The 576,716-nt window shown below is 46.4% G+C and overlaps 3 protein-coding genes across 14 annotated transcripts in view; 2 read left to right on the top strand and 1 right to left on the bottom strand.

Annotated features, from left to right (window-relative positions):
* Positions 1–79,623, top strand: part of unc13bb (unc-13 homolog Bb (C. elegans)) — an 807,248-nt gene extending 727,625 nt beyond the window's left edge. For 6 of the 12 annotated variants that reach the window (XM_085972906.1, XM_085972839.1, XM_085972897.1 and 3 more), the window contains 7 exons: positions 31,899–31,955; positions 34,918–34,998; positions 48,063–48,210; positions 55,648–55,704; positions 60,633–60,725; positions 63,210–63,369; positions 77,867–79,623. In XM_085972906.1, coding sequence (XP_085829032.1) covers positions 31,899–31,955; positions 34,918–34,998; positions 48,063–48,210; positions 55,648–55,704; positions 60,633–60,725; positions 63,210–63,369; positions 77,867–78,152 — 882 coding nt within the window. In that variant the 3' untranslated portion in view covers positions 78,153–79,623. Of the gene's footprint in view, positions 1–13,512; positions 16,151–31,898; positions 31,956–34,917; positions 34,999–48,062; positions 48,211–55,647; positions 55,705–60,632; positions 60,726–63,209; positions 63,370–77,866 lie in introns of those variants that run through there. The other 6 variants (XM_085972914.1, XM_085972932.1, XM_085972848.1 and 3 more) reach the window with 4 other exon arrangements.
* Positions 79,624–158,286: 78,663 nt separating this feature from the next.
* LOC147123430 (uncharacterized) lies at positions 158,287–179,550 on the bottom strand. Its single transcript, XM_086004402.1, has 3 exons — positions 179,170–179,550; positions 177,973–178,901; positions 158,287–158,312 (listed from the first exon to the last, which is right to left on the bottom strand). Exons 2-3 carry the CDS (start codon positions 178,718–178,720, stop codon positions 158,287–158,289), a joined length of 774 nt encoding a protein of 257 aa, XP_085860528.1. The 5' UTR covers positions 178,721–178,901; positions 179,170–179,550.
* Positions 179,551–207,186: 27,636 nt separating this feature from the next.
* Positions 207,187–549,646, top strand: LOC147123429 (phospholipid-transporting ATPase ID-like). The gene is made up of 27 exons (XM_085966014.1): positions 207,187–207,202; positions 207,858–207,916; positions 242,406–242,519; positions 247,353–247,451; positions 289,906–289,967; positions 300,691–300,763; positions 313,228–313,298; positions 321,170–321,252; positions 348,087–348,245; positions 364,351–364,439; positions 366,635–366,831; positions 391,310–391,518; positions 393,196–393,239; positions 401,092–401,257; positions 426,369–426,557; positions 426,667–426,782; positions 427,320–427,484; positions 433,012–433,123; positions 449,716–449,821; positions 489,692–489,833; positions 499,296–499,479; positions 505,484–505,707; positions 507,509–507,592; positions 511,644–511,889; positions 514,543–514,681; positions 540,613–540,743; positions 543,166–549,646. Exons 1-27 carry the CDS (start codon positions 207,187–207,189, stop codon positions 543,424–543,426), a joined length of 3,540 nt encoding a protein of 1,179 aa, XP_085822140.1. The 3' UTR covers positions 543,427–549,646.
* The last annotated feature ends 27,070 nt before the right edge of the window (positions 549,647–576,716 follow it).

Raw genomic sequence — 576,716 nt, 5'->3', positions numbered from 1 at the left:
GACAGAAGCGGGAAACCGCCATCTTAGAAAAACAATAATAAGTAAAGAAATACTTGTGTTGTTCTCGAGAAGAGAAGAAGATGCCTAAGCGAGGAAATATTAATGATTTTGATGTTGAGATAGAGGACTGGGCCACGTATGTGGAACGCATAGAAATATATTGCAAAGCCAACGAAATTGAGGATGACGACAAGGCAATAACTTTGTTAAATTCGATGGGAGCAAAAACATACGGGCTCTTGAAACATCTAATAGCACCAGTTAAACCAGTGGACCAGACCTTCGAAGAGATCGTAGCAGTGCTGAAGGATCACTTGAACCCCACACCGTTGATGCTGGCTGAACGATTTAAATTTTACGCAAGAACCCAGAGGAAAGATGAAAGCAATGCGGAATACTTAGTCGAACTGCGTAAGCTAGCGAAATACTGCCAGTTTGGAGGGAATTTGACAGAGGCGCTGCGGGACAAGTTCGTATGCGGCTTGGCCAAAGAAGGAACGCAGAAACGACTTCTGGAAGAAAACGACCTCACACTGGACAGGGCTGTCCTCATAGCTTCATCGCACGAAGCTGCAGCGAAAGGAACGGCGGAAATGCAGCTAAAGGCGGCGGCACTCGGGGTGGACCAAATTACTGCAAGCACTTCCAAATGCTACCGTTGTGGAAAGACAATGCACGACCAGAATCAGTGCTGGTTTAAGAACCAAGAGTGCAGGAAATGTGGCAAACTGGGTCACATCGCGAAGGTATGCAGGTCCGGAAAGAAGACCAACAAGCAAAGGAAGCCACCACCACAAGAAAAGTACAACAAGGTGCATCAGGTGGCTGAAAAGAGTTCAGATGAACAAAATTCAGACTCAGACCCAAACAGCCAGGAGCTGGATAGTCTGAGAACCCACAATGTGGGTAAAGTAACTGATCTACAGACGATCTGGGTCACACTAAAAATAACTGGAGTCCAAGTACGAATGGAGCTGGACACGGGATCAGCTGTATCAGTCATCAACCAAAAGGACTACCACCGGCTATTCTCTCACATACCCTTAAGAAATACTAAATTCGTATTACAGACATACACGGGGCATAATGTATACCCCATGGGAAAAATACGAGTCAAAGTGAGAGATAGGGGCAAAGAACACCCATGAATGAATCTGTACGTATTACCTGAGGGAGGACCACCACTCCTAGGGCGGGAGTGGATGCAGAAAATAAACATAGAATGGCACTACCTAAAAGCCATAGGGAAGGAGGACTCGGTGCAAGCTATCAGCTCAGATTCTGAAATGGATGACGTGACGACCAATGTAAACATGGAAGACAAGGCAAAAAGGGAATTGCTGATGAGGGGAAAGGAAACGAAGACAGGCAGGCAGGCCCATGTTACCAAGCAAAATCAAGCTGTAGAGCAGAACCCCAGGTTGACAGAGAATTCTGAGCCTGCTCAAGCTAAGGATTCATCCACGACGGAAGAACACCGAGCTCGGTCCCAAACTTATGTCAAAGTACAACGACAATTAGAACAGTTGAGTGCCCGTCTCGTACAAGAGATGGAAAAGATGAAAAAGTTCTGGGACACCGAATGGGAGACCCTGGAAAGACAACAGAGACAGCTAGCTCAAGCAGAGAGCGACCATAGAGCCATCGTGGCCAAGTACCAATCACATCTCCCTGAGGCTGTTCAGGAACTAGAATATGCACAGAACGATCCAAAGGAAGAGGAATCTTCAGGAAGTCAGGATGGTATTCCAGTTCATCTCTACGACTTGTTGCAAGCAGAGTGTAACGAGTTGAAAGAACAGTATGAACAGGCTCAGACTACAATCCTGGAAGGGGTTAACTTGGCAACCTCCGAAAAGCTAGTTTTACTGGAAGCATATGAACAACAAAAGTCTGAACAGGAGCAAGAATTACAAAGACTGCAGGAGATGTTTGATGAGCTCCAGGCCAAGGCTGACTCATCGTTAGGGATTCAATCCATAGAGGAAAAATGAGTGGTGGAAGACATAACAGAACAGGGAATACAGGATGTCCAAGAACTCGTTAAATTATTAAAGGAAACACAAAATAAATATGAAGCGGCAATGGCCGAGGTCCAACGACTTGAAGAACAGATTCAACTGGGAATCTTTTCAGTGGAAGAAAAGGGAACTGTAAGAAACACAGAGATCGTAAGAATGGGCCCTGAACATGAGCTTAAATCGTCAAAGGAGAGGGGTTTGGAGCAGAAAAAGCTGGAGGAAGCTGAACACATGAAGAAGTCTCTTCAGGAGAGATGTCTGGATGTGGAAACAGCTGCTGCGATAGAAGGATTAAATCACCTGATAACTCAATCCTCGATGGAAGGGGAGGTATTGAGGTCAGTAGTGAAGGAATGGCAGACAACCCTGGAGGAGTGGAATGAATATGAACGCATGAGGAAGTCTTTTAAAGAAAGAGAGATAGAGAAGGAACAGCAGTCGGCTAGCGTCCAGTTGGGTAAGGAAGAAGTAGAAGGGCCTCTCGATGGACTAACTCAGGATGACCCCGAATGTGACCATGACCTGTTGAGTGACACTGAATATTACGAGGAGGTGGTCTGCCCAAAGTGTGATGAAAACTCCCAAAGTGCTGAAATGCGGATGAAGCACTTAAGGTCTAAGGAACATAGAGAGTTGGTGGCGCTACAGCTGGCTGCCGAGAAAGGCGCTTCGAGAGCTTCAAAAAGGCAGAAAAGAAAAAGAAGAAGCCGGAGATAATAACTGTTTAAAATATTATTACTTCTACTACCTCAGTCCGAACACTACGAAAGGTGCTAAATTTGTAAAAAAAATCCGGGGACATTATCAAGACAGCCAGTGGGTTGTATAAGTCCGCACTGCTGGTTCAACAGGACGAAAGTACAAGCTGTTAAAAAGGCTATGGAGGAGTCATGTTTACCATGTGAACCGGCTACACCAAAAAGATGCTGTCTGGGACGAATTAATACCAGAGACTGAATTTATGAACTGTTCCCACAGAGACTGAACCTGTAAACTGTTTCCACTGAGAGTATGTTTGTAAACTGTTATATGACGTTGACTCCATCGAGAGTATATCTGTAAATTGTTATATGACGTTGACTCCATCGAGAGTATATCTGCAAACTGTTTATATAAAGTTGAAGATTGTATGTTTAACGGGATTCTGTAAGTAAAAAGCTAAAAAGGGAGGATTGTAGTGTATGTACCCGTTTACCTTTAAGGGAACTATAGAATGTAACCGTTCGCCTTTAAGAGCACTACTTTAGGTGTGGCACTATTTGTTGGCTCATGTATACTGTAATACCGATAGTGACCACACCAGTATATAAGGGTTGTGATACGTTAACTAGGGCAGAATCGCCTGAACCTCTGAATAGTAAAGACCTGTTTTGTTTGTTAATCTTGGAGTCTGTGTATTATTTACAATACAAACCACAGACTTTACATCTTGAGTTGAATTTCTATTTATTTTTTAAAAAGCTGTCTTGATTAGTGTCAATGAGATTTTCATTTCATTTGCTGAGCAATACAATATTAATTTTATTCAGCTCATCTTCCCTCGGAGAACAATATTGTCTGTTTTTAAATTGTCATCCATTTAAATTGTAACCACTTCTTTAGTGTTGTACCAATGTAGTGAAAGTGTATACAGAGAATACCTTTATCAGTCAAGAAACATAGGGGGAGAAATTGTTCCCTGGCACGACCGATCGCTGAGTGAAAGATTGGAGTTGGGGAGCCAATTTCTGGGCGTGGTCTTCCAAATTGGCAGCTGGCACTTACATAAGAACATAAGAAGTAGGAGCAGGAGTAGGCCATATGACCCCTCGGGCCTGCTCCGCCATTCAATAGGATCATAGCTGATCCGAACTTAGACTCACGTCCACTTCCCTGCCCTCTCCCCGTAACCCCTTATTCCCTTATCAGCTAAGAAACTGTCTATCTCCGTTTTAAATTTATTTAATGTCGCAGCTTCCACAGCTCTCTGAGGTAGCAAATTCCATAGATTTACCACCCTCTGAGTGAAGAAGTTTCTCCTCATCTCAGTTTTGAAAGGGCAGCCCCTTATTCTAAGATTATGCCCCCTAGTTCTAGTCTCACCCATCAGTGGAAACATCCTCACCGCATCCACCCGATCAAGCCCCCTCACAATCTTATATGTTTCGATAAGATCGCCTCTCATTCTTCTGAATTCCAATGAGTAGAGGCCCAACCTACTCAACCTTTCCTCATAAGTCAACCCCCTCATCTCCGGAATCAACCGAGTGAACCTTCTCTGAACTGCCTCGAGAGCAAGTATATCTTTTCTTAAATATGGAAACCAAAACTGCACGCAGTATTCCAGGTGTGGCCTCACCAGTACCCTGTATAACTGCAGCAAGACTTCCCTTCTTTTATACTCCATCCACCTTGCAATAAAAGCCAAGATTCCATTGGCCTTCCTGATCACCTGCTGTACCTGCATACTAACCTTCTGTGTTTCATGCAGCAGGACCCCCAGATCCCTTTGAACTGTAGCACTTTGCAGTTTCTCTCCATTTATATAATAACTTGCTCTTTGATTTTTTCTGCCAAAGTGCATAACCTCGCACTTTCCAACATTATATTCCATCTGCCAAATTTTTGCCCACTCACTTAGCCTGTCTATGTCCTTTTGCAGGTTTTTTATGTCCTCCTCACTCACTGCTTTCCCTCCCATCTTTGTATCATCGGCAAACTTGGATACGTTGCACTCGGTCCCTTTCTCCAAATCGTTAATATAGATTGTAAAGAGTTGGGGTCCCAGCACTGACCCCTGCGGAACACCACTAGTTACTGATTACCAACCCGAGAATGAACCATTTATCCCAACTCTCTGTTTTCTGTTAGATAGCCAATCTTCCACCCATGCCAGTATATTGCCCCCAATCCCGTGATTTTTTATCTTGTGCAGTAATCTTTTGTGTGGCACCTTGTCAAATGCCTTTTGGAAGTCCAAATACACCACATCCACTGGTTCCCCTTTATCCACCCTGTTTGTTACGTCCTCAAAGAATTCGAGCAAATTTGTCAAACATGACTTCCCCTTCGTAAAACCATGCTGACTCTGTCCGATTAAATTATGCTTATCCAAATGTCCTGTTACTGCTTCCTTAATAATGGACTCCAACATTTTACCAACCACAGATGTTAGGCTAACTGGTCTATAGTTTCCAGCCTTTTGTCTGCCTTCCTTTTTAAATAAGGGCGTTACATTAGCAGTTTTCCAATCTGCTGGGACCTTTCCTGAATCCAGAGAGTTTTGGAAAATTACCACCAATGCATCCACAATCCCTACCGCTACTTCTCTCAAGACCTTAGGATGTAAGCCATCAGGTCCAGGGGATTTATCTGCCTTTAGTCCCATTATCTTACCGAGTACCACCTCCTTAGTGATTTTAATCGTGTTTAGCTCCTCCCCCCCATAGCCCCCTGTTTGTCTAGTGTTGGGATATTTTTAGTGTCCTCTACTGTAAAGACTGATGGCGTTTTTGCCATCTCCATGTTCCCCACCACTAATTTCCCGGTCTCGTCCTCTAAGGGACCAACATTCACTTTAGCCACCCTTTTTCTTTTTATATAACTGTAGAAACTCTTGCTATCTGTTTTTATATTTTTTGCTAGTTTACTTTCATAATCTATCTTCCCTTTCTTAATTAATCTTTTAGTTATTCTTTGCTGGCTTTTAAATGCTTCCCAATCTTCTATCCTCCCAGTAGATTTGGCTACTTTATATGCCCTTGTTTTCAGTTGGATACTATTCTTTATTACTTTACTTCGCCACGGATGGCTGTCTTTTCTTTTACGCCCCTTTTTCCTCACTGGAATATATTTTTCTTGGAAGTTGTGAAATATCTCCTTGAATGTACACCACTGCTCATGTACCGTCTTACACTTTAATCTATTTTCCCAGTCCACTTTAGTCAACTCTGCTCTCACACCTTCATAGTCTCCTTTATTTAAGCTTAGTACGCTGGTTTGAGATCCAACTCTCTCACCCTCCAACTGAATTTGGAATTCAACCATGTTATGGTCACTCATTCCAAGGGGATCCTTTACTAGGACATTTTTTATTAATCCTGTCTCATTACACAGTGCCCGGGAAGCCTGCCTAAAACAGGCGTTTGGCCCCTTTGGTGAAAAAGGTCTAACATCTGTTTCAGGACCCTGATGCTAAATTTGGCAAAAACTGGGCGGAAAACGTGCATCATTAGGAGTGCAATCAGGAAGCAATTTTTCACGCAAAGTGCAGTGGAAATATGGAACCCTCTCTCCCAGAAGTCTCTGGCTGATGGGTCAATTGAAATTTTCAAGATTGAGATCAATAGATTTTTGTTTGGTACGGGTATCAAGGGATTTGAAGAAAAGGCAAGTAAATGGAGTTGTGGTACAAATCAGCAAGGATATAATCGAATGATGGAACAGGCTCGAGGGGCTGAATGAGACCCTGGATCAGTTTGTACTTTGTTATCTGACTCTCTCTTGCCTTTGTGGTGAGATAGTGGCTATGCAATTTTGACCCGCACTCGGGCGAGGGAAGGCAGTTCACACCCAGGAGTAATTTTGACTTTGGGTGATAGTGTAAAACCAGCGATATCGATTCAGCCGCCCGGTATACATCTCCTCTGATAGTCATTTCTATTGAAGTCGATGGAAATAAAAATCTGGGGAGATCTATAATGCTTGGCTGAATTGATATCACCCATTTCACACCATCACCCAAAGTCAAAATTACCCTCTCTGTCTTTTAGCCTGCTTGTCTCTGCTGTCTCTCCCAGGAGATTGCTTACAGCAGTCCGTTCCAGCTGCCAATTTCATCAGTAGTACAATGGCAACTGTTGCATCCCAGGACCAGGCAGTATCAACAGCCCCCCAGGTTAGACCCTCAGCTGCCCCTTCCCAATCATCACTTGCAGTATATGAGATTAATGGTGACCACCATCTGGCGCTCTGCTCCAATGGACAATGCTACCTACAGCTTGATCATAGGTGGCAGGCATAGTCAAGGCAGGAGATGCGATCGGTTGACAGAAATGTGAGATAACTTAGCAATTTTATATCTTAACACAATGGGAAATGGATCCAGTGAAAGGAATGTGGGATAAAAACAAAAAATGCTGGAAATACCTATATTCAAGAAGGGGGATAGCACATGTCCAGGGAATTATAGACCAGCCAGCTTAACATCGGTGGTAGGAAAAATAATGGAATCCCTACTAAAAGAGAAAATAGAAGAACATCTAGAAACCAAAAATATAATAAGGAATAGTCAGCATGGATTTCAAAAGGGAAAGTCTTGCTTGACCAACCTCATTGAATTTTTTGAAGAGGTAACAGAGAGAGTAGACAATGGTAATGTAGTAGATGTAATTTATCTAGATTTTCAAAAGGCATTCGATAAGGTAGCCCATAATAGACTGATGAACAAGGTCAGAAAATGCGGAGTCAGGGGACAGGTAGCAGAATGGATAGCTAGCTAGCTTCAAGACAGAAATCAGAGAGTTGGGGTAAAGGGTAGCTATTCACAGTGGCAGAAGGTGGGTAGTAGTGTTCCACAAAGATCAGTGCTGGGACCACTGTTGTTCCCAATTTACATTAACGATTTAGACCTTGTAATCAAAAACACAAGTTCTAAATTTGCAGATGACACCAAATTGGGGGGGATGGTCAATACTGAGGAGGACTGCAACAAATTACAGAAGGACATTAATAAGCTTGCAGAATGGGCATATAATTGGCAAATGAAGTTCAACAAATGTGAGGTATTACATTTTGGTAGGAAGAATAGGGAGGTCACATTACTTGGAGGGTGCGATTCTAGGTGGGGTAGAGGAACAAAGGGATCTCAAAGTACAAATACACAAATCACTAAAAGTTGCGACACAGGTTAGCAAGGCCATTAAAAATGCAAACCAAGCACTAGGGTTTATCTCTAGAGGGATAGAATTTAAAAGTAGGGAAGTTATGCTAAACCTGTATTGAACCTTGGTTAGACCACACTTAGAGTACTGCGTACAGTTCTGGTCGCCATATAAAAAGGATACAGAGGCACTGGATAGGTTGCAGAGAAGATTTACAAGGATGATACCAGAAATGGGAGGGTATACATATCAGGAAAGGATGAACAGGCTGGGTCTCTTTTCTCTTGAAAAAGAAGGCTGAGGGGTGACCTAATAGAGATCTTTAAAATTATGAAAGGTTTTGATAGAGTGGATACAGAGAGAATGTTTCCACTTGTGGAGAAGAGCATAACTGGAGGCCATCAATATAAGATATTCACCAAGAAATCCAATAGGGAATTCAGAAGAAACTTCTTTACCCAAAGAGTGGTGAGAATGTGGAACTCGCTACCACAGGGACTGGTTGCAGCATCTATATATATAAATCGGTACTTCTGTCATTCTGTCTTTCTATCTGTCTATCTGTCTATCTGTCTGTCATCGCGTGTGCGTTGCGGGTATGCACTCGAAAGTTACAGGGCGTACCTATGCGCGCGTTACCTCCAAAGAAAGCTTACGCTTCCGAGACGGTTTTAAGCGTATTTACGTTTCGGCCGGGCTAAAATTGCGCCCGCGGTATCCCAAAAACCTTCAACATTCCGCTCATTAGCATCTCATTATCCGCTCATTAGCGACAGAGTGACCTCGAGCTCGACCAATCGTACGCCGGGTTGCTGGCGTGTGCCGCCGGGCCAATCGGTGCGCGTGTGGCCGGGCTTTATCGTTCTGAACCGAGGTGAGTCGCCGCCATCTTGATTCCAAACTTTTCCTTTCTTTTTCCCGCTTTCTGCGTCTTAAAAAAAAAACGTTGCTTTTAAAACACATATTGTTTTTAAAAAAAATGATTTAGAAAGTAATTAACTTATCTAATCTCATTAATTTTCCTACCTTTCCCCGTTTTTCCAGGTAGGCCTAGAAGCCTCGGCGTCTCCTCCGCACCCACGCCCGAGCTAGGCACCTCGAAGGCTGGAGGGCCGAGCCTCAGCCCAGCGCCGCTAGGGTGCGCGCGCAGCAGGAGCTGAGACGTCTCTCTCTGCCGGGGCTTGCTGAGCGTCCAGCGTTACCCTGGCAACGGGCGCAATCGGCGGTCTTCACCCCGGGGGGAGGGGGGGGGCGGCCGCGAGCCTCGGGGGGGGGGGGGCCGCGACCCTCGGGGGCGGGGGGGGGGGCCGCGCGCGCAGCAGGAGCAGCTGAGACGCGGCGTCTCTCTCTCTGGCTTGGTCAGCGTCACGGTTGCCCTGGCAACCGGGCCCGCCGGCCGAGAGAGACGCCGCGTCTCAGCTCCTGCTGCGCGCGCAATCGGCGGTCTTCACCTCCGGGGGGGGGGGGGGCGCGACCCTCGGGGGGGGGTCGCGACCCTCAGGGGGGGCGCCCGCCGCCCTCCCTCCCCTCCGCCCTCCGCCCTCCCTCCCCCTCCCCCCCGCCCTCCCTTCCCCTCCCTCCCCTCCCCCCCGCCCTCCCTTCCCCTCCCCTGCCCTCCCTTCCTCCCTCCCTCCCTTCCCCTCCCCTGCCCTCCCTTCCCCCCCTCCCTCCCTTCCCCCCCTCCCTCCCTTCCTTCCCCCCTCCCCTCCCCCCGCCCTCCCTTCCCCGCCCTCCCCCCTTCCCCGCCCTCCCCCTCCCCCCTCCCCCGCCCTCCCTTCCCCTCCCCCTCCCCTCCCTCCCCCCTCCCCTCCCTCCCCTCCCCTCCCTCTCTTCCCCCCAGTCGCCCTCTCTCTTCCCCCCAGTCGCTCTCTCTCTCTCTTCCAACAACAACATGCCCTCGAAAAAGCCTCGGCACCGCCGGGCACTTCAGCTAGTATAGCATAGATGCATTTAAGGGGAGGCTAGACAAGCATATAAGGGAGAAGGGAATAGAGGGTTATGCTGATAGATTTAGATGAGGAAAGACTGAGTCTTTCCTCATCTAAATCTATCAGCATAACCGCTGGCATGGACTGGTTGGGCCGAATAGCCTGTTTCTGTCCCATATATCCTATGTAATGTAATCCTATGTAAACAGGTCAGGCAGCATCTGTGGAGAGAGAAACAGTGTTAACGCTTTAGATCAATGACTTTTTATCAGAACCTGATAAGGTTAGAGATGTCTCAGGTTTTAAGCAAGTACAGAGGCAGTGAAAGGAGGGAGGGGAGGTCTGTGATAGGGTGGAAAGCAGGAGAGATTAAATGACAAATGGAATGATAATGCAAGGCAAAAGGAGATGATAATGGGACAAGTAAAGAAACAAAAGATGGGTCTAAAAGAGGTGTAAATGGGAATAGCAGAATCATCAACAGCTGCCGTCTGGAAAAAAATGGGGGCAGAGGTTATGACCTGAAATTGTTGCACTCAATGTTGAGTCCAGATGCTGTAAAGTGCCTAATAGAAAGATGAAGTGCTGTTCATCAAGCTTATGTTGAGCTTCATTGGAACAGTGTAGCAGGCCGAGGTCAGAGTGGGAATGGAGCGGAGAATTAAAGTGATAGGTGACCGGAAGCTCGGGGTCATGCTTGCAGACCGAACTGAGGTGTTCCGCAAAGTGGTCACCCAGTCTGCATTTGGTCTCCCCAATGTAGAGGAGACCGCATCGTGAGCAGCGAATACAGTATATTAAATTGCAAGAAGTACAAGTTAATCGTTGTTTCACCTGGAAGGAGTGGACCAGGGTGTCACGGAGGGAACAGTCCCTTTGGAATGCTGAAAGGGGAGGGGAGGGGAAGATGTGTTTGTTCGTGGGTTATTTCAGATTTCCAGCGTCTGCAGTATTTTGCTTTTATATTAGAGGAATGTGGGAGTCTGTCAGACTGGAGATTATTTAGAACACAGGAAACTTTATTCTATTAAAATAACTTTAGCTCACCTCTGACCTATTTCCCCCATAAGGTGATACGCAGGTGGGATATTGTGAAGACAACCTTGCACTCTACCGGTCTGTGGAGAAGGCTATTATAATATCAGCTTGCTTCATCACCATGTCACCTATTTGTACATTGTTTTATGTCTTACATTAGACTGTTTGAACTGCTGTTCTGTTCAGTTTCACTGATCTAGTATACTCCAGTGAGTACATACAGAGAAGGCATCATTTAGAAAGAATGGCGATTACTCTTTTATGCATTCTTCCTTTCTCTGCTCTTCTATCAATCAAGAAATGGTCTCTCTTTAGCTATAACATCTTCGTGATGGATGGAATTGCTAATGAGGTTTATTGAAATATTGCCCCCAGGATGACAATTCAAGTGAACTGGTGGACAGGAATTCAATGTTTATAATCCACATTAACTAATAACGTTTTAAAATCTCGACCCAAGGGTACATTTGTAACAAATTGGTAATAATTTTAAGGTGTGAGTGCTATCATTTCACAATTATTTAATGTTAAAGATTTAGATACAGGAGGGTAGAAATACTATGCATCGTGTCAGTTTTTGAGGCATAAAACAGGCACAAAGCATATCAATTTAACACTGGGATGGTCTGCAGCCAATCTGCACAGGCATTGGACCCACTGCTAAATTCGTGTGCCCATATTTTAGGCATCCCAGATGGCCACCTTAAACTAGTGTTGGGCCCTTGCATATGTTAATTAGGGGCCGAATGTCTGTTGAAGGATCTGATGAGTGGGGCAGACATCGTGACTGCACTGCTCAGGATTCTTCAGTGGGCCCTTCTGCTGCCAATGAGAGGTAAGGTTTTATTTTCAGGTTTAAAAACCTTTCTCTGGAGCCAGGAGGAGCAGGAATGCTCCACAGTCATGGCAATCGCTCAAACCCCTCCCCCATCCCCTGTTGCCGGCTCCAACCCCATCTCTGAACTTATCTGAGAGCTGCTGATGGTGAGGCAGTCGGTCCGAAATTGTTTTTTTCACATGGGGCAAGTTGTCTGCGGAGACGTAACTGCGCCGACAGCTCATCCTGAGTGTGTAGGTGAGGACTGAGGATCCACAAGCCTCTTGGTTTGGGTGCCGTTGCCTCCAACTGAGTTCAGGCCCGAAAACGGGCCCAGGCAAAAATGTACCCCAGTACCCCAATAAGTTTGATTTCAAGGTCTTAAATTCAGAGCAGGCTACATGTGATTTTTAATAATTTTTAAAAGATTTTATTTTTATGAAATTTAGTAATCAAAGGTGAGGTTAAGACTTTTATAGGACTGCAAATAAATTATTCTGCAGCATTTAGTTTAAGAGAAATCTGAAGTCCCTTTAAAAGTTATACTATATTGGGTGGATTACCTCATGGAGCTCCAACACTCTGTGCCAGAGTGGGCAGGATGTGGCTTTGCAGCCAAGGTTCCTCACTAGATGAGTTTTGTATTTCAGTTGTACAAGTGTGGAGGGAGGTGGGGCACCTACAGTCAGGGAGGAATATTTTGAGAGAGATAAACCCTGTGTTAACAACATGCAACTCCTCCTGGTAATTAGTAAACAGCACTGCAGGAGGCTTGGACCAGCTATTGGGCAGGTCTGAGACAGACTTAGAGCGAAGAATCAGAAAGAAAGTTAATACATACCATGAAAAAAGGAAAACATAATATTAAATTCCACCCTAGGTTTGCTCAGCTTAACACAAGAACTTAAAAAATAGGAGCAGGAGTAGGCCATACGGCCCCTCGAGCCTGCTCTGCCATTCAATAAGATCATGGCTGATCTTCTACCTCAACTCCACTTTCCCGTCCGATCTCCCTATCCCTTGATTCCCCGAGAGTCCAAAAATCTATTATCTCAGTCTTGAATATACTCAAAGACTCAGCATCCACAACCCTCTGGGGCAGAGAATTCCAAAGATTCACAACCCTCTGAGTAAAGAAATTCCTCCTCATCTCGGTCTTAAATGGCTGACCCCTTATCCTGAGACTATGCCTCCACAGTTTTGCCAAAGAAAATTTGGTTCTACAGTGTATGGAAATTAAGAGTAATTGCACAGTAATTGATACTCCAGGAAATGTCCGACATTTAATAGTGTTTGATTAGCTACAGCAAATGATCTCTTTAAACCTGTGCATAGCATCTTGATTTATATGGTTCTGCGACCCATTTTTTTTTAGCTGATGCTAAATGTGACCTTAGATGGGTGATAGCACCAACATCATGTTTACTGAAGCTCAGATGCTGCTGCAGTGTATTGTTGGTGCATTACCGGTGCAGTGCTACCGATGGGCTTGTTTTCTTACACTTGCAACAACTGTGAGCCAGGGTCTTCTCCGTACTAGGCTGCTCTGATTGCTGGATAATGATCAGGAGCAGGAACCCTGTCTAATTTATTTTCCTTTCCTGTTTGGGGCTGAGACCAGTTATATCTTCCCTACTGCTGCCACTAATTCAGTATAGAGCAGTGATTGAACTTGGGTCTTTCTGTGGGGGAGCAAAATAAAATATTTAAGGATTAAAAAAATTTTTTTTTTAATGTAATTGCTGTCAACCTTGTCTATTATGGTATACAATCAGAAAATACTAGAATGTGGTCTTACATTGACTGATGACTGTTTCTTTAATTGCTGTGCATGCCGGTTTTTACAGATGATTGTAAGTATGATATTGCTTATGTGTCCGTGTCTAGGTGTGTCTGTTAGCACTCTCTACTTGTTAATGTAATAGTGCATATTGTCATGTTTGAAGTGCAGCTAGCTTCATTACTTGGTGTTTATCTAGAGTTGTAGTGTTTGTGCTGTCAGCTAGTAATATTAAATGTTCTGCCTTGTGATTTGTGTTTATTCACATAAAGTTCTGCAGCCTGCTACTCCAGTAGCGCTAGATGGCCCACAACTTGCAGGCGAATGAGTTGTTTTCCTTGTTTTTAAATGCTGAGGGAATTCATTGGTTTACGGACTGTATGTAAAGTTGTAGACTCTCTATTTTCACTTGAGCTTCTTCTATGCTTAACTGGATCCTGAGAAGAAATTGCTGCTTAGATATTTAGCATGTTACTTCAGCTGCTCTTCTCAATTATCACTGTAGTATTGCGTCACAACACTTACATACTTAAATTAAATATACCTGTAGGACAAACAACAAAGACTTGTTACATCATATTAACCCAGAAAGGTAAGCAGGTTGTGTAGACTGTCACCATAATTGGTTTAAATCTGCACTTGAATGTGTTCTACACATGTGTGGTGATGTTCAACTACAAGTAAATTTAGTTTCCGATTAAAATATTCCTATTTTGAGTAAACCTAAGTTAGTAGAAATAGAGTTAGACATATAGTAAGAAAATTAAATGTTGAATGGAGGTCTGACAGCATTGTGCTTAATATTAGCCTTCACTTGAGTGTTGATGCATGTCTGATTAAAAGAAGTAGTGAAATGCAAACGTGAAGATTTGAGAATGAAAAGCAAAGAAATATGTTGTAGCCAGGAGAATATAAACTTTTATTTCCATCAGAATACGTAACATTTCCATCCTTGTACAGACTTTATTAAAAGAAAGAAAAAGTTAAGGTAATTGATGTATTTTTCCCAGTGTTTGAAGGCATGTTTTTAGTGGTACCTGCATTTAAACTACTATTATTCGTCTGCCATGCCCACAAAAAAAATTGCTTGGCAGGTCTTTATGCTCAAGCACTTTTTTTTAAGAGGGAAATTAAGGTGAATGAACATGTGAATATCTGAAAATAGTCCCAGGAATAACTTGTTCTGTAAACCAAACACTGAAAATAAACCACTAACCACTATTAGCAGGTGTGGTATAAACTATCAGTATTTCATGTTAACATTGTTAAAAAGAGCTCCCAAGATTCAACGACACACAACACTAGCATTTGTGAGCATTTCTAAATGTCTTGACTAGGAAAAGGAAGTGTGAGAAACAATTTGTTTTTTTAATATATTACCCAACCTCAATGAATAAAGCTGTTGTCATAAGCTTCCTACAGCCTAATGTATTGATATCTGTGTTGGAGTGTGTAGTTTTGATTCAACAAATTATTCGATCGCAGCATTATTTAGCCTTTGTGTCTTTACTGTGTGATCAATGTAAAAGCAAGAGATTTGCCAACAAGATAGTTAAGTATCAACTGTTTTATAATATTCTTCATGTTCAACTTTGACTTCTTCACCAATGATTCTTCCTTTTATGAAAGTCTGACTCCAGATTTTGTTTTTTGTTTCCTCTATTTCTTAACCACAGAATTACAAAGCAGTTATTCAAGGCCGCTTCATAATATTTGTGAATGTCATATCATTGATTTTGATGCCATTTCTTTGATTTATTTTTATTTTCTGATTTCTTTGTTTAAACAGTATATTGAAGATTTTTTTTAGTGTGAGTTCCCATGTTCTGACCTTTGCAGTAATTATGCAATTTTCTGCAGTTTGTCAATGGTTCTGCTGAGCTCTTCCCTTTGTGTCCATGAAAGTAAAACCAAGAAAAGTATGGAAACAATGCAAACTAGGGATGAGCAATAAATGTTGGCCTGGCCACAGCAACACCCACAACCCGAGAATAAAAATAATGATAAATTAATTCTCCGGGACAAAGACATTGATTACTGTTTAGGCATCAGAGAAGGAGAGGTAGTGGCAAAAATTGACAATGTTTCAAAGGTGAACGAAAGCAGTCTTGGTAATGGGTCACATATGAGGAGGAAGCTGAGCTTAAGGTTGAGCAGAAAGCCAAGGTTACACACCTCTTGGCTTAGCCTTTGCTGGAGCTAAGGAGATTGTTGATGTCAAGAACGGACCCAAGTGAGTGTTTGCAGGAGCCGAAGAGGATGACTTCAGTTTTGTAATTACTTAACCTTATTTTCCCCATCTCTGTCATTTTCGTAATTAATAAACAAAATTGTTTAAAGAAAATGAAAATAACACTATTTTTAATGCCCCTATTATTTGTCTCCTGGGTTGTTCAGGGCAGTGTCCTGGAGATTAATCTTTAATTCCTGGAGACTCCAAGGCAATCGCGGAGGGTTGGCGAACCTACCTATCCCACCACTGTTTGAGATCAGCCAAGTCAACACAGGGTACCTGCCTGGTCTATATGGCTAGGGACTGCACCATTTGTGCATTTACTAATCAAGTTATCTGGGGAGTTCTAAGCATTTTCCAATTTTGTTTAGTTTTATTTGCCTCCATAAAGTAGAAGAAATATTATTTCATGGAGCAAGATTTCATATAACTAGTTTGTGTTATCAGATTAAGGGCTAGAAATTCAGTAGGCTTTGCGCCCAGTTTTCGCCCAAAGAGGGCTTTTGCGCCACTTGCTGAGCTTTCGCCGATATTCAGCGCTGCGGTAATGGCGGCGTTAGCCAGTAACGCTGCGCCGCCACCGATGACGCCATCGGTGTGTGCAGTGCCCCGCTACCGCCCCGCTACCGGCCCGACCGCCATATTTAGTTGCGGCCGCCTCTTCCGCAGCGGCCGCAAACAGCGATCAGAAAACGGGGCCGTCCTGTAGCCTTAGTGGGGCGCTTTAAGGTGGAGGTGCGGCCGGCCGCTTTTTCGGCGGCTGCCTGCCCACACCTCCTTCCCCGGCCTCCTCCACCCCCCCCCCCGCCCCGCGGCATTGCCGGCTGCTTTCCGCGAACCCGGCACTTCTCCGTGGTGCCGGGCTCATTTGCCGGCACTATCCAGCGGCGATCTCCCCGTTGCAGGCACCTCCCCCTTAAGAGAAGGAGGAGGCCTGCAGTACCGCAGCCTGCCGCTCCGCAGCGGGTGGCGCAGCGGCGCCAAGAGCGCTGAAATTCAGTTTCAGCGCCCCAAGCGGGGGCGGGCACACCCTGGAATAGTGCCCGGTTCCGACTTGGGGCGCAAAAACTGAATATCTGACGGGCGCAACTGGCTCCGCGCTCAGCGCTAACTTTTGGGCGCACGCCAGCTGGCGGGCCCAAAGTGAATTTCTAGGCCTAACTGTCTTTAAGTAAGAGTTCTAGGGCTAGAAATTAGGTATAGCCCCGCCAGCTCGCTTGCGCCCAGAATTTACCGCTGGGCGCGGAGCCACTCGCGCCCATCGGATATTCAGTTTCAGCGCCCCAAGCCGAGGACGGCCGCTGTTCAAGGGTGTGGCCGCCCCCGCTTGGGGCGCTGAAACTGAATATCGGCGCGCTAGTTGCCGCAGCGCCACCCGCAGCGGAGCGGCAGGCTGCGGTACTGCAGGCCTTCCTCCCTCTCTTAAGGGGGAGGTGCCTGCAGCAGCCGGAGCCCCGATCGCGAGTGCCGGCAAAAGAGCCCGGCACAACGGAGAAGTGCCGGGCTCCCGGAAACCAGCCGGCAATGCCGCGGGGGGGGGTGGGTGGAGGAGACCGGGGAAGGAGGTGCGGGCAGGCGGCCGCCGAAAAAGCGGCCGGCCGCACCTCCACCTTAAAGCGCCCCACTAAGGCTGCAGTACGGACCCGGTCTCTGAATGTTATTAGCGGCCGCCACGGAAGAGGCGGCCGCTACTGAAGATGGGGGTCGGGCCGGTGTCGGGGCGGAACCGGGGCACTGCGCACACCGATGACGTCATCGGTGGCAGCGCAGCGCTACCGGCTACCGCCGCAATTAGCGCGTCACTGAATTTAGCCCGAAGTTTCCAGACTGGCGCAGAAGCCCTCTTTGGGCGGTAACTGGGCGCAAAGCCCACTGAATTTCTAGGCCCTAAACTATACTGATGTACTGTTAAGACAGGATACTTGTAAATGTATTGCCTATAAATCTATCTGCTCTAATAGTATAGCCAGTGGTTTTGTTAACGGTTATGGAAATCACAATACTGTGCTTATTAAGACTCAATTTTATTGTTCATTCACCTTCATATGTTTAAATCTATGAAAGATTTTCCAATATATACCATAAATAAATGCGTATAAAAAAAGATGACAATGATCACATATGCTTTCACAATTTCACATTATCATCATGATCTCCTGAATCTTCAACAGTTTATGACCAGATTGTGAGACTTGTTCATGCTGAAAGATTAATTTCCGTGCATGGCACTATGACCAGCTGTTTATTACTATAGCTGTCAAGCAGCCATACAATTTAGGCAGGAAAAATGAGACAGCCTTCAATAAAACAGATTGTTCCACTGTGATAATTAGCACAAGATCATTCTTGTGTTACTTCCTTTTAACCCTTGCACCACTGAAGCTGAAATCTTGTGCCAGTGAAGACTTTTTAAATGAAAATACCTTTGCAGTAAAATGACAACAGAGAAGGTCATAGACTTAGGTAGCAGTGGGGAAATTAAAAACCAGAGTGTGTCAGGAAGGGGCAGAAGGTATGGAGTAAAAGGTAAAGTAATAAAAAGGGCAAAAGCAGGAACTAAGTGTCACAAAACATATTTGAAAGTTCTCCATCTGAATGCACGTAGCATTCGTAACAAAATAGATGAGTTAATGGCACAAATAACTACATATGGGTATGATCTTGTGGCCATTACAGAAACATGGCTGCAAGGTGACAATGCCTGGGAATTAAACATACCAGGTTATTTAACGATCAGGAAGGACAGGCAGGAAGGAAGGGGAGGTGGGGTGGCTATGTTAATAAAGGAAGGAATCACTGTAATACAGAGAAATGATATTGGGTCAAAAGATCAGGATAATGAAACAGTTTGGGTGGAGGTAAGGAATAATAAGGGGAAAAAAACACGAGTGGGCGTAGTCTATAGGCCTCCAAACAGTTGCAACTCGGTTGGACGGAGTATCAATCAGGAAATAGTTGAGGCTTGTAATAAGGGAACATCTATAATTATGGGGGATTTTAACTATCATATTAATTGGACAAATCAAATTGGGCAGGGCTGCCTTGAGGATGAGTTCATTGAGTGTATTAGGGATGGGTTTCTTGAGCAGTATGTAACTGAACCGACCAGGGGGCAAGCAACCTTAGATCTGGTCCTGTGTAACGAGACAGGATTAATTAAAAATGTCCAAGTAAAGGATCCCCTTGGAGTGAGTGACCATAACATGGTTGAATTCCATATTCAATTAGAGGGTGAGAAGGTTGGATCTCAAACAAGCGTGCTAAGCTTGAATAAAGGAGACTATGAAGGTATGAGAGCGGAATTGAGTAGAGTGGATTGGGAAAATAGATTAAAGGGTAAGACGATACATGATCAGTGGTGTACATTTAAGGAGTTATTTTACAACTTCCAAAAAATATATATTCCACTGAAAAGAAAAGGGTGTAAAAGAAAAGACAGCCATCCGTGGCTAAGTAAAGAAATTAAGGATAGTATTCGACTAAAAACAAGGGCATATAAGGTAGCCAAATCTAGTGGGAGGATAGAGGATTGGGAAAACTTTAAAAGACAGCAAAAAATGACAAAAAGATTGATTAAGAAAGGGAAGATAGATTATGAAAGTAAATTAGCAAAAACTATAAAAACAGATAGTAAGAGTTTTTATAGTTATATAAAAAGAAAAAGGGTGGCTAAAGTAAATGTTGGTCCCTTAGAGGATGAGACCGGGATATTAATGGTGGGAAATATGGAGATGGCAAAAACACTGAATGAGTATTTTGTATCAGTCTTTACAGTAGAGGACACTAAGAATATCCCAACACTGGACAAACAGTGGGCTATAGGGGGGGAGGAGCTAAACACGATCAAAATCACTAAGGAAGTGGTACTCGGTAAAATAATGGGACTCAAGGCGGATAAATCACCTGGACCTGATGGCTTACATCCTCGGGTCTTGAGGCAAGTGGCGGTAGGGATTGTGGATGCATTGGTAATAATTTTCCAAAACTCCCTGGACTCAGCAAAGGTCCTGGCAGACTGGAAAACTGCTAATGTAACACCCTTATTTAAAAAGGGCAGTAGACAGAAGGCTGGAAACTATAGACCGGTTAGCCTAACATCTGTGGTAGGTAAAATGTTGGAGTCCATTATTAAGGAGACAGTAACAGGACATTTGGATAATCATAATTTAATAGGACAAAGTCAGCATGGTTTTATGAAGGGGAAGTCATGTTTGACAAATTTGCTGGAGTTCTTTGAGGAAGTAACATATAGGGTGGATAAAGGGGAACCAATGGACGTAGTGTATTTAGACTTCCAAAAGGCATTTGACAAGGTGCCACACAAAAGATTATTGCTTAAGATAAAAAATCATGGGATTGGGGGTAATATTCTGGCATGGATAGAGGATTGGCTATCTAACAGAAGGCAGAGAGTTGGGATAAATGGTTCATTCTCAGACTGGCAATCAGTAACTAGTGGTGTTCCGCAGGGGTCAGTGCTGGGTCCCCAACTCTTTACAATCTATATTAACGATTTGGAGGAGGGGACCGAGTGTAACATATCAAAGTTTGCAGATGATACTAAGATGGGAAGGAAAGTAGTGAGTGAGGAGGACATAAAAAACCTGCAAGGGGACATAGACAGGCTAAGTAAATGGGCAGAGATTTGGCAGATGGAATACAATACTGGAAAGTGTGAGGTTATGCACTTTGGCAGGAAAAATCGTAGAGCAAGTTATTATCTTAATGGCAAGAAACTGGAAAGTACTGAAGTACAAAGGGACCTGGGGGTCCTGGTGCACGAAACTCAAAAGGTTAGTATGCAGGTGCAGCAAGTGATTAAGAAGGCCAATGGAATGTTGGCTTTCATTGCTAGGGGGATAGAATATAAAAATAGGGAGGTATTGCTTCAGTTATACAAGGTATTGGTGAGACCGCACCTGGAATACTGCATACAGTTTTGGTGTCCATACTTAAGAAAAGACATACTTGCTCTCGAGTTAGTACAAAGAAGGTTCACTCGGTTAATCCCGGGGATGAGAGGATGGACATATGAGGAGAGGTTGAGTAGATTGGGACTCTACTCATTGGAGTTCAGAAGAATGAGAGGCGATCTTATTGAAACACATAAGATTGTGAAGGGGTTGGATCGGGTGGATGCGGGGAGGATGTTCCCGATGATGGGTGAAACTAGAACTAGGGGGCATAGTCTTAGAATAAGGGGCTGCTCTTTCAAGACTGAGATGAGGAGGAACTACTTCACTCAGAGGGTGGTAGGTCCATGGAATATGCTGCCCCAAAAAGCTGTAGAAGCTACATCATTACATAAATTTAAAATAGAAATAGACAGTTTCCTAGAAGTAAAGGGAATTAAGGGTTACGGGGAGCGGGCAGGAATTTGGACATGAGTCTAGGTTCGGATCGGTCATGGCCCTGTGGGTAGCGGAGCGGGCCCAGGGGCCGTGTAGCCTGATCCTGCTCCTATTTCATGTGTCTAATTCTGTTAGATTCAGGAGATAGTTCTGTGATAGTAGATTGGCGGTTAGGATCAGATCAGCCATGATCTTATTGAATGGCGGAGCAGGCTCGAGGGGCCGATTGGCCTACTCCTGCTCCTATTTCTTATGTTCTGATGTACTGTCTTCCTTTGACACATTTATCATGCATGCTTAATGTGATGCTGTAACATAACATGTACAATGCAGGCCAATGCTATCCATAGTGTTGATGAGCAGTGGTGTTTATGCTGGGATGGTGCTGCCACTCTGAAGTATTGATTTACCGGGACAAAATGTTGCACACTTGATGCAGCAGGTGAAAAAATCATTACTGTTGCAAAAGAAATTTTATTGGAATAATTTCCAGTCTACGATTTAATAGCTGCTTTTTAATTAGACTGCTGATCTGCTTATAAATACTTGGGGTGGCATTTCCTTACCTCTCTAAAGGTTATTCCAGTTTATAAATTGTAAAGAATAGCTCTCTAAGAGAGACCATAGTGCCCATGCATGTAGGGAGTACAATGTGATGTATCACAGTGTGGTATGATGTGAGTTCAGGGCTATCCTAGTGAGTTACTGATGCCAGCCAAGACATCATGATGAGGGGAAATCCAAGATCATTTGATGTACCTCCTAGCAGCTAATTATAAATTAGCAGTGGCAGAAGCTTAGGTTGCCTGCCCATCCTTGGCTGCAGCTGGTGCAGGACCATGGGAGATTAGAGACAGAAAGAAGGAGCTGGAAGGAAGATACAAATATCTTTTAAAATTTTTCCTAAAAGTTAAAACTTGCACTTTGATGCAATTCCATATATTGATCTTATGAATGTTCATGTTCAATATATAAATGATTGAATATATATATTAAAATAATTATAGCCGTGGCCTTTCAGAGTAGTTGTGGCTGTTCTACTTCAGAAGACATACTTAATGAAGAGACGTGCTTTTCCACTTAATTAGACAGTGTTCAGTTCCCATGGTACCTCTCCTTTCATTCTAGACCAATTTATAAAAATGTTACAGCAGCACTGGGTAGCCCTTAGCTCTGCACTGAGGGAGCCGCCTCCTCATCTTCCTTCCAAATACTCAACTAACATATTGCAATTCTAAAGCATGGCGAGGGAGTTTCAAAGAAACACTCTTAATGTAAAAATAAATGTTAAAGTGCTTTCATAAAATTATAAAAGCTAGGCTTAATTTTAACATCTCAATTAGTAAATTTGTGTTGGTTCTAAATATAAAGGGAAGTAATTGCTATTAAAATAGGCATGAAGGGCAAAAATAAATGTTATCACTCAAACTAATTAAGGCTTCGTTATTGAGTCACAGAATTTTGTAGTGAGCCCCATGTTTCTCTGTGATGACTGTGTTCCTTTATTAGAGCAGTATGTGTGCACATTTTTGAGCCATTCTGTCTGTAGTAACATGAACATTTATTTAGTGTTGTAATGTCCAACAGTATTTAGAATACTTCTTAGTGATTTAAAAAAAAAATATTCAATGAAAACTACATTTGCACCCAACAAAATCGTCACAGTTTATGAGCAAGGTTTACATCGGTGCACCTTCACAGATAGATTAAACCTTGTGAATGTGTTTGAGTTCACATTAAAACACCATGTCACTAATCACCTCTTCCACTTGAACAGTAATGATTGTGTGTATCCCCGATTTTAATCGCTCTACCATTGGCGGCCGTGCCTTCAGCTGCCGAGGACATAAGTTCTGGAATTACCTCCCTAAACCTCTCCGCCTCTCTACCTCTCTCTCCTCCTTAAAACCTACCTCTTTGACCAAACTCTTGGTCATCTGCCCTAATTTCTCCTTATGTGACTCGGTGTCAGACTTTGTTTTATAACACTCCTGTGAAGCGCCTTAGGACATTTTACTACGTTAAAGACGCTATATAAATGCAAGTTGTTCTTGTAGTATTAGGCTTTTATGATATTTAAAAGTGCAGTAGGCCAGCATGCTTCAACTTATCTTGAGGATTATCCTATGCAATAATAACCTATTAACATGGACTCAGAAGGGGAAAATCCTGCCTGATCAACCTCCTTGACTTTGTTGAGGAAATGCCAACCCAAGTGGACTGTGGAAAATCCTACATTGTGGTGATCCTAGACTTTCAAAAGACTTTTTGACAAAGTTCCACATGAAAGGCTGTGAGTTAAACTCAAAGCTGTGGAGATTCAGGGTAAATATTAGGAATAGATAAAAAAATTGACTGAAGGGTGGAAAACAATGCGTACTTGCCAAAGGAATTAAGTGGAGTTGCTGGGGAAGTAATTAGTGGGGTGCCCCAGGACTCGGTATTGGAGCCAATAGCATTTTTAATTTATATGAGTGACTTGGATTTTGAAACGCAGTGTAAGTGTGCAGATTTTGCCAAGCTAGGAAGGCAGTGGAATCAGATGAGGCACCTTACAAAATTCAGAATGAGTTGAGCAACGTATGTGGCTGGAACAAAGGTGGATGAAATTTAATGCAGACAAATACAAAGTACTACAGATGGAAAGGAAAAATGGGTATCATATATACACCATGAATGGTGTTGAAATAGCTAATGACGAAGTCAAAGGAGATCTAGGAATCTTAGTAAACTCAACGGGCTGGATTTTGTGAATGGAGGCGAGTTGGAGGCGGGACTGCTGCTTGTCGTGTCCATGTCCCGCCTCCATCCTCGCCTGACCAATCAGAGGGATTTTCCCCCGATTGAGCTTGTTAAGCCCGCCCTGCGGGCTCAGCAGGCCAATTAGGGAGGAAGTCACTGACAGATCACGTCAACATCAGACGTGCTATCTGTCAAGACTTCTGTGAAGCTGTCAAACACTGACATTCTCTTTAGTTTGATGAGACTTTGTGGTGAGGACTCATCAAACCTTTCAACTTTGTAAATTTCACATGTCTATAAGATCGGAGGATCCAACAGCCATTATGTGAAATTGACAAGGAGAATATCGGCTCTCCCCATCCAGCGCAGCTAAAGATTGTAGAAAGAAAACAAGGTCAGTGCACACTTTTTTAAACATCACTCACCTTACATACTTACCACTCCACACTTGCACCCATCACTCACCTCTGCACCTTACTTCCAGGTGCCTCCGACCAGCGCAGACCTCCTCCACGTCTCCTCCAACCCGGCGGGGTTCTCCGAGGTCGTGAAGCCTTCACCTGTGAAGGTAAAATGGCACTAATCCTTTTTTTCTGCCTGTTAACTACCTGTTAACAGGCAGTTAAAAGGATTAAATGCCTTTCCCGTCTCCAGGAGACGGGACCCGAAGCTACACATCTTCCCGCCTCCTGCCAAAGGGGCACGGAGGCGGGATGGGGGCGGGTTTGCCAGCCACCCCCATTTTCTCCGATTTTACCGGCTGTCCTGCCTCCTCGGGGCTTGGAAAATCCAGCCCAACGTGTCCAACCAATGTAGAGCAGCAATCAATAAAAGTCAATAGAATGTTGAACTACAGGAAGTTATGATCAAACTGTATAATGCTCAGACAACACCTTGAGTACTGTGTCCAGTTTTGGTTATTGAGAAAAGATGCAGACATTCAGGTGCTAGAAGAGGTGCAGAGAAGACCAGTGGATGTGGCGTATTTGGACTTTCAAAAGGCTTTCGATAAGGTCCCGCATAAGAGATTAGCGTGTAAAGTTAAGGCACATGGGATTGGGGGCAAGGTACTGACTTGGATAGAGAACTGGTTGGCAGACAGAAAGCAGAGTTGGAATAAACGGTTCTTTTTCCGAGTGGCAGGCAGTGACTAGTGGGGTACCGCAGGGATCGGTCCTTGGACCCCAGCTATTCACAATATATATTAATGATCTAGACAAGGGAACTAGATGTAATATCTCCAAGTTTGCAGACAACACAAAGCTGGGTAGGCGTGTGTGCTGTGAGGAGGATGCCGAGAAACTCCAGGATGATTTGGACAGGTTGGGTGATTGGGCAGAAGCATGGCAGATGCAATATAATGTGGATAAATGCGAGGTTATCCACTTTGGTGTCAAAAACAGGAAGGCAGATTATTATCTGAATGGCAATAGATTGAGAGTAGGGGAAGTGCAACGAGACCTGGGTGTCCTTGTGCACCAGTCGCTGAAGGTAAGCATGCAGGTGCAGCAGGCGGTTAAGAAGGCAAATGGCATGTTGGCCTTCGTAGCGAGAGGGTTTGAGTACAGGAACAAGGATGTCTTGCTGCAGTTGTACAGGGCCTTGGTGAGACCACATCTTGAGTATTGTGTGCAGTTTTGGTCGCCTTATCTGAGGAAGGATGTTGTTGCCATGGAAGGAGTTCAGCGAAGATTCACCAGGTTGATACCTGGGATGGCAGGAATGCCGTATGAGGAGAGATTGGGTCGATTGGGCTTATACTCGCTGGAGTTTAGAAGAATGAGAGGGGATCTCATTGAAACTTATAAAATTCTGACAGGACTGGACAGACTAGATGCAGGAAGGATGTTCCCGATGGTTGGGGAGACCAGAACCAGGGGTCACAGTCTAAGGATAAGGGGTAAGCCATTTAGGACAGAAATGAGGAGGAATTTCTTCACCCAGAGAGTGGTGAACCTGTGGAATTCTCTACCACAGAAGGCAGTAGAGGCCAATTCATTAAATATATTCAGGAAGGAATTGGATATATTTCTTAAAGCTAAAGGGATCAAGGGATATGGGGAGAAAGCAGGGACAGGGTACTGAATTTGGATGATCAGCCATGATCGCATTGAATAGCGGAGCAGGCTCGAGTGGCCGAATGGCCTACTCCTGCTCCTATCTTCTATGTTTTAAGAGCTACGAGTTGATCCCTAATTTTAAGGGTCTGAGTTATGAGGAAGGACTGGTGAACTGTGGGCTTTTCAGCCTGGAAGCAAGGAATCTGAGCGGTGACTTTCTGGGTTACGTAAGATAGTCCAGGGAATGGAATAGGTAAATGTGGAATATCACTTTTAAGTTAAATTATGGGGTTGGACAAGGTGATGCAGCTACAAATTAGTAGAAGTAATTTTAGGACTGATATCAGAAAGTTCTTCCCACAAAGAGTGATCAACACTTGGAATGGACTTTCAGATACAGTCGTGGAGGCAAAAACCCTAGAATCATTTAAGAAACAATAGATGTTTTAATTGGAGGGGGGCAGGAACAGGTTTTTCTGGATGGATGAACTAAGATGGGCCGAATGGTCTTCCTCATTCATTCTTTTTCATTTTCTTTTTTTTTAAACAAGATTTTTGCATTTAATTTTAAATCCCAGTGAAGATGCTGAGGACCACACAGTATCAGGATTGTCAGTAGTTCCATTATAATGTAAAGCGATTTAGGAAACTCATCAGAAAAGATGGTTTGTTCAGTTTGGAACTGTTCTGTTTGTCTCTTGTATCCCATTTGCTTTATTAGAGTGGACTTGCAACTGCCAGCAGCCCCTTAGTTAATTAATTACAGTAATTTATTGAATGATCTATAATAATTACCTCCATGGATCAGGAGAAAATGATAGATGACCAGGTGCTGTGTTAGCTGCTGCAAAACTGTTAATACATTGAGGATGTGCTTGAATCTAAAATGTGGTATGTTTTCTACAAATGCAGATTAGAAGAAAATCAAGATAAATTGTTAACAAAATATAGCTAGGTGCTTTTTCTGATAATTCTGGCCCACGTATATGCAATTCTACTTTGTTAAACGACAATTCAGAAAGAATAACAAAATATCTTTCAAAAAACTAACTGATTTGCAGCTTCTTCAAAAAAGCTGTGTTTTTAAGGAGTCTCTGTTGGGATGTGATTTCTGGCAAGAGTAATCCGATTCCTGGATTCCCTCTAAAGTGTGCATGTTCAAGTGTGCCTCCTTCCTATGTCCACTCCATACAAACTGGCTGAATTAGAAATACACAAGATTCTGAGAAAGATCACAGTAAGGTAAAATTTCCTCCAAAATGCAGGTAAAGGCCCTGCTTTCTTTTTTAAACATACTGCTTTGGGGGATCCAGTGGGTTCTTCCTTCTGGAGTTACCTATTTTCTTTAATGGTTTAAACATTCACTTGTGTTCATTGTTTAAATTTATATAGGTGCTCCAACACACTGCCACAGAGTAGTAGGACACAGTTTCACACTTAGTTAGCTGTGCAGTCAGTTTCTGATCTCAAATTGGCAGATGCTAAGTGCAGACAGGTGTCCCTCCACAGGGTAGGGAAGGTAATTTGGAGGGAAAGTCGCCCAAAGCCACACTCAAATAGAATAAAATTGGTGGAGACATGAGTAGATCTCCAACTTATCCTCTTATCTTGAGGAGATGTGTGGCATCAAGGTGGAAAAAAGGAAAGTAATAAAATATTTTTAGAAGAACCTTACTGATTTGCAAACAAATTTAGATGCACAAAAATTTCAAAGACCAATGGGTATTTTATTAAGCTTAGTAAAATAATCAGTGTGTTTGTAACACTTCTTGATTCTTACCTACACTGTATTTTTTTGCTACTATTAGTGAACAAAGGAAAATATAGCCCCATATTCTTAAAAGTGGTAGGCTCGGAAAACTGTTTACGGAATCTCTCCTGTCACCTTTTGAGACAACAGTATATTTCATGGAATGCACTGTCATTTTTCTTGCTTCTACTCCAGAGGTTGCACAATTATGGCCCAGATTTTGCAGTCAGCGTCGAAGTGACACGCTTGCCGCTGGCCTCAAAGAAAGCGGCCCATGTTTTAACAGGCTCTGTGGCGTTGATTTCCCTTTTTCCAGTGTGACTTTCCATCTGGCGCCATCTATAGGGGATCTGTGGCGTCCAGCAACAGTGACACCATCAAGCAGGCTGAGCAGCCAATCACATTGAAGAATTCTCACAGACAGCAAACCAGGATGTAAAATGCAGGTTTTATCATTCACTTTTTAATCATTTTACAGAAAGCAAAATAAAGATTAGGACATACACATGGGATTAAGATAGAAGCTGAAATATAATGAACAAACTTTACAAAAAAAAAAAAATTTTTTTTATTATTTTAAAAATGTATGGTATTTTTATCATGGAATGGAGGGAATGACACTCCACACAGTATAAAATTAGTTTTTCAGGGCCAGAGAGGTTGTCCAGCACTAATTATGACTTAGTACACCGTTAAAAACTCAGTTACACCTCATTCAACAAGGCTTAACTTTTTCAGTGGTTTTTGCAGCGAGAATAGTGCGTAAAAAGTTGAAGTTCATGTCAAATCAGTGATTTCTAATAGATTCCATCTGCAAAGACTGCAACAGCGGAGGAGTAGGGTATCACCGACAGCAACTTCCGGATTTCCATGTTTAACTGCGCATGTGCGGACGCCAGAAGTTGCTGTCAATTTTACAGAGTAATGTTGGCGAATGCTGACTGTTTCGCCGTCATTACAACTGCAAATTCTGAGCCTATATCTTTCGCAGAGAAATGTTGTAGTAAAGGCAACAGTTAATATTGACAGTATTTTTATTCAAATTGTGTGTGAATATAATATAGGGAATTATACTCTCCCTGCCCCCCACCCCATGATGGGCGGGGGTGGGGGGTTGGGAGTTAAATTGTTAAAAATGTGAAACCCAATCCCAACCTGCTGTGAACGCGTCTATTTCCAGTTTAACTGCGTCATGTACAAGGGCATCTGAGTAACCCCTCTGGAGAGGCATGTCCATCATTATAATATTTAAATAAGAGTCCGTTCCTCAGATTTTGGGAGCCATTTAAATTTAACGGCTGCGGGCCGGGTTTCCCAGGGCTCGGGAAACCCGGCAGCTGAAGGGAGGCAGGAGCTGCCAGATCCAGCAGGTAAGTGCTTTTCCAGCACTGCTTGTGTGCCGGGAGGAGCAGAAGTGCTTTCCCCGGCCCTTCAAGCAAACCTTCTGCTGCAAGTTCTTTCCCCCACGATTGGCCGATTTCCCTGTGATCTCTCTCCCGTGATCCCTACCCCCAAGATCCCACCCCCATCAATCTGGCCAGCTGCCAGGTGGGAAATGGAGTAAAAAATGTGCTAATGAGGTCTTGCCGTTAAGTTTGGCAGGACCTCCACATTCCTGGTATTTCCGGGTTTCCTGGCTGCAGACACCCACTCCCTCCCTGTCACCCCGTAAATATTGGGGCCAATGTGTCTGAAATACCAAAGTTAGATTTTGTGTTGCCCAGCTGCTATTTTTGATTTTCAGTTACTAATGTAGGAAATTATGAGTTTACTCATACGAGTTGTTAGAAGGGGAAAAATGTAATGGGAAAAGATAAAACAATGAATTGCAGTTGTGGTGTGCATCTCCCTCTAGTGATTCGACATAAAATTGTTGCAATTTACTGAAGCAAATATATTACAGCCCTGAAAATTTACTCACCATTTTTGGTGAGTTTGTGGCTTAAAATGAATAAATTTGCACTTTTAGAAGTGGATTCTGGGACAGGACTCGTATATGTCAGGTGCTGTCCTGTAATGACTGAGCTGTAGTTTCCATCGTGATTTGGCTCCTTTTGTATGTACACTCAACGATGCTGCTGGAAGTTCAGTAACATTTATTAAAATGAGGAAATATGGAATTGGAGTCCTCAGATCCTTATTGCACTATGGGTAACAGAACAAATGAGACAAACCTGTTGCTAACATCAGCTGATACTGCTGAAGTTGTTTACTTTGTAGCTTGCAGCTGGGTGCTACCTTGTACCTCTGACATCCTGAAGGCCACTGCGACCACCTGAAAATTTATGGCCCCACCACAGTAAGAGTTCATGAGTTCATGTCATGTAAACCTAATAGAGGAGAAGCAGTACAGGATTGGGGATTGGGGAAAGGAGAGTGAGGCAGCATTTGAGCAGAATGCACCGTACAAGATAGAACCACCCAAAGAATTTATAGATCACGCAGGACTTATGAAAGTTTCTGTGAAGAGCTCTGCGTGATGACTGCAATCAACTTTTATGCCACAGGCTCATTCAAGCAACTATGCGTGATTTGTGTAATTTTTTAGAAATTTGTTCTCAAGATGTGGGTGTCGCTGGCATTTATTGCTGATCCTGAATTGCCTTGGTACACCCAAAGGGCTTGTTAGGCCATTTCAGAGAGCAGTTAAGAGTCAACTGGAATCACTGGCCATACCGGATAAAGGCGGCAGGTTTTCTTCCTTAAAGTGAACCAGCTGGGTTTTAAGTATGGCCATGTATTCATCAGGTAACACGATTTTTAGGAGTTGGGGAATTGATCCAGTTTGGCACGACAGTAAGGCATGACAGGGCCATACAGTTTCATCATGTTGCTGGGTTCACCAAACTGCAGGGCACAATAGATGGCACACACTTAGCATTCTGGAGTCCTCCCCTTAACCTCCTCAACTTTCTTAATAGAAAGGGATGCCACCCCTTTCATAGAATTGTAGAAATTTATGACACGGAAGGAGGCCATTCGGCCCATCGTGTCTGTGACAGCCGAAAAGGAGCTATCCAGCCTAATCCCACTTTCCAGCTCTTGGTCCGTAGTCCTGTCGGTTATTGCACTTCAGGTGCATATCCAAGTAATTTTTAAATGTGATGAGGGTTTCTGCCTCTGCCACCCTTTCAGCCAGTGAGTTCCAGACCACCACCATCCTCTGGCTGAAAAAAGTTCTCCTCAACTCCCCTCTAATCCTCCTACCAATTACTTTAAATCTATGCCCCCTTGTTATTGACCTCTCTGCTAAGGGAAATAGGTCCTTCCTATCCACTCTATCTAGGCCCCTCATGATTTTATACACATCAGTTAAGTCTCCCCTCAGCCTCCTCTGTTCCAAAGAAAACAACCCCCGTCTGTCCAATCTTTCCTCATAGTTAAAATTCTCCAGTCCTGGCAACATCCTTGTAAATTTCCTCTGTACCCTCTCTAGTGCAATCACATCCTTCCTGTAATGTGGTGACCAGAACTGTACACAGTACTCTAGATGTGGCCTAACTAATGTTTCCTGTAATTCTGGGTGTGAGAGATTGCATTCAGTGCTACAACCACCTTCGTTGACGTGATACACATTTTTCTGAGGTTTCCTCCCATGGGTAGCCAGCAGTCCTTGAGAGTAATTTTAATTTTGTGTGATCGTGTAAAATGGGTGATAGCAAATCGACAGCCCGTTTTCAATTATCGCAAAATGACCCCCTTTTCTTTTGCTGTATTTTGTGGTGGTTGCTGGTTATTGATTGGTACTTTTCCAACCTACCTGCTAAATGATTTCCATTCAGTCAATGGGATATATGAGCTTATCAGCATGATTAAGTTAACAGGTAGGGGTTATTTGAACCAATCATGATTTTTTAGCTCTATGGAGACGTGATGCCTTTGAGGGGTGTGAAGCTATGTATACACATGAGATGCAAGACATTTAATTATCTATATGGATATGAACCATAAAAATCTTTGATTCAGCCATGGCAGTTTCTTTAAACCCCGGGAACATACTGGGCCAATGACGGAATGCATTACTACCTCAGGTGTCATGTAGCAGATTAATTCATAAATAAGATAATCTAAGAGGCACTGGAGATTGCTTCATTTGAAAGATAATGACCTCATTCATACTACAATTTAATTGGTATAATTAGGTGCTTTCTGATTTAAGGTTCTGTATACCTTAATTATGTGTATGTGTGATATATTTAAAATGTGTGTGTGTATATGTGTAGAACTTGCAGTCCACTTATTTTGTTAAATTGCTTTTCGAGATTTTGTAAAAAGTTCACCTTTTAATTGTTTTTCTTTTAATACATGCAATCACAGGGTACGCAGCTGATTTTTACTGCTGCTAAAGAACTGGGGCAGTTATCAAAGCTGAAGGTATCGGTGTATTTTGTTGCACGAGCAGTAATCTTGTGTGCCATTTAGAAAAATGCATGCCTTATTGTGTTCAAAAGAAAGAAAACTTGGTGTGTTTTAAAATAGAGCTTTTAAATTTCTTTCTTTTCTGTATGCAATTAAAAAGCAATACATTATTTTTGGTTCTCTCATGAAACACAAGAATGCTATTTGCAGTTTGTTTCCACCAAAAAAGTGCTTTTCCAGTGTGCAATATTGCCTCAAAGGTATTTGTAGCAACAGAACAGATGAGAAACCAAAACATTAAAATTCTTGTTTTCGTCACTAATGCCAATGGTTACAAGTAAACTTGAGCTCAGATAGAATGGCCCAGTGAAGCAAAAATGTACACTCGGGTGCATTTTTCTGCCTTCTGTACTTAGCATTGTAAATTTGAAAAGCATAATAAAAACACTCTCCCTCTTTCTGGAATGGAACTAGAAGGAAAAAAAATCTGTTTCACAGGACTGTGAGAAGGAAATGAACTAACATGGGGAGAATATCCATAAGCAAAGTTTCAATTGCATTTAAACTGTTACAATTATTAACATTTCCATCAACAATGATTGTTCTAAAACAAAAAGAACAGCCAAGGAAGTTCCCTAACACATCTCTATAATAGATTTCATCAGTTGTAAATTTTTTCTTTCTTGATGCAAGAAATTCTTAAAAGGTACACTTGCTGGATAAGTGATTGGGTTATGTAGTCATAGTCATAGAGTTATACAGCACAGAAAGAGGCCCTTCGGCCCATCGTGTCCGCGCCGGCCATCAAGCCCTGTCTATTCTAATCCCATTTTCCAGCATTTGGTCCGTAGCCTTGTATGCTATGGCGTTTCAAGTGCTTATCCAAATGTTTCTTGAATGTTGCAAGGGTTCCTGCCTCTATCACCCTTTTGGGCAGTGAGTTCCAGATTCCAACCACCCTCTGGGTGAAAAAGTTTTTCCTCAAATCCCCCCTAAACCTCCTGCCCCTTACCTTGAAACTATGCCCCCTGGTTATTGACCCCTTTACTAAGGGGAAAAGTTCCTTTTTATCTACCCTATCTATGCCCCTCATAATTTTGTACACCTCAATCAGGACCCCCCCTCAGCCTTCTCTGCTCTAAGGAAAACAACCCCAGCCTGTCCAGTCTCTCTTCATAGCTGAAGCGCTCCAGCCCAGGTAACATCCTGGTGAATCTCCTCTGCACCCTCTCCAATGCATTCACATCCTTCTTATAGTGTGGCGACCAGAACTGCACACAGTATTCCAGCTGTGGCCTAACTAGCGTTTTGTACAGCTCCATCATAACCTCCCTGCTCTTATATTCTATGCCTTGGCTAATGAAGAAAAGTATCCCATATGCCTTTTTAACCACCTTATCTACCTGTCCTGCTGCCTTCAGGGATCTATGTACATGCACACCAAGGTCCCTCTGATCCTCTGTCCTTCCTAGGGTCCTACCATTCATTGAGCATTCCGTTGCCTTGTTAGTCCTCCCAAAATGCATCACCTCACACTTTTCAGGGTTAAATTCCATTTGCCACTGTTCTGCCCATCTAACCAACCTGTCTATATCATCCTGTAGCCTGAGGCTTCTCTCCTCGCTATTTACCACTCCACCAATTTTCGTGTCATCTGCGAACTTACTGATCATACCTCCTACATTCATATTTAAATCATTAATGTACACTACAAACAGCAAAGGACCCAGCACCGATCCCTGTGGTACACCACTGGACACAGGCTTCCAGTCACAAAAACAACCTTCGACCATCACTCTCTGCCTCCTGCCACTAAGCCAATTTTGGATCCAATGTGCCAAATTGTCCTGGATCCCATGGGCTCTTGCCTTCTTGACCAGTCTCCCATGTGGGACTTTGTCAAAAGCCTTACTGAAGTCCATGTAGACTACATCAACTGCACTACCCTCATCCACACACCTAGTCACCCCCTTGAAAAATTCAATCAAATTGGTTAGACATGATCTCTCCCTGACAAAGCCATGCTGACTATCCTTGATTAATCCTTGCCTCTCCAAGTGGAGACTAATTCTGTCCCTCAGAATTTTTTCCAATAATTTCCCTACCACTGATGTTAGGCTCACTGGCCTGTAATTCTCTGGTTTATCCCTACTACCCTTCTTGAATAATGGTACTATGTTAGCTGCTCTCCAGTTCTCTGGCACTTCCCCTGTGGCCAGAGCGGTTCTGAAAATTTGTGTCAGAGCCCCTGCAATCTCCTCCCTTGCCTCACACAGCAGCCTGGGATACATCTCGTCTGGGCCTGGGGATTTATCTACTTTTAAGCCCACTAAAACTGCTAGTACCTCCTCCCTCTCAATACTAATTTGTTCAAGTATATCACAATCCCCCTGCCTGATTTCTATGTCTACATCGTCCTTCTCCATTGTGAACACAGATGCAAAATATTCATTTAAAATCTTCTGGCTCTACACACAGATTGCCACTTTGGTCCCTAATGTTTCCCTGGTTATCCTCTTGCCCTTAATATACTTAGAAAGCACCTTGGGATTTTCCTTTATTTTGCCCGCCAGTGATTTTTCATGCCCCCTCTTCGCTCGCCTAATTTCTTTTTTAAGTACCCCCCTGCACTTTCTATACTCCTCTAGGGCTTCCACTGTTTTTAGTCCTTTGTATCTGCCAAAAGCCTCCCTTTTTTTCCCAATCCATTCCTGTATATCCCTTGACATCCAGGGTTTCCTGGGCTTATTGGTCCCAAGCTTAGATATTCTGCCGTTACAAGGTTCTCCAGAAAAAAATCTGAGAAAGTCATTAGACTTCTAGCAAATTATTTACCGTAGACAAAAAAAAAGTTTGTTTTGATGTTTCGGTCCCTTTGTCGTAACGAGCAGAAAAATTCCTTCCTTCATGCTATTTGTACAAATAAGCATTATTCTCATCTTTGAAGTGTTTGACTGTGCAATGTTTGATTTTCCAGGATCACATGGTTCGGGAAGAAGCCAGAAGCCTTACACCAAAGCAGTGTGCTATTATGGATTTGGCACTGGACACAATTAAGGTAAGTGACAGAAATGCAGCTTAATTTATAAGGTAATCTATTTAACTGAGATAAGAAAAATTCTGAATCATTCCAATCTTTTGTAAGCAACCAAACTGTAAGATGAACATTTATTGGGACTACCGGTAATTCGGATATGTATGATTATACTTTTGTCACAAAGCTAATTTTTTTGCCGATATGTTGATATTCTTCTGACTGTAATTCACTTGTACATAAGTATCGACCACTAGATTTTTTAAGCTGTTTGCATTTCAACGCATGCTAGCTTGTTGCCATTTCACAAGAAAATCATCTTGTGCTGACATCGGTAGTGGGGAAAATGCTAGAGTCCATTATAAAAGATGTAATAGCAGAGCACTTGGAAAACAGTGACAGGATCGGACAAAGTCAACATGGATTTACAAAAGGTAAATCGTGCTTGACTAATCTACTGGAATTTTTTGAGGATGTTACTGGTAAAATATATAAAGGAGAACCAGTGGATGTGGTGTATTTGGACTTTCAGAAGGCTTTTGATAAGGTCCCACAAAAGAGACTAGCGTGCAAAGTTAAAGCACATGGGATTGGGGGTAAGGTACTGACTTGGATAGAAAACTGGTTGGCAGACAGGAAGCAAAGAGTTGGAATAAACGTGTCTTTTTCCGAGTGGTAGGCAGTGACTAGTGGGGTACCGCAGGAATAGGTGCTAGGACCCCAGTTATTCACAATATATATTAATGATCTAGACAAGGGAACTAGATGTAATATCTCCAAGTTTGCAGATGACACAAAGCTGGGTGGGCGTGTGTGCTCTGAGGAGGATGCAGAGAAACTCCAGTACGATTTGGACAGGTTGGGCGATTGGGCAGATGCATGGCAGATGCAGTATAATGTGGATAAATGCGAAGTTATCCACTTTGGTGGCAAAAACAGGAAGGCAGATTATTACCTGAATGGCAGTAGATTGGGAGAAGGGGAAGTGCAACGAGACCTGGGTGTCCTTGTGCACCAGTCACTGAAGGTAAGCATGCAGGTGCAGCAGGTGGTTAAGAAGGCAAATGGTATGTTGGTCTTTATAGTGAGAGGATTCGAGTACAGGAGCAAGGATGTCTTGCTGCAGTTGTACAGGGCCTTGGTGAGGCCACACCTTGAGTATTGTGTGCAGTTTTGGTCGCCTTATCTGAGGAAGGATGTTCTTGCCATGGAGGGAGTGCAGTGAAGATTCACCAGGTTGATACCTGGGATGGCAGGAATGACGTATGAGGAGAGATTGGGTCGATTAGGCTTATATTCGCTAGAGTTTGGAAGAATGAGAGGGGATCTTATTGAAACTTATAAAATTCTAACAGGACTAGACAGACTAGATGCAGGAAGGCTGTTCCTGATGGCGGGGGAGTCCAGAACCAGGGGTCACAGTTTAAGGATAAGGGGTAAGCCATTTAGGACAGAGATGAGGAGGAATTTCTTCACCCAGAGAGTGGTGAACCTGTGGAATTCTCTACCACAGAAGACGGTTGAGGCCAATTCATTAAATATATTCAAGAAGGTGTTAGATATATTTCTTACGGCTAAGGGGATCAGGGGATATGGGGAGAAAGCAGGGACAGGGTACTGAATTTGGATGATCAGCCATGATCGCATTGAATGGCGGAGCAGGCTTGAGGGGCCGAATAGCCTACTCCTGCTCCTATCTTCTATGTTTCTATGTTTCACTGGGATTGAAAATATTAACCAATCAGATCAATTGAAAGGGACAGTTAGAATTTTTCAGAAGCCGGGATGTGCTCATCCGCGACCTAAGGCATTGAACCATAGAAATCATAGACATTTACAGCACTGAAGGAGGCCATTTGGCCCATCTTGTCCATGCCTGCCGAAAAAAAGCTATCCAGCCTAATCCCACTTTCCAGCACTTGTTCCATATCCTTGTAGGTTACGGCACTTCAAGTGCATATCCAAGAACTTTTTTAATGTAATGAGGGTTTCTACCTCTACCACCCTTTGAGGCAGTGAGTTCCAGACCCCCCACTACCCTCCGGGTGAATAACTTTCTCCTCAAATCCCCTCTAATCCTCCTACCAATTACTTTAAATCTATGCCCCCTGGTTATCAACCCCTCTGCTAAGGGAAATAGGTCCTTCCTATCCACTCTATCTAGGCCCCTCATAATTTTATACACCTCAATTAGGTCTCCCCTCAGCCTCTTCTGTTCCAAAGAGAACAACCCCAGCCTATCCAATCTTTCCTCATAGCTAAAATTCCCCAGCCCAGGCGCAACATCCTCGTAAATCTCCTCTGTACCCTCTCTAGTGCAATCACATCCTTCCTGTAATGTGACCAGAACTGCACGCAGTATTCTAGCTGCGCCCTAACTAGTGTTTTATACAGTTCAAGCATAACCTCCCTGCTGTTATATTCTATGCCTCAGCTAATAAAAGCAAGTATCCCTTATGCCTTCTTAACCCACCTTATCTACCTGTCCTGCTACCTTCAGGGATCTGTGGACATGCACTCCAAGGTCCCTCTGATCTTCTGCACTTCTCAGTGTCCTACCATTTATAGTGTATTCGCTTGCCTTGTCAGTCCTCCCCAAATGCATTACCTCACACTGCTCCGATTGAATTCCATTTGCCACTGTTCTGCCCACCTGACCAGTCCATCGCTATCTTCCTGTAGTCTACAACTTTCTTCTTCGTTATCAAGCACACGGCCAATTTTTGTATCCTCTGCAAACTTCTTAATCATATTTCCTACATTCAAGTCCAAATCATTGATATATACCACAAAAAGCAAAGGACCCAGTACTGAGCCCTGCGGAACCCCACTGGAAACAGCCTTCCAGTCACAAAAACACCCTTCGACCATTACCCTTTGTTTCCTGCCTCTGAGCCAATTTCAGATCCAACTTGCTACTTTGCCTTGGATCCCATGGGCTTTTACTTTCGTGAAGGGTCAGACTAAAACCTGTCAGAATTGATCAGGTTGGTTGGAAGTTGGGAGTGGAGCTTGTACGAGGCCCCTTGGGTCGGAGCGATCATAATATGATCGAATTCTTCATTAAGATAGAGAATGAAGTAGTCGACTCAGAGACTAGGGTCCTAAATTTAAATAAAGGAAACTACGATGGTCTGAGGCGCGAGTTGGGTAGGATTGATTGGGGAATGTCACTCAAAGGGTTGACGGTGGATAGGCAATGGCAAACATTCAAAGACCGCATGGATGAACTACAGAATTTGTTCATCCCAGTTTGGCATAAAAATAAAACAAAAATGGTGACTCAACCGTTGCTAACGAGGGAAATTAGGGATAGCATAAGATCCAAGGAGAGGACATATAAATTGGCCAGAAAAAGCAGTAAACCTGAAGATTGGGAGCAGTTTAGGATTCAACAAAGGAGGACAAAGGGATTAATTAAGAAAGGGAAAATAGAATATGAGGGTAAGCTTGCAGGGAACATAAAAACTGACTGTAAAAGCTTTTATAGATATGTGTGAAGAGAAAAAGATTGGTGAAGTCAAGCGTAGGTCCCTTGCAGTCAGAATCAGGGGAATTTATAATGGGGAACAAAGAAATGGCAGACCAATTAAATACATATTTTGGTTCTGTCTTCACAAAGGAGGACACAAATAACCTCCCAGAGATGTCGGGGAACATAGGGTCTGATGAAAGGGAGGAACTGAAAGAAATCAGTATTTGTAGAGAAATGGTGTTAGGGAAATTGATGGGATTGAAGGCTGATAAATCCCCAGGGCCTGATAAGCTACATCCTAGGGTACTTAAGGAAGTGGCCCTAGAAATAGTTGATGCTTTGCTGATCATTTTCCAGCATTCCATGGAATCTGGAACAGTACCCATGGATTGGAGGGTAGCTAATGTTACCCCACTATTCAAAAAAAGTGGTAGAGAGAAAACGGGGAATTACAGACCGGTAAACCTGACATCGGTAGTGGGGAAAATGCTAGAGTTCATTATAAAAGATGTAATAGCAGAGCACTTGGAAAACAGTGACAGGATCGGACAAAGTCAAAATGGATTTACAAAAGGTAAATTGTGCTTGACTAATCTACTGGAATTTTTTGAGGATGTAACTGGTAAAATAGATAAGGGAGAACCAGTGGATGTGGTGTATTTGGACTTTCAGAAGGCTTTCGATAAGGTCCCACATAAGAGATTAGCGTGTAAAGTTAAGGCACATGGGATTGGGGGCAAGGTATTGATTTGGATAGAGAACTGGTTGGCAGACAGAAAGCAAAGGGTTGGAATAAACGGGTCTTTTTCCGAGTGGCAAGCAGTGACTAGTGGTGTACCGCAGGGATCAGTCCTTGGGCCCCAGCTATTCACAATATATATTGATGATCTAGACAAGGGAACTAGATGTAATATCTCCAAATTTGCAGACGACACAAAGCTGGGTGCGCGTGTGTGCTGTGAGGAGGATGCCAAGAAACTCCAGGATGATTTGGACAGGTTGGGTGATTGGGCAAAAGCATGGCAGATGCAATATAACGTGGATAAATGCGAGGTTATCCACTTTGGTGTCAAAAACAGGAAGGCAGATTATTATCTGAATGGCAATAGGTTGGGAGAAGGGGAAGTGCAACGAGACCTGGGTGTCCTTGTGCACCAGTCGCTGAAGGTAAGCATGCAGGTGCAGCAGGCAGTTAAGAAGGCAAATGGCATGTTGGCCTTCGTAGCGAGAGGGTTTGAGTACAGGAACAAGGATGTCTTGCTGCAGTTGTACAGGGCCTTGGTGAGACCACATCTTGAGTATTGTGTGCAGTTTTGGTCGCCTTATCTGAGGAAGGATGTTGTTGCCATGGAAGGAGTTCAGCGAAGATTCACCAGGCTGATACCTGGAATGGCAGGAATGATGTATGAGGAGAGAGTGGGTCGATTGGGCTTGTACTCGCTGGAGTTTAGAAGAATGAGAGGGGATCTCATTGAAATTTATAAAATTCTGACGGGACTGGACAGACTAGATGCAGGAAGGATGTTCCCGATGGTCGGGGAGTCCAGAACCAGGGGTCACAGTCTAAGGATAAGGGGTAGGCCATTTAGGACAGAAATGAGGAGGAATTTCTTCACCCAGAGAGTGGTGAACCTGTGGAATTCTCTACCACAGAAAGCAGTAGAGGCCAATGCATTAAATATATTCAAGAAGGAGTTGGATATATTTCTTAAGGCTAAAGGGACCAAGGGATATGGGGAGAAAGCAGGGACCGGGTACTGAATTTGGATGATCAGCCATGATCGCATTGATTGGCAGAGCAGGCTCGAGGGGCCGAATGGCCTACTCCTGCCCCTATCTTCTATGTTTCGTCAAACATAATCAGTCAGATGTTACTTTCAATATTGGTTACATATAAATTTGAGATAGTAAAGTTGTAAAATGAGTTGATGGTCTCTGAGCCTTGCAGTTACAGGTATGTTTGTCAAGTGTTTTTCCCAATTAAACAAATAAGCTGCTAAAATGCAGCTTTATGGGGCATGACCAGGTTATGTAAAAGTTTATTCTCTTCAAGACTGGCTGAGGCTGCTTTTTTGAGATAGGGTGGCTATTCTCTAGTCTGAGTGTATTTACTGCCTTTATTTGAACATATCAGTTGTTACGCTGCAGAATTGACAGTATTTGAATTTTACTGCTGTGTTGTGTGATACAGGTTTTATGCCTTTCTGTGGGTGAGTTGTTCTATAATTTTGAATGCTATTTTCAATTTGTTTACATGGTAGATGTTACTTTGTTGCCAGTAGATTACAAATCCCAGGCCGGAGACAGTGGTTAGGTCTACCCAAGAGCAAAAATATTGCTACAAATCACATTTTTATACACTTTACTTTTTTAAGGATTGCAGCGCATGAGGATTTTTATTTCTAGTTCAAGAAAATAAAAAAATTTTGACAGGGGAAAGATGAAGCAATATAGGTTGGAAATTACTGTTGACAATAATAGTGAAGAGCCATTTAACTCATTTGTATGACAGTCCTCTGACAGCTCTTTTAGCAGAGGTGTTTATTCTCTTTCTTTTATATGTATTAATAATTCTGGTAAAATAACAGGTTTGTCATATGAAAGCACTTGTCCGCTATTATCACCACTGTAGTTCCTAGCCTCAGGTATTTTAAGATTTTAATACAAAAAGTGTTTAAAATACACATCAATTCAATCAGTATCTAAAAGAAAAAAAGATAGGCTAATATTTGGGTGTGACCCTCATCAGAACTTGGTTCTAAGATTTTGTTTTAATGATATACTCATCTGCTCTGGGCTGGAAAGGAGCTTGCAGTGGGAGGGGGAGGAGCCAGTGGTCGTGGTCCATGTAGGTACCAACGACATAGGTAGAACTAGGAAAGAGGTTCAGCTGAGAGAGTATGAGCAGCTAGGGGCTAAATTAAAAAGCAGAACCTCAAGGGTAATGATGTCTGCATTATTACCTGAGCCACGAGCAAATTGGCATAGGGTAAATAAAATTAGAGAGATGAATGCGTGGCTCAAAGACTGGTGTGGGAGAAATGGGTTTCAATTCCTGGGGCACTGGCACCAGTACTAGGGAAAGTGGGATCTGTATCGTTGGGACGGTCTTCACCTGAACCGTGCTGGGACCAGTGTTCTGGCGAGTCATATAACTAGGGCGGTAGAGAGGGCATGGGATCAAATTTGGGAAGATGTGGTAATTCAAAGATTAGAGACAAGGCAATAGAGAAAGGTATTAATATGGGAAATGATAAACAGACCATGACAGGAAGGGATAGAGAGTACAAATCTAAGAGTAAATCAACAGATAAGGCTAGAGGTTACAAAAATAATAAAAGGACAAAATTAAAGGCTCTGCATCTGAATGCACGTAGCATTCGAAACAAAACAGATGAACTGATAGCGCATAGAAATAAATAAATATGATCTGATAGCCATTACAGAAACATGGCTGCAGGATGACATAGATTGGGACCTGAATATTGAAGGGTATGTGACATTTAGGAAGGACAGGAAGGTGGGAAAAGGTGGAGGGGTGGCTCTGTTAATTAATGATGGTATTAGCACAATAGAGAGGGATGACCTAAGTTCAGGAAACCAGGATGTAGAAGCAGTTTGGGTGGAGATGAGAAATAATAAAGGCAAGAAGTCACTTGTGGGAGTGGTGTACAGGTCCTCTAACAGTAACCACATGGTAGGATGGAGTATAAAGGAAGAAATAATGGGAGCTTGTCAGAAGGGTACGGCAATAATCATGGGGGATTTTAATTTGCATATAGACTGGAAAAATCAAATGAGCAAAGGCAGCGTAGATGAGGAGTTCATGGAATGTTTTTGGGATAGTTTCTTACAACAGCACATTCTGGAGCCAACCAGAGAGCAGGCTATACTAGACCTGGTATTGTGCAATGAGATAGGATTAATTAATGACCTCATAGTGAAGGCGCCCCTAGGTAGCAGCGATCATAATATGATTTAATTTTACATTTAGTTTGAGAGAGAGAAGAGTGGGTCCAAGACTAGTATTTTAAACTTAAATAAGGGCAATTATGAGGGCATGAAAGCAGAGCTAGCTAAAGTGAACTGGCAAATTAGGTTAAGGGATAGGTCAATAGAGTTGCAGTGGCAGACATTTAAGGGGATATTTCAAAATACACAGAATATATACATTCCAACAAGAAAGAAAAATTCCAAGGGGAGGACCCACCATCCGTGGTTAACTAAAAAAGTTAAAGATAGTATTAAACTTAAAGAAAAAGCATATAATTGCGCAAAGATGGGTGGCAGGTCAGAAGATTGGACAGAATATAAAAAACAGCAAAGAATGACTAAAAGATTAATAAGGAGAGAAAAATTAGAGTACGAGAGAAAGCTAGCTAGAAATATAAAAACAGATAGTAAGGGGGAAAAATTGGGTATCGCCCATTTTGGGGCGCAAAGTTTAGCGCCTGGCGCTAATTATCGCCTCCGACAGCAAACTTGGCTTTTATCGCCCCTGGAGGTGATTGGAGCGCTAAATCAGGCGCTTCACATCTGTCTTAAGGCGCAAAGGCCAAGGAGTGAGGCGCTAACTCACAGCGCTGGCGAAGCTCATGTGATGTCAGTCAGCAGTGGAACACAGACACACTGGCACTGGCCAATTCTTAAAGGGGAGTTCTGATGAATGGTCATCGATCTGAAACGTTAACTCTGTTTCTCTCTTCACAGATGCTGCTTGACTTGCTGAGTTTTTCCAGCATTTTCTGTTTTTATCTTAAAGGGGAGGGTTGATCTTGGTCTCCATCGACATCCTGTTCATTGCAGCCTTGAATCTCGGCCTGGAGAGACCTGTACATCAAATCTGCTGGAAAGAACAATGGAGAGACCCAGGGAAAGAGCTCAGAGTGCAGCCCCCACAGTCTCTTCTAAATAGATACAAGGAAGGGCAAATCAAAATGAACCTGCAAAGTGCTGCTCAGTATGCAAAACTCCTTCACACAGTGTAGAATTTCTCCAGAAGTCTCTCTCTCTCTCTCTCTCAGAATGCGTGGTGCAAAAATGTCACCAACAAAAAAAGGCAGGAAGCGGTCGCCTTTAAATAGCGCTCCCCCAGTCCCTTCCTGACTGCAAAACGCTCCCATCAACCTGTCGTTGCTAGCGGCAGGCGGTAAGGCAGGGGGCGCCACTCAATATCCAATCCCGGGCGCTACCGGGGCGTTGCGCACTCGACTGATGTCATGATCTGCCGGTGCAGGAGATCGTGGCGGTAGTGTTTAGCACTGCCACAAAATGTCTAGTTAATTTCGCGAGCGGCGCAAACATCACCGCGCCCGGGTGCTAGTTGGTTTGCCCCCACTTAGCGCCCTCTTAAGGCGCTAACGGGTGGTGCTACCAACTGAATTTTTCCCCCTAAGAGTTTCTATAGATATTTTAAAAAGAAAAAAAGTTAACAAAGTGAGCATTGGTCCTATAAAAAGTGAGTCTGGAGAATTAATAATGGAAAATAAGGAGATGGCAGTTGAATTAAACAGGTATTTTGCATTGGTCCTCATGATAGAGGATACAAGTAACATCCCAGAAATAGCTGTAAATCAGGAAATGGGAGGGAGAAACTCAAGAAAATTATAATCACCAGGGAAGTGGTACTGAGCAAATTGTTGGAGCTGCAGGCTGACAAGTCCCTGGGTCCTGATGGACTTCATCCTAGGGTCTTAAAAGAAGTGGCTAGTGAGATAGTTGATGCATTGGTTTTAATTTTCCAAAATTCCCTAGATTTGGGGAAGGTGCCATTAGATTGGAAAAATAGCGAATGTAATTCCTTTATTCAAAAAGGGAGTGAGACAGAAAGCAGGAAACTGCAGGCCAGTTAGCTTAACATCTGTCATAGGGAAGATGTTAGAAGCTATTATTAAAAATGTTATAGCAGGGCACTTAGAAAAGTTCAAAGTAATCAGGCAGAGTCAACATGGTTTTGTGCAAGGGAAATCATGTTTAACCAATTTATTGGAGTTCTTTGAGGAAGTAACGTGCTGTGGATAAACATAGAAGATAGGAGCAGGAGTAGGCCATTCGGCCCCTCGAGCCTGCTCCATTTAATGAGATCATGGCTGATCATCCAAATTCAGTACCCTGTCCCTGCTTGCTCCCCATATCCCTTGATCCCTTTAGCCTTAAGAAATATTTCTAACTCCTTCTTGAATATATTTAATGAATTGGCCTCAACTGCCTTGTGTGGTAGAGAATTCCACAGGTTCACCACTCTCTGGGTGAAGAAATTCCTCCTCATCTCAGTCCTAAATGGCTTACCCCTTATCCTTAGACTGTGACCCCTGGCTCTGGACTCCCCTGCCATCAGGAACATCCTTCCTGCATCTAGTCTGTCTAGTCCTGTCAGAATTTTAAAAGTTTCGATGAGATCCCCTCTCATTCTTCTAAACTCCAGCGAGTATAAGCCCAATCGACCCAATCTCTCCTCATACATCATTCCTGCCATCCCAGGTATCAGTCTGGTGAATCTTCGCTGCACTCCCTCCATGGCAAGAACATCCTTCCTCAGATAAGGCGACCAAAACTGCACACAATACTCAAGGTGTGGTCTCACCAAGGCCCTGTACAACTGCAGCAAGACATCCTTGTTCCTGTACTCGAATCCTCTCGCTATGAAGGCCAACATACCATTTGCCTTCTTAACCGCCTGCTGCACCTGTATGCTTACCTTAAAGGGGAACCGGTGGATGTACTGTACTTAGATTTCCAGAAGGCATTTGATAAGGTGTCACATCAAAGGTTTTTGCAGAAAATAAAAGCTCATGGTGTAGGGGGTAACATATTTATATTGATAGAAGATTGGCTAGCTAACAGGAAACAGAGAATAGGCATAAATGGGTCATTTTCTGATTGGCGAGATGTAACGAGTGGTGTGCCACAAGGATCAGTGCTGGGGCCTCAACTTTTTACAATTTATATAAATGACTTGGATGAAGGGTCCGAAGGTATGGTTGCTAAATTTGCTGATGTCACAAAGATAGGTAGGAAAATAAATTGTGAAGAGGACATAAGGAGGCTACAAAGGGATATAGATAGATAGGTTAAGTGAATGGGCAAAGATCTGGCAAATGGAGTATAATGTGGGAAAATGTGAAGTTGTCCATTTCGGGGTTGTAGTCCCGCCTCCATCGAGTTGTAGCCAACCCACGCGATTTTGACTTGAATGACCTTGTTGAGCCCGCCCAGCGGGCTCAGCAGGCCAATTAAGGGCCACCCGGCAACAGGTGATGTCACAGATTGATATTTCATCTGTCAAGACCTTTTGACAGATGAAATATCAGCGTTTGACAGCTGTTTGAAGCTGTCAAATACTGACGATCTGTACTCCAAGTTAATTCCTTCCTCGCAGGATAATTTAGAGATCTCTCTGGAACAGAAAGCTGAATGCTGCAATTTTTGACAGATCGCGGCCATTCTGCTTTCTGTGCCGGTGAGATGAGGGACTCCTGAGACCTGAAGGAAGGAAGGCTGTAAAGGTAAGTAAAACTTCTTTAAACACACCAAACACACTTACTCTGCACTCATGCACCCATCACTCACCTGAACACCGGACATCTCGACCCCTCCAAGCCCTTCAGCCCAACGGCCCACCTCGCTAACTTGGCATGGTTTGGAGCCATCGGGAATCCCACACTTCAAGAATGAAAATAGGGATTAGGCTAAAAACTGCCTGTAAACTACCTGTTAACAAGCAGTTAATTGGCACTAATCCCCTTCCCGTCCCGCACTGGGACCCGCCTCCTTTGAAACTGGCATGGGGGCGGGATGGGTTCGTGCCCCCCGATTTTGGGATTTTAACCCCCCACATGCCTCCAATCCCGCCTCCATGGCCCAATGAAAATCCTGCCCATATTATCTAAATGGTGAGATTGCAGAGCTCTGAGATGCAGAGGGATCTGGGTGTGCTAGTGCATGAATCGCAAAAGGTTACTATGCAGGTACAGCAAGTAATTAGGAAAGCTAATAGAATATTATTGTTTATTGCGAGGGGAATTGAATACAAAAGTAGGGAGGTTATGCTTCAGTTATACAGGGCATTGGTGAGACCACATCTGGAGTACTGTGTACAGTATTGGTCTCCTTATTTAAGGAAAGATGTAAATGCGTTGGAAGCAGTTCAGAGAAGGTTTACTAGACTAATACCTGGAATGGGCGGGTTGTCTTCTGAGGAAAGGTTGGACAGGTTAGGCTTGTATTTGCTGGAGTTTAGAAGAGTAAGAGGTGACTTGATTGAAACATATAAAATCCTGAGGGGTCTGGACAGGGCGGATGTGGAGAGGATGTTTCCTCTTGTGGGAGAATCTAGAACTAGGGGTCACTGTTTAAAAATAAGGGGTCGCCCATTTAAGCCAGAGATGAGGAGAAGTTTTTTCTCACAGAGGGGCGTGAGTCTTTGGAACTCTTCCTCAGAGGGCGGTGGAAGCAGAGTCTTTGAATATTTTTAAGGCAGAGGTAGATAGATTCTTGGTAAGCAAGGGGGTGAAAAGTTATCGGGGGTAGGCGGGAATGTGGAGTAATCGGATCAGCCATGATCTTATTGAATGGCGGAGCAGGCTCGAAGGGTCGAGTGGCCTACTCCTGCTCCTAATTTGTATGTTTGTATGTATGTACGTATCCTTATCTCTATTGAAGTTACTTAAGATAAAAAATGGTTTAATTCAGATCGTGAAATCTGTGTAATTTTAATCCAGAATAATTCCCTTTAGGCTGCCATGGCATTTGGACCAGGGACTGATGCGATAGATAGTGAATCAGTTTTGTCTTGTAATTGTAAAATACAATACCAGTTGGGATTATTGAAGGTTCATGTTGTAACTGGTTTCAATTTACAAATAAACAGAATGTATCTGGGAACATGTCTATCGTAAGTAACTGAGTGCTGTAAGCTTGTATTGAACCTCTGCAATCCTCAATGGATAAGTTATTTTTGGCTTGAAAGGCAGAAGATCATTAGACTCCAAAATGCTAGAAAATAAAATAGAGTAATATTCTTCAACAATTTGGAAAGTTCAGAGGTTGGTCTAAAACCTAAACAAAGCAAAAACTGTCATCACTGTAGTTGTGATAATCCAGTCAAGAAACTGTGAGCCTATACAGCCATTAATGCTAGGGTGAGGGTTCCAACCTGGTTAGCACTGATCAGTTGTTCTTGTACAAACAGAAAATGCTGGAGAAACCCAGCAGGTCAGGCAGCATCTGTGAAGAGAGAAACAGAGTTAGCGTTTCAGGTCGATGACCTTTTGTCAGAAGTTGTTCTTGTAGCTTGTTTAGTGCATGCAATACAATTGAGTTATGTTATGAATTAGTCACCACACATTAAGTTGGTAACACTGTAGCTGCAATAACCATTATAAGGCAATTATTTTAATTGCGAATGTTTCAACCAACGGTCATTTTAAACTGGTTAAAATGTAATTGTACATTTCCTGCCTACTCACGAGAATCAAACGAGCACACTTGCTGCTTTTATTAATTTCTCATTTACAACCTTTGAAATGTCTTTTCCTGTACTGGCAAAATCATGGGTACATATGTGTTAGTGATTCATGTGCTGAGAGTTTATGTTCAAACTTTGACATTACAGCAATACTTCCATGCTGGTGGAAATGGTCTGAAAAAGACTTTCCTGGAGAAGAGTCCAGACCTTCAGTCCTTGCGATATGCACTCTCGCTCTACACTCAGACCACAGATACCCTCATCAAAACATTTGTCCAGTCTCAAACCGCTCAGGGTAAGTTTTTCAAAGAACACTTCTTCAGCACCTAGCTATAATATAGTTACTCTGATCTATGTACTCCTGTTAGGAGTAGTGAGAAAACCAGACACTCTATCCTATTCAAGGTTCCTCATCTGTTAAGAAGCTCTCAGATGCACATGTTTTTGTATACATAGCAGTTAGTCCTCTTCAGCTAGAAAATGATATTGACTTTCTGGTATGCTCCACTATCATGTTATGGAACTACTAAACATTGAGAACAATCAGTATTTTAAATTTTATTTTTGTTTTATTTTTCTGTCAAATGTGGGCTCCAAGAAGAAATTTATACTGGTCCATTCAAGGGATTATGATCAGCAGTTTGAGGGGTCAGTTTTGTTGTAATTGAATTAATTAAGAGGTGGATTTGGAAAATAGTTGTGTGACCAAATAGCTTAGGCAGTCCCTCGGAACCGAGGATGACTTGCTTCCACATTAAAAATGAGCTCTCAGGTGACTGATGAGTCCAATGCGGGACCTACAGTCTCTGTCACAGGTGGGGTGCTTGGGTTGACGTGCGCTCCTTGCACGGCCTGCGCTTGGCTTCCGCTTGCTCCCGGCGAAGAGACTCGAGGTGTTCGGCGCCTTCCCGGATGCTTCTCCTCCACTTTGTGCGGTCTTGGGCCAGGGATTCCCAGGTGTCGGTGGGGATGTTACACTTTTTCAAGGAGGCTTTGAGGGTGTCCTTGAAGCGTTTCCTCTGCCCACCTGGAGCTCTCTTGCCATGCCGGAGCTCCGAGTAGAGCGCTTGTTTTGGGAGTCTCGTATCGGGCGTGTGGATAATGTGACCCATCCATCGGAGCTGATTGAGCGTGGTCAAAGCTTCGATGCTGGGATGTTGGCCTGAGCAAGAACACTGACATTGGTGCGCCTATCCTGCCAATGGATTTGCAGGATCTTGCAGAGGCAGCGTTGTTGGTACCTCTCTAGTGCTTTGAGGTGCCTGCTGTACATGGTCCATGTCTCTGAGGCATACAGCAGGGTGGGTATCACTGCTGCTCTGCAGACCATGAGCTTAGTGCCGGGTTTGAGGTCCTGGTCTTCAAACACTCTCTTCCTCAGGCGACCGAAGGCTGCACTGGCACACTGAAGGCAGTGTTGGACTTCATCGTCAACGTCTGCCCTTGTTGACAGTAGGCTCGCGAGGTATGGAAAGTTGTCCAACTGAATCTGTTGGGAGGGAATTTGTTAGTTCTTAGCTAGGCCACTAGGTGGAGGGCCACACTAAAAGGAAGATGATGACTGCGACCCAGCTGCACTGACCACAGTAGGGTTTCTGTCAACTGAGCTATGGGTGGAACTGGCTCATGAAATGCAAGCCAAGTGCATGCCTTTCCAGAAGAAAGGATAAGTGGCTTGAATATGCGAAGTATAAACAATTGAAAACAACATTTAATTAACAAAAGGTTTGAAAGAGGCATTTTTATATTGTACATTCAGGTGTTTTAATTGAAAATGTAAAGATTTCTTGACTGAAGTTCAAAACTTGTATGTTGCTTAGTAATTGGTCCATTAATGAACATTTAACTGCCTAAAATAGCCAGATATAGATAGCTTCAACAATATACATTTAAAAATATGTACTTACTGTTAGATTCGAATTTGGAGAAACTCTAGATGGAGACGGAATTGAGGACAAGTTCAGAATTTATTAAAACAACCAAGAGAACTTGTGCACAAGGGAGAGCCACCCAGCTTCCTCAAGCTCGGGGCGCACTCTTGAGGGACAAGCAGCGGTTCATTCAAGTTATACAATTCTATAAGCAACGCCCACCTACTACAGAATGGGGGCGTACACGTACAAACAGTGTCACAACAGTTACTCTTTATTGTTAGTCACTCAACTGTCGGGCCCACCCCTTGAACTTGGGTACCCTCTGACCATGCCAGTCACAGATGTTGGTTGTCACATCCTACTCCCCACATTCCTGCTGTTGTCTCTTCCCCGTTATCGGCATAGTTTATAGTTTGAGAAAACATGTTTTATCCTTAACTGTCGAACAAGCAGGATAGTTACAAGGCTGCAGTGATTCATGTATCCTGTGACTGGTACAATGTTGGTTGTTAATTGTACCCTTATCACAGAATCACTCCTGGGAGGACAGGCTGTGTTTAGACAATGGCTCTACTGAGGCTGTGAACATGCACATTCCGAAGTTTGATAAGTGAAGTGGCGTCTTGCAGTCTGCAAATGTGCTTCAGTCAGCTAAACCTACACTATGGGTAAATAGGGGGTTAACATAGTCAAGTATCCCAGAATTCATTGGGAACAAGTTGGACCTTTCATTGCTGAGAAACATTCAGCCAAAGAGACATGTTGCCTTTATAATTGATTTGTTTCCAGTGTTTGCAATATTTAAAACACTGAACCGTTTTTTCCTTCTATTATTTAACTTGTTCATTGTTTAATTAACCCTTCTCAGGAATCATGCATGCTGAATATATAAGGACCAGTGTTTCACTTAGTGAGTTGCAAAGGATATCATGTTACCAAAATCTACTCATCAGTATAGTGACCTATACATAGAACCATGATCAGTAAATAAAACAGAAAGAAGATTATCCTGTGAGAATGAGCTATACCATAAGTACCTGACCTACAAATGTTACACCTTTTCTTACAAAAGTAATGAATTATAAATAAGGTCTATTATGTCTCCTATATTTAGAGCACATAAAAACATACTTCAAGATATATCTTGTATAATAAGGGGTTGTAAATCCACTGCCCCAGCATTCCACTGTACGTACCGGGATGTGCTCATCCATGACCTAAAGCATTGACAGCCCCCACCCCCCCCAAAAAAAAAGTTTGCCAGGGTCAGGGGGTGGTTATCTAATTTAAATATCCTGGCTGGGTTCCCACACTACTAGGGGAGGTGTCTGCCTACTCGGGCATCTACCTGTCCATGAGGACACAAAATGTGACATGAGGTGGTGAATCATGGGGGAGAGGGAGTAAGGCACCAGTCTCATCTCCCCAAAAAGAAAACAGAAGTGCCCCCTTGACCCATTTTCTAAGGGGGGGGGCCTAAAAAAACAAATTGTGGAGAACTTCAAGGACCCAGGCCTGTGCCCCACTTCTACTATTGGACAGGCCAGTGAGCTTGGTCCCACTCAGTGTCCCGGCCCACTTCTTTTCAGTAGTCGGAAACTGCCCCTCAGCCGCACCCCCTTCAACCCTGCTGGCCTTGTTTGGGGCAGACAGATATTCTGCCCCATAAAAATTGGATGTCTACTCCCAAGGAAGGCTGAGACCTGGGGCCCCAGTTTTAACTCCAGGTGGATTCCCCGCTCATGCCTGAGTTAAAATTACAGTCGGGTCTCAATGATGCCATCAGGCCGCAACACGCATATGTAAAGAAGGACTATATTGTCTCCGGGAACGTGTCCTTGCTGCCTGCTCAGGAGAGCAGGTTAAAATTGCAGATGTTGCAATCATGCGACTTTCGGACAGGTAAGAACCAGGGCAATTTTAACTGCCAACCCGCCAGGTTTCTGCTGAGCGAGTAGGATCAAAATCGCCCACCCCACTTCCCCCCCTCTCCGGTGTGTCCAGATCCTGGGCTTATTTAGGGCCTTTCCGCCACCTTCCCATCCGAGTTACCATGAGAGTGAACTGGAAAGATCACAGATTTTTGGCTTCCAGATTTTACAGTAATTTGTGGAAGAGTTTAATTACATTTTAAAACTGATGCTCTTTTCAGGAGTATTTTAATTACTTCTGGCAACAACAACAAAAAAACACATGCTTGACTGAGCCAGAAACTACACCAGCAGATTAATTGTAAACAACAAGTTGTGTTGCGATGTTTATTTGTGGCTTGTTTTAATCCATTGCTTAATGCCAAAAGAATCTTTCATTGCTCTTTGTGTTCAGAGTGTAAAATCGATTATTTGCTTTGAATGGGCATTGGATATGTAAATCATGTTATTTCAAGGGTCTCTTTATAAAGACAGCATGTTCTGTATACTTTAATTTTGAAACTACAAATGAACTGATGTTCTCGGGGTAATTTTTGATAAAGCAGTTCGGGAGCATTTAAACTAGTATGGCAGGGGGCTAGAAACCTATGTAGTGAAATAGAGGAAAGTGAAAGGCAGACAGAAATAAATGGTAAAAGGGTGAGGAACAAAAAACAAAGGGCCAAACTAATTCATAAAAAATGTGAGCATAAAAAAAGCCTGAGGGTTTTATACCTTAATGCGAGAAGCATCAGGAACAAGGTAGATGAATTAGCTGTGGAAATAGAGGTTAATAATTATGATCTAATTGGGATTACGGAAACATGGTTGCAGGGTGAGCAGGGCTGGGAGCTTAACATACAGGGGTATTCAGTATTTAGGAAGGATCGACAAAAAAGAAAGGGAGGAGGGGTAGCATTGCTAGTAAAAGAGGGGATAAATGCAATTGAAAGGAAGGATATTAACTCAGTTAATACAGAATCTATATGGGTGGAGCTAAGAAATAGCGAGGGGCGAAAAACATTAATAGGAGTGGTATATAGGCCTCCAAATAGTAAAATAGAGGTTAGGGAGGGCATCACGAGGGAAATTAGAGAAGCGTGCAATAAGAGCACAGCTGTCATCATAGGTGACTTTAACTTACATATAGATTGGACTAGCCTAATCAGTAAAAATAATGAGGAGGAGGAATTCCTTGAGTGTTTAAGGGATGGTTATCTGGATCAATATGTCGAGGAACCAACTCGGGAACAGGCTATATTGGACTGGGTACTGTGCAATGAGAAGGGACTAATCAGTAATCTTGTTGTACGGGGACCCTTGGGTCAGAGCGATCATAACATGATCGATTTCTCACTCGAAATGGAGAGCGAAGAAATTGACTCAGAGACTAAGGTCCTGAATTTAAACAAGGGGAATTATGATGCCATGAGACGGGAACTGAGTAGGTCTGATTGGACAACGTTCCTGAGAGGACTGGAGGTAGATAAACAATGGCAAACATTTAAAGATAGAATGACAAAATTGCAAAAATTGTTTATACCAATCTGGCATAAAAGGAAATCTAAAAAGGTGACTCAACCGTGGATAACAGGGGAAATTAGAGACAGCATAAAATCCAAAGATAGGGCGTATAAAATAGCCAAAAAAAGCGCCAGAGCGGAAGATTGGGAACAGTTTAAGATAGAGCAAAGGAGGGCAAAGGGCATGATCAAGAGGGGCAAAATAGCTTACGAAAACAAGCTGGCGGAAAATATAAAAACTAACTCCAAAAGCTTTTATAAATATATCAAAAGGAAAAGACTGGTGAAAACCAAAGTTGGTCCATTGCAGTCAGATACGGGGGAATATATAATGGGAAATAAGGAAATGGCAGATCAACTAAATGCATACTTTGGGTCAGTCTTTACGAAGGAAGACACAAAAAACCTCCCTGGGATATCGGGAAAAATAGGGACATTGGCAAAGGAGGAACTGACGCAAATCAATATCTCTAAGGATATGGTGTTAAGGAAGCTAAAGGGATTGAAGGTGGACAAATCCCCAGGGCCTGATAACATGCATCCTAGGGTACTGAAGGAGGTGGCCCTAGAGATAGCGGATGCACTAAGGATGATTTTTCAGAATTCATTAGACTCGGGAACAGTGCCGATGGATTGGAGGGTAGCTAACGTTACCCCACTATTCAAAAAGGGGGGTAGGGAAAAAGCAGGTAATTACAGACCTGTAAGCCTTACATCAGTTGTGGGCAAAATGCTGGAGTCCATCATTAAGGATGAAATAGCGGAGCACTTAGCAAATGGGGACAGGATAGGACAGAGTCAACATGGATTTACAAAGGGTAAATCGTGCTTGACTAATCTATTGGAATTTTTTGAGGGAGTAACTGGTAGAATAGATGGGGGAGAGCCAGTAGATGTGGTGTACCTGGACTTCCAAAAGGCCTTCGATAAGGTCCCACATAAAAGATTAGCATGGAAAATTGAGGCTCATGGGATAAAGGGGAAAGTTTTGGCGTGGATAGGGAACTGGCTGTCAGATAGAAAACAGAGAGTTGGAATAAACGGCTCATTTTCTGAATGGCAGGCAGTAACAAGTGGGGTACCACAGGGATCTGTCCTGGGCCCCCAGCTGTTCACAATTTACATTAATGACCTGGATCAGGGAGTCGGATGCAGCATTTCCAAATTTGCAGACGACACTAAACTAGGAGGTGGGGTGGGCTCAGAGGAAGAGACCAGGAAGCTCCAGAGCGATTTGGACAGACTGGGCGATTGGGCGGATAAATGGCAGATGCACTATAATGTGGACAAGTGCGAAGTTATCCACCTTGGGTGCAGGAACGGGAGGGCAAATTATTATTTAAATGGCAATAGATTGGGAGAGGGGGAAGTACAGAGAGACCTGGGTGTTCTTGTACACCAGTCACTGAAGGCGAGCATGCAGGTGCAACAGGCGGTCAAGAAGGCAAACGGTATGCTGGCCTTCATAGCAAAAGGGTTAGAATACAGGAACAGGGATACCTTGCTGCAGCTGTACAGGGCACTGGTAAGACCACACCTCGAGTACTGTGTACAGTTTTGGTCGCCTCATCTGAGGAAGGATGTTCTTGCCATGGAGGGGGTGCAGCGGCGATTCACCAGGCTGATACCAGGAATGGCGGGAATGACCTATGAGGAGAGACTATGTAGTTTAGGGATGTACACACTGGAGTTTAGAAGATTGAGAGGGGACCTCATAGAAGTGTATAAAATTCTGACAGGTCTAGACAGACTGGATGCAGAAGGAATGTTTCCCTTGGCGGGTGAGAACAGAACTAGAGGACATAATTTAAGGATAAGGGCTAAACCATTTAGGACAGAGATGAGGGGGAATTTCTTCACTCAGAGAGTGGTGAACCTGTGGAACTCATTGCCACAGAGGGCAGTGTACGCCAGCTCATTAAATATATTTAAGAGGGAATTAGATATATTTCTACGGGCAAAAGGGGTTAAGGGTTACGGAGAGAAGGCGGGGACGGGATACTGAATTAAAGGATCAGCCATGACCTCATTAAATGGCGGAGCAGGCACGAAGGGCCGAATGGCCTACTCCTGCTCCTATCTTCTATGTATCTATGTATCTATGTACCTGAGGTGAGATTTCTCGTTATGGCCTATTGCTGTACATTTGTTGTAAACATTATTATAGGAAGCCTATTACTGTTGCATTTTTTACTGGTCTCTTGTACTTAGTATTGAGTGTGCTCTTCTACAAACCTTCAAGCTGTTTCCTCTGGGCAATAATGTGCATGTGGGAGGGGACAGGGAAGTCTGGGTTTTGCCTCATTTCTATAGTTTTCTCATCTTCCACTGAGTTGTGCTACAGGACTTGATGGTGTAACCTATAATCTCACTCCATTTTTTTCTCCCTTTTGTCCTGCTTGTTGGCTTTGATAACATGAATCAGTACATGGTGGAAAGGGTATTAGGGTTACCGCTAATGAGGACGCTCTTCCTGACAAGGGTATGTCTGAGCCTAATGTTGCCCAGCCGTGACAACATTAACCGAATACAGGCTTGATAAGTCAAAACCTTCCCATTATCACTGGAATGCTTCAGAAAGCTGTGCTTCCTTGCTGTAATATCAGTCCTTGCTAATGATTCTGATGATTGTAACATAGAAAACTAGCATAATAATAAAGTGAGCATTTTTTTACAGTGCACAAAAGTTTTATAGATTCAGAAGGTAAATCTAAAGCAATTGCTTGTACTGAATATGCAGAATGACACAAAGAATGTTTACTTAAGATATTGAGTAGGTGGAAGTAGTTAAAGAAATGGGTGTGAGGTAGAAAGTAAAGGTTATGTTAGTGCAAAGTTGATTTGGCTTTGTTTTACTGTTTTTAACAAACAGTGAGGTAGTTTCGGACATTTTGCATGAATGCATCTGCCCTTTTGTTAAAACAAACTAAAATTGCAATGTCATAAACCAATTAACTATGCTTATGTACAAAGGGCACTGTATGCATGAGGTTCAGTTTCTCAGGAGAAAATATATATTGATAAAACTCAGTGAACTTTGTTGTCAAAAATTACTTTCTGCTCCAAATTATCTGTCCATGTTACCAGAACGATGCCAAGCTGTTATACAGCACAGTACTAAATATACATTTTATACCATTTCTCACAGCCCACAAGGTACATTTTTCAAAGAACTATTTAAATGTTAACGTAACAGAACACACTTGACTTCAAACTTCTGAAGCTGTAGCAGAACAATGCTATAGGAGCATTAAGATGAAAATATTTTTGAGCTTTCATAAAACCTATATAAGCACAAAACATTAAAATTAATTTATAATAAGCATATTTTAAAATACTTGAGGATCTGAACGTGAGATTTTTTTCAGCACTGGGTTCATGTCCTGCTCTCAGCCTAGCCTGTATTGCATGCCTGAAGGTTTTTCTGGCAACAGAGCTTGCATAATTAATGGCAAGTCATTTTTAGGTTCATGGAAAAGCAATAATTAAATAATCATTTTCTATGATTTTCTATTCTGGTTTAGTCATAACATCATGTCTTCTGTGATGACCTGAGGTGTGTGCCACATCACTTTCATTCAGAGTAATTCGGTCTCATTTTTATTTAATTTCTCTCATCTTTCCTTCCCAATATAACTTTAATTTGTTTATACTGTGTGCTATAAATAGAAAACCCACTGAGTCCAATTGGGTATAATATTTTTCAGTTACTGTATATTGTACCCAGCAGGTCTATGATCTGTTGACATACAAGTCACACGATTTATTGTCCCAAAGGTGGAGTCTCTTTTTAAAAAAAACAACTAATGATGTGGTAGCACAGCTGTACTTGTACTGTATTCCTCCTGTGTTTTCCCAAAAGACGTTTTGTCTCTTTTCATTGGTTCTCTTGGCCATGAGCCTCATTAATATTCACATTAGGTTATAGTGTCATGCATCCTTCAGATGAGACATTAAGCCAAGGTCTGTCTGCATGTTTTTGTGGCGCAGGTGGATGTTAAAAGTTTCATACACATTAAAGAGTGTTCCACTTCCAATGCTTACTGTGCTAAGTGAACTGGAACTCCATTCAGTGAACAGATAACTGGACAGGTTCTTTAAAAATGTAGCTCAATTTGAATGGTTTATCTGCTTAATTTCTCTACAATTCAGTGTAATTATTGTAACTCTATATAACAAATTAAGAACAAATCACTAGAAAATAACTTGAAGTTGGCCATTAGTTCATTCTATTAGGCAACCCTCAGATCTTCTGTAGTTTTGCTTTGTGCTGTTAATAGCTTCATAAATAAGTCTTTTAAAGGAGAAAGGTGAAAACCTAGTCAAACAGTAACTGGTCAGGATAAACCTAAAACCCTCTTGTCTCCTGACCAACTGAGCCTACTGAGTTTCAGATAATGTCCTGGTCAGAGACCAGATTTAAATGCCTGCATTTTTGATTGAAGATTACCTATTTCCACACTTTCTACAATACCATAAATATAATTCTCATTTGATATGCTGCTTGCATGGCGCTTCTGAATTAGTGCATGTAGCCCATCAGCATGTTAAGATCACTCCAACTTAAAACCTAGGTTTATAGGCACATTTTGGCTAAATCAAACTATACAAAATTGGAGTGCATTAGCAACAGAAAGAACTGACTGAATTACATTGTTGGTAAATGCTGTTCTGAGAAAGGGCTTTATAAAATAGACTTCATTAAACAAATGATCTAACTAGCCTCATTTGTTGTTTCTCAATACAACATTATGTCAGCAAACATCTCTGAGCATTGAGATTTGCAACTCATGCACACTTGTGTAATGACAACAGGAGATTGATAACTTCAGTTTTTTGATTTGCTGTTGGAATCAACAACAGCCTACGTTTTTATCCTATTGTCTTTCAAATTCCTGAATTATACTATAAACCTATAAAGGACTATTTTTAAATGCACCTCAAAGTATGATAACAAGCTACGCAGTCCAGGAAGCTTCAAGGTTCAATCCCTTGTCTGCTAAGCTAGCCAATCCAAGCTGAGTGAATCTGCGAGGTGGGAGACAGGGATGTACAGTTGGTCTCAGTATCCCTGGGCTGGGCAAGGAAAAATCAGGCAGGTTTCCTGATCCTAATAGCTACCCATTCATCCTTGGAGGAAATAAATATGTTTGGTTTCAAGGGAAGGACGAGACTGTGATGTCCTCCCCATCAAACAGCAAACTAACATATGGAAAATGGAGATGTGAGCAATGTCACTGTGCAACTATTCCTAGCACAGGCTGCTGCCGTGAAAGAGGAGAAAAAGGAATCTAATATGAATATTTAGTATTTTTGGATATTAATAGTACATCCCTGAACTTTCACAGCCTTAAGCCTTGCCAACAGTTTCTGAAGCCTTTACTATGAACTAATCTGACTTTACATAGGCAAGTCTTGTTTCACCTCGCCTGGTCCAGTGCTACTATAATCCACTATTTTGTGTTTATATCTACTAACATAAGTTGAGAAATTATTTTGGAAGGCAAGACATTGTGTCACAAAAGTAAAATTTTAAAAATAATTAATCGGGTTGGCGCCACATGAAAGGGGAAGAGATGGACAAGCTGAGCGTTCTATTTACTGCAATCATACAAGTTTCAACACATTGCAAGTTTCAATCTAAGCTCTGCCACTGAGTGTCTGAGCTGGAACTATGTGTTCCTGCAAGGAGGGAGGGAAAATTTGATTAATGAGTCACTACAAGGGAGTGAACTCTCACAGAAATTCACTCTCCAAGACACTTCTGTACACTCCCAGTGATAGGTTAAAGATTAGCCTAGATTCAGTCATTTACTCACCCTCAGTAGGGAATGGTGTAGAGAGGAGGAATAAATAAACAATGGGGAGAGGGGAAAGAAAAATAAATAGTGTCATTATTGCCACTCAGCATAACTCCATATATGGCAATTTGAGTAATTGCATTTGCTAATCCACTACATTTGTTATTTCGATGTAAATTTGCAGTCTAAATGTACTTTCCTTACAATTTGCAACACTGCTAATTCATAAAGCAGTAACGGCAACTGCACAAATTACAGTTGACATTCTCATTGTATCCTTTAATGTTTAGCATTTATATGGAACAAAAAATAATTGCTTGATTTGGTTGGATTTAGTTATTTTCACAAAATTATTGAATCCAATGCAATCAAATTATGCATTCCAATCTTTAGTTTTTAGACTGGTATAGGTTGTTCTTGAGTTCATTTCATGAGTTGGCTTGTAAAGAGCTGGAACTTTTGACTGAACTAGTTTACAGGACTCTAATGGAATAGCTATTGACTGGCAAAAAAAACTCAATGTCATTTCCAGCAGTAACAGGAGGATTAAACCTGTACAGAGCCAACTGTAGCCAGGATACCATAAATATGAGATTTGCATATTTTGCAAATATGCATAAAAAATGCCCATCAACTTTAATAATGTAACCTGAAACTCCAAGGTAATTGGTTTTGGATCTGTTTCCACTGAAGAACAAATATAGTATTTGCTAAATGGAAAAGGCAGATATTTCTATATTACTACAGTAATAAAACCTATGTCAGTGTGCCACTGCCTGGAGACTTCACCTGTACATGCAGAATGGTCTGTATTTATAATTTAGATCTCTAGTTAGTAGAGAATCTTAGTATTTGACCCTTTTTAGTTATCGCCAGTCTTCACATTTAACGATTTTTTTCATGCCTTAAAGCGCAACTCCGTGCAAAAGTCTTTGAAGTAGTAGATGGAATCTACTGAAACTAATAGTTTAGAGAGTTTTTTTAATTCATTCATGGGATGTGGGCGTCATTTATTGCCCATCCCTAATTGCCCTTGAGAAGGTGGTGCTGAGTTGCCACCGGGACAACCGAGTGGCTTGCTGGGCCATTTCAGAGGGCAGTTAAGAGTCAACCACATTGCTGTCGGTCTGGAGTCACATACAGGCCAGACCGGGTAAGGACGGCAGATTTCCTTCCCTAAAGGACATTAGTGAACCAGATGGGTCATTACGATAGGCCTCTGAATTACTAGTCCAGTAACCTAACCACTATGCTACCGTACCTGTGAGTGAATACATAAATCATTAGATGTTAACTACACATTGTTGAAAGTCACATTAACCCAACTGAAGCAATAGTTTCCGCTGCCAGTGACTTCTTTCCTCCTGTCCTTGAGGTAGTCTTTAATTCTTAGTTCTGATCAGTATGTATGCATGAATGATATGTGGCAATGTTGTGCATGGATGACGTCACATCAGAATGTTGTCAAGCATGAAAGCCATGTATTTTAATAAGTATGTTACACAGTAGTCTAATGAATGTGGCAATGATGTGCCTGCACTTGCGTGTTATAGTTATAGGATGATCCTGTAATTTTTATAGCTTACTCTGTGTTTTAATTGTTAATTAGGCTCTGGTGTGGATGACCCAGTGGGTGAAGTCTCCATACAAATAGATCTTTTCACCCATCCAGGAACAGGAGAGCACAAAGTAACAGTGAAAGGTAAGAGTAGTATCATCAATAGATAGTCAAATAGAAAGGGCATTGGGTCACCAAAATAACTAACGAGAATCCAAGCTCCAACACAGCAAACTGGAAAACCTCACTGATCCATGTGGTTTAGGTCACAGTTTTTCTAATGTTAAACTTCGAAATAAGCTGTCTCCCATTCCCTCCATTCACATTCAAAGATGTCACATTATTAAATACATCTTAAAATGTTTGCTTCTTTTGTTGTCATTCCTTGATCTTAATTTTACTGTTTAAATTCATTCCTTAGCTATAATGTTCCTCATTTTTCATTCTTTTCTTTCTAATATGTCTTATTTTTGTTTACTTGATTCCATTTATTTTCTTAATATCAATTGTTTTTAACTTTTCAATTTGTGAGATTAAAAAAGCTAGCAGATCTCCCGTGATGATGCTCACGATAAATTGGAGAATGTTTTTTAAGGGCATGACTATTACATCATGTACTGCCCAATGTATTATTCTGCTGCTAAACGTGTTTGACAGGCGTGCCCTTTTAATACCAAAAGGTCTAATTTAGGTAGTAGTAGGTGAATGTATCCGAGTGGTCATAATCATGTCCCTGCTACTCGGGAGCATATGTAATTTGTCATAACTGCTCCTTGACTTTTCAAGGACAAAGGCAGTAAAGAGGCTGATGTTGTACAAGGCATGTTGTGTGATATCAGAGGTTAATGCATCATCCAGCTACTGTTCAGTGGTGTGAACCCAGAATCCTAAAAGGACAATTTAGAATGAAGTGTTTTGCATTAGAATTTTATTATAAATGCTCAATTCATTGACTGAAGCATAGTTCTGAAACAAGATAATGATTCAAAGTATACATAAATCTATTTAAGCATTTACTGCAAGAGTGTAACATCTTAAATAGTCAAACCAATCACGAGGACTAAACCAGCAGAAGGTGTTTGGTACAGTAGTAACATTTTTTTAAAAGGACAAATTTAGGTGTGTTCTTTCTCTAGGGTTTCCGCGGATCTTACACCAAAATTACCGTGAATAATTGGGAGAACCCCCACAAAAATTCAACCCCAATATTTTTTTCAAATAAACAATACTTGAGTTCCTCGTGAAAGATAATGGCCCAGAAATTCGGGTCAGAGGCTTCCCGCGGGTGCAAGCCTCCGACCTGCACTTACCTAGCGCGCCGGCCGTTGTGCTGTGGGCCCGCGTGGGATTCCGATCCTGGGCCTGCTCTAACTGCCAGCGCGCAGTACTTGCGTATCCCAGGGGCGCAGTTAGTTCGAAGCGTCCCCTGGGATCACGTGGGCCATGGAGAGCCAATGGTAGCAGGGAATCTGTATTCATAGGTTTGACAGGAAGACCCGTCAAATTTATGAATACAGTTCAGCCCCAAAACATCACAAAAACTTCAAATAATTTTTTTTTTAAATCACATTTTTAAAATAACTATAAATTACACAAAATAACTATTTTAAACAATAATTTAAATTTATGAAAAAATTAATTACACTTTCTAACGGGGCTAAAAATAAACTTACCTTTCTTTAAAGTATTTAAAAATAACCTGTGGAAAAAATGTTTTAATTTTACTTAATTCACCACTTACCATGTTAAAAGCAGGCCTTGTGACTGCTTTTTATAAGCGTAGCTCCTGGAGACTTACCCTCCCGGAGAAACCTGCAAAAAAAACGGAAGTTCCAGGCGAACGCGCTGCCTCTCCGGCACACGCGTTCGACCTGTGAACCCCTTCCTTTAAGGGAACGGAAGTTCCGGTTTCCTGCGCATGTGCAGTGCATGCACGAAACCGGCACTTTCGTTGGGCCTACGCGTGAGTACCCAGCACGTACTCACCCGTGGGGAACCGAAGTTCTGGGCTAGTGTATTCTATAAAGACACAACTGCAGGAAGATTTTGTCATCAAGTAATAACTTGTAATGGAAATTCTTCTCACAGTTACTTTGGTTTATGGAAGTGTATTAACCAATAAAAATGTGTGTATTTAGCTTTTATCTTGTTGATTAAGTGACATTCTTATCTTTATTTTTTCAGTTTTATATTATTTCACCTTGAATCTACGGTTAAACAAATCCAACATCTCTTTAGAAAAGAGTTATTTTCTCAGGCCATTTTACTTAAAATCAAAAGCTCCGAGTATTTTGATGCCATTTCTCACAGGCTATAAAGTATTGTCAGCAGAATAAAAAGCTCTTTGGTGATTTTGCATGTTACAGTAAATATATGAATATTTCATTGCTGGTAATTAATTACATGTCAATTTTTGTGGCGAGAATGGTTTATTTTGTGTTTTTTTTGTTCCTGTTGGGTGGTCAGATTAAGACTTCAGGAAGTAGGTGTATGCTTTGGTTTTAAAAATGATTAAGTCTGCAAGTGATAAATGGTGTGATTTTATAAAGGGTTCAACATTTTTTCTGGGATTTGGCTTGAGGTTTGTTGAAACAGCTAATTCAGTTTGACATGATTTATGTTTTACAGTGGTAGCTGCTAATGATCTAAAATGGCAGACAAATGGCATGTTTCGGCCATTTGTTGAGGTCACTATGATTGGACCACACCTTAGTGACAAGAAAAGAAAATTTACCACAAAATCAAAGAGCAACAACTGGGCTCCAAAATACAACGAGACATTTCACTTGTGAGTAAATGTTTGTTTTAGGTGCAATACTTTTTATTGTTAAATAAGCATTACCGAAATTTGTACAGAATCGGATATAAACAGGGAGAAATATAATCCATGTGGAAATAACAAGTGTTTTTTAAAATCCGTGCTTAAGGAGTAAAAGCGTAGTCAAAGAAGCGTTGGAATCATTTTAAAGACAAAAGGGGCCATCCTATACTTGAGAGTGTGGGAATGACAGAAAATACTTTGGCTCAGTTTTTACAGAGGAAGGTGAAAGGAACCCACTACTGAAAATATAGGGTCCAAATTTCTTCTGCCCAAGATCACTCCAATGGCAGAACTTAGGCACAGGAAAACTAATGGATGTGGGATTTCTGAAAGGGCCCAGGAATGCCAGGTCTCCACTTGGAATCCCACCAGGTCGCAATTTGCACAGGAGCTTAGGATGACAGAACTGCCATCTGCTCCAAACATGACCCCTAACATCAGAGGGATGGGGCGAAGGGGGGAATTCCCACACTGGGAACTACCCCATCCCCAGCCGCCCTGCCACCAAGCAACTTGGGGGCTGGGAGATGAGCATGACGTACAAAATGATTGAGCAGCAGAACTGAGACCCACCTGGAGATCCTGGCCTGGATCCCCAGTAGAAAGCTGGCAGCTCGAGTTATATCAGCCCTCTACTGACCCTAATCAGATGAAGTGACCTTGCCCTGATCCTGAATATTCCGACAGGGTCAGGACCAGAGGTCACCTGTGCCCAGTCCACTACATTTCACAGGCTGATTGGGGCTGAGAAATTTTGGCTCAAATGGAGTTGAAGTACAGATCAGCCATGATCTAATTGAATGGCTGAATTAGCTTGAGGGGCTGAATGGCCTATTTCTCTTCCTATGTTCCTCCAAATATTCAACAGAAAACTCTGTATTAAAAAAATTAATGAGGGAAAAAATTATAAAGTTCACCGGGCCCAGATGATCGAGGAAGAGGTAGCAGGAGTACTGTCCATAATTTTCAAATATACTTTAGAAACTGGAATTGTGAAAGGGTGACACATGCTCCATCCCTGTTCAAGCAAGAGGAAAAGGATAAGCCATAAAATTATAGGCAAGTTAGACTAATCTCAGTGGTAGATATTCCAAAATCCATAATATGGGATGAAATTAATGCAATTTAGAGAGGCATAGTTAATCGGAGAGAGCGGAGTCAATATTAAAATTCCAAATACAGTATATACAGGAAAGATCATGGCCGAAATTTTCACAGGAAAGAATGGGTGGGTTGGAGTCATGGGGGGGGAGAGAAAGTTGTAAAAAAATTAAATCTAACACCCAACCCGCCCACTTTCACCTTTTGCTCAGGCAGGACGGTGGGGTGGGCTGCCAACTCGGTGCCAGGAGGCGGGTTGGCAATTTAAGTATTATAACGAGGCCCTGAAGCCTCTACTTTAACCTGCTTTGCATGTTTTACTGCAGGCGGCCGGGGATCCTAGGGCTCGGGATTCCCGTTAGATGCAACGAGGCAGCCTCAGCCTCAGGGAGCAATTGCTGTGGGCCGGGAGGAGCAAGAGTGCTTCCTCCCGGTCCCCCAAGCTCCACCACCAGCAGCCCGCAACCTCCCAGGGTCGGGATTGGAATCCCTGGACTTGAAACACCCGCTGCCCCCCAGGACCGCGACTCAGCCCCGGGGTTGGGGATTGGACCCCCCCCCCCCACATTGGGGATGGGAGCAACCCGGGCTTGGAACCCCCCTAACCATCCTGGGTCCAGCACCTACCTGGTCCTGTAGCCTCCTGGTCCGTGTTCCCTGCGTTACTGGAAACCAGCCTGTCTATCAGGCTGACCTCTGGGCGGGGAACACGCCTTTTACATCACACGCATGCTGTGGAGTTACCAGGAAACCTGAACTTCTGGGTTTTCTGCCATCTCCTGGGTTCCCCCGCGCCATACAGTTGGGAAACGGGAAAATCCAGCCCCACTTGTTTCCTCTTCATCATCCAAGCATTTGATGCTGCTCAGACTTGAAGCGCACTCTCCAAACAGCCAGACTGCTGACTTCAAACTGACATTGTTTGCCACAGAGCGCACCTGTGTGATACATTCTCACAAAGCTGCACATTTCTTGCCCTAATGGTAATTTCAAACATTGCATGGATTTATATGGCAAGAGAATGGAGTTTTTCAAATCCACCTACAGGATAATTTTGACAGTTAGTTCAAAATATATAAATACGAAGATAAACTAAATCAAATTAAGTATTTATTGGAAAATAAATTAATCTCTTTCAATTCCTGTTTCTGACAGAATATTAGTGGCAGTAACGAAGCTTGTGCCTACTAGGATTTCTCCAACATTAATTCATGTGTGTATATATAAATAAATGTATATACAGATGATCTAAGAATCACACCAGGAACATGGGTCTTCTGGTGAAGCCAACCCGTTCACCGTATTCTTACTGAACAAGTCTGCCTAGGGTGGTACCGTATACAAAAAATGAGAGGAAGTATCAAGGCTCACTTGATTGAGAGATTCACTATTTTGGTTTAAAAGTGTAGCTTATTTTGACGTATTTGATTCTAAAAATAAAGGGCTGCGTTTTCCTCTGCTATCCCATCCATGGCAGAAGTGGTGAGAAAATGGAGTGTTGAGACTTACCGCTGCCTCCATGCTCCAATCTCAATTTTTCTCTCCTCCCACCAGACGGGACTGTTAGATCCGTGATTCTGAGAGTATGATGTTTTTCAATAACCACACGGATGCTGTAACTTAACAATCAACAGGTATTTACTGGAGTAGGGTAGTCTCAAGACTGGGGTACAGAGGCATGCTCAAGGCTTATATACAGGTGTGGTCACTGTGGTACTACAGTATACAGGAGCTGTAAAAGTAGTTCTCTCTTAAAGGTACATACACTACAATTCCTCCCCTTTTAGATTAGTAGTACCCATAATATTCAAATAACAAATAACACTTTAACATGTACATTAAACAACAATAGTCCATTTATAGATTCAGTCTTTGGGGCGGCTTCCTGATCCTTTCGGGATAGCGCCTTTCCTGAGGTTCTTGTTCTTGGTGCGGAGGCGATTCTGGCCCCTTTTCATCGGTTAGTTCATCGGGTTCCACTGCTACTGGTTCGGAGGTAGATGCTACCGGTATGTCGGGTTCATCCCCAGGTACGCAAGACATGGGGTTGACTCGTTCCTGTGACGCTAAGATCTGATCAACGTGGCGTCTCACAATGTTCTCCCCGACATCCACTGTGTACATTAATGGCCCCTGCCGTGTGCATATCGTTCCGGGTTGCCATTTCTCTGTTCGGTAGTCACGGGCCAAGACTGGTTGTCCTACATTGAAGCTCCTTGTCGGCTTCTCATTGATGTGCTGGAATTGTTTATCCTCAACATTTCTTCGCACATTTGGTCTAAGCAAGTCCAGACGTGATCGCAACCTTTGGTTAAAGAACATCATGGCCGGGGTCTGGTTGGTAACTGCATGTGTCGCGTTTCGGTAGGCTAATAAGAAATTGTCCACTTTATGCTGTAGCGGAATTTCATCGTCGCACGTGGCCTTTATCGCCTTCTTAAAGGTTTGTACGAACCTCTCAGCCAATCCATTTGTGGCTGGATGATATAGGGCGGATGTGTAATTCCTTACCCGATTCCTTCTCATAAATTTTCAAAACTCTTCGGACACAAACTGTGGTCCATTGTCAGAGCAAATCTGCTCTGGCAAGCCGTTTCTGGCAAATATGGTCCGTAGGACTGCAATCGTTTTCTCTGTAGTGGTTGAGGACATTTTTATCACCTCAGGCCACTTCGAATGAGCATCCACTGCTATTAAGAACATTGAGTCCATGAATGGACCAGTAAAATCAATATGCACCCGTTGCCATGGAGAGGAGGGCCACTCCCATGGGTGTAGAGGGGCATGTGGTGGTGCATTTTGGACCTTCTGGCATCCTGAGCAGCTCTTGGTTAGGTCTTCGATTTGTTGATCAATTCCCGGCCACCACACATAAGCCCTAGCAAGGCTTTTCATTTTCACTCCCCCCAGATGACCTTCATGTAGCTCATTTAGCACTCTCTCCCTTAACTTGGGTGGAATCACCACTCTGGATCCACACATCACTGTCCCCTGGCATACTGACAGCTGTTCTCTTCTGGATGAGAATGCTGGCAACAGTGAGTCGCCATGTGTTAGCCATCCCCTCACCGTCAAATCATATACCCGAGACAGCGTCGGATCATTGCGGGTCTCCTTCTCTATATCCACGTTCGTTACTGGCAATCGTTCAATTATTGACGAATAAAATATCTCGATAGGGTCCACTGCTGGTGCTTCCTCCACAGTAGGCAGTGGCAGGCGCGATAGCCCATCAGCCTTTCCATGCTGTTTCGTGCCTTTATATTCTATTTCATATTGATTCGCCCCTAGAAACAGGGACCATCTTTGTAACCGTTGTGCCGTCATCACTGGAACGCCCTTCTTAGGACTAAAGATGGAGACAAGTGGTTGGTGGTCAGTCAGCAAGGTGAACTTCTGCCCATGCAGATAGTGGTTGAATTTTTTTACTCCCCACAGTAGGCTGAGGGCCTCCCTGTCAATCTGGGCGTAGTTGCGCTCGGCTGAAGTTAATGACCGAGACGCAAAGGCTACTGGCCTCTCCAACCCGTCTGGGAATTTGTGCGACAGCACCGCTCCAATACCATAGGGTGATGCATCACATGCCAAACGTATTGGTAGTGCTGGGTTGAAATGGGCCAACACCTCTTTTGATGTGATCAATTCTTTACACTTCTGGAAAGCTCGTCTACGTTAGTCATTCCACTTCCATGGTACCCCTGTTTGCAGTAGGGTGTTCAGTGGGTGTAATACCGTGGACAAATTTGGTAAGAACTTATGGTAGTAGTTTACCAGCCCGAGGAACGACCTCAGTTGTGACACATTTTCCGGTGCTGGAGCCTTGACTACTGCCTCAATCTTTTCAGGGGACTTATGTAACCCCTCTTCATCGATAACGTGGCCACAATACGAGATCTGCTTCTGGAAAAACTCGCACTTGTGGCGATTAGCTCGTAGCCCATATTCCTTTAATCTGGTGAGCACCTTCTCCAAATTGGCGAGGTGATCACTGTCATTTTCGCCCGTGACCAGGATGTCGTCCAAATAACACTGGGTCCCTGGAATCCCTTGCAGGACTTGATCCATCGCCCTTTGCCAAATAGCCGGAGCCGATGCTACCCCGAACACCAGCTGGTTGTATTGATAAAGACCTTTATGAGTGTTAATTGTAAGGTATTGTTTCGAGGCTTCTTCTTCCTCCATTTGCAAGTACGCCTGGGCTAGATCAATTTTGGTGAAGCGTTTACCTCCAGATAGCGAGGCGAAAATATCCTCAATTCGTGGAAGCGGATATTGTACCGTGTGAAGGACTGGGTTCACTGTCACCTTAAAATCCTCACAGATGCGGACCTTCTTTGGTTCCCCAGGCGTATTACTCAACGACCTCTTCATTACAGGAACGATGGGTGTAGCCCACTCGCTCCAGTCTACTTTGGACAGTACTCCTGAACGTTCCAACCCTTCCAGTTCTGCTTCGACAGCTGGTCTGATTGCATAAGGCACTGGTCTGGCCTTAAGAAACTTTGGGCTTGCATTTTCCTCTATTTTAATCGTTGCTGTTATGCCTTTTAGTGTTCCGAGTCCCTCCTGGAACACTTCATTTGCGTCAGTTAGCATTTTTGACAGTTGTCCAGGTGTGACGTCGTCATCCTTTTTGGCCTCAACCTTCAGTGCCTGTATGGAATGCCAATCTAATTGTATCTTCCGGATCCATTCACGTCCTAGCAGTGGTGGTCCTCCATCTGGCAATACATATATATCCATTTTAGGTATTTCCTGGCCTTTATATATCACTTTCACCCTTATTTTTCCTTTGGGGTAGACTTTTTGCCCCGTGTACGTCTTCAAGACAATCTCTGTAGCTTTCAAGGGTATATGTGAAAATAGCCGCTTGTAGTCTCTTTGGTTTATGACTGTTAGGGCTGATCCTGTGTCCAATTCCATTTTCACTTGGACTCCATCTATCTTGAGTGTAACCCAGATAGTCTGGTGATCCTCCATTTTGGTTACCTTATGTAGTTTCAGACAACCCAGCTCCTTGCTTCCGGAGTCTCTGTCACTTTTCTGTTCGTCTGAACTACTGTCCATCACCTGGTGTACCTTTTTGTACTTCTCCTGTGGAGATTTCTTACTGTTGGTTTTCTTCCCAGACCTGCAGACTCTTGCTATGTGTCCTGCTTTTCCACACTGTCTGCACACTTGGTCCTTGAACCAACAATCCTTCTGGTCATGTGTTGTTCTGCCACAGCGATAGCACTTCCTTGTTCCATAGGACATTTCATTGGTTCCATATTCTTGCGGTCTCCATTGTATCTCTGCAGCGCCCCTTGCGGCTGCTTCGTGTGATACTGCCATACTGAAAGTCTTGTCCAGCGGAAGATCCTTTTCTGATAGAAGCCGTTTCTGGGTTCCTTCACTTTGCAGCCCACACACAAACTTGTCCCTTAACGTATCTGCTAGTCCCGCTCCAAACTGGCAGTGTTTCGATAGCTTGCGCAGTTCCGTTAGGTACTCAGCATTGCTTTTGTCTTTGTGTTGGTTCTTTTTATGGAACTTAAATCGTTCTGCTATCAGCAGCGGTGTGGGGTTTAAGTGGTCCTGTAGGATTTCTACTATGCTTTCGAAATTCTTGTTCACCGGCTTCCTTGGGGTTATTAGGTTTCGCAGTAACCCATAAGTTTTTGCACCCATGGAATTTAACAAAACCAGTGCTTTCCTAGCATCTGGCACTTCATTCGCCCTGCAGTACACCTCAATACGTTCCACATATGTCGCCCAATCTTCGACTTCATTGTCGAACATAGAGATACTGCCACTCTTCGGCATCCCTGGGTGTGATTTAACTGTCAAAAATGGCGTCTCCCGCGCTTCCCCTTCTTCTCCGCTGGCACAAAATGGCGTCTCCCGCGCTTTCCTTCCTTCCCGCGCTCGCCCTTCTTCTCCGCTGTGGCTTCTAAAAATGGCATCTCCCGCGCTCTTCCTTGTTCTCCGCAGCTCAATGGCGTCTCCCGCGCTCTCCCTTCTTCTCCCCGCGGACACTGTTCAGCCCTTGAGCCCTGGCTGTGCTCGGTGCGTTTTTTTTTGTGCGCATTTCCCGTTTCCGCCGCTCGGTCCTGAACCCGGCTGTTGCTTTACCCTCTCTCCGTTTTGTTTTTCCTCGACGCCACTCGGTTTTCAACCCCCGGCTGCGCCCTGTGCGCTTCACCCTCTGTCTTACCCCGTCGACGCTGCTCGGCTTTCCCTCCGCCGTCAGTCGGCTCCAGCCGCCGCTGTCCGGGAAGGGTCTGCGCTGTACCTGTCGTCAGTCTATTGCTGATCGTCATGGCTGGGGAACCAAGCCCGGCTCTCCAGACCCTCCCCTGCGATGTTCACTCTCTGCCGGACGACTGGGTGGTTGCTCATGGTCGATGCCCGTGTTTCTGGCCTCGACTTTCTTCCACCGCCCTCCCGGAGCGAATCCTCGAAGGGAAATGCAGAGTTGCAGGTAGATTCGAATCGACACTCGTCGCCACTGTTAGATCCGTGATTCTGAGAGTATGATGTTTTTCAATAACCACACGGATGCTGTAACTTAACAATCAACAGGTATTTACTGGAGTAGGGTAGTCTCAAGACTGGGGTACAGAGGCATGCTCAAGGCTTATATACAGGTGTGGTCACTGCCGGTACTACATTATACAGGAGCTGTAAAAGTAGTTCTCTCTTAATAAATGTACATACACTACAGGGACCACCACTAATTTCCCCTTTCCTTGACAACCACATGTAAATGCTGGCAGCAGTGGAGCACGACCATCCGACTCTCCCATCCGCTCCTGGACTACCTGGTGGAACCTGGCAGTAGGCCTAGGGTTGTGATGGAGATGCCCCAAATTGCAGTAGTGAAGAGTGACGGCCTAGTAGAGGCCTCTTCTTCCAAGTTGGCCCCTAATCACTTACCTGTTGCTGCCAAGGCCTACAAGGCTACAGGTCCCGCTGTCTTCAAGGCTCTTCTGTCCCTTCAAAGTACCCTGCTGCCTCTTGTGCCGCCACTGTGCATGGGGGTAATAATGCTAACCCAGGAAAACGGGTTAGGGTCATGGCAGTGTCAGAGGAAAATCCAGCCCAAACACTTCCGTTTAACTAGGCTTGCAATCTCTCCTACTCTTTGATCACAACTACTGTAAGATTTTCCTGGTGTTGACAGGTGAGAGAATGAGACATGATTGGTAGTGGGACAAAGGTCAGTTCATATAGTCTGTGTGCCAACCTGTATATGTCTAGGCCTTGTATCCCAAATAGTTGCTGTCACCATACCATGTAAGCCATTCCTTACTTGGTTTATTCAATCTTTTGTTTTTGCCCAAGCATGCACTGTGGGGTTACGTGAGGCTCAGTACTGAACTTTACAATGAAATGGTTCCCTATGAAGTCCATCTTTAAATAGTCAAATAAAGCTTTAATCAATGACTGGGAATTGATTGAAGCAAACACCTGTAATCAAAAATGGGTAATAAGGGAAACAAATAATTAGGAAACGACACAGCTCATTAGAAGATTCTGATACTGCAAAAGAATAAGGTATAGAAGCTTTGTGCAAATTCTACTCTATTATGGTTTCATTTGGCTTCACCCTTTTCAGATGCCTTAGCATTATAGAAACATAGAAGCTCGGAGCAGGAGTAGGCCATTCGGCCCCTCGAGCCTGCTCCGCCATTCAATGAGATCATGGCTGATCATCCAAACTCAGTACCCTGTCCCTGCCTTTTCCCCATATCCCTTGATCCCTTTAGCCTTAAGAAATATATCTAACTCCTTCTTGAATATATTTAATGAATTGGCCTCAACTGCCTTCTGTGGAAGAGAATTCCACAGGTTCACCACTCTCTGGGTGAAGAAATTCCTCCTCATCTCAGTCCTAAATGGCTTACCCCTTATCCTTAGACTATGACCCCTAGTTCTGGACACCCCGGCCATCGGGAACATCCTTCCTGCATCTAGTCTGTCCAGGCCTGACAGAATTTTATAGGTTTCGATGAGATCCCCTCTCAATCTTCTAAACTCCAGTGAGTATAAGCCCAATTGACCCAATCTCTCCTCATACGTCATTCCTGCCATCCCAGGTATCAGTCTGGTGAATGTTCGCTGCACTCCCTCCATGGCAAGAACATCCTTCCTCAGATAAGGCGACCAAAACTGCACACAATACTCAAGGTGTGGTCTCATCAAGGCCCTGTACAACTGCAGCAAGGCATCCTTGTACCTGTACTCGAATCCTCTCATTACGAAGGCCAACATACCATTTGCCTTCTTAACCGCCTGCTGCACCTGCATGCTTACCTTCAGCGACTGGTGCACAAGGACACCCAGGTCTCGTTGCACTTCCCCTTCTCCCAATCTATTGTCATTCAGATAATAATCTGCCTTCCTGTTTTTCCCACCAAAGTGGATAACTTCGCATTTATCCACATTATACTGCATCTGCCATACATCTGCCCAATCACCCAACCTGTCCAAATCATACTGGAGTTTCTCGGCATCCTCCTCACAGCACACACGTCCACCCAGCTTTGTGTTGTCTGCAAACTTGGAGATATTACATCTAGTTCCCTCATCTAGATCATTAATATATATTGTGAATAGCTGGGGTCCTAGCACCGATCCCTGTGGTACCCCACTACTCACTGCCTGCCACTTGGAAAAAGACCCGTTTATTCCAACTCTTTGCTTCCTGTCTGCCAGCCAGTTCTCTATCCAAGTCAGTACCTTGCCCCCAATCCCATGTGCCTTAACTTTACACGCTAATCTCTTATGCGGGACCTTATCGAAAGCCTTCTGAAAGTCCAGATACACCACATCCACTGGTTCTCCCTCATCTATTCTACCAGTTACAGCCTCAAAAAATTCCAGTAGATTAGTCAAGCACGATTTACCTTTTGTAAATCCATGTTGACTTTGTCCGATCCTGTCGCTGTTTTCCAAGTGCTCTGTTATTACATCTTTTATAATGGACTCTAGCATTTTCCCCACTACCGATGTCAGGCTTACCGGTCTATAATTCCCCGTTTTCTCTCCAGCACTTTTTTTGAATAGTGGGGTAACATTAGCTACCCTCCAATCCATGGGAACTGTTCCAGAATCTATAGAATTTTGGAAGATGACCAGCAATGCATCTACTATTTCTAGGGACACTTCCTTAAGTACCCTAGGATGTAGATTATCAGGCCCTGGGGATTTATAGGCCTTCAATCCTGTCAATTTCCCTAACACCATTTCCCTACAAATACTGATTTCATTCAGTTCCTCCCTCTCATTAGACCCTATGTTCCCCGACATCTCTGGGAGGTTATTTGTATTCTCCTTTGTGAAGACAGAATCAAAGTATGTATTTAAGTGGTCTGCCATTTCTTTGTTCCCCATTATAAATTCCCCTGATTCTGACTGCAAGGGACCTACGCTTGACTTCACCAATCTTTTTCTCTTCACATATCTATAGAAGTTTTTACAGTCAGTTTTTATGTTCCCTGCAAGCTTACTCTCATACTCTATTTTCCCCCTCTTAATTAATCCCTTTGTCATCCTTTGCTAAATCCTAAACTGCTCCCAATCCTCAGGTTTACTGCTTTTTCTGGCCAATTTATATGTCCTCTCCTTGGATCTTATGCTATCCCTAATTTTCCTTGTTAGCCACGGTTGAGTCACCTTTTTTGTTTTATTTTTCTGCCAAACAGGGATGAACAAATTCTGTAGTTCATCCATGCGATCTTTAAATGTTTGCCATTGCCTATCCACCATCAACCCTTTGAGTAACATTCCCCAATCATTCCTACCCAACTCGCGCCTCATACCATCATAGTTTCCTTTATTTAAATTCAGGACCCTAGTCTCTGAGTCAACTACTTCACTCTCCATCTTAATGAAGAATTCTATCATATTATGATCGCTCCGCCCCAAGGGGCCTCGCACAACAAGATTGCTAATTATTCCTTTCTCATTACATAATACCCAGTCTAAGATGGCCTGATCTCTAGTTGGTTCCTCAACATATTGGTCCAGGAAACCATCCCGTATACACTCCAGGAATTCCTCCTCCACAGTATTGTTACTAATTTGGTTAGCCCAATCTATATGTAGATTAAAGTCACCCATGATAACTGCTGTGCCCTTATTGCATGCGTCTCTAATTTCCCGTTTAATGCTATCCCCAACCTCCGCATTACTGTTTGGGGGTCTGTATACAACTCCCACTAATGTTTTCTGCCCCTTGGTATTTCTCAGCTCTACCCATACAGATTCCACATCATCAGAGCTAATATCCTTCCTTACAATTGTGTTAATCTCCTCTTTAACCAGCAATGGCTACCCCACCTCCTTTTCCTTTTTGCCTGTCTTTCCTGAATATTGAATACCCCTGGATGTTGAATTCCCAGCCTTGGTCACCCTGGAGCCATGTTTCCGTAATCCCAATCATATCCGTTACATCTATTTGCGCAGCTAATTCATCCACCTTATTACGAATGCTCCTCGCATTAAGACACAAAGCCTTCAGGCTTGTTTTTTTAACACTCTTAGACCTTTTAGAATTATTATTTACTGTGGCCATGTTTGATTTAAATCCTTGATTTCTCTGACTGCCACTTTTGCTTTTCTCCTTCCTGTCTTTTGCTTCTATCCTTGTTTCCCTTTCCTCTGTCTCCCTGCACAGGTTCCCAACCTCCTGCCATTTTAGTTTAAACCCTCCCCCACAGCACTAGCAAACACCCCCCCAGGACATCGGTCCCGGTCCTGCCCAGGTGCAAACCGTCCAGTTTGTACTGGCCCCACCTCCCCCAGAACCAGTTCCAATGTCCCAGGAATTTGAATCCCTCCCCCTTGTACCATTCCTCTAGCCACATATTCATCTGTAATGCGGAGGTTGGGGATGGCATTAAACAGGAAATTAGAGACGCATGCAGTAAGGGCACAGCAGTTATCATGAGTGACTTTAATCTACATATAGATTGGGCTAACCAAATTAGTAACAATACTGTGGAGGAGGAATTCCTGGATATTCTGAAATATCCTTCTATTTCTACTCTGACTAGCACCTGGCACTGGTAGCAATCCTGAGATTACTACCTTTGAGGTCCTATTTTTTAATTTACCTCCTAACTCCCTATATTCAGCTTTTAGGACCTCATCCTGGTTTTTACCTATATCGTTGGTACCTATATGCACCACGACAACTGGCTGTTCATCCTCCCCTTCCAAAATGCTCTGCAGCCGCTCCGAGACATCCTTGACCCTTGCACCAGGGAGGCAACATGCCATCCTGGAGTCTCGTTTGCGGCCGCAGAAACGCCTATCTATTCCCCTTGCAATAGAATCCCCTATTACTATAGCTCTCCCACTCTTTTTCCTCCCGTCCTGTGCAGCAGAGCCACCCACGGTGCCAGGAAGTTGGCTGCTGCTGACTTCCCCCGATAAGCCATCTCCCCCAACAATATCCAAAGCATAATGCCCATCACCACAAGGCAGCAAGTAAAATTTAAATTAAACATTGACCTAACATGAAATTTTCTTGATTGCAATGGTTTTGAGTAAATATTTTTGATATTCCTGCTGTAATTGTCTTTTACATTCCTCAAAAATATTGTTTAATTAGTAAGTAACCACTCACTAATTTTGACAGTCTGATATTAGTCTTTAGCAGCCAACTCTCTGTTCGAATCAGTGCTGAAATTGTGAGAAATCTTTGGTGTTACTGATTTTTTAAAGAACTGTTAGAAAAATGCTTATATACATCTTATTTTTCAGTTCTGATTCTTGCTCTTTGCTTCATCTATTCCTTTGTAGCACTGTTTGCAATTTCTCATGTTGCTCCCCATTTCACATTTTTCTATAGCAGTAGCGCTGTAATCTTAACTGCGACAATCATACTGCCACCTGATAGCTTGCAGACCTGCCTTAAGGAAGTTGATTTTACCTGTGTTGCTGGAGGTAAAGCCACTGGCAGGATGAGCCACTTTTTCTTAGTCTCAAGACAGCGGTACAGTTTTTGCATCCTTTGCCGCCAGTACTCTGAATCCCACCTTCTATGTATATAGGGTGAATTTGGATGACTCAGCCCTACTTTCAAAGTCCCTGTATAACCTTCACTTTTTAATTCCACGTTTTTTTAAATTCTGGGTTATCAATTATGTTGCCAAGATCAAGGAGCCTGATTTAGTACTTTAAATTCAAGGTGACATGGGTGCTGATCATCCAGAATGTGAACTAAACAAGCAGCTGTGTAAAAGTGGCTAGTGCAGCTTCACTCAATTCGTAGCTCTCTTTGGCCTGAGTCAAAAGATTGTTTGTTCAAGCCTTCTTCTAAGACTTGAGCATGTAATCCAGGCTGACACTTCAGTTAAATACTGAAGGTGTTCTGAATTGTTAGAGGTGCTGTCTTTTGGTTAAACTTTGGTTTGAATAATGCCACGTCTGCCTGTCAGGTGGCATTATTCAAACAAGAATAGGAAGTTTCCCCGGTGTTCTGGCCAACTTCCCACCCTCAAGCAACATGATTAACTGGTCATCCATCTCATTTGTTATTTGTGAGACTTTGTTGTGCACAAATTGGATGCCATGTTTGCCTCATTACAAGTGACTGCACTTCAAAAATAATTAATTGGCTGTGAAACACTTCAGAAGACATCATCAGGACATAACATTTACAGCACAGAAACAGACCATTCGGCCCAACTGGTCTATGTTGGTATTTATGCGCCACACGAACCTCCTCCCACCCTACTTTATCGAACCTTATCTGCATATCCTTCTATTCCTTTCTGCCTCAAGTACTTATCTAGCTTCCTCTTAAATGCATCAATGCTATTAGCCTCAACTGCTCCATGTCGTCAATATTATTTTTGGTTAAATATCTGAATTTTTAGGAGTTGCAGGCTGCTTCTCTGTTCCGGACCTCCCTGGTTGGGCCTACTTCCACTCAGTATGCTTTATCTCATTCAGCGCAGCAGCCTCCAGTAATATCCTGGGCCTGGGAAGCGGAAATACCCAGCGTATGGAATTCTTAACACCGAGACTGCCCCCTTGACCATATTTCCCCTGTAAAGAGCAGGCAGAGTTTCTGTCCCTTACAAGGTTGCCCAGAAAATACTAGAAATGGCAGAGACTCAGCACAACTGGGTACCTGTCATTTTTTGGTATGTTCCACCGGAGTTATAGTGGGATTGTGGTGGAACCCCAAGAAATTTCAGGGCCTATACTATGTATAGTTTAAGTATGAGGACATAAATCTGATATGCCGTTGATTTTCTTCAAATACTTCTGATGCTTTAAAATGATGTCTAGTTAATAACCTTGCATCAAATTAGAAAACTGTTCTCAATGAGAAATAAAGCTTTTTTTCTTTCCCCCTTTACAGTATATTGGGTAATGAGGATGGTCCAGATTCATATGAACTTCAGGTCTGTGTGAAGGATTACTGCTTTGCCAGAGAAGATCGTATTATTGGGATTGCTTTAATGCAACTACGAGATATTGCAGATAAAGGCAGCTGTGCTTGCTGGTGTCCACTAGGCCGCAGAATTCACATGGATGAGACGGGACTAACTGTCCTTCGTATACTATCACAAAGAACCAATGATGAAGTAGCAAAAGAATTTGTCAAACTGAAATCTGAATTACGGTCTGCTGAAGAAGGCAGTTGAATCTTGGATTATTCGAGCGTTGCTCCTTTATTTCAGTGGCGTGGTCACTGCAATTTTTTTTGGTTTCTAATTTATACCTCGTGCCAATATGTGCAAGTGTTCAACAAATTCTCTTTTGTAAATGGGACCATGTGCACTACTTTGTCTTTGTTAATAAGCATGTGTTGTATACCAATCAAAGTATAGATCTTTGTGAATTTTATTTATTTAATCAGAAATTTAAATCATGTTTAGAATAAAAAGGTTATTGCTTAAAAAAAAATAGGATGCTTACATTTATGTAAATAATTTTATGAACTGGACTTGAAGCCGTGAGTCCCAGAATATTTTTTCACTTTAATTGAGCACTGTGATACCATCCTTCAGAGTGAGATGTACAACTGAGAAATGGTAAAAAATATCCTACGCTCATGCCTAGTGCCTCAGTTTTTCGTCTCCCTCCCATAGGATTGCCAAAGGATGTCTTTACACTGTTGTAGATAAAATCATACATTCCATTTATAAGACTATAGATACTAAAACACTTAAGATATTTCCATGAAAATGCAGTGCTATGTGCAGCTAGGTTCCTGTACAGGAATAATTTGTGCTTACAGTCTTTTAGTCACACTTATGTCAAGCTTGAAACTTCCAATAGTTCCATTGCTGCTTTGTGAAACAAATCAGTGTAGCTTAAGTATGAAAGTTACATTTTTGATTTTTTTTTAAGTGTCACTTTGTTACAATATGCAATAGTTTTTGGGAAGAAGAAACAATTTAATCCTGCAATAAGTGAATAATGATATGGAAGAAAGGCTGACCAAATGTTTATTCCACTATTTCTGTCTGATTAGGTTTCTGTGAAAGTTATCCTGAATTTGTATTACTGTTATTTCTGTAAGTTATTAGCTATCTGAAGATATGGTCCTTAGATACTGAACATTTTGAAAATCATTACGAATGACTGTGCACTGGTGATATTTGTTGCGCTTCATTCAGGGGTGCGTGAAAAGCTGTGCTTGCATTTCTAATGACTTTTTAAACAACATCTGTACAAAATAATCTCTTCTGTAATTCACATTCTTGTATTTAGTGTTGTTTCATATGGAAAAATCTATATATATCTAGAGGTTGAATTTCTGAGGGGGTTCACCCAATCATCCACTGTAACTTTGGCAAAGGATCCATGGAAGCCCTGGGTTTTGCGAGGATCTTCTGCCAAAGTTACAGCAGGCAATCGAGAGAACCCCCACAGAAATTCCACACTCTAATGTCTTGGGCCTACAATCTGTGTATTACCCACTTTGGAAACCATTTATGCCATTTTTACCTAGCCATGTAACGTGCCATTTCTACAAAACAAGATATCGTAATTAATACAATAAAGTCCCCTGGCAAAGCACAGAAATGTTTGTTACTGTAGATTATGTAGCAGTGCTTTAAGACAAAAATATATAATTCAGTGAGTAAATTTTATGATGTCATTGTAAAATATGGAATTCTTTTATTTTGTTTTAACCCTTATTTTGGATGAGAAATTTCAGTTACGGAGGGGAAAAAAAATTGCTAAATATTTTCAGAAGACATTTTGAGCAAGTTGTTGGAACCCAGTGGCCAAATTGTACAATCAGCGTGATTATTTTACATCGGCAGAACCCATTATAAATGTTGACGTTGGAATTTATAATGAGAAAAAGTTGACGCAAAAATTGTGATAAAAATGTGACAACAAGAAGTCAAGTGTGCAGCCAGGAAATGTGCACAAATGTAAGATTTTTAATAACTTGCGTATAGTGCAGTTAATGTAGTATAACATCCCAAGGTGCTTCACAGGAACATTATTAAACAAAAATGGACATAATAAGATATAGGTGATGTAATAAAACTCACTACGCACTTGGTTTGAGCATAAAGCAAGGCTTTAATCAACTTGTTTCAGAACATGGAGATCTAGTTGTACTTCACTAGTTCCTTGTCTTATAAAATGTCCCTGGCAAGCTGGGGCCGACGCCCGAGTATTTATACTCCTTGGACGGTGCCACCAGCTGGCCATCCAGCGTTATTTCACGAGTAGTTTCTTGATGAATGATGAGATTTATAACAATAGGTATACAGATTTTAATTATATATCTGCCACAGTGATTTGACTGTGGTGGGGCGGGGGGGCGTAGATCTATGTGTTGGCAAAATCCATTCTTGTGCTTTTAAGCTGTAAATGAAACCTGAGTATAAGTGCTAAATATGTAACACGCTCGAGTAATTGAACTGACACTAGGCAGACTTTGGTATAAACTGGGTAAGATTGCATCAGGTCAGCCTGATCCAAACTCAGTATGATCTTTGTGGAGGTGAAAATATAAACAAGGCTTTAATTGAGCTACTTTGGGAGATTGAGCTCTGACCTCTGGTTCAGATGACCATAAACAGACCCTTTGGCCCTGAACATCTTCGCTTTCTTTAGCTTTTAAGCCATTACTGCACTAAACACGAGTTTCCTCAATCCTTTTGGTATCTCCGACGATTCTGCCCAAGCCTTATGGGGCTCACTTGCATAGGAGTGCTGTTCCCAGAAATTTCCTGGCTTTATGTCACTACTGCACTCTGGGAAAGTTAGACCCATATAAAATAGTCACAGCTGCTCCCCCAGTCACTGAGACATGCAGAAATTAGTAGTTTGAGAGCTTTGAAGAATCTCCAAACTTTGCTGATTTCTGGCTTTGTAGATGTTTTTTCAACCTTTTTTCCCTCAGTTTTACCTGAGACTTGCATTTGACCACTCCCCCCACAGTTCTAGTCTCACCCCCTACATTTTTGACCACAACAGACCACTTCCCCACCCCGTGCGCTCTGGAGAAGGTAGAACAGCTGTCTGGGGCGGCGAGGAGAATATGGCAGAAGACACCGTCCACAGCATGTCTTCTAGGCAACACAGGTCCTTCGAGCACCTCTTGGAGGAGCTCTGTGTTCAAAGGGTGTGATTGTCCAGGCCTGCCATTGCACATCTGTGCAACCTTTGCGAAGAACAGCTGTCTATCACTATGAAAGTGACCACTGCCCTGAATTTTTTTGACATTGGATCCTTTCAAGGTGCCTCAGTCCCTCTTGTATTTTACACTTTCCACGAGGGCGTGCAGGTTTTGCTGTGAAAAAGTCAGGGCACCATTGGCTTGATGGTGCCCTGAGGGCGCAATTGGCCTTTGAATGCTCATGGTTCTGATAAGAACCACTTCAGATGAGGGTGGAGCTGCCCTGAGTGGATAAAATACAAAGGGGTCGAGAGAAGAATCTCTACAGCCTCCCCTTGATCCTTGATCTCTTCATAATAAAGTCTTTACAGGGGCTGTGCCACTTCTGCAGTGACATTTCCCAGGCCCTAAGCTGCTCATTGTACTTTTTAGGATGGAATTGTGCTAGAGTTTACACCACTTCATATGCATATTAACTTTGCCAGTAAACATGTGCAACTCCCTTTGCTGGTAAATGGTGTAACTTTCCAACATAGCAACGGCACAGCAGACATTGAGGAAATTCAGGGCTGTTAAATTTTAAATTATGCATCTTATTTTCCCTATATGTACAGGTTTGCTCATATGGAACCGGGAGCCAATGTAGGTCAGCAAGGACCAAATTGATAGGTGAGCGGGACCTGGTACAGGATAAGATCATTGTAGCAGTTTTATAGAGGGAGAACACAAGCTGAATTTTGGAGAATGCTAGAGACTGTAACCAAAGACATCATTGAATTAAATTAAGGTTTTGAAGGTGGAGAAACACGTGGCAAGGTTGAGAGGTATCTGAAGAAAATTCCAGAGTACAGGGTAGAAGGCTCTTTCATTGGGGCGGTGGGTGAATACATTGTAATCCATTATTTGATCTTGGGATGTGGGTGGCACTGGCAAGGCAGTATTTATTACTCATCCCTAGTTGCCCTGAGGATGGGACTGGAGTCACATGTAGGCCAGACCAGATAGGGGTGACAGGTTCCCTTCACTAAAGGACATTAGTGAACCACATGGGTCTGTTTACAATGGATTTATGCGGCGCCTCCACTGAAGTTACAACAGGCGAGCGGGAGAACCTCCATGGAAATTCACCAACTTGTTATATAAACTACCCCTTTACTCAAATGATGGTATAGTTCTTCCAGCATTTCTCCCCTTTTAACCCTTTCTCTGCTGTTCTTGTTTTTGTGTGGTCTGGGTACAAAAAAGTAAGCAATGCAAAATTTCAAATGCAAAGTGTAGTGTCCGCGTATCATAACACACGGACTGCAGGAGAACGATAATAACAGGTGTTTACTGAACAGAGGGTATGCTGGAACTGAAAGTACAGAAGCCTGCTACGGCTTTATATACAGGTGTGGTCACTGCCGGTACTACAGTATAAAAGCAGTTCTTCTCTTAAAGGTACATACACAACAATTCCTCCCCTTTTAGATAAACAGTACATAACATTCATTTAACAATTAAATAATAACTAATTACAATTACAATTTTCTCTGTACTATATACATCAACTGAAGTAATCATTTATAAATTCAGTCTTTGAGGAGGCTTCCTGATCCTGGCTGGATAGCGCCTTTCTCGAGTATCCTGTTCTTGCAGCGGAGTCAATTCTGGCTCATTGTCATTGGTTGGTTCGTCAGCTTCCAATACCACTGATTCTGAGGTAGACGCAATCTGTACTTCGGGTTCATCACCAGGTGCGCATGCTCGTGGTATGGGTTTGACTTGTTCCTTTGACTCTAGAATCTGGTCAGCATGGCGTCTCACGATGCTCTCTCCAACGTCCACTGTGTACATTAGTGGTCCCTGCTGTGCATATCGTTCCTGGCTGCCATTTTTCTGTTCGGTAGTCGCGGGCCAAGACTGGTTGCCTTATCTTGAAGCTCCTGGTTGGCTTCTCATTGATGTGCTGGAATTGCTTATTCTCAACATCTCGTCTTATGTTTGGTTTGAGCAAATCCAGGCGACATCTTAACCTTTGGTTAAAGAACATTATGGCTGGAGCTTGGTTGGTGACTGCATGTGTCGCATTCCGGTAAGCAAACAAGAAATTATCCACCTTGTGTTGTAGTGGTATGTCGTCGTTATACATCGCCTTTATTGCTTTTTTAAAGGTCTGAACAAACCTCTCAGCCAATCCATTTGTGGCTGGATGATATGGGGCAGATGTGTAATGTTTTACCCCATTATTCCTCAAAAACCTCCAGAAATCCTCGGACACAAACTGTGGTCCATTGTCGGAGCAAATCTGTTCTGGCAAGCCATTCCTGGCGAAGATGGTCCGTAGGACTGCAATAGTTTTCTCCGTGGTGGTGGAGGACATTTTGATGACCTCTGGCCATTTCGAATGTGCATCCACGGCGATTAAAAACATTGAGTCCATAAATGGACCAGCAAAATCAATGTGTACCCATTGCCATGGAGATGAGGGCCACTCCCATGGGTGTAGCGGGGCCTGTGGTGGAGCGTTTTGAACTTTCTGGCATCCGGTGCATCACTTGGTCATATCCTCGATTTCTTTATCGATTCCCGGCCACCACACAAACGCCCTGGCTAGGCTCTTCATTTTTACCCCTCCCAGATGACCCTCATGAAGCTCATTGAGCACTCTATCTCTCAACTTGGGTGGAATTACCACTCGGGATCCACACATCAAGGTCCCCCGGCACACTGACAGCTGTTCTCTCCTTAGCGAGAATGCTGGCAACAGTGAGTCGCCATGTGCTGGCCATCCCTTCACCGTCAAATCATAGACCCGAGAGAGTGTCGGGTCATTTCGGGTTTCCTTCTCTATACTTGAGTTTGTAACAGGTAGACATTCGAATATGGTCGAATGGAATATCTCAACAGGGTCCACTGCAGGTGCTTCCTCCACCCTAGGCAACGGTAGGTGCGACAGCCCATCAGCATTTCCATGCTGTTTCGTACCCTTGTACTCTATGTCATATTGATGTGCCCCTAGAAAAAGCGACCATCTTTGCAGCCGTTGCGCCGTCATCACCGGAACGCCCTTCTTTGGGTTAAAAATGGAGACCAGAGGCTGATGATCAGTCAGTAGGGTGAATTACTGCCCGTGCAGATAGTGATTGAACTTCTTCACCCCCCACACCAGGCTGAGGGCCTCCCTGTCAATCTGGGCGTAGTCACGCTCGGCTGAGGTTAACGAGCGCGACACAAAGGCTATTGGCCTCTCTGAACCGTCAAGGAATTTGTGTGACAGCACCGCTCCAATGCCGTAGGGAGACGCATCACATGCCAACCGAATCGGTAGTGTTGGATTGTAGTGGGCCAATACTTCTTTTGAAGTGATTAGGCATTTACATTTCTGAAAGGCATGCTTACACTCATCACTCCATTTCCATGCTACTCCAGTTTGCAGCAGGGTGTTCAGTGGGTGCAGAATTGTAGATAAATTCGGCAAGAACTTATGGTAGTAGTTCACCAACCCGAGGAACGACCTCAGTTGTGACACATTTTCCGGTGCTGGAGCCTTGACTACTGCCTCAATCTTGTCTGGGGACTTATGTAACCCCTCCTCATCAATCATGTGGCCACAATACGAGATTTGTCTCCTGAAAAACTCGCATTTGGGGCGGTTGGCTCGTAGCCCATATTCTTGTAATCTAGTGAGCACCTGCTCCAGGTTGGCAAGGTGTTCACTGTCATTTTCGCCCGTAACCAGGATGTCGTCCAAATAACACTGGGTCCCCGGGATCCCTTGCAGGACTTGTTCCATCGCCCTCTGCCAAATAGCCGGGGCTGATGCTACCCCGAATACCAGTTGGTTGTACTGGTAAAGACCTTTGTGAGTGTTTATCGTGAGGTATTTTCTAGATGTTTCTTCCACCTCCATTTGTAGATACGCTTGGGCCAGATCAATCTTTGTAAAGCATTTCCCTCCAGATAGTGAGGCGAAAATATCTACTATCCGTGGAAGTGGATATTGCACTGTGTGCAGGACTGGGTTCACAGTTACCTTAAAGTCCCCACGGATGCGAACCTTCTTCGGCTCCCCAGGCGTGCTGCTCAATGATTTCTTCATTACAGGAATGATGGGTGTGGCCCACTCGCTCCAGTCCACCTTGGACAGCACACCTGAATGCTCCAGACTCTCCAGCTCTGCTTCAACGGCTGGGCGGATCGCGTACGGTACCGGTCTGGCCTTAAAAAAATTTGGGTTTGCGTTATCTTCAATTTTTATCGTTGCCGTTACTCCTTTTAGAGTCCCAAGTCCTTGTTGGAACACCTCTTTCGCGTCAGTTAGAATTTTTGACAGTCGTCCAGGTGTGACGTCGTCACCCTTTTTGTCAGCCACAGTTAGCGCCTGAATGGAATGCCAATCCAATTGTATTTTTCGGATCCATTCACGTCCCAATAATGGTGGTCCTCCATCTTGTAGTATATATAGATACAGTTTCTGTGTTTCCTTGCCGTTGTATTTAACGGGCACCCTTATTTTTCCTCTGGAGTAGACTTTTTGCCCCGTATATGTCTTCAATACAATGGACGTGTCCTTCAAGGGTATGTGTGAGAATAGCCGCTCATAGTCTCGTCGATTCATGACAGTTAGGGCTGATCCTGTGTCCAATTCCATCTTTACTTGGGACCCTGCTATCATGAGGGTGACCCAAATGGTTCGGTGATCCTCCTTTGCGATCGCGTTGTGTAACTTTAGACAACTTAGTCTCCTGCTCCCGGAGTCATTATCACTCTCCTGATCTTCTGAACTACTGTCTGTCATTTTTTTTACTTTCTTGTACTTTTCCTTAGTAGTTCTTTTAGTGTTGGTTTTCTTTCCCGACCTGCAGACTCTTGCTATGTGTCCCACTTTTCCACATTGCCTGCATACTTTGTCCTTAAACCAGCAGTCCTTCTGATCATGGGTTGTTCTGCCGCAGCGATAGCACTTTTCTGCTCCATATGCCATTTCGTTAGTGCTATATTCTTGTGGTTTCTGTTGTATTTCCGTAGCTCCCCGTGCTGCTGCTTTGTAGGATACTGCCACGCTGAAAGCCTTTTCTAGCGTCAGGTCCTTTTCCGAAAGTAGTCGTTTCTGGGTTCCTTCACTCTGGAGCCCGCAGACAAACTTATCCCTTAAGGTATCTGCCAGTCCTGCTCCGAACTGGTAGTGCTTCGATAACTTGCGTAGTTCCGTAAGATAGTCAGCATTGCTCTCATCTTTGTGCTGGTTTCTTTTATGGAACTTGAATCTTTCTGCTATCAGCAGCGGTGTAGGGTTTAGATGTTCCTGTAAGATATTGACAATCTCTTCAAAGCTTTTCTCGATTGGTTTAGCTGGGGTAATTAAATTCCGCAATAGGCCGTATGTTCTTGCGCCCATCAAATTTAATAATACCGACGCCTTCTTTCCATCGGCCACCTCATTTGCCTTGCAGTACACTTCAATTCTTTCCACATACGTGGTCCAGTCTTCTATTTCGTTGTCGAAAGCAGTGATACTGCCACTCTTCGGCATCTTGGGTGGTTTAAAATGGCGCCTCCCGCGCTTTTCCTTCTTCCCCAATGGATTAAAATGGCGCCTCCCGCGCTTTTCCTTCTTCCCCTTGCTGCCAACGCTGCTCCTAGCGTTCTAAAGAATAATGGCGGCGGCTTCGGCGCGTCTCTCTTTTCCTTCCCCTCGTTTTATTTTCTCTAACGCTGCCCGGCTCTTGAACACCGACCGTGCCCTGTGCGCTCCACCCTCTCTCTCTCTTTTCCTTCCCGACGACGCTGCACAGCCCCTTTGCAGAACCACTCGATCGAGCTCAAGCCCGCCGCAGTCCAGAAGGGTCAGCGCACTACCTGCTACCAGCACGATTTGCTGGAACACCTTGACTGGGGAGCCAAGCCCAGCTCTCCACAGCCTCCCCTGCGATTCTCTGAACTCCGATGGATCACTGGGCGGTTGCCCGCGGTCGACGCCCGTTGCTCTGACTTCGACCTCCAAGAAGCTTCTTTGCAGGGATGGATCCCCCGTGAGGTGATACAGTACTACACGTGAGTTCGAACCTGCTCGTCGCCAGTGTAGTGTCCGCGTATCAATAACACACGGACTGCAGGAGAACGATAATAACAGGTGTTTACTGAACAGAGGGTATGCTGGAACTGAAAGTACAGAAGCCTGCTACGGCTTTATATACAGGTGTGGTCACTGCCGGTACTACAGTATAAAAGCAGTTCTCTCTTAAAGGTACATACACAACACAAAGTTTCACTTCCCACATCTGCATGGTCATACTGCAGCATGTCACACTTTATCACCAGCAGCTTTTGTCACATCACCACTTGGAAAGCTGATCCTACAAGCAAGTTTACCACACATCTAACCTGTATAATTTCTGGTCATTTGCTTTCACACAACCTGGAATGCAGGGTGCCCACTTTGTTCTTACATATGTACTCATCAAACATCCACCATCTTAGCACTACTTCTTTGTTTACAGAACAAAGTCACACATAAGACCCATAACAGAGGAGGTACCCCTCATTTTAGACACCTTACTCCATATGAATGGCCAGGCTGAAGCTGGAGGTTCTTTCCAAAGAGCAGGGCTAATTCCATCCTTTTACTGTTCTTGCTTCACATGCATACATTACAGAAAAGCAGCAGAACATACACTTTTAGCTATGTAAGATCTGGTTTTAGGGAACCACCATGCTACCATGTTGTTCTGTTTTAATAGGTGTACATGAAGAAAAATCTACAAGCCTGAGTGGTAACCCCAAAGCCGGCACTCGCAACCATCAACGACATTCACTCGATCCTCTAGGAAGCACCAGCACATGTACATATACCCCGGGGATGCAGGTAGACAGTTTGAACTCCATTCACTGGATGAAGCCCTAAGCACAGATGAGCAGGAGCAAGTCTGTCCATAGGGCATCCTTTCTCAGCAGCAGAGCCTTGGGATCTGGACCTCACAAGGCCTGTTTTTAAAAGAATGTTATTGACCACCAACTCTATAGTCAATAGAGAGAGGTAAACACCATCCAAGGTCTGATCATTGGTATGGAGGAATCCACAATGGAGCATGTGGCAACTCCAATGCTATCTGCAGTGGAATCTCGAGAGCCAGAGCTACAGTTAGAGAAACAAAAAAGACTTGCATTTATATAGCGCCTTTCACGACCACCAGACATCCCAAAGCGCTTTACAGCCAATGAAGTACATTTTTGAAATGTAGCCACTGTCGTAATGTAAGAAACGCGGCAGCCAATTTGCGTACAGCAAGCTCCCACAAACAGCAATTTAATAATGACCAGATAATGGCCTAGAAATTCACTAGCCTTAGCGCCGCTTTTGAGGCGCTAGAGGGACTAGCGCCAGAGTTATGGCCAGTTGAAAAATTCCCTGGGGCCCTAAAGCGGCGTTGCACCGGTAGCGCTGCGCCGGCACCGATGACGTCATCGGTGTGCGCAGCGTCCCGGTTGCCATGCCGACGGGCCCCAGCGCCGAAATTCAGTTGCGGCCGCCTCGCCCGTGGCAGCCGCAACTAAGACTCTGGCAACAGAGTCCAACATGTGTTTGCGCCGGCGCATTAAAGGCCCCGCGGCGGCCGGCCGCTTTCCCGCCGGCCGCCTGCCCGCAGCTCCCTCCCCGGACTTCTCCCCACCCCCCCCCCGGAACAGATGCAAGCCCGGCACTTGTCCGAGGTGCCGGGCTCATTTTTAAACAGATTTGCGCGGGCCGCGGCCGGGTGCAGCCAGCTCCTCCTTAACGGAAGGAGGAGGCCTGCACTTCCCCAGCCTGCCGCACCGCATCGGGTGCCGCAGCGCCGGAATTGCGGCGCTAAACGGCAGTTAGCGCCCTTTTCCAGGCGCTAAAACCCTTCAGTAGCACCGGCAGCCGTTTGGGCGCGGCGCTACTGAATTTTTGGCGCGCGCAGGGGGACTTAGCGCCGGCACTAACTTCCGGCGCTAAAGCCCTGGCTAAGCCAAAACCCAATTTCTAGGCCAATCTGTTTTAGTGATGTTGATTGAGGGATAAATATTGGCCAGGAAATCAGGGATAAACCCCCCTATTCCTCTTCAAAATAGTGCCATGGGATCTTTTACATCCACCTGAGAGAGCAGACGGGGCCTTGGTTTAACATCTCATCTGAAAGACTGCTGCAATTCTTGTGCTGCAACAGGTTTTCTTGTCTTGCTCCAGTATGTTTGGCAACCACCTCACTTACGCCTGCCACTGGGGTAATATTGAGAAGTGCTAAGTTAGGTTCTAGTCTAGAACACATACCACATACAATGTCATCAAAAGCACATGGGTAAAAAAATGCACTAGTCACACTCACACGTCTGGTATTAAAGCTCCATTGTTTGGAAAGTAGCAAATGTGATCCCATCTTTAAAAAAAGGGGCAAGAGATGAACCTATAAGCAAATTATAGACTTGTGAGCTTTACTTTGATTTTTAGGAAAGTATTTGAGACTTTGATGAATAACATAAAGGATTATCTAGAAGGACAGCGTCTGATTAGAGAACCAGTGTGAATGCAGACGGAGCAGATCATATCTGACCAATAGCCAAGTTCTTTGAGGAAGTTAGCGATCTGATGAGTATGGTTGAGGCAGTGGATGTTTAATTGGATTTCAAGAAGCTATTTGACAGGGTTCCACATAACAGACTGACTCACATGGTGCATGTGATTGATAGCAAAGTATTAGAGTGGATTTATGTGTGGCTGAGGTGTAGATAGTAAATGGTGGTGGTGCATTCAGAGGTGTCAAAGTCATGACCAGTTGTCAGTGGAGACCCACAAAAACGGAGTCACTGTTTTATACATGACTTAAAGGCTGAAATATTGTTTTAAGGGCTTAGAAATGAGATGCTTTAACGCCGACCGTTACGGCCCGTTTTGTAGAAAACAATTGCTGCCGCCTCGCTTCTGGCACGGAATGCAGCGGCCGCCGTATTAGGCAGGTCGGCAGCGCTGCGGTTGCCTGCGTTTGCCACAAATATTTTAATTACCAGGAACATGATGTCAATCGGCGTACAACACCAAATTGACGCACGCTCATCGATTTTGGAGCTCGCCGCTCCTCTTACTGCCCTCTCCAAAGCACGCCCGTGCATGCAGCCGTTGACTGTGGATAAAGCCGGGAGAAAGCGGCGGTGAGCTATAAACTGTACAGCAAACAGCTATTGAGATAACTGGTAACTTTGGAGAGTTCAGACTATGTAATTAGAGTGAATACTGCTTCCAATGAGATGCATCAAATCTTCCCTCGGTCAGTCAAACATTACAGGAGGTAAATACTTTTTAAATAAACTATACTGTGCTACTGTTGTAATAATCTCAGGAAAAAATAAAAGCTGGATTTCCTTAAATTTTATATATTGGGTTTTCTAGTTTAGGAACTGATAAAATAATATGCAAAGTTCTGAAGTCTGTTTTTAAAACGCTTAACACCATATTCTCACCAAGAGTTCTTCAAAAGTCTGCTGTTGTTAAAAATTTAATTGAACTCTCTTCTGCACGATTTACATCAGTAAACTCCTGACCAAGAGGATCATGTTTCCCTTTTTAAAATATTTATTTCAATTGATTTTTCATGCAACGGTTTAACGACATCCATGTCACAGTCTTTATGTGGTGATTCCAGGAGTCGCTCCAGATCTGAGCCTGTGCTTTAAGAGGCACTCACCAGGGAGTGAATCCCCATGTGATATGCAGACTAGTGCACTGTCACTGCTAGCTGCAAGACGGTGCATTCACATCCCCCTCCCCCTCCAGCACCATGGTGGAGCACAAACCTCCACACAGCAACCATCTGGGTGAAAGATCTGTGGATCTATGGCAGCCAGCGAAGGTGGGAGTACCAGGCAGTCTGGTACCCACTTGTGGACCACACACAAGACCCAGACAAATGCCCAAGAAAATAAGAAGGGAGCTGTGGACAAATAGATGACTCCGAAAGTGCCGCAACAGACAATGCCTGAATATTGTCTACATATTAAATGGCAATAGGATTGCTGTATTAGTGCATGAAAGAAATCTTGCAGGCCAGGGGTTGTAAATAAAGCATTAATACATCTTCAGTATTGTGTGCAGTTTTGGTCGCCTTATCTGAGGAAGGATGTTCTTGCCATGGAGGGAGTGCAGTGAAGATTCACCAGGCTGATACCTGGGATGGCAAGAATGATGTATGAGGAGAGATTGGGTCGATTGAGCTTATACTCGCTGGAGTTTAGAAGAATGAGAGGGGATCTCATTGAAACTTATAAAATTCTAACAGGACTAGACAGACTAGATGCAGGAAGGATGTTCCCAATGGCCGGGGAGTCCAGAACCAGGGGTCACAGTCTAAGGATAAGGGGTAAGCCATTTAGGACAGAGATGAGGAGGAATTTCTTCACCCAGAGAGTGGTACACCTGTGGAATTCTCTACCACAGAAGGCAGTAGAGGCCAATTCAATAAATATATTCAAGAAGGAGTTAGATATATTTCTTAAGGCTAAAGGGATCAAGGGATATGGGGAGAAAGCAGGGACAGGGTACTGAATTTGGATGATCAGCCATGATCTCGTTGAATGGCGGAGCAGGCTCGAGGGGCCGAATGGCCTACTCCTGCTCCTATCTTCTATGTTTCTATGCTCCAACCCTACAAGGGCTATCAGCGGACTTGATACCTCCTGACCCAACAAAACCCAGGAGCCATCACCAAATTATACCAAACAGCCCATTGCCCTAGAATGCCGCACCGATCCTTTAGACGTGACCTTCGGCCTTCTGCTGATGTGACTGCCAGAAAGAGCGTATTGCATAAGAGATTCTGCGCTCTGCTCGTTTAGATCAGCAGGCAGCACCAGCGGGCAGCCATTAACCTTTGCCCACAGTAACACCGCCCATTTCTGGACCTACTCAAATTTCTAGGCCAAAGTGTCTTAAGGTTGTGGATAACACCAAACTAAGCACAGTGGTCAATGGTGGTAACGAATGTGTGATAATTCAAAGGACTGGGACAAGCTAGGTCAATGAACAGAGAAATAGAAGATGGAGTTCAACATGGATAAGTGTAAAGTTATAAGGCTAATTAGAAGAAGCCTGAATATTGTCTACATATTAAATGGCAATAGGATTGAGGTATTAGTGCATGAATGCGATCTTGCAGGCCAGGGGTTGTAAATAAGCCATTAATCAGTCGGTTCAATGTTCACAGGTGTTGAAGAAAGCAAATAAAATGTCAGGATCTAAGGGTGTGTCTTACAAATCAAAGGAAATTATGTCGAAAGATGTTGAAGTTATATCTGCCTTGGGGAAGCAGCATCTGGAGTATTTAGTGTTCAATTTTTATATCACAGGAAAGACATAGAATTATTGGAAGGGACCAAAGGAGAACCCACAAAGCTAATTCCTGAATTTGAAGGGCTGAGTTATGAGGAAAGACTGTTTACCCTAAGATTTCAATCTTCGGAGAAGATGAGGACAATCAGGAACTCTGCATGATTTCCAAACTCTGCCCCCCAGCAGCCACCACCATCACTGATGGGGTATAAAATTAGTATTTCGAATTTGGAGTTATCCGGAGGTAGGCCTGTTAACAATGTTTGCCAGCAAAAGAAACAGTGATTTGTGCTCAAGGATGCTGGAGTTCAAGGTAATAATACAAGATTGTCATGGTGATGAAAAATCCACCCTTTCACTCTTACCTAAAACTCTGCAAATATTCATGTGACAACTGGGGAGAATTTTGTTTCGGTAACATTCTGATAAGTAGACCACCAGTTCTAACACTGAAGATCAAATGGGCCTTTGTAAAAAAAAAATTTAAAAAAAATGCCATAAACAGTTCGCTCTCTAATGAAACAGGAATAAATTCCTATTTTACGGGCTTGCTAGTTTAGAGTATGGATGGGAGCATGAAATTAAAAAATGCTTTAAGCTAGCTGAATTTGATTTAGCCACATACCTAATGGGAACATAATGATAATGATTCTGGCAAGTACTATAATCTCAACACAAGTGTTTCTAACATTATCAAACTTCCACAACCTAACTTTTCAGTTCCTATTGGGTTTAATAGGAAACACAATGCCTAATCTGATTAAATGGTATGAAAATAGAAGCAGTTTATTAAGGTCACTGTGAAAATAGGCAATCATGTTACTCATGAGCACAAAACAGCTCAAAAAATGGCTCAGAATATACAACTTCATTTTTATTCCTGACTTCAACAGAAGTCTCAGAGCCCACTCAATTGGCATCATATTACCCTTCAACTGGCTTTTGCATACATCATTATGCCCGCTCTCTACCCCGATAGTTCAAAACACTATAGCTTATATCTTTATATGTAATAAATCAAGTCAAACATAGAAGGAGGTAGGATATTTGCCAGAGGACTTATATACAACCAGTGTCTGGTGGGAGAGTTAGTACCAGCACAGGCATGATGCGCCATGGTACCAAAATTTTGCTGATTCTTTATATGTGCTGGAATCTCCTGTGTGCAGTATGTTATGTTAAGTAGCATAGTATATTTTCACAGGCGATGGTGTCACAATTGGGATAATGACTGTAGATCTGTATTTTCCATATTGAATTATACTCAGTTGCAATTAACCAGACCATGATGGCAAAAGCCAATTACTGGGGATCCATTTTCAGGGTCAGGGAGCCGATTCCACCAAAGTAAGCTAAATGCAATTTTCCACATTTTGTGCAAGCTGTTTGCAATATTGGGAAAAGTTTACGTGGCGAGATGAGGCTTCTAGTGCAGGGTCTCATTCAACAAAAGTGAAATTGGAGAATTTTATGTAGAGATCAGAATAACTGATTAACAGTGCTTTGATTTTCTGGTGATTAATTAACCATATATATAACACCAACCTTGATTCTCTACCTTCCTTCATACAACAGAAGTTACATTTGGTATATTTGCTGTGAGAGAGACAATAATACCATACACATTGAATTTCACAGGTCACCTCAAAACCGTGGTCATGTGTCATACTTCACTAAGCCATAGGCCTTCAAAGACCAGGCAAATTAGCCCTATTCGCGCTAATATTTCTTATTCACTGGTTTGCCCTTTTTGATTTTTGTGATCCTAGAGGTTTGGAAGGGTATGTTCTAAGCACTCTTGCTTTATTGATTGTTAATTCCTAAATCAGAACACAAAGATCTATTAGTAGCAGCAACTTAATGCATATGGAACCATGGATATTTGGTTAATGAGGCTCCATTGTACCCACCTACATGGCCCTCAAACAAAAAAAGCTTGGACCCCTCTCGACTACCAATGGGATATGTTGTTGGGTGTTTCCAAATGCATGGTTCAAAGGTATTGATTGGAAAACCGGGCCATCTGTCCTAATTGTTTATTCATGTCAGTAGTTTGGGGACCTGATGGATTTCAACTTCAGCCTAGATACAGCCTTTAAGGCCTTCTTCAATGATGACAAATTCCCATTATGAGATAAGCAGTGCAAATTTTATATTATAGAAGAAAGACTGGCAAGATCTCCTAGGCAGGCAACTGATGGGCTTCCTCCAGTCCATATGCAAGTTCCAGGACCAAGATGTGAGGTGGATTTGTGACAAAAGGATGAAATGGTCGTAGGGATGAATAGTTCTGGTGTGTGTCACTGTGTATCCTGTAAGTATGCCTCCTTGTCAAAGCCTCACAAAGGAGGACCTGGATTTAGCAGTCGGTGATGAACAAGCCTGGTATGCAGCATTAGAGTTGGACATCTTGAGCATTCAGATGGCTGGCATGTTGATAGCTGTCCTGTGTAGGGCATTCCATCACACTGAAGGCATCATAAAGCAAATGTGGAAACTCTGGGACTTCAATGGTGTTACTGAAGGCCGGGTGTGAGAAGACATTGGCTGGGAATTTCCCCAGAGCTGCTCTCACTCCGCCACTGTAACTCTGCCAGAAGTGTGTTGGAAACCCTGGTGAAGTTAAGGCAGCAGAGTGGGAGCAACTCCAAGGAAATTCCTGGCCATTCTCACACATCCAGGGTTCAGTGCCTACCATAATTGGGTTGCAGAGAGACAATCAGATGCACCTCCAATAGTTGAAGCTATTGGTCTGTGTTCAGGATGATACCAACACATACACATACTTTTTTTAATGAAGTGTGTTACTCATCATGCCCTTGTGAGGAACTTTTGGTACCTCATGTTCACCTAATGAGTGCTCATTCTGCTCTTGTCATTGTCAATCAATTAGTGAGTGGGTAGGAGACTTTTGGGGCCAAGTTGGCTCCAGGGTGACACACCTGATGATGAAAGTTCAGAACTAAGTCAACTCTCCATGCCAGATTCAGTAATCCAATGCCTGAGCCAGACAGGTCTGCAGTACTCCAGAACTCTGTTAATGATTGACCAGCCAGCCTGGCTCACTAATGGAACACGGGTAGGTAAATTTGTCACTAGGGCTGGGATTCTTCCCACTCTGCTCCAGATATTTCTGCAATTCAATGGCCTAATGAGTAAAGTGGTCCTGGTTGGACAAGCAATGGGAAAGTTATCAATGCTTTTTGCTGCTAGCCTACAGGAATTTAGCTGATGAAGATACAGCAGTACTCTCGTTCATTCATCACCCCCGTGTTCACTGACCTAATCTACATTGACTCCCAGTCCACCAACACCTCGATTTTAAGTTTCTCATCCTCATGCTCAAATCCCCATGGCCTCGACCCTCCCTATCTCTGTAACGTCTTCCAGACCTACAACCCTCCAAGAACTCTGTGTTGCTCCAATTCTAGCCTCGTGCATCCCCCATTCCCTTCACCCCACCATTGACAGCCATGCTTTCAGCCTTCTAGGCACTAAACTCTGGAATTCTCTTCCAGAACATGCCCACCTCTGTTCATTCCTTTAAAACACTCTTAAAACCTACCCCTTTGACCAAGCTTTTAGTTACCCATCCTAATATTTCCCTCTTTGGCTCGGTGTTAATTTCTGTCTGATTATATTCCTTGGGACATTTTACTCATGTTCTCTGGATTATTAGTCCAGACCCTGGATTACCAGTCCAGTAACATAACCACTACACTAGTGCCATGCCAAACAGATTGAACTGCATTTTCACGTATAACATTTGGGAATTTCAAACTTTACGTTGCGGACACATAGGACTCGAATTTCATCGGGCCATTGAGGCGGGATTGGAGGCGTGTGGGGGGTTAAAATCGCGAAATCGGGGGACACGAACCCATCCCGCCCCCAACCCGTCTCCATGCCCATTTCACAGGAGGCGGGTACCCGACCTGTGCTGGGAGCCGCCTCCCCGAGGCGGGAAGGGGATTGTGCCAATTAACTGCCTATTAACAGGTAGTTAACAGGTTGTTAACAGGCAGTTTTTAGCCTAATCCCTATTTTTATCCCTGAAGAGTGGGCTTCCCGACCGCTCCAAACCACGCCAAGTTAGTGAGGCGGACCGTCGGGCTGAAGGGCTTGGAGGGTTCGAGATGAGTGATGGGTGCATGAGTGCAGAGGTAAGTGTGTTTGGTGTGTTTAAAGTGTTTAAATAAGTTTTACTTACCTTTACAGCCTTCCTTCAGGTCTCGGGAGTCTCTCATCTCACCGGCACAGAAAGCAGAATGGCCGCGAGCTGTCAAAATCTGCAGCATTCAGCTTTCTGTTCTGGAGAGATCTCTAAATCAGCCTGAGAGGAAGGAATTAACTTAGAGTACAGATTATCAGTGTTTGACAGCTTCAAAGAGCTGTCAAGCGCTGATATTTCATCTGTCAAAAGCTCTTGACAGATGAAATGTCAATCTGTGACGTCACCTGTTGCCGGGTGGCCCTTAATTGGCCTGCTGAGCCCGCTGGGCGGGCTCAACAAGGTCAATCAAGTGAAAATTGAGTGGGTTGGCCATAACTCGATGGAGGCGGGACTACACGCCTCCATTGATAAAATCCAGCCCATAGCATATGCCGTATTTCCATCTTTATTTCTGTATTTATCTCAAATTCATTTTTTTTTAGCAACACAATCTTGAACATTTTGCAATACCTATCCGTAATTTAATCAGGCAGTTCCTTATGACTTGCGTCAGCAAGTGTACTATGACCAAGTGTACTATGGCAGGTTCTAAACTTTTCTTGACACATTTGTGTGCCTGTAATTTATTTTTTAAGAAAGTTCACCTGTCACTTGATGTGTGGCAGAAGATTACAGGCATTCAGGTCATGAATACCAAAATAATTCACTATCCAAATGCAAGTCTTTCTTTCTTTCTTTCTCGCTGCAAGAAGTCACAGGTGAGTGACTGCCTCCTTGTCGAAACTTACTCTCTGCTTACTCCACCTTACTCTCTGCTGCTGTGTCAGATTCAAGTATGATGGTCTGTTCCTGAATACCTGAATGCTGTAATGCCTCCTGCGACCTTGCCTCCTTCTTCCTTTACTTGCTGCCTGTGCAGGTCTTTGCTGCCTTCCTTGCTGCTGCTGCTCCTCCTGATTTGAGAGCCTTAATAGTAAGCCCAACAGCATACCCATGTTCAATAATTCAAAACAAGCAAATTCTGTGAAACAGTTATTGCCCTCCACGAATTCACTCTGCAAAAGTATTAAACAGAGAAACACTAGCTGGGCAGGTTAAGGAAGTGACGCTTTAAACATGCACAGGCACCAATTTAACAAAAGGGCCCTGATTCAGGCACAGCACCCTTATCATCATATTTAAATGATGCCTGCGCGTGTTGCAGGCGATAGCTCTGGACACTTATCGAGCTCCCGCACCAAAATGGTGTGAAGCACACTTCTGGCTGTATTTGACTTTGCTGCCTCATTTTGGACCCTGCATCACAATTTCTCCCTCAATGTGTTATAACAGTAGACATTATGAAAACTACGTGTGACAGGAAGTGCGTGCTGTGTACAAGAAATTCAATATATTACTACTGCATCTTCCATGGTGTTGCACAGGGTAATTCAGTACCTCTGTTGTCTTCATGATGCTGTTTCTCACTCTTCTCTCCTCTTCTGCGCCTGCCTCCTTCTTTCTCTTCTCTTCTGCTTCTCTATCTTTGACACTTCATTTTCTACTCTCTGTTCTTGTGATTCTTGCTCTATCTTTTTCTTCTTTTCTGCTTTTCTTTTGGGTAGGAGCTGCTGGGTGGTTTAGCAGGGAGAGAAACCACTGACAACTGCAGGCTGCATTTTTCAGTGGATTTGCAGGGAAAATGTGGCCTGCAGCCCTCCATAACTTTTTTCCCATTACCTCCCACCATCATTTATGACTCCCGACATCCCTGATTCATATTGCACCCTTCCCCTTTGCCTTCTCACTAGCCTTTCCCTTTCTAGCACCATCTCACACTCATTACCACTCTTAATAGGGATTCATTTTCATGGGGCACCGGCATCAGCACTGGTACAGGAAGGAGCTGTACCAATGGGACGGGCTCCTGCTGCCCTTGTCCTTCTAGGTGGTAGAGGTCGCAGATTTGGGAGGTGCCTTGGCAAGTTTCTGCGTGCATCTTGTAGATGGTATACACTGCAGCCATGGTGCACCGGTGATGGAGGAGTGAATGTTTAAGGTGGTGGATGGGGTGCCAATCAAGTGGGCTACTTTGTCCTGGATGGTGTCGAGCTTCTTGAGTGTTGTTGGAGCTGCACTCATGCAGGCAAGTGGAGAGCATACCATCACACTCCTTACTTGTGCCTTGTAGATGGTGGAAAGCCTCTGGGGAGTGAGGAGGCGAGCCACTTGCCAAATAACCACATTTAAAATAGAAAGAGGAGAAATATTAAATAAACTACTCAAACTCAAAGAGGATAAATCCCCTAGTCCAGACGGATTGCATCTGCGCATTTTAAAAGAATCTAGGGAAGGGATAGCAGAGGCACTATTACACATATATAATATGTTAGAAAAAGGTGTAGTGCCAGAAAACTGATCGACAGTTAACATTATATAGCTATATTTAAGAAGGGAGCTAGAACATGTCCAGAGAATTATAGACTAGTCAGCTTAACATTGGTGGTAGGAAAAATAATGGAATGCCTACTAAAGAAGAAAATATAAAAATGAATAGTCAGCATGGATTTAAAAAGGGAAAGTCTTGCTTGACCAACCTCATTGCATTTTTTGAAGAGGTAACAGAGAGAGTAGACACAGGTAATGTAGTAGGTGTAATATATCTAGATTTCCAAAAGGCCTTTGATAAGGTACCACATAATAGACTAATGAATAAGGTCAGTGCAGGTAGAGTCAGGGGACAAATAGCAGAATGGATAGCTAGCTGGCTGCAAGACAAAAAGCACACAGCAGTGGTAAAGGGTAGCTATTCGGAGTGGCAGAAGGTGGAAAGTTGGGTCCCATGCTGGAACCACTGTTGCTCACAATTTACATTAACAATTTAGACTTTGGAATCAAAAACACTATTTGTAAATTTGCGAACAATACCAAATTGGGAGGAATAGTCAACACTGAGGCAGACCTCAACAAATTACAAGAAGATATTAATAAACTTGCAGAATGGCCATATAATTGGCAAATGAATTTCAACAAAGATAAATGTGAGGTATTACATTTTGGTAAGAAAAATAAGGAGGTCACATATTACTTGGAAAATAAGAATCTAAATGGGGTGGAGGAGCAAAGGGATCTGGGAGTACAAATACTCAAATCACTAAAAGTCAATAAGACCATAACAAAAGCAAACAATGCACTAGGGTTTATTTCTAGAGGGATAGAATTAAAATGTAGAGAAGTTGTGCTAAACTTGTATTGAACCTTGGTTAGACCACACTTGGACGCTGTACTGTACATAAGAACATAAGAAATAGGAGCAGGAGTAGGCCATTCGGCCCTTCGAGCCTGCTCCGCCATTCAATGAGATCATGGCTGATCTTCTGCCTCAACTCCATTCACCGGCCCTATCGCCATATCCTTTGATGCCCTTACTAGTCAGAAATATATCGACTTCTGTTTTGAATGTACCCAATGACTGAGCCTCCACAGCCCTCTGAGGTAGATAATTCCAAAGATTCACCGCCCTCTGTGTGAAGAAATTTCTTCTCATCTCAGTCCTGAATGGCCTATCCTTTATCCTGAGGCTGTGGCCCCTGGTTCTAGACTCCCCAGCCAAGGGAAACATTCTCCCAGCATCCACCTTATCAAGCGCTGTAATAATTTTGTATGCTTCAATGAGATCCCCTCTCATTCTTCTGAATTCAAGAGAATACAGGCCTAGTTTACTCAATCTCTTCTCATACGACAGTCCCGCCATCACAGGAATCAATCTCGTGAACCTTCGTTGCACTCCCTCTATGGCAAGTATATCCTGTACTGTGTATAGTTCTGGTCACCTTATAAAAAGGATATAGAGGCATTGGAGAGGATGCAAAAAAAGATTTACAAGGAGGGAAACTTTTCTCTTGAAAAGATAAGGCTGAGGAGTGACCTAATAGAGCTCATTAAAATTATGAAAGGTTTTGATAGAATGTTTCCACTTGTGGGGAAGAGCAAAACCAGAGGCCTTCAATATAAGATAGTCACCAAGAAATCATGGTGTGGAGATGCCGGAGTTGGACTGGGGTGGACAAATGTAAGAAGTCACACAACACCAGGTTATAGTCCAACAGCTTTATTTGAAATCACAAGCTTTCGGAGTGCTGCTCCTTCTTCAGGTGAAGTGGAGAAATGCATAAAGACACAGCTTATATAGTCAGAGAATCATGTCAGATGTTTACAGGTAACCTTTCCAACTGCCATTTATCGCACCTCGGCAGAGAGATAATCACAGCAGTCAAAGGTGTGAATGGTGTCCAAACAGGTCAGTCAGGGAAACATTACATCAAAGAACAATGAGGTGGGGTCACAAGGGGTCAAATATTGCAGATGCTGGGGTATGTATGAAAAACAAAAAAACAGACAAAAAACATTTTTTTTGGCTGGAAATCACAGCAGGTCCGGCCGCATCTGTGTAGAGAGAACAAGCCAATGTCGACTCAAGTCTGGATGACCCTGCATCAGGTGGGGTTACATGTAGCGTGACATGAACCCAAGATCTCGGTTGAGGCCGTCCTCATGAGTGCGGAACTTGGCTATCAGTTTCTGCTCGACGATTTTGCGTTGTCGTGTGTCTCGAAGGCCACCTTGGAGAATGCTTACCCGAAGATCGGAGGCTGAATGTCCTTGACTGCTGAAGTGTTCCCCGACTGGGAGGGAACACTGCTGCCTGGTGATTGTTGCGTGGTGTCCGTTCATCCGTTGTCGCAGTGTCTGCATGGTCTCGCTGATGTACCATGCTCCGGGGCATCCTTTCCTGCAACGTATGAGGTAGACAACGTTGGCCGAGTCACATGAGTATGTACCATGTACCTGGTGGGTGGTGTCCTCACGTGTGATGATGGTATCTGTGTTGATGATCTGGCATGTCTTGCAGAGGTTGCTGTGGCAGGGTTGTGTGGTGTCGTGGTCGCTGTTCTCCTGAAAGCTGGGTAATTTGCTGCGAACGATGGTCTGTTTGAGGTTAGGCGGCTGTTTGAAAGCGAGTAGTGGAGGCGTGGGGATGGCCTTAGCGAGGTGTTCGTCGTCATCGATGACATGTTGAAGGCTGCGAAGAACATGGCGTAGTTTCTCCGCTCCGGGGAAGTACTGGACGACGAAGGGTACTCTGTTGGTTGTGTCCCGTGTTTGTCTTCTGAGGAGGTCTATGCGATTTTTCGCTGTGGCCCGTCGGAACTGTCGATCGACGAGTCGAGCGTCATATCCCGTTCTTACAAGGGCGTCTTTCAGTGTCTGTAGGTGTCCATCGCGTTCCTCCTCGTCTGAGCAGATCCTGTGTATTCGCAGGGCTTGTCCATAGGGGATGGCTTCTTTAATGTGGTTAGGGTGGAAGCTGGAGAAGTGAAGCACCATTCACACCTTTGACTGCTGTGATTATCTCTCTGCCGAGGTGCGATAAATGGCAGTTGGAAAGGTTACCTGTAAACATCTGACATGATTCTCTGACTATATAAGCTGTGTCTTTATGCATTTCTCCACTTCACCTGAAGAAGGAGCAGCACTCCGAAAGCTTGTGATTTCAAATAAAGCTGTTGGACTATAACCTGGTGTTGTGTGACTTCTTACCAAGAAATCAAATAGGGAATTCAGAAGAAACTGCTTTTCCCAGAGTAGTGAGAAAGTGGAACTCGCTACCACAGGGAGTAGTTGAGGCAAATAGTCTAGATGCATTTAAGGGGACACTAAATAAGCATATGAGGGAGAAGGGAATATGTGGTTATGCTGATGGAGTTGGATGGGAAAGGCTCAGTTGGAGTATAAATGCCAGCATGGACTAGTTGGGCTGAATGGCCTGTTTCTGTGCTGTGTATTCTCTGTAATTGTATACTCAGTCTAATAGCTTCTCATACCTCTTATCTTTGAAATACTCACCCAAACCTTGTATCCTCTGCTCCTCCTTGCTCCACTGTTACTTACCACAGCGTTAGCCCCTGCCCATCCACTCCTCCCTTACATCTACTTGTTCCCTGCAAAATTGGGTGGCAAGAAGCCAGAGATACCCTTAAACTGTTTCCCTTATATCTGATTCCCTCAAAGCTGGTTTGTTCACTTTCAAAATTCAACTTGTTATTTATATAAAGAACTCAATTTAGGCACTCAGTCTGCCTCTTTATCTGTAGTCTCTATCTCTGTCATACAGATGTCAGTAATTACATTTTCTGTCAAATTGCAACTTTTTTGAAAAATGAACTCCAATTAGGATGAGGAAAGACTAGAATCTGGCTCCGTAGCGCCCGATTTTGTGACGAAATGGTGTCTGCACCATGTGCGCACTCTTCTGGTGCGTTCTGCGCTGGATGCCATCATGGTGAGGGCAGTAGGGCGGGCGTTAGGAGCGTGCGCCAGAAGTATGTAGAGTAGGCAGATTGTGATGCCAATCAGCGTTTCTTTTCTCCTCCTCCAACTCGCTTCCCCAGCCAGTTCAATGAGCTGCTGCAGGCAGAATGCACCTCCCATTTAAGAGATGCAGACTGCCTTTAAGCAGTGCAGGCTAGCTTTAAGTGGTGCTAGCCTCGCACAAACTTGGGCTCTATGCTGAGCATTCTTCCACTCAGCAGCACATTCAGCACTGAGCTGAATGCCGCAATCATGCTAATCAGCAGGCAGCACAATGTTTGCGTGCTGCCTGCATTCCTTTTAATGGGCACGGGGTGATTGCGCATCACGATTCCTGCGCCCATTTTTGGTGGCTAACGAATTTCTTGGCTAAATGTCTATGTCTGCCTCAGCTTGATAGAGTTGTTGAAGTTTAGAAATCTCAAAACAGAATCAACAATGAGTGTGTAGTTGATACAGTTTATTTCCTCCCCCCCTCTCATATACAAAGCCTCTCTGTTTAAAAAAAACTCAACATAAAATTTCCATGAATTTAGGTTTTGAAATTTGTTCTCTAACTTTTCTTCAGATAATTTTGAAAAACAATAGAGGAGAAACTGCTAGAAGCTTAAGGAAAATATCCACCGGTTCAGCTGACTAAATTGGGTATGCTGCACATGTTCAGACTGCACAATATGCATTTGGCTAACAGCATAACAGCCCTGGTCAAAAAATGGAAAGTATAAGAAACAATTACATTCTATTATGCTGCCCGATTGCACTGGTTCATGGAAGATTTTATGTTTGAGATTATGCAAATGATTTTTAGTGGAAACTTGAACTGTAACCTAGCCAGCACAATTTCACCACACAGACTGCAGTGGTTCAAAAAGGCGGCTCACCACCGCCTTCTCAAGGGCAATAAATGCTGGCCTTGCCAGTGACGCCCACATCCTAGGAATCAATAAAAAAATGTGCATTTTGGGCGCAATTTCCCAATTGCGCCCAAAGCAGAAACTCTATGCCATCAAGTCTAAGCCCAGGATTTTGGGAGAGCCCGAAGACTCCATGTAAGAACTTTAATGAAGGCATTAAAAAACAAGTCCACGAATAAACATAATCATGTTATTTTGATATATGTAACTATTTGTATTTAAGCCCTTATTATGGACATTCAGGCCACGATTTCGCAAGCCGTGTCAGTGTTCTACAGCATTGAGGTGCTGCAAACACTGACAATCACTGCACAGAGATGCACGGCTGCACCCAGGCTCTCCCATGGAGGGAGTCACAGCACACAGGGAGGTCCTCTTCCCTTACAATGGGCGGGAGACCTCCCCAGGAGATCAACGCAGCCTGGTTGCACATTGCACAGGAGGACATAAGCAGGGATGTCGTCAGGAGGACCAGGCTGCAGTGGCGCAAACCTTTCAATGATCACACTAGATCACGAAACGTTACTGCAAAGCCACACTCAACATCATCCTCCTGAGCCACTCATCACATCCCCATCACTCTGCCTTCCCTACCCTACTCCTGCACATCCTTACTCACACCAACTTACCTTGCACCTCCACCCATCCCTCTCTATCTACATTATCACTTCCCCATCTCACTAGCCACCCCTCACACTCACCCTCATCCTAGTCCAATCATAACAGCTAACAACACACAAGGGTAGGCACTTGGATGTTTTAGCCAATGTTCATGCAAACTTTCTGTTAATGTGTTGTCAAGCATTGAAATCCTTATTGTCACCACTTTGCCTTCTTTGACAGATTTGTGTGCACCTTTGGAAGTGGCTTAGTGAGTTGCAGTGAATGGTGAGACAGAATGTCCCCCCTTCCCCCCCCCCCCCCCCCCCAATGGTGATGAGTCTGAAAGGAATGGCTTGGACAATGTCAGGATGCTTTATGGTGCTGGTGTGGGGTGGTGCCAACCTAGTGCATCATGTGGCAGCCAGGGTGTACAGTGTTAAATGAAGCTAATCTAGACATGGTGAGGCCATCGCTGGCGTCCCGGGCAGCAATGTGCACGGGTGATGATGCCTTGTGACCAGTGCAGCATTAATTGATTGTGGAGAAGGTTGGTGTGGATGTTGGTGCTGCTGGTGTGCCCGGTGATGCTGGTGTTGGGGCTGATCGTGTTGGGATTCTGAGGACCAAGGTGAGATTTTTTCAAGGGCACCAATGCTGATGGAATAGATGGCAGAGATGACAGAAGTAATCTGTCAATGTTGAGATCGGTTGTTCCAAGGAGGTGACAGTAGATAGGGCGATTACAGTAGATAGGGAGATTACTCCAAATACTTCAAAAGTGGGTTCTAAATACTGAAGACTGAAGCTTCTGAGTTTGGAAACTGACCATCTGTAAAATGGCAGGTTTTTAAACCACTTTTGCAGCTGCCACCTATTGAAAGAAATGGAGAAATAACAGCAGAAATTGCTGGAAAAACTCAGCAGGTCAGACAACATCCGTGGAGAGAAATTTGAGTTGATGTGTCGGGTCGAAACCCTTCTTCAAAACTGGAAAGAAAAGAAAATAGATCGAAGGCAGGGCTGCAATCGAACAAAAGAAGTAAAAGAGACAATAAAAGGTATTCGAAACCAGACGAGATGGTAATAGGCCAGAGGAGACAAAAGACAGCTGAGATTAGGTGTGAAGTGTACTGGCAGGATAGGAGACAGCTGCCAGGTGGAAGAGAGAAACAAAAGGAAAGGGGGGGGATGGAAAATGAAGACCCAAAACAAAGGGGTGGAAAAAATTATAAGTAAAAAAGTAATAGGGGCCGAGGTTATGATCTGAAATTGTTGAACTCGATATTGATTTTGACAGCGGACCTGCCTCCAAACCCGCCCTCTGAGCTCCGGCAAAATTCAGCCCTCAGTTAGAGAAAAAAACTGTCGGACATTATTTTTTCAGAAAGCATTTTGGCCAATTTGTGGGTAAAAATTAATACAGCACCATTTAGTCAATTGTTACAAGATAGGTGTTGTCACTTAACATTTAAAATTTTAATGAGCGCCATTTAGTGACATGATAGGTAATAGTTACATCTAAGTGTTGACATTTTAACATTGCAGTCCCATAGAATTTTAAAAAATATATTTAGAAATGAATGGTATGAAAAAAATATTTGTCTTTATTCTTCTAAGTAAATTGTACTTATATAGTTACTGTAGGATTATCACTTTTCTTGAAACCACAATTTGCCCTAGGAGTTTCAAGAGGCACTGATAGTGTGAAAATAAAGCAAGTGTTATACTGTATTTTGTGTATAATCAACTGTGAAAAATTGTACCGTATTTTTTCACAATCATAATTTCCCATGACAAACAGCTTCAAGAGATACTAATAATTTTGTAGCGTTTTTGTGAACTGAAACAAAAATTAAATTGTTATTTTGGTCCGTTTGTCCCCTCACTTTACCCTGCTGATAATAATTATTATATTTCCTAACATGCACTGTTTTGTTTATTTCTTTAACACAGCTCTTAGAGGAAATGTAGGCTTCAGACGTTGCAAATATCTCGTAGCCAATTGTTCCTGACAGTTCCTTGCCCACTGAAAACTATTGAATGTAGCTTGCCTCCTGAACATTGCCTGTAAGATCACAAAAGCTTCGGAATGTTTGTGCTAAATATTTCACCTGAATTGATTTTCAGTAAGGTGTTTAGAATATCTAGTCACAAACGATCAGAAAAGGTTCAAATGTATGTCAATGCGCGATTTACTGCCAGTGCGAGCTTGCTGCAAAGATTAGCTCCTCTTATTGATCAGGTTCCGAGTGAGAACACATATGTCATTCCCATTAGTGTCACTTTGAATTCCTATGTTTAAAGCGAGGTATGACTGTTGGATTAAGGATTGATTTCCTGAACAAAAATTGTGTATCTTGAACAATACCCTCTTAACAACACCAGTTCAACTTCAAGTTGCAAACCCCTGCCCGCCAGGAATTATGGACTTGCGTACACCCGACACTTTAATTTGGGTCATAAAAACAGAAAATGCTGGAAATACTCATCGGGTCAGGCAGCATCTGTGGAGAGAGAAACAGAGTTAACGTTTCAGGCCGATGACCCGTCTTCGGCTGGTTCTGTTTTCATTTCAGATTGCCAGCATCCGCAGTCTTTTGCTTTTGGAGCAGAGTTTAATTTCGGGTGTTTGCAGTTTCACAAAATGTTTGTAAAACGAATGCGCAAGCTGTAATACTTTTGGGCCAGTCTTCGCGCGAGGCTGGGCGCCAGCGGGGCCGCGCGCCCAGTGAGCAGGGTGGCACGTGGCCCACCGCGAGCGGGCGGGCGGGCTCTCCGTGGAATGGGGGGGCCGCGAGCTCGGGGCATTTTTTTGAAATGTTGGGGCCCGGGAGTCGGTTTGCTCAGGGACCGCAGGGCGTGGAGTTCCAGTAGAGGCTGAGGACCGCGCCTTACCCTGGGCTTACAGTGCGGGGGAGTGCAATTTCCTGCCACCTGGTGAGACTTGCTATTTAGAATCACAACAATGGAAGGGCAGGGCCGCTTCTTTCAGCGAATTCCTTTCACGGATGAGAGTGAGTGATTGGAAATTTGGCTTTTTTTTTTGCTCAGCATCAACCCAGGACAGCATGGGTACAACATTCAGCAAATCCCTGGCTGTGAGATTTTCAGCCGCAAGCTGTACAACCGAAGCCTCGACTGACACATGCCAAAAGCATAAACACACTTAAAAGTGCAAAACTGAGTCTGTTTTCACGGGGTGCATGATACACAGCAATTGAAGCAAGGCATGACAACTCAATCACTCTTTTAAGTCTCTTGGCAAATATGGGAGTTGATAAGGTGTTGTGGCTCAAAGACTGGTGTGGGAGAAATGGGTTTTGCTTCTTGGGACACTGGCACCAGTACTGGGACAGGAGGGAGCTGTTCCGTTGGGACGGACTCCACTTGGCCAGTGCTGCGACTAGAGTCCTGGCGAATCATATAACTAGGGCTGTAAAGAAGGCTTTAAACTAATTAGTGGGGGGGAGGTTTCTAGAGAGCAAATAACAGAAATGACAATGGAGAAGGTCATAGACTTAGGTAGCAGTGGGGAAATTAAAAAACGTGTCAGGAAGGGACAGAAGGTATGGAGTAAAAGGTAAAGTAGTAAAAGGGGGAAAAACAGGAACTAAGTGTCACAAACATATTTGAAAGTTCTTTATCTGAATGCACGTAGCACTCGTAACAAAATGAATGAGTTAACGGCACAAATAACTACATATGGGTATGATCTTGTAGCCATTACAGAAACATGGCCGCAGGGTGACCATGACTGGGAATTAAACATACCAGGTTATTTAACAATTAGGAAGGACAGGCAGGAAGGGAGGGGAGGTGGGGTGGCTATGTTAATAAAGGAAGGAATCACTATAATACAGAGAAATGATATTGGGTCAAAGGAGCAGGATAGTGAAACAGTTTGGGTGGAGATAAGGAATAATAAGGGGAAAACAAACACTAGTGGGCATAGTCTATAGGCCTCTGAACAGTTGCAACTCTGTTGGACGGAGTATTAATCAGGAAATAGTTGAGGCTTGTAATAAGGGAACAGCTATAATTATGGGGGATTTTAACTATCATATTAACTGGACAAATCAAATTGGGCAGAGCAGCCTTGAGGATGAGTTCATTAAGTGTATTAGGGATGGGTTTCTTGAGCAGTATGTAACTGAACCGACCAGGGGGCAAGCAACCTTAGATTTGGTCCTGTGTAATGAGACAGGATTAATAAAAAATGTTCTAGTAAAGGATCCCCTTGGAATGAGTGACCATAACATGGTTGAATTCCACACTCAAGTAGAGGGTGAGAAGGTTGGATCTCAAACAAGCGTGCTGAGCTTGAATAAAGGAGACTATGAAGGTATAAGAGCGGAATTGATTAGAGTGGACTGGGAAAATAGATTCAAGGGTAAGATGGTACATGATCAGTGGTGTACATTTAAGGAGTTATTTTACAACTTCCAAAAAATATATATTCCACTGAGGAAAAAAGGGTGCAAAAGAAAAGATAGCCATCCGTGGCTAAGTAAAGTAATTAAGGATAGTATCCGACTAAAAACAAGGGCATATAAGGTAGCCAAATCTAGTGGGAGGATAGGAGATTGGGAAGTCTTTAAAAGACAGCAAAAAATAACTAAAAGATTGATTAAGAAAGGGAAGATAGATTATGAAAGTAAATTAGCAAAAAATATAAAAACAGATAGCAAAAGTTTCTATAGTTATATAAAAAGAAAAAGGGTGGCTAAAGTAAATGTTGGTCCCTTAGAGGATGAGACCGGGAAATTAATGGTGGGAAACATGGAGATGGCAAAAACGCTGAACAAATATTTTGTATCAGTCTTTACGGTAGAGGACACTAAGAATATCCTACCACTGGACAAACAGGGGGCTCTAGGGGGAGAGGAGCTAAATACGATTAAAATCACTAAGGAAGTGGTACTTGATAAAATAATGGGACTCAAGCCGGATAAATCCCGTGGACCTGATGGCTTACATCCTAGGGTCTTGAGGGAAGTGGCGGTAGGGATTGTGGATGCATTGGTAATAATTTTCCAAAACTCCCTGGACTCAGCAAAGGTCCCGGCAGATTGGAAAACTGCTAATGTAACACCCTTATTTAAAAAGGGTAGTAGGCAGAAGGCTGGAAACTATAGACCTGTTAGCCTAACATCTGTGGTTGGTAAAATGTTAGAGTCCATTATTAAGGAGACAGTAACGGGACATTTGGATAAACATAATTTAATAGGACAAACTCAGCATGGTTTCATGAAGGGGAAGTCATGTTTGACAAATTTGCTTGAGTTCTTTGAGGAAGTAACATACAGGGTGGATAAAGGAGAACCAGTGGACGTAGTGTATTTAGACTTCCAAAAGGCATTTGACAAGGTGCCACACAAAAGATTATTGCTCAAGATAAAAAATCACGGGATTGGGGGTAATATTCTGGCGTGGGTGGAGGATTGGCTATCTAACAGAAAGCAGAGAGTTGGGATAAATGGTTCATTCTCAGACTGGCAATCAGTAACTAGTGGTGTTCCGCAGGGGTCAGTGCTGGGTCCCCAACTCTTTACAATCTATATTAACGATTTGGAGGAGGGGACCGAGTGTAACATATCAAAGTTTGCAGATGATACTAAGATGGGAAGGAAAGTAGTGAGTGAGGAGGACATAAAAAACCTGCAAGGGGACATAGACAGGCTAAGTAAATGGGCAGAGATTTGGCAGATGGAATACAATACTGGAAAGTGTGAGGTTATGCACTTTGGCAGGAAAAATCATAGAGCAAGTTATTATCTTAATGGCAAGAAACTGGAAAGTACTGTAGTACAAAGTGATCTGGGGGTCCTGGTGCACGAAACTCAAAAAGTTAGTATGCAGGTGCAGCAAGTGATTAAGAAGGCCAATGGAATGTTGGCTTTTATTGCTAGGGGGATAGAATATAAAAACAGGGAGGTATTGCTGCAGTTATAGAAGGCATTGGTGAGACCGCACCTGGAATACTGCATACAGTTTTGGTATCCATACTTAAGCAAAGACATACTTGCTCTCGAGTCAGTACAAAGAAGGTTCACTCGGTTAATCCCGGGGATGAGGGGGTGGTCATATGAGGAGAGGTTGAGTAGATTGGGACTCTACTCATTGGAGTTCAGAAGAATGAGAGGCGATCTTATTGAAACATATAAGATTGTGAAGGGGCTTGATCGGGTGGATGTGGTGAGGATGTTCCCAATGATGGGTGAAACTAGAACTAGGGGGCGTAATCTTAGAATAAGGGGCTGCTCTTTCAAAACTGAGATGAGGAGAAACTTCTTCACTCGGAGGGTGGTAGGTTTGTGGAATTTGCTGCCCCAGAAAGCTGTGGAAGCTACATCATTAAATAAATTTAAAACAGAAATAGATAGTTTCCTAGAAGTAAAGGGTTACGGGGAGCAGGCAGGAAATTGGACATGAGTCTAGGTTCGGAGTGGTCATGGCCCTGTGGGTAGTGGAGCGGGCCCAGGGGCCGTGTAGCCTGGTTCTGCTCCTACTGTGTTCTAATTCTGTGTTAGATTTTAGGAGATGGTTTTATCCCTGTTCCTGGCTGGGGTGGAGATCGCCTTTACAGAAGGTAAGTACTGTAGAAAATATAGGGACAGAGTGATCTCCTGGACGAGTTTCGATCGCCTAGATGGGTCGGAGAGGAATTTCCCAGATTTTTTCTCCCAAATTGGCCATTGGGTTTTTTATCTGTTTTTTCGCCTCTCCCGGGAGATCACATGGGTTCGGGTGGGATGGAGAGTGATAGAAGATTTGAGGTTAGGATCATATCAGCCATGATCTGATTGAATGGTGGAGCAGGCTCGAGGGGCCGATTGGCCTACTCCTGCTCCTATTTCTTATGTTCTTATGAGTACAAACCTGCATCCTGCCATTCTCTTACACAGTGCGCTGATGCAGAAATAACACTAGTTAAATTTGAACTTCAAAAATAACTTGTCAGTCAACAAAGTGGAAAAAGGTTCCACTTTAATATGGAATATAAGTTTGGTCTTAAGAAAGATTTGCATTTATATAGCGCCTTTCACAACCACCAGGCATCCCAAAGCACTTTTCAGTCAATGAAGTACTTTTGAAGTGTAGTCACTGTTGTAAAGTAGGAAACGCAGCAATTTGCCCACAACAACAATGTGATAATGACCAGATCATCTGTATTCGCGATGTTGATTGAGGGATAATTGTCAGCTAGGCCGCCAGGGATAACTCCCCTGCTCTTCTTTGAAGTAGTGCCATGGGATCTTTTACGTCCACCAGAGAGAGCAGACGGGGCATGTGTCATCCAAAACATGGCACCTGTGACAGTGCAGCCACTTCCTCAGTACAGCACTAGAGTGTTGGCCTAGATATTTGTACTCAATTCTCTGGAGTGGGACTTGAACCCACAACCTTCTGAGTCAGAGGCGAGGGTGCTACCTACTGAGTCTCGGTTGACACACAATTTTCTGCCAAATATTTAAAAAAAGAACTAGAAAAATCTCTGCTTGTTGAACTATAATTGCATGTTCTGTGAAATGCAGTGATTCCTGATCTGCTCAGACAGGAAGTGTCATGCAAACACTCAGGGTGGAATAGTGGAAAATGTGAGGTTAGATGTATGATCTTGATTCTTTTTGCCTGATCTACAACCAGGGAGACACTTAAGAACATAAGAAATAGGAACAGGAGTAATCCCTTCGATTCTGCTCTGCCATTCAATAAGATCATGGCTGATCTTCTAGCTCAACACTTGCAGAACTATTCCTCAGGGGTGGGGCAATTTTAGATGGCTGATGGAAGGAGCAGGTTTGTTACACTGTTCATTTCTTTTCCATGCTTTTTTATATCATTTTCCATTTTCTCAGTTTATTGTGAGCCCTTAAGTGGGCATGAGGCTCCACTTCTGCAATTCTAACTCCCTGCAATAACTTGAAAAAAGGTACTGAAGGATTTTGTGAATTAGGAAGTCAAAAGTCTATGGCCTAGAAATTCAGTTGGGCGCGCCATCCGTTAGCGCCTTAGGAGGAGTAGATCTCGAGCGCTAGGCGCTTAGCACCCGGGCGCAGCGCGATCTGCGCCTCGCCCCAACTTCAGTACACATTTAGCGCCGGCGCAAAGTCTTAGCGCGCGCCCTGCTGCGCGCGCAGATCATGACGTCATTTACTAGTGCAACACCCTTTGTGCGCCCCGAACCGGAACTTCACTCGCGCCGGGCCATTGTGCGCCGGGCGGCCCTAACGACTGTGAAGTGGAACGGTACACAGCCGAGGCGGGCCGCAGGGAGCGCTAATTAAAGGGCACTTACCCTGCACTATAAAGGCCAGCCATTTTGCAGCATTCACTCTTGTGCAACGGTTTTTTGGAGAGAGACCAAGGAGGAGAGCTTACTGGTTTGGACCAACACTAGGACAGGTATTTTTGGCTCAGGCCAGAGCTTAGCAATTATCTTTGCCTTCATTGAGAGCTCAGTGTTTGCCAGCATATAATGGGGGCTGCATTGGGTGCCAACGCTGACTTTCAGCCTTGTGCCAGAAGGGCTTACAGACGCCATGAGAGAGTGGCAGCCCTGGCTAGACGCAGAGGGGGCAACAGGCGTCGCCAACTGAGGCCTTACCCACCCAGGGTATACCGCCAGCAGTCCTCCTATCTGACCATGTCTGCCGCGATGTGTGTAAGGAGGCTGCGATTCAGAAGGGAGGTGGTTGCAGACATCTGCCAGCTGCTTCAGAGAGATCTGCAGCCACAGCTGATGCGCAGGACGTCTCTGTCGGTGGCAGCGAAGGTGACGGTGGCTCTCAACTTCTATGCCACCGGCTCCTTCCAATCCGCTGCTGGGGACATCGTTAACATCTCCCAGTTCGCCGTGCATTGCTGCATCCGCCAGGTGACCGAAGCCCTTTTCAGAAGGAGACATCAATTCATCTCCTTCCCCATGACGCTGGACAAGCAGCAGCAGCGTGCAGTGGGATTTGCAAGAATAGCGGGCTTCCCCATGGTGCAGGGCGCCATTGACTGCACGCATGTGGCTTTGCGGGCACCCCTGGAGCATGCCAAGGATTACCGCAACCGGAAGGGCTACCATTCCCTCAACGTACAGCTGGTGTGTGACCACAGGCAGCGCATCCTAGCTGTCAATGCCCGCTTTCCAGGCAGCAGCCACGATGCCTTTATCCTGCGACAGACAACTGTGGCTGACATGTTCCAGGCACAGCCTCCCCCAAGAGGATGGCTTATCGGGGACAAAGGCTATCCTTTGTGTACCTGGCTCATGACCCCGCTCCGCGCGCCCACGACGCCTGCTAAAGAGGCATACAACGAGAGCCATCAAGCGACTAGGAACATCATAGAACAAACAATCGGCGTCCTCAAGCAACGGTTCCGCTGTCTCGATCGCTCCGGGGGAGCCCTCCAGTATTCGCAGGAGCGAGTCTCCCAATTCGTCGTCGTTTGCTGCATGCTGCACAACCTGGCTATCTGCAGGACTCAGGCACTGCCACCTCACGTTGGACCCCCACCTCAGGAGGAGGAGCATGAGGAGGAGGAGGACGAGGAGTACCAGCCCAGGAGGGAGGCAGAAGGTCCAAGGGCCGCCCGTCAGCGGCTTATTGAACGTCACTTCTAGGCCCCCTGTCAGGGAATGGCTTGTGCCAATGAAAGAACATGATTGCAGCCGCTCCGCAAGCCCTCAGCCGGTTAAGGCAACAAACACTTCAAAGATCAAACATGGACAATGTTAATAAATAAAATGCTTTATTGTACAAACTCAGGGCCCTTCCCACATGAAAACCAAAAACAGACGAAACCCCCAAAAAACACTCAAGCACATTACTCGCTCCCACAACCTGGAGAGGATTAACAAAACAGTGCAACTAAAATGGCCGTCATCCTCGGCCTTCGTAAAGAACAAACATCACATCCTCGGCCTTCAAAAAACAAACATCCAATTCTCGGCCTCAAAAAACAAACATCCAATTCTCGGCCTCAAAAAACAAACATCCAATTCTCGGCCTCAAAAAACAAACACAACTGGCCACACATTCGACTTTTTGGCCCGCTAGGGCGATGCCTTGGCCATCTTTGTGTGGCCCCTGCCCGCCCTGCTGCTCCTCCTCAAAGTAAGACCATTGGCTGCTGCAAGGCTGGGGGCAGGCTCCTGAGGGGCACATGGCGTGACGGCAGATGCCCTTGGGGGTCGGCCTAGTCGAGGTCTGGCCGTCGAGCGGGCGGCTGTTGAATGCTGCAGCTGTGGCTGGCCAGCATCAGTCGCTGCAGCAGCTCCTGGCAGCTCCACTGGGGGAGTGGCAGTGGCGGCTGGAGGAATGGGGGCAAGCTGGCGGATGGCAGGCGCTCGCTGGTCGCCTGAGACACTGGCACTCGCCCGGGCCAGCACTGCAGCATGCGCACCAATCTGCCGAGGGACAGACCGCTGTGCTGCTGCAGTGCGCCGGGTGCCCTGGCGATGCCTGGCTGACACAGCGAGTGTGGCAGCAGTGAGTGCCCGTGTTGACCTGTTCAGTGACCTCATCAGAGCACCCAGTGACTGCACGGCACCACTGATCAGCTGCCCACTCGCTGCCTGAGCTGCCCCAAATGCCGCCCGACTCGCTGCCTGATCTGCCCCAAATGCCGCCCGACTCGCTGCCTGCTCTGCCCCGAATTCCGCCAAACTGATGGCCTGTGAGGCCCCGACGTCGGTCACACTCCGAGAGAGGGACTCGCTGGCCTCAGGCAACCGTGCCACTACCCCCATGAGCTCCGTGTGCCGGCGCTCCGAGTCCGCGGACAAGTCCTCGAGGCGTTCCATCTCCTCGGCAAAGACCATCTCCGGACTGGAGGCCGGACTCTCCCTCTGGGAGAAGGCCGCCGAGCTGGCCGACCCTTCCTGCGTTGCTGGACGCCGCTGGGCCCAGCAATTGGACTCCCCTCCGACCCTTCCCCCCTCTGGGGAGAAGGCCGCCGAGCTGGCACCCCCCTCCCGCGTTTCTGCAGGCCGCAGGTCCCATGAGCTCCCCTCCCCTCCGACACTTCCGCCACGCTTCCCTCCAGGGAAGACGTGTCCCCTACATTCGCATGGGTTGCCACGGCTGAGGGTTCCCCTGATGGGCCGCCTTCCTCTTGCTCCTCCTCCTCCTCCTCTTCTGAGGGGCTGTCACTGGCAACTTCAGGGACCTCCTCCTCACCATCTGAAAGCAGGAAGGCACAAGAGTAGCTTTAGAGTGAGGAGAGGGCGTCAGCGAGGGATGCATGAGTGGTGGCATTCAGCGCATTGGTCGGACAGTGGCAAAGGATGTAGATCTGATGCGCAAGTGGGACGAGAGAGGTACAAACGTTGATGTCCTTACCATTGGTGCCCAGATCAGGGTCGGCATCTCCACATGCAACGGGGCCAATCACCCGGCCACCCATGATGCGCTCCACGCGACGTTGCAGCTCGGTGAGCGGCTGGATCTGGGGTCGGCCTCCCCCGGTTGCAGTCCGGCTCTTCCTATTATTGGCCAGCTTGGCCTGCAAGAGAAAGGACGGCCTTTAAGTACAGTGTGTAGCCCTGATCTTGTGTGCACTGCCTCCCATGGTGGAATAGCCTGGCCAGTGTGTAGCCCTGATCTTGTGTGCACTGCCTCCCATGGTGGAATAGCCTGGCCGGTGTGTCGCCCTGATCTTGTGTGCACTGCCTTCCATGGTGGAATAGCCTGGCCAGTGTGTCGCCCTGATCTTGTGTGCACTGCCTCCCATGGTGGAATAGCTTGGCCAGTGTGTTAAGTGCAGAATGTGCAATTGATGTTCATGCCTGTCCCATAGCTGCTGGATGAGGGCTGGCCATTAGGGCTTTCAGGTCCCTTTGCCCATAATGTGAGGTGCACATGCAAGGATGAGGAGGTCACTGGAAAGGGTACTCACCCTGACAATCCGAGTGAGGTCATTAAACTTTTTGCGGCATTGGACACCGGTCCTGGGGACCTCGCTGTTGGCTGACACCTTGCTGGCGACATGCCTCCAGGCTCTCCGGTAGGCGCGGACCGGCGCCTTCCTGCCATTGTCTGGGGTACAAAATATGGCGCCTCTTCTCCACACCACCAACCAGCACACTCAGATCACGCTCTGAGAAGCGCTGCGCTCGTTCACGGGCCTTCTGCATGGCTTCAGGCGCTATTTGGGTCCAGCAGCAGTGTTCAGGCCTAGCTGGAGGGCTCCACTATCCAGGGCGTGGCAGCAGACCAAGTCGACTCTTCCCCCTTAAGAGCTGGCCGGCGCCAGGGTGTCTGCTGCCAATCACGAGATGGCCGCACCTGCGCTGCGCCCGGCCTCGGCGCTCTCGCTCAGCACCTCCGGCTTAGCGCCTAAAGAGAGGCGTCCAGCGCCAGTTTTAGTGCTCGAGCAAACTCTTAGGGCGAAGCTAATGAATATCGGAGAAGTGGCCTCGATTTGGCGGCGGGCGCAAACTTTAGCGGCCGCCCGACTTTACCGCCCCAAAAGTGGCTACAATGAATTTCTAGGCCTATGAAAGTTAAAAAAAATGAAAACAAATGATTATTCCTTGCAATTGCCTTTCGTAATTTTCAGTCTGAGTGACTGGTTTTCTGGATGGAGCCTGTAATTTTATTTAAAGTAATAAAGTTGTAATGAGAGGAAAGGATTTTGACAGTGAAAAGGGTGATTGGATTATGCAAGGTTATTTCCTCCTTTCCCTCATGCAATGACACGGAATTCCTACTTGTATGTGGAAGTTGAACCACTTTCACATAACAAGGACGGCTTTACCGTCGGTAAATAATCTACTATTATATAAACTATAATTTTTAAATAATGACATGAACATAGCCATGATAATTGAATAATTGCTGTACAGTGTTTTTCAGTAATGTTTCTTTAAATTTGTACTTCACCTTGGTAAAGGAGCACAAGAGTTGAACAGTGCAAACTGGATTTTTTGGCCCGTAATTTCCGATAAGAGGCTTCCTCGTGTGGATGCCTCTTATTGTAAAAAAATCTACGCCCTTACCTGAGGGCTCCCGAGGTTCAGACACTTCCGATGCTGGGCCTCCCCACAGTCAAAATGCGCAGAGCCCACATATCCCAGGGGCACAGGCAGTTCGCAAGCGTCCCTGGGATCACGTGGCCAGGCCAGCCAATAGAAGTGAATCTCCCTTCATACTTTTGGCAGATAGACCCGTCAAAAGTATGAATGGAGATCACCCCAAAAACACATCAAAACATTAAATAAATTTAAAACAAAAGCCATCACGTTTTTAAAATGAGTTAAAATTACATTAAATTAAATATTTTAAACAAAAAATTAATTTTTTGAAAAAAAAATTAAAGTTTTATACGGGGCTAAAAATAAACTTACCTTTTTTAAAAGTATTTAAAAATTATAAATGAGTGAAACATTTTTTTTTAACTTTTTTCAACTCTTATGCTGGTAAAAGCAAGCTTTACGCCTGCTTTTACCAGGCGTAAGATTTTGAAGGGTTTTCAGCGGGCGGAGGTTCTGCAGAAAGCGGAACTCTCCCCCTGCAGAGGCCCTTCTCCGATCTGTCAAGAGCATTCTTGACAGATTGGAAATGCCGGTTTTCAGCGCATGCGCTTCGCATGCCTGCAACCGGCAATTCCGATGTCCCTATGGGTGTGTACACAGCGCGTACACACCCGTAGGCACCGGAAAACACGGAGCCATTCTCACAACTATTCATAAAATTGGGGGCTTGCTTAGGACAAAAGAGGATGAGTGGAACTGATGAGAAAGCATTGGATGTATTGCTGGACAGATGATTAATTGTGAAACCTTGTTGTACAAGATATATATTATCAAAAGTATCCATTCAGCACACTTTAGTAAGGACGTGAAGGCCCTTGAGAGGGTGCAGAGGAGATTTACCGGAATAGTTCCGGGGATGGGGGATCTTAGCTACAAGGACAGGTTGGAGAAGCTGGATTTGTTTTCATTAAAGCAAAGGAGGTTGAGGGGTGATTTGATAGAGGTGTACAAGATTATGACGGGTTTGGATAGGCTAGACGGGGAAAGGCTTTTCCCACTAGTTGATGGTACAAGGAGTAGGGGACACAAATTTAAGTTTTGGGCAAGAGATACAGGGGGGATGTGAGGAAAAACTTTTTTACAAAGCGAGTGGTGATGACCTGGAATTCGCTGCCGACGGAAGTGGTGGAAGGGGAGACACTCAATGTTTTCAAGGGCAGTCTGGATAGGCACTTGAGGGAAATAAACTTGCTGGGCTATCGGGATAGAGCGGGAGAATGGGACTGACTGGATTGCTCTACACAGAGCTGGCACGGACTCGATGGGCCGAATGGCCGCCTTCTGTGCCGTTATGACTCTATGTGAAACCACGTTCAATGAGTTATTGTTCTATTTGCAAAGTGGAATTTTGCATATTTTTTTTCCCTAAGGCACAATATAGCCTTTGAACTGTTTCATGATCCCATGGGGTACCAACAGATTTGATAGGCTCAGGTTAGAGGTGCACCAGAATGTTAAGACAAACAAATTAAAAATATGTTTTAAATATACTCCAGAGGGATGAGGATACAATATAACCTCATTAAAAATTAAAAATTAAAGCATCCTGTTCGCTTAAATTCCATTAATAAGGTTTCCACATATTTGTTAGTCTCTTATTCCAAAGAAATTGTGTTTTATTGTGAGGAATGTCATATAAGGAGAGAAATGTTTTCTTGTTTATGCAAATCATAATTATAAAACATAGAGGAGGAAAAATTCAGTTGTTTGTGCCCTCCCGTTAGCGCCTTAAGAGGGCGCTAATGGGGCGCAAAGCAACTAGCGTCCGGGTGCGGCGATGTTTGCGCCGCTCGCGAAATTAACTAGACACGATCCCCTGCGCCGGCAGATTGTGACGTCAGTCGAGTGCGCAATGCCCCGTTAGCGCCCCGGACCGGATATTGAGTGGTGCCCCCTGCCTTTCCGCCTGCCGCTTGCAACGACAGGTTGAGGGGAGCGTTATGCTGTCAGAAAGGGACTAGGGGAGTGCTATTTAAAGGCGACCGCTTCCTGCCTTTTTTTGTCGGTGACATTTTTGCACCATGCATTCTGAGAGAGAGAGAGAAACTTCTGGAAAGATTCAACGCTGTGTGAAGGAGTTTTGAGTACTGAGCAGCACTTTGCAGGTTTATTTTGATTTGCCCTTCCTTGCTTCGCCAGCGCTCTGAGGTAGCGCCTCGCTCCTTGGCCTTTGCGCCTTAAGACAGGTGTGACGCGCCTGATTTAGTGCTCCAATCACCTCCAGGGGCGATAAAAGCCAAGTTTGCTGTCGGAGGCGATAATTAGCGCCAGGCACTAAACTTTGCGCACGGCCGATAATGGCGCCCCAAACGAGGCGATAGTGAATTTTTCCCCCAAAATATTTCTTGCAAAGGCATCACAGTAGAGCACCACAAATCTGAACTGGTCAGGACCAAGCATATTTTGGACTAGCCATTTATTTGGGTTGGCAATTTATCACCCAGAATTTGATTTATGGGGTACTGATGGTTCTGAGAACAGAGGAGTGGCACAAGCATTTGTGATTGAGGATATATGGGGTTGAAAGCTCAGCTCACAGTCGAATCTGATGCTGAGATTGTGAACAGTCTGGTTCAACTGCAGACAATGGCTGGGAGCGGGGTCGAATCTATGGTGAGGCTATGGAGATTGTGGTGGGGGCCAAAGACAATGGGCTGAATTTTGCCGGCACTCAGAGTGTGGGTTTGGAGGCGGGTCCACTGTCAAAATCACAAAGATTGACAGCGGGTCGGTATCCCACTGTAAACCCGTCTCCTTGTCAGTTTCCGAAGGGTCGGGTCTGTCATCCCTGAACAGACCTGACACCAAGTGGCGGGTCAGCCAATTTAGATAGTTAAAAGCTTATTAAAAGGTAGTTAAGAACCATTTTCCCATGTACTTACCATTTTACCAGGCTTTGAACGAGGTTCCCGGAGAGCGGCTATCACGTCAGGTAAGTATGTCGGGTTCTCAATGATTGTGGATTGCTGTGAATAGGTGAAAGCTGCAAAAGTGGTATAAAACCTGCCATTTCACAGCTATTCACTTCCCAATCTTAGAAGCTGGAGTATTAATGATTTGGAAGCCACTTTTGAGCTTTATGCACTTTTGAAATGTTTGGAGTAATCTCTCTATTCACTGTCACCTCCTTGGAACAACCTACCTCAACATTGACAGATTATTTCTGTCATCTCAACCTCACCTGCCATCTATTCCATCAGCATCGGTGCCCTTGAAAAAATCTCACCTTGGTCCTCAGAATCCCAACACGATCAACCCCAACACCAGCATCACCGAGTACACCAGCAGCACCAACATCCACACCAACCTTCTCCGCAATCAACTGATGATGCACTGGCCACAAGGCATCAGTACCCGTGCACATTGCTGCCCGGGATGCCAGCAATGGCCTCACCATGTCCAGATTTGCTTCACTTAACACTGTACACCATGGTTGCCACATGATGCACCAGGTTGGCACCACCCTACACCAGCACCATAAAGCATCCCTAAAATGTCCAAGCCATTCCTTTCACACTCTCACCATTGGCGGGGGGGGGGGAACGTTATGTCTCACCATTCACTGGAACTCACTAAGACACTTTTAAGAGTGCACACAAATCTGTCAAAGAAGGCAAAGTGGTGACAATAAGGATTTCAAAGCTTGACAGCACATTAACAAAAAGTTTACACGAACATTGGCTAAAACGCCCAAGTGCCTACCTGTGTGTGTTGTTAGTTGGTATGATTGGACGAGGATGAGGGTGAGTGTGAGGGGTGGCTAGTGAGATGGGGAAGTGATAATATAGACAGAGAGGGATGGGTAGAAGTGCAGGGTAAGTTGGTGTGTGTAAGGATGTGCAGGAGTAGGGTAAGGAAGGCAGAGTGGTGGGGATGTGATGAGTTGCACAGGAGGATGAGGTTGAGTGTGGCTTTGCAGTAACGTTTCGTAATCTACTGAGATAATTGAAAGGTTTGTGCCACTGCAGCAAGGTTCTCCTGTCAACATCCCTGCTTGTGTCCTCCTATGCAAAATGCAACCAGGCTGCGTTGGTGTCCTGGGGTGGTCTCTACCGCCCATTGGAAGGGAAGAGAACTTCCTTGCATGCTGTGACTCCCTCCATAAGGATATGGAGGGAGTCATGGGAGAGCCTGGGTGCAGCCGTGCACCTTTGTGCAGTGTTTGTCAGTGTTTGCAGCACCTCAATGCTGCAGAACACTGACAACACAACTGTCAATATGAATGTGGGCATGGCCCCTTTAAGGAAACGGCTGATGATGCATCATCAGATGACATCATCAGACCCGCTTCCTTTTAATTGGGCGGGAACCTCGTAGGGCGGGCTTGACGAGCCCAATCGGCAAAATCACTTGGAGGAGGCGGGATGAAGACGGGTGTGAAGTTTGAGGCCGCTGTCTATTCTGGCCACAACGGACTCGCCACGGCTGGCAAAATTGTGGGCAATGCCTTTGGTTTTCTCAGTGTTTAACTTGTAATATATGTGGGTAGAACAAATGAAGGACAGAGACACAATGGGCAGGATTTTGATTGGGTGGAGTCGGGTAGTTAACAAGCAGTTTTTAGCCCAATCCCTATTTTTAAGGTTGAACTGCGGGATTCCCGACAGCTCCAAACCACGCCAAGTTAGAGGAGGTGGGCCGTCGGGTTGGAGGGCTTGAGATTTCGGTGTTCAGGTGAGTGATGTGAGCATGAGTGCAAAGGTAAGTGTGTTTGGTGTGTCTAAAGTGATTAAAGTAGTTTAAATGACCTTTTCTTACCTTTTCAGCCTTCCTTCCTTTAGGTCCCGGGAGTCCCTCATCTCATCGGCACAGAAAGCAGAATGGCTGCGAACTGTCAAAAGTGACAGCCTTCAGCTTTCTGTGCAGGAGAGATTTCTAACTGAGTCTGTGGAGAAGGACTCGGGTTAGAAGTAAGACTGTCAGTGTTTGACAGCTTCAAACAGCTTTCAAACACTGATATTTCATCTGTCAACATAGAAGATAGGAGCAGGAGTAGGCCATTTGGCCCCGCGAGCCTGCTCCGCCATTCAATGAGATCATGGCTGATCATCCAAATTCAGTACCCTGTCCCTGCCTTCTCTCCATATCCCTTGATCCCTTTAGCCTTAAGAAATATATCTAACTCCTTCTTGAATATATTTAATGAATTGGCCTCTACTGCCTTCTGTGGTAGAGAATTCCACAGGTTCACCACTCTCTGGGTGAAGAAATTCCTCCTCATCTCTGTCCTAAATGGCTTACCCCTTATCCTTAGACTGTGACCCCTAGTTCTGGACTTCCCGGCCATCGGGAACATCCTTCCTGCATCTATTCTGTCTAGTCCTGTTAGAATTTTATAAGTTTCAATGAGATCCCCTCTCATTCTTCTAAACTCCATCGAGTATAAGCCCAATCGACCCAATCTCTCCTCATACGTCATTCCTGCCATCCCAGGTATCAGCCTGGTGAATCTTCGCTGCACTCGGCGACCAAAACTGCACACAATACTCAAGGTGTGGTCTCACCATGGTCCTGTATAACTGCAGCAAGACATCCTTGTTCCTGTACTCGAACCCTCTCGCTACGAAGGCCAACATACCATTTGCCTTCTTAACCGCTTGCTGCACCTGCATGCTTACCTTCAGCGACTGGTGCACAAGGACACTCAGGTCTCGTTGCACTTCCCCTTCTCCCAATCTATTGCCATTCAGATAATAATCTACCTTCCTGTTTTTGACACCAAAGTGGATAACCTTGCATTTATCCACGTTATATTGCATCTGCCATGCTTCTGCCCAATCACCCAACCTGTCCAAATCATACTGGAGTTTCTCGGCATCCTCCTCACAGCACACACGCCCACCCAGCTTTGTGTTGTCTGCAAACTTGGAGATATTACATCTAGTTCCCTCATCTAGATCATTAATATATATTGTGAATAGCTGGGGCCCTAGGACCGATCCCTGCGGTACCCCACTAGTCACTGCCTGCCACTCGGAAAAAGACCCGTTTATTCCAACTCTTTGCTTTCTGTCTGCCAACCAGTTCTCTATCCAAGTCAATACCTTGCCCCCAATCCCATGTGCCTTAACCTTACACGCTAATCTCTTATGCGGGACCTTATCGAAAGCCTTCTGAAAGTCCAAATACACCACATCCACTGGTTCTCCCTTATTTATTTTACGAGTTACATCCTCAAAAAATTCCAGTAGATTAGTCAAGCATGATTTACCTTTTGTAAATCCATGTTGACTTTGTCCGATCCCGTCACTGTTTTCCAAGTGCTCTGCTATTACATCTTTTATAATGGACTCTAGCATTTTCCCCACTACCGATGTCAGGCTTACCGGTCTATAATTCCCCGTTTTCTCTCTACCACCTTTTTTAAATAGTGGGGTTACATTAGCTACCCTCCAATCCATGGGTACTGTTCCAGAGTCTGTAGAATTTTGGAAGATGACCGGCAATGCATCTACTATTTCTAAGGCCACTTCCTTAAGTACCCTAGGATGTAGATTATCAGGCCCTGGGGATTTATCGGCCTTCAATTCTGTCAATTTCCCTAACACCATTTCCCTACAAATACTGATTTCTTTCAATTCCTCCCTCTCATTAGACCCTATGTTCCCCGACATCTCTGGGAGGTTATTTGTGTCCTCCTTTGTGAAGACAGAACCAAAGTATGTATTTAATTGGTCTGCCATTTCTTTGTTTCCCATTATAAATTCCCCTCATTCTAACTGCAAGGGACCTATGCTTGACTTCACCAATCTTTTTCTCTTCACAATATCTATAAAAGCTTTTACAGTCAGTTTTTATGTTCCCTGCAAGCTTACTCTCATACTCTATTTTCCCCTTCTTAATTAATCCCTTTGTCCTCCTTTGTTGAATCCTAAACAGCTCCCAATCCTCAGATTTACTGCTTTTTCTGGCCAATTTATATGTCCTCTCCTTGGTTCTTATGCTATCCCTAATTTCCCTTGTTAGCCACGGTTGAGTCACCTTTTTTGTTTTATTTTTATGCCAAACCCTCTTGACAGATGAAATTTCAGTCTCTGACGTCACTGTTGCCAGGTGGCCCTTAATTGGCCTGCTGAGCCCGCTGGGCGGGCTCAACAAGGTCAATCAAGTTAAAATAGCGTGGATTGGCCGTATCTTGATGGAGGCGGGACTACAACCCCGAATGTTGTAGTCCCGCCTCCAACCCGTCTCCTGAATGAAAATCCTGCCCAATGAGTTGCTGGTCAAGGTTCTTCTTTACTAGGCTAGAGCGAACTGAGCATACTCATACTAAACCATGTGATAATATATTACACTGCTTTCCCCTTTAAAAATGTACATATTCCCCTCTCAAATACAAGAAAATTATGGTCCCACCTTTCCCAGCATTACATGTACCACATAACAGAAACTCCTGGCTTTTTTTCTTTGAAATCAACTACAAATGCACTACAAATCCAGTTTAATAGCAGCTTCTGGATCTCCTTAAAAGAAGGGTTTGGTGTTGAACCAATTATCGGGCTGTTTTGCCTTGGTTCCGAACTCAAAGAAGTAGGCACCACCCCTTGATACAACCTTGCTCACAAGACAATTCAGTATGACAGTTATGGAATGGTTTCAACTCTGTGTCCAGACACTGTTCAGTCCATCCATTCAAAGTGTTTCCAGACACTCTTTTCAGTACTGAGTCCTTTTGAGTCATCTCAGTTGCATTCACGGGAAAGTCTTTGTCAACTGCACCTAGTGTGAAAATCTCACCTTCACTCCCAACACGAGTCTTCATGTGGCAACCTGGACAAGGCACCCGCGATTGCGTTTTGCTCTGAAGTGCAATATCCAATCATGTTGTCATATTGTGACAACAACACTGCCCAACATTGCATTCTTGATGCAGCCATTGAGGGATGGCAGATTTGGGCCCCAATATTGCTAGGAGCGGCTTGTGATCGGTTATCAGGGTAAACTTACTGCTGATCAGGAACTGTTGGAATTTCTTGATTCCAAACACTATGGCGAGTGTTTCCTTTTCAAATTGCACATACTTTCTTTTGCTCTTTGTGAGGGTTCACGATGCGAACGTGATTGGTTTCTCTTGGCCATCATCCATTACGTGGCTTATGACAGCTCCCACTCCGTAACTAGAAACATCACATGCTAACTTAAGCTCACGCTCTGTGTGGTAGTGCACAAGTAGAGCATCGCTATAGAGACTTCTCTTACAAGTGTCGTAAGCTTCCTGTTGTGCTTTTGTCCACTTCCACTGGACATCCTTCTTGAGGAGCTCGTGCAATGGAGACGTGTGTAGTACTGGACCATTCCAAGGAAAGATCTTAACTCAGACACGTTCTGTGGCTTTGGAGCACTGATGACAGCATCAACCTTTTGCTTCATTGGTTGCAAACCATTTGCATGAACTTTCAGACCAAAGTACACAACCTCGAGCTGCACAAAAGCACATTTGCTCCTTTTCAATTTGACATTGTGGGAATTCAACCTTTGAAGCACTAAATCTAACACTTCTAAATTTTCTTCCTTGCTGCTTGTTGCGATCAGCGCATCGTCTTGATTACATAAGCAATTTGGAATTCCTTGCAAAATCTTTTCCATCATAGCCTGGAAGATTTTAAGGGAGGACTTTACACCATATGGCAGCTTGGTGTATGAGTACAGTCCCTTGTGTGTGTTGATAGTGAAACACTGTTGACTCTTTTTGTCAGCATTCAGCTGAGCATAAGCGTGCGACAGATTAAGCTTAGAGAAAACCTTTGACCCAGAGAGTGCTACATACAAATCTTGCGATGTAGGTAATGGGTACTGCTAATCGTCAACTGCTTGGTTGATAGTAACTTTGTAGTCACCGCACCGCCCATTCACTTTTGTCAATTTTTATTAGCACTCCGTTCTCTCTCAGTTTCTCAAGCTCTTCCTCCACCTGACTTTTCAACGCTTAGGGGACCAGCCTTGCCTTAAAATAGACAGGCTTTGCTTTGGACTTGATACGGATATGCGCATCATACCCAGTGATGCCCTCATAACTGTCTGAGAACATGGTTTTAGAAACATAGAAGATAGGAGCAGGAGTAGGCCATTCGGCCCCTTGAGCCTGCTCCGCCATTCAGTGAGATCATGGCTGATCATCCAAATTCAGTACCCCGTTCCTGCCTTCACTCCATATCCCTTGATCCCTTTAGCCTTAAGAAATATATCCAACTCCTTCTTGAATATATTTAATGAATTGGCCTCTACTGCCTTCTGTGGTAGAGAATTCCACAGGTTCACCACTCTCTGGGTGAAGAAATTCCTCCTCATCTCTGTCCTAAATGGCTTACCCCTTATCCTTAGACTGTGACCCCTGGTTCTGGACTCCCCGACCATCGGGAACATCCTTCCTGCATCTAGTCTGTCTAGTCCTGTTAGAATTTTATAAGTTTCAATGAGATCCCCTCTCATTCTTCTAAACTCTAGCGAGTATAAGAGTATCGACCCAATCTCTCCTCATACGTCATTCCTGCCATCCCAGGTATCAGCCTGGTGAATCTTCGCTGCACTCCCTCCATGGCAAGAACATCCTTCCTCAGATAAGGTGACCAAAACTGCACACAATACTCAAGATGTGGTCTCACCAAGGCCCTATACAACTGCAGCAAGACATCTTTGTTCTTGTACTCAAACCCTCTCGCTACGAAGGCCAACATACCATTTGCCTTCTTAACCGCCTGCTGCACCTGCATGCTTACCTTCAGCGACTGGTGCACAAGGACACCCAGGTCTCGTTGCACTTCCCCTTCTCCCAATCTATTGCCATTCAGATAATAATCTGCCTTCCTGTTTTTGACACCAAAGTGGATAACCTTTATACTTGTTCAACATTGTATCGAGTTGCTTCTTTAAAGCATCTACACTGAAGATGTTTTTCCAGTCTAGTTTTAATTTTCTTAACCATCTTTGCCCATGAGGGTTGGCCTGTTGTTGTAGCTCGCTACAATAATAGGCAGCTTTACTGACTGGCCAGTGTGCTGAACTCTACATTCCATTTGTCCACATGTCTCTAGGATTTCTCCGGAGTAGGTTTTTAACTCTATGGTACTCATTGTAAGTGGGATTTGATTAAACTTACTCATGATAGAACAGTCCACCGCTGTGTCGATACACATATCAATATATTGGTCATTGATCAAAAGTTTTGTACGGAAGTCTTTCTCACAACTGTTAGCGTGCTGCTAGTTGCATAGATACTGTGGATGGCTAGTTCTTCAACATCAGGTGTGTTCACTTCAATATTGTGAATTCCTCCCTTTGTTGTCGCTGCTTTGCATTACCACTAGAATGGTTCTTACTTCCTGCTTTTGATCTAGCTCTGCAAGCTGTTGAAATACAGCCTTGCTTCTGGCAGTGAAAACACTTCGCATTGCTGTATTGGCAGGACTGTGGTGAGTGATTTCCATTGCAGCGATAACAATTCACTGAACTGCTCTCACCGACATGCTTTTGACTTGGTCTCCCAACTTTAGATTTGGCGGTGACTTTGTGACTGTAGAACTCCGCTGCATTAGTCACTTGAGTTGAACGGAGCTCCCTAGCATTCTTAGATGCCATCTCCATAGATAGGGCAATTTTGCATGCTATGTCAAATGTTAGGGTTGGAGTGTTTAGTAATTTGGACTGTGTGCGCTCATCCACCAGTCCACTCACAAACTTATCTCGCAACGCACGATCCAAAAATGTGCTGAAGTTACAATGCAAAGACAGGTTTTTAAGAGCTGCAATGTACTCACTGATGGTTTCACTTTGTTTTTGGTTTCTGGTACCAAACTTATAGCTCTCTGCTATTTCTAATGGCTTTGGGTCAAAATGGTCCTCGAGTTTCTTGACTATGTCTTCAAATGACACATCATAGAAACATAGAAACATAGAGATAGGAACAGGAGTAGGCCATTCGGCCCTTCGAGCCTGCTCCGCCATTCAATGAGATCATGGCTGATCTTCGTCTGAGATCATAGCTGATCTTACCAGTTCAGTACCCCGTCCCCGCCTTTTCTCCGTAACCCTTAATCCCCTTAGCCTTCAGAAATATATCCAATTCTCTCTTGAAAATATTTATTGAATTAGCCTTCGCAGCCCTCTGTGGCAGGGAATTCCACAGGCTCACCACTCTTTGAGTGAAGAAATTCTTCCTCATCTCTGTTTTAAATGATTTGCCCGCTATTTTTAGACTGTGGCCCCTGGTTCTGTGCTCCCCGGCCATTGGAAACATTCTCTCTGAATTCAGCCTGTCCAGGCCTGCCATAATTTTATATGTTTCGATGAGATCCCCTCTCAATCTTCTAAACTCCAGTGAGTACAAGCCCAAACTATTTAATCTCTCTTCGTAGGTCATTCCCGCCATTCCAGGTATCAGCCTGGTGAATCGCCGTTGCACTCTTTCCATGGCAAGAACATCCTTCCGCAGATGGGGCGACCAAAACTGTACACAATACTCCAGATGCGGTCTCACCAGCACCTTGTACAGCTGTAGTAAGGTATCCCTATTCCTATACTCGAACCCCCTTGATATGAAGGCCAACATACCATTTGCCTTCTTAATCGCCTGTTGCACCTGCATGCTCTCCTTCAGTGACTGGTGCACAAGAACACCCAGGTCCCTCTGCACTTCCCCATCTCCCAATCTATTGCCATTTAGATAATAATCTACCCTCCTGTTTTTACCCCCAAAGTGGATAACCTCGCATTTATCCACATTATAGTGCATCTGCCACGTATCCGCCCATTCCCCCAACCTGTCCAAATCGCACTGTAGCCTCCTGACATCCTCATCAGAGCCCACCCCTCCTCCTAGTTTAGTGTCGTCAGCGAATTTGGAAATATTGCATCCAATTCCCTGATCCAGATCATTTATATATATTGTGAACAGCTGGGGTCCCAGGACAGATCCTTGCGGCACCCCGCTGGTCACTGCCTGCCACTCCGAAAACGAGCCGTTTATTCCAACTCTCTGTTTTCTATCCGCCAGCCAGTTCTCTATCCACGTTAATACTTTGCCCCCAATCCCATGAGCCTTAATTTTGCATGATAATCTTTTGTGTGGAACCTTATCGAAGGCTTTCTGGAAGTCAAGGTACACCACATCCACTGGCTCTCCCCCATCTATTTTACCAGTTACTTCCTCAAAAAATTCCAGCAGATTAGTCAAACACGATTTACCCTTTGTAAATCCATGTTGACTCTGTCCGATCCTTTCCCCATTTGTCAAGTGCTCCGCTATTTTATCCTTAATAATGGACTCTAGCATTTTGCCCACAACCGATGTAAGGCTTACTGGTCTATAATTCCCTGCTTTCTCTCTACCCCCCTTTTTAAATATTGGGGTAACATTAGCTACCCTCCAATCCACGGGTACTGTTCCCGAGTCAATGGAGTTCCGGAAGATGATCCTTAGAGCATCTGCTATCTCCAGGGCCACCTCCTTAAGTACCCTAGGATGTAGTTTATCAGGCCCCGGGGATTTGTCGGCCTTCAGTCCCCTCAACTTACCCAGCACCATATCCCTAGAGATACTAATTTCTGTCAGCTCCTCCCTCTCATTAGTCCCTATGTTTGCCGATATTCCTGGGAGGTTATTTGTGTCCTCCTTTGTGAATACAGAACCAAAGTATGAGTTTAATTGGTCTGCCATTTCCTTATTCTCCATTATATATTCTCCCGAATCGGACTGCAAGGGACCGACTTGGGATTTTACCAGTCTTTTCCTCCTGATATACCGATAAAAGCTTTTGCAGTCTGTCTTTATGTTTGCTGCAAGTTTACTTTCGTATTCTATTTTCCCCTTCCTGATTAATCCCTTTGTCCTCTTTTGCTGTATCTTGTACTGCCCCCAATCTTCCGGTCTGGTGCTTTTTTTTGCCAGTTGATATGCCCTTTTTTTTGATTTTATGCTGTCCCTAATTTCCCTCGTTATCCACGGTTGAGTCACCTTTTTAGGTTTATTTTTGTGCCAAACCGGTATAAACATGTTCTGGAATTCTTCCATTCTATCTTTGAATGCTTGCCATTGTCTATCCACTGTCAATCCCCCCAGAAACACCACCCAATCAATCTTACCCAATTCCCGTCTCATACCCTCGTAATTCCCTTTATTTAAGTTCTGGACCTTAGTCTCTGATTCAATTTCCTCACTCTCCATCTCGACTGAGAGCTCGATCATATTATGATCGCTCTGACCCAAGGGGCCTCGTACAAGAAGATTGCTGATAAGTCCCTTCTCATTGCACAATACCCAGTCTAAAATGGCCTGATCTCGAGTCGGCTCCTCGACATATTGGTCCAGATAACCGTCCCGAAAACATTCCAGGAATTCCTCCTCCTCAGAATTTTTACTAATTTGGGTAGTCCAATCAATATGTAAATTAAAATCACCCATGATGACAGCTGTGCTCTTATCGCACGCTTCTCTAATTTCCCTTTTTATGCCTTCCCTCACCTCCATATTACTATTTGGAGGCCTATATATCACACCCACTAACGTTTTCCTCCCCTTGCTATTTCTCATTTCTACCCATACAGATTCCGTTTCATCCGAGTTAATATCCTTCCTTTCCATTGCATTAATCCCCTCCTTTACCAGCAATGCTACCCCACCTCCCCTACCTTTTTGCCGATCCTTCCTAAATATTGTATATCCCTGGATGTTAAGTTCCCAGCCTTGCCCACCCTGCAGCCATGTTTCTGTAATCCCAATCAAATCATACTTGTTTACCTCTATTTCCACAACTAATTCATCCACCTTGTTCCTAATGCTTCTAGCATTAAGATACAAAGCCTTCAGGCTTGCTTTTTTCACACTCTCATTATGAATTAGTTTGGCCCTTTGTGTTTCTCTCCTTTGCTTATTGCTTCTCACCTTTCTACCATCTATTGCTGACTTCATATGACTTCCCTCTTTTCCACTACCTAGGTTCCCATCCCCCTGCCAAATTAGTTTAAATCCTCCCGAACCGCCCTAGAAAATATTACCCCGAGGACATCGGCTCCCTCACAGTTCAGGTGTAGACCGTCCCCTTGGTACAGGTCACTCCTCCCCAAGAACTGGTTCCAATGCCTCAAGAATTTAAATCCCTCTCCCTTGCACCACTGCTCAAGCCACGTATTTAGCTTATCTATCTTACTCTCTCTAAACTTATTAGCTCGTGGCACTGGTAGCAATCCAGAGATTACTACCTTTGAGGTCCTACTTTTCAATTTAGCTCCTAACTCCCTAAATTCAGCTTGTAGGACCTCCTCCCTCTTTTTACCTACATCGTTGGTACCTACATGTACCACGACAACTGGCTGATCCCCCTCCCCCTTCAGAATGCTCTGCACCCGCTCCGAGACATCCTTGACCCTTGCACCAGGGAGGCAACATACCATCTTGGAGTCTCGGTCTCGGCCACAGAAACTCCTGTCTATCCCCCTTACAATTGAATCCCCTATCACTATAGCCCTATCCCTCTTTTTCCCGCCCTTCTGTGCAGCTGAGCCAGTCATGGTGCCCTGAACCTGGCTGCTGGTGCCTTCCCCTGATAAGTCATCTCCCCCAACAGTACCCAAAACGGTAAACCTGTTTTGGAGGGAGATGACCTTCGCTTTCCCTGGCTCGAATAGCTTTGTCAACGTTCTGTAGACATCTGGCCCGATCTCTGTTAGAAAAATTGCTTTTTTACATTCACAAATTACTTTATTTTGAGATTGAACATTCTCATTTGCACCTTCGGTCTCAGTAATGTTATTGGCCTTAAAAAACATCTCCATCCACTCAATGTAAGAATTGAATGGTTCGCGAGCTCGGTCATACATGCCGAGGCTTCCGATGAATCCCATAGGCGTGGCCATGATTGTCCCAATCCCGTTGAACAGTGACTCAGCACACTACCTGTGTACCTGTGAGAATCAACGCCGCTGTTGCTGTGTATACATACATGGGAAGGCAAAGCACAGACAATTCTGCATGAGCATTAACAGTTAAACATCACAAAAAATTCAGTTTAGGTGTCACAAATTCACCTTAAACTTTTCCACTCTAAGATTGAATACTGTGTCCTTCCATGATCCCTAAAAATGGTTTTGGTATGGAGGGGGGTGGGAAGAGAAGCCGTTGCTGGAGATGCTCTGGCTAATATCAGATAGCTAAGATTGGAACTAACTGAGGGCAATTCCACTGAGCTGGACAACAGAGGAAAGGTGTCTGAGGAGGATGGTATGGTCAATATTGGACCAGTTTTATTCTTGATATCATTTGTCTGTAGATACAGTACAGTTGTATCCCTAGCTAAGTTGTAAAAATATTTTGTACGTACTTCCTTTACCCTTTTTGCTTAGGATGTTTTTGCTTTAAAGGTGCTGGATAAATGCAAGTTGTGATAGACAAAGGTTACTATTCAAGGCTTAAATGTATTTTACATAGTCTTTTGTAAACTTGACGAGTTTATTTGTAACCTATGTCAATAGGAAGTCCCCTTGTCAAAGCTAGCACTACATTCACAGTATTGATCTGTGCGACCAGCACTATTTGATTACTGGTATTGTGCTATATGTGAACCGAGTGGAAGGACCCATTTGCAGTCTGTTATTTGCATTCTGGATAACACGTTCTCACAAAAGAAAAAATGTGGCAATAGGTCTTATGAGCTAAATGGAAGGATCTATTTGCATTCCTTATGTTATTAGATTTCCCCATATACTGGTCTTACTCAACCAGTTTACCTAAGCAAATATTTTTCTGAACATCCCACTGTGCACCTTCCATATATTACAAGTGCTTTTATCAATTACAAATTTAGTTTTGATGTTTTAGATATCTGTAAAAAAAACTTCTACTGCAACTGTATTGTATCAGTACTGTTGCCTGTTTTTTGTACTAACTGCCAATTTGTATGCATCTGATCTAAACTAATTTTCAGCATTGCTTGCTATAATTTTTCTAAAATTGACAAAAGGTAATGCCAGATTTTGACTCAATGTGTGATCTTTGGAGTTTTATAATTCATCAGAGATTTGTACTGTAATTTTCAGAAGTGGTATTGTGTTCTATCCCACACGAAGGACTACTGGAGTGCCTTATAGCAGTTATTTGAGTCAGTGCTTTTTCAGGTGGTGTGTACACATGATGTAATAGACATACAGGTCTAACGATCAGTTACCTTTGTTTGCTCAGTGCTACACCGTACCATGTCGATCCACCCACCTCGTTACTAAAATTGCCCTGTGTACCTATCAGTCAAGGGTTCAAGCCAACTCTTTACAACAGCCCAGTATTTTTTAGCTGAATATCCAAAGTTATTACAGCTTTTGTGTGACCTTCAAGGCTCATTTAAATTTTCTGTTTCAGTTTTGAAAACATAACTAAACCGATGTTTGATGGATTTAATTACTGGGTGGTTCTGCACTGTCGTTGATATTTGTTGACGGTAACAGAAGAAACAGCTTATGGTGCTATGGTCTGAAGTTACTAAGTACAATTTCTCTTGTGTGAGAAAGCACTGAAGAAAAGCAGAAGTTAAAGAACCATACAGGAATTGTTAAGGTGAGGATTATTTTCACCTATTTTTCAATTGATAAAGTACTCGCAATTCAGAAGAACTGTTTATTAATGTTGAAGCTGATATATAGTTATTCGAAAATGTAATACAATTTTATCATAACCACCATAAAAGCCTTAGATGATTTTGCAAGAAAGCACATTGCATGTCATAATGGTTAATTGGTATTGAAACTTTAATGAAACCTTTCTAATTAAAGCAAGTTTAGGAGCTGTACTTTCACTTTGTAATCCGTGCATACGTGTCACACTGTTTTATTGTATTTTACCCATGCCATGTATGATGTTTACAAAATAGACTAAACTCACCTAATTATTATATAAGAAGGGTGTTCACTGATTTGTAACTAAGTCTAATGGTGTAAGCACAGTGGATCAAATGGCTTCTTCCATGTTGAAGTTTCTCGGATTTTACGATTCTATCTGTCATCAGTGGAAGTCGTTGTCTAGGATTAAATAGTGGAGATGGATGAATGGATAATATGGAGTTTTGCTTGCTTACCTGTGGGAATCGAAGTATATATGCAGAGATTTGCCTTAGGAGACGATCGTGTAGTGTGGAAGGAACTGGCTTCATCCTCCTTATATTCTTAATACATTTCCTTTTAAAGTAATGTACATATATATATAGCACACTGAGGAATTGAGGATAGGTTCCTGGATTGAGCCTAATGTTATTTTCAGGTACCTCTTTAAAAAGCGAGCTCTATGATTGGGACCACTAACCAAGGGAAACAAGCTATTTTAAAACAAAAGAATTACTGGTCTTTTCCAGCCATGGTTTTTAAGTTTTGTCTCCTTCCAGGTTACTTGAAAGGTTTATATTTTTTTCAAAAATTGTGTTATCCACATTTTGTAGAATATTTTAATGTTGGCCAAGTCTTGTATAGACATCAAAATATTTACAAATAAACCTTGGTGTCATATTTGACCCTGAGATGAGCTTGCGACCACATATCTGTGCCATCACTAAGACTGCCTATTTCCACCTCTGGAACATTGCCTGACTCCGTCCCAGCCTCAGCTCATTTGCTGCTGAAACCCTCATGCATGCCTTTGTTACCTCTAAACTTGACTTTTCCAATGCACTCCTGGCTGGCCTCCCACGTTCTATCCTCCGTAAACTTGAGGTCATCCAAAACTCGGCTTCCTGTGTCCTAACTCGCACCAAGTTCCGTTCACCCATTACCCCTGTGCTCGCTGACCTACATTGGCTCCCGGTTAAGCAACGTCTCGACTTTAAAAGTCTCATCCTTGTTTTTAAATCCTTTCATGGCCTCACCCCTCCCTATCTCTGTAATCTCCTCCAGCCCCACAACCGACCGAGATATCGGCCATCCTCTAACTCTGGCCTCTTGAGCATCCCCAATTTCAGTCGCTCCAACATTGGTGGCCATGCCTTTAGCTGCCAAGGCCCTAAGCTCTGGAATTCCCTCCCTAAACCTCTCCACCTCGCTACCTCTCTTTCCTCCTTTAAGACGCTCCTTAAAACCTACCTCTGCTCAGATCTCTCCTTATGTGGCTCAGTGTCAAATTTTGTTTTATAATTCTGATGTGAAGCGTTAAAGGCACTATATAAATGCAAATTGTTGTTGTTGTATGTGATTTCTGAGATAGACCAAATGACTTTTGATTGTGGGAGAAAAACTGGAGGTGTAAGTGTGCATCTAAGTACTTTTCCTATTTGTCACAAGGATATCTTCAAATGGTTTTCAATGGACATTTCTCCATGCGAGCATCAGATTTAAATCTAATCATGTCTTCACCTGATGTCCACACATTTTCACTTTCAGTAGGGTTCACTAGTTAGCAGTCAGGAGGGAGTCGGAACTCGAGCTGTTTTTATCCCACTCCCCAGTGCAGGTAAGCTGAGATTAGGTGTGGTACTGTACTTTCATTGTTGTTCTAGCTCAGATCGGTTAAATCACCATGGACTAGAGATTGAATCTGAAACCCTCCTGATTATTTATGATTCAATGCAATATCTTGTGATGCATTTACCCAATGAGCCATTCAAGGTGCTAAAAATATTTTTGATTGACCCTTCTGTTCACTTTTGCATTGCAGTGGAAGACTCTCCTTCGAGCACCTCACCTTTTTCTAGCCCTGTCATCTCTTCCACCCTTTCAAGCTCTATCCCAAGTTTCTCACTGAGATATCCTCCCTCCTTTCCTTGCTCGGCCTCAGCACTGGGCAACTCCTCATTCTTGGCAATTTCAATCTCCATCTCAACTCACCTTGCCCTCGCTCCACTGATTTCATGCCCTTCTGTCCTCTCTGAACCTCTCCCTCCATATAAACTCTCCTACCCATATTCACGGCCATCTCTTTGACCATGTCATCTCACATGGCCTTTCTACTCCCATGGTCTCGATCACTGACAGGACAATCTCTGACCATTTCCTTGTATCTCTCACCATCGCATCCGGCTAACCCTTTCATACCCCACTTCCTTCTGTATCTGCCCTAGGAGTAAACTCTCCTCCAAGTCACTTACAGTTGTACTTTCAAACCTACAACTGTTTTGCCTTTGGCTCTTCATTTGCCACAATAATTCTGCAGCTGTCGATCTGCTCAATCACTCCCTCACCTTCACCTTTGATGCCCTTGTCCTGAGTAAAACACTTACTCGCTCCTGCCCTGGTTTTTCCCCCGATGTGGCACACATCGTCGTTCCCGCAACTCCAAGGATGCTGACTTGAATATAACTGGCGCACAACTTGTTTAGCCATCCATTGCCAGATTTGCTGGACCATGCCAAGCACGGTCAGGCCTTGCTGCCCTCTGCCAAAACTGCTCACTACTCCAGGAAAGCAAAAGTAACTCCCGGCTTCTTTTCTTCACTACCAACCATCTCCTTAAACTTTTCGCTACACTGTCCCCTCTAGAATCACCTACAATAACAAGTGCGAGGAGCTCATGGATTTCTTTGTCACTAAGATTGAGACCAAGCGTTTGCAACCATCTTCAGCCAGAAATGCCATGGGGATGATCAATCTCGGCCTACTCCTGAGGTCCCCACCATCAAAGAAGCCAGTCTTCAGCCAATTCGATTCACTCCATGTGATATCAAGAAACAGCTGAGCGCACTGGATACGGGCCATACAGGCTATGGGCCCCGACAACATCCCGGCTGTAGTGATGAAGACTTGTGCTCCAGAACTAGCTGCGCCTCTAACCAAGCTGTTCCAGTACAGCTACAACACTGGCATCTACCTGAAAAGTGGAAAATTGCCCAATTATGTCCTATCCACAAAAAGCAGGACATATCCAATCTGGCCAATTACCATCAGCCTACTCTCAATCATAATCAAAGTGATGGAAGAGGTTATTGACAATGCTCTCAAGTGGCACTTACTCACCAATAACTTGCCAGGTTCTGCCAAACCACTCGGCTCCAGACTTCATTATAGCCTTGGTCCAAACATGGACAAAAGAGCTGAATTGCAGAAGTGAGGTGAGAGTGACTGCCCTTGACATCAAGGCAGAATTTAACTAAGTATGGCAACAAGGAGCCCTAGTAAAATTGAAGTCAGTGGGAATCGGGCGGGGGGCGTTGGGGAACTCTCCACTGGCTGGAGTCATACCTAGCACAAAGGAAGATGGTTGTGGTTGTTGGAAGCCAATCATCTCAGCCCCAGGACATTGCCGCAGGAGTTCCTCCGGACAGTGTCTGAGGCCCAACTATCTTCAGCTGCTTCATCAATAGCCTTCCCTCCATCATAAGCGGTGATGTTTGCTGCTGATTGCACAATGTTCAGTTCTATACCCAACTGCTCAGATAATGAAGCATGCCGTGCCTGCATGCAGCAAGACCTGGATAACATCCAGGCTTGGGCTGATAAGTGGCAAGTAACACAAGTGCCAGGCAACGACTATCTCCAACAAATAGAGTCTAACCATTGCCCCTTGACATTCAATGGCATTACCCTTGTCAAATCTCCCACCATCAACAACCTGGGTGTCATAGTTGCCATAGAGGGAGTGCAGCAAAGGTTCACCAGACTGATTCCTGGGATGGCAGGACTGTTGTATGAGAAGAGATTGGGTCGACTAGGCCTGTATTCACTAGAGTATAGAAGAATGAGAGGGGATCTCATTGAAACCTATAAAATTCTGACAGGGCTAGACAGACTGGATGCAGGGAGGATGTTTCCCCTGGCTGGGGGGGTCTAGAACGAGGGGTCACAGTCTCAGGATACGTGGTAGGACATTTAGGACTGAGATGAGGAGAAATTTCTTCACTCAAAGGGTGGTGAACCTGTGGAATTCTCTACCACAGAAGGCTGTGGAGGCCAAGTCACTGAATATATTTAAGAAGGGGATAGATAGATTTCTAGACACAAAAGGCATCAAGGGGTATGGGGAGAGAGCGGGAATATGGTATTGAGATGGAGGATCAGCCATAATCATATTGAATGGCGGAGAAGGCTCGAAGGGCCGAATGGCCTACTCCTGCTCCTATTATTCTATGTTTCTATGTCACAATTGACCAGAAACTTAACTGGACCAGCCATATAAATTCTGTGGCTACAAGAGCAGGTCAGAAGCTGGGTATTCTGCCGCGAATCACTCACCTCCTGACTCCCCAAAGCCTTTCCACCATCTACAAAGCACAAGTCAGGAGTGTGATGGAACACTCTCCACTTACCTGGATGAGTGCAACTCCAACAACACTCAAGAAGCTTGACACCATCCAGGACAAAGCAGCCCGCTTGCTTGGCATCCCATCCACCACCTTAAACATTTACTCCCTGCACCATTGGTGTACCGTGGCTAAAGTGTGTACCATCTACAAGATGCACTGCAGGAACTCACCAAGGCTTCTTCGACAGCACCTCCCAAACCCGTAACCTCTTCCACCTCGAAGGACAAGGGCAGCAGGCGCATGGGAACACCACCACCTGCAAGTTCCCTTCCAGGTCACACACCATCCTGACTTGGAAATATATCGCCGTTCCTTCATCGTCGCTGGGTCAAAATCCTGAAACTCCATCCCTAACAGTACTGTGGGAGAACCTTCACCACACAGACTGCAATGGTTGAAGGAGGTGGCTCACCCCCTTCTCAAGGGCAATTAGGGATGGGCAATAAATGTTGGCCTTGCCAGCAACGCCCACACCCCATGAATTAATAATAAAAAAAGTATTTTTATGGACATCATGTGAGAACACGATAAGGATCGGCTGTGATGTCTCCTGCGATGAACGTGCCTGCTGACACTCACTGTCAAGGCTCATGCAGGAATAAATGTCGTGGGTGAGGTACTGGAGGGTGACTGGCACTTGTATTTATATTTTATCTTCATTGTTTCCGCTTATTGTTACTCTTAACTCTTTGCTTAATGAGGAATTAGGAAATGTATTTTTTAGGCATGTGTATGGTCACCTTTTGGCTGCTATAAATGCCAGCATACACTTGGTTCTGCCACCTACTCGACGGTTCTTCCCCTGCTGCAGTAAGGATTTAATTAAATTAGTATTTTTACAGTAAGAACCGACCTTACCTCTCACCCTTTCCATTCCCAATTTTAAAATCACTCCCAGTGCTTCTGGCTCTCTAGATGCACTGTCATCCGGTCCCTCTCACTCCTAGTCATTACATAAATTTAAAACAGAAATAGACAGTTTCCTAGAAGTAAAGGGAATTAAGGGTTATGGGGAGCGGGCAGGAATTTGGACATGAGTCTAGGTTCGGATCGGTCATGGCCCTGTGGGTAGCGGAGCGGGCCCAGGGGCTGTGTAGCCTGATCCTGCTCCTATTTCGTGTGTCTAATTCTGTTAGATTCAGGAGATGGTTCTGTGATAGTGGATTGGTGGTTAGGATCAGATCAGCCATGACCTTATTGAATGGCGGAGCAGGCTCGAGGGGCCGATTGGCCTACTCCTGCTCCTATTTCTTATGTTCTTATGTTCTTAGTCTGCTCATTCTTTCTCAGTCCTGGTCTGCTGGCTCTCAGCTTGGCAGCTAAACTCAGTGTCACCTCTGAGTCAGATGACCGTAGGTTCAAACTCCATCCCAGGATTTGAACTTAATCTATGCTAACACTTCAGTTCCCAAAGTGTTGCATTGTCAAAGGCGTGATCTTTTAGATGAGCTGTTAAACTGAAGCCCCGTCTGCATGTTCAATTGAATGTCAAGGGTCCTATGACACTATTTTAAGAAGAGCAGGGAATTTGCCTAGTGTCTTGGCCAACATTTATCTCTCAACCAACACCAGCAAATCAGATTAACTGGCTATCTATTTCATTATTGTTTGTAGGACCTTGCTGCGCACAAGGTGCCTGCTGCAATTGGCTACAGAACAACAGTGACTACTTCAAAAGTAATTGGTTGGCTGTGAAGCACTTTGGACTGTGAGGATATTAAAGATGCAGGAGTAGTGTTTCTGGGTTGGGCACAATCAGCGATCCCGGCACAAATTGCGGCCAAAATTGTGACCGTTTTGAAGTGATTTTTCCCCCATGTTTTCACTCAAAATCATTTGCATATCGCCAAATGCAAAATCTGTCGTGAACCAGTGCAGCCGGGCAGCATTTAAAATGTAATTTTTTTTAAACAAATATATCAAGGAATATTTTTTTAAGAGTGGTAACTTGGTAAAGTTTGATTAATACAGCTGAAAATGGATTTATCACAAAAAAATAAGCATTTTAAATCACAGTGGCAATCCACCACCTGTGAGTTACCCGATTTTAAATTACCGGAAATGACTTTTAAAAAATATGCAAAACTATTTTCTAGTTAGATTGGGGTACAGTAGTCAGTTCCTTAGTAAATTAAAAAAATTCAAAATCTTTTAAAATATACCTATTAGTGTCCTTGCGCCCAAAAGATCCAGCTTAATTTGAGAAGGCCCGCAAACAAGCACAATTCACGGAAACGCCCAATGGTCATTAATTCACTTGGGACGTGGCTAGTTTTGTGGGTGGTGCCTGTTTCTAGTGCAATGTTTTAAAAACTAGTGCAAACGATCGTGGAAACTCAATTTACGCTGAACACAATTTGCGCTGAAAATTCCGTGATTGTTTGCGCCAGCTATGCCAATATCGGGGGAATTGCACCAAAAAAAACAGCGCAATCAAGCAGAAACTACAGGCCCCAAACAAATGCAAGCTTTTTCTTCTTTCTTCCCTGGTCTGCTGACTCCTATGTTCCTGCCCCCAGCTGTAGCTTTTACTCCATTACTGATTTTTCTGCTGTCGATTCCTCTCGTTCTTCTGCTGCTTCTCCTACTCTTGATTTTGACATTGTCTCTTCCATTTCTGCCGGCTCTCTTGTTTCTCTCCTGCAAGCTCTCCTGAAGAATTCCACTGCCCCTGAGCCAGAACCCCCCTCTCAATTATACCTGGCTAGTTTCTAGGTGTTGATTGCTGATAGTTGGGTGGCTAGTTACTGGTAATGGTAAGCTGCTGGTGGTGGCTAGCTGGCTTGTGGTGAGTTGTGGCTGGCTGCCTTCTAGGAGTTGGCTGTCGATGACTGACTGTCTGAGTGGCTACTGGTGGTGTCTGGCTGGCTTATGCTAACTTGTTTTGCTGTATCATATACCCACTACTAAAATTACCACTAATGCATTTGTCAGATCTTCTAGTGGGTGTCATGTTGGGTCAGATCTTCCAGCAAGACCGTTCAGATCTGTTAGTGGGAGTCAGGTGGGGTCTAGCAGCAGAAGTTAATAAGAGGAATGCTCCTTAAATCTGATACTAATTAGCTGACTTTCCAACCCAAAAAGATCACCATGCGTTTTGATAATGATGGAGCCAATGTACACCACTCTCTTTAGCTCCTAAACCTCCTGTTGGGGCTCATTATAATAAAGCAGGTGCACACCAGGTGCTCTCTTAGATGCAGCAAAACAACTCAGAGTAAATTTAAGTACTGCCTGGCCCTTAAAGGCAGCAGCAACTTTAAAGGGGCAGAGATAACAGCAGCTGCAGGAATACACTTTCAAACTGGCAACTTATGGGAGCAGGATTTTTATCTTGAAAGCTTGAGGAAGAGTGGTACTTTTTAAATCCATTTATCTCTAATGGAAGCTGTAATTTTCCTGTTGATGGATTTTATCTTTATTTAAATGAGCAGTTCCCTGTAAATGAGTTGGTTACACTGCTGTGCCACAGCTTGGGTGGCGGCAGCACCATACGCAGGAATCCAGACACCCCTACAGTCTGTCTTGGAGGGAGTTGGTGAGAGGGATGAGGAAAACTAGTATGGGTATGAAGAATGATGGTGTGAGAATAGCAGGAGGGTACTGGTTTGACTCTTGTGGCTTCCCTTTGTATTCAAAGTGGGATGGAGCAGTTGTATGGTATGGGAGAGGGCTGATTCTTGCTCTGTGGTATGGAAACAGGTGTTTGTGGCTTAGAAGAGAACAGGGTAATTTCCTCAATAGCTGTCAAGGGAGCTCATGGTTGTTCCCCTTCATCTGTCTCCAAATAAGCCATACTGCAAAAAATGCGGGGTGTGTGGGGCCGGGGGGTGGGGTGGTGTTGCCGCTGGCAGCCCAGTATTAACTCGGCTTCTGTCGCTGTCTAAAAGACTAGCAACATTTTGCAGCAAGTACTGGAGCAGGAAAAATGTTTTAACTCAAAATATCAAAAATAAAGATCTTTCTTGACAATACCAGCCTGTCCCTTACGGCAAATAGGGGTAGATCTTGACTTTCTGCAATAGTGTAAAATAGGTGATAGCGAGTCGGCAGCATGTTTAACATCTCTCCCCATTTTTATTTTCTTTGACTTCAGTGGTCAAGATTTACTCACAATGCTTCAACAGCATTTCAGGAATAAGAAGCTCCAGGTTTTTAATGGGAGTTTACCCTGATCTGCACCCAGTTCTATTAGAGGAAATCTTTGTGTAAAGCTCTCTGACATTCATTTGCCTGTAATTTATATTGATGTGCCCTTTTCAGGTGCAGTCAGATGCAGATACTCAAAAAGCCATATAGGAAGTGATGGTGCAGTGCTATTTGGTGGCAGAAAAGGGGAGAAAGGGATTAACATCCAATTTTTTCTCTGCAGTGCACCTGTTTATTTTGGGTGCTACTTGGGAGCAGAGCAAAAGAAACTTAGCCTTGATATCTAACAGGATTTCTATGCCCAGGTTGTAAAACAATCTGTTTGAAATCTTTGCTGGGCAATTTTGACTGAACCTTCTATTGTTCACAGCTGCATCAGTAAAATATTCACCATTTATGCTTGCAATGTGCCAGTTTGGGTGCTTCAGAAGTGTGAAATGGGCATTATTAAGGACATAAGAATTAGGAGCAGGAGTAGGCCATATGGCCCTTTGAGCCTGCTCTGCCATTCAGTAAGATCATGGCTGATCTTCAACCTCAACTCCACTTTCCCGCCCAATCCCTTGATTCCCCTAGAGTCCAAAAATCTAACTATCTCAGCCTTGAACATACTCAATGACTCAGCATCCACAGCCCTTTGGGGTAAAGAATTCCAAAGATTCACAACCCTCTGAGTGAAGAAATTCCTCCTCATCTCAGTCTTAAATGACCGACTCCTTATCCTGAGACTGTGCCCTCTAGTTCTAGACTCTCCAGCCAGGGGAAACAACCTCTCAGCATCTACCCTGTCAATCCCCCCTCTTATATGTTTCAATGAGATCACCTCTCATTCTCTAAACTCCAGAGAGTATAGGCCCAATCTACTCAATCTCTTCTCATAGGCAACCTTCTCATCCCAGGGATCAATCTACCAGAGCCCCAAGGGCTGTGCGATTCTGCAGCAAAGGAAATCACCATGGAAATTTTCTTCTACCATTTTTGATTTCCTCATTGTCACGGTAGCCTAAATTTTCCACGGACAGACCCGTTGATAAGAACCTCACCCCCATCTGTGCACATTGGAAAACCCCATCACTGCAGCAGACTCAGAAAATTACCCCTCCTCCCCCCTGTATTGGAATCAATGCCTGATGCTCTGAGTTTAAATTACCCTCCAGCTGAAGTGTGGAAGGTGTAAAATGCATGGGGATAATGTAACCTTGTTGATCTCAGTTCTTAATCAGCTGTAGAAACAAGTTCAGTTTAGTAGACAAATGTGCAAGGTGTGGAATGTAGGGGGATTATCTAATACCATTCCAATTCAGAATATCAGGCATTGGTTTGCAAGTACAAAAACAAAATACTGCGGATGCTGGAAATTTGAAATAAAAACAGAAAATGCTGGAAATATTCAGCAGGTCAGGCAGCAGCTGTGGAGAGAGAAACAAAGTTAACGTTTCAGGTCGATGGCCCTTCGTCAGAACTGGAAAAAGTTAGAGATGTAACAGATTTTTAAGTAAGTGCAGGGGCAGGGAAAGGGGGGAGGGGAGGAAAGAACAAAAGGGAAGGTCTGTGATGGGATGGAAGGCAGGAGAGATTAAAAGACAAAAGGGATGATGGTGTAAGGCAAAAGGAGATGGTAATGGGACAAGTTAAAAAACAAAAGATGAGTCTGGATGAGGTGTAAATGGGGATGGCAGAATCAACAGCTGCCATGTGAAAAAAAAATAGGGTCAGAGGTTATGGCCTGAAATTGTTGAACTCGATGTTGAGTCCAGAAGGCTGTAAAGCGCCTAATCGGGAAAAAAAGTTTTTTGTTAAAGCGCCGGATTAGGCGAAGGATGAAATGGAACTGCGGACCAGGACAACTTTGAGATAGAGTGAGTCGGTGCTGCTGAAGAGAGAGGTCAAGAGCGTGCATGTGGCAGCGCATAGCGTTGAGTTTACTAGTTATTGGTTACTGTTAGATCTGTGTGTTAATGGAGACACGGAATGCAGGAGTTGATTTAACAAGTGTTTACTGAACAAAGTCTGGAGGTGAACTAACAACACAAGACGCTACACAGGCTTATATACCCGAGTGGTCACTACTGGTACTACAGTATACAGGGGCTTCAAAAACATAGTTGCTCTTAAAGGTACATACACTACAATTCCTCCCCTTTTAGATAAATAGTACATAACATTTTAAGTAATCATTAAATAACATTTTTACAAGAACAATAATATACACATTTGCTGAAGTTAATCAATTACAAATTCAGTCTCTCTGGAGGCTTCCTGACTCGGTCCGGATAATGCCTCGGTGGTGTAGTAGGTTCTTTTGGCAAGGTCGATTCGGCTTCAATGCTAGTGTCGGGTTCATCTGGTTCCAGTATCACCGGATCGGAGGTAGATACTATGGGTATCTCTGCTTCATCACTAGGCGTATAGAGTTGTGGTGTAGGTTGTCCTTTTTTGGATGACTCTATGATCTGGTCAGCATGGCACCTTATTATGCTTTCTCCAATGTCCACGGTATACATCAGCGGTCCTAGTCGTGTGCAAATAGTTCCAGGCTGCCATTTCTCGGTACGGTAGTCCCAGGCCAAAACTGGTTGACCTATCTGGAAGGTTCTAGTTGGCCTTTCATTCATGCTTTGAAATTGCCGGTTCTCTACGTCCCTTCTGACGTTTGGCTTGACCAAATCCAGCCGGCATCTTAGTCTTCTATTGAAAAACATCATGGCGGGGGTTTGGTTTGTAACCACATGTGTTGCATTCCTGTACGCAAACAAGAAGTTATCTACCTTATGTTGTAGATTTATGTCTTCATTACCCATGGCCTTTATGGCCTTCTTGAAGGTCTGGACAAACCTTTCAGCCAATCCATTGGTGGCGGGATGGTATGGGGCGGATGTGTAGTGCTTAACCCCATTGTTTTTTAAAAACGTCCTGAATTCTTCGGATACAAATTGCGGTCCATTATCAGAACAGATCTGTTCAGGCAGCCCATTCCTGGCGAATATGGTCCTTAATACTGTGGTGGTTTTTTCCGTGGTGGTGGAGGACATCTTTATTACCTCCGGCCACTTGGAGTGTGCATCCACCGCGATTAAGAACATTGAGTCCATAAATGGACCAGCAAAGTCGATATGTACCCTTTGCCATGGAGATGAGGGCCACTCCCATGGATGTAGAGGGGCTTGTGGTGAGGCGTTTTGGACCTTCTGTCATCCTAGACAGCTCTTGGTCATTTCTTCGATGTCTCCATCGATACCTGGCCACCACACAAACGCTCTGGCGAAGTTCTTCATTTTCACTCCACCCAGATGCCCCTCGTGAAGCTCCTTTAGCACTTTATCCTGGAGTTTGGATGGAATCACCACTCTGGATCCACACATCAAGGTTCCTCGGCACACTGACAGCTGTTCTCTTCTTTGCGAGAATGCTGGCAACAGTGGTTCGCCATGTGCTGGCCATCCCTTCACCGTTAAATCGTAGACTCGTGAGAGAGTCGGGACATTTCGCGTTTCCTTTTCAATGGTAGAATTTGTCACCGGTAGACATTCCACTATGGTCGAGTGGAATATCTCCACTGGGTCCACTGTAGGCGCCTCTTCCACCGTTGGCAACGGTAGGCACGACAACCCGTCAGCATTCCCATGCTGTTTTGTTCCTTTGTACTCTATGTCATATTGGTGTGCTCCTAGGAAAAGGGACCACCTCTGTAGCCTTTGCACTGTCATAATGGGAACGCCCTTTTTAGGGTTGAATATGGAGACGAGGGGTTGATGGTCAGTCAACAAGGTAAACTTTTGTCCGTGTAGGTAATGGTTGAATTTCTTCACCCCCCCACACCAGGCTGAGTGCCTCCCTGTCGATCTGGGCATAGTTACGCTCAGCTGAGTTCAATGAGCGTGACGCAAAAGCTATCGGCCGCTCCGAGCCATCAGGGAATCTATGCGATAATACCGCTCCCACGCCGTAAGGGGATGCATCGCACGCCAGTCTGATTGGCAGTGATGGGTTGTAATGAGCCAACACTTCCCTGGACGTGATCAAGCCTTTGCATTTATGGAAGGCACGTTTACAGTCTTTGCTCCATTTCCAAACTACTCCCGTTTGTAGCAGTGCGTTAAGCGGGTGCAGAACTGTCGACAAGTTTGGTAAAAATTTATGACAGTAATTTACTAATCCCAGGAATGACCTTAATTGTGAGACATTTTCAGGCGCTGGGGCCTTTACGACCGCTTCAATTTTTTCAGGTGACTTATGCAACCCTTCTTCGTTAATGACATGGCCACAATATAATATTTGTTTCTGGAAAAATTTGCATTTGGGGCGATTTGCTCGTAGGCCCCGTTCTCTCAGCCTCGTGAGCACCTGCTCCAAGTTGGCAAGGTGCTCGTTGTCGTTTTCTCCTGTTACAAGGATGTCGTCTAGGTAGCATTGAGTCCCCGGAATCCCTTGCAGGACTTGCTCCATAGCTCTTTGCCAGATAGCTGGAGCTGATGCCACTCCGAAAACCAGTCGATTGTACTGGTACAGGCCTTTGTGTGTGTTTATCGTGAGATACTTTTTAGAGGCCTCCTCAACCTTCATCTGTAGATATGCCTGTGCTAAGTCAATTTTGGTGAAACGTTTCCCTCCGGATAGTGAGGCAAAAATATCTTCTATCCTCGGAAGAGGATACTGTACTGTGTGAAGAACCGGGTTTACAGTTACATTGAAGTCCCCACAGATGCAAACTTTTCTCTGTTCTTCAGATTTATCATTATTCAACGTTTTCTTCATGACCGGGACGATGGGTGTTGCCCACTCGCTCCAACCTACTTTGGATAACACGCCTGCTTTTTCCAAATTCTCCAGCTCTGCCTCGACGGCTGGATGAATTGCGTATGGCACCGGCCTTGCCTTAAAAAACTTGGGAATTGCCGCATCTTCCACTTTTATTGAGGCGGTGGCGCCTTTCAGGGTTCCTAGTTCCTGTTGAAACACTTCTTTGGCGTTAGCCAAGATTTCTTTTAATCGTCCAGGTATGACGTCATCATCGTTTTTTTTCTTACTGGTCACCGTCAGTGCCTGAATGGAGTGCCAGTCTAAACGTATCTTTCTGATCCATTCACGTCCCAACAACGGTGGACCACCATCTTGCAGAACGTATAAATATAACTTCTGTATTTCCTTGCCATTGTATACAACAGGCACCCTTATTTTCCCTCTGGGGTATACTTTCTGCCCCGTATATGTCTTCAAGACAATGGATGTGTCTTTCAAAGGTATATGCGGAAATAGCCGCTCGTAACCCCGTCGACTCATGACGGTCAGAGCTGATCCTGTATCTAGCTCCATTTTGACTGGGGACTCCGCTATCGTGAGGGTAACCCAAATGGTCTGGTAATCTTCTTTGGCAATTACATTATGTAATTTGAGACAGCTTAGTCTCTTGTTTCCGGAGTCGCTATCGCTCTTCTGGTCTTCGGAGCTACTGTCCATCATCATTTGTACCTTTCTGTACTTTTCCTTATTGACCTTTTTACTGTCAGCGGATTTCTTTCCAGATCTGCATACACGTGCAATGTGTCCCATCTTTCCGAATTGCCTGCATGCTTTGTCCTTGAACCAGCAGTCCTTCTGGTCATGGGTGGATCTGCCGCAGCGATAACATCTCTCGAAACCCCGTGTCATTTCATGGGTGCCGAAGTCCTGTGGCTTTTGCTGTATCTCTGCAGCTCCTCTTGCTGCTGCTTCGTATGATACAGCCACACTGAAAGCCTTGTCCAGTGTCAAATCTTTTTCAGAAAGTAGTCTTTTCTGTGTTCCTTCGCTTAGGAGACCGCAGATGAATTTGTCTCGTAGAGAATCTGCCAGTCCTGCCCCGAATTGGCAGTGCTTTGACAGCTTTCGTAATTCGGTGAGGTAATCAGCGTTACTTTCATTCTTGTGCTGATTCCTCCTGAAGAATTTGAATCGTTCCGCTATCAGCAGCGGTGTTGGGTTTAAGTGCTCCTGTAAGGTATCAACAATCTCCTTAAAATTCTTGTCCATCGGTTTGGCTGGAGTGATCAAGTTTCGTAACAGCCCGTATGTCCTTGCGCCCATCAGATTTAGAAGTACCGATGCCTTTTTATCATCCGCTACTTCATTCGCCTTGCAATATACCTCCACTCTTTCCACATATGTGGTCCAATCTTCTATATCACTATCGAAAGCAGTAATATTGCCAGTCTTCGGCATCTTGAAAATCTAAAATGGCGCTTCCCGCGCTTTTCTTTCTTCCCCGCCGAGTTAAGATGGCGCCTCCCGCGCTTTCCCGTTGCGACCTGCAGCTTTTCGCGGTATTTCTATTTTTTTTTATATATCGCTTCAATAGTTTCTCCGTTACTTGGAGAACCGTTCCCGTCGTGGAGCGGACCCTCTGGGACTTTCCCCTCCCTCTGCTCGGTCCGAACGCCGACCTGCTTTGCAGCACTGGCCGCGCCCTGAGTGCTCCACCCTCTCTCTCCCTTTGCTTCTGCTTCCCGACTCGCTGCCCGGCCCCGTTGCAGAGCCACCCGATCGAGCTCTAGCCCGCCGCAGCCTAGGAAGGATCAGTGCACTACCTGCCACCAGCCCGTTTAGCTGAGGAAACCACAGACTGGAGACCAAGCCTGGCCCTCGTTTTCGAGTTTCTTCGAGTTATTTTTTTTTTCTTGCTTCTGGCTTCGACCTTCGTCTGAGGAATCGATCCCCTTGAGGTGCTGCCGAATTGCAGGTAAGTTCATTTCTAACTCGTCGCCACTGTTAGATCCGTGTGTTAATGGAGACACGGAATGCAGGAGTTGATTTAACAAGTGTTTACTGAACAAAGTCTGGAGGTGAACTAACAACACAAGACGCTACACAGGCTTATATACCCGAGTGGTCACTACTGGTACTACAGTATACAGGGGCTTCAAAAACATAGTTGCTCTTAAAGGTACATACACTACAGTTACCTACGCCTTAACGTGAGTTGCCATTTAATGTGTAGCTGGCAAGGTAAAAAGTCAGATCAGATAATTTGATGTTAAGTGACAGCTATTACTGTAAACTGCTAAGGAGCACATGGGATCTTGAAGAGTAAGCAGTATAACCTGCTTTTAAAGAGCTAAAAATGCAGAATTTTTCTAAACAAAAGCCACCAGTTTAGTACTGTTCTCATGCAGTATATTAAAATTACTAATTAAATTGAGATGGAGATGTGCTTAAATCCTGGATAGAATTGACATGGGGAGAAATTCAACTTACGTTCACCCATTTTTCGGCCCTAAAATTGGCATAAATCTCAGTATTTTCGGTTGTGATCTCCCGTGCCCAAACTATGCTGGAATTGCGTCAGTTGCCATATTGGATCAGGCAAATTTTAGTCATCTAGGGCAGACAGTGGGGGCCTCAGGTCCTATGTCTGTTTAAGGGCCCTTTTGCCATATTGAACAGTGAGAGTGCTAGATATATTAATTCCTAATCTCGCCCAATAATATTGGTACCAACAGTCGGGAAGGAGATTGCATCAACGTTATTTAAAGGGATCCTCAGCTGCATACAAGTGTCTCTGGTTAGTCTTTCTAGACTGCTAGGGGACTTTTAGGCCTTTTTATGGCTGTGTTGGCATTGCAACTGCGTTTAAAATTTTGGACAGTGACTTTTGGGGCTGCAGGACAATCCCTTTGCAGGGGATTCTTCAAAAACGTATACTTTGCCAATATGTCTATGCTATTCGGCCTGCCACTGGGGCAGGAAAATGAGGAGGACGAGAAAGGGCAGCAAATCACAACCCACTGGTTGAGGGGCTAGTGGGGCAGCAGGCATGCTGTCATTCTGAGAGAGGACAGCATGTGCCTCTCCTATGGCACCACTGCCAGTCTCATGGGGCTGCATCTCACCACTCCCACTGCTCTGCTCCAGACAGAGTGCAGAAGTGATGTGACATTTTGAAAACCCTTATCCATGCTCTCCATCATGCTTTGAAAGCCGGAGGAGGTTGGAATCCAGAGCCTAAATAGCAGCAGTCTGAGCTTCCATAGAAATTGTCAGAGGTGTCACCAGAGGCTTTATAAGTCAACATCTGTGCCCTTTGCAACAGGGCCAGGTTAAGAGCTCGCACTCTGACTACCTCTGAACTACCTGGGGTGCCAATTTCTGAGCTAGTGCTTGTAAGAGTAAGGTTGATTGACAGTATTTGCTTAGGAGGGCTGCCCTATTCCATTGCTGCATCTGGGCCCTCTACTTCTGATGTGTTTGGAAAGAGAAGAGGGAGAAGGATTAGTTGTTAGTTGCAAGGGTTAGCAGAGACAGATGAGTGGCAGCTCAAAGCTTTGATCTGGTTCTGGGGAATGAGGCAGGTCAAGTGGAGCTAGTGTCAGTAGATAAATATTTAGGGAACAGTGATCATAGTATCATAAGGTTTAGATTAGCTTTGGAAAAGGACGGGGAGCAATCTAGAGTAAAAATGTTTAACTGGGGGAAGGCCAGTTTCAGTGGGATGATCTGGCCCGGGTAAACTGGAATCTAAGATTGGCAGGCAAAACTGTAATGGAACAATGGGCTGCCTTCAAAGAGGAAATAGTTGAGGTACAGTTGAGGTACATTCCCACTAGGGGGAAAGGCAGGCAACTAAAGTCAGGCAACTAAAGTCAGATGACGAAAGGGATAGAGAATATGATGAAGCAGAAAAAGAGCGCGTATGACAGATGTCAGGTTGCAAATACATCTGAGAATCAGGCTATATAGAGAAAAGTCAGAGGAGAAGTGAAAACGAAAATAAGAGGGGCAAAGAGAAGGTATGAGAATAGAATGGCAGGCAACATAAAAGGTAATCCAAAAGTATTCTATAGGCATATAAATAGTAAAAGGGTAGTAAGAGGAGGGGTGGGGCCGATTAGGGACCAAAAAGGAGACCTATGCATGGAGGCAGAGTGTATGGCTGAGGTACTAAATGAGTACTTTGCATCTGTCTTCACCAAGGAAGAGGATGCTGCCATAGATGTAGTGAAGGAGGAGGTAGTGGAGACACTTGATAGGATAAAAATTAATAAAAAAGAGATATTAGAAAGGCTGGCCGTATTTAAAGTAGATAAATCACTAGGAGCGGATGGGATGCATCCTAGGATGCTGAGGGAATTGAGGGCGGAAATCGTGGAGGTACTGGCCATAGTATTCCAATCCTCCATAGATACGGGGGTGGTGCCAGAGGACTGGCGAATTACAAATGTTACTCCATTGTTCAAAAAAGTGTGTAAAGATAAACCCGGAAAGTACAAGCCAGTCAGTTTAACCTCTGTAGTGGGGAAGCTTTTAGAAACAGTAATCAGGGACAAAATTGACAGTCACTTGGATAGGTGTGGATTAATTAAGGAAAGCCAGCACAGATTTGTTAAAGACAAATCATATTTAATCAACTTGATCGAGTTTTTTTGATGAGGTAACAGAGAGGGTTGATGAGGGTAATGCGGTTGACGCAGTGTACATGGACTTCCAAAAGGTGTTTGACAAAGTGCCACATAATAGGCTTGCCAGCAAAGTTGAAGCCCATGGAATAAAAGGGACAGCGGGCTCAGCAGGCCAATTAAGGGCCACCCGGCAACAGGTGACGTCACAGATTGATATTTCATCTGTCAAGACCTTTTGACAGATAAAATATCAGCGTTTGACAGCTGTTTGAAGCTGTCAAACACTGACAATCTGTACTCTAAGTTAATTCCTTCCTCTCAGGATGATTTAGAGATCTCCGGAACAGAAAGCTGAATGCTGCAATTTTTGACAGATCGCGGCCATTCTGCTTTCTGTGCCGGTGAGATGAGGGACTCCCGAGACCTGTAGGAAGGAAGGCTGTAAAGGTAAGTAAAACTTCTTTAAACACACCAAACACACTTACCTCTGCACTCGTGCACCCATCACTCACCTGAACACCGGACATCTCGACCCTTCCAAGCCCTTCAGCCTAATGGCCCGCCTCGCTAACTTGGCGTGGTTTGGAGCTGTCGGGAATCCCACACTTCAAGAATGAAAATAGGGATTAGGCTAAAAACTGCCTGTTAACTACCTTTTCACAGACAGTTAATTGGCACTAATTCCCTTCCCGCCTCGGGGAGGCGGGTCCCAGTGCGGGTCGGGTATCCGCCTCCTTTGAAACTGGCATGGAGGCAGGTTGGGGGCGGGATGGGTTCGTGCTCCCCGATTTTGGGATTTTAACCCCCCACACACCTCCAATCCCGCCTCCATGGCCCAATGAAAATCCTGCCCATAGAGTAATAATGCTGAACCTGTATAAAACACTGGTTCGGCCTCAACTGGAGTACTGGGCCCAATTCTGGGCACCACACTTTAGGAATGATGTGAAGGCCTTAGAGTAGGTGCAGAAAAGATTTACGAGAGTGATTCCAGGAATGAGGGACTTCAGTTACGTTGATAGACTGGAGAAGCTGGGGTTGTTCTCCTTGGAGCAGAGAAGGTTGAGAGGAGAATTTAGAGAGGTGTTCAAAATCATGAGGGGTCTGGACAGAGTAGATAGAGAGAAACTGCTCCCATTGGCAGAAGGGTCGAGAACCAGAGAACACAGATTTAAGATGATTGGCAAAAGAAGCAAAGGTGACGGAAGAAAAAACTTTTTTACGCAGCGAGTGGTTAAGATCTGGAATTCACTTCCTGAAAGGGTGGTGGAGGCAGACTCAGTCTCATCTTTCAAAAGAGTGTTGGATAAGTATCTGAAGGAAAAACATTTGCACGGCTACAGGGAAAGGGCAGGGGAGTGGGACTAGCTGAGAGGCTCGGGGCTCGACGGGCCGAATGGCCTTCTGTGCTGTAACCATTCTATGATTCAGAGTATGTTTAGGAAAAGATCTCAGTGACAACAGAAAAAGAGGTTTACATGGTCAAATAAACAGCATTTCCTCCAGCCTTGCCAGTCACAATAATCCTGACGTGCCCCTTGCCCACAATTTCCATGGTCGCCTCTTCTAATCGCGACAACACGTGGAGACATGATGGCCCTCCTGCTGTCCGCGTCTGCTCCCTCGTATTGTGTGTCAGCTTCACCTGCAAAATGAAAGACTTGCATTTGAAGAAAGTGTCTGTGATAGTGTTCCAGTCCTACTCGGGTCCCCTCCCTCACCTCTTTTTCCGGTACATTGATGACTGTATCGGTGCCGTTTCCTGCTCTCGCCCTGAACTAGACAATTTCATTCACTTTGCCTCCAATTTCCACCCTTCCCTCACCTTCACATGGTCCATCTCCGACTCTTCCCTTCCCTTCCTCGACTTCTCCGTCTCCATCTCTGGGGATAGGTTATTGACCAACATTCACTACAAGCCCACTGACTCCCACAACTACCTGGACTACACTTCCTCCCACCCCGCCTCCTGTAAGGACTCTATTCCATACTCCAAATTTCTCCGGCTCCGCTGCATCTGCTCTGACAATGCCACCTTCCACACCAGTGCTTCCAACATGTCTTCCTTTTTCCTCAACCGAGGGTTCCCCTCTATCGTGGTTGACACGGCCCTTGACCATGTCCATTTTATCTCCCGCACTTCTGCCCTCACCCCTGCTCCTCCCTCCCAGAACCACGATAGGGTTCCCCTTGTCCTCACCTTTCACCCCACCAGCCTCCACATTCAACGGATCATCCTCTGCCATTTCCGCCACCTCCAACACGATCCCACCACCAAACGCATCATCCCCTCACCTCCACTTTCATGATTCCGTAGGGACCACTCCCTCTGAGACACCCTAGTCCACTCCTCTTTCACCTCCAGCACCCCTTCCCCTTTGCCCGTCACCTTCCCATGCAAGCGTAGGAGATGCAACACCTGCCCTTATACCTCCCCCCTTCCCACTGTCCAGGGCCCCAAACACCCCTTCCAGGTGAAACAGCGATTTACTTGTACTTCTTGCAATCTAGTATACTGTATTCGCTGCTCACGATGTGGTCTCCTCTACATTGGGGAGACCAAACGCAGATTGGGTGACCACTTTGCGGAACACCTCTGTTCAGTCCGTAAGGGTGACCCCGAGCTTCCGGTCGCCTGTCATTTCAATTCACCACTCCATTCCCACTCGGACCTCACCGTCCTTGGCCTCTTGCATTGTTCCACGGAAGCTCAGTGTAAGCTCGAGGAACAGCACCTCATCTTCCGATTAGGCACTTTACAGCCTTCCGGACTCAATATCGAGTTCAACAATTTCAGATCATAACCTCGGCCCCTATCATATTTTTATATATTTTTTATCCACACTTTTGGTTTGTGCCTTTCCTTTTTTTTTCTCTCCCACATGGCAGCTGTCTCTCATTCTGCCAGCGCATTTCACACTTCATCTAGAGCCATCCTTTGTTTCTTTACCTGTCTTATTACCATCTCATCTCGCCTTGAATATCTCTTAATGTCTCTTCACCTCTCTCAGACCTTCCCTTTTGTTCTTTCATCCCTTCCCCCATTTCCCAGCCCCCAAACTTGCTTTTTAATCTGTTTCATTTCCTGCTTTTTTCTCAGTTCTGACGAACGGCCTTCGACCTGAAATGTTGACTCTGTTTCTCTCTCCATGGATGTTGCCTGGCCTGCTGAGTTTTTCCAGCGTTTTCTGTTGTTATATCTGCGATAGTGTGTGGCTTGGCGAAAGATTCTGAGAATGTGTGTATCAAGGTTTTGATGATACGCGAAAGATGGGCACAGGTGTGAAGTAATTATGAGGATAGCAGTAGGTACAGAATGTGTCAGTAGCAGGTTCAGTGAAGTGTGCTGCTGTGAATGGAGGAGAGTGAAAGGAAGCAGGGAAAAGAAGGCTTTTGGGTGCTGGGGCTAAATAGAGAGTAAGACCTAGAAATTCGATAAGGCCCAAAAACGGGCAGTGGCACCACGGGACGAGATTTGCTCGTGCCAGTTTAGAAAATGCAAGCAGTACGCTATTTTGGTGCTGCCTGCTAATTTGAATGATTTTAGCGCTGCTTCAGGCTGTGTGCATTGCTGGAGCGAGGTTGCATTCTCTTAAAGCAAGGCTGTCATTTTTGAAAGCAGCCTTGAGACCTTAAAGGTGAACGGCCTTCTGAAAAATAAATGAAAAATCTCAAAAATAGGCAGTCTTCAGCTCTTAAAGCTGAACTGCCTTCTGTACGTAAAAAATGGTAAAAGTGCTTCAGCATTAACACTCATGGCTCAACAGGCCAGGGAAAGGGCACCCAGGGTCTCACATGCAGCACTCCACATTTATGCAGGGGGTCAGCACTGGACGAGAGGTCCTTTTCCCACAGGGGCCAGGAGGCCCTCCAGAAAAAAGGATGTGGGACCGGATCGCTGAGGCAGTCACAGCCAGCAGTGTCGCCCCCTGGACCTGGCTCCAGTGCCCAAAGTAGTTTCATGACCTCAGACGAGTGGTCAAGGTCAGTGAATGCATCTTCAAAAGCCGTCTCCTACTAACTGCACCACTAGCCTCACTCACTGCTTAATGCACGACCTCACTCCCCTTCACTCACACTCACCTACCAGTAATCTCTACCAAACACGAGGCACACCTGACATTCCTAGCTTCACCTCACCCCCTTGGAGGAGACGGTGCTGGCCATTCTTGGCAGGGGCATGGCAGAACCCTTGGCCAGCGGCGGGACTGAAAGAATACAAGATGTTGGTATCCTCATGCGTTATCTTCCTTCTCTCAGCACACTTCCCCTCATCCCACAATCTGTTCTGATTTACAAGCTGCACATGGTGTAAGCATGCAGTTCTTGCTTTGCTGCCCTCCCCTCACCACAACCCTACCCTGGTGCCTTCCTCATTTCAGACACCCAAGAAATGCAGCCTGCCCAGCCAGTGGTTGACCAAGAAGAGGGAGAGGAGAGTGAAGAAGAAGAAGAAGAAACACTGTCGCTCGATTTCACACTCCCAGCCACCAGCTCCTCCGGGTCATCCTGCAAGGCCATCTGCAGTCTTCCCCACTAAAAGTCAGCAGCCTTCCACCAACCATGCTGTAGCCACTTGGGTAGCACTGCGTGACATCATTAGGATGGGCAAAGGCAGACACAAGACTGTCACTAAGGGAATGCACAAGGGTGATGAGTTGATTTTTTGATGTAGTATTGGATGCATATATGGATAAAGTTGGATTGGAAAGTTTGCTTTGTAGTGGCTTTTATTTCAGCATTGCGGCCAAGAGAACGCTGTGATGGTCAGTCACAGAGGGAAGATAAGGTATGGGACAAATGTTGAAAGGGGAATTGGGGTTGTGTTCACTGGTACCGCAGGCGGATGATTCGATTCCTGATATCCTGGCCAGAAAGGGGCTGTCTGGGTTGCCTTCTTCCTTCCGCTTCCTCCTCTTCCGCTTCCCCCTCTTCTGTCTGTGAGCAGCTTGTCCCCTTTGCTGCCTCTGCTTCATCTCCATGTAATGTTGCAGCCCAAGGGGGACTGTAACTAGAGCCCCCAGGACTGTGAGCAAGTGGTGTTCTCAGAGGCCTTCCTTTAACATCCAAAGCCTTGCAAGTGTCCAGCAGCACTTCTTGCACTCCCTGAAATCTAACAATTTTTTTAATGTATTGCACCAAGCCACTATTCCAATAAAATATAAAACACTCCAAAAGCTGAAATCAAAACTTAACTGAAAGATGTGTGTGTCCCTTTAAGAAATGCTGACAGCGTCTCTGTACAACTGCTGCACGCACTTTCTTCCTTGCGTGATTAGGAGAGTGTGGTATAGAGTGCGGCGATGTCCAGAATCGCAGTCGTGCGTCAATTCAGGCGTTGCACGCTGATTGACGTCACGATCTACACATTTGCATTGGAGAGGTGAGCACAGTGCTGCTGACCTTTCCAAAATGGTGGCGGCCGCGTTCTGCACCGCAAGCGGGCAGAAGTGAGTCAGCCGGCACTTTTTCAAGAAAACAGACCTTAACAGCCAGCATTATTACATGGAATTTTGCGGCCTAAGAGAGATGTGAGCTTGGAGTCTTACCTTTGCAGCCCTGCTCAGCTAGATCCTGGATGCAGTGCTTCTCGCATTGACCTATTCAACCACCTCTGCGCACTCGTCCCAGGCAACTTGTCTGGACACCCTTCTGCTGCACGTTGGGAACATTATCTCTTTCCTTCTGGTCACCTCCTGAACAAGATCCTCCAGAGCAGCGTCTGAGAATCAGGGGACCCTTGCTCCACTTGTTCCATCTGCTGTTTACACTATACATCAGTGATTCAGTTAAGTAAAGGTAAAGTGCCCTTCCGCTTTATGAGGTGCAGGCTGCCTTTAAATGATGTCACTGATGCCCGATTTCCTGCCAGGCGTTCTGCCACTTTCAAACAGGCTAGTCTTATTAGCACTGCACCCATTTAACACCTGTTTTCACCCTTTGGCCAAAATAACCCCCCATTCTTTTAAATTGTGGGTTCTCAATAATAGATATATCTTTGTCATATCTGTCCTTATAGACAAATATTTTCATGAGGCTGAGAAATTGTAAAGCAAATATATAAAAAAGTTATGTTAGATAAAATATGGCTTGATGAAACCTATAAAAAGAAAGGCACACAAAAAGAACTACATTTATAACTACTGTAAAAGGTATATTGATGAAATGTGTTGTTTCAGACATCATTACCTATTTAATTGTTTGAAATCTTGAACAATGAATGACTTGTTTTGCATTTCATGAGAAAGAATGACGGATAACTGTGGAAAAATTAATGGGATGATTAAATGTCCTGTAACTGTATTGCGTGTAATCATTTTGATTGGGTACTTGATTTGTATTAGTATTTTTGAATTTTAAAACAAGATAATATAATCAACTTCATATTTTTTAAAATGGCCCCCACCCGACCACCACATTCCCACCTCCTCCCGAATGTGCCCTCCCAAATGATCGTACTCCCCCATCCCCAGGACCTACCTGAGAGTCGCTGCCAAGGAAGCAACCAGCTCAACTCTATCCTCGTACAACCACCAAACTGACTCTGGATGCCCGGACTAGTGTCCGCAGCTCACCGGCAATATGCTGGCCTTTTAACTGTTGTTCTCAGCTCTCTTCTGGCATTCAGCTCTTTGTTCATGGTTGGATCAATTCTGTGACATGGTCTGGAGCTGAATGGTTCTGGTGTAACCCAAACTGAGCATCAATGAGCAGGTTATTGGTAAGCAGGTGTCATTTGATGGTGCTATTGAAGACTCCTTCCATCACTTTGCTGATGATTGGGAGGAGTCTGATAGGATAGCAATTGTCTGGGTTAAATTTGACCTGCACTTTCTGGATAGGAAGTACTTGGGCAATTTTCCACATTTTCAAGTGGATGCCAGTATCATAAGCTGCACTGAAATAATATGGCTGGGTGGAGGGAGCATGGTTAGTTTTGTTGTGCATGTCTTCAATAGTGCAGCTGGGATATCGTCAGGTTCCATAGCCTTTGCTGTATCAAGTACCCAGCATTATGTGCACTGCCCTGTGAGATTACACAATAATGGTGTAAAGAAGCTGGGTAATTTGTGATGGTGGCCTTTCATGAGGAATGGACTTTTGAACAGGCAGGTCAGCAGCATATTAGACATGAGTTGCTTCCTTTCCCTGTAGAGTGTAGCTGAAAGGATTAAATAATTATGAAATGGAAAGGTGGAGTGCCTAAATTCAAATCCAGCGAGATATTAGTTGCTAGCAATTTTAGGCCACATAGGTAGCAATTTTAGGCACCATTGTTCGAAGACCTATGATTCCTTTTCTAACACATCTTAAGGAAATGGGGAAATTTGCTTAAACAGAAAGTTACAAAGCAAACACCTGATGTGAAACACACAGCTTTACATTGCATCGCCAACAGTGTGCGAATGTGCAACTTAATTTAGTTAATAATTAATATTTTGTAAATAACATCTAATTGATATTTTCCATACTTAAATAACTGCTAGTCTCTTTCATGTTGACTCATCAGTGAGACTTTGTTGACTTTTGGTGTTAGAACGGTTCTATGTGGATCATTTCCTGTTTAATATACTGTGGACAAATTTAATCGAAGTTTTCAAGAATTTGCTGGAAAAATAATGGTAAGCTTGAATTTGCTCAATAATTAGTATGTATAAAAAAAACAGCAATTTCTGGCAAGGAAGAGATATGCCGTGAGTTGTAAGTTGTGAATCACCACAAATTGCTGGGCAATTTTCACCGCTCTGCTGTTAGCCTCGCAAAAACGAGAGCTCACCATTAACCTCCCCATGAGTGTCAAGAAATTGCTGGATTTGTGCCGTAAATATTAATTAATCGTGAGGCAGAAAGTTAGGGCTGCTATTTCATGGCATAAGGGCCCTGTTAAGGGGATGATTTATAGGAACAGGAGTAGGTCATTTAACCCCTCGAGCCTGTTCTGCCATTCAACAAGATCATGGCTGACCTGTGACCTAATTCCATATACCCGCCTTTGCCCCATATCCCTTAATACCTTTGGTTAACAATCTCAGAGTTAAAATTAACTATTGACCCAGCATTAACTATCCTTTGCGGAAGAGAGTTCCAAACTTCTACCACCCTTTACTTGTAGAAGTGTTTCCTAACTTCACTCCTGAAAGGCCTGGCTCTAATATTTAGGCTATGTCCCCTGGGCCTCGACTCCCTAACCAGTGGAAATAGTTTATCTCTACCCTATCATTTCCCCTTAATATCTTGAAAACTTCGATTAAATCACCACTTAACCTTCTAAATTCCAAGGAACACAACCCTAATTTGTGTAATCTCTCCTTGTAATTTAACTCTTGGAGTCGAGGTATAATTCCAGTAAATCTACGCTGCACTCCTTCCAAGGCCAATATATCCTTCCTAAGGTGTGGTGCCCAGAATTGAACACAGTACTCCAGGTGTGGTCTAATTAGGGTTTTGCATAGCTGTAGCATAACTTCCACCCCCTTGTATTATAAGACTTTCTCCTACTATTGTTCAGACCTCGAGAATCACAATAAGCGTGACAATGACAGATAAGTTTGTTATAAATAAAATGATCTTTATTCACACTACAGTTTAAAAATTCAAGCTTACTTAGAAGCACCCTCAGCAATGTATATGCCCACAGTTTATTAATTCGACAGTACATAAAAATACCCCTGGCAATGTATATGCCCACAGTTTTAACATGCCATTCAACCCTGGAGGCCCAGAAAGAGAACAGTTGAATCTGTAGTGCCTCACTGATGCAGGTAGTAAATTGTTCCTCGAGGTATTTTAACATTTAAAAAAAAATTCTTCCTATTCCTTTTTGTCTCTTTTCTCTCACTCTTAATCCAATCTTTATTTTATCAATCAGGAATGGATGAACAGGCTGGGTCTCTTTTCTCTTGAAAAGAGAAAGCTGAGGGGTGACCTAATTTTAAAGCCTTTAAAATTATGAAAGGTTTTGATAGAGTAGACACAGTGAGACAGACCTCTACTAATGTTAATGTAAAACATAATTTCATGCATCATTCCAATTTTTTTTCTTGAGGCTATGTATCCCCCTATGACAGCATTCATTTGATGTGGGATTTCCCTCCCCCCCCCCCCCCATTACTACCCCTTTCCAGTCTAAGAATGTGAGACTCCTGGCTAGCTCCCAAACCAACTGCTAGGAGATGAATTGATGCGGTCTTGTAGAGACTTCACATTCAATTTCTCTCTGCCCTTGAATACACATCGGCCCAGAAATTCGGGTCGGGGGCTTCCCGCGGGTGTAAGCCCCCGACCTGCACTTACCTACCGCGCCGGCCGTTGAGCTGTTGGCCCGCGTGGGATTCCGATCCTGGGCCTCCTCCAACTGCTGGCGCGCAGTGCTTGCGTATCCCAGGTGCGCAGTTAGTTCGATGTGTCCCCTGGGATCACGTGGGCCATGGAGAGCCAATGGTAGCAGGGAATGCTTCATTCATAAGTTTGACAGGAAGAGCTGTCAAACCTATAAATACTATAAGCCCCAAAACATCACAAAATCTTCAAATAAATTTTTAAAAAATCACATTTTTAAAATAACTATAAATTACATGAAATAACTATTTTAAACAATAATTTAAATTTTTGAAAAAATGAATTACATTTTCTAACGGGGCTAAAAATAAACTTACATTTCTTTAAAGTATTTAAAAATAATAAACCTGTGGAAAAAATGTTTTAATTATAATTAATTCACCACTTACCTTGTTAAAAGCAGGCCTTGTGCCTGCTTTTTAAAAATGTAACTCCTGGAGACTTACCCTCCCGGAAAAACCTGGAAAAAAACGTAAGTTCGATGCGCACGCGCTGCCTCTCCGGCACACGCGTTCCACCTCTCAACCCCTTCTTTCAGGGGAACGGAAGTGCCAGTTTCCCGCGCATGCACGAAACCGGCACTTCCATCGGGCTTACGGGTGAGTACCCTATGCGTACTCACCCATGCAGACCCGAATTTCTGGGCCATTGATTCTAGACACCTGCCTCAGCAGCAGGACCGAGATCAGGAAATCAGTAGACTGGGGATCAAACCAGAATCTGTGGCACCACATGTTGGTGCTCCAAGGTACTGTGCCATCAATCTACCTACAAAAAAAGGATTGATTCTAAGTACTTGGTTATACAGCAAATTAATGTACATCACTGCGTTTTCAATAATAAGTATAAAATTAAAACTCTGGAATTACAACTGAGTATTGTAGTAGAACTTACTTTTGATACCACCAGAAATTTAAAAGGCCATTGTTAAAGTATCATCGATTTGAAGATAAAACAAATCCCCAAAAAACTGTACTGAGTTGATTGGAACCCATTGTCCTGTTATAGCTAAAGGTGAACAAACCCACAAAAAAGTTACTTTAGTAGTTTCTTGTATTCCTGTCCTTTTGGAAATAATCCTAGTTTTCACAATACTTCTGTAACATGCTAATGTATTTCCCTGTCAGGGAGCTTTGCCACCCAGAAGTTTATACTGGAAACTTGTAAACGTATTCCCTGATTTTCTGTTCATTAATGGTTTAAAGTGGAAATAGTTCTGTGCTGAACATTAGTAGCACATATTTGTCTGCCCACTTCTTGTGTACCACTATAAAGTTCCTGCTAATGTGACAAGCCATGGAGCTTGGCACTGTCAGAGTTACGAATTCTCTATTAATGCCTGGAACCAGATGACAAAGCTTTTACTTTTGGTATGCAAAAGTACCATCCTCTCAGGAGGAAACTAAGATTATTTATTTATGGACATTTCATAGAGTAATGAAAATTAAGGCTTTTCAAGCAATAATGGAGCCCCAAAGTGTCAAATTTCTTTATTTGCAACGGGGAGTCCTGCCACATCCAGTTGTATACAGTCGGGAGGGAGTGGCTCTGGGACTCCTCAACATTGACTCCGGACCCCATGAAGTCTCATGGCTTCAGGTCAAGCATGAGCAAGGAAACCTGCTGATTACCACCTACTGCCCTCCCTCAGCTGATAAATCAGTACTCCTTCATGTTGAACACCACTTGGAAGAAGCACTGAGAGTAACAAGGCCACAGAATGTACTCTGGGTGGGGGGACTTCAATGTCCATCACCAAGAGTGGCTCAGTAGCACCACTACTGACCGAGCTGGCCGAGTCCTGAAGGACATAGCTGTCAGTCTGGGCCTGCGACAGGTGGTGAGAGAATCAACACAAGGGAAAAACCGACTTGACCTCGTCCTCACCAATCTACCTGTCGCAGATGCATCTGTCCATGACAGTATTGGTAGCAATGACCACTGCACAGTCATTGTGGAGACGAAGTCCCATCTTCACACGAAGGACACCCTCCATCGTGTTAAATGGGATAGATTCAGAACAGATCTAGCAGCTCAAAGCTGGGCATCCATGAGACGTTGTGGGCCATCAGTAGCAACAGAATTGTATTCCATCTAAAAAGCGGAAGCAGCATGCTATAGACAGGGTTAAGCGATCCCACAATCAACGGATCAGATCAAAGCTCTGCAGTCCTGCCACGTCCAGTCGTGAATGGTGGTGGATCATTAAACAACTAACGGGAGGAGGAGGCTCTATGAATGTCCCCATCCTCAATGATGGTGAAGCCCAGCACGTGAGCGCAAGAGACAAGGCTGAAGCGTTTGCAACCATCTTCAGCCAGAAGTGCCGAGTGGATGATCCATATCGGCCTCCTCCTGAGGTCCCCACCATCACAGAAGCCAGTCTTCAGCCAATTCGATTCACTCCACGTGATATCAAGAAACGGCTGAGCGCACTGGATACAGCAAAGGCTATAGGCCCCGACAACTTCCTGGCTGTCGTGCTGAAGACTTGTGCTGCAGAACTAGCCGTGCCTCTAGCCAAGCTGTTCCAGTACAGCTACAACACTGGCATCTATCCGACAATGTGGAAAACTGCCCAGGTATGTCCTGTCCACAAAAAGCAGGACAAATCCAATCCGGCCAATTACCGCCCTATCAGTCTACTCTCAGTCATCAGCAAAGTGATGGAAGGTGTCATCGACAGTGCTATGAAGCGGCACTTACCAATAACCTGCTCACTGATGCCCAGTTTGGGTTCTGCCAAGACCACTCGGCTGCCGACCTCATTACAGCCTTGGTCTAAACATGGACAAAGGAGCTGAATTCCCGAGGTGAGGTGAGAGTGACATCAAGGCAGCATTTGACCGAGTGTGGCATCGAGGAGCCCAAGTAAAACTGAAGTCAATGGGAATCGGGGATAAAACACTCCACTGGCTGGAGTCATACCTAGCACAAAGGAAGATGGTTGTGGTGGTTGGAGGTCAATCATCACAGCCGCAAGACATCGCTGCAGGAGTTCCTCAGCCCTAGGTCCAACCATCTTCAGCTGCTTCATCAATGACCTTCCCTCCAACATAAGGCCAGAAATGGGGCTGTTTGCTGATGACTGCACAGTGTTCAGTGCCATTTACAACTCCTTAGATAATGAAGCAATCCATGGCCGCATGCAACAAGACCTGGATGAAGTTCAGGCTTGGGCTGATAAGTGGCAGGTAACATTCGCGCCTCACAAGTGCCAGGCAATGACTATCTCCAACAAGCGAGAGTCGAACCACCACCCCTTGACATTCAATGGCATTACCATCGTCAAATCCCCCACCATCAACATCCTGGGGGTCACCATTGACCAGAAACTTAATTGGACCAGCCACATAAATACTGTGGCAACAAGAGCAGGTCAGAGGCTAGGTATTCTGCAGTGAGTGCCTCACCTCCTGACTCCCCAAAGCCTTTCCACCATCTACAAGGTACAAGTAAGGAGTGTGATGGAATATTCTCCACTTGCCTGGATGAGTGCAACTCCAACAACACTCAAGAAGCTCAACACCATCTAGGACAAAGCAGCCCGCTTGATTGGCACCCCATCCACCACCTTAAACATTCACTCCCTCCACCACCGGCGTACCGTGGCTGCAGTGTGTATCATCTACAAGATGCACTGCAGCAACTCGCCAAGGCTTCTTCGGGAGCACCACCCAACCCTGCGACCTCTTCCACCTAGCAGGACAAGGGCAGCAGGTGCATGGGAACACCACCACCTCCAAGTTCCCCTCCAAGTCACACATCATCCTCACTTGGAACTATATCGCCGTTCCTTCATCGTCGCTGGGTCAAAATCCTGAAACTCCCTCCCTAATAGCACTGTGGGTGTACCTTCACCACACAGACTGCAGCGGTTCAAGAAGGCGACTCACCACCATCTTCTCAAGGGCAACTACGGATGAGCAATAAATGCTGGCCTTGCCAGCGACGCCCACATCCCATGAATGAATATTAAACAAAAGTTACTATCTGGCTTGGGAATGCACCAAATTGATACTATTGCCTCATTTTCCCTCTTGTTTCATTTTACATTACTGCCATCTACAGTCAAGTCTAAATGCAGATTAAACTTAATTCACCATCTTTACCTGTAAATATGTCTACTGCTCTCCAGTGTTCTCCCTCATGGTGGACAAGAAGAGTAGTCAAAAAGACCACTAAACAGTGATTTGCTGTCTTAAAGTAGCCCAGTGTACCAGATTCTGAATACAAGAATATTTTTCAAGTTCAACAAAACACCAGTGCAATTGGTTTGATCTTGGCATAGGTATAAACATCAACCTTTTATTTTCTCCTGATCAACAACAACAACTTGTATTTATATAGCACGTTTAACGTCGTAAAACGTCCCAAGGATCTTCACAGGAGTGTTGTAAAACAAAATTTGACACCGAATCACATAAGGAGAAATTAGGGCAGATGACCAAAAGTTTGGTCAAAGAGGTAGGTTTTAAGGAGCGCCTTAAAGGAGGAAAGAGAGGTAGATGGTGGAGAGGTTTAGGGAGGGAATTCCAGAGCTTAGGGCCTTGGCCGCTGAAGGCACGGCCACCAATGGTTGAGTGATTAAAATCAGGGATGCTCAAGAGGCCAGAATTAGAGGAACGCAGATATCTTTGGGCGGGGTGGGGGGGTTGTGGGGCTGGAGGAGATTACATAGATAGGGAGAGGCGAGGCCATGGAGCAATTTGAAAACAAGGATGAGAATTTTAAAATCGAAGCACTGCTTAACTGGGAGCCAATGTAGGTCAGCGAGCACAGTGGTGATGCGCAATGTTCACCGTAATTTCATTTTGGCTGTGTAGCCCTTTTATGGGGTTCCGTGGACCATTTGCAGTTTTGTGCATGCGTGAACTTCAACGTTGCAAAAGCTGGTCCCGAGCTGCAACTTATAGGGAACGTTGGTGATGGGTGAACGGGCCTTGGTGCGAGGTAGGACACAGGCAGCTGAGGCAGGGGCAGAGTCGGGCAATGTTATGGAACTGTAAATAGGCGGTCTTATGCAGCAGATATGTGGTCGGAAGCTAATTTCAGGCTCAAATATGACACCAAGGTTGCAAACAGTCTGGTTCAGCCTTAGACTGATGCTAGGGAGAGGGATGGAGTGGATGGCTAGAGAACGGAGTTTGTAGCGGGGACCGAAGACAATGGCTTCAGTCTTGCAATATTTGGAGGATATTTCTGCTCGTCCAGTATTGGATGTCAGACAAGCCGTTTGACAATTTAGTGACAGTGGAGGGGTCGAGAGAAGTGGTGGTGAGGTAGAGCTGGGTGTCATCAGTGTACATGTGGAAACTGATGTGTTTTCGGATGATGTCGCCGAGGGGCAGCATGTGGATGAGAGATAGGCAGGAGCCAAGGATTGATCCTTGGGGGACACCAGATATAACGATGCGGGAGTGGGAAGAGAAACCATTGCAGGTGATTCTCTGGCTACAATTACATAGCTAAGAATGGAACCATGCGCGTGCAGTCCCACCCAGCTGGACGACAGTGGAGAGGCGTTGAAGGAGCATGGCGTGGAGGGAGTGCAGCGAAGATTCACCAGGTTGATACCTGGGATGGCAGGAATGACATGAGGAGAGATTGTGTCGATTGGGCTTATACTCACTGGAGTTTAGAAGATTGAGAGGGGATCTCATCGAAACCTATAAAGTTCTGTCAGGCCTGGACAGACTAGATGCAAGAAGGATGTTTCTGATGGCCGGGGAGTCCAGAACCAGGGGTCATAGTCTAAGGATAAGGGGTAAGCCATTTAGGACTTAAATGAGGAGGAATTTCTTCACCCAGAGAGTGGTGAACCTGTGGAATTCTCTGCCACAGAGGGCGGTGGAGGCCAGTTCATTAAATATGTTCAAGAAAGAGTTGGATATATTTCTTAAGGCTAAAGGGATCAAGGGATATGGGGAGAAGGCAGGGACAGGGTACTGAATTTGGATGATCAGCCATGATCTCATTGAATGGCGGAGCAGGCTCGAAGGGCCGAATAGCCTACTCCTGCTCCTATCTTCTATGTTGCTACGTAAATGTGTCAAAGGCTACAGACAGGTTGAGAAGGTCACATAGGATGTCATTTGTGACTTTGTGATCCAGCCAGATCAGTGGTGAATGGCTAAACCATTTGTCTGCCATATCCGTTCAAGTCTGCGTCCTTTGTACTTAAGGGACCAGAGATGAGGGCCGTACCAGGAAGAATGTCCAGGGTGAGAGAGAGTAATGGTTTAATAGGGACGAGGGCATCAAAGCATATGGTGAGGTTGTGGTTGAGCAGAAATGTCGTGGTGAATGGAGGGCCAAAGGCTAGACAGTTGGGATTTTATAAGTGCAGTTGTAAGTGAGCTGGTCCATCAGGTAGATGGGAAGAGAGATCAAATTGATGTTGGCTGATTTACCAGAATTAGAAGCTTAGGCTGCGATTTTCCCTACCTAGGCGGGCGACCTCGGTGGTGGGTCCCGACCCCGCTGCTGACACCATCCGGCCTCTGAAATTACTTTCTGATGATTGGGCTTGTTAAGCACGCCCAGCACGTTTCCCAGCCAATTAGAGGAAGTGGGTCTGGTGACGTCATTTGATGACGCGTCATCAGCCGGTTTCCTTAAAGAGACCATGCGCGAATTTACTTTGACATTTGTTCTACAGCATTGAGGTGCTGCAAACACTGACAATCACTGCTCAGAGGTGCACGGCTGCACCCAGGCTCTCCCATGCTTATGGAGGGAGTCACAGCACGCAGGGAGGTTCTCTTCCCTTCCCATGGGCAGAAGATACCTCCTCAGGAGACCAACGCAGCCTGGTTGCCCATTCCACAGGCGGGCACAAGCAGGGATGTCCTCAGGAGGACCAGGCTGCAGGGACGCAAACCTTTCAAATCTCAGTCGATCACGAAACTTTACTGCAAAGCCACACTCAACCTCATCCTGCTGTGTCACTCATCACATCCCCATTACTCTGACTTCACCGAAGCGTACGAGAGCATGGGCCTTACACTAAACATCTGTAAGGCAAAGGTCCTCTGCCAACCTGCCCCCACCACACAGTACTGCCCCCCGATTATCAAAATCCACGGCAAGGCCTTGGACAACGTGGACCACTTTCCATACCTCGAGAGCCTACTGTCAACAAGGGCAGACATCGACGACGAAATCCAACACCGCCTTCAATGTGCCAGTGCAACCTTCGGTCGCCTGAGGAAGAGAGTGTTTGAAGACCAGGACCTCAAACCCAGCACTAAGCTCATGGTCTACAGAGCAGCAGTGATACCCGCCCTGCGGAGGCAGCATTGGTGGTACCTCTCCAGTGCTTTGAGGTGCCTGCTGTATATGGTCCATGTCTCTGAAGCATACAGCAGGGCGGGTATCACTACTGCTCTGTAGACCATGAGCTTGGTGCTGGGCTTGAGGTCCTGGTCTTCAAACACTCTCTTCCTCAGGCGACCGAAGGCTGCACTGGCACACTGAAGGTGGTGTTGGACTTCGTCATCGACATCTGCCCTTGTTGACAGTAGGCTCCCGAGGTATGGAAAGTGGTCCACGTTGTCCAAGGCCTCGTCATGGATATTGATAATCGGCAAGCGGTACTGTGTGGTGGGGGCAGGTTGGTAGAGGACCTTTGTCTTACGGATGTTTAGTGTAAGGCCCATGCTCTCGTACGCTTCGGTGAAGGTATTGACGATGGTTTGGAGTTCGACCTCCAAGTGTGCGCAGACGCAAGCATCGTCTGCATACTGTAATTCGATGTCAGAGGATGGGACGACCTTGGATCTGGACTGGAGGCGACGGAGGTTGAACAGTTTCCCGTTTGTTGTGTAGATTAGCTCCACTCCAGCGGGGAGCTTACCGAGGGTGAGATGGAGCATTGCAACCAGGAAGATCGAGAAGAGCGTTGGTGCGATGACACAGCCTTGCTTGACCCCGGTCCGTACGTGAATTGGGTCTGTGGTGGATCCGTTGGTCAGAATCATGGCTTGCGTGTCGCGTGAAGCAGGCGGAGGATGGTGACAAACCTTTGAGGGCAGCCAAATTTGAGGAGGACACTCCATAATCCGTCACGGTTGACAATGTCGAAGGCCTTTGTGAGGTAAAAGAAGGCCATGTACAGCGGTTGGTGCTGTTCCCTGCATTTCTCCTGTAGTTGATGCGCGGTGAAGATCATGTCCATTGTGCCCCTTAGTGGGCGGAATCCGCATTGTGACTCTGGGAGGCTTTTCAGCCACTGGGAGAAGGCGATTGAGGAGGATTCTTGCGATGACTTTCTCTGTGGCAGACAGCAGGGAGACTCCTCTGTAATTACCGCAATCGAACTTGTCACCTTTCTTGAAGATGGTCACGATTACGGCATCTCTGAGATCCCCTGGCGTGCTCTCCTCCTTCCAAATAAGAGAAATGAGTTCATGTGTTTGAGCCAATAGTGCTTCTCCGCCATGTTTTAGCGCCTCGGCGGGGATTCCATCTGGTCCTGAGGCCGTGTTGTTCTTCAGTTGTCAGATGGCCTTTTCAACCTCATACCGGGCTGGGGTTGTGCTGAGGTGGTGGCGGGTAGCATGCTGCGGGATGGAGTTGAGGATACGCGCGTCAAAGACAGAGTCTTGGTTAAGGAGATCTTCGAAGTGCTCCTTCCAGCAGGCACTGACTGCCTCTCTGTCCTTGATGAGTACCTCTCCATTCTTGGCCCGCAGTCGGGTAGGAACTTGGGTGCTTGGGCCGTAGGTGGTCTTGACTGCGCTAAAGAATCCTCGCATATTGCGGTTGTCGGCTAGCTGCTAGATCTCCTGTGCTTTCTCCAACCACCATCTGTTCTTTAGGTCACGAGTTTTTTTGTTGGACATAGAAACATAGAAACATAGAAGATAGGAGCAGGAGTAGGCCATTCGGCCCTTCGAGCCTGCTCCGCCATTCAATGAGATCATGGCTGATCATCCAATTTCAGTACCCTGTCCCTGCCTTCTCCCCATATCCCTTGATCCCTTTAGCCTCAAGAAATATATCCAACTCTTTCTTGAATATATTTAATGAACTGGTCTCCACCGCTCTCTGTGGCAGAGAATTCCACAGGTTCACCACTCTCTGGGTGAAGAAATTCCTCCTCATTTCAGTCCTAAATGGCTTACCCCTTATCCTTAGACTATGACCCCTGGTTCTGGACTCCCCGGCCATCAGAAACATCCTTCCTGCATCTAGTCTGTCCAGACCTGACAAAATTTTATAAGTTTCGATGAGATCCCCTCTCAATCTTCTAAACTCCAGTGAGTATAAGCCCAATCGACACAATCTCTCCTTGTACGTCATTCCTGCCATCCCAGGTATCAACCTGGTGAATCTTCGCTGCACTCCCTCCATGGCAAGAACGTCCTTCCTCAGGTAAGGTGACCAAAACTGCACACAATACTCAAGGTGCGGTCTCACCAAGGCCCTGTACAACTGTAGCAAGACATCCTTGTTCCTGTACTCGAACCCATTTGCTACGAAGGCCAACATACCATTTGCCTTCTTAACCGCCTGCTGCACCTGCATGCTTACCTTCAGCGACTGGTGCACAATAACGCCCAGGCCTCTTTGCACTTCCCCTTCTCTCAAACTATTGCCATTCAAATAATAATCTGCCTTCCTGTTTTTGCCACCAAAGTGGATAACCTCACATTTATCCACATTATAGTGCATTTGCCATGTTTCTGCCCAATCACCCAACCTGTCCAAATCGTACTGGAGTTTCACGACATCCTCCTCACAGCTTACCCTCCCACCCAGCTTTGTGTCGTCTGCAAATTTGGAGATATTACATCCAATTCCCTCGTCCAGATCATTGATATATATTATGAACAGCTGGGGTCCTAGGACCGATCCTTGCGGTACCCCACTAGTCACTGCCTGCCACTTGGAAAACGACCCGTTTATTCCAACTCTTTGCTTTCTGTCCACCAACCAGTTCTCTATCCAAGTCAATACCTTGCCCCCAATCCCATGTGCCTTAATTTTGCACGCTAATCTCTTATGTGGGACCTTATCGAAAGCCTTCTGAAAGTCCAAATACACCACATCCACTGGTTCTCCCTTATCTATTTTACCAGTTACATCCTCAAAAAATTCCAGTAGATTAGTCAAGCATGATTTACCTTTTGTAAATCCATGTTGACTTTGTCCGATCCTGTCACTGCTTTCCAAGTGCTCTGCTATTACATCTTTTATAATAGACTCTAACATTTTCCCCACTACCGATGTCAGGCTTACCGGTCTATAATTACCCGCTTTTTCTCTACCACCTTTTTTGAATAGTGGGGTAACATTAGCTACCCTCCAATCCATGGGTACTGTTCCAGAGTCTATCGAGTTCTGGAAGATGACCAGCAATGCATCTACTATCTCTAGGGCCACTTCCTTAAGTACCCTGGGATGTAGACCATCAGGCCCTGCAGATTTATCGGCCTTCAGCCCCATCAATTTTCCTAACACCATTTCCCTACAAATACTGATTTCTTTCAGTTCCTCCCTTTCCTCCCTCCGCCTTCAGGCGTTTGTAGGGCTGCTTTCTTGCTCTCGAGTTCTGTTGCTGTTTCCAGATCAGGAATACCTTGCGCTTGTGGCTTATTAGCTCCTGGATCTCCTGGTCGTTCTCGTCGAACCAGTCTTAGGCCTAGAAATTCAGTGGGCCTTGCGCCCACTTAGCGCCTAAAGAGGTCTTTTGCGCCGGCGGGGTGGTAGCGCGGAAATTGAGTGCAGCGGTATTGGCGGCGGTAGCCGTTAGCGCTGCGCCGGGACCGATGACGTCATCGGTGTGCGCGGTGGCCCGTAACGCCCCGAAACCGTGCCGATCCCTATATTTATTTGCGCCCGCCTCCTCCGAAGCGGGCGCAAACAGCGAACAGAAAACGGGGCCGTCCTGCTGCCATAGTGGGGCGCTTTAAAGCAGAAGGTGCGGCCGGCCGCTTTTTCGGCGGCCACCTGCCCGCACCTCCTTCCCCGGCCTCCTCCACCCCCCCCCCGCGGCATTGCCGGCTGGTTTCCGTGGAGCCCGGCACTTCGCCGTTGTGCCGGGCTCTTTTGCCGGCACTCGCGATCGGGGCTCCGGCCGTTGCAGGCACCTCCCCCTTAAGAGAAGGAGGAGGCCTGCAGTACCGCAGCCTGCCGCACCGCATCGGGTGGCGCTGCGGCAACTAGCGCGCCGATATTCAGTTGCAGCGCCCCAAACGGAGGCGGGCACACCCTGGTATAGCACCCGCTTCCGAATTGGGGCGCAGAAGACGAATATACGGCGTGCACTAATGCCTCCCCGCCCAGCGCTAACTTTTGGGCGCGAGCGAGCTGCCCGCGCCCAAGTGAATTTCTAGGCCTTAGTGTTTTCTGGTTGAGTGACCAAGTGTCTCTTCACAGGTGCTTATTACGGAGGCCTTGAGTGCAGACCAGGCGCTGTGCACACTCTGTGTCTGTGAATCACTGGGAGTCGTCAGGTTGGTTGTGAGGTGCAGGCTGAATAGGGCTTTCTTAGCAGGGTCTTTGAGTGCTCCAGCGTTGATTTTCCTGTGGCATTGCTTCTGTTGCCGCCGCTGTTTTGGGGATACGTTGATGGCGATGACAGAGCAGATTAGGTGGCAGTCTGTCCAGCAGTCGTCAGCTCCTATCATGGCGCGAGTGATGCGGATGTCCTTGCGGTCCCTCGCTTGGACGATGCCGTAGTCCAGCAGATGCCAGTGCTTGGAGCGAGTGTTGCCATGAAGCCTTGTACTTGTCTCTCTGACAGAACAAGGTGTTGGTTATGACAAGGCCATGTTCTAAGCATTTCGTCTGGATGAGAGTACCATTGGAGTTTGCTTTCCCTACCCCCTCTCTGCCGATCACACCTCCCCAGAGGTCTGTGTCCTTTCTAACTCTGGCATTAAAGTCACTAAGGAAGATCAGATTGTTGCCCGTTGGACTCGAGACAGGGATTGTTCAAGGCTGGAGTAGAATTTCTCTTTGCTCTCACCTGTAGCTTCCAGTGTTGGGGCATACGCACTGATGACCGTAGCGCACTGGTTCCGGGCTAGGGTGAGCCGTAGAGTCATACCAACTAGCAACACACAAGGGTAGGCACTTAAGTGTTTTAGCCAATGTTCATGTGAAGTTTCTGTTAATGCGCTGTCAAACATTGAAATCTTTATTTTTAACACTTTGCTTTCTTGGACAGATTTGTATGCACCTTTGGAAGTGGCTTCGTGAGTTGCAGTGAATGGTGAGACATAACGGTACCCCCCGCAATGCTGATGAGTGTGAAAGGAATGGCTTGGGCATTGTAGGGATGCTTTATGGTGTTGGTGTAGGATGGTGCCAACCTGGCGCGTCATGTGGCAGCCAGTGTGTACAGCATCAAGTGAAGTAAATGTGGCCTTGGTGAGGCCATCCCTGGCATCCCGGGCAGCAATGTGGGCGGGTGCTGATGTCCTGTGCAGCATCAGGGGATTGCAGAGAAGGTTGGTGTGGTTGTCGGTGCTGCTGGTATGCCTGGTGATGCTGGTGTTGGGGCTGATCGTGGTCAGATTGTGAGGACCAAGGTGAGAGAGTATAAAGTGCATCCATGCTGATGGAATAGATGGCAGGTGAAGTAGAGATTACAGAAGCGATCTGTCAATGGTGGGAGAGATAATGAGGTCAGACTGCATGGAGACTTGTGTAAAGACTTGCAGCATCCTGAATCTGTAGTGGAAATGCAGTTTAGAGATGCTAGTGCTCAAGGGAAGATATCTGAATCAGCTTGGAGCTTACAATTGACATTTGAAGCTGTCAACTCATCAGCTGATTCAATGGCCACTGACCTCCCACCTCAGCTTCACTGATGAGGTCTAGGCACAGCGGGAAACCCGTGGAAGACTTGTGAAAGTTAAAAAGCTGGGATAAAAAGCATTGTTAAGTGGCTGTAAACAAGCCACTAATGATTTGAATTGGGTCCCCTGCTGCTGCCTGTCGGCTCTGCTCAGCGCTGGTGTTCTGCCCTCGCAACGCGATTCTATGCAGAGCTAGACAGATAGCGAACAACTCGATATCTTCCAATAAAATCACAAGGCTTGACTTTTCTTGTAACGCTTTACTGAACGATTCTAATTGTAAAACTGAAATACAACACAGAAATGGAAGGACACATTAGTATACAGACGCATAATTGATATGTATACACAAATTTAGGTACGCCTGGGCAACACGGTACATCTGGCAACGAATTACATTTAGCAAGCTGGAAGGCATTCTCTTTAAATTAGCCCTGTACATAGTGTATCAAATACGGCTGCTAGTTAACCAGCTAGACAGAGAAAGTTACAACTAAACATTTTCTACAACATGCAGTGTACGCTAATCGTCTATAGCATTCTAAGTACTCACAGACAAACAATTTCCAAGACTGAAGCATGGGGACAATACAACCGAGGAGCACCGTGGCGCAGGTCTTGTTCCGGCGGCAGCTCCACGAGGAATGAACTCGCAGTGCCGTGGGGAGCGTGGTGACCTCATCACGCTCGGGGTCGTGACGTCGTCGCGTTTGCCGGTAGTTGCGTCGCTGGCCGTTGGGGCCTAGGTCGGGAGCAGGAGCTGGAGGCCAGGCTGGGCCGGTGCTTGCCGCGGGAGCGGAGGATAGCGGCGCTCCCGGCGGCTGATCGATGCGGCCGAAGACGCTGGGCCGGGCTGTGCCGGCAGCCTTTCTGGAGAGCCGAGTCGGGCCGGCAGCCGCCTCACGCACGTACGTCACGTCGTACGTGACGTGACGTCAGCACGCTAAGGCGTGTCTTAAAGCGGCAATGGCCCTAAACGGTGAGTTAAAGGGGCAACGGCCCTAACAGGTAAGTTATACATATTTAAGTAGGTTATGTACATACAGTAAGGTTAAGTTAGAGGGAGAGACAGCACACTCCCCGCTTGGTACAATTCCATTTGTACCACTACAGATACAAAATAACCTGGAGAAAACGTCCTTTGGCTGCCACACGCTCAGAGTCCGTTCTCTAGATTTCTTCGGAAAGGAGGACTACGATCTCTGAGACTGGCCTCGGAAACACCTTGACAGTCTCTTCCTTGACGGTCTTCACCTCCACCTTGCGGACCCTCTTGTCCCTGCTCGGCAGAGTTTTGATGGCCAGTCCCACTGACCGTTCGTTTGTGTGCTTGGCTGTCTTTCAGCAAGACGACATCTCTCACTTTGACATTCGGCTTGTCTTCTGTCCATTTCCTACGGCTCTGTAGGGTGGGCAAATACTCTCCTCCCCATCTCTTCCAAGAAGTGTCTGCACGACACTGTACTTGCTTCCACTGCTTCCCGTGCAGCTCGGCCATGTCGAAGTTTCCAGAGGGAGCTGAAATAGCACTCATCTTTTGAGTCAGGAGCATCGCTGGGGTGGGGACTGCAGGCGTGTCTGGGTCGGTGGACCCCGGCACCAGGGTTCTCCTGAGCGAGCAGAGGCGCCCCGCAGCCTGCTCCCCGCTACTCGGAAGACGGCGTCCAGGAGGGCGAAACGGCAGGGGTGCCGCCCAGCTGTGTCTATCGTCCTTGGACCTTTCAAGCACTGAGCATCCTAGGCCATCTGTGCTCACAGTGGGGCCTGCCTCTTCCTCACAGGCAGAGGAGGTTGACCTATGATGCTGCGTCATGTCGTCGTAGTCCTCCTTTACCTGGATCCTGTTTGGGCATGGGCTGAGACAGGATGTGCGACCGTTGCACGACACGTTTGCTTTATAGACGCTGACATCCGCTGGTTTGTGGACTGTTCCCAGGCAAACTCCACCCACGAGGACCCATCCCAAGTCAAGCCGCTGCGCATAGGGAGCATCGTGGGGCCCGTTGATGTGCTCACGTACCTTGTGCACCCTTAAGATGTCTCTTCCCAAGAGTAGGAGGATTGGAGCGTCCGGGTCCACAGCTGGAATCTTATTGGCAATTGGCTGTAGGTGGGGCTGATGGCGTGCGACCTCTGGGGAGGGGATTTCCGTCCTGTCCTCTGGCATCATGTCGCACTCAATCAAGGTGGGGAGGGGAAGCTGTAGTTTCCCATCCATGGACTCGATCATGAAGTTCCCGACTCTCCTACCCGTAGTATCTGTTGTCCCTGCACAGGTTTTTAGCGTGTACGGAGCGGTGCTGGCCTTGACGTCGAAGAGATTGAAGAATTCCGTCTTCGCTAGGGACTTGTTGCTTTGCTCATCGAGCACTGCATACATTTTGATTGCCTTCTCCTTTCTCCCTGCAGGATATGCTTTAACCAAGCAGATTTTGGAGCATGAGCGTGGGCTGCTTGCATTTCCGCAAACCTCTGTACACTTGGAGGTGACTGAAGATGTGCTTTCGCTTTGCTCCCCGCTATCCTCTTTGTCAACCGCGGCGCTCTCGGTGGTTGACGGAGGAGGACCTGGATGCAGGGCTGCTATGTGTTTTTCGCTGTTGCACTCAAGGCACTTGATTGTCGCCTTGCAGTCTTTTGCCATGTGCGTAGTCGACCCACAACACCTGAAGCAGATGCGGTTCTCTTTCAGGTATGACGTGCGCTCATCAATGGGCTTGTCTCTAAAGCTTCGACACTTTTTGAGTGGGTGGGGCTTCTTGTGTATAGGACACTGACGATCTGGGTCATCCACTTCATTCCCAGCAGAACTGGATTGGTTGACTGAGGGTTCGGCTGGAACCTCTGTTTTGTGCACAGAGGCTTTGTTGCTGTCCTTTGTGGGTTTCTCTGTTCTCGAAGGAGCGTAACTGCTGGAGGTGGAGAAAGCGAAACTTGGATCATTCCTCACCCTTGCCTGTTGTTGGACAAACCTGGAGAAGAGAGAGAAGGGGGGAAATGCCACTCCATTTTCCTCCTTGTACTTGGATCCCTTAGCTATCCATTTCTCTTGAAGATTGTGGGGGAGCTTTTCCACTATTGGGTTTACCCCGCGAGCCGTATCCAAATACGAGAGGCCGGTCAGGTAACCTTCTCCCTTGGCACACTCCAGTTCGAGGAGAATGTCGCCCAGTTCTCTGAGCTCGACATTATCCTTGTTGGTTAGCTTCGGGAAGTCCTCAAGCTTCTTGAGCAGTGCGTGTTCGATGACTTCTGGTGTCCCATAACAGTCGTTGAGATGTTGCCAAACCAGGTGGAGGCCTGCTGTGGGATTGAGGACGTGCGCTGAGCGAATTCTCTTCGCCTGCCTTGACGACTCGGCTCCGAGCCACTTTGTCATCAAGCCTAGTTCTTCTCTGGCTGACAGATTCAAGTCCTTGGTGGTACTCAGGAAGGATGCTCTCCATGACCAATAATTTTCAGGACGGTCATCGAATTCTAGGAGGCCTGAACTTAACAATTCTCGGCGAGTAAAGTACCTGGCGAAGTCTTGTGCGCCTTGCGGCTCGGGTGAGGACTGCTTAGCTGGATTGGCCGAGTGTTGTGGAGGTCCCTGCAGGTGAGTTTTACTCGTTTCTTCTCTTTTGAGCTCAGTGTCTCCGAAAACGGGCCGTTTGTTGCTGGGGTGAGTAGCTAGTTCTACGTCGAGATACCTGAATGTTTCCTTTGAGAACACTTTGGAGTGTTGTTGGACATACTCATTTGTACGTTGCACTGGACTGAGGGGCTGTTCCAGGTCATATGTTTCCTGGCTGGGCTCCCCGCGTTCGCTCTCCTCATCTTCTTCATAAGCTGCGGCTTCGGCTTTAGCGGCAGCGGCAGCTCTCTGGCTTTGGAGAATGTGGAGAATGGCAGCGAGATCAGCTCTCTGCTTTACAAGGTCGGCTTTCTGCTTCATCATACTAGCTTCGAGGTCAGCTCTCTGCTTCATCGCACTAGCTTCGAGGTCAGCTCTCTGCTTCATCACACTAGCGTCGAGGTCGGCTCTCTGCTTCATGAGGTCAGCTTCTTTTTCAGCGAAGGACAATTGCGCTTGGGTGGCCTTTGCCTTGGCACGTGCTTTGGCGGCTGTAGAAGCTGTCGATGACGACGGTCTGCTGGACCGCCGAGATGACCTAGAGGATACTTTAGAGAACTGTGACTTGGCGTCGTTTGCTGGGAGAGCTGTCGGTGACGACGGTCTGCTGGACTGCCGAGATGTTCTAGAGGCTGCTTTAGAGGACTGTGACTTGGCCTCGTTTGCTGGGAGAGGCTCATTCTTCTCGATTGGCTGGTCGACTTCCTCTAGAGTATATTGTTTTCCTGAGCGTAGACTCATGGTAGCTGAGTGGTATCTTCCTGTGCTTGAGCCCGCTGTGCTGCTGTCTTTTTACTGTTCTGCCCTCGCAACGCGATTCTATGCAGAGCTAGACAGATAGCGAACAACTCGATATCTTCCAATAAAATCACAAGGCTTGACTTTTCTTGTAACGCTTTACTGAACGATTCTAATTGTAAAACTGAAATACAACACAGAAATGGAAGGACACATTAGTATACAGACGCATAATTGATATGTATACACAAATTTAGGTACGCCTGGGCAACACGGTACATCTGGCAACGAATTACATTTAGCAAGCTGGAAGGCATTCTCTTTAAATTAGCCCTGTACATAGTGTATCAAATACGGCTGCTAGTTAACCAGCTAGACAGAGAAAGTTACAACTAAACATTTTCTACAACATGCAGTGTACGCTAATCGTCTATAGCATTCTAAGTACTCACAGACAAACAATTTCCAAGACTGAAGCATGGGGACAATACAACCGAGGAGCACCGTGGCGCAGGTCTTGTTCCGGCGGCAGCTCCACGAGGAATGAACTCGCAGTGCCGTGGGGAGCGTGGTGACCTCATCACGCTCGGGGTCGTGACGTCGTCGCGTTTGCCGGTAGTTGCGTCGCTGGCCGTTGGGGCCTAGGTCGGGAGCAGGAGCTGGAGGCCAGGCTGGGCCGGTGCTTGCCGCGGGAGCGGAGGATAGCGGCGCTCCCGGCGGCTGATCGATGCGGCCGAAGACGCTGGGCCGGGCTGTGCCGGCAGCCTTTCTGGAGAGCCGAGTCGGGCCGGCAGCCGCCTCACGCACGTACGTCACATCGTACGTGACGTGACGTCAGCACGCTAAGGCGTGTCTTAAAGGGGCAATGGCCCTAAACGGTGAGTTAAAGGGGCAACGGCCCTAACAGGTAAGTTATACATATTTAAGTAGGTTATGTACATACAGTAAGGTTAAGTTAGAGGGAGAGACAGCACAGCTGGCAGACCCGACATCGGGAAATGCAGGTGTGCGCGTTTTGACAGCGGGTTCCCGACCCACTGTCAATCACTTTAAATTTCACAGCTGACTCGCCACCAATTCCGTCTGCTGAATGCCGGCAAAATCGTGGCCTTATTTTCTGTTCCATCCAAACCAGGAATGTATTGTTGGACAAGTTACAGTGGGCTTTAATGCCCTTACCAAAGCTATCAAAAAATTAGAGGAGTAATTGACCGTAGCAGACATCTCTCAGATTATATTGTTACTCCCAGTGGAACTAATCGTCAATATTCAATCCAGTGGTGGTAGTTTATAGCTCTATGCCATCCTTTACAGAACTTTACTTGTATACTCAGAAATCTTAATAGAAAATTAACCAATCTACTCATTAAACACTAATGAACAAATGCTGCTTATATTGAAGAGAAGTACTAATCTGATGAGCAACGACCTAATGCATGTTCTATGCATGCTTGTCTAACTTTGTAAGTAACTTAGTGCAGTCATGCTTTGAGTGGAATTGATGCCACAACAATAACGCTCTCTCTAGGGTGGTAGCTTAAATATTGTTTCCCACGCTACATGTAAAAAAGAAAAGTGTGACAAGTCAGCTGTTTATCAAAAATGGGGATTGGGATGTTTTTCAAAGGTTTAGTTTTCATGCTTAAGCATCTTGTGAGCATTCATTCATCATATGGACTGCAGCAGTTCAAGAAGAAGGCTTAGCACCTTCTCAAGGGCAACTAGGGATGGACAATAAATGCTGGCCTTGCTAGTGATGCCCCTATCCACAGAATTAATTTAAAAAAACAACATAACAAAAGGCTTTAACAAACTCATTGCTTCCCAATGGGCTGCTATCCCACAGATCTCTGGATATGCTGAGGGAATGGCCAGCAGCAGGGGAATGACGGGAGCTGGCACGAATAATGAAGATGTTTCTCAGGGTGATGCCACATCTGTACCAGTCAATCATCTGGCTCAAATGACTGCAGATATGCTAGATCAAGTGCAGGCCAAGAGAACCACCACAGCAATACCCAAGGCTCAAAGTGAGGGATTGGACCACCTCCATACTCAGACTAACACCTAACAGTCGTCCACCTGATTTTCTCCTCCACAGAGGAACAACTGTGAAGGCCCACATGGTGAGGAAATAGAAGAAACACCTTTATAAAGGTGAAGTAGAATCATGGAATCTTACAGGAGGAGGCCATTGGGCCCATCATGCCTGTGCTGGCTCTTTGGAAGAGTTATTCAATTAGTCCCACTGTGGCGGAGCCACTAAGGGACTCCGATCAATTGTATATAATTCCCTTTAATAATATGTTAGCTACAGCCTGAGTCTGTATCTTTGTTTTCACTGTTTACATGTACAGAGCGCGATCACTTTAATAGCGCAGGTAAACGCGATGACGTCACGCCGTTCATCACGTGATCCCCCACCGGCGGGAAAAACGTGATGACGTCATGACGTCAGCCACGGGACCGCCCAAGTAGTCCTCGTGGCGCCTCCGAACTGACTAGACCTATATTCGATGTTCTCCTGTAGTTATCCGTTAAACTCTGTTAGTTTTCATTAAACCTCGTTTATTTGATCGCCTGAGTGGACCTCAGTCTTTTGGATAGGAACTAGACATTCCTACACCACGCCCTTTCCACCATATATGTAACTTGGCTAATTCGGCTTCTACAATTTTTTTTTCAAGTGTATATCCAATTCCCTTTTGAAAGATACTATTGAATCTGCTTTCTCCACCATTTCAGGCAGTGCATTCCAGATCATAACATGGGATAAAACACACATGTGGCACACACTCAAGATTTTTTTTAAAAATGGTTAACTGCTATTAAAATGTGTTGTAATAGTTAACTTGGGATGAGGCAGAATAAGGTTGGGGAAAAATGCATTGGCATACACAGGTCTTGATTTAAGACTGAGGATAATGCAGTGGTGTTTCTTTGCAAGGTTTTGGGCACGTACCAATGATTATTGTGTATTCTATGGTGCAAGCACTTACATAAATGTGTCGTGTAGTAAAGCTTGCCTTAAAACTCGTCCTGACTGGCTGGTTCATCTCTCAATCCTGGTCAGAGACTCCTCTGCCACTTGTTGAAGCTAGCACTCCTATACCTGCTGCATGGCAATGTCCCTTTACAGGGGGAAGTTGTATTCTCTGACTTCCACAGGGAAAATTGTGATGCAGCTATGCACTACTGTTTGGGAGATTTTTCTGTGCTGTTATGAAGTAAGACTTGCATTTATTTAGTGCCTTTTATGTCCTCTAGGTGTCCCAAAGTGCTTCATAGCTAATGAATTTGTTTTTGAAATGCAGTGACTGTTGTTTTTGTCGGCAAGTGCAGCAACCAATACGTGCATAACAAGGTCCCACAAACAGCGATGAGATGAATGACCAGTTAAGCTGTTTTGGCAGTGTTGGTTGAGAGGGAGAGCCCCCTGTTCTTCAAAAAAAAGTGCCATCTTTTACATCCACCTGAACGGGCAGACCTCAGTTTAACGTCTCATCCAAAAGGTGGCACATCTCACAATGTAGCACTCTCCTGACATGTTAGCCTGGATTATGTGGTCAAGTCCTGGTATGAGACTTGCTGACTGAAGAGGTGAGAGTGCTGCTTTGACCAAGTGTTGTTTCTCTCAATCTCTGATCTCTCTCTGACGATCTTACTCGCTATATCAGGTCGATGGGTGCGACTGCCTGTTCGTTGGGTTCGACGAGTTTTTTGGAAGGAACCTACTGGCTGCGCAAGAGAGCCAAGCTGACACTTTTGCTTCAAAAGACTTGGTGGCAGAAAACTTAAGGCAGCAGTCACCTTAACAGCCACTGACAGAGCTGCCTTATCCTCAAGTTCTAGCTCCAGAAATCTATTATATTTAGGGTTTCTATCCAGATATTTTTTGTGAATTCAGCATCTCAAACAATCCCTTAAGCAAGCCCTTGCTCCCTTTGACCCAGAATGTATATTCTTGTGTCCAATATCCAGATAAGTTGTTATTAGCTCAGGGATCAAACAAAAACCCTCATTACTGTATATTAGCTTACTTGTCACATCACATGCTCCAAAAGGGACTATAAATGGGTCTGCAGAGTAGGCTTACAGGTGGAAACACAGGAGAACAGTTATGCCTGAAGGTCTGAAAGAGATGAAGGACAGTTTGGGCCCCATTGTCCTGGGTCCCTCTCCCCCATCAAGGTTACCAAATTCACCATTGCTAGACTCTAACTTCCTACTATTGGCGTGAATACATAAACTCATTTCTCTTATTTGAAAGAAGGAGAGCATGCCAGGGGATCTCAGAGATGCCGTAATCGTGACCATCTTCAAGAAAGGTGACAAGTCCGATTGCGGTTATTACAGAGGAGTTTCCCTGCTGTCTGCCACAGGGAAAGTCATCGCAAGAATCCTCCTCAATCACCTTCTCCCAGTGGCTGAAGAGCTCCTCCCAGAGTTGCAATGTGGATTCTGCCCACTAAGGGGCACAATGGACATGATCTTCTCCGCGCGTCAAATACAAGAGAAATGCAGGGAACAGCACCAACCGCTGTACATGGCCTTCTTTGACCTCACAGAGGCCTCCAACATTGTCAACCGTGACGGATTATGGAGTGTCCTCCTCAAATTCGGCTGCCCCAAAAGTTTGTCACCATCCTCCGCCTGCTTCACAGCGTCATGCAAGCCATGATCCTGACCAACGGATCCACCACAGACCCAAGTCACATACGGACCGGGGTCAAGCAAGGCTGTGTCATCGCACCAACACTCTTCTCGATCTTTCTTGCTGCAGTGCTCCATCTCACCCTCGGTAAGCTCCTTGCTGGAGTGGAGCTAATCTACAGAACAAACGGGAAACTGTTCAACCTCCGTCGTCTCCAGTCCAGATCCAAGGTCGTCCCATCCTCTGTCATCGAATTACAGTATGCAGACGACGCTTGCGTCTGCGCACACTCGGAGGTCGAACTGCGAACCATCGTCAACACCTTCACCAAAGCGTACGAGAGCATGGGCCTTACACGAAACATCCGTAAGACAAAGGTCCTCTACCAACCTGCCCCCGCCACACAGTACTGCCCCCCCGATTATCAAAATCCACGATGAGGCCTTGGACAACGTGGACCACTTTCCATACCTCGGGAGCCTACTGTCAACAAGGGCAGACGTCGATGAAGTCCAACACCGCCTTCAGTGTGCCAGTGTAGCCTTCGGTCGCCTCAGGAAGAGACTGTTTGAAGACCAGGACCTCAAACCCGGCACCAAGCTCATGGTCTACAGAGCAGTAGTGATTCCCGCCCTCCTGTATGCTTCAGAGACATGGACCATGTACAGCAGGCACCTCAAGGCACTGAAGAGGTACCACCAACGCTGCCTCCGCAAGATCCTGCAAATCCATTGGCAGGATAGGCGCACCAACGTCAATGTTCTCGCTCAGGCCAACATCCCCAGCATCGAAGCTTTGACCACGCTCGAACAGCTCCGATGGACGGGCCACATCGTCTGCATGCCCGATACGAGACTCCCAAAACAAGCGCTCTACTCGGAGCTCCGACATGGCAGGAAAGCCCCAGGTGGGCAGAGGAAACGCTTCAAGAACACCCTCAAAGCCTCCTTGAAAAAGTGCAACATCCCCTCCGACACTAGTGGAGGAGAAGCATCCAGGAAGGCGCTGAACACCTCGAGCCTCTTCACCGGGAGCAAGCGGAAGCCAAGCGCAAGGAGCGCACGTCAACCCAAGCACCCCACCCACCTGCCCCTTCAACCACCATCTGCCCCACCTGTAACAGAGACTGTAGGTCCCGCATTGGATTCATCAGTCACCTGAGAACTCATTTTTAGCGTGGAAGCAAGTCATCCTCGGTTCCGAGGGACTACCTAAGACAAATAAGACTTCCCATTACCTAATCCTAATGGACCCCAGGACTGCCCTCCCCAGTCATAACCCCTTTCTGCAGTATTCCTAGACCCCAGGGGCTCCTCTCAGTGCTCCTAGACCTGGTGTCCCCCTCAAAGTATACTAGACCATGAGACCCATTCTATTCCTGCCAAACTCCATGGCCTAGAAATTGGCCTGAGGCGCCCAAGCAGCGCAAAGTTCGCCTGGGCGCTGGAATTTGCGCCGCGATCGCCGCATTAGTGATCGCCGCAAATTCAGTTGAAGTGCCCCTAGAGGGAGACGGGGCGCGGCTCGAGGCACTCTGCATCCCTCTTAGGGCGCTGAAAGTGAATTTAGCAGCGCTATGTGCCGCAGCGCCACACGCTGCGGCACGGCACGCTGCGGTACTGCAGGCCTTCCTCCCACTGTTAAGGGGAGGGGCCTGCAACAGCGCGAGCCCCGATCGCGAGTGCCGGCAAAAGAGCCCGGCACCAAGGAGAAGTGCCGGGCACTCGGGAAACAGCCGGCAATGCCGCGGGGGGGGGGACCAGGAGGCCGGGGACGGAGGTGCTGGCAGGCGGCCGCCGAAAAAGCAGCCGCCCCGCACCTCCACCTTAACTTGCGCCTCTGCCGGCGCAGCAAGGCCCCGTGAACCGGGCGCGGGTAGCGAACGGCGCTACAGCGGCATTCGCTACCAAATATCGCGAATGGGGCGCTGTGCACACCGATGACGTCATCGGTGGCGCCGCAGCGCAAAAGGCTAACGCCACCATTAGCGCCCCTGCTGAATATCGCGGGAGGCGCAGCCAGTGGCGCTACAGCCACTGACTGCCTCTTTAGGCACTAACAGGTGGCGCTACTCACCCAATTTTTCCCCCCATGTCTTATTCCCAGTGCTTCCAAACCCCAAGGCTGCCCCCAATGCTGATAAACTAATATTTCTGATAATACTACTTGCTATAAGAGCTGTACTTATAAAATCCCTGACTCACCATGTACAAGGATATAGGACACCAGTTAGTATTTAGATATTTCTGTTATTTTATTGTTCAGAATGCCATTGACAAAAATCCATATTTAATTAAAGGTTTTGTTTAACAACATGGTGGTATAGCATGATGGAGGGGCAATGTGCAAAAATTTGGAATGGTCAGATGCCGGTTTCATTAAGTTGCAAAATTTGGCTAAATAGAAGTTAGCCTCTTCCCTACACGGAGAGGAAAAGTTGTATCACAAATCATAGAAACATAAAAACATAGAAGATAGGAGCAGGAGTAGGCCATTCGGCCCCTCGAGCCTGCTCCGTCATTCAATGCGATCATGGCTGATCATCCAAATTCAGTACCCTGTCCCTGCTTTCTCCCCATATCCCTTGATCCCTTTAGCCTTAAGAAATATATCTAACTCCTTCTTGAATATATTTAATGAATTGGCCTCAACTGTCTTCTACGGTAGAGAATTCCACAGGTTCACCACTGCCTGGGTGAAGAAATCCCTCCTCATCTCAGTCCTAAATGGCTTACCCCTTATCCTTAGACTGTGACCCCTGGTTCTGGACTTCCCCGTCATCGGGAACAGCCTTCCTGCATCTAGTCTGTCTAGTCCTCGTGCATATTCCAGAAAATGACTCATGTACAATATCGGTAGAAGCTTAACCTTCGATCACTTGTCTGTTCTGTTGGCCTTAACAGGTACTGTATTGCGGTCTGAACAAACTAGATAGAAAATAAAAATTATGGGGAAGGGATTAGATAGTGACACACTTAAATTAGTGATACAGGCTTGCAGTTATATTATTTTTTTTTCTTTAACAGGAATTTCATGGATGTATAGAGCATTTAAATAGAAACATTTGGGATGCCACCATTTCGTATAGATTTCACCCGGTCCAAACTTCCAGGTAAGCTACAGGATACCTGCAATAGCTTTCGTATCTATTTTAAATTAAGGCCTCACTACAAGGTCATCCTTATCTCTCTCTGTCTGTGTATTACTGTGTGTGCAATAGTGTTCAATAGTTTGTTATTAAAGAATTGTAAATATAAGTCAGTACATCAGAAAGCATAGAATGAGACAAAGCTTTAAGCCCATTAAAGCTGCTACGTTCACAGATTCCACAGACCATTTATGTTCACTTTGGCATTGAATCTAACTGAATAATTTCATCTCTTGAGGAAAAGTCTCAAAAGTTTCTCCCTGCCCGCTCCACAAAGATATATAATGCATAACTCTTTTATAAAAAATTAAAAAAAAATGTATCAGATCTTAGAGCTGTGTAGGAATATAGGAATGGTACAGGACTGGAAAAGACAATTTTAGTGCTCCTGGCTTACCTTAGAGTTGAAAAACAGAGGCCTAGAAATTGGATATGGCCCGAAAACAGGCAGGGGCACCACCCAGTGACATTTGCCTGCGCCCGTTCTAAGTGGTGCAGGCAGCACACAAATTTCGTGCTGCCTGCTCATGTACATGATTGCAGCAACGCGCTGCAGATTGGCTTAGCGCTCAATGGGGCGGGGGAGGGGGTGGTTTAATATCAGGTGCAGTCTACTGGCCAATAATGTTTGGTCTAGGCTCTCTCCATTACTTAAAGGGGAGATGCTTTGTTGCAGGAGCACCTCATTGTCAGGTGAAAGCAAAGCATGGCGCAACATCCAAGAGAAAGGGCAAAACGTTTTTCAGATGCAGCACTGGAGGCCTTAGTCCTGGGAGTCCAACGACAAGGGGTCGTCCTATACCCACATGGGGGCAAGAGGCCTTCAATGTTGAACAGCAGAAGGATCTGGGAGGAGATCGCTCTATCTGTCACTGCGACGATTGTTTCCCAGGACCTGTATCCAATGCCACAAAAAGTTTAATGACCTCACACGGCTGGTCAAGGTGAGTGAATGCTTCAGCAAATCCTATATCCCACTATCTGCACCACAAGCCTCACACACTACTCAATGCACCACACCCCCATCACTCACCTACCAACAATCTCTAGCTATCACCACTCATACCTCACATAGCTGGCCTAAAAATGGATAAATCCCCAGGCCCGGATGAAATGTATCCCAGGCTGCTGTGTGAGGCAAAGGAGGAGATTGCGGGGGCTCTAACACATATATTCAGGACCTCTCTGGCCACAGGGGATGTGCCAGAGGACTGGAGAACCGCTAATGTAGTACCATTATTCAAGAAGGGTAGTAGGGAAAAACCGGGGAACTACAGGCCAGTGAGCCTAACATCAGTGGTAGGAAAATTATTGGAAAAAATCCTGAGGGACAAAATTTGTCTCCACTTGGAGAGGCAAGGATTAATCAGGGATAGTCAACATGGCTTTGTCAAGGGAAGATCATGTCTGACTAATTTGATTGAATTTTTTGAGGGGGTGACTAGGTGTGTGGATGAGGGTAACGCAGTGGATGTGGTATACATGGATTTCAGTAAGGCCTTCGATAAAGTCCCGCACAGGAGACTGGTCAAGAAGGTAAGAGCCCATGGAATCCAGGGTGCCTTGGCACATTGGATACAAAACTGGCTTAGTGGCAGAAGGCAGAGGGTGATGGTCGAAGGTTGTTTTTGTGACTGGAAGCCTGTGGCCAGTGGGGTACCACAGGGATCGGTGCTGGGTCCCTTGCTGTTTGTGGTCTACATTAATGACTTGGATATGAATGTAAAGGGTATGATCAGTAAGTTCGCGGATGATACAAAAATTGGTAGGGTGGTGAATAGCGAGGAGGGTAGCCTCAGTCTGCAGGACGATATAGATGGGTTGGTCAGATGGGCGGAACAGTGGCAAATGGAATTTAACCCGGAAAAGTGCGAGGTGATGCACTTTGGGGGGACTAACAAGGCAAAGGAATACACAATGAATGGAAAGACCCTAGGCAAGACGGAGGGTCAGAGGGATCTGGGTGTGCAAGTACACAGATCCCTGAAGGCGGCGGAACAGGTGGATAAGGTGGTAAAAAAGGCATATGGGATACTTGCCTTCATTAGCCGAGGCATTGAATATAAGAGCAAGGAGGTTATGATGGAGCTGTATAAAACACTGGTTAGGCCACAGCTGGAATATTGTGTGCAGTTCTGGTCGCCACACTACAGGAAGGATGTGATCGCGTTAGAGAGGGTGCAGAGGAGGTTCACCAGGATGTTACCAGGGCTGGAGCGCTTCAGCTATGAAGAGAGACTGGGCAGGTTGGGTTTGTTTTCCTTGGAGCTGAGGAGGCTGAGGGGGGACATGATTGAGGTGTACAAAATTATGAGGGGCATAGATAGGATGGATGCTGAGGAGCTTTTTCCCTTAGTAGAGGGGTCAATAACTAGGGGGCATAGATTCAAGGTAAAGGGCGGGAGGTTTAGAGGGGATTTGAGAAAGAACTTTTTCACCCAGAGGGTGGTTGGAGTCTGGAACTCACTGCCTGAAAGGGTTGTGGAGGCAGAAACCCTCACAACATTTAAGAAGCATTTGGATGTGCACTTGAAATGCCATAGCATACAAGGCTACGGGCCAAATGCTGGAATATGGGATTAGATTAGACAGGGCTTGATGGCCGGCGCGGACACGATGGGCCGAATGGCCTCTATCCGTGCTGTATTACTCTATGACTCTATGACTCTATGACAATCATGGCTTCACTTCACCCGCACATACTTACCACTGCTGCAACACTCACACCCACATCTCACACCTTGCACACACTGCCAACTATTCAACCATGCCTGGCACATCACCCAAACACATTGCACTACACTCACTGACACACTTCTCTTTCTCTTGGAGGCAAAGCTGGCTCATAACCGCAGAGAGCAACAGCAGACCAAGCGAGGGTTGAGAACTGAACTGACCTGGTGGAATCAGTGTTGCAAATAATTGGAGGGGCTGTGACAGAGTCCGTGGCGAGCAGAGAAATGGAAAGCATCGCTGATGATGACGACATGCTCATACCTAATTCTTCTTCTCACATTCCACTTCCCCCTCAACCCACAATTTCTTCTCACTTACAAGCTGCTGATGGTGTATTCATGGATATCTTGCTTTACCCCACCATCCCTCACCACAACCCGACCCTTGTAGCTTTCAACTTTCAGATCTGCAACAATTGCAACCTGGTCAGCCTGTCCCTGAACTTGAGGAAGAAACTGATGGAGGGGAAGAAAAAGAAGACACATCGGCACTGCATCTGACACTCGCAGACACCAGCTCAGAAAATGGCACTGCGCTGCACTACCTTAGAGGGTAGTATAGAGGTGGGATCTGCATGTGGTGAGTCACTGGGCATGAGTGGGCTGCAGCCAGGCCAGAGGGAAAGGGTAGCTTGGGTGCCAGCTCCCCGCAGGGTGAGCTTGTACACGAGATCTGCTGTACAGGACTCAGATGATGACCTTGATATGTTGGCCTTTGGAAGAAGGGTGATGGGCATGCACACAGAAATGCTAGGTGCAATGGCAAGCCTGCCAGAGAGCCTCTTGTCAGTGTTAAGGAGCATGGAGGAGTCTGGCTCCAACATTGCACAGGTTTTACGCAGATCTTGGAGCCCATGATTTCCAGGTTGGAAATGATGGGCAACTCCATGAGAGACCTTGTGGACCCAAAGATGATGCTGAGTGTGATGGCAGAAGTGACCCAACGTCTCAGTGTTGCAATGCAAGCACAGACTGCTCTCATGCAGTCTCAGCTTGCTGCCACGCAAGCTCAGACTGTTACAATTGTTGCTGGATTTACAAGTGTCAAAAGGGGCTTGTAGGGTGTTGCAGCAGTCGCAGCAGATGCTGAGACGCTGCCCCAGGGGAGTGGTAGTGGCTCTGTGGAGCAAGAACTTGCTGTAATCTCTCAAGATAACAGCATTCCTACTCCAACAACTTGCCGCTGCCTATCAGCTAGCCAGCCCAGACTACTACCGCCCATGCCGAGGTGATGCAGTCTACAGCCGGGCCTTCTAGGTCCAGAGCTGCTCGAGGCTGTCCTGCAAGGCCATCTGTAGTCTCCTACGCTGAAAGTCAGGCGTCTTCCACCAGCCATGCTGCAGCCACTGTGGGAGCACTTCGTAGGAGCACTAGAGTAGGAAAAGGAACATGAAAAACAGACACTAAGGGAATGCACAAGGGTGATTAGTTGACTTTGTTCTTTTGATTTGAATTTGATAAATTTATGAATTATGTTTGGAATTTCAGCTTTGTGCCCAGGAGGACGCTGTGATATTCCGTGACAGAGGGATGGTATGGTGGGAAAGTGGTGAGCAACGGGGATCTAGGGTTTCATTCACTGGAATTGGAATCTAATGAGGTGCTCATAGAAACATACAAACATAAAAGATAGGAGCAGGAGTAGGCCATTCGGCCCGTCGAGCCCGCTCCGTCATTTAATGCGATCATGGCTGATCAACCAAATTCAGTACCCTGTCCCTGCTTTCTCCCCATATCCCTTGATCCTTTTAGCCTCAAAAAATATATCCAAATCCTTCTTGAATATATTTAATGAATTGGCCTCAACTGCCCTGTGTGGTAGAGAATTCCACAGGTTTACCACTCTCTGGGTGAAAAAAATTCCTCCTCATCTCAGTCCTAAATGGCTTACCCCTTATCCTTAGACTGTGACCCCTGGTTCTGGACTTCCCCTGCCATCGGGAACATCCTTCCTGCATCTAGTCTGTCTAGTCCTGTTAGAATTTTATAAGTTTCAATAAGATCCCCTCTCATTCTTCTAAACTCTAGTGAATATAATCCGAATCGACCCAATCTCTCCTCATACGTAATTCCTGCCGTCCCAGGTATCAGTCTGGTGAATCTTCGCTGTACTCTCTACATGACAAGAACATCCTTCCTCAGATAAGGCGACCAAAACTGCACACAATACTCAAGATGTGGTCTCACCAAGGCCCTGTGCAACTGCAGCAAGACTTCCTTGCTCATGTACTCAAATCCTCTCGCTATGAAGGGCAACATACCATTTGCCTTCTTAACCGCCTGCTGCACCTGCATGCTTACCTTCAGTGACTGGTGCACAAGGACACCCAGGTTTCGTTGCACTTCCCCTTTTCTCAATCTATTGCCGTTCAGATAATCATCTGCCTTCCTGTTTTTGCCACCGAAGTGGATAACCTCGCATTTATCCACATTGGGCAAATGCATGGCAAATGCAGTACAATCACCCAACCTGTCCAAATCGTACTGGAGTTTCTCAGCATCCTCCTCACAGCACACACGCCCACCCAGCTTTGTGTCGTCTGCAAACTTGGAGATATTACATCTAGTTCCCTCGTCTAGATCATCATTTCTATATATTGTGAATAGCTGGGGTCCTGTCACTGATCCCTGCGGTACCCCACTAGTCACTGCCTGCCACTCGGAAAAATCACGTTTATTCCAACTCTTTGCTTCCTGTCTGCCAACCAGTTCTCTATCCAAGACAGTACCTTACCCCCAATCCCATGTGCTTTAACTTTACACACTCATCTCTTATGCGGGAACTTATCGAAAGCCTTCTGAAAGTCCTAATACACCACATCCACTGGTTCTCCCTTATCTATTTTACCAGTTACATCCTCAAAAAATTCCAGTAGATTAGTCAAGCATGATTTACCTTTTGTAAATCCATGTTGACTTTTTCCGATCCTGTCACTGTTTACAAGTGCGTTGCTATTACATCTTTTATAATGGACTCAAGCATTTTCCCCACTACTGATGTCAGGCTTACCGGTCTATAATTCCCCGTTTTCTCTCTAACACCCTTCTTAAATAGTGGGGTTACATTAGCTATCCTCCAATCCATGGGAACTGTTCTAGAGTCTATAGAATTTTGGAAGATGACCAGCAATGCATCTACTATTTCTAGGGCCACTTCCTTAAGTACCCTAGGATGTAGATTATCAGGCCCATGGGATTTATTGGCCTTCAATCCCATCAATTTCCCTAACACCATTTTCCTACAAATACTGATTTCATTCAATTCCTCCCTCTCATTAGATCCTATGTTCCCCGGCATCTCTGGGAGGTTATTTGTGTCCTCCTTTGTGAAGACAGAACCAAAGTATGTATTTAATTGGTCAGCCATTTCTTTGTTCCCCATTATAAATTCCCCTGATTCTGACTGCAAGGGGCCTACGCTTGACTTCACCAATCTTTTTCTCTTCACATATCTGTAGAAGCTTTTACAGTCAGTTTTTATGTTCCTGGAAAGCTTACTCTCATAATCTATTTCCCCCCCTCTTAATTAATCCTTTTGTCCTCCTTTGCTGAATCCTAAACTGCTCCCAATCCTCAGGTTTGCTGCTTTTTCTGGCCAAATTATATGTCCTCTCCTTGGATCTTATGCTATCCCTAATTTCTCTTGTTAGCCACGGTTGAGTCACCTTTTTTATGCCAAACAGGGATGAACAAATTCTGTAGTTCATCCATGCGATCTTTAAATGTTTGCCATTGCCTATCCACCATCAACCCTTTAAGTAACATTCCCCAATCCATCCTAGCCAACTCATGCCTCATACCATTGTAGTTTCCTTTATTTAAATTCAGGACCCTAGTCTCTGAGTCAACTACTTCACTCTCCATCTTAATGAAGAATTCTATCATATTATTATCGCTCCTCCCCAAGGGGCCTCGCACAACAAGATTGCTAATGAATCCTTTCTCATTACATAATACCCAGTCTAAGATGGCCTGATCTCTAGTTGGTTCCTCGACATATTGGTCCAGGAAACCATCCCGTATGCACTCTAGGAATTCCTCCTCCACAGTATTGTTACTAATTTGGTTGGCCCAATCTATAAGTAGATTAAAGTCAGCCATGATAACTGCTGTGCCCTTATTGCACGCGTCTCTAATTTCCCGTTTATTGCCATCCCCAACCTCAGCATTACTGTTTGGGGGTCTGTATACAACTCCCACTAACATTTTCTGCCCCTTGGTATTTCTCAGCTCTGCCCATACAGTTTTCACATCATCAGAGCTAATATCCTTCCTTACTATTGTGTTAATCTCCTCTTTAACCAGCAATGCTACCCCACCTCCTTTTCCTTTTTTCCTGTCCTTCCTGAATATTGAATACTCCTAGATGTTGAATTCCCAGTCTTGGCCACCCTGGAGCTATGTCTCCGTAATCCCAATTATATCATATCCGTTTATATCTATTTGCGCAGCTAATTCATCCACCTTATTACGAATGCTCCTCGCTTTAAGACACAAAGCCTTCAGGCTTGATTCTTTGACACTTTTAGTCCTTTTAGAATTCTTATTTACTGTGGCCCTGTTTGATTTACACCCTTGATTTCTCTGCCTTCCACTTTTGCTTTTCTCCTTCCTGTCTTTTGTTTCTATCCTTGCTTCCCTTTCCTCTGTCTCCCTGCACAGGGTCCCAACCCCCTGCCATTTTAGTTTAAACCCTCCCCAACAGCACTAGCAAACACTCTCCCTAGGACATCAGTTCTGGTCCCGACCAGGTGCAAACCTTTCAGTTTGTACTGGTCCCACCTCCCCCAGAACCGGTTCCAATGTCCCAGGAATTTGAATCCCTCCCCCTTGCACCATTCCTCTAGCCACGTATTCATCTGAAATATCCTTCTATTTCTACTCTGACTAGCACGTGGCACTGGTAGTAATCCTGAGATTACTACCTTTGAGGTCCTATTTTTTAATTTACCTCCTAATTCCCTATATTCAGCTTTTAGGACCTCATCCAGTTTTTTACCTATATTGTTGGTACCTATATGCACCACGACAACTGGCTGTTCACCCTCCCCCTCCAGAATGCCCTGCAGCCGCTCCAAGACATCCTTGACTCTTGCACCAGAGAGGCAACATATCATCCTGGAGTCTCGTTTGCGGCCGCAGAAACGCCTATCTATTCCCCTTACAATAGAATCCCCTATCATTATAGCTCTCCCACTCTTTTTCCTCCCGTCCTGTGCAGCAGGAGCACCCATGGTGCCAGGAAGTTGGCTGCTGCTGCCTTCCCCTAATAAGCCATCTCCCTCAACAATATCCAAAGTGGTATATCTGTTTGAAAGGGGAATGGCCACAGGGGACCCCTGCACTACCTGCCTGCGCCTACTACTCTGCCTGAGGGTCACCCTTTCCCTTCCTGCCTGTGCAGCCTTTACCTGCGGTGTGACCAACTCCCTAAACGTGCTATCCACGACGTCCTCAGCATCGCGAATGCTCCAGTATGTATCCATTCGCAGCTCCAGCGCCGCAATGCGGTCTGTCAGTAGCTGCAGCTGGTTACACTTCCCACACACATGGTCGTCAGGGACACAGGAAGTGTCCCTGATTTCCCACATTGTGCAGGAGGAGCATGCCACGTGGCCGAGCAGTCCTGCCATTACTTACCCTTTAATTAATTTAAATCAAATCAATACCACTAATTACTCTACAATTAAATGATGTTCTCAGGGGCCCTTGGTTACTAGCACTCCCCAATACACAACAGAGAACTTAGAAACTATAACCACAAAAATTAAGACCTTCTAAATTTTATAAACTGTTAATCTTAACTGTCAAACTATAGAGTAGTATAGATGCTCACCTGGCCGTACTCACCCATTCAGCTGCTTGCTCTTGCCCATGTCACTTTTTGAATCGTGACGTGGCTCCGGAACACCGCCGCCGGTCTGTGAGATTGGTAAGCCTGTGTAAAAAAAAAAAGCCCGCAAAAGTGAGTTTAAGTACTCACTGTACCGCCGCTCTCTGCTCACGGGCAGCCCATCCGGAACGGGATGTCCTGCTCCTCCTCCTCCTCCTCCTCCATCTCCGTGTCCTCCTCTCATCTCTGTCTCATCTCTTTGTCTCATCTCCTCCTCCTCCTCTCATCTCATCCTCCTTCCTTCTTCTTCTTTCTCCTGACGTGGTCCCTGAACCCATGGTGGCAAGGGCTGCGTGTTCATGATGGCCAAGTTGTGGAGCATTCAGCAGACCTGCACGAAATGGGACACCCCCTCTGGCGAGTACTGGAGGGTTCCTCCCAAGCAGTCAAGGCAGCGGAACTGTTGCTTGAGCACCCCGATGGTCTGCTCAATGATATTCCTCATGGCAGTACGGCTGTCATTATATGATTGGTGGGGTTGCGGAGGGGAGTCATCAACCAGGTGGAGACCGGATAGCCCTGTCTCCGAGCAGCCACCCTCGGGTTTGACGTGGTGGCTCGGAGATTGCTGGCACAGCGGATTGGCGCAGGATGAAGGCATCATGACAGCTGCCAGGATAGCAGGCATTCACCATCATGATGCGCTGGGCATGGTCGCACAACAACTGCACATTAAGTGAGTGGTAGCCTTTGCAGTTACGGTACATCTCAGAATTGTTAAACTGTGTCCGCAAAGCCACGTGTGTGCAGTCGATGGTGCCTCAACCATGGGTAAGCCACTACCCTGGCAGAGCCACATGCATGCTCGTGCCTCTTCTGTCTGTTCAGAGAGAAGACAGTCCTCTCCTGGAGTGGAGAGCCTCCTTGACCTCCCAGATGCAGCGATGGATGGCGATCTCTGAGATATTAGCTATGTTGCCTGCTGCAAACTGGAAGGATCCAGTGGTGAAAAAATTGAGGGCAGCGGTGATCTTGAAGGCCACTGGGAGAGCCGCCGTCACCTTGCTCTGAGGCTGCAGGTCTGGTTCCAAGAGGTGGCAGATTCTGTGACCACCTCCTTGGTGAAGTGGCGCCTCCTAATACACTGCTCCTAGCTTGCATGCAGGTAAGAGAAGTGCTCTCGGAAGATCCTTGGTGGGTAAGGCCTCCTGCTGAGAGCCCTCCTGCCCTCATCCTCCTCCTCTGAGAGCATCTTGTCCTCTTCTTCGTTGCCTCCGCTCCATCTCCCTACCATACTCGAGCGCGAGGGGGACTGCAAGTAGAGCCCCCTTGACTGGGTGTGAGCAGAACCCTTTAAATGAGAAGCAAGGTCTTCTCCACTTGCAGCAGCACTCCCTGTGACCTCAAGAACTTTAAATAACTGTAGGTAGTTCCAAACAGTTACACAAATTTAAACAGAGCCAGTAGAAAATAAAAAAGTAAGTAAGTTGCAAGTTGTTGATGATCCTTTTAAATAGTGCTGCTGGGGGGTCCTTCCTGCAGCTGAACGCATAGTCAGCTGGTTGTGATTAGGAGAGGGTGTTAAAAGGAGCAGCGATGTCCAAAATGGCAGACCGTGTGTCAAATCAGCTTTGCACACTCATTGACGTCACAATCTGCCTCATCTAAATATGTGGAGTGAGCGCTGGCAACGACATCGCTATCGATCTCACCAAAATGCCAGCCGCCGCAGGACACGCCGGAAGCGGGTGGAAGTGAGTCGGCCACCATTTTTTCATCAAAACCATCCTTAACGGCCGGTGCTAAACCCCAAAATTTCACGGCCAGAATAATAAAATGAAAAACTGCAAATGTTGTCAATCTGAAATAAAAACAGAAAATGCTGGTAATAGACAGCAAGGCAGCTAGCATCTGTAAAGAGAGAACAAAACAACAACTTGCATTTATATAGCACCCTTGTCCCAATGCATTTTGCAGTTGCTTAATCAGACATAAATTGATACCAATCCAAAGGAGATATTAGGATGGGTAACCAATAGCTTGGTCAAAGAGGTAGGTTTTAAGGAGCGGCTTAAATGAGAAGAGAGGCGGAGAGGTTTAAGGAGGGAATTCCAGAACTTAGGGCATAGCTGGTTGAAGGCACAGCTGTCTATGGTTGGGACGAAGAGGGTGGTGGCTGAGAGGCCAAAAGACAGGTTATGACTTTTTGGGTGTGTACCCTTCATCAAAACCGATGCAAGGTCTTGCCTGCATGATCTCAGGCTATCTAGCAGTGCATGGGGTGGAGATGAGGAGATGGACTCAGCTGAGTGATGCAAACTAGACAGCATGCCACTCTCACCGATGAAGGCCCTTCTCTCTGGTTGCAGCCTCAATGTTCACCATGTGAGCTGATCAGTGGACGAATTGACCAAATAACGTTGGTGACACTCACAAAGCCTGTGATTATGTCTTTCTTCATTTGTCTGAGATTTTCCGTCAGGTGGTCCAGAGAGGAAGACACACTGCATCTCGATGCCTGGAATTGGAGCAATTTGGGCATTCATGAGATGTCCAAATCAGTCTTGTGGCTTCAGTTGTTGGGGTTTGTGCCACAATATCCCCATCCTCAATGATGGTGGAGCCCAGCATGTGAGTACAAAAGGCAAGGCTGAAGCATTTGCAACCATCTTCAGCCAGATGAGCCGAGTGGATGATCCATATCGGCCTCCTCCTGAGGGCCTCACCATCACAGAAGCCAGTCTTCAGCCAATTTGATTTACTCCACGTGATGTCAAGAAATGGCTGAGCGCACTGGATACAGCAAAGGTTATGAGCACCAACAAGATCCCGGCTGTCGTGCTGAAGACTTGTGCTCCAGAACTTGCTGCGCTTCTAGCCAAGCTGTTCCAGTACAGCTACAACACTGGCATCTATCCGACAATGTGGAAAACTGCCCAGCTATGTCCTGTCCACAAAAAGCAGGACAAATCCAATCCGGCCAATTACTGCCCCATCAGTCTACTCTCAATCATCAGCAAAGTGATGGAAGGTGTCATAGACAGTGCTATCAAGCGGCACTTACTCACCAATAACCTGCTCACTGATGCCCAGTTTGGGTTCCGCCAAGACCACTTGGCTGCCGACCTCATTACAGCCTTGGTCCAAACATGGACAAAGGAGCTGAATTCCAGAGGAGAAGTGAAAGTGGCTGCCCTTAACATCAAGGCAGCATTTGACCGAGTGTGGCATGAAGGAGCCCTAGTAAAACTGAAGTCAATGTGAATCTGGGGAAAAATTCTCCACTGGCTGGAGTCATACATAGCACAAAGGAAGATGCTTGTGGTGATTGAAGGTCAATCATCACAACCCTAGGACATCACTGCAGGAGTTCCTTAGGGCAGTGTCCTAGGCCCAACCATTTTCAGCTGCTTCATCAATGACCTTCCCTCCAACATAAGGTCAGAAATGGGGATGTTCGCTGATGACTGCACAGTGTTCAGTGCCATTCACAACTCCTCAGATAATGAAGCAGTCCATGCCCGCATGCAACAAGACCTGGACAACGTTCAGGCTTGGGCTGATAAGTGGCTGGTAACATTCGCACCACACAAGTGCCAGGCAATGACTATCTCCAACAAGCGAGAGTCTAACCACCGCCACTTGACATTCAATGACATTACCATCGCCGAATCCCCCACTATCAACATCCTGGGGGTCACCGTTAACCAGAAACTTAACTGGACCAGCCACATAAATACTGTGGCAACAAGAACAGGTCAGAGGCTAGGGGCAGGGTTTTCATTGAGCCTTGGAGGCGTGCGGGGGGTTAAAATCGCAAAATCTGGCAGGCTGGACCTCCCACGCCTGGTTCCCGACTCTGAGCAATTTTAACTCAGGCGTGTCTGATGGTCTCGACTCCGTCCCGCATCCAACAGGCAGGACTGGTCTTTAAGGCCCTTTATAACTACCAAATGGCCTCTATAATCCTATTTTAAAAGGCCCTTGCAAATTTAACCCTTTTCCCACGTAAAACACGCATGGTGGGAAACACGAATGTGAAACCTGGCGGGAGCACTATTGGATTGCTGACTATCAACTGCAGGTCAACCATTAAAAAGGAGATTTGATCAGCCATCATTTGCAGGTGGCAGGACTTCATGGTCTCAGGTCTGGGGCAACTTTTAGAAGGCTTAACCACACCTGTGGAAGGTTGGAGCCTCACACCCATCTCCAGTGTGATCTCCTGGGAAACCCCTCTCGCCACCTTCACTCAGCGCTTCCTCAGCGAAGGCATATACCAGAAGCATGGGAGCCATTTATTTCCTTCCCATCTGGGCATTAGAGGAGATTGAGTACCAGCCACGGCACCAGCAGAACCAGGAACAACAGCAGCACCAGCAACAGCAGCAGCAGCAGGAGCGCCAGGCTGCTGCTCACCCACCTGAGGCTGCACAGGCCAGAAGGGGCCAGCGCCTGGAAGCCCGTCGGCACAGGAGATACCCCCCAAACAGGGTCTACAGATGCAGGGTCAGCTATCTCAACATGTCTGAGCAGCCAAAGGCGGCTCCGACTTTCGCGAGAGGTAGTGACTGACATCTGCGCAATGCTACAGCAAGACCTGCTGCCCAGAGGACCAGGTGGACAAGCATTACCAGTGGCCGGCAAAGTCACCACCGCACTCAACTTTTTTGCCTCAGGCTCATTCCAGTGATCAGCAGCAGACATCAGCAGCATCTCCCAGGCGGCCGCACACACTTGCATCATGCAGTTAACCAATGCCCTCTTTGCCCTCGCGCACAATCACATCCATTTCACCAAGGATTGAGCAAGTGTCACGGCGCGAGCGGTTGGATTAGCTCACCTGGCAGGCTTTCCAAGGGTGCAGGGCGTCGTTGACTGCACACATGTGGCCCTTAAGGCACCCCATCGCAATCCAGGTATTTTTGTCAACTGCAAGGGCTTCCACTCCCTTAACGTTCAGCTGGTGTGTGACCACAAGAAGGAAATTTTGCATGTTTGTGCCATGTACCCTGGCAGTTGCCATGACTCCTTCATACCGCACCAGTCTAGTGTGCCTCCGCTATTCAGTCCGCCAGACCAAATTAACGGATGGCTACTTGGAGACAAGGGCTATCCCCTGAGGACATGGCTGATGACGCCGTTGAGGAGACCATCCACCGAAGCTGAGGAGAGCTACAACTCCAGCCACATGTCCACCAGAGCCATGATCGAGCAAACCATCGGTTTGCTGAAGATGCGCTTCAGATGCCTGGATAGATCAGGTGGAGCCCTGCAGTACTCAGCAGCCAGGGTCTCCAGAATCGTCGTGGTTTGCTGTGCACTTCACAACATGGCACAGCGTCGTGGCTTGCAGATTCCTGAGGACCAAGTGGCTCGTCACATATCCTCCTCAGATGAGGAGGAGGAGGAGGGCGAAAACAAACATCCTGCAGAGGCCCATCAACCAGCGGCAGCATTACGCGAGAACATTGCTGCCCAGGATGCAAGGAACGCACTCATCCTGGCCAGATTTGATTAGCCTAGTCAATCAAACACTTTTGCCTCGCAGCTTCTTACCAGAGCATTGACATGGCCAAGAACCAGAGGATTCCTTGCACTCTGACCACTATACTGACAATTGCAAGTATTCCTAAGGCCTCAATGTGGAAGTCCCAATAGTGAAATGACAGACGTCACAACTGCAACATTTGCCATCAGAATTTTTATGTACAATGACGACGTGATGGCATTTTTACACTAAACACAAAATTCCACCCCAGTGACTACCCTTGTGACTACTTGTGCTTTACGTAGTGCTCCTACGTAGTGGTTCCCCTGTGGCTTCAGCAGATGTGGAGACCCCTTGCTCACTTTGCTGCTGCTCCTGTCTCGACACCTTTGGCGGGCATCCTCTGGGGTTGCGAGCCTGTGAGGGCTCGTCAACAGCCTGCTGCTCCTGCGGCTGTGTAGTGGTTGAGACGTCTAACTCACTTGGGTGTGGACTCCGGTGGGGCTCTGACCGAGGGCTCTGCGGTCGCATGGAAGTGTGAGCGCTTGGAGAGGAGCCCCCACTTCCTTGAAGTCTGCCACCAACCTCCCTCTCATGGGCCAGGTCCCCCTCAGCGCCTGCAAGTGGCTGGAGAGCACCTTGCTGCACATCAGGGGGGCCATGGGGACCCGTATCTACAATGGCAGTCCTACTCAGAAGGACTTCCATGAAGGTCTGGTTTCTCTGTTCATTAGGTGCCCATCGCTCCTCAAGAGATGTCATTCTATTCTGAAGAATTACCATGTTTTACATACCCTGGCAACTAAGCTCCTCCATGGCTGTAGCCCTCCTCTCCTCTACCGTAGCCATCCTCTCCTCTACGGTAGCCAGCCTTACCACGGAGGTAGCAATCGTTTCCCTGGAGGTAGCCGTCCTTTCCGTGGTGATGCGTTCATGCGCCAATGACTCCACAAAGGCTCTGCTCATGTTCGCTATGGACTCCTCCATTCGCTCCACACTCGCAGCGACCCTAGAGACAAAACCTGCCAGAGACTCCTGCATCTGCGCCTGGAGTTCCATCACCTCTGATCTTATGGATGGACCCAGAGGCAGAGGGTCGACATGCTGCTGAGCCGAGCTGGCAGAGTCCTGTGCCCTCCGACGAGGACTCTCCACTGCTGTCCTTGTCTCCACAATCTGCTGATGCTCACTTGTGAGCTGTGATACACCAGGTGACAACACTACTCTATGTCCCGAAAGTCCCACCGAGTTGTGAGTGTCTGCGCTGGTGCTGGGTGTGCTGAATTCTGCTGACGCTGCGCCCTCAGAGGTTGCAGCTTCCTCTGAGGAGTCTGGCTGCTCAGCCTCTTCTTCCTGGCTAGGGGGGATGGATGCTTGTGATGATCCTGTGGGGGAGTAAAGGAAAGAGTCAGAGATGTGATGCAAAGGCTACATGAACATAGCTTTTTGCAGATGCTCATAAGTGCATCTGTTAGAGCTTCACAATCATTATCAGCGACTCATGCAATGTCAAAGAGAGAGATGGGAATCTTTTCTGTCACCAGCTTGCTGTGTTGCACCCGTCTGTCCGTCCCCCACACGCGAATCATCCTCAATGCTCATAATTTCCATGACGGCCTCCTCCCAGGGGGTCAGGTGGGCTATTGAGGATGGTCCTCCTCCTGTCCTGGCTCGCTCTCTTTTCCTGCAATGAGGGAGACAAGTGGAGGTTGAGTGAGAATGAAGGAGTGAGTGTAGAGATTGCATAGCATAGATACTTAGAAGGAGACAAAGATGGAGTGAGGTTGCAAGACCAAGGGCCCTCCCTATGTGTTGTCAGTTGTGTTCAAAGCATCAGAGTGATAGGGAGTGTGAGGGCTGCATGGTGGAATAGTTATGTGAATGTGAGCATAGAGAGAGAGGGAATGGGTAAGGGTGCATGGATGTGAGTGTCAAGTGGGATGTGGAGGAAGAGATTGCTAAAGCTGAGTGCTGGTGAGGAAAGGCAATGGGGATCAGATTGAGGGTAATAGGAAATTCATACTCACTTTTCCAGTGCGCTGAAGGTCATGAAATCTTTTTCTGCACTTTATCCAGGTTCTGCGGGTGACTCCCAAGGAGTTGACCTCCTCAGCTACCTGCATCCACACAGCCTTGGTCTGAGTGGGAGGCCTCTTCCTCCCTGATGAAGGGAAGAGCACCTCCCTGTTGGCCCTGGCCCCATCCACTAATGCCTGCAGTGCCACCTCGTCAAAGCGAGGAGCTGATCTTGCCCTTTCGCTTGTCATTTTTGCTGCAGCCCCCTCACACTACACAGCCAAGAAGCTTGGCAGTCTGCAGAAGAAGCAAGGTTTGCTGTGGACCTTAAATGCAGCAGCAATGATGACGTCATCGGAGGGGACTTTCAGTCATGAAAAACCCATTTGCAAAGGCTTCCCACACGTTGGAAATCAATTGGCCAATTAAGTTAAAATTGCATCAATCTCCCACATCCATTTAGATTTGTGTGGGAAACACTAAATTCGGATAACACGACACCAGCCCGTACCTGAGTTAAAATCCAGCCCTAGGTATTCTGCGGCAAGTGTTTCACCTCCTGACTCTCCAAAGCCTTTCTGCCATCTTCAAGGCACAAATTAGGAGTATGATGGAATACTCTCCACTTGCCTGGATGAGTGCAGCTCCAACAATACTCAAGAAGCTCGACACCATCCAGGACAAAGCAGCCCGCTTGATTGGCACCCCATCTACCACGTTAAACATTCACTCCCTCCACCAGCGACGTACTGTGACTGCAGTGTTTACCATTTACAAGATGCACTGCAGCAACTCGCCAAGGCTTCTTCGGCTGCACCTCCCAAACCCGCTACCTCTTCCACCTAGAAGGACAAGGGCAGCAGACGCATGGGAAAACCACCACTTTCAAGTTCCCCTCCAAATCACACACTATCCTGACTTAGAAGTATATCGCCGATCCTTCATCATCGCTGGGTCAAAATCCTGGAACTCCCTCCCTAACGGCACTGTGGGAGTACCTTCATCACACTGACTGCAGCGGTTCAAGAAGGCGTCTCACCATCACCTTCTCAAGGGCAATTAGGGATGCACAATAAATGTTGGCCTTGCCAGCGACGGCCACATCCCATAAACTAATTTAAAAAAAATCTACCCGACAAAGTGGAAAATTGCCCAGGTATGCCCTCTCCAGAAAAAGCAGGACAAGTCCATTCCATTCCATTATCGCCCCATCAGTCTACTCTCAATCATCAGCAAAGTGATGGAAGGTGTCGTTGACAGTGCTATCAAGTAGCACTTACTCGCTAATAACCTGCTCACCGATGCTCAGTTTGGGTTCCGCCAGGACCACCCGGCTCCAGACCTCATTATCGTCTTGGTCCAAACATGGACAAAAGAGCTGAATTTCTCGGTAGACCTGGCAGGTTTATAGTTTGTCTGCATTCGCAGAGACAGTGTAGAGGGTAGCTACAGATGGGAAACCATGAGGAATGGACCAAGGTTGAGGGAAGGACAGTGAAAAGGCTTAGGACATAGAATCACAGAATCATAACGACACAGGAGGCCATTCGGCCCATTGTGTCCATGCCGGTCGGAAAAGAGCTACCCAGCCTAATCTCACCTTCTAGCACTAGGTCCGTAGCCCTGTAGGTTACGGCTCTTCAAGTGCACGTCCAAGTACTTTTTAAATGTGATGAGAGTTTCTGCCTCTACACCCTTTCGGGCAGTAAGTTCCAAACCCCCAGCACCCTCTGGGTGAAATTTTACTTCTAATCATTCTACCAATTACTATCTAGGCCCCTCATAATTTTATACATCTCAATTAAATCTCCCCCTCAGCCTCCTCTGTTCCAAGGAAAACAACCCCAGCCTATCCAATCTTTCCTCATAGCTCAAGTTTTCCAGTCCTGGCAACTTCTTCGTAAATCTCCTCTGCACCCTCTCCAGTGCAATCACACCCTTCCTGTAATGTGGTGACCAGAACTGCATGCAGTACTCAAGCTGTGGCCTAACTAGTGTTGTATACAGTTCTAGCATAACTGCCCTGCTCTTATATTCTATGCCTCGGCTAAAAAGGAAAGCATTCCGTATGCCTTTTTAACTACTTTATCGACCTGTCCTGCTACCTTTAAGGATCTGTGGACATACACTCCAAGGTCCCTTTGTTCCTCCACACCTCTCAGTATCCTCCCATTAATTGTGTATTCCCTTGCCTTGTTGCTCCTCCCCAAATGCATCACCTCACACTTTTCCGGATTGAATTCCATTTGCCACTTTTCTGCCCAACTGACCAGTTCATCGATATCTTCCTGCAGTCTAAAGCTTTCAACCACATGACCAATTTTTGTATCATCTGCAAATTTCTTTATCATGCCCCCTACATTTAAGTCTAAATCATTAATATATACTACAGAAAGTAAGGGGCCAAGTACTGAACCCTGTGGAACCCCACTGGAAACAGCCCTCCAGTCGCAAAAACTCCTCCCAACCATTACCCTTTGCTTCCTGCCACTGAGCCAATTTTGGATCCAGTTTGCCACTCTCCCTTGGATACCATGGGCTTTTACTTTTTTGATCAGCCTGCCATGTGAGACCTTGTCAAAAGCCTTACTAAAATCCATGTAGACTACATTAAACGCACTGCTCTCATCGACCCTCCTTGTTACCTCCTCAAAGAATTCAATCAAGTTAGTCAGACACGACTTTCCCTTAACAAAACCATGCTGACTGTCCTTGATTAATCTGTGTCTTTGTAAATGAAGGTTGATACTGTCCCTCAGAATTGATTCCAGTAATTTGCCCACCACCAAGGTTAAAATAACTGGCCTGTAATTGCTCGGTTTATCCCTTCCTCCCTTTTTAAACAATGGTACAATGTTAGCAGCTCTCCAATCCTCTGGCACCACTCCTGTAGCCAGGGAGGATTGGAAAATGATGGTCAGAGCCTCCGCAATTTCCTCCCTTGCTTCTTTTAATAGCCTAGGATATATTTCATCTGGCCCTGGCGATTTATCTACTTTCAAGGATGCTAAACCACTTAATACTTCCTCTCTTACTATGTTTATCCCGTTCAATATTTCACTATCTTCCTCCTTACCTTCAACGCTGGCATCACCCCTCTCTTTTGTGAATACAACTGCAAAGTATTCATTAAGTACCTTACTCACACCCTCCGCCTCCACACATAGATCACCATTTTGGTCCCTGATTGGCCCTACTCTTTTCTTAGTTATCCTCTTGCTCTTTATGTAATTATAAAAGATCTTTGGGTTTTCTTTGATTCTACTTGCCAGTATTTTTTTATGCCTTCTTTTTGCTTTCCTAATTTCCTTCTAATTTCACCCCTACACTTTCTATACTCTTCTAGGCTTTCTGCAGTATTGAGCTCACAACATCTGATATAGGCTTCCCTTTTTTGCCTTGATGGCGGGGGAAGGATGAGGACACTTGACTATAGATGGGGTAAGCAGTGAGAAGAACAGGCCAACAATGTAATGCTAATGGGATCAGAACAACAGGAAGAATGGAAAGGGACATTGGGGTACAAAAGAATTGGGGGAGCAACTGAAAATGAAGGAGAAGGGGGCTTCACTGACCTTCTCCTGTAGAGACAGAAAAGGGTCAGTGTCGACATCAAATAACAGAGAAAGTTGACATAGCGGAAGACCAGGAAAGAGGAAGCAGAAGGCTACAGGAAGAATGGAACTAAAACAGGAGCAGGACATGACACCAACTCAGCAAAGACAAAAGACTTGCAAGCAAAATAAGTTGCACTGATGATAAGTTGTGCTTCAGTGGACAAGAGACACAATTGCCTAACAAGTACACTGGGCAGGACACAGCAAAGATGTAGACAAAATCCAGAAGAAGATAATGCAGAAAGAAAACAAAATAACACTCATAGAAGCAGAAAAGAAGACAGACACACAGAGCAAAGAACAAAATTACAAAAGAAATACAGACAACACTGAAGAGACAGTTCTGCCAACATGAAGTTGGTGCAAACAGCTTACATAGTGTATCCTTCAATGTACCATGAGCAATCTTATGTAATATATGTACAATTTTCTGTTTTGCAATTATTCTGTGCAAAACAGAAGAGTTTCAATATGGGGCATTGTTCATGTATGTGTTTTAAGTGTTGCATGGACGTATAAATGTCACATTTAGTTTCTCTGACACTTTCTCCACCATATTTTGTTGATAACATCCGTATTACTATTAAAACGCGTATCCTCCGACCCACTATGAGGAATGTCACATGAAATCTACTAATTATATATAATTTTTGAAATGCAGAAATGACAAAGTTTAGACAGTGAGATGCAGAACATTACTGATAGTTGCCACTTTAAAAAAATCTGGTATTTGAACTTCGTAATGCTGAAGTTGTTGAGAGGGATATCTTTGATGTACCATGTAAAATATGCTTCATATTGAAATCAGAAATCTAAATATGCTATGTACATATTTGTGCTGTGAAATCTACAGCTGACGTGTATGAAAGGAATTGTTGAAGTGGAAACTGAGTTGCTCCTTAAGTGAAACTCGGAGTAAAGAATTAGGAGGTATGATTGCATTTAGGAAACACAAAGAAGGAATAAAGACAGTAAATGCTGGAAACACACAGTAAGTCAGTCACCATCTATAGAGAAAAGATTGGCTGTTATTTTGGGTATAGACCTTTCACCAGAATTGTACCCAAAATGTTCATGTATCTTTCCTCTTTATAGATGGTGACAAACCTACACTTTTCCTGTCACTTTTTGTGTTTTTTTTTAATTTCCAGCATTTGCAGTGTTTTTTTTATTCCTTTAAGAAGGAAACATGAGGACCTGGTAAGGAGGGGTGCAAAGATACAGAGTTGTCTTCAAGGCAGGATGAAAATGGAATAGTGTATCTGGTACATAGATCCAGAAAATAGACTTCAATTCAGTGAGTTGAATGGGCAAAATAGTTTTTTCCCATTCCTATTATTTTGATGTTCTTGTTATTTTTAAACTACATTGGCCTTGTATTAAAATTTTAAGCTGTACTCGTAGAATCAAGATGAGCAATTAAGAAAATTGTGAAGCGCATTAACTCTGAGCACTTATTTGTCATTAATATATGTAGAATTTTACAGCACAGAAGGAGGTCATGCGGTCTGACATGCCTGTGCTGGCTCTTTGAAAGAGCTGTCCAATTTAGACCCACACCCCAGCTTTATCCCCATAACCTTGCAAGCTAATCCTCTTCAAGTACATATGTTTGTGTAACTTAGTTTTTCACTTTTGTTTCACAGAGGAAGAGCGACATTTAAGGGCAAATGACAGAGGTTTCAATATGAAATTCCATTATGTGGTAAGTAGACTTAAAATATTAAATGTTGACAATGCATCCTTGATGGCTTAGTGGGTAAATGCACTGTATAGTATGGCACAGAATTGGGGAGATCCCAGGTTTAATGCCTGGTATGCACTGGCTGTAAAACAATATATAAAAATATAATTTGTTACGTCAAATATCTGACTTGTTGTGGTATTGTTAATATCTTACCCTTATAGTGGAGGATAATTCTGCTGGAGCCAAGGTTAGTGTGGTCAGTAACTGCATTATATATGGTTATTCTTGGTATGGGATTCTGGCTATGCTGTCACATGTGGTCTAATTTCATACTGTTTTCATCTGCAGTGAACTGCATTCATTATTAAGCACAGTGGCAAAAAATACAGTTTTGTAAGACCACCCAAACATAGAATTCTGTACTGAAACACTGCCCAGTGCAAGAAAACTGGGTTTGGTTACATTGAGTGGGATGATTAGAACAGATTTCAGGCAAACTGATGCTGGTGGTGTTTCAGAAAATATTTCTGAACACATTTCTGTTGGCAGTTTCAGTAGAACATAGACCTTGAACATCCATGTAATATAATTTACATTTCCACAAGTGAAGCTGATCAGATAATTTATGAATGATAAAGATCAGTTCATTGTCTTGTCCAAGAAAGTTCGTGAATGATGGCCTTCACGGAGATATCGTTCCACTGGTAACTGCAAGGAAGAGAAAGCTTCTGTGATGTTACCACAAAGGAAAATAGTAGGCTCAAGAGTCATACCTGTCAATTGCCGCACATCCTCGGAGATTGACCACCAAGGCTTCTTCGACAGCACCTCCCAAACCTACGACCTAAACCACCTCGAAGGTCAGCAGGCACATGAGAACACCACCACCTGCAAGTTCCCCTCCCAAGTCACACACCATCCTCACTTGGAAATATATCACTGTTCCTTCATCGTCGCTGGGTCAAAATCCTGGAACTCTCTCTCTAAAAGTACTGTGAGAGCACCTTCACCTCACAGACTGCAGCGGTTTAAGGCTCACCACCACCTTCTCGAAGGCAATTAGGGATGGGCAATAAATGCTGACCTTGCCAGCAATGTCCACTTCCCATGAATGAATTTTTTAAAAATTCTCGGGATGTGGGCTTCGCTGGCAAGGCTGAAATTTATTGCCTGTCACTTGCCTTAGAGAAGGTGGTGGTGGGCCTTCTTCTCGAACCACTGTAGTCTGTGTGGTGAAAACGCTCCCACAATGCTGTAAGGTGTTCAAATCAGGATGGTGTGTGACTTGGAGGGGAACTTGGAGGTGATGGTGTTCCCATGCACCTGCAGATCTCATCCTTCTAGGTGGTAGAGGTCGAGGGTTTGTTTGGGAGTTGCTGCCAAAGAAGCCTTGGCTTGTTGTTGCAGTGCATCCTATGGATAGTACACATTGCAGCTACGGTACACCAGTGGTGGATGTTGGAAGAACACTGGATGTTGGTATCCCTACAAATATGTGACAAGGAACCAGATGAATCCATAACTCCTTTTCCTTTCTCCACTAAGGAACTGTGGGGGAATTTTAACTCCCAAGAACGGGTGGTTTGGTGGCGGGTGGGTAGTTAAAATAATTGTTCTTTGGATCACGACCGCAACCCGGCTTGAATGCGCCCAATTCCAGGTTTAACAGAGGCGCGTTTGGATGCCTGCGAGTAACCGACTTGCTGAAGTCAGGGCATTAATTAGTGCAGGCAGGCAGGTACTTATTGGTGCAATTAACATCCTCAGGAGAGGTTAATGAGGTGTTTTTTATTTGAATTTTACTTAGGTTTAAATTTAACGGGTGTGAAATATGGGATCGGTAGTGCCTGTTGTTTAGTCGCTACGGGTGCCATTTGAGTGCCAAAATGGCATCTGATGCGCGTGTGCACACTTCTGCTGCGAATCGCACTGGACGTCATCTTTATAAAAGACAAACAAGAGGTGTCTTTTACCCACATCAGAAGCAGGCATCAGTCTATTTGCATATGCAAATAAGGGGCCTAACGCCTGCTTCTGGTCCCTGCTGCAACTTTGGTTTGCCCTGAGGTAGCTAGCGCAAGTGAAACAAGGTAAGTACTCACTATAATCACCGCCACTCCCGGCCCCAACCTCCTAGCCACCCCTGACAGCACTCCCGACCCTCCGCCCCAACTGTGCTGCAGAGGTCTGCGATCTTCCTACCCAATCCCCGACAACACTCCCAATAGCCCGGAGCTTGGGAAACTGACTAGTGAAACGGAGGCAAGATTGAGCTGCAGTTCTTTTGAGTATTTAAACTTCTGATTAAATCTCACTTATTACATCTGGTGTCTCAGTTCCCTCTGGCAATTGTTTGGCAGAGAGTTCTTGTGTGGATACAGCTTTTTCTAACCTGACAAGAGCAGGATGGGAGGGCGCATTGGATGTGTTTGACAGCACATCAGAAGAGGAAGACGATCGCCATCCATGGCAGCGACGACATACTGTGGTGGGATCAACACGTGCATAGCAGGGAGGTGCACAGCAGGTGGGTGCATGGGGTGCCTGCACAGGAGGGGTTGCACAGGAGGGGGGTGCAGAGGAGAGTGCCGAGGTTGCAGGAGGCACTACCCACGTCACAAATTTACAGACAGAGGCTTAGCTTCCTCGACCTCTCAGAAGAGCAGTGCTTCTGCAGGCTGAGGCTGTCACACAGGTAGTGGCAGACATCTGCAGCCTCCTAGAAGAAGACTTGCTACCTGCTGGACCTGGTGGCCATGCATTACCAGTGGCTGTGATAGTCAGCACCGCATTCAATTTTTTTGCCTCCGGTTCCTTCCAAGGCACTCACAGTCTGCTGCACATAAATGCATAAGGCAGGTGATAGATGGATTGTTTGTCAGGGCTGGGAGTTATGTAAACTTAACTTGTGATAACAATAGCTAGAATGAGCGGGCACTCAGATTCACCTCTCTGACTGGATTCCCAAATGTATAGGGTGCCATCGATTGCACACGTGGCAATCTGAGCACTACCACAGCAACCAGGAGTTTTTATAAACCGCAAAGGATATTCGTCCATCAATGCGCAGCTGGTGTGCAACTACAAGAAGAGGTTCATGCAGGTCTGCGCCAGATTTCCTGGGAGCTGTCATGATGCATTCATACTGTGGCAGTCCAACATTCCAGACCTTTTCATTCCAGGAAGCAAACTTAAGGGCTGGCTCTCAGGAGACAAGGGATACCCACTTCAAACTTGGCTCATGATACCTCTGAGGAACAGGAGCACTACAACGAGAGCCAAATGACCACCAGGTGTGTCATAGAGCAAGCCATCGGAATGTTGAAGATGTGCTTCAGGTGCCTAGATAGGTCTGGAGGTGCCCTTCAGTACTCGCCAGTGACGGTGTCCAGAACAATAGTGGTGTGCTGCCTCATGCACAGCAGAGAGGACTGCAAGTGGAGGAGGACGAAGGGGCTCATCACTCAACTTCAGTGAGGAGAACATAGAGGTGGCAGAGGAGGATGACGATGGGGTACCCATTGCCAGACTGGACGCTTATATTGCTGCCAGGGATGTCCTAATATCACGAAGGTCCATCTAGTGTAAAACATAAGAAATGAAATCTTGTGGTCCACTCCCACCACCAGGACCACCCCCTCCCTTTTCACTAAACAGTCCTTCAACCACTCATTCACCCATTGTACATCCGCCCAATGGGTCCCATCACTATCATCCCTCTCCTGGCTCTGTGCCATATCACTCCTACCACTCTGCTGCAGACCAGTTTGGTGGAGATCAGTGATGCATTGTAAGGCCAAGGATACAGTATCTGTCATCTTCTTTAAGGCATGTCTTGCATGGACTCATTTGAGAGCCATGCTTGAAGCCCCTTGGAGGTGGCCACTCTCTCCATGGCAGACATTCTCGCAATTCCCTACACCACCAATCTAGTAGCGATCGAGTTGGACTCCTCCATCCTCTCTGCTATTGTGGAGAGTGTGCGTGGCACATCTGTCAGTACCTGGCTAAGTTGCTGATGCACTTCTAGCATTCTCCTTCTCAATGATAGCCCCCAAGGGTTCAGCATCTGTGTCCAGCTGAGCAGAGCTTGGAGAGGATTGCACCTCCCCGACTCTCCACGGACCCTCCAGTGTGTCAGAGATATTCATAATTCTTTCATCAGCTATCTGTGAGTTCCCTGTCTCGCCGCCTCCGACTGAGAGGGACGCAGATGTGCCACGTATCTCTAGGATCTCCTCCTCGGTATCTGTTAGCTAGACTATTTACGGCAGCCCACCGCCAGTCCGCTCCCTTGCGTTTTGCGCTCTCTTCAGCAAGGGGCGAAAAAACAGACCTGTGAATGAGTGAATGTCAGGTATTCACCTGATGGATGCAGTGCATTCGATGAGGATGACTATGAGACAGATGCATCATATTGCATAAGGATTGGGGTGAGTGGCAACTATGGATGGAGAAATAGGGAGGTGATGAAGTGCATAGAAAGTGAAGGCTGGGTGCTGCTGAAAGTTGAGTGGGTGTGAGGAGTGATGTGATGGAGTACGCTTGGCAAGACAGAGTGAAAGGGGGCAGGACCTTAAATCACAGGATGTAGTTGAACAGCAAATGTACTCACTTTTCCTGACCTGGTTAGGTCATTAAACCACTTGTTACATTGCATCCAAGACCTGGGCACAATGCTCCTGCTGCTCACCTCCTCAGCTGCCTCCAGCTGTGCCATGGCTCAGTTGGTAGTACTCTCACGTCTGAGTCAGAAAGTTGTGGGTTCAAGTCCTGTTCCAGAGACTTGAGCACAAAATCCAGGCTGACACTCCCAACGCAGTACTGAGTGAGTGTTGCACTGTAGGAGGTGGCATATTTCTGATGACACGTTAAACCGAGGCTCTGTCTGCCCTCTCAGGTGGGCTGGTAAAATCCCACGCCACTATTTCGAAGAAGAGCAGGAGAGTTGTCCCCGGAGTCCTGGCCACATTTATCTCCCAAACAACAGCGAATTAAAAAAAAAACATTATCTTGTGGCAGGGCCACTGAGAGACTCTGAACAAGTGTACATAATTCCTTTTAACGATGTGTTAGCTACAGACTAAATCTGTACCATTGTATATGCTGTTTGCATGTACAGGGCGCGGGCAAACGCGATGACGTCATGCCGCCGATCACGTGATCACCCTAAACGCGGGAAGAACGTGATGACGTCATGACGCCATCCACGGGACCGCCCAGGCAGTCCTCATGGAGCCTCCAGCCAGTTAAGACCTGTATTCATAGTTCTCTTGCATCAATCTGTTTAAACTCGTTAGTTTGACATTAAAAACCTTTTTGATTGATTGCCTGCGTCGAACTCAATCTCTGGATAGGAATTTGACCATTCCTACATTGGTGATCCTGACTTTTGTGAACGGTATTCGCAAAAGGAACACAGCATGGAGAACAACGCTGTCTCTTTGAAGCTGCCGCAATTCTGGGAGCAACAGGCGACCTCCTGGTTTATCCAAGCTGAAGCCCAGTTCGCCCCGAGAGGCATCGTTGAGGATCAGACCCGATACTTCTACGTGGTCTCTGCTCTCGATAGCTCCACCGCCTCGCGGATCGTCAGTCTTCTGGAAAACCCCCCGACGGACCGCAAGTATGAGACCCTCAAAGCACGGTTGCTGCAGGTCTTCAGGCTCACGAAATCAGAGCGCGCCCGCCGACTGCTCGCTATGCCCGGGATCGGGGACTCCAAACCTTCCGAGCTGATGAGCCACATGCTCACTCTCCTTGGCTCCGAACCGCAATGCTTTCTCTTCAGAGAGTTATTCCTCAGCCAATTGCCGGAGCAGGTGCAAGCGGCCTTGGCCAGGTCTGAGGTCGAAGACTGCGCAGCGCTCGCTGCCGAGGCAGATAAAATATTCGCAGTTACGCAGCAGTACTGTGCTGCCACGAGGCGCCCATCCCCCACAGATGCCGCCCCAGCTACTCAGCCTGCGGGGCTGTGCTTCTACCACTCCCGGTTTGGCGCGAAGGCGAGATGTTGCTGCCCTCCCTGCAGCTTCTCTCAAAAAAGAACGACAACTCCGTCCAATGAAGAGCGGGTCTAACGGGTGCCCCGCGGCCGCGATGGCAGTCAGCAACGTAGGCAAGTTGCTCTTTATCACGGATACCCTCTCCGGTCGTCAGTTCCTCTGCAACACCGGAGCGCAGTGCAGCATCCTACCCGCGTCAGCTCTTGATGTACAGGCTGGGAGGCACGGCCTTCCCCTCGAAGCGGCTAATGGCAGCGCTATTCGGACCTTCGGCAGACGGCGGGTCCAGATGTGCTTCGGCGGCCAGCGATTTGTTTGGGAATTTGTTACGGCCAGAGTTTCACAAGCCATTCTCGGTGCGGATTTCCTGTGCGCCAACGGCCTCCTGGTTGATGTGCGGAACCGGCGGCCGATCAACGCGGCCACGTTTCACTCTATTCCTTGCCACCGTAGTAACACCATGTCGCGCGCCGTCTCCTGCGCTTTCCCAACTCCGGATGAGTTTGCGCGCCTGCTAGGTGAATTTCCAGACCTGACCAGATCTACGTTCTCCTCTATGGCCACGAAACATGGTGTGGAACACTACATCACCACCACCGGCCCCCTGGTCCACGCGCGGGCCCGGCGCCTCGAACCCGGCAAGCTGGTGGTCGCGAAGGCGGAGTTTGCAACGATGGAACGCCTGGGGATTATTCGCCGGTCGAATAGTCCCTGGTCTTCGCCTCTCCACATAGTACCAAAACCTGGCGGTGGATGGCGGCCATGCGGCGACTATCGGCGACTAAACGATGCCACCACTCCTGATCGATACCCGATCCCCCACATTCAGGATTTCTCTGCCCATTTGGCAGGAAACACCGTGTTTTACAAGGTTGACCTTGTCCGAGGCTACCACCAGGTCCCGGTACACCCGCAGGATGTGCAGAAGACCGCAGTCATCACCCCATTCAGCCTTTTCGAATTTTTGAGGATGCCTTTTGGGTTGAAGAACGCTGCCCAGGCCTTCCAGCGCCTCATGGACTTCGTGCTGCGGGACCTCAAGTTCCTTTTCGTCTACTTAGATGATATCCTCGTTGCCAGTCGTAATAAGGAGGAACACATCGCGCACCTACGCACCCTCTTTCGACGCCTCAGCCAACACGGCCTGATTCTCAACCCGGCCAAGTGTCAGTTTGGTCTGCCCCACATTGATTTCCTGGGACATCGCATTACCTCAGAGGGAGCGGTGCCTTTGCAAGCGAAGGTAGAGGCGGTGACATCCATTCCGCGCCCGCAGAACATCAAGGCCCTGCAGGAGTTCCTCGGGATGGCCACCGTTTCGTGCCTAAGGCAGCTCTGCTCATGCAGCCCCTGTACGAAGCCCTCAAGGGCAAGTCTGGCAAGGATCTGGTAAGCTGGACAGTTGACATGGATCGGGCATTCACCGACACTAAGAGCGCCTTGGCCAATGCGACCATGCTGGCGCACCCGCTTCCAGGAGCCACCATTGCTCTCACCACCGACGCGTCAGATTACGCAATCGGCGCTGTACAGGAGCAGTGGGTGAACGGGACGTGGCAGCCGTTGGCATTCTTCAGCCGTCTGCATTCTTCAGCCGTCAATTACGGCGCAACGAGCGGGCATACAGTACTTTCGACAGGGAGTTACTAGCCCTTTTTCTGGCCATCCGCCATTTCCGATTCTTGTTGGAAGGACGCCCTTTCACTGCCTTCGTCGACCATAAGCCACTGACTTTCGCCATGGCCAAGACCGCCGAACCGTGGTCATCCTGGCAACAACGCCAGCTGACATATATCTCCGAATTTACTACGGATATTCAGCACGTGGCCGGTAAAGACAACCTGGTGGCAGACTTCCTCTCCCGCGCGACTGTGCAGGCGGTCCAGCTGGGCATCGACTACGCCCTCATGGCAGCGGACCAAGTCTCAGACCCCGAAGTGCAGGCTTACTGCACCAACACCACTAGCCTCCAAGTGGCCGACGTCCGGTTTCATTCGGCTGGTACCACGCTGCTTTGTGACGTCTCCGTTCAGGACCCTCGTCCTATCGTGCCGGTCGCCTGGCGCCGCAAGGTGTTTGACGCTGTACATGGGTTGTCACACCCAGGTATGAAGGCTTCTCAGAAGCTAATGTCATCTAAGTTCGTTTGGCGGGGCATGCATAAAGATGTCCGCGACTGGGCCAACACCTGCGTGGTCTGCCAAAGGTCAAAGGTACAGCGCCACGTCAGGGCTCCATTGACCACCTTTGCAGTTCCGGAGCGACGGTTTGACCACGTCAACGTGGACCTGGTAGGACCACTTCCACCGTCCCACGGTTTTACGCATCTCCTGACCATAATAGATCGCACCACCAGATGGCCAGAGGCGGTTCCCCTGTCATCTACTACTTCGGCGGACGTGGCCAGGGCATTCATCTCTTCCTGGGTCGCCTGTTTTGGGGTGCCTGATGACATCTCTTCGGACCGGGGTCCGCAAATTTCCTCCGAGCTCTGGAATGCGGTAGCTCAGGGACTCGGGGTTAAGTTGCACCGCACCACAGCCTACCACCCACAAGCGAGCGGTCTGTGCGAACGGTTTCACAGGTCGCTTAAAGCCGCACTGAGGGCCAGCCTCCAAGACGCCGGATGGGCAGGCAAGCTGCCGTGGGTCCTGTTGGGCCTTCGCACGGCCCCCAAGGAAGATCTTCGCTCTTCCGTGGCAGAGCTCATTTAAGGTCAGCCTCTGCGAGTGCTGGGGGATTTCCTGCCAACACCAACGGAGCCATGGTCCGCCTCAAGCTAGCTCATCAGCCACCAGGAAGCAGCCAGACGTTTCGCGCCGGTTCCCACATCGCATCACGGGTTTCAAGGCTCTCACGTTCCAGCAGAGCTGAAAGACGCCGGCTACGTGTTAATCCGCCACGATGCTCACCGGGATCCGCTCAAGGCCCCATACACTGGTCCTTTCCGCATGATACAGGCAGGAGACAAGACCTTCACCGTGGATGTCGGTGGCAAACCGGACCACATTTCGGTTGACCGTTTGAAACCAGCACACCTGGACCTTGACCGACCGGTCGAGACCGCACAGCCGCCAAGGCGAGGTTGACCGCCCACCGTCGTCACGCTGGAACAAGTGCAACCGCCCGCCAGACTGCCCGCCATCTAACAGCTTCCGCTTCGGGAATACAAGACTCGTTCTGACAGGCTCGTCAGACCCCCTCACCGTTTGACTTTTTCGTTAAAGACAATTCTGGGGGGCGCATGTGGCAGAGCCACTGAGAGATTCTGAACAAGTGTACATAATTCCTTTTAACGATGTGTTAGCCATTCAATATCTGTCCCATTGTATATACTGTTTGCATGTACAGGGCGCAGGTCCTTTAAGAGCGCGGGCAAACGCGATGACGTCTTGCCGCCGATCACGTGATCACCCTAAACGCGGGAAGAACGTCATGACGCCATCCACGGGACCGCCCAGGCAGTCCTCGTGGAGCCTCCAGCCAGTTAAGACCTGTATTCATAGTTCTCTTGCATCAATCTGTTTAAACTCGTTAGTTTGACATTAAAAACCTTTTTGATTGATTGCCTGCGTCGAACTCAATCTCTGGATAGGAATTTGACCATTCCTACAATCTGGTCATTACCACATTGCTGTTTGTGGGAGCTTGCTTTGCGCAACTTGGCTGCCACATTTCCTACATTACCTGGGAGGGTCTGGTACGTAATACTCCTACATTGCAACAGTGACTACACTTCAAAAAATACTTAATTAGCTGTAAAGCGCTTTGGGACATCCTGAGGACATAGAAACACAGAAGATAGGAGCAGGAGTAGGCCATTCAGCCCCTCGAGCCTGCTCCGCCATTCAATGCGATCATGGCTGATCATCCAAGTTCAGTACCCGGTGACGTAATAAAGACTCACTACGCACTTGATTGTACATAAAGCAAGGCTTTAATCGACTTGTACCAAAACATGGAGGTCTAGTTAGTAGCCACTAGCTTCCTGTTTCCAGACTGTCTCTGGCCAAGCTGGGCCCACACCCTAGTATTTATACTCCTCGGGCGGCGCCCTCAGCTGGCCGTTCAGTAGTACTTCCTTGTAGAAGTTTCGATTTATGACACCCGGTACCTGCTTTTTTCCCCATACCCCTTGATCCCTTTAGCCTTAAGAAATATATCTAACTCCTTTTGAATATATTCAATGAATTGGCCTCAACTGCCTTCTGTGGTAGAGAATTCCACAGGTTCACCACTCTCTGGGTGAAGAAATTCCTCCTCATCTCAGTCCTAAATGGCTTACCCCTTATCCTTAGACTGTGACCCCTGGTTCTGGACTCCCCCGCCATCGGGAACATCCTTCCTGCATCTAATCTGTCTAGTCCTGTTAGAATTTTATAAGTTTCAATGAGATCCCCTTTCATTCTTATAAACTCCAGCGAGTACAAGCCTAATCGACCCAATCTCTCTTCATACGTCATTCCTGTCATCCCAGGTATCAGTCTGGTGAATCTTCGCTGCACTCCCTCCATGGCAAGAACATCCTTCCTCAGATAAGGCGACCAAAACTGCACACAATACTCAAGGTGTGGTCTCACCAAGGCCCTGTACAACTGCAGCAAGACATCCTTGTTCCTGTACTCGAATCCTCTCGCTATGAAGGCCAACATACCATTTGCCTTCTTAACCGCCTGCTGCACCTGCATGCTTACCTTCAGCGACTGGTGCACAAGGACACCCAGGTCTCGTTGCACTTCCCCTTCTCCCAATCTATTGCCATTTAGATAATAATCTGCCTTCCTGTTTTTGCCACCAAAGTGGATAACCTCGCATTTATCCACATTATATTGCATCTACCATCTTTGTGCCCAATCACCCAACATGTCCAAATCATACTGGAGTTCCTCAACATCCTCCTCACAGCACACACGCCCACCCAGCTTTGTGTTGTCTGCAAATTTGGAGATATTACATCTAGTTCCCTTGTCTAGATCATGAATATATATTGTGAATAGCTGGGGTCCAAGGACCGATCCCTGCGGTACCCCACTAGTCACTGCCTGCCACTCGGAAAAAGACCCGTTTATTCCAACTCTTTGCTTTCTGTCTGCCAACCAGTTCTCTATCCAAGTCAATACCTTGCCCCCAATCCCATGTGCCTTAACTTTACAGGCTAATCTCTTATGCGGGACCTTATCGAAGGCCTTCTGAAAGTCCAGATACACCACATCCACTGGTTCTCCCTTATCTATTTTACCAGTTACATCCTCAAAAAATTCCAGTAGATTAGTCAAGCACGATTTATCTTTTGTGAATCCATGTTGACTTTGTCCAATCCTGTCACTGTTTTCCAAGTGCTTTGCTATTACATCTTTTATAATGGACTCTAGCATTTTCCCCACTACTGATGTAATTCCCCGTTTTCTCTCTACCACCTTTTTTGAATAGTGGGGTAACATTAGCTACCCTCCAGTCCATGGGTACTGTTCCAGATTCCATCGAATGTTGGAAGATGATCAGCAATGCATCTACTATTTCTAGGGCCACTTCCTTAAGTACCCTAGGATGTAGATTATCAGGCCCTGGGGATTTATCGGCCTTCAATCCCATCAATTTCCCTAACACCATTTCCCTACAAATACTGATTTCTTTCAGTTCCTCCCTTTCATCAGACCCTATGTTCCCCGGCATCTCTGGGAGGTTATTTGTGTCCTCCTTTGTGAAGACAGAACCAAAGTATGTTTTTAATTGGTCAGCTATTTCTTTGTTCCCCATTATAAATTCCCCTGATTCTGACTGCAAGGGGCCTACGCTTGACTTCACCAATCTTTTTCTCTTCACATATCTGTAAAAGCTTTTACAGTCAGTTTTTATGTTCCCTGAAAGCTTACTCTCATATTCTATTTTCCCCTTCTTAATTAATCCCTTTGACCTCCTTTGTTGAATCCTAAATTGCTCCCAATCCTCAGGATTATTGCTTTTTCTGGCCAATTTATATGTCCTCTCCTTGGATCTTATGCTATCGCTAATTTCCCTTGTTAGCCACGGTTGAGTCACCTTTTTTGTTTTATTTTTATGCCAAACTGGGATGAACAAATTCTGTAGTTCATCCATGCGGTCTTTGAATGTTTGCCATTGCCTATCCACCGTCAACCCTTTGAGTGACATTCCCCAATCAATCCTACCCAACTCGCGCCTCAGACCATCGTAGTTTCCTTTATTTAAATTTAGGACCCTAGTCTCTGAGTCAACGACTTCATTCTCCATCTTAATGAAGAATTCGATCATATTTTGATCGCTCTGACCCAAGGGGCCTCGTACAACAAGAGTGCTAATTAATCCTTTCTCGTTACATAATACCCAGTCTAAGATGGCCTGATCTCTGGTTGATTCCTCGACATATTGGTCCAGGAAACCATCCCGTAAACACTCTAGGAATTCCTCCTCCACAGTATTGTTACTAATTTGGTTAGCCCAATCTATATGTTGATTAAAGTCACCCATGATGACTGCTGTGCCCTTATTGCACGCGTCTTTAATTTCCCTTTTAATGCCAATGCCATCCCCAACCTCCGCCTTACTGTTTGGAGGTCTATATACTACTCCCAGTAATGTTTTCTGCCCCTTGGTATTTCTCAATTCTACCCATACAGATTCCACATCATCAGAGCTAATACCCTTCCTTACAATTGTGTTAATCCCTTCTTTAACCAGTAACGCTACCCCACCTCCCTTTCCTTTTTGCCTATCTTTCCTGAATATCGAAAACCCCTGGATGTTGAGTTCGCAGCCTAGGCCATTCTTGAGCCACGTTTCCGTAATCCCAACCAAATCATATTCGTTTACCTCTATTTGCGCAGCCAATTCATCCACCTTATTACGAATGCTCCTCGCATTAAGACACAAAGCCTTCAGACTTATTTTTTTAACGCTCTTAGATCTATTAGAATTATTATTTACTGTGGCCATGTTTGATTTAAACCGTTGATTTCTCTGACTGCCACTTTTGTTTTTCTCCTTCCTTTCTTTTGCTTTTATCCTTGTTTCCCTTTTCTCTGTCCCCCTGCTCATGTTCCCAACCCCCTGCCATCTTAGTTTAAACCCTCCCCCAGAGCACTAGCAAACACTCCCCCTAGGACATCGGTTCCAGCCCTGCCCAGGTGCAAACTGTCCGGTTTGAACTGGTCCCACCTCCCCCAGAACCGGTTCCAATGTCCCGGGAACTTGAATACCTCCCCCTGGCATCATTCCTCTAGCCACGTATTCATCTGAAATATCCTTCTATTTCTACACTGACTAGCACGTGGCACTGGTTGCAATCCTGAGATTACTACCTTTGAGGTCCTATTTTTTAATTTACCTCCTAACTCCCTATATTCAGCTTTTAGGACCTCATCCCGTTTTTTACCTATATCGTTGGTACCTATATGCACCACGACAACTGGCTGTTCACCCTCCCCTTCCAAAATGTTCTGCAGCCGCTCTGAGACATCCTTGACCCTTGCACCAGGGAGGCAACACACCATCCAGGAGTCTCGTTTGTGGCCGCAGGAACACCTATCTATTCCCCTTACAATAGAATCCCGTATTACTATAGCTCTACCCCTCTTTTTCCTCCCATCCTGTGCAGCAGAGCCATCCCTGGTGCCAGGAAGTTGGCTGCTGCTGTCTTCCTCTGAAAAGCCATCCCCCTCAACAGTACTCAAAGTGGTGTATCTGTTTGAGAGGGGGATGTCCACAGATACTACAGTCCACTGCACTACCTGCTTGCGCATAGTACTCTGCCTGTTGGTCACCCGTTCCCTTTCTGCCTGTTCAACCTCTACCTGCGGTGTGTCCAACTCCCTAAACGTGCTATTCACGATGTCCTCGGCATCGCGAATGCTCCAGTATGCATCCAATCGCAGCTCCAGCACCGCAATGCGGTCTGTCAGTAGCTGCAGCTGGATACACTTCCTGCACACGTAGTTGTCAGGGACACAGGAAGTGTCCCTGAGTTCCCACATAGCGCTGGAGGAGCATACCAAATGGCCGGGCATTCCTGCCATGACTTACCCTTTAATTAATTGAAATTAAATTAAATCAAATCAATCCCACCAATTACACTACAGTTAAATGGTTTACCAACAGTCCCCGCTACACCAGAGAGACCTTAGTAACTACAAACCACAGAGTTAAAGTTTAAAAAGAGAGAAATGCTCACCAACCAATCACTTACCTGCTTTCTGGTGATGTCACACTTCAATTACTTTGAAAGGTGCTATATAAGTGCTAAGTCTTTATTTTTTATTTTTCTTGGTGAGAGGTTTCTTCCTCCCATTGCTGGGGGAAAGTATGTCCTGACTGCACCCAGCTGTAATTCCAGTGATGCGTCATTGAATCTGGGTGCTGGCCTTGTTCTACGTGCAACATCCATCCTGAACACCTCCAGTTTCCATCTGCATATTGTCCCTTTAAATACAGCTGAGATCACGTCATGCTGGTGCGCATCACGCCCGCTGCGCTGCTTAGAGATGCGAAACCCGGAAGTCACTCTCCAACTCAATGTGAAATTCTATTATATTATGTTCAATCTTCCCCAGAGGACCCTTTACTATGAGATTACTAATTAATCCTGCCTCATTACACAGTACAAGATCTAAAATAGCCTGTTCCCTAGTGGTTCCATGATGTATTGTTCTAGGAAACTGTCTCGAATGCATTCCAGGAACTCATCCTCCAGACTACCTTTGCCAATTTGGTTTGCCTAGTCTATATGAAGATTAAAGTCCCCCACAATTATTGCATTTCCACGCCTTTGTGTCAACAGTTTTACGACTGCAGTAATGCCAACCCTACCGTCTCATAAATTATGAGACAAACTCTTAAACATCATGAGATTTGATAAGAAATCATGAGTTGCTATTTTTTGGTTTATATACCTCATTAATCCCTTTATTTAATCTCCAACAGATCACAGCTCTTTACAAAAACTATATTACTGCATCTGAAAATGCTTACAAAAAACTTTTTAAAAATCCTATCCGTTATCACCACCCTTCACCCGTTGCCCAACACAACCACGACGCAATGCAGCCTCTGCAGCTGCCAAACATAGGTAAATTTTGGGGAAAAAAATCAAAAACTCGTTCCCATGGAGACAGGAGTCACAGTCACCCCCAGTGAACGTTGATGTGATTGGTGATGTGAAAACTTTTATCTTCCCTTCAGCTGAAAGATAACCCTACAGGTTCAACAACATGCCTGTTAAACACTTCACTGCATGACAATGCCCTGCTCTTCCTGGAGTGGGATTAGGCTCAGTGGCTCCTGCTGGGAACACTGGCACCATTTTAGGTGTAACCCTCCACTGACCGCCTACTCACTGCACAGCTGCTGAGTGTTTCAGGGTTTTCTTCCTTCCCCTCTGTTTACCGGCCTGTCTGCACGGACCCCTGTTTGAGAACCACTTGATTATTCTTCCATTATCCAAATACAAGGGAGGGCAGCTGTAGTATCCAGTTAGCAAATTGCTATAACAAGAGTATTCTGATTAACCTTGGGCAATGTTACATTACCAGATATTGGCATATACAGTAAAGTCACTTCAGTTAACTGGGCATGTGGGCTTATCTACAGGAATGAATTTTGTCACTGGACTCAAGAAAACCTTCTGGTGCAACCTAAAAACTTGAACACCCTCCTCATCGCCCTTCTCTTTCCTGTCCCCCCCATCCATCTCTCAGTCTCCTCCCTTCTCTTCTCTCCCCTCCCCCCACCTTTGTTTCTCTCCATTTTCTTTCTCCCTCTTGCCTCTGGTCTCGCTCCCCAACCCCTCTGGTTTCTCTTTTCTGCCCCCTCCTTCCATTCTCGCTCCCTCACATCTCTCTGTCAATTGCTTTCCCCTGTCTCTCTGTCTGTTTCCCAGTACCTCTCAGTTTCTTTCTCTCACCTCTGTCTCCCTCTTTCTCTTTTCCCTGTATCTCATTATCTCCTGCCCTCAGTGTCTACTCCTCTCTCTACCTGTCAAGTCGCTCTCTTTTCCTCTCCCGCACTCCCCACCCACTTCAATCTCTTTCTTTTGTGCCTCCATCCCTCTCTCTCCACCCTCCACTGGTCTCGATCTCTTTTCCCCTCCCTGAGTCTTGTCCTCTCTCTCTCTCTCTCTCTCTCTGTACCCCCATCTATCCCTATCTCTCGCATTCCTCTCTCTGTACCCCATCTCTCTCTCCCATTCCTCTCTGTACCCCTTTCTCTCTCTGCATCAATATTTCCCCACCTCTTTCTCTGTACCTCCATCTCTCCCTTTCCTCTCTGTACCTCCATTTCTCTCTCTCCCATTTGTCTCTTTGTACCCCCATATCTCTCTCTGTCAATCTCCCCCTTTGCTCTCTCTCCACCTCTATCTCTCTGTGCCTCCATCTATTTCTCTGTCACTCTTCCCCTATCTCTCCCTCTACCTCCATCTTTCTCCCATTCCTCTCTGTACCCCTTCTCTGTCACTCTGCACCATCTCTCCTCCCCCACCCAAGTCTCACCCTCACCAGCTCACACTCGCTGACTCTGCTGATTTGTGCGCATGCACAGGTGAATGGTGCAAAGCAGTGCATTGCAGCAAATGCAGTTCTCGCCGAGCTGGACTTGTGTGACTCTGGACGGTGTTATAACGAGACTGGAACTACATCTCCCAGCATGCCCAGCGAGTCGACCCCTCCGTAGAGTGTGGCAGAGCGCGCTCTTCCGGTTTGCTCAGCGAGTCAACAATATTACAGATGATGTTTAAAATCGTGGGTTTCCTGAGGTGAATCAGGAGATTGCGAGTTGGGCTGAATTTTCATTAAAAATCTCATGTCTCGCGATTAAATTGTCATTCATCTTGTTGTTTGTGAGACCTTTCTGTGCGTAAAGAAAAACATTCTGATGTTTAACCTAGTTCTGTGCTTTGTAACTTATTCCCATGGCCCCCGGTTCTCCCTAACCTATCTAACTCAAACAGTCTATTCACATGGACAGAGTCTAGTTCTTTCTATTTGAAAGACCTCAATTAAATCTCTTCGAAGTCTATGCTTTTCTGGAATAAAAAGACCCAGTTCTCTTAGACTATTGTGGTAACTAAGGGCTTTTAATTTGGTATCAATCTAGTCGTCCAATCAGAACCTTTTCCAGGACCTCTATATCATTAACCATGTGATGGCAATCATGTGACTATAAAGGCCCTTTCTGAATGCTCAATCACTTTTATGAACCAGAGAAGGGATACCGATCCTTTAATATCCAGATAGCGAGGGATGCTAGCTACTTCATTATGAATATCAATGCATGCTACTTGCGATAGTGCTGATGACCTGTGCTCCAGAACTAGCCGTGCCACGAGCCGAGCTATTCCAGGACAGCTACAACACTGGCATCTACCCGACAATGTGATAAATTGCCCAGTTATGTCCTGTCCACAAAAAGCAGGACAAATCCAAACCGGCCAATTACCATCCTACCAGCATACTCTCAATTGTCAGCAAAGTGATGGAAGGAGTTGACAACAGTGTTGTCAAGTGGCACTTGCTCACCAACAACCTGCTCACCAATGCTCATTTTGGGTTCCGCCAGAATCATTTGGCCCCAGAACTGATTACAGCTTTGGTCCAAACATTGACAAACGAGTTGAATTCCAGAGGTGAGGCGAGAGTGACTACCTTTGACATCAAGGCAGCATGGCACCAAGGAGCCCTAGTAAAACTGAAGTCAGTCATGATCAGGGGGAAAACTCACCAGTGGCTGGAGTCATATCTAACAGAAAGGAAAATTGTGGTTGTTGGAGGCCAATCACCTCAGCCCCAGAACATCACTGCAGGAGTTGCTCAGGGCAGCGTCCAAGTCCCAACTATCTTCAGCTGCTTCATTAATGACCTTCCCTACATTGTAAGATCTGAAGTGGGGCTGTTCGCTGATGTTTGCACAGTGTTCAGCTCCATTCACAATTCTACAGATAATAAAGCAGCCCATGCCCGTAGCAGCAAGACTTGGACAACATCCAGGCTTGGGTTGATAAATGGCAAGTAACATTCATGCCTGGCAATGAACATCTCCAACAAAAGCGATGCTAACCACCTCCCCATGACATTTAATGGCCTTACCATTGCCAAATCCACTGCTGAAAACCTCATCCATGCCTTTGTTACCTCTAGACTTGACTATTCCAACGCACTCCTGGCTGGCCTCCCACATTCTACCCTACATAAACTTGAGGTGATCCAAAACTTGGCTGCCCGTGTCCTAACTCGCACCAAGTCCCGTTCACCCATCCCACTGTTCTCGCTGACCGACATTGGCTCCCAGTTAAACAACACCTTGATTTCAGAATTCTCATCCTTGTTTTCAAATCCCTCCATGGCCTCGCCCCTCCCTATCTCTGTAATCTCCTTCAGCCCCACAACCCCCCGAGATATCTGCACACCTCTAATTCTGCCCTCTTGAGCATCCCTGATTATAATCGCTCAACCATTGGTGGCCGTGCCTTCTGTTGCCAAGGCCCTAAGCTCTGGAATTCCCTGCCTAAACCTCTCCGCCTCTCTACTTCTCTTTCCTCTTTAAGATGCTCCTTAAAACCTACCTCTTTGACCAAGCTTTTGGTCACCCGCCCTAATTTCTCCTTATGTGGCTCGGTGTCAAATTTTTTTGCCTTATAATACTCCTGTGAAGCGCCTTGGGACGTTTTACTACGTTAAAGGCGTTATGTAAATGCAAGTTGTTGTTGTTTTGTAGAAAGGGGTACGACACACTGAATGTCCAGATTACGTGTGACAAGATGCAAAGAATTATCCACGTCAATGACATATTTGCTGGAAGTTGCCATGATGTCTTTGCCCTCAGGAATTGAACACCCTGGGGTCTTCAAGAAAGACTGTTAAGTGAGTGGATGGGTTCTCAGTGACAAAGCATACCTCTTGCTACTATGATTACATAGGATTACATCGGATACATGGCACAGAAACAGAACATTCGGCCCAACCATGCCATGCCGGCATTTATGCTCCATTCGAGCCTCCTCCCATCTTTCCTTATCTAACTCTATCAGCATAACCCTCTATTCCCTTCTCCCTCATATGCTTATCTAGCCTCCCCTTAAATGCATCAACACTATTTGCCTCAACTACTTCCTATGGTAACGAGTTCCACATTCTCACCACCCTCTGGGTAAAGAAGTTTCTTCTGAATTTCCTATTTGATTTGTTGGTGACTATCTTATATTGATGGCCTCTAGTTATGCTCTTCCCCACAAATGGAAACACTCTTACTGTATCTACTCTAGCAAAACCTTTCATAATTTTAAAGACCTCTATTAGGTCACCCCTCAGCCTTTTTTCAAGTGAAAGGAGACCCAGCCTGTTCATCCTTTCCTGATAAGTATATCCTTGCATTTTTGGTGTCATCCTTGTAAATCTCCTCTGCACCCTCTCCAGTGCCTCTATATCCTTTCTATAATATGGCAACCAGAATTGTACGCAGTACTCCAAGTGTGGTCTAATCAAGGTTCGATACAAGTTTAGCATAACTTCACCACCTTTCAATTCTATCCCTCTAGAAATAAACCCTAGTGCTTGGTTTGCTTTTTTATGGCCTTGTTAACCTATATCGCTACTTTTAGCGATTTGTGTATTTGTACTCTGAGATCCCTTTGCTCCTCTACCCCACCCAGACTCACACCCTCAGAGTAATAAGTGACCTCCATATTCTTCCTACCAAAATGTAATACCTCACATTTATCTGTGTTGAAATTCATTTGCCAATTATATGCCCATTCTGCAAGTTTATTAATGTCCTCCTGTAATTTGTTGCATTCCTCCTCAGTATTGGATATCCCACCCAATTTGATGTCGCCGCAAATTTAGAAATTGTGTTTTTGATTCCAAAGTCTAAATCGTTAATATAAATTGTGAACAGCATTGATCCTAGTGGAACACCACGACCCACTTTCTGCCACTCTGAATAGCTACCCTTTACCCCTACTCCCTGCTTTTTGTCTTGAAGCCAGCTAGCTATCCAATCTGCTACTTGTCCCCTGTCTCCACATTCTCTGACCTTATTCATCAGTCTATTATGTGGTATTTTATCGAAGGCCTTTTGAAAATCTAGATAAATTCTATCTACTGCATTACCCTTGTCCGCTCTCTCTGTTACCTCTTCAAAAAATTTAATAAGGTTGGTCCAGCAGCACTTTCCCTTTTGAAATCCATGCTGACTATTCATTATTATATTTTTGGCTTCCAGATGTTCTTCTATTTTCTCCTTTAGTAGGGATTCCATTATTTTTCCTACCACCGATGTTAAGCTGACTGGTCTATAGTTCCCTGGACATGTTCTATCTCCCTTTTTAAATATAGGTATTACATTAGCTATCCACCAGTCCTCTGGCACTACACCTTTTTTAATGAATTATTAAATATGTGTAGTAATGCCTCTGCTATCTCTTCCCTAGATTCTTTTAAAATGCGCAGATGTAATTCGCCCGGACCAGGATTTTTTTCCTCTTTGAGTTTGATTAGTTTATTTAATATAATGCCTTTTTAAAATTTTAAATGCTTTTATTTCATTACTAATCTCATGATAAAATGTCATGTCCATCTGTTCTATATCCCTGGTAAATACTGATAATGGCAGCCGACATAAGAAATAGGAGCAGGAGTAGGCCAATCGGCCCCTCGAGCCTGCTCCGCCATTCACTAAGATCATGGCTGATCTGATCCTAACCGCCAATCCACTATCACAGAACCATCTCCTGAATCTAACAGAATTAGACACACGAAATAGGAGCAGGATCAGGCTACACGGCCCCTGGGCCCGCTCTGCTACCCACAGGGCCATGACCGATCCGAACCTAGACTCATGTCCAAATTCCTGCCCGCTCCCCGTAACCCTTAATTCCCTTTACTTCTAGGAAACTGTCTATTTCTGTTTTAAATTTATGTAATGATGTAGCTTCTACAGCTTTTTGGGGCAGCATATTCCATGGACCTACCACCCTCTGAGTGAAGTAGTTCCTCCTCATCTCAGTTTTGAAAGAGCAGCCCCTTATTCTAAGACTATGCCCCCTAGTTCTAGTTTCACCCATCATCGGGAACAACTTCCCCGCATCCACCCGATCCAACCCCTTCGCAATCTTATATGTTTCAATAAGATCGCCTCTCATTCTTCTGAACTCCAATGAGTAGAGTCCCAATCTACTCAACCTCTCCTCATATGTCCATCCCCTCATCCCCGGGATTAACCGAGTGAACCTTCTTTGTACTGACTCGAGAGCAAGTATGTCCTTTCTTAAGTATGGACACCAAAACTGTACGCAGTATTCCAGGTGCGGTCTCACCAATACCTTGTACAACTGAAGCAATACCTCCCTATTTTTATATTCTATCCCCCTAGCAATGAAAGCCAACATTCCATTGGCCTTCTTAATCACTTGCTGCACCTGCATACTAACCTTTTGAGTTTCGTGCACCAGGACCCCCAGATCCCTTTGTACTTCAGTACTTTCCAGTTTCTTGCCATTAAGATAATAACTTGCTCTACGATTTTTCCTGCCAAAGTGCATAACCTCACACTTTCCAGTATTGTATTCCATCTGCCAAATCTCTGCCCACTTACTTAGCCTGTCGATGTCCCCTTGCAGGTTTTTTATGTCCTCCTCACTCACTACTTTCCCTCCTATCTTAGTATCATAGCCGAGGAGTATTAAAATGAGCATGCTTCGACTGGAGTTAATAGAGTGAACAATAGAGCCTTAAAGGGAAACTTTATCTATCTTGATAGATCAGGAGGAACTGTACAATATATTCCTATGCATATATCCTACATTGTTGTAGCTTGCTGTACCCCGCGCAACATTGCCATCCTTAAAGGCCTGGACATGGAGATTCCTGGGGAGGTAGCCCTGGCTGCTTTGGAAGCAGAGGAGCATGGAGTGGGTCACTAGGCAGACCTGCACTCGGAAGATTCCTCAGTGACAGCTGCAAAGGGCATCTGAAGTCAAATTATCCATGAAGTATTCTCATCTGTTTAATGGTCTTTCTTTGCGTCACCACTGCCAATTATTACCTCCGCCTTCAGAAAACTTACAATCTTTCAATGCAGTACACATCGTAGGACTTCACTGCACCTCAGACTTCTTTGTCCCTACCTGACCCTGCAAGTCCTTATATTCTTCACAAATTTATGAGCACCAATAAGTGCCTCCTTGTACTACTACATCTACATGAATGCATCAGCATGGGATAAGTGCACCTTCTCTTTTGTTGCAACCACTTCTAGAGTAACCATTAGCTGCCCTATTCCTTCATGCCATGCTTCCTTTGACTGTCTAAAAGTGTCTTTCCTGCACAACCCACAGGCCAATATTGTGAGAGGTGGTTGGTTGGTCCTGTGGTACAAAAGCTTCATGGGACTAAGGTGACCTTCCTCTCATAATCTTGGGAGGGAGCTGCTTCTCACTGTACCTTTTAACCTAGGCAGCCTGTTGTTGCCTCCAGCATGCCATTTGTATGGTGGTCTGAGGGGATAGGCTGGATTCCTGGCATATGCTGATGTCCTGAGAAAGGACAGCTTCATACAGGTTGACTCCATCTGTTACCATTCTACTGGACCCTGGACTTGTTTGCCCACTGATCAGCAGAATGGCTGGTCTAATGGTAGCTATCAGATCCTGAAAATCCAGAGAGACCATGGACTATTTCCTATCTCAAAGTAAAAGCCAATATGCAGGGCTGTGGTCAAATCTGTTCGTGACTGCCAGCAGGGCAGCAGTTTGTGTTTCCATGGAGGAGGAAGCACCCACTGGTCCCAGGCCACTTCTGAGGTAGGGGACTTCCGCAGACTCTAGTGATTTTGCAACCTTTTCCATAGATGCCGGCAATGAGGGATAAGCTTCCCTGATACCGCAAATTTTTAAATTTTATTCGTTCATGGTATGTGGGCATCACTGGCAAGGACAGCATTTATTGCCCATCCCTAGTTGCCCTTGAGAAGGAGGTGGTGAGCCGCTTTCTTGAACCACTGCAGTCCGTGTGGTGAAGGTACTCCCACAGTGCTGTTAGGGAGGGAGTTCCAGGATTTTGACCCAGCGACGATGAAGGATCGGCGATATACTTCTAAGTCAGGATGGTGTGTGACTTGGAGGGGAACTTGGAGGTGGTGGTGTTCCCATGCGCTTGCTGCCCTTGTCCTTCTAGGTGGAAGAGGTCGCAGGTTTGGGAGGTGCTGCCGAAGAAGCCTTGGCGATTTGCTGCAGTGCATCTTGTAGATGGTACACACTGCAGCCACGGTGTGTCGGTGGTGAAGGGAGTGAATGTTTAAGGTGGTGGATGGAGTGCCAATCAAGCAGGCTGCCTTGTCCTGGATGGTGTTGAGCTTCTTGAGTGTTGTTGGAGCTGCACTGATCCAGGCAAATGGAGAGTATTCCATCACACTCCTGACTTGTGCCTTGTAGATGGTGGAAAGGCTTTGGGGAGTCAGGAGGTGAGACACTCGCTGCAGAATACCCAGCCTCTGATCTGCACTTGCTGCCACGGTATTTATGTGGCTGGTCCAGCTAAGTTTCTGGTCAATGGTGACCCCCAGGATATTGATAGTGGGGGATTTGGCGATGGTAATGCCATTGAATGTCAAGGGGTGGTGGTTAGACGCTCGCTTGTTGGAGATAGTCATTGCCTGTCACTTGTGTGGCGTGAATGTTACCTGTCACTTATCAGCCCAAGCCTGAATGTCATCCAGGTCTTGCTGCACGTGGGCATGGACTGCTTCATTATTTGAGGAGTTGCGAATGGCACTGAACACTGTTCAGTCATCAGCGAACATCTCCACTTCTGGCCTTAGGATGGAGGGAAAGGTCATTGATGAAGCAGCTGAGAATGGTTGGGCCTAGGGCACTGCCCTGAGGAACTCCTGCAGCGATGTCCTGGGTCTGTGATGATTGACTTCCAACCACCACAGCCATCTTCCTTTGTGCTAGGTATGACTCCAGCCAATAGAGAGCTCCCCCCCACCCCCCCCCGCCAATTCCCATTGACTTCAGTTTTACTAGGGCTCCTTGATGCCACACTCGGTCAAATGCTGCCTTGATGTCAAGGGCAGTCACTTTCACCTCACCTCTGGGATTCAGCTCTTTTATCCATGTCTGGAGCCAAGTGGTCCTGGCGGAACCCAAACTGGGCATCAGTGAGCAGGTTATTGGTGAGTAAGTGCAGCTTGATAGCACTGTCGACGACGCCTTCCATCACTTTGGTGATGATTGAGAGTAGACTGATGGGGCGGTAATTGGCCGGTTTGGATTTGTCCTGCTTTTTATTGACAGGACATACCTGGTGTTTTCCACATTGTCAGATAGATACCAGTGTTATAGCTGTACTGAAACAACTTGGCTAGAGGTGTGGCTAGTTCTGGAGCACAAGTCTTCAGCATGACAGCCGGGATGTTGTCGGGGCCCACAGCCTTTGCTGTATCCAGTGTGCTCATCATTTCTTGATATCGTGTGGAGTGAATCGAATTGGCTGAAGACTGGCTTTTGTGGTGGTGGGGACCTCGGGAAGAGGCCGATATGGATCATCCACTCGGCACTTCTGGCTGAAGATGGTTGCAGTCACGTGCTAGGCTCCACCATCATTGAGGATGGGGATATTCATGGAGCCTCCTTCTCCCGTTAGTTGTTTAATGGTCCACCACCATTCACGACTGGATGTGGCAGGACTGCAGAGCTTAGATCTGATCCGTTGATTGTGGGATCGCTTAGCTGTCGATAGCATGCTGCTATGAAGGCTGTAGACTCCAGTGTTACAGCTGTCATTTGCTGCACATCCTTGGAGACTGACTTCAGAGCCTCTGCATACCGATAGTCCTCAAATATGCATATTTTCAAGCAAGTACACACAACTCCAAAACCAAGGGCAGCCTTCTTTACAACCTCTGCATGGAATGTGGCACATCCTCACCCACTGCCCACTGTGGATCCCTTCTGTCTAGGCTTTCTGCTGGGGCAGCACTGGAGATGCAGAAGATTTGAGCTACTCTGCGATGTAACATAAGGGAGAATTTTGTACAACATGTCTGCTCTGAGACTGCCTTTAACAATTAATACATTTATCTTCAGCACTTGTTAATATGTTAGCTCGTACATAGAAACTAGTACCCAATTTTAAGGGAGGAAACAGGCTTGTAAATGCAAAAAGGGGTTAAGAAATGCTGTAAATATTGCACAAAGCATTACTCCATATCTTGTCACAAACAGAATCTTCTCTTTGTGCACAGGTATACTAGCCTGAAGTGTTGAACAACCATCTATGAATAAATAAAGAAAGAAGAAAGATCATGCATTTATACAGTGCTTTTACAACCTCAGAACATCCCAAAATGTTTCCAAACCAATTAAGTACTTTTGAATTGTAGTCATATTGTAATGTAGGGAAATGCAGCAGTCAGTTTGCACATAGCTAATGTCCCACAAACTACAATGAGATAAATGACCAGATAATTTATTTTTATTGATATTGTTTAAGGGATAATGTTGGCCAGGACATTGGGAGAATGCCCTTGACCTTCTTTGAATACTGCCATGGAATCTTTATGTTATCTGAAAGATGACAGTCCTCTGACAGTGCAGCACTTCCTCAGTACTGCACTTATGTGTCAGCCCATATTATGTGCTGAAGTCTCTGGAATGGGGCTTGAACCTACAACCTGTGACTCAAAGGCAAACGTGCTATTACTGAGCCAGACTGACACCTACAAAAAAGTAACAGATTCCTGTACCCATCAGGTCAACACTCTAGCAAGTGAGTGTTACATTCTTCAGACAGCATCTATATTTCCTAGAGGGCATGTAATAAGAAAAGGCCATTTGACCCACTAAGTGTGTTTCCCACCATTTGCACACTAGCAGCTCTAGGAGCATGGGTTGCTGTTGTATCCCTGACATCCAATGTTGCTAAGGGTCTGAGCACACTTAGGGCTAGAAATTCATTATAGCCCAGGAATGGGTGGTAAAATTAGAAAAGTTGGAGAATTAGCAGCAGGCGTTAATGCTTTAAACTGCACGCAGAATTCATGCTTAATGCGCAAAGAAATAATTCAAGTCTTAAAGCCCAAGTTCATTGGTGTTACACTCAAAGGATGGACCAATACTGCTTGCAGTCTAATCTCAAGTCAACATTGCCACAGGCTTTTTCCAGTTCATAAAGGGGAGGTTCATTGATGCTGCATTCTCTGCATTGCTGGCTGTGCAGCTGCCTCAGCAAGCAGCAGCAGGTCAAAGAGAAGGAGCCGGACGACTGAAGCAGCTGTACTCATGGCAGATCCACGCCCCAGGGAAAAAACCCGCAGATTCAGCAATCAAGCATTGGAGGCGTTGGTGTTCGTTGTGGAGAGACGGAGGGCGGTGCTCTACCCGGCAAGTGGCAGGAGGCCCTCGCCGCAAGTTTTCCGCACCATGTGGAGGGAAGTAGTGCAGCACGTCTTGGGCAGCACTGTGGTCCACAGGACCCACACACAGTGTAGGAAGAAATTTAACAACCTAATTTGGGCGGTCAGGGTGAGTCAATGCTTCAACAAATGCTACATACCACCATCTGAACCAGTCTTCACACACTGCCCAAAGCACCAGACCCCCAGCACTCACCCGCCAACAATCTCTACCTACCAATACTCACACCCACATCTCACACCTTGCACACAATGACAGCTATTCAACTATGGCAGGCACATCACCGAAATACATTTCTCCACACTCACTCACACACTTTCCATTCGCCTGCAGGCCAAGGTAGCTCACAACAGGAGAGAGCAGGTGCGCAGAGGCGGGGGACAAGCCGACACCCAACCACTGTCTGAGCTGGAGTATAGAGTGCTGCAGATTATTGGATGCCAGGTGGTGGACGCTGTGGTAACCGGCGACGCTGACCCCTTTGGAGACAACAACGGTAAGTTTGTCCCTATTCCTTCTCACATCCCACTTTGCCCTCACCCCACAAGCGTTTCGCACTTTCCAGCTAATCATGCTGTATGCATGCATTTCTCCCTTCCTGCCCCCCTCCCCTCACCTTAACCTGACTCTTGTGCTTTTACACTTTCAGATAATGAGCAAGCACCTGAGCAGCCTGTCCCAGAGAGCGAGGCGGGAGAAGGGGAGGAGGAAGAAGACACCGCATCACTGCATGTCTTACCCACAGGCACCAGCTCAGATACTGGCACTATGCGTTCTTTAGAGGCTAGTATAGTAGCGGGATCTGCACAGGGTGAGGCACCGGGGACGAGTGAGCTGCGGCAAGGCCAGAGGGAAAAGGTAGCTCGGGCCAGCTCCCCGGAGGGCGAGTTCGCACGTGTGTTTTGCTGCTCAGGACTCAGATGAGGAACTCGATGGAGGGGCATTTAGAAGAAGGGTAATGGGCATGCACATGGAGATGATAGGTGCAATGGCAAGGGTGCCTGAGAGCCTCTCGGCAATGGTAAGAAGTATGGAGGAGTCCGCCTCCAACAGTGCATAAGGCTCTGCGCACACCATGGAGCCCATTATTTCCAGATTGCAAAGGATGGTAGACTCCCAGCGTGACCGTGGTTCCCAGACCTTATGCCGTATGTGATGGGCGATCTGGCAGCTTCCATTGCAGCACAGGCAGAAGTGACGCAACGTCTGAGTGCTGTACTGCAGTCTATGCTTGGTGGCATCCAATCTCAGACTGCTATCATGCAGTCTCAGCTTGATGCCACGCAAGCTCTGTCTGCTGCTATCATGGTTGGGTCTACCACCGTCGACCTGGGCTTTCACGGTGTTGAAGCAGGCCAGCAATCTGTGCTCCAACAGATTGCTAGGGATGCTGAGGTGCTCCCCCGGGGGAGTGGCAGTGGAGCAAGAACCTGCTGTCCTCTCTCAGGATGACAGCATTCCTGCTCCCACCACTGGCACTCCGCCATTGTCCTTGTCACTGCCTGTCGTCCAGCCAGCCCAGACTGGTGCCGCCCATGCTGAGGTGGTGCAGTCTACACCCAGGCCTTCCAGGCCCAGAGCTGGTCAAGGGCATCCTGCAAGGCCATCTGAAGTCTCCCGCATGGACACTCAGCAGCCTTCCGCCAGCCCTGCTACAGCCACTGGGCCAACACTTCGTAGGAGCACTAGAGTAGGCAAAGGCACAGTAACGAGAGGCACTAAGGGATTGCACAAGTTTGAATAGTTCATATTGTTGTTGTAAATATGTGTTTACTGATTATTGATAATTTTATTAATTCAGTTTGGATTCTTTTGTGGTGTGTCTCATTTCAGCTTTGCACTGTGATATGGCCTGCGACAGGGATGGAATGATGGGGATGTGGTGAGCAACGGGGATCTGGAGTTTAAATTATTTGAACCGCAGTCTGATGAGGCGATCACGGACCGCCATATCAGAAGGCCGATTGAGTGGCTGTCTCCTTCCTCGCTCCTGTTCCTCATCCTCCTCCTCGTCCTCCTTGTCTTCCTCTTCCCCTTCATCCTCCTCCTCCTCTCCTTCTTCCTCCTCCTGAGGTGGTCCCACAATACCTGGTGACAAGGGCTGGGCCCTCATGATGGGCAAGTTGTGGAGCATGCAGCAGACCACCACGAAATGGGACACCCGCTCAGCCGAGTACTGGAGGGCTCCTCCCGAGTGGTCAAGGCAGCGGAACCGTTGCTTCAGCAGGCCGATTGTCTGCTCGATGATGTTCCTGGCAGCAGCAGGATGAAGGCATTGTGGCTGCTGCCAGGATAGCGGGTATTCACATTGAGGATTTGCTGTCTGTGGTCGCACACCAACTGCGCATTAAGTGAATGGTAGCCTTTGCGGTTACGGAAGATGTCAGGATTGTTATGCGGTGCCCGCAAAGCCACGTGGGTGCAGTCAATGGTGCCCTGCACCATGGGGAATCCCACTATCCTGGCAAAGCCACATGCACGCTTATCCTGCTTCTCCTTGGTGATGAGGAAGGAAATGTAGTCCCTTCTCCTACAGTAGAGAGCCTCTGTGACCTCCCGGAGACAGCAATGGACGGCGAACTGTGAAATGTTAGCTATGTCTCCTGTTGAATACTGAAATGATCCGCTGGTGATGAAATTGGGGGTGATGGTGACCCTGACTGCCACTGAGAGAGCCGTGGTCGCCCTGATCTGAGCCTGGTGGTCTGGTTGCAGGAGGTGGCAGAGCTCTGTGACCACTTCCTTAGTGAAGCAGAGCCTTCTAATACACTGCTCCTTGCTTAATTGGAGGTAGTAGAAGTGCTCTCGGCATACCCTCGGAGGGTAAGGCCTCCTGTTTAGAGCTAATGGCCCTCCTCCTTCCTCTGGCTACATGTTCCACTCTTTCTCGCTGCCTCCGCTCCCTCCGCCGTAGATCCTGGAGGGCCAGGTTGACTGCCAGTACAGCCCCCATTATTGTAAGCCAAGTGTAGTGGTTTGATTTTTTAAAGAATAAATGTAGCTACTTTTTAGTTCCCACAACACTCCTGATGCAAAATAACCTTGAAATTACTGAATTAAACTGTTGCACAATGTGAAACAGACAAGAAAGCACTGAAACTCCACTAACATACAGCTGCAACTCATTACTCATGGTCCCTTTAAATAACGTCCCTGGAGCCGGCTTTCGGCTGCTTCACGCCAGCTCTCCGTGTCGCTGTTTGGTCGAGGCGCTGAGGTAGGTGACGACAATCAATTTCACAGATCGGGTGGCTAGTGAACGTTGCATGCTCATTGACATCATGATGTGCCTGGCGTTGAAGCCCCCAGCGGTACCTCGTAGCGGCGGCGCAAAGGGGGGGGGGCGGATTTGCCGAGTGGGGCTGAATTCGCCTCGCCCCGGCGCTACTGCATCAGCACCCCGTTACCGCCATCTGCTGGTGCTAACAGGAGGTGCTAAGGTACAGTATTTTTCTCCCTTAAGATTTAAAACACTGGCTTCTTGAAAACATTTATGTGGTCTGTTGTTTTCAGGAAAGCAGCTTATAGCAAAACTGGCAGGACTATTTATTCTTTGCATCATGAGCTGGCAGCTCACTTAACACCGCAGCTCTGCTGCTAAACCACATTTAGAGTACTGTGTACCACACTTAAAGTACTGTGCATAGTTCTGGTGTTCATATTACAAAAAAGATATAGATGCACTGGAGAAGGTACAAAAAGGACTTACAAGGGTGATGCCAAAACTGAGAGCTTATAACTATCAAGAAAGACTGAACAGGTTGGATCTCTTTTCTCTGAGGCTGAAGGGTGACTTAATAGAGGTCTTTAACATTATGAGAGGGTTTGATAGGGTAGACGTAGAGTAGATGTTTCCACTTGTGGGGGAATATCAATATAAGATGGTCACTAATAAATCCAGTAAAGTATTCAGGAGAAACTTCTTTACCCAGCAAGTGGTTAGAATGTGGAACTTGCTACTACATGGATACCACATTGTTGAGGCAAATAGCATAGATACATTTAAGAGGAAGCTAGGTAAGTACACGAGGGAGAAAGGAATAGAAGGATATGCTGATAGGGTTAGATGAAGTATGGTGGGAGGAGGTATGTGTGGAGCACAAACACTGGCATAGACCAGTTTGGGCGAATGGCCTGTTTCTGTGCTGTGAATTATAGTTAATTCAATGTAACTCCGACCTCCCTCACGAAGCAAGCACCATGAATGGCATTGGCACCAGACAAGCCTATGTAAATATCCCTGATCCCAAATAACCTGCCTGGAATTTTCAACCCCCCCATGTATTGCAATTGGATGTAAAGAGACAGCTATCAAGCCAAACCTAGAAAAACACACTAAATTTGTATCACACCCTCCACAGATGATAGTACCTCCCTCTCTGCCTTTCAGATGGCCTGAGGGATATTTACCCAACTCAAACTGTTACTCTCCATAGAACCCTCAATCCCATTAATAATCAGGTGTGTATTCATCACTTTTTTGTAGTTGATGCTTGACACCGATTTGAATGCTTTTGCTGGGAGTATCTGCTCCTGAATTATTTACTGTTATAATTAACCTTCTGATCACCATTTTAACTTGTTTCTGTGTGATCCTCTCTTCCTCCCAGCAAGCCCCTTTTTCTTTCTTCCTGCAGCATTTGTAGAGGTAATTTTTTCCTCCTTATTTCACTTTTAATTTGTTTGTTAATCCATATACGGACAGAGTTGCTTCGTCTGAGCTTGTTGATCTTGGATATGTACTTACCCTCTTCCAAACCATTTTTGTATTAATTTTTCTATCATTACATAGAATTACCTAGAATTTACAGCAGAGAAACAGCCATTCGACCCAACAGGTCTGTGCTAGTGTTTATGCTCCACAGGAGCCTCCTCCCACCTTACTTCATTTCACCCTATTCATTTCTTTGAATTTAGCCCTTTTAAAGTTATAAATCTGGTTCCTGGTGTTTGGCAGAGTTAGGTCTCAGATAATGTTAAACTTGATCATTCTGTGGTCACTGTCTGCCATGGCAGCTACGACTTTGATTCCCTGTAATTGTCTGGGTCATTTATGGAACACTGTCTCTCATGACTTCATTTATGCACTGAATCATGAAGCAGTCATGCATTACATTTACTCACTCTAACTCTAGACTACTTGGATATTCCCAATTTATATTAAGTTGAGTTGATAAGATCTTTTTCACCCAGAGGGTGGTGGGGGTCTGGAACTCACTGCCTGAAAGGGTGGTAGAGACAGAAACCCTTGTTGCATTTAAGAAGTACTTGGATATGCATTTGAAGTGCCGTAACCCACAGGGCTACGGACCAAGAGCCGAAAAATGGGATTAGGCTGGATAGCTCCATTTGGGCCGGCACAGACACGATGGGACTAATGCCCTCCTTCTGTGCAGTAAATTTCAATGATTCTATGATTGAAGTCTCCCTTTAAGATAACTTTCCTGTTCTTACACACTCTGCTTATCTCTTCATACAGCAAACTATCTCTTCATACAGCAAACTATCTTACTGCTTGTATTGGCCCGAAACAAAACATTGCAGCTATTGTGGCAGAAATTCAGAAACTGGGGACTATAGAAAGAGTACGTGCACTGTAAATGGAAAAAAAAATATTGGGGTGAAATTTGATAATGACAGAAAAAAGGCACGGGCACTGCGATGCGAGATATGCCACGCCTGTTCAGAAAGCGCAGGCAGCACGTAAATTTGGTGCTGCCTGCTAATTAACATGATAGAAGCGCTCAGCCTGTGTGCTCTGCAGGGGGCTGAAGTTTGTCGCTGGAGCGAGTAAAGCTAGCCTGCACCTTTTCAAGGCAGTCTCCAACTCTTAAAGCTGAGCTGCTTTCTGCACATAAAATTTTTTTAAATCCTTCAGAACTAGGCAGTCTACAGCTCTTAAAACTGAATTGCCTTCTGCATATAAAAAATGCTAAAATGCTTCAGCACTAACACAACAGGCTCAACAGGCCAGGGAAAGGTCACCCAGGGTCTCACATACAGCACTCCAGCTTTGTGCAGGGGGTCAACACTGCAAGAGAAGTCCTCTACCCACAGGGGGCCAGAAGGCCCTCCAGAAAGAAAGATGTGGGACCAGATCGCCAAGGTGGTCACTGCTAGCAGTGTCACCCCCAGAACCTGGCTCCAGTGCCCAAAGAAGTTTTATGACCTCAAACGAGTGGTCAGTGTTAGTGAATGCATCTTCAAAAGCTGTCTCCTACCAACTGCACCACCAGCCTCATACACTGCTCAATGCACCACACCACACCCCCCAATCCTCACTTACCAACAATCTCTACCAAACACGAGGCACACCTCACAATCTTAGCTTCACCTCACCCCCCTTGGAGGAGACGGTGATGCCCATTCTTGGCAGGGGCATGGCTGAGCCCTTGGCCAGTGGTGGGGCTGAAAGAATATAGGATGCCAGTATCCTCATACATTATCCTCCTTCTCACTTCCCACTTTCCCCTCATCCCACAGATTTACAAGCTGCACATGGTGTAAGCATGCATCTCTTGCTTCCCCCCACCCCCCTCACCACAACTATACCCTTGTGCCTTCCTCATTTCAGACACCCAAGAAATCCAGCCTGCCCAACCAGTGGTTGACCAAGAAAAGGGAGATTTCACACTCCCAGCCGCCAGCTCATCCTGCAGGGCCATCTGCAGTGTCCCCCATTGAAAGTCAGCAGCCTTCCACCAGCCATGCTGTAGCCACTGGAGCAGCACTGCATAACAGCACTGCATAACATCACTAGGATAGGCAAAGGCACACACAGGACAGTCACTAAAGGAACGCACAAGGGCGATGAGTTGATTTTTTTTGATCTAATAATGGATGCATATATGGATAAAGTTAGATTGGAAAGTTTGTTTGTGGCTTTTATTTCAGCATAGTGGCCAATAGGATATTGATGGTCAGTAACAGAGGGAAGGTAAGGTGTGGGACAAATGTTGAAAGGGGAATTGGAGTTGTGTTCACTGGTACCACAGGTGGATGATTCGATCCTGGATATCCCGGCCAGAAAGGGGCTGTCTGGGTTGCTTCCTTCCTTCTGCTTTTTCCTCTTCTGCTTTTTCCTCTTTTGCTTTTTCCTCTCCAGCTTCCTCCTCTTCTGCTTCCTCCTCCCTCTGCCTGCAGCTTATCCCCTTTGCTGTCTCTGCTCCGTCTCCATTTGATGTTGCAGCCTAAGGGAACTGCAACTAGAGCCCCCAGGACTGGAGCAAGTGGTGTTCTCAGAGGCCTTCCTTTGACAGCCAAAGCCTTGAAAACGTCCCTGCACACTTTAACAACTTTTTTAATGTATTGCACCAACCTGCAACTCCAATAAAATATTTTTTAAAAGTACAAAAGCAAAAATCTAATCTTACCTGAAAGATGTGTATGTCCCTTTAAGAAGTGCTGGCAGCATCTCATTTGTACTGTGTATGGTTTAGAGAGGGCGGTTTCAAGAGCCGATTGACGTCACGATCTGCATCATTTAAATATGGGCGGCGAGCACAGGCAACAGCAGCTCTGCCGACCTGCCCAAAATGGCGGCCACCGTGTTCCACGCTGGAAGCAGGCAGAAGCGAGGCAGCCGCCATTTTTTCAGCAAAACCAGCCTTAATGGCCGGCGCTAAAGCTCCCAATTTGGTGGCCATAGTCTCTGATTTTTTTTTACACAAAGAACACAAAGCCAAATCTTTTTATTATTTATGTGAGATAGGCAAAATAGACTGTTATTGATCGACTCTATAGTAAAGGAACAAGCAAAAATTTTTATGAGATTTCTATTAATTTGGTTAATAACAAAAGAGGGGGTTCCCATGTATTTGTCTTAAAGTGCTCCCTTCTACTTGATTTATTACGATGCATAAAAATCTTTAAAATAAAATGCTCTTTTCACATTTCTATAGTTATTAAATTAAGCATATTTTATTTTAAAATTGTTTAAGTTCCATAATTCATCCCTTCCAAATTACATCTCATGCAATGATCACTGGTTCATTGAATTTGATGGGAAGATACTGTAATTACAAATGTTTTTATCTATGTTACTTCATTTCACATACTTATCAAATTTTGTCTTGCATTTCAGAACAATAGAATTAAAACCTCCAAATACAACATTTTCACGTTCTTGCCAGTCAACTTGTTTGAACAGTTCCAGCGAATTGCCAATGCTTATTTTATATTTTTACTAATTTTGCAGGTAAGTGTTTATTTTTATCAGTGTTTATATTGCTTTAAAACCCACCTCTTTGACCAAGCTTTTTATCACCCTAATAGCTCCTTCTTTGGCTTGGCATTGATTTTTGCCAATTCAAGATTCTGTGAAACACCTTTGGGCATTTTTCTACATTAAATGCGCTATATAAATGCAAGTTGTTGTTAATTGATTTTATAAACTGTATGTATATATAATGAAAGTGCTCATTGGAATATTCTCATTTTTTAAATAATCATTTGGCAACAATGGCCCAGAACTTGGTGTCGGGGGCTTGCCGCGCGTGCAAGCCCCCGATCTGCACTCACCCTGCGCGCTGACAACTGAAGCCAGGGCCTGCTTGCATTTCCTGTCACAGGCCCGGTTCAGCTGTCAGCGCACAGTGCTTACCTGATCCAGCGGCGTAGTTAGTGCGATGTGCCGGCTGGGATCAGGTGAGCACTGTACAACCAATCAGGGGAGGGGAAGGTTCATTCATGAGTTTGAGAGTAAGAACTGTCAAACTCATGAAAACTATGGGGGCCCAAAACACTATTTAAACTTTAAATAAAAATTTTAAAAACATCCCAATCATTAAATTAAGTATAAATAAGTTTAAAAAAATAATTTAAACAATAATTTTTTTTTTGAAAAAAATAAATTTTTAATAAAAAGGGTCTAAAACTAAACTTACCTTATTGTAGATTCTTTAAAATAATAAACCTGTGGGAAAAAAAATTCTAAATTACACTAAAACACCACTTACCTGTAAAATTAATTACTTACGTGTGCTTTTTACAAGCGTAAAGACCGGAGGCCTTTACACATGTGCAAATCCCCCAAAACAGAGGAAATCCAAGACGCACGTGCTGCCCCCTACAGCGCACGCGCTAGCCTCTTCACCTCTTGGGTTAGAGGAGAGGAAATGCCGGTTTTCAGCGCATGCGCTGTGCATGCTGAAAACTGGCATTTCCTCCGGCCAGACGCGTGAGTACCCCTTCCGTACTCACGCGTTTGGGGAGGAATTACTGCCCCATTATGTGTGTTTTATAGTCATAATGGGGGAAGATTTCCCCTGCGCTATGTGTAACATCCAAATTCATTCATAAAGAATTTTGCTACATGTGGTACACTGAGGAAACTATTGTCAGTGAAAATGCTTTGGTTATTCAACCTTGAATGGAAATTACTGAGAGGACCTCACTGAGCAACATAAAATAATAAACTGTATAGAAAAGGAAAATCCTATTGCAGTAGTGCACAGGTTCAAACTATAACAGTTTAGTTTGAAATTGTGCTCTAGATTTTCCTTTTCTATACTTTTACTATTTTATATTGTTCAATGAGTTCCTCTCAGTAATTTCCTTTCAAGGGTAAATAACAAAAACCTTTTCAGTCTTTCCTCAAAACCCATGCCCTGTGAGGCTAGGGATCAGCTGCGTACCTCTTCAGTGCACCAGATAGTTAGTCCACACCTTGAGTACACTGTCCAATTTAAGACTGATGTCAGGAAGTTCTTGTTCACAGAGTTGTTATGTTCATTAATAAATAGACATTCTTATTATGAACACAGCTAGCTTTTGCTAGATACTTTTATTGAGCACATGTGGACTAGGTACAGTATCTGTAGAGGCTTCCATCTTGACTGCTGCCTTGTGGGTAGCCTAGTGCCTCATGGGTAATGTAGTCTTAATATATATACAGCTGGGTAGTGTAGTCTTATACATACAGCTATATACAGCTCTACACAGCTCTACGGCTCCACCTAGTGTCCACTATAGAATGACATGTTATTGATCATTACAAGAGTGATCAATATATGAAATGGACTTCTGGTTAGGACAGTAAAGGCCAGAATTTTCCCCTAAAAGAACATGTGGGTTTGGAGCAGGGGGCAGTTAAATTGTTAAAAATGGGATTCCCGACCTGATCCCACCTCCAACCCACCCACTTCCAGTTTTAACGGAGGCAGGACGGGTTGCGGGCGACCAGCCTGCTCTCAGTGGGCGGTATGTCAATTTAAATATTGTAATGAGGCTGGAAGCCTCTATTTTCACCTCCATTTTGTTTTTAACTGCATGTGGACGGGTTTCACACAATTCGTGAAACTCGGCAGCTAATCCGAGGCAGGGACTGGTGGATCCAGGTGGTAAGTGGCTTTATACCTACCTCCTGGATCCAGGGTCCCTACCTAACCCACCCCCTGTAATCAAAGACCCCAACACGAAGCCTCTGATCACCTTCCCAGACCTCCGATCCCCACCATGGGGCACCCCCCTGCCGCTCCCCCACCCCGCCGATGATGTTGAGGCCGGCCACAATCCTCCGGTGGCTGACCCCGATCCTCTAATCCCCCCACCTTCCAATCCCCGATCCCCGGCCGACCCCCACCGCTGCCGCTGATCCCCCCCCCGCGCTGATCCTCGGCCGACCCCCCCATTCCCCGACTAACCCTGCTGATCCCCGACCACCCCATCCCCAATCCTCCCCTCCCGATCCCCGAACTTCCCCTGCCGTTCCCTAACCGCCCGCCCCGCGATACCAAACCGAGGCAGCCATTCCTCGACCCCCCACCCCCCGCGATCCCAAATCGAGCCAGCCGTTCCCCAGCCCTCCCCACCCCCCGCGACTCCCCCCCCCCCCCCGACCCCTAGACCAACAGCTTGCTCACTCAACGCATCTGCAGGCCTACCAGCCAGCCTCTCAATCTGGCTGGCTGCGGGCAGTAATTCAAGGCCTCACATGCAAATCAGGCTCTGCCATCAAAGTCGGCAGGACCTACAGGAAACCCAGCCTCCCGGGTTTCCCGCCCGCCTCGGAAGCCCCCCGCCTCCAACCTGTCTACCCAGACAAAATTCCAGCCACAATCTCTGTAAATTATTTGGATGCTGTGTTGAGGCTGTAATGGGGGAGACTCTATATGGGAATTTCCTCCGAGCTACTCCTGCTCCGCTGCTCTAATTTCCCCAGAACTGCAGCAGAAACCTTGTTTACGTACAAAGTTATTGTGGTGGAGCTATAGCAGCACAAGGAAATTCCTAGTTTCTATCGTCTTTCTGGATGGATGAACTAAATAGGCTTTCTGATCCATATGTTACCTTGTGGGTGAGATTACTTAAAATGTAATTAATTCCAACAAATATGTACATATGCAGTTTTACAATTGTAGGGGTTGTTTTGGTATGAAGTAAAACCAAGTACTAAAATTGTTAATGGCCCAGAAATTCGGGCCTCCACGGGTGAGTACGCACGGGGTACTCACCCGTAGGCCCAATGGAAGTGCCGGTTTCCTGCATGCACTGCACATGCGCGGGAAACCGGCACTTCCGTTCCCCTGAAAGCAGGGGTTCAGAGGTCGAACGTGTGCGCGGGGGAGGCTGCGCGTGCGCATCGAACTTCGTTTTTTTTTTACAGGTTTTCCCGGGAAGGTAAGCCTGCAGAATTTAGAAATGTAAAAAGCATAAGTGGTGAAATAATTAAAATTAAAACATTTTTTCCACAGGTTTATTATTTTAAAATACTTTAAAGCAAGGTAAGTTTATTTTTAGCCCCGTTAGAAAATAAAATTATTTTTTTCAAAAATTTAAATTGGCCCAGAAATTCAGGTCTCCACGGGTGAGTACGCACGGGGTACTCACCCGTAGGCCCGATGGAAGTGCCGGTTTCCTGCATGCACTGCGCATGCGCGGGAAACTGGCACTTCCGTTCCTCTGAACGAAAGGGTTCAGAGGTCGAACGCGTGCGCAGGGGAGGCTGCGCGTGCGCATCGAACTTCGTTTTTTTTTACAGGTTTTCCCGGGAATGTAAGCCTGCAGAATTTAGAAATATAAAAAGCAGGCGTAAGGCCTGCTTTTTACAAGGTAAGTGGTGAATTAATTAAAATTAAAACATTTTTTCCACAGGTTTATTATTTTTAAATACTTTAAAGCAAGGTAAGTTTAATTTTAGCCCCGTTAGAAAATAAAATTATTTTTTTCAAAAATTTAAATTATTGTTTAAAATAGTTATTTCATGTAATTTATAGTTTATTTAAAAAATGTGATTTAAAAAAAAAATTATTTGAAGATTTAGTGCTATTTTGGGGCCGTAGTATTTATAAGTCTTGACAGCACTTCCTGCCAGACTTATGAATGGAGCATTCCCTGCTCCGATTGGCTGCCAATGGCCCACGTGATCCCAGGGGACGCATCAAACTAACTGCGCCCCTGGGATACGCAAGCACTGTGCACCAGCAGCTAGACCAGGCCCCGGATCGGAATTCCACGGGAGCCCAGAGCTCAACGGCTGGCGCGCTAGGTAAGTGCAGGTCGGGGGCTTGCACCCGCGGGAAGCCCCTGATCTGAATTTCTGGGCCATTATTTTGGTAAAAACTCATATGCACATGGCTAGAAATGTATTGTTGGCATAAGATGATGATCTTCAATATAGAAAGATATGGAAAGAAAATAAGCACTTGCAAATAAAACATTCTCACAGTTGGAGTTGTTAAAATGTGAATCAAATGTTTGAATAAAATGTCATGAGGGCATATCAGGTTTTAGAATAATGCTAAAACCAGTCGTCGTGTGCTATTTTACCAGTGAGCAAATTAAATACAATATTCAAATTTTATATTTAAAAAATCATGACATTAAAATACATATATAATTTCTGGCTATAATGAATATTGAAAAATGTTTATTCAAATCTTTTTTATTCATTTGTGAAATATTACAATGTAATTACATATCTTGGTGCTTTCACTGCAATAAAAATAATGCCACTTTTAATAGTTATTTACACAATATTTTTGTCATTTATTTCAGAAGTATTAAATGTATTATCACTTACTTCTTTCAGCTTATTCCACAAGTCTCATCTCTGTCCTGGTATACCACTATTGTACCCTTAATGCTGGTATTGACAATAACAGCAGTGAAAGATGCCATTGATGATTATGTAAGTTCTTTTTACAATTCTATGTCTTTATCTGTTTTAAGAAAAATAGGCCCTGAAATTTAGCGTCATTGTGGAGGTAAATTTCTGCGGGGCTTTTAATGATCATCTGCTGTAAATTCAGCTGAGTAAATGCTGTTTTTCCGAGATTTCCGTGCTTCTTCGGCCAAACTTACTTTGAATTACAGAGTTTGCAGCACAGAAACAGGCCACTTGGCCCAACAGGTCAGTGCTGGTATTTACACTCCCATCCGACTTCATCTCACCCTATCAGCATAGCCTTCTATTCATTTCTCCCTCATGTATTTATCTAGCTTCCTCTTAAATGTACCTATGCTATTTGCCTCAACTATGTTGTATCCATGTGTTAGCAAGTTTCACATTCTATCCACTCTCTGGATAAAGAAGTTTCTCCAGAATTCCTTATTGGATTTATTAGTGACTATCTTATATTGATACATCTTCTCTACTTCTACCCTATCAAACTCTCATAATTGTAAAGATCTCTATTGGCCCAGAAATTCCGTTCGCAGCCCTCCCGCAGGCGGAGGGCTGCGATTTGGAAAATCTGCGCCTGGACTGGAGGGTTCCCAGGAGGCGCAGAATTCCGTTGCTGTGCCTCTTCAAACTGCCGGTGTGCAGGGCACACGTATCCCAGGGGCGCAGCTAGTTCGCAGCATCCCTGGGATCATGTGGGCCATGGGGAGCCAATCAGAGCAGGGAATCTCCATTCATAGATTTGACAGAAAGACCTGTCAAATCTATGAATAGAGATCACCCTCAAAACGTAAGTTAAACTTAAAATAAATTTTTAAAAAATCACATTTTTAAAATGACTATAAATTACATAAATTAACTCTTTTAAACAAAAATTTAAATATTTGAAAAAAATAATTACAGTTTTTAACGGGGCTAAAAATAAACTTACCTTTCTTTAAAGTATTATAAAATGATAAATCAGTGGAAATTTTTTTTTTTTCTTTCTTCAACTCAGCCTGGTAAAAGCAGGCCTTGCTTTCGCAAGAATTGTAAGTGTTTTCTGCGGGCGGAGGGTCTCCAAAAATTGGAACTCTCCACCCGCAGAGGCCCTGCTCCAGGGCAAGCGTCCGATCTGTCAAGAGCTTTCTTGACAGATCAGAAATGCCGGTTTCAGTGCATGCCTAAAACCGGCATTTCCGATGTCCCTACAGGTGAGTACACAGCGCATACTCACCCGTAGGGATCGGAATTTCTGCCTCATTAGGTCTCAGCCTTCTCTTTTCTAGAAAAAAAGAGCCCGAGCCTGTTCAGTCTTTCCTGATAGGTATAACCTCAGTTCTGCTATCATCCTGGTCCCGGTGGAGAGAAATCTAGAATGCTAAAGAGAAAAGACAAGGAAGCAGTGCAGGAAAGTGATTGGGGTAAGGACAACCAGATTGTGTGAGGAAGAGACAGAGCGTACAAACAAAAGAGTGCACTAACAAATAGGGTCCGGGTAAGAAAAAATGGTAATAAGACAAATAGAGCAATAGTACAAAAAAATGTTAAGATGTCTAAAAATGTTAAAAAGACAAATCTAAAGGCACTGTATCTGAATGCACGAAGCATTCATAATAAGGTAGATGAATTAACAGCGCAAATAGATGTAAATGGATACAATATAATTGCGATTACGGAGACATGGCTGCAGGGTGACCAAGGCTGGGAGCTGAATATCCAAGGATATTCGATATTTAGGAAGGACAGGCAAAAAGGAAAAGGAGGTGGGGTGGCGTTCTTAGTAAAGGATGAAATCAGAGCAATAGTGAGAAAGGATATTGGCTCAGAAAATCAAGATGTAGAATCAGTCTGGGTGGAGCGAAGAAGCACCAAGGGGCAGAAAACATTGGTAGGAGTTGTCTATAGGCCTCCAAACAGTAGTGGTAATGTAGGGGATGGCATCAAACAGGAAATTAGAGATGCGTGTAACAAGGGTACTACAGTAATCATGGGTGACTTTAATCTACACATAGACTGGCCAAACCAAATTAGCAATAATACTGTGGAGGATAAATTCCTGGCGTGTGTACGAGATGGTTTTTTAGACCAGTATGTTGAGGAGCCAACTAGGGAACAGGCTATCCTAGATTGGGTATTGTGCAATGAGAAGGGGTTAATTAATAATCTTTTTCTGCGGGGTCCTTTAGGGAAGAGTGACCATAACATGATAGAGTTCTTCATTAAGATGGAAAGTAAAGAAGTCCAATCTGAAACTAGGGTCTAAACAAAAGAAACTACGAAGGTATGAGGAGTGAGTTGGCTATGATAGATTGGGGAGCTTCATTAAACGGCATGACGGTGGATAGGCAATAGCTGACATTTAAGGAACAAATGCATGAATTACAGCAGCTATACATTCTTTTCTGGCGCAAAAACACAAAAGGAAAAGCGGCCCAACCATGGCTAACAAAAGAAATTAAGGATAGTATTAGATCCAAAGAGGACTCATATAAAGTGGCCAGAAAAAGTAGCAAGCCTGAGGATTGGGAGCAGTTTAAGAGTTCAGCAAAAAAGGACCAAGAGATTGATTAAGAGGGGAAAAACAGAGTATGAGAGTAAACTTGCAAGGAATATAAAAGCGGACTGTAAAAGCTTCTTAAGTATGTAAATAGAAAAAGATTAGTGAAGACTGTAGGTCCCTTACAGTCAGAAACGGGAGAATTTATAATGGTGAAAAAGGAAATGGAAGAGCAATTAAACAAATACTTTGATTCTGTCTTCATGGAAGAGGACACCAATAACTTCCCAGAAATGCTAGGGAACCAAGGGCTAGATTTTCAGTTGCTTGCGCCAGCAGTTAGCGCCTTAAGAGAAGTGATTTTCGGGTGCTATGCGTGTAGCGCCCGGGCGCAGCGCAGTTTGCGCCCCGCCCCAAATTAAGTTGCCCGTTAGCGCCGGCGCAAAGTTTAGCGGCCGCCCGGATGCGCGCGCAGAAAATGACGTCACATCCTCGTGCAACGCCCTTTGGCCGCCCCGAATCCAAACTTCAGTCGGACCGCCCCATTGTGCAGCTGGCGTCCAGAGCGTTTGTAAAATGGAACGCAACACACCCTGGGGAGCGCAAATTAAAGGGCACTCCTCCTGCACTATAAAAGGCAGTCTGCATCTGTTGTGTGGAAGGATCCAGTGTGTTGTTGTGAACGGTGTATTTATGTTTCCGGCCACCACCACCACCACCACCTCCTGTTTTCCCCCCCAGACTCTGCCTTTGAAAAACACACATGCACCCTTCCCCTTTAAGAGCTCACTGGCACCAGAGTGTCTGCCGTGCACTGCGCCCGAGCTCGGGTGTTGCGCTCTGCACCGCCGGCTTAGCGCCTAAAGATAGTAGTGGAACGCCTCTTTTAGCGCTCCACCAACCTCTTAGGGCGAAGCCACTGAATTTCCGGCAACGGGGCGCTACTTTGGGGTGGGCGCTAACTTCGGGCGGGCGCTAAGGTTAGCGCCCCAAAACTGTCTATACTGAAAATCTAGCCCCAAGGGTCTAATGAGCAGGAGGAATTAAAGGAAATTAGTACTAGTAAAAAAATAGTGCTGGAGAAATTAATGGGACTGAAAGCCGATAAATCCCCAGGGCCTGATAATCTGCATCCCAGAGTACTAAAAGAGGTAGCCATGGAAATAGTGGATGCATTGGTTGTCATCTTCCAAAATTCTATAGATTATGGAACAGTTCCTGCAGATTGGAGGGTGGCAAATGTAACCCCACTATTTAAAAAGGAGGGCATGTAGGGGGTGGCGTGTGTGCAGCCAGCTTACCTCTGACTGGGTTCCTGAGCGGTTCGAATCGCTCCCACACCCCTGGGTTCTAGACACCGGACTTAGGTACAGGCGGCGATACAGAATTGGAGTAGACAACTGGTTTGGTACAAGAAAACTGTATTTTTATTAAAAGGCACAATAAAATTACAACACTGAAAAATTACTGGAATAGTTACAGGCTTACAAGAGTACACTCAATTAGGAATGGGGAACACATGGCACATCGAGGGAAAAATCACCGTATTAATCCCCTTACCCTTCTCCCACCCCCAATATCTAACTAATTGTGCTGTGAGGGGCCAGAGATTATGCTCACCAATAAGGGTTTCTGGACAGGTCGAATCCTGTCAATTAAGCCGGTTGCTTTTTTGGGGTTCGCGCTTTGTGTCCTTTGGGGCCTGCCGTCGTCACGTGGTCCCAAGGCGCGGTGGTGGAGTCGTCTGAGTAAAGTACTCCCTTTTGTCCGTTAGATATAGGGAGTAAAGTCTTTGTTGGGTACTTTACCTTGTGGAGTGGAACACTTCGGGTTTTGTTCTTCTGGTGGTGGTCTGGTCGTCGAAGTTTTTGTCGCGGTTGGCGGTCTTCGGTGTTGGCTCGGTCGCGGTGGCCTAGATCACTACCTGTGCAGTGGTAATGATCCGAAGGTATGGTTTACCGCGGTGCTCGTGGCCGTTCCTCGTGTAAGGCTGCAGTTGCGACCTAGTCGTCTTCAGTCGAGCCTGCCCCACCGTGCCGATCTGCTTCTTTGAGGTCCGAGTGTCTCTGGGCCTGAGCGTGTGCCACCCAGCGCCTCTGCGTTTCGAGTGTACCTGGGCCTGAGCATGTGCCTGCTCGTCCCCCAATGCTTCTCCACACTGCCCTTCTCTGCTTTTCGTTGGCCCGCGTTCCTCTGCTCCAGCCCGCTTGCTGCACCTGTCTGCCTGCTTGGTTACTGCACGCCTTAGTCTTCATCTGCCTTAGTCTGCCCTTGGTTACCGGTGGGCCTACAGTTATACTATTTCGGAGGTTCGTTATCTGCGCGTTGTTGTGTATGTACCTTTAAGAGAATAACTGGTCTCAGACTGCAGTACCGGCAGTGACCACCCCTGTATAAAAGGCGCTAGTGAGCCTCTGTTGTTTTTAGTTTCACTATTGACTTCCACCAGTAAAGACGTGTTTTGTTTAACTCTGCTGTCCGTGTCTCAATCATTCACGGACATAATACTGGCGACGAGCAGATACGAACCTACCTACAGTCTGCACCACCTCCTGGGATCCATTCCTACAGCGAAGTGAGCAGAGGTCGAGGCCCGAAAGAAAAGAAAGTAAGAGGCAGTAGAAACGGGCGTCGACCGTGGGCATCCGCCCTGTGTTGCAGAGTTGAAGATTGCTGGAGAAGCTGTCGGATGCGGGGCCTGGTTCCTGTCGACGGTGCTTCAGCTAATCGGGCTGGTGGCAGGTAGTGCACTGATCCTTCCTGGGCTGCGGCGGTCGCGAACTCGAGTGGGTGGTTTGCAACGGGGCCGAGCAGCGTTGTCGGGAAGAAGAGAGAGAGAGGGTGGAGCACACAGGGTGCGGTCGGTGCTACGAAGCCGGGCTGCGTATAGACCCGCGAAGAGGGAGGCAAGAGTCCCACAGGGTTGTTCCACGATGGGAAAATAATTTTTAAAAAAAATAGTAAACGCGCAAGAAACCGTGGAAAGCAGCGCTAACAACAGCGGGGAAGAAGGCAAAGCGCGGGAGGCACCATCGTAATCAGCGGGGAAGAAGGCAAAGCGCGGGAGGTGCCATTTTGTTAAATCGGGGAAGAAGGCAAAGCGCGGGAGGCGCCATTTTAGATTTGCAAGATGCCGAAGACTGGCTGTATCACTGCTTTTGATAATACAATAGAGGACTGGACCACGTATGTGGAAAGAGTCGAGGTATATTTCGAGGCAAACGAAATAGTGGAGGAGAAAAAGGCATCGATATTGTTAAACGTAATGGGCGCTAGAACGTACGGCCTATTGCGGGACCTGATTACCCCAGCCAAACCGAAGGCGAAGAGTTTTAACGAAATTGTTGCTGTCCTACAGGAACACCTAAACCCTGCACCGCTGTTGATAGCAGAAAGATTTAAATTCCACAGGAGAACTCAGCACAAAGATGAGAGCAATGCTGAGTATCTTACGGAACTACGCAAGCTATCAAAGCACTGCCAGTTCGGAGCAGGACTGGCAGATACCCTACGGGACAAATTTGTCTGTGGACTCCTGAGTGAAGGAACACAGAAGAAGTTACTCTCAGAGAAAGAGCTGACGCTAGATAAGGCTTTCAGCGTGGCAGTATCGTATGAAGCAGCAGCCAGGGGAGCTGCAGAAATTCAACAAAAACCACAGGAATACGGCACCCACGAAATGACACGGGGATTTGCAAAATGTTATCGCTGCGGCAGAACTAACCATGACCAGAAGGACTGCTGGTCCAAAGACAAAATATGCAGGCAATGCAGGAAGATGGGACACATTGCATGAGTTTGCAGGTCTGGGAAGAAGACCAGCGACAACAAAAAGGCTACTAAGGAACCGTACAAGAAAGTACAAAAGATGACGGACAGTAGTTCCGAAGACCAGATGAGCGAGAGTGAATCCGGGAACAGGAGACTAAGCTGTCTCAAACTTCACAATGTAATCGCAAAAGAGGATCACCGAACCATTTGGGTCACCCTCACGATAGCAGGGTCCCAAGTTAAAATGGAATTGGATACAGGATCAGCGCTAACCGTCATGAATCGACGAGACTACGAGCGGCTATTTTCACACATACCCTTGAGAGAGACATCCATCGTCTTGACGACGTATACGAAGCAAAAAGTATACCCCAGAGGAAAAATAAGGGTGCCTGTCGAATACAACGGCAAGAAAATACGGAAATTGTATCTCTACATACTGCCAAATGGTGGACCACCGTTATTGGGACGGGAATGGATCAGGAAGATAAACTTAGATTGGCACTCCATTCATGCAATGACGGTGGACGGTAAAAAAGATGAAGACGACACTCCTGGACGATTGTCAACAATCTTAACTAACGCCAAAGAGGTATTTCAACAAGAACTGGGCACGCTTAAAGGCGTAACCGCCTCGATAAAAATAGAAGAGAATGCAGTTCCCAAGTTTTTCAAAGCAAGACTGGTACCATATGCAATTCGCCCAGCCGTCGAGGCAGAGCTGGAGAATCTGGAGAAGGCGGGCGTATTGTCTAAGGTCGACTGGAGCGAGTGGGCGACACCCATTGTTCCTGTCATGAAGAAAACGTTAAGCAATAAGTCCGGGGAGCCAAGGAAGATTCGCATCTGTGGGGATTTCAAGGTGACGGTGAACCCAGTCCTTCACACAGTACAATATCCTCTTCCAAGGATAGAAGACATCTTCGCCTCACTGTCTGGAGGGAAGCGTTTTACAAAAATTGACCTAGCACAAGCATATTTGCAGATGGAGGTTGAAGAGTCCTCTAGGAAGTATCTCACGATAAACACTCACAAAGGTCTTTACCAGTATCATCGATTGGTATTCGGAGTAGCATCGGCTCCGGCGATATGGCAATGAGCGATGGAACAAGTCCTGCAAGGGATTCCGGGGACTCAGTGTTACTTGGACGACATCCTGGTGACGGGTGAAGATGACAGTGAATACCTTAACAACCTAGAACAGGTGCTCACTAGACTACGGGAACATGGGCTGCGAGCCAACCGTCCCAAGTGCGAATTTTTTAAGAAACAGATATCGTATTGTGGCCACGTGATTGATGAAGAGGGGTTACATAAGTCCCCTGACAAAATTGAAGCGGTTGTTAAGGCCCCAGTGCCTGAAAATGTGTCGCAACTGAGGTCATTCCTCGGATTGGTGAATTACTATCATAAGTTTTTGCCGAATTTGTCGACAATTCTGCACCCACTGAACACCCTGCTACGAACGGGGGTAGCATGGAAATGGAGCGATGATTGTAAGCGTGCTTTTCAGAAGAATAAGGACTTAATCACTTCAAGGGAAGTATTGGCTCACTACAACCCAGGACTGCCGATCAGACTGGCGTGTGATGCGTCTCCCTACGGCATTGGGGCGGTACTGTCACACAAATTCCTTGATGGTTTAGAGAGGCCGATAGCTTTTGCGTCACGCTCGTTAACTTCTGCCGAGCGTAACTACGCCCAGATTGACAGAGAGGCCCTCAGCCTAGTGTGGGGGGTGAAGAAGTTCAATCACTACCTGCACGGTCCAAAATTTACTCTACTAACCGATCATCAACCTCTTGTCTCCATTTTCAACCCTCAGAAGGGCGTACCGATAATGACAGCACAACGGCTGCAGAGATGGTCCCTTTTCCTAGGGCCACACCAATATGACATCGAGTACAAAGGAACTAAACAGCATGGAAATGCTGATGGATTGTCACGCCTACCATTGCCAACGGTGGAAGAAGAAGACCTTGCAGTGGATCCAATGGAGTTATTCCACTCGACCATAGTCGAATGTCTCCCTGTGACGAATGCAAACATAGAAAAGGAAACACGGAATGAGCCGACACTATCACGGGTCTATGATTTAACGGTGAAGGGATGGCCAGCACATGGCGAACCACTGCTGCCAGCATTCTCACAAAGAAGAGAACAGCTGTCAGTGTGCAGAGGAACCTTGATGTGTGGATCCAGAGTAGTAATTCCACCTAAGTTGACGGATAGAGTGCTCAATGAGCTTCATGAGGGTCATCTGGGTGGGGTAAAAATGAAGAACTTAGCCAGAGCGTTTGTGTGGTGGCCGGGAATCGATAGAGAAATCGAAGAGATGACCAAGAGCTGTGCAGGATGCCAGAAGGTCCAAAACGCCCCACCACAAGCTCCTCTGCATCCATGGGAGTGGCCCTCATCTCCATGGCAAAGGGTGCACATTGATTTTGCTGGTCCCTTCATGGACTCGATGTTTTTAATTGCAGTGGATGCACATTCAAAGTGGCCAGAGGTAATAAAAATGTCCTCAACCACCACGGAAAAAACTATCACAGTTTTACGAACCATATTCGCCAGAAATGGGCTGCCTGAACAGATTTGACCTGACAATGGACCACAGTTTGTGTCTGAAGAGTTCCGGAGGTTCTTAAAGAACAATGGTGTTAAGCATTACACATCTGCCCCATATCATCCAGCCACTAATGGATTGGCCGAGAGGTTTGTCCAAACATTCAAGAAGGCTATCAAGGCAATGTGTAATGAAGATATACCCCTACAACACAAGGTGGACAACTTCTTGTTTGCCTACCAGAATGCGACACATGCGGTTACCAACCAAACTCCAGCCATGATGTTCTTCAATCGAAGACTACGATGCCGCTTGGATTTGGTTAAGCCAAACGTCCGAAGAGATGTGGAGAACAGGCAGTTTCAGAATATGAATGAAAGGCCGACCAGGAGTTTTAAGATCGGTCAACCAGTTTTGGCCCGGGACTACCGCACTGAGAAATGGCAGCCAGGAACAATTTGTACACGACAAGGACCTCTCATGTATACCGTGGACGTTGGGGAGAGCATTGTAAGACGCCATGCTGACCAGATTCTAGAGTCACTGGAAAACGTCAACTCCACACCACGATCTGATACACCTGGTAATGAAATCGACGTTCCAATTACAACTACCGCAGAACCGGTAATATTGGAAGCAGATGAACCAAACAACGACATTGATCCCGACTCAACATTGCCAGAAGAACCTGATACCCCAAAGAGGCGTTATCCAGACAGAATCAGGAAGCCTCCTCAAAGACTGAACTTATAATTGCTTAAACTTAACCAATGTATCTTGCGACAGTAATTGTGATTGTAATTAGTTATCATTTAGTTGTTAAATGAATGTTATGTACTGTTTATCTAAAAGGGGAGGAATTGTTGTGTATGTACCTTTAAGAGAATAACTGGTCTCAGACTGCAGTACCGGCAGTGACCACCCCTGTATAAAAGGCGCTAGTGAGCCTCTGTTGTTTTTAGTTTCACTATTGACTTCCACCAGTAAAGACGTGTTTTGTTTAACTCTGCTGTCTGTGTCTCAATCATTCACGGACATAATACGCGCTAAATCAGGGTTAGTTCTTTGTCCGATTTTTGGCAGGCTCGTTAAAGTGATTATAGTCGTTCACCTTAACTGCTTTTTGGGTGGTTGCCCCTTTGCTAAACGCTCTTTAATGTCTTGGTGTTTGTTATTCATAATGTGAATCGTTAACTTCCTGGCTCGGTAGCCAGTTTAAACTGCAAGCGATTATTTATGCAAAGGTTTGATGGGTTCAAGATCTTTTCCTGAGTTGATTAAGGATGCGTATTCTGCATTGTCTACTTGTCTGGCTCTCAGAAATAACCAGTCCCAGGCCCAGGCATGTCAGGGTTTTCAAAAGCCCTTTTGAATTGACCTGCCGTTTTTGCAGGGCCCTGCTTTCCAATAGAAACATAGAAGATAGGAGCAGGAGTAGGCCATTCGGCCCTTCGAGCCTGCTCCGCCATTCAACGAGATCATGGCTGATCATCCAAACCCTAGCACCCGGTCCCTACACCGACAGCCATCCCACCCAAGCCCTATCCCCGTAACCCCACGTATTTAATCCCCCCTAACACTAAGGGCCAATTTTTATCATAGCCAATCAACCTACCCCGCACATCTTTGGACTGTGGGAGGAAACTGGAGCACCCGGAGGAAACCCACGCAAACACGGGGAGAATGTGCAAACTCCACACAGACAGTCACCTGAGGCCGGATTTGAACCCGGGTCCCTGGCGCTGTGAGGCAATAGTGCTAACCAGTATGCCACCGTGCTGCCATGAGGTCCAGAAGGCATTTTGTTTAGGGTTCCCTTATCACTTCGTCCTTCAGGGCCCCTTTATTAATAAATCTGGGGACTGTGGGAATTTTGAGAACCCTGCACTCCTCCCTGTTGATACTAAAACTCGCTTTAAGTATCATACTTACGAAGGTGAGCAAAATTCCGACCCTCCACAGCCAATCTTCCCCGTAATTACCTATCTATAATCCCATGACACATGCATTTCCCATTCTTCGAAAATGTAGCGTACACAAGCATACATAGGCAAAATACAATTAGTTACACGCATCCAAGCATGGAGGGGGTCGAACACCCCTGCACCACTTGGTATACACACAGCTTTATTAAAAATAACACATCAAAGTCTTTATTAAAAATAACAAAACACAAAAAACCAACAATCTTTATTCAAAATACAAAATAAAAGATTCAAACAGGTGTATCTCCCTTCTCCTTAACATAATGCTCCTTCCAAGTCCTTTGGTTTTGGAATTCTAGTATTTGGCCTTTTCCCTTGCACTGAGTGCATACTAGGTACAATACTATTCCCAGCTGGCAAACCATGAGGATGTGGGAAGCCATTCTAACCCATGAAGGGACCTCTATATTTTCAAAAATGTCCCACCAAGGTGGAACTACAATGTCCAATATCTTGGCCCCTATTTCTACTGCCTTCTGCTCTAACGTGTAGAAATGTTTCTGTGAGACGATTACTGCTTTGAGTATCTTGGTCAGATGTTCTGGTAGAGGGGGGATTTCATAGCCGAAATGTGCTACATATTTTTGCAGGTTGGTAAAATTCTCTTTTACAGTGAGGTAAACAGTGGAGGGTTCAGGAATGGGGACAATCCGTTCCTGGGCCACTTGAACTTCTGCCTTGGGTTTAAAGCAGAAACTGCTGTCACTTACCGGACACCAGCTATGCTGTCCATGCTGGTAGTGGGGCACACCTGTGGTGACACAATATGTCCCACCTCCTATATATGCTACCTGTGGGGGAACATGATCTTGTGCCATTACCTCCATGGTACAGTTTATAGGTTTTGCGCCAGCAGCTTTAAACCCACACTGTGGTTTTGAATAGGCGTTCAAGTGCTGAGGACACAGTATTATGTTTGCTCCCCGGCTCCGGCACCCCAAGAAGTCAGTACCTGTCATAGCGTGCTCCCCCTTTATGACATAAGGTGGGACCGCTGTGAAACGGATGTGTGCACCCCCCTGAATGTCTCCAATGTTCTTTACCCTGTATACCGGTGTGGGTTGGGCTGTCCCACCCATGACCGGCATCCTCACTGCTATCCCCATGATAGTGTGGTTGGACCATCCACAATCTACTGCGACAGGGTAGGCCTCAGAAGCTAGCCGGAGTTGACACGGGCTTAATGCATTCTCAAATGGATGGAGGGCTGTGAGGTGCTTGTTGCTGATCCAAGAGGGGACTAAACCCTGTTTTAAATCCTCCAGGTTGCTGCGGCCCTCGCCCAGCAACCACGCCCCGTACAGTACGCACACCTCGTTCTGTGCAGCCTGATCTGAAGCATTTCTGTCCTCTTACAAGGGCATTTACAGTCTTTGCGTGCTTCTCCAGCTCAGCAATGATCTCTTTTAAATGGACCGTCATAGCCTGGTCCTCGTGTAACTCTGAGCCTACTACTGTATTTTCATCCATTAAGATTTTTCGCAATTGTGTTTTCAAACCGTTTATCTGTGTCTGCAATTCCATGTCATCCAGGCTGTTGCTGACAGAGGATCCTGTGTTAAACGCTGTGAAATCATCATTCCAGGCTCCCCATCTTTGTCTCCCTGCGTTACCAAAATACTCATGGTGTGTAGTGTACAGTTCGGTTTTGTCTACGTCGGCAAAGTCGAATTCGTAGAATTTCCTAAACATTTCTTTTAACAGGGCCTGGTATAGCTGTTCTGTCTCTTTGGGGCACCACTCCGGTAAGTGCACCTTGGTAAGGTTCAGGATCACGGAAGCTACCGCGTAGTGTACCCCCTCGTATAGCACCTTTTCCGTCGGCACTCGTACCAGCCCATTCCCTGGTCCCTTGGTGGTGGCAGGGCACCCCTCTCTGTGTGTCCTTGCTGTCTGAGGCAGGGGCTTTCGGGCGCGTGCCACTAGTTCAGTGGCTTTAACTGGGGCTGGGGAGCGTGGGACTATGCAAGTGTGGAGATGGGAATCCCATTCCACCCCCCTCCCCCTATCCTGCCATGATGCGGAGAAGATGATGGATATGCCTGTGGGGCAGGCCCTTTGTGACCCCCACATCCAGACATAAATTCCTTGTTCCGACTCCCACCACTTATCCCAGCATACTCTAGTCCCCCCTCGGGTCCCTGTGACCGTCCGGTAGGTGTCGTTCCCAGTCAGCTGTACGGTCCCCATGTCTCTGCTCGGCTTTCTGAGCCACCACCACCTTCCCAGGGGAATCTACCCTCTGCAAGTCAGGCACACGTGCTTCCCCTCAGTGACCCCGACCCATGAGGCCACAACCTGTATGCTTGGGCAGGGGAGGGAGGCCTCCCCGTAGGTGAACCCGGTCTGGCTGGAGTACCGGGTGGAGTTGGGTCCCAGCCACCCTGGCCATCTTCCCTCATAGGAATAAATAGCGAGCTCCTCCACGCCTCGTTTGCCGCCCCCAGCAGTCACAACCGGTGCTTTCTCTCCTGAGCACCCGTAAATGTGGGAGTCCTCTGATATACCTATCAATTCATCCCATGAAAAGCGACGAGTTAAGATAGTAACTATAGGTTTTTATTGGCTAAATAACAGAGCCCACCCTCGTGGGTGATGGTTCCAACAAGGAAGAATACTAGCCAAGCGGTCACCTTTATACCTGGGCAAGCAGGCGGAGCCATGGGCGGAGTCAGCTGAGGTATGCCTAGGTATAACAGCATGCGTGGCAAGAGGTAACCTTGTGTAGTGATAATAACAGTGTAAACAGTGATAACAACAGTGTAACAATAGTGAACGGTTGTGAACGGTAAAAGTGGTTTACCACATTCACCCCTTGTTTAAAATTGAGTCCGGCGGGGTGAAGTGTACTACCAGTTCGTGTATGTCAGTCTCTCAGGAGGCCTCGTAAGCCTTTCTGATCGGCGCAGCAGCGGCGGCGGTGGTGCAGTATCCGATGTTAATGCTGGTGTCTGCGTGGTCGGTGAAGGCTCCTGGGGTTCCGGCATGCCATCTACAGGAGCTGGATTTGGGGGAGTGGTGGGGGGTAACGGTGGTATCTCAGGGATGCCCGAGGGTGCGAGGTCTCGCAAGGAGACAGTGTCCTCCCGCCCGTCTGGGTATGCCACATAGGCGTACTGGGGGTTGGCGTGCAGGAGGTCCACCCTCTCGACCAGGGGGTCCGTTTTATGGGCCCTCACATGCTTCTGCAGCAAGACGGGCCCCGGAGAAGTCAGCCATGTTGGTAGCGAGGTTCCCGTAGTCGACTTCCTGGGGAAAACAAACATTCGTTCATGGGGGGTGGCGTTAATGGCAGTGCAAAGCAGTGACCGGATGGAATGGAGTGCTGCCGGGAGGACTTCCTGCCAGCGAGAGATTGGGAGGCCCTTAGACTTTAGGGCTAAGAGGACGGCCTTCCAAATTGTCGCGTTTTCTCTTTGTGATGAAATATTCCATTCATCACTGCCTGTGACTGTGGTTGGTTTCAGTTTCATTTCCCTTACCTCTGTTCCGTTTCCTCACCATTGTATTGTACTATGTGTAGGGCTCCGCCCATACCTGGCCCATTGTATTGTACTATGTGTAGGACTCCGCCCATACCTGGCCCCTATGTAAGCTGGCCCAACCTGCAGCACATCCAGTATGGCAGAGCTCTGGATGGAAGATACCTCTCTCCTGTGTGTTACCTTCTAAGTCAATAAAAGCCTTGTTTTGTTTCGCTAACATCGAGTCTCGGATTTATTGAGGCACATCAATTTTATTGACTTAATTTTCAACACAATGGATCAACTCTTGAAACCCGAACGTTTGGATTTGGACCAGCATGCTTCGGACGCATCGGCACGCTTCGGACACTGGTTTATGTGTATGGAATTCTTCCTGGACAATTCCGCAGCCGTCAAAGGCGCTACGGACGCTGCGAGTATGAAACTCGGAATTCTGCGGAATTGGGTAAGCCACCGGGTTTACCCCCTCATCCAAGACGCCGACACGTACCCGGCCGCCTGCGACATCTTAAAGGCGCATTACCAGCAGCCTACGAATGAGGTGTATGCTAGGCATCTGCTCGCTACTCGCGCACAGCGACCTGGGGAATCGGTGGAGGAGTTCCTAGGCACCCTGAAAACGCTTGGCAAAGACTGCAAGTGCCAAGATGTAAAAGCCGCAGTGTACACTGACGAGCTTGTTCGCGATGCCTTTATCACAGGCCTCAGCTCCACTTACATCCGGCAGAGACTGCTGGAAAAAACGGGATTGGACCTGAAACAGGCTGCGGACACAGCGCGATCCCTGGATGTGACCCAGAGAAACTCGGACGCCTACTCTTCAGCCCGCGCCGTCCACGCCGCCACGTGCGCACCAAGGGCGCCGCCATCTTGGAAGGCATCTTCCCCGCCCGGCAGCCCGACACCGTCGGGGCCCCGCTCTCCCCCCAGAAGCCCTACGACAGCCGCGACGCGTCGGGGACCCAACTGCTACTTCTGCGGGCAGCCGAAGCACACCAGAAACCTGTGCCCGGTGAAAGGCACCACCTGCTTTAAGTGCGGTAAGATGGGGCACTTCGGGAAGGTGTGCAGAGGGAACCCCGCCGGGAAACCCGCCACCGCCGCGTGTGCGCCGTGGGAGCGGCCATCTTGCCCGACCTCGTGGGGTCCGCCATCTTATGAGCAGACAGCGTGGACGCCATCTTGTCTCGATCAGGGCCCTACAGTGGCACCGGTCACAGTGGACCAGACCAGGCCGCACACGCTATCCAAATCAATGGTGGACATCGAGGTAAACGGGTGCGGGGTTAAATGTTTAATTGACAGTGGAAGCACGGAGAGTTTTATCCACCCTGAACTGGCACAACAACTCTCCCTAAAGGTGGTCCCTACTCGGGGTACCATCTCTATGGCTGATAAAACCCAGACATCAACCATTATGGGTTACTGCACGGTACAATTGTCCGTTAACGGAACTGTATACGATAATTTTAAAGTATTAATCATGAAGAATCTATGTGCGAGCGTGATCTTGGGCCTGGATTTCCAGTGCAACCACCAAAGCATCACGCTCAAGTACGGTGGGTCCCAGCCGCCCCTCACAGTGTGCGGTCTGGCTACCCTGAAGGTAAAGCCGCCTTCGCTATTCGCGAACCTTACCCCTAACTGCCGGCCAATAGCGACCAAAAGCAGGAGGTACAGCTGGGAGGACAGGCGGCTTATCGCGACCGAGGTAGACAGGCTCCTGAAAGAGCGCATTATTGAACGCAGCAACAGCCCGTGGCGCGCCCAAGTGGTGGTGGTAAGGGGTAGCGAGAAGAAATGGATGGTGATCGACTATAGCCAAACGATCAACAGGTACACCCAACTAGACGCCTACCCGCTACCCCGCATATCAGAAATGGTGAACCAAATCGCCCAATACCAGGTGTTCTCCACCATCGACCTCAAGTCAGCGTACCACCAGCTCCCTATCAGACCAGAGGACTGCCCGTACGCCGCCTTCGAGGCGAACGGACGCCTCTACCAATTCCTCAGAGTCCCCTTTGGGGTGACGAATGGGGTCTCGGTCTTCCAGAGGGAGATGGACCGCATGGTCGATGACCACCACTTGCAGGCAACCTTCCCCTACCTCGACAACGTCACCATCTGCGGTCACAACCAGCAGGATCACGACTCGAACCTCGAGAGGTTCCTGAAAACCGCACAAAAACTCAACCTCACCTACAACGAGGACAAGTGCGTTTTCAACACCACGCGCCTCTGCATACTAGGCAGCGTGGTGGAGAATGGGGAAATCGGACCAGACCCCGACCGATTGCACCCCCTACGGGAGCTGCCCCTGCCCAACACTCCCAAAGCCCTGAAAAGGTGCCTGGGGTTATTTTCTTATTATTCCCAATGGGTCCCCAACTACTCCGACAAAGCCCGCCCCCTCTTGAAAGCATCCTCTTTTCCGCTCTCTGCTGAGGCCCACGCCGCCTTCAAAAGCATTAAGCAGGATATTGAGCGGGCCACGCTACAGGCAGTGGACGAGAACACTCCATTTCAAGTGGAAAGTGATGCGTCTGACTTTGCCTTGGCGGCCACCCTCAACCAGGCGGGGCGGCCCGTAGCTTTCTTCTCGAGGACCCTCCAAGGGCCCGAGATCAGACACTCCTCCGTGGAAAAGGGGGCCCAAGCCATCGTGGAGGCAGTGCGCCACTGGCGCCACTACCTAGCCGGCAAACGCTTCACCCTACTTACCGACCAGCGGTCGGTAGCGTTTATGTTCAATAATAAACAGAGGGGGAAGATCAAAAATGATAAGATTCTTAGGTGGCGGATCGAGCTCTCCACCTTCGAGTATGACATCATTTACCGGCCAGGGGCCCTTAACGAATCCCCTGACGCCCTCTCACGAGGGATGTGTGCCAGCGCCACCGGGGATCGGCTACAGACCCTCCACAACGACCTCTGCCACCCAGGGGTCACGTGGCTGTTCCACTTCATAAAGTCCCGCAACTTACCCTACTCGATTGAGGAAGTTCGGTCTCTGACCAGGAACTGCTGCACTTGCGCTGAGTGCAAGCCTCGGTTCTACCGCCCAGATAGGGCCCACTTAATCAAAGCTACACGGCCCTTTGAGCGGCTCAGCTTAGATTTCAAGGGCCCCCTCCCGTCCGTCGACCGCAATGTTTACTTCCTGAACATTGTGGACGAATACTCCCGGTTCCCATTCGCCTTCCCCTGCCCAGACATGACCAGCGCCACGGTCATTAAATGCCTCAACAGCCTGTTCTGCCTGTTCGGTATGCCGAGCTACATCCATACGGATAGGGGGGCGTCCTTCATGAGTGAAGAGCTACGCCAGTACATTCTGTCCAGGGGGATCGCCACGAGCCGTACCACCAGCTACAACCCCCGGGGTAACGGTCAAGTGGAGCGAGAGAACGGGACAGTATGGAAAGCAGTCACTCTAGCTCTAAGGACCAAGGGCCTCCCTATCTCCCGCTGGCAGGAAGTCCTCCCAGATGTGCTCCATTCGATACGGTCGCTATTGTGTACTGCCACTAATGCCACGCCTCATGAACGAATGTTTGTCTTTCCCCGGAAATCCACCTCAGGCGTATCCATGCCGTCATGGCTCTCCACCCCAGGTCCGGTATTCGTGCGAAGGCATGTGAGGGGCCACAAGACGGACCCTCTCGTGGAGCCAGTGCACCTACTCCACGCCAACCCCCAATACGCATATGTCCGGCACGCCGACGGAAGGGAGGACACCGTGTCCATAAAAGACGTCGCCCCAGCCGGTAACGACAACAACCACGACAATAGCAGCAACAACGATCACAGCAACTCTTACCCACCCACTACTCTTTCATCACCCCCGGAAGAACATCGGCCAATGGCACCCCCACCAACTACCCCTTCAACAACCCTGGCGGCACCCCCGGCAGAGACCCAGGAGGCCACCGGGGACACCCAGCCGACACCCGGGGCACCACAACAGCCACGTCGGTCGCAGAGGACTATCAAACCCCCGAACAGACTAAATCTATAGAAGGGGTGAATGTGATGAAATATTCCATTCATCACTGCCTGTGACTGTGGTTGGTTTCAGTTTAATTTCCCTTACCTCTGTTCCGCTTCCTCACCATTGTATTGTACTATGTGTAGGGCTCCGCCCATACCTGGCCCCTATGTAAGCTGGCCCAGCCTGCAGCACATCCAGTACGGCAGAGCTCTGGATGGAAGATACCTCTCTCCTGTGTGTTACCTTCTAAGTCAATAAAAGCCTTGTTTTGTTTCGCTAACATCGAGTCTCGGATTTATTGAGGCACATCACTCTTTCCACCTGGCCGTTCCCCCGGGGGTTGTAGCTGGTGGTCCTGCTCGCAGCAATACCTCTCGCGAGCAGGAACTGGCGAAGTTCCTCGCTCATGAAGGATGCGCCCCGGTCGCTATGTATATAGTTCGGGAACCCGAACAAGGCGAAGAGGTCGTTCAGGCATTTGATGACCGTGGTACTAGTCATGTCTGGGCAGGGGATGGCAAAGGGGAAACGGGAGTACTCGTCAATAATGTTGAGGAAGTACACATTACGGTCAGAGGACGGGAGGGGCCCCTTAAAATCGATGCTCAAGCGCTCGAAGGGGCAGGTGGCCTTGATCAGGCTTGCTCTGTCCGGCCTATAGAAATGCGGTTTGCATTCGGCACAGGTTTGGCAGTTCCTGGTCATGGTCCTGACCTCCTCGATGGAGTAGGGCAGGTTGCGGGCCTTAATGAAGTGGTAAAGTCTGGTGACCCCGGGGTGGCAGAGGTCGTTGTGGAGGGTCCGTAGTCTATCAACTTGCGCGTTTGCGCAAGTACTTCGTGATAGAGCATCCGGGGGGTCGTTGAGTTTAGCAGGCCGGTACAAGATATCGTAATCGTAGGTGGAGAGCTCAATTCTCCACCTCAAGATCTTGTCATTCTTGATTTTGCCCTTCAGCTTGTTATTAAACATAAAAGCGACTGAACGCTGGTCGGTGAGGAGAGTAAATCGTTTGCCTGCCAGGTAATGCCTCCAGCGTCGTACCGCCTCCACAATCGCCTGGGCCTCCTTCTCGACAGACGAGTGTCGGATCTCAGGGCCCTGGAGGGTCCTTGAGAAGAAGGCCACAGGTCTCCCCGCCTGGTTAAGAGTTGCCGCTAGGGCGAAGTCGGAGGCATCGCTCTCCACTTGGAAAGGGATGGACTCATCCACAGCGTGCATTGTGGCCTTCGCAATGTCTCCTTTTATGAGGGAGAAGGCTGCGCCTGCTTCTGCTGTCAGGGGGAAGGAGGTGGACTTCATGAGGGGTCTGGCTTTGTCCGCATAATTCGGCACCCATTGGGCATAGTAAGCGAAGAGCCCCAGGGTTCTCTTCAGCGCCTTTGGACAGTGGGGGAGGGGAAGCTCCATGAGGGGGCGCATTCTTTCGGGGTCGGGGCCGATGACTCCGTTCTCTACTACGCAGCCGAGGATGGCAAGGCGCGAGGTATTGAACACACATTTATCCTTATTGTAAGTGAGATTCAGCCGTTGGGCCGTACGGAGGAATTTCTCCAGATTAACATCATGGTCCTGCTGGTCGCGGCCGCAGATGGTGACGTTATCTAGATAAGGGAACGTGGCCTGAAGCGCGTTCTGGTCGACCATCCGGTCCATCTCCCTTTGGAAGACCGAGACTCCGTTGGTGACGCCGAAGGGAACCCTAAGGAAGTGGTAGAGGCGGCCGTTCGCCTCGAAGGCGGTATACTGGCGGTCCTCAGGGCAGATAGGAGTTGGTGATAGGCTGACTTGAGGTCGATGGTGGAGAATACCCGGTACTGTGCAATCTGGTTGACCATATCAGATATGCGGGGAAGGGGGTATGCGTCCAACTGGGTGTACCGGTTTATGGTTTGGCTGTAGTCGATGACCAGGCGGTGTTTATCGCCGGTCTTAATGACTATGGCCTGGGCACGCCAGGGGCTGGTGCTCCCCTCGATGATGCCCTCCTTCAGGAGTCGCTGCACCTCAGAGCTAATAAAAGCTCTGTCCCCGGCGCTGTACCGCCTGCTCTTGGTAGCGACGGGTTTACATTCACGGGTGAGGTTAGCAAACAAGGAGGGGGCGGGACTTTGAGGGTGGAGAGGCCGCAGGTGGTACGCGGTGGGCGGTTTAAAATTTGCTGGTTGTAGACTGTGAGTGGGGGGAGGGGTCCACCGTAAGCCAAAGTGACACTTTGAAGGTGGCATTGGAAATCCAGCCCTAGTAGGACGGCAGCGCAGAGCTGGGGCAGGACGAGAAGTTTAAAATTTTTATATTCCGTGCCCCTAACCAACAGGGTCACTACACAGTAGCCGCTAATGTCTGTTGAATGGGACTTCGCCGCCATCGAGATCCGATGGCACGCTGGCCGGACAGTGAGGGAGTAGCAGCTCACCGTGTCTGGATGAATAAAACTCTCCGTGCTTCCGCTGTCGAACAGGCAGGACGTGGCGTGGCCGTTTACTTCGATGTCCATCATGGACTTGGACAGATGATGCGGGAGAGCTTGGTCAAGCGTGACGGAGGCCAGTGTATGGCTGAGTGAGCTGCTGTAGTCTGCAGGCGAGGCGGTGGTCGGGTCTGGAGACAAAACGGCGGCCGAGTGCGGCGAACAAAATGGCGGCGCCCATGACGCGGGTCCCCACGAAGTTGGACAAAATGGCGGAGAAGATGGCCGCCCCCACAACTCACATGAGGCACTGCTGGCGTCTGTGGCCTTGATCAAAGATGGCCACCCCCACAACTCACATGAGGCAATGCTGGCGTCTGTGGCTTTCCCCCTGCAGGCGTTTACAAAGTGGCCTTTCTTTTTGCAGCCGGAGCAGGTCGCGTTCCTTGCAGGGCAGCGCGCCCTTTGATGTCTCGCCTGGCCACAGAAGAAGCAGCTGGCGGCCCGATCGCGGAGGTCCGCTGCCACCGCGGGTCCCGGGGGTGGCGGTCCCGATCGATTCCGGGACACCGACGCCGTGGTGGGTCCCAGGGGCGGCGGTGCGAGGGGAATTGCGGCCGGAGTCGGGCCCGAGTCCCAGGGTCGCGCAGCACAGTACCTGGAGTACGCCTCGAGGTCCCGATGGGCCACTTCCAGAGAGCGAGCGAGGGCTGCAGTTGTATTCAAGTCGAGGTCCTTTGATTCGAGCAGTCTTTGCCGTGAGTAGTCGGACCGAAGGCCTTTCACGAAGGCATCGCGGATATTTCCTTCAGTATTTTCTGCAGCCGTTACAGCTTTAAAGTCACAGTCCCTGCCGAGTGTTTGTAGCGCCCGTAAAAATTCATCTACAGACTCTCCTGGCTGTTGCGAGCGGGATCTTAGGAGATGTCTGGCATACATAGAATTTACAGGGCTCCGGTACTGCTCTTTTAGCAGGTTGAGGGCATCCTCGTATGTAGCAAGGTCCCGGATGAATGCAAATACTTTAGGGCTCACCTGGGCGGTCAGAACTCTTAGTTTGGATCCCGGAGGCACGCCGGATTCTCCCAGGTAGGATTCGAAACAGCTCAGCCAGTGTTCGAAGTCGAGGGCTGAGTTCGCTGCCTGTGGGTTTAGATCCAGGTATGGCGGTCGGAGGGCTCGCAGCCAGGCCGGCTGCTGTTGTAGCTGGCTGTTTGGCTGGTCGTTTGGCTGCTCCGATCCACTCATTTCAAAATTTAGCCAATAAAATTGATATACCTATCAATTCATTCCATGAAAAGCGACGAGTTAAGATAGTAACTATAGGTTTTTATTGGCTAAATAACAGAGCCCACCCTCGTGGGTGATCGGTTCCAACAAGGAAGAATACTAGCCAAGTGGTCACCTTTATACCTGGGCAAGCAGGCGGAGCCATGGGCGAAGTCAGCTGAGGTATGCCTAGGTATAACAGCGTGCGTGGCAAGAGGTAACCTTGTGTAGTGATAACAACAGTGTAAACAGTGATAACAACAGTGTAACAATAGTGAACGGTTGTGAACGGTAAAAGTGGTTTACCACATCCTCCACGTCACCTCGCTTCCCAGTGCTCATTCCTATCAGGGCGAGTAGGAGTATGCCCCCCTTCATCTCGGAATCCCTTCTGTAAAGAGACACAAGAGCATATAGCCAGGTCCCGAGAAGATTCTCTGGCTTGGGTAAAGCATAGTCGAGTCTTGCGACCTCGACTCAATACAAACACTCTTAAAACAATAATATTTAAACTACCAATCACCTCGTATAAACTTAAACTACCACCCAAACTTAACAATAACTAAAATTACATTACAGAAACTATGTACATCCGCCGCCCATCTCCGGGTGGCCAGGCTAATCCCTGTTCGGGCTGCAGCACAATACTCCCTTCGGTGTGGCTGCTCTGTCCTGTTCCTTCGGTCCCTCGCAGCTTGCGGCTGCTGGCTGGGAACCTCTGTCCTCAGACCGATCCCTGACCTTAGAGGCTGCCCGTTTAAACTGGGGAGCCGGTGACCACGGTTTCTTTGGCCGTGGCGTTCGTGGGGACCTCCTAGGGACTTTGGCTGGTGGGGTTTTTCTGGCTGGTGGTTCTTTAACATGAGCCACTGCCCCCTTCGGTGCGGTCTGTGGGTTTTCCACTACCGCTTGCTGGGGATTTTCCTCCTCAGGTTTTTCCTCTCCTAAACCTGTGCTAGGGGCAGGCAACTCTACGCAGCCTGATGCTGTCGGCTGCGGGTCCTCGCCCTCACATCCCACCTCTCCTAAACCTGGGTTAGGAGCGGGCAACTCTCTGCAGCCTGATGCTGCAGGCTGAGGGTCTCCGCCCCCAGGTCCCACGTCGTCTAAGTCCCAGATGAGTGGGGGTGTGTCCCAAACAGTGGGTGGGATGGCCCCTCCCTTAACACAAGCCACTGCATCTGCCTGTGCAGTCAGTGGGTTTTCCCCTGCTGCAGGCTGAGGATTTCTATCCTCAGACCTTGCCCTAACTGGCTGTTCTCTTTTCTCGGGCTTAAACAATTTACATTGAATAATATGGAACCATTTGATGCGCCGAGGCATCTTTATGGCGTATACCATGGGGCTTGCCTCGTCCACAATGCTGTAGGGCCCCATGTATAACGGTTCTAGACTTCCTACCCGAGCAAAATTCCTCACGATAACCTGATCCCCTATCTCCCACTCGTGGTGTTTTCGGGGTTCTAACAGCAATCGGTTACTCCGTTGCTGCCTTCCCATGTTCCCAGCCGCCTGCTCATGGACCTGTTTAAGGTGCTCAAAGAGGTTTCTGGCGGACCTGTCCCGGTTTACCTCCTTGAGCTGACCTTCTGTGAGACCGGGGCTAGTACACGGGTGGGGGTCCGCATAACTCTGCCAGTCATCAGCTCGTGCGGGGAGTACCCCGTGCTTTTTGACTGGCTGGCTCGGATCCCCATCAGGACCAACGGTAGGACCTCTGCCCATTTTCTGGGTGAGTCCACCGTCTCTTTCCTTAGCCTTTCTTTCAAGGTCCTGTTCATCCTCTCCACAATCCCTGAGGACTGTGGGTTGTGCGCAACGTGCCACGTCCCCTCAATGCCGAGCACCATAAGGGTATTTTGCATGACCTGCCCGGTAAAGTGGCTCCCTTGGTCGGACTCCACATACCGTGGGAGCCCCCATCGCGAGAACACCTCCCTGACCAGGATCCTGACTGTACCCAGAGCTGTGGCTGTTTTGCAGGGGAAGGCTTCTACCCATTTCGTGAACACATCTACCAGGACTAGGCAGTACTTATAACCTCCCTGGGCGGTGTGTAGGGGCTCGATATAATCGACCTTGATCGACTGCCATGGTCCCTCTACCCTCCTGATGTGTCCCATAGGTACCTTCCTTTTGTGGGGGTCAGGGTTGTTAGCAGCACACGCCAGACAGTTGGCGCAGAACTCGCGGACATCTTCCCTGAGTCCTGGCCACCATCCCGCCTATTCCACCCGGTGCCAGGTGGTCTCGGGCCCGAGATGCCCCACTCCTGGACCCTCATGGGCCAGTTGAAGGAATTCCCTCCGGTGCTGCTGTGGTACCACCCATTGTTCTCCCCTAAACAGCATGCCTTCTTTCACAGAGGGGGCTGCTGTGCCGTAAGGGCCCTCTACCCTTTTTCCCTCAGTCACTGCACTGAGGACTGCCTTGAGGACGGAGTCTTGGGTTTGGACCGTCTTAAGGTCCGGGGCTAAAGCTACCCCTGCATTCCCTTGTGTCCCATTCCTACCCCTGACTGCTGCTATAGGACTGGACCCATATGGGTCCCAGAAAGTGCCTGTGCGGGCACCCTCCTTAGCTAGCACATCGGCCTGCTGGTTGCCCTGACTATGGGGTTCTGCGGAGGAATGGGCTTTCACCTTGTGGATGAAAACCTCCCCTTCCTCCCCCACTGCTGCTAAGATTTTCTCCAGCAGGGGTTTCACCGTGAGGGGTCTCCCGTCAGCGGAGATGTACCCGCGGCGGGACCAGATGGCCAGGTACTCCGTACACGAATTGCACGTGAACATGCTGTCCGAGCAAATCGTGTATGGGGTGGGGAAGATTTCGGGGTGTGTAACGATGTACACAACCGCGGACAGTTCAGCCTGCTGGGCGCTCATGGTGCTGGGGAGCTTAATTGCCAGGGCAATGTTTGCCACTGGGTCATAAACTCCACACCCTGTGAGTCGCTCAGCAGCAGATACCGTGCTGGAGCCATCCACATAGATTTTGCGGCCTGTGGGGTGTATCCCGGCCCGCAAACCTATGTCCACTTCCCAAACCCCCTCTATGGAACACCGGTGGGCTGTTCCAGGATATACCAGGTTAGCTCGAGCTTTGGCTCGCAGAGCCCCTTCACCTTTAGGTCCATCTGTGAGAGAAGCAGGGTCCAGTGAGCAATGCGGGCACTGCTCACTGTCCCATCCTTGATTCTCCCATCCAGGAGCATCTGGGTGGGCGTGTGATGGGTGAGGAGGGTGATGGGAGAGGTGCCTGTGAAGATCAGCGATCTTTTCACAGCCCAATGTGTGGCCAAGAGGTGCCTCTCACAATTGGAGTAGCTCTTCTCCACATCAGTGAGTATCCTGGAGGAGTAGACCACCGGCCTCAGCCTGCCATGCCGCTCTTGGAGCAGCACGGCACTCAGGCTGTCCCCGCTGGCTGCCACCTCCAGGAAGAACTCTTTCCCCCCATCTATAGCCCCTAGAGCTGGTGCGGTCTGCAGATCTTCCTTGAGCCTGACAAATGCTGCCTGGCATCCCTCGTCCCAAGCCCACTCCACTCCCTTATGTAGGAGTCGGAGCAGAGGGGCTGCTGTGGCTGCATAGTCCTCAATAAAGTCTCTGCAGTACCCGGTTAGCCCCAGAAAAGATCGCACTCCCGTGACTGTGTTGGGGACTGGTAACTCCTGTACTGCTCCCCTTCTAGCTTTGTCTATGGCCCTTTCCCCAGCACGTATGGTCAGGTCCAGGAATTTCACCTCCTGCTGGCCGATCTGCGCTTTCTTTGGGTTTACTTTAAAACCCTCCTGCCTGAGCAGTTCCAGCAGTTCGGCCAGTCGTGGGCCATGCTCCTCTCTCAAATCAGTGAATAGGAGCAAGTCATCCACATACTGTACCAGCTGCCTGGGCTGGCTGAAGCCCTTTAGACTGTTTGCCATGCATTGATGGAAAATGCTAGGGCTATTGTGGAAGCCCTGAGGCAAACAGTTCCAGGTGTACTGTTGCCCTTTAAAAGTAAAGGCAAACTTGTACTGATCCTCCCTCCTTAAAGGGATGGACCAAAACCCGTTGGAAATATCCAGCACCGTGAAAGTGGTCGCGGATGCTGGGATACTTCCTATCAGGTCGGCAACTGCTGCTACCGTGGGTGCACAGGCTGGGATGTTACTGTTGAGCACCCGATAGTCCACCGTGGCCCTCCAGGAGTTGTCCGGCTTTCTAACCGGCCACAGTGGAGAGTTTACGTGGGTGGCTATCGGTCTCAGGACCCGCTGCTGTACTAAGAAGGACATGGCTGCTTCCATGTCTGGCTCCGCTTCCCTGGGGAAGTTATACTGTTTTTGTGGTCGGGCCATAGGGTCCCCGTCTACGCTGACCTCGAACCCGTTGACCCTCCCACAGTCGTGCTTGTGTGTGGCAAATGTGGCTAGGTGGGCTCGCACAAATGCCTGGAACTCCTTTGGGGTATTACTGACCATGAGCTCGAGGTTATAACCCTCTTTAGGTCTCATGGTGCACAGGGTCCCCTTCCCCTCTTTCCCTGGGATGACTACTACTCCGCCTTCCTTTCCTGTACTTGCCCCCCATAGGCAATGATTTCTTAAATCCACCAGGATTCCGTGGCCCACAGTAAAGTTGGCTCCCAGGATCCCCTTTCCACCCTCCACTTCCCACTTCATTAGGATACAGGTCCACTTAGAGCAGAGTGTTCCCAAACGAATGGACAGCGGGATGGAAAATGAGCCAGCCTGTTCTTTACCAGTGAATCCCGACAGACTATATCGGACCCCGCTAGATAGAGGCGAGGTGGTGGGGTTATCTGAATCGATCACGGTGCATGATGCCCCCGTATCCAACAGATAGGTCCCCTTTACCTTTTCTACCTCCATCTCAACGAGGGGTCTGTTCCATAAGTCGTACTGCAGGGAACACAGGTAAACAGGCTGCACTGGCTCTAGTCAGGGCTCTGGGTTGGATGGGGCTGAGGGGGTCAGCGCAATTGTAGTGGCTGCTACCCTCCCAGGGCCAGTCAATAGGGTCCTCATCGTGTCCAAAAATGACTCGACTGTGGCGGGAGGGATCCCTAATTCTGTCTTTTGGGCTGGGGCTGAGGAGTTCTTTCCCTTGTTATCCTTCCAAGGGTTTTTGCACTCCTTCCTCCAGTGTCCATCCTTTCCACACCCGTAACAATTAAGCTTCGTGCTGGAAGGGTTATTCCCTTCCTGGTGCCACTCCTTCCTACCCTGTCCGGGTTTTACTTTATGCACCTTCCCCTTAGGTGGGTGTGCATCGGTTCCCCTACCATTCCTGTAGGCTAGGGTCAACTGTCTGATCACCGTGAGTTCGATAGTCAGGGGATTCTTTGGGTCAAACCAGACTTCCGCCTTGGCGCTGACCTGTGGCAAGCTGTTTGCCACCAGGCAACGGAGCCAGTGGGCCAGCTGATCCCGGTCCTGGTACGCTCGGTTAGGTGCCCCTGTGCAGGCACTCCTATACACCGGCCACAACCTGTCTGCAAAAGCCTGCGGGGTTTCCCCTACGATCTGCACTGTCTTCTCCACTTGGGAGAAAGGACTTCCGTCATTCATCCCCATGGCCTCAAGAACTTCTTGAGTTCCCCATACTCGCACTGTCCCTTCTTACACTGGTCAGAAAGGGACTGGAGGAGCTTACCCTCCAGGGAGAACAGCAGTATTTTGGCCTGTTCGGCATCGTTGCACTCGTTGATGCTGGCTGCCTGTTCCACTTCCCTGAAGTGGACCGAGGGGTCCCCTTTTTCTATGAGCTTTGGTATGTGGCTTACCATAGGTCTAAGCTGTTGGGTGCCATAGGGAACTACGAACTGGTTTTGGAGGGGTTCCTCTTCCCCATCACGAGCGGGTGGGCCCAACCTTCGCTGCCGGGCCGGGCACATCGGCCCCGGTTCCAGCCTCTCTTGCGGGGGTTGTTCCATCTCCGCTTCTACCCCTAACTCCAGCCCCCGTGCTGCCAGACCTCACTAAAACCTGGCGCTACGGGTGGTGGTCGTGGGACCTCCTGTTCCTCAACCGGGTCGTCCCTTGGCACTTCCACTGGTGTCTGAACCGTTCTCCCCTCGTTCCCTGTAAAATCCGCCTGGGCTGCCTTCGAGCTTATGAGGCACACCATGCCCTTTGCCTTCCTTAGGGCAAGGCTCAGATTCTCTATCTGTTCCTTGCAGGGGCCATGATCTGCATCTTCAAACCCCTGTTCGCTCGCTAACTTATAGGCTGCCTTTATGTCTTTTACTTTCTCCTCCTCTCTTACCTGTCTCGCTAGGCGGGCATTCTTCTCCCGCAACCTCAGCTCATTGCTCTTGGCCTCGGTGACCTGGCACTGTAGATATTCCAGCCTGGTCTTATGCTCCCCTATTAACTGTACCCTTTCCTGGTTTAGGGCCTGCAATGCTACCAGTAACTTCTCCCCTGCTAGAGTCCTGTCTTGGACATCCAGGGTTGACTCCCGTATCTCGGCTGCCTGTGCTTCAACGAGCCTGTCCAGAAGCTGGATCTGTTTCTTGAAGCACATCAGCCAGACTGCCTTTTCTATGGATTTCCTATGATCCTTCCCTTCTGTCCATTTAGCTGCAGCATTTACCGGGTGCCCAGCCTTTAACAGATTAGTGATCCACTTCTTAGTGATATTCACTTTACTGAATACATAATTAGAAATCCTCTCTTCCATTACGGTTTGCTCTTCCGAATCAGTGTCTACTGTATCGCACCCCTGTTGCCAGTGTCCTGCCGCAGTCGCCATTTCTGTAGGGGGTGGCATGTGTGCAGTCAGCTTGCCTCTGACTGGGTTCCTGAGCAGTTCGAATCGCTCCCACACCCCTGGGTTCTAGACACCGGACTTAGGTACAGGCGGCGATACAGAATTGGAGTAGACAACTGGTTTGGTACAAGAAAACTGTATTTTTATTAAAAGGCACAATAAAATTACAACACTGAAAAATTACTGGAATAGTTACAGGCTTACAAGAGTACACTCCATTAGGAATGGGGAACACACGGCACATCGAGGGAAAAATCACAGTATTAATCCCCTTCCCCTTGGCCCACCCCCAATAGCTGACTAATTGTGCTGTGAGGGGCCAGAGATTATGCTCACCAATAAGGGTTTCTGGACAGGTCGAATCCTGTTGATTAAGCCGGTTGCGGTTTTGGGGTTCACTCTTTGTGTCCTTTGGGGCCTGCCGTCGTCACGTGGTCCCAGGGCGCGGTGTTGGAGTCGTCTGAGTAAAGTTTTCTCCGTTAGATATAGGGAGTATAGTCTTTGTTGGGTACTTTACCTTGTGGAGTGGAACACTTCGGGTTTTGTTCTTCTGGTGGTGGTCTGGTCATCGAAGTTTTTGTCGCGGTTGGTGTTCGGTTTGCGGTCTTCGGTGTTGGCTCGGTCGCGGTGGCCTAGATCACTACCTGTGCAGTGGTACTGATCCGAAGGTATGTTTACCCGGCCCTTTGGTACCGCGGTGCTCATGGTCGTTCCTCGTGTAAGGCTGCGGTTGCGGCCTACTCGTCTTCGGTCGAGCCTGCCCCACCGTGCCGATCTGCTTCTTTGAGGTCTGAGTGTCTCTGGGCCTGAGCGTGTGCCACCCAACGCCTCTTTGCGTTTCGAGTGTACCTGGGCCTGAGCGTGTGCCTGCTCGTCCCCCAACGCTTCTCCCACTGCCCTTCTCTGCTTTTCGTCGGCCTGCCTTCCTCTGCTCCAGCCCGCTTGCGGCACCCATCTGCCTGCTTGGTTACTGCACGCCTTAGTCTTCGTCTGCCTTAGTCTGTCCTTGGTTACCGGTGGGCCTACAGTTATACTATTTTGGAGGATCGTTATCTGTGCGCCAAATCAGGGTTAGTTCTTTGTTTGATTTTTGGCGGGCTCGTTAAAGTGATTATAGTCGTTCACCTTAACTGCTTTTTGGGTGGTTGTCCCGTTGCTAAACGCTCTTTAATGTCTTGGTGTTTGTTATTCATAACGTGAATCGATATCTTCCTGGCTCGGTAGCCAGTTTAAACTGTAAGCGATTATTTATGCAAAGGTTTGATGGGTTCAAGATCTTTTCCTGAGTTGATTAAGGATGCGTATTCTGCATTGTCTACTTGTCTGGCTCTCAGAAATAACCAGTCTTTCACAGGCCCAGGCATGTCAGGGTTTTCAAAAGTCCTTTTGAATTGACCTGCCGTTTTTGCAGGGCCCTGCTTTCCAATCTTGCAGGCTTCTGCCACGAGGTCCAGAAGCCATTTTGTTTAGGGTTCCCTTATCACTTCAGGGTCCCTTTATTAATAACTCTGGGGAATGTGGGAATTTTGAGAACCCTACAGGAGAGAGAAAACAGGGAACTACAGACCGGTTAGCCTAACATCAGTAGTAGGGAAAATGCTAGAGTCTATTATAAAGGATGTGATGACAGGACACTTAGAAAATATCAACGGGATTAGACAAAGTCAACATTGCTTTATGAAAAGGAAATCAAGTTTGACAAACCTACTGGAATTTTTTGAGGATGTAACTGGTAGAATAGATAAGGGAGAACCTTATTTGGTATTTGGATTTTCAGAAGGCCATTGATAAAGTCCCACATAAGAGGTTAGTGTGCAAAATTAAAGCACATGGGATTGGGGGTAATATACTGGCATAGATTGAACATTGGTTAACAGACAGGAAACAGAGTGTAGGAATAAATGGGTCTTTTTCGGGGTGGCAGGCGGTGACTAGTGAGGTACCGCAGGGATCAGTGCTTGGGCCCCAGCTATTCACAATATATATCAATAATTTGGATGAGGGAACCAAATGTAATATTTCCAAGTTTGCTGATGACACAACACTAGGTGGGATTGTGAGTTGTGAGGAGGATGCAAAGAGGCTTCAAGGCGATTTAGACAAGTTGAGTGAGTGGGCAAATACATGGCCGATGCAGTATAACGTGGATAAATGTGAAGTTATCCACTTCGGTAGGAAAAACAGAAAGGTAGAGTATTATTCAAATGGTGATAGATTGGGAAATGTTGATGTACAAAGGGACCTGGATGTTCTTGTACACCAGTCACTGAAAGCAAACATGCAGGTGCAGCAAGCAAAAGGATTTGAGTACAGGAGCAAGGATGTCTTACTACAGTTGTACAGGGCCATGGTGAGACCACACCTGGAGTACTGTGTGCAGTTTTGGTCTCCTTACCTAAGAGAGGATATACTTGCCATAGAGGGAATGCAGCGAAGGTTCACCAGACTGATTCCTGGGATGGCAGGACTGTCGTACGAGGAGAGATTGGGTCGACTAGGCCTGAATTCACTAGAGTTTAGAAGAATGAGAGGGGATCTCATTGAAACGTATAAAATTCTGACAGGGCTAGACAGACTGGATGCAGGGAGGATGTTTCCCCTGGCTGGGGGGTCTAGAACGAGGGGTCACAGTCTCAGGCTACAGGGTAGGACATTTAGGACTGAGATGAGGAGAAATTTCTTCACTCAGAGGGTGGTGAACCTGTGGAATTCTCTACCACAGAAGGCTGTGGAGGCCAAGACACTGAATATATTTAAGAAGGAGATAGGTAGATTTCTAGACACAAAAGGCATTAATGGGTATGGGGAGAGAGCGGGAATATGGTATTGAGATAGAGGATCAGCCATGATCATATTGAATGGCGGAGCAGGCTCGAAGGGCCGAATGGCCTACTTCTGTTCCTATTTTTCTATGTTTCTATCCTTGTAAATCTATGTAGCACCTTCCTCCAGTGTCACTATATCCTCAGGGCGGATGAGTGGGAGAATCGCTGTGCATTTTAAGAAAAATAGACCCTGAAATTATGCCATTACTAATGTATAAATTGCTAATTACCACCCGCCCCATTAACTCCGACGATCAGCCTGCAACTTTCACAGGGGCCTATCGTGGGCGGCCAGAGCACATGCCTGAAACAAGCAGTAGGTATCTTTCTCATGCAGTTGGGGGCCTAATGATGTAGTTAGGATGTCGATTGCAATTTTAAAGGACATACGGGCGAAACATGCGAGGACGTACCTGTGTGCCTCTGCCGGTGTCCCAGCCGACTGACATTCCTAAGACCAAAGATTGGTGAACTGCATCGGGACACCCGTTTGTCAAATTCAAATGAGGCACGGACAGTCATTATTAGGGGTTCACTGGGAAGCAGCAGCAGATTGGAAATATGCAAATGTGGTACCCATATTCAAAAGGGGTGACAAAATAGACAGGCTTAACTAAATGCTATGTAAAACAATGGAATTGATTATCAGAAGGAAATATGAGGATTATCTGTACAACAAGTACACAGTCAACATGGCTTCAGATGGGGGAAGATCCTGCCTGATCACCCTTCTTAACTCCTTTGAGGTAATAACAACTCATGTCGACTGTGTCGTTTCCTGCCCCCTCCTGATTGGCGAACTGCCTGTTGGTATTGTTTTAGTGCTTGCACCTTGCCGATGAAATGTAAATGAGGCCCATCCATCAAAATGTGTTGGGTTTCTCACTGAGGACATTGATACAATTATACTGATAACTGCCTGATGTCCGTTCAAAGTGAAAATCAGCTCCAACTTGTCCAGACAATCCAGAATAGCAATCAACAAAACCGATAGAATTTTGAACTACATAGCCAAAACAGTAGAGTACAAGTCAGAGGAAGTTGTGATCAAACTGTACAATGCTGCAGTCAGACTGTACCTTGAATATTGTGTCCAGTCCTGGTCACTGAGAAACAAGTGAGTCACTCAAGTACTAAAGGCAATGCAGTGTAGAACATGAGGCTATCAGGAATCTGAGTTATGAGGAAAAACTGGAAAGACTCTGGGGAGAAATTCGGTATTGCCCCGTTTGGGGCGCAATTATTGGCCGGGTGCAAAGTTTAGCGCCTGGCGCTAATTATCGCCTCCGACTGCAAACTTGGCTTCTATCGCCCCAGAGGTGATTGGAGCGATAAATCAGGCGCTGCACACCTCTCTTAGGGTGCTAACGCCGAGGAGCGAGGCGCTACCTCAGACCGCCGGCGAAGCTCATGTGCTGTCAGTCAGCAATGAAACACAGACACACTGGCGCCGGCCACTTCTTAAAGGGGAGGGTCGATCTTGCTCTCCATCCACACCCTGCTCATTGCAGCTTTGAATCTCGGCCTGGAGAGACCTGTACTTCAAATCTGCTGGAAAGAACAATGGAGGGGCCCAGGGAAAGAGCTCAGTACCCAAAACTCCTTCACACAGTGTTGAATCTCTCCAGAAGTCTCTCTTTCTCTCAGAATGCGTGGTGCAAAAATGTCGCCGACAAAAAAAGGCAGGAAGCGGTCGCCTTTAAATAGCACTCCCCCAGTCCCTTCCCGACTGCAAAACGTTCCCCTCTACCTGTCGTTGCTAGCGGCAGGCGGAAAGGCAGGGGGCGGCACTCAATATCCGGTCCGGGGCGTTGCACGCTCAACTGACGTCACGATCTGCGGGCACAGGAGATTGTGACGGTAGTGTTTAGCGCCACCGCAAAATATCTGGTCAATTTCGCGAGCGGCGCAAACATCGCTGCGCCCGGGCGCTAGTTGCTTTGCGCCCCATTAGCGCCCTCGCTAACAGGAGGCGCAAAGCAACCGAATTTTTCCCCCTTAGCCTTTTCAGCCTGGCAAGGAGGCATCTAAATGTGATCTTATGTAAGATTAATAGCTACAAGTACATAACTAGTAAAAGGTAACTTTGGAACTGATATCCAGAGGTTCTTTTTCACACAGAGAATGATCATCACTTGGAATGGAGATCTGGGCAGAGTAGTAGAATCAAAAAGTCTGGAATCAATTAAGACACAATTGGATACAGCAATTGGGGAGGGATGTAGGATTGTTCTGCTTGGATAAATTAAGTTGGTCCGAATGGCCTTCCTCATCTGTAAGTATCTTGTGATCTCTTGACTGCTTGTGCTGTGGGTAGCTGCACCCCCTTTAGACAAACAGGATGTAAAGCCACTTGTAGCTATTAATCCTTTACCTTTAGTATATGTTTGATCACTTTGGATGCCAGCCTTAACTCGGGTAGAACTTTTGCCTCCAATCAGAAAGTTGTTGCTTCAAGTCCCATACTGGAGACTTAAGCACATCATCTAGATTGACACTTCGGTACAGTACTGTGGGAGTGTCAGAGCTACTGGTTTTGGATAAGATGTTAAATGGAGGCCCTATTTGCCTGTTGAAGTGGAAGCAAAAGATACCACGGCAGTATTTTAAAAAGAGCAGGGCAGGTGTGCTGGACAATATTTATACTTCTATCACCATCACTAAAGCAGACCATGTGGTCCTTTATTTCATTGCTGTATGTGGGGGCCTTACTTTGTGCATATTGGCTGCCACTTTTGCTTACACTTTTGACAACACTTCAAAAATGGGCTTGCCCTGGCCTATCACCTCCAGCTCTAAATCCTCCCCCTGAACTCTTAATGCCTCTTGAGCATCTTCCTTCTCTTTGCGCAGCTAATGGTAGTAAAGCCTTTAGCCACCTAGGTCCTACTCTCTGGAATTCCCTTCCTAAATTCCTCCACTTTTCCACCTCTCTTAAAAAGCTCCGCCAAACCCATCTCTTCGTCCAAGCTTTAGGTCATCTCCCCTAATCTCTCATTTTTTACATTCACATGTCGGTGAAGTACTTTAGAACCGTTTTAACATTAAAGATGCTCAATAAATCTCCGTTGGTGTCATTTGGAGACCTGTAGTAGGTCTGTAAAAACTTTTCCCTTTATAAATTTCTGGATGGTTTACCTAATCTAGAAAATGTTTCTATCATTCATCTTGCACCTATGGTCTAAATTATTTATTTAAAATGGAAAACAAAAGCAGTCCCAGCACAAATGTCTGGTGCACACTATTACCCACATCCCACCTATCTGAATATGATCCATTAACTTCTCCTTTTTATCTGATAGCTATCTCTCTATCTATGAAGCTACCTCCTCTTTAATACCATCTGTCTTCATATGAGAAAAAACTTTTTTACACAACGAGTTGTTAGGATTTGGAATGCACAGCCTGATAGGGTGGTGGATACAGAGTCTATAGTAGCCTTCAATAGGGATTTGGATAAATACTTGAAGGAGAAAAAAATTGTAGGGATATGGGGAAAGAGAGTGGGTCAGTGGGACTAACAGGATTGCTCTTTGAAAGAGCCGGCCCACTCGATGTGCCGAATGGTCTCCTTCCGTGCGGCACTATTCTATTATTCTATGATTAACCTATGTTGTGTTCCACCAGTGATAAATTAAACTTTTATAGGCCCAGAAATTTGGGTCGGAGGCTTCCTGCGGGTGCAAGCCCCCGACCTGCACTTATCTAGCGCGCCGGCCGTTGAGCTGTGGGCCCCCGTGGAATTGCGATCCTGGGCCTCCTCCAACTGCCGGCGTGCAGTTCTTGCGTATCCCAGGGGCGCAGTTAGTTTGATAGAAACATAGAAACATAGAAGATAGGAGCAGGAGTAGACCATTCGGCCCTTTGAGCCTGCTCCGCCATTCAACGAGATCATGGCTGATCATCCAAACCCTAGCACCCGGTCCCTACACCGACAGCCATCCCACCCAAGCCCTATCCCCGTAACCCCATAACCCCACGTATTTAATCCCCCCTAACACTAAGGGCCAATTTTTATCATGGCCAATCAACCTAACCCGCACATCTTTGGACTGTGGGAGGAAACCGGAGCACCCGGAGGAAACCCACGCAAACACGGGGAGAATGTGCAAACTCCACACAGACAGTCACCCGAGGCCGGATTTGAACCCGGGTCCCTGGCGCTGTGAGGCAACAGTGCTAACCACTATGCCACTGTGCTGCCCCTGGGATCACGTGGGCCATGGAGAGCCAATGGTAGTAGGGAATGCTTCATTCATAAGTTTGACAGGAAGACCTGTCAAACCTATACAGAAAACTGGTTTAACCGGAGGTTGTATACCCGGAAACCTCGCTCTGCCGGCAGAATTCACCCCCCGAAAACAGCGCCCCAGTAACCGGCAACGTTGCCGGTTCCGAGTCCGAGTCTCCAACGGTTGCCGAGTTCGTCAGTGGGGGTAGTTCTACAAACTGCCACTACTCGGCCTCTTGGCGCCAGCGGAAGTCGGAACACCTCAGAAACTCTGCATCAGGAGTCTCACTCTCCCACGCTGCCGGTAGCCTCTTCTGATCCGCCATTTTTTGGGGTTCCAGTACAGTACTGTGTGTCTCCAACGCTGTTGCAACTCATTGGACTGCATTATGGAAATCCCAAAAGTTGATCCAACCAAAAGGAAGAGAGTGGTGTTAACTTTAAAACAGAAAATTGATATATGCAAATGACTAGAAATGGGAGCGAAGCGTATGCACATTATGAAAGAATTCAAAATCGGTTCGTCAACAATGTACGACATCAAAGCGCAGAAGGATAAGCTGCTCAAGTTTTATGCAAGCTCAGAGACATATAAGAGTGTAGAGAAACGGTGCACGCTTCATAAGCCTAAGCTTGAAGAGCTGGATACCGTGCTTTATGAGTGGTTTGCTCTGAAGCGTTCAGAGGGTGTTCCGATTTCCGGACCCATGCTAATCGAAAAAGCGAAGGATTTTTACGCAAAGATGGAGCTCACTGACAAGTGTGCTTTCTCTGATGGATGGCTATCGTGCTTCAAGGCACGGCATGGGGTACGACGACTCGATGTTTGCGGGGAGAAGAAATCAGCTGATCACGACGCCGCAGAAGAATATTACGATTATTTCAATCGGATTGTGCAGCAACATGATTTGTCGCCAGCACAGCTATACAATGCCGATGAAACTGGCCTATTTTGGAGGTTTTTGCCAGAATCAACACTTGCTGGGGCTAGTGAGGCTAATGCTTCAGGTTACAAGAAAAATAAAGATCGTGTAACCATGCTAACGTGCTAACGCTGCTGGATCACACCGGGTTAAACTTCTCGTCATTGGGAAGTATAAAAATCCCCGTGCATTTAAAAATGTGAGGCACTTACCTGTTGAGTACAAAGCTCAAACAAATGCTTGGATGGATAAGGAAATCTTTTCAAATTGGTTCCATCACACTTTTGCTCCATCTGTGAGGGAACATTTCCATAGAATAAGAAAACCTGAAGATAGCAAATGCATTTTATTGCTGGATAATTGTAGAGCCGATCCGCATGAATCCGAGTTGGTTTCTGGAAATATTTTCACCATTTTTTTGCCACCAAATGTAACTTCTCTCATACAACCCATGGACCAGGGCGTTATCCAAAATCTCAAGTGTCATTACAAGAAAGACTTCCTACGTAGACTGATAAGCCAAGATGACAGTACAGGTATTCAGGCATTTCAGAAGGAATACAATCTTAAAGGTGCCATCTTTAATGTTGCATGTTCTTGGAAATTGGTGAAAGGTCACACTTTGAGACAAGCCTGGTGCAAATTGTGGCCTTCTGTAATGTTTGCTGAAGGTTCTTCTTCAGAGGAGGAATTTCGTGGGTTCAATCTTCGTCCGCGGAAGACTGCAGTAATGGAAATGGCTGACATGGTAAAAGATGTAGGCCCAGCAAACCCTCTACATCACCTCAGTGAAAGTGATATTGAGCAGTGGGTTGATGCAGATAGAGAAGTTGCTGTTGTGCATTTGCTAAGTGATGATGAAATAATGGAGACTATTTTGAATCCAAAGAAAGAAAAGGAAAGTGTGATGGAAAATGAAGACGATGAGATTTCTGAAGTGAACAAGATTTCTTGGGCTAAAGCTGCAGCAGATCTTGCTTCATTCATGAAATTTGCTGAAAGCCGTTCTTGCTATTCTGCCCAAGAAGCTATGCAGCTCCATATTCTGCAGTCTACCTTTCTACAAAGAAGGCAAGAGTCCACTAAGCAAGCAGACATCCGGGACATGTTTAAGAAAGCTTCCAAAAGAGTTGGAGCAGTGGAAGTGCCTGAACAATCTGTTGAAGTGCATGATCCTGATGAACCAGTTGGCTTGGAATAAGTGTACAGTCAACCACCGTACAGTACTTTATACTGTACTGTACAGCCGTTTAAGTTTTGGTGCACTGCACAGTCGTTTATAAGTTTTGTTTTACTGTTAAGTCATTTATAAGTTTTGTTTTACAGTACTGTTAAGTCGTTTATAAGTTTTGTTTTACTGTTAAGTTATTAAAGAGTTATGGATTACCATCAACTGGCAGTACTGTACTTAATCAAGCATCTTTCTCCATCCATTTAACACAACATTCTGTAGGTGAGTACCCAATTACTGTATATTGCACATTTCTTGATTTTTAAATTTTTCTTAGTTAAAAACAGCCTGGGTAGATAATCCGCTCACCACTCTGGAACTTTTGATAGATCGGTATCACGCCGGTCCCGTCAGAACTTTTCCTGTAAATACTATAAGCCTCAAAACATCACTATATCTTCAAATAAATTTAAAAAAAACATCACATTTTTAAAATAAACTATAAATTACATGAAATAACTATTTAAAGCAATAATTTAAATTTTTGAGAAAAATAATTTTATTTTCTAACGGGGCTAAAAATAAACTTACCTTTCTTTAAAGTATTTAAAAATAATAAACCTGTGGAAAAAATGTTTTAATTTTAATTAATTCACCACTTACCTTGTAAAAAGCAGGCCTTGTGACTGCTTTTTACATGTCTAACTTCTGGAGACTTACTTTCCCGGGAAAACCTGCAAAAAAAACGTAAGTTCGATGCACACGCGCTGCCTCTCCCGCGCATGCGTTCCACCTCTTAACCCCTTCTTTTAGGGGAACGGAAGTGCCGGTTTCCCGCGCATGCGCAGTGCATGCACGAAACCGGCACTTCCATTGGGCTTACGGGTGAGTACCCCATACGTACTCACCCGTGGAGACCCGAATTACAATATCGAAAATTTTTATTACAGGATGTTCATTTTTATTGTTTTCCCTACAATTTTAAATGTGTATCACCAGAGCAAAACTGAAGCCAAAGTAATATGACATATATTCTGTGCACACATTCTGTAACATCAGTTAAAAACAGAAAATGCTGGAAATACTCAGCAGGTCAGGCAGCATCTGTGGAGAGAGAAACAGAGTGAACGGCCGTGATTTTGCTGATCTTGGCAGGTCCGTGGCGGGCGATGGCAAGTCCCGACCCTGCTGCTAGCTCCATCCCGCTCTGTGAAATGAGTTTCCCTTGATTGGGCTTGCCAGCCTGGCCAATTAGAGGAAGCGGGTCTGGTGACGTCATTTGATGACGCGTCATCAGCCGGTTTCCTTAAAGGGACCATGTCCAAATTTATTGTGACATTTGTGCTGCCAGTGTTCTACAGCATTGAGGTGCTGCAAACACTGACAAGGTCTGCACAAAGGCATAGGGCTCAACCCAGGCTCTCCCATGACTCCCTCCATATGCTTGGAGGCTCTCTTCTTTTCCCATGGGCGGAAGAGACCTCCCCAGAAGATCAACACAGCCTGGTTGCACATTGCAGAGGAGGGCACAAGCAGGGATGTCGTCAGGAGGACCTGGGTGCAGTGTTGCAAACGGTAAAATGATTTCAGTAGATCATGAAACATTAGTACAAACCCACACTCAACCTCGTCCTGCTGTGCCTCTCATCACATCCCCATCACTCTGCCTTCCCTACCCTACTCCTGCACATCCTTACTCATACCAACTTACCTTGGACCTCCATCCATCCCTCGCTATCTATATTATCACATCCCCATCTCACTAGCCACTCCTCCCACTCACCCTCATCCTAGTGTAATCATACCAACTAACAATACACAATGGTAGGCACTTGTGTGTTTTATGCAATGTTCATGTAAAGTTTCTGTTAATGTGGTGTCAAACATTGAAACCTTTATTTGCAACACTTTACATTTTTGTGCACCTTTGAAAGTGGCTTAGTGAGTTGCAGTGGATGGTGAGACATAACGGTAGCCCCCGCAATGATGATGAGTGTGAAAGGAATGGCTTGATCATTGTAGGGATGCTTTATGGTGTTGATGTGAGGTGGTGCCAACCTGGCACATCAGAGTGCACAGCCTCAAGTGAAGTAAATCTGGCCATGGTGAGGCCATCACTGGCCTCCCGGGCAGCAATGTGTTCGGGTGCTAATGCCGTCTGTCCTGTGCAGCATCAGTTGATTGCGGAGAAGGTTGGTGTTGTTGTTGGTGCTACTGGTGTGCCTGGTGCTGCTGGTGTTGGGGCTGATCGTGGTGGGATTCTGAGGACCAAGGTGAGAGAGTATAAAGGGCACCCATGCTGATGGAATAGATGGCAGGTGAAGTAGAGATGACAGAAGCGATCTGTCAATGGTGAGAGAGGTAATGAGGTCATGGAAACTTGTGTAAAGACTTGCAGCATGGTGAATCTGTTGTGGAAATGCAGTGAGGGACAGCTTGTGGCTAAGGGAAGATATCTCTGTAAGGTGGGAGCCTTTACTTTACAATTGAAGCTGTCAACTCAACAGCTGATTCAATGGCCACTGAACTCCCGCCTCAGCTTGACAGACGTGGTCCATGACCAGGGTGGACCCCATGGGTGAGCTGTCAAATGCAAAAGGTAAGCTGAAAATCATTCTTAAATGGCTCTAAACAAGCCACTAATTACCTGATTCGGGTCCCCCCGCCGCTGTGTGTCGGGTCTGCACAGCGCTGACAGACCCGACATTGGAAATAGCGCATGGTGGGTTCACAGCGGGGTCCCAACCCACTGTCAAAAAAGACCACTTTCCCACCCGACCTGCCACTGATCGCGCCCGCTGACCCCCTGCAAAATTCCGGTCAGTGTTTCAGGTCGATGATCTTTCATCAGCCTGGTTTTTCTTTCCATTAACTTCAGTGTGTATAATGGTTCTGATGAAAGTCCATCGACCTGAAACGTTAACTCTGTTTCTCTCTCCACAGGTGATGCCTGAATTGCTGAGTATTTCCAGCACTTGCTGTTTTTATTTCAGATTTCCAGCATCCGCAGCAGTTTGCTTCTGTAACATCAGTTGTTAGTTGCTGGTCACTGGAGACTGAAAGTTTACCATAAAATATGTATTATAGATCAGCTATTGTTTAAGTATTTTTCTTATTTAATGCTTCCCACTTCAGTAAAAAAAAATGATTGTAAGTATAAGGAACCTTTGTGTTTAAGAGGACATACACAAATTCTTATGGTAAGAAAGCCCAATCTCATGCCACTAGGATTTTGCTTCTCACTTCTGGATAAGAATCATTGGACAGAACTTTCAACTTCAGCAGAGCGTAAAACAGGAGGTAGTGGATCGACTGTTGGTTATACGCCCTGCCTGGTTTTCCGTTCCATTAACTTCAGTTTGTATATTGGGTGGTTGATCTGTTACTACCTGTTTTACTCCCTACTGAAGTTGGAAGTTCTGCCATTATTTAAATATTAAAATGGCAAAGGCAAAATAGTTTAATGTGCGAACTGATATCAGTTGTGTACCCAGTGACAACTAAGATTAGTTCTATTTAGTTTACCTCAAAACTTTATCTATTACAATGGTCCGGAATTTGCGGTCAGCGGAGAAGTAAAGGCGTTCACCGCTGGCCCCGAAATAAGTTTTGCACAAAGATCTTGCGATCTCTGTGTCAAGTATTTCGGGTTTTCCAACGTGTAATTGAAATGAACGGAAGTTAATGAGGATTCTCAGCGAAGAGCTGCTGTGACAGCAACAAGCTATCTAAGCAGCCAATCAAAATGCAGAATTCTCACAGACAGCGAACCAGGAATTAGGTAAGCTCCTTTGATTATAACTTTTTTAAATGTTAGAGAGAGCAAAACAAAGACTGGGGCTCTCACAGGGGGAAAAGGCAAACCTGAAGTAAAGATGAACAAACTTTTTAAAAAAATGATGTTTTTTTAAAGTATCTTAAAAATGCAAATATTTATTAAAATGGATAAATTTGACAATTCACAAATTTAAAATTAGTTTTTCAGCCATAACCTTTGTTTAGCAGTCAGTACGCTGTTAAAAACCCAGTTACACCTAATCAAAAGGGTCTAACTTTTAATGGGGTATTTAACAGCGGTATTACCGCAAAAGAGCCGAAGTTTTCATCATTTTCATGATTTGAGAGATTACACTGATTGCCGGCTCAGATTGCTGACTGTGGAGGAGAAGTGAATGACAGACCGCAACTTCAGGATTTCCGCATTAGGCTGAGCATGCGCCGAATCCTGAAGTTGCGATCAGTTTCAAAGGCGAAATTTTGGCAAATGCTGCCAGTTCGCCGTCATCAGAACTGCAAATTCCAGGCCCATATACTTCTGTCTCTTTAAATCAGTTTGTTGCTGCTGGGCTGATTGAATTCACAGTTGTGTGAAAAATAAGCCTATGTATTATTAACAAATATTGAGATATAAAAAGCATAAATTTTATTGAGGCATGTAATTGGTGACATACTAGACTGAGTAAGAAAGCAGTGTTTTTAGCAGAATGTGAATGCAAAACGCTGTGTATTGCTCTATTTAGGCAGCAATTCTGTATGAACTTACTGATTTTTATCATTTGGTTAACCTTCCAGCATCGTTACAAGAGTGACAACATAGTCAACAATCGGGAGGTTATGATTCTCATCAATGGGAAGTAAGTCATATTCTTATTGCTACTTGTTTGTTTTCGGCAAATAGAATATCTCTCTATAATTATTAAAAATCATATTCTTTGCATACATCTTCTCCACAGAACCTCACTGCCTGTTCTCATGTTTTTGTCACACTTTGTTACCATTTGTTTCTTATTATAAATTCATATGTTCACATTTATGATGGAAACTACCTTGTAAACTTGCCATGCTGCCACTAGTTGTAGTGGTGTATTGCCTCAGTTTGTGTCTCCCAGCTCCTAGCCTGTACTGGAGAATGTCATGTGTGCCAGCCAAATTTACTTTTCAGCTTTCCAAGTTACTGTAAGTTTTTGTTATTTAACTGTAAATCTATTATATGTAAAAAATGGTGAGTGGGCTCAGAATTCCAAAGGTACTGTGTCTGTAGGTGGCACTGTGAGCATAATGATACATGAATAATTAAGAACAATGGAACAAGACCTAACATTATGTGACTGCCCTTGCCTGATTTTTCGAACGTCATTAGGTTTTATTCTCTTTAAAAAATTGCCATTGTGGTCTCACATGAACTGTCAAGTTAAGCATACAGTACAGCAAAACATTTGCTGCATGAAATCAGTAGATGGAAATAAAGAAACCTAGTAGAAATTAATTAAAGTAAATGCACGTCTTTAAAAGCACAGCATGAGGAATCTAAGTCCGCAAGGTGAAATAGCATTTGAGCATCCTTCGCGCTGGCGCATGAGAACAGTTTTGAAAAACTCAGCAAAATGGCAGCTGGGCAACAAATGTTGCAGTACTATCCAACAAACATCAGTTGGAACCCCTCCACTAATGCAGTACATATCATGACCCCCCACTCCACCCTGTGGTGAGCAGAAATCACACTCACCAACGAGAAGAAACAGCTCCCTCTTCCACTGAAAGGAAATCAGGTCGAACCCACCTCCACACTTCCTCAACCAGCTTTATATTTTGCTGCAACAACTGCTGAGATCAAACAAAAAACCACCGTCAATCCCCCCACCAATTCTCACTAAGCAGTACCTCCTGGGATGAACAGCAAACTCTCCCCTTACTCCTTCCCCATCTCCCTCCCCATTTCCTCTGCACCCTCTTTTCCCCCTTTTTACCCCTCCTTTACTACCAACTCCTCCCCCTCGTTCTCCCGAAATGTTTCCACTCCCTCTCTCCTACCTTCTCTCCCCATCTCCTTCTTATGTCCCCACCTTTCTTCTTGCCCCTGCCCTTCTTCACCTGCCAATATACGTCATTCCCTTGTCTCTCTATTGGTTCAATTATCCTCTGTCCTCTTTTACCCTGCTTGACCTGAATACTGCACTTGGCCTTAACTACCCATGTGCAATACTGCAGGAGATTGACTAGTAATGTAAATAATACATAAAATCAAAATATTATCTAAAAATAAAGAAATAATGTGAGACTGAATTATATTTTGCACACCCTGCTCCAAATAGCTAACATATTTTCACCTAAAGAGTGCATTGGCCTTGACTCCTCATGATAATGCCATGGGAAATTAACTCGTAATATATTAAACTTCTTACCCAGGTTATGAGCTGGATGAGCAACCTGCCTTATAAGCATTTCCCAGTGGAATTCCAATGGATAGATGTCAACGCTATTACACATACTTGTAATTACTATCTGTCACATCACTAGGTGGTGCTCTAATTCCAATGTTAAATAACAACACTAACCTGCAATGATTGCTTACCATGGCACTAACTGGTGCTGTATTATCTTTTCTGCACAAATCACTCTAATTGCTTCCTAGAAACATTTTCATTCCCCGTTATTTTCTCAGTAACTGACATTTCTATGACATAATGAAGATTTTAATCTAAATTTAAAAATGCCAAAATTTACATATTTCACAATAACTTGATTAAATATATACATTAAGTTATCTTTTGTGTCTTTTAATTCCTTCATTAAATGTTTTACTTGAAGACATCAAAGCCTGGCCTTGGACTTGACATTTCTGCCTGGAGCTATGGCCCTGTTAGCTGAATTTGGATTGTGCAATCTGAGTATGTGCACTGTACACAGTTTCTGAGGATGCTTCAGTACCATTTAGTCAACTGAACTGATGGAATATTCTTCTTTCATCCCCTCCCCAATTTCCCAGCCCCCAAACTGCCTTTTAATCTTTTCATTTCCTGCCTTTTTTTCTCAGTTCTGTAGAAGGGTTTCGACCTGAAACATTGACTCTGTTTCTCTCTCCATGGATGTTGCCTGGCCTGCTGAGTTTTTCCAGCATTTTCTGTTGTTATTTCGAATATTTTTCTTTAGCTGCTATTACTTTCTATTCAGTAGCTTTTTGTCAACTAAAATTGGTTACATTACAGTTACAGCTTTGTGACACCACAGTATTAATTTAAATCAGGTAAGGTTAGAAGTAACACCTGCAATACACAGTAGGACCACAAACCACCATAATTTCTGGGGTGTACTTGGTGATCTTGTCATCTCCAAGAGGCCACAGACTGCTGCAAAATGAGCCAATTCTGGGAAGAGTTGCTTGCCCCCTTTCCTCCACCCAGAAATAAGAAGTGAGTACACTCTCAGCCCCCTCTATAAGCAGCCAAAATTTATGTTTAATGACCTGGAGTTTGTGCTCGATTACGCTTTTTTTTCGGCGCAATGCCCCTGATATCGTCGTAACCAGTGCAAAAGATCGCGGAACTTTAAGCACAAATTGCATTCAGCACAACTTGAGTTTTCGCGATCTTTTATGCTAGTTTTAAAAACATCACGCTAGAAACAGGCCCCACACACAAAACTAGCCACGCCCTCAGGGTGAATTAATCACCATTGGAAGTTTCCGGTAATTGCGCTCGTTTGCAGACCTTCAAGGAAGCTCCAAAAATTAAGCTGGATCTTTTGGGCGCAAAGACACTAAATAGGTATGTTTTAAAAGGTTTTGAATGAATTTTTTTTTTAATTACTAAGGAACTCACTGCTGTACCCCAAACTAACGAGAAAATAATTTTGTATATTTTTTTAAAGTCATTTTCACAGGTGGTGGATTGACACTATGATTTAAAATGCTTATTTTTTGTGATAAACCCATTTTCAGCTGTATTAATCAAACTTTACCAAGTTACCACTTTTAAATATATCAAGGAATATTTTTTAAAGAAACATTAAAAAAAAAAACATTTTAAAACGCTGCTCAATTGCGCTGGTTCATAGCAGATTTTATGTTTGGTGATATGCAAATTAGTTTGAGCAGAAACTCCGAAAAACAAAACACTTTTCGTAACGGGCACAATTTGCGCCTTTATCACCGATTGCGCCCAAAGCGGACATTCTTCGGGGACCCAGACCACATCCTAAGCCTGGACCCTCAAGGTTGGCCCCACGTCCACCAGTGGATAGGCCAGTACACTTGGTCCCATTCGATGTATCTGTTCACTACTCTTCTTCCATGCCAAGTACATGGGAACTCCTGGCCCACATCCCCAAAGTTGTTGACCTTATTTGAAGTAGCACTATTACACTTACTTTCTTCACTGCAATACCCTGCTTTTGCCTGTAACACAAAAAATAAGTGGCTGTTTTGCAGCTCCCAGCTTCAGCTAGTGAGGTATTTTGTAGCTCTCTTTTACTTTTTCCTTTTTATTTGTTTCCGGGCTATGGGCAACACTGGCAAGGTAACTATTATTGCTCATCCCTAGTTGCTCTGAGGGATTAAAGAGTCAACCATCTGGCTGTGGAGTCACGTGTAAGCCAGACCAGATAGGGGTGGCAGATTCTCTTCACTGAAGGACATTAGTGAACCAGTAGAAACCTGGCAACTTTCATGGTAATTTTCTGGTGCTAGCCCACAAATGAACAGATTTATTGAATTGAATTTCAGAACTTGCCATGGTAGAATTTGAACTCATGACTTCTGACTAGTACTACCATAACGACTATGGTTGGGGTACTGAAGTACTGCTTATTTCTTCTGCTGTCTGGATTATTTCTGCTTTTTACAGAACAATTGCCATAAAAGTTTTTTATGTTCCATAAAACTTGCACCTCCCAGCTTTAGCAAAAGGCTCTGTATTTGGGAATTCTCTCCTGCATTTGAGGTGGGGAGTACTGCATGGAAGAGCAGCTTCTACCACCTTAATGAGCCACTTTACGCATACTCAAGCTGCATATTCCTTCTGCGGCCAAGAGGAACGTGTTTATTACATCTACCTGGAGCGTGAGCGGTTGTAGCACCTGTTTCACTTTTTAAAAGAACTGCTTCTCAAGTTCTGGTTAAAGCTCACTCCTACACTTCTGATCATAGATGTGGAGGAATGGGCAGGTTGTAGGACCTCCTTATAAGTCTGCTCCTGGGTCTGGTCAAAACGCTATTCATACGTTCAGGATACGTAGAATCTATGGCTGCCTGTGACTTGTATGTGTCCGAGTGGCCCTTGAAAGGGTCAGTTGGTAGCACTCTCGCCTCTGAGTCAGAAGGTTGTGGGTTCAAGTCCCACTCCAGAGACTTCATAGAATCATAGAATGGTTACAGCACGGAAGGATGCCATTCGGTCTGTTGAGCCCATGACTTGAGCACAAAAATCTAGGCTGACACTCCAGTGCAGTACTGAGGGAGTACTGTACTGTCGGAGGTGCCGTCTTTCGGATGATACGTTAAATCGAGGTCCTGTCTGCTCTCTCAGGTGGATGTAAAAGATCCCATGGCACTATTTCGAAGAAGAGCAGGGGAGTTATCCCCGGTGTCCTGGCCAATATTTATCCCTCAATCAACATAACAAAAACAGATAATCTGGTCATAAAAACATAGAAGATAGGAGCAGGAGTAGGCCATTCGGCCCCTCGAGCCTGCTCCACCATTCAATGAGATCATGGCTAATCATCCAAATTCAGTACCCTGTCCCTGCTTTCTCCCCATATCCCTTGATCCCTTTAGCCTTAAGAAATATATCCAACTCCTTCTTGAATATATTTAATGAATTGGCCTCTACTGCCTTCTGTGGTAGAGAATTCCACAGGTTCACCACTCTCTGGGTGAAGAAATTCCTCCTCATTTCTGTCCTAAATGGCTTACCCGTTATCCTTAGACTGTGACCCCTGGTTCTGGACTCCCCGACCATCGGGAACATCCTTCCAGCATCTAGTCTGTCCAGTCCTGTCAGAATTTTATAAGTTTCAATGAGATCGCCTCTCATTCTTCTAAACTCCAGCAAGTATAAGCCCAATCGACCCAATCTCTCCTCATACGTCATTCCTGCCATCCCAGGTATCAGCCTGGTAAATCTTCGCTGAACTCCCTCCATGGCAAGAACATCCTTCCTCAGATAAGGCGACCAAAACTGCACACAATACTCAAGATGTGGTCTCACCAAGGCCCTGTACAACTGCAGCAAGACATCCTTGTTCCTGTACTCAAACCCTCTCACTACGAAGGCCAACATACCATTTGCCTCCTTAACCGCCTGCTGCACCTGCATGCTTACCTTCAGCGACTGGTGCACAAGGACACCCAGGTCTCGTTGCACTTTCCCTTCTCCCAATCTATTGCCATTCAGATAATAATCTGCCTTCCTGTTTTTGACACCAAAGTGGATAACCTCACATTTATCCATGTTATATTGCATCTGCCATGCTTCTGCCCAATCACCCAACCTGTCCAAATCATACTGGAGTTTCTCGGCATCCTCCTCACAGCACACACGCCGACCCAGCTTTGTGTCGTCTGCAAACTTGGAGATAATACATCTAGTTCCCTCGCCTAGATCATTAATATATATTGTGAATTGCTGGGGTCCTAGGACCGATTCCTGCGGTACCCCACTAGTCACTGCCTGCCACGCGGAAAAAGACCCGTTTATTCCAACTCTTTGCTTTCTGTCTGCCAACCAGTTCTCTATCCAAGTCAATACCTTGCCCCCAATCCCATGTGCCTTAACTTTACACGCTAATCTCTTATGCGGGATCTTATCGAAAGCCTTTTGAAAGTCCAAATACACCACATCCACTTGTTCTCCCTTATCTATTTTACCAGTTACATCCTCAAAAAATTCCATTAGATTAGTCAAGCATGATTTATCTTTTGTAAATCCATGTTGATTTTGTCCGATCCTGTCACTGTTTTCCAAGTGCTCTGCTATTACATCTTTTATAATGGACTCTATCTAGCATTTTCCCCACTACCGATGTCAGGCTTACCGGTCTGTAATTCCCCGTTTTCTCTCTACCACCTTTTTTGCATAGTGGGGTAACATTAGCTAAACCTCCAATCCATGGGTACTGTTCCAGATTCCATCGAATGTTGGAAGATGATCAGCAATGCATCTACTATTTCTAGGGCTACTTCCTTAAGCACCCTAGGATGTAGATTATCAGGCCCTGGGGATTTATCGGCCTTCAATCCCGTCAATTTCCCTAACACCATTTCCCTACAAATACTGATTTCTTTCAGTTCCTCCCTTTCATCAGACCCTATGTTCCCCGACATCTCTGGGAGGTTATTTGTGTCCTCCTTTGTGAAGACAGAACCAAAATATATATTTAATTGGTCTGCCATTTCTTTGTTCCCCATTATAAATTCCCCGATTCTGACTGCAAGGGACCTACGCTTGACTTCACCAATCTTTTTCTCTTCACATATCTATAAAACCTTTTACAGTCAGTTTTTATGTTCCCTGCAACCTTACTCTCATACTCTATTTTCCTCTTCTTAATTAATCCCTTTGTCCTCCTTTGTTGAATCCTAAACTGCTCCCAATCCTCAGGTTTACTGCTTTTTCCGGCCAATTTATATGTCCTCTCCTTGGATCTTATGCTATCCCTAATTTCCCTTGTTAGCCACGGCTGAGTCACCTTTTTTGTTTTATTTTTATGCCAAACTGGGATGAACAAATTCTGTAGTTCATCCATGTGGTCTTTGAATGTTTGCCATTGCCTATCCACCGTCAACCCTTTGAGTGACATTCCCCAATCAATCCTACCCAACTCGCGCCTCATACCATTGTAGTTTCCTTTATTTAAATTCAGAACCCTAGTTTCTGAGTCAACTACTTCACGCTCCATCTTAATGAAGAATTCTATCATATTATGATCGCTCCGACCCAAGGGGCCTCGTACAACAAGATTGCTAATTAATCCTTTCTCATTACATAATACCCAATCTAAGATGGCCTGATCTCTAGTTGGTTCCTCGACATATTGGTCCAGGAAACCATCCCGTAAACACTCCAGGAATTCCTCCTCCACAGTATTGTTACTAATTTGGTTAGACCAATCTATATGTAGATTAAAGTCACCCATGATAACTGCTGTGCCCTTGTTGTATGCTTCTCTAATTTCCCTTTTAATGCCATCCCCAAACTCCGCATTACTGTTTGGAGGTCTATATACCACTCCCACTAATGTTTTCTGCCCCTTGGTATTTCTCAGTTCTACCCATACAGATTCCACATCATCAGAGCTAATATCCTTCCTTACAATTGTGTTAATCCCCTCTTTAACCAGCAATGCTACCCCACCTCCCTTTCCTTTTTGCCTATCTTTCCTGAATATTGAATACCCCTGGATGTTGAGTTCCCAGCCTTGGCCACCCTGGAGCCATGTATCCGTAATCCCAATCAAATCATATTCGTTTACTTCTATTTGCGCAGCTAATTCATCCACCTTATTACGAATGCTCCTCGCATTAAGACAGAAAGCCTTCAGGCTTGTTTTTTTAACGCTCTTAGACCTATTAGAATTATTATTTACTGTGGCCATGTTTGATTTAAACCGTTGATTTCTCTGACTGCCACTTTTGTTTTTCTCCTTCCTATCTTTTGCTTTTATCCTTTTTTCCCTTTCCTCTGTCTCCCTGCTCAGGTTCCCAACCCCCTGCCATTTAGTTTAAACCCTCCCCCAGAGCACTAGCAAACACTCCCCCTCGGACATCGGTTCCGGCCCTGCCCAGGTGCAAACCGTCCGGTTTGTACTGGTCCCACCTCCCCCAGAACCGATTCCAATGTCCCAGGAATTTGAATCCCTCCCCCTTGCACCATTCCTCTAGCACGTGGCACTGGTAGCAATCCTGAGATTACTACCTTTGAGGTCCTATTTTTTAATTTACCTCCTAACTCCCTATATTCAGCTTTTAGGACCTCATCCCGTTTTTTACCTATATCGTTGGTACCTATATGCACCACGACAACTGGCTCTTCACACTCCCCTTCCAAAATGATCTGCAGCCACTTGAGACATCCTTGACCCTTGTACCAGGGAGGCAACACACCATCCTGGAGTCTCGTTTGCGGCCACAGAAACGCCTATCTATTCCCCTTACTTATCACATTGTTGTTTGTGGGAGCTTGCTGTGCGCAAATTGGCTGCCGGGTTTCCTACATTACAACAGTGACAATACTTCAAAAAGTACTTCATTGGATGTGAAGCGCTTTGGGATGTCCGGTGGCCGTGAAATGCAAGTCTTTCCTTCTTTCTTTATCTAATGTCCACTGGTATGATTTAGGCCTTCTGCAACCGGTGGGCACTGCAGGATGCAAACTGCATCATAGATGAGAGGACAAAATTGTAATTTAGTTCGAAGTTTCTCTTAGTTGGAATGGAGCTTCTGTGAAAATTTTTAGTGTTGCCATCCTCTTGAGGGCGGCACTTGCAGTGATGTTCTTGGTTAAAGAAAGGAAGAAAGAGTTGCATTTATATAGTGCCTTTCACCACCTCAGGACGTCCCAAAGCACTTTACCACCAATGGCGTACTTTTGAAGTGTAATCACTGTTGTAATGTAGGAAATGCGGCAGCCAATTTGCGCACAGCAAGCTCCCACAAACAGCAATGTGATAATGACCAGGTAATCTGTTTTTTAGTGATGTTGATTGAGGGATAAATTTTGTCTAGGACACCAGGGATAACTCCTCTGCTCTCTCAGGTGGACGTAAAAGATCCAATGGAAATAATGCCATGGGATCTTTTACGTCCACCTGAGAGAGCAGACAGGGCCTCGGTTTAATGTCTCATCCGAAAGACAGCACCTCCAACAGTGCAGCGCTCCCTCAATACTGCACTGGAGTATCAGCCTAGATTTTTGTGTTCAAGTCTCTGGGGTGGGACTTGAACCCACAATCTTTTGACTCAGAAGTGAGAGTGCTACCAACTGAGCCACAGCTGGTTAGATGGCACTGGAATTTCTTGGTCTATTTCAAATAGTGCTTCTTATGCTTCTTTCTGTGGTTCTAACCTTCTCCCTTTGATGGTCTGGAGTCCGTTGGAAGTTGGCCTGCCCAGACCCACCCTGAATTTTTTCTGCTTGAGTCTTTCCCATCTACCAGTTTCTTGTTTGATTTTTCTCCTCCAATATTTAGCTCTTGTAGTATACTTGAGGTCCTGTGGCTGAATATAGCATGTAACAACAGTTGCAAAGTACAATGATGGAGCTGAACACAGCAAGTCCTGATTTGTCTGCCTGTCCCAAATGTTTCATAGCCTGCTCACCCACTCATTCGCCTGCCCTGAATACTGCACCTGTTTGTTCGCTGACCGAGTTTCTCTTAGCTTGCCTTCTCACCTTACTACACATCTTTCCAGCCTGCCTAATTACCCATCCTCCTAGTGCACGTCTCTTAGTACTTCTCCACCCTTTGTCCTCCCTGTTCCTCTTCCATGCTTCCAGAATTCAGTCTTCCCTCCAGTGCCCTTAGTTCATCCCATGCCCCATTCATCACCCTTCTCCCCTTGCTCTCAACGTCCTTCATTCTCTGGCTGCCCATAGACCCCACCATGCCCAAAATTCTCCCAGTTCTCCAATCACTTGTGTCCTCTCAGTCTCCAGACTCCTCTTGATTTCTGCCCCACCCAGTATTCCCATATTTTAACTTCCCAAGCGTTCCCAAGGCCACAAATCCACCCTGTGTGTAGTTCAATACCTAATTCCCTACTATGGACGGCTGCCAGAGCTCAATATTCTCCCAGGTCTCTGACCACACAGTCTGTTCCCTAACTCACGCGAGTCCACACTTCACTCCTCCAATTACTACTAGGTTTAGCCTTCCCCTTCCTTCCAAGCTGTACTGCTTTCCACATTTCAGCTTCAACCCCAGTCCCTTGCTTTCTCCCAGCTTCCTAGTAGTCCCTTTTGGCCTGATATTTAAGGCCCATCCTCTTTCTCAGATGCTCATGCTGCTGCACCTTTCCAATAGGCTCTCCATCTCCACCTCCAACTCACAAATGATGCTTCACATCTTCCTGCATACCTTAAGCCTTCAAAAAGGCATGAGAAAGATATTAGACATGTACAGGAGCCAGTGCATTAGCAAAGAAACATCTGTGAGCCACACAGAAATATTGGACATATACAGGAGAGGTGACAAGGGAAGCAAGAAAAAGAGAGAGACTGAAACAATGAGAAAAATAGTCTGACAGAATGTTCCAGATACCGCAGTGAGAAAGCCATAACGAGAGAAAAAGGTGGAAGACAAAGACAAGAGAGCATGTCACAAAAATAACTAGAGTGAGAAAAAAAGCAGAGGGACAGTTATAGGAAGAGAGAGATTTTTTTGTCTATGCGCATTACCACAGGAGATAAACTAAATTAAAATCATTGGGCATGAATTTCCACCTCAGAAATTTACTCCCATTGTGTATCACACAGTATAATGCTCTTGTCATAAAACAGCATGAACAATGCCAGTGGAAATCCATTAGTATGTCTTTTTGCATTGGCCTTATCTAGCGGCACTCATTTTCTTTTCTTGTAGGTTGCGGAGCGAAAAATGGATGCATGTTCAAGTGGGAGATATAATTAAGATGGAGAATAACCATTTTGCAACTGTAAGTAGGAATTATTTCTTTCTTTCCTTCTTTCCTTCCTTCCTTCCTTCTTTCCTTGCTTTTGAATTTCCTTCCCTTCCAGTGGGAGTAATACTATCAGGAGCTGCATCAGCACCCCAAACTCACTCTGCAAAGCAAATGGGAGCCGTGAGAAAATTGCAGTGGCTTAGCAGTCGCTTCACATTGGAGGGTGGGCTTCCGCTCCCCCACTATCTCACCAGAGGGAGAGAAATACAGGCCGACATCTCTAACCCATTGTTTTCTATCCTTCATCCTATTTCTTATCTATTCCAACATTTTATCTTGAATCCCTGCAGCTTTGAGCTTAACTGGTAGTCTTTCATGTGGGACTTTATCAAATACCTCTTGGAAGTCTATGTATACAATATTATAGGGTTTTTCACAGTCCTCATGGGTTGTCACTTCATCAAAAAAGTTGCAGAGGTTGGTCACGCAAGATCTTGCCCTTCTAACGCCGGTATTTCAGTTCGGTAGCCTAGCAGTACTAGCCTAGCAATCCGGATTCGTGAGTTTAAATCCCACCATGGCAAGTTGTGAAATCGAATTTTTAAAAATCTGACTATCTGTGGGCTGGCACCAGAAAGAATGATCATGAAAGATGCTGGATTATTGTTAAAACCCTATTTTGTTTATTCGTTCCTGGGATGTGTGGCGTCGCTGACAAGGCCTGCATTTATTGCCCATCTCTGACTGCCCTTGAGAAGGTGGTGGTGAGCCGCCTTCTTAAACCGCTGCAGTCCATGTGTTGAAGGTACTTCCACAGTGCTGTTAGGGAGGGAGTTTCAGGATTTTGACCCAGTGACGATAAAGGAACGGCAATATATTTCCAAGTCAGTATGATGTGTGACTAGAAGGGGAACTTGGAGGTGATGGTGTTCCCATGCGCCTGCTGCCCTTGTCCTTCTAGGTGGTAGAGGTCATGGGTTTGGGAGGTGCTGTCAAAGAAGCATTGGCGAGTTGCTGCAGTGCATCTTGTAGTTGGTACACACTGGAGACATGGTGCACCAGTGGTGGAGGGAATGAATGTTTAAGGGTCACTATTGTCCATCATGCTGCCATCTTCCTCCTTTCAGTTAATGCTAGCACTCTCTTCACATAGTTTTCAATAGTGTTAGCCACTCCTGTTTTCATTATGTAAGCTCTCTATTAATCCGTTGAACTGCTGCCCTTGACCTGGGTGAATTTCCCTGTAAGTTCTCCTGCTCATCTGTCGTCACTTCGACAGAATAGCTATAGAAACCTTGGAGAAATGGTGTTTAAGCTGTTTCTCAAGCATTCTGTGGCTCTTCTGTCAAAATTACAGCGGATGAGTAGGAGAACCTCCACAGAATATCACTCCCATGCCCTTTACTCCTAGTTGGAATTTAATTCACCTCTACCTTATCTGTATCATATTTAAATATCTCACACTTCTGATTTAAAAGAAGAAAAAAAAGTTGCATTTATACAGTGTCTTTCACGATCTTGGGACGTCCCAAACTGCTTCGCAGCCAATTAAGTACTTTTTAAGTGTAGTCACTGTTGTAATATTGGGAAACATGACAGTCAATTTGCGCACAGCAAAGTTGCACAAACAGCACTTAATAAATGACCAGATAGGGGCTCAATTGAGCTGTGTAGCGCCTGTGTTTTAGGCGCTACGCAGCTACCTCACGCTCAAAAATGGGGTCCGAGATGTGCATGCATACTTCCGATGGAAAGTGCGCAGAATACCATCCTGGTAAAGGGGTTGGTGCGTGCGCACCTAATGACTGCTGGGTGCATGCAGAGCAGGCAGATCATGGCACAAGTCAGTGTGGAATGCTGATTTGACCCCAGTGCTGCCATTTTCCAATTGCACACTCCAGGCAATACCTTGTCTTAACCTCGCACAGCTGAACACGACGTTAAACGGAATGAATGACCGCCCCCCCCCTGCCAACCAGATCTATTTAAAGGGATCATGAAGTAATTACAGGTTAGTTGCTGGATTATTTCTTCTGGCTCCTGGTGCAATTGTACATGTTTTTGGAGCTTTCCCATACTTGACTAAAGTTTGAATAGTCTACAGGGAGTGGTCTGACTGGTGCTGAAGTACTTTTTGTTCATTTAGAGGCTTGTGCTGAAACAAGTTGCTTCCAGACATAGGTGGTTTGGTAGGGCTTCCTCTTGGAATGGAACATGACTGGGAGAATGAAGAGAGGCCACGTAGAGCAGGACAAGCTGGTAGAAGAGGGAGGAGGAGTAGAGGGAGAAGGGTACTCAGCAGTAGGCCCTATCCGCCGAGAGTCTTTAGGGAGCAATTCTGATACTTCAGCGAGGACCAATGCATGAGACATCTTCATTTCAGAATAGAGGTCGTGACTGAAATCTGCCAACTGCTGTAGCTGTAATTGCAACCTCAAAGAAGGGTAAGGACAGCATTGCATCTGGTTGTCAAGGTGACCGTGGCTCTTGGCTTTTTTGCGTCTGGCTCCTTCTAGGCTGCTGCTGGAGATATAAGCACTATTTTGCAGTTTGCAGTGCACTGCTGCATAAGGGACATCACTGAGGCTCTCTATACACAGAGAAACAGTTTAATCTCATTCCCTCTTGCCAGAGACAAGCAGGCCGAGCAAGCAAAAAGGTTTGCACGGATTGCAGGCTTCCCCATGGCGCAGGGTGCCATTGACTGCATGCACATTGCTTTGCGTGTGCCTCATGTGAACTTGGCCATTTTCATGAACCGAAAGGGAATTTACTCCCCCAGTGTGCAGCTGGTGTGTGACCATAGCCAGTTCATCATGCACGTTATCCTGGCAGCAGTCATGATTATTTCATCTGCGGCAGTCCTCTGTGCCACCTGTATTTGACCCATCACAGCAAGTCAAAGGCTGGCTACTGGGCGACAAGGGTTATACACTCATGACATGGCTCATGACTTCGGTCCGGAACCCACGCACACGTGCACAGCAGGCCTATAATGCCACAAGGAACATTATAGAGCACACCAATTGTGTCCTCAAGCAACGCTTCCGCTGGCTGATCCGCTCTGGAGGAGCTCTGCTGAACGGCTTTCGAGACTTGTGGTAGTATGCTACATGCTGCACAACCTCGCCATTATGAGGGAAGAGCCCTTCCCACCAACTATAAGGCGAGAAGCTCAAGCGCACAAGGAGGAGGTCGAGGAAGTGGAGGAGGAGCAGGAAGTGGAGAAACAAGAAGAGGAAGGGAGGCTACAACGTAGACAGCCTCTTTCTGTCCGGGCTGTACATGATCAAATAATTCACGAGTGATACTAGTAACCTCAACCACACCTCCCCATTCACCAAACAGTCCCACACTTCTTACCTTTCCTCTATCACTGACCATCATATCGTCCTCTTTCCAACAACACAAAAATAAAAACCACTAGAAAATGCATATTCCATCCAATTTTATAGAATCATAGAAACTTACAGCACAGATGAAGGCTATTCGGCCCATTGGCCTCTGCTGGCTTTTTGAAAGAGCAGTTGTCATTAGTCCCATATCCCCGCTTTTTGTCCATAACCCTGTAAGTTCCTCATCCTCAAGTACCTGTTCAACTCGCTTTTAAATTTTTTTATGGAATCAGCTTCCATCACCTTTTCAGGTAGAGCATTCCAGATCCTGACAACTCTCTGAGTGAAAAGGTTTCTCCTTTAGGTCTTTTGCCAACGATTTTAAATCTATCCATTCGCCAGTGGGAATAATTTTTCTCTATTTACTCTATCAAAACCTCTCATCATCTTGAAAACCTCTATTATGTCACCCCTTAGCCTTCTCTGTTCCAAGGAGAACAGTTCTAACTTTTCCAGCCTCTCCTCATAACCGAAGTCCCTCATCCCTGGTAACATCCTGGTAAACCTCCTCTGTACTCTTTCTTAGGCCTTCACATCTTTCCTGAAATGTTGTGCCCAGAATTGTCGATAATATACCAGCTCAGGCCTAACCAGTGATTTATAAAGTTCTAGCAGGATCTCATTGCTTTTATAGTCTGTGCCTCTATTTATAAACCCAACTTTCCCTGCCACCTTTAAGGATTTGTGTATGTGGACACCAAGGTCTCTCTGCCCATCTACACTTTCCAAAATTGTACGATTTATACTATACTGTCTGTTATAAATCTCATCATCATCAAGAAACTACTCATGAAATAACGCTGGACGGCCAGCTGGTGGCGCCGTCCAAGGAGTATAAATACTCGGGCATGGGCCCAGCTTGCCAGGGATATTTTGTAAGACAGGAACTAGTGAAGTACAACTAGACCTCCATGTTCTGAAACAAATTGATTAAAGCCTTGCTTTATACTCAAACCAAGTGCGTAGTGAGCTTTATTACATCAATTTAATCAATTTGATATCAACTCCACGCTCTGAGTGATTTCGGGAACAGCCAGCTACGACTTCAACTGCAGAAGGGAACGCCGGCGTAGAAATCAATCCATCATGGACAAACTACTCAGACCCGCCCGTCTTGACCTGGACCCAAATTCACCTACAACTGCCAAGGTATGGCAACACTGGTATTGTACTTTCAGCAACTTCCTCAGGGTGTGTGGTGAGAATGTTCCTGATAAATTAGAGATACTTGCCAATTATGTATCTCCTCATGTGTATGACTATATCGAAGACTGTGTAGACTATGACTCTGCTATCCTAATATTACAGCGACTATATGTTAAGGCCCCAAACGAAATTTTTGCTCGGCATCTATTGGCCACAACTCGACAACAACCCGGGGAATCACTTGACGAATTCCTTCAAAAGCTTTGCAGGCTCAGCAAGGATTGCAATCTTAAAGCTGTCACAGCTGAGCAGTACCAGAAGGAGCTAATTCGCGATTCCTTTATTAATGGAATTACGTTTCCCTTCATACGCCAGCGTCTGTTGGAGAATAAAACCCTCGAGTTACAGGCTGCCTATGACTAGGCGTGTTCCCTGGACTTGGCAAAGAGGAATGCAGATACCTATCTTTTACCTCGTGCACGGGCTGCTGCTATCACTTTTAATGACTCCTTCGATAGGTTTCGGGCGGAAGCCCTCACTGATGATGACTCTAACCTAGCGGATGACAACCCTACCCTAGAAGGCTTCACTGATGGTGACCCTGCCCTAGCGGCATCTTGGCAATCTGGAAGGAAGTGTTTCTTCTGTGGAGGTGTGTTCCATTGTAGGAAATTTTGTCCTGCTCGTAACGCAACCTGCAATCATTGCAGCAAGAAAGGTCACTTTTCTAAGGTATGCTAGTCAAGAGCCTCTGTTAGTAAGAAAGGCCATCTTTCTAAGGTATACTGGTCGAGAGCTCCTGTTAGTTTTGCAGCTACTATCTATAAAACTGCTCCTCCCCCAAGAACCACTACTAAGGTTACAGCTGTCAAGAGTAAAACTGCCCCTCCTCCCATCACAGCTGTGTTTCCCCAAAGTCTGTCCCATGTAGCCACGAAGATTTCGGTAAATGGACACATTTTGAGCGCACTAATCGACTCATGCAGCTCTGACAGCTTCATTAGTGAGCGGGCTGTCAGTAAGTTAAAACTGCGTATTTACCCCTCGGACAGGGAAATTGCAATGGCTCTGACGACACGGACCACCAACTCTTCCAGCTTTTGTCTTGTCGACCTTATTCTCAATGGCCGTACTTATTCCTCCACCCGGCTCAATGTGCTCAAAAACCTATGCAGTGATGTGCTCCTGGGACAGGATTTCCAGAAACAACACAAAAGACTCACTTTCGAGTTTGGAGGGTCAAAGCCGGAGCTTACTATTTCCAAAGTACCGTTTTGTGCGCTTTTGGCGGCTTCGCTCCACGAGCCCTCCTTGTTTGCCAATCTTTCCTCCTGATGTAAGCCCATAGTCACTAAATCACGACGTTTCAGCCAAGATGATCGATCCTTTATCGAGACAGAAATCTCTCGCCTTCTAGCTGACGGTATCATTGAGCCATGTTCATCTTCCTGGCGGGCTCAAGTCGTCGTTGTTAAAAATCCTCTGAAGCAACACAAGAAACGTCTTTGCATCGATTACTCGCAAACTATTAACCAGTATACCGACCTGGATGCCTACCCACTACCACGCATCGATGACATGGTCAATAACCTTGCCAATTACAAGGTTAACTTTTGATTTGAAGAGCGCATATCATCAAGTACCGTTAAAGGACTCTGACAAAAAGTATACGGCCTTTGAGGCCAATGGTCGGCTTTATCAGTTTTGTTGCCTTCCATTTGGGGTCACCAATGGGGTGGCTGTCTTTCAACAGAAGATGAACTCACTCATCTTGACAATTTGTGTCAGATCATTAAACTTCCTCCTGCACTGCATCAATGTTCTTGGAGCAACACTCCTGGCATTGACCTCCGCTGCTACTTCTTCCCACTGGCTCCTGAGCATATGTCTGGAGGGCTTCCTGCCTCCCTACAGATACAAGATGTCTCCTTCTCAAAGGATCATAGAAAGTTACAGCATGGAAGGAGGCCATTTCGGCCCATCGTGTCCGTGCCAGCCAACAAAGAGCTATCCAGCCTAATCCCACTTCCCAGCTCTAGGTCCGTAGCCCTGCAGGTTACAGCATCCCAAGTGTACATCCAAGTACTTTATAAATGTGGTGAGGGTTTCTGCCTCTACCACCCTTTCAGGCAGTGAGTTCCAGACCCCCACAACCCTCTGGGTGAAGAAATTTCCCCTCAAATCCCCTCTAAACCTTCCACCAATTACTTTAAATCTGTGCCCCCTGGTTTTTGACCCCTCTGCTAAGGGAAATAGGTCCTTTCTATCCACTTTATCTAGGCCCCTCATCATTTTATACACCTCAGCCTCCTCTGTTCCAAGGAAAACAAACCCAGCCTCTCCAGTCTTTCCTCATAGCTAAGATTCTCTACTCCCCGCAACATCCTTGTAAATCTCTTCTGTACCCTCTCTAGTGCAATCACATCTTTCCTGTAATGTGATGACCAGAACTGCACGCAGTACTCTAGCTGAGGCCTAACTAGTGCTTTATACAGTTGAAGCATAACCCCCCTGCTCTTGTATTCTATGCCATGGCTAATAAAGGCAAGCATTCCGTATGCCTTCTTAACCACCTTATCTACCTGGCCTGCTACCTTCAGGGATCTGTGGACATGCACTCCAAGGTACCTTTGTTCCTCTACTCTACTCAGTGTCCTACCATTTAATGTGTATTCCCTTTCCTTGTTTGCCCTCCCCAAATGCATTACCTCACACTTCTCCAGATTGAATTCCATTTGCCACTGTTCTGCCCACCTGACCAATTTATTGATATCTTCCTGCAGTCTACAGCTTCCTTCTTCAGTATCAACCACACAGCCGATTTTAGTATCATCTACAAACTTCTTAATCATACCCCCTATATTCAAGTCTATATCATTGATATATACCACAAAAAACGAGGGACCTAGTACTGAGCCCTGCAGAACCACTGGAAACAGCCTTCTAGTCACAAAAATACCCATCAACCATTACCCTCTGCTTCCTGCCTCTGAGCCAGTTTTGAATCCAACTTGACACTTTGCCCTGGATCCCATGGGCTTTTAACTTCGTGACCAGTCTGCCATGTGGGACCTTATCAAAAGCCTTGCTAAAGTCCATATACACTACATCAAACGCACTACCCTCATCTACCTTCCTTGTTACCTCCTCAAAAAATTCAATCCAGTTTGTCAGACATAACCTTCCCTTAACAAATCCGTGCTGACTATCCTTGATTAATCCGTGTCTTTCTAAATGAAGATTTATCCTGTCCTTCAGAATCCTTTCCAATAATTTTCCCACACCGAGGTTAGGTTGACTGGCCTGTAATTACTCGGTCTATCCTTTTCTGCAGTCCTCCGGCACCACAACTGAAGCCAGAGAGGATTGGAAAATGATGGTCAGGGCCTCTGCTATTTCCTCTTTTGCTTCGCTTAACAGCCTGGGATACATTTAATCCAGGCCTGGGGATTTATACACTTTTAAAGCTGCTAAACCCCTTAATACTTCCTCTCTCACTATGTTTATTTCATCTAATATTTCACACTCCTCCTCCCAGATAGCAATGTCTGCTTCGCCCCTTTCCTTTGTGAAAACAGACGCAAAGTATTCATTAAGAACCCTACCGACATCTCCCGCCTCCACATTACCCTCATGGTCTTTAATAGGCCCTACCCTTTCTTTAGTTATCCTCTTACTCTTAATATATTGATAAATCATCTTTGGGCTTTCCTTGATTTTACTTGCCAAGAATTTTTCATGCTCTCTCTTTGCTTTCCTAATATTCTTTTTAATTGTACCCCTGCACATTCTGTACTCCTCTAAAGATTCTGTAGTATTTAGCCCTCGGTATCTGTCATACGCCTCCCTTTTTTTCTTTATCCTACCCTGTATGTCCCTAGACATCCAGGGGGCTCTAGATTTGTTAGTCCCACCTTTTTTCTTTAAGGGCACATATTTGGTCTGAACCCTCCGGATCTCCTCCTTGAATGCCTCCCACTGCTCTGACACTGATTTACCTTCAAGTAGCTGTTTCCAGTCCACTATGGCTAAATCCCCTCTGAGCTTAGCAAAATTTGCTTTTCCCCCAATTTAGAATTTTTATACCTGGTCCCTTCTCGCCACGTCTTGCACCATGATCTCCAGTGCATTGTCAGAAAACCTTGGTGCTCGCTCTTTCGCATGTTCAGCCATTCCTCAAAGTACCACAGCCAAGATTCACTTTTGGAAAAACTCCCACCGCTTCTAGCAGCCACAATGCTCCTCCCCTTTAAGAGGTTCAGGCTGCCTTTGATATCGGGCCCTCTGCTGATGCATGCAGCTAATAAACGGCGTGGGTGGCACTGGCTGCACGTAGCAATCATTTAAAACAGCAGGCAGCATGAATTTAGCCAAACTACATATATAGAAGATTATGCATCAACCCTGAAACTTTTGAATACATAACTCATTGGCCGAGTAAAGAAATGTTCAGACTACTTCTGTCTATCTCTAACGCCACTGCAGCCATACCAGTTTTTATTGCGAGAACTAGAATTATTTAAAAGCTATACCCATCTTAGTTACCACTCTAAATAAACAAAACCTACTAGTGCAGCCATTATCTTCTACCTATGTGAGCATAGCTAATATCAAAAACTTATGGGATCTGGTCTCTCATTCTGTCACCTACCCAGTTCTGTGAAACCAACCAGAATGAAATTTCTTTTAACTTGAATGTTCCTGTGAGACTGCACCAATAAAAAATAAAAAGTAATGGAAGTATGAAGGATGATATTTGAAACAGAATTTTACTTGCACTAGGAAAAAAGATGCAAAGACAGATTCCTAGACAAAGCTCATAATGTGGCAGACAAAATTCACGCAGCTTCATTTTTACCTTCTCCCCTATGAGGAGCAACATGTATTTTGACACCAGCAAACTTGTCAGAAATTATGTTATGGGGCCTCATAGTTTAAGTACAGTAGTAACATTTAAACGTTTAAAAAGTCATTCTCTACAAAACCTCTTCCAAAATGTGACATTTGGGCCTAGAAATTCAGTGGCCTGCGCCACCAGTTTGCGCCCAAAGAGGGCTTTTGCGCCACTGTGCAAACCTACCGCGATATTTAGTGGGGCGCTAATGGCGGCGTTAGCCAGTAGCGCTGCGCCGCCACCGATGACGTCATCGGTGTGCGCAGCGCCCCGCTATCGCCCCGCAGGCCATATTTGGTCGCTGCCGCCTCCCCCGCACTGGCCACAAACAGCGACCGGTACACGGGGCCTACCTGTGCTGGTAGTGGGGTGAGTTAAGGTGGAGGTGCGGCCGGCCGCTTTTTCGGCAGCCGCCTGCCCGCTCCTCCGTCCCCGGCCTCCTACACCACCCCCCCCCCCGCCCCCGCGGCATTGCCGGCTGTTTCCAGAGAGCCCGGCACTTCTCCTTGGTGCCGGGCTCATTTGCCGGCACTCGCGAGCGGGGATCGCGCTGTTGCAGGCACCTCCCCCTTAAGAGTGAGAGGAAGGCCTGCAGTACTGCAGGCTGCCGTGCCGCAGCGTGTGGCGCTGCGGCACTTTGCATGCCGATATTCAGTTTCAGCGCCCCAAGCGGGGCGCCGAAACCCTTGTTTAGTGGCCGGCTTCCACTTGGGGCGCTGAAACTGAATATCCGGCTGGCGCAAGTGGCTCCGCGCGCAGCGGTAATTCCGGCGCCCAGGCGAGCTGGGCGCCCCTAACTGAATTTCTAGGCCTTGTTGTCCACAGTACATCCATAACAAGTTTATAGAAATATTAAAAAATGTCTTAAGATTCTGTTAATGAAAGTGCAGCTTGACAGAAGGCGACAGACTTTAAAATTATGAAGACAAGCTTATGAACTTCCGATGGTTTAAAATTGAAAGCTGCTTAGTCCAGAGTGGGAAGACTGATTTCAATGTTCTCAGACTTTTCAGAACTAAGCAGAGTCTGGATTACTTAAAAAAACAATGGAAAGTAACTTCTGGCAAAATGTGACTCTATAGAATGTATTACATTGTAATGGAAGCAACTTCTATGCATAATTTTAACATATGCTATCCAATTTCTACTGAAAATTTTATCAAGCAGTTTCTTACACACTAACAAAATTAGATTTGGTTTCTAGCATTATTTATCGACTGTTTACCCCTGGGTTTATAAACTGAGCAAGTGTCAAAGATTGATGATGAAAATTTATGTCGCGCACCTTTCCATATTCCAGTGTTTTTTTAAAAAAGATACGTTGTCAGCCTCTTTCCCTAAGTAGATTTCTAACAAATGTGGAATGTTGCCGACAACAATAACATCAAAACAATTTTGTTTATCAGTGGACGATCTGATGGTATTTCATTTCCATCATTGTTTATGATTTGGGAAGCAATTAGCAAACAAAAGTTCAGATGCTTTTTAATGAAAAGGCAAAAGTAATTAGCCTAAATTTGTTCATTGCTCTCTGATAGTATAAGTTGTGTCATAAGACCATAGGAAACATCTCTTAATTAATTCACTGCACTGTAAATAAAAGTACCAATAAAAACATTTGAAAACCAAAATTGTGATTTGATCTGCCATTTTTGTCTAACCAATTAATCGGGGTTAGGCCCCCTTTCATGCCACTGAAATTAGCCAATTTCCAATCCCAACGCCTTTATTATGTTGATCTACATTCACTCTTCTGCATATTATAAAGGATTGCTACTAATTTAGGAGGCAAGGGTAAAGGAGGCCTTACAGCTTGTGAAGGTTTTGCAACAGGATGTCTTACCTAAACATGACAGCGGGGCAGTGTATGAGGATGCTATCCTTCAGCTGGCAGTCACTGACCTATATCACCAGTTGCAGCAGGAATTGGAGCCAAACAACAGGGCACACACATGACTGCCTGTGGCTGTGCAAGTAATGGTGGCCCTCAACTTCTATGCCACAGGTTCATTCCAGGCTGCAACAGGTGACATCAGTCAGTTTGCTGTCACTACTGCCATGAAGCAAATTAGATGCCTTCTTCACAAGGAGACAGCAATACATCACCTTCCCAGTGCAGGATGGTGATCAGGAGGAGAGAGCTGTCAGATTTACCCACATTACTGGATTTCACTAGGTGCAAGGTCTCATTGACTGTTGACAAGGTCATGTTGTTCTGCGTTGACCCTGAAGAACCAGCCACAGGCAGCAATTAATGCAGGTTTGTGCCCGGTTTCCTGGCAATAGTCATGATGCCTTCATACTATTCAGGTCCTCAATCCCACCTGTCTTCCATCCAGACCAATGGCTGGCAGACTGGCTCCTCGGAGACAGGGGGTATCCCTTCTACAACTGGCTCACGACTCCTGTCAAGAATTTGGGCACATATGCTGAGCACCGATACAATGAAAGACACACAGAAACAAGGCCTCTAATTGAGCAAAACATGAGTATAGTACAGCAAAGGTTGCAGTGCCTGGACTGATCCAGAGGAGCTCTGAGTGAGTCTCCAGAATTAGTGGTTTGCTGCCTGCTACACAATTATGCAATTCAGAGAGGCCAAACCTTGCAGTCACCAAAGGAGGAAGAAGTGGAGTAGCAAGGGGATGAGGAAGACCAAAGCTGAGCAGTGCTGAAAGCTGCTATAAGCTATAAGGCAACAAATTAGTGAGGAGAGATTCTCTTCAGCAAGCCCTCCCCCCAGCACACCAACAGTCCCACCTACCATATGACCCACTCTTTCCAGCCACCTTCTGAATGCCCTTCAACACTACTACCTCATACATAACTAGAAATATGAAGACCAACATCAATGCAAAATAAAACTCTTCACATTTTGTACATTCTGGATTTAACAAATTTTCCTTCTCTTAATGTTGAACTGAAATCACCCTAGTGCAATCTCTTAGTGCCTGGCCTCTGCGCTTGTTTACCTATTTTACTGCTCCTATGCACTATTATTCTCCTGTTGCAGGAGCCTAGGAGGTGGAAGGCTGCTAATCATCCACTTTATTTCCACTTAGGCAGACTTGCTTCTGTTATCAAGCAGTGAACCATATGGCTTGGTTTACGTAGAGACAGCTGAGCTTGATGGGTAAGTCAAATTCAAAGTTAAAAGCACTTTCAAGTATGATGAAATGTAGTTTAATAAGATTTATTTGTGAAATTGTTGGTGCAATTTAAATCATGTATTTCTCAGACTTAATTTTATTCATAGAAACATTGAATTCTGCAGTACGAAAGGAAGCCACTTAGCTTGTATTCCCTTGAGTTTAGAAGGTTAAGGGGTGATCTAATCGAGATATTTAAAATGGTTAAGGGATTTGATAGGATAGATACAGAGAAACTAGTTCCTCTGGTGGAGAAATCTAGAATAAGAGGGATAATCTTAAAATTAAAGCTAGGCCATTTAGGAGTGAAATCAGGAAGCACTTTTTCACACAAAAGGTAATAGAAATCTGGATCTTGCTCCCCAAATGGCTGTGGACGCTGCGTCAGTTGAAATGTTCAAGACTGAGATCGATAGATTTTTGTTAGGTAAAAGTATCAAGGGCTATGGAATAATGGTGGGTAAATGCAGTTGAAGTACAGATCAGCCATGATCTAATAGAATGGTGGAACAGGCTTGAGGGGCTAAATGGTTTACTTCCTGTTCCTATGTTCCATTTGACTCCCTCACCAGCTCTCTGAAAGAGTTACCGATTTAGTCCCATTCCCTTGCCCTTTTCCTGTACTCTTGTAAATGATGGTTTTTCAAATTTTTGTTCTCTTCCCTTTTAAAAGCTGTTATGAATTCTGATGGGGCATTTTATGTCCTGTCAACCATCTGCATAAAACAAATTTCTCCTAACCTCTTCTTTTAATGTTCTGGTGATGATCTTAAATTAATGCCCTCTATGCAGAGCTGGAGACAATCCAACACATCAGAAAGTGAGAGTTTCAGAGGGTGGTCACCCTGCTGAGAGATAGGGAGCTGGCAGCGTTAGAGGAAGAAATGGTGACTATCTGTAGGTCAGGGAAAGCAAGGAGGAACAGGCTAAAAGAAGGAATGCCTGGAGAAAATTATCCTCTCCAATAAACTTTGTGTGGGAAGAATGATAACCCTGGATAAAACCATCAAATGGATTGCCATGGCATCAAAATAAAATAAGGTGGTACAATGGGAGGTTCAATACCATTAATAATGCCGTTGTAATAGGAGACTTGCTTGTTAGAGGGGTGGGCGCGATCCTTTGCAATCCTGGCTGTCCAGGATTCTTTGTTCTCTCCCAGGTGCTAGGATAAGGAACATTTCAGAAAGACTGGAAAAGATTATGGAAGGGGACAGAAGAGTAGCCATTCATCATGGTCCACATGGGAGCCAACAGTATAGGAAGTAAAGGAACAAGGTGGCCATGCTCTCTTGGCCTCTTTTCTCATGTCTCTTCCCATCACCCAGTCATACCATCTTCCATTTCTTCCCTCTTGGGTACTTTGCCCCCCTCTAATCTCTACTTCAATCCATCACTACTCTTCTGCTTTTCTACTCGCCTGCTGCCGTCGCAGGCTTGAATCACCTTGGATAAGCCCACAGCCAACCTCAGTAACTCTTAGATTTCTCCAAAAAGCCCATCAATGCACCCATTGCTGCCTCCTTATGAGCAACAACCCCAACAGTCCCATCCTCCTGTCTCGCCTTCCCATCCCCTCACTTCACCCATCACTGCTGCCTTGGACTTTGCCAGTGGACCAACAATCACCACCCCTCCCTGCATTCCTCCCAGAATATACAATCACCTGCATACAAGATCTTTGCCATCCATAACCTTGTTGTGAATGATTGGATTGACATCCTAGCATTGATGGAAACTTAGCTCATGGGTGGCAACACCATGCCACTTACTGAAGCCTCTTCACTTGGCTATAATATCCACCACCAGCCCTGACAAAACAGTCGTGGCCCTTATCATCAAATCACAACTTGGCCTTTGCACTACTCTTCTGGTGATTTCCCCTCCTTCAAGCACCTCACCTTGTTCCACTCTCTCAACTCTCCTTTAAAATCCTCGTTGTGTGTGTACCCCTCAAGTGCCGCCCTGAAGTTCTAAGGAGCGTCTTTAAAGGAGGCGAGAGCGGTGGACAGGTTTAGGGAGGGAATTCCACTATTTATGGCCTAGACGGCTGAAGATAGCTGCCAAGGGTGGGGCGAAAGAAGTGGGTGATACATAAGAGGCTAAAAAAGTGAGAAGCGAAAGTTAAATGAAGTCAGAATTGAAGAAAGAGGAGAGAGAGAAGTGGAGGATGAGAACAAAGAAAGAAATGAAGGAGAGATGAACTGGAGGAGGAGAAAAAGAGGTACAAGTGAAGGACTTAAAAGAAAGAAAAGAAATACTGGGATTTATATAGTGCCTTTCATGACCTCATGATGTCCCAAAGCACTTTACAGCCAATGAAGAACTTTAGAAGTGTAGTCACTGTTGTAATGTAGGAAACGCAGCAGCCAATTTGCCCACAGCAAGCTCCCACGAACAGCAATGTGATAATGACCAGATAATCTGTTTTTTTAGTGATGTTGATTGAGGGATAAATATTGGCTAGGACATCAGAGATAACTCCCCTGCTCTTCTTCGAAATAGTGCAGTAGGATCCTTTACGTCCACCTGAGAGGGCAGACGTTTAACGTCTCATCCAAAAGACGGCATCTCCAACAGTGCAGCACTCCCTCAGTACTGCACTGGAGTGTCAGCATAGATTTTTGTGCTCACGTCTCTGGAGTGGGACTTAAAAGAGAGAGGGGGGAAATTTGGTTGCTTTGCGCCACCCGTTAGCGTCCCAAGGGGGCGCTAACGGGGCGCAAAGCACCTAGCGCCCAGGCGCGGTGCCGCTAACGCCTCCTGCAAAATTCAGCGGGAGCTTAGCAGCGGCGGTAGCCGGTAGCGCCCTGTGGCGCTGTGCCTCCGGTGATGACATCATCGCTGTGCACAGTGCCCTACTCGCGCCCTGGCCAAAAACATGGCTCGTGCCCCCTGATCTACCACCAGATGCTATGTCTGACAGGGTCAGGATGGTGTTTCAGCGGCGGCAGCGGCGCAAATTAAAGGGCAGGTGCCGGGCGGCCATTTTTTTTGGACTGCCTGCCAGCACCTGCCCCCTCTCACCTCCTCCTGCGGGGTGCCGGCCGCAATCGGTCAGCCCGGCATTCCTTTTGAGTGCCGGGCTCTTTTGACGGCAGCCCGCTCCCCGGTGGTCCAGCAGAGCCCCGGCGCACACTGCGCTAGGCCCTTCCCTTTCAATCGGGAGGGAGGCGCTGCTGCATGTAGCGCTGTGATATTCAATGGGAGCGCCCCAAGAGGGAGGAGGAGTACTTCCAGTAGTGCCCCGCCTCCTGCTTGGGGCGCTACCATTCAATTTCGGGTGCCAGGGCGCTAACTTTTTTGGGTAGCGCCCCAGCGAAGTTAGTGCCCCAAAGGGGACGTGACCCAATTTTTCCCCCAGACATTTTTTGGTAGACTTACCAGTAACAATATCTCTAGCTAGAGGAATACATAAGTCTGTGAATTTATGATGGGGGTCAGCCCAAAAAAGTTTGAAAATTACTGAAGTAGTTTTTGGTAGCATTTATTATTGAACATAGATATGTTGTTTGAGTGAACTGGATGTAAAGATCGGCATATAAATATATAAAAACAAAATATTTTGCCCCAGAATTTCAGGGTTTTGCTCCAATTCGGGTCCCTTCCAAACGATGTAGCACTGAATTTCCCTTTGCTTCCACCCAAAATGGCCCCAAGCTCTCAGCCAAGGCCTACAAACACTACCTTCCTTCTTCTTTGGGACTCTTCTGCTCCTTTAAGTGCCCTCTTGTCTTTTCAGGTGCTGTAGCAGCTGGCTTTCTCCTCCAGTAGTTGGCAATGGGAATCTTGCCGGGAGCCTGCCCGCATGTTAAATAACCCCTGACCCAGGAAAATAGGTTGGGATCAGAGGGTTGAGCCAAAACTGCCTCACTACAAAGAGGCAAATCATTTCTGGAGTGACCGCTCTTTAATGATGATTGCTTCCAGTTCCACTGGTTCACTTGTGTCACATCTTCATAGCCCCTTTAGTTGTGTATTCTCTGTAGCACCTTTTGCCTAGTGCTTTACACTTCTGCTTCTCACCACTACTGCTGGCTCTGGCGGGAAACTTTTTTCCAAGTCAATGCCTGTACTCCATTCTCGGGTCTAGATACTCTCAGCCCTCAGTCAATTTTTGCGATCTAGGCCTATTTGTGTGTTCAGCACTCCTTTCATCCCCACACCCTCTGATTCCAGCTCCCACTTTCCCTGTCAGTGAACCTAGATCCCCACAGTGCTTCCAGTCTCATATCTCTCTTCAGTGCTCCAGAACTGACATTCTTCTCTCAGTGCTCCCACACCCCAGCCCATCCCATCCCGAGCTATCTCACCCCACACTCCACCCAGCCCTCAAGCTCCCAGTCTCTCAATTCTCCATCCTACCAGTCCGCAGTGACCCCAACCCCTTCCCTGATTGCCAACAACAGTGGTGCCCTAGAGTTTTCCCTTGATTCCCAACTTCCAGAGTCTTCCCAGTACTCTCATGCCCAGCCTTTTCATTAGTGTGGCCAGAGTTCAAAATCTCATTGAGTATTCTCATACACACACCTCATCCCCATGACAACTCCCCCTTCAAGCCCTCACTTCATTCCCTCTGCCTACTAGAGAAAAAGTACGAGGCAAACTTATGGGACTAAAGGTGGACAAGTTACCTGGACCTGATGGCCTGCATCCTAGGGTCTTAAAAGAAGTGGCTGCAGAGATAGTAGATGCATTGGTTGTAATCTACCAAAGTTCCCTGGATTCTGGAGAGGTCCCAGCGGATTGGAAAACCGCAAATGTAACACCCCTATTCAATGACTGAGCTTCCACAGCTCTCTGGGGGTAGAGAATTCCAAAGATTCACGACCCTCTGAGAGAAGAAATTCCTCCTCATCTCCGTTTTAAATGGGCGACCCCTTATTCTGAAACTATACCTCCTAGTTCTAGATTCCCCCACGAGGGGAAACATCCTCTCTGCATCTACCCTGTCAAGAAAGTAGGGAGACAGAAAGCAGGAAATTATAGACCAGTTAGCATAACATCTCTCATTGAGAAATGCTGGAGTCCATTATTAAGGAAGTAGTAGCAGGACATTTAGAAAATCATAATACAATCAAGCAGAGTCAGCATGGTTTTATGAAAGGGAAATCATGTTTGACAAATTTGCTAGAGTTCTTTGAGGATGTAATGAGCAGGATGGATAAAGGGGAAGCAGTAGATGTAGTGTATTTGGATTTCCAGAAGGCATTCGATAAGGTGCCACATAAAAGGTTACTGCACAAGATAAGAGCTCATGGGGTTGGGGGTAATATATTAACATGGATAGAGGATTGGCTAACTAACAGGAAACATAGGCCGCGATTTTGCAAATGGATGCAGCTTGGGAGCGGGTCAGCTGGCTTCTGGCTTCCAGTCCCGCCCCCAACTGCATTCGGCCCACCGACGTGATTTTACGTTGATTGGCCTTGTTAAGCCTGTCCTGCAGGCTTGCCGGCCAATTATGAGGAAGCCGGTCAGATGACGTCATTTGATGACGCGTCATCTGCCAGTTTTCTTAAAGGGACCACACACAATTTTTCTTTGACAGCTCATTTCTCAGTGTTTGACAGCATCGAGGTGCTGCAAACACTGACAATCAATGTACAAAGGTGAGCTCTTGCACCCACGCTCTCCAATGACTCCCTCCATAGGCTAAAGCAGATGGCAGCTGCAGGTGTGGTTACAGAAGCGATCTGTCACTGGTGAGAGAGGTTCTCCCAATGAGGCAGCACTAGACAACCAATTCAAATCTTGTTACCTACAGAAAAGTGTAAATGCATTAAAAATGATTTTCCCAACATTTTCTTACCTCTGAAACTCACCAGTGCACCATTGGATCATTCACACCACTTCTGCAGCTGTAATCAATGCAGAAACATTACAACAGACTCACAACATGCCACACTTACCTGGCATGGTGTCGGACGTCGGGGAACCCGAGGCAGAAGCGGCAAAATTGAAAAAGAGCCTGTTAACAAGTATCAAGTACCTGTTAACAGCCAGGTAAGTGACTATAATCCTCTTCCCGCTGCTAGGTGTTGGGTCCATGCGCAAATCGGGGACCCGACACTTGGGAAGATTGATTGGAGGCGGGTTGACAGCAGGTTTCTTACCCGCTGACAGATTGGAAATGCTGGTTTTCAGCTCATGTGCTTCACATGCTGTACACAGCATGTATACACAGCTCGTACACACCCGTAGGCATCGGAAAATATGAAACCTTTGCGTTCTTGGACAGATTTGTGCGCACCTTTGGAAGTGGCTTAGTGAGTTGCAGTGAATGGTGAGACGTAACGGTACCCCCCGCAATGCTGATGAGTGTGAAAGTAATGGCTTGGGCATTATAGGGATGCTTTATGGTGTTGGTGTGGGGTGGTGCCAACCTGGCACGTCATGTGGCAGCTAGGGGGTACAGTGTCAAGTGAAGTAAATCTGGCTATGTGATCTGGGGGTGAGGCCATCCCTGGCCTCCCGGGCAGCAATGTGGTCGGGTGCTGATGCCCTGTGTCCTGTGCAGCATCAGTTGTTTGCGGAGAAGGTTGGTGCTGTTGTTGGTGCTGCTGGTGTGCCTGGTGCTGCTGGTGTTGGGGCTGATCATGATGGGATTCTGAGGACCAAGGTGAGCTAGTTTCAAGGGCACCGATACTGATGTAATAGATGGCAGGTGAAGTTGAGATGACAGAAGTGATCTGTCAGTGGTGAGAGAGGTTGTTCCAATGAGGTGGCACTGGATACAGAGTTTACTCCAAACACTTGCTCAAGCTGTCTTCCAAAAGCAGTAAGCAACAGCTTCTGAGCTTGGAAAGTGAACAGCTGTGAGATGGGAGCTTTTATGGCACATTTTCAGCTGTCAAGTAAAGAGATAATTTCATGGTAACAGAACTCCCAACCTCCTTACCTGACGTGATCCCTGAGCAGCGTAAACCCCATGGGTGACCTCGTAAAATTTAAAGGTGAGCTCAAAATACTTTTTAAGTGGCTCTTAACAAGGTCATAATGACCTAAATTGCTTTCCCCGCTGCTGTATGTCGGGTCTGCTCAGCATTGACAAACCCGACATCTGGGAAAGTCACGTAGCGGCGGGTTGACAGTAGGTTCCCGACCCGCTGTCAAAAAAAAAAACATTTTCCCACCCGAGCCGCCACCAAACTGACCCCCCGAAAAATTCCCCCCATTGTTTCTGTGCAAGGATGAGCTAGATGGGTGAACTTAGCTTTGTACAGACCTTCTAACTCAACAGCAACATGTGATCCACATTTTGAACAAGCACATTTGCACACGTACATACTTTCGTATGACATCTACATGATTCCGAACCTTGCAAGTGCCAATTGATGGTCTTGCAAGTGATTATTTTGAAATGTTGTTGCCACCTACAAACAACAGGTAATTTAGAGGATCTCTTACATGTTATAGGACTACAATATTGTCTTAATATAAACATTAATCGGAGGGTGCACAATTTAGTTAAGAATGAAACCTTTCAATAGATTATTAAAATTGCTAGATTTACTGGCTCTGAAACTCTGTGGGGGTTGGCCTGATCTACTGTCATAGCTTCATTTTCTTTGTGTCTCTGGGCTTCTGTTCTCCTGCCAAAGTTATGGTGGGAGATTGGGAGAGCTCCCATGTAATATCGAGGCCGCTAAATTGGTACACTACAATACACTTTGGTAATTGAATGGAAAATCATGTGAGCTGTTTTCCTCACAAGAATTTCTAATGTGTGTTCCTGTTGCGCAAATTTCTGCCAGGAGTGCTGAATTGTCAAGTATACCCATTCTGTTCATAATTTCTGGAAGGCTATTCTATAATTTTCAATGACTATTAATGTTTTTATACTCTATTACAGGGAAACAAATCTGAAAGTTAAGCAGGCATTAACAGTCACTTCAGACATGGGAGAGAACACCCAGGCTCTGGCAGATTTTGATGGTATGTTCATTTTTATTATAAAGTATTCCGTACAAATATTAAAAAGCAAAGGCACATAACACAAATGTTGACTTTATGTGAATTCTACAGTAATAATTGCCGGCACAAACATGATGGGTCAAATGGCCTCCTTCTGTTCGTAAATTTCTATGGGGGAGAAATTCAGTATCGCCACGTTTGGGGCGCAATACTCGAGCGGGCGCGAAATTTAGTGCCCGGCGCAAATTATCGGCACCTACTGCTAAATTGACCTGCTTCGCCCCAGGAGGTGCTTGGAGCGCTAAAACAGGCGCTGCACGACTGTCTTAAGGCGCTAAGCCGGAGAAGCGAGGCGCTACCACCGAGGGTGGGCGCAGCACAGGTGCGGCCAGTTAGCAATTGCACGCAGACACGCTGGCGCCGGTCAGCTCTTAAAGGGGAGGTTCGATCTTGGATTGCAGCCACACCCTGCGCATCGGAGCCCTGATTCTCGGCCTGGACAGACCTGCTGCCACATTCTAACGCCTAGGACCATGGAGAGGGCCAGGGAGCGAGCGCAGCGGTTCAGTGAGGGGGCCTTGGAGGTTCTGGTTGGCGCGGTGGAGCGCAGGTGATCTATCCTGTTTCCGGACAGTGGCAGGAGGCCGCTGCCCAACGACTATCGCAAAGCTTGGAGGGAGGTGGCTCACAGAGTGACCTCCAGCAGCATGGTGCCCAGGACCCCTGTGCAATGCAGGAAGAAGTTCAACGACCTCACTCGGGTCGTCAGGGTGAGTACCCTTTTCAGTATCCTCTTCATCCCTGCATGTCCACCTCACTTTATGGCCAAAGGGTCCTGAAAGCCCCAATGCCCAGCCCTCATCCAACACCTATGGGCAGCACGGTGGTATAGTGGTTAGCACTGTTGCCTCACAGCGCCAGGGACCCGGGTTCAAACCCATTCTCCCCGTGTTTGCGTGGGTTTCCTCCGGGTGCTCCGGTTTCCTCCCACAGTCCAAAGATGTGCGGGTTAGGTTGATTGGCCATGATGAAAATTGGCCCTTCGTGTTAGGGGGGATTAAATATGTGGGGTTACGGGGTTACGGGGATAGGGCTTGGGTGGGATGGCTGTCGGTGTAGGGACCGGGTGCGAGGGTTTGGATGATCAGCCATGATCTCGTTGAATGGCGGAGCGGGCTCGAAGGGCCGAATGGCCTACTCCTGCTCCTAGTTTCTATGTTTCTATGGGCCTTTCATGAAACTCACACGCACATTCAGCACTTTACACACTGTAAGGGCTAATCAAACATGGGAGGCAGTGCCGCCAAGATCAGGGCTTCACACTGTAAGGGCTATTCGACCATGGGAGGCAGCGCAGCCAAGATCAGGGCTTCACACTGTAAGGGCTATTCGACCATGGGAGGCAGTGCAGCCAAGATCAGGACTTCACACTGTACTCAGAGCCCGTCCTTTCTCTTGCAGGGCAAGCTGGCCCATAACAGGAGGCAGCAGCAACGGACCGGGGGAGGCCGGCCTCACCTTCAAGACCTCAGCGATCTGGAGCAGCGAGTCCAGCGGATTATGGCAGGCCGGATGATTGGCCCCGTCGCCACTGGAGATGCTGACCCCGTTCTGGACAGCAACCTTTTTGACCTCTCTCCTTCCACTTGTGCCTCACACCAGCATCCTTTGCCACTATCGAACCAATACAGTGCAATGCAGTACTCATGCCTCCCTCGCTGCCGCCCTGTCCTCACGCTAAAGCAACTCTTGTACCTCCCTGCTTTCAGATGCTGATTCGCCAGGTGAGGAGGCGGGCCCTCAAGCTGCCACTGTGAATGACTCTGAAGGCGAGGAGGAAGAGGAAGCCGGACCATCAGTGCCACCCTCAGCCGAGGCAGCCCATGGCCATAATGGGGACACGTCTTCCCTGGAGGGGAGCAGGGGGGAAGGGTCTGAGGAGGGTGAAGCTCCGGGGCCCAGCGGGCTGCAGCAACGCCGGGGGGGGCGGGGTAGGGTAGCTCGGCGGCCTTCTCCCCAGAGGGAGAGTCTGGCCTCGAGTCCTGCTACAGTGAGCGCAGAAGAGGTGCGGCTCCTCGCTGAAATGAGCACCCAGGCGGAGCACAGGCACACTGAGCTCATGGCTGCAGTGGCAAGGATGTCCGAATCCATTGAGTCACTGGCAAGGAGTGTCCAGGACTTCGACGCAGCAGAGGCAAGGAGTCTGCAGGACTTTGGCGCAGCACAGGCAGCTTCCACGCAAGTGCTTAGTGGTGCAATGCAGTCAGTGGCTGGTCTGATGCAGACGCAGATTGAGGCCACACGAGCACTGACTGCTGCCACCCTCACTGGATCGGGCACGAATCGCCGGGGCCCTCGCCGCGCCGCAGCAGGCCAGCAGTCTGTGCTTCAGCAGATTGCTCCGCATGCTGCAGTGCTGCCCCGTGGGAGTGCCAGTGTGTCGTCCGACCAGGGAGTTGCTGTCCTCTGTCAGGATGGCAGCATTCCTGCTGCCAACACTGTCACTTCTCCACTGCAGCTGCCACCACCTGTAGGGCAGACTGCTGCCACCCATGCAGAGTTGGAGCAGTCAGCAGCCGGGCCCTCCAGGCCCAGAGCTGGTCCAGGCCGTACCTCAAGGGCATCTGCCGACTCAGTTTCTGACACTCAGCAGCCTTCCCCCAGCCTTGCTGCAGCCACTGGGGTCCCATTGCGGAGGAGCTGCAGGGTGGGAAGGGGCCAATCTCGCAAGCGAAGCAGATCACCCTCGAAGGGCAAAAAGTAGGAGGTGTAGCAAAATGCTGTTAATTTTTTTATTGAAGGCCGAGGATCGTGGTCATTTTTTGTTTACTCTTTTGTTCATTGTCTCCAGGTCATGAGAGCCAGTTATGTGTCTGACTGCTTTTTTGGGGGTTTCTCTCTATTACTTTGTCATGCGGGAAGGGCACACAGTTTGTTAAATAAAGAAGTGTCTTTATTCAGAATGTGCATGTTTTCTCTTTGAACTATTTGTTGCCTTGACTGGCTCAGGGGTTGCGGAACGGTTCCATTCATGTTCTTTCAATGGCACAAGTCATTCCCTCAGAGGGGGCCTAGAACCGACTTGCAATAAGCCGCTGACGGACGGCCCTTGCACTTTGTGCCTCCCTCCCGTCTTGGTGCTCCTCCTCCTCCTCCTCCTCTGCTGGTGCTCCAATGTCTGCTGGCAGTGGCTGAGTCCTGAGGATTGCCAGGTTATGCAGCATGCAGCACACTACAACGAAATGGGAGACTCGCTCAGGTGAGTACTGAAGGGCTCCCCCGGAATGGTCCAGACAGCGGAACCATTGCTTGAGCACGCCGATTGTGTGCTCAATGATGTTCCTGGTCGCTTGATGGCTCTCATTGTATCGTTCTTCAGCAGGGGTGCTGGGCGCATGGAGCGGGGTCATCAGCCAGGTGCACAGAGGATAGCCCTTGTCCCCGAGAAGCCAGCCTCCTGGGTGAGCCGGGGCTTCGAAAAGGTCTGCCACAGAAGTCTGGCGCAGGATGAAGGTGTCATGGCTGCTGCCTGGAAAGCGGGCATTGACAGCGAGTATCAGCTGTTTGTGGTCACACACCAACTGGACGTTCAACGAATGGAACCCTTTCCGGTTGCGGTAATCCTCGGCATTCTCTTGCGGCGCCCGCAAAGCCACATGCGTGCAGTCAATGGCGCCCTGGTCCATGGGGAAGCCCGCTATTCTTGCAAATCCCATTGCGCGCTCTTGCTGCTTGTCCAGGGTCATGGGGAAGGAGATGTACTGACGTCTCCTTTTAAGGAGGGCATTCGTGACTTGACGGATGCAGCAATGCACCGCGAACTGGGAAATATTGGCATTGTCCCCAGTAGCGGATTGGAAGGAGCCGGTGGCATAGAAGTTGAGAGTCACTGTCACCTTCACTGCCACCAACAGAGACGTCCTGCTCCTCAGTTGAGGCTGCAGATCTGTCTGAAGCAGGTGGCAGAGCTCAGTGACCACCTCCCTGTTGAATCGCAGCCTCCGAAAACACTGCTCCTCAGACATGTTGAGGTATGAGAACTGTTGGCGAAAACCCTGGGACGGCAAGGTCTTGTGTGCCGCCGCCTGTTGGCCCTCCTCCGTCTGGCCATGATTGACACTCTCTCTCGGCGTATCTGTGCCCTCTCAATATAATGGGGAAGCCCGACGTTTCCACCCATTGCAGCCCCCATAGTATGTGGCCACTCAAGGTTATGCCAGTGAAAAAGCAAACCGACTACAAAGTTCTGGTCAGAAGCCAGAAGTACCTCTGCGAGCGCTGACTCAATGCAGAAAGCTCTCTCCCTTTGTCTCTCTGCAAATCTCTCTCTCTCTCACAGAAGGAGTGGTCCAAAAATGGCTACCACAAAGAAGCCAGGAAGAGCCCCCTTTAAATAGCGCCCCCCCAGCCCCACAGCGACTGGGAACCGTTCCAGTCGCTGGGAGCGCCAGGCGGAAAGGAGGGGGGTGCCACTGAATTTCCGGTTCGGGGCGCCTCAAGGGCGTTGCACCATGAAATGACGTCAGGAGCTGCGCGCACAGCTGAGCGGGCGTTGCGGTTTTGCGCCGCCGCTAAATGTCCGCTCAATTTCGCGAGAGGCGCAGGTCACGCCGTGCCTGGGCGCTAGCTGGCTCGCGCCCCACTTATCACCCTCTTAAGGCACTAACGGGTGGCGCAAACAACTGAATTTCTCCCCCTATGATTCTAATTATTGAGCTGAGGATTGAAAAAGTTACCAAGAATATTTTATGGTGTTCAAACTGATGAGAAGATTATTCAACACGCAAAGTCACTAAATCAAAGGGTGTAGGATTTTTTTAACACTCTATATTTTACGGTAATCTAGAGGTAAGATCAACCAAGGCTTTAAACATTTCTAACAATTGGTTTTATTGATATTATAACACAATGGGGCTAAATTGGATAGCCTCCAAAAGTGGGCACGCCTGTACTTCTATGCGTCAGGCTCCTTCCTGCCTGGTGCTGCAGATAATAGCAACATCTTGCAGTTTACAGTACAGTTGCATAAGGGAGGTCACTGAGGCTCTCTATTCAAAGAGAGATAACTTTATTTCATTCCCTCTTGCCAGAGAGAAACAGGCGGAGCATGCATGAGGGTTTGCGACGATTGCAGGCTTCCCCATGGTGCAGGGTGCCATTGACTACAGCACATTGCTTTGCGTGCGCCTCACGCCAACTCTGCCATGTACCGGAACCAAAAGGGATTCACTTCTTCAATGTGCAGCTGGTATGTGACCATAGGTAGCGCATCATGCAGGTCAATGCCCAGTATCCTGGCAGCAGTCATGATGCCTTCATTCTGCGGCAGTCCGCTGTGCCAGCTATATTTTAGCCACCATGCCAAACCAAAGGGTGGCTACTGGGTGACAAGGAATATACGCTGACGACATGGCTCATTACTCTGGTTCGCAACCCACAGAACACAAGCAAAGCGATGTGCATGCAGTCAATGGCACCCTGCACCATAGGGAAGCCTGCAATCCCAGCGAAGTCGCATGCTCGCTCCGCCTGCTGGTCTCTGGCAACAGAGAATGAAATGTAGTTAGCTCTCTTTGAATAGTGCACCTCAGTGTCCTCCCTTATGCAACAGTGGACGGCAAACTGCAAGATGTTGCAAATATCTCCAGCTCCAGCCTGGAAGGAGCCAGACACAAAGGTTCATCACCATAGTCACCTTCACATCCACTGGCAATGCGATCCTTGCCCTGCTCTGAGTTGCAGTTGTGGCTGTAGCAGTTGGCAGATTTCAGTGACGACCTCCTTACTGAAGCGCAGACATCTCAAACATTGGTCGTCGCTGAAGTTCAGGTATGGGAATTGCTCCCTGAACACCCTGAGCGGATATGGCCCCCTGCTAAGAGCCCTTCTTGCCCTCCTCCTCCTCCCTCTTCTGCCAGCTTGTCCTGGTCTGCGTGGCCTCTGCTCATTCTCCCAGTCATGCTTGATTCCAAGAGGAAGGCCTACTAGTGCACCCATGTCTGGGAGCAACTGGTTTGTGCAGAAGACTTGAAGTCAGCAAAAAGTACTTCAGCAGCTGCCATACCACTCCCTGTACACTTTTGAAACTTAAAACATCTATGGAAAGCAAAAAAATGTAGAAATGTGGCAACAGCCAGAAGAAATAAACCAGCAACTAACCTGTAAGTAGTTATAGTAAGTTTATCTTCAGCTCTGATTGAGCCAATGTTTGTTGGCGGTTAATTGATTCCCTCACAGCAGCTTGGGATCTCCCCAGACTTGCCTCTTCAACATGATGGACTACAAGTGGAAGATTCACCCTTACCACCTCTACCAGAAAATCTTTGTAGAGCGCAAATGGGATTAAGTCCTGGCGGGATAGTGTGTAATGTAATAAGTTAACAGTTTGGCATATGTAAAGAGCATCATAGTTTAGTTACTATAGGGATGTCTCGGAGCGGCTGCAGGGCATTCTGGAGGGGGAGGGTGAACAGCTAGTTGTCGTGGTGCATATAGGTACCAACGATATAGGTAAAAACCGGGATGAGGTCCTAAAAGCTGAATATAGGGAGTTAGGAGCTAAATTGAAAAACAGGACCTCAAAGGTAGTAATCTCAGGATTGCTACCAGTGCCACGTGCTAGTCAGAGTAGAAATAGAAGGATATTTCAGATGAATACGTGGCTAGAGGAGTGGTGCAAGGGGGAGGGATTCAAATTCCTGGGACATTGGAACCGATTCTGGGGGAGGTGGGACCAGTACAAAACGGACGGTTTGCACCTGGGCAGGGCTGGGACCGATGTCCTAGGGGGAGTGTTTGCTAATGCTCTGGGGGAGGGTTTAAACTAAAATGGCAGGGGGTTGGGAACCTGAGCGGGGAAACAGAGGAAAGGGAAACAAGGATAAAAGCAAAAGACAGGAAGGAGAAAAACAAAAGTGACAGGCAGAGAAATCAAGGGTTTAAATCAAACATGGCCACAGTAAATAATAATTCTAATAGGTCTAAGAGCGTTAAAAAAACAAGCCTGAAGGCTTTGTGTCTTAATGCGAGGAGCATTCGTAATAAGGTGGATGAATTAGCTGCGCAAATAGAGGTAAACGAATATGATATGATTGGGATTACGGAAACATGGTTCCAGGGTGACCAAGGCTGGGAACTCAACATCCAGGGATATTCAATATTCAGGAAAGATAGGCAGAAAGGAAAGGGAGGTGGGGTAGCATTGCTGGTTAAAGAGGGGATTAACACAATTGAAAGGAAGGATATTAGCTTTGATGATGTGGAATCTGTATGGGTAGAACTGAGAAATACCATGGGGCAGAAAACGTTAGTGGGAGTGGTATATAGACCTCCAAACAGTAATGCTGAGGTCGGGGATGGCATTAAATGGGAAATTAGAGAAGCGTGCAATAAGGGCACAGCAGTCATCATGGGTGACTTTAATCTACATATAGATTGGGCTAACCAAATTAGTAACAATACTGTGGAAGAGGAATTCCTGGGATGGTTTCCTGGACCAATATGTCGAGGAACCAACTGGAGGTCAGGCCATCTTAGACTGGGTATTATGTAATGAGAAAGGATTAATTAGCAATCTTGTGCGAGGCCCCTTGGGTCAGAGCGATCATAATATGATAGAATTCTTCATTAAGATGGAGAGTGAAATAGTTGACTCAGAGACTAGGGTCCTGAATTTAAATAAAGGAGACTACGATGGTATGAGGTGCGAGTTGGGTAGGATTGATTGGGGAATGTCACTCAAAGGGTTGACGGTGGATGGGCAATGGCAAACATTCAAAGATCGCATGGATGAACTACAGAATTTGTTCATCCCAGTTTGGCATAAAAATAAAACAAAAAAGGTGACTCAACCGTGGCTAACAAGGGAAATTAGGGATAGCATAAGATCCAAGGAGAGGACATATAAATTGGCCAGAAAAAGCAGTAAACCTGAGGATTGGGAGCAGTTTACGATCCAACAAAGGAGGACAAAGGGATTAATTAAGAGGTGGAAAATAGAGTATGAGAGTAAGGTTGCGGGGAACATAAAAACTGACTGTAAAAGCTTTTATAGCTATGTGAAGAGAAAAAGATTGGTGAAGTCAAGCGTAGGTCCCTTGCAGTCAGAATCAGGGGAATTTATAATGGGGAACAAAGAAATGGCAGACCAATTAAATACATACTTTGATTCCGTCTTCACAAAGGAGGACACAAATAACCTCCCAAAGATGTCGGGGAACATAGGGCCTAATGAAAGGGAGTATTTGTAGGGAAATGGTGTTAGGGAAATTGATGGGATTGAGGGCCGATAAATCCCCAGGGCCTGATAATCTGCATCCTAGGGTACTTAAGGAAGTGGCCCTAGAAATAGTAGATACATTGCTGGTCATCTTCCAAAATTCGACAGACTCTGGAACAGTACCCATGGGTTGGCGGGTAGCTAATGTTACCCCACTATTCAAAAAGGGAGGTAGAGAGAAAACGGGGAATTACAGACCGGTAAGCCTGACATCGGTAGTGGGGAAAATGCTAGACTCCATTATAAAGGATGTAATAGCAGAGCACTTGGAAAAAAGTGACCGGATTGGACAAAGTCAACATGGCTTTACAAAAGGTAAATCGTGCTTGACTAATCTACTGGAATTTTTTGAGGATGTAACTGGTAAAATAGATAAGGGAGAACCAGTGGATGTGGTGTATTTGGATTTTCAAAAGGCTTTCGATAAGGTCCCGCATAAGAGATTAGCGTGTAAAGTTAAGGCACATGGGATTGGGGGCAAGGTATTGACTTGGATAGAGAACTGGTTGGCAGACAGAAAGCAAAGAGTTGGAATAAACGGCTCTTTTTCCGAGTGGCAGGCAGTGACAAGTGTGGTACCGCAGGGATCGGTCCTTGGACCCCAGCTATTCACAATACGTATATTTTAATGATCTGAATGAGGGAACTAGATGTAATATCTCCAAGTTTGCAGATGACACAAAGCTGGGTGGGCGTGTGTGCTGTGAGGAGGATGCCGAGAAACTCCAGTATGATTTGGACAGGTTGGGTGATTGGGCAGAAGCATGGCAGATGCAATGTAAGGTGGATACATGCGAGGTTATCCACTTTGGTGTCAAAAACAGGAAGGCAGATTATTATCTGAATGGCAATAGATTGGGAGAAGGGGAAGTGCAACGAGACCTGGGCGTCCTTGTGCACCAGTCGCTGAAAGTAAGCATGCAGGTGCAGCAGGCGGTTAAGAAGGCAAATGGTATGTTGACCTTCGTAGCGAGAGGGTTTGAGTACAGGAACAAGGATGTCTTGCTGCAGTTGTACAGGGCCTTGGTGAGACCACATCTTGAGTACTGTGTGCAGTTTTGGTCACCTTATCTGAGGAAGGATGTTCTTGCCATGGAAGGAGTGCAGTGAAGATTCACCAGGCTGATACCTGGGATGGCAGGAATGACGTATGAGGAGAGATTGGGTCGATTGGGCTGGTACTCGCTGGAGTTTAGAAGAATGAGAGGGGATCTCATCGAAACTTATAAAATTCTAACAGGACTAGACAGACTAGATGCTGGAAGGATGTTCCCGATGGTCGGGGAGTCCAGAACCAGGGGTCACAGTCTAAGGATAAGGGGTAAGCCATTTAGGACAGAGATGAGGAGGAATTTCTTCACCCAGAGAGTGGTGAACCTGTGGAATTCTCTGCCAAAGAAGGCAGTAGAGGCCAACTCATTAAATATATTCAAGAAGGAGTTGGATATATTTCTTAAGGCTAAAGGAATCAAGGGATATGGAGAGAAGGCAGGAACAGGGTACTGAATTTGGATGATCAGCCATGATTGCATTGAATGGCGGAGCAGGCTCGAGGGGCCGAATGGCCTACTCCTGCTCCTATCTTCTATGTTTCTATGAGCTACAGTGAGTCTATAGAGAGAGAGAGAATACATGCAGTCCAACAAGAGAGACTAACTGAATTCTGCTGAACCTACAGAACATACTGCTTGAGCAAGAGTAGAGATGAAAGCAGAATTAAAAGCAATGGGCATCAATGTAACTGACCACAGTATTGGCTAAGACTAATCATAAATAAGTAGAATTCTTAGCTTAATGACTATGATAGAGTAAGGGTCAATGTGCTGCCATGGACAGGCGGGAAAGTGCTGAAATGTGCTTAGCAGAGTAATGTAACGGAAACGTGATACAGAGACTTGGAGATAAAGGAACAGGACAGAACCAGTGTAGTCAGTCTTAAATAAAAGAATAGCCTATGGCCAAAGTATAAATGTGGAAAGTAACATATCCTCAATGAGACTCAAGACTGCAAACTGCCTGGTGAGGTGTAAGCTTGCATTTCCTCAGTGGATGTTGTGAGCATATAGACGTAATGCTTGCATATGCTGTTTTTAACTAATATAAACATCTGTCAAATATATCATCACCTTAATTAAATAAAGGATAAGAAGCAGGGACACAGGAGCTATAGTACTCATCCTAATCCTATATAAAATCCAACAAACTGGAATCCACCCTATTTTCTGTTTTCCTGAACAAAGTTTGCTGGGTATTCAGCTTGGCCCCAATCGGAATTTCAAGGCTGGATATTCTTCCTTATTGATTTAACCTCCACCTAGAAACATTAATTGCGGTCATTCCTTGAGAAAATTACCTCTAACTGAAGTAGGCTTTTAGGGTTTTTTTCCATCATTGTTAGCAGACCTGTGTACATTGTTTCCTACACTACAGTAAGTTCAGTCATTGGTTTATAGGGGTTAAATTTGCCAATTAGACTCCTAGCTTTTGGTCACCACTCAACCCCTCTCTTGGCTCAGCGTCCGTTCCTCTTACTATTACTTTATTCATTCAACAGCACCTTCCAAACCCGCGACCTCTACCACTTAGAAGGACAAGGGCAGCAGACTCATGGGAACATCACCACCTTCAAGTTCCCCTCCAAGCCACACACCATCCTGACTTGGACCTGTATCGCCGTTCCTTCACTGTCGCTGGGCCAAAATCCTGGAACTCCCTTCCTAACAGCATTGTGGGTGTACCTACACCATATGGACTGCAGCGGTTCAAGAAGGCGGCTCACCACCATCTTCTCAAGGGCAATTAGGGATGGGCGCTAAATGCAGGCCTAGCCAGCGACACCCACATCCCATCAATGAATAAAAAATTAAAAAAGTTTACGGGATGTGGGCGTCGCTGGCAAGGCCAGCATTTATTGCCCATCCCTAATTGCCCTTGAGAAGGTGGTGGTGAACCACCTTCTTGAACCATTGCAGTCCGTGTGATTTGAACGTTAAAGGTGGGGAAAAGGTGTGAGGTGTTAACTTGGACAAAAAAAATCAAGGAAAATAGGAGCACATTTTACTGCTGTGGCGTTCTGATGGCAGACTGATAACTTACTTCTCTGGTAGATGTTGTGGAGTTGGAAGGAGCTATCAAAATAGCTTCGTGAGTTTCTGAAGTGCATTCTATAGATAGAGCATAATGCAGCCACAGTTCTCTGGTGGTGGAGGGGGTGGATATTGATTCCAGTGGTAGGGGTACCTAACAAGTGGACTGCTCTGTCTGGGATGGTGAGTATTGTTGCAGCTGCACCCATCCAGATAAGTGTTGTGTATTCTATCACACTCCTGACTTGGAGAGGCTTTGAAGGGTCAGGAGGCGAGGTACCCAGGCTTTGCCCTGATCTTGAAGTCATGGGGCTGGATTTTCATTCAGGGGCGGGTTGGTGTCGTGAAATCCGCATTTCGTGTTATCCACATGAATATAAATCGATGTGGGAGATTGATGCTATTTTAACTTAATTGTCCAATTGAGTTCCAGCGTGTGGGAACCCTTGGCAAATGAGTTGTTCCAGTCAGAAAGTCGCATCTTATGACGTCTTCATTGCTGCTGCATTTAAGGTCTGCAACAAGCCTTGCTTCTTCTGCAGGCTGCCAACCTTTTGGCATTTACAGTTAGAGGAACCTGGAGTCACAATGGCCAGCGACAGACCTAGGGCTGCTCCCAGGTTCAACGACGTTGCCCTGCAGGCTCTGGTTGAGGGAGCTAGATTTCATAAGGAGGTGCTCTTCCCTTCATCGGGGAGGAAGAAGCCTCCCCAGCAGACCAAGGCTGTGTGGCTGAAAGTGGCAGAGGAGGTCAACTCCTTAACAGTTACCCGCAGAACCTGGATACAGTGCAGGAAGAGATTTCATGACCTTCTGCGTATTGGAAAAGTGAGTATGCATTTCCCATCACCCTCAATCTGATCCCCATTGCCTTTCCTCACCAGCACTCAGCTTTTGCAATCTCTTCCTCCACATCCCACTTGACACTGACATCCATGCACCCTTACCCATTCCCTTTCTCTCTATGCTCACATTCACCTAACTATTCGACTATGCAGCCCTCACATTCCCTATCGCTGTGATGCTATGAAAACAACTGACAACACACAGGGAGGGCCCTTGGTCTTGCCACCTCTCTCCATCTTTGTCTCCTTCTAAGTATCTATGCTATGGAATCTCTACACTCACTCCTTCACTCTCACTCAAACTCCACTTGCCTCCCTCATTGCAGGAAAAGAGAGCTCACAATAAAAGGGAAAGAGCCAGGACAGGAGGAGGGCCACCATCAGTAGCCCAGCTCACCCCTTGGGAGGAGGCGGTCCTGGAAATCGTCAGAGTGGAAGATGATGCGCAAGTGGGGGACGGACAGATGGGTGCATCACAGCAAGCTGGTGACAGCATAGTTTTACATCTCTCTCATTGACATTGCATGAGTCGCTGATAATAATTCTGAAGTTCTAACAGATGGACTTATGATCATCTGCAATATGCAATGTGCATGTAACCTTGACCTCACATCTCCAACTCTTTCCTTTACTCCCCCACAGGACCATCGAGAGCCCCCATCCCCACTGTCCAGGAGGAAGAGCCTGAGCTTCCAGACTCCTCAGAGGAAGCTGCAACCTCTGAGGGCGCAGCGTCAGCAGAATTCACCGCACCCAGCACCAGCACAGACACTCACACCTCGGTGGGACCTTTGGGACATAGAGTAGTGTTGTCACCTGGTGTATCACAGCTCACAAGTGAGCATCAGCAGATTGTGGAGACAGGGACAGCAGTGGAGAGTCCTCGTCGGAGGGCGCAGGACTCTGCCAGCTCGGCTCAGCTGCATGTCGACCCTCTGCCTCTGGGTCCATCCACAAGATCAGCAGTGCTGGAACTCCAGGAACAGATGCAGGAGTCTCTGGCAGGTTTTGTCTCCAGGGTCGCTGCGAGTGTGGAGCAAATGGAGGAGTCCATAGCGAACATGAGCAGAGCCTTTGTGGAGTCATTGGCGCATGAACGCATCACCATGGAGAGGATGGCAACCTCCATGGAGGTGATAAGTCACCAGAGTGCAGAAAACATGGTGAGTGCTCAGAATAGAATGACATCTCTGGAGGAGTGATGGGCATCTATTGAGCAGAGAAACCAGACCTTCATGGAAGCCCTTCTGAGTAGGACTGCCAGTGCAGATACGGGTCCCCATGGCCCTTGTGATGTGCAGCAAGGTGCTCTCAAGCCACTTGCAAGCGCTGAGGGGGACCTGACCCATGAGAGGGAAGTTGGTGGCAGACATCAAGGAAGTGGGGGCTCCTCTCCAAGTGCTCACACTTCCATGCCACTGCAGAGCCCTCAGTCAGAGCCCCACCAGAGTCCACACCCAGCTGAGATCAGCGTCTCAACCCCTGCACGGCCACAGGAGCAGCAGACTATTGATGAGCCCTCACAGGTTCGCAACCCCAGAGGACGCCTGCCAAAGGTGTCGAGACAGGAGCAGCAGGAAAGTGAGCAAGGGGCCTCCACATCTGCTGAAGCCACAGGGGAAGCACCACGTAGGAGCACGCGTAAGAGAAAGATACTGCACAAATAGTCGCAAGGGTAGTCACTTGGGTGAAATTTGATGTTTTATGTGAAAAAGCCATCAGATCAATAATGTTAATGAAAAATCTGATGGCTACTGCTGTAGTTGTGGCATGTGTCATTTCGCGAATGGGACTTTCACATTGAGGGCTTCGGATTACTTGGAATTGTCATTATGGTGGTCAAATTGCTAGGAGTCAGCTGGTTCTTGGCCATTGTCGATGCTCAGGTAAGAAGTTGCAAGGCAAAAGTCCTTGAGTGGCTAGGCTAAGCAAATCTGGCAAAGATGAGTGTGTTCCTTGCATCCCGGGCAGCTATGTTCTCGCGTACTGCTGCCGCTGGTTGATGGGCCTCTGCAAGATGTTCGTTTTCGCTCTCCTCCTCCTCATCTGAGGAGGATAAGTGAGGAGCCACTTGGTCCTCAGGAATCCGCAAGCCACGACGCTGTGCCATGTTGTGAAATGCACAGCACACCACGACGATTCTGGAGACCCTGGCTGCTGAGTACTGCAGTGCTCCACCTGATCTATCCAGGCATCTGAAGCGCATCTTAAGCAAACCGATGATTTGCTCGATAATGGATCTGGTGGACATGTGGCTGGAGTTGTAGCGCTCCTCAGCTTCGTTGGCTGGCCTCCTCAACGGCATCATTAGCCACGTCCTCAGGGGATAGCCCTTGTCTCCAAGCAGCCATCCGTTAAGTTGGTCTGGTGGACTGAAGAGCGGAGGCACACTAGACTGGCGCAGTATGAAGGAGTCATGGCAACTGCCAGGGTACTTGGCACAAACATGCAAAATTTCCTTGTGGTCACACACCAGCTGAACGTTAAGGGAGTGGAAGCCCTTGCGGTTGACAAAAATACCTGGATTGCGATGGGGTGCCTTGAGGGCCACATGTGTGCAGTCAACGACGTCCTGCACCCTTGGAAAGCCTGCCAGATTAGCTAATCCAACCACACGCGGTGTGACACTTGCTTGATCCTTGGTGAAATGGATGTGATTGTGCGCGATGGCAAAGAGGGCATCGGTTACCTGTGTGATGCAAGTGTGTGCGGTTGCCTGGGAGATGCCGCTGATGTCTGCTGCTGATCCCTGGAATGAGCCTGAAGCAAAAAAGTTGAGTGCGCTGGTGACTTTGACGGCCACTGGTAAGGGTTGTCCACCTGGTCCTCTGGCCTGCAGGTCTTGTTACAGCATTGCGCAGATGACACCCACTACCTCTCGCAAAAGTCGGAGCCGCCTTTGGCACTGCTGCTCAGACATGTTGATGTAGCTGACCCTGTGTCTGTAAACCCTGTTTGGGGAATATCTCCTGTGCCGACGGGCTTCCATGCGCTGGCCCCTTCTGGCCTGTGCAGCTTCAGGTGGGTGAGCAGCAGCTTGGCGCGCCTGTTGGTGCTGCTGTTGTTGGTGCTGCTGTTGTCCCTGGTTCTGCTGGTGCCGCAGCTGGTCTTCCTCCTCATCTAATGCCCAGAAGGGAAGGAAATAAATGAGGAAGCGCTGAGTGAAGGTGGCAAGAGGGGTTTCCCAGGCGGTCATACTGGAGATGGGCGTCAGGCTCTAAACTTCCACAGCTGTTGTTATGCCTTCTAAAAGTTCCCCCAGACCTGAGACAACTAAGTCCTCCCATCTGCAAATGATGGCTGATCAAATCTCCTCTTTAATGTTTGAGCCGCAGCTGATAGTCAGCAATCCACTTGTGCTCCCACCAGGTTTCACCGTCATGTTTCAGACCAGGCGTGTTTCATGTGGGAAAAGGTTTAAACTCACAAAGGCCTTTTCAAATGGCATTATAGTGCCAATTTAGTGGTTGTTAAGGCCTATCCTGCCTCTTGGATGCGGGACGGAGACGGGACCACCAGAAACAAGATATTTAAAATTGCTTGGAGGCGGGATGGAGGCGGACTTGGGCCCGCCTGCCAGGTTATGCAATTTTAACCCCCCACACGCCTCCAATCCCGCCTGCACGGCCCAATGAAAATCCAGCCCATGGTGTCAATATGGCTAGTTTAGTTAACCTTCTGGTCAATGGTAACCGCCTAGATGTTGCTGGTGGGGTACTCGGTGATGGTTGTGCCATTGAAGGTTAGTGGGAAGTAATTGGACTTTCTCTTGTTGGAGATAGCAATAGATTGGGAGAAGGGGAAGTGCAAAGAGATCTGTGTTCTTGTGCTCCAGTCACTGAAGGTAAGCATGCAGGTGCAGCAGGCGGTTAAGAAGGCAAATGGTGTGTTGGCCTTCGTAGCGAGGGGGTTCGAGTACAGGAACAAGGATGTCTTGCTGCAGTTGTACATGGCCTTGGTGAGACCGCACCTTGAGTATTGTGTGCAGTTTTAGTCGCCTTATCTGAGGAAGGACATTCTTGCCATGGAAGGAGTGTAGTGAAGATTCACCAGGCTGATACCTGGGATGGCAGGAATGATGTATGAGGAGAGATTGGGTCGATTGGGCTTATACTAACTGGAGTTTAGAAGATTGAGAGGGGATCTCATCGAAACGTATAAAATTCTGTCAGGCCTGGACAGACTAGATGCAGGAAGGATGTTCCCGATGGCCGGGGGGTCCCGAACTAGGGGTCATAGTCTAAGGATAAGGGGTAAGCCATTTAGGACTGAGATGAGGAGGAATTTCTTCACCCAGAGAGTGGTGAACCTGTGAAATTCTCTGCCACAGAGGGCGGTGGAGGCCAGTTCATTAAATATATTCAAGAAGGAGTTGGATATATTTCTTAAGGCTAAAGGGATCAAGGGATATGGGGAGAAGGCAGGGACAGGGTACTGAATTTGGATGATCAGCCACAATCCCATTGAATGGCAGAGCAGGCTCGAGGGGGCCAAATGGCCTACTCCTGCTCCTATCTTCTATGTTTCTATGGTTATTTATCTGCCTGCAAGTTGCCAACTGTATCGGGTAGTCCTTTGAAAGATGATTTGCTCCCCATAGCTTCTCTTCAAAGATTCACTGTTGAAACAATGAGAGGGGGGCAGAGGAGTTGGGGAGCAAAATAGTTGCTTGCTTTTTCACTCTGACATTTCATTGCGGCTCTCACTTCCCATTGCTTAATTCTTATTAACCTTAGCAGGGAGACAAAGGAAAGGGAAACGAGGATAGAAGCAAAAGACAGGAAGGAGAAAAACAAAGGTGGCAATCAGAGAAATCAAGGGTTTAAAACAAACATGGCCACAGTAAATAATAATTCTAAAAGGTCCAAGAGCGTTAAAAAAACAAGCCTGAAGGCTTTGTGTCTTAATGCGAGGAGCATTCGTAATAAGGTGGATGAATTAGCAGCAGAAATAGAGAAAAAGATTAGTGAAATCAAGTGTAGGTCCCTTGCAGTCAGAAGCAGGGGAAATTATAATGGGGAACAAAGAAATGGCAGACCAATTGAATGCATATTTTGGTTCTGTCTTCACAAAGGAGGACACAACTAACCTTCCAGAGATGTTGGAGAACATGGGGTCTGATGAGAGGGAGGAACTGAAAGAAATCAGTATTTGTCAGGAAATGGTGTTAGGGAAATTGACAGGATTGAAGGCTGATAAATCCCCAGGGCCTGATAATCTATATCCTCGGGTACTTAAGGAGGTGGCCCTAGAAATAGTAGATGCATTGCTGATCATCTTCCAAAATTCGCTGGAATCTGGAACTGTACCCATGGATTGGAGGGTAGCTAATGTTACCCCACTATTCAAAAAGGGTGGTAGAGAGAAAGCGGGGAATTACAGACCGGTAAGCCTGACATCGGTAGTGGGGAAAATGCTAGAGTCCATTATAAAGGATGTAATAGCTGAGCACTTGGAAAACAGTGACAGGATCGGACAAAGTCAACATGGTGTTGTGTCGGTACCTTTCTACCTAGACACAATTTAGGACTCAGAACTCAGAGATTCAAACATGAAGTGCTTTATTGGAAGGAAAGGAAGTTCTGGAAAGTTCCGAACAAAGAGAGCTAAACTTAACAGAGAACAGCCAACCATTTATCTCCTGTGACAGCGCCACCACAGGTGGGAGGAGAACACACACTAGAACACACAATACATAACATTTCTTCCCCTCTTAAATGGAAGGTCCACGTTATTCCTCAACAGGTAAGTTACTTTCAATGCACTCAATGAACCTAGGGTAGAGGTAGACTGCCTCAACCCCTGACTTTACCCTGGGGTTTATTCTGCCCCAGTCTTGTGGGTAAGTCACTAAGCCTGCAGATCCAAGCGTCTTGGAGGCTGCCGCTCGCTGACAGGATACCGGCGGTCATCGCTGGCTTCCACAGCAGTAGGCATTGACACAAGCCTGGATGGAGAAGGTGCCTGTGTCAGTCGAAAGTCAGGAGTTTGCACAGGTGGAACAGTCTCTTTGACTTCCTGTGTTGGAGAAGAGCACTGTGGCAAAGGATGCTGGTTTGCGGTATCATCTGGAAACAGTTCAGGCCAACCAGCCATTGGAGCCTCTGTGGCTGTCTCTGCTCCTAGCAACAGTTGATCTGTGTCTTCTCCAGAAGACGTCCTCAGCAGTCTCAACCGTGTAAGACACAGGGCCCGTCTGCGCAATCACCGTAGCAGGAACCCATTTCGGTCCAGTGTTGTAGTTTCAAGCTAGGACGTGCTCTCCAGGGTGAAACCGTCTCTCCTTGGCTCTTTTCTCTCTGTTTTCAACTTGAGCTTGTTGTTGACAATGGACAACCTGTTCTGCCCTTGGAGGTTTGAGCAAGTCAAAACTTGTCCGCAACTGCCTCTTCATCATGAGCGAAGCGGGGGAAGTTTTGGTTGTGGCATGCGGCTCGTTCCTGTAGGACAACAGGAAGCTGTTCAGACGTTGGTGGATTGAGCCCTGACCTTGCGATGCCTTCAAGGCATGCTTCAAAGTTTGCACGAACCTTTCTGCCTGGCCGTTAGTAGAGGGATGATAGGGCGCAGACCTGATGTGTTGGACACCATTCACATGCAGGAAGGTTGCAAGCTCCTGTGATACAAATTGTGGACTGTTGTCACTTACGAGTTGTTCCAGTGAGCCATAACGGCTGAACATCTCACCAAGTTTCTCAATTGTTTTCTCTGCCGTGGTAGACCTCATCACAGCGACCTCCGGTCACTTGCTACGAGTGTCCACAACCACCATAAACATCTTCTCTTCGAAAGGACCGGCGAAGTCCACATGTACTCGCTGCCACACTTCTGCAGGCCAATCCCAGGGGTGTAGGGTTGCCAGCTGTGGAACATTCTGGACCCTTTGACATGGGGAACATGTTTTGGCTTTCTCCTCAATATTCCCATCGAGACCTGGCCACCAGAAGTAGCTTCTTGCCATTTCCTTCATCCGAATCATCCCACTGTGGCCTGTATGAAGTTGTTGCAGTATAGGTTCCCTCAGAGGTGGCGGAATGATGACACGGCGTCCCCAAAGAAGACAACCTGCCTGGACGGAGAGCTCATTTCTTTTTGAAACGTAAGGTTTCAAACTAGGAGAATCTCCTATAGCCCTCCCTCGAATGACATCGTCCATTACCTCAGACAGGACTGGATCGTTGTGGGTGTACCTTCGCACCTGAACTGCAGTGACAGGTGCTCCCTCCACTTGTCTAAAGTAGAAGATGTCTATCTGACGAGGCTCTGGGGGAGTAACAGGCAAGGGTAGCCTCGAGAGACCGTCTGCGTTGCCGTGCAAGTCTGATTTGCGATATTTGATGTCGTATGTGTGTCCTGACAACAGTAAAGCCCACCTTTGCATCCTGCTTGCAGCGAGAGACGGAATTCCGGTGTGGGGCCCGAAGATTGAAGTCAATGGACGGTGGTCCGTCAGGAGTGTGAACCTTCTCCCAAACAGGTACTGATGAAATTTTCGAATTCCAAAAACGATTCCCAAGGCCTCGCGCTCGATCTGCGCATAGTTACTCTCGGCCTTGTTCAAGGTGCGTGATGCGAAGGCGATAGGTTTCTCTTCACCCAAAGGCGTGATGTGGGATATGACTGCTCCCACACCATATGGTGACGTATCACACGCTAGCTGCACGGGTAGCTTTGGGTCGAAGTGTGTCAGGACCTCCAATTTCAGCAATGCTTTCTTTGCTTGGGCGAAAGCTTCATTGCACAGTTCAGTCCATTTCTATGTTTTGCCTTGACATAGCAACTGATGTAACGGTTTCAGCAATGTTGCTAAGTCTGGAATAAACTTCCCATAGTAGTTAAGTAGCCCCAGAAATGAACGTAACTGGCTCACATTCTGGGGTGCTGGGGCCTCCACGATCGCCTTGACCTTTGACGGCGCCTTATGCAGGCCAGTAGCGCAAATCACATGCCCCAGGTACTCAACTGAAGACTGAAAGAATTCACATTTGTCTTTACGAACTCTGAGTCCGTACTCTTTCAGTCATTGTAGTGTCGCATCCAAGTTCAGAAGATGATCCTCCTCATTTGTCCCAGTGACAAGGATGTCATCCAGGTAGCACTGGACTCCTTGCAGTCCACTCAAAATCTCATCCATTGCCCTTTGGAATAGAGCAGGGGCCGACGTAATTCCAAACGGAAGGCAGCAGTACCTGTATAGCCCCTTGTGTGTCACAATTGTCAGCAGCTCCTTTGATTTGTCATCGACATGCATTTGTAGATAAGCCTGGCATAAGTCTATTTTGCTGAACTTTTGCCCTCGGGCCAGGCCCGTAAAAAGATCATCAATGAGGGGAAGAGGGTACTGTTCCGCAGACAGCACCGGGTTAATAGTCACTTTAAAATCCCCGCAGATTCGAACAGATCCATCCTTTTTCAGTACAGGAAAAATGGGTGTGGCCCATTTGCTCACGCTCATGGGCTCCAGGACTCCATTCTCGATTAAAGCCTCCAAGTTAGCCTCAACTTTTGGCCTAATTGCATAGGGTACAGGTCGGGCTTTGTGAAACTTCGGCTTGCTGTCAGGTTTAATGTCCAGTCTCACGCTGATCTTTTTCATGCTCCCAAGTTCCCCATTGAAGAGTTTTGCATGTTTGTTTAACACTGCAGTCAGACCTGACTCCCCTTTTGACATCATGCGGACTGCAGGCCAGTCCAGCGTGATTTTCTCTAGCCACGCACGTCCCAGTAGCGATGGGTAATTTCCCTTTACCACATATAGTGGCAGTTTTGCAGTCTGTCCGTTCAATTTAACTGTCACCTCAATGACGCCTCTCATGGCCACAGGTTCGCCGGTATACATCTTTAGCACAATGTTTGTTGGCTGAAGGGTAAGATGCTTTAGCATTTTGTTGTAGACAGTGTCTGAAACAAGGGACACAGCCGCGCCTGTGTCCACCTCCATCCGCACTGATTGTCCCTCCACCAGTGGTGACATCCAGTAGCCATTTGAATCACCTGCAACCGTCAGTATGTGCACCTCTTCCTCCTCAGAGGTGTCGCTCCCCTCTGTTTTGCTTGTTCCATCATACTGCACTGAATGAACACTCTTTTTCCTCTCTTGTCCAAATACAGACATTTTGCTTCCATGCTTCCCAGCTCTGTCTGTTCTTTTTTTACCTCTACAGGCGCGTTCAATGTGACCCTTTTTGCCACAATTTCGGCATTCCAGCTCCGTACATCAGCAGTCATTAGCGCGATGGCCTGTTTTCCCACAACGGTAACATGTGCCATTCCGCGCACCTTTAGGCTCAGACAACACCTTGTGAACTCTCCCTGTTGAACTCAACTGGTGAGCCTCCTTTTCCGTCATCTCCATGGAGACACTAACTTCAATGGCCTTTTTAAGAGTAAGGTTGTCCTCAGTAAGAAGGCGCTTCTATGTGGCTGCATTTTGCAGACCACACACAAGTCTGTCTCTAATGGTGTCATTCAGCACCTCCTTGAACTGGCAGTGTTCCGACAACCTTTTTAAAGCAGCAATAAACATTGTCACTGATTCCCCCTCCTCTTGATTCCGTTTGTGAAATCTAAATCTCTCAGCAATGACCAGAGGTTTTGGTGAAAAATGTGCTCCAAGAATTTCCACTAGTTGCTTATATGTTTTAGTTCCTGGCTTATCTGGCTGCACGAGGCTGCGAAGTAAATTGAATGTCTTCGGCCCGATTACACTCAAAAAGGTAGGCACGACCTTTTCATTTGCCACCGCATTCACCAATACAAAATAGTCAAAACGTTCCATATATGCGCTCCATTGCTCCACATTTTCATCAAAATCACCGATGTTTCCTAATATAGTAGCCATCTCACGTTTCAAATTAAATTTTCTGTTTACTCACTGCACCCGTAACGTACGCAGATTCATCCGCTCCTCGTTGCCACTTGTTGTGTCGGTACCTTTCTACCTAGACACAATTTAGGACTCAGAACTCAGAGATTCAAACATGAAGTGCTTTATTGGAAGGAAAGGAAGTTCTGGAAAGTTCCGAACAAAGAGAGCTAAACTTAACAGAGAACACCCAACCATTTATCTCCTGTGACAGCGCCACCACAGGTGGGAGGAGAACACACAATAGAACACACAATACATAACACATGGATTTACAAAAGGTAAATCGTGCTTGACTAATCTACTGGAATTTTTTGAGGATGTAACTGGGAAAATAGATAAGGGAGAACCAGTAGATGTGGTGTATTTGGACTTTCAAAAGGCTTTCGATAAGGTCCCGCATAAGAGATTAGCATGTAAAGTTAAGGCACATGGGATTGGGGGCAAGGTCTTGACTTGGATAGAGAACTGGTTGGCGGACAGAAAGCAGAGAGTAGGAATTAACGGGTCTTTTTCTGAGTGGCAGGCAGTGACTAGTGGGGTACCGCAGGGATCGGTCCTTGGACCCCAGCTATTCACAATATACATTAATGATCTAGATAAGGGAACTAGATGTAATATCTCCAAGTTTGCAGACGACACAAAGCTGGGTGGGCGTGTGTGCTGCGAGGAGGATACCGAGAAACTCCAGGATGATTTGGACAGGTTGGGTGATTGGGCAGAAGCGTGGTAGATGCAATATAACGTGGATAAATGTGAGGTTATCCACTTTGGTGTCAAAAACAGAAAGGCAGACTATTATCTGAATGGCAATAGATTGGGAGAAGGGGAAGTGCAACGAGACCTGGGTGTCCTTGTGCACCAGTCGCTGAAGGTAAGCATGCAGGTGCAGCAGGCGGTGAAGAAGGCAAATGGTATGTTGGCCTTCATAGCGAAAGGGTTTGAGTACAGGAGCAACGATGTCCTGCTGCAGTTGTACAGGGCCTTGGTGAGACCACACCTTGAGTACTGTGTGCAGTTTTGGTCGCATTATCTGAGGAAGGATGTTCTTGCCATGGAAGGAGTTCAGCGAAGATTCACAAGGCTGATCCCTGGAATGGCAGGAATGATGTATGAGGAGAGATTGGGTCGATTGGGCTTATACTCGCTGGAGTTTAGAAGAATGAGAGGGGATCTCATCGAAACGTATAAAATTCTGACAGGTCTGGACAAACTAGATGCAGGTAGAATGTTCCCGATGGTCGGAGAGTCCAGAACCAGGGGTCATAGTCTAAGGATAAGGGGTAAGCCATTTAGGACAGAGATGAGGAGGAATTTCTTCACCCAGAGAGTGGTGAACCTGTGGAATTCTCTACCACAGAAGGCGGTTGAGGCCAAGTCTTTAAATATATTCAAGAAGGAGTTAGATATATTTCTTAGAGCTAAAGGTATCAAGGGATATGGGGAGAAGGCAGGTACGGGGTACTGAGTATGGATGATCAGCCATGATCTCATCGAATGGCGGAGCAGGCTCGAGGGGCCGAATGGCCTACTCCCGCTCCTATCTTCTATGTTTCTATGTTTAAATGAATATGATATTATTGGAATTGCGGAAACATGGCTCCAGGGGGACCAAGGCGGGGAACTCAACATCCAGGGGTATTCAATATTCAGGAAAGATAGGCAAAAAGGAAAAGTAGCTGGGGTAGCATTGCTGGTTAAAGAGGGGATTAACACAATTGTAAGGAAAGATATTAGCTCTGATGATGTGGAATCTGTATGGGTAGAACAGAGAAATACCAAAGGGCAGAAAACATTAGTGGGAGTGGTGTATAGACCCCCAAACAATAATGCAGAAGTTGGGGATGGCATTAAAAGGGAAATTGGAGAAGCGTGCAATAAGGGCACAGCAGTCATCATGGGTGACTTTAATTTACATATAGATTGGGCTAACCAAATTAGTAACAATACTGTGGAGGAGGAATTCCTGGAGTGTATACGGGATGGTTTCCTGGACCAATATGTCGAGGAACCAACTAGGGATCAGGCCATCTTAGACTGGGTATTATGTAACGAGAAAGGATTAATTAGCAATCTTGTTGTGTGAGGCCCCTTGGGTCGGAGCGATCATAATATGATAGAATTCTTCATTAAGATGGAGAGTGAAGTAGTTGACTCAGTGACTAAGGTCCTGAATTTAAATACAGGGAACTATGATGGTATAAGACGCGAGTTGGGTAGGATTGATTGGGTAATGTCACTCAAAGGGTTGACAGTGGATAGGCAATGGCAAACATTCAAATATCACATGGATGAACTGCAGAATTTGATTATCCCAGTTTGGCATAAAAATAAATCAAAAAAGGTGATTCAACCATGGCTAACAAGGGCAATTAGGGATAACATAAGATCCAAAGAGAGGACATATAAATTGGCCAAAAAAAGCAGCAAACCTGAGGATTGGGAGCAGTTTAGGATTCAGCAAAGCAGGACAAAGGGATTAATTAAGAGGGGGAAAATAGATTATGAAAGTAAGCTTGCAGGGAACATAAAAACTGACTGTAAAAGCTTCTATAGATATGTGAAGAGAAAAAGATTGGTGAAGTCAAGCGTAGGTCCCTTGCAGTCAGAATCAGGGGAATTTATAATGGGGAACAAAGAAATGGCTGACCAATTAAATACATATTTTGGTTCTGTCTTCACAAAGGAGGACACAAATAACCTGCCAGAGATGTCGGGGAACATAGGGACTAATGAGAGGGAAGAACTGAAAGAAATCAGTATTTGTAGGGAAATGGTGTTGGGGAATTGATGGGATTGAAGGCCGATAAATCCCCAGGGCCTGATAATCTACATCCTAGGGTACTTAAGGAAGTGGCCCTGGAGATAGTAGATGCATTGCTGGTCATTTTCCAGAACTCGATAGACTCTGGAACAGTACCCATGGATTGGAGGGTAGCTAATGTTACCCCACTATTCAAAAAAGGTGGTAGAGAAAAAGCGGGGAATTATAGACCGGTAAGCCTGACATCGGTAGTGGGGAAAATGCTAGAGTCCATTATAAAAGATGTAATAGCAGAGCACTTGGAAAGCAGTGACAGGATCGGACAAAGTCAACATGGATTTACAAAAGTTAAATCGTGCTTGACTAATCTACTGGAATTTTTTGAGGATGTAACTGGTAAAATAGATAAGGGAGAACCAGTGGATGTGGTGTATTTGGACTTTCAGAAGGTTTTCGATAAGGTCCCGCATAAGAGATTAGCTTGAAAAATTAAGGCACATGGGATTGGGGGCAAGGTATTGACTTGGATAGAGAACTGGTTGGCAGATAGAAAGCAAAGAGTTGGAATAAACGGGTCGTTTTCCGAGTGGCAGGCAGTGACTAGTGGGGTACCGCAAGGATCGGTCCTAGGACCCCAGCTGTTCACAATATATATTAATGATCTGGACGAGGGAATTGGATGTAGTATCTCCAAATTTGCAGACGACACAAAGCTGGGTTGGCATGTGTGCTGTGAGGAGGATGTCATGAAACTCCAGTACGATTTGGACAGGTTGGGTGATTGGGCAGAAACATGGCAAATGCACTATAATGTGGATAAATGTGAGGTTATCCACTTTGGTGGCAAAAACAGGAAGGCTGATTATTATTTGGAATGGCAATAAATTGGGAGAAGGGGAAGTGCAAAGAGACCTGGGTGTTCTTGTGCACCAGTCGCTGAAGGTAAGCATGCAGGTGCAGCAGGCGGTTGAGAAGGCAAATGGCATGTTGGCCTTCGTAGCAAGAGGGTTCGAGTACAGGAACAAGGATGTCTTGCTGCAGTTGTACAGGGCCTTGGTGAGACCGCACCTTGAGTATTGTGTGCAATTTTGGTCGCCTTATCTGAGGAAGGATGTGCTTGCCATGGAAGGAGTGCAGCGAAGATTCACCAGGCTGATACCTGGGATGGCAGGAATGACGTATGAGGAGAGATTGGGTCGATTGGGCTTGTACTCACTGGAGTTTAGAAGATTGAGAGGGGATCTCATCGAAACCTATAAAATTCTGTCAGGCCTGGACAGACTAGATGCAGGAAGGATGTTCCCCATGGCTGGGGAGTCCAGAACTAGGGGTCATAGTCTAAGGATAAGGGGTAAGCCATTTAGGACTGAGATGAGGAGGAATTTCTTCACTCAGAGAGTGGTGAACCTGTGGAATTCTCTGCCACAGAAGGCAGTGGAGGCCAATTCATTAAGTATATTCAAGAAGGAGTTGGATATATTTCTTTAGGCTAAAGGGATCAAGGGATATGGGGAGAAGGCAGGGACAGGGTACTGAATTTGGATGATCAGCCATGATCTCATTGAATGGCGGAGCAGGCTCGAGCGGCCGAATGGCCTGCTCCTGCTCCTATCTTCTATGTTCCTATTACCTAGCTTTGATCTATATTCTTCCTAAAAAAAAAAAAGGCCAAAAAGCAACAGTATTTGTCTGTGTCCACTCAAATTTGTAAAGCTTGTTAATTACAGACATCAATCTGGAAAGTTGTGAAACTTTTTTCTCACTTTTGGTTGCTCTTCAGCCAAGTATGTTTAACATTTTAGTCCAGATATAGGTGCAACAACTGAGGGTGGGGCCAAAAGGAACACGGTTCTCCATATTTTTTGGCATGGGCTATGTCCCAGTGACTCCCGGATCCTAAAATTATGTTTGCTCCTCCTCAATTCTTTGTCCCTCTGGCCCAAGATTGTATATTAATAGTAATAATGAAATTAGCCAGAAAACATTTAATTACATGTTACTTCTTTTCAAATCCTAGGTGAAGTTCGATGTGAAGCACCCAATAACAGGTTGGACAAATTTAGAGGAGCACTTAGCTACAAGGAAAATAAATATTCTTTGGACAATGAAAAAATACTGCTGCGTGGCTGCACACTGAGGAATACAGAATGGTGTTATGGACTTGTTATCTTTGCAGGTAGGTGAAAAGCAAGAGGACAGGTTCAGTCGTAATGAGGCTTGCAATAACTAATAGGACAATGTCTTCCTGAAAAGGTCTTAACATTGTCTGAACAAACTCACAATATAATGACATAAATTATGTTTAGGTGCATCATTCCATTACTTGTGTGCAACATCAGATGATCTCTGCAAACAAAGCAATTTTTGCCAATCACTTTTTCAAGACAATGGTGCTACTTTTACTGGTAAACTAATGACAGTGAACTGATTCAACAATTACACTGTAACAGATTTAATTAACTAAATGAACATGTATTAACTCTTAAACTCCTGGAAGGCTTAGGAAAATAGCAGGATGCGTATGTTAGCTAGTTTTTTTTAATTTTCAGCTCATACACCATGACATTGAAACAAACACTAGTATTACAAAACTAAAGCTATCCAAACAGCAGGATTATGACTGTAATATTAGCCCAAATGTCAGTGTTAAATCAGTGTTAAAAAACAATGTTAATCAGAGATTTAAAAAGCACTTCTGATTACTTTATTCTGTTTAAAAATTAAAAACTCTTTAATCTGTTTTCTTCTTCTTGCTGAATCCCACTATCCATTGTAAAGGTGGGAGCAACTTCCACAACATTTGCCTATGATTAGCTGGGAAACAACTACAAGGCTCATTTTTCAGTCAATTGAAAGTCCAAAGTGGACCAACTCAATATGTGACATGTAGAAAGATGTAAACTCTGAAAGGCTGCTGATGGACAACTAAACTCATTAACAGCCATCAGAGCTTGGTCACAACTGGAAAAATATCTCATTCTCTTTGTGATAAGGCTTAAATTGTGCATTCATTAGCAGATTTGTACTGCACTTACTGTACCCACCAATCCCGATCTACTGCCTGCTAATTAGAATTTTAGCCTCCTATAGAATTTAAAATGAATTCTTCACAAAACGTTTAATTTATCCTCAGTCTGCTTGTAGCAATATGAGAGATAACAGTAGTGAATGTTTATTTAAAAATAGTAAATCGCTCAGACAGATCCGAATAAAATACACTTTAAAAACTCTTTCACTCTATGATCTAAAAGAAAAAAAGACTTGCACTTATATAGCGCCTTTCATGATCAATGGATGTCTGAAAACGCTTTACAGTCAATGAAGTACTTTTGAAGTGGAGTCACTGTTGTAATGTGGGAAACGTGGCAGTCAATTTGTGCACAGCAAGGTCCCACAACAACAATGTGATAATGACCAGATAATCTGTTTTTTGTTATGTTGATTGAGGGATAAATATTGGCCAGGGCACCGGGGATAACTTCCCTACTCTTCTTCAAAATAGTGCCATGGGATCTTTTACGTCCACCTGAGAGAGCAGACAGGGCCTCAGTTTAACGTCTCATCCGAAAGACGGCACCTCCGACAGTGCAGCACTCCCTCAGCGCTGCACTGGAGTGTCAGCCTAGCTTTTTGTGCTCAAGTCCCTGGAGTGGGACTTGAACCCACAACCTTCTGACTCAGAGGCGAGTGTGCTACCAATCTTTATATATAGATTATGGCTTAGAAATTCGATCACGCAGCACCTGCTTTACAGGCGCAAAATGGAAACCTATTGGTCCAATATGATGGCATATTGATTCGGGCTTCTCAGTAGGCGTCCAGGGTACCCCGGAAGTATTAAAAGCAGTCATTATAAAATTTAAATAAGGATCCTACACTTGTTAACAAGCCCGTGTCAGCACTAGCCCCCAGAATCAAGGTAGCAGCTGTCTGAGCTTCCATTGCAGCTGCATGAGCTTCATGGAAGCTGTCAGCAGAGGCTCCATAATGGTAGGCGCCACTGTTGTGTTCATGGAGCTGACCACTTGTTCCACGTTGGACAGAATGGTCTCCATGCTTTGCACAAAGTCATGAAACAGGTTGGAGCTGGACTCCTCCATGCTCTGAGCCATTGCGCACAAGCTCACTGGTAGGCTATCCAGCGCACTTAGCATTTCCTAGCGTATGCTCATCAGTCTTCTTCTGTAGCCTGGACCTTTGAAGTCTGCATCCAAGTCCTCTGAAGCAGAGCTAGTATGTAATCTCACCTCATTGGCACCAGTGGCGTCCTATTACCCATCATAGCACCGCCACAGTTTCACAAGTGATGGCCAGTGATTCACCACGTGAAGACCCCTCCCCTAACCTACCCTCTAAAATACGCATGGTGCCAGTTTCTGAACTGGTGCTTGCTAGGATCAGATTGAGTGATGCTGCATCTTCAGGAAGGTTCGCCTCCTTCCTAAATTGGCACAGGGATGTCGACATTTTCTGCACCTGAAGGGAGAGCAGAGAGCGATAAGTGGCTGCCGAGTGTGTAGGGTGAGATAGAAGTAAGAACAGAAAAAGAGGATACGGTGTGAAGAAATCCTGTGTAATGTCTTGCCACTCGTCAAGGCTATGACTCTCCCCCTGCATGCGATGGTCAGCATGTTATTTTCCAGAGGGGAAAGGGTGTGCAGGCGGGCAAGCCTCCTGCAAAATTTTTTTTTGGATTGCAGCAATGTCTTTGAAGCTAAGCATTGATCTCCTCTTCGACCTCTTCCCACTGGCAGCGGAGGTATTCCCTTGGGGGGGCACAGAATCTTTGACCTTCCATCAACAGCCTGGACCAGGGCCTCCAAAGCTGCATCCGAGACCCTGGAATCTCTCTCTGTACATCGCCCAGCCATTTTGACAACATTTCCCTGTTGTCTGCAACCAGAGTGCACCTCCTCTTTAAGTGGTGCTGGCTGCCTTTAACTGACATCAAGCCCGATACCCCACCTGCCCTCCAAACAAGCGCGCGGCCAGTCAGTAGCGCTGGCTACACGCCTTACTTATGATAATGAGCTGGCAGCGCCAATTTCACGTGGTCCCTGCATTAGCAACTTGCTTGCAAGTAACTTTGTTTCTGAGCCTATAAATCCTCCCAATAGTCAATAATTGATGGCTGAAGTGCATCACTTTTGTTATATATACAATTTGCTACCAAAATATGCAACATTAAAAAGAAAAATCAATATCCATTTGCAGCTTTCTTTGGTCTTCTAGAGAATTAACTATACCTCTTATTTTGTTATCATCTGTAAATTTCAACACCGCTTCCCTTAGGCCAACCTCCAAATCTTTGATATACTCATTAAACAGAAGTGTCCCAGAACTGAACCATGAGGGACACAGATTCCATCACTCTAAAAAAAAAACTGTTCTTAACTACTACTTTCTGTTATCTCTCTAATCAATTTTAATCCATTTTTCTATCCTCCCCCTAATTCCATACCCCTTGATCTGCTTTAGTAATCTCCCATGTAGTATTTTGTCACAGTCTTTCCTAAAGTCCATGTACGCTACATTCATTGCATTTTCACCATCTACTATGTCTGTTACTTCCTCAAAGAAGTCTCTGAGGTTTGTTAAGCACAATTGTCCCTTTTGAAATCTGTGTTGGCTACTTCTAACTATTATATCTTTATCTTTATTATTACGTGGTAATTTCATCCTAAATTCAAGAATCTAACATTTTCCCTAGCACAGATACTAAGCTAACTGTAATTATCTGGATTAGCTCTAACTCCCTTTTTAAAAAATGGGTACTATATTGGCCAAACTCCAGACCTCCAGCACACATCCAGACTTGATAGGGCCCTGAAATATAGGGCTGAATTCTCTCCCGCCGGAAATATTGTTGCCGATATTGGAGTTGTACAATTGATAAGTGTAGGCCAAAATGCAAGCAGCCAAGTACCATTAAAGTTTTTTTTGTTAAGAACTCTGGGGGAGAAATTGGACCTCACCACGCCCATTTTCTGGGGTCAAAAAAAAGCATTAGGGGAAAAATGAATTTTGGGGAATTAATTTTGGAATGTCTCACACACGATCTCCCCCGGAAGTGCGCCAACTGCCAAATTGGGCGACCGCCTGAAACAGATGTTAAGTGCCTTGAGTGTGAAAATCAGTGTCCCCACTCTTAGAATTAGAAGTGGCGGTAGGGATTGTGGATGCATTGGTGATTATTTTCCAGAACTCCCTGGACTCAGGAAAGGTCCCGGCAGATTGGAAAACTGCTAATGTAACACCCTTATTTAAGAAGGGAAGTAGACAAAAAGCTGGAAACTATAGACCAGTTAGCCTAACATCTGTGGTTGGCAAAATGTTGGAGTCCATTATTAAGGAAACAGTAACAGAGCATTTGGATAAACATAATTTAACAGGACAGAGTCAGCATGGTTTTATGAAGGGGAAGTCATGTTTGACCAATTTGCTCGAATTCTTTGAGGATGTAACATACAGGGTGGATAAAGGGGAACCAGTGGATGTAGTGTATTTGGACTTCCAAAAGGCATTTGACAAGGTTCCACACACAAGATTACTGATCAAGATAAGAAATCACGGGATTGGGGGTAATATACTGGCATGGGTGGAAGATTGGCTATCTAACAGAAAACAAAGAGTTGGGATAAATGGTTCATTCTCGGGCTGGCAATCAGTAACTAGTGGTGTTCCGCAGGGGTCAGTGCTGGGACCCCAACTCTTTACAATCTATATTAACGATTTGGAGGAAGGGACCGAGTGCAACATATCCAAGTTTGCCGATGATACAAAGATGGGAGGGAAAGCAGTGAGTGAGGAGGACATAAAAAACCTGCAAAAGGACATAGACAGGCTAAGTGAGTGGGCAGAGATTTGGCAGATGCAATATAATGTTGGAAAGTGTGAGGTTATGCACTTTGGCAGAAAAAATCAAAGAGCAAGTTAGTATCTAAATGGAGAGAAACTGCAAAGTGCTACAGTTCAAAGGGATCTGGGGGGCCTGGTGCATGAAACACAAAAAGTTAGTATGCAGGTGCAGCAGGTGATCAGGAAGGCCAATGGAATCTTGGCTTTTATTGCGAGGGGGATGGAGTATAAAAACAGGGAAGTCTTGCTGCAGTTATACAGGGTATTGGTGAGGCTACACCTGGAATACTGCGTGCAGTTTTGGTTTCCATATTTAAGAAAAGATACACTTGCTCTCGAGGCGGTTCAGAGAAGGTTCACTCGGTTGATTCCGGAGATGAGGGGGTTGACGTATGAGGAAAGGTTGAGTAGGTTGGGACTCTACTCATTGGAGTTCAGAAGAATGAGAGGCGATCTTATCGAAACATATAAGATTGTGAGGGGGCTTGATCGGGTGGATGCGGTGAGGATGTTTCCACTGATGGGTGAGACTAGAACTAGGGGGCATAATCTAAGAATAAGGGGCTGCCCTTTCAAAACTGAGATGAGGAGAAACTTCTTCACTCAGAGGGTAGTAAGTCTATGGAATTTGCTACCCCAGAGAGCTGCGGAAGCTGCAACATTAAATAAATTTAAAATTGAGATAGACAGTTTCCTAGCAGATAAGGGAATTAGGGGTTACGGGGAGAGGGCAGGGAAGTGGACGTGAGTCTAGATTTGGATCAGCCATGATCCTATTGAATGGCGGAGCAGGCCCGAGGGGCCGTATGGCCTACTCCTGTTCCTACTTCTTATGTTCTTATGTTATGTTCTTTAATGACCTGCACCGCGCATGTTCCCCTCAATTTTTCCGGCTCTATGGCGGCCTATCCAGCATTCCTTAAAGGGGCCACTAGAGGCTGCCTACAAAAAATAAGTAACATTTCATACTTACATTTCTATGGAGCCAGGAGGACCAGGAGTGCCCCTCCTGATTCCACAAAAATACTACGCGCCGCTGTTGGTCCAGGCTCGCCCCCAATTCGGTTCACCTACCCACCTACCCGGACCAACCTGTGGCCTGCTTGCCATCGGAGGCACCAATTTTCCTGAGGCCCTGACGGTGAAATGCTTCGGGACGACCAATTGGCACCCGTAGTTCTTTGGTTTTATGTGGATGAGATCCAAGGCCTAATTTCCAGCAAGACTTAGGCCCACGTCTTCAGGCTCGCGTTCCAATTGCGATGCCCATTTTGTGCCACTTTCTGGCTTTAATCCAAATTCCTCGGCCTCTGATTGGACTTTGGCAATGGTGGAATATATGTTTTTCAAAATCAACATTTTCAGATTTGTTTCTCTCAACTGTTTTGAGAAAATCTTTTGCTTTAGTAGGAAACATTGGGAAATTGGTGCAAAGAACCTCTCTCTTCCCTCGCATAGCCTAATCTTGTTGATGCCAAGGATTGAGAGTTGTACAAATATATAACAACGTTTTTTTCAGGGGAGGTTGGGAAAGAAGCTATTATAGGGAATCAATTGGTGGTGTCGAAGGACTACAATACTCTTGCATGAATGCTGAATGCTGCAAATTTAGTGGGTTTAATGGCCTTTTCTCATTCTGGATTTTCTTATGTTCTTACACTAAGGTTGTGAAATGCCACTGCCGTTAGCACTGAAGCATATCTTGTTACTTCAGTGGCATAGCCCATAATATATCAATTTTGGGATGGGACAACAATTTTCATTTCTGTAGCATTCCTTGCATATAAACAAATGTTTCAAAGCATTTTACAAGGCAACTAGATATCCAGTGGGGCGGGGGGGAATTAGGAAAAGAGCAATTGGGAGGACAAAAGCACAATTGAACTGTAGGATGACTTTTGAAAAAAGAGAGGGAAATAATAAGGGAAAGGAGCTGGGGAGGAGAGAGTTCCAAGATTGGTGCACAGTGGTTAAAAGAACAGCCGTTGATGGTGGAGCAGAGTAAACATCCAATAAGAAGTAGAACAATGTTGATGAAGCTGACGGTGTGCGCAGGGATTTATGGCTGGAAATTGAAGACAAATATAAGCTCAAAAAGTCAATACACTAGAGTATAGGAAGGTAGGGTAGGTTGGCGAGGACTGGGGTAGGATGCAGAAATGAGCCTTGCTGCAAATGAGGACACTGGTTACAGCATTTTGAATGACTTGTAATTTGTGCAGGATGTAAGTGTAGAGGGCAGCAATGAGAACATTAGAGAAATCAAGCCTCAGGGTACTAAAGACATAGATAAGGCTTTCAGCAGCATAAGGGTAAGGTAGGGGCAGAGACAGGTTATGGTACAAAGGTGGGCTCATGTTCTCAAACAGGAACAAGCTGAGCTTGGGTACAAGCTACACTTCTAGGCTTAACCTGAGGTGGCAGCAAGAAGGTTGATGGAGTTGAAGCCAGTAGCGCAAAGGTGTTTGCAGGAACCGAAGAAGTTTGCTTTAGTTTGTTGACATTTAACTTGAGTAACTTATCTAGGTGTTAATGTTAGTCAAGCATTTGGAGGGAGTGGTGACAGCCTTAGGGCTGCTGCAGTATGTGGAGAGATAGAGCCAACTGCCATTGATGTACAAATGAAGCCGAACTCACCAATGGGCTATGCAAAATTGAGGAAGGGGTTGAAGATGGAAAACTAGGGTACATCAGAGGTAGTAGAAGTGACCATATAAACAAAGGAGAAGAAGCCATTGGATGTGATAAAATGGCTATGACACATCAGGTAGGAGTGGAACCATAAGTGAACAGTATCACAAATTTAGACTGTGGAAGAGATGTTCGAGGAGTATGCTGTAATTGAATGTATCAAAGGCAGCAGAGAAGTTGAGGATTAGAGGGAGAGTGAGCTGTGATCACAATGAAACCAGATTCATTTTGACAGTCTTAGTCTCAATGGGCAGGATTTTTCCAACCTCAGCGGGTCTGTGGTGGGCGACGTCGACGGTGGGTCCTGGCCTCGCTGCTGGCTCCAGCCCGCTGTGTAGAATGATTTTCCCCTGATTTTCTCCTACATTACAACAGTGACTCCACTTCAAAGTACTTCATTGGCTGTAAAGCGCTTTGAGATGTTTGATGGTCGTGAAAGGTGCTATATAAATACAAGTCTTTCCTTCTTTCTAATTGGGCTTGTTAAGCCCACCCAGCGTGTTTCCTGGCCAATGGAAGGAAGCGGGTCTGATGACATCATTTGATGATTCGTCATCAGCCAGTTTCCTTAAAGGGACCATGCGCAAATTTATTTTGATGTTTGTGCTATCTGTGTTCTACAACATTGAGGTGCTGCAAACATTGACAAGCACGGCACAGAGGTGCACGGCTGCGCCCAGGCACTCCCATGACTCCCTCCATATGCTTATGGAGGGAGTCACAGCATGCAGGGAGGTTCTCTTCCCTCCCAATGGGTGGAAGAGACCTCCCCAGGAGACCAATGCAGCCTGGTTGCACATTGCACAGGAGGACACAAGCAGGGATGTCATCAGGAGGACCAGGCTGCAGTGGCACAAACCTTTCAATTATCTCAGTAGATCACAAAAAGTTACTGCAAAGCCACACCCAACTTCATCCTGCTGTGCCACTCATCACATCCCCATCACTCTGCCTTCCGTACCCTACTCCTGCACATCCTTACTCACACCAACTTACCTTGCAGCTCCACCCATCCCTCTCTACCTACATTATCACTTCCCCATCTCACTAGCCAGCCCTCACACTTGCCCTCATCCTAGTCCAATCATACCAACTAACAACACACAAGGGTAGGCACTTGTGTGTTTTAGCCAATGTTCATGTGAAGTTTCTCTTAATGTGCTGGCAAACATTGATATCACAACCCAGCTGTATTTGTGAACTGCAAGGGCTTCTACTCCCTTAATGTCCAGCTGGTGTGTAACCACAGGAAGAACATTATGCGTCTAAGGGTTTTCAGTGGGCTGAGGTTCTGCAGAAAGCAGAACTCTCCCCCTGCAGAGGCCCTTCTCCAGGGCAGGCATCCAATCTGTCAAGAGGATTCTTGACAGATCGGAAATGCCGATTTTCAGCGCATGCACTTCACATGCTGTACACAGCGGCCTAGAAATTCAGTGCCCTTAGCACCGATTTTGCGGCGCTAGAGGGCCTAGCGCTGCAATTGGCGCCGGTTCCTAAATTGCCTGGGGCCCTTCCGCGGCGGTAGACCGGTAGCGCTGCGCCGGCACCGATGACGTCATCGGTGTGCGCAGCGTCCCGGTTGCCGTGGTAACCCGGCCCCAAGCCGAAATTCAGTTGCGGCCGCCTCGCCAGTGGCAGCCGCAACTAAGACTCCGGCAAACGAGTGTTGCCGGAGTCTGCGCCGGCGCTTTAAGGAGGCGCGGCGGCCGGCCGCTTTCCCGCCGGCCGCCTGCCCGCAGCTCCCTCCCCGGACTTCTTCCCCCACCCCCCCCGGAACAGATGCAAGCCCGGCACTTGTCCGAGGTGCCGGGCTCATTTTTGCAGAGATTTGCGCGGGCCGCGGCCGGGTGCAGGCAGCTCCTCCTTAACGGAAGGAGGAGGCCTGCACTTCCCGAGCCTGCCGCACCGCATCGGGCGCCGCAGCGCCGGAATAGCGCCGCAATGCGGCGCGTAGCGCCAGTTTTCAGGCGCAAACAGCCTTCAGTAGCGCCGGCAGCCGTTTGGGCGCGGCGCTACTGAATTTTTGGCGCGCACAGCGCGACTTAGCACCGGCGCTAAATTTCCGGCGTTAAGCCCCGGCGCAGCGCAACCTCAATTTCTAGGCCAGCATGTATACACAGCTCGTACACACCCGTAGGCATCGGAAAATATGGGCCTTTGTGTTCTTGGACAGATTTGTGCGCACCTTTGGACGTGGCTTAGTGAGTTGCAGTGAATGGTGAGACATAATGGTACCCCCCGCAATGCTGATGAGTGTGAAAGTAATGGCTTGGGCATTGTAGGGATGCTTTATGGTGTTGGTGTGGGGTGGTGGCAACCTGGCGCGTCATGTGGCAGCCAGGGTGTACAGCGTCAAGTGAAGTAAATCTGGCTATGTGATCTGGGGGTGAGGCCATCCCTGGCCTCCCGGGCAGCAATGTGATCGGGTGCTGATGCCCTGTTTCCTGTGCAGCATCAGTTGATTGTAGAGATGGTTGGTGTTGTTATTGGTGCTGCTGGTATGCCTGGTGATGCTGGTGTTGGGGCTGATTGTGGTGGAATTCCGAGGACCAAGGTGAGAGTGTACAAAGGGCACCCATGCTGTTGGAATAGATGGCAGGTGAAGTAGACATGACAGAAGTGATCTGTCAATGGTGGGAGAGGTCAGACTGGATGGAGACTTGTGTAAAGACTTGCAGTATTCTGAATCTGTAGTGGAAATGCAGATTAGAGAAGCTAGTGGCTAAGGGAAGATATCTGAATCAGCTGGGAACTTTGACTTGACATTTGAAGCTGTTAACTCTTCAGCTGAAACAATGGCAAGTGACCTCCCACCTCAGCTTCACTGACGAGGTCTAGGCACAGCGGGAAACCGGTGGGCGACCTGTCAAAATCAAAAAGCTGGGAAAATAGCATTTTTATGTAGCTGCAAAGAACTCCCGACCCGCTGTCAAACAAAACCATTTTCCCAACCAACCTGCCACTGATTATGCCCGCTGACCCCCACCCCTCCCCCCACCCCCCCACCCGGAAAATTCCCCCCATGTCTCTGGCAGAGCAGAAGCCTGATCGGAGAGTATTAAACAAATATTGGGAGAGGTACGAGCATAATTGTGGCAACAATGCATTCTGGGACTCTAGAGACAAAGGCCCTGATATTTGCTGGAGTGGGGATGTAGAGGCATGGAAACTCGGAAATGTAGGTAACGCGGGGCTCCTGCTGAATTTAACGGCAAGACCTCATTTAAATTTTTTCTCCTTTTCTCGGCTGTCGGGCAGGAAGGCCGCAGCCAGGGAGCAGTGAGGAGGGAAGGAAAGAGAAATTGGGTGGGGAGGGGAAGACATTGTGGGGCTTTGGATCACAGGTCGTGGGGGCAGATCACGTGTCAGCCTGGAGTTCGGGAGGCTTTGGATCTTGCAGGGCTGGGGTCGGCCAATCGTGGGTAATGAGACCTGTCGTGGGGAGTGATGTGCCAAATAACTGCCTGAATCCAAGAGGCTAAAGCTTAAAACTAAAGGCTTTTATTAAGTAAGAACATGGCATCGAGTTAACACAAGGCAGCCATCATTCATCACCGACCCAGCCCTTATGAGTAAGACTCACACCGATCCAGAGGATCCAGAGGGGCGGGGCTAGGGAGGAGCATTAGTGGTTACATCTGTAGAACATTCCAGACATTAGCAAGTACAACAACAACAGACAATACAAATGCCAGAACACAGAGTTATTTCATCACATTCACCCCCTGCTATAGATTCAGTCTGTCAGGAGGTCTGATAGTCCTCTGGGAACGACGTAACTCTTGCTGAGGCTCCTCCCGGAGTACTAACTCCGGTTCATTCGAATTCCCAGAATCATCAGTGTTTTCCACACTGAGGATTTGTGTCTCTGAAGGTCCAATACCTCGATTGAAAACTCTACTCTCAGAGTCGAACTCTTTTCGAGCTCCAGCAGGTGCAAGATCTTTAATAGAGACCGTATCCTCTCGCCCATCCGGATATTGAATATACGCATACTGGGGATTAGCATGGAGGAGTTGTACTTCCTCCACCAGTGGATCAGTCTTGTGGCCTCTCACATGTCTACGCAACAGCACAGGGCCCGTGGTCGTCAACCATGTGGGTAACGATACTCCATTAGTAGCTTTTCTTGGAAAGCTAAACATCCTTTCATGAGGGGTGGCATTCGTCGCTGTACACAAAAGAGACCTTATGGAATGCAGCACGTCTGGCAGGACATCCTGCCAGAGCGAGGTCGGCAGGCCTTGCGACTTCAGAGACAGTACGATAGCCTTCCACACTGTCGTATTTTCTTTCTCGACCTGCCCATTACCATGAGGGTTATAGCTGGTAGTTCTACTCATTGCAATCCCTTTCAATAGCAAAAACTGTCGCAATTCTTCGCTCATAAAGGAAGAACCCCTATCACTATGTATATAGTTAGGCATGCCAAACAAGGAAAACAGTTGGCAGAGGCATTTAATTACAACAGCACTGGTCCCATCCGGACAGGGGATAACAAAAGGGAACCGAGAGTACTCGTCTATAATATTAAGAAAATAGACATTACGGTCGCTCGATGGAAGGGGACCTTTAAAATCGAGACTCAAACGCTCAAATGGTCGAGTTGCTTTAATAAGATGAGCTGGCTTGGACGGCTTATAGAAGCGGGGTTTGCATTCAGCACAAACACGACAGGTTCTGGTCATTGTCCGGACCTCCTCAGTAGAGTAGGGTAGATTGTGGGACTTAATGAAGTGGTTCATTCTGGTAACCCCAGGGTGACAGAGTGCATTGTGGAGATTTTGAAGCTTATCTATACCTAGACTAGCACATACTCCTCGTGACAAAGCATCCGATGGCTCATTGAATACTCCAGGCCTGTACTGAATATCATAGTCATATGCTGACAGTTCTATTCGCCATCTTAAAATCTTATCATTTTTGATCTTGCCTCTCTGCTTAGTATTGAACATAAAGGCCACAGATCGCTGGTCCGTAATAAGCGTAAAACGTTGGCCAGCGAGATAATGTCTCCAATACCTGATTGCTTCGATAATCGCCTGTGCCTCCTTTTCCACTGAAGAATGTCGAAATTCTGGTCCTTACAATGTACGAGAGAAGAAAGCTACTGGTCTACCAGCTTGGTTAAGAGTTGCTGCCAACGCAAAATCAGATGCATCACTTTCCACTTGAAAAGGGATCTTCTCATCCACGGCACATACCACTGCCTTCTCAATGTCCCGTTTGATATTAAAGAAAGCCTCCTGAGCTTCCGCCGATAGCGGAAAAGACGTCAACTTAATAAGAGGTCGGACTTTATCTGAGTAGCTAGCCACCCACTGGGCATAGTACGAGAAGAATCCTAGACACCTTCTTAAAGCTTTTACAGTTTGAGGTAAAGATAAGTCCTTAAGTGGGCGTAATCTTTCAGGATCTGGCCCGACTACCCCATTCTCCACAACGCAACCAAGAATACACAAACGTGTAGTATTGAAGGTATACTTGTTTTCGTTGTAGGTCAGGTTTAACCTCTTTGCAGTCTCTAGGAATTTTGCGAGATTTTGATCATGCCCACAGATAGTAACATTGTCCAGGTACGGGAATGTTGCTTCCAACGCGTATTCATCCACCATACGATCCATCTCCCGTTGGAAGACGGATACCCCATTCGTCACTCCAAAGGGCACCCTAAGGAATTGGTACAGGCGCCCATTAGCTTCAAAGGCCGTATAAGGTCGGTCTTCTATTTTGATGGGGAGTTGATGGTAGGCAGACTTTAAATCAATGGTGGAGAACACGCGGTACTGAGCTATCTGGTTCACCATCTCAGAAATACGAGGCAAAGGATAGGCGTCTAATTGGGTATACAAGTTGATAGTCTGGCTATAATCGACCACAAGTCTTTTCTTTTCATTAGTTTTAACCACCACCACCTGGGCACGCCACGGGCTATTACTGTGTTCGATGATTCCCTCCCGTTGAAGCCTTTCCACTTCCTCTTTTATAAATGTTTTATCTTCTGAACTATACCGTCGACTTTTAGTCGCTATAGGTCTACAATTAGGAGCAAGGTTCATGAACAAAGAAGGCGGACTTACTTTTAAAGTAGAAAGGCCGCAGACTGTGAGTGGAGGCTGAGATCCACCATACTTAAGGGTAATGCTCTCATGCTGACACTGGAAGTCCAAGCCTAAAATTAAGTTCACACACAACTGAGGTAATATGAGGAGTTTAAAGTCCTTATACTCCGTATCCTTAACGGTCAATGTGACTTTACAATATCCAGTTACCTCCGAAGTAAGGGACTTGGACGCCATCACAATTTCACTTCGAGTAGGATACACCTTCAATGAACAGGAGTTAACAAGGTTGGGGTGTATAAAACTTTCAGTACTGCCACAGTCTATCAAACACCCAGTAGGACGACCATTAATCTTGATGTCCATCATAGATTTCGACAAGGAACATGGTATGGTCTGGTCAACCGTAGCCGAGGCTAGAGTAAAACGATAGGCGGCAGCAGAGAAGACACCGGGTACAGGATTACCCTTACACACTTTACTAAAATGTCCCCGTTTCTTACATTTAAAACAGGTAGCCTCTCTGGCTGGGCATCTTTGCCTGGGGTGTTTAGATTGGCCACAAAAATAACACTTAGACCCATGGGGTACAGCCGCAACAATAGGATTAAGTGGAGGCTCCATTGGTGTTATGGATGCCTCCATACTCGGAACACACGAGGCTGAGAGAGACGCATGGGCTGATGCATACACTTCTAAATTCTTCTGGGCTACATCTAACGTTCGAGCAGTCGCGACGACCGTTTTTAAAACTAACGAGTTGTTCTCGCGGAGTCTCTGTCTAATATAATTAGATCGGAGGCCAGATATGAAAGAATCGCGGATGGTTTCTTCCTGATACACTATGGCAGAGACAGCCTTGTAGTTGCAATCCTTAGCCAAAGCCTTAAGGTCCTGCAGGAAATCATCCAGGGATTCCTCGGGTAATTGCCTGCGAGTAGACAAAAGATACCTGGCGTATACTTCATTAACTGACTTAAGGTACTGGGCCTTAAGAGCTGCGAGGGCCTCTTCATATGTAGTAATATCTTCAATTATAGAGTAAGTTTGATGACTTACCAAGTTGGTTAGAAGACCCAACTTGTTAACCGTCGGATCGATCGATGCGATGAAGTGTTCAAAACATCGAAGCCAATGCGTAAATTTCTTCGACGCATCTGCCGAATGGGGATCGATATCCAGACGCTCTGGTTTCAAAAATCGATCCATCTTCCAAAAGTTGTTACTTAATAAAATTGATGTGCCAAATAACTGCCTGAATCCAAGAGGTTAAAGCTTAAAACTAAAGGCTTTTATTAAGTAAGAACATGGCATCGAGTTAACACAAGGCAGCCATCATTCATCACCGACCCAGCCCTTATGAGGAAGACTCACACCAATCCGGAGGATCCAGAGGGGCGGGGCTAGGGAGGAGCATTAGTGGTTACATCTGTAGAACATTCCAGACATTAGCAAGTAGAACAACAACAGACAATACAAATGCCAGAACACAGAGTTATTTCATCACAGGGAGGGAGGCTGATTGCGGTAGATTAGCTTGAGGGGCTGGGAAGAAGCATTCCTGCTGTGCGTGCTGGAAAAGCACTTTCCAGCTGGATCTGGCAGCTCCTATCTCCTTTTAGTTGCCGGTTTTGCTGAGCCTTGGGAAACCCAGCCCGCAGCTGTTGAATGTAAAAGTCTGTTACAATCTGAGGCATGCAGCTTCATTAGCATATTTAAATTACTGACCTGCTTCTCGAGAGCATGTTAATCGTCCGCCTTGGTTAAATCGGAAGTAAATGGGTTGGGATTCGGTTTCAGAGTTTACAGAATTTAACGTCCCCTCCCCCCTCCCCTCCACCAATCCTGGGTAGTTAAAATTCCCCCCAAAGAGAAGGTTGGGGCCAGTAATTGGAAAGAACAGAGCGATAGAGTTGGTTTTTATGCAAATAACAGTATATAGTGTTCATAGAATCAAACAGCACAGAAACAGGCCATTCGGCCCATCATGCCTGTGCCGGCACTTTGAAAGAGCTATCCAATTATTCCCACGTCCCTGTACTTTCCCCATAGCCCTGCAACTTTGCCCTTTACTGACACAGTTGTTTTTGTGGTTGTTATATATCCAATTCCCTTTTGAAAGTCTCTATTGAATCTGCTTCCACCAGCCTTTCAGGTTGTGTATTCCAGATCATAACAACTCATTGCGTAAAAACGTTTCTCATCACCCCCGGTTCCAATTATCTTAAATCTGAGTCCTCTGATTACTGTCCCTCCTGCCTTTGGACACCATTTTTACATCTATCAAAATCCCTCATAATTTTGAACACCTCAATTAAATCTCCCCATAACCTTCTCAGCTCTTAGAAAAACAATCCCTGCTTCTCTAGTCTCTCCACTTAACTGAAGACCCTCATTCCTGGTAGCATTCTAGTCAATGTCCTTCTGCACCTTCTCCAAGACCTTGACATCCTTCCTAGAGTGTGTTGCCCAAAATTGTACACAACATGTCAGCTGAGGCCTAACCAGCTGAGGCCTAAAGGTTTACCATAACTTCCTTGCTTTCGTACTCTATGCTTCTATTTATAAAGATAAGGATCCCGTATGCTTTTTTAACAGTGGTGTTATAGCACCATTCTGAAAATGTTGCACGGTATTTCTTACATATAACTTATCACTTCTTATTTCAAGGACAAGACACAAAACTAATGCAGAATAGTGGACTGTCAGCTTTTAAGCGAACTAATATAGATCGACTGATGAATGTAATCGTCTTATGGGTAAGTGTATATAATGAATCCATTTCCTTTCTTTCGGATCAACTGATACAGTATAAATAATCATTGATGTGTTGTGGTGCAGAGTTTGCAAACAAACCGTTGAATAGAACCAATTAGATGGTTACTCAAAATATTCACCATTGTGAATTTCAAAGGCCATTAAAATCTTGTTGGAATTTTGCTGAGCATTCTTGAAACACACTTCGCTAGATTTGAGTATATTGGCAACACAGGGAAGTTTGCAACAGATGCTTTGCTTGCTGAATCTTTTCTCAAGCAGTTTAAAACGTCATTATTTAGATGAAGTATTTCAGATTTGTTGTGTCATACACTCAAAATGGTGTAATGATATGTGACGATTCTAGTGTCCAGTTCCATTCACAATTTCACCGATAATTAAGTAGCCCACGCCAGCTTACAACACAACCTGGATAGCATACAGGCTTGGGTTGACAAGTGCCAGGTAATGATCACCCCTTGATCTTAAATGGCAACCTTCCTCCACCATCAGCACCTTGGGGATCACCAAGAAGCTTAACTGGACCAGCCATATCAATACTGTTGCTACAAAAGGAGGGCAGAGGTTGAGTACTCTGTAATGAGTATTTCCTGACCCTTCAAAGCTTCTCCATTATAAGACTCAAATGGAATACTCACCACTCGCCTGAATGGGCGCAGCCACAACTGCACTCAAGAAGCTTGACACCATCCAGGACATATCAATTTGCTAGATTGGTGCTCCATACCTCTGGATCCATTATCCACCCCCTGCACTGCCAGTGCACTGTGGCTGCAGTATGTATGATCTGCAGGATGCACTGTAGCAACTCAACAAAGTTTGTTCGACAACACCTCCCAGCCCTGCGATGTCTTCCACCGAGAAGGAGTATCATCATCTCCAAACTCCCTTCCAAGTCACAAACCAACCTGAATTGTACGTATATCGCCATTCCTTCATCGTTGCTATGTCAATATCCAGGCATTCGCTACTTACCACTTGTGCAAGCTCATTACTACAAGGACTGCAACAGTTCAAGGAAAAGGCCCACCATTACCTACTCTCGGTAACTAGGGGTGGGGACGGAGCTACGATAATTAACCTCTCGGTTTCGGCGCGGGTTTTGGTTGAGCAGCGCAAAAGTCCCATGAAATTATGGTGTAGAATGAATAGTGGCGTAACTCACGCCATAATTTCATGGAACTTTTTGAATGGAAAATAGATCCAATGACGTTGATACATCATTCCATTGGCATAAGTCTCTAGGAAATTCCTGCCCAAATGTCTTGCAAGACAGATTAGTCAAATTACATTGTTCCCTTAAAGGTATTTACCTTATTCAGCATGATTTAAATTGCAGATAATAATCCCTGCCCCCATTTTTCATGCTGTATGATTTTTGCCATTCCCATTTGCAACATTTTATCTTTCCTGCCTCTTACAAAAGTACAGTATGGTCTTTCAATTCCTTCCTCCCCTCCTAAACCGCCCCCCCTGTCTCTGCACCTGCTTAATATCTGTTACATCTCCAGCTTTTTCCAGTTCTGATGAAGGGTCCCAGACCTGAAACATTAACTCTGTTTCTCTCTCCACGGATGCTGCCTGGCCTGCTGAGTATTTCCAGCATTTTCTGTTGTTATTTCAGATTTCCAGCATCCGCAGTATTTTGCTATTGATTTAAATTTTAGTGGTCTAACCACTTTGATTCAATTCAGTTCAATCAGAATTCATACCAGATATGTTTAAATTTAATTTCACAGAAATACATTGTGCGCTTAAGGGAAAGGGACCTAGAAGTAAATACTCCCAAAATTTAGCTTGTGTCTACTGAATTTGAAAAAATAGTGATATTTTAGAAGAAACTTTACCTGTGACCTTGTTTAAAAAAAAAATTGCATGTACATCTTAATGTTACTTCGCTTTATGTCTGTGTTTTAATTAGTCACAGTTTCCTTTGAGTAAAATCCAATGGCAATAATTTCCATGGGGGTTCTCCCGATCTCCTGTCCTAACTTTGATGGAACATCAGTGTAAACAGCTATTTCTCCAGGGTTTCCACTATTCTCCACTTAAGTTACAGCGGGAGATCGGAGAATTCACTGCACCCGCCCTCCCCCAAAATCAAGATAACTAATGAAATAAGCATTATTTACTGCTGACCTCAAAATAACATTGATGTTTTGTTCTATGATTGCAGATTTTTGGCTTCCTTGTCTTCATGTGTACAGTACTGGCTATTGGAAATAGTATCTGGGAATATTATAACGGGTACTACTTTCAGGTCTACTTGCCTTGGGACTACGACACTACAAATTCTTCCTTCTCTGGATTTCTTATGTTTTGGTCATATGTGATCATTCTGAATACTGTTGTCCCAATTTCCCTATATGTGAGGTAGGTGTTTTAACTTACAGTCCAGTGTTATTTAAAAAGATTTTTGAGTGCATATATCATTCACCAGATATGCTCTGCATTCCTGCCACATCCAGTCATGAATGGTGGTGGACAATTAAATAACTAACGGGAGGATAGCACTGTCGACGACACCTTCCATCACTTTGCTGATGATTGAGAGTAGACTGATGGGGCAGTAATTGGCCGGTTTGGGTTTGTCCTGCTTTTTGTGGACAGGACATACCTGGGCAGTTTTCCACATTGTCGGATAGATGCCACTGTTGTAGCTGTACTGGAACAGCTTGGCTAGAGGCGCAGCTAATTCTGGAGCCCAAGTCTTCAGCACGACAGCCGGAATGTTGTCGGGACCCATAGCCTTTGCTGCATGCAGTGCGCTCATCTGTTTCTTGATATCTTGTGGAGTGAATCGAATTGGCTGAAGACTGGCTTCTGTGATGATGGAGATCTCAGGAGGAGGCCGATATGGATCATCCACTCAGCACTTCTGGCTGAAGATGGTTGCAAATGCTTCAGCCTTGTCTTTTGCTCTCGCGTTCTGGGCTCCGCCATGATTGAGGATGGGGATATTCATGGAGCCTCCTCCTCCCGTTAGTCAAATGCTGCCTTCATGTCAAGGGTAGTCATTCTCATTTCACTTCTGGAATTCAGCTCTTTTGTCCATATTTGGGCCAAGGCTGTAATGAGGTCTGGAGCCGAGTGGTCCTGGCAGAACCCAAACTGAGCATCGGTGAGCAGGTTATTGGCGAGTAAGTGCTGCTTGATAGCTTGTTTGACACCCCATCCACCATCTTAAACATTCACTCCCTCCACCACCGTGGCTGCAGTGTGTACCATCTACAAGATGCACTGCAGCAACTCGCCAAGGCTTCTTCGGCAGCACCTCCCAAACCCGCGACCTCTACCACCTAGAAGGGCAATGGCAGCAGGCGCATGGGAACACCATCACCTGCAGGTTCCCCTCCAAGTTACACACCATCCTTCATCATCACTGGGTCAAAATCCTGGAATTCCCTCCCTAACAGCACTGTGGGAGTACCTTCACAAGGACTGCAGCGGTTCAAGAAGGCGGCTCACCACCACCTTCTCAAGGGCAATTAGGGATGGGCATTAAATGCTGGCCTTGCCAGCAATGCTCACATCCTGGAACAAATTTAAAAAATATATACTAGCTGATCTCCCATAGTATTGGCTCATAGACTAACATGACACTTGTGTCTTTTTCTATATCTTTCTGTTTGCTTCTCTCCCACTGTCACATTTTTCCCCCTTTTTTTTGTTTACTCTCTGACACATTTTCATCATCTATTTATCTTCCTGCCCTCAACTCTCTTTCTGCCCCCTCTTTGTAATTCTGTCTCCACTCCAGTGTACCTTTCATTATTTCTGTATGCTACTCACTCCATCTCAACATCTATTTATCTTTATATACATCAGCTTGCTTTATTAATCTTTCTGCCTTCTGTTTCTATAATTCTCTCCTTCCCTCTGTCTCCACTCCTGTATAGCTCTCACTTTCTCTGTATGTCTCTTGCAATGTTTCTCTCTCTGTAAATCTACGTTTTATTTTCTCACTTTTTTTTATGTCAACTGCCTATGTGTGGTGGTTTCTCTCATTTTCTTTCTATACCTCTCTCACTCTCCTTTTTATTTCACCTCCCATGGAGGTGTCTCATCTATCCCTGGATACAAAGTTTTCCTCTCGGGCATCAGCATTCTCTTAGATGTGTGCAGCCACCACAGAAATACTTCAATTATATACAAGGAAATTAAATACTGATGCATTCTTCAGATCCAGCATCCAACGCCACATGGGTGGTCTGTTTTTTATCCTATTTTTTTCATGGAAATTTTGGGAAACAAGTTTTTGAGAGTCTTGCACACAGTTGCTGTCCACTTGATCTTGGAATTCCACTGAACAACTCCAAGAAATCTTGTACTGGCCGATTTTAACAGCAAACGGCAGTTTACTTCTCTCAACCATCTATAGAGAAACTATAAGTTGGAGGCTGGGACCAGAATCTGGTAAAGAGCATTTGGCAAGATTCTGAGAGAGAGTGGGTGGACATGGGAAAACTCTGGATGGGCTTAGGGATGACAGAAAAGTAATAACTTTCTTGACTAAATTTTGTTAACTCGAAGAATTGGAGATCTTTAAACATCTCAGGACGGCTTTTCAATTTGCTGCTAGAGTGTAAAACGGGCATTGCGAATCAGCCACACCCCAAGTTGTAAATCTACTCTCTCAACTCTAACCAATATCTGAGTTAGCATGCGAGGTGCAAACTAAAAGTGCACAAAATAGCTATAAATATGGACCACAAAAGAACCCAATAAACTTAATTTATTTTATACAGGTTAAACTGTTCATTGAAAATATATTAAAACATAAGTTATATAAATAGGAAGGAGGAAGACGGAGAGGAGAAGGAGAACGAGGAGGAAGAGGAAGATGAGGAGGAGGAACAGGAGCAAGGGAGGAGGCAGCCACTCAACCGCCTTCCGGAAGGGCAGTCTGTGACCGCCTCATCAGACTGCGGTTCCAATAAATTAAACCCCAGATCCCCGTTGTTCACCACATCCCCATCATTCTATCCCTGCCGCAGGCCATATCACAGCGCAAAGCTGAAATGAGAGACACCACAATATAATCCATTGGGGGAGGTGGGACCAGTACAAACTGGACGGTTTGCACCTGGGCAGGACCGGGACCGATTTCCTAGAGGGAGTGTTTGCTGGTGCTGTTGGGGAGTGTTTAAACTAAAATGGCAGGGGGTTGGGAACCTGTGCAGGGAGACAGAGAAAAGGGAAGCACGGATAGAAGCAAAAGACAGAAAGGAGAAAAGCAAAAGTGGAAGTCAGGGAAATCAAGGGTGTAAATCAAACATGACCTCAGTAAACAATAATTCTAAAAGGTCTAAGAGTGTGAAAAAAACAAGCCTGAGGCTTTGTGTCTTAATGCAAGGAGCATTCATAATAAGGTGGATGAATTAACTGTGCAAATAGGTGTAAACAGATATGATTTAATTGGGATTAGGGAGACATGGCTCCAGGGTGACCAAGGCTGGGAATTCAATATCCAGGGGTGTTCAATATTCAGGAAAGACAGGCAAAAAGGAAAAGGAGGTGCGGTAGCATTGCTGGTTAAAGAGGAGATTAACACAATAGTAAGGAAGGATATTAGCTCTGATGTGGAATCTATGGGTAGAGCTGAGAAATAGCAAGGGGCAGAAAATGTTAGTGGGAGTTGTATACAGACCTCCAAACAGTAATGCTGAGGTTGGGGATGGCATTAAACGGGAAATTAGAGACGCGTGCAGTAAGGGCACAGCAGTTATCATGGGTGACTTTAATCTACATACAGATTGGGCTAACGAAATTAGTAACAGTACTGTGGGGGAGGAATTCCTGGAGTGTATACAGGATGGTTTCCTGGACCAATATGTCGAGGAACCAACTAGAGATCAGGCCATCTTAGACTGGGTATAATGTAATGAGAAAGGATTAATTAGCAATCTCGCTGTGTGAGGCCCCTTGGGGCAGAGCGATCATAATATGATAGAATTCTTCATTAAGTTGGAGAGTGAAGTATTTGATTCAGAGACTAGGGTCCTGAATTTAAATAAAGGAAACTACGATGGTATGAGATGCGAGTTGGCTAGGATGGATTTGGGAACGTTACTTAAAGGGTTGACGGTGGATAGGCAATGGCAAACATTTAAAGATCACATGGATGAACTACAGAATTTGTGAATCCCTGTTTGGCATAAAAATAAAATAAAAAAGGTGACTCAACCATGGCTAACAAGGGAAATTAGGGATAGCATAAGATCCAAGGAGAGGTCATATAAATTGGCCAGAAAAAGCAGCAAACCTGAGGATTGGGAGCAGTTTAGGATTCAGCAAAGGAGGACAAAGGGATTAATTAAGAGGGGGAAAATAGAGTATGAGAGTAAGTTTTCAGGGAACATAAAAACTGACTAAAAGCTTCTATAGATATGTGAAGAGAAAAAGATTGGTGAAGTCAAGCGTAGGTCCCTTGCAGTCAGAATCAGGGGAATTTATAATGGGGAACAAAGAAATAGCCGACAAATTAACTACATACTTTGATTCCATCTTCACAAAGGAGGACAGAAATAACCTCCCAGAGATGTCGGGGAACATAGGGTCTAATGAGAGGGAGAAACTGAATGAAATCAGTATTTGTAGGGAAATGGTGTTAGGGAAATTGATGGGATTGAAGGCCGATAAATCCCCAGGGCCTGATAATCTACATCCTAGGGTACTTAAGTGTTGTGTCAAAAGGGGTTTTATACCCTTACCTATATAACAATTAAGAAGGACTCCGGGGTGGAGAGTTTAGTTAACGGCCATTTTATTTACAATGTGCTTCTTCACTCAATGCACTACATTTCCCATAGTGCATTGCAAATCACCACTACGGTATCCCATGTGGGACAATTCTAATACACATTCAAAATACACAACATTAAGGAAGTGGCCCTAGAAATAGTAGATGCATTGCTGGTCATCTTCCAAAATTCTATAGACTCTGGAACAGTTCCCATGGATTGGAGGGTAGCTAATGTAACTCCACTATTCAAAAAAGGTGGTAGAGAGAAAACGGGGAATTATAGACAGGTAAGCCTGACATCAGTAGTGGGGAAAATGCTAGAGTCCATTATAAAAGATGTAATAGCAGAGCTCTTGGAAAACAATGACAGGATCAAACAAAGTCAACATGGATTTACAAAAGGTAAATCGTGCTTGACTAATCTACTGGAATTTTTTGAGGATGTAACTGGTAGAATAGATAAGGGAGAACCAGTGGATGTGGTGTATTTGGACTTTCAGAAGGCTTTCGATAAGGTCCCGCATAAGAGATTAGTGTGCAAAGATAAAGCACATGGGATTGGGGGTAAGGTACTGACTTGGATAGAGAACTGGTTGGTAGACAGGAAGCAAAGAGCTGGAATAAACGGGTCTTTTTCCGAGTAGCAGGCAGTGATTAGTGGGGTACCGCAGGGATCAGTGCTAGGACCCCAGCTATTCACAATATATATTAATGATCTAGACGAGGGAACTAGATGTAATATCTCCAAGTTTGCAGATGACACAAAGCTAGGTGGGCGTGTGTGCTGTGAGGAGGATGCCGAGAAACTCCAGTATGATTTGGACAGGTTGGGTGATATGGCAGATGCAGTATAATGTGGATAAATGCGAGGTTATCCACTTTGGTGTCAAAAACAGGAAGGCAGATTATTATCTGAACGGCAATAGATTGGGAGAAGGGGAAGTGCAACGAGACCTGGGTATCCTTGTGCACCAGTCGCTGAAGGTAAGCATGCAGGTGCAGCAGGCGGTTAAGAAGGCAAATGGTATGTTGGCCTTCATAGCGAGAGGATTCGAGTACAGGAACAGGATGTCTTGCTGCAGTTGTACAGGGCCTTGGTGAGACCACACCTTGAGTATTGTGTGCAGTTTTGGAACCTTATCTGAGGAAGGATGTTCTTGCCATGGAGGGAGTGCAGCGAAGATTCACCAGACTGATACCTGAGATGGCAGGAATGACGTATGAGGAGAGATTGGGTCGATTAGGCTCATATTCGCAAGAGTTTAGAAGAATGAGAGGGGATCTCATTGAAACTTATAAAATTCTAACAGGACGAGACAGACTAGATGCAGGAAGGATGTTCCCGATGGCGGGGGAGTCCAGAACCATGGGTCACAGTCTAAAGATAAGGGGCAAGCCATTTAGGACAGAGATGAGGAGGAATTTCTTCACCCAGAGAGTGGTGAACCTGTGGAATTCTCTACCACAGAAGGCAGTTGAGACCAATTCATTAAATATATTCAAGAAGGAGTTAGATATATTTCTTAAGGCTAAAGGGATCAAGGGATATGGGGAGACAGCAGGGACAGGGTACTGAATTTGGATGATCAGCCATGATCTCATTAAATGGCGGAGTAGGCTCGAGGGGCCGAATGGCCTACTCCTGCTCCTATCTTCTATGTTTCTAAACTGAATTAATAAAGTTATCAATAATCAGTGAACATATATTTACAACAACATTGTTACCTATTCACCCTTGTGCAATCCTTTACTGCCTCTTGTTACTGTGCCTTTGCCTACTCTAGTGATCCTACAAAGTGTTGGCCCAGTGGCTGCACCACAGCTGGTGGAAGGCTGCTGAGTGTCCATGCGGGAGACTTCAGATGGCCTTGCAGGTTGCCCTCGACCAGCTCTGGGCCTGGAAGGCCCTATGTAGACTGCACCACCTCAGCATGGGCGGCAGCAGTCAGGTCTTGCTGGATGACAGGCAGCGACAAGGAGAATGGCGGATTGCCACTGGTGGGAGCAGGAATGCTGTCATCCTGACAGACAACAGCAGCTTCCTGCTCCACTGACCCACTGCCACTCCCCCGGGGCAGCACCTCAGCATCCCTAGCAATCTGTTGCAGCACAGATTGCTGGCCTGCCGCGACACCATGAAAGCCCTGGTTGATGGTGGTAAACCCAGCCATGATGGCAGCAGTCAGAGCTTGCGTTGCATCAAGCTGAGACTGCATGAGAGCAATCTGAGATTGAATGCCACCAAGCATAGACTGCATTACAGCACTAAGACATTGCGTCGCTTCCACCTGTACTGCAATGGAAGCTGCCAGATCGCCCATCACACGAGGCATCAGGTCTGGGTCGCCACAGTCTCTCTGGGAGTCTACCATCTTTTGCAGACTGGAAATGATGGGCTCCATGGTGTGCACAGAGCTCTGTGCAATGTTGGAGGCGGACTCCTCCATGCTCCTTACCATTGCCGAGAGACTCTCGGGCACCCTTGCCATTGCACCTCTCCTCTCCGTGCGCATGCCCATCACCCTTCTTCTAAAGGCCCTCCCCATCGAGGTCCTCATCTGAGTCCTGTGCAGCAGAACTCGTGCGCGAACTCGCCTTCCGGGGAGCTGCTTCCCAAGCTACCCTTTCCCCCTGGCCTTGCTGCAGCCCACTTGCCCCCGGTGCATCACCCTGTGTAGATCCTGCTACTATACTAGCCTCTAAAGAACACGTAGTGCCAGTATCTGAGCTGGTGCCTGCGGGTGAGACATGCAGTGACGAAGTGTCTTCCTCCTCTTCTCCCACCTCGCTCTCAACGGTACCCTCAGGAACAGGCTGCTCAGGTGCTTGCTCATTATCTGAAAGTATAAAGGCACAACATTCGGGTTAAGGTGAGAGGAGGGGGCTGGAAGGGAGAAATGCATGCATGCAGCATGATTAGCTGGAATGTGCAAAATGCTTGTGGGGTGAGGGAGAAGAGGGATGTGAGAAGAAGGAGTAGGGATGAACATACTGTTGTTGTCCCCAAGGAGGTCAACATTGCCGGTGGCCACGGCGCCCACCACCTGGCGCCCAATAATCTGCAGCACTCGAGTCTCCAGCTCAGACAGTGGTTGGGTGTCAACTTGTCCCCCGCCTGTGCGCTCCTGCTCCCTCCAGTTGTGAGCCATCTTGGCCTGCAAGAGAAAGGAAAGTGTGTAAATGAGTGTGGAGCAATGTGTCTGCCATAGTTGAATAGCTGTGATTGTGTGCAAGGCGTGAGATGTGGGTGTGAGTGTTAGAAGGTAGAGATTGTTGGTGGGTGAGTGCTGGGGGGTGTGGTGCTTTGGGCAGTGTGTGCACACTGTGGTTCAGATGGTGGTATGTAGTATTTGTTGAAGCATTAACTCACCCTGACTACCCAAGTGAGGTTGTTGAATTTCTTCCTGCACTGTGTGTGGGTCCCGGAGACCACAGTGCTGCCCGAGACGTGCTGGGCTACCTCCCTCCACATGGTGCGGAAGACTTGCAGCGAGGGCCTCCTGCCACTTTCCGGGTAGAGCACCGCCCTCCATCTTTCCACTGTGAACACCAACGCCTCCAATGCATGGTTTCAGAATCTGCGGGCTCTCTCCCTGGGGCGTTGACCTGCCATCATTGCGGCTGCTTGAGTCGTTCGGGTCCTTCTCCATGACCTGCTGCTGCTGGCTGAGATGGCTACACAGCCAGCAATGATGAGAATGAGGTTCTGCAGCATCAATGAACCTCCCCTTTAAGAACTGGAAAGAGCCTGTGGCAATGATGACTTGTGATTAGACTGTACCTGATATTGGTCAGCGCTTCGAGTTTGACACCACTGAGCTAGGCCATTAGCGCTTGATTTTGCGCTCCATCCTTTGTGCAATGAGTTAATTTTACATGCAGTCTGAAGCATTATCACCTGGTGCTAATTCTCAAACTTTTCAAAAATTATCGCCCATTCCTGGGCTATAATGAATTTCTCCTCATCTAACTCATTGATAAATATGGTGAAAAGCTGAGGCCCTAGTACAAATCCCCAGAGGACATCACTAATCATCACATCCTGCCAATTGGAGTGCATACACAATATCCCTACTCTCTGTCTCCTAACTTCTTTTACAAGTCTGTAAAAAGAAAGTGATTAGCGAAAGTAAATGTGGGTCCCTTAGAGGCAGAGACAGGAGAAATTATAATGGGGAATAAGGAAATGGCAGAGACATTAAACAATTATTTTGTATCTGTCGTCACACTAGCAGATACAAAGAACATACCGGAGGGAACCAATCTAATGAGACTGAGAAACTTAAAGGAATTAGCATTAGTAAAGAAAAAGTACTGGAGAAATGAATGGTATAAAAAAGCCGACAAATCCCCTGGAACTGATGGCCTACATGCTGGGATTTTAAATGAGGTGGCTGCAGAGATAGTGGACGCATTGGTTTTGACCTTCCAGAATTCCTTAGATTCTAGAACAGTCCCCGTGGATTGGAAGGTAGCAAATGTAACCATGCTGTTCAAAAAAAGAGGGAGAAAGAAAACAGGGTACTATAGGCCAGTTAGCCTGACATCAGTAGTAGGGAAAATGCTAGAATCTATTATTCAGGACGTGGTAACAGGGCACTTGGAAAATAATAATATGATTAGGGAGAGTCAACACGGTTTTATGAAAGGGAAATCGTGTTTGACAAATCTATTAGAGTTTTTTGAAGGTGTAACTAGCAGGGTAGATAACGGGGAACCAGTGGATGTAGCATATTTGGATTTTCAGAAGGCATTCGATAAGGTGCCACACAAGAGGTTGTTACATAAGATTAAGGCTCATGAGATTGGGGTAATGTATTAGCATGGATTGAGATTGGTTAACGGACAGAAAACAGAGAGTAAGAATAAACGGGTCATTTTTGGGATGGCATGGTATAACTTGTGGAGTGCCCTAAGATTCAGTGCTTGGTCCTCAGTTATTTACAATCTATATCAATGACTTAGATGAGGGGACCGAGTGACTATATAAAGCTAGATGGGAAAGTAAGCTAAGAGGAGGATGCAAATAGGCTGCAAAGGGATGTAGATTGTTTAAGTTACTGGGCAACAAGTTGGCAGATGGAGTATAATGTGGGGAAGTGTGAAATTATTAGGAAGAATGGAAAAGCAGAATACATTTTAAAAGGTGAGTGACTAGTAAATGTTGGTTTTCAGAGGGATTTGGGTGTCCTTGTATACGAATCACAGAAAGTTAACATGCAAGTCCAGCAAGCAATTAGGAAGGCAAATGGTATGTTAGCCTTTATTGCAAGGGGGTTGGAGTATAAGTGCAAGGAAGTCTTGCTGCAATTATATAGAACTTTGGTGAGACCACACCAGGAGTACTGTGTACAGTTTTGGTCTCCTTGCCGAAGGAAAGATATACTTGTCTTAGCGGGGGTGCAACAAAGGTTTATTAGATTGATTCCTGGGATGAGAGGGCTGTCCTATGAGGAGAGCTTGAGTAGAATGGGCCTATATTCGCTGGAGTTTAGAAGAATGAGAGGTAGTCCCATTGAAACGTATAACATTCTTAGAGGGTTTGACAGGATAGATGCTGAAAGGCTTTTTCCCCTGGCTGGAGAGTCTAGAACTAAGAGTCATAGGGGTTGATTTTCTGGCAGCCGTCAGGCGGCTTTTCATGTGGCCAGGGGCTGAAAATCGCCGAAAAAGCGGGTCGCGACCCCCCCGCCTGATTCCCCGCCCCGTCCAACTTTCGGACCGCTGTTTCTCTCCGACCCGCTTCAGTCCCACCCGCCGCTGGTGGGACTGGTCGTCGGAACACTAATGACCAATTATTACCTTGTTGAAGTAGATTTTCCGTGGCCGTTGTGAATTTGGGGCTTTCCCCACATGAAACACGCCTGCGGGGAACCCCACTGATGAGGCCTGGTGTGAAAACAGTTGGCTTGCTTGCTTGCAGCTGCAGGTCATTGAGAGCTGAAGAGATTTAAACAGGCAGCATTTGCAGGCTGCAGGACCTTGTTGATGAAGGCTTGGGGGAACTTTTTGAAGGCTTAGGAACAGCTGTAGAAAGTTGAAGCCTCACACACTTCTCCAGTGTGAGCACCTGGGAAGCCCCTCTCACCACCCTAACTCAGCGCCTCCTCAACGGAGGCATCTGCCAGAAGCATGGGCGGCCTTTGGTTCCTTCCCTTCCTGGCATTAGAGGATCACCAACAGCAGAGGAGGCTGGAGCAACTCCAGCAACAGCATCACCAGCAGCACCAGCAGGAGCGGCAGGCTGCGGCCCACCCACCTGAGGCAGAACAGGCCAGAAGGGGTCAGCGCATGGAAGGCCGTCGGCGCAGGAGATACCCCCCAAACAGGGTGTACAGACACAGGGTCAGCTACCTCAACATGACTGAGCAGCAGTGCCAGAGGCGGCTCCGACTTTCGCGAGAGGTTAATACTGACATCTGCGCAATGCTGCAGCAAGACCTGGAGCCCAGAGCAACAGGTTCACACTACTTGCTAGTGGCCATCAAAGTCACAACCGCAGTCAACTTTTATGCCTCAGGCTCCTTCCAGGGATCAGCAGCAGACATCAGCGGCATCTCCCAGGCAGCCGCACACACATGCATCACGCAGGTAACCGATGCCCTCTTTGCCCTCGCGCAAAATCACATCCATTTCACCAGGGATCGCGCAAGTGTGAGGGCGCGAGCGCGTGGATTCGCTCAGCTGGCAGACTTTCCAAGGGTGCAGGGCGTCATTGACTGCACACATGTGGCCCTTAGGGCACCCCACCGCAATCCAGGAGTTTTTGTCAGCCGCAAGGGCTTCCACTCCCTTAACGTTCAGCTGCTTTGTGACCACCAGAAGGTGATTTTGCATGTTTGTGCCAGGTTCCCTGGCAGCTGCCATGACTCCTTCATACTGCGCCAGTCTACTGTGCCTCCGCTATTCAGTCCGCCAAACGAACTTCAAGGATGGCTACTTGGAGACAAGGGATATGCCCTGCGCTCTTGGCTAATGACGCCGTTGAGGAGACCAGCCAGCGAGCTGAGGAGCGCTACAACTCCAGCCACATTACCACCAGATGCATTATCGAGCAAACCATCGGATTGCTGAAGATGCGCTTCAGATGCCTCGATAGATCAGGTGGAGCCCTACAGTACTCATCAGCCAGGGTCTCCAAAATCGTCGTGGTATGCTGTGTGCTTCACAACATAGCACAGCGTCGTGGCTTGCCGATTCTGCAGGACCAAGAGGCTCCTCACAGAGCCGCCTCGGATGAGGATGATGCTGAGGATATTGCTGAGGAGGAAGAGGAGGTCAGAAATGAGCATCCTGCAGAGGCCCGCCAACCAGTGGCACCAGTGCGCGAGAACATTGCTGGGCGGAATGCACGGAACGCACTCATCCTGGGCAGATTTGCGTAGTCTGGTACATCAAACACTGCAGCCTCACTGCTTCTGAACTGACCATGGACAGTGGCCCATGCCTGCACTTTCCAACAACTTTGACCAGCTTGCAGTCATCTGCAAGTTATCCTAAGGCCTCTATGTGACATCCCCATTCGCCAAATGGCAGACGCCATAACTGCAGCAGCTGGCACCAGATTTTTTATGTACAGGAGATGATGGCATTAAAACTATTTACAAGACTGGATGGTGGAATAGTCATGTGAATGTGAGAGAAACGGAATGGGTAAGGGTGCATGGATGTGACTGTGAAGTGGGATGTGGAAGAAGAGATTGCTGAAGCTGAGTGCTGTTGGGGAAAGGCAATGGGGATCAGGTTGAGGGTGATGGAAACTTCATACTTGCTTTCCCTGTGCGGTGAAGGTCATGGAAGCGCTTCCTGCACTGCAGCCAGGTGCGACAGGTGACACCCAGAGAGTTTACCTCTGCTGCCACCTCCATCCAGGCAGCCGTGGACTCTTTGGGAGGCCTCTTCCTCCCAGAGCGAGGGTAGAGGACCTCCCTGTGGGCCCTTACCCCATCCACCAAGGTCTGCAATGACGTCTCGTTGAATTTGGCCGCAGCTCGGCCTCTGCCGCTAAGCAGCTGGTGCAGGCTCCTCTGCCATTGTGCAAGAGTGGTTGAGAAGCCTGCAGAGGTGGAGAAGCTTGCTGGACACTTTGAAAGCACCACGAATGATGACATCGTACTGTGGGGATTTCTAACTCGAATTGGACAATTAGCAAAGCTTCCCACATGCTGGGAATTAATTGGCCACTTGAGGGAAAATTGCGTGGAGCTGGCTGACACTTTTTTGTGTGTGTCAGAAACCCCACATTCGGGGAAACCCGACCATTTCCTACACAAGCCGAAAATCGGGGCCATAGTCTCAGGATAAGGGGTCGGCCATTTAGGACTGAGATGAGGAAAAATTTCTTCACTCAGAGGGTTGTGAATCTTTGGAATTCTCTACCCCAGAGGGCTGTGGATGCTCAGTCGATGAGTAGATTCAAGACTGAGATCGGCAGCATACCTGAGCGGGAGCTGGCAGCAGCAGAAAGAGCTGGAGAGGAGAAAGCCCAGGACATAGCAGATCTGAGTGGGAGCGGCGGCAGCAACATAAAGAGTGGGAGAGGAGAAGGCCCAGGACTCAGCGGACCTGAGTGGGAGCCGGCAGCAGCAACATAAAGAGTGGGAGAGGAGAAGGCCCAGGACACAGCGCGGACCTGAGCGGGAGCAGAAGCGGCGGCTTAAAGGGAGCACCGGAGAAGGCTGAGCGGCAATTTAAAAACAAAAAAAACAACAAGTGACGTCACAGGACAGCAGGTAGGTGATTGGTTGGTGAGTATTACAGCTCTTTTGCTCTCTAGGTTAGGTTAGTGGATTAAATTCAGAACTGGGAGAGTATTAACTACTATGACTTTATTAAATTAATAACAAACTAAATTAACTAACCAAAACTAAAAATTAAAACTAAAATAAATCGTTTGAACAAAATCTGTAACTAATTATATAAAAAAAGTAAGGTTAGATAGAGATGGCAGTGTGTCGTAACTGCAGCATGTGGTTGTTGGTGGAGATCAACGAGATCCCGAGGAACCACATCTGCAGTAAGTGCCTGCAGCTCGAGGAACTTTGGCTCAGAGTTGTTGAGCTGGAGTCTGAGCTGCAGACATTGCGATGCATCAGGGAGGGGTTGTTACCTGGACACTTTGTTCCAGGAGGCAGTCACACCCCTTAGGTTAAGTCGTACTTTAGAGTTAGTCAGTGGTCAGGGACAGGAGGGTGTGACTGCGAGTCAGGAAGGTATGGGGACCTAGGATATAGTGATGGAGGAGCCTCAGTCCTTCACCTTGTCCAACAGGTAAGAGGTACTTGCTGCCTGTACGGATGAGAACAAAGACTGCAGGGTGGATGGGCAAACTGACCATGGCACCGTGATACAGGAGGCCATTCACGTGGGGGAAGTAAAAAGGAATGTGGTGGGCGACCGTATAGTCAGGGAGATATATAGGGGTCAATTTTCTGGCAGCCGTCGGGCGGCTTTTCATACGGCTGGGGGCTGAAAATCGCCGAAAAAGCGGGTCGGGACCCCCCCCGCCTGATTCCCCGCCCCGTCCGACTTTCGCACCGCCGTTTCCCCGCGACTCGCTTCAGTCCCGGCCGCCGCTGGCAGGACTGGTCGTCGGCACACTAATGACCAATAATTACCTTGTTGAAGTAGATTTTCCGGGGCCGTTGCGACTTTGGGGCTTTCCCCACCTGAAACACACCTGCAGGGTACCCCGCTGATGAGACCTGGCGTGAAGCTTGCCGGCTTGCTTGCTGTCAGCTGCAGGTCACTCGGAGAAGCTGCGATTTAAAGGGACAGCACTTGTATGTTGAAGGACCTTGTTGTTGCAGGTTTGGGGCTACTTCTTCAAGGCTTGGGCACAGCTGTGGAAGGTTGGAGCCTCACACACTTCTCCAATGCGATCTCCTGGGAAGCCCCTCTCGCCACCCTCACTCAGCGCTTCCTCAGCGGAGGCATCAACGAGAAGCATGGGATGCCTTTTTTTCCTTCCCTTCTTGCCATTAGAGGATCTCCAGCAGCAGAGGTGGCAGCAGCAGAACCAGGAACAGCAGGATCAGCAACAGGAGCACCAGGCTGCTGCTCACTCACCTGAAGCTGCACAGGCCAGAAGGGGCCAGCGCTTGGAAGTGGCTTGAGAGCACCTTGCTGCGCTTTAGGGGGCCATGGGGACCCGTTTCTGCACTGGCAGTCCTACTCAGAAGGACTTCCATGAAGATCTGGTTTCTCTGTTCAACAGATGGCCAACGCTCCTCAAGAGATGTCATTCTCTTATGAGCACTCACCATGTTTTCCGTACCCTGGCGAGTTATCTCCTCCATGGAGGTTGCCAACCTTTCCATGGTGATGCGTTCATGCGCCAATGACTCCACAAAGGCTCTGCTCATGGTCGCTATGGACTCCTCCATTCGCTCCGCACTCGTAGCGACCCTGGAGACAAAACCTGCCAGAGACTCCTGCATCTGTGCATGGAGATCCATCACCTCTTCTCTTGCGGATGGACCCAGAGGCAGAGGGTCAACATGCAGCGCAGCTGAGCTGAGCTGGCAGAGTCCTCCGCCCTCCGACGAGGACTTTCCACTGCTGTCCCTGTCTCCAGAATCTGCTGAGGCTCACTTGTGAGCTGTGAAACACCAGGTGACAACACTACTCTATGTCCCGAAGGTCCCCCCAAGGTGTGAGTGTCTGCGCTGGTGCTGGGTGCGCTTACTTCTGCTGACGCTGCGCCCTCAGAGGTTGGAGCTTCCTCTGAGGAGTCTGGCTGCACAGCCTCTTCCTCCTCCACAGTGAGGACGGGGGCTCTGGATGGTACTGTGGGGGAGTAAAGGAAGGAGTTAGAGATGTAATGCCAAGGTTCTTCTGGTGACTCCCAGTGAGTTGGCAGCTGCTGACACCTGCATCTATGCAGCATTGGTCTCAGTGGGAGGCCTCTTCCTCCCTGACCTAGGGAAGAGGACCTCTCTGTGGGCCCTAAATCCATCCAATAATGCCTGCAGTGAAGCCTCGTCGAATTTGAAGGCAGCTCGGGGTCTGGCACTGGCCACAGCTGCTGCAGGCTCCTCTGCCATCCTGTATGGTTCGTTTGGAAGCCTTCAGAGGATGCAGTGCTTGCTATGGACCTTGAAAGCACCATGAATGATGACATCACAATGTGCAGATTTCTGACTCGAATTGGACAATTAGCAAGGCTTCCCACATGCTGGGAATTAATTGACCACTTGAGGGAAAATTGCGTGGAGCTGGCTGACACTTTTTTAGGTGTGTCAGAAACCCCACATTCGGGGAAACCCGACCATTTCCCACACAAGCCGAAAATCGGGGCCATACTGTTCTCTGCAGCCGCGACAGGGAGTACCGAAGGCTGTGTTGCCTGCCCAGTGCCGGGGTTAAGGATATCTCCTTAAGTTTCTGTCAAAGCCATGATATCAGTGGAATCATCCGCATTAAGGCTCTGGCTGGCAAGGGCCATATTTGCGAGTGAACAGATGTTCTGGAGGGAAATGCGGAGAGGGATGATGATTGTTGATCTGCTGGCAGAATCCAATGGGGCAGTGCTGGGATGTGAGTGGGACATGAAGGAGGTTGGCAACATTAGCCCCCAGCAGCACGCTGGGCAGAAAAGACAGTGAGAGACGAGGATGGGGCAGTTGGGGTTGCTGCTCGTAAGGAGGCAGTAACGGGTTCTTGATGGGTTCTTCAAATAATGGCAATAGAGGCACAGAGGGTGGCTGTGGGGTTATCCAAGCATGATTCAAGCCTGGGAAAGTGGTAGGATAGTAGGAAAGCAGAGGAATAGTAATGTACGATAGCAAAATACTGCAGATGTTGGAAATCCAAAATAACAACAGAAAATGCTGGAAAAACTCAGCAGGCCAGGCAACATCCGTGGAGAGAAATTAGAGTCGACGATTCGGGTCTAACCCTTTTTCAAAACTGGAAAGGAAATGAAATAGATCGAAAGGCAGGGCTGCGAGAGAACAAAAGAAGTGAAGAGACATTAAGAGGTATTCAAAACGAGACGAGATGGTGATAGGACTAGTGGAGACAAAAGACGGCTCAGATTAGGTGTGAAATGTTCTGGCAGAATGAGAGACAGCTGCCATGTGGGATAGAGGAAAAAAAAGGAAAGGTCGGGGGAGGGAAAAACCAAAACAAAGGGGTGGATAAAAAATATAAGTAAAAATGTAGTAGGGGCTGAGGTTATGATCTGAAATTGTTGAACTCGATATTGAGTCCGGAAGGCTGCAAAGTGCCTAATCGGAAGATGAGGTGCTGTTCCTCGAGTTTACGTTAAGCTTCCGTGGAACAATGCAAGAGGCCAAGGGCGGTGAGGTCCGAGTGGGAATGGAGCGGTGAATTAAAATGACAGGCGACCGGAAGCTCGGGGTCACACTTACGGACTGAACGGAGGTGTGTTGGGGTAGGGATTGGGGTACAAAGTACCTAAGAGATGAAAAATGAAAAGTGGCACGACTGGGTGACAGGAAGCTGCAGAGACAGGAGAACAGAGGTGAAGAAAAGGAAGGACATACAAGAAATGGGCTTAAGTCCGGAGTGGCAGCCAAAATGAGCACGCAAATAGAAACATAGAAGATAGGAGCAGGAGTAGGCCATTCGGCCCCTCGAGCCTGTTCCGCCATTTAATGAGATCATGGCTGATCATCCAAATTCAGTACCCTGTCCCTGCTTTCTCCCCATATAACTTGATCCCTTTAGCCTTAAGAAATACATCTAACTCCTTCTTGAATATATTTAATGTATTGGCCTCAACTGCCTTCTGTGGTAGAGAATTCCACAGGTTCACCACTCTCTGGGTGAAGAAATTACTCCTCATCTCAGTCGTAAATGGCTTTCCCCTTATCCTTAGACTGTGACCCCTGGTTCTAGACTCCCCCGCCATCGGGAACATCCTTCCTCCATCTAGTCTGTCTAGTCCTGTTAGAATTTTATAAGTTACAATGAGATTCCCTCTCATTCTTCTAAACTCTAGCGAATATAAGCCTAATCGACCCAATATCTCTTCATACGTCATTCCTGTCATCCCAAGTATCAGTCTGGTGAATTTTCGCTGCACTCCCTCTATGGCAAGAACATCCTTTCTCAGATAAGGTGACCAAAACTGCACACAATACTCGAGGTGTGGTCTCACGAAGGCCCTGTACAACTGCAGCAAGACATCCTTGCTCCTGTACTCGAATCCTCTCGCTATGAAGGCCAACATACCATTTGCCTTCTTAACCTCCTGCTGCACCTGCATGCTTACCTTCAGCGACTGGTGCACAAGGACACCCAGGTCTCATTGCACTTCCCCTTTTCCCAACCTATTGCCGTTCAGATAATAATCTGCCTTCCTGTTTTTGCCGCCAAAGTGGATAACCTCGCATTTATCCACATTATACTGCATCTGCCATGCATCTGCCCAATCACCCAACCTGTCCAAATCATACTGGAGTTTCTCTGCATCCTCCTCACAGCACACACGCCCACCCAGCTTTGTGTCATCTGCAAACTTGGAGATATTACATCTAGTTCCCTCGTCTAGATCATTAATATATATTGTGAATAACTGGGGTTCTAGCACCGATCCCTGCGGTACCCCACTAATAACTGCCTGCCACTCGGAAAAAGACCCGTTTATTCCAACTCTTTGCTTCCTGTCTGCCAACCTGTTCTCTATCCAAGTCAGTACCTTACCCCCAATCCCATGTGCTTTATCTTTGCACACTAATCTCTTATGCGGGACCTTATCGAAAGCCTTCTGAAAGTCCAAATACACCACATCCACTGGTTCTCCCTTATCTATTCTACCAGTTACATCCTCAAAAAATTCCAGTAGATTAGTCAAGCAGGAATTACCTTTTGTATATCCATGTTGACTTTGTCCGATCCTGTCACTGTTTTCCAAGTGCTCTGCTATTACATCTTTTATAATGGACTCTAGCAATTTCCCCACTACCGATGTCAGGCTTACCGGTCTATAATTCCCGGTTTTCTCTCTACCACCTTTTTTGAATAGTGGGGTAACATTAGCTACCCTCCAATCCATGGGAACTGTTCCAGAGTCTATAGAATTTTGGAAGATGACCAGCAATGCATCTACTATTTCTAGAACCACTTCCTTAAGTACCCTAGGATGTAGATTATCAGGCCCTGGGGATTTATCGGCCTTCAATCCCGTCAATTTCCCTAACGCTATTTCCCTACAAATACAGATTTCATTCAGTTCCTCCCTCTCATTCGACCCTATGTTCTCCGACATCTCTGGGAGTTTATTTGTGTCCTCCTTTGTGAAGACAGAACCAAAGTATGTATTTAATTTGTCGGCCATTTCTTTGTTCCCCATTATAAATTCCCCTGATTCTGACTGCAAAGGGCCTACACTTGACTTCACCAATCCTTTTCTCTTCACATATCTATCAAGCTTTTACAGTCATTTTTTATGTTCCCTGAAAGCTTACTCTCATACTTTATTTTCCTCCTTTAGTTAATCCCTTTGTTCTCCTTTGCTGAATCCTAAACTGCTCCCAATCCTCAGCACTAGCAAACACTCCCCCTAGGACATTGGTCCCGGTCCTGCCCAGGTGCAAACCGTCCAGTTTGTACTGGTCCCACCTCCCCCAGAACCGGATCCAATGTCCCTGGAATTTGAATCCCTCCCCCTTGCACCATTCCTCTAGCCACGTATTCATCTGAAATATCCTTCTATTTCTACTCTGACTAGCACGTGGCAATGGTAGCAATCCTGAGATTACTACCTTTGAGGTCCTATTTTTTAATTTACCTCATAACTCCCTATATTCAGCTTTTAGGACCTCATCCCGGTTTTTACCTATATCGTTGGTACCTATATGCACCATGACATCTGGCTGTTCACCCTCCCCCTCCAGAATGCCCTGCAGCTGCTCAGAGACATCCTTGACCCTTGCACCAGGGAGGCAACATACCATCCTGGAGTCTCGTTTGCGGCACAGAGAGAACTCAGGTTATATCAGCATGGCAAAGATTAGGCGAGATATGTCCTGGTCATAAACAGAGGACAGGGAGGAGACAATATGAGAGAGTTAAAAGTCTGAGGTCCTCTGTTGGGAAGAAGCTGACTTGCAGACTAGATGGAGTCAGCTTAGAGCATCGACGAATGAATGTACAGATTTGGAGACATTTCTGGAGAGGAAATGAATCCAGGAGCTGTTCAAGGGGCAGAGTATCAGCAGGTGCAATGCTGGAGGTTATCTTGTGGAAGATAGAGATCTGAGGAGATGTGGAGAATCGACTTAATTTCGGCCCAGCCACAAAAATGACACGAGCCAGATTCCATCGGGTAGGTGAAGCGCTTGCCCTACCCACCGCCTGCCCGAATCACCAAATTTGTAATTGGAGTATTATATCAAGTAACCCATAGTGTATCTATCTATTTGTACCTACATAAAAGCCTTGCATTGAAAGTTTCATGAATGCAAAGTAAATGTTTCATTTGCACCTGATTATCTTCAATATTATATTCATAAACAGCAACAAATACTAACTTTCTAAAAATGTTTTAGAAGTAATAACCTTGAGAAATTGCCCTGCTCCCCAAGGGGAAAAGCTGAGGATTTACAAGTATTACCAATCTAGGGGCAAGTTTCAATCACAATTAGCATTTAATTGAACTCAGATTGTACCCATTTACAAGTAGTTTGGTTGTCTAAACTGCACTTTCCATTATATCAAACAGAAGTTGAATATATTTGAATGGTCAGAGCGCACAAAAGTTTTTGAAGAGTAAAGGTTTATGTTGGTTGGCTGTGTCCCTGTTGCAGGCTGAAAGGAACCAGGTGTAATGCTCGCCTGTCTGCAAAGTTGAGTTTTGTGGTCTTGGGAGTGAAGATCACAAGATGATTAAAGATAAAGGAGGTCATTCAGCCCATCTTGAATCATACATCTAGAAAGATCCTAATGCCACCCCATTGTAGCATCCAGTTGTTTTTTAAATGATTCTAGGCCTTTGCCCCCACCACTCTAGATGTTTATTCAATGCTTTGTATGTAAAATTTGTTGTGGGAGTATAATTTCTCAATAGTAGATGGGGCTGCAGGACATTATTGGAGATATACCTGGCGCTAACCATTGAAATGAAAATCAGACAGGTTCTATAAAAGGTAGTACAATAGCAAAATACTGCGGATGCTGGAAATCTGAAATAACAACAGAAAATGCTGGAAATAGAAACATAGAAACATAGAGATAGGAACAGGAGTAGGCCATTCGGCCCTTCGAGCCTGCTCCGCCATTCAATGAGATCATGGCTGATCTTCGTCTGAGATCATAGCTGATCTTACCAGTTCAGTACCCCGTCCCCGCCTTTTCTCCGTAACCCTTAATCCCCTTAGCCTTCAGAAATATATCCAATTCTCTCTTGAAAATATTTATTGAATTAGCCTTCACAGCCCTCTGTGGCAGGGAATTCCACAGGCTCACCACTCTTTGAGTGAAGAAATTCTTCCTCATCTCTGTTTTAAATGATTTGCCCGCTATTTTTAGACTGTGGCCCCTGGTTCTGTGCTCCCCTGCCATTGGAAACATTCTCTCTGAATTCAGCCTGTCCAGGCCTGCCATAATTTTATATGTTTCGATGAGATCCCCTCTCAACCTTCTAAACTCCAGTGAGTACAAGCCCAAACTATTCAATCTCTCCTCGTAGGTCATTCCCGCCATTCCAGGTATCAGCCTGGTGAATCGCCGCTGCACTCTTTCCATGGCAAGAACATCCTTCCGCAGATGGGGCGACCAAAACTGTACACAATACTCCAGATGCGGTCTCACCAGCACCTTGTACAGCTGTAGTAAGGTATCCCTATTCCTATACTCGAACCCCCTTGATATGAAGGCCAACATACCATTTGCCTTCTTAATCGCCTGTTGCACCTGCATGCTCTCCTTCAGTGACTGGTGCACAAGAACACCCAGGTCCCTCTGCACCTCCCCATCTCCCAATCTATTGCCATTTAGATAATAATCCACCCTCCTGTTTTTACCCCCAAAGTGGATAACCTCGCATTTATCCACATTATAGTGCATCTGCCACGTATCCGCCCATTCCCCCAACCTGTCCAAATCGCACTGTAGCCTCCTGACATCCTCATCAGAGCCCACCCCTCCTCCTAGTTTAGTGTCGTCAGCGAATTTGGAAATATTGCATCCAATTCCCTGATCCAGATCATTTATATATATTGTGAACAGCTGGGGTCCCAGGACAGATCCTTGCGGCACCCCGCTGGTCACTGCCTGCCACTCCGAAAATGAGCCGTTTATTCCAACTCTCTGTTTTCTATCCGCCAGCCAGTTCTCTATCCACGTTAATACTTTGCCCCCAATCCCATGAGCCTTAATTTTGCATGATAATCTTTTGTGTGGAACCTTATCGAAGGCTTTCTGGAAGTCAAGGTACACCACATCCACTGGCTCTCCCCCATCTATTTTACCAGTTACTTCCTCAAAAAATTCCAGCAGATTAGTCAAACACGATTTACCCTTTGTAAATCCATGTTGACTCTGTCCGATCCTTTCCCCATTTGTCAAGTGCTCCGCTATTTTATCCTTAATAATGGACTCTAGCATTTTGCCCACAACCGATGTAAGGCTTACTGGTCTATAATTCCCTGCTTTCTCTCTACCCCCCTTTTTAAATATTGGGGTAACATTAGCTACCCTCCAATCCACGGGTACTGTTCCCGAGTCAATGGAGTTCCGGAAGATGATCCTTAGAGCATCTGCTATCTCCAGGGCCACCTCCTTAAGTACCCTAGGATGTAGTTTATCAGGCCCCGGGGATTTGTCGGCCTTCAGTCCCCTCAACTTACCCAACACCATATCCCTAGAGATACTAATTTCTGTCAGCTCCTCCCTCTCATTAGTCCCTATGTTTGTCGATACTGATGAAGGGTCCCAGACCTGAAATGTTAACTCTGTTTCACTCTCCACGGATGCTGCCTGACCTGCTGAGTATTTCCAGCATTTTCTGTTGTTATATTTCTATAAAAGGTAGGATAGGCATTCGCCAGATTACCACCCAGGCACTGAAGACGAAAATCTACCCCATAGCTCCTGAACCTTCACAACAGCTGAAGGGTGGGCTCTGGGAACAAAGCTGAAGGCAAGGCTAAACCCCTGGGAGAAAGGGGGACTTAGCAGAAGAAAGTTATTTTACATATTGGAAGATGAGATGTCTAGGTTTATTAGGGAAGTGTAGTGACTTTTCCCAAAATTAATTATATTTTTTTAGTCTGTTTGTTATAATATAGAAATACAATTTTAGAGTGGAATTGCTGGGGGACCAATATGGTCACTGAATAGATTTTGAAAAACTTTATCAGCGATTTGCTCAGAGACAGTGATGTAAACGTTTTTGATCGGTTGATGTGAATTTGGACCCAATCAGAATACTTTGCTCCCTGAAGGCACATCAAAAGTTTTCCCACACCATAAGAATTTTACCACACAAGATAAATACATACATTGTTAGAAAAAAATAATTTCTTGCTGGCTGTTGAAAAGTTTTTCGGTAATGATTGAGTAATTATCATAACCTTTTAGCATTGCTTGGTTGTGTTTTTCTTCATCTTTCTAGTGTAATTGCCTGACTTCTATTTCTACAGAACTGTTTGCTTACCACTTGCAGTTCCATAACACAGAAAAGTCTGAAAAACACAGCATATACACTGAGTTAGGTAAACCTATCAATTGGAGCAGGCGAGCTTGGGCCTTGGGCCAACTAGCCTGGAGCAATTGGGGCCTGAGAGGACTTGGAGTGAGCCTGAAGGTATCTGGGCAAGCTTGAGAGAGAGCACCATGCCACAGAGCAATATAGAGGTTAGTGGTGCTGGTCTGGAATTTTCTCCCTCAGATCATTATGATGGCACCATAATCTGGGGATGCTGGGGTGGATTTAGGGTGGGACCAGGTTGCACCAGGTGTCCCTCTTTCTCAACCCATCAAAATTTCTACCAGTAGTGGGAGTGGGTGCAAAGAGTGCCATCCCATTTCTGTGTAGACGTAGTGAAATGTCTGTGCGGCATTGTGCCCCAGCAATGCTGGGCATATGGGTTATCTGTGCCTCCCTGGAGTCCAGCATCAGTAAGGGCTTTGGGGAAAGAACTTAAACTTTAAATGGCCAACTTCAACAATGTAATCGATCACAGATTGATCAATTGCATTACAGAAACCAAGAGATTAGGCAACCTGCAAGTTTTTAAAATGTCTTATATGGAGTGATTCTCTCCCACATCCTCCTGCCCCCCATCCGCCAACTTGAGTTAGGTGACCCAGCACTGCCATAAATGGAACATATCCCTTCAGAATCTTTAAATGGCCCTGACCACCCCCCACCCGCACCCCCCACCCCCCCTCCCGCCGAGAAATAGCTTGGGGCTAGGTGCGCAGGCAGAGCAGGCACAGAAAATTCAGAGCACTGACTCTCGCAACAGATTGGTAGAAACTAACCAGATCTCAGGAAACAAACATCAAGAGATGAGCAGATACAGTCAGGCAGTTTTTAATTTATACAAATAAATCTTTAGGTCAGTAACATTCAAGACGGGGCGTGAGTATAGGATGAGAATCATCCACAAATATTATTGACTTGATTGTAGCTTTGTGAAACTAACGTGATATGGTGTTTCAGGTCATAGGTAACATCACTTCTCATTCTGACAAAATACAACCATACTTGAGGTGCACCTTTCAGCTCAAAGGACAAATATCACAGATTAATCACTGTGGCCCCATATCTCTTGGTGTACAAGAACAAGCTGGCATTAAAAGACAAGACTGTTATGTCAGGGGGTGGGGGGAAAGCTTTGATTTATCTCAGTGATGTATTCATCAGTTTATACCATAATTTTCACTGCTCCAGCAAATCCATCATTTTCTTCACCAGAACCGATTAAAGTATGAGCAGTTCAAGTATATGTTAAGAACACGGCTCATTATAATACAATATATATCATTAAAAGAGAACAGAATCTGAGGAATATGTTTTAACCTTGCTCCGAGTGGACCATTGTTTTATTTTGCAGATAAATTATCAATGTTTTAAAGAAAATAATTGACTGATTTTTCTAATATTTTTCTATCTTCTATTTTTTTCACTAGTATTGAAGTAATACGCCTGGGCAGTAGCTTCTATATTAATTGGGATAGTAAAATGTATTACCCAAAGAAGGACATCCCTGCAATAGCACGTACTACTACATTAACTGAGGAGCTTGGACAAATAAAGTATATTTTCTCCGATAAAACAGGGACTCTGACGCAGAACATCATGCTATTCAACAAATGCACAATTAATGGCAAAATGTATGGTAAGGAACTGCAAAATGTATTTAGTCTAGATGCCTCTGCAAAGCGCAATGGAGGAGAATTTATACAGGGTTTACCTGAGCTCTTGCTATAACTTCACTGGAAGATCAGTAGAACCCCTGGAGAAATGGCATAAACGGTTGTTTTTAGTCATTTGCGCCGTATGTCCGGGCGTTCCACTAAAGTTAGGGCAGGAGATCAGGAGAACCGCCTCACAAATTCCAGGCAAATCAAACTGGCATGTTCAGCTCCAGTAATTGTAATTTACTCAGTTTTTACACAAATTGAGTGGTTCCTAGTTGTAGATCTTTCCTTTAATCCAATTATAATGTGAATATAGTCAACCATTTGGAACAAACTGCAAAGCTGTTCCAAATCTAATATGGTTCTCAAGTAGGAAGGCATCCATAATTTTTTCTTTTATTTCATACCCCTTCCTCCAAATTATATTTTTGTTTACTGTAAATAGATAGTTTGGGCTTATGGTTTTAATTTTCAGACAAAACAAAGATAACACATGATTCTCTTGCCTTTCTCTTTTTGTGTTGAAGGTCAGTCACATAACTTCTTCTCTGGCAGTTTCAGGCTAGATCCTAGTGGATATGATAAAAAAGAATGATGTGCGGTAAATGCTTTATTTATTTATTTTGCTACCCCCTTCCTTTCTTGGAGGTGTTGCCACCTTTTTGGGGTATAGTTCCACAAAAAAAGGCAGCCCTTTATTAGTTTACAAAACTGTCCTTATTCATCTGTAAGTCATGACACTGAGTATCGTTAGGCTATTCAATTGTAGGACAATTTTGGATGTGCCCTGTCATATCCTCAACAGTAGCAACTCAGATGCACATCAAGATGCTTAGTTTGCTACATCGTGATCAGGAACTAGACCCCACATCAATTTCTTTTGCCTATCCCAGGGGCACTGAGGCAAACTGTAGTACTCCTACTGCCACCCTGGTTGAGATCAACTATATCAGCACAGGTTGGGATCTACAAAAGAAAAATACTGCAGATGCTGGAAAGCTGAAATAAAAACAGAGATTGCTGGAAATAATCAGTAGGTCAGGCAGCATCTGTGGAGAGAGAAACAAAGTTAACGTTTCGGGTCAATAAGCTTTCTCAGATCTTTAGTTGTATTGCTGGGCATTCTAATCCCTGCGTCACAGGGCTGTTTGATGCTCAAAACAAAATGTACACAACGCACGGGAAGAGGCTTTGTACAGGATCATGTGTGGTGGAGAGCAGGACTTGGATGTGGTTGAGGCTGATGGATGGCTCACCTTCATCAGATAAGAATAAATAAGTAAGGAAGGAAACAACATTAAGTTGTTATTAACTCAGGTTTGCTGTTGGTAGGGAAAATTGGAGTTTGACTTGCTATCAGCCTATCAGTGGCATCAAGTCTAACAGCACATATGTGATGCATCTCGGTGCTGTTTCCTCAGTGTCAGATGCAGGTCAGTACTCATGCTAACCTCTGTTGTTTTTTAATTGGGACTGCCTAGTTTGGTCAGAAGATTCACAGTGAGAAATTTATGCATTGTGAGAATTATGAGTACATTCAATAAATAATATTGAATAGAAAATTTGAAATGCATTTACATTGAAAGAAGGATTACATTTAGAATATTTTGCCTTTTACCAAACTGAAAGCATTTCTTGCTTTTTTGTGTTAACAGGTTATGTATATGATTTTGCTGGACAAAGGACAGTTATTACAGCAGTAAGATTTTTCTCCCTTATTCCAGATTTATTATGTTCCACATAACATAGAGTAAAACTAAGTATGTAACCATGTAACTTATGCTACAATTCATCCTGTATAAACATTAAAGAGATGTGGCTGGGCTACCAGACTCCAACAAGATCATGACCAAAGCACCATCACACAATTATATCAATTTAGTTTGCAGTGGCAACTGCAGGGTCTTTAGGATACTGGTTTGATCTCAGTTGCACAGAATCCAAAGAAATACAGTGAAACTGTTATCAAACTTAGGCCTAGAAATTCGGTTAGTTGCGCCAGCGATTAGCGCCTAATGAGCCCGAGATTTGGGGCGCTACCCAATGTTTGGGCGGGCGCAATGAGGATAGCGACAACTCCCATATTGACTATCCATTTAGCGCCTGCGCTAACTGTTAGCGCGTGCCCGCGTGCGCAGGCAGATCATGACGTCATTTCAGTGTGCAATGCCCTTTTGGCGCCCCGACCGGATATTCGGTGGCGCCCAGAACCTTTCCGCCTGGCGCTATTAGTGACAGTTCGAAGGAACGTTCCCAGGCCCTTCTCGGAGTCGGGGGGCGCTATTTAAAGGGGACAGCTCTAGTATAAAAGCTGCAGCCACTTGGCCTGTTCATTCTGATAGTTGCTGGAGAGAGTTGGTGAGCTACTGTTGCACAGGATTTATCGGATTTAGCCTTCGAATACTTGGGACCTTCAGCCCTGTCTGGAGCAGTTGGAGTGCTAGACATTACAGCGTGTTGCCCGTCTGGCATAGCAGTGGGAGCTGCTTTGGAGGGGAACGTCCTCATGGCCGGACACTTTGAAGGGGCACAGAGACGGCGGGAGAGAGGGCCGGGATTGTCCAGAAGGAGGAGGGGCAATGGAGGTCGGCCACTCCGAAGATACACTGCGAGGGTTTTCAGGCAGCAGGTGTCATACCTTACCATGTCGGAGGAGCAGTGTCTGCGAAGGCTCCGATTTGGTAAGGAGGTTGTGACTGAGCTGTGCCACCTGCTTGCTGAGGATTTGCAGCCACGTCTACGGTGCAGGACCTCTCTGTCGGTGGCCGTCAAACTGACTGTTGCCCTCAACTTTTACGCCACCGGATCCTTTCAGTCATTCACTGGGGACATAGCGAATATATCTCAATTTGCAGTGCATTGTTGCATCCGGCAACTGACAGCTGCCCTCTATAGAAGAAGACGTCGATTAATCACCTTCCCTCTGACCCTGGAGAAGCAGGCGGAGCATGCGCAGGGCTTCGCTGCTATTGCGGACTTCCCCATGGAGCAGGGGGGCATTGATTGCACACACGTGGCTTTGCGGGCGCCATTACTGAATCCTGAGGAGTTCCGCAACCACAAGGGGTTCCACTCCCTCAATGTCCAGCTGGTCTGTGACCACCGCCAGATGATCATGGCAGTCAACGCGCAATTCCCTGGGAGCAGCCACGATGCGTTCATCCTGCGGCAGACCTCAGTTTCTGACCTTTTTGAGGGGCCGGCTCACCCATGAGGCTGGCTTCTTGGCGACAAGGGCTGTCCTCTCTGCCCATGGATCATGACCCCACTCCATTTGCCCGCCACCCCGGCAGAAGAGCTTTACAATAGCAGCCATCAGGTGACCAGGAACATTGTGGAGCACACTATTGGTGTGCTCAAACAGCGTTTCCGCTGTCTAGACCATTCGGGGAGAGCCCTGCAGTATGCGCCGGAGCAAGTGGGTCGCATCGTCGTCGTCATCTGCTGCATGCTCCACAACTTGGCCATTCGACGAACCCAGCCAATGCCAGCTGCCCCTCAAGGTCCAGCAGAGCAGGCGGACGAGGAGGAGGAGGAGGAAGAGCAGACGGATGAGGAGGAGGAGGAGGAGCATGCGGACGAGGAGGAGGAGGAAGATGGGAGGGCTCCTGAAACTGGAAGGGCCGTCCGTCAGAGGCTCATAAGGACTCGGTTCGAGGACCCTCTGACGGAATGATGGGTCTCATTCGTCCTGCGCACTTCTGATTGTTCAAAGCCTATGAAGGCCACCATGAGTGTAAATAGTTACGAGTACCATTGTAAATAAAAAAAAATCTTTATTTTCAACAAAGTGCTTCCTTCCAGCATAACAACGTCATGTCAACAGAAACCATAACTAACAAAATAACAGTTAACTCTCTGGCAAAGCCGCAAAACTAAACAAACCATCACCAACAATCAGAACAGGTGAGGGCGTCCTTGAATTTGGGGAAAGAAACATCTCAGCACCTCCCTCTACTGCTGGCCCCTTGATGGAGACCGACTTCTCTTTCGCAGTCGGCCCCTTCCCTCCCTGCTGCTCCTCCGTAGTTGAACCCCAGTGGCGGTGTCAAGGATGGGGGATGCCTGGTGACTGTCTGCAAGCGCAGAAGCCCCTGAGGGACGGCCTGGACGACCTCAGGGCTTGGAGGGTGCGGAGGCTGGCTGCTTGATCTGGCCATGGCTGGAAGCAGTGTGCACTGCATGTGGTGGCAGCTGCACTGCAGACGTTCCAGCGGTGGCATGAGCAATGGTCACCTGCCGAGAGAGGACACCTGCACCATGGTCGGACGACACACTGGCTCTCGGAGGGGACCGGCTCGGCTCTACCGCCACAAGCGACTGCTCCACTGATACCTGGCCTCGTGTGGTACTGGAAGGGCCCGGGGTGATCCTAGCTGATGCAGATAGGGTGGCAGCAGTGAGAGTTCGCGTTGCCTCAATCTGGGTCTGGACGAGGCCAGCAAGTGACTGCGTGGCAGCAGTGAGGACCTGTGTGGCAGGTGCCAGTGCTTCGGAGAAGCCCTGGACAGTTCTCGCCATTGCTTCGGACAAGGACGGAGCAGTCCGTTCCACTGCCTCGGACAAGCCCTGGACAGACCTTTCCAGGGATTGTCCGAAGCTCTGAACAGTCCTTTCCATAGCGGCCTCGAAGCCCTGGACAGTCCTCTCCATTGCTGCCCCGAAGCCCTTTACAGTCCTCTCCATTGCAGCGCCAAAGTCCAGCACACTCTTTGCCAGTGTTTCTATCAACTGAGGCATCCTCCCCACTGCAGTCATAAGCTCAGTGTGCCTGAGCCGGGCCTGGGTGCTCATTTCAGCCAGGCTACGCACCTCCTCTGCACTCTGTGCAGCAGTCATCGCTCCCTGCCTCGCCCTCCGGGGAGCCGGTGCCCGAACTTGCCTACCCCCCTCGCGTTGATGCAGGCCGCTTGTTCCGGCAACTGGCTCCTCATCAGAGCCCCACCCCCTCCCCTCCAGGGAGCTACTATCCCCAGTCTGCAGATATGTTGGCTCCCCTGCAGCTGGAACGGATGGTGCGGCTTCCTCCTGATCCTCGCCTCCGGAGGCACTGGCACTGGCAGCTTCAGGGCCCGAATCCCGAGCTGGTGATGCAGCATCTGAAAGCAGGGAGGTGGAAGAGTGGCTTTAGCAAAAGGACAGGTTGGCAGCAAGGCATGCCAGATTGCGGCAAGGCTATGACATGGCTCCACAGTGAGAAAGCATGCTGGCGGGGGGACCAAGTGGAAGGAGACAGCTGAAAAAGGTGTGATCCTTACCATCACTGTCGACAATGGGGTCGGCAGCTGCAGTGGTAACAGGACCACTCAGACGTCCTCCAAGAATCTGGTGGACTCTCTCCTCGAGATCCATCAGAGTGACCACTTGTGGAGGTCCTCCACCGGTTCGAAGCTGGTCCTTGCGAATCGTCGCCAGCTTGGACTGCAGGGGAAAGAAGGGGAAGTTCTGTTACATGACGCCCTGAGTGATCATCTCATGCCCCCCATGGTGCAAGAGCCCTTACATGATGCCCTGAGTGATCATCTCATGCCCCCCATGGTGCAAGAGCCCTTACATGACGCCCTGAGTGATCATCTCATGCCCCCCATGGTGCAAGAGCCCTTACATGATGCCCTGAGTGATCATCTCATTCCCCCCATGGTGCAAGAGCCCTTACATGACGCCCTGAGTGATCATCTCATGCCCCCCATGGTGCAAGAGCCCTTACATGATGCCCTGAGTCAAATGTGCATGTGTGTGCCCAGAAAGGGCCATGGGTGCTTGCTGACACATGGCCACTGGGGCATCGCGCACCCTGTAGCCATGAAGTCAGGTGCAGATGGAGGGAATCAGAAGTTTGCATAAACACCACTCACCCTCACGACCCAAGTGAGGTCGTTGAATTTCTTCCTGTACTGAACAGGGCTCCTGGTCGCCATGCTGCTAGAGTTGACCCTCTGACAAACATCCCTCCAAGCTCGGCGGTAGTCCTTTTGATTCAGCCTCCTGCCATTGTCAGGATAGAGAACATCTCAACAGCGCTCCACTGCGGCCACCAACTGCTCCAGAGCCTCAGTGCTGAAGCGCTCTGCTCTCTGTCTCACCTTCTCCATCTTGACCAAGTTTTTTGCGCCAGAGAAGGGCGTGCGCCGATTCTGAGGCCTACAGGGCGATGAGTGTGGAAGCTGAGGCTGACTGACCCACCCCTTTAAGAGCCGGCCGTCTCGTGGTTATCGGTAATTGAGATCACCTGCGCTGCGCCCGTCCGCGCCGATATTGGGTAGCGCCGGAAGTTTCGCGCCTTAGGAGGCCCATGCAACATCTGAATTCGCGCCTCAATCACCTTTGGGGGCGATGCAACCCAATATCGCGCCAGGCGGCGATAAGTTTCGTCTGGCTATAAACTTTGCGCAGCGCCAGTTCTAACGCCTCAAGCGGGGCTATACCCAATTTCTAGGCCTTGGAGTTTTATTTTCAGCATTTATAGATGTTTTTTTATCTTACTTGCTGAAAGAAGGTTGGTTGAGCATTAGGCTATGGAAAATCTCTGACCAACCCATTAGGACCCAGAGTAGAGTTTTTCAAATTCTATCCTTACACCACCAGGGTCAAATTTGTGAGATAGTTGTCCCTGTTAGCATTGCCACAGACTGCATCGTATTCCTTTCCCACCTAAAATTCACCCTTAAAAATAAAGATATTCTGGCTGAGGTGAGCCAGTGGTGCAACATTTTGGGGTCTTGATATGCCAATGAATGGTAGGATGCATGTTTCTGCCCAATACCTACCACTGTCGGGTGGAGAGATCCTTGGGCAAATCTGTTACATTCGTCGAGCCTATATGCCTGGGGAGTTCCTTGGCTAATCTGGGAATTCCGTTCTCTAAGCCCCCTATAAGGCCTCAGCAGAACTTTCACCAGCTGAGAGCACCTGCCTACAGTAGGATACCATAAAATGTGGCCTTGCTGCTCAGGCCAATGAAAGGATGCCAGTGACCCTCCATGGAAACATTCTGAATTAACTGAATTGATAAAGAAACCTCACATACCTGAAATCTTTTGGGATCAAGGCCAGTCGCCAAAGTGGGACGCATATGCGCTGTTGAAGAGGTCTTTCTTCTTGGCATACTAGGCAGAGGTTGCAGGACTCTCAACGTAGGGAGTTCCCATCTCGACCCTGCCCCTCCACTCACTGGCCTTATAAGGGATGGGCAGAGGCCCTTTATAATCACCTGTAGGACTTTCCAACATTTCCAGATCTCATCTTATTTTCAGGCCCATCCACCACACACCTGTCAGGAATGTGCCAGAAGAGCTGATGACTTTCGACCCCAGAATAGGGAAAAATAGGGACAACTACAAGCAGAATTTTTTTAATAAACCCATTAAATTATATTTTAAATCAATTAGGCTAATAATTAAGTAATAAAATGCATACTAAAGTCCAACTAAGAGAATCAGTGATTAACAGAATTATCCTAGTTAACAAACTCATTAAAAGTGAGATGAAAAATGGATTGTACAAATCCTGAAGAAAGGAGAAGGGCTCACTGGGATGAATATAAAAAAATGAAGAAACACTTTAAAAGGATGATCAAATGGGCAAAAAAAAGGCCTAGAGAAATGTATAGCAGCTGGGGCTAAGCATAAAATAAAAGAACTTTCAGTACCATAATAGCAAGAAGTCATAGAGGAGATGAATACAATAAAAGATGCAAATAGACTTTTAAACTGAGAATCAGAACAAAATAATAAATATTCTGAATGACTACTTCTTCCAAGTATTCAGAATGAAAAACATGAGCAACAGGTTTTCCCCAAACAAAAATCAATGACTTTGATGTAAATGAGATAGAAGTCCTAGATCGGCTAAATGGGCTCAAAACAAATAAATCTCCAGGGATAGATGGTATTTATCCTAAAGTACTGAGAGACTCAGAAAGAGGTTTGTGAAACACTGACAATTATTACGACTGAGGCAATGGACACTGGTGAGGTATGAGTAGATTGTTAACAGGCTAACGTAATACCCATATTCAAAAAGAGTGACAAAACAGACAGACAACTGTGGACGAATTACTTCAATTACATGTAAAATAATGGAATTGATTATCAACAGTAAACTTGCAGATTATCTGTACAATAGTAACTTAGTAAACAGCGATCAACACTGACCAACCTCCTCAACTTCTTTGAGGAACTGACAACCGGAGTGGACTGTCGCAAACCCTACTACATGGTGTATATATACTTCCAAAAGGCTTTTAATAAAGTTCCACATAAAAACTATTAATTAAACTCAAAACTGGGGATTCTGGGTAAACCCTGGTAATGAATAAGAAACTGGCTGACGTGTAGGAAATAAAGAGTACTCATTAGAGGAATTATGTCAGAGTGGTGGAAATACTGAGCGAGATACCTCAGGGCTAGGACCACTATTGTTTACATAAATACCCTGGATTCAGAAACTTATGCAAAATGGTCAAATTTGCAGATGATACCAAACTAGATGGCCGGTGGAATTGGAAGAGGCAGCTTGGAAATTGCAGAATGAGTTGGACAAAATTTGTAAATGGGCAGAACAATTTAATGCAGATGAGTGTAAAATGCTACACACAGGAAGGAAAAATAGATGACATACATGCACACTTCCAAATAGTGTTGATACATCGAAGGATGAAGTGCATAGAGAGCAAGAAGTCTTAGCAGATAGCTTGCTAAAAGCTGCCCTAGAGATTTTAATATCTCCACCATACATAGTAGAAAACTGTCCCAGTGACTTTAATCAAGGGCTACGTGCCAAAGGATTTCTTTAATGCCGATGAAACATGAGACTACAGCAATTTCTATTATTTTCAAGCAGGCATACTGAGTTGCATCAAAAGTGTGCAAAATAGGTTAATGTCTTTACAATAAAGAGAAAGGGGGCAATTTTAACCTAACCCGCCCATTGGGAATCTGACAAGGTCAGATTGAATGCTGGTATTACAACCTGTCCGATTTTACTCTCCATTGAAGTCAAACCGGCGTTCCACCTGATCCTGTGGGTTTCCCGTCCAGCGAGTTAGGTTAAAATTACCCCAAAATGTTTAGGTTGTATGTATTCCTGGATTATACGATGTTGATGTATTGGATTGATATGTTTGTTTGATGATATGATAAATGTGCTATTGTTTTGTTTTATTATATAAATATTTAATTCATACAGCATTTCATGTTCTTGCAATTTTATTTAATTTGCGCATAAGGCCTTGTACGTACTACACTTCATAATTGTGTGTTAGAACTAATGAAAATGATCAATCAACCTATATTGTTCCACTCCCATTAAATGGAATCATCTGCTGAAGGAAATTAAACATTCTAAACTGTACACCTGATGTTGCAACAGCTTTGTTACTATACTTTATCACAACATCATACTGGTTGCCTCTTGGAAATGGTAATTTCCCTTGTCCTGTTGGCAACTTTAGAGTTCACATGTTAGTAGTTCTTTCCACTTTAATACACAAGCAATAAATAAGAATGTATTTGGAAAAAGTTAAAATATTTTCATATGTTTCATCTCCACAGAAAACAGAGAAAGTGGACTTTTCATTTAATACTATGGCAGATCCGAAATTTGTGTTCTATGACCACAGTCTCGTGGAAGCTGTTAAAATTGGTGACCCAAAAGTCCATGAATTTTTTCGTCTGCTTTCACTTTGTCATACAGTGATGCCTGAGGAAAAGGAGAAAGGTAAGAATTGTTGTTATTCTTGAGTAAGAGGAGGTTCACTAATAAGGATGAGAAAATGAGTTGAATTTTACTTTCCTCTCTGAAGGAAACTATTTGAAACATTTTGGCATTTTCTTTCCAATATTGGAAGTACCGCTAGTTTTCACTTTAATACACAAGCGATAAATAAGCATGCGGGGGAGGGTTTAAACTAATTTAGCAGGGGGGAGGGCACCAGGACACAGGGGCAGAGAGGAGAGACAAAATCCATAAAAAACTACGAGTGGCAGGCAATGACTAGTGGGGTACCGCAGGGATCGGTGCTAGGACCTCAGCTAGTCACAATATATATTAATGACGTAGCCGAGGGAACGAGATGTAATATCTCCAAGTTTGCAGATGACACAAAGCTGGGTGGGCGTGTGTGCTGTGAGGAGGATGCGGAGAAACTCCAGTATGATTTGGACAGGTTGGGTGATTGGGCAGACGCATGGCAGATGCAGTATAATGTGGATAAATGCGAGGTTATCCACTTTGGTGGCAAAAACAGGAAGACAGATTATTATCTGAACGGCAATAGATTGGGAGAAGGGGAAGTGCAACGAGACCTGGGTGTCCTTGTGCACCAGTCGCTGAAGGTAAGCATGCAGGTGCAGCAGGCGGTTAAGAAGGCAAATGGTATGTTGGTCTTCATAGCGAGAGGATTCGAGCACAGGAGCAAGGATGTCTTGCTGCAGTTGTACAGGGCCTTGGTGAGACCATACCTTGAGTATTGTGTGCAGCTTTGGTCGCCTTATCTGAGGAAGGATGTTCTTGCCATGGAGGGAGTGCAGTGAAGATTCACCAGACTGATACCTGGGATGGCAGATATGATGTATGAAGAGAGATTGGGTCGATTAGGCTTATATTCGCTAGAGTTTAGAAGAATGAGAGGGGATCTCATTGAAATGTATAAAATTCTAACAGGACTAGACAGACTAGATGCAGGAAGGATGTTCCTGAAGGTGGGGAGTCTAGAACCAGGGGTCACAGTTTAAGGATAAGGGGTAAGCCATTTAGGACTGAGATGAGGAGGAATTTCTTCACCCAGAGGGTGGTGAACCTGTGGAATTCTCTACCACAGAAGGCAGTTGAGGCCAATTCATTAAATATATTCAAGAAGGAGTTAGATATATTTCTTAAGGCTAAGGGGATCAAGGGATATGGGGAGAAAGCAGGGACAGGGTACTGAATTTGGATGATCAGCCATGATCTCATTAAATGGCGGAACAGGCTCGAGGGGTCGAATGGCCTACTCCTGCTCCTATCTTCTATGTTTCTATGGAAGGGACAAACAACAACAGAACAAAGAATAGCGTAGAAAGAACACGAACAAAATGGAGGAAAAAAGCAAAACAGACTAGCATAAGAACATAAGAAGTAGGAGCAGGAGTAGGTCACTCATTTGAGCCTGCTCTGCCATTCAATAACATCATGGCTGATCTTCTACCTCAACTCCACCTTCCCGCACTATCCCCATATCCCTTGGTTCCTTTTGTATCCAAAAATGTATCGATCTCTGTCTTGAATATACTCAACGACTGAGCATCTACAGCCCTCTGGGGTAGAGAATTCCAAAGAATAGAATAGGTCCAGCATGACACAGACCACCCTTACCTGCTCCAGACCTGGTCCAAATCTCTTCACCTGTCCTGGAGTCTTCAGTGTCCATGGATGAATCCTAAAACCATCAACGGGTGCAGCATTAAGAACAGGTGGTTCCAATTGAGCCCGCGATATTCAACCAGGTGAGGCCAACAGCTTGAGAATGTAAGCACAGTATAGACCATGATTCATAGGATTACATAGGATATACGGCACAGAAACAGGCCATTCGGGCCAACCAGTCCATGCCAGCGTTTATGCTCCACACGAGCTTCCTCCCGTCTTTCCTCATTTAAATCTATCAGCATAACCCTCGATTCCCTTTTCTCTCATATGCTTATCTAGCCTCCCCTTAAAATGCATCCATACTATTTGCTTCAACCACTCTCTGTGGTAGCGAGTTCCACATTCTCACCACTCTTTGGGTAAAGAAGTTTCTTCTGAATTCCCTATTGGATTTCTTGGTGACTATCTTATATTGATGGCCTCTAGTTATGCTCTTCCCCACAAGTGGAAACATTGTCTCTGTATCCACTCTATCAAAAATTTTCATAATTTTAATTACCTCTATTAGGTCAACCCTCAGCCTTTTTTCAAGAAGAAGCTGAGGCCTTTTCAAGTTGAAATAATCTGATCCCACCGCCCTTTCAGGTAGTGCGTTCCAGATCGCAACAACTCTTTGTGTGAAAAAAACTCTCCTCATTTCCCCTCGAGTTCTTTTGCCAATTATTTTAAATCTATGACCTCTGGTTACCAACCCACTTGCCAGAGGAAACTGTTCCTCTCTACTTGCTCTATCAAAACCTAATTTTGAATAGCTCTATTAGGTCTCCCTTTAACCTTCTCTGTTCAAAGGAGAACAATCTCAGCTTCTCCAATCTCACCACATAACTGAAGTCCATCATCCCTGGTATCATCCTGGTAAACCTCCTCTGCACCCTCTGCAAGGCCTTGACATCCTTCCTAAAGTGTGGTGCCCAGATTTGTACACAATACTCCAGCTGAGGCCTAATCAGCACAGAAGGAGGCCATTCAAACTGTCGTGCTTATGCCTGCTCCTTGAAAGAGCTGTCATCATCGCACTCCTCAAAAACCCCACCCTTGTACCTCTGTCCTTGCAAACTATCGCCCCATCTGCAACCTCCCTTCCCTCTCCAATATCCTTGAACTTATTGTCATTTTCTAAATCCATGCCCATCTTTCCCGCAACTTCACATTTACATCCCTCCAATTAGGTTTCAGCCCCTGCCACAGCACTGAAACTTATCAGTCATAAATTACATCTTACATGACTGACCATGGTGAACTATCCCATTTCATCCTTCTCGACCTATTTGCAGCCTTTAAAACAGTTGACCATACCACCCTCCTCCAATACCTCCTCCATTGTCCAGCTGGGTGGAACTGCCCTTTCCTGTAGCCAGAGAATCTCCTTTAATCATAGAAATTTATGGCACAGAAGGAAGGCCATTCGACCCATTGGGCTGGATTTTATCAATGGAGGCGTGTAGGAGGCGAGACTACAACTTTTGGGGTTGTTGTCCCGCCTCCATTGAGTTGTGGCCAACCCACTCGATTTTCACTTGATTGACCTTGTTGAGCCCACCCAGCGAGCTCAGCAGGCCAATTAAGGGCCACCCAGCAACAGGTGACAGATGAAATATCAGCGTTTGACAGCTCTTTGAAGCTGTCAAACACTGACAATCTGTACTCTAAGTTAATTCCTTCCTCTCAGGCTGATTTAGAGATCTCTCCAGAACAGAAAGCTGAATGCTGCAGATTTTGACAGCTCGCGGCCATTCTGCTTGCTGTGCCGGTGAGATGAGGGACTCCCGAGACCTGAAGGAAGGAAGGCTGCAAAGGTAAGTAAAACTTATTTAAACACTTTACACACACCAAACACACTTACCTCTGCACTCATGCACCCATCACTCGCCTGAACACCGGACATCTCGAACCCTCCAAGTCCTTCAGCCCGACGGTCCGCCTCGCTAACTTAGCATGGTTTGGAGCCGTCGGGAAGCCCACGCTTCAGGGATAAAAATAGGGATTAGGCTAAAAACTGCCTGCTAACAGGCAGTTAATTGGCACTAATCCCCTTCCCGCCTCGGGGAGGCGGCTCCCAGCACAGGTCGGGTACCCGCCTCCTGTGAAACAGGCATGGAGGCAGGTTGGGACGGGATGGGTTCGTGCCCCCCGATTTTGCGATTTTAACCCCCCACATGCCTCCAATCCCGCCTCAACGACCCGATGCAATCCGAGCCCATTGTGTCTGTGCCAGCTGAAAAAGAACTATCCAGCCGAATCCCACTTTCCAGCCCTTGGTCCGTAACCTTGTAGGTTATGGCACTTCAAGTGCATATCGAAGTACTTTTTAACTGCAATAACGGTTTCAGCATCTACCATTCTTTCAAGCAGTGTGTTCCAAGCCCCCACCACCCTCTGGGTGAAAAAGGATTTCCTCAACTCCCCTCTAATCCTTCTACCAGTTACTTTAAATCTATGCCCCTGGTTAGTGAACTCTCTGCTAAGAAAATAGGTCCTTCCTATCCACTCTATCTAGGCCCCTCATAATTTTATACAGCTCAATTAAGTCTCCCCTCAGGTTCCACTGTTCCAAAGAAAACAACCCTAGCCTATCGAATCTTTCCTCATAGCTAAAATTCACCAGTCCAGGCAACATCCTCGTAAATCTCCTCTGTACCCTCCCTAGTGCAATCAAAGCTTTCCTGTAATGTGGTGACCAGAACTGTAACAGTACTCTAGCTGTAGCCTAACTAGTGTTTTATACAATTCCAGCATAACCTCCCTGACTTATAGAAACATAGGAGCAGGAGTAGGCCATTCAGCCCCTCGAGCCTGCTCCGCCATTCAGTGCGATCATGGCTGATCATCCAAATTCAGTACCCTGTCCCTGCTTTCTCCCATATCCCTTGATCCCCTTAGCCTTAAGAAATATATCTAACTCCTTCTTGAATATATTTAATGAATTGGCCTCAACTGTCTTCTGTGGTAGAGAATTCCACAGGCTCACCACTCTGGGTGAAGAAATTTCTCTTCATCTCAATCCTAAATGGCTTACCCCTTATCATTAGACTGTGACCCCTGGTTCTGGACTCCCCCGCCATCAGGAACAGCCTTCCTGCATCTAGTCTGTCTAGTCCTGGTAGAATTTTATGTTTCAATCAGATCCCCTCTCATTCTTCTAAATTCTAGCGAATATAAGCCTAATCGACCCAATCTCTCTTCATACGTCATTCCTGCCATCCCAGGTATCAGTCTGGTGAATCTTCGCTGAACTCCTTCCATGGCAAGAACATGCTTCCTCAGATAAGGTGACCAAAACTGCACACAATACTCAAGGTGTGGTCTCACCAAGGCCCTGTACAACTGCAGCAAGACATCCTTGCTCCTGTACTCGAATCCTCTCGCTATGAAGGCCAGCATACCATTTGCCTTCTTAACCGCCTGCTGCACCTGCATGCTTACCTTCAGCGACTGGTATACAAGGACACCCAGGTCTCGTTGCACTTCCCCTTTTCCCAATCTATTGCCGTTCAGATAATAATCTGCTTTCCTGTTTTTGCTACCAAAGTGGATAACCTCGTATTTATTCACATTACACTGCATCTGCCATGCATCTGCCAATCGCCCAACCTGTCCAAATCATACTGGAGTTTCTTGGCATCCTCCTCACAGCACACACGCCCACCCAGCTTTGTGTCATCTGCAAACTTGGAGATATTACATCTAGTTCCCTCGTCTAGATCATTAATATATATTGTGAATAGCTGGGGTCCTAGCACTGATCCCTGCGGTACCCCACTAGTCACTGCCTTCCACTCGGAAAAAGACCCGTTTATTCCAACTCTTTGCTTCCTGTCTGCCAACCAGTTCTCGATCCAATCCCATGTGCTTTAACTTTGCACGCTAGTCTCTTATGCGGGACCTTATCGAAAGCCTTCTGTAAGTCCAAATACACCACATCCACTGGTTCTCCCTTATCTATTCTACCAGTTACATCCTCAAAAAATTCCAGTAGATTAGTCAAGCATGATTTACCTTTTGTAAATCCATGTTGACTTTGTCCGATCCTGTCACTGTTTTCCAAGTGCTCTGCTATTACATCTTTTATAATGGACTCTAGCATTTTCCCCACTACCGATGTCAGGCTTACCGGTCTATAATTTCCCGTTTTCTCTCTATCACCTTTTTTAAATAGTGGGGTTACATTAGCTACCCTCCAATCCATGGGAACTGTTCCAGAGTCTATAGAATTTTGGAAGATGACCAGCAATGCATCTACTATTTCTAGGGCCACTTCCTTAAGTACCCTAGGATGTAGATTATCAGGCCCTGGGGATTTATCGGCCTTCAATCCCATCAATTTCCCTAACACCATTTCCCTACAAATACTGATTTCATTCAGTTCCTCCCTCTCATTAGACCCTATGTTCCCCGACATCGCTGGGAGTTTATTTGTGTCCTCCTTTGTGAAGACAGAACCAAAGTATGTATTTAATTGGTCTTCCATGTGTTTGTTCCCCATTATAAATTCACCTGATTCTGACTGCAAGGGACTTACGCTTGACTTTACCAATCTTTTTCTCTTCACATATCTATAGAAGCTTTTACAGTCAGTTTTTATGTTTCCTGCAAGCTTACTCTCATACTCTATTTTCCCCCTCTTAATTTTCCCTTTGTCCTCCTTTGCTGAATCCTAAACTGCTCCCAATCCTCAGGTTTGCTGCTTTTTCTGGCCAATTTATATGTCCTCTCCTTGGATCTTATGCTATCCCTTATTTCCCTTGTTAGCCACGGTTGAGTCACCTTTTTTGTTTTATTTTTATGCCAAACAGGGATGAACAAATTCTCTAGTTCATCCATGTGATCTTTAAATGTTTGCCATTGCCTATTCACCATCAACCCTTTAAGTAACATTCCCCAATCCATCCTAGCCAACTCGTGCCTCATACTATCGTAGTTTCCTTTATTTAAATTCAGTACCCAAGTCTCTGGATCAACTACTTTACTCTCCATCTTAATGAAGAATTCTATCATATTATGATCGCTCCTCCCCAAGGGGCCTCGCACAACAAGATTGCTAATTAATCCTTTCCCATTACATAATACACAGTCTAAGATGGCCTGATCTCTAGTTGGTTCATCGACATATTGGTCCAGGAAACCATCCCGTATACACTCTAGGAATTCCTCTTCCACAGTATTGTTACTAATTTGGTTAGACCAATCTCTATGTAGATTAAAGTCTCCCATGATAACTGCTGTGCCCTTATTGCATGAATCTCTAATTTCCCGTTTAATGCCATCCCCAACCTCAGCATTACTGTTTGGGGGTCTGTATACAACTCCCACTAATGTTTTCTGCCCCTTGCTATTTCTCAGCTCTACCCATACAGATTCCACATCATCAGAGCTAATGGCCTAGAAATTCAGTGGGCTGCGCCACCAGTTAGTGCCCAAAGAGGGCACTCAGTGGCTTTAGCGCCACTGGCCACACCTCCCGCGATATTTAGCGGGGCGCTAATGGCGGCGTTAGCCTGTAGCGCTGCGCCGCCACCGATGATGTCATCGGTGTGCGCAGCGCCCCGCTCCCTCCCCGATCACCATATTTGGTCGCGCCCGCCTCTTAATGATTTGCGACCGGTTCACAGGGCCTACCTGTGGCGGTAGCGGCACAAATTAAGGTGGAGGTGCAGGGCGGCCACTTTTTCCGCGGCCGCCTGCCAGCACCTCCGTCCCCGGCCTCCTAAACCACCCCCCCCCCCACGGCATTGCTGGCTGTTTCCCGAGAGGCCGGCACTTCTCCTTGGTGCCGGGCTCATTTGCCGGCACTCGCGAGCGGGGCTCGCGCTGTTGCAGGCACCTCCCCCTTAACAGTGGGAGGAAGGCCTGCAGTACCGCAGCGTGCCATGCCGCAGCGTGTGGCGCTGCGGCACGTTGCGCTGCGATAATCAGTTTCTGCGCCCCAAGCGGGACGCTAGGAGCCTCGAGTAGCGGCCCGCTTCCGTTTGGGGCGCTGAAACTGAATATCGGGATGGCGCTAGTGGCTCCGCTCGCAGCGATAATTCCGGCGCCCAGGCGAGCTTGGCGCCCCAAACGGGGCCCAACTGAATTTCTAGGCCAATATCCTTCCTTAATATTGTGTTAATCTCCTCTTTAACTAGCAATGCTACCCCACCGCCTTTACCTTTTTGCCTGTCCTTCCTGAATATTGAATACCCCTGGATGTTGAATTCCCAGCCTTGGTCACCCTGGAGCCATGTCTCTGTAATCCCAATTATATCATATGGCCTATGACGTCATCGGTGGCGGCGCAGCGCTACAGGCTAATGCCGCCATTAGCGCCCCGCTAAATATCGCGGGAGGTGTGGCCAGTGGCGCTAAAGCCACTGAGTGCCCTCTTTGGGCGCTAACTGGTGGCGCAGGCCACTGAATTTCTAGGCCTATCTGTTTACATCTATTTGCGCAGCTAATTCATCCACCTTATTACGAATGCTCCTCGCATTAAGACACAAAGCCTTCAGGCTTGTTTTCTTAACACTCTTAGACCTTTTAGAATTATTGTTTACTGCAGCCATGTTTGATTTACAACCGTGATTTTTCTGACTTCCACTTTTGCTTTTCTCCTTCCTGCCTTTTGCTTCTATCCTTGCTTGCCTTTCCTCTGTCTCCCTGCTCAGGTTCCCAACCCCCTGCCATTTTAGTTTAAACCCTCCCCCAGAGCACTAGCAAACACTCCCCCTAGGACATCGGTCCTGGTCCTGTCCAGGTGCAAACCGTCCAGTTTGTACTGGTCCCACCTCCCCCAGAACCGGTTCCAATGTCCCAGGAATTTGAATCCCTCCCCTTGCACCATTCTTCTAGCCACGTATTCATCTGAAATATCCTTCTATTTCTACACTGACTAGCACGTGGCACTGGTTGCAATCCTGAGATTACTACCTTTGAGGTCCTATTTTTTAATTTACCTCCTAACTCCCTATATTCAGCTTTTAGGACCTCATCCCATTTTTTACCTATATCGTTGGTACCTATATGCACCACGACAACTGGCTGTTCACCCTCCCCCTCCAGAATGCCCTGCAGCCGCTCCGAGACATCCTTGACCCTTGCACCAGGGAGGCAACATACCATCCTGAAGTCTTGTTTGCAGCCGCAGAAACGCCTATCTATTCCCCTTACAATAGAATCCCCTATCGCTATAGCTCTCCCGCTCTTTTTCCTCCCGTCCGGTGCAGCAGAACCACCCATGGTGACGGGAAGTTGGTTGCTGCTGCCTTCCCCCAATAAGCCATTCTCCCCAACAATATCCAAAGCGATATATCTGTTTGAGATTGGGATGGCCACATGGGACCCATGCACTACCTGCCTGTGTCTACTACTCTGCCTGGCGGTCACCCATTCCCTTCCTGCCTGTGCAGTCTTTACCTGCGGTGTGACCAGCTGATCTAAACGTGATATCCACGGCGTCCTCAGCATCGCGAATGCTCCAGTATGTATCCATTCGCAGTTCCAGCGTCACAATGCGGTCTGCCAGTAGCTGCAGCTGGATACACTTCCCGCACACATGGTCGTCAGGGACACAGGAAGTGTCCCTGATTTCCCACATTGTGCAGGAGGAGCATCCCACGGGGCCGAACTTTGCTGCCATGACTTACCCTTTAATTAATTAAATTAAATCAATATCACCAATTATACTACAATTAAATGATATTCTCAAGGGCCCTTGTTTCCTAGCACTCCCCGCTACACAACAGAGACCTTAGAAACTATAACCACAAAATTAAGATCTTCTAAACTTTATAAACTATGAACCTTAACTGTCAAACTATAGAGTAGTATAAATACTCACCTGGCCGTACTCACCCAATCAGCTGCTTCCTCCTGCCCGCATCACGTTTTGACTCGTGACGTGGCTCTGGAATGCCGCCGCCGGTCTGAGATTGGTAAGCCTGTGAAAAAAAGCCTGTGAAAGTGAGTTTAAATACTCACCGAACTTCCGCTCTCACCGCTCCCGACAATGGCCTGTGAAAAAAAGCCCGCGAAAGTGAGTTTAAATACTCACTGAACCTCCGCTCTCACCACTCCCGACAATGGCCTGTAAAAGAAAGCCCACGAAAGTGAGTTTAAATACTCACTGAACCTCCACTCACAACGCTCCCGACAATGGCCTGTAAAAGAAAGCCCGCGAAAGTGAGTTTAAATACTCACTGAAACTCCGCTCTCACCTCTCCCGACAATGGCCTCTGTAAAAAAGCCTGCGAAAGTGAGTTTAAATACTCACTGAACCTCCGCTCTCACCACTACTGACAATGGCCTGTGAAAGAAAGCCCGCGAAAGTGAGTTTAAATACTCACTGAAACTCCACTCTCACCGCTCCCGACAATGGCCTGTGAAAGAAAGCCCGCGAAAGTGAGTTTAAATACTCACTGAAACTCCACTCTCACTGCTCCCGACAATGGCCCCTGTAAAAAAGCCCGTGAAAGTGAGTTTAAATACTCACTGAACCTCCGCTCTCACCGCTCCCGACAATGGCCTCTGTAAAAAAGCCCGCGAAAGTGAGTTTAAATACTCACTGAACCTCCACTCACACCGCTCCCGACAATAGCCTGTGAAAAAAAGACCGCGAAAGTGAGTTTAAATACTCACTGAAACTCCGCTCTCACCGCTCCCGACAATGGCCTCTGTAAAAAAGCCCGCGAAAGTGAGTTTAAATACTCACTGAACCTCCACTCACACCGCTCCCGACAATAGCCTGTGAAAAAAAGACCGCGAAAGTGAGTTTAAATACTCACTGAAACTCCGCTCTCACCGCTACTGACACTGGCCTGTGAAAAAAAGCCCGCGAAAGTGAGTTTAAATACTCACTGAACCTCCGCTCTCACCGCTCCCGACAATGGCCTGTGAAAAAAAGCCCGCGAAGGTGAGTTTAAATACTCACTGAACCTCCGCTCTCACAGCTCCCGACACTGGCCTGTGAAAGAAAGCCCGCGAAAGTGAGTTTAAATACTCACTGAACCTCCACTCACACCGCTCCCGACAATGGCCTGTGAAAGAAAGCCCGCGAAAGTGAGTTTAAATACTCACTGAACCTCCGCTCTCAGAGCTCCCGACAATGGCCTTGGCTAAAAAGGAAAGTATTCCGCATGCCTTCCTAACCACCTTATCTACCTGTCCTGCTACCTTCAGGGATCTGTGAACATGCACTCCAAGGTCCCTCTGTTCCTCTACACTTCTCAGTATCCTACCATTTATTGTGTATTCCCTTGCCTTGTTAGCCCTCCCCAAATGCATTACCTCACACTTCTCCGGATTGAATACCATTTGCCACTTTTCTGCCCACCTGACCAGTCCATTGATATCTTCCTGCAGTCTACAGCTTCCTTCACCACAGAGCCATTTTTTGTATCTTCTGCAAACTTCTTAATCATGCCCCCTACATTGAAGTCTAAATCATTGATATATACCACAAAATGCAAGAGACCTAGGACTGAGCACTGCAGAACCCCACTGGAAACAGCCTTCCAGTCACAAAAACACCCATCGATCATTACCCTTTGCTTCCTGCCACTGAGCCAATTTTGGATCCAACTTGCACTTTCCCTTGGATCCCATGGGCTTTTACTTTTCTGACCAGTCTGCCATGTGTTACCTTGTCAAAAGCCTTGCTAAAATCCATATAGACTATATCAAACGCGCTACCCTCATCGACCCTTCTCGTTACCTCCTCAAAAAATTCAATCAATTAGTCAGACATGACCTTCCCTTAACAAATCCATGCTGACTGTCCTTGATTAATCCGTGCCTTTTCTAAATGACGATTAATACTGTCCCTCAGAATTTTTTCCAATAATTTGCCCACCGCCAAGGTTAGGCTGTCTGACCTGTAATTACTCAGTCTATCCCTTTCTCCCTTTTTAAACAACGGTGCAACGTTAGCAGTCCTCCAGTACCACACCTGTAGCCAGAGAGGATTGGAAAATGATGGTCAGATCCTCCGCTATTTCCTCCCTTCTCTTCCTGCTACTGCAGGGTTACCTCTGGAGTCCCCCAAGGATCTATCGTTGGACCTCTCCTATTTCTCATCTACGTGCTAGCCCTCGGCGACATCATCCAAAAACACAATGTCAGGTTCCACATGTATGCTGACAACACCCAGCTCAACCTCACTACCACATCTCTCAACCCCACCAATGCCTCTGATTTCATAGAATCATAGAATCGTTACAGCACAGTAGGAGGCATTCGGCCCGTTGAGCCCGTACCGGCTCTCTGCAAGAGCACTTCAGCTAGTTCCAATCCCCCGTTCTTGCTCCGTAGCCCTGCAATTTGTTTTCTTTCAGGTACTTATCTAATTCCCTTTTGAAAACCATGATTGAATCTGCCTCCACCACCCTTTCAGGCAGTGCATTCCAGATTTGTCACACTGTGTGTCTGACATCCAGTACTGGATGAGCATAAATTTTCTCCAACTAAATATTGGGAAGACCAAAGCCACTGTCTTCGGTCCCTGCCACAAAAAAATCTGTTCCCTAGCCACCAACTCCATCCCTCTTCCTGGCCACTGTCTGAGGCTGAACCAGACTGTTCACAACCTTTGACCTTGAGCTGAACTTCCGACCCCATATCTTCTCCATCACCAACACCACCTACTCATTGAAACATAAGATTCTGAGGGGAATTGACAGGATAGTTGCTGAGAGGTTGTTTTCCCTGGCTGGAGATTCTAGAACTAGGGGGTCTAGTCTCAGGATAAGGGGTCGGCCATTTGAGATCAGGAGGAAATTCTTCACTCAGAGGGTTGTGAATCTTTGGAATTCCCTACCCCAAAGAGCTGTGTCGTTGAGTATATTCAAGGCTGAGATAGATGGATTTTTGGACACTAGGGGATTTAAGGGATATGGGGATCGGGCAGGAAAGTGTTGAGGTCCAAGACCAGCCATGATCTTATTGAATGGCAGAGCATGCTCGAAGGGCCGTATGGCCTACTTCTGCTCCTAATTCTTATGTTGTTATGTTCCCCCTCCGTAGCATCGCCCGTCTCGGGCCCAGCCTCAGTCCATCTGCGTGGTATCCACATCCGTGCCTTTGTTACCCCTAGACTTGACTATTCCAATGCTCCCCTCGCTGACCTCCCACCTACCACGCTCCATAAATTCCACCCATCCAAAACTTTGCTGCCCGTATCCTAACTCTCATTACGTCCCGCTCGCACATCACCCCTGTGCTTGCTGACCTACATTGGCTTCTGTTCCGGCAATCCCTTGATTTTTAAAATTCTTATCCTCGTGTTCAAATACCTTCATGGTCTTGCCACTCCAGTATCTCTGTAACCTCTTCCAGCCCTACAACCCTCCAAAATCTCTGTGCCTCCAATTCCGGCTTGTTGTACATCCCTGATTTCCTTCGCTCCACCATTAGCAGCTGTGCCTTCAGCTGTCTAGGCCCCAAGCTCTGGAATTCCCTCCCTAAACTTTCCTACCTCTCTATTTCTCTCTCCTCCTTAAGTCACTCCTTAAAACCTACCTCTTTTACCAAGTCTTTGGTCACCTGTCCTAAAATCTCCTTATGTGGCTCGGTGTCAAATTGTGTCTGATAACACTATATTAAAGGCGCTATATAAATGCAAGTTGTTGTTGTAGCCCACAATGTATAATACTGCTGCTAAGGTAGATCTATGCCTTAATAAGGCGCATTGGCCCCGATATTTGCGGGAAGGGAGTCGGGGGTGGGGGGGACGGGGAGAGTTGTAGCAAACTGGAAATGTGGGTAATGCGGAGGTTTAACTGAATTTAACAACAGGACCTCATTTGAATTTTTTTTCTACGTTTTCTGGCTGGGGGCAAGTCAGATTGAGAGGCTGGCTGACTGTTGGGCGGGAAGGTCTGCACTGGAAGGCCGCAGATGAGCAGAGGAGGGAGGGAGAAAGCACGGGGGAGGGAGAGATCACGTGTCGGGGAGATTGTGGGTCGGTCGGTTGAGGTAATCGCGGGGGGTGTTGAAGACATCGTGGGTCGGAGGGAGATTGTGGGTCGGTGGGTTGAAGTTAAAGCGGGGGGCGGGGGGGTGGTTTGAAGACATCGCAGGGGTGAAGCCGATCATGGGGAGGGATGGACGTTAGCACTGTTGCTCCTCCTGGCCCTCAAGCAGTGCTGGAAAGGCACTTGCCTGCTGGATCCAGCCTTTCTCGCCTCCCTTCAGCTGCCATGTTTCCCAAACCCTTGGAATCCCGTCCCGCAGCCGTTAAATCTAAATGGCTGCTACAATCTGAGACACGCAGCCTCATTAACATATTTAAATAACGGACCTGCTTCTTGAGAGCAAGTTAGTCGGCTGCCTCCATTAAAACCGGAAGTGGGCATGTTCGAGGCAGATTGGGGTAGGACTTTTGGAATTTTAACCTGCCCCCCTGACCCTCTCTTATCCGTTGTGGGGTGTTAAAATTCACCCCAAAGTATAATTATTATAAATTAAACTCAACCTCAGATTAGTAAAAGTTTCATAGAATCATAGAATGGTTACAGCACAGAAGGAGGCCACTCGGCCCATCGAGCGCGTGCCGGCTCTCTGCAAAAGCACTTCCATTCCCACTCCCCCGCCCTTTCTCCGTAGCCCTGCAAATATTTTTCCTTCAGGTACTTATCGAATTCCCTTTTGAAAGCCATGATTGAGTCTGCCTTCACCACCCTTTCTGGCAGTGCAATCCGGATCCTAACTGCTCGCTGCGTAACAAAGTTTTTCCTCATGTCGCCTTTGGTTCTTTTGCCATTCACCTTAAATCTGTATCTTCTGGTTCTCGGCCCTTCTGCCAATGAGAACAGTTTCTCTCTATCTACTCTGTCTAGACCCATCATGATTTTGAATACCTCTATCAAATCTCTTCTCAACAATCTTCTCTACTCCAAGGAGAACAACCTCAGCTTCTCTATCCACATAACTGAAGTCCCTCATCCCTGGAATCATTCTCGTAAATCTTTTCCGCACCCTCTCGAACTCCTTCAAATCCTTCCTAAAGTGCGGTGCCCAGAAATAGACACAAAACTCCAGTTGAGGCTGAACCGGTGTTTTATAAATGTTCATCATAACTTCCCTGCTTTTGTACTCTGTGCCTCTGTTTATGAAGCCCAGGATCCCATATGCTTTTTTAACCGCTGACTCAACCTGCCCTGCCAGCTTCAGTGATTTGTGCACATATACCCCCAAGTCTCTCTGTTCTTGCACCCCCTTTAGAATTCTACCCTTTAGTTTATATTGCCTCTCCTCGTTCTTCCTACCAAAATGTATCATTTCGCACTTTTCTGCGTTAAATTTAATCTGTCACGTGTCCGCCCATTTTACCAGCCTGCCTATGTCTTCTTGAAGTCTATCAAGGAGCTGAATTCCAGAGGTGAGGTGAGAGTGACTGCCCTTGACATCAAGGCAGCATTTGACCGAGTGTGGCATCAAGGAGCCCCAGTAAAACTGAAGTCAATGGGAATCGGGGGGAAAACGCTCCACTGGCTGGACTCATACCTAGCACAAAGGAAGATGGTTGTGGTGGTTGAAGGTCAATCATCACAGCCCCAGGACATCGCTGCAAGAGTTCCTCAGGGCAGTGTCCTAGGCCTAACCATCTTCAGCTGCTTCATCAATGACCTTCCCTCCAACATAAGGTCAGAAATGGGGATGCTCGCCAAAGACTGCACAGTGTTCAGTGCCATTCACAACTCCTCAGATAATGAAGCAGTCCATGCCCGCATGCAACAAGACCTGGACGATGTCCAGGCTTGGGCTGATAAGTGGCAGGTAATAATCGCGCCACAGAAGTGCCAGGCAATGACTATCTCCAACAAATGAGAGCCTAACCACTTCCCCTTGACATTCAGCGGTATTACCATCACCGAATCCCCCACCATCAACATCCTGGGGGTCAACATTGATCAGAAACTTAACTGGACCAGCCACATCAATACTGTGGCAGCAAGAGCAGGTCAGAGGCTAGGTATTCTGCGGCGAGTGTCTCACCTCCTGACTCCCCAAAGCCTTTCCACCATCTACAAGGCACAAGTAAGGAGTGTGATGGCATACTCTCCACTTGCCTGGATGAGTGCAGCTCCAACCACACTCAAGAAACTCAACACCATCCAGGACAAAGCAGCCCGCTTGATTGGCACCCCATCCACCGCCATAAACATTCACTCCCTCCACCACCGGCGCACTGTGACTGCAGTGTGTACCATCTACAAGATGCACTGCAGCAACTCGCCAAGGCTTCTTCAGCAGCACCTGCCAAACCCGCGACCTCTTCTACCTAGAAGGACAAGGGCAGCAGGCACAAGGGAACACTACCACCTCCAAGTTCCCCTCCAAGTCACACACCATCCTGACTTAGAAGTATATCGCCGATCCTTCATTGTCACGGGGTCAAAATCCTGGAACTCCCTACCTAACAGCACTGTGGGAGTATCTTCACCACACGGACTGCAGCGGTTCAAGAAGGTGGCTCACCAATACCTTCTCAAGGGCAATTAGGAATGGGCAATAAATGCTGGCCTTGCCAGTGATGCCCACATCCCATAAACAAATAAAAAAAACCTCTTCCCCCTTACTTTTCACTTCCAAGTTTTGTGTCATCTGCAAATTTTGAAATTGTGCCCTGTACACCTAGGTCCTTCTTCTTAGCCAGTCCCTCAGAACTGAGGATGACATGCTTCCACACTAAAAATGAGTTCTCAGGTGACTGATGAGTCCAATGCGGGACCTAAAGTCTCTGTCACAGGTGCGGCAGACGGTGGTTGAAGGGGCAGGCAGCTGGGGTGTTTGGGTTGACGTGCGCTCCTTCTGCTGTTTGCGCTTGGCTTCCGCTTGGCCCCGGCGATGAGACTCGAGGTGCTCGGCACCTTCCCAGATGCTTCTCCTCCACTTTGTGCGGTCTTGGGCCAGGGATTCCCAGGTGTCGGTGGGGATGTTGCACTTTTTCATGGAGGCTTTGGGGGTGTCCTTGAAGCTTGCCCTCTGCCCACCTGGGGCTCTTTTGCCATGTCGGAGCTCCGAGTAGAGCACTTGTTTTGGGAGTCTCGTATCGGGCATGCGGACGATGTGGCCCATCCATCGGAGCTGATCAAGCGTGGTCAAAGCTTCGATGCTGGGGTGGTTGGCCTGAGCGAGAACACTGACGTTGGTGCGCCTATCCTGCCAATGGATTTGCTGGATCTTGCAGAGGCTGCGTTGGTGGTACCTCTCCAGTGCTTTGAGGTGCCTGCTGTACATGGTCCATGTCTCTGAAGCATACAGGAGGGCGGGTATCACTACTGCTCTGTAGACCATGAGCTTGGTGCTGGGTTTGAGGTCCTGGTCTTCAAACACTCTCTTCCTCAGGCGACCGAAGGCTGCACTGGCACATTGAAGGTGGTGTTGGACTTCGTCATCGACATCTGCCCTTGTTGACAGTAGGCTCCCGAGGTTTGGAAAGTGGTCCACGTTGTCCAAGGCCTCATCATGGATTTTGATAATCGGGGAGCAGTACTGTGTGGCGGGGCAGGTTGGTGGAGGACCTTTGTCTTACGGATGTTTAGTGTAAGGCCCATGCTCTCGTACGCTTTGGTGAAGGTGTTGACGATGGCTTGGAGTTCGACCTCCAAGTGAGCGCAGACGCAAGCATCGTCTGCACACTGTAATTCGATGACAAAGGATGGGACGACCTTGGATCTGGATTGGAGGCGACAGAGGTTGAACAGTTTCCCGTTTGTTCTGTAGATTAGCTCCACTCCAGCGGGGAGCTTACTGAGGGTAAGATGGAGCATTGTAGCCAGGAAGATCGAGAAGAGCGTTGGTGGGATGACACAACCTTGCTTGACCCCGGTCCGTACGTGAATTGGGTCTGTGGTGGATCCGTTGGTCAGGATCACGGCTTGCATGTCATCATGAAGCAGGCGGAGGATGATGATAAACTTTTGAGGGAAGCCAAATTTGAGGAGGACGCTCCATAATCCCTCATGATTGACAGTGTCGAAGGCCTTTGTGAGGTCAAAGAAGGCCATATACAGCAGTTGGTACTGTTCCCTGCATTTCTCTTGTAGTTGATGCGCGGTGAAGATCATGTCCATTGTACCCCTTAGTGGGCGGAATCCGCATTACAACTCTGGGAGGAGCTCTTCAACCACAGGGAGAAGGCGATTGAGGAGGATTCTTGCAATGACTTTCCCTGTGGCAGACAGCAGGGAGACTCCTCTGTAATTACCGTAATTGGACTCGTCACCTTTCTTGAAGATGGTCACGAGTACGGCATTTCTGAGATTCCCCTGGCATGCTCTCCTCCTTCCAAATAAGAGAAATGAGTTAATGTATTCGTGCCAATAGTGCTTCTCTGCCATGTTTTAGCACCTCAGTGGGGATTCCATCTGCTCCTGAGGCCTTGTCGTTCTTCAGTTGTCGGATGGCCTTTTCAACCTCATGCCGTGCTGGGGTTGTGCTGAGGTGGTGGCGGGTGGCATGCTGCGGGATGGAGTTGAGGACACTCGCGTCAAAGACAGAGTCGCGGTTAAGGAGATCTTCGAAGTGCTCCTTCCAGCGGGCACTGACTGCCTCTCTGTCCTTGATGAGTACCTCTTCGTTCTTGGCCCGCAGTGGGGTAGGACCTTGGGTGCTTGGACCATAGGTGGTCTTGACTGCTCTAAAGAATCTACGCATGTCGTAGTTGCCAGCTAGCAGCTGGGTCTCCTGCGCTTTCTCCACCCACCATCTGTTCTTTAGGTCGCGAGTTTTTTGTTGGACCTCGGCCTTCAGGCATCTGTAGAGCTGCTTTCTTGCTCTCGAGTTCTGTTGCTGTTTCCAGATCAGGAATGCCTTGCGCTTGCGGCTTATTAGCTCCTGGATCTCCTGGTTGTTCTTGTCGAACCAGTCTTGGTGTTTCCTGGTCGAGTGACCGAGCATCTCTTCACAGGTGCTCATTATGGATGCCTTGAGTGCAGACCTGGCGCTGTGGACACTCTGTGTCTCTGAATCACTGGGAGTCATCAGATTGGTTATGAGGTGCAGGCTGAATAGGGCTTTCTTAGCAGGGTCTTTGAGTGCTCCAGTGTTGATTTTCCTGCGGCATTGCTTCTGTTGCCGCCGCTGTTTTGGGGCTACGTTGATGGAGATGACAGAGCCGATTAGGCGGTGGTCTGTCCAGCAGTCGTCAGCTTCTGTCATGGCGCGGGTGATGCGGACGTCCTTGCTGTCCCTCGCTCGGACGATGGCATAGTCCAGCAGATGCCAGTGCTTGGAGCGAGGGTGTTGCCATGAAGCCTTGTATTTGTTTCTCTGACAGAACAAGGTATTGGTTATGACAAGGCCATGTTCTAAGCATTTCGTCAGGAGGAGGGTACCATTGGAGTTGTCTTTCCTTATCCCCTCTCTGCCGAGCACACCTCCCCAGAGGTCTGTGTCCTTTCCAACTCTGGCATTGAAGTCGCCAAGGAGGATCAGCTTGTCACCCGTTGGGACTCGGGACAGGGATTGTTCGAGGCTGGGGTAGAATTCCTCTTTGGTCTCGCTTGTGGCTTCCAGTGTTGGGGCGTATGCACTGATGACCGTAGCGCACTGGTTCCGGGCTAGGGTGAGCCGTAGAGTCATGAGGCGTTTGTTTATTCAATCCCACAATCGAATTAAAAAAAACTCTTCCCCCTTACTGTTCACTATACTTCCAAGTTTTGTGTCATCTGCACATTTTGAAATTGTGCCTTGTACACCTAAGTCCAAGTCATCAATATATATCAAGAAAAGCAGTGGTCCTGATACCGACCCCTTGGAAACACCACTGTAAACCTTCCTCCAGTCTGAAAGCAACCGTTCACCACTACTCTCTGTTTCCTGTCACTTAGCCAATTTCGTATCCATGCTGCCACTGTCCCTTTTATTCCATGGGCTTTAACTTTGCTGGCACTTTATGTGGCACTTTATCAAGCACCTTTTAGAAGTCCATGTACACCATGTCAACCACATTGCCCTCATCAACCCTCTCTGTTTCCTCATCAAAAAACTCAATCAAGTTAGTTAAACACGATTTGCCTTTACCAATCCGTACTGGCTTTCCTTAATTAATCCACACTTGTCCAAGTGACTGTTAATTTTGCCCCTGATTATCAATTCTAAAGCTTTTCCACTACCGAGGTTAAACTTACTGGTCTGTAGTTGCTGGGTTTATCCTTACAACCTTTTTTAAACAAGGGTGTAACATTTGCAATTCTCCAGTCCTCTGGCACCACTCCTGTATCTAAGGAGGATTGGAAGATTATGGCCAGTACCTCTGCGATTTCCACCTTAACTTCCCTCAACATCCTAGGATGTATTCCATCTGGTCCTGGTGACTTGGCTACTTTAAGTACAGCCAGCCTTTCTAGTACCTCCTCCTTATCAATTTTTGTCTCATCCAGTTTCAGTTTCCTCTGTTTCTCTCCCTTTATCTGTCTCCTTCTCTCCCTCTTTTTGCCATTCTCTCTTTCTAAATAAAAATAAACACTTCTAAATAGTTTTCCTGGCAAACCTTACCTGAAAAATTATTCTAATACAGAGTTTTCATTGTTTGGTGCAGATTGGAAATGCTTCTAAGTTTCGGAAGCACCTTCCATTAAATGACTGGCTTTCTTGCTTTTTAATTTGTTTTGCATTTGTAACAAAACATGAAATCTGGAGTCTGACAGACAAAACGTGTATTTCATGTTGTGTTTTCATATATATGTTTTGTGATCTCCTGTGGCACTGCTCATGGTAAGTCAAAGGTTGCACCATCTTACAATAACAATAGTATTATATCACATGATGCACCATGTATTACTCTGCTAAAAGATAGCTCAGTTTTATTAACGTACAGGTGGAAGTTGTCCTTATGGCATGGATGATGTTGCCAAGGGGTAGCATGTAGATAAGAAAGTGGAGGAAGCCAAGGATAGATCCTTGGGGGAACTCCAGAGATAGGAAGAGAAGCCATTGGTAGAAAAGCTGTAATAGTGCAACCTAGTGAGGGCCTTCCTGCTAAGCTGGACAATAGAGGAGAGGCGTGACCACTGTAACCTGGACTGTCTCTGTCCCTTGCTCTCTCTCTTTGTCTTTTGCTGTCTGACCCTCTTAGTTTCTCTCCCTTTATCTGTCTCCCTCTCTCTTTCAACCACCCTCTCTTTCTAAATAAAAATAAACACTTCTAAATAGTTTTCCTGATAAAGCTTACCTGAAAAATGATTCTAGTACAGAGTTTTGATTTAATGTAATTGACTTGGTATATTGAGTTATTTGGTTGGTTCAGTTTCAACTTTATTGATCGATTTTCTTCACTGTTTATAGTTACTGAGCTCTGATTTGTTGCTCCTTTAAGAATATGAAATTGTTGTCAATCAGGTGGAAGTAGATACAGAAATTTGCAATAGACATTGTGAAAGACACTGAAATGTAATGGGCAGCAAATCCATGCCAGACATATTGACCTAGAAATTACTATGGCCCCAATATATTCATTTACTGTAACATGCCAGTACTGAAAGTTGGCAGAAGGCGCAAAGCACCAACCCTACCTATTGGAGAAATCAGGTTGTGATCCTTAATTCTCCGTTCTATGATGTACCATCACAATGCACGCCCTATGGTACCAACTGTTAAGAGAGGATAGGTGTGTTCTTATTTATAATTTAATCCTCAAATCAGTAGGGTTGATAAACAGTGAACGTCAGATGATACAGATTTATTAAGTATAGAGTAATTAAACATACACTTAAAAAGCAGTACTTATGACAAAACCTTGCGGCTTTAGTCGGAGGACTCAAAAGTGTTACAGTTCTGAGCTCAGTCTCTTAGGCCTTTATGAATTTTAAGAATCTGTTCCAACACCCACTTTTTATACTTTTTCCTTACCCCTTTACGTGAAAATCTACATTTTTCTGCATTACATAATACAACTCCATATAAGGTGAATTTTAATGAGCTTGTCCCTTATTAATAATTATTTTTCCGTAGACCGGTACTACACCCCAACTCTGTATCTTATTGGAAGTTTCACTCTTGTTCTATTCTATCAATAGAACTTCTAATTATAAGTCTGAACCATTCTATACCAATCTCCTGCTTCTAAAAAGGATGATGTATTCTCAGATGTTTCCTTCTGCGCAACTTGTTACTAAACTGACCGCTACTTTAAGGTCAGTCTTAATTCAACAGTTCAGTGGTCACTGCATCTAAATGGACTTAAAAGGTTAAAGTTAAAGGTTACTATTACTACAGTATAAAAGGAAATAAATAGCAGTATAACATTAGCAGACTTCAAGACAGTCTGATTAACTCTTTCCTTTAATACTCTTTCCCCTCAGCCCTGCAAATTTTTCTTTTTAACTTTATAGCCAATTCCTTGAATCTGCTTCTACCATCCCTTCAGGCAGTATATTCTAGATCATAACAACTCGCTGTATAAAAACATTCTCATCTTCCCTCTGGTTCTTTTGCCAATTATCTTAAACCTGTGTCCTCTGGTTATCGACCCACCCGCCAGTGGAAACAGTTTTTCTTTAATTACTCTATCAAAACCCTTCATAATTTTGAGCATCTCTATTAAATCTTCCCTTATCCTTCTCTGCTCTAAGGAGAACAATCCCAGCTTCTCCAGTCTCTCCACATAACTGAAGTTCCTTATCCCTGATATAATTTTGGTAAATCTCCTCTGCACCCTTTCCAAGGTCCCTTGCCCCCCACACCCCAACCCCCGACGGACGGGAGAGGGATCGAGCAACCCGACCCCATTTCCGCCCATTTAAATTTTTACAAACACAAATCAGGCCATTGACGAGGCTTCTGCAAAAGGCAGGCGGGATATAATTAACATTCAAAAGTTATGGCCCGATGACATCATCAGCGCCATGACTTAAACAACCGTAATCGGGGGAGGCCTGCGCTGTCGACTACCTGGCAGCATATCCAGGGCGGGAAGTGTCAATTGGCCAAGGCAAGTGATGAAGATCAGCTCCATTTAGCACTCCTTGTGGGCCAGGGGGAGCAGGATGTCGTGACTGCCTCTCTCCCCCCTCCCCCCAGCCCCAATCAAGGCCCTGATGTCCTGGCTCCCCCAGCCCCGATTGCCTCTACTGACTGCCGTGGACCGTCCCCACGAATCCCCGGCTATGGCCTCCTGCCACTTGTTTGCGCTCCTGCTCGCTGGCCAGGCTGTCAACTTGGCCTGCTGTTGGGTAGCAGTCTGCAGAAGGTTACTTAAATGAGGCCCTGCCATTGAGGTCAGCAGGGCCTCCATGTCCCCGGCCTTGCCGGGTTCTTCCACGTTACTGGCCTCCTGCACAAACTCCCTGCCTCCCGTTTCAATATCGATCCATAATGTTTCGCATAATTTCCTTGCTTTAGCACTCTATGCCTCTATTTATAAAGCAAATGATCCCCTATGCTTTTTTAGCAGCCTTACCACCTTCAAAATATATTGTTTTTATTTTAATATTTATTTTTTTCTTATTCTGATTTTTGAAGTATTCTTGCATTCAAGTATCATATCCTTCACCCCAGGCCGAAACTCTTGATTCCTCATACTCTGGCCTCTTGTACATCCCACCATTGGCAACTGTGCCTTCAATCACCTATGCTCAACTCTCTGGAATTCCCTCTCTACCTTATTCTCCTCTTTGAAGACCCACCTTAAAACTCACCTCCCTTCCTAATACCTCCTGCTTTGCATCCATTTTTTTGATTATGCCTCTGTGAAGCATCTTGGGATGTTTATTCAAGGTTAGCGGTGCAACATAAATGCATGCTCCTAACATTGTTGATGGTTTTATCTTCTCAGATACTGTCCTCTTACCTTTCAAAATTACCATCATCACCCACTTCTTCAAAAAAAGACCCTTAACTCCTCCTTCCTTGCAAACTACTACCCCACCTTAATCTATTTTTCATCTCCAAACTTCTTGAACATGTTGCTGCCTCCCAAATCCATACCCATCTTTCCTGCAACTCCCCATTTGAATCTCTTTAGTTAGACTGAAGCCATTGTCTTCACCTCCCACTGCAAACTCCATCCCAACAACAACAACTTGCATTTATATATCATCTTTAATGTAGTAAAACTTCCCAAGGCGCTTCACAGGAGTGTTTTCAGATAATATTTGACACTGAACCATACAAGGAGGTATCAGGACAGCTGACCAAAAGCTTGGTCAAAGAGGTAGGCTTTAAGGAGCGTCTTACAGGAGGAAAGAGAGGTGGAGATGTGGAGAAGTTAAGGGAGGGAATTCCAGAGCTTAGGGCCTAGACAGCTAAAGGCATGGCCGCCAATGGTGGAGTGATGAAAATCGGGGATGCGCAAGAGGCCAGAATTGAATGAACAGAAAGTTCTCGGAGGGCTGGAGGAGGTTGAGATAGAGAGGGGCAAGGCCATGGAGGGATTTGAAAACAAGGATGAGAATTTTAAAATCGAAGCATTGCTGGACCAGGAGCCACTGTAGGGCAGCGAGCATAAGCGTGATGGGTTAATGGGACTTGGTGTGAGTCAAGATATGGGCAGCAGAGTTTTGGATGAGCTGAAGTTTATGGAGGGTGGAAGATGTGAGGCCAGCCATATATGGAGGGTCTCCTGGCCAAAATGAGCTCGAACAGGGCATATGGGGAGCAGTGTTCCCTTTAAGCTGCGCAGCCACGCAGTGCTCTGGAGCTCCCGCGCAGCTGACTCACCGGCTATTAAATGGAAAAAACGTGCATACATGGAATTTTGAATGGGCCGTGCAGCCTGTTAAAGGGGCCACGTGGTCAAAAAACAAATTAGCGGGAACTTCGATGAGGAGATAGGAGAGAAACTAAAGAAAGATGTGAGTTCAGGGCTAGGACAGAGGGGAACCTTGGGGGAAGTTTGGCTTGGTGGGCTGGGGAAGGGAAGGATGCGGCAGATGGAGCATGGTCTCAATCTTAGAGACAAAGAGGTCCAAGAGCTCCTCGCACGTTGTTGGAAGTGAGAGGAGAGGGGTCCAACACTACGATTGAATAGTTGAACTCTCTTTTCCTTTGACTCCGGCCTTTTGTGCATCTTCCCCTCCTCTCGTCCATCATCATTGGTGGCTGTGCCTTCCGACGTCTAGGCCCACGCCTGAATTTCCCTCCTGAAACCCCTCTGCTTTTGGCTCGCCGTCCATTTTAGTCTGATTACGATTCTGTAAAATGCCTTGGGATGTTATTCTACATTAAAGGTGGTATATAAATGCAAGTTTATTGTTGTTGTCTGATGTCTGGCATGAAAGAACAGCAGGAAATGGTGTGCAGGACTGAAGCAATCACAAATTAACATTTAAATGAAATGCTACCTGTTTATTAAATTTTAAATCTGCTGTAGTTTTGCAGAGAAGTAAATTACATCAAAATTGTTCTGTATTCAATTACTTAAACCATGAATAATCCACTTTAATCCTTTGGTATTGAAAATAACTAACTTTCTTTGAGGTATCTGCTTTACAGCACTTTCTTTTTTGTAAAGGTATCCTAGTGTATCAGGCTCAGTCTCCAGATGAAGGTGCACTTGTCACTGCAGCAAGAAACTTTGGCTTTGTTTTCCGGTCCCGTACCCCTGAAACAATAACTCTAGTTGAAATGGGTGAATCTAAAACCTATGAACTGCTTTCTATTCTGGACTTTGATAATGTGAGGAAAAGAATGTCTGTCATAGGTGAGTTTGTTTTTTCTGAAGTTAATATAAATCATTTTTACTCTCAATGAAATTGTGACCAATATGCAATATTCATTTACTTATATATTTGATTTATTTTGCTGCATAGTACGATGTCCTGACAAGAAATTGCATTTGTACTGTAAGGGGGCTGACACCATTGTGTTTGAGAGACTTAATTCTTCATCTCAGCATTTAAGAGATATAACCACTGCGCATCTTGATGTAAGTAAAACTATAACTGTTGTACTAACAATGAGCATTGTTAAAATATAGAACATAACACCCCATTATATTGGACTTCATAACATAGTACATGCACAAATAGTACTGTTAACCCACTGAAAATTCAAAGATGGTGAAGATAGTTTTTGCTAATGATAGCTGTTAGGAATCCCAAGAAATGTTTGGGTTGCAGTGTAATCTATTCCACAATTAGCAAATGTCAAGCACATAGAGATTCCCTCAAATTCAACACTAATTGATATTAATGTAATAATGTTAGTGAAAAACTGAAAGGATAAAGTATGGAAAATCAAACTCGTACAAATTTTGGTATTCTGAAGTTGGCATTTTAGGAAATTGTCAGGACATTTTAGAGAGACCTATCCACTATGTCTGATTCATGGTATATCTTTAATACCAAATGATCACTGAGTACCAGGTGCAATATGAAATTGTTCCATTCTTCAGCTCTCATAATATTGAATTATTATGTATAGTTTTTTTCTGTGCTTATTCTTAACCTAATTTTACTTGTAGGAGTTTGCAGGTGATGGTTTACGCACATTAGCCCTGGCATATAAAGAATTAGATAAAAATTACTTTGAAAACTGGCAAAAACGGTACCATGAAGCAAGTATTGCATTAGAAGACCGGGATGAACAACTGTCTGAATTATATGAAGAAATTGAAAAAGACTTAACAGTAAGCTACTTCTTAATATCATCTGTATTACTGTGTTCGGCAGAGAACTAAACTGCATTTGTTTTTTATATTTATTGAATAAATGCCTATCAAATATTATTTTACATCTTGAAAGTTGTAGCCTGATCATTTGAAAACTGCACAATATTAGTGTTCGTAGTTTACATGACTTTATTTTGTGAAAATTACTTTAAAAAATATGGAATATATAAGATGGAAATAATGCACATATATCTTGTTTCATATTTCACATAATTATGCTTAATACAAAGACTATTTATAATCATTACTGTATTTACACTTCTGCTAGAGTTTAGACAAAGTTCAGCTAATATTGTCTGATTAGTTGTATGTTCTTCTTCTTAGGCATGTTATTTCTTCTTCTTGTATGTTATTTGATAAAACACTGATGTTTTTAATGTAAATCTATCAATATATCTATTGAGAAGATTTCTTCTGTGCTATGTTTAACAAAATCATAAAACTGTTAAGGAATGGATTCATAAGTTGGTTTCACGTTGTGCACAGAGAAAATCTTCCCCCTATATTATTTTAAATGCTGTGTCTGTGTTTGTAATTGAAGATTTTAGGGTCTCTCCAGCGTTGCTCATATTACTGTAACATACAATAATGTCAGACCAGCTGGTCCATCTAACCTGTCCTGTACAATTAGGATGCATTATGGATCACATCAAAAGAGTCTTTACCCCCTAGGTACCATTTGTCTTCTGAGAAAGGTGAAAATAAAATCAAAGACACAAGGCCAATTAGGCAAAAAAAATCTTGAAAATTCCTTTGCAATCTCTCTAGCTGATCATACTTAGACCAGGAGACCACATTGACAATCTCTTATACTATTTGGTACCAACTTTTGTATGATGCGGTCTCTGTCCCAGTCAGGAACCGGTCTAGATCCTTCATGAAGGTATACAATGAATCAGCACTCCAGCCAGCAACTTGTTCCATAGGTCTACTATTCTCTAGGAAAAGAAGAACTGCCTACCAGAAGTGCGGTGCTCACCAGATTGGGTGAGGACAAACAAGAGGTGTCCTTAACCCACGCCTGAAGCAGGCATTAGACCATTTTCATACGCAAATAAGGGGCCTAACGCTTGCTTGAGGTCCCTGCTGCAACGTTGGTTTGCCCTGAGGCAGCTAGCGCCATCACTGGTTGCACTCAGGGAAACCAGCCCGACAAATCGCCTGCAGTAAAAAGGTAAGTTACTCATCTGTAAACCACCCTCCTGATTGCCGCCGCTTCCGTCCCCCAAGCCCTGACCCCTGACCCTGGTCCTGACCTCCATTCTCCCTCCTCCCCCTCCCCTGGGGTGTAAAACGGGCGTAATGCTGACAAATTTAGTACTGGTACGGTCCGTGCCCAATCTTTGCATTCGGGCGTCTGCTAAATTTGTCAGGCTCATTTTTTAGGCGTCCCCGGCATTAGGCTCCTTGCACATGTTAATTAGGGGCCTAACGCCTGTTAAAGGATTCCTCTAGGAAATTTGCTTGCGATGAGCAGAGCAGGCGAACTTCGTTAACATGGGTCAGATCTTGCTGGAGTGGGACATCTCATAGCGTGCACCGCTAGTTAGACTTTTTCCAGCATCTTTCAGCTTAAAAATAAAATTGAGGCATAACCTGCTGGATGTGCGAGCTGATAACGGCGTGGCGAGAGCAACAGGGAATCTGGGACCTTGGTGAACGCTGAACCAACAGTGTATCTCCTTAACCAATGAGATTTTAAGGATTGAGAAAGAAACAGAAACAACGGAGGAGGGTGAATTAGAGTGGGTGAATTAGAGTTAAATCAGGTACAGAAAGAGAAATAGAGGGGAAGAAAGATTGGATTAAGAGAGAGAAAAAAGAGACAAAAAGGAAAAGAAAGAAAAAAAGTTAAAAAGTTTATCTTAATTTTTTTTTAAATCTCTAAGAACAATTCACTACCTGAAGGAATGAGACTATACAGTTTCAATTGTTCCCTTTCTGGACTAGAGAGATTGATTGGCATTGCATTAATAATTATCACATTGTTAAAAAGGTAGTTATGCTCTTAATTGCCAGACTTAATTTTCTGTGACGACTTTAATGGGAAATTAATGTGCAAATCAAACGAGTTCTTAAAAATAACGGGAATGCAAAGGGCGAGATGCGAAGCAAATGTTGGAGCGGCATAAGCTGACCAGCAAGTTCTGGAGATTCACAACTCACGGCGTATCTCTTAATCCCCTGAACTTGCTGGCCGACTTGTACATTAATAATGGCGTGCGTCGTTAACAAGCCGTTATTTTTCCAGCATGTTTTGGCCAGTTAGGTTAAGAAAATGTCTTGCAAATTTCTACAAATCTCTCAGTTGCACTGCCCACAACGTCGGATACTTTATCATTATGTCAATGAATTCCTGGAAATTTAAGTCCCCCATCAGGCATATATCACTTTACTCACCTTAAGTCCCCTTTTCCAGAATGACTCATAGTGATCAGTTGCCTGACCAGGAGGTCTATAACAAGTATCAATAATTAATCTATGGCCTTGACCCTGATCTACTTGAACCCAATTTTTTTAAATATTCGTTCATGGGATGTGGGCGTCGCTGGAAAGGCTAGCATTTATTGCCCATCCCTAAGTACCCTTGAGAAAGTAATGGTGCACCGCCTTCTTGAACCGCTGCAGTCTGTGTGGTGAAGGTACTCCCATTGTGCTGTTAGGAAGGGTGTTTCAAGATTTTTGACCCAGCGATGATGAAGGAACGACGATTTATTTCCAAGTCAAGATGGTGTGCGACTTGGAGGGGAACTTGGAGATGATGGTGTTCCCATGCACCTGCTGCCCTTGTCCTTCTAAGTGGTAAAGGTTGCGGGTTTGGGAGGTACTGTCGAAGAAGCCTTGGCGAGTTGCTGCAGTGCATCTTGTAGATGGTACACACTGCGGCCACGGTGCGCCAATGGTGGAGGGAGTGAATGTTTAAGGCGGTGGATGGGGTGCCAATCAAGCAGGCTGCTTTGTCTTGGATATTGTTGAGCTTCTTGAGTGTTGTTGTAGCTGCACTCATCCAGTCAAGTGGAGAGTATTCCATCACAATCCTGACTTACACCTTTTAGATGGTGGAAAGGCTTTGGCGAGCCAGGAGGCGAGTCACTTGCCACAGAATACCCAGACTCCGACCTGCTCTTGTAGCCACAGTAGTTATATGGCTGGTCCAGTTAAGTTCCTGGTCAATGGTGACCCCCCAGGATGTTAATGGTGGGGGATTCAACGATGGTAATGCCATTGAAGGTCAAGGGGAGGCAGTTAGACTTTCTCTTGTTGGAGATGGTCATTGTCTGGCACTTGTGTGGCGCGAATGTTACTTGCCGCTTATCAGCTCAAGCCTGAATGTTGTCCAGGTCTTGCTGCATACGGCCACGGGCTGCTTCATTATCTGAGGAGTTGTGAATGGAACTGAACACTGTGCAGTCATCAGTGAAAATCCCCACTTCTGCCCTTATGATGGAGGGAAGGTCATTGATGCAGCAGCTGAAGATGGTTGGACACTGCCCTGAGGAACTCCTGCAGCGATGTCCTGGAGCTAAGATGATTGGCCTCCAACAACCACAACCATCTTCCTTTGTGCTCGGTATGACTCAAGCCACTGGAGTGTATTCCCCCTGATTCCCACTGACTTCAATTTTACTAGAGCTCCTTGATGCCACAATCGGTCAAATGCTGCCTTGATGTCAAGGGCAGTCAGATAGTCTGTAGTAACAATATGACACCATAGAAAAAAACAACTGTATCAATATTGGCCCTTGCTAGCTATGTGATGTCATGGGCCAATGAGATCCCCATAATCAATTCCACAATAACGTATAGGAGCTATTTTTTCCAGATTAAAAAGTAAAAACCGCAAATATTGGAAATCTGAAAAAAACACAAATGCTAGAAATACACAATAAAGCAATAATTCTTGCTCCCAGTGTGATTATCAGGAAATCAGATGCAGAGGTCAGCATGGGTAGAATTTTCCAGTTATTAATTTCAATGGATAAAAAAGCCATGGGCACCCCGCTGATCTCCACACCCAGATTCTTATATGCACACTTTGCAGTCAAAGCTTAGACTATCCAAACATGCCCAGATTTTGGATGTAGACAATTCTGACAAAGGGTTTCTACCGAAAACATTCACCTATCTTTACAAATGCTGGTGGACCTGCTAGATAATTCCAGTAGTGTGTTAAATTTATATTCCCATTATTATTTACCCCTCTGTTTATTTGCTATTTTAATTTTTGCTTCATATTCAGTAATTTTAGTGCCTTTTGTTATATTTTAGAAAATAATAAGCAAAAGCATTTCAGATCCATACAGAGAGGCAACCGGGGACAGAGAGAGGAAAACAAACCTAAAATAGAGAGGAGACACAGAGTTAGAGTAACATAGACACATAGGGAGGAATTTTAACCTAAAAAAACAGGTGGGTTGGGGCCGTGGGGGTAGTTAAAGTGTTAAAAATTGGAATCCCGACCTGAACCCACCTCCAAACCGCCCACTTCCAGTTTTAACGCAGGCACAACGGGAGCTGGGACGGGGGATGGGCAGCTAACCCGGTGCCAGGAGGCGAGTCGCCTATTTAAATATTATAACGAGGCTGGAAGCCTCTTCTTTAACCTCCATTTTGTGTTTAACTGTAGCTGGTCGGGTTTTGCACAGCTCGTAAAACTTGCCAGCTACAGCAAGGCGAGGACTGCTGGATCCAGGAGGTAAGTGCCTTTAAACCTATCTCCTGGATCCAGGGTCTCTTCCTAACCCACCCCCCACAATCGGAAACCTCCCCAGGCCTCAAATCACCCCCTCCAGGCCTCCGATTCCCCCCCTCACCCCCCCGTGCAGGCCACCAATCACACCGCGCTCCCCCCCCTCGGCCTCTGATGCCTCCATGAGGCCTCCCCTCCCCAAGGCTCCCGATGGCTCCATGAGGCCTCCCCCCGCTCCTCAGGCCTCCGATCCACCACCCCTCCACCGGCCCCCGACTCTCTTCAAACTGCCCCCCACCCCCACCAATCTTCTCCGGGACCCCGACCCCTCGATTCTCTCCTGGCACGACCCCCACATGATCCCTCCCTCCTCTCTGCGGCCTAGTGTCTCAGGCATACCCACTGGCTGCGGGTGGGAAACAGAGGCTCCCATTCAAATCAGGCCCTGTCATTAAAGTCGGCAGGGCCTGCAGGAAACCTCTTCTCCTGGGTTTCCCGACTGCCTCAGGGCCCACCCCCACAACCCGCCTTCTCCATTAAAATTCAGCTCATAGGAACAGGAGTCAGCCATTTACCCCCTCGAGCCTGTTCCGCCATTCAGTTAGATCATGGATGATCTGTATCTTAATTCCATCTACCTGCCGTGGTTCCATTACCCTAATATCCATGCCTAACAAAAATATACCTTTGCATAACAAAAATGAAAGATAAACAGGGACAGTTGTATGAAGAGAGAAAAGATTAAGGAAAGCTTGTTATACCCAAGTTATTGTATCATAGTTTCCCTTTTTATAGTTGTTAGGAGCTACTGCAGTTGAAGATAAACTCCAAGATGGCGTTCCACAGACAATTGAAACACTCTCAAAAGCAAAGATCAAGATATGGGTTCTTACAGGCGACAAACAAGGTAAATAAATTTGATGATTTGTTACTGATAGAAAGCAATGAAAGTATTTTGATTTCTGGCGATTTTTAGTTTTTTTCAAATGATGGTAGAGTGCATTGTTCTTTATCCAGTTTTGCTAATAAGCTTTATCATCAGGATTTTGAATATTCTAATATAATCATCCATCCATGATTGTGCGCCGAACATTCTTGACTTTGTTTATTTTAACAAGTAGACACAAATAATAAGTATTAAATGTAGGCAGAAAGTTCTGACAGACTATTTGTCCTTGTATAGCATTGCTCTGAAGATACTTACCCCTCCTAAAATGAATGAATGAACATTAGTATAAAGAGGAAAAAAGGTCAATTTAACTTGTTAAGGTCCTGTTAAATGATAGTCATGTTCAAGATTATCCAGCAGTGGGGAGTAGTTGAATGTGATTATTTATCCCAGGCCAAACCTGGTACTAATGAGTTTAATAAAAAGGAATATTTTGAAATATTACATAGCGGAAGTGAATACTGTAGATAAAGTTCCTGTCTGACAGTATTGGTGCAGCACTTATCATAGTGGAGGAAGAACAAAAAGATCGGGAGCCAATGTAGGTCAGTGAGCACAGGGGTGATGGGTGAACGGGACTTGGTGCGAGTTAGGACACGGGCAGCAGAGTTTTGGATAAGCTCAAGTTTACGAAGGGTGCAGGGTGGTAGGCTGGCCAGGAGACCATTGGAATAGTAACAAAGGCTTGGATGAGGGTTTTTAGCAGCAGATGAGGTGAGGCAGGGATAGAGACAGGCGATATTACGGTGATGGAAATAGGCGTTCTTGCTGATGGAGAAGTTATGGAGTTGGAAGCTCAACTCTGGGTCAAATAGAGCGCCATGGTTGCGAACGGTCTGATTCAGCCTTAGACAGTGGCCAGGGAGAGGGATGGTTTCCTTGGCTAGGGAACGGAGTTCGTGGCGGGGATCGAAGACAATGGCTTCAGTCTTCCAAATATTTAATTGGAGAAAATTTCTTCTCAGCCAGTACTGGATGTCGGACAAGCAGCGTGTCAAATCAGAGGCAGTGGAAGGGTGGAGAGAGGTGGTGGTTTGGTAGAGCTGGGTGTCATCAGCATACAGGTGGAACCTGATGCTGTGTTTTCAAATAATGTTGCGGAGGGCAGCATGTAGATGAGAAACAGGAGGGGGCCGAGGATAGATGCTTGGGAGACTCCAGAGGTAATGGTGCGGGAGTGAGAAGAAAAGCCATTGCGGGGACTCCCTGGCTACGATTGGCTAGATAGGAATGAAACCCGGAAAGGGCAGTCCCACCCAGCTGGACAATAGAGGACAGGCATTGGAGGAGGATGGTGTGGTCAACTGTGTCAAACACTGCAGATAGGTTGAGGAGAATGAGGAAGGATAGTTTACCATGGTCACAGTCACATAGGATGTCATTTGTAACTTTGACAACGGTCGTTTCAGTGCTGTGTCGGAGCGGAAACCTGATTGGAGGGGTTCAAATATGGAGTTGTGGGAACGATGGACATGAATTTTGGAGGCAACAACATGTTCAAAGACTTTGGAGAGGAAAGGAAGGTTGAAGAGGAAAGGGAGGTTGGAGATGGGGCTGTAGGTTGCAAGAACAGTTGGGTCAAGGGTGGGCTTTTGAAGAGGAGGTTGATGACGGCAGATTTGAAGGAGAGGGGGACAGTACCTGAGGAGAGGGAACCGTTAACAATATCAGCTACCATGGGGGCCAGGAAGGGAAGTACATGGTCAGCAGTATGGTGGGAATAGGGTCGAGGGAGCACGAGGTGGGTCTCATGGACAAGATGAGCTCAGAGAGGGCATGAGGGGACATAGGAGAGAAACTAGAGAAAGATGTAAGTTCAGGGCTAGGGCAAGGGGGAACCTTAGGAGACATGGCAGAGGCAGCTGAACAGATGGACTCAATCATAGTGACAAAGAAGTCCATGAGTTCCTTGCACTTATTGTTGGAAGTGAGGGTGGACGGGCAGTGGAGAGGGGTTTAAGTGGATGGTATGTAGTGGAGATGCGAAGCCGGGGTTATCTTTGCATTCCAGGATGATCCTGGAATAGTGAGCAGTTTTGGCAGAGAAGAGCAGGACCCGATAGTGCTTTATTTGGTCCAGCCAGATCTGGCGATGAATGGCTAAACCAGTTGTCTGTATAAATGTTCAAGTCTGTGACCCTTGACTTAAGAGTGGGAAGATGGGGGCCATACTAGGGGAACGACCAGGTGAGAGAGAGTAATGGTTTTAATGACGAAAAGGCATCAAAGGTGGAGGTGAGGGTGTGATTGAGCAGATCGGTAGCTGAAGAAATGTCATGATCAATGGAAGACCACAGGCTAGACAGTTGGGAATTTGAATCTGCCATTGTTAGTGACTTGGGGGAGAGCTTTTTCCAGGGGCGGACACAGAAGGGAAAAACAAACACTGCGAGGAACTATTAGTGGAATGATCTGTTTTTCTTTTGAAGGGGTTACAGAAGATTATTAAATGACAGAGATGATCTTTATATCAAACAATGGAACGATGCATTAAAGAAATGAATGAGATTAAAGAAACAAATCTCATGCCGTAAGAGACAACCCAATGAAGAGTTGAGAAGGTGACAGACATTGACAAAAAGCATCCAGGACCCCAATCACCCTGGGCACAAACTGTTCTCCCTCCTGCGGTCCGGACGTCGGTACCGCAGCATCCGAACCAGGACCAGCAGGTTTAAGAACAGTTTCTATCCACAGGCAGTGCGCCTACTGAACTGCTAATCGCACTGCCCCATATATTATAGTTATATGTTTATGTAAATATATATATTATACTCATATTACCATATATTTATCATATTACATTACTATTATTTCCAGTGGTAATTGAGGCTTTTTTGTACTATTCATCATATCCTGCAACTTGGACTGTTATTGCTATACTTTTTGCTTATTTGCTTATTGTTTTTATTTATACTTGTTTTTATTTTTTTGCTTTTATATTATATGCTTGTATTGTGGGAGTGAGTGGGGAGTAAGCATTCCATTGTACTAGTTACATATGGCAATAAAATGATCTTGAATCTTGAATCTTGAAATCAGATATGAAAGCTTAGATTCCAGTCTTATCTTTTCACAGATTCTATTCTAGTTAATTTAACAGACTCCAGTGAATCTGAAAATTGTTGGCTTGCTTTTTAATATGCTGATTGTTCTGCCATAGAAGTTAAACAAACCAAATAGTGTCTTTTTCCTCACTGTGTGTTGGCTTCCACTCCTGCTAACAAGATTAGTTTGAACTATAACAGCTGATCCATCAGTTAATTTGCTGGTGCACAGCTCCCCTAGGTACCAACCAGCAAAATCCAGTGCTACGCTTTGCCAGATACCACACATTTGGAGTTGGTTGAGCTAATACCATCCAACACAGATAAAAAGTTGCAGAACCCAACTTTCCTTGAAGGTATAGGCCTAGAAAGTCAGGGGGTTTAGCCGGCCATTAAGGCCCATTTTGAAGAAAAAATGGCAGCTGATTAACGTCTGCCTGCTTCCGGCGGGTCCCGCAGCGGCCACCATTTTGGGCAGGCCGGTAATGCTGCCATTGCCAGCGCACGCTCCAGATATTTAGATTAGGCAGATTGTGACGTCAACGAGTGTGCAACGGTGATTTGACACACGATCTGGCATTTTGGACGTTGCTGCTCTATTTAACGTCCTCTCCTAATTAAGACCAGCTGACCAAGTGTTTAGCAGCAGGAAGGAGCCCCCAGCTGCACTAGTTAAAGGGATCATCAACAACTTGCAGCTGACATGCTTTTTCAGTTCTACTGGCTCTGTTTAGGTTTCTGCAACTGTTTGGAGCTTTCTAGAGTTGTTTAAAGTTGCTGAGGTCACAGGGAGTGTTGTTGCAAGTGGAGAACACATTGATTCTCATTTAGAAACATGGAAAATGGGAGCAGAAGTAGGCCATTCGGCCCTTCGAGCCTGCTCCGCCATTCAATATGATCATGGCTGATCCTCTATCTCAATACCATATTCCCGCTCTCTCCCCATACCCCTTGATGCCTTTGTGTCTAGAAATCTATCTATCACCTTCTTAAATATATTCAGTGACTTGGCCTCCACAGCCTTCTGTGGTAGAGAACTCCACAGGTTTACCACCCTCTGAGTGAAGAAATTTTTCCTCATCTCAGTCTACAATGTCCTACCCGGTATCCTGAGACTGTGACCCCTCGTTCTAGATCCCCCAGCCAGGGGAAACATCATCCCCGCATCCAGTCTGTCTAGCCCTGTCAGAATTTTATACGTTTCAATGAGATCCCCTCTCATTCTTCTAAACTCTAGTGAATACAGGCCTATCAACCCAATCTCTCCTCATACGACAGTCCTGCCATCCCAGGAATTAGTCTGGTGAACCTTTGCTGCATTCCCTCTGTGGCAAGTATATCATTTCTTAGGTAAGGAGATCAAAACTGCACACAGCACTCTAGGCGTGGTCTCACCAAGGCCCTGTATAACTGTAGTAAGACATCCTTGCTCCTGTATTCAAATCCTCAGATTTAAAGGCTTCTGCTCACACCACTTGCTCACAGTAAGGGAGGCTCTACTTGCAGTCCCCCTTGCGCTCGAGTATCATAGGGAGATGGAGCGGAGGCAGCGAAGAAGAGGAGAGGATGCTTACAGAGGGAGGAGGAGGGGCAGGAGGGCTCTCAGCAGGAGGCCTTACCCACCTAGGGTCTTCCGAGTGCACTTCTCTTACCTCCACTTAAGCCAGGAGCAGTGTATTAGGAGGCTCCGCTTCACCAAAGAGGTAATCACAGAAATCTGCCACCTCCTGTGACCAGACCTGAAGCCTCAGAGCAGGGTGAACACGGCTTTCCCAATGGCCCTCAAGGTCACCGTGGCCCTCAATTTTTTTGCCAGCAGATCCTTCCAGTCAGGAGCAGGAGACATAGCTAACATCAACCAGTTCACCATCCATCACTGCATCTGGGAGGTCACAGAGGCTCTCTATGCCAAGAGAAGGTACTTCATTGTCTTCTCTCTAAACAGAGAGAAGCAGACGCATGTGATTTTGCCAGATAGCGGGCTTCCCCATGGTGCAGGGCACCATCGACTGCACACACAGGCATCATATAACAATCCTGAGATGTTCCGTAACCGCAAAGGCTACCACTCATTTAATGTGCGTTGTTGGGCAACCACGTCCAGAGCATCATGATGGTGAATGCCCGCTATCCTGGCAGCAGTCATGATGCCTTCATCTTGCGCCAGTCCGGTGTGTCAGCAATCTTCCAGCCACCATGTCCAACCCGAGGGTGGCTGATCGGAGACGAGGGCTATATGCTCTGCACCTGGTTGATGACTCCCCTCCATAATCCCATCACTTGTGGCCAGAGCTCATAATGACAGCCATGCTGTCATGAGGAACGTCATCGAGCAGATCATCGGGGTGCTCAAGCATTGGATTCGCTGCCTTGACTGCTCGGGAGGAGCCCTCCAGTACTTGCCGGAGCTGGTGGCTCATTTTGTGGTGGTCTGCTGCATGCTCCATAACTTGGTCATTATGAAGACGCAGCCCTTGCCACCACAGGTTGCAGGGCCATCTCAGGAGGAGGAGGAAGGGAGGAGGCAGGCAGCAAATCCCCGTTCCAGACGGGCTGTCCGTGAGCACCTCATTGATTCAAGTGAATGAAACCACAGATCCCCGTTGCTCACCACTTCCCCATCATACCATCCCTCTGTCACGGAACCTCACAGCGTCCTCCTGGGCACAAAGCTGAAATGAGAGCCACCACAAAACACACATTCCAAACAAAATTCATAAATTTATCAAATTCAGATCAAAATGACTATCAACTATTCACCCTTGTGGATTCCCTTCGTGCCGGTCTTTCATGTTCCTTTTCCTAGTCTAGTGTTCCTACGAAGTGCTCCCGCATGGGTGCTGCAACATGGCTGGTGGAAGGCTGCTGACTTTCAGTGGGGGACCCTACAGATGACCTTGCAGGACCACCTCGAGCAGCTCTGGACCTAGAATGCCTGGCTGTAAACACCACCACCTCTGCATAGGCAGCAGCAGTCTGGGCTGGCTGGCAGTAGCAAGGGCAATGGCGGAGTGGCAGTGGTGGGAGTAGGAATGCTGTCATCCTGAGAGAGGACAGCAAGTTCGAGCTCCACAGACCCATGACCACTCCCCGGGGCGCACTTCAGCATTCGTAGCAATTTTTTTTAAAATTTGTTTATGGGATGTGGGCGTCGCTGCCAAGACCAGAATTTATTGCCCATCCCTAATTGCCCTTGAGAAGGTGGTGGTGAGCCGCCTTCTTGAACCGCTGCAGTCCATGTGGTGAAGGTACTCCCACAATGCTGCTAGGTAGGGAGTTCCAGGATTTTGACCCAGCGACGGTGAAGGACCAGCGATATACTTCTAAGTCAGGATGGTGTGTGACTTGGGGTGGGGGTGGGGAGCGTGGGGGGGCGGACAGATTGCTGACCTGCTGTGACACCCTGCAAGTCCCTTTCGAGACTCGCAAACCCATCGACGATGGCAGCAGCCTGAGCTTTCACTGCAGCCCTGAGATGTTGTGTTGCTTCCACCTGTGCTGCAATGGAAGCTGCGAGATTGCCCATCACACCCAGCATCATCTGTGGATCCACAAGGTCTCTCCTGGATTTGCCCATCATTTCTATTCTGGAAATCATGGGCTCTAAGCTCTGCGCAAAGCTCCTTGCAGTGTTGGAGCTGGACTCCTCCATGCTCCTTGACACTGATAAGAGGCTCTCTGGCAGGCTTGGCAATGTATCTAGCATTTCCGTGTGCAAGCCCATCATCTTTCTTCTGAAGGCCGCCCCATCGAGTTCATCACCTGAGTCCTGTGGAGCAGAACATGTCCGCAAACTCATACTCCGGGGAGCTAGTAACCAAACTACCCTTTCCCCCTGGCCTGGCTGCAACCCACTCGTGCCCGGCAACTCACCGTGTGCAGATCCCGCCTCTATACTACCCTCTAAAGTTCGCGCAGTGCCATTTTCTGAGCTGGTATCTGCGAGTGTCAGATGCAGTGCTGGTATCTCTTCTTCTCCTCCTCCATCAGTTTGTTCAAGATGTTGAGGGACAGGCTGTGCCGGTGGCAGTCCTTGGGTATCTTGTGGTGAGGTGGCGGGGGGGAAAGCAAGATATTCATGCATACACCATCAGCAGCTTGTAAATGAGAAGAGATTGTGGGATGAGGGGGAAGTGGAATGTGAGAAGAAGGATTAGGCATGGCCATATCATCATCAATGGTTTCAACTTCTTCACTCGCCACGGACTCTGTGACTGCCCCTCCAATAATTTGGAACACAGATTCCTCGAGGTCCGTCAGGGTGTGAAGCCTCACTTGTCCGCCTCCCGTCTGTTGTAGCTCATGGAGGTTGTGTGCCACCTTTGCCTTCAAGAGAAAGGGAAGTGTGTCAGTGAGTGTGCTGCAATGTGTCTGGGTGATGTGCCACCCATGGTTGAATAGCTGTCAGTGTGTGCAAGGTGTTAGATGTGGGTGTGAATGTTGCAGCAGTAGTAAGTGTGTGAGAGTGAAGTGAAGCCTGAGGGTGAAGTGAAGCCATGATTGTGAGGTATGAGTGGTGATAGCTAGAGATTGTTGGTAGGTGAGTGATGGGGGTGTGGTGCATTGAGCAGTGTGTGAGGCTTGTGGTGCATATGGTGGGATATGGCATTTGCTGAAGCCTTCACTCACTTTCACCAGCCGTGCGAGGTCATTAAACTTTTTGCCGCACTGGATCCATGTCCTGGGGACAACACTCATCGCTGTGACGAATTGTGTGATCTCCTCCTAAATCCTTCTGCTGATGCCCTTTGATGACCTCTTGCCCCCTTGCGGGTAAAGGACAGCCTGCTGTCATTCTACCCCCAGGATCAAGGACCAAGGCTTCCAGTGCAGCATCCGAGAACCGTCTCGCTCACTCTGTTGTGCCACAGAATCAGAAGAATCACAGAAACCTCACAGTGCAGATAGAGGCCATTTCGGCCCATCGAGCCTGCACCGACACATATCCCACCCGATCCCCGTAACCCCTACCCCACCCTATCCCCGTAACCCCACGTATTTAATCCCCCTAACACTAAGGGTCAATTTTATCATAGCCAATCAACCTAACCCGCACATCTTTGGACTGTGGGAGGAAACCGGAGCACCCGGAGGAAACCCACGCAAACACGGGGAGAATGTGCAAACTCCACACAGACAGTCACCCGAGGCCGGATTCGAACCCGGGTTCCTGGCGCTGTGAGGCAACAGTGCTAACCACTATGCCACCGTGCTGCCATTCCTTCTTCTCATCTGACAATGAGGTCCTTCTGCAACAAAGCACCTCCACTTTAAATAGTGGAGAGAGCCTAGGCCAACCTTTATTGGCCAGTAGACTGCACTCGATATTGGCCCCCCCCGTTGAGTGCTAAGCCAATCAGTAGCACGTTTAGCGCTGAGATCAGCGCTGCAATTTTGCGTGCTGCCTGCACCACTTAGAAGAGGCGCAGGCAAATAGCGCTGGGTAGTGCCCCCGCCCATTTTCAGGCCTTATTGAATTTCTAGGCCAGTGTATCTTGACATCACCCACATGACGCACCCACCATCCCTTTCCATGCACTCATTTACAGAAACAATTTGTTAATGTCTGCCTGTCACACTGAAAGACATTGGCTGTGTTTTGCACCCTCCATCAGTTTTTCACACTTAAACGTTTCACTAATCGCAGTGGACCAGCCACATAAATACTGTGGCAACAAGAGCAGGTCAGAGGCTGGGTATTCTGCGGCGAATGTCTCACCTCCTGACTCCCCAAAGCCTTTCTACCATCTATAAGGCACAAGTAAGGCGTGTGATGGAATACTCTCCACTGGCCTGGATGAGTGCAGCTCCAACAACACTCAAGAAGCTCGACACCATACAGGACAAAGCAGCCCGCCTGATTGGCATCCCATCTACCACCTTAAACATTCACTCCCTCCACCACCGGTGTACCATGGCTGCATGTGTACCCTCTACAAGATGCACTGCAGCAACTCGCCAAGGCTTCTTCAGCAGCACCTCCCAAACCCACGACCTCTTCCACCTAGATGGACATGTGCAGCAGGCACATGGGAACACCACCACCTCCAAGTTCCCCTCCAAGTCACACACCATCCTGACTTAGAAGTATATCGCTGATCCTTCATCGTCACTGGGTCAAAATCCTGGAACTCCCTCCATAACAGCACTGTGGGAGTATTTTCACCACACGGACTGCAGTGGTTCAAGAAGGCGGCTCACCATCACCTTCTCAAGGGCAATTAGGGATGGACAATAAATGCTAGCCTTGACAGCGACGCCCACATCCCATAAAACGAATTTTTAAAAAATTGTTCAGAGTGTCCACAGGACATGAGAGTTATGTGGATAGCACGTTTCTAGAGGTGGTCACCCCGCAGTTTAAGAGTATGCAGGCAGAGAGGGAGTGGGTGACCGCCAGACAGAAGAGGAGGATCAGGCAGGTAGTGCAGGAGTCCCTGGAGTGCATCGCGCTCACCAACCAGTATTCTGTTCTGAGTACTGGTGATGGCGATGGTTCCTCTGGGGAGTGCAGCCAGAGTCAAGTCCACAGCACCACGGGTGGCTCGATTGCACGGGGGGGAGGAAAAAGAGTGGAAGAGCAATAGTGGTAAGGGATTCGATAGTTAGGGGAGCAGACAGGCGTTTCTGTGGCCTTAGACGTGACTCCAGGATGGTATGTTGCCTCCCTGGTGCCAGGGTCAAGGATGTCACTAAGTGGCTGCAGGACACTCTGAGGGGGGAGGGTGAACAGCCAGAGGTCGTTATCCATATCGGTACCAACGACATAGGCAGAAAGAGGGATGAGGTCCTGCAGGCAGAGTTTAGGGAGCTAAGAGAGAGATTAAAAAGCAGGACCTCAAAGGTAGTAAGCTCCGGATTACTCCCGGTGCCACATGCTGGTGAGTACAGGAATAGGAGGATAGAACAGATGAATGCATGGCTGGAGAGATGGTGCAGGAGGGAGGGCTTTAGATTCCTGAGGCATTGGGACCATTTCTGGGGAAGGTGGGACCTGTACAAGCCAGACGGGTTACACCTAAACAGAGCCGGGACCAATATTCTCGCGGGGAGGTTTGCTGGTGCTGTTGGGGAGGGTTTAAACTAACTTGGCAGGGGGGTGGGCACCAGCACATAGGAGTAGAAAAGAGGAATAAGATGCATTAAAGACTGCGTGTGTTGGATAGTACTGGAGAAGATAGTACTAGAGGCGGTAGTAGTACCATATTAGATAGGAGCAGACTAAGAAAGACTACGAAAAATTCAAAAATATGTTTAGAATGCATGTGCTTAAATGCACAAAGTGCGGTGAATAAGGTTGGTGAGCTACAAGCACAATTAGCTGTGTGGCTTAAAAAACGGTGAGGACTGGGCACTTAATATTCAAGGGTACAAGGTGTTCAGAAAAGATAGGGAAGGAAAAAAGGGAGGTGGAGTGGCAGTGCTGATTAAGGAAGACATTGTAGTGTTGGAAAGGGAGGATGTTCTTGAGGGGACAAGGACAGAATCCATTTGGTTAGAGTTGAGGAGCAAAAAGGGTATGATCACGCATATTGGGGGTATTCTATAGGCCTCCAAATAGTGAGAAGGAGGTAGAGGAGCAAATCTGCAGGGAAATTGCAGAGATATGCAAGAGCCATCGAGTGGTGATGTTGGGGGACTTTAATTACCCAAATATCGATTGGGATAATGCTGGGGTAAAGGGAAAGGAGGGGGAGGAATTTCTGAAATGTGTTCAGGAGAATTTCTTTGACCAATGGCCCAGAAATTCGGGTCGGGGGCTTGCCGCGCGTGCAAGCCCCCGATCTGCACTTACCCGACGCGCCGGCCGTTGAGCTTCAGGGACGCCTGGAATTGCTGTTTTAAAATGTTGACTCCCGGGCAGCGTCTGACGTCACGCCGCCCAGGAGTGCAGCCAGCGCGAAGCCTGTAGCGCGCTGTGCAACTGAGACACGCCCCTTGAGGTCTCAGTTTAATAGGACACGCCCCCAATGTTTCTCACAAGCTGCTAAGCATTTTTACATGCAAAGCAGCATTTTAAATAGGTTTTTGGTATTTTTATGAAGCTTTTGGTAACTTTTATAAACTTTTAAAAACGTTTACATTATTTTGAAGAATCTGAAGTAGTTTTAAACAGAATTAAAGCAATTTAAAGACTTTTAAAAGCCCTAAAAGAATTTTTTTTATTCCATTTATTTATTTAGCAATGTCGTCGTCATACGTGTCTTCACACTGTTCCCTTTGGGGAACTGTATGAAGTGGTGGAAGGATTTATGGCCATGATTAACGCTCATTCCGTGACCGTAACCATCTTTGAACCAGCCATTAGGGTGGTTAGTCCTATGGCGGGAGGGTTTTATGGGCTCCCACAAGCTATACAAGGAGGGGGGGCCACCCACACCCACGGACGCAAATATCCCACTGGATGTCAACCCAGAATTTAGAGCCGGAACTCCGACTCCACTTGCCGGGACTGTCTGGAGCGGGGTTCGAAACCCTACCCCGTCTGGCCCAGCGGCGGGGATCCTACCGCTACGCCAAAGGCCCAATCCAATTAGCAACGTGAAATGGCTGGAATGAGCACAATTCACGGCATTAAAAGAACTCACAATTGAAGTGATGATGACCTCAGCAATCTCCTCAACGAGGTGGAGGCGCAGCGCCTGCTCATCATTGGTAATGAGAAGTCAAATGCGCCGCAAAAAGGACAGATGATAGCTTGGTCTTTCAAGTGGCAGCATAGGGCTCCAGTCACGGGGAGGGAAAAGGCGCAGGAAACGTATGGGTGTCACCTTTTGCGCGGAGTGGGCCTTTTGCATAGCGGTAAGCATCCCCGCCGCTGGGCCAGAAGGAGTAGGGTTTTGAACCCCGCTCCAGACAGTCCCGGCAAGTGGAGTCAGAGCTCCAACTATAAATTCTGGGTGGACATCCAGCGGGATACTTGCGTCCGCGGGTGTGGGTGGCCCCCCCCCCTCAGATGGGTTGTGGGAGCCCGTAAAACCCTCACGCCATAGGACTAACCACCCTAATGGCTGGTATGAAGATGGTTATGGTCACGGAAGGAGTGTTAACGTGGCCAGAAATCCTTCCACCACTTCATACAGTTCCCGAAAGGGAACAGTGTGAGGATACGTACGACGATGACCTCTTGCGCAATGCACTTCCTTGGACCCTCAGTCGCAGATGCGAGGGGGCAAATCGTGCAATTGTTAAATTTTTCATTTTATTGACATGTAAAATGTTGGCCCAGTAATTCCCTTCCAAACGCGCGAGTACGGTCGGGGTACTTACGCGTCTGGCCGGAGGAAATGCCGGTTTTCAGCGTGCACAGCGCATGCGGGGAAAACCGGCATTTCCTGTCCTCTGAACGAAGGGGTTCAGAGGCAGAACGCGTGCGACTGTACAGGCAGCGCGTGCGCAGTAAAATTCGCCGCTTTCATTCATGCTTTCAGTGAGGTCAAGTCCTTACAACTTACACATGAAAAAAGCATGAGTACAGTTGCCCCAGAGGCTGCGGAGGAATATATTTCTTATCGTGGAGCTTCTGAAAGGCAATATTTTTGTTTGGGAAAGGGAGGAAAGTTATTTTAAGAAATGCTGAGGTAAGTTTTAAAGTTTATTTTTGTTTTTTAAAACAGGTTTTCAGTACTGTAGGTAGAAGGATCAATTGTGGCTATGTGAATTGAATTTGCTGTGTTTATTAAATGTGAAAATGACTCCAACATTTTTAAGAAAGAAACTTTTCATCAGTAATATATTCTTTTAAGTAATTATGTATGTATGTCTGTATATATTCCTTTGCGTGTATGTATATATTCCTTTACTTATGTGTATGAATGTATGTATTTAATTATGACTTTCAGAGAAAGTAACTTATTGGAAAATCATAATTAAAAACATACATTCATACACATAAGTAAAGGAATATAAAACATACATACATATACGTAAAGGAATATATGCGGACATACATACATAATTACTTATTACTGATGAAAAGTTTCTTTCTTAAAAGTGTTGGAAATGTTACATTACTCATTTTAGAACACTCATTCTCACATTCAATTCACACAGCCACAATTGCTCCTTCTACCTACCGTACTGAAAACCCGTTTAAAAAAAAAAAAAATTAAACTTTAAAACTTACCTCAGCATTTCTTAAAATAACTTTCCTCCCTTTCCCAAACAAAAATATTGCCTTTCAGAAGCTCCACGATAAAATATATCTTCCTCCGCAGCCTTGGAGCAACTTTACACATGCTTTTTTCAAGTGTAACTTGTAAGGACTTACCCTCACTGAATCCATGAATGAAATCGACGAAGTTCACTGCGCACGCGCTGCCTGTGCAGTCGCACGCGCTGTGCCTCTGAACCCCTTCGTTCAGAGGACTGGAAATGCCGGTTTTCCCCGCATGCGCTGTGCATGCTGAACACGGGCATTTCCTCCGGCCAGACGCGTGAGTACCCCGACCGTACTCACGCGTTCAGAGAGGAATTACTGGGCCATTATGTTCTTGGCCCAACTAGGAAGGAGGCATTGCTGCATCTGGGCCAGGTCGACCAAGTGTCTGCGGGAGAACACTTGGGTACAAGTGATCATTGTATCATAAGATTTAGATTAGCAATGGAGAAGAGAAAGCAACAATCTAGAGTGGAACGTCTAAACTGGAATAGGGCTAACTTCAATGGGATGCGAATGGATCTAGCCAGGGTAAAATGGAACCAAAGACTGACAGGAAAAACTGTAACAGAACAATGGGTGATCTTTAAGGAGGACATGTTCCAAGTACAGGCTAGGTACATTCCAACAAGAGGGAAGGGTAAGGGAACCAAAGCAAGGGCTCCTTGGATGACGAGGGAGATAGAGAAGATGATGAAACAAAAAAAGAGGGTGTATGATGCACGTCAGGTGAATTCTTCAAGGGAGAACCAGACCAAATACAATAAGTTGAGAGGGGATGTGAAGATGAAAATAAGATTGGCAAAGAGAGAATATGAGAGTAGAATGGCAGTTAACATAAAAGGGAACCCAAAAATCTTCTGCTGGCATGTAAACAGTAAGCAGATAGTAAGAGGCGGAGTGGGGCCTATTAGAGACAAAGAAGGTGATATATGCTTAGAGGCGCAGGGCAAAGCTAGAACACTCAATGAGTGCTTTGTATCGGTGTTTACTAAGGAGGTGGATGCTGACAAAATATCGGTGGGTCGAAAAGGTACAATCAATGGAAGGGGTGAAAATTGATAGACAGGATGTACTAGAAAGGCTGGGTTTGCTTAGAGTGGACAAGTCGCCATGGCTTGCATCCCAGGTTGCTAAGGGAATTGGGGGAGGAGATAGCAGAAGGGCTTGCCATAATTTTCCAATCTTCCCTAGATGCGGGGGAGGTGCCTGAGGATTGGAAAGTGGCAAATTTGACACCATTGTTCAAGAAAGGGTGTAAGGACAATCCTAGTAAATACAGGCCAGTGGTCAGTTTAACATCTGGTGGGTAAAGTTTTAGAAACAATAATCAAGGAAAAAATTAACAGGCATTTGGAGAGGTTTAAGCTAATTAAGGAGAGCCAACACGGGTTTGTAAAAGGAAGATTATGTTTGACTAATCTAATTTTATTTTTTGATGAAGTAACAGAGTGGATTGATGAAGGGAATGCAATGGATGTTGTCTACATGGATTTTTGAACAAAGTACAAAGACTGGTTAACAAAATTGAGGCTCATGGAATAGGTGGGTCAGTGGCAATTTGGATAAGGAATTGGCTTAAGGACAGATAACAGCGAGTTGTGGTAAATGGCTGTTTTTCCAGACTGGAGGATGGTAGACAGTGGTGTTCCCCAAGGGTCAGTGCTGGGGCCACTGCTTTTTTTGATATATATAAATGACCTGGATATTGGAATACAGAGTAGAATTTCTAAATTTGCCGATGACAGCAAACTTGGGGGTGTGGCAAACAGTGATGATGATATCAATCGACTGCAACAGGACATAGAAAGGCTAGCAAAATGGGCAGACAAGTGGCAGATGGAATTTAATACAGAGAAGTGTGAGGTGATGCATTTTGGCAGAAGGAACAGGGAGAGGCAATATACACTTAATGGCACAGTTTTAAAGAGTGTGCAGGGACGGAGGGACCTGGGAGTTAATGTGCATAGGTTCCTGAAGGTGGCAGGACATATTGAGAGAGTGGTTAACAAAGCATATGGGATCTTGGGCTTCATAAATAGAGGTATTGAGTACAAAAGTAGAGAAGTTATGTTGAACCTTTATAAAGCGCTGTTTAGGCCACAACTGGAGTATTGCATCCAGTTCTGGTCACCACACTTTAGGAAGGATGTGAAGGCCCTTGAGAGGGTGCAAGAGGAGATTTACCAGAATGGTTCCGGGGATGGGGGATCTTAGCTACAAGGACCGGTTGGAGAAGCTGAATTTGTTTCCACTTGAGCAAAGGAGGTTGAGGGGTGATTTGATAGAGGTGTACAAGATTATGACGGGCTTGGATAGGCTAGACGGGGATAAGCTGTTCCCACTAGTTGATGGCACAAGGACTAGGCGACACAGATTTAAGGTTTTGGGCAAGAGATACAGGGAGGATATGAGGAAAAACTTTTTTACACAGCGAGTGGCGATGACCTGGAATTCGCTGCCGGTGGAAGTGGAGGCACTCAATGTTTTCAAGGGTAGACTGGATAGGTACTTGAGGGAAAAAAACTTGCAGGGCTACAGGGATAGAACGGAGGAATGGGACTAACTGGATTGCACTACAGAGAGCCGGCACGGACTCGATGGGCCAAATGGCCTCCATCTGTGCCATTATGACTCTATGATTATGACTAGTGCCTACATTATTGGTCATCATGCAAGATCGGATTTGGGTTCTTGGCCCACACATCTGTGAATTTACAAATACTGGAGGCTTTAACCATAAATTGAAGAGGCAATATCACCAGTTTGAAGCTCCTAAAGGTACTGCAATATGCCTCGATTGGGCCCATGATTCACTGTTGCCCATGTTAATCCATATGTGTCAGAGCTCACACAACGTGTTAAGATTTCCGATAATACTGTAGAAATATCTGTGAGGGTCAAGTTTGCTTTCCTCTACTAATTCATCGAATAAAAATTCTTCAACCAGGTAAGCTCCATCCATACTCATGAGACATTCATGAATTTAGTTTCCTTATTATTCAGTGATGTGGTCTTTTTTCTTGATTATTGTTCTGGATGGGTTAGGAGATAATTCACAGTTTTTGTTAGGAGCATTTCCAGATTAATAATGAGATGTGTGTGATGATCTTGTCTACTTTTCCATCTATGTCAGCAAATTATCCTTTTCCCCAGTTCTCTGTCCACGCTCTTGATTTGTTGGAAACCTATATATTTACAGATACACTTATACACTGACCAGTTACCTTGGTGCAATATTTCTATCTTATACTAAGCATATAAAAGTACAGACAAATCTGGACTACTGCTTTACAAAAATAATTTTTAAAATTACAAAATGGAAAAAATATTTTTTCTTACAGAGACTGCTGTAAATATTGGATATGCATGTAATATGCTGTACGATGATATGAGTAAAATATTCATCATTGAAGGCAACAATTCAGAAGATGTACGTGCAGAACTAAGGTAGAGAAACTAAATTTGACTATTTTTCAGACACAATAGAAGACAGAGTAATGGGCAGAAAATATTGAGAGCACTTGAGAAATTCCAGATATGTGCCCGGGCAAATGCCATGAACACAAACTTATAAATTGATCTAAATGTGTTAAAGGGAGTAAGTTCCTCTTTATAATTAAAGTGAAACTTTGCACACAAATTTTTAATTCAGAAGATATGGCAAGATAACATCTTAGAAGGAATACTCTACTAGAATAAACCCCAACAGTGGCTTTATACTCATACTAGCTGAAGTGCCCGGCGGTGCCGAGGCTTTTTCGAGGGCATGTTGTTGTTGGAAGAGAGAGAGAGAGAGCGGCGGGAGGGGAGGGGGGGAGGAGGGGGGAAGGGAGGGAGTGGGGAGGAGGGCGGGGGGGGAAGGGAGGGAGTGGGGGGGAGGGCGGGGGGGGGAAGGGAGGGCGGGGGGGAAGGGAGGGCTGGGGGGAAGGGAGGGGGAAGGGAGGGCGGGGGGGAAGGGAGGGGGGGAAGGGGAGGGGGAGGGCGGGGGGGAGGAAGGGGGGGAAGGGAAGGGGAGGGGGGCGGGTGGGGGGGAGGGAGGGGGGGGTGGCGGGGTGGGGGGGGAGGGAGGGAGGGGAGGGGGGCGCGGGGGGAAGGAGGGCGGGGGGCCCCCCCGAGGGTCACGGCCCCCCCGAGGGTCGCGGCCCCCCCCCGAGGGTCGCGGCCCCCCCGAGGGTCGCGGCCCCCGCAGAGGGTCGCGGCCCCCCCGAGGGTCGCGCCCCCCCCCGAGGGCTGCGCTCCCCCCCCCCCCGAGGTGAAGACCGCCGATTGCGGCTGTGCGAGACGGCCGGGGGGCCGGTTGCCAGGGTGACGCTTGGCGGCCCCCCCCCCGAGGGTCGCGGCCCCCCCCCCGAGGGTCGCGCCACCCCCCCCCCCGCCCGAGGTGAAGACCGCCGATTGCGGTTGTGCGAGACAGCCGGGTGGCCGGTTGCCAGGGTGACGCTTGACGCTCAGCAAGCCCCGCCCCCCGGCCGAGCCAGAGAGAGACGCTGCGTCTCAGCTCCTGCTGCGCGCGCACCCTAGCGGCGCTGGGCTGAGGCTCGGCCCTCCAACCTTCGAGTGGGGCCGGGAGGTGCCTAGCTCGGGCGTGGGTGCGAAGGAGAAGCCGAGGCTTCGAGGCCTACCTGGAAAAACGGGGAAAGGTAGGAAAATTAATGAGATTAGATAAGTTAATGCGTTTCTAAATCATTTTTTTAAAAAACATTTTGTGTTTTAAAAGCAACGTTTTTTTTAAAGACGCAGAAAGCGGGAAAAAGAAAGGAAAAGTTTGGAATCAAGATGGCGGCGACTCACCTCGGTTCAGAACGATAAGGCCCGGCCACACACGCACCGATTGGCCCGGCGGCACACGCCAGCAACCCGGCGTACGATTGGTCGAGCTCGAGGTCACTCTGTCGCTAATGAGCGGATAATGAGATGCTAATGAGCGGAACGCTGAAGGTTTTTGGGATACCGCGGGCGCGATTTTAGCCCGGCCGAAACGTAAATATGCTTAAAACCGTCTCGGAAGCGTAAGCTTTCTTTGGAGGTAACGCGCGCGTAGGTACGCCCTGTAACTTTCGAGCGCATAACCGACAGACGCACACGCGATGACAGACAGACAGAATGACAGACAGAAGTACCGATTTATATATATAGACTAGCTGAAGTGCCCGGCGGTGCCGAGGCTTTTTTGAGGGCATGTTGTTGTTGGAAGAGAGAGAGAGAGAGCGACTGGGGGGTGGGGGGGGAGAGGGTGGTGGGGGGAGATGGAGGGAGGGGGAGGAGGGAAGGGGGGGAGAGTGGGGGGAAGGGAAGGGGAGGGGGGAAGGGAAGGGGGGAAGGGAAGCGGGGGAGGGAGGGAAGGGAGGGAAGGGGGGGAAGGGGAGGGGAGGGGGGAAAGGGGGGGAGGGGGGGAGGGGAGGGGGAGGGGAGGAGGGAGGGGAGGGGGGGCGTGGGGGGGGGAAGGGAGGGGAGGGAGGGCGGGGGGCCTCCCCGAGGGTCGCGCCCCCCCGAGGGTCGCGCCCCGCCCCCGAGGGTCGCGGCCCCCCCGAAGTTCGCGCCCCCCCCCGTGGGTCGCGCCCCCCCCCGAGGGTCGCGGCCCCCGCAGAGGGTCACGGCCCCCCCCGAGAGTCGCGCCCCCCCCCCCCGAGGTGTAGACCGCCGATTGCGGCTGTGCGAGACGGCCGGGGGGCCGGTTGCCAGGGTGACGCTTGGCGGCCCCCCCCCCGTGGGTCGCGGCCCCCCCCCCCGAGGGTCGCGCCCCCCCCCCCGAGGTGAAGACCGCCGATTGTGGCTGTGCGAGACGGCCGGGGGGCCGGTTGCCAGGGTGACGCTTGGCGGCCCCCCCCCGAGGGTCGCGGCCCCCCCGAGGGTCGCGCCCCCCCCCCCCCCCCGAGGTGAAGACCGCCGATTGCGGCTGTGCGAGACGGCTGGGGGGCCGGTTGCCAGGGTGACGCTTGACGCTCAGCAAGCCCGCCCCCCCGGCCGAGCCAGAGAGAGATGCCGCGTCTCAGCTCCTGCTGCGCGTGCACCCTAGCGGCGCTGGGCTGAGGCTCGGCCCTCCAGCCTTCGAGTGGGGCCAGGAGGTGCCTAGCTCGGGCGTGGGTGCGAAGGAGAAGCCGAGGCTTCGAGGCCTACCTGGAAAAACGGGGAAAGGTAGGAAAATTAATGAGATTAGATAAGTTAATTCGTTTCTAAATCATTTTTTTTTAAAACAATATGTGTTTTAAAAGCAACGTTTTTTTTAAAGACGCAGAAAGCGGGAAAAAGAAAGGAAAAGTTTGGAATCAAGATGGCGGCGACTCACCTCGGTTCAGAACGATAAGGCCCGGCCACACACGCACCGATTGGCCCGGCGGCACACGCCAGCAACCCGGCGTACGATTGGTCGAGCTTGAGGTCACTCTGTCGCTAATGAGCGGATAATGAGATGCTAATGAGTGGAATGTTGAAGGTTTTTGGGATACCGCGGGCGCGATTTTAGCCCGGCCGAAATGTAAATACGCTTAAAACCGTCTCGGAAGCGTAAGCTTTCTTTGGAGGTAACGCGCGCGTAGGTACGCCCTGTAACATTCGAGCGCATAGCCCGACAGACGCACAGGCGATGACAGACAGAATGACAGACAGAATGACAGACAGACAGATGTACCGATTTATATATATAGATATTTGTTAGAAAAATATTCCCATTGCAGATGAAAAAAGCCATTTATGGAAGTCTCAATTCTTGGTTCCATGGAGTGATAGTACATGGGTGTTAAGTGTTTGGATCTTTTACTCAGGTACCTCTCTTGTTTACAACAACAATAATTGTATTTAACTGATTAAATGTCTCACAAACCCTCTCATAATCGCCTAGATTTATGAAAGTGGCAGAAAAAATACACTCTAAGATATCGGCCCAGAAATTCGGGTCGGGAGCTTCCCGCGGGTGTAAGCCCCCGACCTGCACTTACCTTGCGCGCCGGCCGTTGAGCTGTGGGCCCCCGTGGAATTCCGATCCTGGGCCTCCTCCAACTGCTGGCGCGCAGTGCTTGCGTATCCCAGGTGCGCAGTTAGTTCAATGCGTCCCCTGGGATCACATGAGCCATGGGGAGCCAATCGGAGCAGGGAATGCTTCATTCATAAGTTTGACAGGAAGGGCTGTCAAACTTATAAATACTATGAGCCCGAAAACATCACTAAATCTTCAAATAATTTTTTTTTAAATCACATTTTTAAAATAAACTATAAATTACATGAAATAACTATTTTAAACAATAATTTAAATTTTTGAAAAAAATAATTTTATTTTCTAACGGGGCTAAAAATAAACGTACCTTTCTTTAAAGTATTTAAAAATAATAAACCTGTGGAAAAAATGTTTTAATTTTAATTAATTCACCACTTACCTTGTTAAAAGCAGGCCTTGCGACTGCTTTTTATATGTCTAACTTCTGGAGACTTACCTTCCCGGGAAAAGCTGCAAAAAAAAGTAAGTTTGATGCGCACGCGCAGCCTCTCCTGCGCACGCATTCGACCTCTTAACCCCTCCTTTCAGGGGAACGGAGGTGCCGGTTTCCCACGCATGCGCAGTGCATGCAGGAAACCGGCACTTCCATTGGGCTTACGGGTGAGTACCCCGTGCGTACTCACCCGTGGGGACCCAAAGTTCTGGGCCACTGTGACTTATGCTTTAACCAGGTTTATTAAAAATGACAGATAAGCAATAGCAAAGGCAATACAGTAGATTATAATAGTTTATAGAATTTACCTATGCCTCCTTGAACCCAGAAAATTTTAATTGTAGCCACGGGCATTCTCTGTAATATTAGCCAGTCTGCAGTGTAGGCACGCATTTTTCAGGTTACTGACGCTCTTTACAGGAGAGCGGGCAAATTCACCACCTTTGGTATCACAGCAAAGCAACAGTGAGATAATCCAACTTTACGGCGTTGCTGGCTTCCCCAAGGTCCAGAGTGTAATCAATGACACCCACGTTGCTTTACGTGCTCCCACAGAAAACCCCCTCGACTAGGCTTTCACGCCTTCAATGTACAGATTGCATGTGGCAAAATGCAGAGGATCCAGCCCGATATGCTGGGAACTGCCTTCATTTTTCACATCAGCTCACCCCGACCTCTTCAGAGAAGATATTCACATCAACAGTTGGCTTCAGGGTGACAAAGCCTACCCCCTGCTCCCATGGATAATGACCCCAGTAAGAATGGCAAAGGAACACTAAAGACTAAGAATGGCAAAAAATTGGGTATCAAGAGGATTATCGGGGTCTTTTATTGTTTAGATACATCAGTTGGGGCTGTGCAGAATGCTCTAGATCATATGTCATGAATAGTAATAACCTGGGCCTCTGCAAAATGCTACAGATTGTGTGTCATGAACAGTAATAACCTGCTGTTCCTTTCATAACTTCACCATTCATGAAGGGCTGGACTTAGATTCTTCTGGAATAACAACAGAAAATGCTGGAAAAACTCAGCAGGTCAGGCAACATCCGTGGACAGAAATTTGAGTTGACGTTTCGGGTCGAACCCTTCTTCAAAACTGGAAAGAAAAGATGGATCGGAGGCAGGGCTGCGATCGGACAAAAGAATAAATGAAACAAAAGAAGTAAAAAAGAGACAATGAAAGGTGTTTGAAGCTAGACGAGATGGTAATAGGCTGAGATTGGGTGTAAAGTGTACTGGCAGGGCAAGGGATAGCTGCCAGGTGTGAGAGCGAAACAAAAGGAAAGGGGGGAGGGGGAAAGGAGTTTTGAAGAAGGGTTCGACCCGAAATGTCAACTCAAATTTCTGTCCACGGATATTGCCTGACCTGCTGAGTTTTTCCAGCATTTTCTGTTGTTATTTCGGATTTCCAACAACCGCAGTATTTTGCTATCGTATTAGATTCTTCTAGTGTTGGAGCCAGAACTACACGGAGTAGGGCATCGTGATGACCTTCACTCGCAGGAGTTCACAGTGACTGTTGTAAGAGGCATCAGATGCTGAGAGGTTGTTTCCCCTGGCTGGAGTGTCTACAACTAGGGGACATAGTCTCAGGATAAGGGGCCGGCCATTTAAGACTGAGATGAGGAGGAATTTCTTCACTCAGAGTGTTGTGAATCTTTGGAATTCTCTACCTGAAAGGGCTGTGGATGCTGAGTCATTGAGTATATTCAAGGCTGAGATAGATACATTTTTGGACTCTCGGAGAATCAAGGGATATGGGGATCGGGCGGGAAAGTGGAGTTGAGGTCGAAGATCAACCATGATCTTATTGAATGGTGGAGCAGGCTCGAAGGGCCGCATGGCCTACTCCTGCTCCTAATTCTTATGTTCTTATCAGAGCACATTCATTATTGAAGTCTTCTGTGTAACACAATCTACCTTTGACAATACTGCCTTACCTCCTTCTCCCCCACTTAACAATAAAGGGACATTCCCGCAATACACTTCCAATCCTACCACAGAACAACACATCAGCCCTCTTTGCCCTACTTGAGCGTGCCAATAATCATCACCTGAGCGAATAAGTTAGCACCAAATAGTGCATCCTATCCTGCATAACGAACTCCATGAATAGCAAAGCACATTCTGTTTTAATACAACAATTGCAAACTGTACACGGGCCAATCTACTCTCTTTTTAACACCGTGCTTCCATTGGATTCCTACACTGCCTTTATTTCATTTACTCTAGTTCAACGAGATGCAACTTGATACCCAGGATTGCAGGAGGTGGCTGGCTCCTCATTCTCCACAAAAGGGGCTTGGGACTGAGGTAGCTCTTGTTTCATAGCAGTAAAGAAAAGAGGGAATGTATCGAAGGTTGTGGGTCCACGGATGAATATGGAATTTGGATCAAATTTGAAAATAAAAAATAGAAGCACTTAGCACTTGCAGGTGGGATAATAATGAAAGCCACAACAAATATAAAGAATAGAGGAAAGTTCCGAAAAGGAAAGTTAGAAAGGCCAAGAGGGAGTATGAAAAAAAGGCTTTTTATAAAAGAAAGAGCCTGCATTTATATAGCACCGTTCACGACCTCAGGACATCTCAAAGTACATTTTATCAATTAAAAACTTTTGAAGTGTAGTCACTGTTGTAATTTGAAAAGCTGCAGGCAATTTGCGCGCAGCAACAATGAGATCATGACCAGATAATCTGTTTTAGTGATGTTGGTTGAGGGATAAATATTGGCCAGGACACCAGGAGAACATCCCTGCTCGTCTTTCAATAGTGCCATGGGATCTTTTATGTCCACCTGCAACCTAGCTTTAATGTTTAAACCAGAAGATGGCAACTCCGAGAGTGCAGCACCCCCTCAGTACAGCACTGAAGTGTCAGCCTGAATTATGTGCTCAAGTCTCTGGAGTGGGACTTGAATCTACGACCTTCTGACTTAGAAGTGAGTGTGCTACCACCTTATAGGCACATAAGTAGTGAAAGGTAAGGGAGCGTTGCTTAGAAATGAAGGGGACAAGCTTGTAGTGGACAGTGAGGGAAGGACAATGATACTTAATGAGTGCTTTGCCTCAGTTTTTACAGCGGAGGTGAACATTGGGATTGTTCAACCACCAGAGGTGGTTGTAAGACTGTTACTGGGGGTTATTATTGAAAGGGAAATCAGAATATCACAAGACAATTATGGATGAAAGAGGCAATTTAGCCCACCAGACAGGTCCTAAAGTCCCCCATTATAGCATCCAGTTGTTACTTAAATTACGTAAGTACATAAGAACATAAGACGTAGGAGCAGGAGAAGGTCATTTGGCCCCTCGAGCCTGCTCCGCCATTCAATAAGATCATGGCTGATCTGATCTTCGCCTCAACTCCACTTCCCTACCCGCTCCCCATAACCCTTGACTCCCGTACCTTTCAAAAATCTGTCTATCTCCACCTTAAATATATTCAATGACCCAACCTCCACAGCTCTCTGGGGAAGAGAATTGCAAAGATTCACGACCCTCTGAGAGAAGAAATTCCTCCTCATTTCCGATTTAAAAGGGTGTCCCCTTATTCTGAAATTAGGCCCCCTAGTTCTAGGTTCCCCCACGAGGGGAAACATCCTCTCTGCATCTACCCTGTCAAGCCCCTTCAGAATCTTATATGTTTCAATAAGATCCCCTCTCATTCTTCCAAACTCCAATGAGTATAGGCCCAACCTGCTCAACTTTTCTTCATATCACAACCCCTTCATCTCCGGAATCAACCTCGTGAACCTTCTCTGAACTGCCTCCAATGCAAGCATATCCTTCCTTAAATAAGGAAACCAAAAATGTATGCAGTACTCCAGGTGTGGTCTCACCAACGCCCTGTTGTAACAGGACTTCCCTACTTTTATACTCCATTCCCTTTGCAATAAAGGCTAACATTCCATTTGCCTTCCTAATTACTTGCTGTACCTGCATGCTAACATTTTGTGATTCATGTATAAGGACCCCCCGATCCCTCTGTACCTTAGCATTTTGTAATCTCTCCCCATTTAAATAATAAATTGCTTTTTTATTTTTCCTACCAAAGTGGATCACCTCACATTTTCCCACATTAAACTCCATCTGCCAGACTTTTGCCCATTCACTTAGCCTACCTATATCCCTTTGGAGAGTCTTTGCGTCCTCCACACAATTTGCTTTCCCACCTATCTCTGTATCATTAGCAAATTTGGCTACATTACACTCAGTCCCTTCATCCAAGTCATTAATATAGATTGTAAATAGTTGAAGCCCCAGCACTGATCCCTGCGGCACTCCACTAGTTACAGTTTGCCAACCTGAAAATGACCCATTTATCCCGACTCTCTGTTTTCTGTTAGCTAGCCAATCCTCTATCCATGCTAATATATTACCCCCAACCACGTGAGCTCTTATCTTGTGTAGTAACCTTTTATGTGGCACCTTATCAATGCCTTCTGGACATCCAAATACATGACATCTACTGGTTCCCTTATAGCCACCCTGCTCGTTACATCCTCAAAGAATTCCAGCAAATTTGTCAAACATGATTTCCCTTTCATAAAACCATGCTGACTCTGCTTGACTATATTATGATTTTCTAAATGTCCTTTTACCACTTCCTTAATGATGGACTCCAGCATTTTCCCAATGACAGATGTTAGGCTAACTGGCCGATAGTTGCTTGCTTTCTGTCTCCCTCCTTTCTTAAATAGGGGTGTGTAGGAGTCTACGTACTCCTAGCAAAAAATACTGAACTCGGAGAGGTTCAACAGAAAAGGTTTAATTGTTGAGACTGCATGCTGAACACAAAATGGCGTCAGAGCCTACACCAAGTCCGACTGCCTTTCATCAGTCCACAGCTTCGACTGCCCCTCCCCCACTCTGGGCTTAACTATGTTGCAGATCGAGTTTCTTAAAGGTGTGATCCTTCTTAAAGGCATGACGCCTGATTTATAGTCTACGGACCGAAAAGCGGATTGTGTCCTTTCTGTGATCGGTACGCCACAGGTGTTACATTTGTGTTTTTCCAGTCCGCTGGGACCTCTCCAGAATCCAGGGAATTTTGGTAGATTACAACCAATGCATCCACTATCTCTGCAGCCACCTCTTTTAAGACTCTAGGATGCAGGCCATCGGGTCCAGGGGACTTGTCCACCTATAGTCCCATTAGTTTGCCTAGTACTTTCTCTCTAGTGATAGTGATTGTTTTAAGTTTCCCCCCCTCCCACCCCAACAGCCTCTTGATTATCCATTATTGGGATGCTTTTAGTGTCTTCTACCGTGAAGACCGATACAAAATATTTGTTCAAAGTCTCCGCCATTTCCGTTTCCCATTATTAATTCCCCAAACTAATCCTCTAGGGGACCAACGTTTACTTTAGCTATTCTCTTCCTTTTTAATTACCTGTAGAAGCTTTTATTGTCTGTTTTTATATTTTTGGTAGCTTACTCTCATAAGCTATCTTCTCTCTCTTTATAATTTTTTTAGTCATCCTTTGCTGGTTTTTAAAAATTTCCCAATCCTTTGGCCTTTCACTATTCTTCGCAACATTGTATGCCTTTGTTTTCAATTTGATACCCTCCTTAACTTCCTTAGTAAGCCACGAATGGTTCATCCTTCTCGCAGTCTTTCTTTCTCACTGGAATATATCTTTGCTGAGAGTTATGAAATATCTCCTTAACTGTTTGCCACTGCTTTTCTACAGTCTTACCCAGTCCACTTTAACCAAGTCTACCTTCATACCTTTGTAATTACCCTTGTTTAAGTTCAGGACACTAGTTTGAGACGTAGCTTTCTCACCCTCGAGCTGAATTTGAAATTCTACCATGCAATGATCACTCTTCCCAAGAGGATCCTTCACTTCAAAATCATTAATTAATCCAGCCTCGTTACACATTACCAGATCTAAAATAGTCTTCTCCCTGGTTGGTTCCACAACATATTGTTTCAAGAAACCATCCCGTATGCACTCTAAGAACTCTTCCTCAAGTCTACCTTTGCCAATTTACTTTGTCCAATCAATATGAAGATTAAAATCTACCATGATTGTAGTCATACCTTTCTTACAAGCCCCTATTATTTCTTGATTGATACTATGTCCGACAGTGTGGCTACTGTTTGGGGGCCTGTAGACCACTTCCACCAGTGACTTCTTACCCTTATTATTTCTTACCACCACGCAAACTGATTCTACAATAGCAAAATACTGCGGATGCTGGAAATCCAAAATAACAACAGAAAACACTGGAAAAACTCAGCCGGCCAGGCAGCATCCGTGGAGAGAGAAACAGAGTTACCGTTTCAGGTCGAAGACCTTTCGTCAGAACTGGAAAAAAGCAGGAAATGGAAAGCAAGTTTAGGGGCTGGGAAAAGGGGGAGGGGATGAAAGAACAAAAGGGAAGGTCAGTGATAGGATAGAAAGTAGGACAGATTAAGAAACATTGGCCTAGAAATTCAGTTGTTTGCGCCAGCCGCTAGCGCCTTAGGAGGAGGAGATGTTGGGCGCTAGGCGGCTAGCGGCCGGGCGCAGCGCGATCTGCGCCTCTCCCCAACTTCAGTAAAGATTTAGCGGCGGCGCAAAGCCTTTGCGCGCGCTCAGCTACGCGCGCAGATCCTGACGTCATTTCATCGTGCAACGCCCTTTGTTCGCCCCAAACCGGAAATTCAGTGGCGCCGCCCTATTGTGCGCCTGGTGCCCCTAGCGACTGGTAGAGGGGAACGGTTCTCAGTCGATGTGGGGCGCGGGGGGGCGCAAATTAAAGGGCACTCCTCCTGCAGTAGAAAAGGCAGCCTTTTTGCAACACTCCTTCTTTGTGAGAGACGGATCTTTGCAGAGAGACAAAGGTAGAGAGCTTTCTGGTTTGGCTCAACACTCGCACAGGTACTTGTGGCTTCAGGCCACAGCTTTGCACTTGTCTTTAACTTCAGAGCCATAGCATTGATTGGAAACATATAATGGAGGCTGCAATGGGTGCAAACATTGGCCTTCTCCATAGTCCTGGGCGTTGTACAGATGAAGCAGCAGTGGTCAAGCCTTGCTTCAGGGCTGCAGTGTGCAGGGCGTGGCAGGCAAACAAATCCACCCTCCCCCTTTAAGAGCTGACCGGCGCCAGAGTGTCTGCCGTCAATCAGCAACTCGCCGCACCTGCGCCCGCCCTCGGGGGTATCGCCCCGGGCCGCCGGCTTAGCGCCTATTGATAGTCGTGCATTGCCTGTTTTAGCGCAGCAGCAACCTCTTGGGGCGATGCGACTGAATATCGGCGAAGGTGGCGCGAACTTGCGCCGGGCGCAAACTTTAGCGGCCGCCCAACTGTAGCGCCCCAAACGTGGCTATACTGAATTCCTAGGCCATTGAGAGACATTAAGAGATGCTCAAGGCAAGAGGAGGTGGTAATGGGACAGGTTAGGGAACAAAGGATGGCTCTAGATGAAGTGTGAATTGCACTGGCAGAATGAAGGACAGCTGCCATGTGGGAGGGAAGAAAAAAAGGGCCAAACAAAAAGTGTGGATAAAATAAAGAAAATATATATATGTGATAGGGGCCGAGATTATGATCTGAAATTGTTGAACTCTATGTTGAGTCCAGAGGGCTGTAGAGTGCCTGATTGAAAGATGAGGTGCTGTTCCTCGAGCTTACGCTGAGCTTCCGTTGAACAATGCAAGAGGCCGAGGACAGTGAGGTCTGAGTGGGAATGGAGCGGTGAATTAAAGTGACAGGCCACCGGGAGCTCGGGGTCCCCCTTACGGACTGAATGTAGGTGTTCCATAAAGCGGTCACCCAATCTGCGTTTAGCCTCCCCAATGTAGAGGAGACCACATCGTGAGCAGCAAATACAGTATACTAAATTGCAAGAAGTACAAGTAAATCGCTGTTTCACCTGGAAGGGGTGTTTGGGGCCCTGGACAGTGGGAAGGGGGGAGGTATAAGGGCATGTGTTGCATCTTCTGCGCTTGCACGGGAAGGTGCCGGGCGAAGGGGAAGGGGTGCTGGGGGTGGTAGAGCACTGGTATGGAAGGTGGCATCGTCGGAGCAGATGCGGCGGAGATGGAGAAACTGGGAGAATGGAATAGAGTCCTTACAGGAGGCGGGGTTGAGGAAACTGATTCTACGTCTTGATTTTCTAGGCCAATATCATTTCTCATTACTGCACTGATCTCATCCCTTATTAACAGAGCTATACCACCTCCTTTTCCTTTCTGCCTATCCTTACAAAATGGCAAATACCTCTGAATATTCAGTTCCCAACCTTGGTCACCTTGCAACCACGGCCCCGATTTTCCTGAAGGTGCGGGGAATTGTCGGGTTCCCCGAATGTCGGGTTCTGACCCGAATCTAAATGGGTCAGCCAGCTGCACGCAATTTTCCCTCAATTGGCCAATTAATTTCCAGCGTGTGGGCACCCTTGCTAAGTGTCCAATTCTAGTCAGAAAGCCCCACATTATGATGTCATCATTTGTGGTGCTTTTAAAGTGTCCAGCAAGCTTCTCAACCTCTGCAGGCTTCCCAACCAGTCGGACAGAATGGCACAGGAGCCTGCACCAGCTGCTGGCAGTGGCAGAGGCCGAGCTGCCGCCAAATTTGACGAGACCTCATTGCAGATATTGGTGGATGGGGTTAGGGCCCACAGGGAGGTCCTCTTCCCTAGCTCAGGGAGGAAGAGGCCTCCCAAAGAGACCAGGGCTGCCTGGATGGAGGTGGCTGCAGAGGTCAACTCTCTGGGAGTCACCTGTCGGACCTGGATGCAGTGCAGGAAGCGTTTCCATGACCTTCACCACACAGGAAAAGTAAGTACGAAATTTCCATCACTCTCAACCTGATCCCCATTGCCTTTCCCCAACAGCACTCAGCTTCAGCAATCTCTTCCTCCACATCCCACTTCACAGTCACATCCATGCACCCTTACCCATTCCCTATCTCTCTATGCTCACATTCACATAACTATTCCACCATGCAGCCCTCACACTGCCTCTCACTCTGATGCTTGGAACACAACTGACAACACACAGGGAGGGCCCTTGGTCTTGCAGCCTCACACCATCTTTGTCTCCCTCTAAGTATCTATGCTATGCAATCTCTAAACTCACTCCTGCACTCTCATTCAAACTCCACTTGTCTCCCTCATTGCAGGAAAAGAGAGCTCACAATAGACGAGAGCGTGCGAGGACTAAAGGAGGACCACCCTCAATCACCCACCTGAGCCCCTGGGAGGAAGCTGTGATGGAGATTGCTGGGGCTGACGTGCCTTTGGATGCTGGGGCAGGAGAGACAGGAGCAAGCCCGCAAGCTGGTGACAGAATAGTTCCTCATCTCTCTCATTGACAGCATGAGTTGCTGATATGATTCTGAAGCCACATCATTTGGATTTATGAGCATCTGCCAAATCCAATGTGCAAGTAGCCTTGGCATCACATCTCTAACTCTTTCCTTTACTCCCCCACAGGACCATCCGGAGCCCCCGTCGCCACTGCCGAGGAGTAAGAGGCTTTGCAGCCAGACTCCTCAGAGGAAGCTCCAGCCTCTGAGGGCGCAGCGTCAGCAGAAGTAAGCGCACTCAGCACCAGCGCAGACACTCACACCTCGGTGGGACCTTCGGGACATAGAGTAGTGTTGTCACCTGGTGTATCACAGCTCACAAGTGAGCATCAGCAGAGTGTGGAGACAGGGACAGCAGTGGAGAGTCCTCGTCAGAGGGCGCAGGCCTCTGCCAGCTCAGCTCAGCTGCATGTCCACCCTATGCCTCTGGGTCCATCCGCAAGAGAGGAGGTGATGGATCTCCATGCACAGGTGCAGGAGTCTCTGGCAGGTTTTGTCTCCAGGGTCGCTGCGAGTGTGGAGCAAATGGAGGAGTCCATGGCGAGCATGAGCAGAGCCTTATTGGAGTCATTGGCGCATGAAAGCATCACCACGGAAAGGTTGGCTACCTCCGTGGTAAGGTTGGCTACTGCCGAGGAGAGGAGGGCTGTGGCCGAGGAGAGGAGGGCTGCAGCCAAGGAGAGGAGGGCTGCGGCCATGGAGGAGCTTAGTCGCCAGGGTATCGAAAACATGGTGAGTGCTCTGAATAGAATGGCATCTCTTGAGGAGCGATGGGCATCTATTGAGCACCGAAACCAGACCTTCATGGAAGTCCCTCTGAGCAGGATTTCCAGTGCTGAGACGGGTCCCCATGGCCCCCCTGATGTGCAGCAAGGTGCTCTCCAGCCACTTGCAGGCACTGAGGGGGAGCTGACCCATGAGAGGGAGGTTGTTGGCACACCTCAAGGAAGTGGGGGCTCCTCTCCACGCGCTCACACTTCCATGCCATTTCAGAGCCCTCGGTCAGAGCCCCGCCGGAGTCCACACCCCAGTGAGATAGGAGTCTCAAGCCCTGCACAGCCGCAGGAGCAGCAGACTGCTGGCGAGCCCTCACAGGCTCGCCACCCCAGAGGACGCCCGCCAAAGGTGTCGAGACAGGTGCAGCAGGAAAGTGAGCAAGGGGCCTCCACATCTGCTGAAGCCACAGGGGTACCACTACGTAGGAGCACGCGTAAGAGAAAAATAAAGCACCACTAATCACAAGGGTAGTCACTTGGGTGAAAAGTCTTGTAAATAGTTTTAATGCCATCAGTTTCCTGTACATAAAAAATCTGGTGGCAACTGCTGCAGTTATGGCGTCTGTCATTTGGCGAATGGGGATATCACATAGAGGCCTTAGGATAACTTGCAGATGTCAGCAAGCTGGTCAAATAGGTTGGAATGTGCAGGCATGGGCCACTGTCCATGGTCAGTTAAGAAGCAGTGAGGCTGCAGTGTTTGATGTACCAGGCTACGCAAATCTGCCCAGGATGAGTGCGTTCCTTGCATTCTGGCCAGCAATGTTCTCACGCACTGGTGCCGCTGGTTGGCGGGCTTCTGCAGGATGCTCGTTTCTGTCCTCCTCCTCCTCCTCCTCCTCCTCAGCATCATCCTCATCCGAGGCGGCTCTGTGAGGAGCCTCTTGGTCCTGCGGAATCGGCAAGCCACGACGCTGTGCCATGTTGTGAAGCACACAGCATACCACGACGATATTGGAGACCCTGGCTGATGAGTACTGTAGGGCTCCACCTGATCTATCGAGGCATCTGAAGCGCATCTTCAGCAATCCGATGGTTTGCTCGATAATGCATCTGGTGGTAATGTGGCTGGAGTTGTAGCTCTCCTCAGCTTCGCTGGCTGGTCTCCTCAACGGCGTCATTAGCCAAGATCGCAGGGGATATCCCTTGTCTCCAAGTAGCCATCCTTGAAGTTCGTTTGGCGGACTGAATAGCGGAGGCACAGTAGACTGGCGCAGTATGAAGGAGTCATGGCAGCAGCCAGGGTACTTGGCACAAACATGCAAAATCACCTCCTTGTGGTCACACACCAGCTGAACGTTAAGGGAGTGGAAACCCTTGCGGTTGACAGAAACTCCTGGATTGCGGTGGGGTGCCCTAAGGGCCACATGTGTGCAGTCAATGATGCCCTGCACCCTTGGAAAGTCTGCCAGCTGAGCTAATACAAGCGCCTGCGCCCTCACACTTGCGCGATCCCTGGTGAAATGGATCTGATTGCGCGCGAGGGCAAAGAGGGCATCGGTGACCTGTTTGATGCAAGTGTGTGCAGCCGCCTGGGAGATGCCGCTGATGTCTGCTGCTGATCCCTGGAAAGAGCCTGAGGCATAAAAGTTGAATGCGGTGGTGACTTTGATGGCCACTGGTAAGGAGTGTGGACCTGGTGCTCTGGGCTCCAGGTCTTGCTGCAGCATTGCGCAGATGTCAGTCACAACCTCTCGCGAAAGTCGGAGCCGCCTCTGGCACTGCTGCTCAGTCATGTTGAGGTAGCTCACCCTGTGTCTGTAGACCCTGTTTGGGGGGTGTGGTGATTATTCTTTATGTTTAGTAAGAAGTATTGTGATTGGTTGTTTGTTTCCTGCCTTGGGATATATGCTGTAATCTCATTGGTAGTTGATGTCATGTGATTTGTGGTGGCCATCTTAAATTCAGTTCTTTCCAGCCTTTAGTTGGGACTGGGTGTTGAAAGATGTGCTACAGGATTTTTAAGTTAATAAAGCCTAGATTAGAAAGGCAAATCTATTCTTTATTTCAGGGGGTTTCTCCTGCGCCGACAGCCTTCCATGCACTGGCCCTTCTGGCCTGTGCTGCCTCAGGTGGGTGAGCCGCAGCCTGTCGCTCCTGCTGCTGCTGTTGTTGCTGCTGCTGTTGTTGCTGGTGCTGCTGTTGTTGCTGGTGCTGCTGCTGTTGCTGGAGCTGCTGTTGCTGCAGTTGCTCCAGCCTCCTCTGCTGTTGGAGATCCTCTAATGCCAGGAAGGGAAGGAACAAAAGGCCTCCCATGCTTCTGGCAGATGCCTCCGTTGAGGAGGCGCTGAGTTAGGGTGGTGAGAGGGGCTTCCCAGGAGCCCACACTGGAGAAGTGTGTGAGGCTCCAACCTTCCACAGCTGTGCCTAAGCCTTCAACAAGTTGCCCCAAGCCTTCAGCAACAAGGTCCTGCAGCCTACAAATGCTGTCTGATTAAATCTCTTCAGTCCTGATTGACCTGTAGCTGAAAGCAAGCAAGTCAACTTTGTTCATGCCAGGTTTCATCAGTAGTGTTCCCACCAGGCGTGTTTTACGCGGGGCAAGGCTGAAAATTGCAAGGGACCCTGAAAATAGGATTAAACATGCCAATTATTGATCATTAGGCTCCCGCCGACCATTCCCGCCTGCTGCGGGCGGGACTGATTCGGGTCGCGTTGAAACACGGGGGCGAAAGTCGGGCGGGGCGGGTCGCGACCCCATATTTCTGCGATTTTCAGCGCCCGCCCGAAAACCCGCCCGACGGCTGGGGGAAAATCGGGGCCCACGTCTCTGTAATTATTCCAGGGTTTTGCCTCCACTACTCTATCTGAAACTCCATTCCATGTATTGATCACACTTTGTGTGAAGAAAAAGTTCCTGATAACTCTCCCCCATGGCCCTCTGATTCTACCAAACAATCTCCACCAGTGCCCCCACGTACTCTACTCCTCGAATGGCTCCTGGATTCACTTTCACTGACTCCAAATATGGATATTGGTGCATGGATATTCCAAGGTGACTGCATGCTGTCTCCAGGATGACTTCATCTCACCACAGGGCCTCAGACTTCAACTTTGGACTCTCTCATTTGTCTCCTCCCATAGTCTGTTTACTACAAAGACATGTATCTCCTAATCTCTACCATGCCTGTGTACCGCGAATTACCTGTGTCCATTCACATACACATTGTGGTTGCCGCACCATACCAGACCTCATTATTTATGTCTCTTTATTTTTTTTCTCTTGGCCCTTCTCTCCACAGTCATCTCCATCTTGTCATACAGCCAAGCCACTTTCCATTTTTCCTCTCTCAGCTACTTCCCTCTCTGCAATCCCTACCTTAGCCAATTCTTCTTCTTCTGTTTTCTTACACCCCTGCTGCCATCCCAATAACAACAAATTGCATTTATATAGCATCTTTAACACAGAGAAACAACCTATGGCGCGTCACAGAGGTGCAAAGAAAAATGAATGCCAAGCAAAAGGAGATTTTATTTTATTCATTCATGGGATGTGGGCGTCGCTGGCAAGGCCAGCATTTATTGCCCATCCCTAATTGTACACTACACAGCATGTGGTGAAGCTACTCCCACAGTGCTGTTCCAGGATTTTGAACCAGCAACAATGAAGGAACGGCGATATATTTCCAAATCAGGATGGTCTGTGACTTGGGGGGATCTTGGAGGTGATGGTGTTCCCACGCGCCTGCTGCCCTTGTCCTTCTAGCCGGTAGAGGCCGCAGGTTTGGGAGCTGCTGTCGAAAAAGCCTTGGTGAGTTGCTGCAGTGCATCTTGTCGATGGTACACATTGCAGCCACCGTGCGCTGGTGGTGGAGCGAGTGAATGTTTAAGGTGGTGGATGGGGTGCCAATCAAGCTGGCTGCTTTGTCCTGGGTGGTGTTAAGCTTCTTGAGTGTTGTTGGAGCTGCATTCATCCAGGCAAGTGGAGTGTATTCCATCACACTCCTGACTTGTGCCTTGTAGATGGTGGAAAGGCTTTGGGGAGTCATGAGGTGAGTCACTCACTGCAGAATACCTAGCCTCTGTCCTGCTCTTGTAGCCACAATATTTAAGTGGCTTGTCCAGTTAAGTTTCTGATCAATGCTGACCCAGGATGTTAATAGTGGGGGATCTAGCGATGGTAATGTCGTTGAATGTCAAGGGACGGTGGTTAGACTCTCCTGTTTTGAAGATGGTCATTGCCTGGCACTTGTAAGAACATAAGAAATAGGAGCAGGAGTAGGCCATTTGGCCCTTCGAGCCTGCTCCGCCATTCAATAATATCATGGCTGATCTTCTACCTCATTTCCTGCACTATCCCCATTGTAGTGTATGTATCTTTAAGGGGAGAACTACTTTTTACAGCTCCTGTATACTGTAGTACCGGCAGTGACCACACCTGTATATAAACCCTGAGTAGGGATCTGTACTGTTAGTTTTAGAGTAACCCTCATTCAGTAAACACCTGTTGATTGTTCCCCTGCAGTCTCTGTCTAGTTATTGAAGGACACACAACATCAAGATACACGGATTTAATATTGGCGACGAGCAGATTCGAACCTACCTGCAACTCTGCAGAAGAAGGCCGATTCCAGAAGCACGGGCATCGACCATCCAACGGAGACTCCAGCGAAACGGGCTGGCAACAGGTACGGCGCAGACCCTTCCCGCACAGCGGCGGCTAGAGCTGACCGACGGCACAGGAAAAGGCCGACCAGCGTCGACGGGAGCAGAGAGAGGGTAGAGCGCACAGGGCGCAGCCGGTGTTCAGGACCGAGCGGCGTCGATGGGAAAAGAGAGAGGGTAGAGCGCACAGGGCGCAGCCGCTGTTCAGGACCGAGCGGCGTCGACGCGAGAAGAGAGAGAGGGTAAAGCGCACAGGGCGCAGCCAGTGTTCAGGACCGAGCGGCATCAACGAGAGAAGCACGCAGGAAAACGTGCAGAGCGCAGCCGGTGTTCAAGGGCTGAGCAGCGTCCGCGGGAAAGAAAGGAAGTGCGGGAGATGCCATTTGAGCCGCAGCGGAGAAGAAGGGAGAGCGCGGGAAGAAAGGAAAGCGCGGGAGACGCCATTTTGAGCCACAGCGGAAAAGAAGGGAGAGCGCGGGAGACGCCATTTTTAGCCAGTCTAACCACACCCAGGGATGCCGAAGAGTGGCAGTGTCACAGCGTTCGACAATGAAGTCGAAGTTTGGGCGACATATGTCGAACGCATAGAAGTGTACTACAAGGCGAATTAAGTGCCAGATGACAGGAAAGCACTGGTATTGTTGAATTCCATGGGTGCAAAAAGGTATGGCTTACTGCGAGACCTAGTAACCCCAGAGAAGCCAGTGGAAAAGGATTTTGAAAGCGTAGTGTCAATCCTACAGGACCACTTAAACCCCACACCGCTGCTGATAGCAGAAAGATTTAAGTTTCACAAAAGGAACCAGCATAAAGATGAAAGTAATGCTGAGTATTTAACGGAACTGCGCAAGCTATCAAAACACTGCCAGTTTGGAACAGGGCTAGCAGATACTTTAAGGGACAAGTTTGTGTGTGGGCTTCAAAGTGAAGGAACCCAGAAACGGCTTCTATCAGAAAAGGATCTTACGCTGGACAAGGCTTTCAGCATGGCAGTATCACACGAAGCAGCCGCACGGGGCGCTGCAGAGATACAACGGAGACCGCAAGAATATGGCACAAATGAAATGTCATACGGAGCAGTGAAGTGCTATCGCTGCGGCAGAACAACACACGACCATAAGGATTGTTGGTTCAAGGACCAAGTGTGCAGACAGTGTGGAAAAGTAGGACACATAGCAAGAGTCTGCAGGTCGGGAAAGAAAACCAGCAGCAAGAAATCTCCACAGGAGAAGTACAAGAAGGTACATAAGGTGACGGAGAGTAGTTCAGACGAACAGAAAAGTGATACAGACTCCGGAAGCAAGGAGCTGGATTGTCTGAAACTACATAATGTAATCAAAATGGAGGATCACCAAACTATCTGGGTCACGTTCAAGATAGACGGAGTCCAAGTGAAAATGGAATTGGACACAGGATCAGCCCTAACAGTCATAAACCGAAGGGACTACAAGCGGCTATTCTCACATATACCCTTGAGAGATACAGAGATTGTCTTGAAGACGTACACAGGGCAAAAAGTCTACCCCAAAGGAAAAATAAGGGTGAACGTTATATATAACGGCAAGGAAACACCAAAAATGGACCTATATGTATTGCCAGATGGCGGACCACCACTACTAGGACGTGAATGGATCCGGAAGATACAGTTAGATTGGCATTCCATACAAGCACTGACGGTAGATGCCAAAAAGGATGACGACGTCACACCTGGACGACTGTCAAAAATGCTAACTGATGCACAAGAAGTGTTCCAGGAGGGACTTGGAACACTAAAAGGCATAACAGCGATGATCAAAATAGAGGAAAATGCAAGCCCAAAGTTTTTTAAGGCCAGACCGGTGCCTTATGCGATCCGCCCAGCCGTCGAAGCAGAGCTGGAAGGTTTGGAACGTTCTGGAGTACTGTCCAAAGTGGACTGGAGCGAGTGGGCTACACCCATCGTTCCTGTAATGAAGAGGTCGTTGAGTAATACGCCTGGGGAACCAAAGAAGGTTCGCATCTGTGGGGACTTTAAGCTGACAGTGAATCCAGTCCTTCACACGGTACAATATCCGCTTCCGCGGATTGAAGATATTTTCGCCTCGCTATCTGGAGGAAAACGCTTCACTAAGATTGATCTGGCCCAGGCGTACCTGCAAATGGAGGTAGAAGAAGCCTCGAAACAGTACCTCACGATCAACACTCAAAGGTCTCTACCAATACAACCGGCTGGTGTTCGGGGTAGCATCAGCTCCGGCTATTTGGCAAAGGGCAATGGATCAAGTCCTGCAAGGGATTCCAGGGACCCAGTGTTATTTGGACGACATCCTGGTCACGGGCGAAAATGACAGTGATCACCTCGCCAACCTGGAGCAGGTGCTCACTAGATTGAAGGAATATGGGCTCCGAGCTAATCGCCACAAATGCGAGTTTTTCCAGAAGCAGATCTCGTATTGTGGCCACGTGATTGATGAAGAGGGGTTACATAAGTCCCCTGAAAAGATTGAGGCAGTAGTCAAGGCTCCAGCGCCGGAAAATGTGTCACAACTGAGGTCGTTCCTCGGGCTGGTGAACTACTACCATAAGTTCTTGCCGAATTTGTCTACCGTACTACACCCACTGAACACCCTACTGCAAACGGGGGTACCATGGAAGTGGAATGACGAATGTAAACGAGCTTTCCAGAAGTGCAAAGAATTGATCACATCAAAAGAGGTGTTGGCTCATTTCAACCCAGCACTACCAATTCGGTTGGCGTATGATGCGTCACCCTATGGTATTGGAGCGGTGCTGTCGCACAAATTACCGGACGGCTCGGAGAGGCCAGTAGCCTTTGCGTCTCGGTCACTAACCTCAGCCGAGCGTAACTACGCCCAGATTGACAGGGAGGCCCTCAGCCTAGTGTGGGGAGTGAAAAAGTTCAACCACTATCTGCACGAGCAGAAGTTCACCTTGCTGACTGACCACCAACCACTTGTCTCCATCTTTAATCCAAAGAAGGGCGTTCCGGTGATGACTGCGCAACGGCTACAAAGATGGTCCCTTTTTCTAGGGGGCGAACCAATATGAAATAGAGTATAAGGGCACGAAACAGCATGGAAATGCTGATGGGCTATCACGCCTGCCACTGCCTACTGTGGAGGAAGCACCAGCAGTGGACCCTGTCGAAATATTTTATTCGACTATAATTGAACGCTTGCCAGTAACTAACGCGGATATAGAGAAGGAGACCCGAAATGACCCGACACTGTCTCGGGTATATGACTTGACGGTGAAGGGATGGCCAACACATGGCGACTCACTGTTGCCAGCATTCTCATCCAGAAGAGAACAGCTGTTAGTATGCCAGGGGACCTTGATGTGTGGATCCCGAGTGGTAATTCCACCCAAGTTAAGGGAGAGAGTGCTCAATGAGCTTCACGAAGGTCATTTGGGAGGGGTGAAAATGAAAAGCCTTGCTAGGGCTTATGTGTGGTGGCCGGGGATCGATCAGCAAATCGAGGACCTGACATAGAGCTGCTCAGGATGCCAGAAGGTCCAAAATGCACCACCACATGCCCCTCTACACCCATGGGAGTGGCCCTCCTCTCCATGGCAACAGGTGCATATTGATTTTGCTGGTCCATTCATGGACTCAATGTTTTTAATAGCCGTGGATGCGCACTCGAAATGGCCTGAGGTGATCAAAATGTCCTCCACCACCACGGAGAAAACGATTGCAGTCCTACGGACCATATTTGCCAGGAACGGCTTGCCAGAGCAGATTTGCTCTGATAACGGACCACAGTTTGTGTCCGAAGAGTTTCGGAAATTTATGAAAAGGAATGGGGTAAGGCAGTACACATCCGCCCCATATCATCCAGCCACAAATGGATTGGCTGAGAGGTTCGTACAAACCTTTAAAAAGGCAGTAAGGGCCATGTGCGATGACGACATTCCACTGCAGCATAAGGTGGACAATTTCCTGTTAGCCTACAGAAATGCGACACATGCAGTCACCAACCAGACCCCGGCCATGATGTTCTTTAACTGAAGGTTGAGATCTTGTCTGGATTTGCTCAGACCAAATGTACGAAGAGATGTTGAGAATAAGCAATTCCAGCACATCAATGAGAAGCCGACAAGGAGCTTCAATGTAGGGCAACCAGTTTTGGCTCGCGACTACCGAACAGAGAAATGGCAACCAGGAACGATATGCACACGGCAGGGGCCACTAATGTACACAGTGGATGTTGGGGAGAACATTGTGAGACGCCATGTCGACCAGATCCTAGAGTCACAGGAACGAGTCAACCCCATGTCTTGCGTACCTGGTAATGAACCCGACATACAGGTAGCATCTACCCCAGAAACAGTAGCATCGGAAGCTGATGAACCAACCGACGACAGGGGGCCAGAATTGCGTCCGCACCAAGAGCAAGACACTCAGGAAAGGCGCTATCCAGAAAGGATCAGGAAGCCGCCCCAAAGACTGAATTTATAAATGGACTATTTTCAGTTAATGTTGCATGTTAAAAGTGTTAATTGTTAAATGAATGTTATGGTACTGTTAATCTAAAAGGGGAGGAATTGTAGTGTATGTACCTTTAAGGGGAGAACTACTTTTTACAGCTCCTGTATACTGTAGTACTGGCAGTGACCACACCTGTATATAAACCCTGAGTAGGGATCTGTACTGTTAGTTTTAGAGTAACCCTCATTCAGTAAACACCTGTTGATTGTTCCCCTGCAGTCTCTGTCTAGTTATTGAAGGACACACAACATCAGGATACACGGATTTAGCACCCATATCCCTTGATTCCCTTAATATTCAAAAATGCATCAATCTCTGTCTTGAATATACTCAACGACTGAGCCTCCACAGCCCTCTGAGGTAGAGAATTCCAAAGAGTCACCACCCTCTGAGTGAAGAAATTTCTCCTCATCTCAGTCCTAAATGGCCGACCCCTTATTCTGAGACTGTGATCCCTGGTTCTAGACTCCCCAGCCAGGGGAAACATCCTCCTTGTACCTACCCTGTCAAGCCCTGTAAGAATTTTGTATGTTTCAATGAGATCACCTCTCTTCTAAACTCTAGAGAATATAGGCCTAGTCTACTCAATTTCTCCTCATAGACAATCCTCCCATCCCAGGAACCAGTCTGGTGAACCTTCGTTGCACTCCCTCTATGGCAAATATATTCTTCCTTAGGTAAGGAGATGAAAACTGTACACAATACACCAGGTGTGGTCTCACCAGGGCCCCATATAAAATTGCAGTAAGACGTCTTTACTCTTATATTCAAATCCTCTTGTAATAAAGGCCAACATACCATTTGCTTTCCTAATTGCTTGCTGTACAAATGTTACTTGCCACTTATCAGCCCAAGCCTGAATGTTGTCCAGGTCTTGCTGCATGCAGGCACGGACTGCTTTATTATCTGAGGAGTTGCGATTGGAATTGAACACTGTGCAATTATCAGCGAACATCCCCACTTCTTACCTTATGATGGAGGGAAGGCCATTGATGAACCAACTGAAGATGGTTGGGCCTAGGGCACTGCCCTCAATTTCCCTGTGGAAATCTGGGAGCTGTAAGATTTGCACGATTTGCAGGATTCCGCCAAGTCTTGGGTGTCGTTGACTGCAGCCATGTCATCCTGTGGGATCCCTCAGACAATGTGAATCACATGAACTTCCAATGTATTAATGTGCAGCTGGTGTGTGATCTTCAGCAGTGCATCAGGGAGTTTTATGCTGTCTTTGCTGGTAGCTGTCATGATGCTTTTATTTTGGGTCTGATAATAACCCAGAGTCGAGCGGGGTGGGAGGGGTGCAAAGCAGGCGCACAACCTGGAAGAAGTTTTGGCTCGTCAGAATGTCCGATTTCAATATGGATACTTAATTATCATTTTACTTCCGGGTTTCGCATCTCCAATGCGTGTCAGTGAGCGTGATGCGCGCATGCATGATGCAATTTCAACTCGACTATTTAAATGGCCAACTCAAAGATGGTACTTGGAGGAGTTGTGAGTTTTTGCATACAGACGCCATTGTGCAAGATGGACTCAGGACACTCAAAGGTTGCGCCCAACTTTAACCTTGCTTGATATACTGCTGGGGCAGTAAGGATTAGAATGTAAATAATCTTCCCCAGCAATGGCAAGAAACCTGCTGCTGTCATGAAGAAGGCATGGTTAGAGGTGGCTAAGTAAGTTAGCAGCAGGAGTATTGTGGCCCGTACCTGGATCCAGTGTAGGTAGTGCTTTAATGACCTAACCAGGTCAGGAATGGTGAGTACAGTTGCAGATTAACCTACATACTGTAGTGCACACCCTCCCCATCTCACTCTGTCTTGTTAAGCATACTCTATCGCATCACTCCTCACACCCACTTAAGTTTGAAGAGCACCCATCATTCACTTTCTGTGCACTTCCTCACCTCCCCATTTATCTATCCACCACTGCTACTCAGCCCAATCCTTATGTAATGTGATGCATCTGCTTGATAGTCCCCTTCGCCAAATGCACTGCATTCATCAGTTGAATAGATACCTTACAGACACTCATAGGTCTGTCATTCCCCCGTTGCAGGAGAAACGAGCAGAGAACACAAGGGAGAGGGAGAAGACCGGAGGTGGGCCACCACATATAGTGTAGCTGACATCATCAGAGAAAGAGGCCATGGAGATCAGTGGCATATCTGCATCCCTGACCATCGGAGATGGAGAGACTGGGACGATGCAGCTGCCTGGTGACAGAATTAAGTATCTCTGACCCACATCTCATACAAGACTCAGTCATGTTGTGCGCAGTAGCAATATTTTAACATTGCCAATACTAATACATATCCATCTCTTCTCTCCTCCAGGACCTTCACGTGTCCAACAGTAGTCCATGGACTTTCCGGCCGACAATTCCTCAGAAAAGCTGATTCGTTCTGAGGGTGCACTGTCACAGGACACAAGCCAAACATGCACCAGCTCAAATACACGCACTTCGGTGGGTCCAGTTAGCGAGTTAGGTGGGATCTCACCTGGTAAATCACAGTGACCCACAAGTGTGCAAGAGCAGACAGTGGTGGTAGGGACAGCCGTGGAAAGTTTTGCGTCAGAGGGTGTAGCCCTCTCGAAGCTCTGCTCAGCTGGTCATAGGTGCTGTACCCCGGGGGACATCGATGAACAGAATATCATTGAGGGGCAGCAGAAAATCTACGACATACTGGCAGGCCTTCCATGCACACTGTCCATGATTGCAGAGAGAATGGAGGAATCCAGCTCAAGCATGAGTGGGCTGATGTCGCAAGGCATTGAGAGGATGTCTTCTTCCATGGATAAATTTGCCAACTCCGTGGAACATCAATCGCAGCAATCAACTGAGTCCATGCAGGCCTTGACCATGGCTGTGCTGACTGTGGATACCAACATGTCTGGTGCCTTAAATAGGATGACAAACATTTTAGCCTTGGCCTTACAGCGTGTTACTGATCTGCACCAAGCTGCTCTTCAGCAAAGTGGTAGGCGTGCAATGCGGCTGGCCCATGAGAGGGATGATGTCAGAAGGGGACATGGAAGTGGGAACACAAAGCGCTTCCATTTCTCACCCGCTGCCCTTCCTCAGCCAGTACCCGACAAGCTGCCTCCTCTCCCGATGGCTGAGTCTGCCCTGCACAGGTGCAGATGCAGCAGTCTTTGGCGGATCTCTCAAGGACTCAAAAACCCAGAGGATGTTAGCCAAAAGAGTCTCAACAGTCAGAGCAGGGATCTGAACAGCTTGCCTCTATCTCTGCTAAAGCACAGGGGTTCCACCATGTCGGAGCGGTACGAAAAAGAGTAAAGCTTCATAGTTGCCCAAGGGTATGCACATGGGTTTTTGAGAAAATGTAATGTTGTTATGTTTCCTTTGTTTAGTATAATCACATGAAATGTATTACTTTGCACCACTTTCCTGTGTTGCCGATTCTTGGTCGCCAGGTGGCAACTCACCTTTTCAGTTGCTTGTTATGAATGGGAAGACATGAATTGACAGGGACCAATGGGGGGATGTGCACTGGGTGGATGGTTGGCTACAGGGCTGCTTTGTATCAGTGGGATTGGGGAAGGCAGGGAGAGTAGCTGTTGGATGTGATTGTTACATCAGTTCAGTGGGAGTGAGTAACTGAGCCTTACAGCTATAAGGGAATCCCGTACATCCCGGGCTGCAATGTGAGCAGCTGGTGCTGAGTTGGGGTCGCCATCTTAATCCTCCTCGTCCTCCCCTTCATTGGATTTGTCTGCTGACGATGTGTGCTTAGCGCCTTGTTCCTCCTGCAGCTCCAATCCTTGCTGCTGTGCAATGCTGTGTAGAGCGCAGAGCAGTACTGTAATTCTGGAGATCCTCGCTGGCAAATACTGAACGGCGCCTCCAGATCTATCCAGGCACCTGAAGCGCGTCTTGAGCATGCCGATTGCTTGCTCAGTGACACATCTGGTGGTCATATGGCTGTCGTTGTGCTGCTCTTGAGCTTCATTGTTAGTGTTCCTCCTGGGTGTCATCAGCCAAGTTTGAAGGGGATATCCTTTGTCTCCTAGCAACCACCCCTTATGTCTACTTGTAGGCTAGCGACCACCCCTTATGTCTGCTCGTAGGTCCAAAGAGGTTGGGGAGCTTGGACTACCGCAGGGTGAAAGGATCATGGCAATTCCCCGTGAATCTGGTGCACAGTTGCATAAACCTTTCCTTGTGATTGCACACCAGCTGATCATTGATCAAATGGAATCCCTTGCAGTTTCTGAATACTCCTGGTTAATCTGGGGGTGGATTGCCACATGTGTGTACTCGATGGCACGCTGCACCTGTGGGACACCAGCCAGAGACACAAACCTGAGTGCCCGTTCGTTCTGGCTAGTGTCATCACAGGCGAAGTTGACAAAATTGCTGGCCCTGGAGATGTCTCTGGTAGTGCTCTGAAAGGGGCCAGAGGCAAAAAAGTTGAGGCTGGTGGTCACTTTTACAGCCGCTAGTAATGCGTGGCCACCAGGTCTAGCAGGGAGCAAGTCTTCTTCTAGGAGGCTGCAGATGTCTGCCACCACTTCAATCTCAGCCTCGGAAGCACTGCTCTTCCGAGAGGGCACACTCTGTTATGCAGGTAGTGTCTACTGAGACCTCAACCCCTCTGCTGCTCCCCTTTCTACTGATCACCAGATTGTTGCTACTGTTGATGGTCACCTTGCTCCTCCTCTGAAGTTCAATCTAAAGCAGCTATAGCACCACCCATCCTGATCTGAGTCTCAATACCTCCAAAGTGCAGAATTAAGTCTCTCACCACAAGTACTCTCAACAAACCCTTTGCCAGTGGTAGGTAAGAAAGCAGCTGAGAACCCTAAGTATTTCTTAATGTCTGTATGCCTGACTTTTAATGAGCCCCATGAATTGCCGTTCAGTCTTCTTGCCTTTGTTTCAATGGCGAGTTTCAGGATGCCCAGGAAACCCGTGCGTGTCGTGTTAAATTTAAATCCCAGTAAAAATCTTGTTCAAATTGCCTCATTTAAATATTATAATCAGTAATCCACCTCTCCGGAAGGAGTTATGTTCACGCATCGAAACGCGCCTGAGGTAAACCAGGAAGTCAGCACGTTGGAGCCAGCTTCCAGACGCACTGAATTTTCAATGATTTTAATAACCTTCCCAAACCCACACGCTCTTTATTATTTAAATTTCCCCCCCACCCCCCTTGTATCAGTCGTCCATCCCCTCACTGTTTACCCCGCACAGCAATTTAAAGGCTGGCTGCTTGGTGGCAAAGCTATCCCCTGCATAATTTCTCTTATTCAGCAGAACTGTGCTACGATGAGATGCATGGGTGAATTAGAGCCCTTATAAAGCAGATCATTGGAGTCCTCAAACAACGTTTCAGATGCCTGGACAGGACTGGTGGTTTCCTGCAATACAGCCCAGAAAGAGTGCCCCATATGATATTGGTCATGCTATATGCTGCATAACTTTGCTCTGCAACATATGAAGCCACCGTTGGAGGAGCACGAACTTAGGAACAGGAGTAGGCCATTCAGCCCCCTCGAGCCTGTTCCGCCATTCAATCAGACCATGGCTGATCTGTGACCTAACTCCATATACCCACCTTTGGCCCATATCTCTTAATACCTTTGGTTAACAAAAAGCTATCGATCTCAGATTTAAAATTAACAATTGATCGAGCACCAATTGCCGTTTGCGGAAGCGAGTTCCAAACTTCTACCACCCTTTGTGTGTAGAAGTGTTTCCTAATTTCCCTCCTGAAAGGTGTGGCTCTAATTTTTAAACTATGCCCCCCTAGTCCTAGGACCCCCAACCAGCGGAAATAGTTTCTCTCTATCTACCCTATCTGTTCTCCTTAATATCTTGAAAACTTTGATCAGATCACCCCTTAACCTTCTAAATTCTAGGGAATACAGCCCTAATTTGTGTAATCTCTCCTCGTAACTTAATCCTTGAAGTCCAGGTATCATTCTGGTAAACCTACGCTGCACTCCCTCCAAGGCCAATATATCCTTCCTATGGTGTGGTGCCCAGAACTGCTCACAGTACTCCAGGTGTGGTCTAACCAGGGTTTTGTATAGTTGCAGCATAACTTCTACCCCCTTGTATTCTAGTCTTCTAGATATAAAGGCCAGCACTCCATTAGCCTTTTTGATCATTTTCTGTACCTGTTCATGACATTTTAATGATCTATGTACCTGGACCCCCAAGTCTCTTTGGACATCCACTGTTTTTAGCTTTTCACCATTTAGAAAGTACCCTGTTCTATCCATTTTAGGTCCAAAGTGAATGACCTCACATTTGCTTACATTGAAATGCATTTGCCACAGTTTTGCCCATTCACCTAATCTATCAATATCCCTTTGTAATTTTGTGCTTTTATCCACACTGCCTACAATCTTTGTGACATTGGCAAATTTGGATATATGACTTTCTATTCCATCATCTAAGTCGTTAATAAATATTGTGAATAGTTGCGACCCCAACACAGATCCCTGCGGGACACCACTAGTCACATCCTGCCAATTTGAGTACCTACCCATTATCCCTACTTTCTGTCTCCTGCCGCTCAGCCTATTTCCTAACCAGGTCAATAATTTGCCCACAATTCCATGGGCTTCTACATTAGTTAACAGTCTCTTATGTGGGACTTTATCAAATGCCTTCTGGAAGTCCATATACAGTAAATAACATTCATAGACATTCCCCTGTCCACTACTTTAGTCACCGATTCAAAAAATTTAATTAGATTTGTCAGGCATGACCGACCTTTCACAAATCCATGCTGGCTCTCTCTGATCAACTGAAAATTTTCGAGGTGTTCAGTCACCCAAATCCTTAATTATAGACTCTTTCCCGACAATAGATGTTAGGCTAACTGGTCTATAATTCCCTGGTTTCCCTCTCTCGCCATTCTTAAATAGCGGAGCGACATGCGCAATTTTCCAATCTAAAGGAACGGTTCCTGAATCTAGAGAACTTTGGAAGATTATAGTTAGAGCATCTGCAATGTTCTCACCTACTTCCTTTAAAACCCTGGGATGAAAACCATCTGGTCCTGGGGATTTGTCACTCTTTAGTGCCATTATTTTCATTACTATTACTTTACTTCCGTTAATTTTATTGAGTACCTGTCCCTGATTCAGTATTATTTCCCTTGAGCATGCTATCCTCTTCTTCTACTGTAAATACTGACACAAAGTAATTATACAACATGCCCGCAATTTCCTTATAACCATGACAATATCACCGCTTTCAGTTTTTAAGGGGCCAACATTGCTCCTGACTACTCTCTTTTTCCTAATGTAATTGTAAAAATTCTTTGTGTTGATTTTGATATCCCTTGCAAGTTTCTTTTCATACTCCCTTTTTGTAGCTCTTACTATCTGATTTGTGACCCTTTGCTGTTCTTTTGTATCTTTCTCATTCGCCAGGATCTGTGCTATTTTTTGCATTTTTGTATGCTTTTTCTTTTAGTTTTATGCTGTCCCTTGCCTCTTTAGTCATTCATCTGTTTTTTTTTGGCCAGTAGAGCTCTTGCCCCTCAGGGGTATAAACTGGTTCTGTATCACGTTAAATTCTTTTTTAAACATCTCCCACTGATTTTCTGTCATTTTACCCATTAATAGATTTGCCCAGTTTATTGTGGACAGTCTCTGCCTCATCTCGTTGAAGTCGGCCTTACCTAAATCTAGAATCTTAGTAGCTGTTTTGCATTTCTCCTTTTCAAATGCTACGTTGAACTTGATCATGTTATGATTGCTATTGGATAAATGTTCACGCACAGTTAGTCTGTTAACTAAATCTTGTACATTTATCATGATGAAGGAGAGGCCACTGATGACAAGTAAACAGGAAGGGTCCAACACATGCCTGTACCAAAGCATTCAGCAGCAGCTTATTGAACTGTACTTCAGTTGAACAATCCCTGCTCTCCTGCATTGTCAGTCATGTCCAACAAATGTCCCAGTGGTTCCATCCAAAAATAACATCTGCCAAAAGACTAAAATTGACACTCATGCTAACCAACATTGCAGAATGATCAACTACTACAGGAACACTCTCTGCATATAAAGATTTCAAATAGTATTATTCTTTTACTGGTTTGAAGAAAGGACCACAAACTATTGCTCACTCCAGTGTGAGTCTTTTGTGCCTGTCTTAAGTCTCTCTTTCCTTTACTAGTGCTCCCCTAATGGCTGCAACGTGAAACAAAGGAGGCTGTTATGGATCATTCAAGGTCTCATGAGTTGCCTCTGAGCGGTGATCTTTAGAAGCTTAGGCCTTGAGGGCCCAGCTACAGACTGTAACAACTTGGTGTCTGCCAAGGTAGTCTGGTCCAACTTACTTACTGGCACGAGGGTACCAGGGGGTCACCAGGGTCCAGAAGTGTTGTCATCATGAGAGATGACATTATGTTCCATTTCCATTGTCCCTGCCACCAGGCACTAACTGCTCAACACACCTACTGTTCTGCGGAAGAGCAGACTTTTGGAGATCTGTGGACCAAGTGAAGCCTCTGTACATTTGGCTTCCCACTCTGTGCGAGATAGGATCAGATGGTTGAACCAAGGGCCTGCATGGCCCAGTACGCATTCCTGGGAGATGCTATTACTGGTGTTACAAAATCCTGAAGTGGGACTCAGCTGCAATGGCCATTGAGGTGGCCACATGCTCCATGGTTGACAGCAGAATGTTGATACCATGCATAAGAACCCCTCATACGTTGGTAATAGACTCCACCATTCTATCCAAAATGATTTGGAAGCTCCCTGGAAGGCAGTCCATTGCAGTCAGCAAGCGAACGTATAGAGAAACCCTCTTTATTTTTCATATAGCATGACCAATATTTTACCACAGGAAGTGGTTGAGGCAAAGTCCATTGCATTTTTAAAGGAAAAATTAGATAAAAATGTAAAGCAGAGGAAGATACAGAGTTTTGGGGAGAAAGGCAGTGGAATTAGTCTTGGATTGCTCCAGCAAAGAGCCAACACTGCCACAATGGGCTGAATGGCCTCCTTTTGTGCTGTAAATTCCTATGGTTCTATTGGAGAGATATTGCGTGGTTCTCACAATTTCCCACTGTAACTTCGTCAGATGCCTTGCAGAAATGGCGTAAATGGCTGTTGTTAGCCATTTAAACCCTTTCTCTGGAAGTTCCGCCGATCTTCTCCTGAAGTTACGGCGGGAGATCGGAAGAACTGTTGCAGAAGTTCCAGGCGTAGAAACACAGAAACATAGAAAAATAGGAGCAGGAGTAGGCCATGTGGCCCTTTGAGCCTGCTCCGCCATTCAATATGACCATGGCTGATCCTCTATCTCAATACCGTATTCCTGCTCTCTCCCCATACCCCTTAATGCCTTTTGTGTCTAGAAATCTATCTATCTCCTTCTTAAATATATTCAGTGACTTGGCCTCCACAGCCTTCTGTGGTAGAGAATTCCACAGGTTTACCACCCTCTGAGTGAAGAAATTTCTCCTCATCTCAGTCCTAAATGTCCTACCCCGGATCCTGAGACTGTGACCCCTCGTTCTAGACCTCCCAGCCAGGGGAAACATCCTCCCTGCATCCAGTCTGTCTAGCCCTGGTCAGAATTTTATACATTTCAATGAGATCCCCTCTCATTCTTCTAAACTCTAGTAAATACAGGCCTAGTCGACTCAATCTCTCCTCATCCGACAATCCTATCATCCCAGGAATCAGTCTGGTGAACCTTCGCTGCACTCCCTCTATGTCAAGTATATCCTTTCTTAGGTAAGGAGACCAAAACTGCACACAGTACTCCAGGTGTGGTCTCACCAAAGCCCTGTACAACTGTAGTAAGACAGCCTTGCTCCTGTACTCAAATCCTCTTGCAACGAAGGCCAGCATACCATTTGCCTTCCTAACTGCTTGCTGCACCTGCATGTTTGCTTTCAGTGACTGATGTACAAGGACACCCAGGTCCCTTTGTACATCAGCATTTCCCAATCTAGCGCCATTTAAATAATACTCTACCTTTCTGTTTTTCCTACCGAAGTGGATAACTTCACATTTATCCACGTTATACTGCATCTGCCATGTATTTGCCCACTCACTCAACTTTTCTAAATCGCCTTGAAGCCTCTTTGCATCCTCCTCACAACTCACAATCCCACCTAGTTTCGTGTCGTCAGCAAACTTGGAAATATTACATTTGGTTCCCTCATCCAAATCATTGATATATATTGTGAATAACTGGGGCCCAAGCACTGTTCCCTGCGGTACCCCACTAGTCACCACCTGCCACCCTGAAAAAGCCCCATTTATTCCTACTCTCTGTTTCCTGTCTGTTAACCAATTTTCAAACCAATATTACCCCCAATCCCATGTGCTTTAATTTTGCACACTAATCTCTTTAGTTGTGGGACTTTATCAAAGGCCTTCTGAAAATCCAAATACACCACATCCACTGGTTCTCCCTTATCTATTCTACCAGTTACATCCTCAAAAAACTCCAGTAGGTTTGTCAAACACGATTTCCCTTTCATAAATCCATGTTGACTTTGTCTAATCCCATTGATATTTTCTAAGTGTCCAGTTATCACATCCTTTTTAATAGACTCTAGCATTTTCCCTACTGCTGATGTTAGGCTAACCGGTCTGTAGTTCCCTGTTTTCTCTCTCCCTCCTTTTTTAAATAGTGGGGTTACATTTGCCACCCTCCAATCTGCAGGAACTGTTCCATAATCTATAGAATTTTGGAAGATGACAACCAATGCATCCACTATTTCCATGGCTACCTCTTTTAGTACTCTGGGATGCAGATTATCAGGCCCTGGGGATTTATCAGCTTTCAGTCCCATTAATTTCGCCAGCATTATTTTTTTACTAATACTAATTTCCTTTAATTCCTCCTTCTCACTAGACCCTTGGCTACCTAGCATTTCTGGGAAGTTATTTGTGTCCTCTTCCTTGAAGACAGAACCAAAGTATTTGTTTAATCGCTCTGCTATTTCCTTGTTTCCCATTATAAATTCTCCCGTTTCTGACTTTGCGAGTAAGGCAGATGAATTGAAGGTGTTGATGAACACATGGGAGCATGATATTGTTGCTATCACAGAGACATGTTTGAGGGAGGGGCAGGACTGGCAGTTCAATATTCCGGGGTATAGAATCTTCGGGCGAGACAGAGGGGGGTGTAAAAGAGGAGGGGGTGTCGCAATATTAATCAAGGAGTCAATTACTGCTGTAAGGAGGGATGATATCTTAGCAGGGTCCTCTAATGAGGCCATATGGGTAGAACTTAAAAACAAAATGGGGGCAAGCACTTTGTTGGGAGTGTACTATATGCTCTCAAACAGTCAGGGGGAGATAGAGGAACAGATATGCAGGCAAATCTCAGAGAAGTGTAGAAATAATAGGGTAATAATAATCGGGGATTTCAACTTCCCCAATATTAACTGGGATAGTCAGAGTATGAAAGGCTTAGAGGGTGCAGAATTCTTAAAGTGCATCCAGGAGAGCTTTTTGAGCTAGCATGTAGAAAGTCCTACAAGAGAGAGGGCGGTACTGGACCTAATTCTAGGGAATGTAGCCGGGCAAGTGGTAGAAGTGTCAGTAGGAGAGCATACGTGGGGTTATGGGGATAGGGTGGGATATGTGTTGGTGTAGGGGTTACGGGGATCGGGTGGGATATGTGTCGGTGCAGGCTCGATGGGCCGAAATGGCCTCTATCTGCACTGTGGGGTTTCTGTGATTCTGTGATTTTGGTGACAGTGACCATAATTCGGTGAGATTTAAGGTAGTCATGGAAAAGGACAAAGATGGACCGGAAATAAAAGTTCTAAATTGGGGGAAGGCCGATTTTAATATGATAAGGCAGGATCTGATCAAAGTGGACTGGGATCAGCTACTTGTAGGAAAATCCACATCAGAGCAGTGGGAGTCTTTCAGAAAGGAAATAGAGAGAGTACAACGCAAACATGTTCCTGTAAAGGTCAAGGGTGGAACCAACAAGCCCAGGGAATTCTGGATGTCAAGGGATGTACAAGAATGGATTAGGAAAAAAAGGGAGACTTTTGGCAGATACAAAGGACTAAAAACAGTGGAAGTCCTAGAGGAGTATAGAAAGTGCAGGGGGGTACTTAAAAAAGAAATTAGAAGAGCGAAGAGGGGGCATGAAAAAACACTGGCGGACAAAATAAAGGAAAATCCCAACGTGTTTTATAAGTATAATTAAGGGCAAGAGGATAACCAGGGAAAGAGTAGGGCCCATTAGGGACCAAAGTGGCAATCTGTGTGTAGAGCCGGAAGATGTAGGTGAGGTTTTAAATGAATATTTTGCATCTGTGTTCACTATGGAGAAGGACGATGTAGACATAGAAATCAGGCAGGGGGATTGTGATATACTTGAACAAATTAGTATTGAGAGGGAGGAGGTACTAGTGGTTTTAGCAGGCTTAAATGTGGATAAATCCCCAGGCCCAGACGAGATGTATCCCAGGGTGCTGTGTGAGGCAAGGGAGGAGATTGCAGGGGCTCTGACACAAATTTTCAGAACCTCTCTGGCCACAGGGGAGGTGCCAGAGGACTGGAGGACAGCTAACATAGTACCATTATTCAAGAAGGGTAGTAGGGATAAACCAGAGAATTACAGGCCAGTGAGCCTAACATCAGTGGTAGGGAAATTATTGGAAAAAATTCTGAGGGACAGAATTAGCCTCCACTTGGAGAGGCAAGGATTAATCAAGGATAGTCAGCATGGCTTTGTCAGGGGAGATCATGGCCCAGAAATTCGGGTCGGGGGCTTCCCGCGGGTGCAAGCCCCCAAACTGCACTTAACTAGCGCTGTAGGCCCGCGTGGGATTCCGATCCTGGGCCTCCTTCAACTGTCGGCACGCAGTGCTTGCATATCCCAGGGGCACAGTTAGTTCGATACGTCCCCTGGGATCACGTAGGCCATGGAGAGCCAATGGTAGCAGGGAATGCTTCATTCATAAGTTTGACAGGAAGACCTGTCAAACCTATAAATACTGTAAGCCCCAAAACATCACTAAATCTTCAAATAAATTTAAAAAAAGAAAATCACATTTTTAAAATTATTATAAATTACATGAAATAACTATTTTAAATAATAATTTATATTTTTGAAAAAATTAATTACATTTTCTAACGGGGCTAAAAATAAACTTACCTTTCTTTGAAGTATTTAAAAATAATAAACCTGTGGAAAAAATGTTTTAATTTTAATTAATTCACCACTTACCTTGTAAAAAGCAGGCCTTGCGCCTGCTTTTTAAAAGTGTAACTCTTGGAGACTTACCCTCCCGGAGAAACCTGCAAAAAAAACGTAGGTTCGATGCGCACGCGCTGCCTCTCCTGCGCACGCATTCCAGCTGTCAACCCCTTCTTTCAGGGGAACGGAAGTGCCGGTTTCCCGCGCATGCGCAGTGCATGCACGAAACCGGCACTTCCATTGGGCTTACGGGTGAGTACCCAGTGCATACTCACCCATGGAGACCCGAATTTCTGGGCCCACGTCTAACCAATTTCATTGAATTTTTCGAGGGGGTGAATAGGTGTGTGGATGAGGGTAGTGCAGTTGATGTAGTCTACATGGACTTCAGTAAGGCTTTTGACAAAGTCCCATATGGGAGTCTGGTCAAGAAGGTAAGAGCCCATGGGATCCAGGGCAATTTGGCACATTGGATCCAAAATTGGCTTAGTGGCAGGAGGCAGAGGGTTATGGTCGAAGGTTGTTTTTGTGACTGGAAGCCTGTGTCCAGTGGTGTACCGCAAGGATCGGTGCTGGGTGCTTTGCTGTTTGTAGTGTACATTAATGATTTAGATATGAATGCAGAAGGTATGATCAGTAAGTTCGCAGATGACACGAAAATTGGTGGAGTGGTAAATAGCGAGGAGGGAAGCCTCAGGCTACAGGACGATATGGAATACACAATGAATGGTAGGACCCTAGGAAGGACAGAGAATTAGAGGGACCTTGGTGTGCATGTACATAGATCCCTGAAGGCAGCAGGACAGGTAGATAAGGTGGTTAAAAAGGCATATGGGATACTTCCATTCATTAGCCGAGGCATGGAATATTAAGAGCAGGGAGGTTATGATGGAGCTGTACAAAACACTACTTAGGCCACAGCTGGAATACTGTGTGCAGTTCTTGTCGCCACGCTATAGGAAGGATGTGATTGCATTGGAGAGGGTGCAGAGGAGATTCACCAGGATGTTACCTGGGCTGGAGCGCTTCAGCTATGAAGAGAGAATGGACAGGCTGGGGTTGTTTTCCTTAGAGCAGAGAAGGCTGAGGGGGGACCTGATTGAGGTGTACAAAATTATGAGGGGCATAGACAGGGTAGATAGAAAGGAACTTTTCCCCTTAGTAGAGGGGTCAGTAACCAGGGGGCATAGTTACAAGATAAGGGGCAGGAGGTTTAGAGGGGATTTGAGGAAAAACTTTTTCACCCAGAGGGTGGTTGGAATCTGGAACTCACTGCCTGAAAGGGTGGTAGAGGCAGGAACCCTCACAACATTCAAGAAGCATTTAGATGAGCACTTGCAACGCCATAGCATACAAGGCTACAGACGTAGTGCTGGAAAATGGGGTTAGAATAGACAGGGCTTGATGGCCGGCGTGGACACGATGGGCCAAAGGGCCTCTTTCTGTGCTGTATAACTCTATGACTCTATGACTGTAAGGGACCTACATTGGTCTTCACTAATCTTTTTCTTTTTGCATACTTGTAGAAGCTTTTACAGTCCACTTTTATGTTCCTTGCAAGTTTACTCTCATACTCTATTTTTCCCCTATTAATCAATCTCTTGGTCCTTTTTTGCTGAACTCTAAACTGCTCCCAATCCTCAGGCTTGCTACTTTTTCTAGCAACTTTATATGACTCCTCTTTGGATCTAATACTATCCTTAATTTCTTTTGTTAGCCATGGTTGGGCCACTTTTCCTTTTGTGTTTTTGCACCAGAAAGGAATGTATAACTGTTGCAATTTATGCATTCGTTCCTTAAATGTCAGCCATTGCCTATCCATCGTCATGCCTTTTAATGAAGCTCCCCAATCTATCATAGCCAACTCACTCCTCATATCATCATAGTTTCCTTTGTTTAGATTTAGAACCCTAGTTTCAGATTGGACTTCTTCACTTTCCATCTTAATGAAGAATTCTACCATGTTATGGTCACTCTTCTCTAAAGGACCCCGCTGCAGTGTGTACCATCTACAAGATGCACTGCAGCAACTCGCCAAAGCTCCTTCAACAGCACCTTCCAAATCCGCAACCTCTACCACTTAGAAGGACAAGGGCAGCAGACGCATGGGAACATTACCACCTACAAGTTCCCCTCCAAGCCACACACCATCCTGACTTGGACCTGTATCGCCGTTCCTTCACTGTCGCTGGGCCAAAATCCTGGAACTCCCTTCCTAACAGCATTGTGGGTGTACCTACACCATATGGACTGCAGCGATTCAAGAAGGCGGCTCACCACCATCTTCTCAAGGGCAATTAGGGATGGGCACTAAATGCAGGCCTAGCCAGCGACGCCCACATCCCATCAATGAATTAAAAAAAACAAGCTTATTAATTAACCCGTTCTCATTGCACAATACCCAATCTAGGATAGCCTGTTCCCTAGTTGGCTCCTCAGCGTTCTGGTCTAAAAAAACATCTCGTACACACTCCAGGAATTCATCCTCCACAGTATTATTGCTAATTTGGTTTGGCCAGTCTATATGTAGATTAAAGTCACCCATGATTACTGTAGTACCCTTGTTACATGCATCTCTAATTTCCTGTTTGATGCCTTACCCTACATTACCACTACTGTTTGGAGGCCTATAGACAACTCCCACCAATGTTTTCTGCCCCTTGGTGCTTCTTAGCTCCACCCAGACTGATTCTACATCTTGATTTTCTGAGCCAATATCCTTTCTCACTATTGCTCTGATTTCATCCTTTACTAACAAGGCCACCCCACCTCTATATGTTTCATTCCTGCCAACAAGTATTACTGATACTGTTTACTACAACATTTGTTGCAGCATTGTCTGCAGCCAACGTATTTATAATCCAAGTATAAATATATTGCAAAGAAATAGAAAGAATTCCACATAGTCATAATTTGCTGATAACTGGAGACTGTAAATTCCCGAGCCTTCCACCGTACTGTCACCATAAAATGATAAAGTGTGGCGGAAGGTCCAGAAATCAGGCCGGGACCTGGATATGTGACATTCTGCGGAGTTTTGTTTGGCCCAGAGCCTTTGTCTTCTCCAAATGTGGAAATTTAAAAAGCATTTTTCAACCCCATTATTAAGAGGGCTGACAGTCTATTCTACATTTTTCCAGAGGGGCCCTGCCCCCCCCCCACCGTGCCCCCACTGGAGCAGGCACCTTCCACCAGTATTCCTGGTCTCCTCAGACTGGTGGGCACCTGCGATGCTTCACACTGGTACAGGCAACTTCCAGGAATATGGAAAGTAGGGAACCTCTGCCTGACACTGCATACTCCGGAGGGGTCATCACTGGAGGTTTCCAAGGGGCTTATCCCTGCACTTGAGCTGGAATGTCATCCCCTTTGGATGTTTGGGGCCCTGAAATATTTAGGCAATAAAATTAAAGTGAATTATTTATATATCAAATCAAATTACTGCTTATTTTTCTGAACACACAAATTACTTTAAGTTTATATGATTTTTCCTTCAAAGTATATATTTGGTATGTGATAATACTTTTGTGCACATAGAAAAGCTTCAGCATTAATGAAAGAAGAGCAGGACCAAACAGAAAATGAAATAATCAGCATCAAGCAGCCAAATAAACCAGTTTTCCTACCTGAAGAAACTGTTGATGGGGAGTATGGGCTAGTGATCAATGGAGACATGCTGGTAAGAAACCTTTGCATACCATCTTTAAAGTGAGGTAATTTTTCCTTTTGTTTATTGAAGAGTGGGATTTGAATCTGATTATTGAGAAACTTGGCAGAATTCCCATGGTGTTGCTCATGTTCACTCAGAGAATACAATGAGGTTGAAAATCTACTAGTCTGGTGGGAATGCACCAGAAGAGCCAGAATTTTGACTGAGACCAGGGCTGTGATTATGCCGGCGCTCGGAGGGCGGGTTTGGAAGGGTCCGGAGTTAAAATCAAAATGATTGATGGCGGGTTACGAACCCGCTGCCATCCCGCCTCCACACAATTTTCCAAAGTGTCGGGTCTGCAACTTCCGATCAGACCCGACACCAAGCGGCGGGAGAGGCACTTAAGGTAGAACTACCTGCTTAATCCTATTTTTACATGCTTTTTCGATTTTGCCACATTTTCAGCGTGTTCCACGTCATTCGACAAACACGCCAGCTGATTGTGTCGGGTATTGCAACAAGCTGAATAGTTGACAGCTGCAACTGCAGCATAAAAGCTAACCTGCCACATCAGTTCAATTTCAGATGTCAGAACTTTCTGTTTTCAGAATTTGGAAGACATTTTTCAGGTGTATTGAGGTTGTAAGTGTTTGTTCTGAGATGCATATGCACTGTGACCTCCTTGTAATAACCTCTCCCCACATTGACTGAGCGCATATAACATTTCATCCTCAACTGACATATAGACCAGCAGAATGGGAACAATTTATACCCTCTCATCCTGGTCCTCAGATTTGGAGGAAGAGCAACCACTGTAGCAACAGAACCAGGCACACCAGCAGCACCAACAACAGGAGCGCTAACCTTCTCCTCTGCCACCTGATGCTGCACAGGGCAGAGGGCGTCAGCATAGGGCTGCACCGTGCTACAGGAGATACCCCCACACAGGGTTTACAGGCAGAAGATGAGCTTCCTCAACATGAGTGAGCAGCAGTGCCAAAGGAGGCTGAGACTTTCGCGAGAGGTAGCTGCTGACATCTGCACAATGCTGCACCAACACCTGCAGCCCAGGGGAGCGGGTGGACACTCCTCACCAGTGGCTGTCAAAGTCACCACCGCACTCAACGTCTTTGCTTCAGGGTCCTTCCAGGGATCAGCAGCAGACATCAGCGGCATCTCCCATTCGGCCGCACACAGTTGCATCACGCAGGTTATCGATGCCCTGTTTGCCAAGTCGCACAATTACATCCACTTCTCAACGGATGAAGCAAGTGTTACCACGCGGGCGGTTGGGTTTGCCAATCTGGCAGGCTTCCCAAGGGTGCAGGGTGTCATCGACTGCACACATGTGGCCATCAGGGCACCCCATCACAACCCAGCTGTATTTGTAAACCGCAAGGGTTTCCACTCCCTTAACATCCAGCTGGTGTGTAACCACAGGGAGAACATTATGCATGTTTGCGCGAAGTTCCCTGGCAGTTGCCATGACTCATTCATCCTGCAATAGTCCACTATGCCTCAGCAGTTCAATCCGCCAACCCAACTTTCCAGATGGCTCCTTGGAGACGTGGCTAATGACATCGATGAGAAGGCCATCAAACGAAGCTGAGGAGCACTACAATGAAAGCCACATTTCCACCAGAAGCATCATAGAGCAAACCATCAGCTTGCTCAAAATGTGCTTCAGATGCCTGGACAGATCTAGTGGAGCCCTTCAGTACGCACCAGCCAGAGTGTCCAGAATCATCGTGGTCTGCTGTGCCCTGCACAACATCGCACTGCAGCTTGGCTTACCGCTGCCTGAGGAACAAGTGGCAGAGGAGGAGGAGGAGGAAGAGCCGAATGAGGCTGCAGATGAGGAAGACCTTGCGGAGGTGGCTGTTCCAGTGCCACCAGCACGCGAGCACATTGCTAGCCGTGAGGCAGGGGATGCAATAATCCATGCCAGATTCGCGTAACTTTACGCAGCAAAGACATGTGGCTGGCACATAGATATGAGTGTTTGCAGGACCGTCATTACACACCATACAGCATCTGTACAATTAACTGTGCATTCCTATCACTCTCCCCACCATCAGTGCAGATGAAAGGCGCCGTCACCCCTCATTGTGCCACTTCCATTTCTGAGCACACATAGGCCAACTCTTTGATTCTTTGACATCGCATTTGTTTAATACAATAGAAATAAAGATGACAAACATAACTTTGTATTATATCAAAACACCTAAGTGACTACTCTTGTGACTATTTATGTGTTAGCTTTCTCTTACGCATGCTTCTACGTGATGCTTCATAGAAATATAGAGGATAGGAGCAGGAGTAGGCCATTCGGCCCTCGAGCCCGCTCTGCCATTTAATGAGATCATGGCCGGTCAACCCAATTCAGTACCCTGTCCCTGCTTTCTCCCCATATCCATTGACCCCTTTAGCCTCAAGAAAAATATCCAACTCCTTCTTGAATATATTTAATGAATTGGCCTCAACTGCCCTGTGTGGCAGAGAATTCCACAGTTTCACCACTCTCTGGGTGAAGAAATTCCTCCTCATCTCTGTCCTAAATGGCTTACCCCTTATCCTTGGACTGTGACCCCTGGTTCTGGACTCCCCCGCCATCGGGAACATCCTTCCTGCATCTAGCCTATCTAGTCCTGTTAGAATTTTATACGTTTCAATGAGATCCCCTCTCATTCTTCTAAACTCCAGCGAGTATAAGCCCCATCGACCCAATCTCTCCTCATATGTCATTCCTGCCATCCCAGGTATCAGTCTGGTGAATCTTCGCTGAACTCTGTCCAATAGCAAGAATATCCTTCCTCAGATAAGGCGACCAAAACTGCACACAATACTCAAGGTGTGGTCTCACCAAGGCCCTGTACAACTGCAGCAAGACATCCTTGCTCCTGTACTCGAATCCTCTCGCTATGAAGGCCAACATACCATTTGCCTTCTTAACCGCCTGCTGCACTTGAATGCTTACCTTCAGCGACTGGTGCACAAAGACACCCAGGTCTCGTTGCACTTCCCCTTTTCCCAATCTATTGCCGAAGTGGATAACCTCGCATTTATCCACATTATACTGCATTTGCCATGCATCTACCCAATCACCCAACCTGTTCAGATCATACTGGAGTTTCTCTGCATCCTCCTCACAGCACACGTGCCCACCCAGCTTTGTGTCATCTGCAAACTTGGAGATATTACATCTAGTTCCCTCGTCTAGATCATTTATATATATTGTGAATAGCTGGGGTCCTAGCACCGATCCCTGCGGTACCCCACTAGTCACTGCCTGCCACTCATAAAAAGACCCATTTATTCCAACTCTTTGCTTCCTGTCTGCCAACCAGTTCTCTATCCAAGACAGTACCTTACCCCCAATCCCATGTGCTTTAACTTTGCACGTTATTCTCTTATGCGCGACCTTATCGAAAGCCTTCTGGAAGTCCAAATACACCACATCCACTGGTTCTCCCTTATCTATTCTACCAGTTACATCCTCAAAAAATTCCAGCATGATTTACCTTTTGTAAATCCATGATGTCTTTGTCCGATCCTGTCACTGTTTTCCAAGTTCTCTGCTATTACATCTTTTATAATGGACTCTAGCATTTTCCCCACTACTGATGTCAGGCTTACCGGTCTATAATTCCCCGTTTTCTCTCTACCACCCTGTGGCTTCAGCAGATGTAGAGGTAGCTTGCTCATTTCTCTGCTGCGCCTGCTTAGACGTCTTTGGCGGGCGTCCTCTAGATTTGGGAGCCTGGGAGGGCACCACAAAAGTCTGCTCTTCCTGTGGCTATGCAGGGGTAGCGACGGTCATCTCAGTTGGGTGAGGAATCTGGGGCTCTGACCGAGGGCTCCACAGTGGCATGGGAGTGTGAGCGCTTGGAGAGGAGTCCCCACTTCCTTGTTGTCGACCACCAACATCCCTCTCATGGGTCACCTGCACTTCACTGCTAGCAAGTAGCTGGAGAGCACCTTGCTGAACATCAGTGGGGCCATGAGGACCCATTTCTATGCTTACATTCGTCCATGAACCTCTGGTTTCTCTCCTCAATAGATGCCCATCTATCCTGCATAGATGACCATCTATTTAGAAGTGTTACCATGTTCTCCTGAGTCTGGCGATTTATGTCCTCCATGGAGGTTGCCATCCTTTCCATGGCAGCGCCTACATTCGCCATTGCGTGCACCATGGCATTGTTCATGTTTGACATGGACTCCTCCATTCTCTGCACACTCACAGTTACCATGGTTGCAAACCCTGTCAGAGCCTCCTGCACTTGTTCCTGAGGCTCTGTTTCTTTCTGGATGGCCCCAGAGGCACAGCATCTACATGCAGCTGAGCAGAGATGGGAGCATCCAGCGGCTTCCGACAAGGACTCTCCACTGCAGTTCCTGTCTCTACCATCTGCTGCTGCTCACTTGTGCGCTGTGATACACCAGGTGACGACACTACTCTGTCTCGCAAAGGACCCACCAAGGTTTGCATCTCTGCGCTGGTGCTGGGTGCGCTCATTTCTGCTGACGCTGCTTCCTCAGAGGCTGCAGGTTCCGCTGAGGAATTGTCTGGCTCTTCCTCCTGGACAGTGGGAGGGGAGCTCTCAACGGTCCTGTGGGGGAGTAAAAGCATGAGTTAGACATGTGATATTTAGGTAGCAGACACATCCCATTGTGCAGATGATCAGAACTCAATCTCTATGAACATCAGATGTCATATCAGTCACTCATGAAATCTAAATGAGAGGGTTGCAAATCTATTCTGTCACCAGCTTGCTGTACTGCGCCTGTCTCGCCGTCCCCCACTTCCAGCTCCTCACCACCTCCAATGATCTCGATAACAGCCTCCTCAGCGTTAATTAAATGCGCCATGGAAGGTGGACCTCCTCCTGTCCTCCCCTCTCCCTCTTATTGTGGACTCTCTTTTCCTGCAATGAGGGACACAAGTGGAGTTTCAGCGAGATTGATGGAGTGAGTGTAAAGAATACATAGAAACATAGAAGATAGGAGCAGGAGTAGGCCATTCGGCCCCTCGAGCCTACTCTGCCATTCAATGAGATCATGGCTGGTCATCCAAACTCAGTACCCTGTCCCTGCCTTCTCCCCATATCCCTTGATCCCTTTAGCCTTAAGAAATATATCTAACTCCTTCTTGAATATATTTAATGAATTGGCCTCAACTGCCTTCTGTGGTAGAGAATTCCACAGGTTCACCACTCTCTGGGTGAAGAAATTCCTCCTCATCTCTGTCCTAAATGGCTTACCCCTTATCCTTAGATTGTGACCCCTGGTTCTGGACTCCCCCGCCATCGGGAACATCCTTCCTGCATCTAGTCTGTCTGGTCCTGTTAGAATTTTATAAGTTTCAATGAGATCCCCTCTCATTCTTCTAAACTCCAGCGAGTATAAGCCTAATCGACCCAATCTCTCCTCATACGTCATTCCTGCCATCCCAGGTATCAGTCTGGTGAATCTTCGCTGCACTCACTCCATGGCAAGAACATCCTTCCTCAGATAAGGCGACCAAAACTGTATACAATACTCAAGGTGTGGTCTCACCAAGGCCCTGTACAACTGCAGCAAGACATCCTTGTTCCTGTACTCAAACCCTCTCGCTATGAAGGCCAACATACCATTTGCCTTCTTAACCGCCTGCTGCACCTGCATGCTTACCTTCAGCGACTGGTGCACAAGGACACCCAGGTCTCGTTGCACTTCCCCTTCTCCCAATCTATTGCTATTCAGATAATAATCTGCCTTCCTGTTTTTGCCACCAAGTGGATAACCTCGCATTTATCCACATTATACTGCATCTGCCATGCATCTGCCCAATCACCCAACCTGTCCAAATACATAGCACAGATGCTTAGAGGGAGACAAAGATGGAGTGAGGTGCCAATACCAAGGTCCCTTTCTGCGCATTGTTAGTTGTTGTCATTGCATAACAGTGAGAGCAAGTGTGAGGGGTGCATAGTAGGATGGTGAAGTGATTCTGTACATAGAGTTGGATGGTTAAGGGATGTAAGGGTAAGTTGGGATGTGCAGGAGTAGGTTGACAATGCAGAGTGCTGGTGATGAGAAGAGATGGGAAGCAAACTGAAGGTAAGTGTGATGTTATACTCACTTTTGCTGAACGTAGCAGATCATTGATCCTTTTTCTGCTCTGCAGCCAGATGCATGCACACAACGACCTAGCGCTTACCTCCTCAGCAATTTGCAGCCAGGCTACCTTTGTGTGCTGAGGAGGCTTCCTCCATCCATTGGAAGGGAACAGAACCTCCTTGTGCCCTCTTACTCCCTCCACAGGAGCATGGAGGGAGTCATCATCAAAGCAGGGAGCAGCCTTTGTTCTAGGAGCGATCATCTCTCAAAGACCAGCACTCAGGAGCATCAGAAAGTAAATGAAACCCAAAGGCTACATGGGCTCCTTAAATGAGGCTGAGTCAACGACGTCAGCAAAGGCAAGCAGTGGACCCGCACCCACTGATTGGGTTGGGTAACGCACATGGCGGGCTTAATAAGCCCAATCTAATGAAAATCGTTATCTTAATGCTGTTGGAACCGGCAGCAGGACCGGAACCTGCCAAACACTGAACCCAATGCGAACCTGCCTCCACTGGGAAAATCCAGCCGCTGGCGTGCCACTTGGAGTCGCTGCCCCCTGGCTAACCCCCTCATATGCCATTGACAAGGCCAGTGGCATACAAGGGGGAAGGACCAGTGGCAAAGTCTCGAAACATCCTCAAACTCTCAATTGATGGGGCAGGACCAGTGGCCGCCAGTAATAGGCTGCCAGATGGTGGAGGTGGGGCCCACCTGGACGTTCTGAACAGGATTGTGGCCTGGAACCAGCAATCCCCTTGGACCTAGCTACTTGTATCAGACTTTCTGGCCTTTCTAACATGGTGAGTGCCCTATGTTGGTATGGGCATTCACTGTTGCCATAAAAAACAGGGGATCTCCTCCTGACCCTGTAAAGTCCACCAGAGATCCTCGGCAGGTCAGTCTTAACACGTATGCAGGATGTTGCCCACACGCCATAGAATTTCTGGGCTGATGTTCTGTAAACACAGGAATATTATAACACACAGTGGGGGACATTTTAACTATCGGGCACCCTCCTAGCACCAGGAAAATAATTTTAGCACTTACCTGGACTTGTTCTGCTATTCTCGCAGGTTTTACTCAGTGGAACGTCCACAGCAGACACTCCGTCCAACAGGCAGTTAAAACAGCATCTGGGTCCTATGTACGATATAGGATACCAATTTGCATGGACTAATGATTAATTTGGGCATCTCGGCCGCCCAGAGGATGGCCATGGGAAATATGGCAGATGAGTGGTTACAAGGTAGTAAGGCTACCACCTTCATTTTAACTCTGCTGCTACCCTGTTTCTGCCAAGCAGAGGGAGTTAAAATCTATCCCTATTTTTTTTTTTGCTGCTGAAGTGCAGGTGTGTGTAAACTGATGTGTCCCCTTAAAGTCACATCTAATTGCAGTGCCACCCTGATGTCAAATTAAGACCACTGCTCTTAGGCAAATCCTAAAGTCAATTAGAGGTCAGAAGAAATGCGCAACTAATAACTAGCTTTCTTTCACTTTTTTAGATACACAGAGGTAGATTTTCAACATGCCACCCGGATGTAAAATTGGTGTTGCGGATTGCAGCCTGTTACAGAAACCATACAATTTTCATTTCCATTGATTTTTACAGAATCGTAGGGCTCAATTTAACCACTGTCCCACCCAGTGGAAACACTGTGTTAAAATCAACCAAGTTCACTTACCGGCCCGTGGTCGTACCATTCCCGCCCGGCGCATTTTACCTTCAGCGACTTTTGGGCCCCCCACGCACCAATCCTGCCCCAATTTAAAATTGACCCAATAGTGTAAGAACACTGGGAGCAATACTCTGACAAGAATGTTCATCAAGGGCACCAGACAAATTCTTAACCATTTCACCTAAACTCCTCATTAAGGAACCATCTGGGATTTACCATCCAGCCTATGCCTTGGAGTTAATGATACCTAAATTTGGCTCATTGAACTGTCTTACTCCTAACAGTTCAGATTATATTTTCATTTATATGACCAGCTTCCCATCAGGATCCGCACAAGCTACTGATTAAACCTTTTTTGCCAATTTTCAAAGAAGTCAAACAACAAAATCATGAACTAACAATTTTTTATTAACCTTAGAATCAGTTTGCAGCATTTAAATTTAAACTTTAAGAGGGAAAAATTCGGTATCGCCCCATTTGGGGCGCCGTTATCGGCCGTGCGCAAAGTTCAGCACCTGGTGCTAATTATCGCCTCCGACCGCAAACTTGGCTTTTATCGCCCCTGGAGGTGATTAGAGCGCTAAATCAGGCGCTTCACACCTGTCTTAAGGCGCAAACGCCGAGGAGTGAGGCGCTACCTCAGAGTGCTGGCGAAGCAAGGAAGGTCAAATCAAAATAAACCTGCAAAGTGCTGCTCAGTACTCAAAACTCCTTCACACAGCGTTGAATCTCTCCAGAAGTCTCTCTCTCTCTCAGAATGCGTGGTGCAAAAATGTCACTGACAACAAAAGGCAGGACGCGGTCGCCTTTAAATAGCACTCTCGTAGTCCCTTTCTGACAGCATAACGCTCCCCTCAACCTGTCGTTGCTAGCGGCAGGTGGTAAGGCAGGGGGCGCCACTCAATATCTGGTCTGGGGTGCTAACGGGGCGTTGCGCACTCGAATGACGTCACAATTTGCCGGCGCAGGAGATCGTGGCGGAAGTGTTTAGCACAAGCATCGCCGCGCCCGGCCTCTAGTTGCTTTGCGCCCCAATTGGCACCCTCTTAAGGTGCTAACAGGCGGCGCAAGCAACTGAATTTTTCCCCTTAAGTCTGCAAACAATTAGTAGATAGAGTTTGTCAATTGACTCTATATTGTTGTAATGTTGGAACATGGCAACCACGTGGCTGCCTGTTACAGAAACCGTCCAGCCCGCTCCTAATTTTCAAATGACTCCATCTCCAGGATTTGGGATGGACTCAAGACAAGAGCAAACCAGTGATCAGAAGTCCTGCCCTGCTGCACTTCCAGTTATGCATCATTGGAACCAAAGTTTCTGGGCTCATAATTCCAAGCCATTCTGAGATTATGAGATGTAATAGAAGGTCTTTACAAACTATCATTGCTCAATTGTATTGCTGTCCTGAGAGCCTACCAGCTTTAAGACAAAATATGGTGACCTATGGCATCCAGTGTCAACAGGAGATATCTCGTTCCGAGGTAGTTCCACCAAAGGCATCAGCACTGCCTTCTTATTACAGAACTGCTGTCGGAGTTAGGGCTGCCTTTGACATCACTGCTATACTATGAATGGGGCATTGAACCCTTTGAATGCTGAATTCCTTTGTATTGTTTCTATCATGCACATATGTGAGACAATGAATTTCTAATGAATTGGAATTAATGAGATAGATTTGGTAATATGTATTCTACTCAAATACAGGCATATGCTTTAGAAGAAGACATGGAAATAGAATTCTTAAAAACAGCTTCGCTTTGTAAAACAGTTATCTGTTGCCGTGCAACACCTCTTCAGAAAGCTCAGGTGGTAGAACTGGTGAAAAAGTACAAGAAAGCAATAACGCTGGCAATTGGAGATGGTGCAAATGATGTAAGCATGATCAAAGGTGAGTGAGAAATAACACTGATTTGGGTGTTAGGACTTTTTTCCAAAATTCCAACTAGTTCACTACGGAAATTCCAACTAGATCACTATGAAAATTATAATTACTGAAACAAAAATTGTTTATTATCATGTATTAAACGCTAAATGAAATGGCTAACTATGATTACGTGGCTTCTTTTGAATGGTGGGGAAGAGGATAACAAAGATAAGAAATATTAGTGTAATTTTCGCAAGACTGCTCTAAGCACATTGCCTCGCTAAATAGAGGCACAGATTGGAGAATTAGGTTCGGAGTCCTTTCATTGTGCATTTATTGAAAAGTAATGACTGCAAACTTCAGCATCACGAACCAACATTTTTTCCCCAAAATATGTTAGAATGCTGGATGTGGAATGTGAGAGTCAAATGCAGGGAAGTAACTGGCCTATGAACATCTGTAAAGTCTTCTATCATCGGTCATGCCTCAATTCCTTAGGGCTAAAAAGTTGATTAGGCCCGAAAACGGATGCGGGGATCGCGATGCGCGATCGACCTGTGCCCGTTGAAAGTAATGCAGGCAGCATGTGATCCGGGGGCAAGGCTAGCTCTATTTAAAATGAGCCTCCGCTTTTAAAGGCAGTCTGCACCTCTTAAAGGTGAGGTGCATTCTGCATTCAGTAGCTGCTGGAAGTGCTTGTCAAGGCAACTGTGACTCAGTAATGGCTCAACAGGGCAGAGAAAGGGCACCAAGGTTCTCCAACGCAGCACTAGAGGCCTTAGTGCCAGGGTAGAAAGGAGAAGACAGGTCCTCAGCCCGCAGGGGGCCGGGAGGCTCTCCAGACACACGGTCAGAAGGCAGTGGGAGCAGATAGCCGAAGCGGTCACTGCCAGCAGTCTTGCCCCGAGGACCTGGATCCAGTGCCAAAATAACTTCAATGACCTCACACGAGTGGTCAAGGTCAGTGAATGCATCATCAAAAGCCGTCTACCACTAACTGCACCACTAGCTTCACACACTGCTCAATGCACCACAACCCCATCACTCACCTACCAACAATCTCTATCAATCACAATTCATACCTCACATTCATAACTTCACCAAACCCTCACACACTTACCAGTGGTGCAAGCCTCATACCCACATCTCACGCCTTGCACACACTGCCAGCTATTCATCCATGACAGGCACATAACACATTGCACCACACTCACCGGTACACTTCCCTTTCTCTTGCAGGGCAAGGTAGCTCATAACCGCAGGCAGGAGCAGCTAACCGGCAGGGGACATGCAAGCCTGCATATCCTGACCTAGCTGGAGGAGACCATGCTTAACATTTTTGAAGGGGAAGGGGGGGTGGTCACCGAGGCCGTGGTAATCGGCGAGGCTGAAACCATTGAAGATGACGGTATGCTCATACCTAATCCTCCTTCTCACATCCCTCTTCCATCTCATCCCACAATCTTTTCTCACTTACAAGCTGCTGATGGTGTAAGCTTGGGGCGCTACCATTGAATTTTGGGCGCGCTAACTTTTTCGGGGCTCTAAAAGTAGCGCCCTGGTGACGTTATCACCCCAAAGGGGGCGTGAGCCAATTTCCACCCCCCCCCCGATCTTAATGGCTGCTGAGTTGTGCAGATTAATATTTGAGGTCCTGAGAACCATTTAAAGGGAGATAGAAGTAAATGAATGTATGTGACTTATATAAATATATATGCACTATTGGCAGTGCTGAACTCAACTTATCGTAAATTCATCCGTATCTTATTATTAATATGTCTATCACATGGGTGTTTATGAAAGCACCACCACCTCAATGTGGATATTGGGGCTGAAAATCCAAGGCTATGTTTCAGCTGTAACTTTGGCAGGAATATGCATATCATATCACAGTGTGCTACAGCAAAGAAGGAGGCCATTCAGTCCATTGTGCCTGTGCCAGCTCTTTGGTAGAGCTGTCCAATTAGTCCCACTCCCTTGCTTTTTCCCCATAGCCCTGTAAATTTTTTCCCTTCAAGTATTTATCCAATTTCCTTTTGAAAGTTGCTATTGAATCTGCTTCCACCACACTTTCAGGCAGTGCATTCCAGATCATAACTTGTTGCGTAAAAGAAAATGTTTCCTCATGTCATCTCTGGTTCTTTTTCCTTAAATCTGTGTCCTCTAGTTAACAAACCTTTTGCCAATGAAAAGTTTCTCCTTATTAAAACTGTTCATGATTTTAAGCACCTCTATAATCTCTCCTCTTAACCTTCTCTGATCTACGGAGAACAACTCCAGCTTCTCCAGTCTCCACATAACTAAAATCCCTCATCCCTGGTACCATTCTAGTAAATCTCTTCTGCACCCTCTCTAAGGCCTTGATATCCTTCCTAAATTGTGGTGCCCAGAATTGAACACAATACTCCAGCTGAACCTAACCAATGTTTAATAAAGGTTTAGCATAACTTCTTTGCTTTTGTGCTCTATGCCTGTATTAATAAAGGCAAGGATCCCATTTTTTTTTAACAGCCTTCTCAACTGGTCCTGCCACCTTCAATGATTTGTGTACATACACCCCAGGTCTCTCTGTTCCTGCATCCCCTTTAAAATTGAACCATTTAGTTTATATTGCTCTCCTCATTCTCCCTACCAAAATGTATCACTTGACACTTCTCTGCGTTAAATTCCTCCTCAATGCTTAATACATTTCTGAGTTTCGTGTCATCTGCAAACTTTGAAATTATGCCCTATATACCCAAGTCCAGGACATTAATATATATCAAAAAGAGCAGTGGTTCAAATACTGACACCACTGTATACTTACCTCCAGTCTGAAAAACAACCGTTCACCACTACTTTCTGCTTTCAGACCCTTAGCCAATTTCGTATTCACGCTGCCACTGAACCTTTAATCCCATGGGTTTTAATTTTGCTACAAGTCTATTATTAAATGCCCTTTGAAAATACTTATACACAACATCAACTGCACTATCCTCATCAACCCTCTCCATTACTTATCAAAGAACTCAAGCAAGTTAGTCAAACATGATTTTCCTTTAACATATCCATGCTGTCTTTCATTTATTAGCCCATACTTTTCTAAGTGCCAATTAATTTTGTCCCAGATTATTCTCTCTATAAATTTCCCTACCACTAACATTGGGCTGATTGGCCTATAATTGTCAGGTTTATCCCTCTCCCCTTTTTTTGAATAGGGGTGTAACATTTGTAATCCTCCAGTCCTCTGGCACCACCCCCATATCTAAGGGGCATTGGAAGATTGTGGCCAGAGTCTCTGCAATTTCCACCCTTCTTTCCCTCAGTAACCTAGGGTGCATCCCATCTGGACTGGGTGATATTTCTACTTTGAGTACTGCCAACCTTTGAAGTACCACCTCTTTATCTATTTTTATGCTATCCAAGTTTGGGAAATGGAAAGCCTGTCTTCTGTGCATTTGCTTCAGGCTCCAATGGGCTAGCAAGAGATTAGAGACGCAGTACAGCGGTGTGGAGAGACTGGTTTGGCATTGCGCTCCCAAAACCTGGATCTAGAACCTATAACCGAGATCTCTGAATGCCATCAATATGCTAGTGCAATGCAGTGGAGGGCAGTGCTTGGGGAACAAGAAAAATTGCTGGTGAAGCCTGCGATTTAGGTGGCCGAGATTTCCGGGAATAAACAAAAGTGTCCCATGAAATGCTGCCCGTATCCGATCGCACATCAAGTTCCATTTGCTCATCACCCCTGCCCTTGCTGACCCATGTTGGTTCTCAGTCCTCAACTGCCTCAAATTTAAAGTTCTCATCCTTGTGTTCAAGCCCTCTAGACTTGCTTCTCCCTATCTCTATAGACTCAAGCTCTACAACCAGGGAGGAAGTTTAAAAAATGGTAATGGAGAAAATACTGGGAATTAAGATAAACAAATCTCCAGGACTGATGGTTTCCACCCCAGGGTATTAAATGAAATAGGTGAGGAAATTGCAGATTCAATTACAAAATACTCATAATTTTCCAAAGCTCGCTACTTTCAAGATTTGTGCCTTTGGATTGAAAATTTTGCAAATGTCATTTCATTTCTTAAGAAGGGAGGGTGGTAGAAACCAGGTAGGTACAAGCATGTCAGCTTAACTTCAGTTGTGTGGAGGTTACTGCAATCTATCATCAGAGACAGAATAACTGAGCACTTAGACAATCATAAGCTGATCAAAGAGAGTCAGCATGGATTTGTGACGGGTAAGTCATGGCACAGACATAATGGGCCGAATGGCCTCCTTCTGTGCTGTATCACTCTATGATTCTATGTCTGACTAATCTAGTTGAATTTTTTGAGGAACCCACTAGCATGGTGGATTTTGCCTATATAGACTTCCAGAAGGCACTTGCTAAGGTTCCGGATAAGAGCAATTAACAAAAAAGAGAGTGCTCGGAATTGGAGGTAATTTAGTGACGTGGGTTGGCAATTGTTTGGGAGGTAGGAGACCGGGGGGTAGGGTTAAAGGGAACGTTCTCTGATTGGCAGTAAGTGACAAGTGGTGTTCCTAGGGATCTGTTTTGGGGTTTTTCAGAATATATATTAATGACTAGGATGAAGGAATAGAGAGGAAGGAAGAAATTTGCAGATGACACTAAGTTAGCAGGTGCAGTAAGTTGTGGAGATAGGAGCACAAAGTTACAAAGGGACATAGACAGACTAAGTGAATAGGTAAAACTTTGGTTCTGAGAAAGATAAATTGGAATATTTTCTTAATGGTAAGAGAAAGGGAGCTGTTGAGAAGCGAAGGGATTTGGATGTCCATGTACACAAATCACTAAAAGCTAGTGCACAGGTACAAAAAGGCTAATGGAATGTTGGCCTTCACAGTCAGATCCCATCTGGAGCATTGCATCATTTTTGGGCACCAAACCTTAGGACAGATATATTGGCTTTGGGAGGGGTTCAGTGCAGATTCACGAGAATTATATCAGGGTTTAAAGGGTTAAATTATGAGGCGAGATTGCATAAACATGGTTTTGTATTACCTTGAGTTTAAACGAATGAGGGGTGATCTAATCGAGGTCTTTAAAATGATAAAGGGATTTGAGAGTGTAGATACAGAGAGACTCCTCTGGTGGGGGAATCCAGAACAAGGGGCATAATCTTAAAATTAGAGCCATGCCATTTAGGAGTGAAATTCAGAAACATTTTTTCTGGCAATGGGTAGTGGAAATCTAGAATTCTCTCCCCCAAAAGGCTGGGAATGTTGGCTCATTTGAAATTTTCCTGCCAACTTCCAGGCTGTTTGATCAGGAAGTCGGCCAGCAGCATACTAATGAAGCCCAGCCTTTAAAATCATCTGGGCCTTCACGCTGCCCCTCCCGATGGAGCCAGCCACTTACTAGGCTGCTTTCCCACCCGGGATATAAAATCAATTCAATAGATTTAATAAACTAACAGAAACTTGGCTCTAACTGGACAGAAATTGGCTCACGCCGTATTTGTTTTACAGTTTTGGAAGTTTGCCACCTGCCATATTGATAAAGGCTCATCCATAGGCACCCAGGGCACGTGCCTGAAATGAACATTAGGCCTTTTGCTCCAAGGCAAGTGCCAAGCTCCCCTGAATGTGGCAGTGTGAGGTTTGGGTGATTTTAACTCCCGAGCGTCATCTGCATGCCCTCGGATGGCTGCCCACCCAAAACAGGTGGGAAGTGACAGCTGGCCGACGGGCTAAAGTGTCATTTCGGGTGGCTGGAGTCCATCAGCCAGGACTGAAGGAACAGTCCAAGGCACTCAGTAAGTCATTGTGGGGGGGTTTCGGGAGGATCTTGATTCAGGAAGCGATGAGCCTGGGGCAGGGAAGGCCTGAACTTTCCTTGTTGGGCCTGGAGAAACACTCCTGCATGGAGGGTAAATTAATGGAAAGTTAGTCATTGCAGAGATTCTGATTCATGATCCTCTAGTTGGTTTATTCACTCTTCTCCCATTCTAGCTTCAACATTGTTCCATAGGCTGATTTAAAGATGTAAAGTAAATTTAAATAATGTTTAATTCATATATTCCTACAGCTGCTCATATTGGTGTGGGTATAAGTGGCGAGGAAGGAACACAAGCTGTCCTTTCAAGTGATTTCTCCTTTGCTCAGTTTCGTTATCTCCAGCGTCTGTTGTTAGTCCATGGAAGATGGTCGTATCTTCGCATGTGCAGATTTCTCCGATACTTTTTCTATAAAAATTTTGCCTTCACACTTGTTCACTTTTGGTATGGATTCTTCTGTGGATTTTCAGCACAGGTAAAAATGCTCCAAAAATTATTTTTCCTCTCTTATTCAACCCATATACAAATTGGAATTGATGTTAATCCACAGGGTGGGGGGAGAACTCAAGTGAAATACTACCCCTTTAAGAAAGTTGTGCCCTGAATTGAACAGGTTTACCAGTAGCAAGCAGCCAGTGATGATAAATGAAAAAGTTGTAGTTTGGGTCATTAACTAGCGAGCCTAATTTTTCTGATTTGGCATAAGTGGAGAGGTGCAAGAAGAGCACCAGTCCGCCCTATGATGTACTGACCCAATGGGGGTAATTTTAACCCCCAAAAACATGTGGATTTGGGTCGGGTGTGATGTTAAATGTAAAAAATCTCAAACCCGAACCCAAACCGCCTCGAACCTGCCCACGTCCGGTTTTAACAGAGGCAGGACAGGGGTCGGGCGACCAAATCGCTCCCAAGCAGTGGGTCGCTCATTTAAATATTTTAATGTGGCTGTGTGCCTCAGATTCTATCTCCCAGCTTTAACACTGGCCGTCTGGGTTTCCCAGGGAACCCGGCAGCTAAAGTGAGGCGAGGACTGCTGCATGCAAGAGATAAGTGCTTTTCCAGCACTGTTTGTGGACCAGGAGGAGCAGGAGTTCTTCCCCCCAGCACCCCCAAGCAGATCTGGTTTCCACCCCCTCCCCACACTCCGCAATCACCAATCCCCCATTTCCGCCCTGGTCTCTCAGCGACCCCCCGCGATCAACACCAACTCCCCAAACCACGCTATACCCGTCCCCCTTGCAATTTCTACCCCAGCAGCAGGAAACCTACCTGCTCTTGGGTTGCGGCCTCTTCTGGAGCATTCCCCACCCAATAGGGAGCCAAACCAGGCTGGCTTCCCGGTGGGGAACCTGTTATAAAAAAAAACCATGCACGCTGTGGAGTCATTCCGCACCACCCCCCTCCCCCACCCCCCCCCACCCCAGGTTTGTAAATCCCATCCCAGTAAATATCGTGGCCTGTGTCTTTACAATTTTCACAATCTTCCATCATGAGGAAACTCCTGCAGGTGGTGTTATTAGTCACACTTTAGAATAATATGCAGCCATTGAAGCTTAAGGTTGTTGTAACCTTCACAGCCACTGGCTGTAGCAGCCTAGGAATGAAGTTGACTACAGTCACTTTGCGGACTGTAACACAACTCATTGACAGCCTCCCCTGTGAATTGTAGCCTGCACAAGCACTGCTCTTCTGACAGTTGTAGGTATGTCTGTCTGAGTCTGTGAATGTGGGAAGCCGCAAAATGCATCTGGTACAGCCTGACCTGCCTCTGCTTCTTCCTCCAAAAATACACAATATAAGGGGAATCCCATGGGCCAAACAATTGTATTATTATTGCGGTTGATACAAAAGTGTCATTGGCACAACAGTTGCAACAAAAGTACCTTACCACCTAAGTGAAAACAAAAAGAAACATTTATAAATTAACTCATGGGGTGTAAATACTCCAAGCTGGGCTCTTTAAAAGCCCTTTTTGTCAACGGTTCAGGCCATATGGGCATGTTCCTGAAACAGTGATATCTTGGCAGGAGTATTAAAATGTCACTGGAGCCTAAGTAACATACAAAATATCAAACTGACAGGTCCACTGGTGCCTAAAGAAAATTCGAGTGGAAATTCGCATGGGGTGCTAAATGGCCTGAGAACCGATATGATTTCTACTTAGTTCCCAGTTTATTTTGAAGTTATTTCAGTAAATTTTATGAATCTTTGCTATATATCTAATTGTTCATTTTTGGACTTGATAAATCTTAACAATGCTTTTCTTCTTTCTACAGACTGTGTATGATGAATGGTATATTACACTGTACAATTTAGTGTATACATCTCTCCCTGTATTAGCAATGAGCTTGTTTGATCAGGTATGTCTGTAAAATTATTGATTGACTCTCTCTGGGCTGCCCTCACATTAGCAGGCACGTCAGCTGGCGGGGTCATCTTTTAAATATGCAGAGCAGGCGCTGATGATGTCATCAGGGGGCTGATCTGTGATTTTAACCTGAAGCCTGAGCAGTTGTGACTTCCCTGCCAAGCCAAACCTGCCGGGAATAGGAGTCAGGACCAGAAGAGGCCCAGTAAGGTACGTTTTTTTTCGTTTCTTTGTGGGCCAGAAGGAGTAGGAGTACTCCTCCAGGCCCATCGAGGAAACATTGGGCCTCTCCTGCTCTGGGAATCGCCCCTGCACGCCCCCCCGATCTGGATTCCCCACTTCCGTCAATCCACTTACATTAGTGCCGGAAACTGTTCCCTCTGGTCTCCAGCGGTGCCTCTGACCAGCATAATTTTAATGGCTGGACAGCTGCTTCCTGCCAATTTGCTGGCAGTTTCGGTCGGGAAGTCGGCAGGTGGCATGAAAATTAGGCCTGGCCGGTAAAGTTGGCCCAGCCTGCCTGCTGCTGCTCCTGGATGGGCACGCCGCTCGCTTTGCCTGCTGCTGCTCCTGGAAGGGCACGCCGCTCGCTTTGCCTGCTGCCGCTGCTGGATGTGCACGCCGCTCGCTTTGCCTGCTGCTGCTCCAGGATGGGCGCGCCGCTCGCTTTGCTGCTTTTCCATCCAGGAGTAAAAGTAGAGGCCAGCATATCTGAAATAATTGTTTAATATATTCCAAAATGTAATTAGTTAAGTTGGATACAAAATAATTTAAGCAATTAGTTATTAGACAGATGGTAGGAAATCTTAACATGTAAAATGATAGGCTTGAGCAACCTCCCTTGCAAGATATTAATGTTAATTTAAGAAAAAAGTAAACAAATTAATTTCAGGAGTTAGAAGGTGGTTAAAACAGTTAAATCTAATGGGTCAAAATTCCTTGGCATATGATCCCACAGTTATGCTGGGATTGCGCTTGTCTGTGTCCTCCAGCATTTCACTGCACTGAAGTTTGCAGGGTCATTGGGGTGGGGTGAGGAGGACACACCTAATTAGCATGGGATAGGCATGCGCAAGCGCAATTTCATCACATCTCAGGTGATCACCTGCCTCATGTGTCCGGAAACACATGCTCCCACCTGACATGGGAGGTGAGAGGTTGCCCGACCCCAGACATATACCCCTTGGCCTGTGTAAGGGGGCTGATCTGGAAAATCTTTTTATTTGCCTACTTTGCTTTGATTGTCAAGGCTGCTTCCCAAGCTTGTACCCCACCGATGAAGCTCCCATCACCTTGTAGAGGTCAATCTGCCTCACCTCATTGGGCGTACCGGCCTCTACAGATACACCTGGTCCCACCTGAGCCAGAGAAGTGGGAACACCCAGCGTAGGAAGTCTCTGCCCCTCGCTCTGCCCCCTTGCCGTCATTTGTCTTATCGGTGCGTGAGGAGGTTTACCCCTCACAAGGCAAATAGGAAACTCCCAGAAATGGCAGAGGCCTGGCACATCTTGGTCTCCGCCATTCTCTGCACGGTTCTGCCAGTGTCCTGCTGGAGTTATGGTGGGAGACTGGCGAAGACCTTAGGAATTTCAGCCCCACCATTTATATCAGCCAATCTTTACACTTTAAAGCCATATAATACCCAATTTGTACATTTATTACTGGGAAACAAATACTTAAACAAATTAAAATATCCAGCAACAATAAGAAAATAGAAAAATTGTGATTTAAAAAAATGAATTAGACACCCTAATAGATCACTGCGTAACTACAGTATGTGGTGTGATTCTGAACCATATAGACTAAGGCACCGATATGAATGGGGAATTGGGGAGGGTGTCGGGGAGGCTGAAAACAGCCGAAGAACCCGGCCAAATGGACATCATGGCCGGCGGGCGGGAGGGATCACTCACGGCAGAAGGCTGCAGCTGGGGTCATAAGAACATAAGACGTAGGAGCAGGAGTAGGTAATTTGGCCCCTCGAGCCTGCTCCGTCATTCAATAAGATCATGGCTGATCTGATCTTGGCCTCAACTCCACTTCCCTGTCCGCTCCCCATAACCCTTGACTCCCTTACCTTTCAAAAATCTGCCTATCTCCACCTTAAATATATTCAGTGACCCAGCCACCACAGCTCTCTGGTGAAAAGAATTCTGAAGATTCACGATCCTCTGAGAGAAGAAATTTCTCCTCATTTCCGATTTAAATGGGTGCCCCCTTATTCTGAAATTATGCCCTCTAGTTCTAGATTCCCCCACGAGGGGAAACATCCTCTACCCTGTCAAGCCCCTTCAGAATCTTATGTATTTCAATAAGATCCCCTCTCATTCTTCTAAACTCCAATGAGTATAGGCCCAACCTGCTCAACCTTTCTTCATAAGACAACCCCTTCATCTCCGGAATCAACCTCGTGAACCTTCTCTGAACTGCCTCCAATGCAAGTATATCCTTCTTTAAATAAGAAGACCAAAACTGTATGCAGTACTCCAGGTGTGGTCTCACCAATGCCCTGTACAGTTGTAACAGGACTTCCCTACTTTTATACTCCATTCCTTTTGCAATAAAGGCCAACACTCCATTTGCTTTCCTAATTACTTGCTGTCCCTGCATGCTAACTTTTTGTGATTCATGTACAAGAACCCCCAGATCCCTCTGTATCTCAGCATTTTGTAATCTCTCCCCATTTAAATAATAATTTGCTTTTTTATTTTTCCTACCAAAGTGGATCACCTCGCATTTTCCCACATTAAACTCCATCTGCCAGATTTTTGCCCATTCACTTAGCCTATCTATATCCCTTTAAAGATTCTTTGCATCCTCCACACAATTTGCTTTCCCACCTACCTTTGTATCATCAGCAAATTTGACTACATTACACTAAGTCCCTTCATCCAAGTCATTAATATAGATTGTAAATAGCTGAGGCCCCAGCACTGATCCCTGCGGCACTCCACTAGTTACAGTTTGCCAACCTGAAAACGACCCATTTACCCCGACTCTCTTTAGGGACAATCCCTGACACTGGGAAGGAAGTAGCGATCGGGGAGGGGGTTGGCGCGGGGTGAGCTCTGGTCGGCAATCGAAAGGGGGATGCGGGGTGAGCTTCGGTCAGCAATCGGAAGGGGGGGAGGGGAGAAGCTCTGGTCGGAAATCGTGAGGGGGTGGGAGGAAGCTCTGGTTGGCAATTGGGAGGAAGCTCCGGTTGGCAATTGGGGAGGCGAGGTGGTGGGGGAAGGCCTGTAATCGAGAAGGCTGGAGATTGGAGCTGGGGAAGGCCTGAAGGCTCTCTCCTGCTCCTCCACAAGGTGTACTGAAAGTGCCACTTTCCTTGGGGAGCTGCAGCTCCCGCCTCGGTTCAGCTGCCGGGAATCCCACAGCTCCAGCATCCTTCTCACTTTCTGTTAAATTTAAGTCATAGCGCCAACGATGCCATCAGGCCACGACTTTGGTATGGTAATCAGGTCCTCACCTGCTTTTTGCGAGAGCCTCGTCCTTGGCCTATATTATGCACTTTAAAATTTAAAGTGGCGGGAATGGGATCAGGTTGCACAATCCTGATATTTTAACCCTCCCGCCCATCTGGTAGGGGTTGAGGTTAAAGTCGAAGCTAGGGTGTTCAAGCTTTGATTCCTAGTTTATACTGAATTGGCTGATCTCAGCCTTGAACATGCTATAGTTGAAGAAGGAGAAACTTTTGTGTAGACTTCTGCTCCTGCTTATTATCCAGTGATTCATGGAAGTGCATATATGTAGACATTGGGTGAGTACAGAATCAGGTTCAGTTAAGATACCCCACATGAATGAATAGGTTTCTGACCATCACTGTCAGGGTTAAAACATGAAGAATGGCCACTTGGGTGAAGTACTACAGCGTTGCCAGAACTGTACCCCCCAGCATGAGTCAGAATTTTTGGGAGAGCAGGAAAAAATTGAGGTGAAAATGTGAACAAGATTTAAACGAATCTAACATGAAAGAATACGTATATATGATCTATGTTTGACCTGACATTCAGTACTGATTGTAGTTGGTTTTGTCTTTGCAGGATGTTAATGACCGCTGGAGCATGGCATATCCTCAACTTTATGAACCTGGGCAGATTAATCTTTATTTCAGCAAACTAGTATTTGTAAAATGTATTCTCCATGGAGTTTACAGTTCCCTGGTCCTCTTTTTTATTCCTTATGGTGCTCTATTTGAAGGAGTAAGGGATGATGGAGAGACTGTATCAGACTATCAGTCCTTTGCTTTAATTGCTCAGACATGCTTGCTTGTGGCTGTTACTCTACAGGTAACTATGACTACTCATATGTTGTTTTTTAATTTTATGAATACTATATGTCATTTTAAAGACACACTTCATTATGCCTTGTTTTTCCTATAGCTACACTTGAAACCAAATTTGCCTCAGTCACAGTCACTATTTCCATGTGATGGCACTTTAGACAGGCTTGTGACAGTTACTATGTGTGGGAGATAGAAAACTGCTGAGCTGTTCAATCATTGTGGCTCTGCCAAGTTTTTGCTCACTACTGACATAGCATTAAGCCAGAGATGTTAGTTACATTTTTTTCAAATTTATCATGTTTACCCAGGGAAATAAAATAACAATGTGACTTATTACATTAGTAGTGGTAAAAAGTGAAACATCCACTGGGTATGGTATCATAGTGATTAAGTTACTCAACTAGTAATCCAGAGGCCGGGTCTAGCAAGCCATTATGCTTAAATAGGGATAGGAAAATCGGGTGGAGTTTATAATGGGTGGCCGATCCAATATCGCCCTTTTTATACTCCCGCCGAGGTTGAGATTTCTGGCATATATGTCAATTACAAAGTTCAACAGTGCCAATATTAACAGTTCAGCCAACTGAACCATGGTTGATGTTCACTGGTTGATAAAATTGCTGTTGCTTGTTTTTTCTACTATTCTACTACCACTGCTTGTTAGATTAGCAGGCTTGTTACTTGTATTGTTGATAGGAACCTTTTCCATCAGAGGTTTTAGTTACAGTGTTGGCTCACACTTTTGTTACCTGTCATAGGGGGAAAAATTCAGTTGGTAGCACCATCCATTAGCGCCTTAAGAGGGCGCTAAGTGGGGCGCAAACCAACTAGCGCCTGGGTGCGGCAATATCTGCGCCTCTTGCGAAATTGACCGGACATTTTGCGGCAGCGCTAAACACTACCGCCACGATCTCCTGCGCCGGCAGATCATGACGTCAGTCGAGTACGCAACGCCCTGGTAGCGCCCCGGACTGGAAATTGAGTAGCGCCCCCTGCCTTAACGCCTGCCGCTAGCAACGACAGGTTGAGGGGAGCGTTTTGCAGTCGGGAAGGGACTGGGGGAGCGCTATTTAAAGGCGACCGCTTCCTGCCTTTTTTTGTTGGTGTCATTTTTGCACCATGCATTCTGAGAGAGAGAGAGAGAGATTTCTGGAGAGATTCTACACTGTCTGAAGGAGTTTTGCATACTGAGCAGCACTTTGCAGGTTCATTTTGATTTGCCTTTCCTTGTATCTATTTAGAAGAGACTGTGGGGGCTGCACTCTGAGCTCTTTCCCTGGGTCTCTCCATTGTTCTTTCCAGCAGATTTGATGTACAGGTCTCTCCAGGCCGAGACTCAAGGCTGCAATGAACAGGATATGGATGGAGACCAAGATAAACCCTCCCCTTTAAGATAAAAACAGAAAATGCTGGAGAAACTCAGTAGGTCAAGTAGCATCTGTGAAGAGAGAAACAGAGTTAACGTTTCAGGTCGATGACCATTCATCAGAACTCCTCTTTAAGAATTGGCCGGTGCCAGTGTGTCTGTGTTCCATTGCTGACTGACATCGCATGAGCTTCGCCAGCGCTGTGAGTTAGCGCCTCGCTCCTTGGCCATTGCGCCTTAAGACAGATGTGAAGCGCCTGATTTAGCGCTCCAATCACCACCAGGGGCGATAAAAGCCAAGTTTGCAGTCGGAGGCAATAATTAGCGCCAGGCGCTAATCTTTGCGCCCGGCCGATAATTGCGCCCCAAATGGGGCGATACCGAATTTCTCCCCCATAGTCTTTTCTTCTGTTGTACTCTTGTGGCTGTGATTTGTTTACTGTGGACTGGCTAAGGAGCTTCAATTGTGTTGCTGGGTATATAACCAAACTCTCAGGTATTTTCCGCAGGTGTTTCCAGTTCCTCTGAATCATCGTTTTACATTGTAGAATCTGATAATTATTTGCTGTTGTACTTGTGCTGGCATCCATTTTTCTTTTGTCCTTTTGGGTGAATTTTGAAAACTTCTCCTTCTTTAAACATATCAAATTCATTGGTAATTTTATTTTAGGATCAATTTGGCTTTTCTGAGGTCTAGCTTCTATTTTACATCACTTTCCAGCCTCCCTTTTAGAAGTTGGCTTGCTGTAGGGAGGACTGTCTGGGTTCACTTGACCTATTGTACTAATCAAGGTAAAGGGTCTGTGCTGGACTTGTGCTCTTTTTAGGAGTGTGTTTGCAATTTTTAACAGAGCTCTCTTCATTCACATTTAACTGTGCCTTCATGGTTCAAGTCTTCTTGTACTTCTCCGTGGTTAGGAGAACACATTTTGTGCCAAAAATGCATCTTTATAGTTAATGAATTGTTTAATAGGAATAAATAATGCAGTTTCTGAAAAAATAATGGTCGCTGCACCAATTCTTTTGTGTTCATTGTATGCCCTTTCCTGGCACCAGCACACAAATTCATATTAATTAATAAAGGCCAGGTACCTTGTTTCTGCTTGTTGAGATTATGTTGAATAGTGTCAACTAATATCTGATTGAATGTCTTAACCCAAAATACCTTAACACCTAATATTGCAAAAATATTACCCATAATTCTTCAAAAGGCTAGGTTTATAAATGTTTATTTACTGATGTATAATGAACATATAATTTTGACTTCACAAATCTTGTTGCTTGTCAACAGATTGCACTGGATACAACATATTGGACAGCTATCAATCACTTTTTCATCTGGGGCAGTCTTGCTGTCTACTTTGCAATAACATTTACAATGTACAGCAATGGCATGTATCTGATGTTCCCAAATTCATTTCCCTTTGTAGGTATGTACTTTTAATACAGTGATTATAATCGATGTTGGAAATTATTTTATGTTAAAGTAACTATTGATTTCCTATTAAAGTATTTTACAAGATTACAATACTGGGGAAGGGCAATGCTGCTTTACTGAACAAAAAAACAATTTTATTCTATTTGGCTGTGATACTCATTTATATGTAAATATTTCATATAGAGAATAGATGCAAATACAATGATATATAGAGGAAATAATGGGCTCGATAACTCCCCATGACGGTCGGGCGAGGGGTTAAATTGTCAAATTCAGGAAACACGACTCTAACCCACCATGCACGCTGCCGTTTCCGTTTTTACTGTGGTGGATATTGGGGCGTCCAAGTAACCTGTTCTGGCGAGGCAGGTCCGTCATTAGCATATTTAAACGCACCTCGTATCATGCGATTTGAATTGAACGCCTGTTGCACGGTTTTTCCAGGGTTCGTGAACCGCGGCAGTGAAAGCGAGGTGATATTGAGTGGCACTTTATCGGGATGTTTAAAGGTCAGGAGGCCAGATCTGAATAAAGGTTCAATGCTCACAGCTGCTTTCTCAATTCCCTCTGGGAAACGGTTTGGTGAGAGCACTTGTTGTGAGAGACTTATTTGTACAGTTTGGAGTTGTCCACACAGAGAACATAAGGATGGATGGCACTATGGCTGCTTCTGATTGAACTTCAAATGAGGTAAACAATCAAGGGTATGCTGAGGAGGGAGCTTCTGGTGGCCAGCAGAGAGGGGAGCAACAGAGGGGTCAAAGAAGCAGAAGGCACTACCCAACTAAAAGTGTCTATGGCCAGAGGCTCAGCTTCCTTGACCTCTCGGAAGGGCAGTGCTTCCAAAGGCTGAGATTGTCACGTCAGATGATCGCAGACATCTGCAGCCTCCTAGAAGAAGACCTGCTGGGCCTTGTGCCACACATTACTAGTGGCTGTTGAAGTCACCACCACCCTCAATTTCTTTACCTCTGATTCCTTCCAAGGCCTTACCAGAGACATAGTGAGGGTCTTGCAGCTGGCAGCACATAAATGCATGAGGCAGGATTGTTTGCCAGGGCTGGGAGATAAGTAAACGTCCCCTGTGATGACAATAGCCAGAATGAGCGGGCTCTGGGATTCGCGTCTATGGCTGGCTTCCCACAGGTGTAGGGTGCCATCGATTGCACACATGTCAATCCGCGCACCCCCAGATCAACCAGGACCGATTGCAAGGGATATTAATCCATCAATGCTCAGCTGGTGTGCAACCACAAGAAAAGGTTTATGCACGTGTGCGCCAGATTTCTGTGTAGCTGCCAAGATGCTTTCATACTGCGGCAGTCCAACATCCTCAACCTGTTCAGACCTGGAACCAGCCTTAAAGGGTGGCTGCTAGGTGACAAAGGATACCCCCTTCAAAGTTGGCTGCTGACATCTCAGAAGAACCCCACCAATGAGCACCAGGAGCACTACAATACGAGCCATATGTCAACCAGATCTGTCATCAAGCAAGCCATTGGCATGCTCAGGTTGCACTTCAGATGCCTGGAGAGGTCTGCAGGCGCCCTTTAGCACTCAACAGCGAGGGTCTCTAGGATATTTGTCATGTGCTGCGTGCTGCACAACATAGTGCAGCAGTGAAGACTTGAGGTGCTTGAGGAACAAGCCGCTCAACATTCCTCATCTGATAAGGATTTCAATAGAGAGCAGGAAGAGGAGGATCATATTGCTGCTCTGGATGCTAGGGATGCCACAATAGCTCGAAGGTTCAGTTAGTCACTCACACTGGATCAAAGAAAGTTAACATGCAGGTACAGCAAGCAATTAGGAAAGCAAATGGTATGTTAGCTTTTGTTACAAAGGGATTAGAGTATAAGAGTAAAGAAATCTTACTACAATTATACAGGGTATTGGTGAGGTCACACCTGGGGTACTGTGTACAGTTCTGGTCTCCTTACCTAAGGAAAGACATACTTGCCTTAGAGGGAGTGCAGTGAAGGTTCACTAGACTGGTTCCTGGGATGAGGGGATTGCCCTATGAGGAGAGATTGAGTAGACTAGGCCTATATTCCCTAGAGTTTAGAAGAATGAGAGGTGATCTAATTGAAACACATAAAATTCTTCAGGAGCTTGACAGGGTTAATGCTGAGAAAATGTTTCCCTTGGCTGGGGAATCTAAAACAGTCTCAGAATAATGGGTCGGCCATTTAGGACTGAGATGAGGAGACATTTTTTCACTCAAAGGATTGTGAATCTTTGGAATTCTCTACCCCAGAGAATTGTGGATGCTCAGTCGTTGAGTATATTCAAGACAGAGATCGATACATTTTTGGGATCTAAGGAAATTAAGGGATATGGGGATAGTGCGGGAAGTTGGAGTTGAGGTAGAAGATCAGTCATGATCTTGTTGAATGGCTGAGCAGGCTCTTAGGACCAAATGGCCTACTCCAGCTCCGATTTCTTATGTTCAAATTAATTATCACATCTCTGCTCCTCTTCTCCACTTACACAAACAGTCCTGTAACCAACCATTCACTCATTGTACATGTACCAATTGGTCTCAGTCAATTCATGTCTTCTCATTCAGCACCAAACAACTGAAAACTCAAGTTGGCACTCATCATGCAAGAATGGGGAACACGGAAAAGTGGTGCAAAGTAATAAATTTTACGTGAGTTAATAAAAAAGATGGTAACATATATCTAAATACACCCATGAATGCACCTTTGGTGAACTACAAAGCATTTCTTTTTCTTTCCATAGCACTCCTACGTGGTGCAACCCCTGTGGCTTCAGTAGAGGGAGAGGCAGGCTTCTCTGTTCCATGCTCTGACTTCTGATGTGCTCGCAGCCGATGACCTCTGGGTTGGAGTCTGAGAGGGCTCCACCAAAAACTGATCCACCTGCACCTGTGCAGGGGCAGACTGGGCCAGCAGGAGAGGAGGCAGCATGCGGGTACAGGTTGAGGGGGGGCAACGGGTGAGATGTGAGAAACGCTTTGAGAGAAGTTCCCACTTTCATCTCCTCTTAACGCCATCGTCCCTCTCCTGCCACATCACTCCTGCCTCTCTACGGGAGAGCAGCTTGGAGCGGATCGGTGACGCATTATATAAACCCACAACTAATGTATCTGTCATCCTCTTTAAGGCGGCAGAAATGTGGGCATCCATAGTTTGCAGGGCAGCCTGCAGGAACTGATTAGTGCGCTGCAATTCAAGTTCCACAGAAGAGGCCACTCTCAATGGAAGTAATTCTCGCAATGGCCTACGACATCAATCTACAAATGTTTGAGCTGGACTCCTCCATCCTCTGTGATATTGTGGAATGTGTGCCTGGAAGGACTGCCACTACCTCACACATTTGCTGCTGATGCTCTATCATTCTCTTTTTCATTGATGGCCCCCCGAGTTCAGCATCTCTGTGCAGCTGACCAGAGCTTGGAGAGGACTGTGCCCTCCGATGTGGACTCTCCACAGCTCTCCCTGCCACCACTGTCTGCTCATGCTCAATTGTGCCATGCGAATCACCAGGTGACATCTCACCTAACTGTCCAACAGGATCCACTGAAGTGCTCGGATCTGCGCTGGTGCCTGGTTCCAGTGTGTCCTGTGATGGTGTACCCTCAGAAGGAATGAACTCCTGAGGAATCCTCATCTCCAAAGTGCAGGGCCTGCTGTTCTTCGCTTGATGGTCCTGGAGGAGAGAAGAGATGGATATGATTTAGTGATCATATTTCATTTGGTGCTGAATACAAGTCAAGATTACATAGGATTACATAGGATATATGGCACAGAAACAGGCCATTCGGCCCAACCAGTCCATACGGCGTTTATGCTCCACTCAAGCCTCCTCCCGTCTTTCCTCATCTAAATCTATCAGCGTAACCCACTATCCCCTCCTCCCTCATATGTTTGTCTAGCCTCCCCTTAAATGCATCTATACTATTCGCTTCAACCACTCCCTGTGGTAGCAAATTCCACATTCTCACCACTCTTCGGGTAAAGAAGTTTCTTCTGAATTCCCTATTGGATTTCTTGGTGACTATCTTATATTGATGGCCTCCCCTTATGCTCTTCCCCACAAGTGGAAATATTCTCTCTGTATCCACGCTATCAAAACCTTTCATAATTTTAAAGACCTCTATTAGGTCATCCCTCAGCCTTCTTTTTTCAAGAGGAAAGAGATGTAGCCTGTTCATCCTTCCCTGATATGTATACCTTCGCATTTCTGGTATCATCTTTGTAAATCTTCTCTGCACGCTCTCCAGTGCCTCCATATCCTTTTTATAATATGGCGACCAGAACTGCACGCAGTACTCTAAGTGTGGTCTAACCAAGGTTTGATACAGGTTTAGCATAACTTCCCTACTTTTCAATTCTATCCCTCTAGAAAAAAGCTTGGTTTGCTTTTTTTATGGCCTTGCTAACCTGTGTCGTAACTTTTGATTTGTGTATTTGTACTCCGATATCTCTTTGTTCCTCTACCCCACCTAGACTCGCACCCTCCAAGTGATAAGTGACCTCACTATTCTTCCTACCAAAATGTAATACCTCACATTTATCTGTGTTGAACTTCATTTGCCAATTGTTTGCCCACTCTGCAAGTTTATTAATGTCCTCCTGTAATTTGTTGCAGTCCTCCTCAGTATTGACTATCCTGCCCAATTTGGTATCATCCGCAAATTTAGAAATTGTGTTTCTGATTCCAAAGTCTAAATCGTTAATGTAAATTGTGAACAGCAGTGGTCCCAGCACTGATTTTTGTGGAACACCTTCTGCCACTGTGAATAGCTACCCTTTACTCCTACTCTCTGCTTTCTGACCTGAAATCAGCCAGCAATCCATTCTGCTACTTGTCATCTGACTCCACATTCTCTGACCTTATTCATTAGTCTATTATGGGGTACCTTATCGAAGGCCTTTTGAAAATCTAGATAAATTACATCTACTGCATTAGCATTGTCTACTTTCTCTGTTACCTCTTCAAAAAATCCAATAAGGTTGGTCAAGCAAGATTTTCCCTTTTAAAACCATGCTGACTATTCATTATTATACTTTTTGTTTCTAGATGTTCATCTATTCTCTCCTTTAGTAGGGATTCCATTATTTTTCCTACCACCGATGTTAAGCTGACTGGTCTATAATCCCCTGGGCATATTCTATCCCCCTTCTTAAATATAGGTATTGCATTAGCTGTCCGCCAGTCCTCTGGCAGTACACCTTTTTCTAATGAATTACTAAATATGTGTAGTAATGCCTCTGCTATCTCTTCCCTAGATTCTTTTAAAATGTGTGGATGCAAACCATCCAGACATGGGGTTTTATCCTCTTTGAGTTTGATTAGTTTATTTAATATATCCCCTTTTTAAATTTTAAATGCACTTATCTCATTACTCATCTCATCATCCAATGTCATGTCCACCTATTCTATCTCCTGGTAAATACTGAAGCGAAATAATGATTTAATATTTCTGCCATCTCCCTATCGTTATCTGTGGTATTGTCCTATCTATCCCTTAATGGCCCTATTCCCATCACAAACTTCCTTTTTTTATTGATGTGCCTGTAAAATATTTTACTATTTTGTTTTATGTTCCTTGATAATTTAATTTCATAGTTCCTCTTTGCCTTTCCAATTGTTTTTTTGACTTCTCTCCTAATCCCTTCGTATTCTCTCTTATCATGCACTCCTCTGCTGTCTATGTACTTAATATATGCCTCTTTCCTTACCTTCAATTGTTCCTTTATGTCTTTATTCACCCATGGAGTCTCATTAGTGTTTAGTTTGTTCTTTCCTTTTAGCGGAATATATTTTTCCTGCACTCTGTTGAACACCATTTTAAATGTTTCCCATTGTCATTCTACTTCGTTGTTTGCCAATATTGTTGCCCATTTTATCTTCCCAAGTTCTATTCTCAGTCCCTCAAAATCAGCTTTTCTCTAATCTGGTTTTTGTCATACTTACGTCCTTCTCTATTATCATCTTAAAGCGTATTATATTATGGTCATTATTGCCTATATGTTCCCCTACTTTTACTTCTCTTATCTGCTCTGGCTCATTCCCCATAACTAGATCCAATGGTGAATTCTCCCTTGTTAGGCTTTTTACATATTAGGTTAGAGCGGAGTCCTGTAGACATTGTAGGAACTCCATTCCCTTATTCCCTTTACCTGCCTCTTCTGTCCAATTAATATCGAGGTAGTTGAAATCCCCCATGATGATTATTCTATATTTTTTACGAATTTCTCTAATTTGTCTGTATATTTCTTCCTCTACCTCCCTTCCACGATTAGGTGGTCTGTAGACTATGCCTATTAGTGTGATTGATCCTTTATTATCTTTTATCTCTATCCATATGGATTCTATTTTTGTCTTGCTGATATCTACGTCCCTTTTTTCTACTGCCCTTATGCTATCCCTAATAAGTACAGCAACTCCACCTCCCCTTTTTCCCTCTATATCTTTTCTAAATATGTTATACCCTGCAATATTTAATTCCCAGTCCTGATTTTTCTGTAGTCATGTCTCAGGAATTCCTACTATGTCTGGTTCCTCCCAACGCATGATTGCCTCCAGCTCCCCTGTTTTATTACAGACACTGTGTGCATTGCTTACAGACAGTTTAACTCATTTTTAATAGGATTTCCTCTCACTTTATGTTTAACCATCTTTTTAGACTCCTATTCTATAACTCTATTTGCTCCTTTGCCGTCAGTCATAAGAACATAAGAAATAAGAGCAGGAGTAGGCCATACGGCCCCTCAAGCCTGCTCAGCCATTCAACAAGATCATGGCTGATCTTCTACCTCAACTCCACCTTCCCGCAATATCCCCATATCCCTTAATTTCCTTAGTTCTTTACTTTTGCTACTCTTTTCCTTTTTACATACTTGTAGAAACTCTTGGGGGTCGATTTTCCTGAACCTGTCGGGAAGAAGGCGGGACTACAACTTTCGGGTTTTAGACCCGCCTACTTCGACGTCCAGCCAATCCGCGCGATTTTCCCTTGATTGACCTTGTTGAGCCCGCCCAGCGGGCTCAGCAGGCCAATTAAGGGCCACCCGGCAACAGGTGATGTCACAGACTGCAATTTCATCTGTCAAGAGTTCTTGACAGATGAAATATCAGTGTTTCACAGCTGTTTGAAGCTGTGAAACACTGACAGTCTGAGTTCTAACATGAGTCCTTCTGCACAGACTCAGTTAGAACTCTTACCAACACTCAAAGCTGAAGGCTGTCACTTTTCACAGATCGCAGCCGTTCAGCTTTAAGTGCCGGCTGAGTGATGGGCTCCCGACGGCTACAGGAAGAAGGTAAGTACAGGTAAGTAAAAGTTCTTTACACACTTTAGACACACCAAACACACTTACCTTTGCACTCATGCACCCATCACTCACCTGAGCACCGACATCGCGACCCCTCCAACTCCCTCAACCCAACGGCCCGCCTGCTCTAACCTGGCGTGGTTTGGAGCCGTCGGGAATCCCACACGAAACCCCTCAAAATAGGGATTCGGCTAAAAACCGCCTGTTAACTACCTGTTAACAGGCAGTTAATTGGCACTAATCCCTTCCCGCCTGGTTTCGGCGGGTCCCAGTGTGGGGCGGGTACCCGTGGGGCGGGGTTTTGGGCGTGATGGTGTCGGGACCCCCAAATTTGGGATTTCCCCCCCCCCCCCGCCACACGCCTGAAACCCCGCCTGACGGCTCCAGGAAAATCGACCCCCTACAGTCTGCTTTTATATTTCTTGCTAGTTTTCTCTCATTCTATTTTTTCCCTTTTTATCAATTTTTTGGTCAACCTTTGCTGGTTTCTGAAACTCTCCCAATCCTCAGGCTTACTATTATTCTTTGCAACATTATAAGCTTCTTTTTTCAATCTAATGCTATACTTAACTTCTTTAGTTAACCACGGTTGGATCACTTTTCCAGTGGAGTTTTTGTTTCTCAATGGAATGTATTTTTGTTGAGAATATGAAATATTTCTTTAAATGCTAGCCACTGCTTATCTACCGCCATACCTTTTAATGTATTTTTCCAATCTACCTTAGCCAACTCGCCCCTCATACCTATGTATTTGGCTTTATTTAAGTTTAAAACTCTAGTTTCGAACTTAGGCAAGTCACTCTCAAAATTAATGTGAAATTCACTCTGCCCCAGTGGATCCTTTACTATGAGATTGTCTCATTACACAATACACGATCTAAAATAGCCTGTTGCCTGGTTGGTTCCATGACGTATTGTTTTAGGAAACTGTCCCGAATGCATTCCATGAACTCGACCTCCAGACTACCTTTGCCAATTTGTCCAGTCTATATGAAGATTAAAGTCACCCAAGATTATTGCCCTCCCTTACTTTATTCTTTCCAATGCTCACTTTTCCTGTTTTGTTTATATTTAGGCTGCTTACGGTTCTTGTAGATCCCTCCCCCCTTCTTACTAGTTTAAAGCCTTTGCCACCTCCCTATTTACCCTATTCCGCTAGGAGATGGGTCCCATCCCGGTTCAAGTGGAGCCTGTCCCATCGGTACAGCTCCTTCCTGTCCCAGAACTGGTGCCAATGTCCCATGAAAAGGAACCCCTCTTTCCCACACCAGCCCTTTAGCCATGGGTTAATTCTCCTGATCTGTCTGCTTCTATGCCAATTTGCACGTGGCTCGGGCAATAATCCAGAGATTATTACCCTCGAGGTCCTGCCTTTTAATTTAGAGCCTAACTCCTGAAACTCTTTCAGCAGGACCTTCTCCCTGTTCCTACCTATGTCATTTGTTCCAACATGGACCATGACAACCGGATTTACCCCCTCCCTTTCCAAGTTCCTCTCCAGCCGCTGTGAAATATCCCTTACCCTGGCACCGGGTAGGCAACACACCCTTTGGGATTCTCATTCTTGGCTGCAGAGGACGCTATCTAATTCCCTAATTATAGAGACCCCTATTACTACCACATCTCTATTCTGCTCTTCACCCCATCCCTTGGACAGCCTTCTGAGTCACGGTGCCTTGGTCTGCATTGTGGCTGTCCTCCCTGCAGCCTTTCTCATTGTCCTCACAGGTAGCGAGTACTTCGTACCTGTTGGACAGGACCAGTGTCTGCAGGACCTCCTTCTCAACCTATCCGAAATCCCTGCTACCAGTCTCCCTAACAGTCACACCCTCCCATTCCTGAACCTGTGCTTTCCACTGGACTGTATTCTAGATAAAACTGTCCAGAAATTCCTCCCCCTCCCTTATGTGTCAGTGTCTCCAACTCGCACTCCAGGGGCATGACAGCAAAGTGGCACGACAGACCTATGAGTGTCTGTAAGGCATGTGTGGATCCAGTGGATGTAGTGCATTCGGTGAGGGTGACTATTAGACAGATGCATCATGAGTGTCACTGGCATGCATTTGAGGACGTGTGCTGAGAATTGCAGGAGCTGACTGAGGCGGGATCCATTACATAAGGATTTGGGTGAGTGGCAATGGTGGATTGAGGAAGGCGGAAGGTAAGGAAGTGCAGTGAAATGCAACGATGGATGCTGCAGAAACTTAAGTGGGTGTGAGGAGTGATGTGAATGGAATACGATTGACAAGACAGAGTGAGAAGAGGGTGCACTGCAGGATGTAGCTGAATCTGCAACTTGTCTCACCTATCCTGACCTGGTTAGGTCATTGAAACGCTTACTATATTATATCCAAGTCCTCATGAGAACACTCCTGCTGCTCACCTCTTGGGCCACCTCCAGCCACGCCGCCTTTGTTGTGGCACCAGATTTTTTTTTCCCGTTGATAGGGAAGATTACCTTCTTTCTCACCCTTACTGTACCCAGCAGTATGCCCAGAGATGCCTTATTAAATCTGGGTGCAGCCTTTGCCCTTCCTGATTCCATCTCGCAACTTCTACTTAAGTTAAAACAATGCACAGAACTCCAAACCTCCTACACCATTGCATCTGTGATGTGGGCCTTTAAATAGTCGAGGTGAAATTGCGACATGTTGTTCCGCCTCATGCCCACTCACGTGCCGTGGAAACATGAAACACGGAAGTAAAATGAAAATGAGGCATACCTTTTGAAATCGGACATTCCCATGCATCCCATGATCTTGTGCGTTTGTCGTCTGCTATCGCCCCCCCACCACCCTCCACTGCCCATTCAGATACCGTCTCTGCGGTAATATCGAACCCAGTGTATCTGTTGCAAATGGACCAAGTAAAAATCTCCTTCACATGAAGATTTCAAAGGGGGAGCAAAGTGTTGAGAGAATAATGTTCAGAGTATTACCCTATTTTTCAAATAAATACACTCTTACACTTTCGTGTTTGGCAAATTCAATGGAATGATTTGAATATGTGACTGATCAGATAAATAAGGGGAATGCAATGTGTGGTGTATGAGAATTTTTAGAAGGTATTCAGTAGGTCTCTAACGAGAGGCTTGTTGCAAAAAATCAGGTGTATGGTGTAAGGAAATGTAGCAGCATGGATAAAAAGTTAGTTGATGAACAGGAAACAGAGGATTAGGGTAAACAGTGTTGCTCAGATTGGAGAAGGGTTGAAAGTGGTGTACCACAGGAGTCAGTATTGTCTCCACTTTTGTTCTTGGTATAGAGGATTTAGATTTAGACAGAAAAAACATAGGAACAGGAGTAGACCATTTAGACCCTCGAGCCTGTTCAGCCATCAATGAGATTGTGGCTGATCTGTGATCTAACTCCATATACTCGCCTTTGCCCCATATCCTTTAATATCTTTGGTTAACAAAAATCTGCCCAGTCAGATTTAACATTAACAATTGACCCAGCATCAACTGCTGTTTGCAGAAGAGAGTTCCAAACTTCTACCACCCTTTGCATGTAGAAGTGTTTCCTAACTTCACTCCTGAAAGGCTTGGCTCTAATTTTTAGGCTATGTCCCCAATCTTAGATTCCCCAACCAGCGGAAATGGTTTATTTCAATCGACCCTTTCAGGTCCCCATAATATCTTGAAAACTTTGATCAAATCACCCCTTAATCGTCTAAATTCCAGGGAATTCAACCCTAGTTTGTGTAATCTCTCCTCGTAATTTAACCCTTGGAGTCCAGGTACCATTCTAGTAAATCTATGCAGCACTCCCTCCAAAGCCAATATATCCTTCCTAAGGTGTGGTGCTCAGATCTGAACACAGAGCTCCAGGTCAACATTCCTGCTAAACTGCGCGGCTGCGCAGTGGTCTGGAGGTCCCGCACAGGCCGCTCACCGGCTTTTATATAGGAGAAACCGCGCATGTGCGAAAATTTGAGTTAGCGGGACCGTGCACCAAAAAGAAATAAGAGGGAACATTGCTTTAGGTGTGGCCTAACCATTGCTTTAGGTGTGGCCTAACCATAGCTGTAGAATGACTTCTAACTCCTTGTATTCTAGCCCTCTAGATATAAAGACCAGCATTCCATTAGCCTTTTTGATTATTTTTTGTACCTCTCCATGACATTTTAATGATCTATGTGCATGGACCCCAATGTCTCTTTGGACCTCCACTGCTTCTAGCCTTTCACCATTTAGAAAGTACGCTGATCTATCCATTTTAAGTTCAAAGTGGATGACCTCATACTTACCTATATTGAAATCCATTTGCCACAGTTTTGCCCATTCACTTAATCTATTAATAATTTTATGCTTCCATCTACACTGCTTACAATACCGCCTATCTTTGTGTCATCGGCAAACTTGGTAGAGTACTTGCCCATTATCCCTACTCTCTGTCTCCTGCTGCTCAGCCAATCTCCTAACCAGGTCAATAATTTGTCATCAATTCCATGAGCATCAACTTTAGCTAACCGTCTCTTATGAGGGACTTTTTCAAATGCCTTCTGGAGGTCCATATAAATAACATCCATAGACATTCCCCTGTCCACTACTTTAGTCACCCCTTCAAAAAATTCAATCAGTTTCGTCAGGCATGAACTACCCTTTACAAACCCCTGCTGGCTCTCTCTGATCAGCTGAAAATTTTCATGATGTTCAGTCATACATGCTAGGCTAACCGGTCTATAATTCCCTGGTTTCCCTCTCTCACCTGTCTAATGGTTCCTGATCGAGAGAACTTTGGAAGATCATAGTTAGGGCCAATGTTTTTTTTAAGCCGTATGGCCGCACAGCAACCTGAAAGATCCCGCACAGGCCGCTCACCGGCTTTTCAATTGTAAATGCACAGAAATTTAAAGGGACCGCGCATTAAAAGAAACAGGCTGCGCAGAACAAAGTGCAGCTTACAGGAAACATTGGTTAGGGCATCTGTAATGTTCTCATCCACTTCCTTTAAAATCCTGGGCTGAAACCATCTGGTCCTGGGGATTTGTCACTCTTGAGTGCCATTATTTTCTTCATTACTGTTAATTTGCTTACATTAATTTTGGTGAGACCCCGTCTCTCATTCAGTATTAGTTTCCTTGGGATATTCGGCATGCTAACCTCTTCCTCTACTGTAAATACTGACACAAAGTAATTATTTAACATGTCCACCATTTCCTGATTTTCATTTATAATATCACCATTGTCAGTTTTTAACATTGCTCTTAACCACCCTCTTTTTCCTAATATAATTGTAAAAGTTTTTTGTGTTGATTTTGATATCCTTTGCAAGTTTCTTTTCATACTCCTTTTTTGTAGCTCTTACTATCTGTTTTGTCACCCTTTGCTGTTCTTTGTATCTCTCCCATTCGCCAGGATCGATGCTGTTTGTTGCACTCTGGTATGCTTTTTCTTTTAGTTTTATGTTGTCTCTTACCTCTTTTTAGTCGTCCGGCTTGTTTTTGGCAAGTAGAGCTCTTGCCCCTCGGGTATAAACTGGTTCTGTGTCACGTTAAATTCTCTTTTGAACACCTCCCACTGATCTTCTGTCGTTTTACCCATTAACAGATTTGCCCAGTTTACTGTGGACAGCCTCTATCTCATCCCATTGGAGTCGGCCTTACCTAAATCTAGAATCTTCGTAGTTGTTCGCATTTCTCCCTTTCAAACACAACATTGAACTCAATCATATTATGGTTGCTACTAGATAAATATTCACGCATTGTTAGGATGTTAACTAAATCTGGCTCATTGCCCATTATTAAATCTAATATGGCTTGCTCCCTTGTTCGCTCTAGGACATATTGTTACAGAAAACTATCCTGAACACACTAAAGAAATTCACTACCTTTCTGACATGAGCTTGTCTGCTTATCCCAATCTGTATGGAAGTTAAAATCCCCCATTAAAACCACTCCGCCTTTACTACATGCTTGTCTAATCTCGGCATTAATACATTCTGCCACTTCACAGCTGCTATCAGGGGGCCTATACACAACTCCCTCTACAGTCTTAAATCCTTTTCTATTTCTTAATTCTACCCATAAAGTCTCCACTGCCTGCTTACCTCTCATGATATCATCTCTTATAGAAGTAATTTCACCCTTAATTAATAATGCTACTCCTTCCCCTCTATCAAATTTCCCTATCCTTCCGGTAACCTTATGACCTGCTTTATTCAGTTCCCAGTCCTGCCTGTCTTGCAGCCATGTCTCAGTAATGGTTACCATGTTGTACCCTCTCAGTTGAATTTGCAATTGCCTGCAATTCATTCAATTTGTTCCTTAAACTCTGTGCATTTGTATAAATAACATTTATTTGGGCCACACACCCTAACCTGCTCTAATACAAAAGCAAAATACTGCGAATGGTGGAAATCGGAAATAAAAACAGAAAATGCTGGAAGTAGTCAGCAGATCAGGCAGCATCTGTGGAGAGAGAAACAGACGAAAAGTTAACTCTGTTTCTCTCACCACAGATGCTGCCTGACCTGTATTTCTAGTATTTTCTGTTTTTACTTCTGCTCTAATGTTGTTTCTCTTACACAATTTATTATTTCTGTAAAGTCCGCGCCTCAATAATACACGGACTTCGGGAGAACAGTTTAACAGGTACTTTACTGAACAAGAGGCAGCTTGAAACTGAAACTACAGAAGCCTGCTAGGGCCTTTTATACAGGGGTGGTCACTGCCGGTACTGCAGTCTAAGACCAGTTATTCCCTTAAAGGTACATACCCAACAATTTCTCTCTCGTGATTTAATTACTTTACATCTTTTAGTTTTCCCTTTAACTGTAGTGCCTAACGCACAATTTCTGACTATTACTCAACCCTCTTCCTTTTCATTTGTTTTAGAATTATTATTTATACTACTTTTTCTACCTGCCCTCCCCCCCATTTACTTGTCTAATGTCCTTGTGACCGGCCTATTTATCCTTTTCATTGGGACCCTGGTCCCAGCCTGGTTCAGGTGGAGCCAATCCCAACAGAACAGTTCCTTTTTTTTTATTCATTGATGGGATGTGGGCGTCGCTGGCTAGGCCTGCATTTAGTGCCCATCCCTAATTGCCCTTGAGAAGATGGTGGTGAGCCGCCTTCTTGAACCGCTGCAGTCCATATGGTGTAGGTACACCCACAATGCTGTTAGGAAGGGAGTTCCAGGATTTTGGCCCAGCGACAGTGAAGGAACGGCGATACAGGTCCAAGTCAGGATGGTGTGTGGCTTGGAGGGGAACTTGTAGGTGGTGATGTTCCCATGCGTCTGCTGCCCTTGTCCTTCTAAGTGGTAGAGGTCGCGGGTTTGGAAGGTGCTGTTGAAGGAGCTTTGGCGAGTTGCTGCAGTGCATCTTGTAGATGGTACACACTGCAGCCACAGTGCGCCGGTGGTGGAGGGAGTGAATGTTGAAGGTGGTGGATGGAGTGCCAATCAAGCAGGCTGCTTTATCCTGAATGGTGTCGAGCTTCTTGAGTGTTGTTGGAGCTGCACTCATCCAGGCAAGTGGAGAGTATTCCATCACACTCCTGACTTGTGCCTTGTAGATGGTGGAAAGGCTTTGGGGAGTCAGGAGGTGAGACACTCACCACAGAATTCCCAGCCTCTGGCCTGCTCTTGTAGCCACAGTATTTATATGGCTGGTCCAGTTCAGTTTCTGATCAATGGTAACCCCCAGGATGTTGATAGTGGGGGATTCAGCGATGGTAATGCCATTGAATGTCAAGGGGAGATGGTTAGAGACTCGCTTGTTGGAGATGGTCATTGCCTGGCACTTGTGTGGTGCGAATGTTACTTGCCACTTGTCAGCCCAAGCCTGAATGTTGTCCAGGTCTTGCTGCATATGGACACGGACTGCGTCAGTATCTGACGAGTCTCGAATGGTGCTGAACAGTGTGCAATCATCAGCGAACATCCCCACTTCTGACCTTATGATGGAGGGAAGGTCATTGATGAAACAGTACTGGTGCCAGTGTCCCATGAAATGGAACCCTTCTTTCCCACACCACTCCTTGAGCCACGTGTTCACGTCCCTAATCTGCTTATCCCTATGCCAATTTGCATGCGGTTTGGGTAATAATCCAGAGATTATAACCCTTGAGGTCCTGTTTTTTAAAATTTAGCTCCTAGCTTCTGGTACTTGCTGAACAGGACCTCTTGCCTGTTCTTTGCTATATTGTTGGGCGCAACATGGACCACAACTGGATCCACCCTCTCCCTCTCCAAAGCGGTTCGAGATGTCCCTCACCCTGGCATCAGGTAGGCAACATACCATAATGGACTCTTGATCCTGTTTACAAAGGATGCTATCCGTCCCCATAATTATTGAATCCCCTACAACTACCACATTACGCTTGCCCTCCTCCTCCCTTTGGACAGCCTCCTGCTCTAAGGTGCCATGGTCAGCATTCTGGCTGTCCTTCCAACAATCTTCATCCATATCCCCACAGGTAGCAAGTACATTGCATTTGTTGGATAGGATCAGTTTCTGCGGATCTTCATTCTCTATCTCACCTGGGTTCCCCTTACTCTGTACACACCAACCTCGATCAGATTCTGCACCTCTCTCCGCTGGGACGGAGGTCTGCAGCCAACTGTCCGGATACTCCTCGCCCTCCCTTATGTGTCGGAGTATCTCCAACTCGTACTCTAGCTCAGTAACTCTGAGACTGAGAGATTCGAGGCGGAGACATCTATTGCAGACGTGTCCGCTCGGGACAGTCTCACTGTCCACAAACTCCCACATACTGCAGTACAGACACACAACCTGCTCTGCCATATCTTAGTCTATATTTATTTATAGATAAAATGTATTTATAGATTCTTTTTAGCTTTAAGGCTATTTAACTGTTTAGCTAACAACAACAACAACAACTTGCATTTATATAGTAAAACGCCCCAAGGCGCTTCATAGAAGCATTATTGAACATAATTTGACACCGAGGCACATAAGGAGATATTACGGCATATAACCAAAAGCTTGGTCAAAGAGGTAGGCCTAGAAATTCAGTTTGCACAGTTTTGGGGCGCTAAAGTCGGGCGTTCGGTAAATTTAGCGCCCGCCGGAAACTGCAGGCAACCGCGCCGAAATTCAGTGGATTTGGCCAAGAGTTTTGGCGAGCGCTGAAACCGGCGTTGCAATGCTCGGTTCCGGCGCTAAACCGGCGCTGCGGCCTGATAACGCCGATGCCGGGCGCAGCGCAGGTGCGGTCATGTGTTGCTTGACAGCAGACACCCTGACGCCGGCCTGCTCTTAAAGGGGGAAGGGTCAACTTTGACTGCTGCCACGCCATGCACACTGGAGCCCTGCTGCTAGGCCTCAACAGTGCTGGTGGGACAAAATAGCGCCAGGACAGATGGAGATGGCCCGTGAAAGAGCCCGGCGCTTCTCAGACCATGCACTGAGGGTGCTGATTGATGCTGTCCAGGAGAGAAGACCCATCTTGTGCCCGGACAATGGCAGAAAGGCTCCCAGGAGAGAGTTCAGGAAAGCCTGGAGGAGCATCGCACGCAGGGTCTCCTCAAACTCAGATGTGCCCAGGACTGCGGACCAGTGCCGCAAAAAGTTCAATGACCTCTGTCGGCTGGTGAAGGTGAGTACCCTTTCCACTGTCCTCCTCATCCTTGCATGTGAGCCTCACACTATGGGCAAAGGGACCTCAAAGGCATAATGGGCAGCCCTCCTCACGCAGCAATGCCACTGGCATGATCATCAACAGCACTTTCTGCACTGACCACACTGGCCAGGCTATTCCACCATGGGAGGCAGTACACACAGCAACAGGGCACCACACTGCACTTAGAGTCCGTCCTTTCTCTTGCAGGCCAAGCTGGCAAGAAATGCGCGCAGCCGGGTGGAGACCGGTGGTGGACGGCCCCACTACCAGGCTCTAAGTGCTCTGGAGGAGAGCGTCGCTGAACTCCTGCGTCCCCGGGTGACTGGCCCTGTAGCCATCGGGGATGCGGATCCTGTGCTGGGAGCCACTGGTAAGGAGATGACCGCTTGCAGCTCTCTCGTTGCCCTAGTGCTTCCGATCTAAATCCTTTCCCACTGATGGACAAATGCGCATAATGCCACCGCTCAGGCGTCCCTCGCTGACGCCCTGTCCTCACTTTAAAGCTACTCTTGTGCCTTCCTGCTTTCAGCTGCTGAGGAGGAGGTGGTCCCTGAGGCGCCGGGTGCCAGGCCCTTGGAGGAGGAGGACGTCCAGGACGAGGAGGAAGCCGGCCCATCGGGCGAGCCCTCAGCCGTGCCAGGGGATGGCAATGAAGGGGGGACGTCTGGCATGCAGGAGAGCCAGGGGGAGGTGTTGCAGGGGAGGGCAGATCCTGCTTGCAGTGGGGTCCAGGCAGGCGGCAGGGGTCGGCCAGCTCGGCCGGCTTCTCCCCAGCTGCAGAGTCCTCTCTCCAGTCCGGAGAGTGGCCTCGGCCAGGAGGTGCGCCTCCTGCAAGAGATCTCGGTGGCGTCTGACCGGCGCCACCATGAGTTCATGGGGGTTGTGCAGCAGATGCCGCATGCCATCGAGTCCCTGGCTCAGAGTGTGGCAGCATTCGGGCAATCACAGGCCAGGGGGGTGGAGCAACTGGCCGCAGCGCACGCCAGGGGGGTCGAACTACTCGCGGCACTGCAGGAGGAGAGTCGCCAGAGAGGTGGTTCCTTCGACACACTGTCACAGCAGCTGGAGGCACATACCCGGGCAGTGCGGTCACTGACTTCTGCCACACTCGCTTTGACGCAGAGGCGTCGCACCCGCACCCGCCGCCCTGCTGCAACACAGCGGGCTGGCCTCCAGCACATAGCTGCGCCAGCTGAACTGCCAGGCCGGACGACTGCCACTGTGTCTGCTGAGCCTCGCGCGCCTGGCAGCAGCCAGCTTGCCCCCCTTGGAGCATCCGACACTGCCACTCCCCCAGCCAGGGTGCGAGGAGCTGCTGCTGCCACTGATGCTGGCCAGCCACAGCCGAACCAGTCAGCAGCCGGCCCCTCCCGGGACGTGCGTCGTGTTGGCCGACCCCCAAGGGCATCTGTCGCGACGCATGGGGGCCCTCATGAGCCTTCCCCCAGCCTTGAGGCCGCCACAGGGCCCACGTTGAGGCGGAGCAGCAGGCCGGGCAGGGGCCGGGGAAGGCTCTTTAAGGACTCGCCCTCTCGGCACAGCCGCTAGAGTGTGGTCTCTGCGGCATTGTATATATGGGGGGGATTGTGTTTTGGGGGCTGATTTTTGTGGATGGCTGAAATTGAAGGCATTTTTTGTTTTTATGGGGGTCTTTCTGTTGGCGAGGGGGGCCCTTTTTTTGTTACGGCCAATGTTGAAGGCCATGTGGATGGCCAACTTTTGTTAGTCCTCCCCAGGCTGGGGGAGTGACATATGTTTGTGACTGTTTTTTGGGTGTGTTCTGTGTTTTTGAGTTTCATGTGGGAAGGGGCCTCAGTTTGTTAAATATTGTCCAGGTGTCATGTTTCAAGTGTTTGCTGCGTTAACCGGCTGATGGCTTCCGGAGCGGCTGCCTTCAGGTGCGCTCATTCCCACAGGCCATTCCCTCACAGCGGGCCGAGAAGTGTCGAGCAATAAGCCCCCGGCGTACGGCCCTTGGGCCTTCTGGCCCCCTCCTGGCCTGCTCCTCCTCCTCCTCCCCCTCCTCCTCCTGATGGTCCTCCTGCTCGTCCTCCTCAGGTGGTGGTGCAATGTCAGGTGGCAGTGCCTGCGTCCGGCGGATAGCCAGGTTGTGCAGCATGCAGCACACGACGACGAACTGGGACACTCTATCCGGCGAATACTGTAGAGAGCCGCCGGAGCGATCCAGGCAGCGGAAGCATTGCTTGAGGACGCCTATGGTTTGCTCTATGACGTTCCTTGTTGCTTGAGGCTTTCGTTGTATGAGTCCTCCGCTGGGGTCCTGGGCGCGCGGAGCGGGGTCATGAGCCATGTGCACAAAGGGTAGCCCTTGTCCCCGATAAGCCATCCCCTTGGTGGAGGCTGTGCCTGGAACATGTCAGCCACAGTAGTCTGGCGCAGGATAAAAGCATCGTGGCTGCTTCCTGGGAAGCGGGCATTTACAGCTAGGATGCGCTGCCTGTGGTCACACACCAGCTGCACATTGAGGGAATGGTAGCCCTTGCGGTTGCGGTAAACCTCGGGATTGTCTATAGGTGCCCGCATAGCCACATGCGTGCAGTCAATGGCGCCCTGCACCATGGGGAAGCCCGCGATCCTGCCAAATCCCACTGCACGCTGCTGCTGCCTCTGTTGGGTCATGGGGAAGGAGATGAACTGGTGTCTCCTCGCGAACAGTGCATCGGTGACCTGCCGGATGCAGTGATGTGCGGTGAACTGGGAGATGTTCGCGATGTCCCCAGCAGCGGCTTGGAACGAGCCGCTTGCATAAAAGCTGAGAGCCACCGTGACCTTCACTTCCACCGAGAGAGACATCCTGGACATGAGCTGTGGCTGCAAATCTGCGTGAAGCAGCTGGCAGATCTCTCCAACCACCTCCCTTCTGAAGCGCAGCCTCTTTACACAAAGTGCCGCAGACATGGTGACATAGGACACCTGCTGCCGGTATTGCCTGGGTGCGTAAGGCCTACGTTAGCGATGCCTGATGGCCCTTCTGTGTCTACGCATGGCTGCCCGTCTCTCACAGCGTCTGCGAGCCCTCCGCACATAATGCTGCAACTCAATGTTGGCCCCCCATGCAGCCCCCATAATCAAGGTCGCAACAGTGAAATCAGCAAGAGTCAAATGTCAAAGCACTGGCCAGAAGCCAAAAAGACCTCTCCTATCTTGTCCCAAATCTGGAATCTCTGTCCCTTGGTCTCTGTGTAGAAATCCAAAGCAGTGAAGTCATTGCAGCAAAATGGCTGGGCTTTATAGGTCAGTGGAGGTGCCCTTTAATTTGCGCTGCCCGAGGCCCACAGGGCCTCTGCAACGTTCCATTTTACAATTCCTAATAGCGCCACGCCCACATTGGGCGGGCGCCACTCAATTTCCGGTTTGGGGCGCTAAAACAGCGTTGCGCGAGGATATGACGTCATAAGCTGCGCGCGCACCCGAGCGGGCGCTAACACTTTGCGCCGGCGCTAAATCTCTAATGAATTTGGGCGTCGGCGCAGATCGGTCTGCATTCCGGCGCTAAGGCTTTATCGACGGAAATATAGCCCTTTTTTGGCGTTCGCGCCTGGCGCAGCCAACTGAATTTCTAGGCCGTAGGTTTTAAGGAGCGTCTTAATGGAGTAGAGAGAGGCGGAGAGGTTTAGGAAGGGAATTCCAGAGGTTAGGACCTTGGCAGCTGAAGGCACGGCCACCAATGCTCAAGAGGCAGGAATTAGCAGAGCGCAGCAATCTCGGTGGTGGGGAGGTTATAGGGCTGGAGGAGATTACAGAGATAGGGAGGGGCGAGGCCATGGAGGGACAAAACACAAACTCTAATGGCTAAAAACACTAACCAATAAATGTAATACTTATCTGTAATTTACCCGCACCGCTCCACATGGTATGCTGACTGTGATGTCACTTTTTGAGATTTTCCCTGTTTGTCTAGTGTCTGCCGCTCTGCTTCTCCCGATAGGCTCTGCTGCTGTTGGCTCTCGAGCACTGTTTTAAAGCTGCCGCTCTATTGACTGCCTCAAGCTTAAAAGGCAAAAAGAAGCACCTCCTTCTCGTTCTGCACTGAATTCCTATTCTCACCAAATTCTAAACTTCCCACTCTGTTCACGATGCACTCAGTTCACTTTGAGATTTGTGGTTATGCTCAATCTTACACAATCTTGAAATTTGCAGACAACACAAGAGCTGGACATTTGCCAAACAGCAAGATGGACTGCAAAAGACTTTAGGAAGACATAGATAGGTTAGTGGAATGGGCAGAGAAGTGACAGATGCAATTTTATGTTGACAAGTGTGAAGTAATACACTTCTGGAGGAAAATCAAGGAATGGGAGTATATAGTCAATAGGAAAATGTTTCTCAGGCGCTAAAAAGACACTCATTTTTCATGTGCTCAATGGGCGCCTAAGCCTCCAATATAGCGGGCAGGAAGCACGCACTCAATATGAGGTGAAAGTGCACCAGGTCTTCATGCGACCCAACCGGCAGTACTCAAAGGAACTATTGCAAGCCGCCAACAAAAAGGTAAATTTATTAAGAGAATATTTAGCCAAATGTGGAGCTGGGAGGAGCAGGAGCGCTCCTCCTGATTCCACATTAAAACTGTGGGACGATGCCAGCCACCGCGCGCCGCTCCCCTCCCCACCCCCGCAATTGCCACATCACCCCCCTCCCAATTGCTGCCTCTACCCCCGTTTCAATCACTCCAAAATTTCCTGAATGGCTTTGCAGGTGGTTGCACTTAACTGTGCCTGAAGAGGAAATGTAAATGAATTTCACAGACCTCTGTACACAATTTGAAAGTACTGAGACAGGGACAGACTTCTTCCAGAAAAATCCAGCGTTATTGCTTTCAGATTTGCCTTTTATAGGAACAGGAGTAGGCTGTTCAGCCTTTCAAGCCTGTTCTGCCATTTACTTAGATCATACCTCAACTCCAATTACATAAGAACATAAGAAATAGGAGCAGGAGTAGGCCATTCGGCCCTTCGAGCCTGCTCCGCCATTCAATGAGATCAATGAGATCATGGCTGATCTTCTGCCTCAACTCCATTCACCGGCCCTATCGCTATATCCCTTGATGCCCTTACTAGTCAGAAATCTATCGACTTCTGTTTTGAATATACCCAATGACTGAGCCTCCACGGCCCTCTGGGGTAGAGAATTCCAAAGATTCACCACCCTCTGTGTGAAGAAATTTCTTCTCATCTCAGTCCTGAATGGCTGTGGCCCCTGGTTCTAGACTCCCCGGCCAAGGGAAACATTCTCCCAGCATCCATCCTATCAAGCAATTACAACAACGTACAGGAGTATTTTAAGACAAAAAATTTGACCCCGATCCACATAAGGATAAATTAGGGCAGGTGACCAAAAGCTTGGTCAAAGAGGTAGGTTTTAAGGAGCGTCTTAAAGGAGGAAAGAGAGGTAGCGAGGCAGACAGGTTTAGACAGGAAATTTCAGAACTTAGGGCCTAGGCAACAGAAGGCACGGCCATCAAAGGTTGAGCGATTATCATCAGGGATCCTCAAGAGGGCAGAATTAGAGGAGCGCAGATATCTCAGGGGGGGTTGTGGGGCTGAAGGAGGTTACAGAGATAGGAAGGGGAGAGGCCATGGAGGGATTTAAAAACAAGGATGAAAATTTTGAAATCGAGGCACTGCTTAAGCGGGAGCCAATGTAGGTCAACGAGCACAGGGGTGATGGGTGAACGGGACCTGGTGTGAGTTAGGACATGGGCAGCCGAGTTTTGGATGACCTCAAGTTTACGTAGGGTGGAATGTGGGAGGCCAGCCAGGAGTGCGTTGGAATAGTCAGGTCTAGAGGTAACAAAGGCATGGACTCGATATCCCTTGATATCCTTACCTGATAAAAATCTGTTGATCTCAGTCTTGAAAATGTCAATTGACTCAGAATCCAAAGTCTTTTAGGGGAGAGTGTTCCACATTTTCACTACCCTTTGGGTGAAAAAATGCTTCCTGATTTCACTCCTGAATGGCCTAGCTCTAATTTTAAGAATGTACTTCCTTGTTCTGGATTCCCATCAGAGGAAATAGCATCTCTGTATTTACTCTATCTAATCCTTTTATCATTTTAAACACCTCAATTAGATCACCCCTCAACCTTTCTAAACTCAAGGGAATATATCCCGTTCTGCTACCTGTCCTCATAATTTAACCTTTTTAGTCCCAGTATCATTTTAGTAAATCTGCGCTGTACCTCTTCTAGGGTTAATATATCATTTTAGTGCTATCATTCTTATGGGGCAGGCTATAGCAGTGCTAAGAAAGCTCTTTGTTTTTGACCTTTTGAACTAAAATTGTTGCGCTGCTTCAGAAATTGTTGCAGAATGCTGTTCGTCTTTTTCAGTTATGGAGGCCGTGTTTAGTACTTTGGATCCACCCTTTTGCAATATGGATTATTTGGAGGCAGAATAACCTCCTTCCCCCTCCCCCCCAACAGCTGGGACCTCCTCTGAGCCTCTAACAGCTGTTTCCCTATCACAGTGTACTAATCCCCCATCCCCCTGACTGTAAACCTGTTCCATGCCATTTGGGATATAAAGAGAAGCTTCTCAGTCGAACCAGCACGCTCATTCTATTTTTGCACCATCATTCTTCATACCCACACTTGTTTTCCCTGTTCCTCCACCTATTGCTTGCCACAACACTGCTGCCCTCTTACCAGCTCCATCCAAGGCAGGCTGCAAAGGGTCCTGGACTGCGGCCATCCCAGTCATGGCACAGCAGCATAAAGATTTTCAGAGGTAGGAACCTTCAAATAAATGTTGACAACCGACATACAAATCAGCACTTCATTAATTTAGAACTTAACCACTCTTTACCAGAAGATGTACAGTTAAAAGCCCTGCCCCATTACCTGCAAAAAACAAAGTCCTTCTGGCTCTCCCATTGGTCTTTTACTGTGCCTTCTCCTTTAAAGCTGCCTTTAGGAGCTGAATTGCTCGCAGTCTTACTGTCCTTTGTGGTGTGCGGTCAGATGCACTTTATGTTCACCCTCTTTATTGTAATGAGGGCCCCGAGGAAGATAACATGCTGTTTCTAGCCACCCGGGGAGCACGCTTATACCCAAGTTGCCCCCAATCTATCCGATAGTTCCTTGAGAGTGCAAATGCAGATAGATAAAGCAGTAAAAAAAGCCAACAACATTTTGGGTTTTATAAGTAGGCCCAAGAGTACAAAAGTAAAAAAATAATGTTAAATTTATAGAAGGTTCTGATCATGTGACAGTTTACAAGATTATCAGATAATTACAGCTGAGGAAGACCACAGGGAGTTTTGCGGCAGAGATCATTGTGTCTTTTATGGAAAACTGGATAAATATTTAAAGCAAAGGAAGATACAGAGCTAAGGAGAGAAAGTAGAGCAGTGGGATTTGTTTTGGACTGCTCTAGCAAACAGCCGCTCAGACATAATGGCCCTGATATTTACCAGGGCGTGGTTTCGGGGGGGGAGGAATTACGGTCAGGAAACGCAGAAGTGCAGGTTTCCCTGAACGCCATTTAGTTTTAACTCCAGGGCGTGTTTGATTTTTTTTCAGGTTCCCCGCCCAACAGCCAGCCTAATTGACAGGCTTAGCTGCCTGTTGGGCGGGAAAGGCTGTGCCACAAGGCCGCAGCCGAGGAGTAGGAAGGTTTAGTGGTGGTGGGGGGATAAATTGTGCATGGGGGCTGGAGGAGGGGGGTGGTGTTGGGGAGGATGACAGAGGGTGGGAGAGTTGGGTGGGTCGGGGAGGGGGAGTGAAGGTGGGGGGGTCGGAATGGTGGCGGGGTGAGAGTTTTTCAAGGTTAGCATGTTTGGCCAGGAGGAAACACTCCTGCTCCTCCTGGCCCATAAGCAGTGATGTAAAGGCACTTACACCACTGCTTATGTGTATCCAGCCCTTCTCGACTCCTTTTACCTGCCAACTTTCCCGAGGCCAGGGAAACCCGTACGAGAGCAGTTAAAAATAGAAACCAAGTTAAAATGGAAACACGCCCCCGCCTTAAAAGGCTTCAACGACTGACTCGCCTCCTGAAAGCAGATTGGTTGCCTGCCCCGCCTCCGTTAAAACCTGAAGTGGGCGGGCTCGAGGTGGGTTGGGTTTAGATTTGAAATTTTTAACATTTTATCTTCCAACCTGACCCAAACTCATCCTTTTTTGATTACCCCCATGAATCAAATGTCCTTCCCTGCTGCAAACTTTTATTGTTTCTTTTTTAACAAAAATACAAATTTTAGCCTCGACCTTGAAAGCTTCAAGTAGCATCAAATTCAAATAAAATAAAAATTCTGGGATGTTTATGCATACAAAATGTGCATATGAATCTGCACTACCTAAAATATTACATATACTTCATACAAGACTACCTTATAATAAAGTAAAATTTAATGTATGTTTAATATTTAGCAATTAGCCAGCTTCATTTGTCAATACAAACAGCTACCACCCCATTAATATCCAGCTGGTGTCCGATCACGGAAGCAGGATCATGCAAGTTTGTGCAAGGTACCAAGGATGCTTTTATCCTGTAACACTCAACCATCCCCCCAATATTGAACCCACAGGAACGTGGCAGGTTGGCTGCTGGGAGACAAGTGCCTCATGACACCCCTCCGCAACCCTGTGACACCGGAGCAACACAGGTATAATCAAAACCAGGGGATCATTGAGCACATCATAAGGCTGCTCAAGCAGAGCTTCAGGTGTCTCAACAAGTCTGGGGTTCCCTACGATATGCCCCACAAAGAGTCTTCCGTGTTAGAATGGTGTGCTGCATATTCCACAACCTCACCTGCATTTAGAGGAGGCACAGCAACAGCGGCAGTCCTTATCGGATGAGGAACACTAGGGGAAGGCAAGGAAGCATCAGAAGAAGGAGAGTGACCTCAAAGCCTTGCAGGAACAATAGACTGAAAATAATCGATTGGATAAACTGCAAAAATGCTAATGAGAATACACTGGAAAATATTAATATTAATAACCAAGGAATTCGTCTTTGGAATATTTTAAACTTAACACTCTGTTTTGTTTTATCTAGGTACTGCAAGGAATGCCTTGAATCAGCCACATGTATGGCTGACCATTTTCCTAACAGCAGCAATGTGTGTCCTGCCAGTTGTCATCGTGCGATACCTCAATGCTGAACTGAGACCTACCTTCAGCGATAAAGTACGTTCTTGATGCATGTTATAGAGTAAGGCTATCTGCCGGGAAAACTATTTATTATTAGTAATTATGTTACTTGTTATTACTTGTAGTAGCGGTCGTAATTTTAATCGGGAGGTGGGTTGGGAGCTGGGAGGCTCAGAAGCGGTCAGGAAACCCGGGAGAATGGGTTTCCTGCAGTCCCTGTCGAATTTAACGGCATGGCCTGATTTGTATTTGAAACCTCTGTTTCCCAAGCCAGATGGGGGTGGTGGGGGGTCGGAGTCGGATCGGGTGGGAGGCAGAGCACATCGAGGGCCGGGGGTGGGTGGGGGGGTGGGTAGAGAACATCGGGGGGCCAGGGGGATATTCAGGGGGGAGGGAGAGAACATTGGGAATCGGGAGTGATCGGGTGGGGGGAGGCAGAGAATCATTACCAGTCTGGAGAACAGGGCCAACCTGGAGAACGATCAGCGGGGAGCAGGGGGGCAGACAACGGGGCCAGCCTGGAGAACGATCGGGATAGCGGGGTAGGAGGGAGAGACGGGGCTGGCCTGGAGAACAATCGGCGAGGGGGGTGGGTGGAGGAGGGAGAGAACGGGGCCGCCCTGGAGAACGATCGGGAGAGGGGTGGGAGGGAGAGAACAGGGCTGGCCTGGAGAACAATCTGCATGCGGGGTGGTTGGGAGGGAGAGAATGGGGTCGGCCTAGTGAACAATTGGTGGTGGGGGCAGGGGGTGAGAGAATGGGGCTGGCCTGGAGAACGATCGGGAGGGGGGTGGGAGGGAGAGAACGGGGCCGGCCTGGAGAACAATCGGCGTGGGGGGGTGATGGGAGGGAGAGAACGGGGCCGGCCGGTATGGGGAGAGTTAAATTTAAAATTCAGGTTAAATCTGAGGCAAGCCAGCCTCATTATAATATTTAAATGGAAAACTCGCCCCCTGGGAGCGGGTTAGCTGTCTGCCCCCCCATCCTGCCTCTGTTAAAACCGGAAGTGGGCGGGTCAGAGGCACGTTCTGGTCAGGATTCAGATTTTTAACACTTTAACTTCCTACCCGACCCTAACCCACCCGTTTTTTGAGGTTCAAATTACCCCCAGTATCTTTAATCAATAAGGCTGCCCCTCCTCCTCTTCCAGTTTCCCTAAACTTTCTAAACACCTTATAATCTGGAATATTTAACTCCCAATCATGACCAGCTTGCAGCCATGTCTCTGTAATGGCCACCATGTCATACCCTCTAGCTGTATTTGAGCCTCTAATTCTCTCAATTTATTTCTTACAATCCGTGCGTTAGTATATAAAACCCTTATTTCGGCAAGCAACCCTAACCTGTTGTTCTGCCCTGACGCTGCCTTTCTCACACCGTTTAACTTAACATGTTTCTTATTTGTCACTCCTGCTGTAACTACTTTAGTTATTTTAGTATTTCCTTCACCTACAGTTTGTGACCTGAACTCTGCTCTTATTCCTTTTTTAAATCTTTAAACTATCATATTTACTATTATTTCTGACTGAGCCCTCCCCCTTCCATTTATTAGTTTAAAGTCCTTTTTAACACCCTATTTATCCTTTCTGCTAAGACCTGGTTCAGGTGCAGCCTGTCCCACCTGTCCCAGTACTGGTGCATTACTGTCCGTAGATGCAGGTATGAGAGTACCAGCGGGCAAGTACCTTTGGTGCTGCCTGACCTGCTTGTCAACTTTCCACTGGTTTTCCTCTTTCTTTTCCAAAAAGCTCTCAAAAGGAAACCCATTGGATGGTACTAATAGAGCTGGAAGAAAAAAATAAGCTGCAGAGCAATTACCAGAAAGATTCATAAAAGCCAATGTAGCAACAGAAAAACAACCAAAAAGAAAATCAACATAATAATAACCATAAAACTGATCATTTAATCTTCTTATTTTTAAATGAAATTCTGTCTGCAGCTGATCCCCTAACATCCCTGGACATCCATTACATATGGGTGTAATTTGGAAGTGGCGCTATACTAGGCCAGAAAAAGACCTGGGAGACATTATGATGTCACTCCCATGTCCTTTGAATATTATTATGAAGCTCTCACCTCTTGCAGGTGGGAGCTTTCTGTGCCTGACCTCAGGCCAGTAGAAGAGTGAGTAATACACAAATAAGGCAGGGATCTGGCATTACAGGTCTCCATCCCTTTTTATGGTCCATTTCATCTCGTGAATTGGTACACACGCAGTACGACCGAGGCTGAAATCTGCCTCAATACTTTCAGTCTTCATTCTAGCATTTGCAGACTATAGCCCACCTGTATCAACTCATTGACAATGGAGAATTCAATACTATTTTCTAATACATATCTAGCAAATGTTTAGCATTTTAGCCTTAAGGTGCTAAATATATCATTCACTATAGGTATATGTGCTATTTAATCTATAATTATGAACTCTCACTGAACTATTTGCAATATTTTTTTCCAGCTGCAATATAAAATTACTCAAATCAAGATGCTTCCTCCAAAACCAACAGTTTCACACTTCAGACGGCCCAGTACACGGCGGTCTGCGTATGCTTTTGCTCATCAACGGGGGTTTGGTGCCCTCATTACTTCAGGGAGGAATATGCGAGTAAAGACTATCAATTTTATGCCTTCTAAGGCTAGCACATTATCATCTAGTGGTAAAGAGAGAAATATCAATCTGGATGCAATAACAGAAAACATGAAGACAACACAGAAATGAAACTAATTTCATGTGAGAAGCATGACAGACGACCATTGGCAAAGAAGACAATTAGCATTTGTGTATAATGAGGTACTGACTGTATAAATTACTTCTTATGTGAATAGTACAAGATTTTATGTAACTCCTACATAACTTTGTCTGACCTTAAACAGCACAAACAAGAAATCAAGATATTATGACAGATGTAAAATAACAATAATAGATCTGCAGCTGTGAACCTGTTTTTGACTTTTAGGAGCATTCTAATTTAAACAGTCTTTACATATAGAAACATTGAATGCAATATGTTTACAGTAGATGAATCAAAATAGCAGTAAATTAGCAATGTGATCCATAATAGCATACCTTCTCAAATGGAGTTTGCTTTAAAGAAGACTTGTTTCCATTTGCCTTTTTTCTACCTAGAATGTTTAGGAATTCTCATTATTTTTAATGAGAAATCACAACTGCTTTTGACTCTAGGTAGAAAGCATCTAGATTAACAATAGCAGCACTTGAACTAGGTAGTGTGATGAACTAGATAATTCCTCTTGTGTTTGTAAATACCAGCAGTGGCTGATATTTATCTCCCAGAACACTTATACTTGCTTCCTGAGCTAGTCAATTTGGGGAAACTCTGGTTTTGTGCTGGATTCACCTGAGGTCTGAAAGAAGCTACTCCATTCCAAGGGAAATCCACGTTGTTTATATTGTTAGTTGGAAACTGGAGTGCATTAGAAATTGGAAACACTCCGCTTTATAAATGTCAGTATAAATTGGACATAAGACTCACTGTATTGAGCTATGCCAGTTCTACGGGTATTAATGCTATTTTCAAGCTGAGCTTTCAAATTGGAGTTCAAGCACATCAGGAACAGCATGGATACACTGAAAATACCATTGAAATATGATCTCATGTAGGATGTGTTTATTAGTGGTAGTGCTCCCATGCAACATTCTGACTAGGAGAGGTTAGTTGTAAATATACAGAAATTTAAATTTTTAAGCACAATCATACCAATGAAATAGTCATATTATCTTGCACAGTAATGGCATAAATAGCTGGAAATCACAAAATAAAATTTGGAGGAAATAGTCTCCTACCTGAATTGACATCTGATTATGAAGCTGAGCAGCTATTATATTATGCATACACTGATGATTTGTTAAATTTAGTGAAACAGAGAAAAATTGTTAAATTTAGTGAAAGAGAAAAATTGAAGACATCAGAAAAGTATGGTGTTCTAAATGATAGATTGAAGGGGACAAAATAATACCTTGAAATACATTTAAATATTGATACACGAAATCCAAAATGTACTTTGCAACAAGAATGCTAATTTTACAATGTGACCTAAAATAATACTTCTAGTGGTGGTTTGCAGTCATCTCTCTTTTACCTGTGTGGTCCTTAGCATATCTGCTGATTCATGTATCTCTTCCATGTATGGTCTGCCCAGCTGATGTATTTGGCTATGATCTAATATTATTCCCTCGTCTCTTCCAACTGCCCTATGAGAGAAAACAAAGGAATTATATGATTTTGGGCAATCCCAACAACCATAGCAAATGAAAGAATTCTATTAAAACTGTAGGGCATAACCAGTGACAAAATGATGCTAGATACACAAGACACCCGGCCACATGCACACTGTGTCCTCATGCATGCCTTCCAAACTTAATCCCTCTTCATTCAATGTAACTTGATTACAATTTGCCTGTGTACATTTCTAAACCTAGCTAGACTAAATAGTCTGTAATGATACTTATTACTGTTTTAGTCTTTATTTCTAAATGTGCAAGCCTGGGTCGTCTATCTTCCACATTTTGTCTTCAGTGCCTTCTGTCTGTACAGGGTTTTGTACAATACTGCTGTTTATTTCTAGGGGGACACTAACTTCAACAGAAAATGTTGGAAACATTTAGCAGGTCAGGCAACAACTGTGGAGAGAACAGTCAAGTTGACGTTTCAGCTGTGGACCCATCACCATGACAGTTGTTTTCAGAGTCCACACTTGAACAATTTATCCATCATAACCACTGCAATAATTAATGAATATATGCTTAACAGAAAACAGCCAGTGAAAAATATAGCTCGGGAAATATTGACCTTGGCTTTCCTGACCACCTTGAGCAGTTGTTCTTCTACTGGGGCCAATAGTTCCAGCAAAAGTATCCGTTCTATTTTCTTTTTTCCCTTTCTCTGGGAAATGCCTGTCCTTCACTTATCAGTCGACCAGGTTAGAATGTGCAAAATTAGGAGCTCAGCATTTGGGGAAATCAGCGCAGACTCGGGTCCCATCTGGGTGCATCATGTTGGAGCATTACTAAGAATGGCCCTGAAAAAAATACACTGCTTCATATAAGTAACATAAATCAAAAGCATAAACATTAGGAATAGGATAATCTCTTGATTGTAGAACATGTATTTGTTTTATGCTTAAAGCCATGCCTTGCACTGCTGTCTCTGCATATCCCCTGGAAATTCTTTTGTTTCACTGTTCATGTTAGTGAATGTACATGTTGAAATGGAAAAGTAATCTTGTTTACATTCCCATGATTGTAGTTTCTTGAAATTAACTAACTATAAAATTGAGCATAATGCCTGTGAAATGATAGAATCAAATGAAGAATAAGAAAAAGTTCTAAATCTATGACCAAAAACCTGGTAATTTGTGTAACTTTTGAAAAAATATGAACAGGTTCACTGCCTAAGGAAATAGATCTGTTAAGATTTGTATGGGGAAAATGTGCGTAACTTTACATTTTGTTTTACTAATAATTTGGAAACATAGTACTGTATACCTTTTGCACTAATACAAATACCAAAATATTTAATTTTTGAAAGGAACATCAGAAGCTTTAATACACAAAGAAGAACTCATCCAAAAATAGAGTGATACTGTCTGCAGTTCTCTAGTCCAGACATTTGGCTATTTCTGCAACCGTTTTACGATACCATTTGATTATACATTTTACAGTGCATTGCATGAGAGAAGATATGTCTGAAGATCAAAGTGATGAATTTGGGTCAAAATAACCTCTGTTATTAACAGCATTCTTTTATATTTTGACTAATAATCCAATAAAGAAAGACAGACTTAGGTGATAATTATGAAAATAATTATTAAGTCACTCTCCTCAAAAAATGTTAATCTGACAATTCATCACCAAATAGGTTATACTGTAGTAATCACTGTGGTAGAGTTCGCTATGTGTGTGGCTAGCACTGGTTTAAGATCAGAAGGCATGTTTATAGGATGGATGTCAATTTTGCTGTACCCTCAGGGTGTAATACTATGCTTTTGCAGTGTTTGCTAAGAATGCACTAAACTTACCCCAATTCTGGGACAAATTTAGATTTGAATCCAGGATTATATGATTGAGAATTCATTATAACTTATTGGCTACTGGCTCTCCAATGAGTTGTCCTTTAAAACTATCAGTATGTGGGTATGTGTTGGGCATGCATGTGCATGCACACATGCCTGATGCTCCATTCGCAATTCTCTCAAATTTTCCATTAATCTTATCAATAACCGTTGTTCCCCACAAAGTGAATTCTCAATCTCAAGCAACAACTGAGACAAGATTCTTCGATCCATGCTGAATTCATGCATAGACAAATGCTTTGTTGAAGAGTAGATGCAGCAGCCTAGAGAAGGTTGCCAGCCAATCATTTTAACCAAAGAATTGGGTGGGGGTCCATAGCAACATCAATGCTAGTACAGAAAGCTTTCAGAAGACTTAAAATTGCTTCTGTTAATGGTACAACAAAAGGTAGAAGTGTGAGTCAGTTGAGTTTGTGACATAAAAGCTGTTTTTGGAGAGCTTTAACTATGCCAACTTTACTTACACTTAATAAATGCTGGTAACATACCACCAAAGTAACAAGAGTAATTTTCTTGTACAACTCTTTTTACAGTTATATATATATTCAAATAGTCTATATACTTATTCCAATTAATTGAAATTGGAATAATCATTTGCAATCAGTCCCATTTTATAATGACAGATTATAGTGTAATACTTTATCACACAGTTGCACGTGATGTCATCATGCCAAAAACAGTGCTCTTCTGGCTCGACTCCCTCCTTTAATAATGATAGGTTTGTCAAATACGTTTTCATGTGTCGCTTTAAAAGAAAAAAATATGTATCATTGAATATATGTATGGTAAAATTATTTCAAATTTTATACATGTGAACTGAACACCAAAGATAGTAAATGTTTTAGATTTATATTTTTAGTCAATGTGTTTTATTAAATCTTTTACAATTAAAATAACACATGATTGTATTTCTCTGCTGTTGTGTACATTCATGTGCATCCTGCCATGTTAATTGTAACAGACAACAACTTGTATTTATATAGCACCTTTAACGTAGTAAACGTCCCAAGGCGCTTCACAGGAGCATTAAAACAAAATTTGACACCGAGCCACATAAGGAGAAATTGGGGTAGATGACCAAAAGCTTGGCCAAAGAGGTAGATCTTAAGGTCTGTCTTAAAAGAGGAAAGAGAGGTAGAAAGGCAGAGAGATTTGGGGAGGGAATTCTAGGACTTAGGGCCAAGGCAGCTGAAGGCATAGCCACCAGTTAAAATCAGGGATGCTCAAGAGGCCAGAATTAGAGGAGCCCAGATATCTCGGGGGGGCGGGGGGGGAAGCGGTTTGTGGGACTGGAGGAGATTATAGGGATAGGGAGAGGCGAGGCCATGAAGGAATTTGAAAACAAAGATGATAATTTTAAAATCAAGGCGTTTCTTAACCGGGAGCCAATGTAGGTGAGCGAGCACAGGGGAGATGGGCGAACAGGACTTGATGCGAGTTAGGACATGGGCAGCAGAGTTTTGGATGACCTCAAGTTTACGTAGAGTAGAACTTGGGCGGCCAGCCAGGAGTGCATTGGAATAGTCAAGTCTAGAGGTAACAAAGGCATGGATGAGGGTTGCAGCAGCAGATGAGCTGAGGCAGGGGCGGAGTCGAGCGATGTTCCGGAGATGGAAATAGGCAGTCTTAGCGATGGCGCAGATACGTTTTCAGAAGCTCATCTCAGGATCAAATATGACACCAAGGTTGCAAACAGTCTGGTTCAGCCTCAGACAATTGCCAGGGAGAGGGATGAAGTCAGTGGCTAGGGAACGGAGTTTGTGATGGGGACCAAAGACAATGGCTTTGGCCTTCCCAATATTTAGTTGGAGGAAATTTCTTCTCATCCAGTACTGGATGTCGGACAGACAGTCTGACAATTTAGAGACAGTGGAGAGGTTGAGAGAGGTGGTGGTGAGGTAGAGCTGGGTGTCGTCAGCGTACATGTGGAAACTGACACTGTGTTTTTCGATGATGTCACTGAGGCAGGGCATGTAGATGAGAAATAAAGCCCTGGTCATTATATATATCAAAAAGCGCAGTGGTCCTAATACCGACCCCTGGGACACCACTGTCTGTTCCTTCCAGTCTGAAAAACAACAACAATCTCTCTTAATTTGGTCCACATTATCTTTTTTTTATTCATTCTCGGGATGTGGGCGTCGCTGGCAAGGCCAGCATTTATTGCCCATCTCTAATTGCTCTTGAACTGCTGCAGTCCATGTTTTTTGAAGCAACTGAGTGGCTTCCAAGGCCATTAATAAGGCAGTTAAGAGTCAACCACATTGCTGTGGGTTTGGAGTCACATATAGACCAGACAAGGAAAGCAGGTTTCCTTCCCTAAAGGATATTAGTGAACCAGTTGGATTTTTATGACAATCCGGTAGTTTCATGTCGCCATTACTGATGCTAGCTTTTTAATTCCAGATTTATTTAATTAACTGAATTTAAATTCCCCAGCTGCCATCGTGGGATTAATAGTCCAGACCTCTGGCTTACTAGTCCTGTCATATAACCACTATGCTACCGTACCCTTGGGTTCTCCTTGGGGTTCTCCCTTGGAAAGTCACTAAGTAGTTTACTTGTGTATGGTTTTGCGGGGTGGTTAATCCTGGTCCCTATTTGTCTATCTTAGTGAAGTGGTTTATTATATTTCCCTCCTAAATTAATAATGGTTCTCTTTTCTTTTGTTACTTATCTAATTCTAGGTTCTTTTGTTTTTTAATGTTTGGAGATTGTTACTGTTTTTTAATTACTTGGGCCCCACGTTGGGTGCCAGATGAAACGTCATTGTATTTACCCTCCTGTTAAGTGGGTCTGGCTGCCACCAGGATGTCTCCTCTTGTACAATAAATTTACTAATTTAGCAGGTCTTGTTGTATTTTCTTAGTCGGTAAGAATCTCTCTCCCTCAAGGGAAGAGGATACTTCCTGCTTGGGCCCGAATAGTCCCGCTTTGTTAATTACTAAACTTTATTCTTCATTGGAACGAAATCCTTTTTCTTTATATCATACTTAACAAATATCCTCTTTTTTTTTACACAATTTTAGATAGTCAATCAAATGTGGCGACTTGATTATTACAAGACACAGAATTACAAACTATATAATAATACTCACATGCCCGTGACAATGAGTAGGTTTTTGGGCAACATGGTCCTTGGGTGTTCATTCCTCTCTTTTACTCTACTCCTCTTTATTCCTGCTTCTCGCTTTTACTCTGCATTACTCTGCTCCTTTTTCCTGCTTCACGCCACCGAGCTCCTCCCTTTTAACGGTACTTCGCGCCACTGAGCTCATTTCTTCTACTTTGCTTTACGCCACCCCGCACCACGTGACGTCAGCCACCCCTCGTTCACAGCACACAGAACCACATGACATCAGCCCATAAAATAGCTGCTGCTCACCGCCACTTGTTTGCTACACTTTGGCTGACATCGCTGCGTATAAGAGGTAGGTGAGATATCATGGTATATACCTCATGGTCACTGTGATCTGGAACTCATTTAGATCGCCTTTGGGGGTCGAAGAGGAATTTCCGAGATTTCTTCCCCCTGAAATGGCCTAGAGTTTTTAAAATCTATTTTTCCGTCAAAAAATCGCATGACTGTAAGTAGGAGGGCACACTGAGAGTCATGATGCTTAGTTGCATTATAATTGTTTGGGGCAGGCTGGATGGAGCAGTCAGTCTTATCCTGTCTGTCTGTATGTTTCTTTTATTCGTTCCTGGGATGTGGGCATCGCTGGCAAGGCCAGCATTTATTGCCCATCCCTAAATGCCCTTGAGAAGGTGGTGGTGAGCCGCCTTCTTGAACCGCTTCAGTCCGTGTGGTGAAGGTACTCCCACAGTGCTGTTAGGGAGGGAGTTCCAGAATTTTGACCCAGTGACGATGAAGGAACAGCGATATGTTTCCAAGTCAGGATGGTGTGTGCCTTGGAGGGGAACTTGGAAGTGGTGGTGTTCCCATGCGCCTGCTGCCTTTGTTCTTCTAGGTGGTAGAGGTCGCGGGTTTGGGAGGTGCTGTCAAAGAAGCCTTGGTGAGTTGCTGCAGTGCATCTTGTAGATGGTACACATTGCAGCCACGGTGCACCGGTGGTGGAGGGAGTGAATGATTAAGGTGGTGGATGCAGTGGCAATCAAGTGGGCTGCTTTGTCCTGGATGGTGTTGAGCTTCTTGAGTGTTGTTAGAGCTGCACTGATCCAGGCAAGTGGAGAGTATTCCATCACACTCCTGACTTGCGCCTTGTAGATGGTGGAAAGGTTTTGGGGAGTCAGGATGTGAGACACTCGCCGCAGAATACCCAGCCTGTGACCTGTTCTTATAGCCACAGTATTTACGTGGTTGGTCCAGTTAAGTTTCTGGTCAATTGTGAGCCCCAGGGTGTTGATGGTGGGGTATTAGGCGATGGTAATGCAATTGAATGTCAAGGGGCGGTGGTTAGACTCTCTTGTTGTGGATAGTCATTGCCTGGCACTTGTGTGGCACAAATGTTACTTGCCACTTATCAGCCTGAATGTCATCCAGGTCTTGCTGCATGCGGGCATAGACTATTTCATTATCAGAGGAGTTGCAAATGGAAATGAACACTGCAATAATCAGCGAACATCCCTACTTCTGACCTTATGATGGAGGGAAGATCATTGATGAAGCAGCTGAAGATGGTTGGGCCTCGGACACTGCCCTGAGGAACTCCTGCAGCGATATCCTGGGGCTGAGATAATTGGCCTCCAACAATCACAACCATCTTTCTTTGTGCTAGCTATGACTCCAGCCAGTGGTGGGTTTTCCCCCTGATTCCCATTCATTTCAATTTTACTAGGGCTCCTTGATGTCACACTCGGTCAAATGCTGCCTTGATGTCAAGGGCAGTCACTCTCACCTCACCTCTGGAATTCAGCTCTTTTGCCCATGTTTGGACCAAGGCTGTAATGAGGTCTGGAGCCGAGTGGTCCTGATGGAACCTAAACTGAGTATTGGTGAGTAAGTGCCACTTGATAGCACTGTTGACGACACCTTCCATCACTTTGCTGATGATTGAGAGTAGACTGATGGGGCGGTAATTGGCCAGATTGGATTTGTCCTGCTTTTTGTGGACAGGACATACCTGGGCAGTTTTCCACATTGTCGGGTAGATGCCAATGCTGTAGCTGTACAGAAACAGCTTGGCTAGAGGTGCAGCTAGTTCTGGAGCACAAGTCTTCAGCATGACAGCCGGGATGTTGTCGGGGCACATAACCTTTGCTGTATCTAGTGTGCTCAGCCATTTCTTGTTATCACGTGGAGTGAATCGAATTGGCTGAAGACTGGCTTCTGTGATGGTGGGTACCTCAGGAGGAGGCCGAGATGGATCATCCACTCGGCACTTCTGGCTGAAGGTGGTTTTAAATGCTTCAGCCTTGTCATAGAGTCATAGAGTTATACAGCACAGAAAGAGGCCCATCGTGTCCGCGCCGGCCATCAAGCCCTGCCTATTCTAATCCCATTTTTCAGCACTTGGTCCATAGCCTTGTATGCTATGGCATTTCAAGTGCTCATCTAAATGCTTTTTGAATGTTGTGAGGGTTCCTGCCTCCACCACCCTTTCAGGCAGTGAGTTCCAGATCTCAACCACCCTCTGGGTGAAAAAGTTTTTCCTCAAATCCCCTCTAAACCTCCTGCCCCTTACCTTGAAACTAAGCCCCCTGGTTATTGACCCCGCTACTAAGGGGAAAAGTTCCTTTCTATCTACCCTATCTATGTTCCTCATAATTTTGTACACCTCAATCAGGTCCCCCCCTCAACCTTCTCTGCTCTAAGGAAAACAACCCCAGCTTGTCCAGTCGCTCTTCATAGCTAAAGCGCTCCAGCCCAGGTAACATCCTGGTGAATCTCCTCTGCACCCTCTCCAATGCAATCACATCCCTCCTATAGTGTGGTGGCCAGAACTGCACACAGTATTCCAGCTGTGGACTAACTAGCATTTTGTACAGCTCCATCATAACCTCCCTGCTCTTATATTCTATGCCCACTACAAACAGCAAAGGACCCAGCACTGATCCCTGCAGTACACCACTTATGCACTCGTGTGCTAGACTCCGCCATCATTGAGGATGGGGATATTCATAGAACTTCCTCCTCCCATTAGTTGTTTAATTGCCCACCACCATTCACGACTGGATGTGGCAGGACTGCAAAGCTTTGATCTCATCCGTTGATTGTGGGATCGCTTAGCTCTGTCTATAGCATGCTGCTTCCGCTGTTTAGCATGCATGTAGTCCTGTGTTACAGCTTCCCCAGGTTGGCCCCGCATTTTTAGGTATGCCTGGTGCTGCTCCTGGCATGCTCTTCTATACTAATTGAACCAGGTTCTTTTTGCATTGGTCCCCTGGCTTGATGGTAATAGTAAGGTTACAGATTGTATGTATGTTAGGTTATTTGTACACACAACTAGACATTGCAATTTTAGCAAGCCTAACTGTCTGGAGGCTTGAGCGATCACATAATGATAATGATCAGTACAATAATCATAAAGAATACACTGTAGTACATACTTTATATGCAGAATATTTCATAGTCATGTCATCTCAGCTGGCTACAGGGCGTCCCTTACAGTATCATTCCGCAGCAATTGTAGACCCATCATTCCTCTATCACCAGTTTGCTCCTTGATTCCCACTCTCATTGCTCTACAATCGGTGACCACTTCTTCAGCCATCATGTCCCTGCCCTCTGGTGCTTCCTCACTCAACATCTCTCTCTTACAACCACCCTGTCTGCTTTTAAAAGTCTCCCAAATTTTGTCTCTTTGACTGGTTTTGTGCCAACCATTTTCCTTGCTGGAACCAGTTTTAATTACTATACACTTAGAAACGTAGAACATTACAGCACTGAAGGAGACCATTCGGCCCGTCGTGCCTGTGTTGACTCTTTGAAAGAGCAGTTGTGTTTAGTCCCACACTGCTGCTTTTTGTCCGTAACCCTGTAAGTTCCTCATCCTCAAGTGCCTGTCCAACTCCCTTTTAAAATTATTTATGGAATCTGCTTTTCAGGTAGAGCGTTCCAGATCCTAACAACTCGCTGAGTGAAAAGATTTCTCCTCATCGCAGACCTCTGGTTAATGACCCACTCGCTAGAGGGGATTGTTTTTCTCTATCTACTTTATCAAAACCTCTCATTATCTTAAAACCCTCTATTAGGTCACCTTTTAGTCTTCTCTGATCCAATCTCTCCTCCTAACTGAAGTCCCTCATCCCTGGTAACATTCTGGTAAACCTCCTCAATATCTTTTTTAGGGCCTTTATATCATTCCTGAAGTGTGGTACTCAGAATTGTCCACAATACACCAGCTGAAGCCTAACTAGTGATTTATAAAGTTCTAGCATGATCTCTTTGCTTCTATATTATTTGCCTTTATTTATAACCCCAAGTAACCCATATGCTTTCTTAACCACCTCATCAACGTGCCCTGCCACCTTTAAGGGTTTGTGTATATGGACACCAAGGTCCCTCTGCTCATCTACAATTTTCAAAATCATGCCATTTATAGTATACTAGCTGAGGTGCCCGGCGGTGCCGAGGGATTTTTGAGGGCATGTTGTTGTTGGAAGAGAGAGAGAGACTGGGGGGAAGAGAGAGAGAGACTGGGGGGAAGAGAGAGCGTGACTGGGGGGAACATAAGAACATAAGAAATAGGAGCAGGAGTAGGCCAATCGGCCCCTCGAGCCTGCTCCACCATTCAATAAGATCATGGCTGATCTGATCCTAACCGCCAATCTACTATCACAGAACTATCTCCTGAATCTAACAGAATTAGACACATGAAATAGAAGCAGGATCAGGCTACATGGCCCCTGGGCCCGCTTCGCTACCCACAGGGCCATGACCGATCCGAACCTAGACTCATGTCCAAATTCCTGCCCACTCCCCGTAACCCTTAATTCCCTTTACTTCTAGGAAACTGTCTATTTCTGTTTTAAATTTATGTAATGATGTAGCTTCTACAGCTTTTTGGGGCAGCATATTCCATGGACCTACCACCCTCTGAGTGAAGTAGTTCCTCCTCATCTCAGTTTTGAAAGAGCAGCCCCTTATTCTAAGACTATGCCCCCTAGTTCTAGTTTCACCCATCATCGGGAACATCCTCCCCGCATTCACCCGATCCAACTCCTTCACAATCTTATATGTTTCAATAAGATCGCCTCTCATTCTTCTGAACTCCAATGAGTAGAGTCCCAATCTACTCAACCTCTCCTCATATGTCCATCCCCTCATCCCCAGGATTAACCAAGTGAAGCTTCTTTGTACTGACTCGAGAGCAAGTATGTCTTTTCTTAAGTATGGACACCAAAACTGTATGCAGTATTCCAGGTGCGGTCTCACCAATACCTTGTACAACTGAAGCAATACCTCCCTATTTTTATATTCTATCCCCCTAGCAATGAAAGACAACATTCCACTGGCCTTCTTAATCACTTGCTGCACCTGCATACTAACCTTTTGAGTTTCGTGCACCAGGACCCCCAGATCCCTTTGTACTTCAGTACTTTCCAGTTTCTTGCCATTAAGATAATAACTTGCTCTACGATTTTTCCTGCCAAAGTGCATAACCTCACACTTTCCAGTATTGTATTCCATCTGCCAAATCTCTGCCCACTTACTTAGCCTGTCTATGTCCCCTTGCAGGTTTTTTATGTCCTCCTCACTCACTACTTTCCCTCCCATCTTAGTATCATCTGCAAACTTTGATATGTTACACTCGGTCCCCTCCTCCAAATCATTAATATAGATTGTAAACAGTTGGGGACCCAGCACTGACCCCTGCAGAACACCACTAGTTACTGATTGCCAGTCTGAGAATGAACCATTTATCCCAACTCTCTGCCTTCTGTTAGATAGCCAATCCTCTATCCATGCCAGAATATTACCCCCAATCCCGTGATTTTTTATCTTAAGCAATAATCTTTTGTGTGGCACCTTGTCAAATGCCTTTTGGAAGTCTAAATACACTACGTCCATTGGTTCCCCTTTATCCACCCTATATGTTACTTCCTCAAAGAACTCCAGCAAATTTGTCAAACATGACTTCCCCTTCATAAAACCATGCTGACTTTGTCCTATTAAGTTATGATTATCCAAATGTCCTGTTACTGTCTCCTTAATAATGGACTCCAACATTTTACCTACCACAGATGTTAGGCTAACTGGTCTATAGTTTCCAGCCTTCTGTCTACTGCCCTTTTTAAATAAGGGCGTTACATTAGCAGTTTTCCAGTCTGCCGGGACCTTTGCTGATTCCAGGGAGTTTTGGAAAATTATTACCAATGCATCCACAATCCCTACCGCCACTTCCCTCAAGACCCTAGGATGTAAGCCATCAGGTCCAGGTGATTTATCCACCTTGAGTCCCATTATTTTACCGAGTACCACTTCCTTAGTGATTTTGATCGTGTTTAGCTCCTCCCTCCCTATAGCCCCCTGTTTGTCCAGTGTTGGGATATTCTTAGTGTCCTCTACTGTAAAGACTGATACAAAATACTCATTCAGTGTTTTTGCCATCTCCATATTTCCCACCATTAATTTCCCGGTCTCATCCTTTAAGGGACCAACATTTACTTTAGCCACCCTTTTTCTTTTTATATAACTATAAAAACTCTTACTATCTGTTTTTATATTTTTTGCTAATTTACTTTCATAATCTATCTTCCCTTTCTTAATCAATCTTTTTGTTATTTTTTGCTGTCTTTTAAAGTTTTCCCAATCCTCTATCCTCCCACTAGATTTGGTTACCTTATATGCCCTTGTTTTTAGTCGAATACTATCCTTAATTTCTTTACTTAGCCACGGATGGCTGTCTTTTCTTTTACACCCTTTTCTTTTCAGTGGAATATATATTTTTTGGAAGTTGTAAAATAACTCCTTAAATGTACACCACTGATCATGTATCGTCTTACCCTTTAATCTATTTTCCCAATCCACTCTACTCAATTCCGCTCTCATACCTTCATAGTCTCCTTTATTCAAGCTTAGCACGCTTGTTTGAGATCCAACCTTCTCACCCTCTAATTGAATATGGAATTCAACCATGTTATGGTCACTCATCCAAGGGGATCCTTTACTAGGACATTTTTAATTAATCCTGTCTTGTTACACAGGACCAGATCTAAGGTTGCTTGCCCCCTGGTCGGTTCAGTTACATACTGCTCAAGAAACCCATCACTAATACACTCAATGAACTCATCCTCAAGGCAGCCCTGCCCAATTTGATTTGTCCAATTAATATGATAGTTAAAATCCCCCATAATTATAGATGTTCCCTTATTACAAGCCTCAACTATTTCCTGATTGATACTCCGTCCAACCGAGTTGCAACTGTTCGGAGGCCTATAGACTACGCCCACTAGTGTTTTTTTCCCCCTTATTATTCCTTATCTCCACCCAAACTGTTTCATTATCCTGATCTTTTGACCCAATATCATTTCTCTATATTACAGTGATTCCTTCCTTTATTAACATAGGCACCCCACCTCCCCTTCCTTCCTGCCTGTCCTTCCTGATCGTTAAATAACCTTTAAAGAGAGCGCGACTGGGGGGAAGAGAGAGCGCGACTGGGGGGAAGAGAGAGCGCAGCTGGGGGGAAGAGAGAGAGCGACTGGGGGGAAGAGAGAGAGCGACTGGGGGGAAGAGAGAGAGCGACTGGGGGGAAGAGAGAGAGCGACTGGGGGGAAGAGAGAGCAACTGGGGGGAAGAGAGAGAGTGACGGGGGGAAGAGAGAGAGCGACTGGGGGGAAGAGAGAGAGCGACTGGGGGGAAGAGAGAGAGCGACTGGGGGGAAGAGAGAGCGACTGGGGGGAAGAGAGAGAGCGACTTGGGGGAAGAGAGAGAGCGACTGGGGGAAGAGAGAGAGCGACTGGGGGGAAGAGAGAGAGCGACTGGGGGGAAGAGAGAGCGCGACTGGGGGGAAGGTAGGGAAGGTGGGAGGGGAGGGGGGGAAGGGGAGGGGGGAAGGTGGGGGGAAGGGGAGGGGGGAGGAAGATGGGGGAAGGGGAGGGGGAGGAAGATGGGGGGAAAGGGGAGGAGGGGGGGAGGAGGGAGGGGGAGGGTGGGAGTAGGAGGGGGACGGGGGAAGGGGGAGGAGGGGGGAAGGGGAGGGGGAGAAGGAGGGGAGGTGGGGGGGAGGGAGGGGGAGAGGAGGGGAGGGGGTGAGGGAGGGGGAGGGGAGGGGGGAGAGGAGGGGGAGGGAGGGAGAGAGGAGGGGAGGGGGAGAGGAGGGGAGGGGTGGGGGAAGGAGGGGGGAGAAAGGGAGGGGGAGAGGAGGGGAGGGGTGGGGGAGGTGGGGGAAGGAGGGGGGGAGAAAGGGAGGGGGGAGAGGGGGGGAGAGGGGGGGAGGTGGGGGAAGGAGGGGGGGAGAAAGGGAGGGTGGAGCCAGCAGACCCTCTCCCCTCTGCCGGCGATGGCTCCGCTGAGCTACGTGCCGCCCCATGCACTGACATGCCGAGCGCAGCGCCCCGTTCAGCCCGAGCCCCGCCCTCCTGAGGCCGGGCCTGAGGCGGCTTGAGACGGCCGATTGCGGCTGGCGAGCCCGGTTGCCGGGGTAACCCTCTCCGCTCCCCCTCCCCTCCCGAGCCCCGCCCCCCCCCCCCCCCGCTAACCTCGCTTCCTTCTGGCCGCGCTCTGTGTGGAGGTGCGCGTGCAGCGCAAGCGCGAGGAGCTTGCCGTGAGCCCAGCCAGCCTTTACCAAGATGGCTGGCCACTGGTTCGGAATCGGGCCCAGTGGGGGGTGAGGGGTGGGAGGAGCTTGCCACAAAGCAATTGCCTAGGGTCCAGCATGGCTGGCAACAGACGCCCAGGCTTCGAGGCCTACCTGCCAAAACAGGGAAAGGTAGGAAAATTAATGAGATTAGATAAAAGATTTAGAAAGTAATTAACTTTTATAAAAAACAATATGGCCTAGAAATTCAGTTGGGCCCCGTTTGGGGCGCCAAGCTCGCCTGGGCACCGGAATTACCGCTGCGAGCGGAGCCACTAGCGCCATCCCGATATTCAGTTTCAGCGCCCCAAACGGAAGCGGGCCGCTGCGCGAGGCTCCCCGCGTCCCGCTTGGGGCGCTGAAACTGATTATCGCAGCGCAACGTGCCGCAGCGCCACACGCTGCGGCACGGCACGCTGCGGTACTGCAGGCCTTCCTCCCACTGTTAAGGGAGAGGTGCCTGCAACAGCGCGAGCCCCGCTCGCGAGTGCCGGCAAATGAGCCCGGCACCAAGGAGAAGTGCCGGCCTCTCGGGAAACAGCCGGCAATGCCGTGGGGGGGGGGGGTTTAGGAGGCCGGGGACGGAGGTGCTGGCAGGCGGCCGCCGAAAAAGCGGCCGCCCCGCACCTCCACCTTAATTTGCGCCACGACCGCCACAGGTAGGCCCTGTGAACCGGTCGCGATTTGCGACCGGCGTTAAAGAGGCGGGCGCAACCAAATATGGTGATCGGGGCGGGAGCGGGGCGCTGCGCACACCGATGACGTCATCGGTGGCGGCACAGCGCTACAGGCTAACGCCGCCATTAGCGCCCCGCTAAATATCGCAGGAGGTGTGGCCAGTGGCGCTAAAGCCACTGAGTGCCCTCTTTGGGCGCAAACTGGTGGTGCAGCCCATTGAATTTCTAGGCCTATGTGTTTTAAAAGCAACTTTTTTTTTAAAGACGCAGAAAGCGGGAAAAAGAAATGAAAAGTTTGGAATCAAGATGACGGCAACTCACCTCGGTTCAGAATGATAAGGCCCGCCCACACACACACCGATTGGTCGACCGTCAGGTCACCGAAGCGTAGGATTGGTCAATCGGCCCGTCACTCGACTCTAGGAGGGCCCGCCCGCACGCACCAGGAACCCGCCCCCGCCACGCAGCGATTGATCGATCATCGGGTCGCTCGACTGTACAATTGGTCGACCTCGACGTCACTCAATGCTAATGAGCAGATAATGAGCGGAATTTTGAACATTTTTTGGATACCGCGGGCACAATCTTTGTCTCACCGAAACGTAAATACGCTTACAACCGTTCTGGAATCATGAGCTTTCTTTTGATGTAACACACGTGTAGGTACGCTCTATAACCTTTGATTGTATAGCTGGACAGAGAGACAGAAAGACAGACAGAGAGACATACCATTTTATATATATCGATTGGGGGAGAAATTCAGTTGGTTGCGCCATCCGTTAGCGCCTTAAGAGGGTGCTAACTGGGTCGCAAGCCAACTGGCGCCCGGGCGCGGCACTGCCCACGCCTCCCGCTAAATTCCGTGGGATGTTAGTGGTGGCGCTAACTGTTAGCGCTGCGCCGCTGCCGATGACGCCATCGGTGTGCGCAGCGCCCCACTGACGCCCCCGGCCGCGATATTCGGCAGCGCCCCCTGATTTACCGCCGGACGCTATGTCCGACGGGTTCAGGGGGGCCTACCTGCGGCCGGGGAGGCGCAAATTAAAAGCGAGGTGCGGGGCGGCCATTTTTGTTGTTGGCCGCCTGCCAGCACCTGCCTGCGCTCCCATCCCCGGCCTCCTGAGCCGGTTGCGCTCCAAGAGCCCGGCACTTCTCTTCAGTGCCGGGCTCTTTTGCCTGCACTCCCGATCCTCGGGGGCCCAGCTGGGCCCCAGATCACGCTGCACAAGGCCCCTCCCCTTTAAGAAGGGGAGGAAGGCCTGCAATACCACAGTGCGATGTGCCACAGCGTGTGACGCTGCGGTACGTTGCGCTACGATATTCACTCGCAGCGCCCCAAGAGGGAGGTGAAGCGCCTGCAGTAGCGTCGCGCTTCCCTTTGGGGCGCAACCACTCAATTTCCGGTGCAGGGGCGCAAATGATTCCGGGGCGCTACTTTTAGCGCCCTGGCGAGGATGGCGCCCCAAACAGGGCTATACTCAATTTCTCCCCCATTGTCTTTCCATATTAGTCCTCCCAAAGTGCATCGCTTCACATTTCTGCACATTTCACCATCCTGTCTATGTCATCCTGAAGCTTATAACTATCCTCATCACCGTCTACTACATTGCCAAATTTTGTATCATCTGCAAACTTTATAATGCTGCTCCCTACACTTGAATCTAGGTTGCAACTTTGGTGTCATATTTTATGTGTCTCCGACCACACAGCCACGCCATCACCAAGACCACCCATTTCCACCTCCGCAACATCACCCAACTTCGCCCCTGGCCCCTTGCAGAGCTAAAACCCCTATCCACGCCCCTGTCACCTCCAGACCCGACCACTCCAAAGCACTCCAGGCCGGCCTCCCATCCTCCTCCCACCATAAAATTAGAGGTCATCCAAAACTCTACTGCCCATGTCCCAACTTGCACCAAGTCCTGTCTATCTATCACCCCCGTGCTTGCTGACCCACACTGGCTCTCGGCCAAGCGATGCCTCTATTTCAAATCTCTCATCCTTGCCTTCAAAACCCTCTATAGCCTCACCTCTCCCCATCCCCATAACCTCCTCCAGCCCTACAACACTCCGAGACATCTGCGCTCCTCCAACTATGGCCTGCTGCGCAGCCCCAATTCCAATCACTCCACCATTGGCGGCTGTGCCTTCAGCTGCTGAGGCACCAAGCTCTAGAATTCCCTCCCCAAACCTCTCCGCCTCTCCACCTCTCCTTCCTCCTTTGAGACACTCCCCAAAACCTACCTCTTTGACCAAGCTTTTGGTCATCTGCCCTAATATCTCCCTATGTGGCGTGGCATCAAATTCTGTTGGACAACGCTCCTGTGAAGCACCTTGGGATGTTTTACTACGTTAAAGGTGCCATACAAATGCAAATGGTTGTTGTTGTTATTGTAAGTCATTTATAAAAATTGAAAAGAGTAATGGACCCGAAACTAACCCTTCGTGAACCCCACTGCAAATCACCTCCCAGTCTGAAAAATATCCATCCACCACCACCCTCTGCTTCCTGTCACTGAGCCAATTCCATATACATACTGCCACTTTCCCCTTAATTGATGAGTGCACAGTGTTCAGTTCCAATCGCAACTCCTCAGATAATGAAGCAGTCCGTGCCCGCATGCAGCAATACCTGGATGACATTCAGGCTTGGGGTGATAACGTGGCAAGTAACATTCGCACCCCACAAGTGCCAGGCAATGACTATCTCCAACAAGAAAGAATCTAACCACTGCCCCTTGATATTCAATGGCATTACCATCCCCAAATCTCCCACCATCAACATCCTGGGGGGTCACCATTGATCAGAAACTTAACTAGACCAACCACATAAATACTGCGGCGGCTGTCTCACCTCCTGACTCCCCAAAGCCTTTCCACCATCTACAAGGCGCAAGTCAGGAGTGTGTTGGAGTACTCTCCACTTGCCTGGATGAGTGCAGCTCCAACAACACTCAAGAAGCTCGACACCATCCAGGACAAAGCAGCCCGCTTGATTGCCATCGCATCCACCACCTTAAACATTCACTCCCTCCACCACCGACGCACCGTGGCTGCATTTTGTCATCTACAAGATGCACTGCAGCAACTCGCCAAGGCTTCTTCAACAGCACCTCCCAAACCCGCGACCTCTACCACCTAGAAGGACCAGGGCAGCAGGCGCATGGGAACACCATCACCTGCAAGTTGCACACCATCCTGACTTTGAAATGTATTCCTTCATCGTCGCTGGGTCAAAATCCTGGAATTCCCTCCCTAACAGCACTGTAGGAGTACCTTCACCACACGGAGTACAGCGTTTCAAGAAGGCTGCTCACCACCCCCTTCTCAAGGGCAATTAGGGATGGGCAATAAATGCTGGCCTTGCCAGCGATGCCCACCTCCCATGAACGAATAAAAAAATAATTCCATGAGCTTCCATCTTCTTAACCCGCCTCCTGTGTGGCACTTTGTTGAATGCCTTCCAAAAGTCCATATGTACAACATCTACTTTACTACCTTGATCAACTTTCTCTGTTACCTCACTTAAATAACATGGAGTTAGGAATTGGGGGAACTATATCAAAATTTGCTCACAACACCAATTTGAGGGATATGGAAAATTAGGTCAAGGACTATGAAACACTGCAGGAGGATATAGAAAGTTTAGTACGATAGGCAGATAGTTGGAAGGTGCAGTTTGATGTGGAGAAATGTAAAGCAGTGCATTTTGGAAGTAAGAATAGCGAAAGGAAATGCGCTTTTAAAGATAAGATTTTAAATAATGTGAAGGTGCAGAAGGATCTTGGTTTGTACATATACATATCATTAAAGGTGGCAATGCAAGTAAATAAACTATAAAAAAGGAAAAGAAAAATATTGATATTGTAAAATACAAAAGCAAGGAGGTATTGTACTTGCACAAGATCTTATTGTGATCTAATCAGGAATGTGGTTTATTAATTTATATATACTTCGAATGTGGGTGATGCTAGCAAGACTGAAGGGATAATTACTAGTCCTAGCCCCTTTAGGGCTACCCCGGATCAGGAGTATTCGCCAGACATTCACTTTCAACTAAAGTTTGAGGTAGCCGAATCCTAAAGACGCTTAATTGGGTCTAAAGGTCCAGACAATCTATCCCTAAAGGAAAGGAACAACCTGAAGATGTTACTGTCCTCCAGATAGTACATTTAATAAGTTTAGCTAGACTGTAACCTTACGGATATTATAAAAACTCACCCAGAATTCTGCAACTCCTCACCAAAGAGTGTACAGAGATTGAGTTTGCGAGTTTGATACAGAAGTACTATCTGAGACAATTCTAAAAATATATAGATTTATTAAGGAACCGATATGTAATTTACAGCTGGTGATTCAATCGCAACATTAACAGTTCCTGTTAGATCCATGATTCTGATAGTATGATGTTTTTCAATAACCACACGGATGCTGTAACTTAACAATCAACAGGTATTTACTGGAGTAGGGTAGTCTCAAGACTGGGGGTAGAGAGGCATGCGCAAGGCTTATATACAGGTGTGGTCACTGCCGGTACTACAGTATACAGGAGCTGTAAAAGTAGTTCTCTCTTAAAGGTACATACACTACAATTCCTCCCCTTTTAGATTAGCAGTACCCATAACATTCAAATAACAATTAACATTTTAACATGTACATTAAACAACAATAGTCCATTTATAGATTCAGTCTTTGGGGCGGCTTCCTGATCTGCTGGTGCTTCCTCCACAGTAGGCAGTGGCAGGCGCAAAAGCCCATCAGCGTTTCCATGCTGTTTCGTGCCTTTATATTCTATTTCATATTGATTCGCCCCTGGAAACAGGGACCATCTTTGTAACTGTTGTGTCGTCATTACTGGAACGCCCTTCTTATGATTAAAGATGGAGGCAAGTGGTTGGTGGTCAGTCAGCAAGGTAAACTTCTGCCCATGCAGATAGTGGTTGAATTTTTTTACTCCCCATACTAGGCTGAGGGCCTCCCTGTCAATCTGGGCGTAGATGCGCTCGGCTGAGGTTAGTGACCGAGACGCAAAGGCTACTGGCCTCTCCAACCCGTCTGGGAATTTGTGCGACAGCACCGCTCCAATACCATAGGGTGATGCATCACATGCCAAACGAATTGGTAGTGCTGGGTTGAAATGGGCCAACACCTCTTTTGATGTGATCAATTCTTTACACTTCTGGAAAGCTCGTCTACGTTCGTCATTCCACTTCCATGGTACCCCTGTTTGCAGTAGGGTGTTCAGTGGGTGTAATACCGTGGACAAATTTGGTAACAACTTATGGTAGTAGTTTACCAGCCCGAGGAACGACCTCAGTTGTGACACATTTTCCGGTGCTGGAGCCTTGACTACTGCCTCAATCTTTTCAGGGGACTTATGTAACCCCTCTTCATCGATGACGTGGCCACAATACGAGATCTGCTTCTGGAAAAACTCGCACTTGTGGCGATTAGCTCGTAGCCCATATTCCTTTAATCTGGTGAGCACCTTCTCCAAGTTGGCGAGGTGATCACTGTCATTATCGCCCGTGACCAGGATGTCGTCCAAATAACACTGGGTCCCTGGAATCCCTTGCAGGACTTGATCCATCTCCCTTTGCCAAATAGCCGGAGCTGATGCTACCCCGAACACCAGCCGGTTGTATTGATAAAGACCTTTATGAGTGTTAATCATAAGGTATTGTTTCGAGGCTTCTTCTACCTCCATTTCCAAGTACGCCTGGGCTAGATCAATTTTGGTGAAGCGTTTACCTCCAGATAGCGAGTCGAAAATATCCTCAATTTGTGGAAGCGGATATTGTACCGTGTGAAGGACTGGGTTCGCTGTCACCTTAAAATCCCCACAGATGCGGACCTTCTTTGGTTCCCCAGGCGTATTACTCAACGACCTCTTCATTACAGGAACGATGGGTGTAGCCCACTCGCTCCAGTCTACTTTGGACAGTACTCCTGAACGTTCCAACCCTTCCAGCTCTGCTTCGACAGCTGGTCTGATCGCATAAGGCACTGGTCTGGCCTTAAGAAACTTTGGGCTTGCATTTTCCTCTATTTTAGATGATACTAAGATGGGAGGGAAAGTAGTGAGTGAGGAGGACATAAAAAACCTGCAAGGGGACATAGACAGGCTAAGTAAGTGGGCAGAGATTTGGCAGATGGAATACAATACTGGAAAGTGTGAGGTTGTGCACTTTGGCAGGAAAAATCGTAGAGCAAGTTATTATCTTAATGGCAAGAAACTGGAAAGTACTGAAGTACAAAGGGATCTGGGGGTCCTGGTGCACGAAACTCAAAAGGTTTGTATGCAGGTGCAGCAAGTGATTAAGAAGGCCAATGGAATGTTGTCTTTCATTGCTAGGGGGATAGAATATAAAAATAGGGAGGTATTGCTTCAGTTGTACAAGGTATTGGTGAGACCGCACCTGGAATACTGCGTAGTTTTGGTGTCCATACTTAAGAAAGGACATACTTGCTCTCGAGTCAGTACAAAGAAGGTTCACTCGGTTAATCCCGGGGATGAGGGGATGGACATATGAGGAGAGGTTGAGTAGATTGGGACTCTACTCATTGGAGTTCAGAAGAATGAGAGGCGATCTTATTGAAACATATAAGATTGTGAAGGGGTTGGATCAGGTGGATGCGGGAAAGATGTTCCCGATGATGGGTGAAACTAGAACTAGGGGGCATAGTCTTAGAATAAGGGGCTGCTCTTTCAAAACTGAGATGAGGAGGAACTACTTCACTCAGAGGGTGGTAGGTCCATGGAATATGCTGCCCCAAAAAGCTGTAGAAGCTACATCATTACATAAATTTAAAACAGAAATAGACAGTTTCCTAGAAGTAAAGGGAATTAAGGGTTACGGGGAACGGGCAGGAATTTGGACATGAGTCTAGGTTTGGATCGGTCATGGCCCTGTGGGTAGTGGAGCGGGCCCAGGGGCCGTGTAGCCTGATCCTGCTCCTATTTTGTGTGTCTAATTCTGTTAGATTCAGGAGATGGTTCTGTGATAGTGGATTGGCGGTTAGGATCAGATCAGCCATGATCTTATTGAATGGCGGAGCAGGCTCGAGGGGCCGATTGGCCTACTCCTGCTCCTATTTCTTATGTTCTTATGTTCTTATGTTAATCATTGCTGTTATGCCTTTTAGTGTTCCGATTCCCTCCTGGAACACTTCTTTTGCGTCAGTTAGCATTTTTGACAGTCGTCCAGGTGTGACGTCGTCATCCTTTTTGGCCTCAACCTTCAGTGCCTGTATGGAATGCTAATCTAATTGTATCTTCCGGATCCATTCACGTCCTAGCAGTGGTGGTCCTCCATCTGACAATACATATGTATCCATTTTAGGTATTTCCTAGCCTTTATATATCACTTTCACCCTTATTTTTCCTTTGGGGTAGAATTTTTGCCCCGTGTACGTCTTCAAGACAATCTCTGTAGCTTTCAAGGGTATATGTGAAAATAACCGCTTGTAGTCCCTTTGGTTTATGACTGTTAGGGCTGATCCTGTGTCCAATTCCATTTTCACTTGGACTCCGTCTATCTTGAGTGTAACCCAGATAGTCTGGTGATCCTCCATTTTGGTTACCTTATGTAGTTTCAGACAACCCAGCTCCTTGCTTCCGGAGTCTGTGTCACTTTTCTGTTCATCTGAACTACTGTCCATCACCTGGTGTACCTTTTTGTACTTCTCCTGTGGAGATTTCTTACTGTTGGTTTTCTTCCCAGACCTGCAGACTCTTGCTATGTGTCCTGCTTTTCCACACTGTCTGCACCCTTGGTCCTTCAACCAACAATCCTTCTGGTCATGTGTTGTTCTGCCACAGCGATAGCACTTCCCTGTTCCATAGGACATTTCATTGGTGCCATATTCTTGCGGTCTCTGTTGTATCTCTGCAGCGCCCCTTGCGGCTGCTTTGTGTGATACTGCCATACTGAAAGCCTTGTCCAGCGTAAGATCCTTTTCTGATAGAAGCCATTTCTGGGTTCCTTCACTTTGCAGCCCACACACAAACTTGTCCCTTAACGTATCTGCTAGCCCTGCTCCAAACTGGCAGTGTTTCGATAGCTTGCGCAGTTCCGTTAGGTACTCAGCATTGCTTTTGTCTTTGTGTTGGTTCCTTTTATGGAACTTAAATTGTTCTGCTATCAGCAGCGGTGTGGGGTTTAAGTGGTCCTGTAGGATTTCTACTATGCTTTCAAAATTCTTGTTCACAGGCTTCTCTGGGGTTATTTGGTTTCGCAGTAACCCATAAGTTTTTGCACCCATGGAATTTAACAAAACCAGTGCTTTCCTAGCATCTGGCACTTCATTCGCCCTGCAGTACACCTCAATACGTTCCACATATGTCGCCCAATCTTCGACTTCATTGTCGAACGTAGAGATACTGCCACTCTTCTGCATCCCTGGGTGTGATTTAACTGTCAAAAATGGCGTCTCCCGTGCTTCCCCTTCTTCTCCGCTGGCACAAAATGGCGTCTCCCGCGCTTTCCTTCCTTCCTGCGCTCGCCCTTCTTCTCCGCTGCGGCTTCTAAAAATGGCGTCTCCCGCACTCTTCCTTCTTCTCAATGGCGTCTCCCGCGCTCTCCCTTCTTCTCCCCGCGGACACTGTTCAGCCCTTGAGCCCTGACTGTGCTCTGCGCGTTCTTTTTTTTTGTGCGCCTTTCCCGTTTCCGCCGCTCGGTCCAGAACCTGGCTGTTGCTTTACCCACTCTCTCTCTCCGTTTTATTTTTCCTCGACGCCGCTCGGTTTTCAACCCCCGGCTGTGCCCTGTGCGCTTCACCCTCTGTCTTACCCCGTCGACGCTGCTCGGCTTTCTCTCCGCCGTTGGTCGGCTCCAACCGCCACTGTCTGGGAAGGGTCTGCGCTGTACCTGTCGTCAGTCTATTGCTGATCGTCGTGGCTGGGGAACCAAGCCCGGCTCCCCACAGCCTCCCCTGCGATGTTCACTCTCTGATGGACGACTGGGCGGTTGCTCATGGTCGACGCCCGTGTTTCTGGCCTCGACTTTCTTCCACCGCCCTCCCGGAGCGAATCCTCGAAGGGAAATGCAGAGTTGCAGGTAGATTCGAATCGACACTCGTCGCCACTGTTAGATCCGTGATTCTGAAAGTATGATGTTTTTCAATAACCACACGGATGCTGTAACTTAACAATCAACAGGTATTTACTGGAGTAGGGTAGTCTCAAGACTGGGGGTACAGAGGCATGCGCAAGGCTTACATACAGGTGTGGTCACTGCCGGTACTACAGTATACAGGAGCTGTAAAAGTAGTTCTCTCTTAAAGGTACATACACTACAGTTCCAAATACAAAAAGCTTTTACAATCTTATTATCAGAGATCCTTATTCTCAAATCTTAACTTCTCTCGTTTTACACTTAGTTTATTCCAGGATATCCACCAAAATCAAATACAATACCTTGATTCCCCGAGATACAAAGAGTTGAAGACTTACAGAGCTTGCCTCTGAAGCCTGAGAATCGCTTTGCCCCTTTACAGCGAATCTCTCTTCCCATTTGAAAGTTCAATTTTTATACCCGTTCTCAGTGGTAATTCCTTTGAAGTTTTCTGCTGATGTAAGCTAATTATCTCTAGTCATTTTTCTGCTGACCCCTGCTATTTTTACAGATAGATCAGCTTGTAGCATTAAGAATTATGGGGGAAAAATTCAGTTGGTAGCGCCACCCGTTAGCGCCTTAAGAGGGCGCTAAGTGGGGCACAAAACAACTAGCGCCCGGGCGCGGCGATATCTGCGCCTCTTGCAAAATTGTGCGGACATTTTGCGGCGGCGCTAAACAATACTGCCCAATCTCCTGTGCACGCAGATCTTGACGTCATTCGAGAGTGCAACGCCCTTGGGGCGCCCCAGACCGGAAATTCAGTGGCGCCCCCCCCTCCTTTCCACCTGGCGCGACCAACGACAGGTTGACTGGAATGCTTCCCAGTCGTTGTGGGGCTGGGGGGGCGCTATTTAAAGGGGGCCTCTTCCTGGCTTTTGTGTGGTAGCCATTTTTGCACCACTCATCCTGAGAGAGAGATTTGGAGAGAGACAAAGAGAGAAAGAGAGACTTCTGCATTGAGTCAACGCTGTCTGAGGTAGTTTTGGCTTCTGACCATAACTTTGCAGGTACTTTGCTTTTTGACCGTCATAACTTTGATTGCCCAGATACTATGGGGGCTGCAATGGATGGGAACGTCGTCCTTCTCCATCACATTCAGAAGACACAGAGACGCAGAGAGAGAGTGGCAATCATGGCCAGACAGAGGAGGGCCAACAAGCGTCGGTACAGGAGACCTTACCCTCCCAGGGTTTTTCGCCAACAGTTCTCATACATTAACATGTCTGAGGAGCAGTGTTTGCGAAGGCTGCGATTCAGCAAGGAGGTGGTCACTGAGCTCTGCCATCTGCTTCAGCCAGATCTGCAGCCTCAACTGAGGAGCAGGACGTCTCTGTCGGTGGCAGTGAAGATAACAGTGGCTCTTAACTTTTAAGCCACCGGCTCATTTCAATCAGCTACCGGGGACATCGCCAATATCTCCCAGTTCGCGGTGCATTGCTGCATCCGTCAGGTCACAAATGCCCTCTTTAAAAGGAGACGAGAGTACTTCTCTTTCCCCATGACCCCAGACAAGCAGCAAGAACACGCAATGGGATTCGCGATGATAGAGGGCTTCCCCATGGTGCAGGGCGCCATTGACTGCACCCATGTGGCTTTGCGGGCGCCGCAAGAGAATGCCGAGGATTTCCGCAAACGAAAGGGCTTCCGTTCCTTAAACGTCCAGTTGGTCTGTGACCACAGACAGCTGACACTTGCTGTCAATGCTCACTTTCCAGGCAGCAGCCACGATGCCTTCATCCTGCGCCAGACTTCTGTGGCAGACCTTTTCGAGGCACCGCTTCACCCAGGAGGTTGGCTTCTCGGGGACAAGGGATATCCTCTGTGCACTTGGCTGATGACCCCGCTCCGTTCGCCCAGCACCCCTGCTGAGCTACGATACAACGAGAGCCATCAAACTACCAGGAACATTGTTGAGCACACAATCGGCGTGCTCAAGCAACGGTTCTGCTGTCTGGACCATTCTGGAGGAGCCCTGCAGTACTCGCCTGAGCGAGTCTCCCACTTTGTTGTTGTGTGCTGCATGCTGCATAACCTGGCAATGCTCAGGACCCAGCCAATGCCACCAGACATTGGAGCACCAGCAGAGGAAGAGGAGGAGGAGGAGGAGTCGCTTCTAGGCCCCCTCTGAGGGAATGGCTTCCCATTCCAACAACCTGAATGAAACCATCCCGCAACCCCTAAGCCGGTCAAGGCAACAATGAGTGCAAAGACCAAACATGCATATTTTGAATACAGACACTTCTTTATTTCCCAAACTGTATCTCATTTCCGCATGACAAAGTAATAGAAAGAAACACCAAAAAAAACAGTCATTCACATAGCTGGCTCTCACAACCTGGAGACAATGTCCAAAACAGTAACAAAAATTTGACCACGACCCTTGGCCTTCAATAAAACAAGGAAATACATTTTGCCACACCTCCTACTTTTTGCCCTTCGAGGGTGATCTGCCTCCCTTGCGAAATTGCCCCCTTCCCACCCTGCAGCTCCTCCGTAATGGGACCCCAGTGGCTGCAGCAAGGCTGGGGGAAGGCTGCTGGGTGTCAGAAACTGAGACTGCAGATGCCCTTGAGGGACGGCCTGGACCAGCTCTGGGCCTGGAGGGCTCGGCTGCTGACTGCTCCAACTCTGCATGGGCGGCAGCAGTCTGTCCTACAGGTGGTGGCAACTGCAGTGGAGAAGTGACAATGTTGGCAGCAGGAATGCTGTCATCTTGAGAGAGGACAGCAACTCCCTGCTCGACCGACACACTGGCACTCCCATGGGGCAGCACTTCAGCATGCAGAGCAATCTGCTGGAGCACAGATTGCTGGCCTACTGCGGCGCGGTGAGAGCCCCGGGGAAATCTGCGAGGGTGGCAGCAGTTAGTTCTTGCGTGGCCTCAATCTGCATCTGCATGAGACCAGCCACTGACTGCATTGCAGCACTTAGCATTTGCGTGGCAGCCGCCTGTGCTACAGCGAAGTGCTCCACACTCCTTGCCAGTGATTCAATGGACTCGGGCATCCTTGCCACTGCAGCCATGAGCTCAGTGTGCCTGTGCTCCGCCTGGGCACTCATTTCAGTGAGGACCCACTCCTCGTCTGCGTTCAGTGCAGCAGGACTCGAGGCCATATTCTCCATCCGGGGAGAAGGCCCCCGAGCTTCCCTAGCCCCCTCGCGTTGCTGCAGCCCGCTGGGTCCTGGAGCTTCACCCTCATCAGACCATTCCCCCCCCCGCTCCCCTCCAGGGAAGGCATGTCCCCAGTATGGGCATGGGCTGCCTTGGCAGAGGGTTGCGCTGATGGTCCGGTTTCCTCTTCCTCCTCGCCTTCAGCTTCACTCCCAATGGCAGCTTGAGGGCCCGCCTCCTCACCTGGTGAATCACCAACTGAAAGCAGGGAGGTACAAGAGTGGCTTTAGCGTGAGGACAGGGTGGCAGCAAGGGAGACATGAGTACAGCGATGTACTGATTTGGATTGAAAGTGTCAAAGGCTGCTGTTGTGAAGAACAAGTGGAAGGAGAGAGGACAAAAAGGTGATGGCCTTACCATTGCTGGCCAGAACAGGGTCGGCGTCTCCAGTGGCGACGGGACCAAGCATCCGGCTTGCCACAATCCGGTGGACGTGCTGCTCAAGATCGCTGAGGGCTTGAAGATGAGGCCGCCCTGCACCGGTCCGTTGCTGCTGTCTCCTATTATGAGCCAGTTGGCCTGCAAGAAAAAGGACGGCGTCTGAGCAAATATGCAGCCATGATCTTGCCCGAAATGCCTCCCATGGTTGAATAGCCCTTACTGTATGCAGCCATGATCTTGCCTGAAATGCCTCCCATGGTTGAATAGCCCTTACTATATGCAGCCATGATCTTGCCTGAAATGCCTACCATGGTTGAATAGCCCTTACTGTATGCAGCCAAGATCTTGCCTGAAATGCCTCCCATGGTTGAATAGCCCTTACTGTATGCAGCCATGATCTTGCCTGCAATGCCTACCATGGTTGAATAGTCCTTACTGTATGCAGCCATGATCTTGCCTGAAATGCCTCCCATGGTTGAATAGCCCTTACTGTATGCAAAGTGTGGAATGTGCGTGTGTGTTTTATGAAAGGGCCATAGGTGTTGGATGAGTGCTGGGCATTGGGGCTTTCAAGACCCTCTGGCCATAAAGTGAGGTGGAGATGGAGGGATGAAGAGGTTCTGAACAAAGGCACTCACCCTGATGACCCGAGTGAGGTCGTTGAACTTTTTCCTGCATTGCACAGGGGTCCTAGGCACCATGCTGCTTGAGGTCACTCTGTGAGCCACCTCCCTCCACGCTTTTCTGTATTTGCTTGGCAAAGGCCTCCTGCCACTCTCTGGGTACAGTAGAGATCTTCTGCGCTCCACCGCGCCAACGAGCGCCTCCAAGGCACGCTCGCTGGAGCGCTGTACTCGCTCCCTGGCCCTCTCCATAGTCCTTGGCTGGGAGATTTCGCGACAGGTCTGTCCAGGCCGAAATTCAAGGCTCCAGTGAGCAGGGTGTGGCTGCAGAGAAAGATCAACCCTCCCCTTTAAGAACTGACCGGCGCCAGTGTGTCTGTGTTCAATCGCTAACTGACAGCACCTGCGCTGCGCCCGCCCTCTGAGGTAGTGCCTCGCTCCTCGGGCTTAGCGCCTTAAGGGAGTTGTGTAGCGCCTGATTTAGCGCTCCAATCACCTCCAGGGACGAGAGAGGCAAATTTTGCAGTCGGCGGCGATAATTTGCTCCGGGCGCTAAACTTTGCACCCGGCCGATATTCGCGCCTCAAAATGGGCGATACCGAATTTCTCCTGTAAGATTTGCAAAATTTCTACATTTCCCCGAAGGTTATTATTAATAAAAGGGACACTGCGTGGACATTTTAAATCAAAAAGGGTTCCCAAGATGGCGTCCGTGCCTCATGGCAGAAAGCCTGTGAGATTTTAAAATGGACTCTGCAACGCAGACAACTTGTGGATCGAAACCAAAACTGCAGTTTCTGTGAAGACAGACTTTGTATTTCGAAACCAGACAGGACTTTGAATTATGTATTAGACCGAATTGGAGACAAATCTAAATTCAGTTAGGCCTATAGTTAAGGGCATCAAGCAGTTTACATATATAATCTGAAACAGATTAAGAAAGCCATCGAGGTTGGACAGGCCCATCAAGGAACATTCCTGACAAAACAAGTCAATTATCGGGCTGGTAGATGCGATTACCGGCCATCTAAAAACAGTTAGTATGGATTGCTACCATTATTTAAAATAGCCCGCCAAGATTAAGACAAAGAACTAACCTGATTTGGCGCGCAGATAAGGGTTTTCGGAAAGAGTATAATTGAAGGCCCCGGGTAGAAATCTCTCTCTCTCTCTGCTCTGCTCGGCTCTTCGGCCCCTCGCCCTCGTGGCTGTCGCTCTTTCCCCGTCCCGCGCTTACCCCCTGGCCTTTGCCCATGCCTTTTGCCACTCCATCTGGAAATCGCCCCAGCACTGCATTGGGCGGACACGGACAATTCAGGCCAGGCGAGGCGGGATGCGACGAGGGGAGGAGGGAAGACCAACTGAGGAAGACCAACTGAGGAGACGAACTGAGGGTAGGCTTCGAATCATCGGGCCTTCAGTCTCAGCTAACCTGTGACTATCTTCATGCAAACTTCAACTGCCGACCGAGGAAGAGGAACCATCAGCCCTGCAAGGTAAAGTACCCAAGCAGAGACTTTAACTTTGGGGTACTCGTACCTGGACAACGCCCTTGCAGCACCCAGAAACCACGTGACGACGGCAGGCTCCAGAGAGCACAAAGAGCGAACCCCAAACCCCACCGCTGTTTTGAGTTCAGCAGATCTTTTGATTGGTGAGCATAAATTCTGGCCCCTCATAGCTTAATCTAGTTAGGATAAGGGGATTGTTAAGATGATTGTTTTCCCTCGATGTGCCGTGTGTTCCCCATTCCCTGTATAAGTATAGTTATTTTGTATTCGCATGTAATTTTACACTGGTAATTTCTCATAAGACTGTTATTTTTCTGTTTAATAAAATCTTGAGTTTTGCTTACATCCAAACCACCTGTCTACTCGAGTCTTTTCTGTATCACCGCCTGTACCTAAGTCTGGTGTCTAGAACCCAGGGGCGTGAGAGCGATTCGAACCGCTCACAAACAGTCAGAGGCATAACTGACTGGGCGCACGCGCCAAACACCACCACACGCCACCCCCTACACTCCCCCTATGTCTCTACCCTTAGGTGTTCGAAGCTTATCATAAAAAACGGTGTGGAGGAGGTTTATCTATTTGATGTCATTCTTACCAAGGTCTTCTATGCAATTCTTAAGTCACCTCAGCTGGTTTCAACACAGACTCGTGTCTCCTGTGTTTCATTTGATGTCATTTTTATGAAGGCATATGTTTCTTTAATTTTATGCGATTCTTTCCAAAGTGTTGATTTAAGACACCTTAACAGGGTATACCATTATGTTCTTTCCAAAACTTCAGACTATCAGGAACCTCCAACCTCCTGTTTCAATAAGGTTATTGGTTCAGTGTCAACAACTTATCTTATCTCAATAGCCTGTATGCTGTTTACAGCTATTCCATTGTTAGGTTTTTAGATTTTCAAGCCCAGTTTGTCATGTTTTAATAAAGTCAGAATTCTTTTATAGAATGGTGTATTTTTTTGAATATAGCTTATTCCTTCACAAGGCTGCATTTATTGCCCATCCCTAGCTGTCCTGAGAAGTTGATGGTGAGCCTTATTAGGGACCATAAAGGTAACCTGTGTGGAGGCGGAAGACATGGGTATGATTCTTAATGAATACTTTACATCTGTTTTCACAAAAGAATGGGACGATGCAGAAATTGCAATCAGGGGGGAGAACTGTGAAATATTAGATGAAATAAACATAGTGAAAAAGAAAGTATTAAGGGGTTTAGCATCTTTGAAAGTGGATAAATCCCCAAGTCCAGATGAAATGTATCCCAGACTGTTAAGAGAAGTAAGAGAGAAAATAGCAGAGGCTCTGACCATCATTTTCCAATCCTCTCTGGCTACAGGTGTGGTGCCGGAGGACAGCTAATGTGGCACTGTTGTTCAAAAAGGGAGAAAGGGATAGACTGAATAATTACAGGCCAGTCAGGCTAACCTCGGTGGTGGGAAAATTATTGGAAAGAATTCTGAGGGACAGGATAAATCTTCATTTAGAAAGATACAGATTAATCAGGGACAGTCAGCATGGTTTTGTTAAGGGAACGTTGTGTCTCGCTAACTTGATTGAATTTTTTGAGGAGGTAACATGGAGGGTTGATGAGGGTAGTGCATTTGATGTAGTCTATATGGATTTTAGCAAGGCCTTTGATAAGGTCCCGCATGGCAGACTGGTCACAAAAGTAAAAGCCTATGGGATCCATGGCAAAGTGGCAAATTGGATCCAAAATTGGCTCAGAGGCAGGAAACAAAGGGTAATGGTCGAAGGGTGTTTTTGTGACTGGAAGGCTGTTTCCAGTGGGGTTCCGCTGGGCTCAGTACTGGGTCCTTTGCTTTTTGTGGTATATATCAATGATTTGGACTTGAATGTAGGAAGTATAATTAAGAAGTTTGCAGATGATACAAAAATTGGCCATATAGTTGATAATGAAGAAGAAAGCTGTAGACTGCAGGAAGATGTCAATGGACTGGTCAAGTGGGCAGAACAGTTGTAGATGGAATTCAATCAGAGAAGTGGGAGGTAATGCATTTGGGGAGGGCTAACAAGGCAAGGGAATATACAATAAATGGTAGGACACTGAGAAATGCAAAGGATCAGAGGGACCTTGGAGTGCATGTACATAGATCCCTGAAGGTAGCAGGACAGGTAGATAAGATGGTTAAGAAGGCATATGGGATACTTGCCTTTATTAGCCTAGGAACAGAGTATAAGAGCAGGGAGGTTATGTTTGAACTGCATAAAACACTAGTTAGGCCACAGCTAGAATACTGCGTGCAGTTCTGGTCACCACATTACAGGAAGGATGTGATTACACTAGAGGGGGTGCAGAGGAGATTTACGAGGATGCTGCCTGGGCTGGGGAATTTTAGCTATGAGGAAAGATTGGATAGGCTGGGGATATTTTTCTTTGGAACAGAGGAGGCTGAGGGGAGACCTAATTGAGATGTATAAAATTATGAAGGGCCTAGATAGAATGGATAGGAAGGACCTATTTCTCTTAGCAGAGGGGTCGATAATCAGGGGGCATAGTTTAAAAGTAATTGGTAGGAGGTTTAGAGGGGATTTGAGGAAAAATGTTTCCACCAGAGGGTGGTGAGGGTCTGGAACTCACTGCCTGAAATTGTGGTAGAGGCAGAGACCCTCATCATATTTAAAAAGTACTTGGATATGCACTTGAAGTGCCGTAACCTACAAGGCTACGGACCAAGTGCTGGAAAGTGGGATTAGGCTGGATAGTT

Source organism: Somniosus microcephalus, chromosome 2 (assembly GCF_052327205.1).
Source record: "Somniosus microcephalus isolate GS21.2 chromosome 2, FLI_Smic_1.0, whole genome shotgun sequence".
NCBI lineage: Eukaryota > Metazoa > Chordata > Chondrichthyes > Squaliformes > Somniosidae > Somniosus > Somniosus microcephalus.
The sequence above is the reverse complement of the archived record's forward strand: the minus strand, read 5'-3'. Positions and strand labels throughout refer to the sequence as shown.

Coding starts and splice junctions, on each gene's coding strand:
- LOC147123430 (XM_086004402.1), bottom strand. CDS start 178,720: ATGAGTCTACGCTCAGGAAAACAATATACTCTAGAGGAAGTCGACCAG. Junction 158,313..177,972: donor GCTCAAAAGAGAAGAAACGA/GTAAAACTCACC, acceptor TTCTTTTTATAG/GTTTCATCAAGCCATATTTT.
- LOC147123429 (XM_085966014.1), top strand. Junction 433,124..449,715: donor TCTTACAGGCGACAAACAAG/GTAAATAAATTT, acceptor TTTTTCTTACAG/AGACTGCTGTAAATATTGGA. Junction 514,682..540,612: donor AAATTCATTTCCCTTTGTAG/GTATGTACTTTT, acceptor TGTTTTATCTAG/GTACTGCAAGGAATGCCTTG.